The sequence below is a fragment of the Cupressus sempervirens genome, chromosome 3, assembly GCF_028749045.1.
Source record: "Cupressus sempervirens isolate cs-2001-9-10 chromosome 3, ASM2874904v1, whole genome shotgun sequence".
NCBI classification, from domain to species: Eukaryota; Viridiplantae; Streptophyta; class Pinopsida; order Cupressales; family Cupressaceae; genus Cupressus; species Cupressus sempervirens.
The window spans coordinates 620,851,810-621,413,509 of record NC_143120.1 but is presented as its reverse complement, the minus strand read 5'-3'; the positions used below and the strand labels follow the sequence as shown (position 1 = coordinate 621,413,509).

The window sequence follows — 561,700 nt, the reverse complement described above, 5'->3', positions numbered from 1 at the left end:
TGAAGGAGTTATGTTTCCAATGTTACATGTGAAACAGAGTATAGTAATCGAGAGAAGAAATGAGTAATATTAGATAAGAGATTAGTTTAGAGATTGGAAAAAGAAGATTTATAATCATCATTTTAAATGTAAACCAAAGGATTAGGTACCAATACATTCTAGCAAGTGAATCAGGGTAAATATCTTAGCAGAGTGGTCCTAACAAGCCTACTTAGATCTACTAACATAGTGCTTAATTCATTGTAAGTTTTAAATTATATTATCAAGGTAGACCTAATAGTCTTATAAGATCCTGATAGAGTAGACCCCTCATAGGATAGATCATCAGAAGTGATCACATTTGTAGCCCTAATAGGAGAACTTTGTTAGTACAGTAGTGAATATTTGTGGGTTACATCCCCATCCTAGTTTTACCTTCACCTTGGAGGATTTTTGGGTAACCAAATCTTTTGTGTTATGTGTTTACATTTATGCTTATGGATGTGATGAATTTTTAGATTTATTTCAACATTTAAAGCTTAAGGTTATATTGATCATGATCTAGATAAGAGATGGATGAATGGTAAATGCAGTTAGTGTGTTATTTAATTTGAAGGATTAAAATTCTAGCAATCTTGATTCACCCCCCACCCCTCAGTATCACACATTCTTAATAAACTTTGTGTTAGAGTTAAGTTATCTTAGAATAGTTTTAACCACTTGAGAGTTGAGATCATGGAGGTGGAGACTTACAAATTGGGAAAAATAATTGAAAATCAGATGCTTGACATCTAGGTCATATTGCAACAACTTGAAGAAGCAAGAAAGGATTTGAACAAATCCTTAAAGAAAAGGAAAGAGATGGAAATTCAGAAAAATTATACACTTTATCAAGAAGTAGACACTAAAGGAATGATTGACAATGATAATTCTAGTGAAAGTGATGCAGCTATAGTAGATCTATTAGAGAAGAACACCATTTTCAATGAAGATGTCAAAGGACTAAAGAGTGAACATGAAATCCAATCAGTAAGGTTATGTGAAATGACTAAATAGAAAAAGAAAGTTGAAGAAGAAAAAGTAATGGAAAAAAGAAGACAAGAGACTAATGGTTACCAGACTTGATGAAAGAACATCTGATGTGCAAAAACTTACAAATTATCAGCTAGACATAATGAGTTGATTGTTACTTAAAAATTAGGAGATAAGAAAAAAGGGCATAGAGATTGTAAGTTTGAAATCACAAAGCAATCAAATAAGGACTAAGTTAAGATCTAAGAAGGAAATAATAGAGAGGATGAACAAATTTAGTGTTCAGCTATAAGATATTTTGAAGAACTAATGAGATCACCAAGGTCACCTAGTGACACCCCTAGATTAGGACATATTATACACACTTCTCAAGAAAGAGAATCATCTAAGAGTGGAGATAAAATAAATACAAAGATAAGGAACCAACCTACATGCTATCATTGTGGAATACATGTACATACAAAAAACATCTACAGGAGAAAGATTGGCAAGCAAAATCCTAAGCCCAAGTTTACTAGTATCAATTTTAAATACGATAAATAAGGTCATCAAGAACATGAATATAGATAAAAGGCTATAAATACACCAATAGCACCTATATTTGAGGGATATTGATACAACTATTAGAGATATGGATATAGAGCACAAGAATGCAAATCAAAGGCGAATTTTGATTGGACACCCAAAAGGCAATAAAATGCACCAAAGAAAGGTAACTTTTACAATTAAGATTAAAACACATGGTATAATTGTCATTATTATGGATATTATGGCCATATTTTAGAAAATAACATTAGAAAATATTCTAGGGGTGTTGAAGTTGATGAAAGATCAACCCCGCAGCTCCCAAGAATCACCTACATGCAAACACCTATTACAAAAAGAGAGAAGTGAAAGCTATGGAGGTTGGAATTCCTAGATCCATAGATGAAACATTCTTGATGAGAAAAAAGAGAAATTTCTACAATTAAAAGTGAATGAATTATATAAAATTACAAAGAGATATCATCCTTATAAAGCAGATAAAAACCCTAATAGGTAAATAACCTAGGTTGCATGATAATAATTAATAATTATATGCCCAAAGTTTAGCTTTAGTAAACTAGAGATAGTAAGTAACTTTATACTTAAATCAATATGATTTAATTAATAAGAAAATAATTTTTTACTCTAACACCCCCGCTCAAGATAAACTTAGGGAGTAGCTAAAAACCTTGAAAAGAAAATTTGGGTCCTGGCAACAAGGCTTGATGAGGTACCCAAGCATAACCAAATCTCTGAAAAGAGGAGAAATAGAAAAAACCACATGGGAAAAACCCTACTTCAAAAAGAGATGGAAATAATGTTGAAAGAAATAGTGAAGGATTGAAGAAGCCTCCAAACTAGGGAATGTCTTGGAAGATAGGAACAAAAGATGATCATGAAGAACACCACTAAAGCATGTAGAAGCTACAAAGCTCTGTCAAAAAGTTGTTGTTGATCTAAAGAACTTCTACTAAAATAGAACCTGACTAGGTAGAGAAGACTATAAGTTGCATGAGTGCTCTTAGAAGACACTACTCGAATTAGGAGAAAAATAAAGCAAATAACTGAACTCAAAGATATAGATGGTATAAAACACCAAAGCCTGAAGAGATGATCAATCAAACAGGGAAGGTTGCATCCATAGCAGGAACAAAAAGAAGAGTGTTTATATGATAAATGATCCACTTGTACCTAGCCACTACATCTGCCTAGTACATAGGAACAAAAACTGAAAACATAGCTCACTCCATCAAATCAAGGAAGCATGAGAAACAAAAATAGAACCCCCCCTAATGCAAATAAGGTGAGGTGATAGGCAACTAGAAAAGTGGGCTAAAAGAATTGCATCTCAAGGAACTACAATCAAGATTTATAAAAGACTACATATGTGTGTATTGAGGTGATCAATCTTAGACACATCATGTGGCTAATGTCATAAAAGGGAAACTCATTAGACAAAAGAAGATGGCAAACAAAAATAAAATATCAACCCCCCATGGCACTATAATCAAAGTAGTGCATGTATAATAAGGCACAAGATATGGTACAAAAATCTATACAAGTGTCCTCAGATGACAATGCTTGAATCAAAAGGAAAAACAAGGCAAAACAACTGAAATGAAATTACAAATGGAATATGACACTTCATCTCAACGCATTGGCAACAATGCATACAAATTATGTCCAAATATACTAGAAGAGACATAAGGTTGATAAAATAGTTAGTACAACCCATGATGAATCATCTAAAGCAAAAAAATTGATTCACTAACCTAAAATAGCCAAGATATCTACCAAACTAAAATAATGCAAAAAACTAAATAGAAGGTGCTTGGAGAAAAATATGGGAAAACAACCAAAATCACTGGAAAAAGTATCAAAGATCAAATGCTCAAGATGTCTCTATGAGGGCAAAATAGAACTCCTAACTTTGACAGAAAAAATAATAATAATAAATGCATCAAAATTTAAAATCACTTGCACCAATGAAATGGGCTCAGAATTAGCTTTCCATTGATATCTTGTTTGCAAAAAATAGAGTCCAAATGAGCAAGTTACCCCAAAAAACCACAAGTATGTCAAAAAAGAGCTGGAAGGGCAAAATAAAAAAAAATCACTGCCTTGGGATATGTACCAAATGCCACAAGAAGCATGACCACTAGGACCATAAATTACCTTGGGAAGCATGCCAATTTCATACCAAAACTATCTCAGTTATTGTGCCAAACTGTATTGGTTTCCATAGAAAAGTTTCTCAGTTTGCATGTCAAAAATCTTGATTTCTGTGACAAAAAATTTCAATTTCTGTACCAAAATATCTTGACTTCCATGCCAAAAGAAGTCAATTTTCAATCAAAAAATCTTGACATCCATTCCAAAAAATCTTTGTTTTTGAGTAAAAAAATTATTGATTTCTGCACTAAAAAATCTCAACTTCTATGCCAAAAAAACTAGAAAATCATTGCCTCAAAAAAGGTGCCAAATCTAGAAGTAATTTTTCTTTTTGCCTCTAATTCCAACTATGTCCAAATTAGACAAATTTTATATGAAGTAAGGGTTTTTGGGTGCTCTAGGCTCATCAGTGAGATTTGTTTGTGCTCAAAGTGCACTAAAAAATAGTGACCCACCAGATCTAATACAAAAAAGCTTTGAAAAATAAATAGGGACACGAAGATCTAGAGTTCTAATACCATGTTGAAGTTGATGAAAGATCAACTCCACAGCTCCCAAGAATCACCTGCATGAAAACACCTATCACAAAAAAAGAGAAGCAAAAGCTATGGAAGTTGAAATTGTTAGATCCATAGATGAGACATTCTTGATAAGCAAAAAGAGAAATTACTGTAATCAAAAGTGAATGAATGTAAAATTAAAAAGAGAGATCGTACTTATAAAGGAGATTAAAACCCTAATAGGTAACTAACCTAGTTTGCATGATTATAATTACTAGAAGAATTAATTACTATATTCCCAAAGTTTAGCTTAAGTAAACTAGAGACAATAAGTGACTTAGTAATTAAACCAACATGATTTAATTAATAAGAAAATAATTTATTACTCTAACAAGGGGCAACTACGAGAAATGGTTGAATGAAAGATTATTTTATTTTAGTTATCACAAGATTGGACATGTGAGCACGAATTGTAGGACCCAAGCACCAACACCTAGCAATGAATACATCAAAGGAAAGGGAAAAGTTGATGAGATGAATCAAACCTAGAAGAAGAAGATAGAAGCTAGAAGTAGTAGAACAACTGAAGTCAAGATCACTTAATCCAATGGAGAAGATGATCACACTACTTTATACTAATCAAGAAGGTATGTAAGAAATTGTATATATAAAATGTGATATCATACATTAGTTCCTAACGTAAGATGTGCCAAACTTCATATTTGTGTAAGACAAGATAAATTAGGACAAAATTTGTGAAAGAACCAAACAAAGAAGTAAAATTCATTATTTGTGCCAAACATCAGTAATACTATCTCCATTGATCAAGCATTTCATTTTATGGATAAGTACTTACAATGACCAAGCTAATGTGTTGGTTGAGTCAAAGGAAGGTAGTACTCAGCGAGTTGTGTAGTAGAGACTGAGTTAACAAGGGTGAAGTAATGACCAAGTTGATGAGATAACTAAATTTCACCTAATATAGTACACAACATTTATGAGTGCCTTAATTCAAACAAATAAAGGTATATAGTAAAAATTTGAATACATTTCTCATACCTTACACACACACACACACACACACACACACACACACACACACACACACATATATATATTTATATAGAGCTTAAGAGATTTGAGCAATTTGTGAAGTAATTCCAAAGGATATTACAAGAAGATTTGTTGGTAAAGTGTGATCGAGTGTTGATTATCAGTAGTGTTGAGTATACAAAAAGTGAATTTCAAACCCTAAACATAGAAATGACTTTTGGATCAACCTCAACAATGAAGAATCAAGGCAAAGAGGTTAGTAATATTCAATTGGTTAGGAGTGATAATCACCCCCCACCTAAATATCAAGTTGTTCCAAATATTTTTATAAAAGGTGACTCTATGGGTGTGTTATCATTGATACCACCTAGGGTTATAATGATACATATGATGCATAGAGGTCTTAGATGTGAAAAATTAATAAAGTTGGAGATTATGAGTTAAGAATGACACATTAGAAACCATGTTATGGAGTTCTGAAAGATGATTTCAAGATTGTAGAGAGGAAAGGGTAAACACACGTCCTGGATTTTCCTAGAAATTTCAAAATTAAATGGATAAAAGTTGTTTTGAGTTAGATTCATGATATGCAACTATGGCTAGATAATGGGTAAGTAAAAATAACAAAGAGAATTATAAATATAGTTTCAAGGCATCCTACATTCAAGAAGAAAAAGACCATGAGATGCCAAAGCAAAGATGTTATCGAGGCAAACACCAAAGTTGAGTGGAATGGTCACAACATGATAATCTTAACCATCATAGTTCCTTTGATAGATTTTGCAGTTTGTGTTATAGCACACAAATTCTACTAGTCAAGCTAACTAAATAGTGTACCATGTGTGGCTATGGGCCAAGCATGGAAAATTGTAAAAAAATATCATGAGTATGATCTTGTCGAGCTTCTATGACTACAATTGATAGAAAATCTTGTATCAATCAGGAGATCAAAGAATTTAATATGTAAGTTCAGATCCTTAATAATGTGTATATTCTTTTATGCTCAAAATTATTTTCCTAATGTCAAAAATATTTTTTAAGATCAAGGGAAACTTATTACCAAACAAATAATTAAGTATATTAAGAATTTGGGAGACAGTTTTGAAAGTATTTTTGATGGCCACTTTCATGAATTCAAGAAGAAGATGAGGAAAAGGACAAGAATTCCTAAATATTTAGTAGAGAAATATTATAATGATGTGTGTTTCCTAGTAGAAACTGATACTACATAAGTTCAAGCGGTTAAGCTGAGGGTAGCCTAGCTTAGAGCATCTCCTTATGATATTGATATTGATGATGTGAGTGTAGTAATCACTGCATTTCTTTTTGAAGAGTTTGATACAAAGGTTGAACCTTTTTGGAAATATGAAAAAGAAAAAGGTAAGAATAAAAATAGATGTTAAGATTGTCTCATCTAATAGGAAGAGGAAGAAGATGATAAAAGACCTAGAAGAGAATCTAGGCACCAAGCTGAAGGTGAACAACCCTTGATGATTACTCAAGGTCTTTGCAAGGATAGAGAGAGTGATGATGATGTAGGGGAAGAAGAAGAATGTGAAGAGAAGAAGGGTAAATCCCTAGCACTTGTTTCATCATAGTCTAAGAAGGCCAAGAAAGCAACAATTATTGAACCTAAGATGAAGGAAGCTATGAAGAAGGTTATATCTAAACCCCTCTCTCCTCCTACACTAGCCTGATTGAGGACCAAAGTTATTATAGCAGTGAGTGCCAAGCAACATTTGAGAAAAGGATTTTTTAAGATTACAAAACCCAGATCAAGTAGCATAAAGAGAAAATTTTCAGCAACTAAGTGCCAAACTCAACAAAGGAGAAGAAGTCTTACTACCCAAAATGATGATGATGAGGAAGATGTAGAAAAGACATAATCTGATCAAAAAAGTCATGCCCTAAATTTAATAAGGCAAAACACAACCAACAATTGTTTTTTTAAATCAATTATTAATTATTTGTTTCCCCATAACTACTACAATATATTATCATTCATTAACCTTCTATCGTCGACCAACATTAAGATCTAATGACCATACCTATGACCACTAACCCTTATTATTAAGAGATTTCCACTAGCTTCTTTTAACTCGCATTAGATACATTAAATTTTATTAGCTACTTCCTACTTGCTTACTAAATGAGGGGTACCTTGGGCTATATAAAGGGTTATTTAAGTCTATAAATTTAAATATCATCAAAAATATATATTTATTATTATTATTATTGTTAACATTATTTTTATTTTATAATATCCTAAATTCATATTTTTATTGAATATTAACTTGCAACATATACAAAAAAAATCCACATAATGTCTATCCTACATGCACTTTCATTTCTAAATCACTAATATTTATTCTCTAAATAACACAAAGTTTACCCTATACTTTCCTATCAACTATCCTATCTCACTTCCCACTAACTTCCCACAAGAAGGACTCTTATACTTTAATCATGTTCTAATCATTAACTAAACATCTTACTCTTAACTTTATGTGAATACCTTTTCACTTTACTAACATGTCTTTATCTCCTAACTTTCACCCTACTTACTAATCCTAAATCTATACTTACCTACCCTTATTCCCTAGACATTTTGTTTAAAAGAAAACTACCTAATGCCTCCTTCAAGACGTGGTCCCACTCCTTTCCCAGGACTCACGTGACATGGGAGGAGGGGCCCTTGATATCTCTTGCACTTTTTGAGTGCCTTATCCTAGGGGGAGGTTGGGTAAAGTACAAATTTGAATGTAAAAACTTTTTGACTTTAATCCCACCTTACTCCATTCAAAAACTTTCCAAACTATTACCAACATCACATTTTTTACTTGCAAGTTGTGTTCTCCCACGTGTGAGGGGAGGAATGATGTGGGAGATGTCCAAGGTGGTTGGCCTTGGGTAGGCTTCCAAGGATATAGGCATGTCTCTAGGAAAAAGGTTGATGTGAAATGTCCTTATTCTTATCTTATTATAAGGAATATGTTTTGTTTTAAAACTTGGTGGAGTATGATTTTAATCACCCAAGACATCCCTAGGCTAGATGTTAGGTTAGGTTATCCCTTTTTTTAGGTAATTTCATGTATTAAATATTTATACACACACACACATACACACACACACATACACACACACACATACACACACACACACACACACACACACACACATTGTCTTATAGGTTCTATCTATATATGCTTTTTTATGTGGATTGTGACATGTAGTCACATGTCTGATATTGCCATAATATTACTTCATAATCTTATATTCTAAAACTTTATTTGGTGTATCTCCTTCCTTGATAGGACATGGTACTAGGGTTAAGCTTATGATTATTTTATTGGTGCTCTTTAATGAAGATTCTAGGCATATTCCTTCTTAATATTATATTGGCTTGTATTAGGAGAGACTTTAATTTCTTATCCTCATATATTTTCTAGAGAATAAAAGGGAAAGCTACAGGAGGGTTTTCTCTATAAGTTTAATGCTTCTCTCTTCTTTCTCATTTTAGGAGACCATGTTTATGAGTTTCCAATGATCTGATTTGACTTCCTTACTAATCTAAAATTTTCAAGTTTAATACCACTATAGTATCTATCTCATCCAAGGATCTATTAAAACTTGAAACCAAATGAATCAATTTCCATGTACATGCAATGAACTATCAAAATATAAATTTTTTCTTTCCATTGTATCTATGCATGATATATGATTTTACAAATCAATCACCTATGTTTTTGAATTGAACCAACTATATCAATAAATATCTCCCACACAAAAAACTATGAAATATTTCTACCAATGGATCTATAGATCAATATAAGGAGGAGTGTCTCATTTACTTAACTTCTCCATATTACATCAGATCACATAATGTGAAACTTACTAAATCTACCTTGCATAATTGTTACAAGGATTATCCTATATGAAGACCTCATAAGGTTTAGCTTTAAACTAAATGCATAAATCTTCATATATGCAAAAGCCTGAACGTTTAATTTTAAAATTCCTTTCCTCACAATGAATATTTCCTTACAAAGACAACTATATACAATTTTCTCAAACTCCACTTCACACAATTACAACAATTATACAATAAGAAGTAAATCCATGTTTTTGCATTTCAATGAAACAACAAAGGAAACTTATCATCACAACACCTTAGGAGATGACATGGGAAAGATTAGTCTCTCCTCACACTTGACTTTCAACATTTCCAAGAGTGCAACCCTAATATCTTCATAGGAACCATCTTTTCAAAACCTGCAAAACAACACAAAACTTGGAACCATGGAGGATCACCTCCCATCCTAGGCTTCTATGAAGCCACCCACCGAGTAGTGGAAATAAAACCCAAATGGGATACACACATACAAAATTTAATAATGCATGAAAAACATACAACACTACACATAACAATCCCTTCCAAGGTTTGCACATTGATTCACCATTGGAATCATTAACACATTGGGTGAAGGTGGGCTTTTCAAAGAGGAGAATGCCATATCCATAACACAAAATCAAATTGCAATTACATTATTGCCTCTCAAGGCCATCATTAAAATCTCTTCATTCTTACACATACACTTATACCTCCCAAACAACAAAAGGCATATGGCTTCAATGGAGCCCATACTCCATGAAAGAAAGAGCAACTCCTCACCATGAGGTAGATTTTCTCAACTACAATGTTGAGCCCAACTAACCCCTTCACCCAAGGCTTTTCTTCCCTCCAAAGGGTGAGTGAAGCCTTCACACCCATGAACATTTTCAAAATTCAAACAAAACAAGGAAATCAAGGAGAAAGAATCAAGAAAATGCATGAAACACAAAGCACAATCTCAATACAACACAAGGATCACAATACAATACATGATCCATATCAACACTCCATACTTGCAAATTCATTATGCAAAGCTAAAACAAAATGATCATGGTTTGAACACCAACCTCGGTCTAAGCTAATGGAAAGACAGTTGATGAAGAGCTCCCTCAGCCTTCCTCCAAAACCCTAACTGTCTCTAAACTTAGAGAGTGGGTGAACACCCCACTAGTTTACCCAAGACTCTCTAAAAAGGCCTTCCCACTAACTATTTTAGCTAAAACATCAAGCCACTTCCTCTTACAAACTTGTCTCCTCCTAAGTTTGCTATTTTTGACTTAGTGGAAAGATGGGAAAGAGCTCATGTGACAACTCCATTTTCGAATTGATGGAAGAAGGCATTGGTAAAGGGGGGCCCTAAGCTATCTAGTCACTATCATGGTCAAAATTAGGTCCCTAACATGTTATACTATCATATGGGTAGCTCATTTTCACATAAAAGACACTTTGGGACCACCTAATGACCCCTCAAAACCCTAGTCAAGTCTAAATTCGAATTTCCTTTGATTGTGACCCATCCTATCTCTTTGTCAAGTAGGTTTACTTAATTAATAAACAAGTTAATTAGTTTTAGGTTAACATGCTACCATGACCAAACCCTAGATTACATGTCATTAACACACAAAATCCACAAGTGACACATAAGAGCACATTCCACATCATCATAACATGTCCCTAATGCATCTTTGAGATTTAAAAAATTCCACACACAACCAAGCTTATGTTTATGAAAATAAAATACATCACAATGAGGCTTTTGAATCTTCCAAAGATTCGCCTTGGCTAAACTATGTTCACATAAGTTTGGACCTTGTTTCCCACAAAAATTTCCATGGTTCCACTTTCTACACACTAAACCTGAGCATCAATAGTCCAAGGAGATCATATAAAATACATGTCATAAATGCATTAAATTCAAATGTTACCTAATCCATAATAACATAATTCACTTAAATTTTTTTCTTAATCATTTCAAATAAGACATTCAAAACATTAAAATATCAGAATCTACACATCACATTTAATCATAAATCATCATAATCAATTTAACACTTTGCATCACATCATAATCCATTTCCTATCATAATGAAGAAATCTTGAATCTATATTGCTAAATCAGCCAACATGAAAACTAGTTCCAAATTAAAAACACCAAAATGTAATCATCACAACTAGTATATTTGATTCAATTAAATATAGTTTGATTACTAACACTATCTCGTTATCATTATGAGTTAATACATGATAAGGCATATGTCCCCAAAAACACTAATGTCAAGAAATTGAGATGTTTTAATAATCATGTTTGCATAGGTTCAAAATTAATCATTAGGTGAACCCATTATTTCTATTAGTCAATATATTATACTTTCATCTTAATCATCATTCATTGTAGCCTATCCACCTAATACTACTTGTACAAGGATTGACTTATTATGTTCATTGTGTCAAGCTCTACCAAGTAGACCTTTATCTAAATTGATAACAATTTCTATCTATAATTATTATTAGTACTCACAAGGGCAGGTGTTAATTCATCTTTTCACAATGGCCGCCTAAAATAACTATCCTACTATATCATATTATACTATGAACCTATGAACCCATCGGCATAGTCTTCTAAGTTATAACATCTCGAGTCTTTATTCCATAGGGTCTTAGCTTACCAATCTAATAAAATTTTGTGTATGATACTTATGGCAATAATGACTATAATGTATATCAGTCTTAATAAGATCTCAGGTCCAATATTAATAAGAAGGATGCAAATCATGAAATACCTAAGTCCCAGAACCTAGTTATCATAATTCTATCATAAGATGTATGGTAGTAGTCTATAATTCACATATCTTGCATGAGAGACAAAGACATGACATCGCACCTCCTTATGCTTCCTAGTTCTGACCATATTCGTGTTAGTTTATAATATGGTATTGGGGAAGGGGCTTGACATTATTATAGTGATGAGTGCCAAGCAACCTTTGAGAAAAGGATTTTTTAATATTACAAAACCCATATCAAGTATCACAAAGAGAAAAATTTCAGCAACTAAGGGCCAAACTCAACAAAGGAGAAGAAGTCTTATTGCCCAAAAAGATGATGATGAGAAAGATGCAAAAAAGACATAATTTGATAAGAAAACTCACTACCAAGTAGTAGTGCATAAAATGTCTAAAATAATTGATGAGATATGTGACAACATCAGAAGCTTTGTAGGCCTATTTGGTTTTAATTTTATAAAATTTGGTACATTAACTGTAGAAAATAAGACTAAGGTAGAGAAATCCATGTTGGACATTATGGCTAAGTTTAAGACTACACCTATTGAGATAGGTTATACTATTCCTAATTAATTATATAATAGAATTGATGCCAAATGGAAACATACAATAAATACTAGAAGATAGAATAGATAAGGAGCATTAGAAACCAGTATGCCTAAGACTATAAATAAGAGGATTACAAAATTTTGAGAGAAATACATAAATAGATTTGTACCAAAATATAGATAATTTTTGGTACTGCAACATAAGATTGAAAATGTTATAAAATAGAATGAACTAATATGGAAGAGCATTTTTGGTATAATCACTAACAAAGCACCTAACAAGGATGATAAAGGTAATAGTATTTGAGGAGTTGAATTGGATGATGCTTATAATGAACTAGATACACTTGAAGAAGCTATCAGATAGAAGGTTAAGGAGAGTGAGAAAGACAATGTAAGAATTAAAGATGTGCATTCTGATGAACAAGACATAGGTGTGTCAAACTCTCAAGAGAAGGTTAATGTATCCCCTATTCCTTTGACTACACCTAACTCTCTAGTCTTGTAATAAGTAAAGGACTATCCAAAGATAGGTGAGACATCAGTTCAAGTTGTTATTTCAATGCACATATCCAACAAATTCAACAACCTCAAAAACTTGCATAAACCAAAACATTGGTAATAGATGCCGAGGAAACCAAAAAAAGGAAAAGAATCCACTAAGGCATGGGAGGAAGACAAGAAGGAGAAATACTAAGTTAGGGAATCAATGGTAGATCAGTCTACCACAGGTCAACAAGGTTCACTAGTCTCAAGACCTCTATTAGAGGGAAATAAGGAGATTGAGCCTAAAGATAAGGAGAAGGAAGAGAATAAGGTTTATACCTTATAGAAAGTACCGAGTGTGGAAAATCCCACTCAAACCTTTGCATCTACTAAGTTTACATTTGCACAACAAGTGCAAATTTCTCAATCCCATGCCTTGTCAAGTCCCATTATTGTTGCCTTTGACATTGATGCTCAAAATAGACCTGGTGGTGACACTTATTCACACACTCTAGCATTTATTGTGTCAAGCATCAACACACCCAAGAAGAGAAAGGAAAAGAAGAAAATGGTTAGTCCTCTAGGAAACCTATTACATTAGATGAAATTATTATTATACCTGACTGGGATTTCAAGGCACTTTCATTTGAGGAAATTTTCATCTTTCAAGAAATGAAATGCAAGAAGAAATGAGGAGAGAGAAAAAAATAAAAAACAAGTGTTGCACGATATTAAAGACATATTTGTTGATGTGTTTGACATTCATCATATTGATGAAAAAACTACAATAATTTCCCAACTAGTACAAATAGTTGAAAAAGTAATTACAAAAGATATAAAGATCAATAAAATACTAATGGTATGGTCAGAAAATAAGTTTGAGAAGAAGGTATTAGAGAAGGTCTCTACTATAACTACATTTAGAAAAGTTGGACTGTTAGTACTTGTACGAAATCTTGAAGAACTTGTAAAGAAGATCCAAGATCTGTACAATAATCTTTCTAATGTGTCGAGATTCACAAGTGAATTTCAAGCTAATAGTCTGAAGATTGAGGAATATTTTAAATCTTTAAGAAACACCATTTCTCTATTTGTTGGATCAAGTTTAATGCATTACAATCAATTACTAATCACCCAAGGGAGGTTAGTCAAACTACATATGGTAGATAGTATAATGAGGGTTAAACTTGTCTCTATACAGTTAATGTTAATAGCTCATTTGGAGGCAATGCAACAAGCATTTGCTTCAATAGAGGATTTGGTAAAAATATATCATTACTAATAGCCTCATTGACTTAGCTTCCAGAATGGAGATCAAGGTTCAAGTTTTAAAATGAGTTAGAACTACATGGGATCATGCCCTAGCTATTATTATCCAAATTCATAAGCCATTTCTTGACAAATATGGTTGGATTCCATCCTCCCAACCCTAACAATATACATAAGTGTCAAAAAGAAGGGGGAAACAAAAGGATTTGAAAGAAGAATATTTGAATAGACAGATCAAAGATAAATGTATGAAAAGCTACATTAAACAATTTGTGTCATGTAATATGTGTATACTGTACACTTTTTTTTGGTAGGTCTTATATGGACCAAGTCACAGTCATGGGGGGTATATATTTTTTATTGTAATGAAATGATGTAATCATGAAAAAGTATTTTTCTGACTAATGTCAAAGCAGGAGATTTTTTATCTCTTTAGTTTTTTTGTTTATTAGTGTAAAGTAGTTAGTCATATAGAAGGCAGAGTTGGTTAGTCATCACTGAGACCAAGTCACTCTATATAGGCTAAGATATGTATTTGTTCGACTTGTAAATAATCATGTATATGTCAAGCTCTATAGGAGTCAAGAAATTCTATGGCCACTAAGTATCCCTATGGAAGATGACTTATCTAGTCTATAGAGAATATTGAGTAAGACTGAGTGAGTAAGTGTCAAGTCATATAGAAGAAGTTGAACTAGTTGAAGCCGAGTGTCAATAGACATAATAGTTATCACCGAGCATCAAGGACTATATGTGTCGAGTAACATTGTTTGGAAAAAATGTTTGGAATGACACAAAATATGAGGTAAACTATTTTTGGCTGACATAAATACAACATTTAATGATTGTAGAGTTTGTTACATAGTTTGTTAGGCATTTTATCATGGATCACTAATCCCTATGAAGGAAAGTTAGCCAAATAGATTAAGAGAAAAAATAGAGAAGTGTCCATATCATTGATTATGTTCTAGAAGACTCTAGAGATGGCTATTTAAAGGAAGATCCAAACCCTATTTCATATGATGATGCAAAGTGTGGTGGATGTATGTGTAAAGGAGTTGTGTTTTGGATACTGCATGCAAAACAAAGTATAGCGGTCAAGAGAAGAAGTCAATAGCATTAAAAAATTATATCACATATGAGATTAGATAAGAGTTTGGAAAGAGAATATATATAATCAACATTGTAAATGCAAACTGAAGGATCAGGTACTGATACAGTCTAGCAAGTGAAACAAGGTAAATCGCTTAATAGAGTGGTCCTAACAGGCCTAGTTAAATATCTTAACAGAGTGCTTACTTCATTGTAAGTTTTAAATCATTTAATAAAGGTAGATCTAATAGTCTTGTAAGTTTCTAATAGAGAAGACCCCTAATAGGGTAGATCATCAGAAGTGATCACATTTATAGCCCTAAGAGGGAGACTTTGTTACTACAGTAGTAAAAAAATTTGGGTCTCATCCCCACCCTAGTTTTACCTTCACCTTGGAGGGTCTATAGGTAACCAAATATTTTGTGTAATGTGTTTATATTTATTCTTATAGATGTGAAGAATAGTTATATTTATTTCAACATTTAAATCTTAAGGTTACATTGATCATGATCTAGAAATGAGATGGATGAATGGTGAAAGCAGTTAATGTGTTATTTGATTTGAAGGAAAAAAGTTTTAGTGATCCTAATTCACCCACCCCTCCTCTTAGTAGCTCACCTTTCCAATAAATTTCTAACAATAATAGATAGTAAACCAATAGGTGAACCAAGAACTAATCAATAAACAGGAACCAACTGGTGAACATTCAAATGAGTAAAATAACAAATGATCAAGCAATGACCAAAATGAGTTCCAAATGCAACAAAATCATAGTAGTACAATCTCTATAATGTCCTTAACCAAAGTATATGATAGAAACAAAAATCTCATACATGTAAACAAGTGTATCCACAAACTCTCAAATTGGAAAATAAGGACAAAATAAAAAAAGACAATGCAAGATTTTTATGAACCCAAGGTGCTCTTGTGCTAAAAAAAGTTGTAGATAACCCTAGAAGGAGATAAAAAAAATTATAGAGATGAAAATTAACATTGTTGGGTTCAAGGAAATAAAGATTTTATATCTATAGGATCCTCATTTTGGTAAAGCTTGGACAAATTGTACAAAACTTTTTAATCTAGATAGAACTAGATGGTTGTATTTGATCATCTAGGATGTTATGTTATTCAGAGGTGAGTGATAATCTCATCAAGAAGAAGCATAGTGGAAGGATTTATTGGATATTTTGGTCATTTCAAACCTATTTCTCTAGTTAGTGAGAATTATTTTTGGCCACAATTATGACAAAGATGTTAAGAAATTTATATAGCGATGCAAAGTATGTCAGATGGAAAAGGAAGTAAAGGAAAATATAGGGTTATATCAACCATTACCTAAAGTAGAGAAGCCAAGGGAAGATATAAATATGAACTTTCTTCTTGGTTTACCATGGAATCAGTGTGGGCATGATTCAATTTTTGTGGTGGTTTATAAGTTTTCAAAGATTGTACATTTATTTCTTTATAAGAGAACTAGTGATGATGTTCATGTGGCATCATTTTATTTCAAAGAAGTGTTGAGACTACATAGTCTACCAAAGAGTATAGTTTGAGATCAAGACACCAAGTTTGTTGGATACTTTTGGTGAATATTCTAGAAGAAGTTAAAAAATAAATTAAATTCAGCTAACCACATCATTCATATGATGATGGGAAGAAAAAAGTGGTGAATAGGATTTTGGGAAATTTTTTTTTGTGATGCTTGGTTGGAGACAAATCAAAGGGATGATGTTTTATTTTAGCACAAGAAGAATTTAAAAATAATAATTCTATCAATAGGAGCAATACTAAATCACCATTATAAATTTTATAATATATTAGTCCTAGAAATACATCTAATTTAAGTTGGACAAATGGGAGATAAGTAGTGTCAGAGAAAAATAATTTTTATAACACTTGAAGACCATGCATGAGGAGGTGAGGAAGAAAATTACTAAAATGAATTCCTAATTCAAGGATAAGGAAGATAAGGAAGGGGGAATAAGGAATTTTATATTGAAGATGAAGTCATGGTTCATTTGAGAAAGTAGAGATTTCTTGTGGGAACATATATGATAATTTGAAAATGAATAAGTTTGGACCATGCAAGGTAGTAAAGAAACATGAATTAGGGAATACCTATGAAATAGAATTACACAGTGAACTGAATATCATTATTTAATATTTAGATATGATAGAATATACATAGGAGGTGTTAAAGATGAGGTCACTCAAGTACAATGGAGTATTTCAGAAACCAATTCAACTACAAAAGAGATTGAAGATATTTTGGACAGACATCTTGGTAGAAGTACAAGAAATGGAAAATATGAAGAATATTTGTCAAATGAAAAGGATGATTTGTTGATGATTCTATTGGGACTCAAAATTGAAGCACTAATTTTGAGTATCATTCTAAACTTTGAGTCAAATTGAGCCCCTATAAGAGCTTTTCATGCATATGTCCCTAGCTATCACTTGGAGGCCTATGTTGTGTTTTATATTTTTGATACCTTTAATTTATTATATGCATGTGTCCTATGTTGTTAAGTTTTCATTCCAAATAATTCCATGAAGTTTCATCTTGAGCATTTCTCAAACCTACATTTTTGCCTCAGTGTCAAACAACATCAGGAAGCCTAGTTTGCAATTGAATATCTTGCACCTAGTTAAGTTTTATGACTCACTACCTTGGGAATTTTACATATGCATATTAGAGAACCTATGTTTCAGATTTCAAGTCATTTTGATATGTTTTGACTAGGTTCTAAATCCCTCAAAGTTGGTCATTTATTGCTGTAATGTTGATGCATATTGCCCAGAATTCTTGGTAGCCCTCTTTGACTAGTTGTAACTTTGACCTAGTTGACCCTATTGAGAAAATCCTTTTTGCATTACATTCTAGTGGTCAGACACATGCTATGTTACATATTTGAGCCTATGAAAAATCATTTTGACTAGTTTTCAAATGTGATTCCAAATGTAATTTTTGAAGTTTTACTAGTGTCAAAGTACAGATTGATCGATAGCCTCGTTTGGGATGTCATAACTTTAAAACCAAGATTTATTAAGCCAAATGGATTGTACCATTGTGTTATACTCTAAAAATACTTAAAGTCAGCCAATTTTTAGATCTTGACAAATCCGTTTGCACACTTTGCCAGGTCCATTCCATTTGTGAAAAATACTATTCTGCTAGTTTTCCCAATTCTGCAATTCTGAGAACCCATCTTTGAACACCTGCCAAATTTTCCCAATTATTCGTCATGAGCCCAATTCATAGATTTATACTCTTCATGTGAGATTAAACCAATGTTCCAGTTTCAGTGTCCCAAGTGATTAAATGACCTATTTTGAAAGCCAAAACCAAATGCACTTTATTGTTTTCTAACATGTTTGATTGTAGGCAGTTTGAAGAGCACAACTTTGTCAATTGGTAACTTTTTATTGAGCAATCATCATGAAGTGAGATTTTGCATACTGAAAGAGTCCAAAAAGGAGAGCATGTATGTCAAGTTCCAAGGATATGTCAGGTGTTTTGGTTAGTTTTTAAAGCCAATTTTAGAGGCTTCCTGGCAGAAAATCGCAGTTTACAGAAAGGCATAAAATGAGTTTTTTAAATGATGCAAAAGTGATTGAGTTTGAATCTAATCAGTGCTAGGTCATTAATTGATCAGTCTAAAGGATTAGGTGTTGCAGTTTGAATTTTTTTAAAGCCAAACCCACTTTGGGGCCCAAGTGATCTCACCAAGTTTATATGGCATTTAGAAGATCGGGTGTGATTATAGTGATGAAAGTATGATTTAAGACTAACACCATTATAATTCAATAAACTTGTTCAAGGGTCCAATTTAAAAAAATTACTATGGCCCCTCTTTTCAAGGGGTACATATATCATCTGTTTAGGATCAAATGAATGTCTAAGATTTGTTTATAGTAAATAATCATAGTAGAGGGTCATTTATCTCTAGATGGGATATGTGTTACAAATGGAAGTAGGACTTGAAAAATGGACCCCAAGTCTCTAATCTATGAATAAGTGATGATTTTTTTAAAGGCTTACACTTATTGAAGATCCACTTTATGTGTTGGGGAGTGATTAAGATGAAACTGTGGAGAAGTTTTGAAGATGCACATTGGCTAGAAATTACTATAGAGTTTTAAACATAGGTGACGCATGAAGTAAGGATATATTTGCACCCTCATCATCCTTGTATCTCAAAATCAAAGTGGGTAATGCCAAACCTTATTGCTATGCCCATTCCAAAATGAATTCCTTAGCCTCATGTATACTTGTAGCAACAACCATTCTGATTTTGATTATAGGAAGGGATAGAGTAACTCACATATATTGATGTGCAAATGAATGTAGCACTCTTGGTGGATGATATGAGAAATCTATTTCAAAACATTACAAACACTATTTTCATCACCTTAAACAAAGTCTAAAGCTCAATTTTCCTTGGAGGATGGTTATTTCTGTGAGAATTTGAATGGAAATTACCCTATGCTTTCTTGTTTCTTAATGAGGAATGCAAAATATTTGAGATATAAGTCCTTGACCAGCACATTAGGAGTGTGTTGAAGCATTGATCAAGACTCAATAGCCAAATTTTGAAGAGATGTACACTGAAATGTGGAGATGGGACATCGATGTCTGTATTTTTTTTATTTTCCCCATATGAGTTATGCATTGAATATGAAACAAGACCTTGATTGTTTCAAATATTATTGATTTGAATAGTATAGAGGATACTTCCAAAGAATTATTTCCTATTTTAAATGGACCATCAGTGTTGATGCTTCTAGGAGGCATTTATTCTAGAAGCAGTCAAACTATTTTTATTCATTCAAGGGTTGTATTAGATGTTGATTTAACAAATTGACTCCAAATAAGTGATAATGTAGAATTTTGGCTCCGATCAGTCACCATCTAGTTCCTAATCTAGTGGACAGTATCATACTAGATGTGAAGTTTTCAAACAATTTGGAAATGCCCCAAGATGAAATCAATGGTCAATATAGAGGGGATGCATGTGGAAGTAGATTCATGTAGATTAAAAAAATATCACATAGGTTTTGAGTGCAATGTGGTAATCACCCAATCTGTCAGGCGGATGAAAGGTGACCTTGCCAAATTTTGAAGTAAGGAAAGCAATAAGTATGGAGTGCATCAATCATAGCAGGATGTGTTTGACCCCAAGTTGACTCTATCACCCAAGCCTAGTCTCCATTGTCATTGGACTCCCTTCCAACTCTAAAAAATTTGAGGAAGTAAAATGTTAGGGATAATTATGATTTCCTTCCATTGGATGATTAAATTTATTTAGTGCATGTATTTGCTCATTTGGAGAGGGAAACAATCCAAAAACATGGTTGAGGGGAACATATTTTTGCAATAAAGGGTTATCTATTATGGCCAAAAGCACCTATTGGTCAATGGAAATTTTTTAAACGAATTCATAGCCTATGAGTAAGCCATTACAATTTATGATTAAAGCATTTGTGCCACATTCAGTAGGTAGTGAATCCGTTAGCTCCTTTTATATCCAAACACACAATATCAAAATGTGTAAAAGGCATCCACCTTTTGAGACATAAGAATCATGCTTGTGAGCCCAACATTTCCTATGGATAGGGGGAGAATATTGACCAACCAAATGAAGACATGGTGGTGACGTGGCGTACCAATTTGACCAATGCAAGAGTGCCATGAGTTTTGAGGTAGGCTTGTGAATAGGAGCATGATTCATGGCACACATCTTGAGGTGGTCACAATGGTCACGCAGTCAGTGGTCAAGATGGGAATTTTCTATTAGCATTTCTGATTGCATGAAGCAGTTTCAATTGGTAGTTTCGATGGTCGATGGTTAGACTAGCAGTTTTGGACTGGTAGTTTTGACCATGTGATTGGAAGTTAGTAACATGATTAGTAGTTAAAAGCATAATAAAAAACTAGATGCTTCAACATCATGACTAACCACCAGTGGTTAGTTGAGTAGTCGACATGGTTAGGAGGAAGTTAAAGGATAGAGTTGCGAAGGTGCAAAATGGTGACACATGCAACCGAGTCTGCAAGTGGATGAGGTGAAAAATTATGACAAATGAGATGATGACACATGGTGAGAGTGCCAAGAGGATGTTAATGTCATCAATGACTGTGCAAAGCCAACTAATTAGAGAGTGCCACGTGTTAGGTGATTGGTCAACTAGGTATGATCCAAATTGGAAATGGAGAGAAATTTCAAAGTTGCAAAAAATAATTATTTTATTCATTTTTAGAAATGAAAATGCAAAATTTTTTTAAAATAAAGTTTGATTATTTCATATAATTAAGACTTTAGCATAAATTTAAATATTTGTAAGAAATCAAGGTTTGATAACCAATTTGAACCTACAAATTTAAATGACTTCCCTAGGTATTTCTTTGAGGCTAATATAGGCTTATAATATATCATCACAAAGATAGCAATGTCTTCTTTCCAAATATGCCATCAAATTTTTCACAGGTGCTAGTGGGAACCACCTATGATCATTTTTTTTTTTGAGGTGCTCCTTTTCAACTATGCTCTGGTATAGGCAGTTTAGAGTCAGTTTGCGGCTAATCGGTTAGATGGTATGCACTAAACTTGGAGAGATTCATTATAGCAGTATTATTCCACCTCCAAATTAGTTTGGTAGGGGTTTCAAATTTTTTTGTCAACAAATCAAATATTTTATTAGAAAGGAGTTTTTCTTGTCATTCAAAGAGATATTTTCAAAGTTTGTTATTCAAAATGATGGGATTTGATCCAGTTTTCAATTGAAGAGAGAAGAGAGAGGTTTGGCTTCAACAAATGGAATAATTTCAAGTTGACGAATGGCATCATCAGATCATATTCAAGATTTCTTTTCTCTTCTATTTCTTTCTTTCTTCTCTCATTATACAGGGTTGGTTCTAGACTTTTGGACAAGTTTCTAGAGCTGTGATTCCACCATTCTTAGTATTTCTTTATGTATTAATAGAATTGTAGTTTCCTTGATCAAATAGACAATACAATAATCTATTATGTATCATTCAAGGTTATTTCATGCATCTAGTATATTTTGTTTCAAATAAATGAATATAGAAGCAACTTACAGAAATATTTCATTTTAAATTTTGTCTCCTATTTATGAAATTTGTAATTTGTATTGATATATGGACAAAGCTAGTTGCAACTTGATTTGAAGTTGTATGCCATTGTACACTTTGTTGTTGATTCAAATAATCAAGTAAATGCTTAATATTTATTGACAAAATTGCAGGGTTTGTAGGAGGATTTGATAAGTATGAGATGTAATGGATAGATTTGATAAGTATTGATGTAATGGATAGATCATAAGGATATGGGTGTATGTTCTGACTTGTGTGTTTCCCAAAGGATAAGGGACTAATTAGTTAGGAGACTACATATTTCTTGTCATTGCATATGTGGGTAATGTTGATTTCAAATCAATTAATCAATATATTTTCTCTTTCATGTTGTAGAGATGAAAAGGACATTCACACTTAGCTTGTCAATCTAATAGGGTATGTCATTAGTTATTTCATATCTATGTCATTTGCATAAGCAATAGAAGAATTGGGGTTTTAAGCTACTTTATCTAGATTCAAATGTATGTTTTGGCAACTGGTACCATATGAACAAATCTAAGGCCTAACCCCCTAGGTTTTGCAAAACTTGAAATAGAAGAAGGAGTTTAGCCTTATAGTTGGCCCAGGTTCTTCACAAATTGTGTCCACCATAGGAGATAGCTACCTTTAGATGAAATCATGTCTTGACTACTTATTAGTTAAAATCACTATTAAATTAGGAGCCAACAGATTCATCATGGCTATCAAGGGAAAAGGTTAACCATTTTTGTTTTCCTCCTAACACTTGAGATGTGATAGGATCACTTCTAAAATTATACTAGGTGTTAAATGTGAGAGTATTTTAGGTGTAAGGGAAATCTTGCATCACCCAAAATATTTCTATTTTGCCTTTCAATAAAAGGCTATTTTAATGTAGAGTTGTTATTTTAGGAAGCTTAGTATTTTTAGTAAGTTGGTTGTTCAAGCTTAGAAGATTTTGATTTCTTCCTTGGAGGTTCATTATAGATAAATCAATTTTCTAATAAAATTTCACTACAATATCAGGTATATTTGAAAAGTTATTAAAAAAAATTGATATTGGTAGTAGGGTAAAAAGTTTGAGCTAAATTGTACAAAATTTAGAGGCTCTAAAAAGGGGTCAAAGATCAACTAACTAAGCTTCAAAGATGATGGCATTGTAGAGAAGTTCATGGAATTTCTTAAATGAGATCATAATTGTCAATCAAAGAAACTCGGGATGAGTTATGGTCATCCTCAAGGTCTAGGGTTGTCCATGATAGTTTTGGGGAGATATATGGTAGCTCTTGATTATAAAATATTGTAAGGAAAATACACATATGGCTTTGCATGTTATATTTATAAAATTTGTAGTTCCATATATTTAGACATAATAAGAAGCCATTTTAACAAATTCCTATAATTTCTTTATTTTTGTAGTGCATTTTTGTTATTAAGTGGAGTACTCTCCATGGTTATGAACAATTTTATTCAAAAAAAAATTCACTGCATTATTATGATGTGTATGAATTATTTTATGTTTATCAAAATGGTCAAGTAAGTAGCTAATATAATTCATAGGTTCATCAGGTTGATATTAGGATATAAAAAAGAAGTGTGAATTACAATTAAAAAGAGAGAATTCCTTTAGAAATTTCTTTTAGTAGTTGTACAACCCAAAATATCCTTAGAATTGGGTTATGATATTTGGTATTGGACATTCTTGGATAGCTTTTATAATTTCCTCATCTATGCTCACTTATGTTGCATTGATCTTGTGTCCTAAGTAAATAATATCTTCAGGCCTGAACTCACATTTTGAAATCTTAGCATTTAATGACATTGTTTCTAAAATATTTAGAAATTTTTTAATATGTTTCAAATTGTATTTTCATGTCTATGTTAGAAAGTAAACTCGACCAACACAACTGAGCAATGGGAGGAGGGGGAGTGAACAAATTGTGTCCTCAAACAACTAATTTTTTTTAAAACAAAGGTGATAGAGCACTTATATTTAACTATTATATATAACTAGTTTAGGAGGATCCTCAAATAAAGAACTCAAAAGAAAAATTTGATTCATAATCCATGTACAAATTGATAATTCAAAACCAAACTCTAGAAACTTAAACAAAGAAATCCCATATGAATATAGCTAAGGAGATAACCTTGATCAAGATTAATAAATATAAAGTATGACATCACCCATCCTTGCTACAACTATGTGTTTTTTATACATATACGTATGAGTTGGAATTCATAATTTTACTACAAAACTAGGGCCACCATTCTCCATATCACCAAGTTTGAAAAACCATTAAACTTTTCTTGACAAGTCTTGTAAAGTTGTAAATATTTGTACTTCAAAGCCCCACTCAATGTAGGTGGTATATCCAACCATCACATGAGATAACTTGAGTATTACTATTAACATAACCGAATCTTCTTGCAGCTCCAAACCATAGTATTACCATATGCCCTTTCGACAAACCAAAATTGAATGATTAATTAAATGTTCCAACTTCCATGTTGGTGATCATATAAGATTAGAATGTACCTACCCTAGGGAAATTTCCATTCTGATGCTTCCATCACCAAAAGTTATTTTGATGTTATATTACATTTTGGATAAAATTACTAAAGGATACACCAATGTACCCATCAGGTATTAGGAGAGCAAAGAGCCATTCATATCGAATATTTCTAGTGCAACAATAATCTTTATCAACATGATCTATGTTGATGTAGTTTAATTGTATTGATTATGATTCATTAGGTAATTATTTTCTGATGGCATTTTTCTAATGTTTATTTTCAATCCACCAAGGCAAATAAAAAAGGTAGGCCCATGGTGTCCACAAAGAGCCTGACATCTACCAACATTCACTCATAAATTGAAGTTTATAGAACACCTATTCTATTAAATTTGATAGTTCCCTAGCACCTCTTGGTGATTAAAGTAAGACATTCTCTTGAATATGATTCCCCAAGTAAAGAAACTTAACATGCTTATCATAACAACTGCAATTTGCTAAAATAATATGCAACCTTATTGCCTTCTCACAATGCGTGAGAAATGCACAGACATTTTCAAATGAATCTATAAGTTGTCTTACCTAATGTAAGATCTACGATAGTTTCCAATTTATGGATGAGCACTTAATTCATGTATTACCATGGAGTTGCCTTCAATATGAGTTTTTCGAAGATCAATTATTTTTTCTAAAACCAAGTTGTGAAGTAAACATATATGCTTATGCTAAATAATTTATCCTTGAGGGAATGATACATGCTTTAAATACTACAACTAATCCATTGTGATCTCAAAAATATGTACCAATTCCATATTTTCCTAGATCAACCCTAGAACATCCATAAAAAATTAATTTAGCGTAACCATGTTGAGGAGGAGACCACTTGACATTTCTTTTATCCACTTCCTGATCAATAATCCATTTTGAGACATAACCAAATGAGACCTTAATTAATCCTTTCCAATAGTTTGACATTTTTATATCCCATGACCCTTGTTAAATTGGTGTTAACAATCTCAACCACTATTTTCTCAATCCCCTCATGTACTAAAGATAAATGATTAGACTCTTTGAAAATTTTATTTATTTATTTTCTCACTAAATGTCCCAAACCACAATAGTAGGAATAATTTTCCATATACAAATAAAATGCACTAGGAAATAATGTAGGTCAATCTTGGAATAAGTCCCATAACTTCTGAGGTAATGCCATACTAAAAACCAACTTAAATAGTACAAATGATCAACACTCATAGGAGAATGGGCAGTTTAACAATAAATAGTTTGTATTATCCTCCATTGCTTAACATAATACACAATTAAAAGATTGCACTATAGAATGTTTCATTAATATATCTCTTATTAATATTTTATTTTTCAATGTAATCCATACAAAATATCGAACCTTGGGAAGGACATCTTTATTCCATCAAAATGAATAATCTCTATGAATAATTTTTGTATCATCCAAATGCAATAATATTTTACTATCCATCTATAATTTTGTATTTACCATCCTTTAATGGGGCCCAAAAAATGGAGTCCTCCTTTTTAGTGAAGAAAATGTCTTTGTCCATAAGAGTCTTGTGAAATAGATATTTCATCTCGTCTTCAATAGGTAGATTATTAGGATCTCTCCATAAGACATTCCCTAAGTGAATGTCAACAACTGCAACGTAATGTACTAAGTTGTCTCCCCAATACAAATTCACAAAATTTCTAACATCCTCAAGCTAAAATAACATGTTTAAAGGTGGAATCCCATTCCAATTGTCACCCCAAAGGTTAATTCTTTCACCATTATGCACCTACCAAGACATGTATTTTTTGAAAAAAATTCTAGCATTTATTAGGAATTTCCATACAACAAATCCTTGAGGAGGGTCCATAATTGTTAAGACATGTTTCGACTCATTATTATCCAAATAGGTTTATTGCAAGATCCTACACCATTTTTTCTCCAACTTCCTATATATGTGCCAAACTAACTTGTCACTAAATACTTTGTTTCTCAATGCAATATTATGAACACCTACCCCACCAATGGCCTTGGCTTGTGCCAAGTCTTATAATGAAACTAGTATGATCTTTTTCTTTTCTAACAAGTTCCCTTTCCAAAAAAATTATCTAATCATATACTCTATTTGATTGTCAATCAATGGTGGATCCTTAAGGGTAAGTACACCAAGATGGTGTGCAAAAATGTGGACACCGTGAAAAAAAAATTCAAATGTACACATAATGTGATTGCGTTATGTGTACTTTTCATAAAAAATAAAAATGGAGCTTGGCTTACTAATAAGCCAAGAAAATAATATTAAAAAAATCAACTAAACCATAATGCAACCGTATTTTTACTTACTAATAACATGATCACACTTTTACTTACTAATAATGTGATTGCATTTTTATTGGTATAAATAAATTTTGTTTCTCATGATGCAATCACGTTATGAACTAAAACATCGCATGTAGTTCTTATGGGTTTCTTACGATTGAGGGAGGATGAGATGTGATGAGAGAGATTGAGAGAGATATATCTAGAGAGAGGGGGGGGGGGGAAGGATGTGTGTGTGTGTGTGTGAGAGAGAGAGAGAGACAGAGAGAGAGACAGAGAGACAGAGAGAGAGACAGACAGAGAGATGAATGATAGGGGGTAATGAAGGAGAGAGTGAGAATGTAGATAGATGATATAAAAATATTCTTATATGTATAAATCTAGAGATGTTATATGTATAAAGATAAATAAAATATAAATGTGTGTGTGTGTGTGTGTGTGTGTGTGTGTGTGTGTGTGTGTGTGTGTGTGTGTGTGTGTGTGTGTGTGTGTGTGTGTGTGTGTATAATGTTATTGGAAAGTTCTAATTGACTTTACTTTTACATAGATATAACATGATCATGTTATGGCTAGTATATTCTTACTAACCATGACATGATCACATTATGTCTAATATAATTTTACTAAGTAGAATGTGGTCGTGTTATGTCTAGTATATTTTTACTAAGCATAACGTGATCATGTTTTGTCAATAAAAAAGAGGCTTCGTAGTAGGCATGTTAAACTAGCCAAAGGCTTGGGTTGATGTTTTCCCTCCATTTTTTGTGGTTTAGACATTTTTTTATCTTCTAAGATCAATTCTCATCTTTGACTTTGTCAGGTTTGCAAATGGTGAAGTGGGTATCTCTAAAATTACCACCATAATCTCACAAGTTTTCTTACCTTTCTAACCATATAATTTTTTAAATTTTTGGACAAGATTAGCATTGTGAAGTTTATATATATGTGTGTGTGTGTGTGTGTGTGTGTGTGTGTGTGTGTGTGTGTGTGTGTGTGTGTGTGTGTGTGTGTGTGTGTGTGTGTGTGTGTGTGTGTCTTAATGGTCCTCTCATACATCTTCTATTTTTTTAACAACTTTTTATTTGCTAAACTAAATAGAAAATAAATTACATATTATTGTTCTACACTTGATTCTATACACTTTATAAAAAAGAAGTTGATTTTAGATTATTTTGATGTAAGTTATGCCCATCACACAGAATGGGGTCACTTCAAAAAATTATAGAAAAAAAAGTAATCATCAAAAAATTATGAAAAACTACACAACTTCTAGATCTCACTCTTACCTATCATCCTACTAAAAGGGTTTTACAAAATATTAAATATAACTATATGTTTTGTGGAGCAAATGGAAATAACAATGTTATATTTTTTAGTAAAAAATATGAATAATTTTTCGTGCTCATAGGGTTTGACCCTCTTTCTCTTATTCAATTTTTAAAAACTTAGTAGTTTAGAAACTAGATTTAGAGCAATACAAATTTTTTGTCTTACACATTTTCTCATTTTGAGTGCATGACTCTCAAATGGCTCTTGCAAGATCATGTTTACTTGATTACAGAAAAAAGGTGTCACTTATATCCCCTCTTTGCACACCATCTTGGTGCACTTACTCTTAAGTATTGCAATCTAATAGTTTGGGATAGCAAGTGGCACTACTTTTATCAAAATAATCCTACCTAAAAGTGACAATCGTTTAACCTTCCAAGCTAAAATCCTACTTTTTGTCTATTCAATAATAGGTAATTGATAACAATTCTTATTGGCTTCCACAAAGAAAGCAAGGCCCAAATATGTGGATGGTAGTTATTCTACTAGAAATCCTAAGATATTGACAATCCTATTAGCCACTCTTTAAATATATAATTCTTAAATTTTTGTGAATTGATTTTCTAACTTAAACTAGACATCTCTAAATCTAAAGTGTCTTTAATGATATAATAAAAGTGTTAAAATATCATCTTGACAAGTTGAAATTTATTAAATTTCTAAATGTACTAACCTTGAATGACCTTTAGATTCCATAAGACTTCCAATCCCCTAGAAGCACCAATACTCTGACTGTGAAGAGCTTTCAACTATGCTCATTTCCCAATGTCTTTATCAAAAGAGTCTTGTGATAAGTTTGTCTCTTGTAATAACATAATATCACCCTGATAAGAATCAAGAACTTGCTTGATTTTATATCTCTTGTAACATATATTAATCCCTCTGACATTCCATGAAATGATATTCATGGCTAACAAGAAGAATCCTTAGTTCTCCTTATTGATCTTTAAAGTATTGAAAATTTTGCATTGATTATGCTTTGGACTCCTGGTGCCACTTTCTATTTAGGTTTGAGACTTCTAGGTTTCATACCATGAGTCTTAGAATTTTTTTTTGACCAGAACCCTTTTGGAAGGCCAATTTCATAATAGAAAATTTTTGGGAAGGGTCAAACATGAACTTTCCAATTAGGACATCAATTTTGAACATATGATCTATATTAGCTACCTTGTCATCTATAGGCTCTTCCAAATTAAATAAGAAAGGAGCTATATTTTCCTTTTGAAATACACTTGGATATTGTAAAACACTAGGCCTCTTCTCATTAAAATTTATCAAATTACCAACTTTATTTGACATAATTTATTTCCACTATCATATAACACTACTTATGGTCTAAATTACATACCCTAATAGTTTGGATATTTTGAACATCATCTATCAGAGAATCATTATTCACTTCAAAATATGCAAAATCAAACTTACTTTCTATGTGAGGGTCATCCTGATGGTAATCCTAATTCAAATCTTTCTCCTTCAAAGAAAACTCCTAACTAACATGATCCCCATTTAGTTATACAACAAGAATAGTTTGATCCTAGTATACTTATTCATACTATAAAACCTCCACATTCCCCTACAAAGGTGCATACAAATTTTGGTTTTGAGAATGAATTTTGTGGAAACCCACATATTTTTAATTTTATTGTAGATTTACTTCCTTAAAAATCTATTCATCATTACCATACATGTTCTCATGGCTCATTAGTTGGCATTTCTGACATGGGTAATCCTAAGTAGCAATACAAAACCCTTCCTCAATAGCTATCTCTTTAATAATTAAGGAAGCAAAGGAAGCCAAAGTTCCCATATTTTTTTGTTGTTGAAAGGTTTACTAAATTAATTTTGAAACTCCCCAAAGTATCTCCTTTTGAGTGTACAACCATTTCATCCTATATTTGCACATGTTGTTCCCAAACTCCTACCCTAGACTATAACTTGATTTTGTTGAAGATGTCTCAATTTTATTTTGATTGGTTAATCATGAAACATAAGGTCATGATTAACTAAATCAATATGTTTAGGGGAAGGTCTCATTTCCAAATCACCATTCTATCTTTCCATAGCAAAAAAAACTTGTGGATGAAGACAATTGATAACCTCTATAACTGATGTGTGCAAAAAAGAATGAAACCTTCTTAAAAAATTTAATAAATCTAACAAGATCGCTTTTTAAAATATTCATTTGGTTAATTTACCTTATAATGAGAAAAATAACATAAAAATCATGATCCTTTTGTCTAATAACAAGACTAGTCATAGTCAACCCAAAAGATGAATTGCTAATGGAGCATTGTAAGGAGTCTCGCAATTGTCTTAGCAAACTCAAGTCTTTACTTGAGTTAACATCTGATAATGAATGTTGAAAAGACCCAAAGTATCTTCTTTTGAGTGTACAACCATTTCATCCTATATTTTCACATGTTGTTCCCAAACTCCTACCCTAGACTATGATTTGATTTTGTTGTGGATTGTCTCAACTCTTGATACAAGTAAGCATAGCATGATCTCTCTGTCATGCAACTTATATGGAATAAGATCATGCTTAAGAAATATTCCTAGACTATTATAATAATATTTGATAATTGTGGTATCCCTATATTCCAATGGCATACATGGAATAATATCTAGTATGAAAAGTAGGCATAAAAATTTGAATTTGGGTAGAAATTAGGGTCTGAGGGAAAAGTAAAGAGACCCAACCCATTATAGAACTAGCCCTTAAATTTATGAATTTTATCCTTACATTTCTTAGAATCATATTTCTTTAATCACTTTCTAATAGCATTTTCTCATAAGGAAATTCTAGAGATATGTAGAGAAGGATTTGGAAACCTACCAAATAGAGTTATCTGTTGAAAATATTTCAAAGGTGTTGTTGTGATGTGTCCAAAAATAATTATTATGGTAAATAAAGAGTCCATAAAACTCACATGATCCATGTTACTATTTACTCTATTAAATGTATGATCCCTTGAATCCTTTTGATGCTAGACATACTTGATGAAAGTGTTTGATTCTACTATATCCTCTAGTTTATCTCTATTTATCTTAGGAATAGGTAAAATATTATGATTAGATAAAAACCTAGGCATATTAATCTAGACATTATTTGGCAGTGAGACATATGACAGAAGGGAAGCATTCTTTAAGGTTCCAGATTGCACCAATTTCCCCCATACTTATTTGTATTCAATAGCACTAGAGACCTAGGTAGTATCCCATCACAAATGTCAAATATTAGTTGTTTTCATTGCAAAAACTTTCTAGCATTGCTAAAATAAGTAAATATATTATTTTTTATTCCCCTACTAATGCATCTTTTAGTACCCTTCTACTTTGACAAAATATGCACATTGGTTTCATATTCGTTTTCCCACTCAAAAATCCTTTGACTCCTTTATGGAATCCTCCTTGTTGGATTTTCTATAACAATCCCAAACTATTTCACTTTAAGTATTCCCCAATCTCAAAATAAGAAGTACCCAATATTGCTTTATCCAATTTGCACCAGTACATCAATTACAATTCACATATCCACATATGGCAGTTACAATCAAGAAAAACATATTTCCTTTATACGAGTTCCTAACAATCGATTTAGTTAGTCTTGAGGCTTCCCCAATGTACAATGAATAATATAGTACCTCATTAAGACTTTACAAAGCATGCTACAATACATTTACAACTTCTAAGATAATTTCCTATACATAGTCAACCTGACAATGAACCTATGACATGTTATATTTTAGACCATCACAAAATCATCACTAGAATTTTCTACGCCAAACACATCATGAACATGTCTTTAAACATAATCCAAGCCTGATAAAATGGATTTCATCTTGCTTAATAGATACAACTATTTTAACAATAAACTATTTTGGCCTAGATTCTTCTCTTTGACTAGTCTTCACATAATCAACTCTAACTTCTACAATCCTTAAAGTATTTTTCCATTAACATAGATTAGTCATCTAGACATCCACGATCATGAATCAAACCCTGTAGAACTAATTTTTTCAATCCCTATTGTTGTTGATCAAATCTTCCTCTATATCTCTGATTATAATAACCAAAAAGCATATATGTTGACATTGATAAATAATCAAGTCATGAAAGCAATACATAAGCACTCAATCATCTCCCAAGCATGATAAAAAAATCCCCCCATAATAATACCTTCATCATTCACGCGAACAATTTTCCCTTTAGCATTGATGGCTATATAAGATGAAAAATCATAAATGCAAAATATATCAATACCAATTGAAAATATTCTAAAAATTTCTCCCCTATTAATACTAAGCTAATCATATGTTGAATACTCTCCCCATACATATTACTCTCTCATTAATTTTTCTCCCCCATTGACATAAGGTTTTTCATGTACTCCCCCCCCATTGACATCAATGAAAGAGGTTTCATTATGCTAATATTAGAATATTAAGTTCTCTCACTATTTTAATTATCTCTAAAAATATATGAAAAAAATTCCAAGTATCAATAGATAGTTTTATACAAATCTTTACCCAAGAGTTCTCAATATATATTCTCGAAATTGACTTCTCCCCTAAAGGAAGCATCACCAAACATATAGTCTAGGTTGTACAATAAAACTTTGATTATACTAAATTGATATAATCTTTCATCAACTACTCTGAAGAAGGTCGAGGAATAACTCAAGCATTGCCTCTAAGTTACTCAAAAGTATCATTAGACAAAGGTTTAGTAAATATATGTAGTATATGTTTTTTTGTGCTAACATAATCTAATTTGATTTAATTTTATTTCTACTTTCTCTCTCAAAAAGTGATACTCTATATAAATGTGCTTTGTCTTTGAATAGAGTACTAGATTCTTTGACATACTGCATGTGTTCGTGTTATCACAATGTATGATAATAGATTTTACAAATTCAATATCTATATCTTCCAACATTCACCTAATCCAAATATTCTAAGCTATTTCACAATAGGTGTATGCCCAAACCAAAGTTCATAAGGTGTCTTACTAGTGCCTTGTCTAATATACACTCTATTTATGGTGTATACCACAATGTTCATTGCTTCTCTTGAATATATATTTGATACATTTCCTTCAAGCATCATAGCTCTAGCTACTTCACTTACTAATATGTTCCTCCTTTCTACTATCTCATTCTACTTTGGTATCTTAGGGGTTGAAGGTTATCTTTTAATTCTATTATCTTCACAAAAGATATTAAATAGGTTTGATATGAATTATCTTCATCTATTCGATGTTAAATATTTTATCTTCAATCTTGATTCATTCTCTACTCTACTCTATTCTTAAATAACTTGAATTTATCAAAGTCTTCATATTTCTATCTAAAAAATGCTACCCGCATCATCCTTGTAAAATAATCAATTAAAAGAATAAAGAACCTTTCACCATAAAGTTCTCTTATTCTTGTAGGACCACATAAATTAATGTACACAATCTCCCATTTTCTTCATTTAGTGAATATTTTTCTTGGAAAAGAGTTCTTGTTTTGTTTAGCCATCACACATTCCTCACAAACCATTTTAGAGGGTTTCATAATCTTAGGTAGTTCTCTTACTACATTTTTTCTACTCATCTTCACAATGTTATAAAAATTTATATGAAAAAATACCTTATGCCACAACTAATTATCATCTTTTTTAGTGATTGAAAAATTAATATTTGGAGGATTCAATTGAAAAAAATTACCTTGAGTCCTTGTACATACTCTAATCATTTTACAATCCTTGTCTTTGATTATATATGTCTTCTCGATTAATTACAAAAGATATCCCTTATCAGAAAGTTATCCAACATTCAATAAGTTATGTTTCAATCCATCAACAAATTAGACATCTCTAGTGTTCATTTTTTCCTTTAATATAACATGGTGCATCATTTCCAGATCTAACGGTTCTCTTATCATAACTATTAAATTGAAAATAATATCCATATCTCTTATCATATGATGAAAGAATATACTATCTATAATCCAAACTAACTTTTTCTTCTTTACATGTGATACTAATGCTTCTTTTCCCTTTCATGGGACCTTATTCTTTAATAGAAATCAATCCAATTTCACCATCTTCATCATCACTTTCTAATTAATTTACTATCTTGAAATTAAATTTGTCATCCTCATCAACAAAGAGGCAATATTTTGTAATCTTTGACTTGTAGTGCTTCCTAGGTTTTTCCTTCTTTTCTCTCTAAGGACATTTTTAGGAAAAATGACCAAATTCTTCGCAAGTCCATGAAGAATTTTTTTTTAGTATCTCTAGGTTCTCTTTTCATAAGTAATGCAATTCCTTCCTCTATCTTCATATCTTCCTCTTGCTTAGTTTTCCATTCTCTAGCATAGTCTCCACTTGTGCTTACGCTCCTAGTTAGTGTTCTTTTGTCCAACTATGCATTTTTTTTAAAAGCAGTCTTTGTTTAGTCTAATTCTATTTTTCCTTCAATCTCTTCTCAAATGCTTTTAATTTCTCAAATAGTGTTTCTATATTAAAATTAAGTGTGAAAGTAATAATCTCTTCCATAAGTATTACCGTGTTCTTATAAGTAGGTGGCAATTATTTCAAGATCTTCCATACTACCTCATCTTTTGTAGCAATTCCATCACAACTCTTTATTCCTACAACAATCTCTACTATTCTTTGAAAGTATGACCTTATTGATTCATATTACTATTTTTTAGCACTATCTATCATATTGTTCCACTTTTGTAATTTATATTTATTTGGATATTGACCACCTTCAAAAAGAGCTTCTAATCTAACCCAAATATCATGAGCAAAATGTAAGCTGCTTACCTCAACAAATTCTAATTCTGGAAGAGCATTAGTCAATTCTTCCCTTGCATACACGTTAAACATGCATAGTTCCTTCAATTTAGAGCTACATGTTACCATGTCTTCCTCTTCAATTATTGTCTTTTCATCCCTTGAAACTAGCCAATAGTAAATCCCCATAATAGAAAATGCATCTTCATTTTCTCCCTCCAACTCACATAGTTCTCTCTGTCAAATTTTGGACTTTCTTTATTGAGTTCCATAGATCTCCTTAAGCTATTAAACTTTTTGATCAAGAAGCTAATGCTTTGAAACCAATTATTAGAAAGTAAAGTCCACCAAAATAATTGAGGGTGGTGTGGGGATGGGGTGAATCAATTGTGTACTTAAACAACTTAAATTAACTTTATCAAATCCAAAAAATGTATATCCAATACATGTAACAAACAAAAGATAATAAACATGCACAATAACACAAGATTTGTTAACTAGGGAAACCCTTGATCAGAGGAAATACCTCAATGTGAATGATACCCACAAGATGATGTACTAATATAAAAGTTCCTCATGAAAGGGTAAGACTACATTAGGAGGAAATTACATACAATCAGTATATCTAGTCCCTATTAGGGGACTTTTAATCCCTACTAGAAGATTCAAATTCTATTAGGAGCTACTTCAACCATGTTATGAGTTGATGAGAAGTCAATTGAACCCGCTGTCCAAATTGCTTGATAATTATATTCACAAAATAATTCTCTAGTATAACATACCCTGATAGTGAACAGGCCAAACAACAACTTCCTTACCAATATAGTTCTTTGAAGTTCTCAACACATCCTCAACATCATATTTTGCTCCGATCTCATCAAATTTGCATCAATACATCAATTAAAGTTTGCATATCCACATACAACACTTATAACCAAGGAAAATGTATTTCCTTTATACTAAGTCCCAATAATCAATTGTGAAGGATTCCTCAAAGTAAAATGAATAATATTGGACCTCATTAAGACTTTACAATACATGTTACATTACATTTACAACTTCCAAGATAACTTCCAATACACAGTTGGTTGAATAGTGAATATGTAACATGTTACATTTCAAAAACTATCACAAAATAATCACTAGCATCTACTACCTCTAAAATTGGAAGACGAGATACTGTAAATTATTAGACTACTCATGGATGACTTAATATTTGGGGGTTATGATAACTTGAGTATGAATTTTTATGAATAAATGTAGAAATTCCTTGTGATGTCTATTATTGGTAAGATAAAATTCTTTATTAGATACATGTTATGCAAATAGATGATGGAATTTTTATTTGTCAATCAAAATATGTCAAGGAGGCATTGAATACTTTTGGCGTGAAATATTTAAAACCGATAGCTACACCTATGGTTACAGGTTATAAATTGTCAAAAGAAGACACTTCAAATTTAGTTCATGAGACTCTTTATAGATCTATAATTGGAAAGTTGCATTATATTGTTCACAGTAGACTAGATATTTCTCATGCAACAAAAATAGATGAAAGATTTTAGTCCATTCCAAAGGAAGAACTTATGGTAGTAATGAATAAGATATTCATATATCTCATAATGACAATTGGTTATGTTATTCGGTACTTTAACAATGATGATTTTGTATTGAAGTTATTCACTAATGCATATTGGACATGAAATGATGATAACAAGAAGAGAACAAACTAGTGGAGAATTCCTTCTTGGAGGAAGATTAGTTTATTGGATTAGTAAGAGACATAATTGTATATCTCATTCAATAACTAAATCTTAGTATTTTGTTACCTCAAATAATTGTTAGTAAGATATTTGGATCAATAAAGTCTTGAAATGCATAAATGGAAGGTTACTAAACTTGTTACTATCTATTGTGATAACACAAGTGCCATTGATATATATAATAATCTAGTACAAAATCTCAAGAGAAGAATATTGTAATTAAATATTATTTTCTAATGAAAAGGTATTGGAAAAGGAAGTGAGGATGGATTAGTTACAAAAAAAGATCAAGTAGAAGATATCTTAACTAAACCATTACCTAAAAATGATTTTGGGTATATAAGAGGTAGGTTAGGGGTCATTCCAAGTCATAATAAATATCCAATGGAAACATCAATCCATAGGATATAGCGGCATCTTTATATGGATTTATGTAATGAGGGTTGTTTCTCAGGTAAGAATAAGAAATTAATTTATTTGCTAGAAAGGTGTTGAAGATTCAAAGTAGGAAGGTGAACTCATAAGTGATTTAAGCACCATTGATATTTTTTTGAAAGGTGGAGAAGATCATAAGGAACAACAACAAGGATCAAAGGAGAAGATCATGATACAACAATAAGGAACAACAATTTGCGTAACTATAGAAGATCAAAAGAAAAGAACTATTGAAGTATAGCATCACTCAAAGTGATATTGAGTATTTAAATTCATTATTTACATGAACATTGTTTTATGTCTTATATTATTGATAAGAATAATGCGCGCGCGCGCGCGTGTGTGTGTGTGTGTGTGTGTGTGTGTGTGTGTGTGTGTTTGATTATTCATAAATGACTTTACTTATCAAATCAGGCTCTTATCATAAGAAGAGACTATTGTGTATCGGGGCTCTTAAATGTATTTGTTAATGCCACTGATTGATCAAGAAGCAAACTAATTGTGTTTAATTTATTCATTGAATAGTGATTAGTTATGTCCACATAGGGACATGACCCTTTGGCCATGTAGAGTCATGTCTCTAAGGGGACATGAATTTGGTTATATTTACCAATAGAAGTGAGTGGGGAAGACTGATATCAATCACAATGCATATGCAATCCCAATGATCGCTCTCTATCCAGCAAAACAAAGATATTACTCAAGTCAAATTTGTCTATCCTTCGTTACTGTTCAAGTTTGAATATTGTCACAAACATACTGCCACTCAAGTTCGAAGATTTGCACCATTAGAACAGTATAGTCAAACTGTTATATTAGTAAGTAAATATGAATCAGTATAGTCTATAATAATAGTTTGTATCTCTATCAGAGATCCTGCATTTACATGGCATCAAAGCCATCCTATTAGGGAATTTTATTATTCATAATTAAAATTAAAAATCTCAAATTTATCAATATTAGAATTTTATTCTCAAATTCAAAATGCTTAATCATGTAAGGTTAGAGGATAGACTTGAGGAAGCATCAAACTTTTCATCATGGAAATTTGGAGTCATGATAGTACTAAGAGAAATGGAGTCAGAAGAGTACATAGAATCAAGCAAATCTATTCCTAAAAATGATCAAGATAAAATGGCATGGAAAAGACACAAGGCCATGAAAAATATTATAGACTCCATGAAGGATCATATTCTTCCATTAATATCCAGTCTTAAAATTGCATTTGAGATGTTATCTACTATTAAGAACACTTTTGAAATCAATAATACTAGTAGGCTGCTAACTTTAAAGAAAGATCTTCTATACATAAAATTTAATAAAGGGGAGTCAATTATGTCCTATTTTCTAAGAATCTTTGAGTTAAAAGATCAACTTGCAACAATTGGAAGTCAAGTTTGTGACAAAGATCTTAGCATCTTAGCATTAAAATGACTTCCACTATCTTGGAAAACCTTTATTCATGGTCTAAGCTCTCAACCTAATCTTCATAAATTTAAATTGCTAAAAAATAAATGAACTCAAGAAGAATCAAGATTAGTTTCCAGAGGATTAAGCATAAATCAAGAGGGAGACATTCAAGCTCTTCATGCTAATTCAAACAATAAAGAAAAGAAAGGAAAATTCAAACGTAATAGGAAGGAATTCAAAAATATATATAAGAAACAAGATTGGTCAAAAGTAAAATGTTTCAAATGTGACAAAATTTGTCACTCTCACAACTTCTGCCCTAAATGAAAAAGAATTCAAGCAACCCTAGTAGAAATCAAGGAAGACAAAGATGAAAAAGAAGAAAACCTTGTATTTTATCTAGCTCTCTCAAGTGAATTAAACTCAAATAAAAACACTTGGATTATGGATAGTGGAGCATCTCATCATATTATAAGTCTAGAGACAAATTTGAAAGCTTCAAAGGATACTCCTCAGAAGAAGTAACCATTGCAGATAATTCTACTCATCTGGTTAAAGGTATTGGGTCTTGCTCAATTCATCTAAATTTAGGTATCACTCTCCAACTTAAAAAATTTTCATTCGTACCTGGTATAAAAAGAAATTTGGTCTTTATCTCTAGTTTTTTTGATCAAGGATATAGAATCACCTTTCAAGAGGATAGAGCTCTATCTTGGCTAAAGAACTCCAACATCAAAAAAGCTATATATATTAGATTTAGAGATGGAAGTTTATATAAACATTGTAATCAATAAAATTTAGCCCTAAGTCATGAAACATCAAATTCTATCAAAATTTGGCATAAGAAACTAGGTCACCTTCATTTCCATGCATTTTCATCAATAGGAAAAATTGTAAAAGGATTACCTAGTCTCAAATCTAATCACTTAGGTATTTGCAAAGGATGTTCCCTAGGCAAAAACACCAAGTAATTCTTTCCTAAAAGAATTCACAAATCAAAATATGTACTTGAACTTATTCACACTGACCTATGTTGTGCTATGTCTATACCTTCCCTAAATGGGTGTCTCTATTATGTAATTTTTATTGATGACTATTATAAAATAACTTGGATCTACTTTCTCAAACCAAATGAATGAATTAAAGTATTATCAAAATTCAAAGAATTCAAAGCACTAGTTAAAAACCAATCTAGACAGAAAATAAAAACACTAAGATTAGACAATGGAGGTGAATACATCTTTGAAATTTTTTAATATTTTTGTATTACTATTGGGATAAAGAGGGAGTTTTATATACCATATAAGTCTCAACAGAATGGAGTTACAGAACCTAAAAATAGATCAATTATTGAATCAACCAGAGCAATGATGCATGACCAAAATCTTCATACTTCTTTTTGAGCTGAAGCATCTAACACTATAGTTTAAATTCAAAATATATTTCCTCACTCAATATTATAAAACACCACTCCTAAAGAAGTATTTTCAGGTATCAAACTAGATCTAGGTCACTTGAGAATATTTGGGTGTCTTGTTTATATTCATATCCTAAAGAAAAAAGAACAAAACTAGAACCATCTGGAAAGAAAGGGATACTCATTGGATACAATGAAACAACCTAGATCTAAAAAGAAATAGTCATTTATAATAAGTGGCTTTACAAAATCAAGCATAACCTAATGGCAACATTGAAAAATACAAAGCTAGATTTGTAGCACGCAAGTTCTCATAGAAGGAAGGTATCGATTATGAAGAAACTTTTTCTCCATTTGCTAGGTACACATCTATTAGGACTATCTTGGCAATTCTAGCATCCAAAGGATGGAAAGTTCATCAAATGGATATTAAAACAACATTCTTAAATGGTGAAATTGGAGAAGAAGTTTATATTGAGAAAGCAAAAGGCTTCATCACTCATGATAGAAATTCCCATGTATGTAAGTTAACTAAAGAACTATATGGTCTTAAACAGGCTCCCAAGGCATGGTATGAAAGAATAGACAACTATCTAACAAAGTTAGGGTATTCTAAGAATGAAGTTGATCCTAACTTATACTTCAAAATAAATGGTGATGACAAAATTATTCTTGTGTTCTATGTTAATTATTTATTGATAACATGTGAAGAACATCTTATAAACAAGTGCAAACAAGAACTAACATTAAAGTTTGATATGAAATATCTAGGTCTTCTCCACTAGTTCCTAGGACTAGAAGTCTGGCAAGAGGCAAACTACATTTTCCTATATTAGGGAAAATATACTATTGATATTTTGAAAAAATTTGGAATGATAGATTGTAAACTAGTTACTACTCCTATGGAAGTCAACCTACATAAGCTAAAGGATGATCTAGTTGAATCTAAATCTACCGATCCTACTTACTATAGGGAGATCATTGGATCTTTAATGTATTTAGTGAATACTCGTCCTGATATATGTTATGCTACAAATACCTTGAGTCAGTTCATGTGTGCACCAAAGAAGATAAACCTAATGGTAGCCAAATATATCTTAAGATATCTAAGAGGTACAGTTGGTCTGGGACTCAAATATGATCAAGTCAAAATCAATCTTCATGGCTATTCAAATTATAATTGGGCAAGCACCTCTACTAAACGTGAAATTACTACTAGATGTTGCTTTAGTCTTGGATGTGGGATGATTTATTGGTTCAGCAGAAAAAATCCTCAATTGCATTAAGCTCTACTAAAGTAGAATATATAGCCTCCTCCATGGGAGCCAGAGAACTTGTATGGTTATGAAAATTACTAGTTGATTTGTTTAAGAAGCCTCTGAAGCCAACTATCATTCATTGCCATAATTAGAGTTGCATCAAGCTTTCAACTAATCTAGTTTTCCACAATTGATCTAAGAATATTGAAATACCTTATCATTACATTAGAGATATGGTAAATTGAAGTGTTATCAAGCTGGAGTACATAGGTACAAATGAGAAAACAACGAATGTTTTTACTAAGCCTCTTGCCAAAGTGAAATTGGAATACTTTAGAGGAAAACTTGGTATGATTAAATTGCAATGTTGAATATTGAATTTCAATTTTAATTTAAATGTGTTTATTCTTCTATGGTTGTTTAGTTACATCAAATATATAATGAAAGGTGATGATCTTTCATGGACATATATATTTAGAAGGGAATATTTGTAAGGTGATGATCTTGCAAATGATAGGCCAATTATTATGACAGTTTTGTTTCAAATATGCCAAAAGTCATTGATAATGAATGCATTATGATTGCTCTAGATATTTTTTTGGGCAATTAGAGATCATAATATATGTTATGATAGTGTTCATAACATGATGATTGTAATTATTTGACAAGTCTTTATTTTAGAGTGTTAAAGTCAGATAACGTGTTGTGTATAGATATCCTTAATATTGATATCTCATAATAAAAAATGTCACTTCTCCCTTGCTAAGAGGGAGTGTTGAAGTATAGCATCAGTCAAAGTGATATTGAGTATTTGAATTCATGATTTACATGAACAGTATTTTATGTCTTATATTATTTATAAGAATAATGTACATATATACATATATATTTATATGTATGTGTGTGTGTGTGTATATGTTTGTTTGATTACTCATAAATGACTTTACTTATCAAATTGGGCTCTTATCATAAGAAGAGACTATTGTGTATTGGGGCTCTTGACTGCAGTTGTTAATGCCACCAATTGATCAAGAAGAAAACTAATTGTGTTTGTTTATTCACCAAAAAATGATCCATTATGTCCACGTAGGGACATGACCCTATGTGGCCTTTGGTCATGTAGATTCATGTCTCTACGGGGACATGACTTTGGTTATATTCAACATAGAAGTGATTGGGGAAGACTGATATCAATCACAAGGCATATACAGTCCCAGTGATCACTCTCTCTCTAGAAAAACAAAGATATTACTCAAGTCATGTTCGTCTATCCTTTGCTCCTGTTCAAGTTTGAATATTATCACAAATAGACTGCCACTCAAGTTTGAAGATCTACACCATTAGAATAGTATAGTCAAACTATTATATTAGTAAGTAAATATGAATCAGTACAGTTTGTAATAATAGTTTGTATCTCTATCAAAGATCCTATATTTACAAGAACAAGAATCAAAAGAAGAAGAAAAATAATTATAGAGAAAGCAAAAAGGGATAAAATTGATGATTAAGGATTTTTTTTTCCTAAGGGGATGAATATCAAAGACTAACATAAAAAAAATTAGAGAATTTCAAGGAGCCTTCAACCAACATTGTATCAATTATTTTTGTTAGTATTGTTTGGTATTTCCCTCAATGATAGAGGGGGAGATTCTTGGTATAGGTTATGAAAAATTCTTCAAGATTTTTTTAGAACATTGTCTAATATCTTGAAGATTATATTTAATGGTAATAGAATCAATTTTTTTTGTTAGTGATGTCAACCTGATAGTGTATGTTGAACTATTTATTAGGAAAATCTTAACTATTATGCTATCTCCTCCCCTATTGGTCACCAAACCAACCATTTGGCTGAAGACAGTGCAGCCAGACTCACTGTTAAGCTGGCCCTGGACTTAGGGATCGAACAATTGTGGCTTGAAGGTGACTCCTTAAATATAATTAATTGTATTTTAGGAGTAACCAAACCATCATGGACCATTGAAAGCATAATTGAGGACCTAAAAATGGACTTGAGCAAATTTAAAAATTACCACGTCAGCCATGTCTATCGTGAAGCTAACGTGGTTGCTGATTGGTTCGCAAATGCAGCGGTCACATTCAATTTGGTGATGATGTGGGGAAACAATAATCATTTTCTAGTGGTGGCTATTGAGCTCATCCGAAATGAGAAAATTCAAGGTACCAACTCAAAATATTTTTATAATGATGACACATGCTAAATCATGTTTTAAAAAGGGAATCAAAAGGAGTTATGCGAAACCCCCACCGTTTCATAATAACGTGTACAGATTACATGAGCAGAAGAAAGCCAGAGTTAAACCCAAAAACATGCGCATTAAAGCTCTCATCCTTAGCGATTTGTCCATCTTTGAGCTCTGCAATTTTGTTTAGGGTTTAGGGTTAGAGTGGCATAAAATCACAATGGTGGGAGAAAGGATTAGAAGAGAGCCATAGGGAGAAATAGAGAGCTGGAAAGAAAAAGGGAAGGTTTGGAAAAAACTCCAGAAGGGCGGCATAACCAGCTTCATGGAGAGGCTCCATGGTTTCGACGCGGGGGTTACCAAGATAATGGTTGAAACCTGGCACAACAAAAAGGTCATAATTGATGGTGTCTCCCACCAAATCACAGAGGGTCTCATTGCAGAGGTGACAGGCTTCTCCCAAGAAGGCATTAGCTTCTTCAGGGATAAGAAGATGTCCACCAATGCTGTCAATGCTTTCGTCAAGAATGACAAGGAGAAAAGAAAACTGGTAAAGATTGACACCTTCTACGACATAGAGTCCATCAAGAAGTTCTGGGGGCTTGTTCTGAGGATCATCATAGAGTATGTCACTTTGGAGCCCAGGTTTGATAGAGTCAGAACCCATCATTTTGTTTTGCTTAATCATTTTAGACATAAAGTGAAAATCTCCTTTCCTTTCTATATTTTTACTTCTATGACTAAGAATATAGAGAGTTACAAAAAATGTCCTGTCAAGAATCCCGCCCTTCATGAAGGTCTTCTGCTCCTCATTTTTGAGTCTCTGAAAACCCAAACAAGAGTCAAGCCCATTGGGGCTTCGGGTGGCTCCTCGGAGGACACTGCTAGCTCAGAATCAAGGGAAGTGGGCGTTGTGAAATCTGTCAAGTCTGAAACCCCAAAAGCCAAACCCTCTCCCCGCTTCCCTAGCAGGAAGAGCCCCAGGTGCCCTCCCCCTAACCCCCCTACCCCTCATCCTAAGGAGTCTAGTGAGGAGTCAGATACAGAGTCGGAGGAAGCGGATTCGGTGGCAGAGAAGGAAAGTGAGTTGGAAGACGACAAGGAAAAAGATAATGACAAGAAGGAGGTAACCCCCTTGGTAACCCAGGATAACCCCAAGAAAAGAAAATTGGACCAAACCCCAACCCATGATCATCTTAGAGATAATGCTGATTTGCCCCCCAGCCCCACTGCGCCCACCTCCCCCTTGGAGATCCCCATTTCGCCCCCAGAAGAGATGATAGAAATTATGGTTGAAAAGGGAGGGGAGGCCATCAAGAAAAATAAGAGAAGAGCCTGGCAAAATTTCAATATGGATAGTGTTAGTATGGGAATTATTAGAGAACCTGCTAAAATCCAAGTGTTGGGGGATCTCGATAGTAGCACCCACTATGACGAGCTCCTTGACCCGACTCTTTTGGTTCTCTCTGACAATGCCCATGAAATGGGTTTCAACTTCCTCAACAATGCAAAGAACAACTTGATTGACAATTTCTGCTCCATTAAGTGGCTTTTCAGGAAATTGAGACTCTGAAGGACAGGTCCAACCAAACCAACAACTGGGGGGAAGTCAAGGATCATGAGGCCAGAGGTAGTAAAGACCAGGTGGGCAGCCAGGAAAAAGACAAAAGAAAGGACCCCAGTAACAATCAGGAGGACAGAATCACCCAGCTTGAGCAGAAGGTCCAAAGGCTAGATTTTGTCCACTAGGTTGTGACTAAACAGATTGTGGATACCCTCCATACCTTGAACGAAAACATTGTTAATCTGGGGGACTATCTGACCAATGTCGGTCGTGTGGGGAACGTGGAGTAGAGTATAGAGAATGGAACCAGTCGGGAGGATCCTCAGAAAGAGGCTGGAATCCAGGAAAGCCAGGGGGACTAGATGCATTTCCCCCCTGCGACCCAAGAGGAGGAGGCCATCCAGAAGGAAAGCGAAGCTGCAGAAATCCTACAGGCAATGGAGAAGAAGGGACACTAGTCTGCCCGCCAGGCTCTATTCCTGGCCTTTGTTTCCCTGGCTTCGGGCCTTTTTGTTTCTGGCCTTTTGAGGTTGTTGTTGTTTTTTCTGACTTTTATGCTTTAATTTGTTTAATGCTATAAAACTTTGGGTTTCAAGATCCCTGTAAAACCTGATTTCCAAATAAAAAACAAACCAAGTATGTGGTTGATTTGTATAATGAGTTAGTATGTACAATTTGTATGGGAGACTTGGATACATCTCTGATTTTAATGTTTGTAATTTCATGTACTACACATAACAAGTGAGTGATTTATAAATGATTGAAGCCAGATAGTTTTATCAAGTTAGCCAGTTCATAACAATAAGTGAATGATTTGATTGGTTCATCAAATATATGTTATTACAAGTGATAAAACTCAAGGTTTGTGAAGGTTACTACACTTTGGGAACAATGCCATAAATATGGTCGACCTTCTTTACAATAAGTTATATTTGGATTGATTGAACAATGTTCACAAAGAAAATTCAAGATAAAGTTGGTTGTTTAATTTTGGTTGTGAATTGGTAATATGTTGGTCATTTAGATAAATATTTTATGTTGATAGGATTATTTATGGCATAGCAATAATGTGAAAATGAATAAATTTGAATAATTGGTTATACATGGAAATTTGTGATTAAATTTCTTAAAACTATGTTTGTTCATTAGAAATAGTAAAAATTATATGATGTTAGATCCATGTGAAAAGGAAGATGTTGATTGTGAGGTGACAAAAATAATGATGGATTAGGGTTGTGTAATATCTTTTGGTCAAACATTGTTAGAGTTCAATGGGAAGTATGTTTAAGGTTAGGGTTACCTAATGATACAAAGCATATTTATATAGTAGAGAGGTATTTTGTAAGAGTGTGGAAGAGGAGTTATTATTTAAAGAAGAAGTGATCAAAAAGAGGCATGTAATCAAGTTGATAGTTGAATGAATACAAGGAGAAGTGTATGATTAGATAAAAAGGATATGCACAAGAAAATGTGAAGTCATATTCCCATAACATTTCACTTGGTTAAAGTTCATAGGTTCATAAAAGATTTGAAGTTAATTCCTTTAACTAGGTGGCTCATTAATTTGAGTTAAAAATCCTGTAACGTGGTTATTCCTAGTAGGGTAAAGTTCCTTCCTTATAGGGATAGAGACAAATCCCTTATCTATGTGACTCCTAACAAGGTTTGTTCTTAACAAGAAATTGTCATAAGCTCATCACAAGGATAAGATCTAATTCAAACATATTTATTAAGATTTTAGAATACTTGTTGGTATTGATCCATCCCCATGGTTTTTCCTCTGGCCAAGGTTTTACATGATAAATAATCTCTATGTTATTGTGTCACTTGTGTGGATATTTTTGTGTTTATTTATGATTATGTTTTACAAGATAACACACATGGATGGATGGATGAATTGATGACAAGATCAGTTTGGGTTAATAGGTCTTGATAAATGATTATTTAAGTTTAAGTTAGTGAGATTTGGGGAAAATAGATTCACTCCCCCTCCTAGTAATCTAAAACCTTTGATATATTAACACTTTCTTCCACACTGCCATCATATTTCACAACCAAACTATCTATAACTTGTAGGATAGTAAGAGTGACCCTTATGTATGTAAGGTTAACTTGTAACATGATATCCTTAGTCATAACATTTATGCCCTCCCCTAGATCAACTAAAGAATTCCTACTTTTTACTCCGTTTATGACAATATTTACCATTGGGCTACTAGGATTAGCAATATTTAGGGATGACGATTTTTCAAGAATCAAATTGGATAGTTGTTCTAAGATATGGAGAAACATATTTTTCCTTTGGATATTTCTAATGTATGTTTACCTAATTGATTTAGTATAGATGGTTACTTACTTGATATCTTTTTATAGAGGTATTTAGATACATGTATATTTTAGTTGATCAATGGAATCATTAGCAAAATCTTCTTGAGTTTGAAATGTCTCATAAACTAGCCTATGAGGAAATGAGGGAGCCTTAGGTCATTGAATTTTTTCTATTGGACTTGGTTGACCAATTGATTTCTCTTAAGGAGCTTCATAAGGGGAAATTTATGTAATTACACGTACAAATGGTACTTGTAGGGTAGTTCTTGCTCTCAAATGATTGATAGCACAAGAAGACTATTGATTCATGTCTAAGAAATAAGCCTACTATTGTAGAGGCTTATTGTTTAAATCTGGAGTTAGTTGAGATGATAATTGTGTAGGCTTGGCTAAAGGTACAATCTCTACAAGAGGTGAATTAAGTGGCATTAAGGCTAGCTATTGTGTTTGTTGTAGGAAAACATATGATTAGTTTGGATATTGTTGTCCTCCTCTCTAATGAGGTGACATCTTAAAGTTCCCTAGTGTGGTTGCCATTCGTTTGGGTTTTTTCTGCCAATTAGGTTGAGGTTTTTACCAATTAGGTTGAGTTTGCTTCTAGTTAGGTTGAGGTTATTTCCATACAGAGTTTTAGTAACCAAGTTGTTGGGACTAGTAGTTATTCCAAGTATGGTCATGATAGCTACTAGGATTAAAACTATATTGTGGTTGTCATTGGTTGCCAAAATAATCTAGAAATTGACCAAATTAAGTCAAAAAATATTGTGCCATACATTGTCTTTGAGCCCTAGCCTTCTTTGAGCAATATAGTAAATTTGGTCATCATATGCTTAGACTTGATTAAACCTTGTAGGAATGTTGATTCTATTGGTGTTTTTCACTATTAAGAAAAAAAATACTTAATCCCAAGATAAAAAGATCACAACAACCTAAGGATTAGCTAATTCCCATAAACAATTATGTGTGCTTCAGATATGGACCCAACTTCAACAAAATCAAAAAGATTTTCTACTCTTTAGGCTCTGCAAAACCAAGGCAGGTGCACCTAAGGGATGAAATATTCATAACATGATACTACACACATATTTCACTCATTCCATGACATTCTATAACAATACACATACCTTATAGCAGATTGGTCATAATTCTTCTTAGATTTACAAGTAATTTTGGAAAATAGCAGCTAACTAAGACTCAGAGGTTAAGCGTAAACAAGTGCTAACCAACTTTGACACTCATCAAATATTAAAGTAAAATTGATTTGGTTTGATTTTAAGCTTAATGCTTGTTCATGGTTTCTCCATATAGACTAAACTAATAGATTAGTACCTCATCCATTGGGATTCATAGCCTATCCAATTTTCAGACCTGATTGACTACATTACAATCAATATTATCAACAATTCTCAATGAAACTCATTCTTATACACATCCTTTCTACTACCTTAGAAATAATATCAACTTCACTGAAGCATTTACTTAATTCATTTGAACTAAAAGCAATAGTGAAATGACATACAACTTGATTTAATTGCATTCAATTGAACAAAATTTTCTCACACAATTTCAAGATAACTAAGTAATAAAAATGGAGACAAGATTTAGCAAGAAAAGATATGGGGAGAGTTCATGTTTGTATTAATTTCCTTTGAAAATTATATAACAATTGTAATAGAACTAAAAAATGACTCAAGATAAGAGATCAGTGTATTCTTAGATTCTTGCAGAGAGGATACATCATAAAGTTTGCATCAAGAAACTGGACCGAACAATACTTAGAAAAATACTAAAATTGTAAATGACTCGAACCCTTTTCTCTAGCCTTGGGATCTCACTTATCTAGTGTGAGATGCAACAAGCTTCAGCCATAGAGAATTGATAGTTGTGCTTTAGAAAAAAGATATTTAGATTTTTACCGCCATAAAGGACAAAAAATTGTGCAACAAAAAAACTTTATATCATAAACATTCTATTATGGGACCACCTTTCATTACACCTTCAAATGCTATGAATTTCATGATTGCCCTGTTTGTTGTTATGACTCCTTGGAAAATGTAGCCATTATTTTTCTTAGTGATGTGGCTGGCTTTGATTTTTGCATATTTACTTCAACTTAAGGCTCTCCATTTTCATCATCATGTGTTGTTAAAATTGTAAGAATTTGCCTAAGGGAAAAATTCACCCAGGAACTAAGAACTCAAACACAAGCACAACCGTAGACTAAGAGAGAGAGAGAGAGAGAGAATGATTAGAATGATGATATATTCAATATGCGATGCTCAAGTACACTAGGAATGCCTATATATAAAAGCCTCTGAGATACATCTAGAATGCCTCGTAATCAGCTACATGATATGTCACACAACCAGGCATATGTCCACCAGATATGGGTTATCCTCCATTATGCACGGAAGTAAGTGTGATGAGAGGATAAGCCTACAAGGGTGTGACATGCAAAATAGTGTTGTAGACACCATGTGCTAAAATAGAGTTGCATACTCCGATGTTGTCAACATGACAACTCAAAAAGGTGTGCAAACTCCTAAGTGTCTCACAAATAAAAATAATAAAATAATGCATTAACCTAAGTAAACTTAAGTAAGTGTAAATAGTAAGTACATATTTACACCAACACCCCCCTTAAGTACAACTTAGGGGAATGTCCTTATGCTTACAAAAACTAGGATGAAGATGCATAATGGGTCCTAGCTACTAGACCATGTTAGGTACCCATGTACATAATGAAAATGCAATCTCTCGTAAAGCGGAGAAAGAGGGAAAACCTCATGGGAAAAACCCTCCCCCAAAAAGAGAGATGAAAAGGGATGCATGGATGGATGGAGTAATCAAGACCCCCCCATTACGATATGTATCCGGTATATACATAAGAGAATGAGAGAAGGAAGAGAGACAGAATAGGCTCCCCCCCCCCTTCCCCCAAAGAAAAATGTTGACAAGTGAAAGTCACTTCAATGAAGAAGAGGGTCCAAGAATGTAGAATGGTGTTCCTCCCCTTAGGAAGAAGGTGTTCCTCCCCTTAGGAAGAAACAATGCCAAAGTTACAATCTTGAAGTTGTATGGTGGCCCTAAAACCTACTCAAGTATCCTTGTGCTGATGTTGATGCTCGCCCCTTCCAACTGTGCTAAAAAGAACGAATGCAGATCTAGCAAGGATGTTTGTTGAACCTATTCCACTAAACCATTTGTCTCCTCAGCTGAAAAAAAGACCTCCACCAATTGCTATTCATAAGCATCCACAATCATGCCAACCTGTGAAGATTGATCATGTAGAGAATAGACATGAGGGTCAGAGTGAGCCCTCGCAACAACTGTAGAAGGATCACCTTCATCAATGACAAGATGTAAGTCCTCAAGTCTATCTCCCAATTCAACTAAAGTTGGACCTAGAAGAAAAGATGTACCATGTTATGCTGGACCTTTCACTATGGCAATGTAAGCATGTCGACTGAATTGATGTGACCTCTCACTGCAACAGTCGATAGAACCCCATGTGTCTTAATCTGTTGAAGCACTATCAGTGTCCACTGTATATGATGTGTGGAGAGGAGTAGAGGATAAGCTAGGTAAACTTTCCTCAAAATTAACATCCTTCTCCACAAATATCTCATGTGTCTTGGGATCCATCAGTCTATATGCCTTAGCATTGTCTTCATAACTGATGAAGGTACAAGGCCCAGGTGTTGGTGCCTTGCAATTCCTAGAAGATAGGTTTGCCCATGCTGGACAACCAAAGACTCTAAGGTGACTCACAATAGGTTTTCTACCACACCATGCCTCAAAAGGAGTCTTATCGTCTAAGGCATTATGAGGAGACCTATTAAGTATGTAAGTAGCACTGCTAATGGCTTCAACTTCAAGTGTAGGATCGAGAGACTCGACCTTTATCATGCAACTTGCCATGGTTTTGAGAGTCCTAATACTCATAGCTGCAACATCTATCTTATGCAGATTGAATTTTGGTGAGTTCTAAAGATCAAACCCCTCAATTCTGCAAAAGTTCTTAAGTCTTCTGTCTACATATTTATTCTCATTGTCCACCCTTAGTACCTTGATGGCTTTCCTTGACTTGTGTTCAACATGAGTCTTAAAGTCTTGAAGCTTATCAACCACCTCATTCTTATGATGAAGGAAGAAGACCCAAGTGAATTTTGAAAAGTCATCAACAAATGTGAGTATATAGTGGCCTTGGCTAACTGAAGTCACTGCAAAGGGTCCTGCTAAAACCATGTGAACTAGTTGAAGAACAACTAGAGCTTGTGAAGACTTCCCTTTATCATACTTCTCCTTGAGATTCATATCCACTAAACATGATTAACATTCTCCCTTAGAAAATTTGATGTTGGGTAGACCTTTGACCATATGTTTTGAGCAAAGTTGCTAAAGAGAGTGGAAGTCAAGGTGACCAAACTGCTCATGCCATAATGTGAGTTGTGAAGTAGAGTGAGTCAACAAGGCTTGAGAAGGAGACTTAGGCACAAAGTGGGAGAAGGAATAAAGCCTCTTGTCATCATTGACTTTCCCCACTGCAACCAAGGAATCATCTTTGAGACTACGCACCATCATTGAATCTAGAAGGAACTCAACTTTATGACCATCTCCAAGGCGAGTGATTTGGTAAACTAATAGGAGATTGGAGCTAAGGTTTGGAATGTAGAGAACATCCTTGAATTCCCCATTTTCATGTCCTTTCCCTTCAACTTCCATTTTAGTATCATCTCCCATGAAGATGTGTGGTCGTTTAACTACTTTAATGAAGAAAAGTCTTCCTTTGAAGAACCCATATGGTAAGAGGCACCTGAGTCAAGTATCCATTCGAAAGAAGAACTTGTATTTTCCATAAGTGCTTTCCCTTTACCCTTTGAAGAAGTTGGAGTTGAATCCTTGGAAGTACCGGACACTTGAATCTTGTTCTTCCTGATTTTCTAACTCATCGATTCATTTTGTCTTGCAATGATGCTCATTATGATTTGGCTTTTTACAGTTGGCACAAAAGGGTTTGTCCTTCTTTTCATTATTTCCCTTCTTGTTGGAAGAAGAATTGCCTTGTTGTGAGGAGGATTATTGTGTCTCAAATTGTGTTTTTTGCTTCCACTGCTTCTTGTTGTTGTTGCTTTTCCCTCCTTGACTTGATTTGTGCTCATCACTAGCCACCAAGGCTTTGGTCTTTGATGACTTGAGAAGTCCTAAATCCATCAAGTGAGATTGTTCAACAATCAACATTTTTGTGAATGCATCAAATGAAGGCTTCTAGTAAGTATATCCCATGGTCAACCTGTGAGTATTAAAACTTAAAACAAAGGAAGCGTACTCAAAAGGTAGCCTCTTCAGGATGTGATGAATCAACTTGTCATGCTTCATGGGATTTCGACAATCTTTAAGAAGTGCCCTATACTAATTGGATTTGATGATATAATCCTGAATTGTGTCAAAATTCTTCGGATCCAAGAGAAGTAGATCATCCTCAATCTCAAATCCCTTTTCTTCATCCACCTTACCATACAACTATTCAAGTTTGTTTCAAGCTTCTTTAGAGTCTGAATGATTGGTAATGTGAAAGAGAAGATCCCCTTGTACACAACTCCTGATAACTCCTAAAGCCCGTTAGTCTTGAGTTTTCCAATGAATGAGTTCTTTAGCATCAATAAGTTTTGTGATTGTACCATTAACATAAAGACTATATCCTTTTTCCATTAATCTACTCCATGCAATATCTTTCCATGTAGAATAGTTATATGAAGTTAGAGGAGGACATTTAAAAACCATGATGCAAAAATGAAAAGAGCACAAAAGAGAGACACAAAAACACAGTACACACCCCCCCCTTTCACTCAATCAAAAGACCCCCCCCAAAAAAGATACTTTTGGCACTTTATAAGTAGTGCGTGTATAATGGGCCACTTGTCAAAATGTGCAAAGTGGACTTTCTAATTTTTCTTTTACAACTACCTTATGAGGCTTAAATCTGTCACTTAAGCAATGTAGCTTAGATTTACAACAATTCTGAAAAAGAATCAAAGCTTTATAATGTCAAAAAAGTCCTAATTCTGAAAGTGAGAAATTGGTCCACACAACCCTAGAATTTGACTTCAGATCTAGAAAGTAGAGAAAAAAATACACGCTTTAAAAAAAAATGGAACCTAAAAAAGTGATCAGATGTGCCCGTACAAAGCTTTTGAAGTTGCAAAATGCAAAATTATGCAGGTACAATCACCAAAAAATGTAATTTTTGCAAAATCCTTGCACCAAAACTAGAAAAAAACACCACCACTAGAAATTTTAGGAAATTCTACCCAATTTAAAAAAAACACCTGAATCAAAGTCTAGACGTCCAAGTTATGGGCTTGCAAAGTCAAGCTACCAAATTGAAAAGCAATCTGGAGAGGGGTCTGGAGGAAAATTTGTGAGCTTAAATTTGCCAGTAAAATGATCATTGCTACAGTTTTAAAATGGCTAGGTTTGACGGTCAAATGGCCATCAAATTTAACCTAGTGAATGGCTGACGTAAGCAAAAAAAAATAGCCCCCTGCTGACATGTTAGATGATGTGGATGTCCATACTGTATGATATTGTGACGTGGAGGTCGTACAAAATCAACGTGTCATAAAGTACATGTGTCAGAGCATTGTTGGAGCCACGTGTCACCTATGTGGATGGTACACCATATGCTGATGTGAGCAGTCTATGTGTTAGGTGACTGGGTTGTAGCAGTCCACATGGGCTTAAATGTCATATGTCTGATGTGTTACAATATGATTCAAGGGTGGACATGGCACTGGCTAATATAAAAGAGTCGTGTGGCTTTGAGTGGATGTTCCATGTGGCACGAAATGCGTAGGAGCAAGCTGGCCAAAAAAGTAGAGAACGTTGAGATATTTTTCTAGTTGTCGTGAACTGTCTGCAGCTGTTGCTAGATCCTGCTCAAGCCACCAAAGATCTTTGAAAACATGGCAAAAATCGTCCAAATGGGGCCTAAAATATAGTCCATAGAGTTTGAGAATATTCCACGAGGGATTTAGAATTTTGCATGCTATTGGAAAGCCCTTTTTAATAATCCCACATTTGTGGGAAGCATAGTCTTAGTACTTTTTAAAAAGAAAAGCCTGCTCAATGCAAAAAAAATGTGAGTGCCAATGGTATTGTGGAGGCACTGGTTGAGTTGATGGCCGGTCGGGGGCAGCTCAGCAAATTGTGATGAGTATGCTGGGAATATTTGTCGGTGAGTACAAAGGTGCCAATGCGATTTGTGTATGACCACAGATTTAATATTCAATTTCTCCTGTGAACAACTAACAACCAATATACTTTGTGTAGAGCTGGGATCTGACAGCCCAGTTCTGCAAAAAAAAATTCTCCACTGGGTGCCCGAAGGGAAAAAATTTTTTCAAAAATTTGTAGTTGAAAGAGCAGAGAAAAAACAATACAGATCTGCAAATAAATTAATGAGATCTACAAATGACCATACCTATACTACAAATTTGGGCCTCTGAAGTCTGATTTGCAAAAAAAGTTTGCCTCATGGTCGACTTTGGGCCAAGGTAGCCAATTTTATAGTCAATTTTCACCAAATTAGCATTTCAAACGCAATGGCAAGGTCAGATATGGCTCTAAACACTCCCAATTTTTGCAGTACTCTAGATTTGGACTGAGGTGTTGAAGCAACAATGGTCTCAAATGACTATGTGATGAGAAAATCTCCAAGCTTTGATACCATGTAAGAATTTTCTTAAGGGAAAAATTCACCTAGGAACTAAGAACTCAAACACAAGCACAACTATAGACCAAGATAGAGAGAGAGTATGCTTAGAATGACAATATATTCAATGTCATGCTCAAGTACACTAGGAGTGCTTGTATATAAAGGCCTTTGAGATACATCTAGAATGCCTCGTAATCAACTACATGATATGTCACACAACCAGGCACATGTCCACCAGATATGGGTTATCCTCCATTAAGCACAAAAGTAAGTGCGATGATGAGAGGATAAGCCTACAAGGGTGTGACACACAAAACAGTGTTGTAGACACTATGTGCTAAAATAGAGTTGGGTACTCTTGTGTTGTCAACATGACAACTCAAAAAGGTGTGCAAACTCCTAAGTATCTCACAAATAAAAATAATAAAATAATGCATTAACCTAAGTAAACTTAAGTAAGTGTAAATAGTAAGTACGTATTTACACCAACAAAAACAACAGTTATACCTATGTCCTCAGTTGTCTCATCATCAGTTGGGACCAATGCACTTTCCACCGAGGTTGGTTGGTCTTCTTTGTCTTCCTATGCATGCATTAATGTATTCATTGTTTGACTCTCATCCTGATCCATGTCCTCTTCTTCTATCTCCATTTTCTTTGAAAGCACAAAATCATCCATCCATTTGTTGAAAATTGCATCATCAGGCCAATCAAAGCTCAAGATTTCACGCTATTTCTTAACGAAAAAATCCCCTATTTTAATTATTTCAAAAAATTCCTCTTTGATGGAATTATAAAATAGTTGCATTTTAACAAATTCTCCATTTTTCATTGCCCATAATAAATGTCCCCTCTCATTAATGACTTCATTCATTCTTTGGCACAATAAATCATCTGTTTCTTCCCCCCACTCTTCCTTTCATTTTATCTTATCAATCTTTTTGAGTGCTTCAAGAAACAAATCAAAATTTTCACCCAAATACCTAGAAAGGAAAATCATTATTCTTTTCTGAACCACAACTCTCATTTCATCAAACTCAGACAAATTATTAGCTATATCAAAAGTTCTTTCTATCTATTCACAAGATAGAGTAATAATTGAGATATGCAAAAGAGTGACATCTTTATCTCTTCCACTCCATTTTTTCACAATAGGCTTCAAAGTATCTTCATTACTTCTTATTTCATTCCACATATCAAGGATATTCACTAATTGCTCATAAAATGCTACCCAATCAATCTTATATACTAGATATAAGATTATTTTTCTGAGTTTTTCTTCATACCGATTATTCAACTCAACATGCAAGGCCCATAGCTTATTCTTTTCTTCCTCAAACTCCTCAACAATATAGAATTCTGGCCTTTGTGCAGTGTTAGGAAACTCTACAATTGGAGTTGACTTAAATGGCTCAACTGGAGGGTGATGGTAGACAATTCTAGGCCTGCTAGATTCTCCCACTTCCCCCTTTCCTAACTGCTTATCCATTAGAGATACTTGAGTGTCCAGTTGTTTTATCTTGTTTCCTCTTTCCTCATATGCCTTTAGTATTTCTTCAAACTTGGCATTGAGCTCTAGGAATTTACTTTTCTCTTTTCTAGCAACCACCATCCCAAAGTCCACCATTTCTTTAGTCATTTTACTTATCTCCTCACTATCCACTTCATCTGGTCTGTCTACTCTAAGAGTGTCTATATGCTCAGCATTTGAAATTTCTTGTATCATGGTTTTGTCTCTTTTCTAAGTAGACTAAATCACCAATGCTTGGTGATCATTTTTGTACTTTATTCCTCTATTTGCTTGTAGGATTTCCTCCTTAGTTTTATACTGAACATCTTTTTCTTTCCTAACAGAGTCAAAGATCATAGCATTAGCTATGTCCCATTTAGGTAATATTAAAACTCTTAACTCTTTAAATAATTGTCATCCCCCTTCACAGGTCAATTGTGCAAAGTCCTCCATGAAATTGGCCTTAACCTCTTCCTCAATTTTAGAGTCCAACTTACTTGGTTGCTCTACTTTTATTGATTTGCACTTATTTACAAAATTGCCGATGTTTCTTCTCCATAAAAATCGTGCAAAGAATGTAGATTTTACAAAAAAATTATCATCAATGAACTTTTTAGAGGACTGTGCAATTATAGGATCTATCTCCCTACCTCTAAAATATGCAACAGTAAGATCCAAAGATGGCACACAAGGCTCTTCAAGTATTCCTCCTTGAATATCAGCAGTTGTAACAACTATGTCCCCTTCTCCTCCAATTTGCCTCATTTGTTCTCTCAGAGATGCCTCATCATCTATTCTGAGTGGAGTCTAAGATGGTGAGTATTCTCCCACTTGAGAGGATGATCCTGGTTCTAACTTTTGTTTCTTCGGGGCACTTGTGTCAGATGGGCTTTCTGATCTTAGCCTCTTGTAAGGAGGGATATGTTGTACATTTTGAGCCACTATGTAGCCAACTTTTCTTTGCAACATATATTGCCCCGGAGTTACAATCATTCTACTATTTAATCTCCTCTCTACCTTAGCAGCTTTTTTTGGATGTGCCTTTGCCAAAGGATTATATGTGGGCTCAAAAGCATTTATAAAATCAAGGACTTTGCTATAAAATATCCACTTTTCTTTTTTGACTTCCTGTTCTTGCAATGAGAACAAATTTTTGATGACATCATCTAGGAAATACACAAGTTGTTTATGAGCCTTAGCATTACTCCTTTCTCTGAGGAGATCAAAGAATCCTTTTGAATCAATGTAACGAGCATGGGATTGAGCCATTTGATAATTATCTAAAAAATTTCCCAAATTTCTCCATCCCTTCTTAACAAACACAAAATCATGCACAATAGTAACCATTGGGAAGAATGTACCTTTGAATTTTCCTAGTAAATCCCTTTCATCAATTGACCCAATCTGCCACAACAATTCTGCAATTCCTATCTTTAGAGGCACCTGATATGGTAACACATGGGGCTTTCCAAAAAAACCATAAACTCTAAAAATAGTAGAAATAGGATATGGGATGATATCTCCCTAATTATGACTTACCAACAGTCCCTTAGCATGATCCTTAGGTCTTATTAATTCTAATAAGGGTTGTGGTATTCTAGGGCTATCCCCTCTTAAGAACAATCTAAGCCTTGAAGCAAAATATCTATCAAATCTAACAAAACTGGCATCTGTGACCTCCCATGTCATGTCTATAGTCCACAATTAGACTGGGAGTCTTTCTCCATCTCTCTCTAATTCTAATTTCATCTCTTTGGAGAAGAAAGTAACTCCTTTATATAAACATATGTACATTAACATTGCGTACTAGCAAAAGGGCCTATTAACCTTACCTTGTGCTATTCCAATAAATCCAATGTGAATCTCCTCAGCTAAATAGGTAGCAAAATCTAGGATAGAACTCATTCTATACTGCAAAGTTTGAGCTATGATGAGAACAATAGAGCCCTGGATGTGATCTTGTTCATCCATTCTAAACATCTTTCAGAGAGACAAATATAAGGCCTATGCCCTAGGATTAAAATACTTTTTCAGTAAGGGTTCTAGGGTATTCAGTGTGACCAGAGGTAATGAGCCAATTTTAGCAAAATGATGTTGCAATGGTCCTCCCCTTAGGTATACCCTCTCAGCATCATACCTAGCTTGAAAATCTTCCATATCAATTCTCTCATGGACAACATGGTTAGGGTTAATCTTGAACACTTCTCTAATTAATTTGGGCGAAAACCTTACAAGGTTATCCCCTAAATGTTATTTAACAATCCTGGTAATTGGATAATATTTTTTAGCCATATCTGCTAATAAGTCACCATCAAAAAAGACTCTAGAAACAATTAATTTGTCTATATCAAATTCCCAAACATTACCCATTGGAGTTACAAAATTTCATTCTGAAAACCACTTCATAAATAGTTTTAAACCTCCCACAGAGACCTCTGCATCCCTCAAGTAATTAGCCCTATCATAAAAGCCCTCACTGACTAACAACCTAGGGTTTTTAAGGATAAATTCTCTACCCTTTATTAGCTCATTTACTAATGAAGGCATTTGCTCAAGAAAATCATCATGTACTACTCTTTTTAGGTAATCCACCTTGCCAGAAAAATCCTTACGATGAGGCATTTTCTCAACTTACCCTAGCACAATTACATTTTTTCAAATTTTAGAAGTTTCAGACAACTTACCCACCTTTTTCTTGCTGATTTTTCTTAGTGAATTACATTGTAAATCATCGAAACCCCTAAAGAATTTCATGCCCTATCTCTAGAAACACTTGTGCTCTAATAATTTTGCGATTTTGTGCCTCAATAATGGTGAATTTAAAATTATACTATAGCATTAAGGTTCCACGAAGTGGCACTGAAAAACATTAATGTTTCTAACAATTAATTTTCATGTCGCACCTCAAATTTGAATTTCCTCTGTTGATCCTAAAGCATTGGACAACCTATTTTAAAATTAGAAAAACAATGTTAAAACTTTTGAAAACTTTCCATGTGTCACATAGGTGCTTCCCCACTTTGACTAAAGCTCAATCATTTTCATGATGCAGTGAAGCATCAATTGTTGATCTTACAAAGATCGATGATCATGATAGATCAATATAACTTTACAATCAAGGCTTTAAAACTACAGCCCCACCAGTACATTCATCTCCAGCCTGAAAAATACATGTATTGATTTACCAATTGATGTGTTCCATTTCATCACACCTTTCCACCTTGACATGACTCAACAATCTTCTTCATGACAGGTCCCACTTTGCCACATGTCATGTGGGCGCTTCCCCGCTTTGGTGAAAGATCCTCCACTTTCATATTATAGGAATGTGTTGCCTGTTGATCTTTTCAAGATCAACAATATGTGTAAATCATGTTTTCTTGGATCTAGTCAGCGAAACTTGATCAATAAATGCATCCCTTTTCTCCACTATGTTTGATAAATGCCAACTATGCATATTGTAGTGATATCTTTTAAAGACTATGGGTTCATGACATGATCATAGGCTACGTGTCTTGCAGGCACTTGCCCGCATTGCATAAACATTGAGCAAATTCTTATAGTGGGCATGCATCCTCCATTGATCTCTTTGAGATCAATGGTGTACATAATCTATGCTCTTTGAACTGCATGAAGTATTTTTGGTGATGTTATTAGGGACATATGTTGCCATAGTGCTTCCCACTTTGGTTAAAATCTTTGCATCTCCACGAAGTGGCAATATGCCCATTGTTTATCTCTCAAAGATCAACGGCTTAATGATAAGATAGCTAAAGGTAACTCCACTACATGGCTGAATGAATGATATCACTAAAAAATCAAATGTGCACTGACAACTCTACAAAAATTTTGAAAAGTACGGACAAGTTTTGACAAGTCTTTCACTTTGCAGCATATGAAAAGCTAAATGTCACTAAGTGTTATGTGGCACCAAGGCGCTTACCCACTTCATGTAAACTTAGAGTAGATCCATTTTGTAGGCATGCACCCACCATTGATCTTGGAGAGATCAATGGCTAGCCCAAAATAAACCGCCACAGTTAAGCTGGCATGCAAAATGCTTAATAAGATAACCATGGTTAGGGCAAGCTTAAAGTGAAAAAGGTGTATTTCATGAAAAGTAATAAAATAATTATGGGACAAAAGAAAACTTAGGATAAGAGCCTCTAGTGCAATTTCATTTAAAATATTACCTTTTGTTACTTTGAGGGTTAGGGCAAGACAAAACAAGGGCTTATGGATTTAAACAAATTTCTCCCAAGGTTTTAATTAAATTTCAGTAGATTTTAAAATCCTAACCTAAGGTTCTCACTAAAGGGTATAGCAAAACATAAAACGTGAAAAACTAGGTCAATAGATCCCAAATTAACTACTTGCTTGCATATGTAATCCTTCTTCGATTGCCAACAATCACATGATCCTTTTAGCATGGATTCAACTTCCTCATGTTTTTTTTGTCTTTCATGATGTTCAACTATGTTACCATGTTGTTGATGACATTTTTCTTGAAATTTGACATAAGATTGATAATAGTTAACCTTAAATATTAATCCTATTACATTTCCCCATGATAAGTTTGTATCCTCTTCATTTCTTTACAATAACTCCAAAATACTATATATCCTCTTTATGTCATTCAAATTGGACAATGTGATATATCCTCCTACCATAAGGTCTAATGGTTGTAGGTATCATGTATTCACTCCTCAAGGAAACAATTACTTCAATGACACCACATTTGGTGTTGAGTTTCATGCTAGAGACTAAATAGGAACCTTGAAACATAGTCCTACATGCTTTCAGCCTCTTTTTGTACATTATTTTGAAGATATCGTCTCCTCTTAAGTTATTCCCTCCAAAATATTTTTTATAATTGGCCAGAAAGGAAACCTTTGGTTTAGGTAAAAAATGGTGTAAATAAATTTAACAATGTAAACTATATGAGATGAGTTCATTAACTAACCACTTTCGTACTTGTGATATTTCTACTAGGATTCAACAGTGTAATTTTTGAGTCAAAATCATTGACCTATGTTTCATGAGTAGTGGTTCACAAGAACCCATATCTTAGGAGAATGAATGGAACACTTAGAATTCATTTAATCTAGGTGATGCTCATAGAAGTTAAGCATGGGTATTTCCCAAGAGGTCATCCATCCTAGTACTACTCTAGCTTGAGTGCACTTAACCTAAAAGTTTCCTCCATGGTTAAACCTACTCTTCTTGCAACCCTATTTACAAAACCTTTAGTAAGTGTTATGCCTTATGAACTATTCATTATAAATCCTGTTAAGCTTATTAATTGATAAGTATGAGACATTTTACACAAGTCAAATTATGATTTAGTTATTAGGATTCAATTGTGTTTTTTTTGAGAAGTGGTCCACACGAACCCATCCCTACTAAGAATGAAAGGAGAACTTAGCACTCATTAGTTCTAGGTTATTCTCATCGAGGTGAAGCACAAAGACTTCCTTGGAGGTCACCCATCCCAATACCACTTCAGCTAGAGCAAATTTAACTAAGGAGTTTCCTCCATGGTTAAACCCACTTTTTTTGCAACCCATTTGAGAAACCTTCACCAAGTGTTATTCATTATGTACTATTAATTAGAAATCCCCTTAATCTTATCAATTTATAAGTACAAGAAAGAGGATATTTCAAACATAACTCTCAATATAACCCAAGTTATATTAGCAAGACCCAAGTAGGATAAAGGGATGCCAATACTAGACTCAAATTATATCAAGGAAGTATGCAAGAAAGTCATCTTTAATGCAATGTTTATTTATTTTAGACGTGTAATGTAAATGTAAATTGAACCAATTAATTTTAATAATAAGAATTTAATAGACTTAGGCACTAAATGTATGTAATACACCCAATTAATATATGCAAACAAAATTATACTAATATACAAAAGAAAGGATGAAGAAATCACATTTGAATGTGTAATGGAATATACCTTTTTATTTTGAAAGTCATAGTTCTGAAACTAGGACTATAATTTCAATCGTGGATTTGTGATCAAGACAAAATATCTATGGATCCAAATTTTCCCAGTTCTCTAGGAACACATTGACATGAAGGAAAAATGTCTAGATGCTTTACAATATGATGGACATGTTCCTAGGATAATATAGAAAAACTTGACCTAGGTTCTCTAGAAAGATCGTAGTAGACAATTTTTGGATCTATAATCGCAATTTGGATATCCCAATCCCACACACAAGAAATTTGGATTTTTTTTGTTTTGTAAGGGCTTGCCATTATAAAACCCTTGATTAATGAATCAAACGTGAAATTGAGATGTAAAATAATGATAAATGAAATGATAACATGTAGTAGGACTAAATACATCATTGAGAAATATAATTACCTTTATAGATGCAATTGATTTTGATATCGTGTGATCAAGTATGCATGTGTAATATCCTTGACTTAAAGAAACTAAAAAGAAACCATGCAACTCAAAATGACATGAATGGAATTTTTTTGTGATATGCCTTGATAAATAATAGAAGATTTGGAAGATAGATCTCCTCCTTAGAAGCAAAACTCCACCATCACCTCTAAGGAAGAAGCTTGATGAAAGAAGGAAATACATGATCTTGCATGAAGATTATAGCTTGACATCTCAAGTATATATGTATGTTTTCTCTTGATTTATTGTGTGATAGCTTGATGGTTGATAAGTTTCTTTCATGGATTGATTAATAAAAATAAAATTTCCACGCCTCCTCATATACTAGTTTTCAAGAGAACAAATGAAGTAGGATGATCAAGAAACAAAATAATTATTTGAAGGACTTGAGACTCTTCAAGACTCTAGATTCAAATACCTTGGGGAAGAGGTCAACCTTAGTTGACCTATTCAAAAAGAGGACAACCTAGGATGACCTATCCATGAAGAGGTCAACCTAGATCAATTTATTCCATAATAGCTCAACCCAGATTGAATTATTCAAGGATAGATCAACCTAAGTCATCCTATTTGTGAGGGAGTCCTAAAAAAGGGGTCCCCAAGGTCTCAAAGAAGTTGTAGATGGATCTAGGAAATAATGAAACAACTAAAAGATATGACCAAAAAGGTGATAAAATAACACCTAAAGGGCCATACCAAAAAATAAGAGATGGCCTTGATATGTGAGTAATATTTAAGGAAGAGAAAGAGACCAACACTATACTAAGAAGGGATAAAAGGTATCAAATGATGTGCTTCCAATTTAAGATGCCCTTCAAATATGAGCAATATTGAAAGAAGTGAAAGAGACCAAAACAACAATAACAAGGGTGAAAAAGTCTCTAATGAAGTGATTCCATTTTAAGATGGTACATTTAGCCCCAATTTTAGTGCAAGTATGAGATAAGTAATACTCTTGGTAAAGAAAGAAGGAGAAAAAGTAAAGAGATAGTGTTATAATTAGATAGAACATCAGCAAGCTCATGGACATAATCCCCCAAACCTAGGACCCTAACTCCATTCCCATTCATAGGAGCAAAAAAATAAGGCAAAAATAAAAATAAAATAAAAAACAAATCAAAATAAAATTAGAAGACTAAAGAGGTGTTATTACTAAATCCCAAGTCAATTAGAAAAAGATACATTTGCCAAGGAAATGTCTCACCCATCAATGTCATATTTGCAAGGCTATTACAAAGCATTAGATATGATATAGGAAAGGTAAGAGCACTACAAATGATTACATCCCTCATGATTCTATCCTACTAGAATGAAAGTATGAGAAAGAGTTTAAAAGGGTTATGTTCCTAAAAGTAAATCTTGTGTACCTATTTTTGCATGCATATGAATGTATGAATGTACACCCATGTATCAATTCCTTGGTATCACCATAGAGTGTAAATATATCTATGCTCTGATTACATGGACAATATTATAATATCTGCATAGATAAATGTGTGCATATTTATAATTGCATTTCCTTGGGATGGAGAAGTATCACTAATATCCACTAGGGAGTGGCATGTTTTAATCTAAAAAGTGCATAAAAATGTAAAGTACAGTAAAGGAGGGTGTGTATATACCCCCCTCCTTATGATGACTATGTAACTATACACATCATAAGGAAGAGAACCTAGGATAACTACTTCTAACAATAAGGAGGTATTATTTGACAACAATGTATACAACAAACTTAGATACGAACATTGACTATCATAAGCTAATAAAATAGATAATTATGAAATGATATGTCGAATATGAAAAGAGACCCTTGAAAGGATGAGATATTGTTCACAAGACATCTACCTCTAAGAAATATTTTTCAGAAAGGATAACAAATTCAAGACAAAAGAGGGGAAGAATAATAATAATGCACCCATTCCTCTCCATATGTGTAGGAAAAAATAGGGATCCTTGGGTAAAGGATGTAAAAGTGTAAGATGCAAAGTAAAGGAAAATGTTTATAATGAATGTATTTTTTCAAATAAAGAAGAGGCAATGATCAAAGAAATGCATCTCTTCTATACAAGAGAGGGTCATGATCAAGACATAATTCCTTATATGCCAAAAAGAATTCGCAAAAAAAAAAAGTTCTATTGTACTAAGGAAGTCAATCTTTAGAGAAAGAGATAAAAAATGTGCAAACAACCTCCCCCACCCCAAGAAATAAGAAAAGAGAATCCTATGGTAGATTATCAAAAAATATTGTAGGATATAAAGATTAATTGTAAGAAAAGTCCATATCCTATCATTGGATAAAACAACACACCATATAGCAAACAAGATGTAAAATATAATGCAACACCATAGAGAGAAGGATTCATACATAATAGGATAAGAAATTCCAAAAAACATATCCTTTATAAAAGATATCACATATGAAGTAAGTTATATATTCTATAGATGATTATTATAGGATGAAAAATCTAATCAAAAAATCTCGACAGATTTTTTAGGCAATGATAATTACATCCTACATTAAACAAAGCCATACATATCCAAAGAGAGGAATGTATTATAAATAATGAAAATATGTAGGGAAATGAAAGAGAAAAATATATAATGTAATGTCTATTCAGTTGTCACAAGAGGAACAACAAAGAGATAAAAAAATCCTTGATATAAAAATAATATCCAACTTATGCCCTAATGAGCTTGATCATGCCAAAGATGCACTTACAAGAATAAGATTGCACCCTAGATGTTAATCCTTATGTAACACAATGAATTCTTGCAAGAGAGAATATTTTTAAACAATAGAAGGACACATTACATCTCCCTACGTGGTTTCAAAGTATACTAGACATATGATTTCAAGCATACATAAGATTGTACATGAGATGTTATTCCTTATGTTACATTAAATGTATGGAATAAAGGATGTCATCATATAAAAGGAGAAAAAATCAACAAAGGGAGAAAATGGATCCTTCTGTATAGATAAGAAAAATGAAATAGGGTCATTGTCCCCCAAGTAAGGAGACAAGGGAAATGACTATTATGTTTCTCACAAAGTAGGATAATGATCCCATAAAGGGGAGGTCATCAAGGTTACATAGTGAGGAGAAACCTAATAGGGATGTAAATGTATGAATTAGCATGATCATGAAAAATATAACATTCATCATCATAATTCATTGAAAATGTATCATCATCACAATTCATTGAAAATGTATAAAAATAAAGAAATCCTTATATTGAAAATAGAATAATATAAACTTATTATAGAAATGAATTTTATAATACATGCATTTGATGTCTATGCACCCATTAAATAAAGAAGTTGTATTTCAAAATTCAAGGATGTGTGTGTTTTTGGTATAGAATGTTTGTGTGAAATCTAATGTTGTATAACCTTGAAAAATTGATAAGCCACCCATATGATCAATGTGATTAGGATCCCTATGGTATAAAGTTGGATTTTTGAAAATGAGGTCATAATGATCATATTTTTCAACAAGAACAAATCTTACTTGAGACATGTCTTGAAAAGAACAAGAATAAGAATCAAAGATGTGATATACTTCTAAAGTATTCTTAGGAGAAGGAAAAACAAGGCTCATTAATGAATCATATACATAAGGAACATCAATGCAATTCATAGGAAGGAGTTGATCATTAGGACTACTAATAATTCTATCATCCAATTGTTTAAAATTTTCCTCAGAAGAAATGGATTAATCTATCTCTTTTTCCAAGAATTTATCCCAAATAGTCAAATTATCGGAGGATTAAAGAAATCATAGATTAGGGGAGAAATAATCATGAATCAAAGAAGCTTCATGAGGGAGAGAGTAGTCAACATTCCTAACAAAGGGGTCATCCCAAATAGTAGCATTATCACCATTACAAACATCATGACTCACTAGAATTAACATCATCTTTGAAAATATTACTCTTTGGAGAGGAGAATCAATGGAAGGAAGAAGTAAATTCTTATCATATGCATGAAATGGAATATCTCGACGATCATGAAGAAAACTTGAAAATAAATAAAATGACCCCATTGAAATAAAATGCAATGACTATGAAAGAAATATTTATATTGTTTTAAACAAAATGCAATGCAAACTAAGAATGTAAGATGTAAATTATTTTGTATTTTCACAATGCAAATAATATAAATGAAAAAGAAGATATAATGTAGAAAGAAGAAATCTAACTCCGAAAAAATAAGAAAGGGGCATGTGTTGAGATCACAAAAATATTGAAGTGAAAATAGTGTAAATAAATTTATCAATGTAAACTATGTAAGATAAATTCATTAAATACCCACTTTCACACTAAAATTCAAAATACAAGAGAAAGAGGGGCTTCCAAACATAAATATCAATATAACCCAAGTTTGATTTGTGAAATCCAACTAGGATGAAGGTATGCTGATACTAAACCCAAATTATATCAAGAAAGTATACAAGGAATTCATATTTAATATAATATTAATTAATTTTAGATGTGCAATGTGAATGTAAATTGAATCAATTGATTATAATAATGAGAAGATTATAGATCTAGGAACAAAATGCATGCAATCAACCAATTAAGATGTCAAATCCAATCTATGGCAAGAGACAAAAGAAATGATCAAGAAATCACCTAGAAATATACATTTTTACTCCAAAAATCAAAGATCTAAAATTGTGGCTGGAAATCTCACTATGGATCTACTATCAGGACAAAAAAAACCTAGAAAACCATATTTTTCCCAAGATCTGTGTGAACATTTTGAAACAACAAGAAATGTATCTAGATGTTTTACACGATGATGGACATGTTATGAGGAAACTATAGCAAAATCAACCCAAGTTCTTTAGAGATTTTTGGGCATCTAGTTCTTGGATCTGTAATCACAATTCAAATATTCTACTTATACACACAAGAAAAAATATTTGTTTTGTGTTTTTTGGGGGATAAGGGCTTACCTTGGTCAAGTCCTATATTGAGGAATTAACCTTGAAATTGAGATGTGAAATACAGATAAAGGAAATTCTAGCATGTAGTAGGATTGAATATATTGTTGAGATATACAATTACCTTTGTAGATGTAATTGATTTTGACATGTAAACATGCATGCAAGTGTAATAGCCATTACTCAAAGAAACCAAAATAATACCATAGAAGTCAAAACCTCATGAATGAATTTTTTGTGTGGCATGCATTGATAAAGAATGAAAGATTTAGACGATAGACCCCCTCCTTAGAAGCCAACCTCTACTACCACCTTGAATGAAGAAGCTTGACGCAAGAAGCAAATTCTTTATCTTTCTTGATGTCTTAAGTACACATGTATTCTTGCACTTGATTTCTTGTATTATAAATTGATGTTTGATAAATTGCTTGTGTGGATTAATCTATACAAATGTAATGCCTAAGCTTCCTTATATACTAGTTTTGGATTTAAAAAACAAAGAAAATTGACCAAGGAGAAAAATAAAACATTTGAAAGGCTCAAAATACTTTGAGCCCTAGGATTCAAATCCCTTGAGGAAGATGTCATTTTGGGTTAAACTATTCCAAATTGGGTCAACCTAAGTTGGCCAATTCTAAGGGGGTCCATAAAAGGGGTCCCAAAGGTCTTAGAGAAGGTGAAAATCCAAGAAGTAATGAAAATGCCAACATATATGACCAAAAAGTTGATAAAATAGAACTTAAAGGTCCATGCCATAAAATGAGAGAAGATCTAGAAATGTGAGTGAAATTGAAGGAAGAGAAAGAGATCAAAGCTACACTAAGAAGGAATAAAAGGTTTCAAAATAAAATTATTTTATTTTAAGATGGTACACCCTCATCTCATCCCAATTGTGAAAAATATCTCCTCCTAACCCCATGAGCCATCTCAAGGCTTTCTCATTGGGAGTTATAGGAAATAGCTACGAGAGTTAGTGGTATACTCTTAAATACTATAGAAGATGTCAAATAGAAAGATGTAACAATCATTTGTATGTAAGGCTAAAGTTGGAATATTGGATTAAGATTTGTGTTGTCATGTTGGTCAGTAGTTAGAGATGGAAATGCTTTAGGATGAGCTTCCATCCAAGATGGACCTCTTGAGAGACCTCAATAAATAACTAAGGCCTACCTATTATCAAATTGGCCTTGGTAAAGTGGTCACTAAGGATGATTTATATACAAATTAGATAATAGTATTACAAAAGGATTGAGGTCTATAGGCTCTTCAAAAATTTGGAAGCCAAATAGGTTGTCTTTCGAGGATGATGAAATAGTTGGTAAATCTTGTGCAATATTAGAAAATGGGTTCTCTTATTATTATTCTTGGGAGTAAAATATTATCCTAATTGATCATTAGTATTATTAAGAAGATAGCTTCATAAAGAATATCTTGGTCTTCTTCTTCTACTCAAACAATTTTATTGATAAATAACTAGGATTAAAATGAATCAATAAGAATACTAAAAACTAACTCAAGGAAACATAAAGAAAGATATGATCTAAGAACTTGAACTAAAGACTTCATTAGTTTGTTAGTTTGACATCATCCCTAACAACAAATTAAAAAATATTAGCCTCAATAATAAGATTAATAACTAGGAAACATTCCCATAGCTAGGGATTAAATACCCAATAAGAAATTATTTCTCTACAATAAGGTGCATTTGATTGCCAAACCTAGGGACATAGACTTGAAATGGTTCAACATAATATATGCACTAAGTTTCTTTTGGTCCATACATCTAAAACTTGGAAACAACCTTGCAAGTAGGTAATTATTGGAATTGAACCTATTTAACTCCTAATTACCAAAACATAAATAAGCCATAGAAAAATAACAAATCCAAACTTTGAAGAAGGAACTACTCTGCCAGCCTTGGCTGTGGGAACAATAATCAGATCTATTTATATGTGGTTAGAAGAGCATGCAAAAAAATCTAAAAACTAACTATGAAAGTAAAAAAAAATTCTCAAATTCACTCACTAAGTGGGCCTCCTTTTATGAGTGAAAATATATTACTTAACAAGCTATCGAGATGAAAATAATGTTGATTCTTTATTCATGATATTGAAATTTACTACAGGTAAGGATAGAAATCAAATTATATATATGAAACAAGTTATAAAATGTTTTTGTTGTCTTCTTGGATAGCTTTAAATAATTTTCACCAACTTATTTATACCTACAACAATAATAAAGTATCTTAATAATTAGTGACCACTTCTAAAGAATAAATACTAGTAGTTATTTATATTAAATATTTCATTGGAAAACTTCCTCAACAAGAAATAACTAATCTTCTAAACTTAGTTGCAAGAGAAAATATAGGAAGTTTAGTGCATAGATTTACTGACCATAAAGATAAAAGAACTAATTCACCAAAGAAACTAGGAAATTCAACTAAAACATTCATGTGAACTCAACTCCCTCCTTCATGGTAGCTTGACTTAGTCTTGGTGATTGGTAAATCCTTGCTAGAAATATATTAAGTTGCTCCTTATTTCTTGCTATTTTTTCTCTAAAATGTGAGGTTATGAGTACAAGAAATACAACTCATTTATTTTAGATTCATCCATTTATCATATTGGTCATAATTAATTATGCACACATCACATGGCTACAAGATGATAAATCACTTGGGTTAAGGAACTTGTATCACACTTCAAAAATTCACAAGGAATATATAAAGATAATTATAATTCATTAAACTAATCATATTATCAAAACAAGTAAAGTTTAGAACCTTCATACAATATCAACATATTTAAAATATTAGGAATGAAAGCATGAAAAGAGAGTGACTGTGACCAACATAAAATATTAAAATCAATGACAAAGTTTTGAGACATAACCTAAAAACATGTAAAACATGATCCTAGATTTTTCCCATTGCTCTTCATGACCAACCATGCTTAAAGCTTCTTAACATTACCATAAAGAACCAATTGTTTCTTGAACACCCATTTTCATTCTTGATAGTCTTACACGTTTTACAAAAAGGTACCATATCCCAAGTATTCATATTCTCCAAATATGTCACCTCTCTTTCATAAATTCCATCCAAAAATATACATCAGTCGTATCCATAACCTCTTTAACATTATTGAACTCATTAGTATTATCAATCAAAGAAACATTACAACTTGATTCTAATAATGAGTAACCAAAACTACATAATTGCTACTTGAATCTTGCATACCTCAAGGATTAATGTAGAGATACTTTATCTTCTTCTAAATTTCAAAGATACAAGGCTTTCATCATCTTAGGTCCGTTAGAAGCTTACATTTCTTCTTTCTTAGGGGTACATCTCCAAATGACTTCCCATCTAAAACTCCTAAGTTGGGTGCCTAAAATTTATCATCATGAGGCATACAAACTTCACTTGCACATCTCATAGCTATCATAAAAAGTTATTAAGAATATTTCATAACTTACAACACTGACAATTTTATGAGAATGTGTCATAAGTAAACATTAATAACACATTATCTAAAAAAATTCATAACCCATTTTGGATGCCTACCATCTCCATGAAATGATATCTATTATCACTTGTCCATTTTTTCATAGAATTTGTCACAAGTTGTTGTATGCAATTGTGTCATTATAACTACCATATATTCCATCATAAATGTTTCATAACATGACACTTGTCAACTATGTATTCTAAATACAAGATCTTCAAAATGGGACACCTACTTCTTCATGTAAAACATATGCAATACAATCATAACCAAATATGATGTCACCAAATGCTACCTAACCTGTGGGACTTGCTAGATTACTAAACATTGCATGTAACTAATTAGGTAAAATTACAAATAAATAATCAAATGCTACAAAAATAAATGCTAGGATTTGCAAAAGTTTGAATACCTTAATCCTAGCATATATTATTGTAGGTAGTTCTCTTCTTTGAAATTTTCAAATGTATATGGTAGAGTGAAAATAGTGTTTGGATATCTAAAATTGAGGGAAAAAGGGAAATAGGTAGTTAAATTAGTTAGATTTCAAACTAAGGCACTCCATTATTGATTGGTGTATTATCCTTAGATACTTGACTATAAAATATGGGATATGAAAGGAGATGAAGGTTTTGATTACTTTGTTGATATAACAAATCATTTGACGTGATAGTGCAAGATTAAGTCTAGAATGGGATGAACTCATTCAAAATTTTGGATGAGGACTTGACAATAATTCAAAAGATTCATACATAGTTGAGGGACAAAATTAGAACACGCGAAGGAGTGTTTGAATGATTTGGAAGCAACATTAACATCAATTAAGTTATTTCCTATATATGTGTTGTTTGGGTTATACATCGATAAAATAGAAAAGTGGTTAAACATGACTAGGGGGCATTCAACTTATTGAATGTCAGAAAATTATTAAATTATTATATACAAACACATCTCATCCCAACTATAAAATAAAATTATATGAGTAAAAATTATATTCACCATACAATTTAACGAATACACATACCTCAAGATTAATAATCACATCAAGCTCAATTGGGAGACATACATAGAAAAAAATATAGGGATCAGAAGACTTTATATTGACTATATAGAATTGATGTTTGAAAATATGATATTGAGAAAACAACATAAACATTTTTAATTTTCAAGAATCATTTTTTTTTTTTTATGGGTGTGGAATATGGATCAACCATGTCCAATTAAAATGGATGTAGATAATGTTAGGAAAATGGTGTCTTAATCTTGTATTTGCATAAGGTTACTATTTATGATAAGTTTACATTTGAACATGATCTTTTACTTAACTTTCCTAGAGCTTTAGATGGGTTCACTACTATATTTGGGGTCAAATTGTGATAGCAGGACATCACAATTACAATAGCCACCTATCGCCCAAGCGACACATACAAGAATTGGCTCTTGTCAGATAGACGTCAAACTTTTGTCATTGCAAATTGCAATAGATAGGGCTTCCATTGTAATTGCGACACATACACTTGTCATGAATTGAAGCCAGACAGGTTAATACACTATCACAATTTTGATGGCTATACCATGGAGACTCCATCGCACATGTAGCATTTATACGACAACTATGTTGTGGGTCTGATAACTAGTTGTCAAACCTATTTGTCACAATAGAGATGGATTTGTGGCAGCAATTGTAGAATTGATGGCTAGTTGTTGAAAATGTGATGACAATGTAATTAAAAAAATATGGAATGTGTGACATTGAAGAGAGTGCTTTCCTAACAAATCCATTTCTAAAATTCAACTTTGGTTATGAACATTATCAGGAGACTACAACGCTCTTACCCTTATAACTGGTTTTTCTATTATTTTTATCTTTTAGGAGAGACCAAATGATTCTTGTGACTGTCAAACAAGAATCGTCTGGTCTCTCCCAAAAGATTAAAATAACAAGAAAACCAATTATAGGGGTAAGAGCATTGTAGTCTCCTAATAATTTTCATAACCAAAGTTGAATTTTAGAAATAATTTTTTTAGGAAAGCACTCTCTCCAATGTCACACATTCCATATTTTTTTCTATTATGATTACAAAATTTAAAGTTACTAGATTGATCCTATTAGTTGGGAGCATCTGATTGTTCATTTTATCGTACCTAATTTGATGACAGTTCTACAATAATTTGTAATCAACCCATCTAATTAGAAACTAGACAAATGAATCGCAGTGACAAAGGCATAAAATTTGTGACTGAAGTCCCTAAGAAAAAAGTTTCAAAAAATGAACCATTTGAGACGGTATCAGAAAAAAGGGAGAAAAGGAGAAGATATGATCATGAACATGATACTAAAAATAATAACTATGGACTTACTAGAATGAATTTGAAGAAATATAATAGAAATTCTACAAAAGGCTTTGATCAGAGGAATGAGATTTATGGAGGTACCGAACATGATGATATTATATATGATGCAAAGGGAAAATACAAGAACAAAGATATGGAAAATAAATTTTTTGATCGTAGAACTTGTAAGCATCATACATTTGTAAAAAGTCAAGGTGATACAGAGCCTGGAAGGGTTGAGACAATGTGAGAAATAAGTAATTGGGGTAGAGATGCTAAGGGTGATATGTAAAAAGCATGAGGAAGACAGTAATAAATATGATTGTTAAGTCAACAATTATAAAAATATAATAGTTAGAGAATGTTTGCATGAGCCTACAAGCTCCTTGAGATATTATTTTGTACAATTTAGTATGTACGTGGTATGAGATTTATTTTCTCTTTTTGTAGACATGTTACTAAGAAGTAAAAGGTTTTATATTTAGTTTCTCATTGACTCATAATCTGGTATAGTGGGTTATATATTAGAATTTGGTAATTACAAGATTTGTTTTTTGCTATATTTCAAAATAGATTTCTATTTGTAAACTGGCCAAACAATATTTCTAGGCTTACCATTTTGAAAATAATTAGAAGGTTGTTTGATTAATATCAACAATGTACTTCACTTGAAACTTCATTTTTACCTTAAATGCATCATGTAGTGAGAAATTCTATTTGAAAAGTGTATGGGCCACTCGTTTTTTGGTGGTACTATTTCTTAAGTTATTCAAAGTTAACTTCTTATTGGTTCATGGTGGATTAGAATGTATCCAAAAGGAAACATTGAATTTGTCAAGGCTTTGTGTTAAACTACTTGTTACTTATTACATATAATCTCTTAAAATAGTTAAGCATACTAGAGGCATACCCCGCCTACCAGACTACCTACATACTCGTATCCATGGGATCAAGACCCTTGAACTACTCACTCTAATGAATATGTATTTCTGGTTTCTAATTGTTTTGATGTAGTTGTATTCCTATAACCACTGGTGAGCTTTACTCACCTAATACAACTCTTCACCATCGCATACCCACTCGGATGAATTAGGTAGTTTTCTATAATTACAGTACTATAATACCCTGGTGCAACCTTTGTGTTGTAGTTTATAGTTGATTTAAGGTTAACCTATATACGTCCTAACTCACTCCTTATATAGTTAGGTTTAAAAGCTTGTGACAATAAGTAATGTGACAAAAGCTTGTTTAAAAGCACATAGTCCTTTTCTTAAATGTAAGGTTGACTACCTGAACATCCATACATCTATAAGCATGGTAACTTACTTGGAATTTCATGAGATCAATCTTTAAAGTACCTGGAATGTCCTCATCGCCTCTTGCTACTCTCAAGGGAAGTCAATCTTCATTGCTCACAAGCAATTCATCACACAAGTACATCTAGGAATGTCCTCATTACCTCATACATAAAATGAATCCAATATTACAAAATTCCTCCTAAGAAATAATAGTTCAAGTGAAATAAACACATAAAAAATGAGAGAGAAAAAGAGGAATCTACTTACCAATAGGTGTTGTCGTTGCATCAATGGCCATGCTACCTATTGAGTGAGTTTTATTGTTTTTCTGTTGTATCAAGATCTCTCAATTTATATACATACATACATACCAACATGCAAATACATAGATCACAAGGGCATGGCAATGAGATGTAGAGATCACAAGGATATGGCAACAAAATCCTAGATCTCCACTGATCTACACCAATGTTCAGAGCTCTCCACCCTCTTTCGCGTGCAATTCTCCACAATCAATCAAAACAAATGGGGAATGATTAGTGTTGTGTTTTCTTTTATTTTTTGTTTATAATCCATAATCCATAATCTACAAGATCTCTCTGTACACACACACACACACACACACACACACACACACACACACACACATATGTACACACACACACACACACACACACACACACACACACACACACACACACACACACACACACACACACACACACACACATGCACACACACACATATTTATACATACATACATATATACATACATATATGAAAACAAAAATGCACTTTCTAAGAGTTTACAATTGTTCAACAAAATTAATGTTTTACAAGAAAATATTGTTGAAACAATAAAAAAATTGCTTGACATGAGAGGTCCACAAGTGACGGTGTTGACCAATCTTGAAAACTTGAATGTTGAAATTGATTTTGATAAGGATATTATGGGAGCCATTGGATAGAACCTAAGAAAGTTTTGTGGTAGGTACTATGACATTGGAAACACCAGTTAAATTGGTCTAGTTATTGACTAATTGGGTTGATTACTTCATTATTATATGATCCAATGGTAATGTTAGTTATTATTTTGACATACATGAAAATATTATTATTATTCATAATTATATATACATACATACATACATGAAAATAACAATGCACTTTCTAAGAGTTTACAAAATTTCAATAGAATTAATGTTTTACAAGAAAATGCACCTGAAGAACTGTTAGTTTAGAAGCAAGAAAATGTTGTTGAAACAATACAAAAATTTCTTGACATGAGAGGTTTGCAAGTGAGGGTGTTGACCAATCTTGAAAACTTGAATGCTGAAATGAAAGCTATCAATGATCAAACACCTATGCCAGAGTTGCAAAACAATGTGAAGTTGATTTTAGAGAAGGTAGAGGTAGATATTTAGAAGTTTGATAATCAAAATTTAAGGCATGAGAGCGAAGGAGAAGGAGTGGCTTTAGGAAGAAAAGGAGGAGTGACTTTAGAAAGAGACCACATGACAAAAACAACATCTAGACAACATTGAGGATATTATTGGAGCCTCATGATTATGACATTTACATAGAAGAAAAACTTGCTTCTTCAACTCCTTACACTCAACTCTTCACTAAAGTTATTCTTCCAGCACTGAGAACAACTACTACAAATTTGTGGGAGCATTCAAAGATGAACCATCTCAAACCATTTTGACCTTGATTTTGGTGCCCCAACCAACAACATGTACCTCTCAATGATTTGAATTTTCTACATGGTAAGGGATAATGTGCATGGTTCATCTTATTCAGTGATCATACACAAATGAAGTTGAAGCTTATTGTTTGGTGAGTTTGAATTTTTGAGGAATATAAGTGATAATCTAATCAAAGCTTCATTATTTGGCCTATGGTATATCACTTCTAAATGACTCAGAGCCACCACATGGGAAGGCATATGGTGTCTCTCTATTCCATACCTGCACATGTATGACCATTTGGTGTTGGAGATTCACAGCCTTAAGAATTATGCCATGATCTATCCCCCTAACCTTGCTTTGCATGCCTTGTTTTCCATATGAGAGAAACCATAGATATACCAAATGCTTAATAAGTTACAATTCGATAAAGAGGGATGCCAAGTTTTTTTATCAAATGTATTAAGTGGAGATTCATCACAATTTACTTCAAGGCACTCTAAGTTAGAATTGGTTTTAATATGCGCTACTCAATGTCACCTCATTCCATGTTGTTTTGAAGATGACAAGTCTTTGATATCTGTTGTGGTGATGTTGAAGAGAACAAAAAATCATATTCCCAACTTGAGAGGAAACTACATGATTTTTAGAGATTGGTGTTTCATGCTTGCTATAAACTCAGTGTTTCAAATCTGTAAAGGTTTCTCTGAACAAGAATGTAACAAGAATCATAATGCATATGAACCATTTGACAAAATAATTCAATTTCTAGCCCGCAATCAAAGAACATTCCTATACAATTATTGGATAAATTTAAAAACTTTTGTGACTTGTCCTCTTTGATGACAACCCATATAGAATATTGCCAAAATATTTAGCCAAAGAGATTTGGAGTCTCTAAATCACCACCTCACAAATTGGGTTTCTAAACTAAAGGTTTGTGCCAAGCAATGAAATATTGAGCATTAACAAAATACAAATCAACTTCAAATAATCAATATGAAAGGGTGATTGTAGAAACTGGATAAGAAACCAGTATCCACAAAATGATATGTGAGGAACGAAAATAAATGTGAAGCTTCTTATCTAACAACACTTCTTAGTGACAACTCATTAATTAGGCAGTATAAACAAGGCACATGAACTATTTGATAGAATGCTACCATGATATTTGTTAAAAAGATTGTCTAAACTTTCATTCAAAAGTCAAACATTGGCAGGCATCATGTTGGAACTAGAGGACATCATGCTCACGTGGAATGGAGAAAGCTTGTAGAGGCACCATATTGAAGGGAGGCATGAATCATTTGTTGCAATGTATCAATAGAGAGGTCATCCCATGAGATGGATTAAAAGTGGAGTGATAATTACATAGAATACAATGATACAAAATATGCACAATATGGAAGCATAGACAAGCTCATGAACAATTGGGCAAGAGGCCTCAAGAGACTGAAAATTTTGGAACTGGTTGGTTTTATGAGTAATATTCATACAAAATGTGGCTTGTAGAAATACCATACTGTAATGTGGCTTGCAAAAATAACATAGAAAACTATATTTGATCCTACTAGATGGGAACAACTGATTGTTTGTTTTATTGTACCTAATCTAATGATAGTTCTACATGAATTTGTAATCAACCTAGCTAATCAACAACTAGACCCAATTTATTGGGATATGGCTAGTTTCTTTCTAAAAATATCTACTATGATGTGTTTTTGTAAAATTTCTTGCGAACTCTTCCTTTTTTCGTGGTCTGCATTATTTTTGTGGAGGATCTTGAGGTAAGTCACTTAGCACGGGTTGAGTGAGTTTGATTGTTTTATTATTTGGATTATGGAATATGTATGCAAATGGGTCAATTTTTCTATTGTGTTAAGATGTAATAAGCACCTTAAAAAAGTTCTCTAAATATACATGTTTAGAAGGAAATATAAAGAGATACCTATTTAGAAGGAAAATAAACAAAAATTTACATAGCCCTTGAAGAAAATGGCAGAGCTAGGGCATGCCAATCAAATCATAGAGAAAGGGCATGCCACGACAACAAAATCACAAAGCAAGGGCATGAAGATCACAAAGGCATGACATGGCAACAAAATCATAGAGAGAGGGAATGGTAATGAAGTCGTAGAGCAAGGGCACAACAACAAAATGTAGAGATCACAAGGGCACGACAACCAAATCATAGAGCAAGGGCATGACAATGAAATACAAAGATTACAAGGCACAACAACCAAATCACAGAGCAAGGGCACAACAATGAACTACATAGATCGCAACAACCAAATCATAGAGCAAGGGCATGACAATGAAATACAGAGATTACAAGGCACAACAACCAAATCATAGAGCAAGGGCACAACAACGAACTATAGAGATGACAACAACAAAATCACAGACCAAGAGCATGCCAATGAAATGCATAGATCACATCAACAAAATGTAGAGATCACAACAATGAAGGGTAGGACAATGTTCACAATTCTTCACCCTCGTTCGAAGCTCTCAACCCTCTTTTCCGCGTAGCTCTCCATGATCAAAACAAATGGGGAATGATTTATGTCATGTTTTCTTTTTTTAAAATTATTTTTATAGTCATAGGGCGTTGTAATTACGACTCCAACGTCGGTATTGCGACAACATTGGGGACAATTGCAAAAAAAATCATGAAAGTCAACACAAATTACATCACCGTCGCAAATTGGCATCATAATTTGACCCCAAATGTTGTAGTAGTTAGACAAGGACACTAGTAAATTTTTGTTGCAAGAACATGTCTAGAATTGAAGGTAGTATAGTTTTATTTTTCAAGTTGTGGTAAAACAATAATGAAGCCAATTGTAAAGGCCTTGAGGATCCTAAACAATCCTAAATTATTTGCAACTAGCATAGTGTATTATTTATAGCTAGAACATCATGAACATTGTGACACTTCAAATGATTCATTGTTAAAGCACCTTACTAAAAATTTATGGCCTTTCAAAGTTGGGTCTCCTAAAACAAAAAATGTAAAAACTTGTTGAACACTTAAATGAGTTTTAAAAGCGAGTTAATAAATATGTTGATGTGCATTTTGACATATCATAATGTAGCTTTGATTGGAGGTGAGTTTGGCACCAATTTTTAGATGGGTTGTATCCCATGGTTTTTGTAGAGAAGGGAATTCACCACCCTCAACAATTGATGAAATCTTGAGTGAATCCATCCTTGTACCACCTCACCAAACTTGTACTCTAATGTGCTAGGGTGACCATTAATAACCGAGATTAAGATTTTAGTGAACACAATGTAAAGTAAACATATAAATAACTTTACTCTATTAACATTTTTTTATTACTAGAAATAAAAGACTAAGCACTTAAGACCAACATGTGGAATCTACAAGTACATATCTTAGATAATTCAAAACTAGAAAAATGCAAGAATTAAAACCAGACTACCAAGGACTAAAAGTGTAATAAGTGCAATTAATAAAATGTATATAAAAATATAAAATGACTAGTCTAAAGAGAAGGAAGATGAACAAAACCTTGCAAGAGGATGTAGAAGAGTCCCAAGTCCACTACACAAGGTCCTCCATCAAACCTACACATAATATAGAAATAATTTTTTTTGTATTGTTAGATACATATTGAAGTCACACCCATATTTTGCTATTTCTCCATCCAAGGATAGCCAAGATGTGATATATATGATAACGGATAATTAATAAATGATAAAAAAATCATAATAATAACAAAATGACTAAGAACTAAGCTATGCTTATTGAATAAGGAAATGGATAAAGAAACACTCCCTTCTGAAAAAATTAGGAATTGCATGAAGATAAAGCAAACTAATTATAAGAAAACATACTATAGCAAAGAGTTTAACCATAGGAGGGCATCATGTAAACCATATGGTAAAGATGTTATGTGGAAGCCAAAGACATTGATAGCTTGCTAAAAATTGGGTTGCATCATCTTAGATGTGAGACTAATAATGATACAATACCCAAAAAGGAGTAGACAATTATAATATGCCTATTTTGTAACAAGGGGGTTATAACTACATAACAACACTGCATTATAGAGTGCACAAACTAAGGTAATATTTAAATCAAGTATAAAGATAACTTGAGAGTGGAAAACCCAAACACCTTATTTTAAGAGGTGAGGTTAGACAATATTTTTTACGGTAATGATCAATTATAAAATTTCTAACATTTTAGAAGGTTTAAAAACTTCATAAATTGTTTGAACAACCTTTATAATAGGTGGTTATGTTTATTATGTTGCTCTTCCGTAAGATATTATTAAAATTTATAATCAAATAGGTAAGTACTAGGTATTTTCTATAGCAAGTCAAATTGTAATATTACCATCATGATTCAACCCATCTTTTAGGAAAATGAATGGAGCTCTTAACACTCATTGCATCTAAATGATACTCATAGTGGTGAAGCATTGAAACTTCTAAAGATCACCTATCTGAATACTACTCCAATTTAAAAATACTTGTCCTAGAATTTCTTCCCATATATTACTTATCAATTAATAAGTAGCCCTTTTACTTCATCACATAAAAATGAAAAAACAAAACAAAATTAATTTGATGAAATTTGAATTGAAAAATGGCACCATTTTGAACCGCAAAAACGAAAAAGGGAAAACTCGATATGACTGGGAAAAGCTATCACATTCAAAGGATGTAAAAAAGGCTAACATGGACTTTCCTTCAATTGTAATGCAAAGCAATAATTCTAACATTTGGGCTTAAATTTTAATAATAGGACGCCCGAATATAGTTCTAAACTCATCTTCTGCTCACATTCAATGACGGACTACTGAATACTGTCTAAACTCATCTTCTGCACACATACAATGACTGCCACCAATCTTAGGCTTCATTTTCTCTCTCTTTCTACTCAGGTTTCCGACAGCTTGAAAACCAATAAACACTTATTCTTATCCGCCAACTTTGGTTGCAGTTTCCCCAAAATCTATTGCAGCAGAAGAAGAAGTAGCGGCAGGGTAACCAGTTCCCCAGTCGACTTGAATATCGATAAGTTAGAGGCAGATGTCTGCTCAGTTAACTATAAACGATGGAAATCAGTGGCAAAAAGAAAAGTGGCAATGCGTGTTGGCTACGTAGGGACCAATTACAAAGGCAAGTAATTCCTCCTGCGGAGTCTGTCCGCGAGTTAAATTTCTATTAACTCTATTTTCTCACCTTTTCATTTTTTCACCATAAAGCTCCTAGAACAGATACGACAGTTGTATATATGGATTCAAGTACAAATTCGAAATGCACGTAGAGATTTAGGGGTTGCCTAATTACTTTGTTGATTTCAACCTGGATCACTCTATTGTTGATTCGGGGAATTCAGTAGAAACTTTGTGCAATTCTGGCGGAGTTCAACTTGGGCTATTCTCGTATGCATTTTTTTTTTTTGGTGCAACTTCAACTTATTTGAGCCTGGGTCATTATGTTTTGTGATTCCGTTTCATTCTTTTGATTTGAAGAGAATTTGAGCGTGACTCACATTTTTATAGTTTCAAGACTAGGTAGATTAACGTCAGACGGAATTATGAGCTGTGAAAATTCCTATCGCAGTCACTGATTACTAATCTTTTCTTTTAAACGATTATTAAACTCCTGAAAATTAATTCACGGCTAATATCGAAAAATAACACAATTGCAACTTTAATTATAAAAAAACGGAAAGAAATAAGCAACACAATGAACACAATATTTTTGGACAAATTGTGCTTGGAAACCAGTTCTACAGATGAGGAAATATGTTAACTTCAGCAAATCAAGAGATACAAAATTTTTTGCCTCTCACTGACAAAACTCTAGCAACCTCCGAATTTCTCCCGTTGATATTCCTCACTGCAATCTCCAACACTATCATTGTGCCCTTGCTAACACTGCAAGACTATTTGCTAATGCTGTGAATGCTTTTACAATTTGTGTTCTCCAAATGCCCCCCAGACTCCTTTATATACTACTCTTGTTGGAAAACCAACAGCTGAGATTGATTCTCTATTGACGGTTAAGATTAAAAACAACTTAACAACCCTAACCAAATTGGTTTCTAATTGCTTCTAAAAGTGGCCAGTTAATTAACAAATATTTGTCTCAACTCTAATTATCTAGTTAGTAAAACAATCACTTGCTAAATAATAGCATGTGGATGACTAGCTGTCCAAAGCTAACAAACTAACATGAGCCACTTTATCGATGGGGGAATGTGAAGTTGGATCACACCTTTTATCTTTTTAGTACAAATTGTTAACATGTTGATTGGAGTTACAGGCTGCCCTATTACTGTGGATGGTTTGAACCCGGAGATGCTATTATTTGTTCAAAGAAAATCGCGTTATTCATCACATCTGCTAGTTTTATTATTGTGTTGCTGGATTTGGACCTGGATCCTCTTTTTTTGACAAAAAGATTTTGTTATATTTCTGTTGTGTTATAGTTTGCCTTGCTAGTTTTTATATTGCTCAGCCGCTACTCTTTTCCAACTGATGCAGTGACAGTTACTCTTAAAGTTGTGCATAAATATCCAAACTTTAGTGAATTCAGGTGCTATAGATGAGAGCTTTATTTAGTGTTATGATGCAGTGCAAGGTGCAATCCCCAAAGGAGATGTCCTAGCCTCTAATGCATACCACACAGCGGAAGAATAACAATAACACTAAGATTTAGATCAAATAGAACTATAAGATTTACATCCAACATGCTTGGCTCTAAGGCCTTTTGGGTTATGGCCAAATACAAAACAATTACAAAAATAGTTGTGTAAGACCTCGCAAGATCCAAACACTAGCTAGTTCAGACCCACAATTTGGTAGAATCTCAATAAGAATCTAAACTTGTGCTCGCAAGCCACCAAACAACCTTTTTGTTTCCCAAACCCACACTTAGCTACTAGCTGTGCTAAACTTCGCTCTTCTCAGTTACTCCATGCTAAACTGAAACCACTTGATGTCTCATGACAAGAAAAGACCCCCCTACTTATGCTAAACCAAGCCATAGGTCGGCCTAGCAAGTTACAATAAATAAACACTCATTAAATACATCCTCAAGCCACAAGTCGGCTTGACAACAAACATTAAATATATGAAATAACTAAATACTTAGGACAAGCCCCACGTTTACAAAGCATAACTAACTCATATGACAAAATATGAGTACACACTCGTAGGAATAGGTTCACATTCCATCCAACTATCCAAATCCAAGAGTGCATAAGCCAACTCCCTCAAATCGAAGCTCACGAATACAATCTCCAAAGTTTGTCCAGGAAATCAGGAACACGCTACTAGCAGCCACCAAAAAGGGTCTAACTCTAACACGATTACTCCAAACTTTATGCGCACTTAGGACAAGGTTCCCCAATGTGCTTCAAACACATCCCCAACTGCGTAAACCATGAGGTCCACCAAAAGCCAAGCTAGATGCCCCTGCATCATGTTACCATTCCTAAATCAAGGTGCATGTGTCATGTCAACTCTTTATGGGTTAAATTTTTATTTTTCTGTTTTTATATTGAGCACATGAGCTTATTTTTCAATTTTAGTGAGGTTCTCATATGTGCCACAAGGCTCTAGCTTTAAACTACTTAGTTTTGATTTGTGTGCCCAAGTCAGCAGGTGTATTCAGTGATGATAATGGGTGCTCTTTTTTATATTTCAACGAAATTCAGATAAGAATATTCAGACAATATAAGATTATTTTGTATAATTTTGGTTTCATTTTGTTAATTGATTTTGTACTTTTAGCAAATTTGTTTTGCAAGTTAATGAACTTAGAAGACAACAATTTTGATCAATATTTCAATTTGTTGATTTGGTATTTTTGAGTGCAGAATCTGCTTACCATGGTTTGTATTGTTAACATGGAATTAAAGTACAATAATCAAAATCTTCTACTTTACAAATGGAATGTGCTGCTACTTGTTAGAGTGAGTTTTGGAAAACTTTAGCACTCTTATTCTGCTGATTAAAATAACCTGTACCTATGAGAGGTTGATCACTGGCTTTAAGATATAGGATGTTGATCCCACAGGCCTGCAACTGTGTGAATGTTTGTTGGAAGTGCAAAGGGTGCATGCCCAGCCTTGCGAACATGGTGCATTTGTATCAGCAAAGCAAGGCATAGACATGATAGGGTTACTGAATTTTAATACATATTCCACACAAACCCACTAATCGTCATTTAAGATCAATGATGTGACTTTCATTACCCTCTTTGAAATTGACTGCTACCATATACCTCATTGGTTTCTAATAACCATTTGACCTAGAGCCTCTCTCACCTTCACAAGTTGTCTCAGAACAATTAAATGGGATGCAAATTGGGTCTCTACAACCTAAGAACATGTTAATAGTAAGTTAGTAAGACTTTAAAAATATGTAAATAACACAGAAAATATTTTATTAAATTATGTAAACATGACATAAATGAAACTAAATAAATTAAATTTACTTTCAACAATTCCAATCTTGAGAAAGTTTTGGAAATTGTTTGTGACATAAGATGGTTCCTCACAAATATTTGGATCTCCTTGGCTTCTTGGTATATTTCTTTCATCCACTCTATTTGGGTGCCAATTGTTTGCATCTCCATGTTGAGGGAGTGTGCGGTGCATGGTGTGCAAAAATTGTGCTCATTATCTTGCCTCAACCAAAGCACCATTCCATAATGAATGCTTTTACATGGTGATATGCTCATGGTCAAGGTTATGTGTACCTTCAACCTCTTGCAATTAAGATCCTCTCACAAGTAAGGCTTTTTTGTCCACTTTGTTGGGTGGATATTTTGCAACAAATAGTTTTGTGAAAATCTAGTTGCAAAATAGGATGACCAACCATAGTATGTGAGACTGAGTCTCTCCTACCTTAAAGGGAAGGCTCCCTCTTCTCACCGTTCCTTGGATCAACTCAAGGTAAGCAAGAAGTTGGAAAGATTTGAAAGGGTATGACTAATTTTTTTCCTCTTAGCTTTCATGAAAGAATCCACTTACCCGCGAAGCAAGTTGTTAGTACCCAAGGTGGTCATAGTTTTAAAACTTCAAGTGTAGAGTTTGAACCACTTCGAACTGAAGTTTGAAGTAGTTCAAAGTGGTTCAGTGGTACAAATGATCCATTCTACGCAAGAAAAGTTTGGAAATCCAATAGTCCAGAGATCAAAGTTTCAAAATTCAAGTCTTGGGTTACAAATTCAAGGTTCTGTAATTGGGGCAAACTGGCGGCCTTCTCTCCAAATTATCAGGAAAGTTTTAACTGCATATTGCCTGTTTGATAACATCTCTCGTGAACACAATATCAAAATTATATAGATCATAAGGGGGATGATTTTCATAGGGGCTCATCATTCCTCATTACCTTTTCAAGAGGTGGAAGTCATGCATTTGCAAATATTGCTGGAAGAAGCTGCTGTAATTTCTATGACAACAAATTTGCAGGAAGCCAGAATAATAGTCTTAGTGCGGGGGGTATAAATCTCAATCTAGCCGTTGAATCATTCTCATTTTCAGATATGTTTGAAGAAAACTAGTTTTCTAAATCCTATCCAAATAGTTTTGTTAGATTATTTATGGATCAAAATTTACAGGTTTGTGAGTGCGACACTATTGGATCAGCAATGACAGTGACAATATCCAGATCATAGTAAAATAGTCATATTACGGGGGTTGTATCTCACAATCTAACCATTGGATTGATCTAAATATTGGATATGTGTTGTAAATTCTAGTTCTACAAATCGTCTCCAAAGGGTTTGGTAAGATTCATTATGGATCAAAAGTTATGGGTTCCTGTTTGAACCTATATCAGATTAGTAATGACAGTAACAAATACAGATGACAGGAAAATAAGTCTTTTTTCGGGGGCTTTATCTTCTAATCCAACCGTTGGATCAAGGTAAATTTTTGATATGTTTCAAAAATCCTAATCATATAAAATCTCTCCAAGCGGTTTGTTTTTATTATGTATGGATCAAAAGTTACAGGTGTTTTAGTGCACTACTGTCGGATCAGCACTCTGTCACCAGCAAATGCCACTTGTCAACATGCATATATTATAGGGGCCTCATATTATCAAAAAAATATAAGACAATGTTTATAATGATATAAAAACATTGAGAAAGGAGATATTGAAAATATTAAAAGGAAATGGGAAGTCATAAGGTTTTTCAAGATTCAGTTAGGGAAATTGAAGAGTTTTCATGGGAAAATGAGAAGATAATAAATATGCCAATAGCAAAGGTTGAGGGGTTTCCATTCTTCCTGCTTCCGACTATAGACTTTATGCTCTAGAAGGGAAGGAGATTTTGCAAATTATTCCATTTCTTGTGAGAGAGAGAGGGCAGAGCTGATTTCCTAAACTTTGTGTTAGAGATAGGAGATCTTTTGATTTGTTAATGCAATGTTAAAGAAAAGAGTTTCAGCTTTCCTTTAGATAGTGATTTTTTGGATTGTAAATGTGTAAGAAGATCTTTGTGTCTTTTTCATTTAGAGAAGGGAGGTTGGAGGATATTTGTATCAGAATTTTGATTACGATGCATTTTCCTTCCACTGATCACAATCTTTGTGTTGTTTTCAGTTTTCTATGAAATACATCTCATGGTCACTGTTTTTAGATTATGCCATCATTTCAAGATATCTCATAAAGCTCCGATTCCTCATTTTTTCAAAAAGATGGAAAATACTTCTTTGATCTCATTTACTTTGTAATGCAGCATTTGGGCATGTGAACTTTGTGTCATCTAATGTTCTTTGCTGTTATTTCTTTTCAATAATCCTAGTTTTCGCATCTACTTTGTACATACAGGTAGATGTTTGTAATCCTTTTGTGCTTTCAGGTTAAAAGCATCCATATTTTAATTCATTGTAAATCATATACGGGGAGCTGTACCCGATAAAATTCAGAGGAAAGTTATCAATCCAATTATAACTTGTCCAACTGTTAGTGCAGATTAGTCTTCTCATTTGGGCATTCGGGGTTATATTTGTATATATTTTCTTGGAGGACAATTTGTTCACTAACACAAGTAATGGGCAAGAATAAATCTCTAACTACATTTTTATTTGTAGCTGGAAACAATGATATCAATAAACTAACACTAACTCAAAAGCTAGTTGAAAATGTACGGATTTGGCTCTAAGTTTGGTTGTACTCTATTCTATAAGAATAATTTTTACTATTGGGGCACAAAAACTTCCAGAAGTAAAAGATTATAACTATTTTGTGAATCAAGAAAGAGCTATAAGCTATAGTCAAAGCTTTTAGTCTATATATCTCTACAATTGCTCCCAGTCAAAGCTTTGGCTCCGATTGCTTCCTAATTCTTTTATACTCAATTATTAAGAATGCAAAACAACACGTGAATCAAAAATAACAAATGCAAATCACAGTCAAAGGTTCTAACTTGCACAAGTAACAATTTCACTCAATCAAAGTTCAGTCTCAATTGAGTGTTTGTATTCACTTTTTTTTCAAAATGATGCTACACAATCAAAGCATGCTTGCACTATTTCTCCAGAGCTCTCTTGCATATAATTAAAGATAGGTTTTACAATAAGAGAACACTCCTTTATATAGGCAAAGGAGTTGAGAAAAAGATGGAGGAAAAAGTGGGAGCAACTCAACCAACTTTGACTTAGTCTAACTGAAAGAGAAATTATTGGATTACATGTCATTGCACATGCAATTTGTATCGCATGTAATTACCTAATTTCATGCAATACATCTTCTTTGATCTACAAATATAAAAACAAAATAACAATCTTAAAGATTGTTCTTTAGTGCCTTGAATTTGATGATGACATCACGCATTGTAGGAAGATTAGGAATCTCCATTGTCTTTGATAGGACTACTTCTTACTACATCAACATATGCTGATTTCACAATCTTGGAATTTTCCGACATAGAATCTTGTAAGTGCTTTGCTAAAGATTTGTACAAAGCAAACTTGTTGATTGTATGAAAACCAAAATCTTTAGAATCTAGATCAACATTGATCTTGATTGTATATTGTGAAGTTATCCCTTCAGCTGCAACCAAATTAGCATGTTCATCAAGAATTTGACATCCCATTTGTTCTAAGTCACATGTGATCTCAACTATTGTCCGACAATCTTCTAATTTGGCTTGCAACTTTGTTACGAGCTTTCTCAGTGTCTCTTCCTTGTAACCCATGAGTCATTTCACAAGATGGAAGAACGTCACACATGACCATGGCATCTAGGTCAGATTTGACGATCTCATCCCAATCATTTAGAATTTCTTTCAAAGTATTACCCTCCTGAGCCAAAGACACAATCAAATCATGTATCATTTCTTCAACACTTTTGATACATCCAAGGACTTTGGTCGTATCTGTAATGGCTTGTACTCCTTCAGAAATGACCTCCCCCATTGAAGACTTTGCAACTTCTATTATCCTTCTCTCTTTAGGTGTTTGAGATACAACTGCATGTTTCGAGGATTGTTGTCGAATAACCTCATTTAAGCGAGCAACCTCATGCCTAAGCTGGTTTTTCTTTTCCCATAATTCGTGATTGCTCTTTGACACATTGGCAAGTTCTTAAATTCCACTTTAGTGAACTTATAATCAGATTGATTAAGTTCTTCAATTGGCTTGTCTACCAATGGCTCAACAATTTCTACAAGCTTGGTCTTTTTAGAATCAACTAAGATCTTTGAAACAATCTTATTAAGATTTGGACTAAGTTTTCTTAATAGGAAGGTCATCCGGGGGTATGACAACCTTTCTTCTCTTCATTGTAATCTTGCTCAACCATGCAGGCAAACTGAAATTTTCATTTGTGGAAACATGTACAGTGGAGACCATTGGCATTGATCTTGATTGTATCTCTATTGTGAGCGAGCATGATTTAGTTTGTATAGCTGAATTCATAGGTGCATGATAGGAGGCTTCTGTCATGAACAACTCAAAACCCGTTAGAGATGTATGAAGTTGAGAAACTTAACCTTCTGTGAGGGTTGGAAAATCCTTGAACACATTCCCTAAATGTTCACATTGTTTAGCTGTTAAAATGGGAGGAGTTGCTGAAGATATAGGAAGAACCGATGTATTTATTTTTGAGGTCATGATAGGTGTGAAAATAGTGGAAAATGAATCCACATCGTCATCTATCTCACCCAAAAAAGGTGCTTCTTGCATAGATGGTTCTTGAGTTTGTGTAGGCCTTAGAGGAGATATGATCACAACTTCTCCTTCTTCCTCCTCATCTTTTTCATCAAATCCTTCATTTGATTCTCCTTTTGACTCTTGAACTTGTTTAGGTGTCTGAGATGATTTAAATCCCTTTCCACCTTTTAATTTGCATTTGAGGCATTTCTTTATATTAGAGGAAGATGCACCATCTTTACCTGTAATTTCTAAGTGTGACTTCCTTCCAGGTGGACCAAAACTTCCACAATTCAAACCCACCTTTGGATTGACCCTTTTGAATCCTTTGAATTTTAACCACTTGTTGGTGTTTGCCAGAATAGACTGAAATCGATCAAGGATAGAAGTATCTTCCTTTTGTTGCCATTGAATTGGGGAAGGGCATTGTTTTTCAAAACGAACTTGATGATATTTTGGATCAAAAATATTATCATCATCTTCAATTTGGAAATAAGATGGAATCTCGAGCATATTAAGATCAATAATTTGTTGCAAAGTCAATTTGTAGTTGTCCATTTTCATTATATCCAACTCTGTCCACATGTCAATCCAAATATCTTCGATATGATAAACATGAGTAAATGCTCTCTTGATTTTTGAATTCATCTCTCTGTAATCAAAATCATATCTGGCTTTGAACTTCCTCAATTTAATCAACTAAAGTTCCGCTTCCATGGCTTTTGCTTTGTGTATAAAATTGATCATATAATGACTGATCACCAAGGGTTTGGCAGAAGAAATACCAAAATCTGGTCTATGTAGAGTATGTTGATCAGGTTGAATCTCCATGAGCTATCTGGTCAATTCCATTAGAACAATCCTGTTGTAGCATACCTAGGTAAGGTATATGGTTCTCCTTTGAAATACCTAACTCTCAAATAAGTAAAAATTGGAAACTGAATAAAGATGCAACCATATTGATTAACCTTGTCTCAAGCCTCATCAGACACTCTTTTGACAGACAACTTCTTATCAAACAAGCACCGGAAATGTCCAAAGAATGCATCTTGAACTCCAAAGAATGCATCTTGAACTCTCCTATAGTGATACTTACTATTTGTCAAAGTAATATGATCATAATACTCCCAAACTAAAACTAGAAGACGGTCTCCTTTGGTTGAAAGTCCTGAAAAAGATCCCATAGTAGCAGCAATATAGACAAGATAAGAATTCATGTAGAACGTTGCCAATGTTCCTACATTGAGTAGCTGCTTACAAAGTGCAGTGATGATAAGTTCTCCTCAAAAGATATGTTCCTTATTATAAAGGATTTGGAAAATGAACTTATACATCCATGGTTCAAAATCACTGGAATCCTTAAAACCACATATTCTACTGAGAAGGATAATTAGGTTTTTGTATTTTGGCTTAAAACCAGATCTGTGAATGGTTTTAGGCCATCTTGATAAATTATTTGTGTTGGAATCCAACCAATATAGATTAACGTATTTATGATAATTTCCCTTATTTGCATTCCATATCTCCAAAGATGCTTCTTTTGTCAAATCCCCACTCTTCGCACTTTGCGGCACTATGAAAATCTGTTCAATAACCTCAAGGTCAAGGCTAATAATAACATTACCATCGACATCCTTGATCATGTTTGACTTTGGATTAAAAAGATTTGCACATCCTAGAACAAATTCTGGTTCTAGGGCAGCCATATGAAAGGAAGACACCAAATGAATATTGCTCCTTTTGATGTGTTTCATTTCATGGTTAGTAGGAGCTTCTATTCTTCGCAATAAATCAATCACATCCACATGCCCAATCTCTGTATCTGACACACTATCAAGAATAGATGTGACCTGAGGAGTTGCATGAGCCATCTCTTTATGATATTGATACTTCATTTTGCCTTTCAATTTTGTAGATGAGGGCATTCCTTGTGCTTGTGTTGCAGCATGAAAATTCCAAAATGTGAACACATCATCAGAGGATATTGTTTCCATAAAACATTGATTCTTGATCAGCAACAAAGCTTTGAAGTATGGATTGGACACTTAAAAGATCTAGTGTGATGATCTTGAAAAGAGACAACATGCATATGTAAAGGCTAAAATATGATTTGAGAGGATGGAAACATGAGGTGGCAGTGAGCGTTGATGGATATGCTTTAAGACATGAAAGTTGAATGCATGGGAATGCGTGCAAATGATTTTTTTTGACTTCTAAGGAGTGACTTTAAGTCAAAAATGGATTTTCAAGATGTCATTGTAGGAAAAGTGAATTATATGTATATGTGACATGTGATTGGAAACAAAAAGTGAGATTGCATGTAGATGCGGATGGAAGGTGAGTTTACATGTAATTGTATGTAGAGAATGAGATGCAATGTATTATCACATGAAAAGTGGAATTACATGTAATTGCTCGTGAAATGTAATTGCATATGAAAGGAATGGATGCAATGTGTCTTGGCATGTGATGGCGGAAATGGAATGAAAAGACGCACTTGCATGTGATAATGGAAGATGAAATGGAGTGAAACATGCTCAAGCTTTTGGGAAAGAACTTGCAACTTCTTCCAAATGAAGAAAAACGGAAAAACAAGCAAACAAACAACAAAAACAAACACAAAAGAAACACTTACCTTTAGCATTAGACTCAAACATGTCAACAAGCAAGCTACTTCAACATGCAAACTCAAATTTGGAATTTGGGAAAAAACCAAAAAAATGAAAATGAGATTTTTTATCATTTTTAAAGAGAAAATACACTTTTCATGACATCTATATCAACAAGTGTGTAACATCAAACTAAAACATGCATCAAATCAGCAAGAGAAACATGAATCAATTAACAAAATGGAAAATGTCCACTTACTTGAAGATTAATATACCAAGAATGAAGGGAATGAAGTTCCAACTTTGACAAATTCTCAAACAAACTTAGATCTCTTCAACCTTGCAATGACGAATTCGAAAAATCCTTCCAATGAGGCATTTTTGGATAAGAATGCCCAAAACGTGCCCTTAAATCCCTCAAAACTCCAACATTTTAAATTAATGCAAGCTTATAGGACATTTTGGATAAAAAAGTGTTTCAAATCTGCCCCAAATAAATCGTTTTTGGTAAATGAAGGGCAAAAATGTGATCCCAAGAACAATCACATGGATCAAAAAGCCCAATCGACTCCTTCATGGACCAAAACGTGACAACAACACCATGAAATTAGACATTTTTGGTAAAAAACGTGACTTAAAATCACCATAAAATGAGTGACTTTGGCATGAAATCAAATGTCAATGGCATGGAAATGCCAAGAAATGTAAATACACCTCTTTTCTCTTGGGATTTTCAAGTCATACCATGATCATATCTAAGCATTTGAGCGTAAACTGGGTTCTTGGAGGGCGTACGCATGGAGTTTTGCCCCCAGTCTTCAAAAATGGGTTTTTGAAGATAAATGCATGCTCTTGGAGACAAATCACACCTTTTGGGTGCGATTACATGTTTTGAAAAACTCAAAAATGTCTTCCTTATAAAAAAACACACCTTTTGGGTTCAAACGCATGTTTTAAAAACTTCAAAAATGAGTCTAAAGGCAAAAAAAACACCTTTTGGGTGCTATTGCATGTTAGCAATGATAGCCACAAGAAAAAATGCACCTTTTAGGTGCATTGCATGTTTTAAAAACTTCAAAAATAACCTTTAGGCAAAATCGCACCTTTTGGGTGCTATTGCATGTTTTGAAAACACGTGTAATACGCATGACTCACCTTTTGGGATGCATTGCATATTTAAAAACACATGTGATGACATGTTTTATGTGTTTTCAAATGACATCTTCATTCAAAATCCCACCGTTTGGGTGCAATTGCATATTTTTGATGAAAATGTGCTTGTAGACATGTTTGTACAACTTAAGTGATGAATTAAGCACATGCCAATTTAATTTTTGAAAAAATATTACTTAAATGGGTCATAAATAATATTTACACTATATAGTTAGTATATAATATGCAAATATCATTTTAAAAGTAATACTTACCAGGACATTTTGATTTAAAACTCAAAAATTAAATTAAACAATATAGTTAATATAGTCACTTAAGTGAAAAATTAAAAATCAACTCAACTTAAAAAATATAACATAAAGTGCACTATGGTTACTTTAAGTGAAAATTAAAAGGATAAAGTAACTTAAAAACATAACATAAAGTGAATTTATGTTATATTTTTCAAAAAGTGAATGCCAACTTAAAAATATAACATGATATTTTAATTTGTGCAGTTGCACTGAAAATGTCCACTTTTTGGGCATTAAATGGTCATATCTTTTGATTGCCAACTTTGATTAAGCCCTATGATATACCAAATCGAAGGGAAAATCGAAAGTAATAACTTGAGCAAAACCAAATGACCAATAGCCAACAAACACTCAAAAAATATGAAAAAGAACGCTGAAGGCTTCAAAAGTCAAGCATAGGCTTAACAAATTAAAAAACGAAAAAATTGACGAAAGCCTTCAGTAAAAAGATTCATTATATCAATTGGGGTCGATTGGTTGATTGATACTAACCAATTAAATAATGAAAAACTCGGAAAATTGCGAAACTAAGTTGAAAAAGTTTCGTACTGTTACCTGCATTTTGTGTTGACAAAATGCTAGAGAACAAACTTGAATAATACAATTTAACACTTAACATTCTTGAATTTATCTGGTTTTTTATTTTTATTTTGTTAGTTTTCTCTCTAGTTGCAAGTTCTTCAACGAGTGAACATAATTGGAGTTCATAGTCTACTCTTTTATGCACTCAATGAAGCATAACCAGTTGGCTGCAAAAAGAGATGAAGAGTTGGTGTATATTCATTCCAATTTGCATCTTCTGTTACGTAGGGATCCCTAATACAAGTAGGGGGCCGCAAAGCTTTGGTATTGTTGATGTCAGTTTTGTACCACTACATAAAATATAGCGAATGAATACTTGACATGGAATATCAAACACTCAATCCCTCTCCTGAAAAGTAAATACACATGAAGACATGAGGAAAACTCTAATGTTCCTTACACCTGTGGATACTAACTCAATTATATTAATATTATTTGCTGGTTAATCATGTAGGTGGCCTTACATTATTCATTCAAGGATTGTCAGACTCTCGTTGTGATGGTGATGATCTTGGTGGAGTATATGAGCGCTAAATGATGTTGATGGTGATGATGATGGAGGATGTGTGTTCAAATGACTTATGCCTTCCTAACTTTCTTCTTCAAAACTCCAACTAGTAAACTACTTGTTGCTTTACTCCTACTCCTATGAATGGAAAGATTAGCAAATGGACGGGGATCGAATTTGATGAAAGCTTACCAGTGGCTCTACCTCCATAGATGCAATGATTAAAGGAAAAAAGACTAGATTACCACGCAAGGCTTCTTAACCAACCACTAGGATGGTAGTGGTCTAGTTTATAGATCCCTATCAAACATCCACTAATATCACCATGTAACTATCTATCTACTCTTACTCTTAACAACTTTCTTGAAATAAAATCTACTTTAACAACTTCAAAGGAATTTGACTCTAACTATTGGAAGTAGAAACCATGCAATAACACTAAGTGTTCTCAATCACTATGCAAGTCACAACAATGACAAAGAGAGGCAGTTTTGGTATTATCTTAAGCAACAATTTTCTTCAACCCTTTACAAATGAGAGCAAATGGTCTTATATAGGGGCCAAAATTACAACCAACAGTAGAGATTAAGGGCAAAATCAATGATCCATATTAGATCCTAGAAACCCTAATTAGGGCTGCCACCCCATTGGCCAATGGGAAGATGCCACCTCATCAATGGACGAATGAAAAAAAAGGAAAAGTGGCAACCAATGAGAAGACACCAAAATGGTAGCCAATCAGAATCAAACACCTATCCTACCCAAGAAGGAGAAATTTCCACTTGGGCTTACATCAAATGATCTTTTAATATAATTCTACCCTTTTCTTTCATCTTCTTAGCCAAAGTGATGAACTTGGCTAGCCAGTCGTTGACTTCTTTTATAGGAGGGCAAAGTGTGTGCTTCATCTTGAGCTCAGCTGAATTCATCATGTTGCTCACCGCTTGCAATGTCTTCTCATGATCCTTCTCATATTCTATCGCATATCCGTTAAAGGCATTTAGGGAGGCAAGGGTACCCAAATGCTTCTTCTTGATGGCAACCTTCCCCAACTCATCCAATCTTGATCCAAACTCTATCTCATTTATGTTCTCCTTTTTGATTTATTCAAAATCAAGTGCAACCCCAACATTGCTCATTACGGTTGAAATGGAAGTGTCAACACTTGGGTTGTGTTGTGCAATCTTGTTCCGTATCTCTTCAAATGTCCTCAATCTGATGGTCAAGGCAACAAACCAAGACTCCACTGTACTCATTCCTCCTTCATCTACCAACTTGGTTCTCTCCAAATATCTCTCCGGTAGCTCGATAAATGCTTGTAGCTTGGAAATGGCTAAGTCCTTGACTAGAAGCAAATCTTTCCACTCCCCTTCAAATGCTCTAAATTTGTCTCTAATAGCCACCAATGACTTGAATGTCGAGATAAAGGAAGGCAAGAAATTTCACCCATCTTGAATCGTATCATGGATCCAATCCTTGACTTCGTGCAATTGAGCCGATATTTCTTCTATGTTGCTTCCATTGTCTTGCAGAAGGGCTGCCTGATGCAATTGTTGGATAAGCTGGCAATCTCTCCAATAATTGTTTTCAGCCTCCAACTTTACAATCCTCTCGTTTGCCTTCCTCAACCTTTCTCTAAGTGAAACCATGCCTTCCTGGATCTCTTCACATTCCATGTCATCTGTGATTCTTCCCAAGTTATGGTCTACTATCTCATACTCCTGAGCTACAATCTCATCTACTGCCTTGCTAACCTTTGGGATAGCAATCTTAACTTTTTGGTGACCCTCATCGTCGCTCTTGATTACTTTTGCCACCGTTTTTGCAATTTGTTTCTATTTTTTGCTGTCATCCTTTTCCACTAACCCTTGAATATCTGCAGCTGTTCGGACAATCACCCCCTCGCCTCTTGGCATAAGCATTTTCCTTAACCATAGTGGTGTAGTGCATCTCCCCAAATTTGGATTCGGTTCGACCGGCAAAACATCACCAATGGCCTTGGGCGCCTGACTTATTTCCTCAATATCGATTGGCCTATCCTCTTCTTCACTAGTGACTGTCACATCATCTCCATGTTGGTTCTCCGAGAGAGAAGAGTACTCGGTACTGTTACTGTAACCACTTGATTCTGAATCGGAGCTCACCTTTATCACGACCCCTTATCCACTTGTATTATCTTCTTGGCCTCTAGCCTCAATTATGCTCTCCCTTGATGGTGCTGCATTCTGTCTCTTTGCTGGAGGTTCCTGATGTTCCTTACTTTTCTCGACCTCCAAACTTCTCTTCTTGCTCTTAACTACCCTTTGTTGCTGGCTACTGCCTTCACCTTTTTGTCTGACTGACTCCGTTGGACCCTCTTCTTCCGGTTTCATCCTCTGCATCATAATCTTTTCTTAGCACATTTTCATCATCTTCTAGTTGATTGGGAATATCAAGGCCTCTCCGTCTGATTGCCCTCATCATGCCCACTGACAACCTTGAGAAAGCTAGCTTCCTCACATGAAAGTCATCCTATGCATTGGCCCAAAAATCTTCTATAGTAGGAATATGTTTGAACATGTTTTTGCGAGATGCCTTGATAAGACCATTAGGATCGAATCCTTGTCTTGCTTTATACCATCCTAGATGATACCATTCTAATTCTTCCCCTGCAGCTGCAAAGGTGACAGGAATGGGGCAAGTATTATTGCGTATTCCGAATGAGAAGGTAATTCCTATCTCACCTTTGAGTTTCATTATTTTGTCATAATGCTCAAGTTGCCTAGCCAACTCCATCAAAACTATCTTGTCAGGTGGGTACCTTGGAAGTCTCTTGGGACAAATTGTACTTCTTGCCACTCTAATATATGTGAATTGCGGAAATTGGATGAACCAACTCCATACTTCTTAACTTTTGCTTCCACTTCTGTTAAAAGTTTCCTAGCAGGTGTCCCTTATAATATCCTTACCATTTTCATAGCAAAGGCGTCATAAAACATCTTATAATCTTTGGTGCTGTGCAAATGAAGCTGTGAATAGCACTCATGCACCAAACATTGCCCCAACCCATTGCCAATCACTCCTAAGGCCTTAAGTCTAGGATTTTCATATAGTCTCACAATCAGATAAAAAAGATAGGATCCCATCTAGAATTGCTTTTGATTTTGCACTGTCCTAAGTTGCAACTCTAAATTTTCGCTTATAATTCTAGCCCAATCAAATTTTCTCTTTCCATTTTCAATTTCATCAATAAAGTACATCCAGTTCTCGAATTGCATACCTTCAACCATGCTCATGATCCGACTGAGAAGCACAATAAGATTGCCATACTCTAATTTGAAATCTGACTTGGTGACCTTTGATGACCTGGTAAATCCCTTCTTGCCCTTGTATAACCAATTCTACATTAGATGAATGAAGTAAGCCTCCTAATTATCCTGAAATAACTTGGCCGCCTGATCCATCATTACCATTGTCATGCCTTTGTACTGGGGCATATTAAATGCTTCTTCGACCACTTGTTCGTTGATGTTAGCCAACACTCTCTTCCCTTTATCGGAAATGATGAACTTGGTAACAATATCGAACCGGGATGCACACTCCATTACCAATTCTAAACAAGGCAAGGTAGGAGGGAAAGCTGCCGCGTGTACAATTCCTCTGTTATAGATCTTCTTTGCCATGGGGGATTGTCCTTCCTTCAATCTATCCTTCAACTGTACCATGTTCACCGTGCCAATGTTGGTATCACTTATTCGCCTCACTTTCGAGAAGGTGGTCTTAGGCATTATGTCTTCTTTGTCTTTTTTGGTATTTGTTTCCTTTGAGTTCTTGCTTGCACTAACATCTACCATTTTGAACACTTATTTCTGCCCCTTCGTTCTAAATGATATGGACTATACTTATCAATCTCCAACCTTCTTTCTATCGATGGAATCTAACTTATTTCTGCCTCTCGAAGTCCTATCTCTACAATTATCAATCTCCAAATTTCTTTCCTAGGGGTGGGACTACCACTTATTTCTGCCTTTTCATTACCTTAGGATGGACTACACTTATATCTCCCAACTTCAATCCTATGGTGGTCTAGCTTATTTTTGCCTCTCCAAGTGTCCTATCATGAAATCTACACTTATATCTCCCAACTTCAACCTATCAATGGAATGATGAAGTGGTGGATGATAAGTGCAAGAAGAAGATAAGGGAAACAAACCAAGCAAGAACAAGGAATAGAATCCGCCTTTAAAACTAATCTTCATCTCCAAAAATGAATAGAATTTTACCTTAAATCTGCCTTTACCAATAACCGGGTCGTTTTCAAGTTCGGATCAGATCTTAGAAATTCCAATCCTCCTTGCAAATAATGATGCCCTAGCAAAAATCAGAATTTTGACTTCCTTGAAATTGCCCACGCTCGCCAAAAATCAGACCTTAAATCACTCTTCACCAAATAAAATTGCCCAATTCTAGAAGGGGAAATTGCTGCCGAAGATGGAGAAATTAGACTCAACAAAAATCGCCCAAGCTGGAAAAAAAATCAGATCTTCTCCAAAATCGCCTTAGGGTAGAAATTTGCCCAAGCAAGAAGGAGAAAAATGCCACCAATAAAAGGAAAATTCTGCCCCAAAAAATCACCCAAGTTTGAAATTTGCCTCTAGAGGAAAATCACGCATCCAAGGAGGAGGAAAAAGGGATGAGAAAATAAGAAGAGAGGAAACCCCTCTTATACCACATTTTTTGCCTCTCCAAGTGGGCCGACCTGCCTGGAGGGAAAACAAAATTAAATTAGCCCCTTAATTAATGGTCCAAATTTAAATGGAATATTAAAATTATTTAGCCCATAGTGAAATTGGCCCATTTAATTGCTAGTTTTGATCAAAAATTGCAAAATAGAAACAAGTTAAGTCTAGGAGATGTCAAAATTTTCATTTAATAATGTTTTGACAATTAAAATATCATTAAAATCGAATTTAGCAAGCCAAAATCGATTTTTCAATTTCAAATTACCAACTTCCTTTAATATTTCTAAAATCCTCTAGACTAAATTTCAACCAATTTAATGAGATTTTGCAATTTAATTCAATTTCAATTTTGCAATACAATTTTAATTTTAATTTTTTTTAACAAAATAAATCCTTTTCTTAGCAGTGAAAATTCAAACTCCAATTTCAATTTCACTATCAAAATTTTCCTTTTTCACCAAAAAATTCAAGATCTTGCAAAATGACTAAATCTAACAAATTCGTTTTGACAATACTCAAGCTTATACAATTATTTCAAATTTTCAAAAAAATCATCAAAGTCCAAAAATTTGCAATTTTATCCTGCTAAGTATTTGTTTTAACCATCGAAAAATGTTGTTTTGAAACTTGCTTGGCCTAAGGATAAAATTACTAATCTCCTGTAGAATCTACATAGACCAAAGAATCCCTTAAGTTGTGTGAGATGTGTAGGTCATTTAGCAATAGCTTTGATCTTCTTGTGATCAACTTTTACTCCCCCAACATTGATGTTGTGATCAATAAAAAGAAAAATTGTTATCTTGATGTCACAATTCGACCCCTTGTCGGTAAATTCTATATTGTAGCCAATGGGTAGAATTGTATCCGAAAGGGTGCGTAGCGGTTGAGTCACCCCTTCGGGAAAGTATATGTACACCGTTTGGAAGGGACTTTGGAATATCATCATAATCATATTGTAAGCATTGGAGTGCATATTTCGTATCTGAATAAAGTATCCGCTCTGTGTTATATCTTATTGTACTACATGCGATAAGTATCCTTTTACCTTGTACAGTATACATTTGGTGCCGTTGCCAATGGAACTTGGAACAAAGGAAGTGTTATGAGATTAATGCCGAATTTGCTTAATAAAGATAGGAATAAGATAAAATATAAGGATAAAATACACATAGCACATGAAGTTTTAATTTTAGTACAACAGACAGAGCGTAGATAGAAGCTTCAACAACTTACCGACAAACATCGAGGGGGTGAAGGAGCAGAGACGAAAGGAGTGCATTCACCTAGTAGACCGAAAAGTGTCAAGGAATTGCTAGAAGAGACTCGACAACACTTGAATTTAGTGGAAGAGACAAGGGAGGAGTTCCTTAACTTGTATATGCCAAGGGTAGAGAATCCGAATGGAAGGGAAGTAACTTGCACGGCTTGAAGTGCCGAAGGAGCACGAGCGTGGAGTGAACTCTTCATTCTTGATACACTTGACTAATGGATACAGGTAGAGAATCGAATAACTTCGCTTGAAGATCTTTTCTCTCTGGGTAATGCGGTTATCCAAAGTAGGACGGTTGTCCGAAGAAGCGTGGTTGTGCAAAACAATATGGGTGCTTAGAACATCACGGGTGCTTAGAACAATGCAGGTACACAGCAAGTACCATAGAATCAGAAGAAAGTAGCAATGGTAGGACCAAAGGAAAAATTGCCAAAGTTCAACGGTAATGGGACGATAGATGCGATTAGACACTGCAAGACATGCAAAACAATATGGACGGCGAATGGTGTAATGCACTAGGATGACTGGGTTCGATAGTTTCTAGTAACCCTACGGGGTGTAGTGATTGATTGGTTTGTGGATGACGATCCTCAGAAATTAACTACATGGCCGAACGTTAAGAAAGAATATATAGCAGAGTTTCGATTACTAAGGGACGATAATGAAATTGTAGAAGAAATATACAGTATGAAGCAGAGAAAGAATGAAACGATTCGTGTATATGCAAGAAGGCTGAAAGAATTGGTGGGGAAGATGGAGAGCCCACCGACTGACAGATTAAAGAAATGATGGTTTGTTGAAGGGCTACGGCCGGCACTAAAGAAGAAAATGAAGATTGTAGCTCTATCATCGTACATAGATGCGTATAATTAGGCGATGGATCTAGAGAGTGAGCAGAAGATGAGCAAAAAGAAGAATCACAAATCATCGGATTCAGATGATTCATCTTCCAAAAGTAGCAACATCGACGAAGAATCAAGTAAGAAAGTTCGAGCGTTTCACAAAGATATGTTACGGATGATGAAGGAATTTAAAAATCTAAAAAAGAACCCTGATTCGGTGAAAGGAGAATTGTGGTGTATGGACTGTAATGAGGGCCATACAAAGGGCTCCTGCCTGAAAAAATCAATTTTGCGATATCTGCCAGATTGTGGGACATTCCACAAAGGAATGCTTGTTCAATATGAAGACGAAGGGACACTAGCAAGTATTACTGATGCAGGAAGTGTCCATTGCAAGAGCAAGAATGAACACAACTAATGACGCAACCTCAGGAGGTTACCGAAACAATAACCGATGTGGACGAGGTGGTAATAATAATAATAAAAACAATGGAGGCCGAAGTCGGATATAGTACGACTCGAGTGGACGACCGATGATATAGTGCCGTGCGTGCAACCTCTAGGGCACTTCGCCAAAGACTGTATCACAAAGGAAATGCCACAACTGTTATGCAGATGGTGTGGTCTGGGAGATCATGAGGATTCAAAATGCCCAAAGCAAGGGGTGAATCTATTAAGCATCAAAACATGTGATGAGGAGATACTAGCCATCACTCGCGAACAAGCAAAGAAGGCAGTATACCCAGATGCAAAGGAAGAAAAGAAGAGGTTGCAACAAGCACGAACGGAGTTGGAAAAACAAATGGAAATGGAAAAGCTACAAACAAAAGACATAGTCGGCACCTCGAAGAGGAACCTGGTAGAACAAAACATGATAAGGCAGGTAATGCAAATAGAAGTTCTTATAAAATTAAACGACCTTCTTACAATGCCTTAGTTGTGGACAACGATATTGAACATGACACCACTCCTGAAAGCAATAGAAGAGATAGGATAGGATGGTAGTGGAGTGACTGCAACAGGCCCAATGCTATTGGCACTCTCTATGGGGAGACATCCAGCAGTAGTAGAGATGGGTATCCTGGGAACAGTACTCACGGACACGATTGTCTACGGAGGGTCAGGAGTAAACGTATTACCGGACGATATATGGATAAAGTTGGGACAACCTACATTGTGGCCACCTACATTTTAATTAGTCACTACAGAGCAACATGGGATTAAGCCTTTAGGGATCCTGATGGCGTAGCCTATAATCATCAGAACACAACCATTCTTACTAGATTTTGTGGTTATTCCATTAAAAAGAAAAGGGTATGACACCATCCTCAAATGAGGCTAGTTGGTGCAGGCAAAGGTGAAGCATGATTGGAAGCAGAATACCCTGTCCATGGAAGGCGGAGGTCGGAGATTTATAATCGACCTGCCCCCATAAATGGTAGGTGAGGAGGCAGCGTCGTTAGATTTCGAAGGTGAAGACAAAGGTGACGATGAGGGAAAGAAGAGAATGGAACTTGACGCAGGAGTATTAATATTAGGAGGATCGAATGATGACGACTTAGACTCGGTGAACGACTTACTCCATTGGTAGATAGAGGATTACAAGCTCTTTCCGAGCTGTAACATGTTTGGAGTCGAAGAGGGAAAAGAAGGGAACAAGTTTCTGAAGGAGTATAGCAAAGTGAAGGAGGGAGAAGCACATGTAGATGAAACATCGGTGCATACGTTTAGTGATGACAAACCTATGAAGTATGAAGAGCCTACTGTAAAAACAATGAACTTAGGAGATGAAGCCAATCAGAAAAATATCTTTGTGGGAGATGATTGGAATCCAGTCCTGAAGGCAACAATGTTCAAAATATTTATGGAGTATAAGAACGTCTTTGTATGGACGTATAAGGATTTGAAAAGAGTACCACAAGAGTTATGTGTCCACCGGATACCATTGATAGAAGGTGCAGTACCCGTACGAAAGTGGCCGGTACTGGATGAACGAAAATTATGGTGCACGGGTCATTGATGAGATTGATCGGATGCTGGAAGCAGGAATAATTTTTAGGGTGTAGACGAGTGAGTAGGTATCACCGATTGTGATACCTCTGAAAAAGGACACCACACAGATAAGAATATGCGTAGACTTTTGATGCCTAAATGCAGTAATGATTAAAGATCCATTTCCGATAACATTCACCGATAGCATTTTGGAAGAAGTTGCGGGGCATGAAATTTATTCATTCATGGATGGGTTCTCTAGATACAACTAGATATCCATCGCCGAAGAAGATAGGTTGAAAACAACATTCATAGTGGAAGATGGAGTATACGCATATAATAGGATGTCATTTGGACTGTGTAATGCTCTGACAACATTCTAGAGAATTATCCTATACATTTGATAAAATGTTTGTCAAAAACTTTAAGGCATTTCTAGATGATTGGTCAATTTTCAGTGCAGAGGATAAACATATAACAACAGTCGGAGAATGAATGGAGAGATGCAAACAGGCGAGACTGGCACTAAATTTGAAGAAGTACAGGTTCATGGTACCACAGGGGAAGCTATTAGAACACAGTTTGCAAGGTAGGGTTGAAGACGGATCCTAACAAAGTTTGTGTAATTTTGGATATGCCACTGTCGACGGATGTATCAAAAGTAAAATCATTCCTCAGACATATTGGATGCTACCAGAGGTTCATCAAGAACTTTGTGAAAATATCCTACCCGCTAGACAAACTTACCTGCAGGGGCGAACCTTATAATGGGACATGGAGCAGAATGAAGCTTTTGATGGACTGAAAACAAGGTTGGCCACAACACCAATTCTAACCTATCTGAACTGGAATAAGGAGTTTCATGTTCATGTTGATGCATCAAACTATGTGATTGGAGCAACACTGGCACAGACAGGTGATCACAGACTAGATCATCTAGTATACTTGGTGAGTAGATTGTTATCTAAAGCGGAGAAAAATTATTGTACAATAGAATGAGAAGCACTCAGAATGGAGTACGTAGTATAGAAATTCAGGCATTATTTACTGGCGACACCGTTCGTATTTTATGTGGATCATCAAGCATTGTTATACCTTGTGAACAAGCCGATAATCTAGGGAAGGATAAGAAGTTGGTTGTTATTGTTGTAGGAATTTACATTCAAGATTGTTGTGTGGCCAGAAAAGAGTCATGTAAGTGCAGATCACTTGTCGATGATAAAATTAGGAGAGCCACCAGAGGGAGTCAATGATGATTTTTTTGACGGACAACGATTTCACATTGTAGCATTGCCATCTTGGTACACGTGTATCTGAGAGTATCTATCGACGGGACAATTTCCTAGCGAAATGTCGCCGAATGAGAGGAGGAAACAGGTGCTAAGGAGCCGAACATTTCAATTGATCAATGGGTTTCTATATAAAATGGGACTTGACTAGATTTTGCGGCGGTGTGTTCTGGAGGAGGAAATATGGAAGGTGTTGAAGGAAGTGCATGAAGGACCAGTAGGAGGACACATAAGATTGGATACAACTGCATGAAAGATACTTCTGGCAGAGTAATGATGGCCAACCATGCACAACGATGCCAGGGAGTGGGTTGTTGCCTGCAATACATGTCAGAGAGCTGGAAAATCACTGAAGAGAGACTTCATGCCCTTGAACCCTTCACACGCACAGGTGTTGTTCGAAAGATGGGGGTTAGACTTTGTTGGATCCCTCAAGGTAAGTAAAACTAGAAGATGCAGGTACATTGTGGTGGCGACAGAATATCTAACCAAGTGGGTGGAGGCACACACAATACCGAACAACTCTGCAATGAGCACAACTAAATTTATTTATGAGAAAATCATCACAAGATACGGGATTCCACTACAGTTGACAAGCGACCGCGGAGGACACTTTGTTAATCACGTCATCTGACTGCTCACTATTGACTTCAAAATTTACCATTCTTTATCGAGCTCATACTACCGAAGAGCCAACGGTCAAGCAGAAGCTACTAATAAGATCTTAGTCAGAGTAATTTATAAATGCTGTGTAGTTGAGGGGGAAGATTAGGAAGAAAAGTTACCATCAACGTTATGGGCGTACCGTACTTCATACAAGGTAACCATCGAACACACTCCAGGAGGTAGTGGTACCGACAGAGTTCATGATATCGAGTTTAAGGATCGCAATCAAGAACAAACTTGGCAATATGGAAAGCTTGAGGGAGATATTATATAACTTAAATAAACTTGATGAGTGATGATTGCGGGTACAATGGGCCACAAAGGTTACATAGAATAGGCGAAAAGTATGGCATGACAAGCACTTAAAATTGAATAAATTTCAATTGGGGCTGTTAGTTTTAAAGTATAATGGGTGTAACGAGATCAAACTAGGAAAATTTAAAGTTAAATGGGTCAGACCATACAGGATCCGTGAAGTTGGCGATAATGGGGCAATTAGAGTATGGACGCTCAACAGGGAGTAGCTGATGCAGTGAACGGGTTGAAGTTGAAAATCTACCATGAAAGAAATGTGCCTCAGCGGATTTCAGAAAGAGAAGGATAAAAATAATAATAAAGAATGTATATATGTAAGATAGGTAAATGTAAATAATAAAGCATATTTTCTTAATTTTGGCCCAAAATTAAAATAGAACAAAAGTACACGAGCAAAGGCAAAATAATAGTAAACGAAAGCAATAGAAAAATACTATACGGTCTTTTATTAGCATACCACATAAAAAATTGACTCGAGAATAGCACCGTACGACATTTTGGAGCACAGTGAACGATGGGAGAAGACACTGTACGGTGGTGATAAAGTACAATAACAAGAAATGTAAGCACCATATGACATTGACAGGGAAAGGAAAAACATTGCAAAGACACTGTACAACCTTTTGTGCAGTAAGGAGGATAAGTATAGGGCCGTACGAACATAAAAGAGCATTATCTAGGAAGTACAGTACGACTACAAAGGAGCAATTAGAAGAAGAGTCTATAGGAAGGTTTTCTGTACAGTTGTACGACTCAAGGAGCAAACAAATATCCAACATCATCGTACATTGTATGGATAATACACAACTAAAAGAAGCGGATTGACCATTTGGAGTATATCGTACGGTCCGTACGGAAGGCCAACAAGGACAAAAGCCTTGTAGGGACACCGTACGACCATGCTATAAGCATGAAGTATAGGTAGCTATATGATCAATAGGTATATATGCAACCGTATGGTCCATACATTGTAGAGGCATTGTATTGTATAGCCATACACCGTATGGAGCGAGGTTGTAACATAACAAAGGGGACCACCGTAGTCACCGTACATTAATGTAGTCATCGTATAGATGCACTAAAGTGAAGCTAGGTGGAGTATATCAGACAGATTGAAGGAATAACATGGTATGGTAGAGAGACCGTAGTAGAGCATTCAGGGAAGGAGGAAGGAGCCGTACTTTTCAGGAAAGTAGAAGCCGTACAGAGGCCAAAGAGAGGAGAAGAAACTTGGAAATAACGTGGTATAGAGGGGGGTAACTAACCTAGCGAGTTTTTTTTGGTTATTATTCAAGCAAAACAACAAATAGGTGATAGTTATGCATTCATCCAGTAAAAGGGCTTGGAAAATGAAATTGGAAGAAGATTCAACAAAAACTACAGCCATGAATAGGAATGTAAAGACTTTTCCATCCGGAGTTCGTGTAGCAGAAGGAATAAGTACAGGACCAAACAAAAAGAAAGGGAAGCAACTAGCATAGTCGATTGCGACGGATAATCCCACAGTGCAGAATGTTGCATTTGAAGGATTGAATGGAGCAGAATGCTGGAAGTGGTGGCAGGAGACACCTGATAACCATTCAATGAAGGCCAACATTCGGAAGGCACAGGTCAAATGGGTGATACAAATGCCTGTGTTTTGTATTAGAGATTATGAAGGGTTTTTATGCCTCATGATAGAAACATACGATAGGTTCTCTCGCACCAGTACGTTTGCCTACCTTGGTTGCAACTTGGTAATATCATTCAGATCGGTGGACTTCACACAAGTATTCGGGATGCTTGGTCATGCACAAGGGGGAAGGAAAATAGATAGCAAACCAAAAAAGTTGAGTTGGGAGGTAAAGGCATAATTGATACAGCTGGTATGTGGGGATCTAACACAGGCAGAGCGAGAAGCTCTCACGGACTCATCCAGGGGTAGAGGATTGAAGAAATCCAATGTGCAAGAAGGCCATTGGCGTTGTGTTATGGACATAGTAAAAAGCTGTTTGATAGGATCTAGTCGCGCTTTAGACATTTCATTCCCACAAGTGGTGATGATGAACGAGATTATGAATAGAAGAGTGTATGACTGGGCTACATTGTTGGTAGAATGGATGTATGAATTTATGACACTACAACACAAGACGTTTTACATGCCGCACTATGCCATTGGGCTATTCTTGGAGGCAACAACGCGGATGATCCCCAATGATGCATTGGAGGCCAAATTGGGACCACTCGCGCCAGGGGAACCCCCGATCATGCATTGGAGGGATGTCAATACACTTGGTACCAAGACCATGGTCAAACAGAAATGACCGAGTCCAGAGGGCGAAAATATTGATAGTGGTTGTGAGGAGACTTCTTTTGGGGGGAGTGGGATCGACATGTAGGAGGAAGAGGATGGGGAGGTAGAAGTAAGTACAGCTACACTGTTGAGATTCCCACGGCCTACACTCTCACCGACGACACACTTGGTTCCTGTAGGTATACATGGCATTCTGGGGTTTGGTCAGTTCAGGAAGCTAGTGGTGATGACTCCGGCTTCAGTTGCGATTCAGCCTGCTGCGGAGACGCTAGCTATTCCAGAGGCATTAGTAGAGGCACATCCACCACTAATAGAGACAACTATTCCAGAGGTAATGATGGAGCCTGCTCGCGAGGTTTTGCTAGAGGTTGGGGCTAAGGTACTTGTACTTGATGAGGCGATAGGTACTTAAGGAAGGAGTGATGGAGGTAGTGACAGGCGAGGGTTTGAGGATGTCGGGTGTTCATTTAGACATAGTGGGTTCAGATGCAATGGTCAGAGTGGATACAACATTGTTAGCATCACTTGAGGAGCCGGACAGAGAAAACAAAACCCAAAGGTTGAGCACGTACCTAAGTACGAGGTTTCACCGTACCCCAGTGCCTCGAGTGACATAGTTGCACACACCTATGCGAGAAGTAGTTCCAGAGGAAGACCCTCTACAAGCACAGGTGACACAGAATGGACTACCACATAGCGCTGTTGAGCGGATGACAGAAGGAGTAGAGAGGGCTATGGGTGCTCAGCAACAGCCTCCAGTAGCACCAGAAACAGTGATGAGAGAGGCATTCTTCGCTGATATAGAAACTCTAGTGACTCAGGCTCGCCAAGTAGTGGCCTCTACAGAGATACAGGCTTTGGACTCGATAGTAAAGAAGCTGGAGAGAGTGATATCTTTCATGAAATTAGGATACCTGATGAACTTTAAAGTTTGTTTTGAGGAACTGGGATGGCCGAGTGTGGAGACTGCACAGATGTGCTAGGATTGGGCCACTACGAGAGATCCAAGTATGGAGAGCCGAGTAGAGGTTTTGACTTAGGAGATAGTCGAGATACACAGGGATGCATATTACACCCTTCAGAGGAGCCAAACAGATTAGGTAGCATTGGAGAGGGCTCAGGAGGAGTCAGCTACTAGGCTAGCCGCGGAGAGGGCAGCCTGGGAATCCAAGAGGGCAACATTGTTAGATCGACAAAGTCAGCTATAGAAGGTGGTAGCAGAGAAGGAACAGTTAGCAGCAGAGAAGGAGCGGGTGGCAGACGAGAAAGAGAGAGAGCTGGGAGAGATTGCTGGGATGATGCAGTCAGCTTTAGCGCTTCAAATGGAGGCTGAAGCGAAGTATGGAAGGAGCAAGTGTATAAGCTACGAGCAGAGCTGAACGAGCTTAGAGCACGAACGACTACTACACCAGGGACGCATCCCTCTTCTTAGTGCCTAAATATTATGTAATTAATTGTTTTGGTTGTAATTTGAGTTTTGTTGTAAGGGTTGTCTCTATTTTGACGTTCGGAGATGAATTTACTTTTTTGAGGGGGATGATGTTGTCAGTAAATTCTATATTGTAGCCGACGGGTAGAATTGTATTCGAAAGGGTGCATGATGGTTGAGTCACCCCTTCGGGAAAGTATATGTACACTGTCCGGAAGGGACTTTGGAATATCATCATTATCATATTGTGAGCATTGGAGTGCATATTGCATATATGAATGAAGTATTTGCTCTGTGTTATATTTTACTATACTACATGTGATAAGTATCCTTTTACCTTGTATGGTAAACACTCTCTAAGAAGCTCATTACCTCCTCAAGATGTTCCATATGCTCTTCACATGTCCTATTGAAAAGTAAGATGTCATTGAATAATATCAAAATAAATTTCCTCAACTACTTCATGAGAACATGGTACGTACAACTTTGAAAAGTTAGTTGAGCATTCATTGATCCAAAGGGCATACTCAAAAATGCATGCCCAAAAAGGCACCTGAAAGCAGTCTTCTTAATATCTTTTTTCCTCGTTTACATTTTATGGTATTTCAACCTCAAATATATTATAGAAGTATCGTGCCCTATGCAACTCATCAATCAACTCATTTATCCTAGTAATCAGGTACCTATTCTTGATTGTCATTTTGTTCAAGGCCCTGTGATCAATACACATCCACATCATTCCATACTTATTTACCAACACCATGGCATCACTCAACCCTCGATGCCAACTTTTCCTCCAAGGACTGAAACATCGCACAAAGAATGAGAACCTAGCTTTCAAGTAATGCAAGAATAATTACTAGAAGATCGGAAGAGAGCGAATATGGAAGGGTATATTATCTTACAAAGGTTAGGCTGATTTGAGAATGAGGTACTTCGGTGGTGGAAACTTTGGCTACTTTAATGATGACCTAAAGGGGAAGATGATCCATGCGAGTTTTGGCTTTTAGGCATTTCTTGTTGCAATCTAATTAGAGTGTTTTCAATAGGGTTTCTAGATGTTTGCTATTTTAAGTAAGTCAACAAGGTTTAGAATTTTGGCCATTTTAGTATTGGACTTGGAGCGTCTCGTCGAGAGTGTTCCAACACGCTATTACACATGGATTTATGAGTTCGATAGGATGCTTATTTTAATATCAGAAGATTTAATAGTCTATTTAGTATGTCACTTTATTATTAAGGAGGCATTAATTAAAAGTGAAATAAGCCAAAAAAGAAATATGAAGAGTCAAGTAGAGGAAAATGAAGAGACACAAGGATGGTTACAAAAGGACCTTCAAAGGCTCTTTCTTCATGCTTGGATATTGAGATTGATTCCAAATTCCTCTTTGAGAGATGTGGAAACCCTTCAAGCTTCTTGTGTGCATTGGACGCAAACCTGATTCTCTTATGTGGTGAATTCACAACAAAGCTCACATCTGGAGTTACATGATCTGACTGTTGGCACTGTTTTTAAGATTGGATGTTTTTATCATGTTAAGGTATTGCTGAGATTAAAATGGAACACCAATTTTCTGAGCATTTTCTAAGAACATATGCTGGGTTATTTGCTGATTTATTCGCTTGTTAATCTGAAATTTGTTGTTTGAGTTTATTGCTTAAATTTCTGAAAATTATTTCGGGGTTTTGGGAAGAATATCCGGATGGGATATTACATAAAGATATTGCAAAGAATGGATAATGTGATATTTGAGTATCCGAGTTGTTAAGATGTAGAATTGCAGGGAGTAAGAAGACAGTTTACTAGCAAACTCGTGGAGAGGGACAAATTTTTCCACCAAACTCAGACAATATGCTAGGGAAAACTTGAAGCACACCTTAAATTTCTAAAACAATGGCAAGAGCTTAACGACCCAACCTGGATTCAACATGCAGTTGTTCCTTTCTTTCAATGCTTGGATGCCATGATTTTGGTTCTCCAAGCTTCACGTAATAAAGGTCACCTTTAGAAAATACCTCCTTTTAAGTAAAAACACTAAATTTTTGCTCATTTTGGCAGCAATTGTAAATTTCAATTTGTGGCAACTTACTAGGTTTCTTCCATAGCTTAAAGGAACAATTAATACCTTTTGTATGCCAACCTTATGGAAGTACTACTATTTGAATGGCGTGAACCTTTTGAAGTTGAGGAGTTGGCAACTTTTCTGAAATCAATGATCAAAACTTAGGATAAGCCTTAGTTCAGCTCAACACGGCTGGTGAAGTCGGAAACTTTTTGAACTTTCTCTTGAAGCAGTAAGGTATGAAAGTTCAAGAATCACCCCAAAATGCTGACAACAAAGGACTTAGAGAAGGAGAAAACATGACACAAACTTAATGTAGTCAGAGAGGTTGAAAACTTGATGAACTTTTGCAAAGTGGAAAACTTCGCACAAACATTTAGGGAATTGATCGACTATGTACTCGAGGGGCAGGGGGTGCAAATGACCGACTACATAAGTTAAGTCAAACAATAATGATGAAATGGCTTAGATTAGGCATAACTTTGGACCAGTGTTATGCATAAAAGGAATGAGAATTGAGAAGTTGAAAAAATAGGTAACAATAATGAAAATTAATTTGTATTAGCAGCTATCCCACCCATATTGAGGGAGGAGTTATAAATTTGAAATACCTAGAGAAAGCTAACTTATCATGCCAAAAAAACACACCTCTGTGAACTCAATTGTAATCATTGATACATGGTTGCATGAATTAACTATATGGCTTGCTAGGACAATGGTTCACTTTCCAAAACCATGTGCATGATGCACACAATTAGGAGACTCTAAATTTTCCCATTAATTATAGTATTCACCACCTCTCTCTCATGCTTAAGACTCCTTTTACATTACGACCCCTAACTTTTACCTGTACATTGTTGGGAAAAATGCTTAGTTACCGGGTTTGGACCCTGCTGCCCGGATCCGGGTCTGGGTTTGCGCCCAGGTTCGCTGTGGGTCCAGGCAGGGTCCTTCATTTGGACTGTAATGCATATATATATATATATATACTCACGAACCCACCCACGAATGCAAATGGGAAAAAAAAATTTGCCCGAATCCCAAACCCGAATCTGTCCCCGAACCCAAATCGGCAACTTAGAAAAAATGCAATTAAAGAACTCACTATGTTATTTATGAATCAAGAGGGTTTCTTCTTGTGATTATGAGCAGACCTTGCAAGAAGGAATCAATAGAATAAAATGATGTTGAGATGGTGATAGGATTTTTTTTAATGAAAATATACTGGAAATTCTATATCTCTAAAATATCCTTTCTGTGATTAAAGAAGAAAAAATATTTACTTGGAAATTCTTTGCAGTTCCTATCTTTTCTTTGACTGCTTTTTTTTGATAAAGACTATGCTAAACCAATATTCAAAAAATACTGAATATGAATTTTACAGGTCTGAATCTGAAGTAGTGTTATTTCGATCCCCAACAAGAAAGAACATTTATTGATTTCGACGTTCTCTCTTGGTTTGATCAATTTGATATTAATATTCCCTCAAAGAGGCATAATTACAAAAGGCATGTCATGAGTGGACATATCTTATGTCTGCTCATAACATGACTTTATATTTAACAACTTAGTTAATGTAATCAATAGTTTGTTTTGTTAATACATTGCCTAATATAGCTCTAGGCAAGTTGCTGATCTTCTATAGCCTTATAGATTATTTCCTGATCACAAAGAGGTTCATCAATGGCATGATTTGATCTGCTCATACGTCCATGTTTAAGAGAGGATAGATATAGTCAGAATCTGTAAGTGCAGATAGAATTTCAACTCTGCTATTAGGTGAGAAAATTATAGTCATATAATTCATTACCCGAATATCTGACTGAAGCTACAATGTCTTATCTTATTTTTTGATTTTTCATCTTTTTGAGCTTCTTATGATGTTTCTTAGAGGACTTATTGTAAATATTACACTATATGAGGGAAACAGTTGATGGACATGAGATTTGGGAAGTAAATTTTAACCATCAAAAGTCTGTTGAATATGGTGGTGGTCTTGACTCCTGATATGCTGCAAGGTCTCTGCATCTCAAACTTATTGCACGAGCAGGCAAATTGGTTTATAGCATGCATATTCAACACATTCTAATCAAGTAAATTAAAAATATATTACATGTTGGATGTGATGAAATCTCTTTAGTATATGTTGACAATTGTTTTTAATGAATTTGTTTCTGCAGAGCCCACTATTTACTGAATCCTATTTACTCAGAGCAATTATATCTGATCTGTAAATTGCTTTTTAAGAAATGAGACCATGACCAAGTATAATAATTTTGGACTTGTGATGTTTTTATCACAAAAGTAATTCAGAGTAAAACTTGGCATTTGTGTAAGAACTATTTATATCATCTCAGGATGTTATGCTTGTTCTCTGTTCTGCAGTCTGTTTGAAACTTTGATGTCATTATCTCAATCTCTTTAGTAAATGCAAACTGCTGATTTCTTGTAACGCTTGTTATTCATATATGAATGTGTTTGTTTTCTTTGATTTTAGGTTTGCAAATTCAGCGGTATTCTGCAACTACATTCAGTAAGTAGCCCTCTCTAAGAGTTATATTATCGTAAAGCCCAAATTTTATAGGTTTGATGTAACCGTTGTTTTAAGTATCATCTAAATTTAGTATGTTGGTCAATATGCTATGAGTATATATTTGTTGTTTGTGCACTTTTAACTTCTTGTAGTAATATGATATATCTGTTTAAGTCTCTCTATCTTACTTTGTTGTTGATTTCAGATTTGTGATCAGTTGATCAGCACATATTGAATTATAACTTTTTTAGTTTTACCAATCCTTAAGAGTGACAGGATTTTCACGTTCCCTCCTTAAGACACACCTATTCATGAGTTTGCTTTTAGCTCATAGGTCCCTCGTGAGCTAGTAAGCCTTGCAAAGGGGTCGATTTGGGTGGCCCACTTGTGGTGCTAACCTTCCTTGGGAACACCTATTTCAAATTTATCTCTTGTGGCACCATATTGAGCTAGCCAACTAGCTTGTTTAATATACCTTGGACATCATACACATTTCTGCCTTGAGAGAGCAACCTAGTCATGGATCAGCTTCGGAACTCATTTTTCTTTGAAATTCCTTATCAGAAGTCACTGGGAGATTGCAGTCTTTGAGGTGAAATAGACTTCCTATTCTGCTATCAATCCCAATTTGGTGAAGTCTCTTCGAGACCGAAGTGGATCGATAGATGTGCAAACACTTAAAATATTTCATTTTTCACATCTTGCAATCTGTAGTTATCAATTGTTTCAAAGATTCACTTTGCATATCAATATTGCAAGAACAAAAATTATGTTTCATTGGTGATCATAGAAACCTTGGCTTAGGGACAGCAATATCATAGTTTTCTACATTTGAAAAAAATAAGAATTAAGTTCCAAATTTCAAGATTTTAGAAGGGACATTACAGTGGTATTAGAGCATGATCTTGCCATCCTGGAGGGTTAAAATCACTATACAAAATTATCCATGATGCAGAGAAAAAAGAAGATAACTCATACATAAAGTGTTTGAACTTTGCACTTTTACATTCTAAGTACACAAATTGGATTTATATCCATTGTATAATGAGGCTCATATAGTCTTAATACAGATGGGAAGGGGAAATAAAGACAATTAAGAGAATAAAATATATATGAAAACAGAGGTCAGATTTCAGAGAACATAGACTTAAGCCGATAGCAATCAAGTTCTTACAGCAGAAAACAACAACCCGGTAACAATTGGATTGAGAGACAAGTCACCAGTCCAAGTCAGAATAGAAAATATGTACACAGAAAGAAAACTGATGAACTCAACTAAACTTTATCAAGAATTTGTAAACAGATTACTTAAAGGATTGGCATCAAGATATTTTATGCATCAAACTTAGCAGATATGAAATGGTGATATATTACCGCAGTAGACATATAGTGATGACATTTTATTTCAAAACCAGTAAGAGGAACATTATCCGACCCAATAAAGTGACCAAGATATATCATCTATTGTAATAAGAATCCATTGATCAAGCAAGGTATAGGCAATAGCAGATATCAGATCAGATCAGGACTTGGTTATGAGTAACTTAGTAAAGGACTCCTCATTTTCATCAAATTGGAAATAGATATTAAAACAAGGACATTCTAAATTGAAAGTTATAGTATGGAATTAAGGCAGAGAGCTAACCTCTCTAAAGGACTTCGCAAGATATTTTATAATTTAATTTTCTTAAGGAAGTAAGGCAGGGAATTGAGTATTCTCTGAAGGAGCCAGTATATACTATTAAGAAAAAATATATGCATATGCAAGGATGGATACACCCAGAGCGGGTATCCTGTCATGACCCCTATAGGTGCACCCTTGTGAGTATCATATATTAACATATCATTTCACAAGTGCGTAAATGTTGTTTCCTTTTTGTGGTTATATCATATTTTGATTTTGTTTTGTTCTTTAGATGATGTTTAGTGAATCCTTTTGAATTGACTTATTTTGTATTCTATAGCGTTAACTAGATTATCAAATGTTAGTCAATTCCAAATATCTATTGAATAAATGTTAAATATAAAGTTAAACTAGACATTAAATTTTTATTTATTTAATAGTCTAGTCATTAGATTTTTTTTTTGATTGGTAAACGGCCATAGGCCATAATAATATTTATTAAAATTAAATAAACAATTACAATAGCGTTCCTCCGTTCAAACGGGCACTGGTAAGAACGAATGGGGAAAGAAAACCTCTAGTCTAGCTCAGGACCATAGTCCTTTATTATTACAAAATAAAAAGGGCATACCCCAGTTCGAATATCCAGAGTAAAATTACAAACTTAGAAGTTAATGAGCATAATAGAGAAATTACACTCCTTAGCATTCCCTGCCACCTCTGACAAGGTTACAAGTCTTCTCTTACATACAGGAATCCTATTATATTTGTCCTTGTCTGATCACTTCCAAGCAACCGGTTAAAAATCATGATGTAAAGCCAAATCTCTTTATCTCTAATTACAAATAGGGAGAATCCTTTATGAGAAGATGGAGGATCCACAATCAGAGTTATCCTAACTTCCATAAATAATGATAAAATAGGCCTGACCAAATAGGAAAATAAAGCTTTACCCAATTATTCTCATAAGGAAATTAATAACAACGCCAAATATCCTAATTCAAATGATAACTTTATTATCATAGTAGGCCAGCATCATAAAATTTTAAAAGGATAAACCTCCCAAACCGAGGGGGAGGCTAGAAATGATCATAGATGCTCAACCGAACCATTGCAAACTCCAATTACTTACCTAATCGTGGAAAGATGCCCCTATAGACCAGATGCCATATCCAATTAAAATCAAACCCATTAGTGTTAGTGCTTAATGAAAGAATTCAATTATTACTACAAAATCATGTTGCCACATAAAAGCTATCTGAAGATAAACAAGAGTGAGAAAGGCCAGAGCTATCTTAAGTCTCGGCATATATTAAATAGTCATTACTACTCAAAACTCGAATGAGAGAGAAACCACGATGATATAATAGTCAATCTGATCTTGCCACCTACATCTAATAAAACAAAACAGGGTACTTCGCCGAGCCACATTAACGACCTAACTGCAGCCTGCCTCATATTATCAATTTTCATACTAAAAACAGAGCATCATGAAACTAATCAAACACCAATTGTCTGAGTAATTGGGATTGGCAGATTACCAAAATTTTGATCCTTTCACCAGTATTCCAAATGCCGCATCATAAAGGGCAAGACACAAACCGAAAGCTTCAAACAAAATTCAAAAACCATCACCGAAATTTGACAGATGTAAACCATAAAATTGAAGAGGAATCTACATGAAGAAAGTATAATTGATATGTATTCATTATAATTCGCTAGTGCCAGATACATTTGCAGGATTAGCAAAATTCTCCTTATCATTGTTATAAAAGTATTTTATATAACATAGCATGGTTTGTAGCTATACATAACCAGATATACAAATTCAATCAAGAAGACTACAGAAGATATTGTAATTACTAAACCAGAAAGCAGAACTAATACATACAACCTACCCATTCCCGTCCACAAAAAGCTATACGACCTGGGACCCTAATTCCCTTGTTTCCTATAAACCATTATGACCTCAGACACTTCATTGGGGTTTTCCACTTGAAAATTTGGGGGGAATTCGAAATCAAACTTCGCCCTGCTTGTCTTCTCCGTGTTTGGCGTACAAAAATTTAGGGCATCCAAATTCTCAAAGGTAACCCTAGGTTCGATGTAAGCATTGAAGGCATTGAGATAATTTGTTAGCCAAGATTTGTTCTTGTCTTCCACAATGCCCATCCATCCGAGCAAGAAATGGATACTGGCCTCCATCTTAGGCCATTCCCTATAAAATGCATAATTCTCACGGACAATGAGAGAGGGACGTTGAAAAGCGACCTCCAGATCTGGAGATCCTGGTGGAAGCTCCATGTATTTCTCTGGCAACAGGATCCATAGTTTTTTGTCAATGCTTCTAATTGCCTGTTCAAGCCCCTTCCTCCATGTCGGATTGAAGATGCTGCGATAGAGATGGATGATTGCTCCCGGTTCCACCCTCGCTCTTGCCATACATCCAATAAAGGAACAAATTATATCACTATTTTTCCTCGAAGTGTGGCTATAGTCGAAGACACCTTCTCCAATGACTCTGCTCACGACTATCCTGGCCATGTCATCCACAGGGTTCATAATTCTACTCCACCGCTCCGGCTTAACGTTACCACAAAATGCCATGGTGTGGGCCTTCGATGTGTGGAAGACATAAACATTGGAATCCATTTCAAAAGAGGACAAAGATAACCGCGAGTCTTGACAGCGACATGGTAGAATAAAATCCAAAGCCGAAAGATCTAGAAGTCTACTAGCATGACCTCATGCTATGATGATGCCAGTAGGCTGAAGCACGGGCTAAACACATATAGGTGAGCTGTTTAAGCTAGATCCTTAAATGATGGTTAGACTACATAGACATTCGTAGTAAAATGTTCCCACCTTTGACAATGATTTTCTTAGGTGGCGGACCATTAATAATACTATGCGAAGATCTATAGGCACTCCAACATCTTATAACATAATGGTTCTTTCCAGAGAGATATTGATCCATAAAACTATGTCCTAAGCCGAACTGACCAATTAATAGAATAAAGTAACAAATAAGGAGAAGGTTTCTCATAAATCCTAGGGCCATGAAAAACTCGAAAGTATACACTAAGATCCTTTAATAATCTGAAGATTTACACCATCCGCTCCTTTATTTGCTAACATGTTCGCCTTTTGATTTCCTTCTTGGAATAAATGGCATATCTTAGAATCAGCAAGCTGGTTGATAAGAGTAAGAACATCGCTAAGTTTCAAGTTTGGTACCCAATTTGGGGTAGCCCGTTTCCTAATTGCATTGAGGATGATCTAAGAATCACCTTCTATAATGACTTTTGTCAATCCTAACTCGATGCATAGAAGGAGACCTATTTCCAAAGCTTCTAATTCTGCCAAATTGTTAGTTGTAGGCCGGATCGACAAGGCCTTTTTACAATCCAGTTGCTTGAATCATCATTTATGATACAACCGATATCCGTCATTCCTGGATTGCCTCTGGCTGCTCCGTCAAAATTGAGTTTATACTATCCATGTGGGGGAGGGGACCATTTATAGTTGATCCTAACCTTCTTGCTGCTCTTGGTATATACTAGAGGCAGGTTGATTAGATTACTCCAATTTTTCTTCATGAGTCCATCCCAAGAGGAAAAAGAACCTTCCTCTTTCCTAACCTTTCTAAGATGTGAGTTGGTTACTTCTACAATGCTAGCTTCTATTTTTAGTAATAATCCTTCCAATTCCATTTTGATGTCTCGAAAAATGCATCTGTTTCTCTCCTTCTAGATTTCCCAGGATACAATAGCCAGACATATATTCCAAAGCTTCTTGTAGATACCCTTTATCATATTGGTAGGCCAACCTTATAGGAGGTTAGAAAAGGATTTGGGCAGAGAGGAAGACCAACCTAACCTTAATTTAAGCCATTCCAAACAGGATTGGGAAAATGGACATCTATAGAGTAAGTGGTCCACATCCTCGATATTATGTTTACATAAAACACACCTGGAAGGGCCTTGAAAGCCAAATTTGTGCAATCTATCTTCCGTCAAGATTCTATTTTGAGAAGCCAGCCATAGAAAGAAACCTGCCTTAGGCAAACATGCAGCATCCTAGCATAGATTGAGAGGAATTTCTATATGGTCCCATCTTTGCGAATGTATTAGGGTATTGTACCCATTTCTGACACTGTATTTACCATCCTTTGAAGCTGCCCAAATAAGTTCATCTTTTCTCTTAGTTTGCTTAACCCTCTTGTCCATCAAAATCTTTTCATAGGCCTCTCTTACCTTGGAGTCTACCACCACACCCATTTGGCTAATCCTTCCGAGAAGATTTTCATCTTATAGTCTCTTACTTTGTCACCCCAAATAGAAACTAAATTGTTTTTGAGGTCCATAGGAAAGGGTCTAGATACTATTGGGGGGAAACCATCCCAAGAATCCTCCCAAAATAAGGCCTCATCACCCAATCCTACATCCCATGTTAGAAATTTGCTGATAATGTGACGACACTTTGTCATGAAATTCTAGCTTTCAGATCCCCTAGGTAGGTTCCTCATTCTAAAGATTGACAAAGGGTCATCCACATTGAGATATTTATTGTATAATATCTCAGCCCATTTTTGGTCTCTTTCTTTAAACAAACGCCAGATAAGTTTGGCACCTAAGGCTTCATTTTGCCATTGAAGATTCTTAATCCCAAGACCACCTAGCTCCTTGGGTTTGCATATATTATCCCATTTAATAAGAGCTAGTTTTTTATCTTCTTCACAATCCTTCCAAAGGAAATTCCTAAGTTTCGATTCCAATTTGCCCAATGAACTCTTAGAAAGAGGAAGACAGGAGAGCGGAAAAGTAGGAATGGCTGATAAAACGGATTTAATTTTTATTCTTTTTATGGCCTTAGAGAGCCATTTATCTTTCCAACTCCCAATCCTAGCATCAACTTTTTCGATGGTGTTCTACCAGATCTCGCTGGATTTAGAGCCCTTTTCTAGAGCAATGCCCAAATATTTACAGGGAAACTAACCTTTCTTGAAACCCATCTCCTTGTAGATCTGGTCTTCTACTTCTTTATTAGTGTTTAAGAAATATATCTTAGATTTGTCCTCATTTACTTTCTGACTAGATGTTGTCATATAGGCTTTAATAATAGATTTCAAATTCAAGGCTTCTTTGACTGTGCTTTTGCCCGACAGGATAGTATCATCAGTGTATATTTGATGAGTGATATTGGGCAAATTGCTAGCCACTGTAATATCAGTGATTTTCTGATAATTGTAAGCATTTGTCACTGCTCTCCCAAAGGCTTCCGCCATAATGATGAAGAGGGAAGGGGATAGAGGATCACCTTGCTTGATACCCCTAGAATTTTCAAAAAAGCCTTCAGGCGTCCCATTAATTAGGACTGAAATTTTGGGGGTGGAGATAAATTTGAAAATGAGATTTATCCATTGATGCAAGAAACCAAACATTTCCAACACCTTACAGAGGAATCTCCAATCAACCATGTCATAGGCTTTTTGAATATCAAGTTTCATGAACATACTAGGCTCTTTGTGTTTAGAGGCAAAATGAATAGTTTCTTGAATAGTGAGGATGCCATCAAGAATAGATCTGCCTGGAACAAAACCTGTTTGTTCCTTAGAGATAATTTTTCGGGAGCAGCTTCTTGGATCTGTTTGCTAGGATCTTGGAAAAGATCTTATAAATTGTGTTGCAAAGAGCAATAGGTCTATAATCCCCAACGGTTTCTGGATCAGGTTTTTTGGGGATCAAAGTTAGAAAGGAGTAATTAATTTTTGATAACAGAGCTCCGCCATTCCTTGAGGCTTCGATGGCTTTTCATAGGTCTTCTTCGATAATATCCCACCATTTTTGATAGAAGAAAGCCTGAAAACCGTCCAGGCCTAGAGATTTATTGGGGTTCATATTGAAAACCACCTCTCTAACTTCTTCCAAAGTAATGGCTCTATTTAGGAATTTGCTATCCTCAGGAATGACTAATTTTGGAATAACTTTGAGTAAATTAGCTTGCGCCTCCCTGTTAGACCCTTCAAGATTATTTAGAATCCCCTGATAGTGTGTCACAAAGGTGTTTGCTATCTCACTTTGGTTCTCAATGAGGAATCCCATCTGATTTCTAATACTAGTAATTTTATTCTTTGATCTGTTGTATAGGGTGGAATTGTGAAAGAATTTTGTGTTCTGGTCACCTTCATCTAACCAATTCTCCCTGGATTTCTGTCTCCAGAATATTTTCTCATTGGATAATATGTCCTCCTGTTTAGCGAGTAATTCTTTTTCTAACAAATACTGTTCATTATTCATGCCTTTCTTAATTACTTCCAAATTTAAAATCTTTAATTTGTCTTCTATATCTAATTTTTCTTTAAAGATATTATTGAAATGTTCTTTATTCCATTTAAGGATCCGTTCTTTCATCATCTTCATTTTTGAAACGAAAACAAACATCTTGGAACCTTCAAAATTATCTTGATTCCACCATTCTTTTATTTTTTTCATAAAATTAGGATCTAAAAACCACATTTTTTTCACATTTGAATGGGTTTAAGGTTGGTTTTGATGGCTCTGCACATTCTAGTCTAACTGGAAAGTAATCTGACCCAGCAATTGGCAAAATGGTAGAATGAATGTTACAATTATTCCCATCCAAATCTCCTTTAAAGAGAAACCTATTTGATTTTTCTGCTATATATGCAAAATCTTTCCTCCTATTATTCCAAGTGTATACTCCATTATTAATTGGAATATCAATCAAGTTATGTCTATTACACCATTCTTTGAAGTCCAGAGAGGATTGCAAGAGATGGCGAATGCCACCTACTTTTTCAGCTAAATTTAAGACAGTATTAAAATCACCACCTACTAGACAAGGATCATCTTTATGATTATTCATAAAAAAAGTGATTTCATCCCAAACCATTTTCTTTCCTAAATTACTAATTGGTCCATATACATTAATTAATAAGATTTGAAGATTGGATTTCAGACTTTGAACCCTAACGCTGATCCAGTTATTACTACTGTCGAGGAGATCTATAGAATCTTTCCTAGGGTTCCAAATGATACCTAGACTCCCAAACGCACCTATTGATTCTCGAAATGTGGAGCTCCAAAAACCAAGCATCTTTTTTGGGTTCATTTCTTCTGCCTTGCTTAACTTTGTTTCTTGTACTAAAATTATATCTGAATTAAATAGTCTAAGGTTTTGTTTTAGTAACCTTTTTTTGCTAGGAGCATTTAAGCCCCTAGCATTCCAAGTAGTAATCCTTATGGCTCCTTGGGAAGGCTCTTCCCCTTCCCATTATTAAGTAGATGATCTATCTTCTGCTGTTCCCTGCTGAGTCCATCTGCTTCCTTGAGTTCCTTCAAAGACCTTCTACCTATTTTACCTTTTACTCTCCCATATTTGGGTGAGCTTAGTCCTTCTTGATTCATCTGTATCCCTAGATGCTCCATATTATTCTGAGCACTTAAGTTTTTCTCACAGTCCTTTCCTTCTATTTCATCAACTTCAAGTTCTTTAATAATCTGATTTATTATGCCATGCTGATCATTATCTTCTGAATACAAATCTTCTTTGTCAATCTTAGCAATCCCTTTTCCTTCTTGCTCTGCATCCCTTGCATATTCTTTTGACTAAATCTGACCCTGCTTGTTATCCTTTTCTTCAATCTTTTGTAAATCACGCCTTAGGTCATCATATGTGTAAGTGCTACCACCAAGTTTAAGAATTCTCTGCATCAATTCCTCCTTCTTAGCTTCTGTACTAATACCAATGTTCTCAGGACAAAATACTTGAACTAGTTCCTCAGTAAGCTGCTCAAGACACTCATCATCTGATATTTGAAGTGCCACTTCTGGGTCCAAAGCACTATCCTTATTAAGAAAATTTTGGAACTCGTTTGCCAGGTACCTTTCTGCTGTCTTTGTACTTTGGTCTTTGTCATTCTGATGGTCATCTGGAGTAAAAGGTGACCCACCACATTCTGTTGGAGTTTGCCAAAACTTAGATTTATTCCATTCCTTTTTTATTGGAGTTATGTTTCTCTCCTCTATAACATATACTTGATTTTGCTCCCTTTTGAATTCTTCCTCCAGATCTTTATGATTTCCTCCATTACTTGGGTTTAATTCAAATAATAAGGAATTCTCAATATCTTCTATGTTCTTTTGACCAGTTCCTTCTTCCTTGGATTGCTGATTAGATATTTCCTTAGGATCTGGAGCTTCCTTGCCTGTGCCATTTTGGTCATTGTCCATTTGTACCCTGCTAAGTGGAGTCTCTAGATCTTGCTGCATGTATTTAAATAGATTCTCTCCCCTCTCCTTAGATTCAGATTCCTCTTGAGCACTTAGCAATTTTATCTCACAGTCTTCTGCATCTTTATTTTCTTTTGAAATGCTATTCTGCTCTGTATGACTCTTTTTGTCTACTTTCCTTCTCTTCAACCTCTGTTTTGTTTTTGACTTATTCTTTTGAGACGTGTCTGGATTCTTCTCAGATTCCACCACTATGATTGATTTGAGTCTTGTCTTGGCTTCTAGAATAATCTTATTATACTCCATGATATTTCTTTCCTCCTGCAACTCGGGAGGTTTCTCGTCTTCCTGCTTATATTGTGAAAGTGTCTTCTGATCTGCAGAGCTAATCCTCAATTTCTTTTTCTGAATTCTGATCCACGGGAACTTGGTAAGAAAGTTTGTAGTAAGTGGCAATGTTCTGAATCTGATTTTCCTGATCTCATCGAACTTAATGATTTCTGATATTTCCCCTTCATATGTTTCAAGATTAATGTTATAGGATGCTTTGTTGGTTATAATCTTCCTATGTGTTTGAATTGGTTGATTAAGCTTGGTTCTAATGAGCAGTCTCACATTATTACAGTACTGAAATGAGGTTTCAATGCCAATCAGGTCTCCCACTGCTGACCCTATTGACCTAAGGATCTCGATTTGGATCAGCTTTGGTGGTAAAGACTGAATGCTGTACCACCTAGGACACATAATATCTATCCCCTCTAATCTAAAATTTGGACTCCACTCTACAAAATTAACCGCATACCCCTTGAAAAAACATTCAGAAATAGATATAAACTCTTCTATTATGGGTTCATCCAAACATCTCAAATAAAAGATTCTATCCGAAAAGTGAGAGATATTTACCTGTTCTTCGCAGTTATCTTCTAACCAATAAGCAAGGAGAGCGAGATCTTTCTTCGGGCCATTCCATATTGCAAAAACTCCAATTTTTTGACATTCATTCCATAGATCTTCAATATTCGTATTGGAAATGTGGATGGGTTTATTGTTTATCCACAGTTTTGGGGGACTCTTGAGGATCTCGGGCACCACTAGGGTTTTGTGAAATTATAGAGCTCTTGGCCACAGACCTACGGTGGGGGGAAACATATGAGTGCCTATATGTTTTAGTAGGAAATGCATTAGGCTTAACACTAATGGAGGGTTGCGTAGCGGGAGTCACTACCAAATCTGGTCCAACTACAGGTGGAAGGGTTTTGCAATTGAACGGCTGAGCATACTTAGGTTAAAAATCTTGAATTGATTGTCCAACTTCTCGATTGTGAAGAAAGGCTGAGATCGCAGATAACCTAAAGAGCCTGAATTCGTGTGAGAGGAAGCAACTTGAGCAATATTTGAAGATAGTGACCATCTGTTAGATTCTTTAGGGTGAGGGGCAGCTGAATGCCAAATGTGCCGGGTTTGTTCTTCGAGATCCTCTAGCTTTTCCAGAATTGAGAAGTTGTTCTTCGTTTGCACTTTGAAGTCATTATGCCTTCGCTGCTTGTTCGAGGGTCGAGATTTAATGCAATTTTTTGGATTCATCCATGGGTTTCTGCCTCTGCCCTGCCATGGTTTGGGGTTTTGACTTTTTTTCCTCAAATCCTGCTCTACTTTTTTTGCTTGCACACCGCAATTCGCCATTTTTAAGATTTCCTTCTAGTCATTAGATGTTATAAGTAATTAAATAAATATTAAAATAATAGTTAAAAGATAAAAATAAAAATCAATCATTAATAATATAATTAAGACAAATAATGAATATAACTATTAAATAATAAAATAAGTGTTAAAATAATATAAATAGAATAACAAAATAAACTTTAATTATATAATATAAGTAAAACAAAATCAATATTGAGTAGTATAAGTAAAACATAATTACCTCATAATGACGATTAAGATAACTATATTTCATAACTCTTATAAAATAAATAATTATTCAAATAAATATGTTCCTAAATAACTATTATTGACATAAACAAAGAATAGATAAAAGAAACAAATAAAGTATAATTATAACAAGGATGCAAAGCATCTAGTTCCTGCCGATAGAAGAAAATAGTATGAATTTTATGCAATAATAAAATGTATAAAGTCTCGAAAATAATATGTTGCATTTTGTTTATAAATAATTAAAAGCCCAAACAACAAGTCAATTTGTTGTTGTCGGTAGATTTTGCATTCTGTAGCTGACTTGGTTATGCCGTTGGAGATTTTGTATTTTGTAGCCGATGGGTAGATTAGGATTTTTATGTAGCTGACGGACCCCTTCGGGAAGGTTCGGCAAGAAGTATTTATACCCCGTCTAGGATTATTGTAAATCATCTTATCTGATCTTATCTTATGCTCTGTATGTAATCTCTTGGCATATGCGAATTATAAAGGAAGTACTGCTGTTGCTGTTCTTGTTTAGTGTTTGTGTGCATTAATCAATTAATCTATACGGTAAACATTTGGCGCCGTTGCCTAATGGACCTGGAACAAAGGTTGGAATGATGACTAATGCCGAATCAGTTAAACAAAAATAAGTATAAGCTTAAGGACAAAGATGAAATCCGCACAGCTCAAGGAAATTTAATTTTGGCGCAATAGGCCGAACGTAGACGAAGGTTTTAGAAGATTGCCGACGGACACCGAAGTGTTGAGGAATTGTTGGAGGAGACTTGACAGCGGGTGGAATTGGTGGAAGAAACCAGGGAGGAATTTTTGAATCTGTATTCGCCGAGGGAAGAGAATTAACTCGCATGGCTTGGAGTGCCAAGGGAGCACGAGCGTGGAGTGAACTCTTCATCCGTGATACACTTCTGGAATGGGAAGACCCTTCTTCACTAGAGAACACAACTATTGGAGATAAGACAACTTTTGGAGAAAGTGCTGCTAGTGTGGGAGTGCAGATCGCCAGTGTGGGAGTGTAGATCGCCGATGTGGGAGTACAGATTGCCGGTGTGGGAGTGCAAAGCCACGGTTTGGGTGTGAACAATGCCAGTGTTGTAGGACTGAACAACGCTCGTATACAAAATCCAGTAGTAATGGCGGGACCAAAGGAAAAGCTGCCGAAGTTTGATGGCGATGGTATGGCCGATCCAATCCAAGATTGTAAAACATGTGAAACAATTTGGAGGGCAAATGGCGTAATAGATACAAACGAATGGGTTCGACAATTTCCGGCAACCCTAAGGGGGGTAGCAATCAATTGGTATGTCGATACGGATCCGCAAAAATTAACCAATTGGGACGATGTTAAAAAAGAATTTACCACTGAATTTCAATTGCTACGTGATGACAATGAGATCGTAGCCGAAATATACAACACAAAATAGGGGAAGCATGAAACTGTCCGAGTATATGCCAGGAAATTAAAAGACTTGATAAACAAAATGGAGAATAAGCCGGCAGATGGGTTACATAAAAGATGGTTCGTTGAAGGTCTACGCCCCAAGTTGTGAAGAAGATGAAGATTGTGCTGGTGTCATCATACGCTGAAGCATACAATCGAGCAATGAACTTGGAAAGTGAGCAGAAAACAAAAAAGAAAAAGAAGAGTAGTTCATCCGACTCGGATGATGATGCATCCTCAGGAGAAGATAGCAACAATGATGAAAGCAACAACAAGAAGGTCTGAGCCCTCCAAAAGGACATGATTCGTATGATGAAGGAATTTAAGAACATGCAGAAAGAACCGAAGGGAAGCGAGCTCTGGTGCACGGAATGTAAGGCAGCAGGTCACACAAAAGGCTCCTGTCCAAAGAACCAGTTCTGCGACATTTGCCAGACCATGGGACATTCCACAAAGGAATGCCCCTTCAACATGAAAACTAGAGGACCTCAACAAGTCTTCCTCGCACAGGAGGCTTCCACGTCCGGAGGGAACGGCAACACAAGCACGGAGGGTGCCACATCCGGAGGATACAAAAATAATAGACGTGGGCAGAACAACAACAATGCGAACAATAACAATAACAATGGCACCCAGAGTAGAATTCAGTACGATGTGAACGGACGGCTGATCGTTCAATGCCGAGCATGTAATTTGTGGGGCCACTTTGCTCAGGATTGTACAATGCCAAACACACCAAAATTATTATGCAGGTGGTGTGGACCCAGTGATCATGAAGATGCCAAGTGCTCAAAGTCTGGGGTGAATCTGATCACCGTTGGGGTGGACGAAGAGGAGGTGCTGGCAATCATGCGGAAACAAGAAAAACTATACCCCGACCCAGTGAAAGAAAAGAAGAGGCTGGAGGAAGTACGAAAGGAAATTGACAAAGCAACACAGGCGGAGACATCTTAGTTGAAGGACACCATGGGCACCTCACCAAGGACCTGCGTAGAACAGAACATTGCACGGAAGATACTACAAACGGAGGTACCTGTCATAATCAATGTTCTTTTGATCACAATGCTTTAGCTCCGATCAACACTCACAAATATCGTGCCAACTGCTAAGTTACTAGGAGAACCAGGAAGAGGGAAGGAAATTGCCCCTAGTGGAGAAGACCCAATGCTACTAGGACTCACATCCGGACGGCATCCGGCGGTTGTCGAGATGGGGATTCTCAGAAGTGTGCTGACAGACACAATTGTCGACGGAGGATTTAGCGTGAATGTCTTACCTGAGGATACTTGGAAGAGGTTGGGACAGCTGACGTTGTGGCCATCGACATTCCAGTTATTGACAGCGAACCAACACAACATTAAACCTCTCGGCGTCTTAATGGCACAACCTATAACAATTGGCACACAACCGTTCCTGCTTGACTTTGTTGTGATCTTGTTGAAGAGAAAAGGATATGACGCCATTCTGGGCCGTAGATGGCTTATTCAAGCCAGAGTTAAACACGACTGAAAGAAGAACACTTTATCACTGGAAAGCAGAGGGAGGAAATTCGTCATTGATTTGCACACCCAGATGGTGGGAGAAGAAGCTCTGTCATTAGATTCTGAAGAAGAAGATAAAGGAAGACAACACATGGAACTAGATTAGGAGGGTGTCTTGCAACTAGGAGGATCAACAAACGACGATTTGGATTCTGTCAACGGTCTTTACAATTGGCAGATAGAGGACTATGAACTGTTCCAAAGCTGCAATGTATTGACAATAGAGGAAGGCCACAACGGAGATGAGTTTCCAATATAATTCAGATAAATGAAAGAGGGGGATGTGCAGCTGGATGAGACACCCGCCCATGAATTTAGTGAGGGGGAGCCCATCAAATACAATGAAGCCACACTGCAAACTATGAATTTGGGAAACGAAGCCAAACCGAAAAACATATTGGTGGGAGATAACTGGGATCTAGTATTGAAAGCAGTGGCATTCAAGATATTTCTGGAATATAAGGATGTATTCGCATGGACATACAAGGATCTGAAAGGAGTACCTCCGGAGTTGTGTGTGCACCGCATCCCATTGGTCGAAGGAGCAGTACCTATACGGAAGCAACCCTACAGGATGAATAAGAACTATGTGGCACAAGTTATAGAGGAGATCAATCGGATGTTGGAAGCCGGTATCATTTTCAAGGTGTAGACCAGTGAATGGGTATCATCCATAGTAATTTCACTGAAGAAAGACACCAGCCAGATCCGGATATGCGTTGATTTCAGATGCCTGAATGCAGTCACAATCAAGGATCCCTTTCCGATTTCATTTATGGACAGTATATTGGAAGAAGTTGCAGGACATGAAATCTATTCCTTTATGGATGGGTTCTCCAGGTACAATCAGATTTCAATAGCAGAGGACAAACTGAAGACGACATTTGTCGTGGAAGATGGGGTGTACGCATATAATCGGATGCCATTTGGCCTGTGCAATGTGCTTGCTACATTCCAACAGATCATACTGCATATCTTTGACAAAATGTCTGTGGGAAACTTCAAAGCATTCCTCGATGATTGGTCGGTATTCAGCGCTGAGGACAAACAACTGGTAGCACTGGGCGAGTGTATGCAGAGATGTCAACGGGCGCGCCTAGCCTTGAATCCAAAGAAGTGTAGGTTTATGGTTCTGCAGGGAAGGTTGCTCGGACACATAGTCTGTAAAGAGGGATTCAAACAAGGTCAGAGTAATATTGGAAATGTAGCCATCCACCAATGTAACGGAGGTAAAATCTTTCTTGGGACACATAGGTTATTACAGAAGGTTCATTAAATTTTTTGCCAAAGTATCATATCTGCTGGACAAATTAACATGCAAAGGAGAATCATTCAGATGGGAGAAGGAATATGATGAGGCATTTGAAGTGCTAAAGGTACGATTGGCTACGACACCCATCTTGGCATATCTGGATTGGGATAAGGAATTCCATGTTCATGTCGACGCATCCAACTATGCGATCAGAGCAACCTTGGCACAGACTGGAAACCACGGCTTGGATCACCCGATATACTTTGCCAGCCGACTGTTATCAAAAGCAGAATAGAACTACAGCACAATGGAACGGGAAGCATTAGGCATGGTCTATGCGGTACAGAAGTTCTGACATTGTCTACGCGTATAGAAGTTCTGACATTATTTAGTAGCAACACCATTTGTATTCTATGTGGATCATCAAGCTTTATTGTACCTGGTAAATAAACCGGTCATCCAAAGAAGAATCAGTCGTGGCTCCTTCTGCTACAGGAATTCACGTTCAAAATCATTGTACAAGTGGGAAGAAGCATGTCAATGCGGACCATTTGTCGCGGATTAAAACAAGTGAACCAGCAGATGGAGGTGTGAATGATGACTTCCTTGATGCACAACTATTCCAAATTGCAGTACTATTGAAATGGTATCCTAGTATTGGGGAGTACTTGTCCACGGGACAGCCATCGAGGGAGATGCCAGAGAGTGAAAGACGAAAATTGGTATTAAGAAGTCACACATTTCAGTTGATTAATGGACTACTGTACAAAATGGGGCTGGATCACATTCTCAGAGGGTGTGTTGGAGGAGGAAATACCGAAAGTATTGAAGGAAGCACATGAGGGACCAACAGGTGGACATATGGGACTCGACACCATGACGAGGAAGATACTACTGGCAGGATTGTGGTGGCTAATGGTGTACAACGACGCGCAAGAATGGGTTGTCAGTTATGACACTAATGGGCCGGAAAGTCGCTGAAGAGAGACTTTATGCCGCTCCACCCTTCACACGCGTAGGAACTATTCGAACGATGGGCATTGGATTTCATCTAAGCTTTGAAGGTGAGCAAACCTAGGCGGTGCCGATACATTGTTGTTACAACTTGACCAAGTGGGTGGAGGCACGAGCACTACCGGATAACTCAGCCGTCAGCACAACAAGATTTATATATGAGCAGATCATTACCAGGTATGGGATTCCATTACAGTTAACAAGTGATAGGGGTGGACACTTCATTAACCATGTTATGAGACTGCTCACACTGAATTTAAGATTTGTTATTCATTATCGAGTTCGTACTATCCAAGAGCAAACAGATAGGCCGAAGCTACAAACAAGATCCTGGTATCAATTATTTATAAGTCTTGTGCGGTCGAAGGGGAAGATAGGAGGAAAAACTACCTTCTGCTCTATGGGCATATCTCACAACGTTTAAGGTGACAACAAGGCACACAGCTTTCCAATTAATGTTTGGACAGGAGGCAGTGGTACCAGTGGAATTCATGATACCAAGCTTGAGAATAGCATTGCAAAATAAAATAGGTGACATGGAAAGCTTAAGGGAGTAGCTACATAATTTGAACAAGCTCGAGGAGAAGCGATTGTTGGCGTAGTGGGCCACAGAGGTGACACAGAACAGACTTAAGGCATGGCATGATAAGCATCTCAAACTCAACAAGTTTCAGCCGGGGCAGTTGGTACTGAAGTATGACGATCAGAATGAAGTCAAATTAGGAAAGTTTAATGTTAGATGGGTCGGGCCATACCAGATTCAAGAGGTAAGTGACAATGGAGTAGTAAAATTGTGGACCTTGGACGAGCAAGAAGTGCCTCAGGCAGTCAACGAGTCGAAGCTGAAGATGTACCATGCGAGAAAGCCTCCATTGTCGTTGCAGAATGGTCAAGTCCGAATGACCCCCTTATCGTTGCGGAATAGCGAAGTCGGGAGGTAAAATTGAGTTGTATTGTTTTTATTTTAAAAAAAATTAAAAATTAAAATAAATAATAATAATAATTAAAAAAGAAGTGTGTCCGTAGATACACCCTGCGGACTGTTGCTCTGCGGGCAGGTTGTCTTGCGGACACTTGTCCCATGGGCAACACGTGGCTATCTTAACCTCGTGGGCGCTTGAAGTTCCCCGCGGATGTCTATTGCACCCGCGAAAGTTTTTCCACGTCTTTTGCTTTCCCACGTGTGTGCTCGTCTTCTCGTGGAGTTTTTTCACCTCCTGCGGACTATTTTTCCTTTCCGTGGGTGTTTTCTTTCATGCCCACGGTTTGAAGTTCATATCTTCTTATGGGTTCTCCCTTTATCCCCGCGGCTTAGCTTTGATTTTTTTTCCCATGGTCGAAGTGCTTGGCACTTATTTCCTCCCGTAGTTTTGCTTCCGTGGACTTCATCTCACGGCATGTTCATTTGCTTTTCCTCTTCTGCGGAAGGTTCTGTTCGCCGCCGGTTGCAGCATTTTCTTTTCCTTCCGCCATGGTTTCATTCCTTTATCCTGCGACTCCAGTCTGTTCTTCATTTGCTTCTTGGCGGCAGTTTCATAGGCTGAGTTAACAACAAGCCGGGGGTGCAAGCATATAATTTATGGTTATCTTTCTCTTTCGTGGGTGCTATATTGAGCGGGTTGCAGCATTTTCTTCAGGCCTTGCCCTGCTCTCCATTAGCACTCTACTTATTTTCAGCCTCATGTTTGTTGCTTTGATTGTGAGGCGGTCTACTTTCATTCCCTCTTCTGCGAACGTGATTGGGTGGATTTTCTCTGCGCCTTGTCTTTGTTCTCCTACTGCTAGCGGCTTCAGTTGTTGAAGATTTCTCCCGAGGTTATCCGGCATGGAAGGTGTGCTTGTGGCTTGGCAATTGGTTCCCGCCGGTTCATTTATTTTAAAATAACGGAAGGAGCAACCCTATATTATAAAGGCAAGAAAGAAGCCGTTATTATATGGAATCGGCAGGCAAACGGAAGTAGTGGAAGAACTAGCTGAAGACAAGTATGGAGAAGAATGCAAGGGTTTTAGTGTCTGGAATCCAAGTTGCAGGGCCATTCGCTTCCAGTAGTAAGAAATAGAAAGTCAGGGTAGAACTCACTCATCTCACAGTTCAGTTTGAGGGACCCAATGGCAGCAAGTGCCGGAAATGGTGGCAGGAAACTCTGGACGCAGACCTAATTAAGCAGATTTTGATACGGGCATAGGTGCATTGGGCCATCCAACTTCCAGTTTTTTCCATCCAATTATTCGAATTAGTTTTGCGAACCATGATAGAAGCATATAGTCGGTACAGCAGAACCAACACATTTTTGTACAAAAAGCATTGGATGACGGTTTCTTTTAAGCCTAGGGATTTCACTAGGGTTTTTGGCATCCTTGGCCCTGGAGGTAAGAAGGTGGAAATCAAGAATCACAAGCTCTCTCAGGAACGGAAAGAACATTAGATACGACTGGTAGGCCGTGATCTAACACCCGAGGAGATGGAGTCAGTAATAAAGGGGTCTAAATGCAGAGGGCTTCGGTGAGATCTTATTCGGGAAGGCCACTAGAGGTACATTATGGATGTCATCAAGAGCAAGTTGACAGGGGCAACTCGGGCTTCAGATATAGCATTGCCATAGATAATATTCATAAATGGCATTATGAATGACACGGTGTATGATTGGCCTATAGTTCTTGCTGATAGGATGGAGGAGTTCATGACACTCTAGCACCGCACATTCTTTATGCCGCACCATGCAATTGGCTTGTTTATGGAGGCAGCGGTTAATCAGATACCAATGGATGATTTTGAGGCACCACCTCGGAGAAAGTTGGCATAGGGAGAGCCTCCGATATTTTATTGGAGACATTTGGACACAAGTGGGACAAAAACGAGACAGAAGAAGGTATTTTGGGGATTGCAGGCTCACAGGGACACCGACAGCAGACGGGAGGAGACTTCAGAGAGCAGCGAGGCTGAGTATGAGGAAGAGAGTACTTCTGTGGAAGCTGGAGATGAACTAGCAGATAGTGAGCCCACATTTTTCACCCTGCCGCAGTTGTCAACATCGGTGCATTTGTCTACCACCCCTTCACACATTCCCCCATTTGGTCAGCGTCATGCACCGGTTGTTATGACCCCACCCGCAGTAGCAGATGTCCCACGGGCAGTCACTGAGGGTGTCCCCTCGACGACAGTTGTTGCACCAGCGACCACTCCAGATGTTGCCTTCTCCATGGCCGCGGCGGATGTTGTGTCTTCTATAGCTTTGACCAAGGGCGTGCCTTCTCAGGAATGTCCGCCAGACCTTGTTGTACCAGCAGAGCCAGAGTTGATAGAGTTGCCAGCGCTAGAGACTAAACCACAGGTCTGTTTGGATGTGATCAATTGTGATGCAGTGGTAACCATTTTGTCCTCCTTGTTAGTAGACGTTGAGCCAGGACAGTTAGCCCAGCCAGTACAGCAAGATCAGAGCATGGAGCCCACACAGTCAGAGCAGCCGGAGGTGATGGATAGAGCCAGTGCTTTCTTGAGACAACAATTTTGACTCATCCCTGCCGAGGTTAGTCCGTCCATTCAGTCCCCGAGGCATCTAGGGGTATCAGCTACAATAGTAGAGCCTCAGGAGGTGGGAATGCCATAGGTTGAGGATGCACTATGAGCAGAGGAGGCCGTGCCGGATGTGGGCATGGCCACTGCAGACAAGGCAGAAAATAGTGACGAGGAATGGACGATGGAGGGTGTGGTGAAGGAGGATTATGGGTCGGATGAGGACAGGTGTAGGGACTACCTTCGAGCTATGAAGGTTGCACTAAAGAAGGGACACAATGTGGCAATTGAGGCTATGACTCGGTGGCGAAAGTGGCATTTGATCCGGGCGTACATTCGTGGGGATTGCCCTCGGCGATTTCGTTCTTGTTTCGTAGACAAAGGTTGGCCAGCGGTTGAGACACGAGATGTTGGTAGATTGGGCCATCGAGCTAGAGTTGGGGTCGTGCAACACTCCGCTGGAGAAGTTGGTGCACGAGATCGTGGGAATGTATAAGGAGGTTTATTATGCTCATAGGCATGCAAAGGTGGACAGGGCAACGGAAAGGATTGCAGCCGAGAGATCTCTGGTAGTCGAGAGGGAGGCTAGAGAGAAGATAGCCGCCGACTTGGCCAGCCAGCAAGTAGCGTGGGCAGCTGAGTGTGCAGCACTGTTGCGGGATAAGGAAGCGGCCGTGTGAGATTAGGAAGCAGCTAAGCAGGAGTTGCAGTTAGCAAGGACATAGGCTATGGATGTGGTGCTTCTTTTGAAGGAGGCCGTAGAGGTTAATACACGGATTCAGAAGGATTTGCGCATCTAGATAGATTAGGTCTATGAATTGCGTCGGCAGCAACATTCTTCAGGGGCACCACCTTCTCTCTAGTATTTTTTGTTTTGTTGTATGTGGGTTGTCTCCTATTTTGTTACTTGTCAGGAGACGACTTTTCTTTTTAGGGGGGATGATGTCATTGGTAGATTTTGCATTTTGTAGCTGACTTGGTTATGCCGTCGGAGATTTTGTATTTTGTAGCCGATAGGTAGATTAGGATTGTTATGTAGCCGACGGACCCCTTCGGGAAGGTTTGGCGGGAAGTATTTATACCCCGTCTGGGATCATTGTAAATCATCTTATCTGATCTTATCTTATGCTCTGTATGTAATCTCTTGGCATATGTGAATGATAAAGGAAGTACTGCTGTTGCTATTCTTGTTCATTGTCTCTATGCATTAATCTATTTACCCCGTACGGTAAACATTTGTCAATACATATATTTTTTATGAATTATTTCAAATATAATATAGATGAAAACTTTATAATTGCAAAAAATAATTGAATAATAAATTATTTTGATTGGACAAACAAATAAAGGTAAATATATTTTTATGAATTATTAGTTCTTTCAAATATAATATAGATGAAAACTTTATAGTTGCAAAAAGTAATTGAGTAATAAATTGTTTTGATTGGACAAACAAATAAAGGAAAAAGTTGCAGCACAAAACAACCACTCAAATTGTCAATAAATATATTTTGTTGAATTATTTTAAATACAATAATATGAAAACTTTATAGCTCAAAAATTAATTGAATAATAAAGTGTTCTAATTGGACAAACAAATTAAAAAGTAAACGTGCATTGAATGCTATAGTTTCCTGCCTATGGTAGGAACTAATCAATATAAATTAAAATTATGAAACCTCATTTCATGTATGCTTGGGCAACACCATATAATGTGAACAAAAATAAAACTTTATACAAGAAGAAAATAATATTCAGGTGGAAAGAGAGCTGAGCCTCTAAGTGGAGGTTTTTGGAGGAAGAAAATATGCAGAGCTAGAGAGCGTGGCCAGAAATGGAGGGAGGAGAAATGAAGGAGAATCAACGTGGCTGCACAAGGATGTAGAAAAATCAGATTTCAAGGAAAAATTGGGTTGGATACAGCTGGAATTCATTATCAATAACCTAGCTGACTCAAGTGAAGAAGGAAATAAAGAGAGCTCAAAAGGGAGGGAAAATTTCTGGAAGCAGCCACAGATACACAGGCGGTTGGGAAACCAGGCACAACTATGTGGGGTTTGGGGAAATCAGCAAACAGCTTGTTAATTTCATTCTGAAATATAACAGACGTTGAAGTTAGAAGGGTTTATGAACTTGGTTTAGGTGTATATTGCCACTTTCATAGCTGCAAGCGTTCAGAGGTGGGAGAATTCATCTATTCAATCTCTTGCCTAGTGAAATTCTTTAGACAAGAACAATAGTAAGCTACAGGCACTGCTTATTTTTCCTCATCATCTCTTCAAGGACAGGTGCACAATTTCAGAAGCCTCTGGCAGATTTATTTTCATGAATTTTATTTTATCTTATTTTATTTTTGTCTATCTAATCCTTGCTAAGTTTTTCTTCAGAGAAAATTAAGTATTTTCTTTTACTTGCTGAAAAGTTTAGATTTATTTCTTTAAAATAACAATATAGTTTCAGAATTTAACCAATAATTTTGGAAACAACAGTAAAACTTGAAAGCTGTTCTATGCTACAAAATACCTGTTATAATGCTACCTGCAGAAGGAAAAATTAAGCCAGCAGGCTATATAAATTCGAATCTAGACCTTTCTCTTGGTTGGGGCTTACTGTATGCTGCCTCTTTATTGCTCGTACATAGCACAGCTACTCATAGATTTCTTGTTTATTTCTTACTCAAATATTATGACTCTGGGTTTTTGTAATTTGAATTGATTAGATTAGATAATCATTAAATTCTTTATAACTGTGTAATAACATATATGATTCATGGAAAATAGGCAAGAAAATGAGACTTGTTGACAGCTATATGGCCAAGAAAACATTTCTGAGATAGGACCATATGCAAGTGTAAAGGCACATAAATACATATGCAGTTTTCAGGAATACGAAAAGAACAGAAAAAGAAAACAAATTTCTGAAGTACGAATTTTAAATTCAGAATTTCTATTTTAAAAGGTTGAGATTAGTATGGTTGTTTACTTTGTATCTAATACTGTATTCTTTCAACAGTATGAATAAGGAAATGTTTTGAATGTTGTTTATTTGGTTAGGTTGCCACTGAACAAATTTTGAACATAATTTAAATATTACCTCATCATTTCAGTCTGTTGGGCAACTGCAGAACAGAGGACCACTGTGCTAAGTCTGAAAAATTTTGGCAGACCATAGGATAGATTACTTGGAAACATTCCGTAGAGGAAAGCGATCTTACATGGGTGGCCTAATATCTGAAAAGTAGGATAACTAGGGAAATGTATTATGAGGAAGAAACAGGATAGCTGGACCTTTAACAGAAACTGGTGTTTGTAAAGCTTTTATTCATAAGGAAACAAAACAGTATAACTAATTGTAATAGTTTTATCTCATAGTTTTTACAATTGTGAGTAATATTTTGGTGAGGGGAACATGGAGGAGGAGGAAGTGGAGGTTTCTGATATCTCAAGGTTTGGCTGAGGAGGTGGGATTAAAGGGAGGAAAGAGATGATGCATGTTTCGGCCACCATTGGTTTGGGATGTGTGGACTTAACTCGGGGCCAGTTCCCTGAAACTGTGGATAGAGTGCCCTCCCCTATTACGATTTTCTCTCTTGTAAGGGTTTCGTCCAAAGATAATGTTATACCTAACCCCCGATTGTGCAGGATGTCACTAAGGTGCAAGTGGATGGCTACCATTGCGACAAGCAAGAGGTCACCGAGGAGGTCTGGAAGATGGCTGGCAATGAACTATGGGAAAGAATCCATGCTTTGGAGGAAAGAATGCATCTCTTGACCAAATTTACTGTCAAGGTGACGCATGCTGCGCTACCATGCTACATTTGCTAAAAGACCAGGCGGGTGATTTGACTAATGAGGACTCTAGGATGATGTTTGACTTCCTTGCGGAAGATTGGGCTAAAATCCTCCTGGGGAGGAAGGATGCCAAGAAGCCTTAGGGCTCTTTCCTCCCGGTTTTTTATGTTGTTGCTTTGCTGGTTGTTGAACTTTGTTGGGTTTAAGCTGGTAGTGCCTTTATTTTTTTCTTTCTTAGTTTTATAAGTTTTGATACAGGCAGTAGTTGTGTTATGCCTGTTGATAGTCTTTTAGTTGTGTTTCCGAACAATGTTTTTGTGTTAAAATTGTAGGGGGTAATTTTGGTTGTTGGTAATCTCAGTTTGACTATTTAGTGGGCGAGCCGCCTTGTTTTGGCTGCATTTTAATTCAAAAACATTTTAAAGTGGCTTTTATAAAAAGGCAACTGATTAATGTCTTAGATTGAAGTATATTAATAAAAGGGTGGACCTCCCTACTAATGTCATATTCTTCTAATAATCTCTTAACCATTCTAGAATTTAGAAAAATAAAATAAATGAATAATAAATAAATTCGTAGCTATACACTTTTGATTGTCGAATACTGAAATCATGTTGAACTGTTAGAAAAAAATGTACTTAGGAAATGATAACGGAGAGAAGTAAGGCATGTGTACATAGGCAAAACTTTCACATAGCTGAGTTATATTTTCAGAATAAACTTATAAAAAAAGGAAAAAAAAGATCTCTCCACACAGTTTAACCATGTTTTTGGGATAAATTTTAGTTGGGGTTAGATTAGATGGTATGGGTTACCGCCTGATTTGTCCAAGTGAGTGTATGATAGCGAAGAACTGCTTGGAAATGAGTCAAGCCCCAACAAGGTCGTCTCTACAGTAGTTACACCAAACTTAGTACAAATAAAAATACATATCATTAGTGAGTGTGCATTCCATTGGTGTCTTGATCGTGTGGATACGGGTATGTAGGCAGCCTTGAAGGTGAAGGATACCTTGAGAGCACAAATACCTTGGACATAGATTTTGTAGCTACTTTCTTCTTCTTAAGTTATAAATTTCTAAACTAATACAACTTGGAAACAAAATTTAAGATTCTCAAGAGGGTACCTATACTTGGTCGGATGCCTGAAACTTGAGAAGTGGTATAGGACTTAGGGAACCCTCGGTAGTCTTGCACCTGGCTGAGAGCTCAAAATCCAAGGAAGGGTGCAGATCTTTTGGTAATGACAATAAACCTTGCAAAGAACCTTGTCTCAGTCTTGGGCAAACTGTGTAATTTCTTGCGAGCTATCCTGGACCTAAATTGGTCCCAAAGGGTGAAAAACTTTGATTAGAGCACTGTCTATCCCTGCCCCCTATTATAACCCATCAAGGTTGGATGGAGGCATGGAGTCTCAGTCACTTACTTGTTTAGCCTACTGCAAATGGGTAGAGGTATGTCCCAAGAGTACCACTTAAAATAAGTAACTATCCCAACTGGATAGAGGATAGGTCCAATGGATTGACCACTTGGCCTTCGACAAAAGAACCCTGATTGGTTAGTTAATAGTAAGTCCTATGAGGACAACATGAAAGATGGCAATCTCCTGAGCAATTTAAAAGAAAAAGAAAAAGAAAAAGGTTAGTAAGTTGCGCTTATTAATGGGATAACTTTAAAATGACTTGTTATTTTATTTTAAGGATAGGGTGGTCCTTACATATCCATAAGGCATAGGATGAGAAAGAACTCTCTCCTAGGAAGGATGGATACATCAATATTGATTATCCATAAGGTCTCAAAGAGAGAAATATTGTGAGAAGATGGTGGTTAGTGGAGAGTTGAACTATTAATTAGAGCATCAGAAAGCACTTCCCCAAGAGGTAAGCATCCAATCGCAACCTCTCCTTAAGAAAAGGGTTTAAATTGGGAATTAGGATCCTATAATTTAATGACTTACAAGATTGAATACTATTCTTATCATGGTTGGAGTACTAACATATGATATGGGTCTATTTGTCAAGGAGCTAGTCACCAACAACTCCGACAATACAAAATTCGTAATTAGAGGAAGGAATCTACCAAACCTTTTAAAATGTGTATGCTTTGTGTTTGCATCGTGTCTTCATGGATTAATGTGTATACTTCGTGTTTACATCGTGTCTTCATACACTAACGTGTATATATTTTGTACATGCTTTGTGTTTTTATATATCCTAGTCTATATTTTTTAGTGAGTGCCAAGGATTAGGGACATTCTCAATGTGCGTCTAAAGTAAGGACATTCTCAAGGAGTATTGAGCATCATGAACAATCTTAAAAATTGTGAAGATTAATTACATTTTGTCAAGATTGGATCAAGGGCATTCTCAATGAGTGTTAAAGTTAAGAGGACATTCTAATGAATGTTTTACTTCTTAGAAAGGAGTTAAGACAAAGACTCTACATCTTTGAAGGCTTACTTATCCAGAAAGAAAGCAGCACCTAGAAAAAGGAGAATCACAAGTGCTACAACAAATTGAGACAAGTTCCTTCTTTAAAATTTATTCTTAGTAATTTAAATTAAATCTTGTGATCTTCAAATTTATATTTACGATTATCTAATACAATTATAATTATATAATTATAAAAACATTGATAAAATTAAATATAGAGTTATATACAATAATTGACATGTATATCTCAAACTTAAAAAAAATCAAATAATGATTGATAATAATATTAAATCCAATATAAAATAAATAAATAGAATTTATAATTCAAATAGTTGATGATTAATTGAAAATGTACTACTGAAATATAAGCCTCAAAAGAATATATTATTAATAATCATTAGAAGATAAGAATAAACAATATAATTTAAAATTGAAAAGAGTATAACTTTAATAACCAAATGAACAAAATGACGAGGCGACCAAAAGTCGCAACTCAACACACGTGACTATAGTGACCATATATATGGTGGTCGATGACAAAAAAAGGGGGAGGGGAGCAATGGGGGATATGAAGGCCAGTAAGAAGAGAGGTTGTGTAACAACCAGATTATCCGGGTTCTTAATTAACAACTGACATACTCAAAGAATACAATTATTACTTCAATGTCATAGGAAGACAGTTATATCAATCATGTTCATATAAAAGAGATTGACGGTTAAAAATAGTTAAACAAAATTTGTTAACGAAGAACTTAAAACACCATCAATGAATTTACTATAGAAATTAAAATCCACATACCATGAAATTTGAACCAAGAAATCATTGTAGGGATGCTTCTGTAACCACCCAGGTTAGTCCACGAATACCACTATAACAATATCAAATAACAACTACCATCCAATACTTGCTATATCGAAATCAAATGATGATTACCATTAAATACCACTATATAAAATTAGGACATCACATACACTATATTAATTAGGACATCGGGCATCGATTACCATTGGATCATTTAGGGCTTCAGATACCACTGTATCACTCAGGGCTTCAGTTACCACCGGATCATTTAGGGCATCAAATACCACTGTATCAATTCGGGCTTCAGATAGCACTGTATCAATTAGGGTTTTAGGTACCATTGTATCATTTAGGGCTTCAGATACCATTGAATCAAATAGGGCTCCAGATACCGCTGTATCATTCCTTTCCTTTTGATTGCTTAACTATGGCAATAACATAAGATTAGAAGATATGCTCATATTTATTATTCATATAAATGAAAGATTGATATAACAATCCATTAGATAAATCTTTCTCTCGCAAATAAATGTAAAATAACTGTAATGATGATAAAGCTCAATTAATCTTACCTTAGTCTTGCATGTACATCATAAAAGTAAAATACTTATTTCCAGTAACCAATTGAATGTATAGCTTATCTTTGTCTATTGTACATTCGACAATTTGGAGAGAGGTGAAACATTGTTAGAGGCTTAACCACCCAATCTTGCACCATAACTTATCCCTACACAATCTTTAACGAGAAAGACCCTCCCTACCCGGAATAGACAGGGATCATCTTGTCATCCACTGAGCATTCTGGTATCTAACCACACCATTTGACATGACAACAGGAGATTACAATAACAGGATCATGCATGAGCTATTAAATGATATTATTCTAGATTTTAATATATCATATCTGACTTTTATTTTCAAAGTCATTGCAGACTCCATCTCACCTCTTCACCCTTTTCCATGGCTATACAGCCGTTGAATCCTAGGTGCTCGGATCTCAGAGCAATCGGCTCTGTCTGTTGATTCTTAACTAAATTATAAAACATATGTATTTTTCAACTAATCACAATTTGTGATTTGAAAAAGATATTCTTAAAGATTGCATAATTTATTGTTTAATTTTAATCTCCTTTGGCGTAATGATTTATGGATTCATTTTATGGTTACTTAGCTTTCATCTGCCATGAAAAAATCTACTTAAAAGAGAATCAATTCTGTAATATCAAACAAGATATCAACAAGTTATCATCATGATAAATACTGTAGTTTACTGTTATGAAATTCGGTGTTATTGTACCTTTTATTTTAGGTTTATTGCATTGGAAAACTCTCCTATAAAAGATACTATTCGACTGGATGCAATGAAAGATAAAAAGAAAAGCTCATTATAATTCTGAGTACAGTCAACAAATTGTATAATATAATCACAGTCTTAAAGAAGGAGACCTCTAAGCTTAGCCGGCTGCAAGAGAATATGCATTAAAAAATATAGAAGGGAAACTCATGACCTGATATGTATCCTTTGGGGAACTCGCAATCTGATTGGCTACCTCTTGATTTCTTCAGTGCTTGACCTCAGTATCCTAGCCGGAATTACTTGCTCAGCTATGTTGGAATTGCTCAATCTAAACAAGGTTGATAACAATGGTAATTTGCAGAAGACTTAATGGCAGATTGCAGACATTCAAGGCAGATTGCAAAGACATTTTAATGACTGATTGAAAATCGGATCAGGGCAGATTGTAGAAGAGGTTTTAACGGCTGATTGGAAATTGTATCAAGGCAGATTGCAGTTGTAACAGTGCAGGGATGAGTTGGTAAATGAACATGAAAAATCTGGACTGGAACAAGGAAGGAAGAATTTGGGCACCAAGGAGAAAAGGTGATCTTGACTCTCCCTCACGGCTTCCTTAAATGGAGAGCAAACATGACTCCTTGGCTCCCACTGGTTACAATTTTTTTTTTATAATAGATTCAAATTCTCAAGTAATAAATTGATAAAAAACAAAGAAGAGAGAAAAGATTAAAAGGTTGAAAGATAAAGTTGGAAGGATTATAATTCGAATATTATTATAATTTGAATGTTATTATAATATTATATTTTGAATATTATTATAATATTATATTTATATATGTATATGTAAATATTAATGGGGTAACATCACTTTATTAAATTATTACAATATAATGGTGCCATTTCATTTTTATATCTATATGTATGTATATAGATATATCTATTAGAATAATAAGGTGAAAGATCATATTAAATCCGTTGAGGCATGTTTTATATTTTAACCCAATTATTTATGTTTCTCAAATTATTTATTTAAATAGCTCATGCAGGTTCCACGGATGTATCTTGTTTCAAGCCACTAGGTCCTCAACCCATCTGCCCAGTGATGGTGATGCTCCTGTGCCTAATTCTTTTCTGACAATGCTTCCACCCCTTCGACGTGTTTGCTGCAAGGAAACACTTTGTAATTAAATCATATTATCATAACAAGTTATAAATAATCATAATGGCTAGTTGCCTTTTCAATTCCATGAATTCGTGATAAATAATCTACTAGCATTTTATCTTCACATGAAATTATAACGACTAACCATTTTATCATTTCATAGGATTATAAACAATTTAACTGTCAAATGACTTCATGTGAACCTCAACGGCTATATTTTAAATTAGGTAAAAAATTGGGATATAACAGGTTGTGAATTACTACAGTACTGATTATCATTCAACGCAACTGAGGATGTAGAGGACTGGAGGCCACAGAGGTGGATACCCCACGATGAACAGGGTTTTGCGTATATCGAGCAAGGAAAGGAGATGAGGGTCGCTCAGTCTAATCATCAAACTATACAACTTAAGCATCGACTAAGTTTATGGAGGATACAACTAATTGATAGAATGAAGGAGATGTTCTTCTTTTAGATGTTCTTAGGAACAATTGGGTAAAGACAATACATAGGTGCACAACAGTCGAATTGACATCAAAATCACCATATATGAGCAGAGCTATATTTAGTGCAGGTTTCAATCATTTAAAGACCTACAAATTTAGAGTATAATACACACTGACAACCTTCATCCTATACTATCCACGATCGCGTGGGGACCAAAGGATACATGGACCTCGCCAAAGCTCATTTAAGGAAGAGACCTCTATGAAGACTAAATTGATATAAAAGCCTTTGGTATAGGGATTCAACGAAAGGAAAGGTAATTGTGTAAACTTTGACCATTGAACAAGAAGAACACGTAAAGGAAGAAATAATATATATGGAGAGGCATAGGCAGAAGAAGACCGAGTAAGACTCAGTGGTCACCGTAGAACAAGCAATAGACATCTTGCAATGATAAAGCTGGGATATACGATAGTCAATGACGCCCACTAATAGGCGATTATAAACATACAAGGTCCACACAGAATTAGCAATCATTTTCTTAAATCATTCGGAGGGATAGATTCCACATACTGAACCAGTGATTGGAGGAGATCAAAAGAGATACTAAAAAACATCCACATATTCTGATATGACCAGTTTGAAGATAGTGGGTGATAAGAAATTGACATATCGCAATATTGATGCCGTAGAAATATACCTACTTAAGTGTGCATAACTTTGGAGAAAAACAAGCATGTTGTACCCAAAATTAGGATCGCTAAAGTAGGAGCAGTAGTTACACAAGGTTAATACGCAAACAATTAGTGTGGAAGATTAGAGGCAACACTAAGGGAATTGCTTCATTAGACGTATATATCTTACAAGAGATCAAGTAGAAGAAATATAATCTGCACATGTTACAAGGAAGCAAATAGAATCAACTTTATTGGTAGTAACTATTATATGAATTAAGACCAAGTGGAAGTAGACATAATTCTAATATAACTCGAGGGATACCAAACAATAATATAGTGCTACTTTATATAAATCTAGTACCATGGTAAGAACATTAGATGGATCTGTAGAAGATCATCTGTATATCTTTGAGATATTAGACATTACAGAGTTATATTGATGTTGATATAATTGAAAACCCAATACTTTGATCAGTTAACAAATATCAAAGTCATGCAAGTTGACTATAGAAAATCACATTCTTCATACCTATAGTGTTATACAAAGGGAATTGACATTAGAACTGTGAGTGTCACAATTTATTTTGACAAAATGTTTCTTACAAAGAAGATTTCTACATTTGAAAAAAATAAGAATTAAGTTCCAGATTTTAAGATTTTAGAAGGGACATTATAGAAAAGTAACAACACTTCATAGTTATAATCCTTTTGAAAAGTCACAACACTTCATAATTAAAATCTTTTGGAAAATCCCAATACTTCATAATTACAACATTTTTGAAGAGTCACAACTATTCATAATTATCATCTTTTCGAAGGTTCACATCCTTTTATTATCATTGATATCTTTTCAGAAAGTCACTTCTTTATTTTCTTCATATTACTTTCCTCTTCCAGTTTTCTTTTTTGAAATCCTATTTTCTGCTCCCTTTCCCTCTCTTTAAAATAAGCTTTCCTCCCTTTTATATCTTAATTTTAAGGAGTCATGTCTATCTATCAAATATCTCTGGACTTTTTATTAGATTTAGTTACTTTATATTAGTCTATGTTATATTATCTATTTACTTATTTGTGTTTATTATTAAATTCGATTTACAATGTTAACATACTTTCTATAATATTTATTAGAATAATCTTTATGTTTCTTTTAATGCTTACTATTGTATCTCTGTAAATATTAGAATGTTTCTAATATTTAGGTGTAGTCTGGAATAGAATGTTTCTATTCTATCCGACTCTCCTTTTTTGTATATATAGATCATTATGATCTCTGTTTAATTAATTAAGTATTCTGCCATTTTATGTTTGTAACATGGTATCAGAGCTAAGACCCGAATCTGTTTTCGAAATATTTTGCTCATGCCTGTGTCTAGGGTTCTGATCACGATCACGCTTGCGCTTGCGCCTGTTATTATCGTCTTCATTCTTGCCCACACCTGGCATTCTATTCGTGCCGCGCTTGGTCTTCATTTCTGCCCGTGCTTGGTATTCTGCTTGTGACTGTGATTGGTCTTCATTTCACTTTTCTGTTCGCACTTATCCGCAACTTGTAGCCAATGCCCTTTCGCGTCCACGATCTGTGGTTTGCATTTCGACCTACACTTGTTTTGATGTGACCTAGTGTCTTCACACAAGACGATTGAAAGTAGCTCGACCTAAGGTTCTTCATTGAACCTTCGAAATTTATCTGTGTTCTTTCTTGGGATCTTGTTCGTAGTGTTTTCTTCGCCAAAGAGATTTTGGCTTTGAAACCCTAATTTTAGGGGTCGAATTTTTTTTAATTTCATATTTGTGGTAGTTTTTTCGAGATCTCAAATGGGTCTTCATTAGTTTTTTGTGGGTGCCTTGTTTTTCATACCTCGATTTTCGAGCCAGTGGATCCGGATTCTGACAGCATATTAGTTTTGAGTTTTTTGAGCTCTCTTTTGGGTACTCCGATTTTTTTGGGTCTTTCATTTTCTCACCTTGAAGTTTGTGCCATGTGAGATATTCACATATTATGAGCATTAGAAGTTGGACTCAATTAAAAAGCAAGCCGATGCTGCCCAACACTCAGAGCAGAAAGAATCTATCTACCATGCCTTTGTGGCCAGCATACCTATAGATCATGTGAAATCTTCTACCTGGTACATAGATTCTAGTGCCTCCCGACATTTCACTCACAGGCGTGATTGGTTTGTTGAATTTACTCCCTATTCTGACTCAGTAATCTTTGGAGGCGGCAAAGAATACAATATTGTCGGCAAGGGCAATGTTCAAATTTAGTCTGGGGGAAGAAGACTCATGTTCCTGAATGTATGTTATGTTCTTGGCATGAAACATAATCTTCTGTCTGTTAGTTAGATTATGAAGCACTCCCCTCAGTTGGATGTCATTTTCAGTGGAAATAAGTGTTCGATTATTGATCGTGTTTCTCGCACTACACTTGCTGTCAGTCTTGAGGATCATGGTATTTATAGGCTTGTAGATTAAGGCGATTCCCTTGAGCATGCCTTCATCGCAAAATCATCTGCTCTTAGTAGCCTCTAGCATCAGCAATATGGTCACCTGAACATTCAATATCTAGCACAAATTGCTTGGGATAATTTAGTCCATGGCCTACCTGATATCCAAACCTAGAACCATCATGTTTGCGGGGCTTGCCAAGCAGGGAAGCAACATAGGACACCATTTAAGGATGGTGAATCATGGCGGGCATCTAAAGTACTCCAGCTGATACACGATGATGTATGGGGTCCTATGAATACTCCTTTTGTTACTGGGAACAAGTACTTCTTACTCTTTGTGGATGATTTTAGTCGCAAAATGTGGGTATATTTTCTTAAGCAAAAATCAGATGCTTTTCCTGTATTTCAGCAATTTAAAGCCCTAGTAGAAAAAGAGTCTGGTTCCTCCATCCGTACTCTTAGGACCAATAATGTGGGGGAATTCTGTTCTTCTGCTTTCTCTGCCTTTTGTACTACTCATGGCATTAGACGTCAGTTCACCACACTTCACACCCCTCAAGAAAACGGTGTTGTAGAGCGTTGAAATTGTACCATCACAGAAACGGCTAGAGCTATGCTAGAACATAGAAATGTTCCTAGAAAATATTGGGCAGAAGCAGTATCCACAGCTGTCTACCTTCTTAACTGGTCACCCACCCTTGCAGTTAACCATAAGACTCCTGAGGAAGCCTGGTCTGGTCGCAAACCTAGGATCAACCATTTGAAATTTTTTAGCTCTCTAGCATATGTATGGATTCCTGATGCCAAACGCACTAAGTTGGATTCCAAAAGCTAGAAACTTATGTTTACAGGATAGAGTCACACACATAAGGCCTACAGACTGATTGATGTAAACACTGGTCGTTTAATCTTCAGTCGTGATGTTGTGTTTGATGAGGAACTCAGAGCATTTCAGCTCTCTGCCTCCCCATTGCATTCCGAGATTTAGTCTTCAACAATCTTTGACTTGGGTCCTTCTATTTTATATGAGTCATCTGATGCTACTAATACACCACCTCATCCACTTCTAGATAATACAACTCCTGCTCCTGTTCCTCATCCAGCTATTTTGACAAAATCTGATATTGGCTCCTCTACTCTTCGGCCAAAATGGTGGGTTCAAACGATTAGTGATCTTCGTCCTGATAAACTCATTGAGGGTAGAACCTCTAGAAATAAGAGCATTCAGCACAACACAGTTAATGTTGCGCTTATGGCCAACATCCATAGTATACTTGAGCCCCAGACATATGTAGAAGCCAAAGGAATTCCAGAATGGGAATAGGCAATGGATGCTGAGCTTCAGAGTCTTCAAAAGAACCACACCTGGGTTCTTTCAGATCTCCCTCTTGGGAAGAAACCCATTAGCTGTAAATGGGTCTATAAGGTCAAGTACCATGCAGATGGTACCTTGGACAAATACAAAGCCAGACTTATTGCTCGAGGATCCGCCCAACGTGAAGGCATTGACTATGAAGAGAGCTTTGCCTTGACAACCAAGAAGAGCACTATTCACATTCTTCTTGCCATTGCAGCTCAATATGGTTGGAAAGTTCATCAGATGGATGTGAAAAGTGCTTTTCTCAATGGTGAATTATAGGAAGAAGTCTACATGACACAGCCCCCAAGTTTCAAGGTTGCCGGTTCAGAACCAAAAGTATGTAGACTCCAGAAGATCATCTATGGTCTTAAACAGGCCCCTCAGACTTGGTACATAAAGATTGATCAGTACTTGGTTGCTCAGGGATTTCAGCGCAGCTCGTCAGATAGTAATCTATATATTAAACACTCTGGTAATGATATTCTTTTTCTTGTTGTCTATGTGGATGATTTGATCATTACTGAGAGTTTAGAACATTTGATTTCAGCAATCAAACAGGATCTATGCAAAACTTTTGATATGACTGATCTTGGATTGCTTCATTATTGTTTAGGTATTGAGGTTTGGCAGACTGACAACAGTATTCTTTTGTCTCAGTCCAAGTATGCCAGAAATTTGCTTAACAAGTTTCGAATGCAGGATTGCAAACCTACCTCCACTCTTATGGAGACTGGTCCGAAATTGTCTGCACAATCTGATTCTCCTCCTGTAGATGAAACACTCTTCAAGCAGCTAGTAGGTAGTCTCATCTACCTTACTACTACAAGACCTGATCTCAGTTTTGTAGTCAGCTACATCTCACGGTTCATGACGAACCCAAGACTGATCATTGGATTGCAGCGAAACATGTGTTACACTATGTACATGGTACTTCAGATTGTGGTCTTCTTTACACAAGGAGTACTACTCCTCAGCTTAGTGGATTCACCGATTCTGATTGGGTCGGCTCAGTTGATGACAGGAAATCTACTTCTGGCTATGTGTTTAGTATCGGATCTGCAGCAGTTACCTGGACCAGTAAGAAGCAACAGGCACATGCACTCTCCTCTACAGAAGCAGAATATAGAGGAGCTGTCAAGGCAGCTTGTGAAGCAGTTTGGCTCCATCAGATGCTTGCAGATATGCATATTCTTCAGGCAGGTCCAACTTCTTTGTTTTCAAACAATCAGGGAGTACTCAAACTTGCCAAGAACCCAGCGTTTCATGAACGAACCAAGCACATAGAGCTTCATTGCCATTATATCCGACAATTAATAGAAGACAAATCTATTCAGTTACTCTATGTTCCTACCTCAGAGCAACCAACAGATATTTTCACAAAACCCCTTGGTCCTGACAAGTTTGTTAAATTCAGGGGATCTATTGGTGTAGTAAATAGATTGAGCATTAAGGGGGGGTATTAGAATAATTTTTATGTTTCTTTTAATGCTCACTATTGTATCTCTATAAATATTAGAATGTTTCTAATATTTAGGTGTAGTCTAGAATAGAATGTTTCTATTCTATTTGACTCCCCTTTTTTGTATATATAGATCGTTATGATCTCTGTTTAATTAATTAAGTATTCTGCCATTTTACGTTTGTAACAATATTGTCTCTTGCATATAATTTTATTTGTTTATTTATTCATTGTATATTTATTATTTTATAATTATTTAAAATATCAAATATTATTTCTTTGATAATATCAATTAAATAATTTTTATCTCCTATTTTTATATTTTAGTATTAGTTTTAATATAACTTTATTATCATTATTTATTTAATAACATTGCATTATCTAATTATTAGTAAAATTCTACCTTAAAACAGGGATATCCAATATGCCTTTGCAATGTATAAGGGGGTCGGGTTTATTATGGGTGAAAACATTTTTGCATACTAACTTTACTGTCACTAGAATTTAATTAATTGATTATTTATAAATCAATTAATTAATTTTTGATATTAAGTGCAAGTGGTCATTCAAGACTTAAGTCTTAAGTTATGCTTTCAATTGATGAAAGATAAGAGTGCTTTAATGGCTTAATGATTTGTTCTTGGTGTTGGGTGGATATTTTGCAACCGATGGTTTTGGGTAAAATCCAATCGCAAAATAGGTAGACCAGCCACAACGTGTAGGACAGAGTCTGTCCTACCTTAAAGGGAAGGCTCCCCCTTCGCACTGTTCTTTGGATCGACTCGAGGTAAGCAAGAAGTGGAGAGATTTGAAAGGGTATTACCAATATTCTTTCCTCTTAACTTTTAGAAAAGAATACACTTACCCGCGGAGAAAGTAATGGGCAAGATGAAACCTTGAACTAAACTTCTATCTAGAGTTGTAAATTGTGATATCGATAAACTAACACTAACTCAAAGTTCAGCTGAAACTGTACTAGTTTGGCTATAATTAGGTCTTAATCTACGCTATAATTTACTTTTGGGACACAAAGACTTCTATAAGTAAAGAATTCTAACTAAATTGTGAATTAAAAGAGATACAAGGTATAGTCATAGCTCCTAGTCTATATGTCTCCACAACCGCTTCTAGTCAAAGCTTCGGCTTCAGTTGCTTCCTAACTCTTTATACTCAATTATCAAGAACAAAAACACATGAATCAAATACAACAAATGCAAAGCACAGTCAAAGCTTTGAACATGCACAAGTAGAAAATGCACTCAACAAAGTTCAGCTTCAATTGTTTCTATGTATTCACTTTTCTTTCAAAATAACACTATACAATCAAGGTTATGCTTACACAATTTCACCAGAGCTTAGTTAAATACTATAAAGATGCTTTTTACAATGAGAGAGCACTACTTTATATAGGCAAAGGAGTTGAGAAAAATGAGGAAAAAGTGGGAGCAACTCAACCAGCTTTGACCCGGTCTAACTAACAAGACAAATTATTGGATTACATGCCATTACACATGTAAATCATATTACATGTAGTTACACATTTTCATGTAATACATCCTCTTCAATCTACAAACATGAAAAATAAAACAAATAACAATCTTAAAGATTGGTCTTTAGTGCCTTGAATTTGATGATGACATCATGCACTGTAGAAAGATCTAAAATTTTCACTATCTTTGGTATAGCTTCCGTTCTCACTATATCGGCATATGCTGATTTCACAACCTTGGAAATTGCTGCCAGAGAATCCTGTAAGTGCTTTGCTAAGGATTTGTATGAAACAAACTTGTTCATTGTATGAGAACCAAAATCTTCGGAATCTAAATCAGCTTTGACCTTGATTGGATATTTTGAAGTCATTTCTTCAATTGCAACCAAGTTAACATTTTCATCAAGAACTTGACATCCCATTTGTTCCAAGTTGCACATGATTCTAATCTTTATTGCCTGACAATCTTCTGAGATTGCCTGCAACTTTTTTACAAGTTTTCTTAGTGTCTATTCTTTATAACCCACGAGTCTGTGACATTTGTAGAACATTTCACAAGATGGAACAATATCATATGCGACCATGCCATCCAAATCAAATTTCGTGATCTCATCCCAGTCGCTCAGAATTTCTTTCAGAGTGTTAGCTTCCTTATTCGAATATGCTATCAAGTCATGTAGCATTTCTTCCATACCATCTAATATGTCCAAGGACCTTGACCATATCTGCAATGGCCTGTACTCCTTCAGAAACAACTTCCCCAAACCAAGACTTTGTGACCACTACTATCCTCTTTTCTCTAGGCGTTTGGGATGCGACGGTTGCATGTTGTAAGATTTCTCTCAAATGATCTCATTTACACAAGCAACCTCTTGTTTAAGCTGTTTTTTCTTCCATAATTTGTGATTACTCTTTGATACATTGGCAAGTGCATCCTAAGCATCTTGTAAACAACCCAGTCGTGATTGCTTTCCAATTTCAACTTCGATGAACTTGTAATTAGAACGGTTATGTTCTTCAACTGTTTTCTCTACAAATTTCTACAACTTCTACAAACTTAGTCTTTTCAAAATCAACTACGATCTTAGAAACAATCTTATCTTTCAAAGATTTAGTCTTAGTTTTCTTAATAGGAAGGTTATGTGGGGGTACCACAACCTTTCTTCTAGTCATCAAAATCTTGCTCAACCATATAGGCAAACTGAAGCTTTCATCCGTAGAAACATGTGCAGTGGTGACCATAGGGATTGATCCTGATTGTATCTTTGTTGTGACTGAGCATGACTCAGTTTGCACAACTGAGTTCATGGGTGCATGATAGGAAGATTCTATCATAAACAACTCAAAACTAGTCATGAAGTATCAAGTTGGGAAACTTGACCTTCTGCGAGAGTCAAAAAATCCTCAAACACATTCTCCAAATTTTCACATTGCTCAGCTATTAAAATGGGAGGAGCCGCTGATGTAGGAATAGAAGGTGTGAAGATAGTGAAGAATGAATCCACATTATCATCTATTATGCCCAAAAAAGGTGTTCCCTGCATAGATGGTCCCTAAGTATGTGTCGGCCACAGAGGAGATATGATCATGACTTCTCCTTCTTCCTCGTCTTCTTTATCAAGTTCTTCATCAGATTCTCCTTCTGATTCTTGAACTTGTTCAGGTGTCTGAAATTATTTAAATCCTTTTTCCACCTTTCAATTTGAATTTGAGGGATTTCTTTATATCGAAGGAGGATGCATCATCTTTTCCTACAACCTCTAATTGTGACTTCCTTCCAAGCAGACCAAAACTTCCACAATCCACCCCTATCTTGGGATTCACCCTTTTGAGACCTTTGATCTTCAAACATTTATTGGTGTTTGCCAAGATGGATTAAGATCGATTAATGATAGAAGTACCTTCTGTTTGCTGCCATTATATGGGAAAAGGGCATTGTTTATCAAAACTAGCTGGATGATATTCTAGATCAAGAATATTATCATCTTCAATTTGAAGATCAGATGGAATTTCAAGCATATAATCTGCTGCAATGTTAGCCAGCTGTAGTCCATCTTCATAATATCTAGCTTTGCCCGCATATTAATCCAAATGTCTTCAATACGATGAACGTGAGTGAATGCTCTCTTAATTCTTGAATTCATCCCTCAGAAATCAAAATCATATTTGGCTTTGAATGATTTTAATGTAATCAAATAAAATTCTGCTTCCATGGCCTTAGCTTTGTATACTGAACTGATTGCGTAATGACCAATTACTAACAGTTTGGCAGAGGTGATACCAAAACCCTGACCTATGCATAGCATTTTGATGAGACTGTTCCTCAATGAGCTGCTTGGCCAACTCCATTTGAATGATACTGTCGGTTCATACCTAGGTATGGTGTATGGTTCTCCTTTGAAGTACCCAACTCTCAAATAGGTAAAGGTTGGAAACTAAATAAAGATGCAACCACATTGATTAACCTTATCCTAGGCCTCATCAGGCACCCTTTTGTTAGACAACTTTTTAACAAATAAACATTGGAAATATCCAAAAAATTCGTCTTGGACTCTACTATAGTGATATTTATTATTTGTCAAGGTAATTTGATCATAATACTCCTAGACTGGAACTTGAAGCCAATCTCCTTTGGTTGAAAGTTTTGAAAAAACCCCCATAGGAACAACGATGTAAACAAGGTAGGAATTCATGTAGAATGGTGCTGAAGTCCCTACATTGAGTAGCTGCTCACAAAGTGCAGTGTTGATAAGTTCTCCCCAAAAGATATGTTCTCATTTATTAATGATCAAAAAAATGAACTTATATACATCCATGGTTCAAAATCACTAGAATCCTTGAGACCACATATTCTGGTAAGGAGGGTAATCAAGTCTTTATATTTTGGTTTGAAACTGGATCTGCGAATGGTTTTAGACCATCTTGAGAAATTGTTTCTTTTGGAATCCGACCAATATAAATTAACATATTTTTGATAAGTTCCCTTGTTTTCATTCCATATTTCCAAAGATGCTTTCTTTGTCAAATCTACATATTCTGCACTCTGTAGTACTTTGAAAATTTGTTCAATAACCTCAAGGTCTAGGCTAATAAAGACGTTACCATATGTATCCTTGATATTTTTAGTCTTTGGACTAAAATGCTTTGCACATCCTAGATAAAATTCCGGTTCCAGGGCAGCAATAGGGAATGTAGACATCAAATGACTATTACTCATTTTGATATGTTTCATCTCATGATTGGTAGGAGCTTCTATGCTTCGCAAGAAATCTAGCATATGCACATGCCCGATCTCTGTATCGGATACATTATCGAGAACATACATGACTTGTGATGGAGTTTTATGAGTCAACTCTTTGTCATATTGATATTTCATCTTTCCTTTCGACTTTGTGGTTGAGGGCATTTTTCGTGCTTGTGCTGCAACATGAAAATTCCAAAATGTGAACATATCATCAGAGGATATTGCTCCATAAAAAATGTTGATTCTTGATCGGCAACAAAGGTTTGGAGTATGGATTAAATACTTCAGAGATCTGGTGTAATGATCTTGAAAGGAGATAGCATACATATGCAAAGGCTGAAATGCGACTTGAGGTGGAAACATGTGTAAAGGATGAGTTCTTATGTATATGCTTCAAGGGATGAAAGTTGGATGCATGGGAATGTGTGCAAATGAAATTTTTGATCTTTAAAAAGTGACTTTTAGTCAAAAACAGGTTCTCAAGATGCAATTACATGTAATCATGACATGCAATTGGGTTCGAAGGATGAGTTGTGTATGTGGGAATGGAGAATGAGATTACATGCAAGTGCAGATAGAGGGTGATTTTACATGTAATCGCATATGGAAAATGAGATGCAATATGCTATGACATGTAATGATGGAAGTGGAATGAATGACACACTTGCATGAAATTATGGAATGGTGAAATATAATGAAACGTGCTCAAGTTCTTGGGAAAAGTCTTGCAACTTCTTCCAAAAGAAGAAAAAAAAGGAAGGTAGCAAGCAAACAAGGAAAGCAAACACAAACAAACACATACCTTTGGTTTTAAACTCAAACATGTCAAGAGGCAAGCTACTTTAAAGTGCAAATTCGAATTTGGAATTTGGGAAAAATCCAAAAGTATGAAAACGAGAATTTTCATCATATTTAAAGGAATAATGCAATTTTCATGGCATCCCTATCAACAAGTGTGCAACATCAATCTAAAACATGCATGAAAAAAGCAAGATAAGCATGTATTAATGAGCAAGACGGAAAATGTTCACTTATTTGGAGGTTAGTGAGCCAAAAATGTAGGAGAAAGAAGCTCCAACTATGAAAATTTCTCAAAAAAAAATTGACCTCTTCAACCTTGCAATGATGAATTCAAAATGAGCTATGAATAGCCGTTTTTCATGGATATGCCCAAAAACATGGTCTCTAATCACCAATACATGGGTCGTTTTTGACAAAATGCTCAAGGAAAACCCGTTTTTGTAAAAAATGTGGATTTAATCTGCCCTTCCATGCAATGTTTTTTGATTGGATGACAAAAACATGACCTTTAATGATTAGATCATGCACATAAAGGTAAAAACGACCTATGTTTCAGCCACAATGTGATATCCAAGTTCCAAAACAGGACGTTTTTGTGCAAATCGTGGCTTCAAATCTTCATAAAATGCACCATTTTTTTGCAAAGAATCCAACATTTTTGCAAGGAGAATGTATGGAAATGCAAAAATGCCTCTTGACGAAGAGATTTCAAGACATCTCATGGACAAATCTGGACAAAATCACCAAAAACGTGTTCTTGTAGGGCACAAGCATGAAGGTTTCTCTTCAATCTTGAAAATCGGGTTCCATGAAGGCATATGCATGTATTTAAAGGCAAATCACACTCTTTGGAAGAGATTGCATGTTTTAAAAACATGTAATGGAGTCTCTCATGCAAATCACACTCTAGGAGTGCATTTGCATGTTTTTAAAATGTCTTCAAAAATGGTCTCTAGTGTAAAATCGCACTCTCTAGGGGTCGGTGCACATTTTAAAACACTTTGAATATGCAAGTCTCACTCTTAGGGGGTCTTTGCATATTTTAAAACACATGTAATGACATGTTTTATGTGTTTAAGAATGCCTTTTAGCTCAAAATCATGGTCTTTAGAGGCAATTGCACATTTCCATGGAAATGAGTTTAAAGACATGCACAACTTAAGTGATGAATTAAACACATGTTTATTTAATTTTTGAATAAATATCACTTAATTGGGTCATAAATAATATTTACACTTTATATATTAATATTAATGTGCAAATATCATTCAAAAAGTAAATACTTACTAAGATGTTTTACAAAAGTTAAAACACAAAAATTAGATCAAACTATATAGTTAATATAGTCACTTAAGTGAAAAATTAAAAAACAACTCAACTTAAAAATATAAGATAAGTGCTCTATAGTTAGTTTGAGTGAAAAATTGAAATATAACTCAACTTAAAAATATAACATAAAGTTCTATATAGTTGCTTTATGTGACAAAATAAAATGATAAAGTAACTTAAAAACATAGCATAAAGTGAATTTATTTTATATTTTTCAAAAAGTGAATGTCAACTTTAAAATATAACATGATATTTTAAATCGTGAAGTTGCACCTATGGAGTTCACTTTTTGGGCACTAAAATGATGATATTTTTTAATTGCCAACTCCGATGAAGCCCTAAGATAGACTGAATCAGAGGGAAAATTGAAAGCAACGATTTGAGCAAAACTAAAAGACCAAAAGCTAACACACACTCAAAAACATAAAGGACGGTGAAGGCTTCAAATATCAAGTATAGGCTCAACAAAGAAAAAAACTAAAAAGACTTGACGAAACCCTTCAATAAAAGAGTAAATTACACAAATTAGGGTTGATTGGTTGATCAATGTTATCCAATTAGACAATGAACTAAACTCAGAGAAATGCAAAATTAAGTTGAAAAAGTTTCATATTGTTACTTGCATTTTGTGGTGACAAAATGCAAGACAACACTTGTAAGTTGAGTGAGTTGGCAAACCGAAGGAGGGGATCTAGGGGTTCATGGAGCAGATTTAGGGAAAGGTCATTTTTTACTTATTCATGGTAGTTGGAAGGCTTTTATGAACTGGTGGAGTGTTTTGTGGACAGGTTTGATGAGATGTTGAGGTCATCATATGATAAGGTGACTTTTTAAAATGTGATGGCTTCTTCTCATTAAGTTTTGACTCTTGTTTTTCAGCCTTTTGGTTGCATTTGTGCCTAGTTGGTTAGATTGAGTTTGTACTTAATGAGTTTTGAAGCACATTCTTGGGGGTTTTGAGTTATGCAAATTTTTGATCTTAGTGATTTCTTTCTATCTTTTGGGCACTTCTTTGTATTTCTTTTGGAACTCACTCATGATGATATATACAGAGGCCTTCTTGGAGACCATTTTTGGATAAGTGTTATCACCTTCTTGTCATTATAGAGTTGAATGCTAATGTGATTTGATCAGACTGTTAGTGAAATTCTTCTTTTCCTTCAGTTTTGTCTCACTCTTATACCTATTATGTTAGAAGTGTAACATGTAGGTTGTAGGTTATATTGAATGAATGCCATAGGTTCCTTATTGTGAAAAATTTCTTTTCCCTTATTGTGCAAGGAGGCATTTAAACTTTTCTGCAAAATATTGATGTGTATGCATGGTAAAGGCAAGCAGTGTGAACTTAGGATTGAAGTTTTTTATTTCAAGAGTTCAAGCTTCTCTGAATATCATAAATATGAAATTTAGGTGCATCGCCTTAGTTTAACCTTTTCTTTTCTGTCATCCTCCTTTCTCTTTGCCTCAAAAAAGATTGTGAATTTTAGTGAAGCATCTTATAGGAACTGGCCTAGAAATAAAAGCTCTCACTTTAGTATCATGTCCCTTGTTGAAGTGATTCCCATGTTGTTCCAGAATTGCTGAACTCTTTCAGTTCAATTTTGGGTAGAAATTTTGGTAACTAACAAACACCGAACATAGTCGTACCCATTTTTATCATGTTTTAGATGTCCTTTTTTTTTTTCTGATGCTTCTGAATTTGTTTGTTTCAAGCTATGGCCACAAACCTAATCCTCATTGTGACATACTATTTTCACAGCATGTTGTGTAAGCATTGGTTGGAATGGTTGCCTGGAGTGTGTTTTGAGCTTTGTTAACAGTTACACAAAGTTCAACTATTCTGATAACTGTATCAGTGACATTATTAGTCTTTTGTTACACCTGTAATGATAATGCTGAGTTAGATTTCTTTTACGAGGATATGCCTTTCTTATTAATTCAAAATGATATTGTTGACTTTGGCTAATGCACTCCATGACACCATGCAAAGCTTTAATCATTTAGGATTTCTTGTCCTAGATTTGCCTTTAGTTGCATGTGTTTTATCCAGTTGTAATATTGGTGTATTATTTAATTTATTTTAAATAGTTCTCATATAATTTATTTAAAGATGAATTTGAATAGTTTTAATGATAGCTCTGTAAATTTAATATTGTGTAAAGGGGCATGCTGATGGCATGCTGATATTAAATGTGTCAGCAATTGAGCGTGAATTGGAGAGAGCTATTCTTAAGGCAGGAGGAATGCTTGAAAGTAACTACGGAAATCTACAAAAAATAGGATGGAGGAGGAGCAGCCGAACAGACAAGGGGGTGAGTATTTTTAGTTAATAAAGATAAGTTGTTATGATTTCTACAAAATTATGTTTGCATGTGGAAACAATGTTTATCATTATATATGGCAAACAAACAGCTTCCTGCTACAATAATGTTGGTTCAAAATTTTCCGAGAGCAAATATCTAGTGACAGGAGTGTTTTGTTTGCACTTCCTTGATTTGCTTTCATTAGCTATATACATTTTCATGTTTACCATTTCTTGTGAGTTTGTACTGATTTCACCTCTAGTGTAACTGATGGTCATTAAATTGTTTTGGTTCTGATTTTTACTATGTTATAATATTCATGACTACTCTGGTGTCCACAAAACAATTCTTTCTTCAAATGTGAATACCCCCAAGGAATGTTCAATTGCTCATTTGCTATTATGTCTTGGAAAGTTATCTTATATTCAGCCATGCATAAGCACATGCCTTTGAGTTATTGCTAAACATAATCACCATGCCGCTTCCACCTATTGGGCTCCGTGATGCCCATTCCTACTATCCAGTGTTCATTCAGGCATCCCGCTCATCAAATAGAATTTTTGTGCTGAAAGAACAGAACATGGAACTCACCACTCCATAACAAAAAAAATGACTGACTAATTTTTTTGAATAGTTCTGGATTTTCTTGATTTTGTTCCAAATAACCTTTCTCTTCACATTTCTAGTGTGATATTTATTTAATAAATGGCCAGTCTTGTACAAAGCAATTATCAATTTAATACGTCTATAAAGACACAATCACCTTGCTAGAGCAAAAATAATATTTTTATTTTTCTTTACACTAATTGGCCTTTTCTTTTGCATTTTCTTTGATATTATTGTTATGAATGGTTCATATTGTGTAAAAACCACTTATCATTTTAATGATACAAGTCAACTGACTAAGATGAGAATGTTTATTAATTGTGTGTGTTTCTATTCTATTACCATAGTTCTTCATGTTTATAATTTTATTTTTTAGAAGATTTTTCTTTTATGCTTCCAAGAAAAACGTATAGATAGAATCTAGAACAATATTCTTTGCATTGGATATTCCGGATAAAATCAAAAGAAGCAAGCAAGAAATCACAAGCTAGAGGTAGCATGAAGAGGGGATGTATAATATTTGTTTCTTTGACCTGGGTAACCAGAGATTGAATTTTAGCATTCACATGATTTTTGTTTGTTTTAACTGCAGCACTTATAATGTGCATAGCTGTCAGGTACACTCTCTAGCTACTGTGATAACACTAAAAATGGAGGTCCCTGATGGCGCATGGGTAGATGACCCAGATGGTACACAACTTGCAGAGGCAATCAATCATTACTTACCATACGATGTACGGGTTTTCAGCATTTTGCCAATAAACAAGTATGATTACCACCTATCCATTTTGGATCCTGATTAGTAGAGTAGGATATATATAATGAAGAATAACACATTACTTCAATTCCAATATAGGAAAATATGTTTATAGTGTATAAATACATATAACAGTCTGTTAATTAGCAAATTTAAGCATAGTTCCAAGAATCACGGCGATTCATGCGATTCGGCGATTCGATTCAAGCCAAACGATTTTTTGTGAATCGGTGAATCGAATCAGCGATAAAGGGTTTATGAAATAAGTTACTCACTAAATTTCAAGGGGTTTTTTAATTTTCCGATTCATGGCCGATTCGATTCCGATTCATGGCCGATTCACGATTTGATTCGGCCTTGCCGATTTCGATCCGATTCCGATTCTTGTTACTTTGAATTTAAGACCTAGCTCTTCTTATATATGTACTTTTCAATCTATAATAATTGATTAGATGGTAGACAGAAGTAACTTGTTGTAATTATGACATTTTTCAGTTTCTACTAAAAGAATATCATCTTAAAATTAAATAGTGCTATTTATATTAGCCATATAAAGCTAATAAAAATACACTGTATTACAAAAAATGGTGGGTGGAGAAAGTCACACCTAATAGTCTATGCAAGGTGGGGCCTCACACAACCTATTATTTTGAAAATGAGAACTTCACAACATAGTTTTTGCTATCAAATGATTAGAGGTGCTTGTATGCTAATGGGTCCACTTTCCTTGAAACTATTACCAATGTCCATGAAGAAGTAAATGACTACTCATGGAGGTGATTTTGAGATGATATATAAATATAATATATCTGTAAAATCCTACAAACATCAAAATTCTGATTAGAATGCCTTTGATAGCTTTCAATATTTGACACATGTATATATGATTAGGTTGTACTTGGGTTTATTCCATAGTGATTAGAAATGCGAGAGAAGGGTCACTTATAAGGCAGGCATTCGATGGTCCTAAGGTTTTGCCAATGGGGATGGGAGCTAGAGAGTGCAAAGACCATAAGGTCGATTACATTCACCTTTCTCACCTTGTAATGAATACCTATAGGTCTTTGTGAGCTGAGTGGGTCATTTTTCCTTGAAATCATTATTAGCACCCACATGAAGATCTCAAGCTGCAGTAGCTTAAATATTTATTCATGGATGTTATCTAGAGATAATAAAAAAGATACTAATCTTGCAAATTATCAAATTCTATTTGAATTTCTTGAAAAAGCTTTCAATGCTTATTGGGATGTATTTTGGCTAATCCCATATTGTTTAAAATTGCACAATAAAGGTGACTAATAAGGGATTATATGTAATGACCTGCCATGATTTTTTCTTTCTTTGAAATAAATGAAACAAGATATAATTATTGCTGATTGTTAGCTTCAAATTTCATGCATGCAACTTAAATCCACATATACAAATACTCTTAATATAACAAATTGGTTAAGTGGGGGATATCTGCTTCAACTCAATCAGTACGGTAATATGAAGCCCACAAAGCCAATGCTCTTAGTGATAAACAACTTGATGAGTGGGGGCAAACAACTTGAAGAGTGGGAAATGTCCAATTCGATTCATTTAGTTCAATAACATGAAATAGAAAAATAAGCATGCGATTGTCTAATTGAGTGGGGTTTGTGACCATTGTTGCACTGAGGAATGTTTATAATATGCAATGAACTTGGAAGTGCAATTCAAAGATCAAACTTGAGATTGTTGCAGGAAATCAATGTTGCTGTAATAAATAGAGGAGATGAAAGCTCCTTATATAGATTTACAAAGACAATGTCTCTAAAAGAAACAAATGTGAACTAAAGACAAAAATAGAAACTACTTAATAAACTAAAGACTAAGATGACCATTAAAGAAGCATTAAAATATTATAATACCCTCCCTTAATGGTTATCGTCTAACTACACTGCAAAAGACTATACATGTCTTGTGGTCATGAATTCTTCAAAACATTTTGTTGTTGTTGAGACCCTCCTTTTATCTGTAGAATACCAATGACCAAAAATAGCCAAAATCCATCTAGAAAAGAATAGAGAGGAGTTCCCCCTTCTTTAGAATGCTCTACAACAAGAGACGAGTTCACCACCAACTTTTCCATTGATATGAGTTTACCACCAACCCTCCTAGAATTTGGTTTTTTTCTTTGATCAAACATCATCACACAACATTCAACTTGATGCTAGATAACAAAATTGTTTTTCCCTATAGATAGAGACACTCTAAGAACACTTGCCAAGATTTTGAGGAAAAATTCACAAACCCTTCAAATTGTCGCAGATGAGCAGGATGCCCCATATATGTTAGGAATACCAAGGCAACACTCACAACTAAGAAGGAGACGGGGGGGGGGGGGGGGGGTTGCGTGTGTGGAGGTGGCAGTGATGGTGAATTAGTTGTGCAATAAAACTTGATCCATAAAACCATTCGCCACCATAGCATCTAAGATCTAAAATGTACACATTAAAGCAAAGAAACGAACACCACCATATTGTTTTTTAGGTGGAAACCCTTTTAGAGGAAAAACCACATTGGGTTTCAAACCTACTAGATAATGTACTAGCACATAAACATTGTTAAAGCTACAACAGGAATGCACATGCATTTAGGCTGAGTACCTAGAGCTCACTACTCAAATAAACAACAAAGAGAAACCACCTTGAGATCACAAGGTCAACAACCTTGGAGTGGACAACAATCCACTAATTTATGAATTGATTGATAGCATCTCTGATATGCCAATACAACTCCAATGAAGTACATCAACTCCCTGTCTCAACAGATTTCACTCATACCTCTGCTCTCAATCATAGATTTAGTATGCTCAGACACCTTCACATCTCATTGTAATGTCCCTTTCTCAGACATTAGGAAATTCAAAGACATATTCATGTAATATTAAATTTGGCTTATGAGTGTGTAGTGTAGATTTATAAAAAGGTCGAGTTAATATTATAAAGTTGAGAAAAGTGATAGATGAAAAAGACAAAATGACAAGAGAATGAAGTTGAAGGGTCACAACTTTGAGCCATTAGAAAGAGGGAAGACAGTTCATTTTGAGCATGCTTCAATTTTGGAGATTGTTTACAGATTCGTCCTTGAGAACGTGGAAGCTTGGCTTTCAATTTTCAGAAGTTGAGGACGCAAGTTCTTTAGGCTCTTTGGGTGCATTGGACACAGCCCCGTTTCATCAACTATGGAGAATTCACATTACAGGTGTATTTTATAGCTCTTCCAATTTGACTGTTGTTACTGTGTTAAGATTGGATATTTGGTGTTGTTTTTTCTATTGCTGATGTATAATACAAAAATGTATTCTGAAGTATTGATATGAGCTTTCAGCTGGTTATATTGCTGGCTATTTGCATAAGCTATTTGTTGTATTCTGAAGTTTGTTTACGAGAAAAGTTGGGGAAAAATATCCAGTAGGATATCACAATGGTATCAGAGCTAAGGATCCTGCCAGCCTAAGAAAATTTCATGGATGAAAGTTATTTGCAGTCCCGATTTTATTTTTGGAAAAATAGATTTCCTAGAACATTAATCAGATTTCAAGAAAGAAATAATTTATGGCAAAGATGAGTTGTTTCTGAATATATTTGATGAAAATCTTGTTAAGTCTTGGGCATCGGTAAGAGGAATAAGAGTCTGAAGATTTACTTTGTTTTTTTTTTTTCAAACATGAGTCTTGAATATTTCATCGAAGTGTAATGAGCCCTACTGGCTCAGTCCAAAACTATGTTGAAGAATGGCCATTTTTGTGTTTTGAGGTTTTGAAATTAGCAATTCTATTGATTTTGGAGATATGTGCTTTTTGTTTGTTCAGATATATAGAAATGCTCATAAAACTAAACACAATTAAGATTGATATGAAATGCCTGCACATTAATTTCAATTGCATGATCCTAGTTGGAAACTATTACAATGCAAGACACATAAGGAATTCAATTTAATAAAAGGACTTGATTCCAAATGATACATGTTGCAGATTTGGAGATCATAGTTTCTTACACTCCAAACACCAATAGCAGAAGTCTGATCATGGCCCAACGAAGTGGTATACTGCCACTGTTTGATTGAATGCTGCATGTGAAAATCTCAATGCTACCCTAATAAAGGGATTGCAGGTTATGATTCAGATCACAACCAATATTAAACACCACAAAATGGTGTTTGATTGCGAGGATTGTACTGCAGATTCAACGCCACAATAATTAATTTCCCTCTCTTATCAAATCACTGCCAAAAAAATTGATTGAATGGTATCTAACAACACCATTCAATTCCTCAGATAATCTCAAACCAATGCCTAACAGATAGAGCACAATTCACCTTGTGTTTCACAGATTCAAAGTTATCAATGCACAACAAATAACATAAGCAATATAATAATTCAATCTTTGCAAGACATTATATTTATAATATTTCAAGGAAAAGGTTTCTTCTTCACACTCAATACCAATAGTCTTCATGAGCACATATTTCACTTAAATGTCTTTTGATTTATACTTAGGAACATATTTAAATAATATAATTTATCAACTCCCTTTGGCTCCAAAAATGACCTTTTCATCAATATCATCATATTTTGACACACAAGGCCATTGTTTCTTGTGCCCAAAATCTAAAACTTTTCAAACCGGTTCCAATGAGCTATGCACTACAGTGACCCATATACAATACCAACAAAAATAGAAACCTTAGCATATTTTATTAAATAATAACAATAATTAAACCCCTCTTGGGAAAATGACTGTGAAATCATTAGAATCGAAATCTGGTAGCACATGAGTGATAATGATGAAGAAAGATGATGAATGAACTTGATATAGTGACTTACTAAAAATAGCTGGTCTCTCCAAGATTCTTGGAGCCCAAACCAAAAGCCGCAAATAAAAACTGAGAGCATCGCTAAACTCCTCTAACTCATTTAAGCTCATTGAAACTATCTGTTCACTTAATATAAATAATAAATCCCTCAAGATAGAGCCAAAACTCACCATTGGTCACTGGAGAGCCTAATAACTCCACAACAGAGTCCTCTTAAACCCAATATCAACTTTAACGGACTCAATGATAGACTCAATCCTGTAGTGTCCCCTCTTCTTAGGACAATTTTACCTATAGAAATCATTTAGCAACATAGACTATTAAGTCCATTCCTGATGATTGATATCTAGGAATGTTACTATTTCTACACATCTTTGAGGATCCCTTAATTTGGCTTCCTAACCCTCTGGGAGGATCCCCTGTGTTCATGAGGAACGACCTTCAATTATTTGGCCTTCTTCCCTGAAACTACCTTTCAAGTCGGGCTTCATAATCCTTTGGGAAGACCCTCTGGGTTCCTAAGAACAATCCTCGATTAGTTAGCCATCATCCTTCAAAGACCTACGAGACTATCTTAACACGTGTACTGCATTTCTCTGCAATAGATTCATATTACGTAAATGTTATCTACTATATTCGAAAGAGTCTACATTTATTATTATTATATGTATTCAATCTCTTTTATAAATCTTAATTATGATTCTTAAGACTTCTCACATTATTAAACATGTAACTAAATTAATAACAATACCATTACTACATACTAATAATAGTACCATTACCACACACTAAATATAATTAAATATTCTTTATATGCTAATTATAACTAAACAATAATTCACATAACTAACTATTCTTAACACTACTATTACTCCTAACTAAACATATGATATACATACTTACCTCACCCGATAATAATGTTATTGTCTTTTCTGCTTTGTGCATAGTGCTCTCGCTTATGTGGTAGTCACCCCTGTTTATACCTTCCCTATACCTTTGTGGGTTCGTAGAACAGATGTTGTATGATAGCCGTGTGGCTCGGCTCCACGTTGGACAGTCGGGACTGATTTGTTGTGATGCCTGATCAACACATTACCCAATTTCGTGGGTTCACTTATCTCCTTCGATAGTCAGTCTACTTCTTATTTGATGACCCGTCCGTGGTGTATGAAGGCTACTTGTCCACGTGGTCTCTTCATGCTTCCCCCCCATCGATCTTGATGTGTTGTTCATACTTATAGTACGTAGGCCTTTTTAGTCACGTCGTTTAGAAGTTTAGTTATGTATATAGTTTTAGTGTTATTTAGGGAAATTTAGTATATTGTTTAATAGTTTGTATGTATATTGATTGACTATATATTTTAGTGACAAATTAGTCAATGAGAAATTAGTAAGTATTTAGTGTTTGGACATTAATATTAAAATATTAATGTTCAACAATACTAATTCCATATATTTTGTTAGTTATCTGTTTTATTCAACATTTAAAATAGTTTGATATCTTATAATTGATTTATCTAATGTTTTCTTAAAAAAACCATTATATATTTAATTTATATATTCTTTGAATAAATTACAAATACAAATATTAGAGGGTTTATTACAAATCCATCAACTCTGTTGCAAATCAAAATTGGGGACATCACAGTCCGGCCTCCCTAAGATTGCTTGTCCCCAAGCAACCTGGAATAGAAAATATCACAATCCACCCAGATTCAAGGGTAAAACTGTGTAATATCCCTATTGTGCACAACCAACTCCTGTAGCATTAACACCCAAACAACTCACATCAATAACATCATCTGGAAACTAACTGTTACCAAAATTTTCATTGGCTTAATTTGGGTAAAACCAAAATGATTTGAAGAAAAATATATTAGGACACAAAGGTTATTGCAGGAGAAAACAGGATGATATGCTACAGCCTACAGGAGAAACATTATGCTACAGGAAGCTGCATTCAGTGAGAGACAAGTATGTTGCTATAGGAAAACGTGAAAAGACTGGAATTACATGTTGCAGGTAATATGCAACTTCAAAGAGTGAAACATAAGTAATTGTCATTGTCATCAAATTGTATTTCTACAAGAAATCCAAAGTTATATGCTGCTCCAGGAAGTAAATGAAAAATCTGAACTTTTTTAATGCACAATTTTACTATTTTCTAATTTTTGAGTGTTACGACCACTTTGAATGCATGGTACATACCTATATGGATAGATTAATATCGGATACCATACTCAAATGAAATATATCTTAATATACTTTCATTTAAATCTATTTTGAGACATTTTTATGAAGAAATGGAAGTGTTAGGTCTAGACTCTATTTTATTGACAACACCTTGCCCAATTTTGTTTTTCCAGAATTGGCAGTCAAAAGAGAAAAAATTATTACGGCTATATATGGACTCATATGACCCTATAAATTGGTGATGAGTAAGATATTGATGTCATGAACAAACTTTGTTCTTACCAGCAAAATCTATTTTGCTATTTAAGTGGTCCTATAGTTCATTTTCTGGGAAATGTCCCATTAAAATAGGCGCTGAAGCATATATTTGAAATGCTGAATAGATGATTTCTAACATCACCAGATATACAAAATGAAAAAGCATATTGTAATTTAATGATTAAAAATTGATAAATCTTATAAATCAATCAATAATTGTTAAACTCTTTGAAAGGAAACATTAATAATGTTTTCCGAAGCAGATGAGGGCGACTTTATGAGTTCAAAGACTTCTTCTCAAGAGGTTGAGTTAGTTTGCAGAAATAAGGAGAGCATATATGGATGTTGGAGATTATTAGGGTAGAATTTGATTTTCCCCTAAGATTTGGAAGGCATTAATGATCAGTTGGAGCATTATTAGGACCAGGTTTGGTGAGTCATATGATTGTTTATGACTTGGGAAGACTTTTTCATGCATATGACTTCATTCTTAGTGAGCGAAGAGACCTATTTTTGGGGCTATTTTCTTGCATTCGACCCTAGTTGGTTGAAAAACTGTATTTAGTGAGTTTTTCACCCGCTTTGTAACCAGTTCATACTTTTGGCAGAGAAAATACTTAATTTCTTTTTCCAATTCTAGTTCTTCACTATTTTTAGCATTGTATCTCAGTTGTTGCAAATGCAGTTTTATATATTAGAATCCATTATTTTGCATTCAGACCTTCTCATACATTGCAGGGATAGTTTATTTAGTACATGATTGATACAATTTGTTAGTGAAAGACTACTTTTACTTTCATTTCCATCTCATAGAATTACCTTCTCTGTGGTTATTAAGTGTACTCTTGCAGGTTACAGATAGTGTTAGAAGAATTCATCTTAATTTGCTGTAGTGAAGAGTTGATTCCTTCCTCTCTTATTTTATAAATTCTCAGGCATTTTTGTGAAATATTTCTGCATGGACATGAACTTGTGATTAGTGTCATTTCTAAATGCATGTGAGGTTATTCAAATTTCAAGTAATTATTGATTTTTGCAACTTCAACTTTAGTTACATCACCATAGATCTAGATTTATTTTTTGTCATCTTTCTTTCCCTTTCTCTTTGATAGTTTTGTTACATTTAGTGAAACATCTTATAGGAAACGGCCTAGAATTTAGAGGTCTCACTTCAATCCAAGTGTCCCATGTTGAAGTGATTCCATGTTATTCTAGAATTGCTAAACTCTTTCAGCTCAGTGCCAGGCACAAATTTTGGTAGGTAACAGTTTATGCACGTCCGGTGAGACAGAGGTCGGAATATTTGATAATTCTTGCTGTTTTGATATGCTGACAACACATTACTAACCTTTTGAAGGTTATCCTGGAGCAAATATGGTGACTCTAGAGCAAGAATCTAATGGTTTTAAGTGGACAAGTGTGGATTTGTTATGATTCCACCTTGTAAGATAGTTTCAAAATTCCATAATATCATAAGAGCATGTTGTATCACTCTCCATTCCATGAAGGTGGTGTCTACACCCCTTCATGTCAGCATAATAAAGACAATCATGTTGTTATTCCTCAAAACAACAATGTTTCAACAAATTGCTATCATACCCAATAGACCCTGTATGATTACCACCCACCCACACCTGCTAAAACATTCTGGAACCCTGAATATGCATGCTTTTACCCTACAGAGATGGGTTGCATGGAAGAGCAGCAGATATTTGTCATGCAACAAGAAGAGCTTGCATGTCAAGCTAATATTCATGAGGAGGCATTAGTGCATCAAGAGAAACATCACAAGAAGTACTTGGTGGATCAATATGGATGATATGAAACAAGGTTGGCAATAAGCTAGAAGCGCAAAAGCAACATTTTGAAACAATATTATGGATATAAAAGCTGAAATTGGATGATTTTCATAAAGTGTCAACGATGCATGAAGAGTGCGTGATAAATACATACAGGAGCACCAAGAAAACATGGAGCTTCTAATTGCTAAAGTCATGAAATGCAAAGATGTTCACCAAATGCAAATTGAGAAGGCTCTCTAACAAGAGAAAGAAAAAAGCTTTTAGCTCAAAGGTGCAGTAGAGGTATCTTATCAATTTCATGGTTTGAGTAAGCAAGGAAGTGAAATGGAATTGGATTTGTTTGAGGAGCTTCCTTGTTTTGTTGAAGAAGAGAACATACCCAAATTGTAACATACCCAAATTGTCCCTTATCTCAGTTGTTGAATAACAAAATGAAGAATGTATTTATGAAGATAGTCTTGATGTTAAGGATATACCTATAATGCAAAAAAGCGAAGAAGATTTGTTGGAGGATCCAGAAAAGTTCTACTTATAACTTGACATAAGCTCATCATTCACAAGTATCATAAGTGGTGAGAAACCTGAGAAAATGAGAGAGCTACCTGGAATAATTATTTTGGATCAGCCAAAAGATATCATAGCAGCAGACTAACATCCTGAAGCAATCAATCAAAAGACATGAATCAGCAAAAAGAGCTCAAAGTTTGTTCTTTCTAGATGTTTCCCTATCAGGCATTTGTTAAATATGGATGTTACATGAGGAAGAATCAGCTTTGCAAGTACCTAAGGATAACATCTTACCAGATGTTGTAGCTGCAAGAATGTTGCGTCATACTGATCCATCTCAAGTTAATAGTCTTTTTAGTCAGCTTGACCAAGTAAGTGAAGTTTTCATCAATCATGGGTTGTTTTAGCCAATGGTCAAGTGTATTGCATTTTTCCATCTACTTGTGGTTGTCAATAAGCATGTTTTTCATTCTAAGCTAAGAAGAATGGGAAGCTATTTTCCATAGCGTGTTAATAGTTTTGTTTGACCAACTTTTGTGTTGGTTAGAGTAGAGTAGTTTTGGTTTCCCTAAGTGTTTTTCAAACACAATTAGATCATTTTTAGTGTTAGTTTTCTTGTTTATCAATAAGTGTCCAAGAGCTTTTCGAACTTTTTCAAAAGTGAGTTGTAGTCATGTTCCAATCTTCCTTGACTATACCTCCATGTTACTAAGCTGTCTACTTTACCTAACTGTTTGAATATGCATGTATAATTAATGACATTGAAGCTTTATACTTCCATGCCACAAACTAGTCACCCATAATCAATCATCAAGGAAAAGTTGATCAAAAGAGTCAAGCGAGTCTCAAGTTTTAGTCATGTATGCATATCTAACTCCATGCCCAACGGACTGCCTAAGGCTATTTGATTTTCCCTATGTCAAGCAGACAGACATCTAGCAAATATCGCCAAGAAAGTTACCAAACTTTTCACAAGGCTTTTGGGTAGAATCAAATTGATTTCAAGAAAAATAGATTATGACACAGATTATTGTAGGATAAAACTAGATGATTTGATAGAGGAGAAAAATTATGCTATAGGAAGCTGCATTCAATGAGAGATACAAGTATGTTGCTATAGGAAAGCATGAAGAGGCTGGAAATACACTTTGTTAGGAATATGTAACATCAAAGAGTGAAAACATAAGTAATTATCATTATCAAATTGTATTTCGACAAGAAATCCAAAGTTATATGCCGCTACAAATTGTAAATGAAAAATCTGAAATCTATTTTAATGTGCAGTTTTACTAGTTTCTGATTTTTGAGTGTTACAACCACTTTGAATGCATGGTAAGGACCTATATGGATAGATGAATATGGTACATTGTACCCAAATGAAATATATCTGAATATACTTTCATTTAAATCAAGTTTGTGACGTTTTCATGAAGAAATGGAAGAATTATGTCGATTTTAGTGACAACACCTTGCCCAATTTTTTTTCCCAGAATTATCAGTCAAAGGGGAAAATTTCATTAGAGCTACATATGAACTCATATGAGCCTATAAATTGGTCAGGAATAAGATATTGATGTCATGAACAAACTTTGTTCTTAACAGCAAAATTTGTTTTCCCATTTCAGTGGTTGTATAGTTCATTTTCTGGTAATTGTCCCGTGAAAATAGGTGCTGAAGCACATATTGGAATTGCTAAATAGATGATTTCTAACATCACCAGATCTACAAAAAGAAAAAGTACATTTTAATTTAATGATTATTAATTGATAAATCTTATAAATCAATTAATAATTGTTAAAGTCTTTCAAAGGAAACAATTAGTAATGTTTTCCAAAGTGGATGAGGGTGACTTTATGAGTTCAAAAACTTCTCCTCAAGAGGTTGAAGTAGTTTGTAGACATGAGGAGAGCATATAGGGATGTTGGAGATTATTTACGGTCAAATTTGACTTTCCTCAAGATTTGGAAGACATTTATGATCAGTTGGAGCATTCTTAGGGGCAATTTTGGTGAGTCACATGGTTACTTATGACTTGGAAAGACTTCTTCATGCATATGACTTCATTTTTACTGAGCAGAGAGGCCTATTTTTGGGGCTATTTTCTTGCATTCGACCCTACTTGGTTGAAAAGTTGTATTTGGTGAGTTTTTCACTCACATTGTAATCAATTCATGCTTTTGGCAGAGAAAACATTTAGCTTTTTTTTTCCAATCCTAGTTCTACACTATTTTTTAGTATTGTATCTTACTTGTTGCAAATGCAGTTTTATATAGTGGAGTCCATTATTTTGTAATCAAACCTTCTCATACATTGCAAGGATAGTGTATTTAGTCAAAGTAATGAGAATCAAAATCGGATTGAAATCGGCAAGGCCGGATCGAATCGTGAATCGGACATGAATCGGACTCGAAATCGAATCGGCAAATTAAAAAAACCCTTGAAATTTAGTGAGTAACTTATTTTATAAACCCTTTATTGCTGATTCGATTCACCAATTCACAAAAAATCATTTGGCTTGAATTGAATCGCCAAATTGGGTGAATCTCATGAATCACTGCGATTCTCATTACTATCTATTTAGTACATGATTGATAAAAACTATTAGTGAAAGACTACGTTTCCTTTCATTTCTGTCTCAATTAAGTACCTTCTTTGTGGTTATTAAGTGTACTGTTGTAGGTTACAAATAGTGTTAGAAGAATTCATTTTAATTTGTTGTAGTGAAGAGTTGATTGCTTCCTCTCTTATTTTATGAATATTCAAGCCTTTTTGTGAAATATTTATGCACGGACATAAATTTGTGATTAGTATCATTTCTAAATGCAAGGGTTATCCAAGCAATCACTAATTTTTGCAACCTTAATTTAGGTGCATCACCATAGGTTTAGATTTATTTTTCCTCATCTTTCTTTCTATTTCCCTTTGAAAGTTTTCTTACATTTAGTGAAGCATCTTATTGGAACCGGCCTAGAATTTAGAGGTCTCACTTCAGTCCAAGTGTCCCACATTAAAGTGATTCCCATGTTATGTCAGAATTGTTAAACTCTTTCAATTTAGTCTCGTGTGCAAATTTTGGTAGCAAACACTAATTGTAGGCACTTATGGAGTAGACAACTCATTGGAGCTCAACTGTACTGAAGTGACAATTGTATCAATGCTTGAGTCCCAATATAGATGACACTCAAAACCAACTATATTTTAGAGATAGCGACAACCATAGGTGCCTTTAGCACAACCGCCATCTCCATCCTTTGTTGAGCTGTCCTTGATGTGTCGATGCTACATGTGATTTAACTTTGCAACTGCTGTTTACCGTACTCAGTGAAGAAAACAATGCATACAGATAACAGAACAGAATAGCAGAACTCCTTATTATATTCGCATACGCTAAGGTATTACATTATGCTTTTGATGCTCCTCATTACATTGATCCCGAAGGGGGATATAAATACTATCTGAGGAACCTTCTCGAAGGTATCCGTCGGCCACATACAACATGTCGGCTACAATAATAGAACCTTCCAGATACATCCCGATACATGTCGGCTTGACAGCATACATCCCGATACACTGACGGAAACCTCTTGATACCCCATCAGGAACCTCTTGATACACTGTCGAGAACCTCTCGATACCCCGTCGGGAACCTCCTAATACACCGTTGGGAATCTCTTGATACATCATCGGGAACCTCCCGATACCCCGTCGGGAATCTCCTGATACATCGTCGGGAACATCTTGATACACTGTTTCCTGACGACATCATCCCCTCCAAAAAGAAAAGTCGTCTCCCAACAACTAGACAACAAAAAACCCACAACTAACCACATTATTCATAAAACAAAAGAACATGGACTGATACATCATGAGCTCGAAGGTTGAGTCTCCGATTGTGAAGATCGGCTGCGTCGAAGTTGATACACCTGATCTGTCCAGACCTGCAAATCAGCTCTAATATGAGAGTTCTCCTCCACCATTTCCTTCAACATCAACGCAACCTCCTGGCACTCAACTTCCTTTTGATCAGGAGCCTGTTGTTCCAGGTCCATTGGGCAACGGCGCCAAATGTTTACCGTACTTGACGCAATGCAATACCTGATGCAATGCAATACAACCACACAGCGGAAACACAACAACAAGAAGCAACAATGCAAAATCTGATACCAAATCATAATAATATATTCATAAAATATAACTGATTACATGCAATGTGCCGGGCTGTAAGGCCTTCTCGGTTACGGCCAAATACAAAGTAAGTAACAGTTCTGCAAGATCCCTCAAGATCCAATCCAAACCCAAGCTAGTCCATAAAATATAACTGATTACATGCAATGTGTTGGGCTGTAAGGCCTTCCCGGTTACAGCCAAATACAAAGCAAGTAATAGTTCTGCAAGATCCCTCAAGATCCAATCCAAACCCAAGCTAGTCTAGATTACACTCTGGTAGAAACTTCCAAGGAAGATCTAAACTTGTGCTCGCAAGCCCACCAAACAATCTTCTTATTTCCGAAGCCGCAGCTACTAGCCCTTCTCAAAATTCGCTCTTCCAAGCTCCTCTACTTCTCCTTCATGGATCAATAATACCTAAAGACTTCCCCACAACCCCTACTTATACCAATCTAAGCCACAGGTTGGCCCAAAACACAAATTAAATACAAATACATAAATTAAATGCCAAAGTCGGCCTCCTACAACAATTAAATTCCCAAAATCGATGTCTTAGTAAAATTGCAATATCTCCTAGCTCCAGATGAATTAGAACTCGAGCTTCGAACTGTAGGTAGAAATCTAGGCCCTCGTCCATCCTTGAAATTTTCATCCTCTAACTCGTTGTAGACAATTAGATACATGGCCTACAATAGGCACAAAATTCCTAATCAAAGCCAAGCTCCTCCCAGACCATGCCGAGTAACCAAAGACCATGCCGAGTCCCAAGACCATGCTGAGCAACCATAGACCATGCCAAGCAACCAAGGACCTTGCTGAGCTCTCATCCAAGCACCTTTCAAAGCAACTACCAAGCTTCCTCTCATGAACTCCCAAGTAGCCACTGAGAAAACCCAAGATGCTCCTGCATCAGACTCCCCAGGTAAATAGAAAAGTGTGTCCCACACTTTGATGCCCAAAGAAAGAGCAACAACCAACTTGATCTTCACCAAAGGTTTCCATTCCAACAGGGATAAGAAAACCAATCTGCACATCATCCACATCCACATCATTCTATCAAACACTAGAAACTCATCCAACCAATCATCATGCTCACTCCCAGGAACAAACTGAACATAATGCTTAATCAGCAAACCCCCATCCATATCAACAACTAGTGAATCCATACCAGTAGAAACAAACCCTACATCAACAACAACATGAAGATCTCCATCAACACATGCCAAACTCTCAACACTAGCAATCTCATTACTCACAAAAAGATGGTCAACAACATACAACTCATCACCAATAGCAACTAGATCATCCACGACCAAGTGCTCTGCAATTTCCATGTCAGACTCAGCCAACTGATCATGAAAACCAACCTCTATCTCAGCATCAACAAGGTTAGGAATATCTTCAGCAACAACTTCCAGCTGTTTTGCACGTTCTGTATCAGACTCCACAAATTGATCAACAAAACCAAACTCTGCCACCTTAACCTTCTTAGATTGCTCAGCCAATCTAGCATCCAACCGAGAAAACATCTTAGAAAAATTCTTCTCCACTATATCATGGAGTTTTGCAATCATCTTAGGGTCCAATCCTCTCAGAGCCATCTCCCAAGATCTTTGAAAACTCTCTGCAACAAATCCTTCCCACGCTCCTTGTGACAACCTTAAATTGTTTGCAAGTCAGATCGCAACCTGCCACCTTGCACGAACAACCAAGAACCACATCACAAGTCCAGGACCACGGATCTGCAATCCACAACTCTCTACGATCATGCCTCAACAAGATTATTCATCCATCTTTGCATCCATCGACCATCTGTAAGCCCTCTGCAATCGCAAGCCAGAACCACAATCTGCCACCTCACAACCAAGAGATCTAGGACTCCAGAAAGAAAATCCACCACCAAATCAAGATCAACTCAGATCCAACCCATGTCCTGGTGCAAACTGCCTCAACTTCGGCGATCTGTCCACACACTCAGGAACAACCTTCGCTCTGATACCACCTGATGCAGTGCTATCCTTGATGCAATGCAATACAACCACACAGCGGAAACACAAAAACAAGAAGCAACAATGCAAAATCTGATACCAAATCATAATAATATATTCATAAAATATAACTGATTACATGCAATGTGCCGGGCTGTAAGGCCTTCCCGGTTACGGCCGAATACAAAGCAAGTAACAGTTCTGCAAGATCCCTCAAGATCCAATCCAAACCCAAGCTAGTCCATAAAATATAACTGATTACATGCAATGTGTCGGGCTGTAAGGCCTTCTTCGTTACGGCCAAATACAAAGAAAGTAATAGTTCTACAAGATCCCTCAAGATCCAATCCAAACCCAAGCTAGTCTAGATTACACTCTGGTAGAAATCTCCAAGGAAGATCTAAACTTGTGTTCGCAAGCCCACCAAGCAATCTCCTTATTTTCCAAGCTGCAGCTACTAGCCCTTCTCAAAATTCGCTCTTCCAAGCTCCTCTACCTCTCCTTCATGGATCAATAATACCTAAAGACTTCCCTACAACCCCTACTTATACCAATCTAAGCCACAGGTCGGCCCAAAACACAAATTAAATACAAATACATAAATTAAATGCCAAAGTCGGCCTCCTACAACAATTAAATTCCCAAAATCGATGTCTTAGTAAAATTGTAATATCTCCTAGCTCCGGATGAATTAGACCTCGAGCTTTGAACTGTAGGTAGAAATCTAGGCCCTCTTCCATCCTTGAAATTTTCATCCTCTACCTCGTAGAAAATTAGATACATGGCCTACAACAGGCACAAAATTCCTAATCAAAGCCAAGCTCCTCCCAGACTATGCTGAGTAACCAAAGACCATGCCGAGTCCCAAGAACATGCTGAGCAACCATAGACCATGCCAAGCAACCAAGGACCTTGCTGAGCTCTCATCCAAGCACCTTTCAAAGCAACTACTGAGCTTCCTCTCATGAACTCCAAAGTAGCCACTGAGCAAACCCAAGATGCTCCTGCATCAGTACTGGGTGAAGAAAACAATGCATACAAATAACAGAACAGAATAGCAAATAAGAATAGCAGAACTCCTTATTATATTCGCATACGCCAAGGTATTACATTATGCTTTTGATGCTCCTCATTACATTGATCCCGAAGGGGGATATAAATACTATCCGAGGAACCTTCCCGAAGGTATCTGTCGACCACATACAACATGTCGGCTACAATAATAGAACCTTCCGGATACATCCCGATACATGTCGGCCTGACGGCATACATTTCGATACACTGACGGAAACCTTCTGATACATCATCGGGAACCTCTTGATACACCGTCGGGAACCTCCCGATAGCCCTCGGGAATCTCCTGATACACCGTCGGGAACCTCCCGATACCTCATTGGGAATCTCCTAATACACTGTCGGGAACCTCCCGATACCTCGTCGGGAACATCTCGATACACTGTTTCCTGATGACAACTGTTGATCCCATCTGAAGAAGATGGCGCTAACCCATCCCACAATGGATGGTATGATCTTAGAGTCGATCCACACCAATGAATCAACAAGTCCTCCATGTGTGAATCAAAGGAGAAATGATGAGCACTCGTAATGAAAAACTCGAGATAAATGCTGCAATCTCTTTCAATGGCTTCTCACAGACAACTTGAGAATCAGAAGATGGCTCCAATCTTTGACCTTGAATAAATGATCGGGCAAGATTTTGGTTGACTCTCTCAGCCACCCTAACCACAAAATTCTTATGGGGAAGCATTGTAGTGTAATGTTCCCATTATAAAATAAATAATAATTTAATCTTTGTAATGGGCCGATTGATTTATTTTATCACAGACCTATTTTTATTTTTGTTTTCGAAGTTTGTGTTGCCGTCGGCTATCTTTGTACACCCTCGAAAAGGTTTTTTGACGGGTATTTAAGCACGGCTTGTAGGAAGTCTGTAGGTATGCTTTGGATTTTATTTTCTCTGTACTGCAGATTCCTGTTGGAGTTCGGGATTGTTCTCCATTTCGGAAGTGAAAGATCTTCCCTATTTGGCTTGCACGGTTTCGGTGGGATTCAACCCTCACCCTATTCCGTTGGTGTTTGTCTCGGTTTGTATCTGGCAAATTGAGGACTTAATTGCATATCAGTTCCTGTTGGCCAATCTTTGGACTCTGTGTATGTTACTTCTTGCATTTTTAAGTGGTATCAATTGGCTTGTATTGTTGAATCATCTATCTGTGCTATAGGAACATTACTGTTCGACATTGGGCACTATCTCCTTCTATACAGCTCTCTCCATTTGTATGACCTCTAACTCCTTCATACCATTCTCTATCCTCACCGTACAACTAGTTTCTTTGCCCATACGACTTCATTAATCTCTCTGTACTGTTCATGCTCCATACACCGTACGAAATCATAATCATATGCCACCGTACGGCCTTCCTGTTCATCGTACATACATCTATTAGCACTGTACGAACTAGTAGACCCCCACTTGTACGACATCCTGTACACAGTATACGGCCATCCTACCATACGGCTTTCAACTCACTGTACGCCCTCTTGTCATAGTGTACGACCCTCTTGCATCACTCCACCCACTGTACGGACACATTTCAGACCATACAACCTTCTTTTAGCCACTGTACAACACTTTTAGGTTCCAGTTTGAGTCTTGACTTGTGTTTATAGGCCATACGGCCTTAATTCAGGAATTGGTAAATTGATAATCGGGCTCATAGTAGGTACTGCACATTACAGTGGTATTAGAGCTCTTTGATCCTGCTAGCTTGTGGACAGTGAATGAGAGTTTATAGCCGAAAGAGAAGGAAACATTCCATTGATCGAATGGTTGATGAACGGGAATCGATCGGTGCCGAACTTGTGGTACATCTGAGGGAACTTGCTCGGAATTAGGCACAAATCATGGATACGCAGCGACTCATGGAGGAAACCCTCAAGAAGTTGGCGGAGAACAAAATATCTGGAGAACAAAATGGACACAGTGATGACTCAGTATCGGGTAAACCACACCCTCAGCCAGCACGCTCTCGACCTTCCATGCTGACCTTCCCACCCCGACGGAAGCACATCACAGAGAGAGACTACCGACTTTCGAAGAGATAAGAGAGGACTGGAGGAATGCAAATTTTGAAGAGGACATTTCCTACAAAGATTACGCAGATCTGAGGATGAGATACTTGGGAGGCAGAAACAGAGGAGGATACTTTAATGATGATCTTAGGAGAAAATTGAGTAAGGTGAATCTGTCTCCATTTGACAGATCGGGTTCCATTTCAGCAAAAGCATGGGTGATGAAAGCCGATACCTACTTCTAGTTGAATCCTATGCTAGAAGAAGCTATCAAATTTGCCACGTTGCACTTGGAGGGAGTTGCACATGAATGGTGGCAGCACAACACCATCACATCAAGGCATGATCAAATAAAGACCTATGTGAAATTTACAGAGAGATTAATAGAACGATTTGATGGGAAAGACCTTGAGCTCAATTTCAAAAAGCTGGCGCAACTAAGGCAAACTGGATCGGTAGATCAGTTCATTGTAGAATTTCAGAGACTTTCTGTGTTGGTCACGGACATCTCCGAAAGAAGGCGAGTTGTGCTCTTTATGGATAGACTGGCAGAACCACTGAAGGGTTGGGTGAAGGGATTCAATCCGTCTACCCTGTCGGAAGCAATCAGTAAGGCACGAAGTATGGCATCATCATCGGCATCAACCTCATCCTCTCGAAGTCACTCACATCCGAAACCGCCGATGTTTCCGAGGGACAAACCTCTGCCCAAGAAGCCATCATTGGATGAAGCTACTCGACAGGAACTTCGAAGGAAGAAGTTGTGTTTCAACTGCAAGGGCCCTTGGGAGCATGGGCACTGATGCCTCAGGAAGGGAAAGATCCATTACATCGAGGTGGTGTTCGATGATGAGGACGAACCCAAACAAGAAGAAATGCTGGTTGCAGATGACCAACCTAACATTGACACCAACATGGCCAGTTTAAACTGTACGGAAAGGATTGCCACCTTGGTACAGCGTGGAGGATCCATTGGATTGGCTGGCAGTCCGAGGTGCACAATTTCCTGTATGCGAGGTACCCTTCAAGGACAAAGGGTTACAGTGATGTTGGATAATGGAGCTACTTTGAATTTCATAAACTCATCCTTGGTAAAGTGAAGAAGTCTCCCTACGGAAGCACACGCAGGCTTTCAGGTCAAGGTTGTCGGAGGGACTTTCCTGCCCTGTACGTACCTTGTTCCTCAACTGAGCATCACAATGGCGAATCACACGGTGACGAAGGATTTTTTCATAGTGGACCTCACTAACATGGAAGTCATTCTTGGCATACAGTGGATGGAGACCCTTGATGAGTACACTCAGAGTTTCAAACGGATGGACTTCACTTTTAGGATTGACGGAAAGAAGGTTGTCGTCCGAGGGATGGCAAATGAAGGGCCGAAGGAAGTTTCTACGCATCAGATGGAGGCAATCTTATGACATGATGACGTTGCATGGGTTGCGCATTGTTTTATCTCAGCGGAACCTATAAAGGGGCACCGAACACCTCCACAGGATGATGAACTCCAAGATATCTTAAGTAGGCATGAAAAAGTTTTCATGGATATTCCTCCTGGCATACCACCTCACCGGGGGTTTGAATAGACAATCGAGTTGGAATTAAGAGCAAAACTAGTCATAACCACACCGTACTGCCACCCCAAGAAATTCAAGGATGAGATCGAATGGACGATTCAAGAATTGCTTGAGAAAGGATGGATCCGTCCCAGTTTTAGCCTATTTGCATCATCCGTGGTGTTGGTCAAAAAAGACGAAACGATGTGCATGTGTGTGGACTATCACGCGCTAAACAAAAGAACAATAAAGAACAGGTATCCCATCCCACGGATAGAGGAGGTGTTGGATGAACTACATGGCATAGTCTATTTTTCAAAAATAGATCTCCGTTCTGGATACCATTAGATCTGAATGAGGGAAGAAGATGTGGAGAAAACGACTTTCCGCTGCCACTACAGACACTATGAGTTTCTGGTCATGCTGTTCGGATTGACCAATGCACCTATTACATTTCAATCATGCATGAGCCGCATCTTTAGCAAATAGTTGCTTAAGTATCTATTGGTATTCTTTGATGATCTTATTTATAGCAGGACATGGGAGGAGCACCTGAAGCATTTGACCAAAGTTCTTAGTATCATGGAGGAACAATCCCTGTTCGCCAAGCAATCCAAATGTGAGTTTGGTATGACAGAGATATTGTACTTGGGGCATATTGTCAGTAAATACGGGGTTCAAGTGCATTAGGAGAAGATTCAGGCTATCCTTGACTGGCCTCCCCCAAAATCACTCACAGATCTGCGAGGATTCTTTGGATTGTGCAGTTACTATAGGAGATTTGTCAAAGGATTTTCTTGGCTTAGCGCACCTTTAACGGATCTGATGAAGAAGGGGACTTTCCAGTGGAACGAAGAAGCACAACTCACCTTTGATAAGCTAAAAGAGGCCATGAGCACTTGCCCGGTTCTTGCATTGCCTGATTTCATCCGACTGTTCATTTTGGAATGCGACGTGTCCAAGGAGGGCATTGGAGTGGTTCTGATGCAGGATAGACACCCCATCTCCTATGAGAGCAGGAAGCTTACACCAGCAGAACGCCTGTATTCCATTTACGGCAAAGAAATGTTGGCCATCGTACATGCACTAACCAAGTTCCGGCAGTATCTGGTAGGTGCCAAGTTTGTCATCCGTACGGATCACAACAGTTTGAAATATTTCTTGGAGCAGCGGGACTTGAACGAACGACAACAAAAATAGGTAATAAAAGTTCAATCTTTTGATTTTGACATTGAATATGTAAAAGAGAAGAACAATGTTGTTGCAGATGCTTTATCTAGAAAACCCACCATCTGCTCATTAGACTAGATCTCAGCTGACTGGAAGGCACATCTGTGAGTAGAATATTCTAAGAATACATTAGCCTATGAAATAATGGGTGGCCACACCCATGATGATCGGTACAGAGTGGTGGATGATATCATCTACTATAAAGATCGGATATACCTAGTGCCAAAATTCAAACTAAACCAGAAGATTCTGAAGGAAGTACACAACTCACCTTTGGCTGGACACCCCAACTTCCTCAAAACTTACAGAAGCATTCGGGAGAGATTTTCATAGAAGGCACTGAAAGGGGATGTATTAAAACGTGTAAGAGAATGTACGGTTTGCCAACAGAACAAGTCTGAACACACTCTTCCTGCCGGGCTGCTACAACCTTTGCCTATTCCTGAACATAAGTGGGAAAGTATATCCATGGACTTCATAACAGGTCTTTCCAAGGTGAATGGAAAGGACCGCATCTTCGTGGTGGTTGATAGATTGACAGAGTATGCTCACTTCTTCACCATCCCCTTCGACCTTCAGGCTGCACAAGTCGCTGATTTGTTTTTTAGAGAAGTCTTTCGCCTGCACGGGTTAGCCCAAAACATTGTCAGTGATCGGGATGGATGATTCGTTAGTATTTTCTGGATAGAATTGTTTCGGATGGCAGGGACAAAATTATAACCGAGCACAAGTTACCACCCGTAGATAGACGGTCAAACTAAGATTGGGAACAAATGGCTCGAAGGCTACCTTCAGAACTATGTCTTAGCACAACAACGAGCGTGGGTAAAATAGATCCATCTCGGGGAGTATTGCTACAATACCATGTATCACATGTGGGATGGCGCCATTTAAAGCTTTGTACGGGCACAAACCCCTCTCCTTCATTGACACAGTTTTGGGTGATAGTCGCCACCCAAGGGCGAAGGATTGGTTTTAGGAGGGACAGGGCATGCTGAGGAGTTTGAAAGAGAACCTATAGCAGGCACAAAATTGACAGAAGTTGTACACCGACAGATACCGGATAAAGAGGAGTTTTGAAGTGGGGGATCTAGTCTATCTCCGGCTTCAGCCATACCAATAGTCTTCATTAAAGGGAATAGGAAAGGAGAAATTGAAGCCATGCTTTTATGGTCCCTATCGCGTGATTCGTCGCATTGGTGAGGTAGCGTACGAATTGGAACTTCTGTAAGGTAGCCGCATTCACAATGTCTTCCATGTTTCATGTCTGAAGAAGGCTATAGGGCAAAACGTCACATTCACTGTCGACCTTCTGCCACTCAATGAGGAAGGGAAGCTCATTTTGGAACCTGTTGAGATTCTCGAAGTGTGTGAAGAGGCCCTACGGAACCACACTGTGAAGGAATACTTGGTACGCTGGCGACACCTACCGTTGGACGACGCAACGTGGGAAGGCGAGCACATGCTCTAGCATCCAGCATTGCACTTGCTTGAGGACAAGCAAATTTTGGGACGGGAGGACTGTAATGTTCCCGTTAGAAAATAAGTAATAATTTAATCTTTGTAACGGGCCGATTGATTTATTTTATCTCGGACCCATTTTTATTTTTGTTTTCAAAGTTTGTGTCGCTGTCGGCTATCTTTGTACACCCTCGGAAAGGTTTTCCGACGGGTATTTAAGCACGGCTTGTAGGAAGTTTGTAGGTATGTTTTGGATTTTATTTTCTCTGTACTGTGGATTCCTGTTGGAGTTCAGGATTGTTTGCCATTTCGGAAGTGAAAGATTTTCGCTATTTGGCTTGCATGGTTTCGATGGGATTCAACTCTCACCCTATTCAGTTGAGGTTTGTCTCAGTCTATATTTGGCAAATTGAGGACTTAATTGCATATCAGTTCCTGTTGGTGAATCTTTGGACTTTGCGTATGCAAATTGTGTATGTTACTTCCTGCATTTTTAAGTGGTATGAATTGGCTTGTATTGTTGAATCATCTATCTGCGCTACAGGAACATTACTGTTTGGCATTGGGCACTATCTCCTTCCGTACAACTCTCTCCATCCGTATGGCCTCTAACTCCATACCATTCTCTATCCTCACTGTATAGCTAGTTTCTCTGCTCGTACGGCTCCATTAATCTCTTCGTACTGTTCATGCTCCATACACCTTACGACATCATAATCATATGCCATTGTACGGCCTTCTTGTTTATTGTACGGACATCTATTAGCATTGTACGAACTGCCAGACCCTCACTCGTACGACATCCTATACATAGTATACGGCCATCCTACCGTATGACTTTCAGCTCACCGTACGCCATCTTGTCATAGTGTACAACCCTCTTGCATCATTGCATCCACTGTACGGACACACATTTCAGACTGTACGACCTTCTTTTAGCCACCATACAACACTATTAGGTTCCAGTTTGAGTCTTGACTTGCATTTACAGGCCGTACGGCCTCAATTCAGGAATTGGTACATTGATAATCGGGCTCATAGCAGGTACAACACATTACATGTAGCCAAGGTCTTTGTAGTATTTCCCACTAAGCGTTGAATACCGTGAGAACCACAAATGAGAGTAACCATAGAAGATCTGTTTAGTCCCTCCCGCAATTCTGGACTCTCAAGCACATAATCCATAAATGACTATGCAGTAGAAATTATTTGAAGAAGCATCAACTTGCTCCCTTGTAATCCACAACTGATCCCTCTAAAAATGTGGCACTACTAACTGTCTATTGCTATTAGTTGTATGAGATAAAGTAATAGATTTTTGTCTAGCAGAAGGAAATAAATCTGAATGAGAGCTTGTCTCCAAATCAGATGATACCTTGTCTAAGTCTTGTTCTGCATCATGTATTAGTGTGTTGACTCTTGGGGGACTTGATATAACAAGAAGCTCTTTGCAACCCTCCACTCATGCACTCATCTGATCTATAACTACTGTACTCATATCAAGGATGGATATAATTGCATCCTCATCACATCTATTATCCCTATTCGTAAAAGTCAACTCACCACCAACCACCACTATATGTAGCTGAATTGGATGTGTGGTTGATGTAGACTTTACATGCTCCAACTCCATGACCACGTCTCTCAACTGCAATTGGGGCTACCTTAGAGCCAACTGGGCACTCTTCAACACTCTAGAAGTTACTCTAATGTCATGGGTGAGCTCATCCACCTTTGTAACGAAAATGCCCATGTGGCTTTGGTTATTGTATTCCTAAAATCTACAATTCCATACTTTTGGAGATAATAAGAAGCTCATTTTCTGTTGATACAAATTATTGTTGTTTCTATTTCCACTATGTTTATGGTATTAAGTATAGCTCCCTTCTTCAAGTGGTATCAGAGTGGGAGTTATTGAGTGTGTAAATAGATCGCTGATTATGAGGCATTTTACAATAGGACTATGGTTAAGGGTTTTAACGATAAGTGCAAAAAATCCTCCATGAAGGGAATGTAGCAGATTGGTTGGAGTTGTGAGACCTAGGTTTAGAGCCTTCTAGAAACAAGTGCGAGCATTGCAAGAAGAGATTTGTAGAAGGATGAATCTTGTAGTAAGTGATGAAAGTGAGGATGGACTCGAAGAAGGAAATGTTGATTAGGAAAAGGCAAAATTTTGAACCAAGAGGAAAAAAGGCTTTTTAGGGCCATTTCTATGATTGGTAAAAGACCTAAGATTGAGGTCCCCACTTTGTTTAGGAAATCTTAACCCAGAGGAATTGATTGACTGGATCAATGAATTAGAAGAATATTTTGAGTATGAAGATATCGAAGATTCTGATAGGGTCAAGTTTGCGAAGGCCAGACTAAAGAGTCGTGAAGATCTGGTGGTAGGAGATTCAATTGGAGCAAAATAGAAAAGGAAAGGAGACAATCACAAGATGGGATCTGTAATGTTCCCGTCATAAAATAAATAAGTAATCAAACCTTTGTTAATGGGTTGATTGATTTAGTATATTTTGGACCCATTTTTATTTAATTGTTTCCGTAGGTAGGTGTCATCGTTGGCTATCTTTGTATGCTCGGAGAGTTTTCCCTAACAGGTATTTAAGCATGACTAGTAGGTAGTAGTTTTTATGTGATTGGGATTATTTCTTTGTACTATGAATTCCTGTTCGAGTTCTGGATTGTTCGCCATTTCGGAAGTGAAAGATCTTCCCTATTTGGCTCTTGAAGTTTCGGTGGGATTCATCCCTCACCCTATTCTCTCACTGTATTTCTTGGCTCGGATCTGGCAAATCAGAGCATCATTATTATTTGCAAGCTATATAATTTCTGATATATATTATGTGTTCGGCTACTTTAAATTAACATTGTTTGTATTTGGGTAACAATGCATTTGTCTACCTTTGGCTTCAAAACCATCACCGTACACCTTCTCCACAGCTACCGTACGACCTTTTGTACTAATTGTATGACCTCCAAGGGCTATACTGTATGACCTCCCTACTCTCCTTAGACACCGTATGGCTGCCAACCTTCTGTATAGCCCTCCATTGTTACCGTACGAGCCTCTGCACTAACTGTACAACCTCCCAAGGCCATATCATATGACTTTGCATATTCCATACGACCTTCCTGCTAGCACTGTATTGGTGTTCTCCAACCAGTGTACGTCCAACTCTCCACCCCTCGGCTAGTCCATACCTTTCCTTTGCCTATTGTATGAACTATTCCAGCCACCCTTATGGCTACTAGGACCCAGTATATATGCATTATTTTTAAGTTGGTTTCTGGCATTCATCAGACTCCCACACAAGCAACCCAATCCCTGATGGTGGATCGGACTTCGGATCATTACAATGGTATCAAAGCTTAGTTATCTTGCTAGCCTGTGGATAGTGAATGAAAGTTTATAGCTGGAAAAGAGGAAGACCCCATTTGGTTGATAGAATGGTAGAACAAGAACCCATTGCTGTTGAACTCTTGTCGCTACTAAGAGATCTTTCGAGGAATCAACCACAGATCAATGATACTCGATGACTTATGGAAGAAACTCTCAAGAAAATGGTGGATAATAAAATATCTGATGAACAAAATGGTCATAGCGCGAACTCAGTGCCAGGTAAGGCAAACCCTCATTTAGCATGCACTCAACCCTCCATGCCATCTTTTCCTCCATGAACGAAGGTACCACACAGAGGAAAGCAGACACCTTTGAGGAAGTTCAAGAACAATTGAGAGAAGACTGGAAGAATGCAAATTTGGAGGAGAATATATCCTACAAAGATTATGCAGAACTGAGAATGAGATATTCTAGAGGTGGAAACCAAGGATATTTTAACAATGATCTTAGAAGGAAGTTGAGTAAGGTAAATCAGTCACCATTTGATGAATCCGGATCTATATTTGCTCAAGTGTGGGTAATGAAGGCCGATACTTACTTCCAACTTAATCTAATGCCAAAAGAAGCAATCAAATTTGTAGCACTACACTTGGAGGCAGTGGCACATGAATGGTGGTATCATGGCACCATCACATTGGGGCATGACCATATAAATACTTATGTGGAATTCACTGAAGAATTGATAGATCGATTTAATGGTAAAGATCTAGAACTTAATTTCAAAGAATAGGCACAATTGAAGCATACTTGATCGGTCGACCAATACATCACATAATTTCAGAAACTCTCTGTTTTGGTCACGGACATTTTCGAAAGGAGACTGTTAGTACTCTTCATGGACAGACTGATGGAACCACTGAAGGGTTGGGTAAAAGGGTTCAATCCCGCCATGCTTTTGGAGGCTATAAAGAAGGCACGGAGCATGGCATCATTATCGACATCATCCTCTCGAGGTTACATTCCAAACAGTTGGTATTTCCAAAGGACAAAGATAATAAACATCTGCCAAAGAAGCTGTCGTTGGACAAAGCTACCAGATAGGAGCTCCGAAGGAAGAAATTATGTTTCAATTGCAAGGGACCATGGAAACCTGGGCATAGATGCCTTGGTAAAGGAAAAATACAATACATTGAAGTCATAGCCAATGATGAGGACAATCAAGAGGATCTACCTACCGAAGACAACCATCTCCATGAGGACACCAAAATGGTTAGTCTGAACTATAGGGAGAGAATTACAACTTTCGTTGGCACGGAGGAACCATCGCCTTAGTCGGGAGCCTGAGGTGTATGGTGTTTCGTGTACGGGGAACCCTTCAAGGACAAAGGGTCATGGTGATGCTTGATAGCGGAGCCACTCTAAACTTCATAAACTCATCTTTGGTGAGACGAAGAGGTCTACCAACTATTACGCATGTAGTATTCCAGGTCAAGGTTGCCAGAGTGATCCTTCTGCCATGTACACACCTTGTTCCCCAACCAAGTATCACCATGGCTAACCACACTTTGACAGAGGATTTCTTTATAGTGGACCTAGATGATATGGAGGTTATTCTGGGCATACAGTGGATGGAGACACTTGATGAACACACTCAGAGCTTCAAACAGATGGACTTCACCTTTGTTGTCGATGGGAAAAAGGTTGTTCTCTATGGGATGGCCAACGAGGGACCGAAGGAAGTTTCAATATAGTGGATGAAGGCAATCTTTCGGCATGATGACATTGCATGGGCTGCACATTGTTTTGTTTTGGCAGAACCCATAAAAGGACAATGGATACCTCACCAGGATGACGATCTTCAGAATATCTTGAGTGCTCATGATAAAGTTTTTATAGTCATTTCTCCTGGCATACCTCCCTATCGTGGGTTTGAGCATACCATCGAGTTGGAAGCAGGCCCCATACCAGTCATAACCACGCCCTACCGCCATCCCAAGAAATTCAAAGATGAAATCAAGAAGACAATTCAAGAACTGCTTTAGAAAGGATGGATCTGTCCCAATTTTGCATTATCAGTAGTATTGGTTAAAAAGGACAGAACGATGTGCATGTGTGTGGACTACCATGCGTTGAACAAAAAGACAATAAAAAATAGATATCCTATTCCTAGGATCGATGAATTGTTGGATGAATTACATGGTGCAATTTTTTTTTTCAAAAATACATCTCTTTTTCGGATACCATCAAATCTGCATGAGTGGAGAAGATGTAAAGAAGACGGCTTTTCGTTGTTACTACGAGCATTATGAGTTCCAGATCATACCATTCAAATTAATGAATGCACCTGTTACATTCCCGTCATGCATGAATCACATCTTCAACAAACAATTGCCTAAGTACTTACTAGTATTCTTTGATGGTCTCTTTATTTATAGCAAGACATGGGAAGAACACCTGAAGCATCTGGATGAAGTTCTAAGGATCATGAAGGCTCAGTCCTTGTTCGCTAAGCAATCCAAGTGTGAATTCAGAATGACAGAAATATTGTACCTGGAGCACATTGTCAGTAAATATGGAGTACAGGTTCATTAGGAAAAGATTCAGGCTATCCTTGATTGCCCCCCCACCAAATTGCTCTTTGAGTTGTGAGGGTTTTTTTGGACTATGCAGTTATTATCGGAGGTTTGTAAGAGGATTCTCTCAGCCCAGTGCACCATTAATAGATCTGACAAAAAGAGGCTCCTTCCAGTGGAATGAAAAGGCGCAACACACTTTTGATAAGTTGAAAGAAGTAATGAGCACTTGCCTAGTACTTGCCTTACCTGACTTCACTCAACCATTCATTTTGGAGTGTGATGCATCCGAAGAAGGCATTGGTGCGATATTGATGCAAGATAGACACCCCATAGCTTATGAGAGTCAGACGCTTACACAAGCCTAGTGTCTATATTCCATTTCTGACAAAGAAATATTGGCCATTGTACATGCACTGACCAAGTTTTGACAGTATCTGGTGGGTACCAAGTTTGTCATCCATACTTATCATAATAGCTTGAGATATTTTCTGGAGCAACGAGACTTGAATGATAGGCAACAAAAATGGGTAAGCAAGATTCAGGCATTTGATTTCGACAATGTAAAGGGAAAGAATAGTGTGGTTGCAGATGCCTTGTCCAAGAAATCCGCCATCTTCTTATTGACTCAGATTTTAGCTGATGGGAAAGCACATTTATTGGTGGAATATTTCAAAAACACATTTGCATGTGAGCTAATGGATGACAACACTCAGGATAATCGATACAAAGTGGTGGATGACATCATTTACTATAAGAATCAGATATACTTAGTGTCTGAATCCAAATTGAAGCAAAAAATCTTGAAGGAGATACATGCCTCACCCTTGGCTGGACACCCAGGTTTCCTCAAAATTTACAAACAATTTAGGGAAAAGTTTTCATGGAAAGGCCTTAAAGGAGATGTATTGCAGTATGTCAGAGAGTGTGTAGTCTGCTAGCAAAACAAATCTGAACATACTCTACCCGCCAGGTTACTGCAACCTTTGCCTATACCAAAACAGAAGTGGGAAAGTATCTCGATGGAATTCATTACTGGACTTCCCAAGGTGAACGGAAAGAATTGTGTTTTCGTGGTAGTTGACAGACTGACGAAGTATGTATAATTCTTTGCCATGTCTTCTGATTTCCAGGCCGCATAGGTAGCCGAATTATTGTTTAGAGAAGTCTTTCATCTACACGGGTTACCTTGAAACATTGTTAGTGACCGAGATGTTCGATTTATTAGTATTTTCTGGATAAAATTGTTTCGGTTGGCAGAATAGAATTGTCGCCAAGTACTAGCTACCACCCTTAGACAGACGGACAGATGAAGATTGTGAACGAGTGGATGGAAGGCTACATTTGGAACTGCGTTTCGGCACAACAACAGGCATGGGTCAGATGGATGCATCTGGGGAATACTGTTACAACACCACTTACCACATGTTCGTCGGGGTTGTTGTCCTGCATTTGGTGGTGACAAAATGCAGGTAATTGTATGAAACTTTTTCAAACTAGTTTCGCATCTCTCTAAGTTGAATTTGTTATTCAATTGCTTAATGTTGATCGATCAATCATCTCCAATTCATTTATCAAATTCTTTTACTGAAGACTTTCGTCAAGTCTTTTTTGTTTTTTTGCCTGTCATGCCTATGCTTAATTTTTGATGCCTTTATCATCCTTTTCTTTGTTTTTCAATGTGCATTTGTTGGTTTTTAGTGCTTTGGTCTTGCTTAAGTTATGGCTTTTGGTTTACCCTTCGATTTGATCTAACCTAGAGCTTAGTCAGAGTTGTCAGTTAAAAGATATGGCCATTTTAGTGCCCAAAAAGTGGACCTTATTGATGCAACAACATGAATTAAAAATATCATGTTATATTTTTAATTTGATGTTCACTTTTTGAAAAATATAATTTAAATTCACTTTATGTTATGTTTTTAAGTTACTTTATGAATTGAATTTTCACCTAAAGTAACTATAGTGCACTTTATGTTATATTTTTTAGTGGAGTTTACTTTTTGATTTTTCACTTAAGTAGTTATTAACTATATAGTTTCAATTTAAGTTTTAGCATTTAAATCAAATGCTCTAGTAAATATTACTTATTAAATGTTATTTACATGTTATATTGTTAATATGATATGTAAATATAATTTATGTCCCATTTAAGTAACATTATGTTGAAATTAGATTGACATGTGCTAATTAAATAACTTAAAGTCATCAAAGGTGGACTTTTTTCATGTCATTACATGTAAAATCCATCAAAAGTGGACCTTTTTTATGCCATTACATGAAAATTTCAACTTAGAAGTATAAAGTCATCAAAAGTGGACCTTTTTTATGCCATTGCATATAATTTCACTTAAATATGCAATGACATAAAAAAGGTGAGCTTTGCCTTAATATGTATATGCATGTTTTAAAATATACATTCACCTTTAGAAGGTGAGTTTTTTTAAAATATGCATTCACCTTCAAAAGGTGAGTTTTTTAAAAATATGCATTCACCTCCAAAATGTAAGTTTTTAAAACATGCTTTCATCCTCAAAAGGTGGGTTTTGGATCTCGACATGCTTTTAAAATATGTAATGACCATGAAAAGGTGCATTTTGCATAAAATCTCACGTTCTTGCCCTTCCAAAACCCGTTTTGGAGAAAACACATGCAAAGAACTCTTGAGAACTTGTTTTTGAAGATTTTGATTGATTTCCTTCATGGTTTTTCTTGAAATCTTCTCCAATAGCATCGTTTTTGCCAATCCATGGGTTTTCAAACAGCTAATATGGATGTTATTTTTAACTCAATTTAAGGGTACGTTTTCTAGAAAATCATCAAAAATCCATCATTTTGGATCACGTTTTAGCAAGAGGAAAAATGGATTTGGCATTTTTGGTTCTCATTGTATTGTGGCTCACGTTTTGGCTTTGGAAGCCAAAACGATTTTGTTTCATGCCTTGAAGAATCATGCTTTTACAAAAATGTGCCATGTGCATGCCAAAGTCAAAAACATTGGGATTTTGAGCTATTTTAGGGCACTTTTTAGGCATTGGCCATTAAAACTACTTCTTTTGCTGCTTTCTACGGATTCCCTTGGCAAAATTTGAAAAGGTCCAAGTTTTTTGGAGAAATTTTCAATTTTGGAGCTTCTCCCTCCATTTTTGGCACTTAATCACCATGTAAGTGGACATGTTCTTTCTTGTTATTTAATTTGTGCCATCTTGTTGATTTTATGCACATTTTTGCTTGATGATTGCCACTTGTTGAAATTGATGCCATGGAAAGTGTATTTTTCCTTTAAAAATGATGAAATAGTTCATGTTCATGTTTTTGGTTTTTCCTCAAACTCTAAATTCGAAATTGCATATTGAAGTGCTTTGCTTGTTGACATGTTTGAGTCATTTGCCAAAGGTACATTTTTCTTTTGAAGTTTTTGTGTTTTGTGTGCTTGCTTTCCGGTTTTCTCCACTTTGGAGAAGTTACAAGTTCTTTCCCAAGAACTTGTTCATGTTTCATTTCATGTGAAAGTGTCATCACAATCCATTTCCATTTTCCATGGCACAACTTTCTGCATCTCATCCGTCAAATGCGATTACACGTTTTGCATCTCATTCACCATCCGCACATACATGTAATCTCATTTTCCACTTCTATTTTCACTCATCTCACTTTCTATATCCACTCGCACGACACGATTAAATTAAGAACTTTATGTTTAATTGCATCTCCAAAACCTGTTTTTGACTTAAAAGTCACATTTTGGAAAGTCAAAAATATCATATGCATTTTTTCCCATGTACTTTGACTTCACTTTTCCACCAAGATGACTATAAAGTTCATTCACCTCAAGTAGTATTACATTTTCATCTCTCCATATGCACTTGCACCTCCATGAGCAAATACATATTTTTTCAAAATACACGTCTTTCCACATTTCACATCTCATCTGTTATCCATACTTACATGTAAACTCATCCTCCATCCGCATTTGTATCTCATCTCACTTTTCATCCCTTATTGCATGTTGCACTTACATGTAATCCATTGTCCATGTAATGACGTCTTGAAAACTTGTCACCTTTTTTGAAAATCAACAATCTTCATTTGCACACATTCCCATGCTTTTCACCTTCACACATCTATTTCCTTTCATTTCACTCCATCTTCCATTTTCCACCTTCATAATACTTCATTCCACATTTCATTTCCATTCACATTGCATCTCCATTCACTGCGTATGCATATGATTTCTCTTTTGAGATAATTTCATTGGACCTACTAAGTTTCCAATCCGTATTCAAACCTTTGTTGCTGATTGAGAATCAATTTATATGGCAATTTACTTTGATGATGTGTTTGTGTTTTAGGATTTTTGTGTTACAGCACAAGTGCAAGAGATGCCCTCACCATCAAAATCCAAAGGCAAGATCAAATATCAATTTGACAAGGAGTTGGCTCATGCAGCTCCATCATCAATCATATCCATTCTTGACAATGTGTTGGACACAAAAATCAGACACATGGACATGGCTGATTTTTTGCGAAGAGTAGAAAATCCTATTAATCATGAGATGAAGCGCATCAAGAGAAGTCATATTCACTTGGTATCTACATTTTCCATGGCTGCCATGGAACTTGATTTCATTTTTGGATGTGCAAGACGTTTCAGTCCGAAATCGAAGACAATCAAGGATGCTGACAGTAGGGTTATCATATTTCTTGAACTAGAGGTTATTGAACAAATCTTCAAAATGCCACATAATGCAGAATGTGTAGATTTGACCAAAGAATCATCTTTAGAAAGCTGGAATGAGAAGAAAGGAGATTATCAGAAGTACATTAATCAATACTGGTTAGATAATAAAGGAACAACTTCTCAAGATGGCCAAAGACCGTTCATAGGTCTAATTTCAAGGAAGAATAGAAAGACCTCATCATTCTTCTCAGTAGGGTTTGTAGTCTTAAAGATTCCACTGATTTCGAGCCATGGATGTACAAATTCATCTTTCAGATTATGAAAAACAAAGAACACATCTTTCGGGGAGAGTTGATTAGCATTGCACTTTGCCAACAATTGCTCAACGTAGGGACTTCGATGCCTTTTTACATGAACTCCTACCTTGTCTACATTGCTATTGCCATGGGATCTTTCTTTAGTCTCTCAACCAAAGGAGATCGTTTTTAGATTCCAGTTTGGGATTACTATGATCAGAGCACTTTGGCTAATAGTAAATTCTATTAGAGAAGAGTCCAAGATGCTTTGTTTGGGCATGTTCGGTGCTTATTTGATAGACAATTATCCATCAAGAGGGTATCAAATGAAGCTTGGGAAAAGGTAAATCAATATGGTTGTATCTTTATCCAGTTTCCAACTTTTACATACTTGAGAGTTGGATACTTTAAAGGTGAACTGTATACCTTACCTAGGTATGCTATTGATAAAATCATTCTGATGGAGTTAGCGAAACAACTCATGGAAATATAGTCTGATCAGCATACTTTGCATAGGCCTAGTTTCAGTATTTCTTCTGCCAAACCCTTGGTGATTGGTAATTATTCGATCAATTCTTTGCATAAAGCAAAGAATATGAAGCAGAATTGTAGTTAATCACTTTGAAGAAGTTCAAAGCCAGATTTGACTTTGATTATCGATAAATGAATTCTCAAATCAAGAGGACTTTCACGCATGTTCATCGCATTGAAGATATTTGGATTGATATGAGAATAGAGTTGGATATAATGAAGATAGACTGTTGCAAATTAACTTTGCAGTAGATAATTGATCTTGATATGCTTGAGATACCTTAAAATTTCCAAATAGAAGATGATGGCAAATTCAAATTGAAGGGTGGAAAGGGATCTAAATCATTCTAGATTCGTGAACCAGTTTCAGAATCAGATGAAGAAAAGCCAGAGGAATCAGAGGAAGAATTAGAGACGGAATTAGATGAAGAAGATGAGAAGGAAGAAGGGGACATCATAATCGTATCTCCCCCAAGGCCTAAACAAACTCATGCACCATCCATGCATGAAGCACCTTTTTTGGATGAGATAAATGATGATGTGGATTCATTTTCCACTATTTTCACACTTATTCTAGTTTCAGAAGTCAATACATTGGCTTTTCCTATTTCTTCAGCTGCTCCTCTCATTCTGGCGAAGGAACAATATGAACACTTGGGAAATGTGTTTGATGATTTTCCAACTCTTGAAAAGGGTCAGGTTTCTCAACTTGATACATCTTTGACAGTCTTTGAGCTTTTCATGATAGAATGCTCTCATCATGCACCAATGAATTTAGTTGTGCAGGCTAAATCTTGTTCAGTCACGACGGAGATACAATTTGATCAATGCCAATGGTCTTCATTGTACTTGTTTCTATAGACGAAAGTTCTAGCTTGCCTGGATGGTTGAGCAGGATCACAACGAAGAGAAGAAAAGTGGTTTTACCTCCGGATAATATCCCTATAAAGAAAATTAAGTTGAAATCTTTAAAAGATAAGATTGTTTCAAGAATCTTAGATGATTCGGATAAAACCAAGTTTGTAGAAGTGGTTGAGCCACTGGTGGAAAAACTTGCTAAAGAACTTACTTGTTCTAATTACAAGTTCGCTAAGGTTGAAATTGGGAAACAATCATGTTTGATTTGTTTACAAGATGCTTAAGATGCATTAGCTAATGTATCAAAAATAGATCATGAATTATGGGAAAAGAAGAATCAACTCAAATAGGAGGTTTCTCACCTAAATGAAGTCATTTGGCAACAATCTTCTCAAAGTGTTGTTATTATGTCTTAGACATCTAAGGAAAGAAAGTTGATTGAAGCCGCCAAGTATTGAATAGGAGAAATCATCTCTGAAGGAGTTCGAGCCATTACAGAAACATTTGCAGTTCTTAGGCATGTCAAAGAGATGAATGAAATGGAGCAAAACTTGATCTCTTCTTTGACTCGAGAAGCAGATGATTTGAAGGAAATCCTCAATGATTGGGATGAAATTGCAAAATTTGATCTAGATGCCTTGGTCTCATGTGTCATTCTTCCGTCATGTGAAATGTTCCTCAGGTATCAAGGACTTATGGGCTACAAAGAAGAAACATTGAGAATGCTGATTACAAAGTTGCAGGCAGCCTTTGGAGATTGTCAAGCGGTAGATTTCAGGTTCTTGATAAACATGGTAATTTGAGTGTAGTTGAAAGGACAACTTTAGAATATACAATCAAGATCAATGCTGATTTAGATTCTGAAGATTTTTGGTTCCCACACGATGAACAAGTTTGTCTTGTATAAATCTTGAACAAAGCACTTGTTAGATTCTCTGGCGACAAATTCCAAGGTTGTACAATCAGCATATGCAGATGCGATGAGGATAGAGGCCATATCGAAGACAATAGATATTTCTAATCTTCCTACCGTGCGTGATGTCATCATCATGTTCAAGGCACTAAATAACAATCTTTAAGATTGTTATTTTTGTTTGTAGATTTAAGAGGATGCATTGCATGAAAAGATGTAAGTACATGTAATGCGAGTTACATGTGTATGTAAAGATGTAATGCGAGTTGCATGTAAATAAATAATTTCTCTTCTAGTTAGACTAGGTCAAAGTTGGTTGAGTTGCTCCCACTTTTTCCTCCATCTTTTTCTCAACTCCTGTGCCTATATAAAGGAGTGCCCCCCTCATTGTAAAATCATCTTTTATCTTCTATTGTATGCAAGAGAACTTTGGAGAAATTGTGCCAGGAGAACATTGTTTGTGTAGCACTATTTTGATAGAAAAGTGAATACAAAGGAGCAATTTAGACTTAACTTTGATTGAGTGAGATTGTTACTTGTGTGAATTAGAAGCTTTGTCTGTAATTCACATATGTTATTTTTGATTCATGTTATCTTGTGTTCTTGATAATTGACTAGGAGAAAATGTGGAAATATATAGTTAGAAGCTTTGTCTGTAGCTTATATTTCTTTTTTAATTTGCAAAATAATTAAGATATCTTTACTTTTAAAAGTCCTTGTGCCCTATTAGCAAAAATTTTTCCATATAGAATTACGACTGAACATAGAGCCAAACTGGTACACTTTCAGCTAGCCTTTGAGTTAGTGTTGGTTTATTGGTATCACCATTCCCAGCTTTAGGTAAAAGTATAGTTAGAGATTTCACCCTGCCCATTACTTGCTCCACGAGTAAGTGGAGTTTTTCTTGAAAGTTAAGAAGAAAGAATATTGGTAACACCCTTTTTACGAAATCTCTTGACCTCTTGCTTACTTTGAGTTGATCCAAGGAATGGTGAGAAGGGGGAGCCTTCCCTTTAAGGTAGCAGAGACTCTGTGTCACACACTGTGGCTGGTCATCCTATTTTGCGACTGAATTTTTACCCAAAGCTGTTGGTTGCAAAATATCCACCCAATAGGGATGACACCCTTCAAAGAACTATACGGGTATGAACCTCTTTCATTTGTCGACATGGTGTTGGGTGACAGTTGCGCACCAAGGGCCCAAGACTGGCTTCAGGAAGGGCAAGACATCTTGAGATGCTTGAAAGAGAACTTACAAAGGGCGTAGAATCAACAAAAGATGTACGCCGACAGACACTGGATTGAGAGAAGTTTTGAAGTGGGAGACTTGGTCTATCTTAGGCTCCAGCCATACATGCAGTCTTCATTAAAGGCAAAAGGGAAAGAAAAAACGAAATCATGATTTTATGGCCTACTTACGAGTTTTAGTTTATTTTGGCCCTTCACATTTTGCCATAATAAATACCCAACAACAATATGCAGTTATGGAATAACGATCAGCTTGTGATTGATACTATTCTTGCAAATATTATGCCAAGGAATAAGAACCACAAGAATTGAGCAAAAATCAAATTGTAACAATAACAAGTTTCACAAATATCATCACAATATTTACTGCACAATAAGAATTTAATTCAGACTGTGAACTTGATAATGATCTCACGATTGGTGTCCAACTACACCATCAATTGCAACCTCCAAATGATGTTAATCTAGGCAGCCAGGTGCTCAAATAACAGTTGCAAAATGTTGACCAATCACAGGAAATATGAACGCCAACATGGAAGGTAGTTGCCACCTCCAATTGCAATACAAAATTAGGTCCAATAGCAGAGTCACGACGTTGGAATTCTGATTTATAAACACCACAAGATACAGAGACAAGTAACATCTCTAAAGGCTTTCAGCAACTAGTCGTTCAATGCAGATTTAGTATATTGTAAATGCTAGATCAGAATCGTGCCCTGTAGGAGAGCCCCAACTGTCAAGTCCAAGTGTGGCAAAGTCTCATGAAGGCCTCCAGCTATGTTTACCACCCACTAATACCCAAACATTGCTTTCTTAGATGACAAATGACAGCCTCAAATGCCAAACAAGCTCTCAAATAGAAAAACACCAAGTGTTCATAAATGCATGGCACCGCCTGTAGACTCCTCACAATAAATTCAGATCAAACCCTTGCAACTTACGAGCAGTTATGTAATTAAATTTTCCACAATAGATGTCTTCTAGCCACAGGTCATACAGTAAGAAAACTCCAACAATTTCCAGCTTCACAATTTTCAGAATTTAATCCACTACAACTCCCAACATGAAGACTTTTGCCAAAGCAAGATAATCACAGAAATGAAAGATTAATAAATCTCAGAAATCTAATTCAGAATACCTCAGCTGTGAATTGCCAAAACCTCAAATCAAACCCTTATACCTCAGCAAGGGATTTGAAAATCAGAACCTCAGAAAAGCCACAAAGGCAACAAAAACAAATATAATTTCAAGCGTGCTTTTCCCAATAAAATGAGCTCTCATTTATAATCCTTCATTGGCCAAAGTTTTCTAAAAAACTCCACTTCAGAAATTGTGGAAGTTTCCCAGAAGAATTCAGCACTATAAATTTTCCAAAACACTTTTTAGAAATATCACTTAATGTCATTATTATAATAATATAAACATTATTGTAATAATGCAACTTAATAATTAATGAATAAATAAGAGCTCAAGCAATTATTAACTTTATTTGCTACAGGTGACGACCAACTGCCGAAGCCACCCACCGCACAGCCAAAAATAACAACTTCCAAAAATAGGCCTACTAAAAATAGTAAATCTATAGCCAGGACCCCCAAAACATCTTGTCAGCTTATGAGTGTTACTATGATTAGCTAACTTCAACTGCGTCGACTTGCCAAAAATAGGGACATTACAGGAAACACTTGTCATTGAACGATGCGACTTGAGAAGGCGAACACATTTTGTAGCATTCAACATTGCAATTGCTTGAGGACAAGCAAAGTTTGGGATGGGAGGACTGTAATATTCTCGTCATAAAATAAACATTTAATTAAACCTTTGTTATTGGGCAAACTGATTTAGTATATCTCAGACCCATTTTTATTTAACTGTTTCCGTAGGTAGGTGTGGCCGTTGGCTATCTTTGTACACCCACGGAAAGTTTTCTCGGGCAGATATTTAAGCACAACTTGTAGGTAGTAGTTTTTATGCGATTTGGATAATTTTTTTGTACTGTGAATTTCTTTTGGAGTTTTGGATTGTTCGCCATTTTGGAAGTGAAAGGTCTTTCGTATTTGGCTCATGCGGTTTCTGTGGGATTCAATCCTTACCCTATTGTCACTGTATTTCCTAGCTTGGATTTGGCAAATTGGAGCACCATTATTGTTTGCAAGCTATATAATTTTTGTGATATATATTTTGTGGTTGATTACTTTAAACTATCATTATTTGTGTTTGGGTAAGAGTACATTCATGTACCTCTAGCTTCAAAACCATCAACGTACACCCTCTCCTCAGCTACTGTACAACCTTCTGCACTAATCGTATGACCTCTAAAAGCCATATCGTACAACCTCCCTTCTCTCCTTAGCCACCGTACAACTGCCAGCCCTCTGTGTAGCCCCTCCATAGTTACTGTACGACCCTTTGTACTAACCTTATGACCTTATGTACTACCCATACGACCTCCCTGCATATTCCATACGACCTTCCTACGAACACCATACTGTTGTTCTCCAACCACCGTACTTCCAACTCTCCACCCCTAAGCTAGTTCGTACCTTTCTTGTGCGTACTGTATGACCTATTCCAACCACCTGTACGGCTACTGGGACCTAGTATATACATTATTCCCATACGGACAACCCAATCTGTGACGGTGGATTGGACTTTGGATCATTACAGGATCGAATGGTGGACAAATTGAAGCGATAATTCATTCCCATCGTTTATGAGCTTGATTTGCTCAAGAAAATGCAAGGGTTGAAGCAAGTAAGATTTCTTTAGGAGTATACAGTGGGGTTTTACCGAGACCTTATTAAAACAAGCCATGGAAGCTAACAAGGATAAAGTTGCCAGTTACATTAATGGGTTATGGATGAGCATTCAATAGGAGTTGGGTCTATTACAAATGAATAATATTGAAGAGGCATACCAGTTTTCCCTAAGAGTAGAGGAAAAGTTGAACAAGAAGTTTTGAGAGCAATGGAAAGCGGGAGAGGTTGTGGTGGTAGATCCAATGAATGGTCCTATGGAGGCCGAAATGAAGATAAAAACAAGAAGGATGACACCAGTAGAAAACTAGAACCAGAGCACGATCAAAATAATCGAGATCAAAGAGGAAGAGGAAGAGGTCAAGGACCAAGAAGAGGAGGCTTTCATGGAACATGTTTTCATTGTGGAGAAGATCATAGAGCATATGAATGTCCTTAGCTCAGGGAAGGACAAATTAGAGAAATGAAGGCTAGGCTAGAGTTGCACATGTGGATGAAGATGCCAAGATCATGTTCTGAAGATGTTGAAATAGGAGGTCCTAGTTAACAGAGGTGTCCTATTGAGTTGTGAAAATGAACCGGAAAAGAGGAGTTGGATTCATACTAGGTGCAAATGTGAGGATAAGTGTTGTGATGTGATTATTGATGGGAGCACTAACAATTTTGTGTTAGAGGAGATAGTCACAAAATTAAATCTCAAGAGGCAGAAACACCCACGTCCATACTGGATTGCCTTAGTGTAGGATTTCCACAAGGTCATGGTTAGAATAGTGCTCAGTGAAGCTCTAGATTGGGAGCTACCATGATGAGGTACAATGTGACATGATGTCCATGGATGCATGTTATATGTTGTTGGGAAGTTTGTGGCAGTTTGATAGGCGTGTTGTACATGATGGTTGTGCAAATACCTATTCTTTGACAAAGGATGGAGTGGGACATAAGCTAAAACAAGTGAAAGACATATAATAAAAGGTATGTAGTAATTGCAGAATAAGTTTTGTTTATGGAAGAAAGTTCCTGGAGGGTATGAGGCATGAGCATATGTATTTTGGTATAATTCCAAAAGATGGTAAAAATGAAGTAGATGTATCTACAGAAGTTGTAGATATGTTGAACGAGTTTCAAGATATTGTATCTGATAATGTGCTTGGTTAATTACCGTTAGTAAGGAAGATCACTCAATCAAATGGACTTGATTCCAGGAGCCAATTTGCCAAATAAGGTAGCACACATAATGACACCAACATAAAGTGAGTAGTTGAACTGTTAAATACAAGAATTATTCTAGAAGGGGTTGATTCGAGAGAATCAAAGTCCATGTGTTGTACTAGAGAATGGATAATGGAGGATGTGTACAGACTCTAGGGTTGTCAACAAGATCACAATCAAGTATAGGTTTCCATTACGTGGATGAATGGTTTATGGATTGATTGAGTGGAGTAGTGTATTTCACGAAGATAGATTTGAAGAGTGGGTATCACCAATTCACCAGATCAAGATCAGAGAAGGAGATGAATGGAAGACTGCTTCAAGACAAAAGAAAGATGTTATGAGTGGTTAGCCATGCCTTTTGGGCCAACAATGCACTGAGAATTTCATGCGGCTCATGAATGAGGTACTGATAGAATCTCTGGGTTAGCTTGTCATTGTTTACCTAGATGATATTTTGATCTTCAATAAGAAATTGGAGGAGCATAATGTATATTCATAAAGTGTTTGAGAAGTTGAGGGAAGAGAAATTGCTGATTAATTTGTAGAAGTGAATCTTTTAAAGGAGTTAAGTGTATCTAAAATTTGTAGTTTCAAAAGAAGGTCTAGAAATGGATCTAGAGAAAGTGAAGGCTATCCTCGAATGGCCTACTCCAAGGAGTGCTATTAAGGTAAGTGATGGAACTCTAAAATCTTGGCAAAATTCAGTCCCCAAAATTTAGGCAAAGGAAAATCTTGCTTAATATAGAAACAGTGAAACTGAGGTCCTCAACTGAAGCTTAATCAAGTTTGAGATGATTAACAAATACAGTGAGATGCACAAATTTGATTCAATATATTTGACTTTGCCTTTCATTATTTGTTTTACTGCCATTGGTCTTGAAATCTGGAAAATGAGGTACTCAAGCCTGACAATTGCCAAATGGACCATAACCATATGTACTAGCCTTCTTGTTGGCTGTGTGGCGTATATTTTGTACTTCTGTAATCCTAGAGACAGCTGCATGTCTGGTCATACCTCTGCAATAAAAGAGAGTGACTCATATACACAGAGGTAGCATAAGAGGAACTGCTACATTTACATTTGATTGTCTACACCAGGACTGCAACAGTGGTAGATATCAAAATCACAACAGCAGTATATGCATTTTGAGGCATAATACCATCACACATACAATCATTCCAATTCACCGGGATCTCACATTTCTGTGGAGCCATGCAAACATCAGGAAGATGCCTCTGTGAATGATCTTACTATACCATCTTTTCCTATGCAATTGAGACATCGGGAGGAAGTAAAGAGGATTTTAACATAGCAGAGATAACAAACAAAATGATGAATACACCAAATGATCATGTACAGAAAATGCACATAGATATTTGAAGCAGATGCAACAATAAGTAGAAGTAATAATGTCTCTAGCAGACCTGTTCACAACATCACTTTAGAAAAGGCATGACACCTATTTTTCGCCATTTCCAGTCTCTGCTAACAATCTCCTTTTGAATCACAAACAACAAATGGCAGAAAACAGGTAGGAGACGACAGGCATAGAGAATCTGAAGATCAATAGAGGCTTTCCGGAGATGTTGATGGCAATATGTGTCCAATCTGAGAAAACAACGAAAAACATCTATGGAACAAGATCATGGTGTACGATATGGTATTGTGGATTCTTCTTATCGGGATTCTGATTCAGCGTCATTGAAATAGAAGCATTGATCCAATAATCGCAAGCATCGAACATTGCATGGTTGACGTTAATGGTTAGAATGATTCTAACTGTGGAAGGAAATGAATCCCTTGTGATAAAGGAGATCATGGTGGAAATAAACCCAATCACCATCATTATTTGAAAGTATCTACCTGCGGAATAAATAGCGACATAGAATGAAGTTTTCGAACTATGTTATTAATAAACCAAAAAAATAAGGCTAGAGTGATTACAATGTTCACGGGAAGTATTACTAGCAGTGATTTTTACCCAATGATAATGTATATTAACGAAGTTTGATATATTGGAGAGCGATATAATGAGAAAGATTGGGCTATCGAATAGCTGTGTGCAACTGATCTTGGAAAGAAATAAACATTTGAAAATTGCATCGTAGGTTTAATCAACAATATAGAAACAAGAGCTCCGGCAAGTAGGAGTCCCTGCCTTTTGGGTGGGCGGAAAACATTGAGTTTGACAAGAATGAGTAGTTCTGAATCCAGGGATTCTAGTTAAAAAGTTAGTTAAGCATCTCATTTTTGAACATCAAAATGATTTTGACAAAAACTTAAAGAAATTCGATTTTTTTTGACAGAATTTTTTCAAAACCATGAAATCGGGCTGACAAATTGCATTCAAAAATCCTTCTGCACAGGGTGGCTTTTCCTTGCAAACTCTTTAAGGTACTTACAATCGCAGGCTGATTATTCCGTTGCAAACTCTTTGACAATGAAGCTCCAGAATTATGCGACAGCTCAAATCGTTCCTTTTTCCATTTTAGAATTGAGTATAGGGAATTTGTGTCGGTACTCTAATGTGATTCGAGCTTTCTTTTGGGAGATTCGTGTGCAGAGAAAACTTAATTAAAAAATTAGAACTCAACATTAGATTATTAAAAATTAAAAATTAAAAATAAAATATTTGCATCCATAGAGCGAAGGGATGTGGCCGAAAGGGAAATCTGGTTGCATCTCGCAGTGAGGCTGAAAGATCTTTTTATGGCTAATGTATGCAAGACTGCCCAAGTGATCAATTGGGATTGTTTGCTACTAATGAAGAGCGTATCCCAGCAGTGAGAAGATTGCCAAGAGTGATGTAGATACCCCAACGAAATACTACTGCTCTACTGACTCAAAAGGAATAAGCCTCTACAGACAATCAGCATGAACAAGAAACTCTTCTGGTAATGGAATATGAGGGCAGAGCAGATGTATGGAAAATGGCAGATTGGACTCAGAAATATGCAGAAATTAATGATAGGCCTAGTCTATCTTATATAGTTACAAAAAGTAATATATAGTCAGAGAAAATGATACATAGTCTATTTTATATAGTCACAAAAAATGATATGGCCTATCTTGTTTCGGAAAATTTGATTGTATTTGAATCTTCGAGTCATAAAAGATGAAAGACAATCAGATTTTTTGAAGCACTAGACACAAAATATATAAGAAATCATGGACAGGAAAGGTGAAGCATTGTCCTTTTTGGTAGTCTTCAAATTCAGTTTCGAGAATATTCTTTATGTTAGTCATAATGATAATATGCTGTGAATATTTTTACATTGAGATAGCGATGGGCTGCTGGGGTTGGTTCTTCAGTAAGTGTTGCTGTAAACGTGGAGCGTAAAACCAAGAATAGGATATAGTGCACATTGATGTGTATACATGAAGCAAAAAGTTTTCCAGAGCGTAAACAGAAATAAAATTTAACAGTAGTATACTGTGCTGTGGGCAAGGAAGTTTTAAACTGCGTATAAGAATGTATATGTTCAACTATTATTAACTATGTACTGTTTAATACAGCGAATAGCAAATAGTACAAAATTTGTTATAGCAATTTACATAAAGCATGTTGGTGCTGAAGAGACATGCTATTGTATGCTTTGCTGTATATATATGTAAGGAAAATTTTGCAGCGTGACCATTACAAGGTTCGTACATGATAATATGGCATATACGTTATGTTTTGCTGTATAAAGAAGGGTGAGCTATGTACAGGAGATGGTCAATGGCAAAAACTGGTGTTCAAAACTTTGGCCTCCCTTTTGTTCTGATATATATAGTGTACCTGCATCAAAAGATGATTGTTGTTAGAGCTGTGTAATAATTGAATGTGATTTGTGCAATGAATTATTGTGAAGATTTTAAAAGTATGAAGCATATCAGTGATGTACGTGATTGTGGTAGTGTCATAATACATTAATAAAGGAGAATAAACTGGTAAAGATTTTACCTTCTTGTGTCCTGTTGTAGTTTTGCAAGATTATTCTATAGATCATATGTTGGTTATGCAGCCGGCAATTTGTAAATAAGTATGAGTTAATAGATTTTTTTGTATTTGTGCAATTTAAATTTGATTGTGTAATGAGAGTTGTAAGAGAATGTCTAGGAGTGCTTACAGGTGGAGTTTCTTGTGTGATTGATGTGATTGTGTGGTCCATTGCGAGTGTAAAAGTGCCTTCAATCTCGAAGTTCCGCATCATGTAGACTGCTGTAGACATGCTTTCTATGTACTTGTCAAATTCAATCTTTGTTAGTTCTGGAAAGTAGTCTTGCAAAAGCTTGCCATGTAGATTGCACTTGAAGATGTTGTCTTCTGTTTCAATGATACATTGGAGGTAGGGTTGAAACTGAAATGTTGTGTCTGTTCCGCACTTGGTGTAGTGGATGTTTGCTGGATCAGCTGTTGTTGATATAGATACTATTTGTTGGCAGACAATGCATAGTGGCTGGTATGGTGAGCTGAGAACATTTTTTGCTCGTAATATTCCTGTCACCTGAAAGCATGATGGTCAAGGTTAGTTGTAATTGATTGCAGTGTTATTTTTGTTGTTAGATGTTGTATTTTAGGTAGCAGTATTTGTTGACTGACCTGTAAATTGGCATTTGCGAGTTGTAGTGAGTGCATAGTGCAGATGTCATTGAGACGATCTATGTATGTCACTAGGCCTAATCTGATAACTGCTGAACCTCGTGGATTGGTACGGGTGACATTTTTTAGTAGCAGCAACAATGTTGTTGGTGATGTTGTTGATCTGCATATACTTTTTAGGCTTTTGTAGCTGTGGCTATGGGCTTTTGGGACTATGAACTAGTAGAAGGAAAGCAGATATTAGGAATTGAAATATTCAAATTAGATAAAAGTATTCTGATAGAAGTTGATGTGTTATTTGTTACTTACAGTAGCTGTGTCAGACGGCCATTGTCCATCTTTGATTTGTAGCTGAAATTCTATGGGGTTTTGTACATATGAAGTTACAAGAACGCCGAGACTGCCAATTGGATAATTGTTATGTGACTGGATGAGTTGGGAGATTTTGGTGTCAGGTGATAGTTTCTGTTGTTTGCAAACAGGTGGTATTTATTCAACTTCAGTTTCTGACTTGAACTGTATACAGTAATCAGCATCTCCTCTTTCATATTGTGAATTTTTTTTCTTGATTCCAAATTTGTGAATGCGTATGCTTGTTCCAGGAGTCAGCCAGTGCAAGTATTTATCAGTCAAGGTGTTGGTGATGTTTGTTGTTATAGTTAGTAGGCCAGCTTTGTCTATAAGATCTATGTGTGCAATTGATGATCTTTGTTCATTTTGTGTAGGGTTCTTGCAAGCTGGTCCATATGTAGCTAAGATGTCACCTTCAAAGACTGTTGCTGATTGTCTGTTGCAGATGTCAAATATGGTAGTTGGGGAAGTGGCAACGACCTTTTGCCTACAGTTAAAGTAAGTTATTTTGAAATACATTGACCAGGATAATTGTATGTTGAGTAATTGTAGAGAAAGAGTATTAAAGCAGTAAGAGTACTTGCCTCTTGTGTCTATTGTTGTCAGCAGTAGTTGGAGAGCTTCTATTTTGATCTATGTCCATTGTCCTGTGAGGTGGACCTGCAATGAAGATGCATCTAAGATTAGATGATTAACTCTAGCCTACGATATTTTCTTTGTGTTTAATTTGAAAAATAGATTATGGTGTCATTTGGTATAGCATAAATTCGACGGCAACTATAAAGTGATTAGTCCAGTATGTGTCTAGAACAGTGGCTTTTTTTAATTTGATGTCGATGTTATTTATCCAGATGTGGTCAAGGTTGCTTCCTGTTTGTGTTGTTGTGTTTTCTGTTGCAAGTTTTAGACTGTTGTTGCATGATGTCGAAGAGTTGTGATTTTTTTGTTGATGTCTTTAAAATGTCGATGTTGAAGTCTCCTGCAATTAGTAGTCTTGAATGTTTTGGTAAATTGGTGGTGACGGTTTGCATGAAAGTGGAAAGGTCATCATTTTTTGTTGCAGTTGGTGTCATATATATGTTTGCAATGCGCAAGCATGCTTGCATGTGAAAAAGATCAATTATGATTGATTCGAGGTGTCTAGTTGCATATGTTTTGATATTTTGGACTCTGGGAGTTTTGTTGCAACATGTCAGTAGTTCATGAATTGCATGTGATGGATAGAATTCAAATTTTTTGTTCAGTAGTGGCAGTTGGTCAATGTGCTTGGTTCTTGTCTCTTGAAAGCAAAGTACAGTTGCAATATGCAAATCATGGTCATGGTCTATTTCTTTTGCATGTAGTTGTAAGCTACGAGTATTTAAAGTACATATTGTAGTGGTGGTCATTGACGTGGAAGAAAGAGTAATGTAGAGGCCATTGTGAGCATGTTTTTAGGCGTTGCATTTCTACTTTGACTTTTTCAGAAAGTCTGAAATTATTATGGTGCAGTTTGTTCATCAAGTACAATTTTTCTATTTCTTTAACACGTGATAGGGTAGTGTAGGAAAGGCCATGTTGATAGACCTTTGTGGGGTCAAAAGCAATAGTGTCCATTGTCAAGCCCTGTGCTCTGTGAATAGTTCTTGCAGATGCAAGTTGTATAGGGAATTGCGATCGTATGACTATGTTTGTCAATGTTCGCATTCTTCTTGTAACTCGTGTCAGTGGTGTCCATGTGGCAGGTATTGTATCTGTATACATGTGTTGCATTTGTTGTCTTCGTAGTCTTCCAACATTAGGATCATTGAACTTGATCTAGAGGATGTCTTCATTGTTGTTTGTATGTAGTTGGAATGTGCCATCAGCACCATTGACCAAGCCATCTTGTGTGTCAAAGTTGCCTGCTATAAGCTCAACTAGGATCCCTGGTTTGATGAATATAGTGGATGGTAAGCTTGTCCTTTCTACCTGATAAGGGTTTTTTTCTACCATTGTGTCTTTTCGATCAATTGCTTCAAATTTATAAAGTGTTGTTGGTAGTAGGTCTAACATATTTTTGTTGTGCTCATCAACAGCAGAGTTGCGTTGGAACAAATGTGGTAATTTTGGATCTTTAGGTGTAGGTCTGTAGCATGCTCTATTTATGTACGAAATGTCTTCATTTGTTTGTTCAGAGGTCCTCATATGGTTCAAAATGGAGACAAATTGTTCATTTCTTTGTCTAATGACAGTTTTCAAGTTATAATATTTGATATTGTCAGTCCAAAATGCGTATGGAATTTTCTCGCCATTAATTCTTGGTTGCTCAAAAATCCACGCATCACATACTGGTTGTGCTTGGTAAAAGTCACCACAAAATATGATGTCTATGTTTCCAAATGATTGAGTTGGTGTATGTTTTATTTGACGGAGTCTTTTGTCTATATTGTATAGAGTTGTTGATCCTATTAGTGATGTCTCATCGATTAAAAGAACTTGAAGTTGATCCAATCTCTTGCTTAAGTTGTCAAGTGTATCTGAGTCTAGTGGTGTGATGTTTGATGAGCTACACGGTAGATGGAATATCGAATGCGCGGTTACGCCTCCTATATTGTATGTAGCCTTTCCTGTCGATGCTACAATGATGCCTTTTGGTTTTAGTGGATCGCTATGTAATTGTTTATCATAGAGACAGATCAAAGCCTCATAGAGTAGCTTTGCTGTAAAGGTCTTCCCAGTTCCTGCTCCTCCTGTTAGGAATAAGTATAGTGGTTTGTTTGGGAAAAGTCTTTTTGTCATAATTGCATCTTTTAATATTGCTTGTTGCTCTTTATTTAATTTTCTTCGCATTGTGTAGTATTCTTCGGTCTTTTGTAAGAACGGGTGTAGAATTTCTGAAAATAATGGATTATGAGCAATTTGAATAGTTTGGTTTCGCTTGAGTTTTCTGTCGTGCATTAAGTCATTAGCTAAGTCATAGTGTTCTTGTGTTGTTGCTTGATTGTCAGATTGTAAATGGCAATTGAATATCATTGTTGCATTTTCAGTATTCTCTAGTTCCTTTTGTGCATCGTCTATGTTACCCCATGCATAATCAATTTGTGCATTGAACATTCTCTCAATCTTTGCTATTTGTGTCTTTTTAGCATTGAATGCATCGACCCATGTGTTGTGTTCTGATAACAAGGTTTCCTCGTTTACTCGAAAAGGTATGTACAACATTAGTATCTCTCTACAGTAATTCTGATAGTCAATGTGTGGATTGTATTTCACAAAACGTATAATTTGTGCTTTTCGTCTTTTTTGGAAACTAGTTGATTTGTTATAGTAGAGTGCAATGTACTCGGCAAGCGATAAGTTGTCTAATGCCATTGGCCTTGATATGTATTTCTCTATTGCAGAGGCATACATGATGTTTTTAGAGTTGTCATGTTCTTTAGCCAATAGTTTAGGACTTTTGAGCATGACGACTCTGCTCTCAGATGGTGCAGTGTTGATAAATACGGTTTTCCTTGATGCTCTGCGTAATGCCAATGACAATGCAATATGGACGGCTTGCCGGCTAGACATTTGTTGATAGTTTAATAATGCATTTCCAAGTTTGCGTATGAATTCTATTTTATTGTCATAAGTAGTTGTTGTTTGCTTGCGCAATTGTTGGAAGGCTAGTGTCATTGTTGTGTCTTGCTTTGTCATAGAAGAGCAACAGTAAGATGTAGCAGCATATGCATCTAGAATGAATTGTGTATCAGTATTTGCATACCATAATAATGGCACTTGCTTTGCAAATGCATTTGTCTAGGTGTCACTTGGGTCTCTTTTTAGTAACAACGCTCTTCTTCTTAGTCTTGTCTGTAGCATTAAGATGTAATTGTCTTAGGCTGTGTGAAAGTCATCAAGAAATTGGTCAAATGTAACATCTTTTGAGTATTTTTTATGCTCGAGCTGTTTGAAGAGGTCTATTGCTTTTTCTTTGATTCTTGTATTTGCTGTTGATAAAGGCTCTAGAATAGTTGTTTTCCTCATTGGAGGCATAGGGAAATTGAAGCGACAAGTTGATGTCTTGTATTTTTTGCAGCTTCTTGTGTGATGGTGCATTTGAATTTTGACAAGGCTTTCATCTAATAGTGTAGAATTACAAGAGATATATTTGTCAACAAAGTTCTCGATTTTTTGATTTGTAGATTGTCCATATATGGGTGCATTTTTAGTCCAGATCATAAAATGCACATGTTCGTTTCCTCTATTTTGGAATTCGGTGACAAAAAAGTAATCTGACAGTTCGCCAAACAATTCTGTGTTTGTTAACATCATTCTACGAAATGCATTGAGCCGATGATTGAAATATCGAGTGCATAGAACTGGATTTTGTCTTATTTGAAAGTCTAGATTTCTATCTTCTATAGTTTCAGTCTCTTTACAATTATTGCTAGGATTGATATTGTCTAAAGCTTGTACTAGGGGCAGCCACAAGTGTTCAGCACTTGTCAATGTGGCAAAGAATGTTGGCGGTCCTAATTGCCTTATCATTGCAAATATGTTTTTCCGTGTATTGTCCAAGTAGTCAGGTGATGTACGAATACTCTTTAATGATCTAAAACCAATTGGCAATCTTAATATTTGTTCAATATTTGCAGGGGTGCGGACATCTTTTGCCAACAAAATTTTACCTTTGAGCTCAGCTTTTCTTATGCAAACCCATGCAATTGAAGAGATTTGTTGAATAATAAGTTTTATTGCTTTGAAGAAAATGTTTGTAATATGTGTTGCAAAGTCATTATCGAAATGCATGAGCTCCCATTTTACTATTTTTTGGAGCGAGAAATTTGACACAACGTGTTGCGGTCTTGGAAAACCATAGAACAGAGTTGGAAAGTTCATTTCCTCTGAGTTCTGATCTTGAAATATTCCAAGAGGTTTAATTCCTTCAGAAGGCGCAATCTCAATTAGCGTCGTCTCAAGATCTTTGATTGAATGTGTGTCATTGAACCAATGGATAAGTGATTCGGAGATTGGTTCGTTACTTAGTTCATCATTCTCATTTAAGTCTTCTATTTCTGCATTGTCGAGACATGTTTGTTGTTTTTTTTCCCTTAGAATGGTGTCTCAATGCTCATCTATGGTAACGTTCTCTCTAATATACAAGGGTGTAGTTGCTAGAGTTGATAGTGCATTCATTACACACAAGGGTTTGACATTGCCTTGTGCATATGCATTTTCGTATTGTAGTTTTCGCTTCAATCTTATTGCAATTGTTCTACTGTCATCTAATTGTCAAGGCAATACTCGTTGCACTTTATCAATATCTACAAGCACATTGATTATTGTTCCATTTAGCCCGTATTGTGACCTTTTGTATCCTAGTTGTCTTATTTGGACAAATGCAATGCGCAATGACACAAGTCTTTCTTCTAGTGAGGTTAACGTGTGCACTGCGTTGATACATCTATTTCTTTGTATTCTCCAAGGTGCAACAAAAGGAGGAATGTTGCCAGATACAACAACTTTGAAACATTGGGTACATACCAATTTGCCAATTTCAATTTTCTTTTCTTCGTGTGTTATTGGAAGGCAGTTGAAAGCATCAAGAAATGTTTCGTCAATCATTTGCGTGTTTTTTTGGAAATGTAACGTTTCACAAATGCTGCATGGGTTTATGGGTGTGTCATTTATGATACGTTGGTATGCTTTAATTGATTTTGAGATTTGTCTACGCGGTGAGGGTTGTTTAGAGTTCTGTCTGGCAGTTTGATGGAAATGGTGGTGAAGTTTGTTGTTTATTCGGGCATTTCCAAGATTTTGTTGCTTTCTATTTTGTTGAAGAAAACTTATGCTCCTACTCTTTCGTATTATGTTTTTGAGGGAATGCAATGAATGCCTACTTTTGAAATGACCCTGTTGTGTTGTTATGCGTATTGTTGAGAAATTGATAGATTTTGTATTTTGCGTTGTAGGTGGTTGACTTTGTATCATGTAAGATGATAATTCTTGTCTCTGGTTTTCATCGGTTCCTTCTTTGTTTTTGCCACTACGGATTATTTCTTTTAAGGATCATAGTGAATATTGAGTATTCTGATTGGTTGGTGTTGGTGTTTGTAGCTGTGTATGTTGTAAGATATCAAATGATGGTTCAGATAGTGGTCTAGTTGGCCTAGTTTGTAGCTCGTCGGATGCTGATGATGTGAATTTGTCATAACTATTATGGAAATCCATTTCCTAATGGAGTTTTGTGCAAAACAAAAATCAGCGTATTGTTAATTGTTCTATGTTGAACTAATTGGAAAGAAAGGTGAAAGTAGCTACTATGATCATTATTTACAAAAGTTTCAAAATCTCCTAGGAAAAATGAACTAATGCATAGCAAATTCAATTGTTGAGTAGCGAAAACAAAACAATTTTCAAAGAAATTATATACTATACTTATTATTTGTAAGTAGATACTGACATCATTATTTATGAAAGTTTCAAAATTTCCTAGCAAAACTGAACCAACGTATGCAAAATTCAATTGCCTATCACAAGAAACAGAATAATGTCGAAACAAATTTTATATTATTATTAATATTTGAAAGCTTAAAGTGGTTTGTAAAACACTCACTTGATTATTGACTATGTAACTTGTTTTGCATGAAAGAAGATTGTCTTTTATGCTTCTTGTTACTGAAAATCTTCTTGCAGCGAACTTTTTATCTATGACCTGTCTGCATAAAATCATTCTGATCAAAATACTTGAAAATTTATTGGATAGTTCAATCATAGTTAGTAAAAGTATAAAGGATACTAGATGGATAAATCAAATAGAATCAAATTTGCAAGAAATGAACAATATTAAAAAATAAATAGATTGTTGATATTTTTAAAAGGAAATGAACCAGCAAGTTAGAAAGTAAAATAAAAATTAACTTAAAAAGTTATAAAATCTAATTTACATTATTAATTAATACTAGATGGGTGAATCAAATAGAATCAAATTTTAAAGAAATGAACAATGTTAAAAAAAAAAAAATAGGTTATCGATATTTTTAAAAAGAAATGAACCGGCAAGTTAGAAAAGTAAAATAAAAATTACCTTAAAAAGTTATAAAATCTAATTTACATCATTAATTTTATATATTTTTTAATTAATAGTTGGTTGAATGTATTGTTAATTTTTAAACATTTTTTTTTAAAATGTTAAAATATATCATTTGTAAGTTGACAAATTGACTTTTGTAAAGTGAATAAAATAATAGATTAATCAATCTAATATTATGAAAATAATATTTTTTATAATCTAAACTATACTGAAAACTATTAGATAGAATTTTTTTTTAATATAATATAATTATTTACAAATTTAGTTATTAAGTAAAAACTAAGTTAAACTCAATGTATGAATTATTGTAGAATATTAATTAAATTTTAATCAAATTAACTTAAGATAATTATATCTATATTAATTATAACATAATAGAAGTATCATAATTACAAGTAGAATCAACTTTAATGAAACATCCTACTTACAAGTTAAAAGTTTGAGTAGATGTTATTAATATATTTTATTTTAAAATTTGGAATTTTTAATCAATAATGTTTATACGAATAATTTATGACCATTAAATTGAGTTGTAGTTGATTAATTGAAATTATTTATATTGTGTTTTATTATAAATGGTATATTTTTTAATTCTATAATTTGCACATATTATTCTTGTATTTATAATTATGTGAATAAATTGGAGTGTTATATAATACTTTGTCCATTTGTGAAATTCAGAGGACGATTTTTTCCATCAGGCGCGCACTCTATAAAAACATAATTAGCAACCTATACGCGGAAACAACCATCTTGTAATCTCATTTCTTCATAGCGGAATTCCATACTTTGAAACCTACCAAAATTTACGTGCCCAAAGATCAAGATCTCTAATGAATGCCAAAGTAGGCATCCTGTAGCCATAGACTAATACCTTAAAGGCCCACAGGTTTTCTGCAGTATCAAGTGCTGCATAGCTTGTATGCTTCCATGTGGTTAGAGTTCTACATGCAAATTGGCATGTGGAGGATTATAGCAGGCCTGTCATTCCGGCCTATGGTCTACAAAAACAAACAGCTCAGAAGCCCGATTCCATTGCTAAGAAACCGTGCAAACCCTCTTCTCTCCAAATACCGATTCATACCAGCGCATATAAGGATTTTTTCTGGGTGACATGGTCAATGCAACAGCTAATCGATCGGGTTTTTGTTTAATATAGTTTTTCCTAACCATCGGATTGGAATTCAAAGCTTCTAATGAAGAATGTAAAGCTAGGCAATATTGAGAGGAACCCGAAAAAATTTGAGAGTCCCCATACAAATTTTTTGTTTCTTCAGAAAAGTTTGGGCAAGAAAAATCCCAGAAGCCATAACTTTTTACCTAGAGTCACAGATTTCATTGATTACAGCCGGCAGAAAAATCTGATTTTCTTATCAAGAATAAGACTTTCTGAGCATTAAAACAACTGAAAATTTTTAAAAGCTTGATCTACCAAATTATAGAACCTTTGCTGGAACATGTAACGCTATTTAGAAAGTGCGGCAAATAGGTATCAAAGCTGAATATTAGCTGTGGGCTATGGATATAGGGCTGTTTAAGGAAAATATCAAAAACTATAAAGAGGCAAGCGTTTGTGAAATCAGAAATCTTAATACAACGAAACCTGATAACCCAAACAAACAATTTCATGAAATCCAGAGAATTAAGCTCTATAGCAGAATATGGAATGAGGGACTTACAGTCTAGCCAACACGAATGCCAATTGCCTCAAATGCGCTAATATCGACCTCAGCTTTCACATGGAGGAAAACGCTCCTGTCAACATTCACAGCGAAGACCAAAAATCATTTTCAAGCACACCCGCACACAGATAAACCTGTCAACAACAAAACGAAAGAAGCAAAAAATCCTATACAAGTATATAAATTGCAAGACCCCTCGTTCATACCTCTGTTTCTCCAAATTGCGTGGAAACTGCTCCTTTGTACTTTCGAAATTGGCAAACATGTTATGCTCTTTATCCATCTCGACTGTCAGTGGCTCGCTGGCTCCGTGATGTTAGCATAATAAATGCTAACCTATCTCCACTGTCCACTACCCTGCCATCACATTAATGAAAATTAAATTGCCTTTGCAATCGACATTAGTCTCGTTTTTTTTTGTTCAATAATAATTTCCGAAAAAATCCAATAAACCCCAGCAAAATTGCTCTTGGCCAATCATAAATCTGAAATTAGCAACTAATAATTCCATTTTCTTAATACAGCTGCTTAAACCTTATGATATGACACCTGCTGAGTACCAAAAAAGAAATTGGGGGGATGAAAAAAAAACATTAGTTCCCTGCCTTTTAAAAGGCAGGGACTAATAATTATTATTATCGGTTATAAGACTATGTCTATCGATAATTAAGATACCAATCTTCAGTTTTTTGAATAAAAAAGAGACATGACTTTTAATATTGAAAAGTCACGTCCTCAAAACAAATGGGATATAAATATGAAGTATTATATTTAAAGGGACATATTCAAACATCTATATTCTCAATAGAAAGTGTAATATATTTATTTTGTATGGAGGGATAAGGTGCTTTAATATGACTTCGTAAAATAATTTATTTATTATATTTTAATAAATAAATAAGTCTTTTATGTTTTTGGCTTATGTTGGAGGCATGCAAAATTAAACTGCAGTCAATTCGTCCTTTAAATTATTTTTTGAAAATTCTATATACAATTTTAATGTCGGATAACTAGACATTCATTTAGCATTTTAAATTTGATCATCATAGATATAGTGAAATATATAATTGTTTGTATATTTGTGTTTAGTTTTTCTCCATACTAGAGGAGTTAAAATTCAGTTTGGACTAATTTAAGGTTGCATAATATTTGGTGTGTCGCATTTTGATTATTAAATAGTTGACAATTCAAGTGCATAAGAACTTTATAAAGTTGTACGCGAAAATTCATTGAAGTTGACTCTATTGCCCAGATGAGAAGAGACACTGGTCTTTCTATTATTGAAGTTAGAAAATCTATATATTCCTTCATACAAGCATCAAATTCATTATTGACAAACCTAATACAAAACATTCGATTATTTCAAGCATTCAGTTAATCCTATTTTGATCGAGTTCGAGGACTTTGCCAGCCAAAGATCTCTCCAAAGGTTAAGTTTACTTTAGAAAAGCTTTGAACCAAGTGATTAGGTTCAAGGAGAAGGTCTACCCACCTAGGTGTAGCAGAGCCTAAAGCACAGGGGAATCAGGGCGATTCTTGTTCATTGGCCAGAACTGATTGGAAAATCCTATCGGAGAAGTGACAGGCTCTTGGATTTCCAATTTGTGGTTTTGGGAATCAACAGTAAGATCTTTTCATGGAAGCTTTTACATAAAGTTTATGAAGAGTTTTAGGAGTGTTTTTGAACCCTTGACTGAAACAATGAGAGGAGATAAGAAAGAGTTTAAGTGGACTACAAGGGTGGATAAAAGTTTTAATTGTTGAAACAAAAAGTTATAGAACAACCTATTTTAGTACTTATAGATTTTAATAAGGTGTTTCAAGTACATTGTGATGTTATTGATGTTAGTGGTATTGCAATAGGAGTTGTTTTTAGCCAAGAATATAGACCTTTTACTTATTTGAGTGAGATGTTAAATGATGCCAAAAGGAAATATTTTGTTTATGATAAGGGATTTTATGCTATAGTTCAGGCATTGAAGAAGTGGAGACTGTCATGACCCCTCCTAAAGAGAATCCTATAATTATTGGATAAAATATAATAATAATTCATATACTATAATATTGATAAACTATAAATATTTATGATCTATTTATTTTACTTAATTATTTATATCATTTATATGAATATAATGAAATCATTATTCATAATAATAATATCAATATATATAGAGTGAATAAACGTTATAATTACAATGTAAATCAATAAGATGATAATATATCTAACTATTATCTCATTGGATATAAATACTATTAATATCTAAAGGTAATAGATTGATTAATTACTCAATATAATATTATATCTAATATAGTACAATATAAATATACAAATATAAAAGTAAATAGTCTAATATTATGTAATATATCATTAATATGACAATATGACATAGAATTAATAATAAATAAATTGTAAACATTGGAAATATAGTTTATTATATATATATAATAATAATCTATTATAAATATTAAATGATAATCCTTAAGAGGAGTTACTAAAAGATAATAATTATAAGACTATACATAGAACAAACCATTATATAATATTATAATAAATAAATATTGTTAAAAGTATATACTATATATTAACTAAATATAATGTTAACATATGTAAACTAATGTAATGTATATGACCTATGACTCATACTAAGGGTCGCAACCATATAATCTATAAGGGATGGGAGTATAAGATCAACTTAATTTTGGATAAGGAGAAATATCTTCAGTAAGGACAGCATATTGGAGCATGAATAATTATCTTCCTGAGAATTTCATCAGTAGGCATACATCAAGCTGCATACAGTGGAACCTGGTTTATCTGACTCAACAGAGAAAATCTCAAATGAGCTGCATACAGTGGAACCTGGATATAGAGATGGAATCATTGAAGGAAAGAAATAGAGACACAACGAGAGAAGAGATTGAACATTTGGTACAATGAATTACGAGTTAGGATCATATACTATTTACTATTTATTCAGCCAAACAGATTGGCAGCTATCAACGTCAGATATCCAGCAAAGGAAAACTAATTAGATCATTGAAAAAGCAACAATTATTACATCTTTACCTGCTATGCTTATAATCAGATTCACATAGAAACACAACATATCAGAACTTCCAAATCGAGTCTTATCTCGGCAATCAAAAGAATCACCCCCATAATATTATCAATCAGCAAAAATATGGCAAAAGGAATACAAATAAAGAAAAATTTGTAAATAAACAAATGACCCAAAAAGGGTTCATTACAGAGACACTATCTTTATCTTAAGGAGTTTGTGTTTTATATTGATCATGAAGATTTGCAATATTTGAATAGTCAAGGAAAGTTAAATTAGAGGCATTTGAAATGGGTTGTGTTTTTGTAGAGTTACACATTTGTTTTGAAACATAGGATTGGAAAGTCTATCAAGATTGTAGATGTTCTTAGCTCAAGACAAATTTTGCTGATAGAGATGCAAATTGAGGTTGTTGGATTCAAGGAACTCAAGAGTTTGTACCTAGAGGCTCCTACTTTTGGAGAAGTTTGGAAAGCTTGTACAAAACATGTTATACTTGATAGAACAAATTGGTTGGATTTCATCATCCAGGATGGTATGCTATTCAAAGGAAGTTAAATGTGCATTCCAAGGAGTTCTATGAGGGACAATCTCATCAAGGAGAAGCTTAGTGGAGGATTGGCTGGACATTTTGGTTGAGATAAAATCATTGCCCTAGTTAGTGAGAATTATTTTTGGTCACAGTTTAGGCAAGATGTCAAGAAGTTTGTACAAAGTTGCGTAGTTTATCAAATGGTGATATGAGCAAAGGAAAATACAGGGTTGTGTTAGCCATTACCTGTACCAAAGAGGCCACATGGGAGGATATCAACATGGACTTTATTCTTGGTTAACCAAGAACTAATTGAAGGCATGACTTGATTTTTGTGGTGGCTGGCATATTTTTAAAGATGACACATTTCGTTCCCTCCAAGAAAACTAATGATGCATTTCGCATGGCATAATTGTTTTTTGAAGAAATGGTGAGAATGCATGGTCTACCAAAGAGCACATTATGGAAAAAGTTGAAGCTAGATTTGAAGTTCAGCTCATCACATCATCTACAAACTGATGGACAAATAGAGGTGGTAAATAGGAGTTGGGGGAATTTTCCGAGATATTTAATTGGAGATAAAACAACGAGATGGGATTTGATTTTACCACAACCAGAATTTGCATATAATGATTCTGTCAACATGGCCATTGGTAAATCACCATTCCAAATTGTATATGGGAGTAGTCCCAGAAATGCTTCTGTATTGAGGAAGTTGGATAGAGGTGTGATAAGTAGTACTGAAGCTGACTATTTTCTAGAAAATTTGGAGAACATCCATGAGCAAGTGAGGAAGCACAATACAAAGATGAATACACAGTGTAAGGCTAAAGCAAATGAGAAAATGATGCATAAGGAATTTTAGGCTGGGAATGAAGTCATGGTTCATTTTAGGAGGGAGCAATTTCTAGTAGGTACATATAACAAGTGGAAAATGAAGAAGTTTCGACCACGTAGGATATTGAAGAAGCATGATTCATGAAATGCCTATGAAGTAGAGTTGTCCACTGAACTGAATATTTCACCATTTTTTAATATTTTAGATTTGATAGTGTTGAAGACAACGTCACAGAAGTGCAATGGAGTATTTTGGTAACTACTTAAGCTACGAAGGAGAATGGGGATATATTAGATAATTGTGTTCGCAGAAGCATAAGGAATAGGACATACGAAGAATATCTAGTCAAATCGAAAGAATGACTTGTAGAAGATTCATCATAGATGAGAAGGGAGATTGTTAACCATCCTAGTTTTCGTCTATACACCTGAGACGTGACAAGATCACTTCTCAAATTACCCCAGGTGTCTAATGTAGGAGCATCCTAGGTGTAGGGGAAATCTTGTGTCACCCAAAATATTTTTGTTTTGTCTTTTCAGTAAGGTTTGTTTCAATGTAGAGTTACTATTTGTGGAAGCTTACTATTCATAGTAAGTGGGTCATACCAGCTCAGAATGTTTTGATTTCACAGGTTAAGGTTCATCTTAGTCTACCAATTGAGCTTCGTTTCCATACCAACAGTATTCATGAAGTTATTGAGGTTTTTGGGTCTAAAATCTTTGAGCTCAATTTTGAAGGCCTCAGAGGTTCTAGAACAAGGTCGAACCTTGACCCACTTGAGATTGCGTCTATGAGAAATTGTAAATTAGGAGTTCTCGTTTCCAAAATGTGGCTATTATAGCCAATCAGAGCTATTGTTAATAAGTTATGGCTTTCGGAAGTTGGGGTACCTGAAAATATAATTCATAATAGTTTAGAGCTGACCCTAATGTAATAAATATGAAAAAATAAAATAATTCTAGGTTGGTCAGCCTCAAGGGCTAGGGATAAAAGTCTAGAACTTTCCCTAGTGGTGGAAAATTGCTTATATAAGAAAGGGTCGTAGGGTTGTCTAAGATAGTTGTGGGTGGTTGTTCATGGCTCTGTCATACAAAATATTGTAAGGAAAATGCTCGTGTGGCTTTGCATATGATATTTTTGAAATCTGTAATTCCATATTTTTGGAAATAATAAGAAGCTCCTTTTCTGTTCTTGCAAATTGTTTTTGCATCTCTATTTCTATTATGTGTTTGTGGTATTAAGGGGATCTCCCTTCATCATAGACAACTGAAGATGACTCAAGCCTAGTCTCTTAGTTAGGGGCAACGAAAAAGTACACGAGTCTATGAGAGATTTCATGGCCAAATTCAACAAGTTTTGTTAGAAGATAGCTGGAAATATGAGACTCGGAGTAGAGTTGTTAAAAGCCATGTTCATTAATACATTGCATCCAAATGTTGCCTTCACGCACAAGAGGGAAGGGGCTACTACTGTAGTACTTTAGTAGTTGGAAATATGAGATGCGGAGTAGAGTTGTTAAAAGACATGTTCATTAATACATTGCATCTACATGTTGCCTTCACGCACAAGAGGGAAGGGGCTACTACTTTAGTACTGGCTCAAATTGTCACAATATCAATTGGAAGATGATTTAATTTTCGTATTGAAATAGAAAAGAGAACCACAGACTGGTAAAGCCCGACTGTCTCATTCCACAGATCTTATCCTTTAAATTTTAGCCAATGATGTTATTGCATTGAAAAGGAAGATGACCAAGAGTGTCCCTCAAACCTATGCCAACTTGCAAAGGAGAGACTATGGACACCCAGGGCCTGGTAGGAATTCACGCCTTCTACTACTTGCTCAAAAGTTAGCACTAAAAAGGCCATCTTCCTCTTCTCCCACACAAAGAGGGAATTATTGTAATTTTAATGATATCAATGAACATGATGGATCCACTTGTATTGAGATGCTTCGATTTACTTAGATGACTCTACCCAGAGAGGTTCTTGTTGTACCTGTTATAGAAGAACCTGCTCCCTCACAAGATGCCAACATCAACTTTTTTGAATACTTGCCTTATGCTTATTTCTCTGAGGATGTATTAATCTCTCTTGGCAATAAAAATTGCGTAATAGTGACCAAGGAAAAGCATGATAGAGCTGGCACTAGTGGTTCAACTGCAACGCTCAAGTATCTGCTGACTAGAGGGAACAAGGCAGTATCAATGCTTCCCAAGGTGACACAACCATAGGTAATCCACTCTCTTGCTTTTGATGGTAGTTCTTTTTGATATTTTGGATTCCTGCAAAAACATTAAAATACAAATTTCCCAAACCAAATATTTGAAGCTATGTCCTTATGGGCTTGATTGGTTAGTTAGGTTTGTGAAAAGAGAAAATCCTTCTTCACAAAATCATGCTTAGTTCTCACAAGAAAGAAAGCCAAGAGCCATAGGAACTTGTGTCCGTTATGCAGAAGCCTTCCACTTCTGACTCAGATAATCCATTCACTCCACCTAAGTCGTTTTATATCTTCCTCTACATAAATAGTCATAGATTGAGCAATTGTATCATTGATTCAGGAGCTACTGAAAATGTCATACCTATCACTGTTGCAAATGTGTTAGGATTATCTATTACTTCTTTGTCAGAGAAGTTCTTTTCTATGGATGGCTCAGATGTACCTACCATAGGTCAAATGATGCTTAAGTTGCTCTTGCTGCTTTAACTATTCTAGTTGCAGACATCCCTGCCAGCTGTGGAATGTTGCCTAGTAGAAGTTACTGTAAAGATCTGAAGGGAGAAATTCAAATGGGTTAGTCTCATTCATTGATCCTAATAGATGGAAAGCTTGGCCTAGATCTTGAACCTAAAGCCAAACTCTCTATTATTAAATTAGGAGATCATATACCTGATATTTTATTTGTTGACTCAGGTATAGGCACTTATATGTGTTCATTGACACCTATCACAAGTCTGAAAAGGGTGAGCTATGAAGTACCAAATGAGTTATGGACAATGGAATTTGATTGCAGTTGTGCTGATCCAGGATATGGTGTCGGAATAATGTTGATATCTCTTGATAATTTCAAATTACCTTTTGTATATAAGCTGGAATTTTGAACCAATAACAATACTAGAATATTAGGCCTTATTGCTAGGATTGGCATTGGCTAGAGAAAAAGGAATCAGACAGTTGAAAGTGAATGGAGACGCTGACCTCATAATGAAACAATTAAAAAAATGTATTCCGTGAAGAATAACAAACTCAAGCATTATAGGAACAACGTTTGGGACTATATTGAATTGTTTGAATTTTTGCCATTGAATCTATCCCTAGGAGTCAAAATGCAAGTGCTGATTCACTAGTTGTTTTTTCTCGCACACCCTAATTTTGTTGACACAAAAATCCAAGTGGAAGTGGTGTATAGACCATACTAACGAAACTCACCGCGAGTTAGGCAAGTCGTTTGGGTCGACGAGTCGAGTTACCTTGGCTGGGTTAAAATGACCCGTGTCCCTAACTCGGCGGGTCAAGTGGGGTGACTCACCTAACTCACTTGACTCGGATAACTCGGTTGGCTGACTCACCGAGCTGACTCGGCTGACTCATTTGTCTCGTCTAATTTTTAATTTTTGTTTTCAAAATTTTCTTAATACATCTAAAATTTACCTTTTTACTTATGTAATCAATGTATGTGATAAAATTACCTTCTATTTTATGATGTTATTGTGTCTTTAAGCTTTATTCAATAATGGGTGCATGGAATTTCTTTAAATCCTAGAAAATCATTAAATTTCAAGGGTTATGTCACTTTGCTGAGTCATTGTCGAGTCCGAGCTGGGTCCGAGTCTCGTTACTTTGGTATAGACCAAGTGTTCTTGACAATGTAAACTAGTGCAGACTTTCAATTATGATAAGCACATTATCGAGTTTTTTGAAAATTTCTTGTCTTTTGTAAATTTATCTTTTGAGGGAAATGGTATGGATATGGAAGTTTTGAAGATGAAATAGACCCTTTGTCTAAAGGGAAAGAACTTGAAGTGATCTAGTTCAAAGTAAACAAAATACCTAGAGTGTTGGTGTCCCTCGAGAGCCCGTTCAACCGAGAATCCTTTGAGAAAAAAGAATAAAGACCTGAAATTGGATTTGAATATGAGTAAATTATCATAGGAAGTGAAGAGGCACCTAAGATGGTAAAGTTGGGTAGATGTTGCTCACTTGAAGAAAATGCTTGTTTCACACAACTCTTGAGCTCATATCAAGATGTTTTTTCTTGGAGCTATGGACATTTGAAGACGTATAGAGATGACAAGTTTCAACATAAAATCCCCCTAAAACTAGGAATCAACCCACTTAGGTAGAAACAACGTAATTAAAATCCCAAAATTGTAGAGGCTATCTTCAATAAAATTGGTAAGATGAGAAAAGAAAAAGAAAATCTATCCCATCATCATTCACTTGGGTAGCAAATATAATTTTTCTTAGAAAGAAAAATGGAGAAATAATGATTTGTGCAAACTTCAAAAACTTGAGTCAAGCTTCTTTGAAAGACAATCATTGCTTGCCTATCATGGATCACATATTACAAATTGTTGAAGGATCTAAAATGATGTCTATGTTAAACAGATTTTTCAGGACATTATTAGATTGAAGTAGCGCCTACTAATCAACATTAAACAACTTTCATCACCCCATTAGGAGAGTTTACCTACAACAATATGCCTTTCAGTCTTATCAATGCAGGGGCCACCTTTCGGAAGGCTTTAGACTTATCTTTGGGGATCTCAAAGATAAGATCATTGTCATATTCTTGGATGATATGACCCCATTTTCTAAGAAACGATTAGACTTGCAGGATCTTGAGTAAGCTCTAAAGAGGTATAGAGAGGAGAAAATTTATGTAAACCCTTTTTCTTTGTAGTAGTGGAGGGAAAGCTATTGGGTCTCATTGTCTCTCAAGAAGGAATAAAGATTAATCTTGAAAGAGTTAGAGAAATTCAACAATTCAAGCTCCCAGCAAATAAAGATGCATGGTCTCTCTTTGGATAAGTAAATTTCCTTAGGAGGTTTGTCCATGATTTTACCGAATTGACTAGATCTGTTGCTGACATGATGAAAGATAATCCTGTTTTTAAATGGGGTCCCAAGGGTAAAAGGTCCTTTGAAGAAATCAATACTACCATTGCTAATGCTCCTACCTTGATTCATCCAAAATTTTCAAAAAATTTCATTATCTATAGCCATGCCTCAGAGCACACCCTTTTTGCTATTTTGTTACAAAGGGAGGATGATGGAAATGAAGCCCCTATAGCCTTCATGAGTATACCTCTAAAGAAATATGAACTTAAGTATTCTCTCATGGAAAAAAATCATACATGGTAGTTAGAGCTCTGAAGAATTTCAGGTTTTACATCCTGCATTTACTTTCAATAGTGTGTTTTAGATACCAATGTGAAGAATATATTGACCCAATAAGATATTGGATGTAATAATAGAGGCTCTTGGATCGTCAAAGTTCAAGAACATGATATTGAGATAACACCTACCAAGTTGGTAAGAGGAAGGGAACTAGCGAAGGTAATTGCTGAGGATAGGAGTAATGAAGAGGATGTTTGCCGCATAGGTTAATTAAGAATTGCACACAGACAATGAACATGAACACAAACAGCAGAAATCTTATTATTATTCGCATATGCCAAACAATACATTATGCTTCCATGATAAGATGAATACAATGCTTCTCGAAGGGGTTATAAATACTTTCTGAAGAACTTTCCTGAAGGAGTCCGTCGGCCACATACAACATCTCACTACATAACAAAAACCTTTCTGAAGGGACCCGTCGGCTACATAACAAGAACCTTTCCGAAGGGACCCGTCGGCTGATAGACAATTTCCTTTCCGAAGGGACTCGTCGGCTGATACACAATTTCTACCGACGACATCATCCCCCCCAAAAAGAAAAGTCATCTCCTGACGACTATTACAAAATCTCTGAGACAAATCAACAACCAAAATACATTGACTGACTAACTGGTCTTCAACACTGTCACCTTAGCCAATCTGACATCTGACCCTGATAGGCACCTGTGCCGCTTTCTGCATTCCAATTCCGGGTACACTGAACCAAGTGTCGCTGTATTGCCTTCAACTAGATGATCAGCTCCTCCCGAGCTCTCTACGCATCCACCAAGACAGCCTCACGGCCAACACCTACTCGCAGTGCCTCTGGTACACAGACACTCCATGCCTGCAGCAGCTCCAAGTTTTCTCAACTGGTCAGACTCCCACGACTGATATCCGCAACGACTGGGGGTCGGGGTTGAGGGGCAGCGCCCTAGGTGCGCTCCCTGTCGCAGTACAGGGCGGGGTCGAGGGGCAGCGCCCCTCGCCACCAAGACCAAATTAACACTCTGGAACCCACATAAAACTGCACGGAACACACCATTTCTGTTATTTTCTGCCGATTCTACACTCTTTCTGGCAATTGCTGATGCTTCCCCTTCCCTATGGCATCATCTGATACTCATTCTAAGCATTCTTGATTTGTCGACTTTTTTTTTTTTTAAAAGTTTGCTAGCTGCTTTGACTACTTCCTGTAGACTTCATTTGTTCCTTTGTTAGATCAAGTCACTTATTTCTCTATATGAACCAACTATTCTACGAATTTCTCTACTTCCCAGGTGATCGTACTGCCCTCCTCACTGGTCTACACTAACCGTACCACTTGATTTGCCTTACAGGGTGAATGCTACACGCCGTACAGTCTTAGATGATTAGCTATGTGGAGCTGTGCTACCTCGTCCTGCCTTATTGTTTGTACAATTCAGATACCAGACAAGCACTCCGCCCTACCCTTCATACTCTCGCAAGCGCAATGTGATACTTAGCTGTACGGTGCTTGAAAGGAGTCGCACGATGCTTGAATAAGAAAGGCGTATAGTGTACAGATAGTAAAATAAATCATGAAAGACAAGTCCGTACGGTGCCCAAAAAACCTCCAAATGCATACAAAATCCAGACGGCAACAACAGTAAATTTAATCTTCAGATTCGTATGGAATCCGTACACCAGCAACATGAAGGTAATCCTCCAATTGCCGTCTGGTGCCATTAGAGAAGACGGGCTCTAAAAGTTGTACGGCCCCATATAAAGCAACTAATTTCCAAAATCCATACACCACAATGAAAATCCGTACGATGGGAATAGACAACTTCCAAATCCGTACATTGCATTTGCTCTTTTTTTTTGCAAAGTGAAAGTCGCACGAAACCTTGAAAGTCATACGGTGCATGGAGCTTTTAAAAAAAAAAAAAAAAAAAAAAACCGTACAGTGATGCTCTTAAAAATGTTGTATGGTAAAGGAGCTTGAAAACCATACAATGACTTTTCACACTTTTTTTTTTTGAACTATGTACAATATTTACATATATACAACACTTACAGTCTTCTTCTCTCAGTTGTTCGTCCATGGAGGTGCGTTACTTCTTTCATGGTAGACATTCAACTTTGACCTGTTCCCTACATCGAACACTTCCCTTCCGTCTAGCATCCATTGTTTTACTGCTCCGTTAACACCCACTTCCCAAATTTGATATGGTCCGACCCACTTAACTTTGAACTTTCCTAGCGTGATCTCATGCTGGCCATCATACTTTAACACCCATTTCCCCGTCTGAAACTTGTTCCGTTTCAAGTGCTTATCGTGCCATGCTCTACACCTATTCTATGTCACCTCCGTAGCCCACTCCTGCAACTGTTGCTCATCAAGTTTTTTTAAGGTACAGGATCTCTCCATTTGGTTTTCCATATCGCCTGGTTTGTTTCCGAAGCTCGGTACCATGGACTTCGTCAGCTGCCCCTTTTGGCTGTGAATAACATGTCCACTCCGTACTGCTGCAACTTTTATTAAACCCTTCGGCTTTGTTTCCTGTGTGGACCGTATGATGTGTCTTCCTTGCTGCTAGCACCTTTCTACTATATCTGTGGTTCGATGTAATACTTTCTTCTTGCGCGGTCGTACAGTGGAATCTTTCCTCCTTTCGGGTTCATACTGTATGTTCTTTCCTTCAGCTTCAGTCATACCCACGTTTCCTTCTTCGGCTTCTCTGTGTTGCTTCGAACATTCATTTCCTCCTTCGGCTTCTCCATGTTCCTTCGGACATTCATTTCCTTCGTCGGCTTCTCTGTGTTCCTTCGGACATTCATTTCTTTCTTTCTTACCTTCGTCGACTCTTAACATATTACAGCTCGGAAAGAGTTCGTAGTCCTGTATCTGCCAGTGGTAAAGATCGTTCACAGAATCCAGATCGTCATCTGTCGATCCTCCTTCCAACCGCAGGACTCCCTCCTGATTTGGTTCCATACTTTGCCCCTTTTCATCCTCTTCTCCTTCGGAATTTGATGATAGGGCTTCTTCCTCGATCATTTGAGTGTGCAGATCGATGACATACTTCTGGCCTTTGCTTTCGAGTGATAAAGTATTTTTCTTCCAATCGTGCTTTGCCTTGGCTTGTATCAGCCACCCCCGACCCAGAATAGCATCGTACCCTTTCCGCCTTAGAGGAATCACAACGAAGTCCAACAGGAATGGTTGTGTTCCAATTGTCATTGGTTGTGCTATCAGGACTCCCAATGGCTTGATTCCATGTTGATCGGCCTTTAGCAGCTGGAATGTAGGTGGCCATTATGTCGGCTGTCCCAACTTTTTCCAGGTGTCTTCAGGCAACACATTGACACCGGACCCTCCGTCCACAATCGTTTCCATCAATACAGTCCCGAGAATTCCCATTTCGACGACTGCTAGATGGCGTCCGGATGAGAGGGCTAACAGCATTGGATCTTCTACACTTGCGCCACTTTCCTTCCCTTTTTTGACCGCCGTACTTGCTCCACTTTCCTGCTCCCTTCCATGTTCTCCTGGTAGTTTAGCAGCGGGAACGATGTTTGTGAGTGCCGATCGGAGCTGAGGCATAGTGAGCAACAGATCATTTATCCTAACGGGTATCTCAGCTTGCAATATTTGCCGTACAATGTTTTGTTCTGCGCAGTTCCATCCGGAGGTACTCGGGGTGTCCTTCAGGTGTGCCGTTTCTATCTGCGTTGCTTTTTGAATCTCTGCCCGTGCTTCCTCCAGTCTCTTGTTTTCCTCCGTCGGATCAGGGTATAGCTTTGCTTGCTTCCGAGTGATTGCTAGAACTTCTTCCTCGTCCGTCTCGACGGTAATCAAGTTTACTCCGGACTTCGGGCACTTAGCATTGTCATGATCGCCTAGTCCACACCATCGGCATAGCAACTTCGGTGTGTTCGCCGTTGTGCACTCTCGAGCGAAGTGACCCCACAAATTGCATGTGCGGCATTGAACAATTGGCCGACCATTGGCATCATATTGAATTCGACTCCTTCCGCCATTATTGTTGTTGCCGGTATTGTTATTGTTGTTGTTGTTGTTGTGTCGGTTGTTTCTGTATCTGCCCGATGTGGCACCTTCTGTACTGGTGTTCCCGCTCCCTCCTGCCACAGACGCTTCTTGCGTGAGGAACACTTGCTGTGGTGTTCTTGATTTCAGGTTGAAAGGACATTCCTTTACGGAGTGTCCCATGATCTGGCAAATGTCGCAAAACTGGTTTTTTGGATAGGAGCCTTTTGTATGGCCTTCTTTCTTGCACTTCGTGCACCATAGGTCATTGCCCTTAGTCTCCTTGTTCATATTCTTGAACTCCATCATCCGAATCATGTCCTTCTGGAGGGCATGGACCTTCTTGTTGCTTCCCTCGTCATTGCTGCTGTCTTCTCCTGAGGATGCATCGTCATTTGAATCAAACAAGTTGTTGTTGTTGTTCTTCTTCTTTGTCATCTGGTCACTTTCGAGGTTCATTGCCCGATTGTACGCTTCAATGTATGTTGATGGTGGCACGATCTTCATCTTCTTTCGCAGCTTCGGCCGAAGGCTTTCAATGAACCATCTCTTTTGTAGCCCATCAACCGGCTTATTCTCCATTTTATTGATTAGGTCCTTTAACTTCCTAGCGAAGACTCAGACTATTTCATTCTTCCCTTGCTTAGTATTGAATATCTCCGCTACAATCTCATTATCGTCTCGCAATATTTGAAATTCCGCAATAAATTCCTTCTTAATATTATCCCAACTGTTTAACTTCTGCGGATTTGTGTCAGTAAACCAATCAATCGCAACACCCCGTAGGGTAGCGGGAAATTGTCGGATCCATTCATTTGTATCTATTATGCCATTTGCCATCTAGATCGTTTCACATGTTTTACAATGTCGAATGGGATCAGCTGCTTCATCACCATCAAATTTAGGCAACTTTTCTTTTGGACCTGCCATTATCATTGTATGTTGAGAGTTTTGTTGTGTACTTGCACTATTTTGCACTCCCGCGCTGTTTTGAGCACTCGCGCTGTTTTGAGCTCCCGCACTGTTTTGAACACCTACGCTGTTCGACACACCCGCGCTGTTCTGCACACCCGCGCTATTTCCAACACCCGCGTTGTTTTGGACATCGGCGCTGTTCCGCACACCCACGCTGTTTTCTACACTTGCGCTGTTTTCGACTTCCGTGTTGTTTGGTGAAGAAGAGGGTTCGTCAACCGAAGCTGTTCATTCCGAAAGTATATCTCGGATGAAGAGGTCACTCCACGCTCGTGCTCCTTTGGCACTTCGAGCCGTGCGAGTCGATCTCCTTCCGTCAGGATTCTCTTCCTGTGGCGTATGTAGGTTCAGAAATTCCTCCCTTGCTTCTTCCACCAAATCGAGCCGCTGTCAAGTCTCTTCCAACAATTTTTCAGTGCTTTTGTGTCCGTTGGCAACTTGCTGAAATCTTCGTCTGCGTTCAACCTGTTGTGCCAAAATTAAATTTTCCTGTGCTGCGCGTAATTCATCCTTTTCCTTCAATTTATTCTTATTCTTGTTCAACTGATTCGACATTTAATCTTCATTTGCCTTTCACCATACCAGGTCCATCAGGCAACGGCGCCAAATGTTTACCGCATAGGTTAATTAAGAATTGCACTCAGACAATGAACACAAACACGAACAACAGAAATCTTCTTATTATTGTTCGCATATGCCAAACAGTACATTATGCTTCCATGATAAGATGAATACAATGCTTCTCGAAGGGGTTATAAATACTTTCCGAAAAATTTTCCTGAAGGAGTTCGTCGGCCACATACAACATGTCGCTACATAAAAAGAACCTTTCCGAAGGGACCCGTCGGCTACATAACAAGAACCTTTCCGAAGGGACCCGTCAGCTGATACACAATTTCCTTCCCGAAGGGACCCGTTGGCCGATACACAATTTCTACCGACGACAGAGGACCTTTCCTTAGTTTTGCTAACCTACAACACATATGAATGGTTTTCAAATGTTTCTTATTTATTGATTGACGGGAAGCCCCAAACTGTTTTCCCCCCCATAAGAAGTGGAACCTCAAGCTAAAGGCGCATAACTACATCATATGAGAAGGTATTGTTTAAAAAAAGGGGTAGACATTTTCCTCAGATGTATGGAGAGTGCAGAAAAATAAGTTGTTCTCAACCTTTCATAATGAAGCAAGTGGAGGTCATTTCTCAGCCTCTATAACTTCCTTTAAAATCCTCCATTAGAAATTTTATTGACCAGGGACGTTTAAAGATGCTTACGAATGGGTAGCTAAGTGTGAAAAATGCAAACTCTTTACTAGAAGGTCTCAATTTACTGCCTTGCCATTGAGACCTGTTGTTATTGATTAGCCTTTTCAAATATGTGGTTTAGAATTCATTGGCCCTATAAACCCTGCTTCAAGTGCCAAACGTAGCTACATCCTGACTGCTATGAACTATTTCACCAACTGGATGGATTTCACCTCTGCCAAGAAAACTAGTTCTGAATTAGTGCACACATACTTAGAACATCTTGGTGAGATTTGGGGTACTGAAAAAGTAGATCGCCAAAAATGCTAGCTATTTCTCTTTAGAACAGATCATCAGGTTGTGTTTTGAGAATAACATTAGTCTCAACCATTTGTTAGACTATTATCCTCAAGGAAATGGTTAGGCGTAGTCCATCAATAAGAACATGGTGAGAACATTGTGAAGAATTTAGTTGACGAGAACCAGAAAGAGTGGCATAAGAAACTTCATGATGCACTTTGGGCTGAGAGTATCACTTACAAAAGAGCTATTTGCATGTCCCTCTTTCAATTGGTATATGGAATGGATGCAACCATTCTTTTTGCCTTTAGAACTCACTACCTTGAATTATCAAAGATGAATAGTTTCAGTCTGGTATTGAAAAGAGAATCATGCACCTAAATCAGCTGGAAGAACAAAGGGAAAAAGTGGTGGATACAATTGAAAATTATAAAAAAATTGTAAAGAAGATATATGATAAGAGAGCTCGACAAAGAGACTTTTTGATTGGAGATATGGTACTTTTGTGGGATAAAAGAAGAGAACCTAAAGGGTCACATAAAAAGTTTGACTCTTTGTGGAGAGGTCCTTTCAAAATAAAAAAATGTACTCTATAACAACTTCCTTCTTCTAGAATACTTGGATGGTACCCGTCTGCTTCTTGCCTACAATAGGGAAGATTTTAAGGCTACCTGATCAAGTCTCCCTCCTTTCCCTTGTAGATAGTTTCTTGTGTTGTTTTGTTTTGTGTGTCTTTTTGTTTGTGTGTTCTTTTGACCCTGATCACCCAATGAATAAAGTGTCACCATGCAATTCTGAATACTTTGTGTCCTTGTCCTTGCCCCCTTCTAGAGCCAATGTCAATCGCATTCCTTTGTGCTCCCTTTTTAAAGATTCTCCTTTTTTTTAAGAGAAAGTCCAATTGACTTGTCGTGGTCTTGGCCTCCTTTGCTAACTATTGGGCTATCATACCCTTCACAAAGTTGTCATGGAGTTACAATCTTTCTTAAATTCCCTATCCCTCGACAATTTGTGAAGTAATACTGATCACTTGGTTGGAGGTTTTGGGAAGCTTAAAGCCCTAGTTGCTAGTTACAAGTTTAGGATAATAGGTGACTGAGCAACCGGTTGTCGCGGAGTTACAGTGCTTCTTAAATTCCCATTCGCGATACAATATTTGAAGTAATATCGATCACTTGGTCGGTGGTTTTGGCAAGATTAAAAACCTTGATCGCTAGTTGCAAGCATAGTATAATATGTGACCGAGCAACCGGTTTGTCCCAAGGCTTTGTGTAACTCCGCATTATACATCCTTTCTTTTCCACATAAGTCCTCCATTTCTTCGCTTACAACTTGTTACAAGATTTGCATGTTTCCCAAGGAGAATGATGATTTATATAATGCACATATCGTTGAAATAAATATATCACTTGGGTGGCAGATTATTGATTATCGTTTTTTACTATTTCCAACACGCTGCACTGAGGTGGGTGTAGTTGTCGATCAAGCTGAACCTAGTAGAGTCCAAGTTCATTTATGTTTCCTTGCATTCTTAGTTAGAAGTATAAGTACTACTTTAAGTTGAAGCTGAAGTGAAAGTTGGAAAATGAAACTATATTTGCATTCCACACTATAGACCCAAATCGTTAGAAGTGAAATTGTTTAATGAATAGCGTAAGTCCCCTAAGTGATTACCAAAAAATGAAATTATTTTATTGAGTACCCACAACATAAGGAATACTGATGTCATTTCATAACCTCTCTTTGCATGGTTAGCATGAGAGATGACCTTATATCAAGAGAGGATTGAGTAATTTATATTTCTTCTCAAAACATTTGGTAGTTGATTCTGGATGTTGTAGTGGAATGAAACTTACATCAATAAGTATCTATCTAGGAGATTGCACATTAGTATCTGATTTATTTGTCACTGAATTGGGTGTGATGAATACCATCTTGGGCCTATAGTGGCTTCAAACTTCTAGTAGCTACACGATTGATCACAATTTGAAATAGTTTGAGTTTATGAGAGGTGATCAATAGGTTATTCTTAACGCTATAACAGAAGGAAATCCTAGGATTGTTTCGGCTCTTTGGATGGAGGCCATTATGAGACCTAATGATATTGAGAAAATGATAAAGAAGTTACTTGCCATGGGCCACATTAAACTCAACTCTAATCCAATTCATTTTTTAGTGATATTGGTTAAGAAGAAAGATGGAAATTCCATATATGTATTGAGTACAAAGCCTTAAATGAGAGAACCATAAAAAAACAGGTTTCCTATCCCAGATAGTGATGAGTTACTAGATGAGTTGCATGGAGCTTTTTACCTCTCAAAGATTGATCTTCATTAAGGATTACATCAAATTTGGGTTCGTGAGGAGGATGTGAATATGACAATATTCAAATTCCACTATGGTCACTATGAGTTCCCGATGATGCCCTTTATTCTCACTAACACACCTACCATATTTTAGTTATGTATGAACAACAATTTTAATGAGCAGTTGTATAAGTTTGTTTCAGTATTCTTTAGTGATATTTTGATATTTAGTAAAATGTGTTAAGAGCAGTTACAACTTTTGGATTTGGTATTAAGTATCATGCAGGAGCATTCGTTATTTGCTAAAGAATTCAAGTGTGAGTTTGGCTCAATAGAGATCCTATATCTTGGGCATGTGATAGGGGCTAATGGGGTTAAAGTCCATTAGGAGAAAATACAAACAATCTTGGATTGGTCACCACCTAGAAATGTTACAGAATTAATAGGATTCCTTGAGCTTTATTCTTACCATAGTTCCGAGAATCTGCGAGTCAGAGTAGGATTCGCCGAGTTTGAGCTAGAGTCCATCAAAACGAGGCAAATTGCCTCTAGGCTCGGACTCAACAGAGTCTTGGCAGAGTTACCATTGACTTACCAAGTACAAGGACTCTTCTGAGTCATAGAGTCCTAAGCTTTGGATTCTCTCCAGCAACTAGACTCATAAAGTGCAAAAAATAATAAAATAAAAGGGTTAAGTGAATTGTTTGTGCTTTGTATAACATCTATTTTACCTAAAAAGGTAATTCCATCCTTTGCTAATGCTTGTGATAGGGAAAAAAGAATTAGAGAAGGCTATTGGGGTTTTGAGAGAGAAATTAGCAAACCGATTGGCTCTCCCAAATCAATTGCTGATTGTTTGTGCAGCTTTATAGCTTGCACTTAAGTATTGAAAGGAGCTAAAGGAAACATTGGGAGGAGGCTTTTACAAACTTACATTTCCATTGTTTGTGCAAAAATTGAATGATCTTGTCTTTGTTTACTATAACCTTTGCCTTCACTATACATAGATCCAGGGCACTGATATATCACTGATTGTATTAGAGATTGTTGATCCATATGTAGAGTGAAACACAGAGATTGCTGATCTAGTCTTCAATGATGAAGACATGGAGTGGTTTGATTTGGTGGATTGAGAGGCAAAGGCAAATGTGATGGCAATTGAGAAGGCTACAACACAAGGAGACCGAGTACAAGACCTTGAGGCTAGGAGTGATGGATCCGAGTCTAATGATGAAGATTATGTGGGCGTGGATGAGGATGAGGATGCCTTTGAGGTTCAACCTCAAACACAAGGAGTGAGGATGTCTCTAGGCTACTATGAGCCTTAGTCTTCTCCACTCTAGCTATTACTTTGATATATGCTTTGAAATTTTGATTCCATGGATTTCATAATCCATGAATATTGTAGACTTTTGATAGTGAACTATGTTTAACTTTATATTATGTTGTTAAGTTTATTTCCTTTAGAAATTCACTTTTATACTTATGGGATCTATGCAAAATTGTGTATGTGTGTTAAGTAGCTTTTAGTTATCTAAATTATTGTGTATTTGATGTTAATTGATTAAAAGAATCATGAAAAAATCTTTGAATTTCATGGGTTTTTCGATTTTTCTAGTCCTTTTGGAGTCCTGACCGAGTCTTAGTCCGAGCCCAATTTTGACTTTCCAAGTTAGAGGCAAGTCCAAGTCCTCTAACTATGATTCTTATTACAAGAGGTTTGTTAAGGGATTTGCTCAGCTTGCAACTTTACTTAGAGATATTACTTGGAAGGGGCCATTTAGGTGGTCAGCTGATACAAAGGTGATATTTGACAGGCTTAGGGAGTTTATGAGCACTTATTTAGTGTTAGCACTTCTAGATATTTGTTAGCCTTTAGTGTCAGAGGGTGATGCTTCAATAGTGGGTAGTGGTGCAGTGCTTATGCATGAGAAGCACCCTGTTGCATATGAGTGTTGAAAGTTAAGGCAAAATGAGAGATTGTATTGCACCTAAAACAAAGGGGTGTTGGCCATTATGTGTGCATGCGCGATTTAGACAGTACTTGGTAGGTTGGAGGGTTGTGGTGAAGGCAAAACATAATAGCCTGCATTATGTCCTAGAGCATAAGGAGTTGTACGAGACACAACAAAAGTGGGTCAGCTAGGTTCATGCTTCTAATTTGACATCAAGTATGCCATAGGAAAGAAAGTCATTGTAGCTGATGCACTTTTTAGGAGGCCACTTTCTGCTACTTCTTGTGCTATATCCAAGATTTCTGCTGATTGGAAATCTTAGCTTTTAGTTAAGTATTCTAAAAGTACTTTGGCATGTGAACTTATGGATGGGCTAATTCAGGATGACATGTATAGAGTTATTGATCATGTGATCAATTATAAAAGCTATGTAGTACCTAAATCCAAATTTTTAAGGACAAGATTATGCAAGCAGTTCATGATACATGTAGTTGATCATCTATATTATTTTAATACTTACAGGTAGATCAGAGAGAGGTTCTTGGGGAAGGGTCTAGAGGACTATGCCCTTAAACATTTTAGGGAATGCTTGATTTGTCAACAGAACAAGTGTGAGCACATGTTTCTTTCTGATTTGTTACAACAACTACTATTCTTCACTAGAAATGGGTGTTCCCATGAAAGTCAAACATTTTTTAGGATTTAAAGATTTCTTCATGCATCATTTAGCCAATTAACATCAAATACACAATAATTTGGATAAATAGAAGCTACTTAACACTCATACACAATTTTGCATAGATCACATAAATATAAAAGCAAATTTTTGAAGCAAAGAAACTAAATAACATAATATAAAGTTAAACATAAGATAAGTCATGGAAGACTCTAGAGCCAACATCTCTCTTTGTGTTCGAGGATGAACCTTAAGGGCATCCTCATCCTCATCTACACCCACATAATCTTCATCATCAGACTTAGATCCATTACTCCTAGACTTAGCATCCTGCACTCGGTTGTTTACCATATAGGTAAAGAAAATGAACGCATACAGACAATAAACATGAACAACAGAACTTATATTATTATTCGCAATAGTAGATGAATGATGATTTACAATGATCCCAGACGGGATATAAATACTACCGCCGAACCTTCCCAAAGGAGTCCGTCAGCCACAAATATTCTATCCGCTACAAACTATTTACCCGTCGGCTACAAAATACAAAACACCGACGATAGTCAATCCGTCGGCTACAGAAACACCGTCGGACCCATCCAGTCGGCTAACACCATCCCCCCCAAAAAGAAAAGTCGTCTCCTAACGACTAACAAAATATCTAAGATAAATTAACAAACAAAATACATTAACAGAGTGACTACAACAAGAAAGATTTGCTTCTGTCACATCACTTCCACATTCATCCCGTTACAACTGGAGCCTCTGCTAACACAATACTGTCTCCTCAAGCTAACCTTGATAGCCACCTGTGCTGCTTTCTCTGTTTTCAATTCCTCGGTACCCTGAGCCAAGTGTCACTGCACTGCCTCCAACTGGATGATCAGCTCCTCCCGAGCTCTCTACGCATCCACCAAGACAGCCTCACAGCCAACACTTGCTCCCACTGCCTCTGGTACACAGAAAGTCCATGCCTGCAGCAACTTCAACTCTTCTCAACTGGTCAAACTCCCACGACTGATATCCGCAATGACTGGGGGTCCAAGGGGCAACGCCCCCGGCGGGGTTTGCAGTACAGGGCGAGGTCGAGGGGCAGCGCCCCTCGCCGCCAAGACCAAATTAACACTTCGCAACCCACACAAAAATGCACGGAACACACCATTTCTGTCATTATCTGCCGATTCTGCACTCTTTCTGGCAACCACGGATGCGTCCCCTTCCCTTTGGCATCATCTGTCACTCATTCTGAACAACTTGATTTTGTCTTTTTTTTTTTGGTTAGGAATTTCTCCTTCTTGACAAAATTAGTGTGCCTCTCGAAACTCTTGGCGGAAATCCTAATCCTCTGGATGGAAACTGCCGAGCGCACAAATTGAGAACCGCCAATCGGCAAAAGAATGATGGCCAACTGCCCGAGAATAGCCTTCCCCCGTATGCCGACGCCAATTATGTTGTTCAACTGAAGCACAGAGAAAACCCAAGAAAGCGCATCGAAATCTTGTATTCCCGCGGAGAAGTCTGCTGGCCGGAGGAGTTTTGTAAGTTCTATGCCCGCGGTCCTCTTCCTTTTACTGGCGGAGACTTCTGGTGAGATTTTTTTTTTTAAACCCGCGGCCTTCCTATTTACTAGCGAAGACTGCCCACGCGGAGGAGTTGTTTGGAGGTTTCGGAGGAAAAAAACCAAAAAAAAAAAAGTATTTAAGCCCGCGGGGCTTTGCTTGGCAAGGAATGTTTTTTTTTTAATGTTATCCCAGGTATCCAGCTTTTGTGGATCCGTATCCGAAAACCAATCAATCGCGACACCCCGTAGGGTTGCCGGAAATTGCCTGACCCATTCGTCGGCATCTGTGATTCCATTTGCCCGCCAGATCGTCTCACATGTCTTACAATGTCAGATGGGGTCGGCTGTACCATTGCCTTCAAATTTCGGCAGCTTCTCTTTGGGTCCCGCCATCACAACACTGGAGTTTTGCACTGTCACACCGGAGGTCTGCACTCCTACACTGGCAATCGACACTCCCGCACCAACAGTTTGAACTCCCGCACCGATAGTCTGAACTCCCGCACCGGCGGTCTGCACTTCCGCACCGGCGGTCTGCACTTCCGCACCAGCGCTCTGTACTTCCGCACCGGAGGTGTCGACAGCTGCGAACCTTGGTGAAGAAGAAGGATCCTCTGAAATTGTTTCCCGCGGAAGTCTATCCTGGACGAAAAGATCACTCCACGCTCGTGCTCCGTCGGCACTGCAATCCGTGCAAGTTGATGCTCTTCCGTCAGAGTTTTCCTCCCTTGGCAAACACAAGTTCAAGAACTCCTCCCGTGCTTCTTCCACCAATTCCACCTGCTGCCGAGTCTCCTCCAACAATTCTTCCGCGCTCCGGTGTCCGTCGGCAATCTTCTGAAATCTCCGTTAGCATTCGGGTTGCTATGCCAGAATTAAATTCTCTTGCGCAGTACGGATTCCATCTTTTCTCTTTGCCTTATTTCGATCCTTGTTAAGCTGATTTGGCATTAATCTTCATTCCTTCCACCTTCCAGATTCATAAGGCAACGGCGCCAAATGTTTACCGTATAGGTAAAGAAAATGAACGCATACAGACAATAAACATGAACAGCAGAACTTATATTATTATTCGCAATAGTAGATGAATGATGATTTACAATGATCCCAGACGGGATATAAATACTACTGCCGAACCTTCCTGAAGGAGTCCGTCGGCCACAAATATTCTATCCGCTACAAACTATTTACCCGTCGGCTACAAAATACAAAACACCGACGACAGTCAATCCGTCGGCTACAAAAACACCGCTGGACCCATCCAATCGGCTAACTTCGGTCTCCTTGCGTGCCTCCTCGACTACCATCGCTATTGCCTCTGCCTCCCAATCCACCTAATCAACCAACTCCATGTCTTCATCATTGAAGACAGGATCAACAATCTTTGTGTTCCACTATGCATGTGGATCAACAATCTCTAATACAATTGGTGATATATTGGTGTCCTCAATCTGTCTATGGAGAAGGCGAAGGTTGTAGTGAACAAACTACAAAGACAAGATCATTCAATTTTTGCACAAACAATGGAAATGTAAGTAAGTTTGTAGAAGCCTCCTCCAATGCTTCCTTTAGCTCTTTTCAATACTTAAGTGCAAGCTACAAAGTTGCACAAACAATCAACAATCAAAATGGGAGAGCCAATCGATTTGCTAATTTCTCTCTCAAAACCACAATACTCTTCTCTAAATCTTTTCTCTCTATCGCAAGTATTAGCAAAGGATGGAATGACCTTTTTAGGTAAAATAGATGTTATACAAAGCACAAACAATTCACTTAACCCTTTATTTTATTATTTTTTGCACTTTACGAGTCATGCTACCAGAGAGAGTCTAGAGCTCGGTGCTCTGTGAGTCATGAGAGTCCTTGGACTTGACGAGTCCATGTTGACTCTGCCAAGTCCGAGTCCAGAGGCCATTTGCCTCGGAAATGTGGACTCTGGCTCGGACTCGCAGAGTCCTGTAACTATGATTGAGAGTTTAGGGTAAGCATAACATCTTTGTTGTGGTTCACAGGTTAGCTAAATATGCACATTTTAATACTATTACAAGTGACTAAATATTGCATCTATGAGCACATGTTTCTTGCTGGTTTGTTGCAACCACTACTATTCTTGAGCAGAAATGGGAATGTTTCCATGGATTTCATTATCAGTCTATCGAGAGTTTAGGGTAAGCATAACATCTTTGCTGTGGTTGACAGGTTGACTAAATATGCACAATTTTATTCATTACAATTTTCTAAATATTACATCTGTGAGCACATGCTTCTTGCTGGTTTGTTGCAACTACTACTATTTCTGAGCAGAAATGAGAGTGTTTCCATGTATTTCATTACAGGTCTACCAAGAGTTCAGGGTAAGCATAACATCTTTGGTGTGGTTGATAGGTTGACTAAATATGCACATTTTTATGCTATTACAACTGTTTGGACAACCTCTCAAGTAGTGTAACTATTTTTCAAAGAGGTCTTTAAGTTGCTTTGCCTACCTAAGATCATTGTCGGTGATAGAGACAACAAGTTTCTTAGTGTGTTTTGGTAGGAACCACTTAGATTGGCAAGGACAAAGTTGACTCCCATTAATAGCTGCCATCCTCAAATAGATGGATATATGAAGGCTGTGACTAAATGGTTGGAAGGTTATCTTTGTAATTATGTTGCACGGCAACAAAAAGTGTGGGTGAAATGGTTATATTTGGGAGAATTGTAATGCCCCCTATTTTTAGTAGTTGGTATGTAGTCAGTGAGGCCTGTCCATCATTGCAATCCTCGTGGTTTGATAGGATTAGAGAGCCCATGGTGATCTACTTACTATTTTTATAAAGTCAGTGAGGGCAATTTCCAATTCTGGTAGGCACCTAGGTGCTATATTCAGTTGGCGATGATGTTTGTTTACTGGTATATATTAAGTTTTGGATGTCTAGTGGGGGTATTAATCATTAATTCACATGGAATATAATCCTAAGTCTTAAAAGCAATTTTTTAAAGTAAAAGGCATTTGAAGAAGCCTTTTAAGCGAAAAGTGTCTTCATGAAGCTTTTAGCTTGGGATTTGTTTACTATTAATTCAAAGTTATTAAATGAAGGCTTCTAATTGTAAAGTGTATTCATGAAGGCTCTTTAGTGAAAAGTGTGAGAGAGAAGCTACTTGCTTTCGGTGTCTTGAAGAAGATATCTTTAATTATTATAAACTCAATGCTTTGTGAGAAGGCTATTGATTCATGATGCTTATGTTTGATGAAATCGGGTGATGAGGGTTTGAGAATATTTCTATAAGATGAGATATTTTCTCTCTCGAAATGATTGCACTTTGAGCCAATTATTTATATTGGTGAATTGTGTTTTGTTTTCTCTGAGTCAGTAATCTACGAATTGAACCATATCATTGTTGCTTGTTTTTTATTGCATTTGGAAAACTTCAAGGATTTGGCCTGGGCACAGAGGAATTCTGAATTTCCTCTAATCTGATTACGCTTTTGAACTGGGTCAAATTGGTAATGAATGATGCCTTATATGCTGGGAACTATTCTGCTTTTTCTGAGGACTAGTTAGGCATTTTTCTTATAAGCATTTTGGTATAGAATTACCTCTGAGCGTGGATTTTATACAGCCATCAAGGCAGCTTTATATAAGTTGTCTTATACTTCATTTGGAGATGCCATTACATACTGCGCTCAGAATTTATAGAGCTGTGTCTGTATCTAAAGCAGCGTCTCATCTACATACTTGGCAGTGTTTCGTTGTCTTTACTAGCAGCGATTCCATTAGTGGCTGCGATCAGTGTTTTACAAGCTTGGCGTGGGTTTGAATATGTGCTGCAAATTTCTTATTGATCAAATTCCCAATGTGTTTTAACTTTTATCAATATGAGGTTCTCAAATAAATTAATTATATTGCATTTATGTGTGTGCATTTGTGAGTACTTGTAATCTGATCAATGGAAAATAAAGTAGGAGTTTGAATCGTGATCATTTACTTTGCATTTCAAAGGATTTTTATTTATATATTCTGAAAATTGCAAAAATTATATATCTCAAAAGTCAAACAATATAAACTTCAAAACAAATTAGTGACTTCTGCAACAAAGATATGGAGGGAGCCTGTAGGGCTCTTTACAAGAGTATTTCTATAACTTGACATACCATCTGACTATTGACATGTCTCCTTCCAAAGCTCTTTATGACTATAAACCATTATGTTTCTTTGAGTTAGCCTTAGATGAAAGTTGGGCTTCAGAGGCAAAAGATTAGTTATAGATCAACAAGATATTCCCCAAGTCCTTAAAGTTAATATTCAACATCCACAGAATCACCAGAAGATATATGATGGTTGCCATCGAACTGAAAGATCTTTTGAGATTGGGGATATTGTATTTTTTCTCCTCCATCCCTACAGACAATATTTATTGAAGAAGAGTGGTTTGGAAAAGCTTAAGCCTTAGGTTTTATGAACCTTACAAAGTAGTGCAGAGAGTTGGAGAGGTGGCCTATGAACTTGAGTTGCCAGATGGTAGCTAGATACATTATGTCTCATGCATTTCTTGCCTCTAAAAAGGCTATTGGACAGAAAATTGCACCCTCTTTTAGATTGCCTCGTTTGAATGATGAAGGAAAATTGATATTGGTGCTGCCCGAGGTATTGGAGGTAAGAGAGAAGCAATTGAGAAATGGGATTGTCAAGGAATATTTGGTGCGATTGAAAGATTTACGTATTGAGCATGCAACTTGGGAAGGTGAATATATACTATAGCATCCAGCCTTGCGATTCCCTGAGGGTAAGCAATCACAGTGAGGATTGTCGTGTCCTCTTCCTTAGCATAGTCCTTCTGGTGGCACACTCAGCCTATTATACATCCTGATAGGCAAGTGTTTGTTCTAAATTGATGTTGGGTGGTAACATTGTGTGTTTTATTGTTTGGCAATATTATGTTAATTTATTATTGACAAGTTACTTCACTCTTAACGCCAAGTTCCTAATGTTTGTTATACAAGATTCCAGCTTCTATATATAATGAGTCCACTTTATTTCATAATGTTGGGCATCTTGTCCTTGTTGCCACCTGCTAGCACCCATTTGCAATGCACCATACATTCTTGCACGCGTAGTGCTTTTGGAAAGGCATTGCTGCCAAAAGGAGATCATTCTGGAAATGTTTCTCTATGTACACACTCTTGTCACTGTTTCTCTGATTGTAAGTTCCTTGAAGATGCAAACCATCTGGGAAAAGATTGAAGGTAGCCCCAATTTCTTGGTGTGAATCTTCTTTTGGGTTTACCGTTGAGCTCACTAGTTGTTAGGAGAATTTGAGATGAATGAAATGGAATGATTCCAGGTATTCTAATGTGAGTTTGTGTCTACAATCTGGGTGACTATTGTCTTTCAAATGGATGATTGTTAATTTTCCCAAGGAACACTTTTGGGTTGACAGTTTACATAGCCGCTGTGGGCTTATCCATGATTTGTTTTTGGTGAATTTGAGATGCTTTAAATAGTTGCTATCATCAGGTGTCGACTCCTCCACCTTACTGTTGAGTTGGTTCTTAATGCATAGCTGGGCCTGAGTTGAATACATGTACGTGATGCTGAGACCATTACAAAGAATCATTTTTCTGTAGGTTCGAGCATCGTTCTTTTATCACTGATTGCTGGGCGTGTGGAGCTGTGAATTTTGAAGATGTCAGACATCTTTAGTCGGTTCCAACAAATAACAACGGATGAAGTTAGTGTCCAGGTTCAATTAATTTATAGCCTATTCTCTGTTCTGATAATCATGGAATAAACAAAGACTGTGAAGAGTCATTTGGGTAATAAGTATTTAGTTTTGTTGAATGCTTATTGATGCATGTACATGAACGATTGAATATTGATTTAAAAGATTGGGAATTCAGAAATAAACTTGTTTCATAGTTCATGATTCACAGATTGTTGTATTGTTAATGTTTATAAAAACTTGTTAAATCTATGGTGCATGAATCTGTCAGACAACTGTTGTGATCAAATAAAGTGTGCATAAGTAACTTTTAAAATCAACTCAAAATTGTGGGTACTTTTGGCTTTGAAGACTTAAATGAAATTCATTTTCAGCTCTATTTTCTGCAACCAGTCTTTATCGGAGTTAATGTAGGCTTGTAAAAGGATTACAGCCAAACCCCTATTCAGGATATTACAAATCTTTACTTGTCAAAAGAAATTGTACCAACTCCCTTGAAAGAGAGTGGACCATAAAGTGCAGTGACTGATCGCAACCCCATGGAAAGATTGAAGCTGAAAAAGTGATCTATTATCTGCTGAAGAATACTTTGAAGAGTGGCCACAGTATGAATGCTTAGTCTCTACTTCAAATTTCTCTGCAATCCATTTGTAAATGATCAAATAAAATTACAAGCTGGTTGGTAAGGAATAAAACAGCTCCTTCAAATCTGAAGCTTTGATCCTTATTGCTCCGTAGGTCAATCCTATGACTCCCAATGATCTCTTCAATTCTTTTTGAGATTCCCAAGCATGGATGCTTGACCAAGCATAATCTCCTGAATATATAGAAAGGCGCACACAAAGACTCCAAGTACCATCCAAATCAGCATGCACACCATGGAATCTTGTGACTTCTTTGTTAATCGCTTGTCCCCTGTACATGAAAGTGTAAATTATATAGCTTCAGGAGAAGTATTTCTATATATGACTGTCTCGACACACACACACACACACACACACACACATATAATATAAAGTGCAATGTTATATTCGAATGTTGATCGATTTTAAATGATCGATTAAGTATGTTTCAGATTTTCTTAACTACATACCCACATAAGGACATGGCCATTGGCCACGTAGAGTCATGGCCCTATGGGGGCATGTACTCTTTCATTCTCCTACTTAAATCAATTCTGCCGATGGACTGGACATCAATCACAATTGACAATGTTCCAGTCTTCATCGGGAGATCAAATTGTTCCAGTTTAATTACTTCTGATTATTATAACAAGTACATCCTCTCTGTTTGATCATTATATCAGACAGTACTAAATCTTATGCAGTCTGACCTCATCCATTGAATAGTATATCAGACATTCAGTCTGAAATCAATATAATAGACATTCTGATATTATCTATTAGGTAACAATAACAAGAGCAATTGGAATCTCTATCAGAGATCCTTAACATTTATAGAAAGCATCTAAAATTAAAGTGCAAACAGCAATAGTAGTCTTCAGACCCAATCTCAAAGAAAGATTATTATGATATATAACATCACTCAACGCAAAGGATGATTTTTCAAATGTCAATGTTATGTTTATGTCCTTTCCCAAAATGCACATAAGTAGTTGTCGTCGGTAAATATTGTGTAGCTGACAGGTTGATGTCGTCAGTAGAAACTATGTCAACCGTCTTGATTGTCGTCGGTGTTTTTGTATTCTCTAGCCGACGTCGTCGGTAAAGATTTTGTAGCTGACGGGTAAATAGTTTGTAGCAGACATAATGTTTGTGGCCGATGGACTCCTTCCGGAAGGTTCGGCAGATAGTATTTATATCCCGTCTGGGATCATTGTAAATCATCTTATCAAGCATAATGTAATGTTCTGGCATATGCAAATAATCTAAAGAGTTTTGCTGTTCATGTCCATTATTTGTGTGCATTTCTTAATTAACCTATATGGTAAACATTTGGCGCCGTTGCCCTATGAACCTGGAAGGTGGGAGGAATGAAGATTAATGCCAAATCAGCTTAACAAGGATCGAAATAAGGTCAAGGGAAAAGATGGAATCCGTACTGCATAAGAAAATTTAATTCTGGCACAGCAAGCCGAACGCCGAAGGAGATTCCAGAAGATTGCTGATGGAAACCGGAGCACGAAAGACTTGTTGGAGGAAACTTGGCAGCGGGTGGAATTGGTGGAAGAAGCACAGGAGGAGTTTTTGAATTTGTGTTCGCCGAAGGAAGAGAATCTAGACGAAAGAGCATCGACTTGCACGGCTCAGAGTGTCGACGGAGCAAGAGCGTGGAGTGAACTCTTCGTTCAGGAAATATTTCCACAGGGGACAACTTCAGAACACCCTTCTTCACCAAGGCTCGTAGCTGTTGAGTCTGACGGTGTGGGAAAACAGTCCGCCAGTGTGGGAGAACAGTCCGCCGGTGTGGGAGACCAGTCCGCTGGTGTGGGAGTGCAGACTGCCGGTGTGGGAGACCAGTCCGCCGGTGTGGGAGTGCAGTCCGCCGGTGTGGGAGTGAAGAGCGCCAGTGTTGCAGGACTGAGCAACGCCTGTTTACAGAAACCAATCGTGATGGTGGGACCAAAAGAGAAACTGCCGAAGTTCGATGGCGATGGTATGGCCGATCTCATTCGAAATTGCAAAACATGTGAAACAATCTGGAGGGCAAATGGGATAACTGATGAAGACAACTGGATGAGGCAATTTCCGGCAACCTTACGGGGTGTGGCAATTGATTGGTTTACTGATACAGATCCACAAAAGCTAAATAGTTGGGATAACATTAAAAAAGAGTTTCTGGCAGAATTTAAACTGTTGCGGGATGATAATGAAATTGTAGCAGAGATCTTCAATACTAAGCAGGGGAAGAACGAAACCCTCCGCGTTTACGCCAGGAAATTAAAAGATTTGATAAATAAAATGGAAAGTAAGCCAGTAGATGAACTTCAGAAAAGATGGTTCGTGGAAGGCCTACGCTTGAAGTTGCGAAAGAAAATGAAAATTGTGCCGCCGTCGTCATACACGGAAGCTTATAACAGAGCATTGGACCTCGAAAGTGAGCAGAAAACAAAGAAGAAGAACACTAGCTCATCTGATTTTGATGATGACAAGCCTGCTGGAGAAGATAGCAGCGATGATGAAGGTAGTAGCAAGAAGGTCCGTTCCCTTCAGAAGGACATGATCCGCATGATGAAGGAGTTTAAAAATATGCAAAAGGAGACAAAGAGCAGTGAGTTGTGGTGCACAGAGTGTAAAACCAACGGTCATACTAAAGGATCCTGTCCAAACAACCAATTCTACGACATTTGTCAAATCATGGGCCATTCGACAAAGGAATGCCCCTTTAACATGAAAACCAGAGGATCTCCATAGGTGCTTCTTACACAGGCAGCTTCCATGTCAGGAGGGAATGGAAATGCATACATTGATGGTGCCACTCCGAGTGGATACAGGAATAATAGCAGAGGGCAAAATAACAACAACAATGCAAACAATAACAATAATAATGGCAGCCGAAGCCGAATCCAGTATGATGCAAATGGACGGCCGATTGTTCAATGCCGAGCATGTAATTTGTGGGGTCATTTTGCGCAGGACTGTACAACGACGAACACACTAAAATTATTATGCAGATGGTGCGGACTCGGCAACCATGAAGATGCCAAGTACCCAAAGTCTGGAGTAAATTTGATTACTGTTGGCACGAATGAAGAGGAGGTTCTGGCAATTACACGGACGCAAGCGAAGGTGTACCCGGACCCGACGGAAGAAAAGAGAAAATTGGGGAAAGCGCGAGCGAAAATTGAAAAGTCATCATCCGCGGAGACATCTCAGTTGAAAGACATCACCGACACCTTGGCAAGGAACTCCACGGAACAAAACATCGTACGACAGATCTTACAAATGGAGGTGCTGGTCAAGATAAGTGACCTTCTCACAATGACCCAGTTACGGACGACCATTCTGAATCATACACCGTTTTCGAAAGCAACAGAGGACACAAAAATGGACAGTAGTAAAGTGATGGCAATAGACCCAATGCTTCTGGCACTCACAACGGGAAGGCATCCGACGGTTGTCGAGATGGGGATTTTGGGAAATGTTCTGACAGACACAATTGTTGATGGAGGGTCCGATGTGAATGTGTTGCCAGAGGATACTTGGAAGAAGTTGGGAAAACCGACGTTGTGGCCACCTACATTCCAGTTGCTCACGGCAGACTAACACGGGATCAAGCCGTTGGGAACCTTGAGGGCACAACTGGTAACTATTGGAATGCAGCCATTTTTATTGGACTTTGTGGTCATTCCATTGAAAAGAAAAGGATATGATGCTATTCTGGGACGGACTTGGTTAGTGCAAGCAAAAGTAAAACATGATTGGAAACGAAATACCCTATCAATGGAGCGCTGAGGCAAAAGATTCATAATTGACTTGCACACACAAATGGTAGGTGAGGAGGTAGCATCGTCAGATTCAGAAGGTGAAGGTGAAAGTGATGACGAAGGAAAGAGGAGAATGGAACTGGACGAAGGAGTATTGACACTAGAAGGAGGATCGAATGACGATGACCTAGACTCGGTGAATGGCCTTCTCCACTGGCAGATAGAAGATTACGAATTGTTTCCAAGTTGTAATATGTTAAGGGTTGATGAAGGTGAGAAAACAGAGGAAAATAAATGTCTGAAGGAATACAGAGTAGCGGAAGAAGGAAAGGTGGTTACGCCTGAAGTTGAGGGAAGAACATACAGTCCAAACCCAAAAAAAAGGAGGATCCCACCATCCGGTACATAGTGAATAGATCGCATAGAAAGAAAATAATGCATCGCACCATAAAATTGGTTGAAGGGTATCGATAGCAATGAAATAATCTAGATGCGCGACGACCGAAGGGACAGTGGGCGATGAATGTGACACAAAATAGATGTAAGGCGTGGCATGATAAGCATCTCAAACTCAACAGGTTTCAATCGGGGCAGTTGGTACTCAAGTACGACGGTCGGAATGAAATCAAACAGGAAAGGTTTAAGGCAAGTTGGGTTGGACCATATCAGAGCCGGGAGGTCGGCGACAATGGAGTAATAAAGCTGGGGACATTGGACAGGCAAGAGATACCTCACGCAATCAACGGATCCTACCGTTCCAGGAAGATGTCGTCGCCGTCGCCGTCGTAGAATGCTCAAATGATTCCCTCGTCATTGTTGTCATTAGAAGACGACAATGCTTCGATGCCAAACTGAGGCACTGTATATTTGTTCAAAAAATAAATAAATAATATTTATATTTAAAAAAAAAAAAAGAAAAGAAAAATGAAAAATGAAGAAGAAAGTTCCCGCGGACTGTGTCCCACAGGTAGACTATCCCACGGATTGTGTTTCGCGAGCAGACCGTCCCGCGGACACATGTCTTGCAGGTAGACTGTCCACGGGGTATCCTTCTAGCTCTCCGCAGAGTTTTTTCTCCTGCGGGGTATCTTCTAGCTTTCCGTGGAGATTGTTTTTGTTTTTTTTTCTCTTCCGCGTCACTTTTCCATGGGTTTCATCCTCCTTCTGTAGGAAAGCCCTTCTCTTCCGTGGGTGTTTACTCCTTTCCATGGGTGTTTCCTATCCCGTGCACGACTTGGTGTTTTCTTTGCTACGGATTACCATTTCTTCAATCAGTGTTACTGCTTTTCTCTGCGGACAGCGTTGTGGTGAAGTTTCTAGCGGGAAGGCTTATATCTTCCGCGGGTTGGTAACAACTTGAGTTCCACGGTTATTCTTCTCTCCTCATGCGGATGCTTTTGTGCTCTCTGCATGACTTGGTGCTACCTCTCTACCGCGGATTACCAACTCTCTCAAGTAGCATGACTACTTGTTCCTTGCGGGCGCGTTGAGTTTCAACAGCGGCATCTTTTTCCTCCGTGTTGCGTGAAGTGTTAAGGTAGATTTGTCTTCCGCGAATTGCTATGAAGCTTGCACTCCATCCTTGGAGCCGCAACTTCTTGCCAGTTCATCTTCCACGGAGTTGGTCAGTTTGACGGGTTGTGGCGCTAGAAAATGGAAAGCTTATATCACTCCCTTGTGAAATTGCCGGGGAAGGAAGCATAATGTTCTTTTTGCCTTCCCCGCGGCGTGAGATTCTTGTTGTTCTGACATGGTTATATGAAGTGGCGAATGTAGATCAGCGGAAGGAAGCAGTCAGAAGAGGAGCAGAGGAGTAGCTTAAAATAAAAAAAAATAAAAAAAAAACCGACGATAGAGTGAAACAGTTCAAAATGAGTAACGCATGATGCTGAAGGGAAGGGAAGGGAAAACATCAGCGGTTGCTAGAAAGAGTGTGGGATCAGAAGAAATCCCAAAAATAGTGTGTTCCATGCATTTTTGTGTGGGTTTTGGAGTGCTAATGTGGTCTTGGCGGCGCCCGCTGGGGGCGTTGCCCCCTGGACCTCCAATCATTGTAGATATCTGTTGTAGTTGATGAGACTTGGAGCTGCTACAGGCATGGAGTGTCTCTGTACTAGAGGCACTTAGAGTAGGTGTTGGACGTGAGGCTGTCTTGGTGGATGCGTAGAGAGCTTGGGAGGAGCTGATCATCCAGTTGGAAGCAGTATTGTGTTAGCAGAGGCTACAAGCACGAGCCGAAGGTGAAAGTGATGCGTTAGAAGCAGATTTATCTTGTTGTAATCAGTTCGTTTATATATTTTTTCTCAGATATTTTGTAATTGTCGTTCGGAGACGAGTTTGTCTTTTGGGGGGGATGATGTCGTCGGTAAATATTCTGTAGCCGACGGGTTGATGTCGTCGGTAGAAACTGTGTTAGCCGACTTGATTGTTGTCGGTGATTTTGTATTCTCTAGCTGACGTTGTTGGTAAAGATTTTGTAGCCGACGGGTAAATAGTTTGTAGCGGACATAATGTTTGTGGCCGACGGACTCCTTCAGGAAGGTTCGGCAGATAGTATTTATACCCCGTCTGGGATCATTGTAAATCATCTTATCAAGCATAATGTAATGTTCTGGCATATGCGAATAATCTAAAGAGTTCTTCTGTTCATGTCCATTATCTATGTGCATTTCTTAATTAACCTATACAGTAAACAGTAGCAAGCTGGAAAGTACCTCTAAATATTGTTGGTCTGAAATTTTCAGCAAGCTTAAGGACAGGTTTTGGAAACCTTTCAAAATTTGATATGTTGAAGTCTCCAAGAATCAATACATACCATGAATAAATCACATTTCCTAGTGTCATAACACTCCTTGTGCACTCCCCATCTGTCTCCTTGTTTGCATATCTTATGTGCGGTTGCTCCTAAGAAAATAATTAATCATCTCCTAGCAAGCTGGAAACCAAACTCCAGCTCAGATCTTGAATTTTCTCCTGGATCCAATACATTACTATGTTCACCAACTGCAACACTGCAACCAAGAGTTGTTCCCTTGTCCAACTCAAAATGTTGACTGTCATAAGTCTTCTGTACACCATCCCCAAACAATGCGTTATTGTTGAATATCACAAATTGATTCTTCCAATTATATTTAGTCAAGTGAAATGCTTCTATGATGAATATGAAAATCAGAACTGTTATATCTTTCATCAATGACACTAAGGCTGTCCCAATTCTGTTGTGCATCCTGATTATCATTTTCAGCTGTATATTGTGGACCCAAATCATCAAAGTTCCTAAACTTCTGCTCAAAGTCAGCCCCATGAAAAAATATCAGATTCTGTTTCAAGATGTTTATCACAATCATCAATGCTATCCTCCATACTTGCATTAGGATAGAAAAACAGAACATGATTATCAAAATGAAATTCACTGTATGTAGGATCTCCATCATTCTTAGGTGCCAATGTACCAGAATTCATGTGTCAAAATGCTGATAGTTTTGTTTAGAAATAAAGCGTTTTTTGTCCTCATGAGTGGTTATCTCTGTAAGAGAGTCACTCCCAGGCTCACTAGCACTGATGTCTTCTTAAACACTCTTCTTCAAACGTTTTGTGCGGTCATCCAACCTATATCTTTCTGAAGCATTATCATTGGAAATGTCTGAACTCAATTCCAAGGCTGCTGTTTTGTGTTTCCCTTCATGCACAAACTCATCAAGAATAGCAACATGCATGTCCAAAGGGTCTTTTTGAAACTGTCACTTGGTCTTTTATATCAAGTCACTATCTCCAATTAAGTGATCTACTATGAACAATTTTTCATTTGTTTCTTTATCATTGATTCTTATATGAGAATAATTGTTTTTAGATTTCTTCTTAACACTAAATAGAGCTTTACCAATTCAAGATGCTCATGCACGCACTTATGCAATTGTCGTGAAGTCTTACCATATATTTGCTAACTCCCAGTATAGATTGCCTTCTTTTCTTAGATTCTATAAGCCCTTCTAGTAGTTGTTGTTCCATAAAAGTCTTCATCTTTCTAACTGCAAAAAACCCAACACTTACTGCAAACTTTTAGAGTCACTTTTGAAATTTATAGTTCATTAGGTTGACAAGCTGCATAGCTCTGATATCTTCTTTCTCTATCATTGGATCTCATAGGAAACACTCAAGATCGACATGCATCAATGTTAATATCATGTAAGGCTCTAAAATGGCATGCAAACATCTGGATGATCTCAAAATATAGCATGCACTAATAGGAAGCAACATGCAAAGACTATGGGTCACCTCCAAATTGACATGCAAGAGCGGTAACTCACATGTAACTAATAAACCCAACATGCTGGCAAAAAATTAGCTCTGATACTACTATAATGACTATTCATGAGTTTTTGCCTTTTGCATAAATGAAACAAGATATATCTATTTCTGATCATTAGCTTCAAATTACATGCATTCACCCACATATACAAATACTCTTAAGACAATAAACTGGTTGAGGGGTATTTGCTCCGACTTAATCTGTACAGTAATATGAAACCCGCCAATGCAATGCTCCTAAAGATGAACAACTTTATGAGCGAGGGATGTCTGCTCCAGCTCATTTACTACAATAACATGACATAGAAAAGGAGCATGCAACTATCTAATTGAGTGGGAGTTTGTCACTATTGCCATATTGAAGAATGCTTGTAATATGCAATGAACTGGGAAATACATTGCAGAGATCAAACTTCAGATACCCAGATGGTAAAATCTTATTAAAAATATACATCAAACAAACCCAGTTAATTAAAAATGATAAACATGCAACAAAAAATCAATATGAAATATGACTCAAACCCCTAGACATCCAACATAAACTCCTCAAATTGAAATAGTGGCAAGAAATCAGATCTTACTAAACTCAAAGCATCTCTGAGATAGCAGATTTTTTTCATGTAAACATCAAACTGAAGAAGAATGAACAACCCATTCACCCATAAAGCACAACTGCGTTCTCTGTATGAAATCACCAAGTTAATTTCCTAGATTTTCTCTTTCAACAGCGTTAGAAATGATGTCTGCAAGGGATTCCATCCTCACAAACCAAGAAGCAGCTGCAAGTCCTTTAAAAATCAGAAGCATAACAATATCAAATCTCCAACAACCCAAAATGAGAGCCCAGTCCTCTTATAGCCTTCAACTGGTTTTTTGAAAAAAACTCCTTTTTGCTTTTTCCCTATTTTTAGGAATGCTTTTTCTGCTTATTTTTTGCTAATTTTTGGTGAATACATTTTTGCTATTCTTCCGCAAATGCTTTTCTGCTATTTTTCCACGAATGCTTTCATTGGATTTTTCTCCCATGTCACTTAATGACCACTTTGAAATTGTACATTTTATTTCAAATATTTAGCCATTCCATAGTCTCATATTAAATAACAATAAAGTTAACTTTATGGTTCAATAACTTTCCATTATTTAATTTAATAACTACGAACTATATCAAAACCCAAGATAAGCATCGAAGGCAAGTCTTTTGATATTACTAAAACAGCAACTGACTCTGTCGATGTTCATTGATTCAGTAAAGATAGGAAGTATAGGAGCAAGTGCCTGAAAAAGCTCCATAGAAGGGTGTTGTGGTCACTATACCAAATTGAACAAACTGGCAACATTAAAATACCCCTTTGTTCCTCCTGACACCAACCCAAAAAGCCAACACCAGCTGCACTAGAAGCGCACCAATAAATGGGGACATTACATGATATGTTCCAAAAGCTTTTTTAATAGGGAAAGAGGGTTAGAGGGCAAAAAAAATCAAAGCAGTGATCACATTCACCTTTGTTACTCCCAACTAACAAATGGTTAGACATGCTTCTGTGTCATGTGAGTTCTTTTTTGCTTGTAATTATTACCATAAACATGATTGAAAGAGATGTCATTTGCGAGTCTGAGTATACATGGAGGCCATCTTGAGGTGACTGAAAAAAAAACCTGGGACAAATCTGCAAAAGTGAAAGTTCTTGAAAAGAACCAGTCCATTTTAAATTTCAGGACAACTATTATCTTCATAGAATATTGAGACTGTGAACATATAGATTCCAGATCACATGCTAGAGTTAAATAATACATTTTTCTCACAGTTTTTGTGTGATTAATTGATCTATATAGAGCTGGTTGATAATGAAATGCACATTTTTATTGTCTGATTTCAGCTTAGCTTTCTTTCAATTATTAGAAAAATTATTCTGTATAGTACAAGCCTTTTTTGAGGATTTAACTGCTATTTATGATATATCAGTGATACATAAAATATCATATGAATGACCATTGGCTATCTTTGCATAGGTGCCACATAGAGTATGAGGGATTGTAACATGTTGAAATCCAAAAATATATTGTGGCCAATATGTTAAAAAAAAATGTTTTCGGTTTTCTTTTACGTAAATAGTATTTTATTGATCTGATTCTGAAATATATCTATATTGTAGGGGCTTCGATGCAAGAATAGACTGTGCTAGCCGAAAATATACGTACCTTCTTCCAGCTGAAGTTATAGGAATTGAAAATAACTGCAGCCCACAAGAAATAGAACAGAATGTCAGAGAATTCAGAGACATATTGCAGATATTTAAGGTAGTTACATTTTGAGTATACTGAGATGTTCAAGTCATTGATGATTTGGTTTTCTTGTGCCTTTAACTAAATGAATCAACTTTTATTTTTTACAAGCAATCATGTGGAACATTTCTGCATTGACTTATTGCTTCTTAATTTCTATTAGGAAAATTAGGGTTGTAATGTTTTTACATTCAAGAAAATGGATTATCCAGAGTCAAAAAAATTCCAATAGATGACAACTATGAACCAAAACAAAAATCTTGAAATAAGAGGACATCATCAAGAGACAACACATCAAGCAACACATAATGCAACCATTTGAACATGACTTTTATCTCAAGTAATGTCCACGAGCATTCAATATTAATTTGAAAGATAATTAATTTACTTCTAAACTATTAAGAGTTCAGAAGCAACACAGTATACTTTTGTAGATTTTGATGATATTAATATAGAAGTTAGAACCATCACCAACATTGTGTAACCTCCGAGACAAAAGGTTATTTGGCATAAAGTTAAAAGCCATTGTAAAGTCCAAAGTTTAACTATTTACTTTGGAAGATCAATGAAAAGCATTTACATCTAAGTTGCTGATTCAGGTTTGGGGATAAATTAGGGCTCAAATTCAGGTTTGTGGGTTAGGGAAATTTTTTTTTTTTTTTTTCCATTTGGGTTCGTGGATGGGTTTTATGCATGTTTCTCTTATTTTTTTGTATATATAATGCGCATTCATGCACACATGGACATATATGTGCATTATGTATACAAAAAAGAAGAAGAGAGAAACATGCATTATTGCAAAACTAAGTCATTTCATAGTATGAATATATGTTGCTTGATTATTGATCAATGCCATATGTCAAAGATAAACATTAAATCCTCACTCATTAATCTATGCTAATGATTGTAAAGAAAATTGTAAAATGCATTACTAAATTAAATGAAATTTTGAAACAATGACTAGTTCATCAAATAATAAAGTTTGAAACATAATGATAAATGGCAAGTGTTTAATAGTCTATCAATGATCATAGAATCAAATGCCCTTAAAGGATCAAATGGGTCGTCCAAAAATGAGGGATCAATAGCTTCATCTCTGGCTGCAACTATATCTAAATCCTCATCATTGGAACCCAAACCGGTTCCACTAGCCCCATATGCTGTTATATCATCTTCCTCCTCCTCAACACCTAGCACAATAATTCTAGCTAGATCTTGGATGGTAATATCCAAGTCAGCAGACACGTGTAGTACATCTCACAACTTCTTTGCCCCTTTTTGGCATTTTGGATTCTTGCGAGACAGACAACGCCAATTATTGTGAATATGTACCAAGCACTTTGCTTTCTTGGAACCCAACTAGTTACACTTCACTGAGTTGATAAAGCAGTATGTACTCCAATTTTTCTCAGCAATAGAAGAGCTCACAACCTAGAGAGACAACCAACAAAATTTTAAAAAACTAGAAATTGTAATACAATAGAAATTTAAGAGTGCTAATTCTACAAGTTAAGTGGCCATAAAAAAGGGGAAAAAAAACTAAAAAACTAAAGGGAAAAAATTTTAAAAACTATTTGTGATAGAATCTTAATGGCTAGAGGTTGGAGGTACATATAATCTTTCCCATGTAGGTACCACCATCCAATGACATCCATTCTACTTTGGTCATTGATTGCATCAGGGTTTGCATGTTTTCCTAAGACAAACTCTGCAAACTCACTTCTAACATTCGATGCCACCTTAGGATCGCTAAAAAGCCTGCTCAATGCCTTCTTATACCTATTAGCAACCTTAGGATCTCTATCTCGTGGCCTTATACCAAGAACAAGTATCTCACCGTTATAATACATGGGAGAAAGTGCATATGAGAGGAGGTGTAAAGGTGTAGTCATCTTGTTCTAACGATGAAGAACAATTGGCTTCTAATGCAGAGTAGTTAGAGGAAGCACAATGGGTTTAGCCCCAAACACCTTTCATCCCCAAAATGGACCAAATTAGGACCTAGTCTTGTCAAATGCACAACTCTTCCAAAACTTAGAGAGTTTACACATATACTTTCCCACCACACCTTATGGGCATCCTTCTTGAATCCAATCAATTGTTATGGCAAATAGGAAACAAATTCACTGTCACCTTTGACCCTATCTTTACATGTGAAAGAAAATCGCTTCAACACGTTGCCTCTTATACCCAAAACTTGTACACAAACCCCAAACTAACTTCTAGGGAATGGAAAGACTTACTTTCATCTTAGGAAAACACTTCATAACCATTTAATTTGGTTCCAATATGATGTGAAACCTATTCATCAGTGTGCAATAATTAACCATATGGAATGTATGAGTTACATAGAGCTCTGTGTATTTGTAGTTTGACTGCATTAGATTAATACCTTGCAAGATGGGCAAGTCTTGCCATGGAATGGACCATCCTACATGATACAAAGGCAATAGATAAGGCTTGGAGTGGAATGGGCATGGTTTACATCATTCAAAGGCACTGTTTGTGCAAAGGATAGTTGATATGGATGGAAAGTAAGCACTAAGGTGGAATGGTGGCCTCACTAGGTTAACCAATCCCATGAAGAATGGGGCCAAGGGCGACAAAGTTTCTGCCCATGGGTCTAGGGTTGAGTTAATGGCACCCTATACTAAACTTTCCACCAATCCATATGGAAGATTAATTGATAGAATCTATAACCATAAGAGTTGAGCAAGGTAGAGTGATGGAGGGGAGCAATGTAAAAGTTCCACTAGGTACGCCAACCCCATCAAGTATGGGCCCAAGGTGGACAAAGTTTCTGTTCTTGTGCGTAGGGAATTCACAATGAACACAATAGAATTTGCCTTAATTTATACCCTACAAACAAAATCACAATAACTAGGGTTAGAGGGGTGGTCTACCAAGTACGATATTTCATCCTTTGTGCTTAGAATATATGTCTTGCAAACAACAAAATATGGAACAAGTGTGCACATGTGTGTTTGTGGGTGAACTAGTTAAATTGTTAGCAAGATATGTATATGTCTTAAGTTTTATAAATCGAAAAAAAGAGATATAAAATCTAACCTAGACATTTAGGTAACAGTATATAATGCATACGAAAGAAACTCACTTATAGCATTTAACTTCCATGACCATGACTTGGAGTTTGTAGCTTTCCTTCGGTAATATTTTGGGATCAATTGGTGCATCATACTTATTTCAGCTTTGGAACTCAATTAATTTAAGATAATCATATAAAATCAGTCTACTTATAGATGTCAGACTACTGCTGTATCATTTGGCTGAGTTGGAGAGACTGATTTTTTATCACAGCAGTCCATAATCAACTATGGACCAACATACAATTAGTAAGTAGTTTTTCGAGAGACAATCATTAACTTCAATACATTTGATTTTTGGCATAATAGTGTTAGGAATGTATCAGAAGTTTATTTGTGGCATTGTTTAAGCAAAATGAGTCCATTATTACTATATCAAATATATGAAACATTTTCTAAATGTTGGCTAAAGGTTTTGCAAGTCACTATGACCACAACATGCAAAACTATAACTTTAACCATGTTAGGTGAGATTACTCTCTTTTAAGCAATAGAGAAGGCTCTCTTCTTATTGTAGGTGGCTCTGTAATGTTCCCAAGTATGGAAGGGCTGAACGTATAACAAAGATGAACTCAGAAAATCTTGAAGTGCAAATGGAGAGATCTGTACAGTGCCAGGACAATGCACAGGGAGGGCTGTACGGTGTCTCCAGAAAGGCCGTACGGTCAGAATGATTTGTGGCAGTACAGTGACCCTAGCCTCTAGGCCGTACGGTGGCTGCGTGAAAGTACGGAATGTTCGTTGGAGATGTGTCGTACACCAAGGGAGTGAAGGTTGTACGACGTCTTGAAGCTCGTACGGAGGGTAGTATGTACAGTAGGCAGCCTTACGGAAAAGGGGCACAAAGGCCGTATAGAGAAGGGTGGAGGGCCAACAATGGCCGTATGGTGGATGCCAAGCAGGGTCATATGGTGATGCAAAATAGGGCCGTACGGTGATTTCCAAAGGGTTTTGCAGTGTGTGGAGAACCGTATGGTATGGGTGGATGTGTCCAATGCTGAGGTATGGAAGAAATCAAGTGTTGGAAAATGATCGAATCACTTCATACAACCGAGATAAAACCCGAACAAGAAATGGAGAGTGAACACAAATATTCAATTAATATTAGCAATATGATGGTGCTCTGATTTGCCAGATCCGAGCGAAGTATTACATGCAACAACGGAATAGGGTGGGGGCTGAATCCCACCGAAACTGCATGAGCCAACTAGGGTAGATCTTTCACTTCCGAAATGGCGAACAATCCAGAACCCCAACAAGAATTCGCAATACATAGAAAATAATCCAAAAGCATACTATCTACAATCTACATGTCGTGCTTAAATACCCTTCGGATAAACATCCTGAGGGTGTACAAAGATAGCCGATAGTTAACACCTACTGAACAATTAATTAAAAATGGGTCCGAGATATACTAAATCAATCAGAACCCACCAATACAAACATTAATAACTTGGGCCCCAAATTAATTAAAATTGGGAACATTATAAATCCTTGCCGCCCAAAAATTGCTTGTCCTTAAGCAATTCGCAACTCCAGGATCCCAAACCATGCATGGAGGTTGATAGTTGTATCTTATGAAGTCTTCATGTAGCATCATGATCACATACACACACTTAGGAAAGGAGAGTAAATATTCATCAAACTTTCGCTGCGCCACTCTGATATAAACATTGTCGTATCCTGAGTCATCGGGATCCCAAGGATGCCAATCATAACATACATCGATGTCATCATGTTCATCAATCTCTTCGGGTATGGTCATACACGCAGACGTCGATGTTGATACAAACCCAACAATTCTTGTTGTAGATAAAACCTTGGTGGCACACAGAACCCTGATATCGAAACCTCGACGATGGATAGAGCCTTGACAATGAGCAATGTCTCAATGGCTGTAGCTGCACTGGCGGACACACATGATGACACGGATGACCACGACGAGAACGACGGGCACAAGCTCAATGACGGGCACGGATTTGACATCGATAACAGACACGACGACAGTGACTGACACAACGATGGTGACAGATGCAACAACGACGATGAATACAATGACGTCGGTAACGAACACAATGACGGTGACTGACATAGCGATGGTGACTGATGCAACGATGACGAATGCAATGATGGTAATGATGGTGACTGATACAACGACGACGACAGATACAAACTCAACGACGATGACGAACACAATGGAAAAGATAGACATGACAGTGGCAGACATAACAGTGACTGACATAAACTCGACGGTGATGGACACAAAGATGATGACATACATGATGGTGACGGACATGGCGAGGGACTTTGCAACAGGCATGGTGACGATGATAGACATGGTGATGGCCATGGTGATGGTGACGAAAACAAACACAACTATGGTGACGGATACAACCACAGTGACAGACATACAACTTTGGCGACAGACATGACCACGGTGATGGACATAGCTTCGGTGACAGACACAGTCTCAGCGACAACCTTGGTGATGGGCATAACTTGATTTGTACATGTCTTCACAAGATCTATGCAAGTAACCTCTTCATTTTTTGTGTTCTCCCCAGGTTGGTGTAGAAGAAAGATTTAACGATTCCTCTTGGAGCAACCCTGTAATAATGCCTTCCTTCTGGTGTAATGCATTGTCCTTATTACTGCCATCTATTTTCTCCCACTTGTGCAACTGAGATATTAGTTTTTCTTCACAATGCTTGAAAATATGACTGACCAATCTACATGTGGCTGTAGAGGGGACACATTCAAGATTACGAATAGCCCATAACATAGATGTGATGGGTTGGAATATTTCATCCATCTCCTCAATGCACGAAATCATAAGGCTCTCTATAGCAACTAAAACCTTAGTTTCATGATCTTCCTTGATGGTGGCCAAAAAGTGATGAAACATGTCGTTTACCAGATTTTGCAATTCGAGATCTAAGAGGAGGTTACCCATTTTAACATTGGCACAATTCTCCAAGATTGTAGATTTTCTGCAAAAGGGATCAACACTAATGTCATCTAGACTCTGAAAACTATCAACAATCAAATGTAGGATCTCTATCATGGTGTTATCGTCATATGGTGTTCTAGGAGCCGATATTCTCAAGATCTCACTGAGACATGCTGCAACTGCCAACCTTTTTCCCTTGTCATGGTGTCTTTAAAGCCTAGGTTGACTTAAGGCATCTTTAATTGGTGAGAGGATTCTCTGTATAAATCTTGAAGGTAATTGGTTAACCTTACACAAACATACTTCCAACAAATCTAATGGAAGATCAATACCTTCGCTGAGCTTCTTGCCGATCCCATGTAGTGTCTTCAACCACCACTCTCCATCACTGCTTGGCGCCATAACACTATCCTAATCCCAAAATCTCTCAATCATCCCAACAGGCTGGCAAGATCACTAGCTCTGATACCACTGTAATGTTCCCAAGTATGGAAGGGGTAAATGTATAACGAAGATGAACTCAGAAAATCTTGAAGTGCAAATGGAGGGATCTGTACGGTGCTAGGACAATACACAAGAAGGGTTGTATAGTGTCTCCAGAAAGGCCGTACGGTGGGAATGATTTGTGGTAGTACGGTGACCCTAGCCTCTAGGTCGTACGGTGGTTGTGTGAAAGTACAGAATGTTGGTTGGAGATGTGTCGTACACCAAGGGAGTGAAGGTCGTACGGCGTCTTGAAGCTCGTACGAATGGCAGTATGTACGGTAGGCAGCTGTACAGAAAGGGGGCACAAAGGCTGTATGAAGAAGGGTGGAGGGCCAACAATGGCCGTATGGTGGATGCCAAGTAGGGTCGTACATTGATGCAAAACAAGGCCGTACGGTGATTTCCAGAGGGTTTGCAGTGTGTGGAGAGCCGTATGGTATGGGTGGATGTGTCCAATGCTGAGGTATGGAAGAAATCAGGTGTTGGAAAATGATCGAATCACTTAATATAACTGAGATAAAACCCAAACAAGAAATGGAGAGTGAACACAAATATTCAATTAATATTCGCAATATGATGGTGCTCCGATTTGCTAGATCCGAGCAAAGTATTGCATGCAACAACGGAATAGGGTGAGGGCTGAATCCCATCGAAACCCCATGAGCCAACTAGGGAAGATCTTTCACTTCTGAAATGGCAAACAATCTAGAACCCCAACAGGAATTCGCAGTACATAAAAAATAATCCAAAAACATACTAACTACAATCTATATGCTGTGCTTAAATACCCTTCGGATAAACATCCCGAGGGTGTACAAAGATAGCCGACTGTCAACACCTACCAAACAATTAATTAGAAATGGGTCCGAGATATATTAAATCAATCGAAACCCACCAATACAAATATTAATAACTTGGGCCCCAAATTAATTAAAATTGGGAACATTATAGGCTCCAACAAGGACTTAACTAGAAATTAAAATAAGGCGGTTCTCTTAATTTGTTCCTCTTTTTTCAGGACTGATTATACAAACTACTTATGAACAGCACTAAAACTTCAACAAAAAGTGCCTATTGCTACAATAATATCGATGGCTTGTGAGTTGACATAAGACATCTATTTACTTTTATATGGGTGGAATAGTTGTAGAAACCGAAAGTCTTATGCACTTATCATGAATGATGACTTAATAACTTGAAGAAATGGGAAAGCACTAAGTCTCTTACCAAATGTTAGATTCATGGATCTTCTGCAAATGTTTACATTCCTATAGATGATTCTATTTGGGCAGATTGCTAGAAGACCAGACTTATAGATTTCGGTTTGTCTTCTAATTTGCAATCTATCTCTCCCTTATACCTAACTCGAGGGGCATGTACATTGAATGGACATGTCCCTCTCTAGGTTGGCTTATTTAACAACATAATTGTTTCCTCAAGATTGGTGCTCATTCCAAGAGTTACTAATGGTTAGTAACTAACTAACCGCACTAGTAAATAAGAAGGCTTATAAAAGCCACAAGGAAGATGTCGATCTATGTAGAGAGGACAATATGTTTTATTGACCAATACTTTAAGGGAATTCATGCATCCAAATCAGACTGATCTGAAAATCAGAGCACTTGTCTTATCAAAGTTATAAGGAATTAACACTCCCTCTTAACTTGATAAGTAATAGAGACATATCTAGCAACATCAATAGAGATGACTAAGCATAGATATACATTCTAGACCTTTCTGAATTTCAAGCATGATGTATCGTTATACAAATGATACCTAAAAACACATCATATTACAAATCTTATAATATAAGTTATCACTAGAGGTTGTGATCAAATCACTAAGCATCGTTCATAATACAAACTATCAAATCACCTAGGCTTGTAACACAAGGTGTTTGACAAGGCTTGTGATATGAAGTATTACCTAAACTTGTGATGACATTATTGTATAGAATGCAATACTTAGGATTAAGACTAGAGAATAATTAAATTCTCCCTTTACCCAAGTTGTGATGTTTGGAGATTTAGAAATGTCATTGTCACAACATGATCTTGATTTCGTCAAGATCTAGATTCTACCAGCAATCCTTTACTAGAATGCCTTACACAAGAAAAAATCCAGAGAATAATTAAATTCTCCGTATATTCAAGTTGTGACTCAGGCACACAACATGATCCTGAATTAAGATCTGCCAGTATACTGGATAAAATTTGGAGAATAATTAAATTCTTCCTTTATCCAAGTTGTGATTCATAGACATAGAAATGCCTCCATCACAACATGATCTTAAATTCATCCAAATCTGCCAGTAGTTCTCTACTGGTCAGAACATTATCTCAGAGATCGTCATCTCTTATAATGTCTTTATACAAGTGTTCGTTATTTCAGAGATCGTCACGTCTTAAATAACAAACACAAATGGTGAAGCCCCATAACAGTCAATATCCTGACAATAATATAAATTATCATAAGAATACAAAACAATTCAATCATACCTGGATCTTTCCTAAGATGATCACTCTCAGAGAGGTTTGATAAGAATATTTGCTTTCTAATTTCTAGTACTTAAGAATAAAGTCTAGAGAATAATTAAATTCTCTCTTTATCCAAGTTGTGATTCATAGACATCGAAATGTCTCTTTCACAACACAATCTTGAATCTATTCAAGATTTTCCAGTAGTCCTCTACTGATTTAAAACACCATAAGATCATTTGCTATCACAACAAGTTTGTGCTAGAAGATTCTTTTCTATTACTGCAAACTGATGCTGCAAGACTGTTTGCCGAAAAATGCTTCCACACCATGATGTTTATAAAGGTAGGCCCATCAGATGGGTGCTCACTTTAGATTTTCAAGACTCTTACTAGATATCAAATCTTTCGAGCTCCTTATTCAAGGTTGCCTTGATGAGATGTCAGACTCCCCTTGAATCCAAACTTCTTTCCTACAAGAACATTCTTCAGAAAACAAAATCAAGGCATATACTCTTCTTATAAAAAATACAAATGAAAGATATTATAGACATACGGTAAAAGAAGAGCTCAAGTACAATAGATAGGTATCTTTCCATCATAACCTTGATGAAAGCTTTTGTACTTTATGAGTATACACCATCTTGACATGGTACACTCAGTCTGAGTTTGTATAACCTAGATCCTGGGGAGTCAACTTGATCTTTTAGGTACTCTTTTTAACATATAACCTTCTTATAAGATGATACTTATGATTTTCTACTACAAATTCTTTATTACTCAGGAATCAATAAAGCATGGTCTACTCCCTCTAAGTCAAGATCATGATGTCACTTTATTCCCTCGTTTCTAAGAGAATCAATACTAATAATTTGAATAGTCATAAGGTTATACAGAATGCATCTTTTCTAAGTCCACAATCATTAACACTCCCTCTTGGATTTGAGGGAAGATTAGAAATGCCTTGAGTAAAATGTTTATCTTAATAATCTATAGTCTCATGATATAATCTTTATCCATGTGCATCTCATCAAGTTATCTTCAATGATGAACTCCCTCTCAAACAAAATAATCGAGTTTGTCTAAGATGATAGAATCTTATTCCAAGGTTCCCTTTTATAGTGGATCAAACTTATTCTGAACGGGAGTTTCCTTTCAGTAGGGCGGCATTCGGCTTATTTACTGTAAATTCTCCAAATGTCTCCATATCTTATGATTAAAAAAAAACAGACTCTCTCTGATTCTCAGTCTTGACCGATGCCAAGAAAACCTTCTAACTTGATGCCATCTTCCCTTCTGGAAGAACACATAAGCAATTACCAAGAACTGACAAACAATTCCATATACTACTGATCACAGAATGGAATTCATCAATCAACCCGGTACGTCAATTAATCATTTGCATTACCACCTATCTTCAATCATCCTCTTAATCTGGTTGTGTTTTGTTGGTTTTGCTAAGGGTGTTGATTAAATGAGACCATTCCCACAAGTCTCACCATTTCACATATCAAAAGTGGTTCTCCTCTTTGCTAGTTCAATATTTGGACAAACCTGCCTCTTATTTGGTATCCATAGAATGTACCCTTGAACAATTATCTAATGAGATAACCCATCATATTTCATTCATAAGCATTTCTTCTCAATTGAAGGAGCCATCTTAGTTAATGATCATATGATCAAATATGAAGGAATGAACTTTCTATGAATTTATTATTCTCTATGAAATATATTCCTCATGAATATATCCCATATTCCTTAGTCCCATAATATGTATTATATTCGTTGATTCTTATGGTCACTTCTTTTATAATATTCATTATAAAGTTCTCCATATATTAGTTCTCTCCCTAATTCTATTTCATTAGAACTGTTTGTCACCTTTCCCTGTACGAGCCAACTTCTCCATAGTGACACTCAAAGCCCATCCACGTGGCATCAATACACTCAGCATCTAGTTTAGGTCTAGATAGGCTGACCCACACAGTTTTAATTAGACTGTAGAGATCGATGGTGGCCCATTCAATTTGCGGAAGCTCCAAAACCACTGTTGTGGCACATCCTTAGATTTGTTCACACAAAGGTAAATCTTTTCCTTGCAGTGTGAAATAAACATAAGAAAACACATCATAGGCTCAGATTTGGAAAATGTAGAGTCCGAAGGTGAAGGCAGAATTAGACGACTAAGTGGTAATGTTTGAGATAATCATATGAGTGTGCATCCTATCTCTCATTGTCTCCCTCATTGTTTTGCTCGAACTGCTATTTCTTAATGCATTCTTCAATTTGGGGTGCCTGGCCTCAACAAGTGCAACAAGAGGCATATCTCTATTTGTTTTGGTCGTATTCGTTCCTCCAGTGGTAAAGCTTTTCTAGATTGTGGTCTGGTCATCTACAAAAGCGATTGCAAAGATTCTGAGTGTTAATCCTCTTGATTTGTGAACTTTTCGATGTCCTCGTATGCCCACTGTGGTCACTTTCCTTAATGCTCTTAGCTCCACATGTAGTGCCACAAGGATAGTAGTTACCGAAGGAGGAAGTTATAATTTGATTGCATGCTGCCTTATCCTTGTTAACCATTTCATCTTTCATGTCTCCAACTACTAATAATTGTATAAGGGCTGTGTTTGACGTGGATGTCTCTGCCACGTAGTATATTGTTGGCCCATGCATCTGCTTATGGGTTGTGCTTCTCTCTCTCTCTATTTAAAAGAACTCCTCTTCTTGTCAATATTGGAATGCAACAATAATCCTTATGAAGATGGAAATAATGTTAATTCTTTTCATCTACTTTGGCTACTTCCAGAAGATATCAAACATATTCGTCGCACCGATTCATTGGTTTTACTTCGAATAACAACAACACACGTCCTTTTCAAAATTATTGTGACAAATAAATATATAAGTTCCCCTTTTTACTTCACAATTTCAAATAAGGCTCCTAGGCTTCATGCTAATATTGAAACGTCAATATAGATTCCTTCTAATATTATCGGGACTTTTGTGAAGCATACGTTGATTGTATATGAACTGGAACCTCTGACAACATTGGCGAGATGTCTTACTTTATTTTCAAGTGCCACCTAAATTTATAGCCGCATATACTTGAGTGGGAATACACAATGGCTTTAATTGAGATGAGATTGTATTTTTTGCTGCCGTAACTGTGGATTTCCACCCTCGGCTTTCAACATTTGACGGGATCTTGACTTTACCAATGAAAGATGCTATTGCCATTTGGCCATTTACATCATCATGACTTAAGCATAGTGTGTCTTGTATCTTATATATTGTCTTATATTATATAAGAATTTATCATTAAACATCTATGAGGATGTCCTAGAAGACGCTAATTTGTATCATGGTATTCATATATCCTGTCATTGTATTATCTTCCTTATGCACTCATTGACAATCTTCCAATATTTATCCCAATGGCTAGAATATGTATAATCAATTGGAAACAATCGATGTTGAATAACATCATTCCTCATTTGTTTTTAATTACCATTTGTACGCAGCCGGCTCTATAAGAAGGTATCGTAAAAATCCTCATTTGCAGTTTTCAACTAGGCTCTATACCATGTTAGATTCATGGATCTTCTGCAAATGTTTACATTCTTATAGATGATTCTATTTGGACAGATTGCTAGAAGAGAAAAGTTATAGATTTCGGTGTGTCTTCTAATCTGCAATCTATCCCTCCCTTATACCTAACTCAAGGGGCATGTACATTGAATGGACATGTCCCTCTCTAGGTTGGCCTATTTAACAACATAATTGTTTCCTCAAGATTGGTGCTCATTCCAAGAGTTACTAATGGTTAGTAACTAACTAACCACACTAGTAAATAAGAAGGCTTATAAAAGCCACAAGGAAGATGCCGATCTGTCTAGAGAGGACAATATGTTTTATTGACCAATACTTTAAGGGAACTCATGCATCTAGATCAGACTGATCTGAAAATCAGAACACTTGTCTTGTCAAAGTTACAAGGAATTAACACCAAATACTCATGAAATTCTAAGTAATTACTTAACACTTAAGCACAAAGTCTTTCAGTCTTATGTATTTGAAGCCACTATCAACTATATCAATTTTCTCTTATGCAGCACAAAGCCTCCAAAAACTCAAATTGAACTATAACTTTGAATGCAACATTAAGCTCAAAGTCTACAAGATTGAATTCAAATCCCTCTCAAACAAAGCATAAAAATAACAATCAATAGAAAAAAATGTCATCACATAACACCTTGAATCAATACAAAGTTTCATACAAGTTGCCTCTTTTCTTAAAAGCAATCTAATTTACATCCAAGCACAAAGTCTCAAAGTGGGCGTACGAATTGGCAGAATTTTCTTGCATTGCTCAAAAGATGAAAATTAGAAAGAGCACCCTCCTTTATTTATAGGAAGGGGGTTGAGAGAATAAGATGGAAGAAACCCAACAATCTTTGACCTATTCCTTAACTAACTTTGACTTATTCAAATTGCAAGTCCTTATGTACTTGAATTACAATTTTATTACATGCAATGACTCTATAGGTGAAAAAATCACTTGCAATTACAACTTGTTTTCCAATTACAACTAATTTACAAAATGCACAAAGAAAATCAACCGTGTTTGACAAGATACAACTTTCATTGCATCATATGTTGTTATTCTTCATGCTGTTATAGGATGTTCTATGACTAAAGTGCTCAGACTTGGTGGGAGCATCTTGAACGGGAACATGAACCTACATCCTTGATTATTCTGCATCATAATGGTTGTTATTGGGAAAACATCTTTTCATGTTTCATGACCATCTCTATCTTGAAAGCTTTCTATGCCCACGATCATTCCATTACTCATCCCTTTCTCTGTATGACTCCATCATGTTGTCATTCTTGCCTCATCACTAGTCTTGGAATTTGTTTTGCAAAATAGGACCAATGTCATGATCTGTTGATTGGGTAGATCATACAGGCAAACAAGAGAAGCTGCAAATCTTTCTTCCAAACTAGAACTTTGCAAACCTAGAGCTATGCATGTTGGACAATCAAACCTTGAGGGGAAATGAAAGGAATTGACTTTTGAATTGGCGAAAGAGATGACTTGTGGATTTTTTCTTGAGCATTGGAGGTGAATGAAATGCAAGTATTTGGTATGAAAATGAGGTGCAAGTGCATATATACTAGAGGGGGTATCTCCTACTTGAAATTGGGGGTTTTAAATCGAATTACAAGTCATTTTGGGAGGTTTGCTGCCTGCAAATGAGGTTTTCAAGCCCACTTGCAGATTGGGAAAAAGACTTCATTAGCTCTTGAAAGACACTTGCAAGTGGGTTTTAAAGTCCACTTGCAGGTTAGGGGAAAAACTTAGCTCTTTTTAGCAAACTAAACTCACAAATAGGGTTTTTAAATTCCATTTATGAGTGGGGAAAATATAAAGTTATTTCTTTGGGGGAAGATCTTGCATCTGTTCTTCTATCATTTTGGGAAGAATTTGTATGGTTGTGAGAACAATAAACTCAAACTTTTGAAGCCGAAAATCCTCTTTTGAATGACCATGTAGAGGAATTGCTAAGAAATGTGATAGCAAGGCGGCTGAGACAAAAACAACTTGCACAAATTTGCTGTTCCAGAACTAGGAAAAGATCTTCAGAACATGACTATATGGGCAAAAAACGTTTGACTAAATCCTCTATAAAAAAGATTAATGCATTCATTGTAATGCCCCCTCTTTTGGATTAAGAAATGAATGCTGGAACCTGAAACAAATTGTTAGTATAATATAAAAATGTATATTAAATATGTTAGAAATGTTGAACTAATTAAGTATTAATCTACATACTACCCTTCTTAACCCCTCCTAATCCCTTGGAAAAAACTTTTCTCAAATCATGTAACATCCACTAGTGAGAATTACTTCTTGATTATGCAATCATAATCCAAATAGCATCTTCCTAAGGCCTCTTGGGATCTCTGATTATGCACTTTATAACACTGCCTGGTAGAGATCCCACCTCTAACCAAGTCTCTTATCTTTGACATATGCATATGCTTGACCACTACAATATATATTGTCTGTAGAGATTCCAATGAATCTCTTTGTAGATTCCAATGTGGAATCTCGACATTCATATCAAATGCCCCCTTTAGAGAAACTCGACATTCAAAACAAATGTCCTCTAGTCTCCGAGTTCTCATAAGAGAAAATCGACATTCATACGAATGTCCTCAATGAGAACTATGAAGCTGTTATTATAATTTTAATTGTAAAGTCTTCTATATTGATATAAAAACATACCTATGATTCTCTTTGATCTCGTATGGTATAAATCCTCTCAATTATGTATTATTAATTCCCTGCATTACTTTAACTTTTTAAATTCTCTTTTCTATGTAATGTCAGTTCTACGCTTTCACTCACTCTCAGATTTTTATTATTCACAAATTATTAGTCCCAATATATCTGCCATGCGTTCTTTTGTTATTGGTCTTCTGCAATATTTGTAGCCTAATGTGTAATGACCCTAACCGGTTATAACTTAATCAAACATTAATTTCTTTCACAATTCAAAGGTTTGACATTTCGTCAAACACTTGGCAGGCATCTTGTTGGCTTTGATTTTTTGTTTGACAATGATTTCTTATGATGATATTGATGCATATAAAAAGCAAGTTAATATGGAATTCTGAAATGAAAGTATTTCTCTCAACACAAGGATAGATAATTAGCTCAAAAGCAATTATTTCGAAGTTTTATTAAAATCAATAATGGCTGCAATGATGTAAATTGTTAGAAGAAATGAACCTGTCCAATGTATAGTTCGTAGAATGATTGCAACAGACTTCAAATTATGCACTCTCCTTATACCAGCAGACCCAATTTGCAATGTTTGGATGTGTAGATTAAACACCAATAATGAGAGTAGGCCTTGTAAATGTAACTGTGGTTCCTTGGAAATTCCAAATGTAGATCTAAATGTTGAATGCAGACCCTCCGATTGTGAATGTAGACTATAGTAGAACAATCTCAAGTCTCAAACATGTAACCGCAGCCCATAAGCAAGTCAACGTAGGTATAAGAGTTTATGGCAGCAGTCACAAATATCCAAACTGCCCCCATCAGATTTTCTTCAACACTTAATCACTTCTCAAAAACAATTAGCAATAGAAGAGAAGCTAGGGAAAATTACTATACTTACGCAGTCATTTGCAATTCCAATTCCTAGAATAATTTTCAGACTTCACAACTCTTAGCCAAATTCAAGATAATAATAAATAATGACTTCCAGCAGCAGTAAGAATAGTAGGAAGACAAAACAATTCCCAAGATTAATTCACAATACCTCAGCTGTGAATTACCTAGTACTTCTCCAATCTAGACCCTTACACTTCAGCAAGGGCATAAACCACAAACTCAAAATTGTCACAAAAACAACAAAGGCAAATAGATAATCAAATAATCAGATGCTTTTCTCATCAGATGTCCTCATATTTATAATCTACAAATGACACCGGTTTCCCAAAAGAACTCCACTTAAGAAGCTTACTCTACACAACATTAGAATATATTAAAGTGCCATTAATATAATTTACTAATTGCTTTTGGCTCCAGAAAATGACCTTTTCCACCATAACTTAAAATTTTGACACGCAAGGCCACTGTTTCTTGTTCCCACGATTTAAAAATTTTCGTCCTGGTTTCAACAAGTTATGATACTGAGGTGACCAACAAACAACACCAAGAAAAATAGCAACCTCAGTGTATTTAGATGAATAATAATAATAATTCACCCATCTTGCGAAAACAAATGAAAAAGCATTAGATTTGAAATCTGACAACACCAAAGTGATCCTGATGATGAAAAACAATGAATGAACCTGACGGGCTGACTTACTATAAATAGAAGCTCCTTCCAAGATTCTTGGAGCCCAAATCGGAAGCTTGAAATAAAAACTAAGAGCATCACCCAACTCTAACTCAACTGAGCTCATCAAGACGAACAGTTTGACTTGCTATAAATAGGAAGTCTCTCAAATGGAGCCAGAACACACCATAGGCTGTTGGAAAACCCATAACCACATAACTGAGACCCTCAAATCCTATTGTCAGCGCATGAGGGTCGTGATGGTGAACTGACCTAGCCAATTGCAGGAAGCTGCTAGAAAAAGGGGACATTAAATAATGTCCTCTTGTAATTTTAGGAGATCATAGACACATTTCCACTGTTGATGGCAGATTAATATTCTAAGGCATGTCCTTGTGAAGACCCGTAGATTCTATTCTCTTTTCCCTATCCCCCATCTCCTTCAATATATTCAATGATTTATATAAACTCCTCTGTATGAGATGCACCATGATATTCTTCTATTATATATAATAACTTATTTATTTATAGACTGTATGGGTTCTGATCTCCATCCCTATAAGATGCTATATAATCTTTGGTCTCCTTTGTCTACTGCTAATGGTTACATTTCACCATTAGTTCTATAGAATGAGTTCGTATATTGCTATAGTTTGACTCCACTCTCTCTCTCTCCTTCTCATGCCATAATAATATATTTGTTTTTGGCCCCTTTTGGTATACGAACTATCCTCCACCTCCATATTATATCATCTTGGCCCTGACATTCATTAGAGCTTGAAAGTAAGAAGTTACATGTTTTTTCCTTGTCTATTTCTGGTAATCATTGTCATTGTGATCTATAGAAGCCATACTTCACTCTTCCCACATAGGAATAACTTTCCTATCATTTATCTTTCCACTGCTGTAAATCTGATTTGTTGAATGGAGCGTATAATGGTTGGCCTCTTCCTCCGATTGCGGTATAGTGTGAATTGGACTTGTATTTAATAGTGGTTCGATGATTTTATTTTCCTATCTCCACCTACTTTGATGGTAATTTTGTCCTTAGTGTTCACCAAGAAAGATTCTTCGATGTCTTATATATTCCTTAACACTTAGTGTTGTCCTCGTTCGCTGCTTCCATTCGCTCCTGCCATATTAACGTCCATGTATGTCCTCCATGGGACTTGATTGATACTTATATCATTAACGAGCTATAGCAGATCAAACCAACTATGTGGCACTCTTAATTATTTCCGAAGTTCTGTTTTATCCCCTCTGATGCCTTCACTATCCTTGGGTATAAACTGTTATATGTACTCCTAACCAATCAAGGGTCAAGGGTTGCGTTTGTCCTGAGTCATGATTTGTGACGACATGGTGTCTATATTTGATAGTGATTTCAATTTGTTTATCTTAAGGATGAGTATTTAGTTAACTAAGTTTAAATAGTTAATGTATATTATAGTGAATTATTTGGATCTTTATTTAGTATAGATAATCAAAATAATATCTTATTCTTTTGAATATGGATGTCTTCTATTTGTGATTTAATGTTCAATCTCAATATTAGAGGGATATTACATTCATAGTCCATGATAACTCTTTGACAAATAGCCATGATGGAGAACTAAAATGTTTGAGAATAGCATCCTCCAAGATTGATTCAAACACCAAAAATGGGTTTACACATGTTGCATGCTGACTTTAGAGGTCAAAAACGACACCTAAAGAGGAAAACATGGTTTGTGTAAGCAAATACGAGTCTGCATATGCTAATGTTATGCGCTCTTTGATCAGGTTCACCTTTTCTGTTGCAAAATCATCTTGTAATGCTCTAGATAGAGCTTTAGAAACCACATTTCAAGCTGAAAATGCATTACAACTTCCAAAATTATTAACAAATGCCCTAGGCGGGCTTTTGGAATGATGTTACAACTGCTGGAGATGATCTTCGTTTAACAATGCTTCAAACACCCTAGGATAAGCTTTAGAGGAATTGCTGCAACTTGGAATCACTTTCTTTTTGGAAAACAACTTTGCTTCTACCCTAGGATGGGATTTTTCTTTAATGTTGCAAGCTAAAACACTGACTAAAGAAGCAACCGTACGAAAAGTTCGTTTTTATGAAAAATGATAGATTTGGATGAGCTCTTTAACTCCAACGACATATGTAATGTTTAGAAATTGCCTTGATAGCATTGATGACAGGTATTTCCCTTGAGATTGCAAACTAAATACGTTGCATTTCTCATATGATTGGGCTTTTTGTTAAATGTTGCAAGTCGTTTTCAAAGTACCAATGTTATAAGATGAAGAGGAGTCACTTTTTTAAATATACAAGGATTTTGTTAAGTTGTAACCAATATACGTAGTCATGTTTTAAAAGCTCAATTACAGTATTTCAATCATATAAACACTTGCAATGTCTATTAAAAACGTTGTCCAATGAAAGAGTCACACATTTTAAACACTTATACAAGCATTTCTTATGAAGGCAAATGAAAAAATGCTTGGATTTAAATTGAAATAAATAATTTCCCCAAAAAAACAGTAATGTAAATGCAAGGGTAGACTTTTGGTTCCCCGTTACAAGGATAAAGTAAGCTCTGTGCATGTTCCATAGAGATTAAAATCTGATTCCGGTTCATAATCATTTCGTTTCTGAAGTTGATAGCTATAGAGGGCCAATTTGGTTACCTAGGAAAATTTGTTGAGTGTAAGTCAGGTTTATGATCAAGGTCATAGTGTAACATTTCTTCATAAAGTATATGAAATTAGAAAAGATGGAAAGTTGACAGCTGATGCTTGTACAACATTAAACAATTTGTATTTTCTAAAGGAGATTAATCATAGTTCCTAGACTTGGGCTTGACCCAGATTCAACAAAGACTAGGTTTATAGGGAGTTTTCCCTAGGTTGAGTTTTTGGAGAGTTACGTGACATTGGGACTTGGCTAGGGTGGTTCGACTCAGAACTCACCATGGCTTAGAGAGTCTGAAAAAGCTCAAGAACTATGAGATAAATAACGATAGTTGTTATTTAGTGCAAGTTGATGCAAATTGTTTGTGGCATAAGAGATTAGGACATCTGCAGTTTAGTCAAAACTAGTCATATATGAGCTGTCAGAGATATACTGAGGTTATCTAAACCTACAAATATCACTTGCAAACAATGTCAACTAGGGAAGCAAACAAGAAATTTCAAAACAAAGGAAACTTACACATCAAAACCCAATGAACTCATACACTCAAATCTTTGTAGACAAACTAGAACAAAGAGCCCATGGGGAGAAAGATACGTCATGTTGATTGATGACTAGGATGACTTGGGTAGCTTTCTTAGAGTCAAAATCAGAAGCCTTCAACAAGTTGAAAGCTTTCAAGGAGTTAGTTGAAAATGAAGTGGATGCAAAACGAAAATGCCTTAGAAGATACAGATGAGGATAATTTACCTCGCATGATTTTGAAGCATTTTGTGAAAAGGGTGGTATAAAAAGACAATTATCAGCACCAAGAACACCCTAACAAAATGGGTTGTAGAGAGGAAAAATAGAATGGTCCAAGAAATGACAAGGGCTATGCTAAATGAATCAAGATAGCTGAAACTTTTGGAAAGAGGCAATCCACACAATAGTCTACATTTTGAACCGTGCATAAATTAGGATGAATAATCACAAACAACTTATAAGTTACAAAAAGGAAGACCTACAATAGTCAAGCACTTTAAGGTTTTTGGAAGTGAAGAGATGAAGATGACTAGGGAAAGTTTGATGCTAGAGCAGATGAGGCAATTTTGCTGTGGTACTCTGCAATAAGTAAAGCATATAGATGTTACAACAAAAGACTTAATAAAAGTGGTAAGAGTGTAAACATAAGGATTGATAAAGGAAATCAATTTAAAGAGGTTATAGATAAGATATGATTAATCTATTAATGTCCAACAAAAGACCAACAAGCAGGTCCAAGGAGAGAAAATAAAAACAATAGGAACAAGGGAAACACCAACAGGAGCTCAAGCCACAATGGGAACACCAAATAAGTGCTCAAAGAGAGAAAATAAAAGCAATAGGAACAAGGGAAACAACCTACAAAACAACAACTAACTGGTTACCCCTGTCAGCTAAGAAGTCCAAAATGGCAGGATAGGCTCTAGGGCGAGAAGGGGGCTTGAGTTGTCTTTGAAGACCTTTGGAAAAGGAGGTGGAATGATACTGTTGTTGGATGAAAGGTTTGTACAGTCTCACAGACATGGAGAGGCCAGAAAAGGAGTCTAGTTGTCTCTTGGCCCCATGCGCAAGAGAGATGACTGTGTAAGTTCCTGACCTCTATGTGGGTGCGACAAACAAGTATGTGGTTCCTAATTTTTGTTGTGTGTGTAACAATGAAGTAAGGATACACTAGAACTGGGGTTGTACAGTAATGCTGGTTATGGAGGGGAGTACAGACAATGCCAGAGGCCGGATGGTGGCAGATAAAGTGGTCGTACGGTGGACACTTTCAAGCCGTACGGCAGCAATGAGTGGTCGTACGGTGGACTATGTCTGTACGGTAGAACTATGTGTCCGTATGGAAGGGATTATGTAGCCGTACAGTGATGGAGGAGAAACTTGTGCAACAGAGTATGCCGTCATTGATGTATCAATTTGTAATGCTCAGGAGTGTGGAAAGATGAAGAGTTGTGTGAATGGAAGAAAGAAAACTTAGTAATGCAAGCTAACTTTAGAGATCCAAATTCATCAAATAGTGCCAAACAATAATGAATTATAGAACACAAAACCTTCGATGAGATTTGCCACAAGATGGTGCTCTGATTTGCCAAATCTAAGCAAAGTGTTACAGGCGACGGAATAGGGTGAGGGTTGAATCCCATCGAAACTGAGATGACCAAATAGGGAAGATCTTTCACTTCCGAAATGGCGAAAATAGAGAATCCCAACAGGAATTCGTAGTATAGAGAAAATAATTCAAATTGCATACCTAAAGACTACCTATAAGCCATGCTTAAATACCCATCGGGGAAGACTTTCCAAGGGTGTACAAAGATAGCCGACGGCAACACAAACTTCGAAAACAGAATAAAAATGGGTCCGAGATACATTAAATCAATCGGCCCGTTACAATAGTTTTGATAAATGATTTAGTTTATAATGGGAACATTACAATCCTCTTGTTCCAAATTTTGCTTGACCTCAAGAAAATGCAATGCCAGGTGCTAGAGAATGTGATCACCCTCCCACGTCACATCGTCCAATGGCAAGTGTTTCCAATGCACCAGATATTCCTTCACCGTGCGGTTCCGCAGAGTCTTCTCACATACTTCGATGATCTGGTTGGTTCCAATATGAGCTTTCCTTCTTCATTGAGTGGTGCAAGGTCTATGGCTACCGTGACGTTCTGCCCTATAGCCTTCTTTAGGCATGAAACATGGAAGATGTTATGAATACAACTTCCCTCCAGAAGTTCTAGCTCTTACGCGACTTCACCAACACAACGAACTAAATGATAGGGGCCATAAAATCGTAGCTTCAATTTTTCTTTTCCCTTTTCCTTCAATGAGGATTGGCGATATGGCTAGAGCCAAAGATAGACCAAATCGCCTACTTCGAAACTCCTCTCCATTCTGTGTTTGTTTGCGTACATCTTCTGTTGATTGTGTTCGCTGTAGGTTTTCCTTCAAGCATCTCAGTATGTCCTACTCCTCTTGAAGCCAGTCCCTTGCCCTTGGTGCGCGACTGTCACCCAGAACTGTGTCGATGAAGGAAAAGGGTTCATACCTGTACAGAGCTTTGAATGGTGCCATTTCGATGGACATGTGGTACGTGGTATTGTAGCAATATTCACCTAGATGTATCCATTTGACCCACGCCTATTGTTGTGCCAAAATGTAGTTCCTAAGGTAACCTTCGAGCCACTTGTTCACAATCTCTGTTTGTCTGTCTGTCTGTGGGTGGTAACTAGTATTTGGTGACAATTTCATCCCCACCATCCGAAACAATTTTGTCTAGAAGATACTGATGAATCACCCATCCCGATCACTAACAATGTTTCGGGGTAACCCGTGCAGACGAAAGACTTCTCTATAAAATAGATTGGCAACTTGTATGGCTTGAAAATCTGAGGGGATGGCGAAGAAATGTGCATACTTTGTCAATCTATCAACCACCACGAAAATACAATCCTTTCCGTTCACCTTGGGAAGCCCCATTATGAAATCCATTGAGATACTTTCCCACTTATGTGCTGGAATTGGCAGAGGTTGCAGTAACTTGGCAGGTAGAGTATGTTCAGATTTGTTTTGCTGGCAGGCCGCACACTCTCTTACATACTGCAATACGTCCCTTGTAAGTCCTTTCCATGAAAACCTCTCCCGTAGGCTTTTGTAAGTTTTGAGGAAACCTGGGTGTTCTACCAAGGGTGAGTTGTGTACTGCCTTCAAGATTTTCTGCTTCAATTTGGATTCTGGCACCAAAAATATTTGATTTTTATAGTAGATGATATCATCCACCACTTTGTACTGATCATCCTGGGTGTCGCCATTCATTAGCTTACAGGCAAATGTGTTTTTGGAGTATTCTACCAACAGATGTGCCTTCCAGTCAATTGAAATTTGGTTTAGTGAGCAGATGGCGGGTTTCCTGGACAAGGCATTTGCAACCACATTGTTCTTCCCTTTCACATATTCAATGCCAAAATCAAAAGCCTGAACCTTGCTTGCCCATTTTTGTTGCCTCTCATTCAAGTCCCATTGCTCTAGAAAATATCTCAAACTATTGTGATCCATACGGACGACAAACTTGGCACCTACATGATACAGCCGGAACTTGGTTAGCGCATGTGCGATGGCGAACATCTCTTTGTCGTAGATGGAATGTAGGCATTCTGTCTATGTAAGCTTCTAACTCTCATAATCTATGGGGTGTCTATCTTGCATCAGTATCGCACCACTGCCTTCTTCGGACGTGTCAAACTCCAAAATGAATGGTCAAGTGAAATCTAGTAACGCAAGTACAAGAGAAGTACTCATTGCCTCTTTCAGCTTATCAAAAGTGAGTTGTGTCTTTTCATTCCACTGGAAAGACCCCTTCCTCGTCAGATCCGTTAAGGGTGTGCTGAGCTAAGAGAATCCTTTAACGAACCTCCAGTAGTAATTGCACAGTTCGAAAAATCCTCGCAAATCCGTGAGTGATTTTGGGGGAGGCCAATCAAGGATAGCTTGAATCTTCTCCTGATGCACTTAAACTCCATATTTACTAACAACATGCCCTAGGTACAATATTTTTGTCATACTAAATTCACACTTGGATTGCTTGGTGAACAAAGATTGCTCCTCCATGATCTTGAGGACTTCATCCAGATGCTCCTCCCATGTCCTACCATGAATAAGATCATCAAAAAATACCCATAAGTACTTACGCAATTGTTTGTTGAAGATGCGATTCATGCATGATTGGAATGTAGTAGGAGCATTTGTCAATCCTAATGGCATGACCAGAAACTCATAATGCCTATAGTGACAACAAGAGGCCATCTTTTCTACGTCTTCCTCCCTCATGCGGATCTAATGGTATCCAAAACGAAGATCTATTTTTGAAAAACCGATTGCGCCATGCAATTCATCCAACAACTCAGCTATCCCTGGAATGGGATATCTGTTCTTTATTGTTTTTTAGTTCAATGCATGGTAGTCCACACACATGCGCATCGTCTCGTCCTTCTTTTTGACCAATATCACAGGTGATGCGAAAGGGCTAAAATTGGGACGGATCCATCCTTTCTCTAGCCGTTCCTGAATCGTCTTTTCGATCTCATCTTTGAATTTCTTGGGATGGCAGTACAATGTGGTTATGACTAGCTTGGCTCCTGCTTCCTACTCAATAGTATGTTCAAACCCTCGATGAGGTGGTATGCTAGGAGGAATGTCAATGAAAACTTTATCATGTTTACTCAATATATCCTAGAGTTCATCATCCTGTGGAGCTATCCATTGCCCTTTTATAGATTTCGTCGAGATAAAACAATGTGCAGCCTACGCAGTATCATCACGCCGAAAAATTGCCTCCATCCGTTGTGCAGAAACTTCCTTCGGACCCTCATTTGCAATTCCACCAAGAACAACCTTCTTTCCATTGACAACGAAAGTGAAATCCATCCGTTTGAAGTTCTGGGTGTATTCATCCACTATATCCCCAAAATAACCTCCATGTCATCAAGAACCACTATGAAGAAATCCTTAGTCACCGTATGATTTGCCATTGTGATACTTAGTTGAGGAACAAGGTGTGTGCAGGGCAAAAGTGTCCCTCCAGCAACCTTAACCTAGAATCCTGCGTGCGTTTTCATAAGTAGACCTCTTCGCTTTACCAGAGATGAGTTTATGAAGTTTAGAGTAGCTCCACTGTTGAGCATCACTATAACACTTTGTCCTTGAAGGGTTCCCCATACATGAAAAATTGTGCACCTTGGGCTATCGACCAGGGCGATAATCCCTCCACGTCGTAGCAATGTTGCAATCCTTTTCGTATGATTCAGACTAACCATGTTGGTGTCATTGTTATGTTGGTTGTCTTCGGCGAGTGTTTCTTCCTGTTCGTCCTCATCATCGGACATGATCTCAATGTAGTGTATTTTTCCCTTTTCGAGGCATCTATGGCTAGGTTCCCAAGGTCCCTTGTAGTTGAAACATAATTTCTTCCTTCGAAGTTCCTATCTGGTAGCTTCGTCCAATGATGGCTTCCTGGATAGAGGTTTATTATCTTTGTCCCTCGGAAACGCCAACAGTTTGGGGTGCGAGTAACTTCGAGAGGATGATGTCGATGATGATGCCATGCTCCATGCCTTCTTAATAGCCTTCAATAAGGTGGCACAATTGAACCTTTTTACCCAACCTTTCATTGGTTCTGTCAGTCTATCCATGAAGAGCACTATCCGTCTTCTTTCAGAAATGTCTGTGACCAACACAAAAAGTTTTTGAAATTCTGCAATGTACTAGTCGACCGATCCAGTTTGCCTTAGTTGTGTCAAATCTTTGAAATTGAGTTCCAGACCTTTACCATCAAATCGATCTATCAATCTCTCAGTGAATTCTACGTAAGTAGTTATTTGATTATGCCCCAGTGTGATGGTGTTGTGATGCCAACATTCATGCACAACTCCCTCCAAGTGCAACGTCTCAAATTTGATTGCTTCTTTTGGCATAGGATTCAACTAGAAGTAAGTATTGACCTTCATTACCCACACTTGCGCAGATATGGATCCGGATCCGTCAAATGGAGACAGATTTACTTTACTCAACTTTCTTCTGAGATCATCATTAAAATATCCTTGGTTTGTGCCTCCTAAATATCTCATTCTCAGATCCGCGTAATCTTTGTAGGATATATCTTCCTCAAAATTCACATTTTTCCAATCTTACTCTTAGTTGTTCTTACATCTCTTCAAAGGTTGGTTGTTTCGCTCTGTGCGGTGCCTCTTTCTGTGGGGGAAAAGACGGCATGGAAGGTCGAGAGTGTGCTGGATGAGGGTTTGATTTACCCGACACCGAGTTTGCGCTATGCCCATTTTGTTCTCTGGATATTTTATTGTCTACCAACTTCTTGAGAGTCTCTTCCATGAGTCGTTGAGTATCAGTGATCTGTGCCTGATTCCTAGCAAGTTCCCTCAGTAGTGGTACAAGTTCGGCAGCTGTCGGTTTCAGTTTGGCAACCATTTGATCAACGGAATCTGTCCTTCTCTTCTGGCTATAAACTCTCATTCACTGTTCACAGGTTGGCAGGATCAAAACTCTTTGATACCACTGTAATGTTCCTGACCTCTCTGTGGGTGCAACAAACAAGTATATGGTTCTTGATTTCTGTTGTGTATGTAACAACGAAGTATGGATACACTAGAATTGGGACCATATGGTAATGCTGGATATGGAGGGGAGTATGGACGATGCTGGAGGCCGTATGGTGGCAGATAAAATGGTCGTATGGTGGACACTTGCAAGCTATATAGTGGCAACAAGGTGGCCATATAGTGAAAACAAGGTGGTCATACGGTGCAGACAAGATAGCCGTACGATGGACTATGTGTCCGTACGGTAGAACTATGTGTTTGTATGGAAGGGATTATGTGGCCGTACAGTGATGGAGGAGAAACTCATGCAACAAAGTATGTCGTCAGTGATGTATCTATTTGTAATGCGTAGGAGTGCGGAAAGGTGAAGAGGTGTACGAATGGAAGAAAGAAAACTGAGTAACGCAAGCTAACTTTAGAGATCCAAATTCATCAGATAGTACCAAACAATAATGAATTATAGAACACAAAACCTTCAATGAGATTTTCCACAAGATGGTGCTCCGATTTGTCAAATCTGAGCAAAGTGTTACAGGTGACGAAATAAGTTGAGGGTTGAATCCCACCGAAACTGAGATGACCAAATAAGGAAGATCTTTCATTTCCAAAATGGCGAACAATAGAGACTCCCAACAAGAATTCGTAGTACAAAGAAAATAATCCAAATTGCATACTTAAAGACTACCTATAAGACGTGCTTAAATACCCGTTGGGGAAAACTTTCCAAGGGTGTACAAAGATAGCCGACGACGACACAAACTTCGAAAACAAAATGAAAAATGGGTCTAAGACACATTAAATCAATCGGCCCGTTACAATAGTTTTGATAAATGATTTATTTTATAACAGGAACATTACAGACCGTGAAAGAGATGTGATAAGCTTCTTAGAGTGCTCTCTCGTTGGTGATTGTTGTTGAAGCAAGTGGTCTTAAAGTCTCAAAGCCTCTTGAAGGTAAAGTGTGAGGCATCACTGGTTAGTATATTTTAAGAAGGAAGGGAGGGACAAGGTCTCTCTTAACAAACAATAGAATCTTCTTCTGATCTCGTAGTAGATAGTGTAGTGGAAAGTGGAGTTTAACTCCGTCTCAACCACCCCCAAATTGCACAACTAGCAAATCTTGTCCTCCTAGCCAACTTATGGTCGAAGAAAAGTTTGAAATACCAAATATGTGTGAAGAAGATGAAGATCTAAAAGAAGACGAGGATACAAAACTAGAATAAGGAACTTCCAGAACTTCATCAAAAGAAACATCCAAAGCTCGTTCAAACGCACAATCAAAGTCTCCAAAATTTGTCCAAAGAAACCATCCCGAAGACTTTGTCATTGGTGATCTAGATACAATTTAAGCAAGGATAAGACTCGCCAATACTAGAAAGCATGCACTTTTTTCCCTTCTTTTTAAGATAGAACCAAAGAAACTTAATGAAGCAAAGAGAAGACAAGTTTTGGGTAAAAAGAATAGATGGCAGTTAGGACCAAATTGAATAAAATATAATTAAGAAATTGTTGCAATGCCCAATGGTAAGAACGTTATTGGAGCTAGTGTTACAAGACTTGAACTCAACTTAGACTTGGAAAGATGTTTCTTGACTCAGAATCGATGTCTCGATTGGGCAAATTGAAAAACCCAAGAAATTCAAAGATTTTGAAGGATATAAAATCTTTTTAATGCATCATTTAATAAAACTACCTTAAAGACACACTAATTGAGACTAAAAGGAGTTACTTTAAACATATACACAAGTTTACATTGATCACATAAATATAAATGTGAACTCTAATATTTAGCTGAAGGGCATAACTTAAATTAAATAAGACATCAAAAATATAAACAATGTCAAATTTCTACAATATTCATGGAATATGAAATCTTTGAAATCGAAATTTTAAAACAGTATTCAAACTAAAAGCTAGAGCCTAGAAGACTAATGCTCAAAGGAGCATATTTTAGTGACCACTTGACCCCACAACTCTCCTACATGTACGCCTGAGATAAGTCCTAGGTAGTTCTACAACCATGATATTTGCATGTGTCTCAAGCTCAATCTTAGTGACATTCACATCCTCATTTACATCATCCAAGACCATATATATATGCTTGGTTTAGATGCAGATTTTGAGAGATGGCAAGGTACAAAGCAAGGCTTGTTTGCAAGGGCTATGCTCTAGTAGGAATGGATTTTGAGGAGAGTATTGTAGTCAATAGCGATGTTTCTAGAATTTGCAAGTATGAAGAAATTCAAGGTCTACCAAACGGGTGGGAAATTAGGTTTCCTAAATGGAGACTTGGAAGAAGAGGTGTATATTGAACAACCAGAGGGTTTTATTTTATTACAAAAGAAAGACCAAGTGTGCAAAATCAAGAAAGCACTTTATTGGCTAAAACAAGCTCCAAGAGCATGGTACATCAAATTGGAAAAGTATCTTCAAAGTCAAGGCTTCAAAAGAAGAGTGGCAGATAGTAACTTATATTTAAGTTATAAGGTAACATCCTATTAGTTGTGGTAGTATACGTGGATGATATCATTTTTGGCGAATGTATGGAAAAGATGTCTAAAGAATTCCCTTTGAATATGCAACAATAGTTTGAAATGTCCATGCTCAGTGAGTTATTCTTTTTCTTGGATTGTAAATTAAGCAATCAAATGAGGTTATTTTCATATGGCAAACCAGATATATTAGAGAACTATTAAAGAAATTTGGAATGGAAGGTTTTAATCCAGTCAACATTCCTATGGTCACAGGTTGCAAGCTTAGCAAAAAAGATGAATCTTTTATGGTCTATTAAACACAATATAAACCAGGATTGGATGTCTCTTATATGTGACAACCACAGAGCTTGATATTATGCAAGCATAAATGGATTAGTGGTATGATTTCAGGGTACACTAAAAGAAACTCATATTCTAGTAGCCAAGAGAATCTTTAAGTACTTAAAAGGTACTACAGATATTGGATTATGGTATCCAAAAGGAAAATATCTCTTGATATTATGCAACCATAAATGGATTAGTGGTACGATTTCAAGGTACAGCAAAAGAATCTCATGTTCTAGTAGCCAAGAGAATATTTAAGTACCTAAAAGACACTATGGATATTGGATTATGGTATCCAAAAGGAAAATATCTCTCTCATAGCCTACAAAGGTGCAGATTGGGTAGGTAACTTTGATGATAGAAAAAGCATATGCGAGCTTTCTTCCTTAGTAGTAGTCTAGTATCATGGTTGAGTAAGAAACAAGCTTCAGTTTCTCTATCCACTAAAGAGGCTGACTATATTGCAGCAATAGCTTCTTGTACACAAGTGTTATGGATGAAGCGAATCTTAAAGGATATCAAATTTGAGTATGGGCATCCAATCTCCATATTTTGTGATAATACAAGTGTTATCTACATAATGAAGAACCCAGCCATGCTCTCTAGGGAGAAGCATATACCAATCAAATACCACTTCCTAAGAGAATTAGTACTTAAGCAGAAAATAAAATTGAAGTATGTACAACCAAGCATAAAATAACAGATACATTCACAAATCCCTTTCCAAAGGAGACCTTTGAATACCTAACAAAGAAGTTGGGAGTAGTATCACTCTCACCTCTTCACTAAATGCTTCATAAGAAGCATGAGTTCAAGGGGAGCTAATCACTAAGCCCCTAGTTATTCCTTGTCATTGATGTCAAAGTTGGAGAAATTGGAGGTAGAAGGAGCATTGGATTGAGGGAAAGCATTACAAAATCACGATCATGTCATTGAGAGGCTTTGATCAATGACAAAGGGGAAGATTGTTGAGATATTGTCATTAATGTCAAAGTCAAGATGTGTCAGGGAGATGCATATACAAACATCAAATAATACAATATGGAGTAATAGTCTATATATAGTAGATAGTTTTACAAAGCCCTTTCCAAAGGAGACTTTTGAAAAACTAAGAGAGAAGTTGGGAGTTATATCACTCTTATCTCTTCACTAAAGGCTTCACAAGAAGTATGATTTCAAGGGAGCTACTCACCTAGCCCCTAGATAGCCCTTTCCATTGATGTTAGAGGGGGAGAAAATGAAGATATGGAGAGCATTGGACTAAGGGGTAGCATTGCAAAATGAAGACCTCATTGTTGAGATGCTGAATGATGGAGATTGTTGAGATATTGTCATTGATGTCAAATTCAAAGACATGACAAGGGGATATTTATACAAACATCAAATAATATAGTATGGAATAATACTCTCTCTCTCTCTCTCTCTCTCTATATATATATATATATATATATTATGAGAACAATATATACATTTATTAGGATAAGATAAATTTGTTAATGTCCAACAAGAGACCAACAAAGGGTCTAACAAACTGCTTATAGCAAATTTACAACCCAATACAAAGTGGTAGTAGCAAATAGTGTTCGGAAGAAACAACCGAGCAACTAAAAAACCCAAAAGAATGAAGCAACAAACATAGTAACCAAAGCTACTGTTTGGCAGCTCTGCCCACTAGTTGATCTGATCCGCATAAAAGAAGTCAACGATCAAAGAATGGGCTGTAGGGGACGATACCCCAACCCGTCTCTAAGTGTTCCTAATGACTCTAGTAGAGGAAAGTCGTTGCTGGATGAAATATTTGCTCTATCTCACCGCTCTCTGAGTCACAGGCTAGAGGTCCACCTCATGCTTGGTACTAACAATATAATAAGTAATATGTAATAACCCTTTGCCGGCTATAACTTTATAACAATAATTTTTTTTACGGAATTAATAGTTTGGCAATTTGTCAAAAACTTGGCAAACATTACCACTCTATGCCAATTGCCTTTGAGCTAAATTTTTAATGAGACATTCCTTGTTTTGAATTTTTGAATATAAATAATGGTAAAGAAAAGATAATGCTAAATTTTAACAATTCACTAATCAACCAGTTCTGAAATCAAAATGCTATTGCAACGTTATTTATATGAACTCGATCGACATTTAAAATTACATAGTGCGAAACTTGTGATTCCTCCAACATTCTTCAATGCTGATTACAACAGTAAATATGAGCTCCTCACATGAAACACAGTCCCCAAATTGAGTTCGCAGGCAACTAATTAATGATTGTAGGTTTCTAAATGCTGGTTCTGGGCCTGTATTAATGCCTAATGTTGTCTTAGGAAAGGGACGGTAGCCTCCAATGATACCCAACCTCCTCTCAAAACAATCGCGAGTGCTCTAAAACCTGATCTCTGCCCCTCAATAATTGATTGCAGCCTTCCACAAAGTCTAAAATCACTGCCAAATACAGGGACGACAACCATAGTACTTTCCTCTTATAACCATGCCAAACAATAGATAATAATGGCATTCCAAATCACAAATTCTCCAGCCAAAATGAAATTCTCAGGTACAATAATAATAGTCGAGAAATACTATAATTTAATTCAAACAATTCTCAGAACTAATTCACAATACCTCAGTTGTGAATTACGAGGCACTTCTTAATTCCAAACCCTTATACTTGAGCAAGGGCAAATAATCCGCAAACTCATAAACTCTTTGAAATATCCCTAACCAGATATTTACTCAATTTCCTTTTCTCTGAATAGCATTCAAAACATAAAAATGTGAAGTTGCATTATAAAACTAGTGATATAAAACCTAGGAAATATTCCCAGGATATTTACCTAGTTATTTCCTCAAAACTGATATTCAGAACTTAAACCATAGGCATATGTATTACAAACAACAATAGAAACCAGTAGTTTCCCCAATAAATATAAACCCATTCTTTTCAGAATAATATTCAGGATTTCAAGCATATAAAAATGCATTACAGACCCACAATATAAAACCAGAAAACTTTCGTAAAACTCTTTAAGCAACATGTTATTGCATTATACAACAACAATATAATAACCAACATTCAGAATCCAATCCTACAAACAACTTTACAGTCAGATTGGAAAACTAGAATAAAAGAACCTGTAAGCACATGCGAGGCACCGGAGATGACACCTCGAAGGACAATGGGGTTGCATCCACTATCTATCGGCATGAGGGGCTACATCCTCATACTAGCTGAAAGCTGAAGCTTTCCTAATTACTCTCACTAGAGAGAAACTAAAATCTGAATGATAAATCAAGCATGCTTAGGAATGAGCCTTCTTCCCTTTTTAATACACAAACTGAGACTCTTTGACTCCCCTCTGGCTTTCGTCCTATTCCCTTGTGACTCTTCAACTTCCCTTTGGCATTTTGTCTTATTCCTCCTTGACCTTTTGTCCTCTTTATAACATTAAATTGACCTTTTAATAATTTGAGTCTACGCTCTCGTAGTCAATTTTAACATTATATATAATAAGACTTCAATATTTGTAATGTCCCAAAAAGGGGACATTACAAATCTCCCCTCCTTAAAATTGTTTGTCCTCAAGCAATCTGTACCAGGATCCCATACGAGTTTGTAGGTAGCCCTGTAGCCCAAACTGAAAACAAGTCTAGCCATACTGTGAAGCAAGGTGTCTCTTCGCAATCTATCTCTCAACCGGATCCTTGGATCCCATATAACTCTCTGAAACAACTCTGCACCTGTAAACTAAACAATTTTGATTATTCTCGCATCCAATCTCAAACTACGCAGCAATATAACAAAATCCTCAATGAGCCATAGATATACACTGTCAACACCTAGATCCCCAACCCTATTGTCATAACCAGCCTATATGATAAGGTAGAAATGTATCAATAAACTATGCATAACACAATAGATGGTGACAATCCAACCTAAATAGATGACGTAATAAACAAGCCGCTCAAAAATTGAGAATAACACCCTGGGTCCATCAAATACCACGCTATTGTCATCAAACTGGAGAACTTCCGGGTACGTAGGTACTATGAATAAGAATGGAGCTGAAAGAGCATTCCCTATGATCAACACATAACTCTCCTCAATACTACACCAAAAACTATCCAAAGGCTGATGTAAATAATCCAACCAACTCCTATATGGTGTGAAATCAGGAACCCTATGTGGACTGATCCAATGATGCACAACAGTAATCAAATCACCACTCTCATCCTGTGACCAGGTTTCACTATTAAGAACTGTAGCTTGATTTGAATCTCTTAAGTCAAAATCATTCTCTTCTTGGAATCCAAGAGGAACTCTCTCCTCTACCTTAGAAAGTGGGTTATCAAAAATCCAAACAACATCTACTTCAAATAGAAAGTTGTCTATAAGTTGAATGTGTTCTGAAGTTTTGGAACTTGATCGGGCAACTATCCAAAGCATACGTCTGCTGAATGCTATCAAGTTCATTAATTACCTCTAGGAAAAATTTCTGCCTCTCTTTATCCTCCTATTCTTGAAAGTGATTCGTGATCCTAATCTGATTTTCTGCTTCTTGAAGGGAAATCCAAGCATCATTTAATGCCTCCTGGGTTTTCTTAAGCTCTCTATTGAGCTCCTTAATCTCATCCCTTTCTTTATTCAGCTGATCAACATGTGTTTTAGCAACCTTAAGAATGTTATTCCTATCAAAAAGAAAATACAAATATTTTGATTTCATAGTTTCAAAAGCTGTTTTGATCACTTGCAAATAAAAAACAAGTCATTTTTCTTCCACTCCCTTTTGAACCTTCCTGTAGAGATCCTCAACCATCTTGTAAGTGTTGTCATAATGTACCAAAGATGCCACAACCATTTCTTCGTTAAACCTTAGCTGGTTTCTAAATGCATGTGTTTTATTATCATGTTGATACAGCTCAACGTCTTGTAGTGTCATCTTGGATTGTTCCTCTAAATTCCTGTCACAGGCGTAGGAAATATATGGTTCATCACATAAAAATTTCAATCTACTATTTCTTTGTGTGCAACCATCCTCATTAGCCCGTTTGTCAACACTAACCTCCAATTCACCAACATAAACACTTGCACCCTATGTAACATCTTCCACATGGTCGTTGGAGGGCTGTAAAACAATAGTAGTTGACTGCTCTTCTTTTTCAAGAGCCTCTATTTGCTGATCATGATTTTTTGGAAATTCCTTGTACACATTTTTGCCCTTGACCCTTCTAAGAAGATCCTGAACCAATTTTGAATACTTCCTCTTTGCCATCTCAATCTTATTTTTCTGTCTAGATGTAAATCTGTAATAACCCCAACAAGTTATAACTTCTCCAAACACCAAAAATCTTTATACTTCAGTGGTTTGACATTTCGTCAAACACTTTGCAAGCAAGGGTCATCTGACTGCTATAACTTTTCAGATTGCTGCAGTGATTCTTGTTTGGATTTGCCTCAAAGAGAATGCTTACAAAAGACTCCAAATTGTCTAAACAATGACCTAACATAAATATGCAACTAATTTTGGCAATAGTGAATGCATATATGAGTTCTAATCATAAAAATGATCACCTACAGCCAATTGGTATTTTAACAAACAGTTGGTATGCAAGCTAACCGGCTGATAAAAAATGATATATTAATGCTCAAAGACAACTATTAATGACCAGCAATTGTATCTCCTTGATTGAGAATGAGTATCCAATACAACATTCATACTAAGTTAGCCAAGACTCTTGGCATTTACAAAGATATCAAAATATGATGATTGTTGGTAAAGTAATATGCACCTACAGCTGCCAATGAAAACTAATGCAACACTAAATATCTAACTTCAATACTCCCCTACAGCAGTACGCTAATCACATGCATGATTAAATACAACTAAAGCCATGGATTGTTGATACCATTGTGAGGAATGTAAAAATGAATGATGTATCTATTAATGAATGATAGGTTTGATACGAAATGACAATTACAACAACACTCTATAGTGAAAGGCAACTATGAAAATACACATCAGACCTGGCATATGAAGTCACCTTAGAGAATAGATGTATTGCAATACCATTGAACAGAAAATAACCTCCTCAAGTGCCCAAGTCGTGCCTCTCTAGCTGCCGCCCCTGATTGTAGATGGCTGTAATAATTTTCTTTGCTTTTTCGAGTTTGCTTTTTCGGATTGCTTTTTTTTTTTTTGGATTGCTTACCGGACCTACTTTTTCGGCCTGTTTTTTCGGTTCTGCCTTTTCGGCCTGCTTTTTTTGGACTGTTTTTTTCCGAACTGCTTTTTCAGCCTGCTTTTTCGAACTGCTTTTTCGGCCTGTTTTTTCTAATTGCTTTTTCGGCCTGCTTTTTGTACTCAAATATTTTTTCTTAATGTAGCACAAATAGAAGACTGAAGTATCTTCCTCCCAGCTGCAATAATTCAAGTGATATTTCACACCCTCAAAATCTCGTACCAATTGAGAGTTTTCGTTCTCAATGGCCACAAATATTTTTTCTCAATGTAGCACAAATAGAAGACTGAAGTATCTTCCTCCCAGCTGCAATAATTCAAGTGATATTTCACACCCTCAAAATTGCGTACCAATTGAGAGTTTTCGTTCTGAATGGCCAGTTGTGACTATTGCAAAAACCCTAGGCTCCACAATGCACATCAACAAACATCAACATCAACAACAACAAATCTGGATGATTAGAATGAAGCCCCGGGGTGCCTATTTATTCTTTTTTCTCCACTTTCTCCAGAAGCTTCTAGAACATTATTTTATTTTATCTATTAGTGACTTTATAAAATATTTTATAATTCAAGTCACTTTATTAAATTAATTAAATATAAAGTTACCTTTTAATATTTATTTATTTGATAACTTTATAAATAATTAACTTAATACCACTTATTTATTTAATTAAAATAATTAATTAGTCATCCTCATAAAATATTCATTATTTTGGACAACCTAATTAATTTAATTAATTAAATCAAATTGCCTCCAAAATGGGGACATGACAGTCCGCCCTTCCTGAAATTGCTTGTCCCCAAGCAATGGCTGAACAATAAACCAATCAATCCGCTTGGATCCCAAATGTAGTCATGAACTATACTACTGTCAATTAACATAGGCTCCTGCAATATCCTTTGCAATATATCCAAGAGAATCCATAATCAATCTGACAATTACTGTTCAACCAAACTCCAAAATCACATCTACCATAGTCAGAAACCCACGAGACACAATCTCTTAGAACATTAGAGCCCAAGTAAAGAGGACAAATCAAACTGCCAACATAGTAAATACCATCAACGAATCCCACTGGCCTATACGGAATGTACAATCCAACTCTGCAACAATGGTGAACGCTCCCGAATGAAACTGTACCAAGTATGGAGAATCCACACACTGTACAACTCCTGCAGTCAACACAACTCTGCAGATCACCGGCCATTGTCTCATAGCCATAACTCCCATGCACTGCTGATGGTGAAAAGTCATCACAAGATAAACAGCAAGAAATGGAACCCAAACCAAATTTTCCTGCTATCAACTCTTCAGCACAAGGATCAAATGCTAACTGATGTACATACCCTGTAGTATAATGCTGATAAAAAGAACCAACCTCAGTTAACAGCTCACCATGAACAAGTGATACAACCCACTGTGACTGATCACCAACTAAGTCAGGAGATGTCATAGCCAAAGGAGTAGAATCAATAACAACAATTGCTGAAGCATCACTCCCAAACTCCTACTCTAAGTCATGTATTATCAAGCTGTCAACCACAGAACCTATCGCCATGTCATGCCCATCACAACTCTCATCCCGAGGCATCAAACCGTCCCATAACTGATGACAAGCACTAGGAACCAAAGTACATCTCAGTATCATCATCTCATCAACATGGTCATCAAAGGTAAATTGATGAGCATACCTCACAGTGTAATGCCGATAGAATGCGCCAATCTCATTCAGTGGCTCAGACTGCAATCCAGAAGAAACTAACTGCAATCGATCACTAACCAAGTTGGAACTGACTACTACCTCCGAAGACATCGCCAAGGGAGTAGTATTACTAGCAAGAACCATGCCAACTGTCGGCTCACTAACATCACACATGATCTTTGATACAACATCTCTAGTCTCCGTGCCATCAGTAGTAGAGGCCACCACCATGTCAGGCATATCACAACAATCTGCTGCAGCACCCAACTCAACTAAACCTGACTCTAGTGGGAACGAACCCGATATGCCAATGTTAGTATCAAGGATGGATGCATCCCCATCTCCACTGTCTGTGACAATCTCGACCATGGACATCCTCGGATCACCAAACACCACAGCTCGTGACTGTACAGAATCTGGTAAAGACTGCAGTCGCTCTAACTCCATGGTCACCTTAGCCAAATTAAATTGTGACTCCTCGAAAGCCAACTGTGTACTCTCAAGAATCTCAGAAGTCACCTCGAGCTGCTGAGTAAGCTCACTCACCTTATCTTCCTTGGCCAATAATGCATCGTATGTTGTACTCCCCCACTCCATAAGATAATCTCTATTGGCTACCAACTGCATATAATTCTGTTTCAGAATCCGAATAGCCTCCCATAAAGAGTGGATCTCTATCAAGGAAAGATAACTGCCTCCCTGCTCATCACTAGTAGGAGAACCCCATCCATAAACTGCTAACAACTGACGAGCAGCATCGAAATGTTGGCAAGCGATAGCAATGTCTCGCTCACTAACTCTCAACTGACTAGACACATGATGGCACTGGCTAGACTGTCTCCTACCAACCTCCTTTGACGCACTTTCTAAAGGAGTATCCTCAAAGTTACTGGTCTCTAGAGTATTATCATCCATATCCTGCGAATCAACTCCAAAGCTCATATCAACATACGGAGTACCAAAGTCTGTAGCACTGCTGTCCAACTCCTCTGTACCAAAAGAAACTGCCAAGGAATCTAAGTCTTCAAAACTGCCCACTGCATCCTCCTGGATGTCATCAATGCTAATATGATCTTGGGACTCATCTGTACACACTGCCAAATATGAAAGATCATCAACACATTCCAGCAAGAATGGTCGATTGGATATATGAACAAAGCACAACACCGGTGTATAAAAACTAATACCAACATCGGACGAGCTGCTGGCACAAGAAAAGACAACACCGTGTAATCAGCTAATCAAATCCATGATAGCACCCAAACAATCACTGCTACCAAAAAGTGTTAAAGATCTCTAGTCAACTGAATCCCAAATGCCAATATAACAATCTCGAGTCCATATCCGTAAGCTAGAATCAGCTGGTAACTCAAGCAAACTCCTCACCTGAGTAATATGACTAATACCAACTAACTCCACATACCTCTCTGACATTGTCCATGTATCCTGAATGTGAATGCAAGATGAACTTGCAACATTATCAGCGACCACATATAATTTACGTGCCGCAGAAAGCTGATTATCAGGAGTGCAAGATGAAACTAAACTCAACTCCATGCCATGCTTATCCCCATGTCTCTCCCAGTCCTGTAATGCCAATGGAGTATTCTCCAAAGAAGCTCGAGTGTCCTCAAGCTCGCAAGAAAGCCTGTCAACTTCCTCCTCCTTCCTCCTCAAGGCATCTGAATAGTTTCCGACAAGGCTAAGAAGATGGTTACGATCTGATAGAAGATGTAAATAACTCAACTTCATCGTTCCCATTCCTTCCCTACTCACCTGTAAGTCAACACAAGAAGACTTTGCCCGAACTCCCTTGTGTCTATCCTGTAACTAAATCATCCGGATGTGATCCTCTATCATATCCCGCATCCTGTCATGATGAGATAATGAAGTCACAATACTATCTTCGCTCACCTTCAGCTGGCTGGACAAATCATGTGAAGTACTACCAGCCTCAACCTCATGTGACGAAGCATCTATTTGTGCCTGGTACTCTCTCTCTGCAAAGTCATGAATGCTCAATGTCTGCTCATCTCTACCAAGTATCTCACCATCATGCACAACAACATCCTCATAATCATCATCTGAACCCACTATGTTGTAATCACTACCTGTTGGAACTAAACCATCCCGAGTACCTGTGACATCACCCTCTGACGACTTGTATACAATTGTCTCAACTTGAGTATCAAGTTGACCGTTACTATCAATCTGCATAATATCCATTCCCACTACCTTCTGAAGTATTGTGTGCCCAACATCTTCCTCCAAGCTAGTCTGATTTTTGTCCTCCCTAGATTCGGCTATATGTTGGTCACCAACTGCTGCAAACTCCTTGTAGAGGTTTCTAGAGACCTCACTTGTAGAGACCTCTTGTTCCTCTTTGTCTTTGTTCTGTGATGTAGTCCTCTTAAACATGGAAACCATCAATTCATTCATCCTTTTTTGACTTTCATCCAACCTTTTCGAATTTTGTTTAAGCTTCTTCATATCCTTGTCCCACTACTTCTGAGTACTTGAAGTAAACATGATTAACTAACTGATTCAATGTCCAATCTACCCAACAGGATGGCAGGTCAATAGCACTGATACCACTGTAATAACCCCAACAGGTTATAACTTCTCCAAACACCAAAAATCTTTATACTTCAGTGGTTTGACATTTTGTCAAACACTTTGCAAGCAAGGGTCGTCTCACTGATATAACTTTTCAGATTGCTGCAGTGATTCTTGTTTGGATTTGCCTCAAAGAGAATGCTTACAAAAGACTCCAAATTGTCTAAACAATGACCTAACATAAATATGCAACTAATTTTGGCAATAGTGAATGCATATATGAGTTCTAATCATGAAAATGATCACCTACAGCCAACTAGTATTTTAACAAACAGTTGGTATGCAAGCTAACTGGCTGATAAAAAATGATATATTAATGCTCAAAGACAACTATTAATGACCAGCAATTGTATCTCCTTGATTGAGAATGAGTATCCAATACAATATTCATACTAAGTTAGCCAAGACTCTTGGCATTTACAAAGATATCAAAATATGATGATTGCTAGTAAAGTAATATGCACCTATAGCTGCCAATGAAAACTAATGCAATACTAAATATCTAACTTCAATACTCCCCTATAGCAGTACGCTAATCACATGCATGATTAAATACAACTAAAGCCATGGATTGCTGATACCATTGTGAGGAATGTAAAAATGAATGATGTATCTATTAATGAATGATAGGTCTGATACGAAATGACAATTACAACAGCACTCTATAGTGAAAGACAACTATGAAAATACACATCAGACCTGGCATATGAAGTCGCCTTAGAGAATAGATGTATTGCAATACCACTGAACAGAAAATAACCTCCTCAAGTGCCCAAGTCGTGCCTCTCTAGCTGCCGCCCCTGATTGTAGATGACTGTAATAATTTTCTTTGCTTTTTCGAGTTTTCTTTTTCGTATTGCTTTTTTTTTTTTTTTTTTTGGATTGCTTTCCGGACCTGCTTTTTCGGCCTGTTTTACGGTTCTGCCTTTTCGGCCTGCTCTTTTTGGACTGCTTTTTCGGCCTGCTTTTTTCCGAACTGCTTTTTCGGCTTGCTTTTTCGAACTGCTTTTTCGAACTGCTTTTTCGGCCTGCTTTTTGTACTCAAATATTTTTTCTCAATGTAGCACAAATAGAAGACTAAAGTATCTTCCTCTCAGCTGCAATAATTCAAGTGATATTTCACACCCTCAAAATCGCGTACCAATTGAGAGTTTTCGTTCTCAATGGCCACAAATATTTTTCTCAATGTAGCACAAATAGAAGATTGAAGTATCTTCCTCCCAGCTGCAATAATTCAAGTGATTTTTCACACCCTCAAAATTGCGTACCAATTGAGAGTTTTCGTTCTGAATGGCCAGTTGTGACTATTGCAAAAACCCTAGGCTCCACAATGCACATCAACAAACATCAACATCAACAACAACAAATCTGGATGATTAGAATGAAGCCCTGGGGTGCCTATTTATTCTTTTTTCTCCACTTACTCCAGAAGCTTCTAGAACATTATTTTATTTTATCTATTAGTGACTTTATAAAATATTTTATAATTCAAGTCACTTTATTAAATTAATTAAATATAAAGTTACCTTTTAATATTTATTTATTTGATAACTTTATAAATAATTAACTTAATACCACTTATTTATTTAATTAAAATAATTAATTAGTCATCCTCATAAAATATTCATTATTTTGGACAACCTAATTAATTTAATTAATTAAATCAAATTGCCTCCAAAATGGGGACATGACAAAATCCAAGTAATCATTGAATGATAAATCATTCTGAATTCGGGTAAAAAGTTCTTTATACTCTCCATAAATGTCGAGTATCTCTGCTCTTATAATAGATTCTGAATTCTAAGCTAAGTGTTCTTGTAGTTTCATAGTGCCTTTCAAGATTTTGCTTAAATCTCTTCCCATTGTTGAATGTTGTTATCCTGTTACTGTGAGTTCAACAATTAGCTATATTCTATCCCAAAATTGCCTTGATGTTCCTGAACCTCTAAGTTTTGTGGATTGTCATTGGATATTTGTTTTTGCAACAATTTTGAATAATTAGGAACTTGTGAATAAGCAAATGCCAATAGACTCAATTCCACAGTGTAATCTGTTCTATTCTTCGTAATATGAATTCTACAACTTAGACACTTACTGACCACCCAAAATTACTTCATGGGATTTTGCATGCTGGAAGTCTTCAAAAGTTGGGTAAATATAATCGGACTCCAATTATATAGAATAACAATTCTCTCTATGATATCACAGACTTAAGTAAAAACAGACCTGCTAATTTTTGCTAAATGATGTTATTGATGTGATTGCAGGTTGGGAGATATTGGCATCAATCTTCTCAATGTACTCCTAGCGGTGATGATTCCCACGTTCTAAGTTTGAAATAATAAAGTTGATTGAGTGAAATTTCCTGTCATCCCATGTCTCCCATGTTGATTTCCTATTCGACGGCCATATTCCTCTATTAATCTAATATTTGCCGCTATGTTGTATCATGAGGAAAGAACTCGATGTAGCCATTTCTTCTAAAATATGCTACAAAGGGTTGTCGGGTCATTTGCAATGGAATGCTTTGAAGTCATGTTTATTGATATAATCAAACTAATCAATGTCCACAAAGGTGCTCTGACCCGAGCCTGAGCCTATGTATGTAAGCAATTAGTCATGGTGCAAATCACCTTGTCCACTCGGCAACTGTTCTATCATGTTCTGCTCGATCCGTCACATATTGATGAGCAATGCTTGGAAGTAGATATTCATACGGATTGATATCCGTCAACTAGGAACTAATTGAAAGCAACACTTTCCAACAATTTAACTTCTATCGAAAATATTAATTCTGAGGTGCATGGTTACTTTTGATTAAGATGTTACATGCAGATACTTCCTTCTATATCAAGTCATATAATGCTTCACATTGAATATTCCAACATATTTCAATTACATCCACAACTAAAATAGACCATGTCTTAATGCACGAACGACATGTTGCATTACCACTTTAGAGGAACCAACTTAACAGTATCTTCAAAATCTATTGTAAACAGACCAAATGAAGAGTCACCCTTGTGATGGCTCCTTGCACCGACACTTGGCAAAAACAAAAACCAACACCTAAACTTTCTCAAAGTCCATTAGCGACAAAAACCTAATGAAACTATAAATCTAGGTGTAAGCTCATCCTTCTAACAACTTCATGAGCTTTTCATGTGTCGATGTTGGAATAAATACAAATGTTGTGAACTCCACGACCACTGTTTGGGTGAATTCTTCAATCCTCCCATTACAAGCATTGTGTCTTATTTGTCTTTTCCAAAGGCGTTACAGCTCTTGGAGAAGTCCATTACTTAATTTATTGGTGTTTCTTATTCACAACAATCTTCATTCACATGCGGCAACTTGTCACTCGATAAAAGAATATTCGAAAGGTTCTTGTAATGGCTCCACACTGTTGAAGGCTTTCTGTCAAGCACCACCTTCAAACCTCCACCTGGCGTTTAACATACCCAATATGATTAAATCGCATGAGGCATATGATGCCATTAAACTTAGTGGAGATTGTTTTAATGCCATTGATTTTAGCTTTGGTTCGATAACTATTTCTGATGTTAGTGATTCACCTCTCCAAGTTTCACCAACAAGAGGATGCCGATTTGGATGGTTAACTGCGGTTGCCTTAAGAATCGTCAAGTCACTCGTACCTGGTCACGACCTTTTTCCAAACATTGTATTCGTGGAGTCACCCAAGCTGCTATCCGAAGTATCTCTCATGGCCACGGTCTGTTATCAACTTAGTTTCGTGTGCAGACTCCTAAAGGATAGTACTGTAATTCCATGGTCTTGGAACACAAGTCACGGATTACACTCTTCTATCACCACGGAACTGTCTTCCCTCCATGTGCTCAGGCTGCTTCCCACTATGTTACTATGATAACCATCATACGCATTAACTCTATTGTTATAAGGCCACTTGATTACCTCTACTGCAACCAGTCTAACGTGTTTACTGAAGGTTGTTGAATGATGGATTGCAATAGACGTTCTCAAACGCTATTCTCAAACTCCCACAGACCGTTGACTTCTCTAATAATGTGTAGCTACTACAACTACATACAGACCACACCTTTCGCGACTCCTGAATCCTTAGCCACAAAATATTATTTGCCACTATAACAATGGAATCCATACATACCTATCTTATGCATATTGACTTTTCCATTCAACTTACATTTGTTGATACCATCAAATAGTTTGTGTTTCACTTCTTGTCTCTGATACAATCTCCCATGAGGGGCTAGACACATTACTATCAAGACATAAGAACAAGCAAGCTTGGTAGCTATAGGTTTTACCAGTCCTTCTTCTAAGCACAGGTTATCAGCTCTACCTTCTTGTACCCCGATACTAAATTAAAGAACTTTTAATTCTTATCAATATTGTGAATGCAACACATTGATAATTTTGATAATGACTTTATAGATTTGTCTTTGATATCAATCTCACAGGCTGGCAAGAAAACTAGCTCTGATACCACTGAAATATCCCTAACCAAATATTTACTCAATTTCCTTTTCTCTGAATAGCATTTAGAACATAAAAATGTGAAGTTGCATTATAAAACTAGTGATATAAAACCTAGGAAATATTCTCATGAAATTTACCTTGTGATTTACTCAAAACTGATATTCAAAACTTAAACCATAGGCATATGTATTGCGAATAGCAATAGAAACCAATAGTTTCCCCAATAAATATAAACCCATTCTTTTCAGAATAATATTCAGGATTTTAAACATATAAAAATGCATTACAGACCCACAATGTAAAACCAGAAAACTCTCATAAAACTCCTTAAACAACATGTAATTGCATTATACAACAACAATACAACAACCAACATTCAGAATCCAATCCTACAAACAGCTTTACAGTCAGATTGGAAAACTAGAAGAAAAGACCTTGTAAGCACATGTGAAGCCCCTAATGTGAGACCTTCAAGGACAATGGGGTTGCGTCCAATGTCTGCAGGCACGAGGGGCTATGTCCTCATAGTAGCTGAAAGCTGAAACTTTCTTGATTACTCTCACTAGAGAGAAACTAAAATCCGAATGATAAATCAAGCATGCCCAAGAATGAGCCTCTTTCCCTTTTTAATACACAAACTATGATTCTTCAACTCCCCTCTGGCTTTCGTTCTATTCCCTTGTGACTCTTCAACTTCCCTCTAGCATTTCATCTTATTCCTCAACATTTTACCCTCTTTATAACATTAAATTGACCTTTTAATAATTTGAGTCTATGCTCTCATAGTCAATTTTAACATTATATATAATAAGACTTCAATATTTCTAATGTCCCAAAAAGGGTACATTACACTCTTCGCAGGCAACAAGAGGAAATAATCTATGGGATGCTTTACTCGTCAAATTGGCTCATATTTATAATATCCAAATGGAACAAAGTTTTCCAAATGAACTTCACATAAGAAGCTTTCCACACACAATATTAAAACATAATAAAGTGTCATTAAAAACTAATTATTAATTGCTTTTGGCTCCAAAAATGACCTTGTCCACCATAACTTTGAAATTATGACATGTAAGGCCATTGTTTCTTATTCCCATGATTTAAAACTTTTCGTCCCGATTCCAACGAGCTATGATACTAAGGTGACCAACCAACAACACCAACAAAAATAGCAACCTCAGTGTATTTAGATGAATAATAATAACTCACCCGTTTTGCGAAAACAACTAAAGAAGCATAAGAATCGAAATTTGACAACACCAAAGTGATCCTGATGATGAAAGATGATGAATGAACCTGATGGGGTGACTTACTATAAATAGACGCTCCCTCGAAGATTCTTGGAGCCCAAACTAGAAGCCCAAAATAAAAATTGAGAGCATCCTCCAACTTCTCTGACTCAACTGAGCTCATCAGAACCAACAATTGACTTATTATAAACAGTAAGTCTCTCAAATGGAGCCAAAACACATAGGCTGCTGGAAAGCCTATAACCACACAGCTGAGACCCTCGAATCCTACTATCAGCTCATGAGGGTTGCAATGGTGAACTGACCTGGCCAACTGTAGGAACCTACTACAAATGGGGACATTACATAATATCAATTGTTATAGCCACACTTCATGTATAGTTATGTTGTCCTGCATTTTGTCACCACAAAATGTAGGTAACAGTACAAAACTTTTCAACTTAGTTTCCCATTGCTTTGAGTTTAGTTCGTTGTTTATTTGGTTAGTATTGATCAACCAATCAATTCCAATTGATATAATGAATCGTTTTGTTGAAGGCTTTCATCAAGGTTTTTTAATTTTTCTGTTTGTTGAGCCTATGCTTGATTTTTGAAGCCTTCAACATCCTGTTTCTCGTTTATGAGTGTGATTATTAACTTTTGGTCTTGTTCAAGTCATTGCTTTCAGTTTTCCTTCGATTCGATCTATCTTAGGGCTTAATCGGAGTTGGCAATCAAAAGATATGACCATTTTAGTGCTAAAAAAGGACCTTTTAGGTGCAACTGCACGAATTAAAAATATCATGTTATATGAAGTTGACATTCACTTTTGAAAGATATAACATAAATTCACTTTATGTTTTTTTTTAAAGTTACTTTATCCCTTTAATTTTTCACTTAAAATAACTATAGAGCACTTTATATTATATTTTTAAGTTGAGTTGCTTTTTAATTTTTCACTTAAGTAATTATATTAACTATATAGTCTGATTTAATTTTTTAGTTTTACAAAACATCTTAGTAAATATTACTTTTAAAATGATATTTGCACATTATATGTTTATCTATATAATGTAAATATTATTTATGACCTATTTGAGTAATATTTCTTCAAAAATTAAATCGACATGTGCTTAATTCATCACTTAAATTGTGCATAATATGTCTACAAGCACATTTTCATCAAAATATGCAATTGCATCCAAAAGGTCTGATTTGAATGGGGAGACTTTATTACATGTTTTTAAAATATGTAATGCACCCCAAAAGGTGCAATTTGCATTTAATACATGCATTTGCCCTTATAGAACCCGAAATTGAAGATTCAAGGACAAAAAACTTGATGTTTTCCTCCTCAAAGAACACATTTTTCATCAAAAATGCTTAGATCTTCCCATATAATGGTTTGAAATCTATCACAAGAGGGGTGTTTTTGAGTTTTAATGCATATGCATTTGGAGATCATGATTTTTCATATTCAAGGCAAAAATGGCCCAGACTGTTGTATTTTTGAGGCACGTTTTTGCGAAAAACCCCTATATTTGGGGCAGTTTTGATGACTTTTTGGCTTAAATATAAGTCGTTTTGTGGTTTTAATCCATAGATATACTAGTGGAGAACACATTTTTGCCTTTAGATGTCAAAAAAGGTTCATATCATGTCTTTTATGAATCACATTTTTGCTAAAAACACCCAGAAAATTGGGCATTTTATCCACATTTATTCATTTTGAAGTCACATTTTTGCATTTGGTTTCATGTATATGCGTTTGGAGAGAACATTTTTGCATTCCCAAAACAAAAGTGACTCAAATACATGTATTTTTTGGCCACATGTTTGTGAAAAAGATGCATATTTTTGCATGAAAATGACACTGTTAAAAAAACACAAAAAATGGCATTTCCAGCCCATACATTTGGATCAATAAGGGTGGTTCTTTAGTTTTAATGCATGCTATTGCTTTTGGAGACCACGTTTTTGGCATTTTCATGTCAAAATCAACCATTGAATGTCCATTACTTGCAAGTGTAGAGAGAGTCAAAAAGTTGTTTGAAAATCCGGATTTGAGGGAGAATTGGTCTTCAAAATCTATAACTCTTGCTATTTTGGCTCATTAATCTCCAAGTAAGTGGACATTTTCAATCTTGCTCATTAATTCATGCTTATATTGCTATTTCCATGCATGTTTTAGCTTGAAGTTGCACACTTGTCCATATATATGCCATAAAAAGTGCATTTTGTCTTTAAATATGATGAAAATTCTCATTTTTTTACTTTTGTTTTTTCCCAAATTCCAAATTCCAAATTGCACTTGAAAGCAACTTGCTTCTTGACATGTTTGAGTCTAAAACCTAAGGCATATGTTTATTTTGTGGTTGTTTTCGTTGTTTGTTTGCTTGCTTTCTCGTTTTTCTTCTTTTGGAAGAAATTGCAAGTTCTTTCCCAAGAACTTGAGCACGTTTTACTTCACTCCACCTTCCTCCTTTCGTGCTAGTCCATCATTTCATTCCACCTCCATCATTATATGCCATAGCACACTGCATCTCAGTCTCCGCATGCGATTTCATCTAATCTCACCCTCCATCCACAATTACATGTAATCTCATCTTCCATCTACATTTACATGTTATTCCATCCTTCATATGTATTTACATATAAGCCTATTATCCAAACCCACTTACATGAAATCTCATTCTTCGAACCTTGTTGCATGATTACATAAGTCTAGATTACATCTAAATCACTTTAGATGTAATTGCATCTTGAGAACTCGTTTTTGACTAAAGGTCACACCTTAAAAGTCAAAAGTTATCATTTGCACGTATTCATATGCATCCCAACTTGCATTTTTGGCCATAGCCATGAAAGCCCATCATTGCCCACATGTAGTCCATCTTTCCAAGTCCGACTTTGGCCCTTTCCATCCAAATACATATGTTTTCCGGTTCATTTCCTGCCATCATATGTGTTCCGTAAGTGTCAATCCATACTTCGAATACCCACCCCTCATGAATTTGTTATCATAACTCAAATCCCAAAATTCTCAAGGATTTGATCTTATTCGAATATGTTATCATCTTCATGTTGTGGCACACTATTCAAGATATGTCAAAACTTCTTCAAAAAGAAGAGATATCTTGTCAAGAAGGCATGTTTTGATTCTTAAAAAGCAGTAATTCATTTGATCTTCATTTTCCCAATGGTTGTCTGAGAATGTAAGTTCGTACGGGAATGCGCTAAGCACTTTGCATCCACAAAAAAAGAAAAGAAGTTAAAAGTGTTCGTGGAAAGTTGTTCTGAGTTTACATCTGGACATCATTGAGAAGGTTTTCAAAGTGTCAAAAATTCCAGAATGGGCCAATCTACAAAGGAGAATTCACGACAACTTTTGTGAGAAAAGCTTGATCACATCAAGTTTTCAAATGACAACGAACAATTCATCAAAGAGAGTCAAAGGCTATCAAAAGTCACAACACCATGGTTATCAAGGTGAATGCAGTGACAAAATACAGGAACTCCCGATCCTGTGATCATCCAGGATCGCCAAGTACAAGGCCCTTGACAACAATCCCTAGGATTGTTTTATTTCTCTTCCGTCTTTCTTCCTATTATTATTTCATGTTTGTAATTGAAGAGGATGTGTTACATGAAAATGTGTAATTACATGTAATACGATTTACATGTGTAATGACATGTAATCCAACAATTTCTTTTGTTAGTTAGACCAGGTCAAAGTTGGTTGAGTTGCTCCCACTTTTTCCTCCTTTTTCTCAACTCCTTTGCCTATATAAAGGAGTGTTCTCTTATTGTAGATCTATCTTTTGTTGTATGCAAGAAAGCTCTGCCAAGCTTATGCAAGCCTAACTTTGATTGTGTATTACCAATTTGGGGGAAAAATGAATTAAAGAAGCAATTGAATATTAAGCTTTGACTGGAAACAATTGTGATAGAGAAAATTAGAAGCTTTGATTGTAATTTGAGTCTATTGTCTTTGATTCATGTTGTTATTGTGTGTTCAATAATAGAGCATAGTGAGTTAAGAAGCAATTGGAGCTGAAGCTTTGACTGGGAGCGATTGTGGTGGTACATAGACTAGACACTTTCACTATAGCTTGTGTTGCCATCTCAAATTCATGAAAAATAGTTAGAAATCCCTACTTCTTGAAGCCTTTTTACCCCAATGGTAGAGGTTATTCTTATAGAATAAGTTAAAATAGGACTTAGAGCCAAACTATTATGCTTTCAGCTAGACTTTAAGTTAGTGTTGGTTTATCGATATCACTGTTTACAAATTTAAATAGAAATATAGTTTGAGGTTTCATCTTGCCCATTACTTGTGTTGGTTCCCAAAACCATAGATTAGAATCCTATGAGGCTTGCTTGCTCGATGCTAGGATATCTAATCGCTTGTGGTCAACTTGATAGGATCAATCAATTCGATCAAGATCCTCTATGCTATTGGCTCTGCAAAACCAAAGCCTATACAACTGATCCTAAACAACAAACTTGGATCCAAGACGTTTATAGTAGATAGATTCAATGCAAAAACAATTTTCCAATATGGCAAGATTTTAAAGAAATTTCTGGATTGATAATTGTGAGTATTAATCTTTGAAATACAATTACTTTAATGAACTTGAGAATGCTAAAATAAGATTAAAAGTGAATTACTAAAACAAATAGATATCAAACCCTTAAAAGAAAAAGATTTGAATATTGCCAGCATATAGATTGAGAAATACGAGCAAGTTAATGATCAGTGCTGAAATTTAAAAGGGTGATAGAATCAAAACTATATGTTTTCACATACAACTTTATGATATTATGTATATTAAATCTATAAACAATTCAGTTATTAGGATACATCAACTTATTTCATTTTTATGCGTATTTAAACTAGTCTATGATGTTTTAACCTTTAAAGGGACAAAATAGATACAAATAAGGAAACAATTACAATATTCCACAATATTTGTATTTGTTGGGTTTAAATAGCAGTGAACAATTTGATCCACTTATCTTAATAACATATTATAAATAGAAAATAAAAATGATCACAAAGGACGAATTATGTAGTAATTTAACTCTAAAGCAAATAAAATTTTTACTGATTATACTGTGGAGAATTTTGTATTGAAGACACTCAAATGCCAATGCTCCACTCAACACAATTTCATATCACACAATATCGAAATATTTGCCCAATAATTCAATATCCAGCAGCTTAGTTCAACTTCAATCTCTTCAAGGAAGAATTCAAAAATCGTATAAGCTTCATGAATGCAATGAATTTTTGAAAAAAAAATGAACGGTGGCTTTTGTTTGAGTTTCATTACATATTTATAAAGCAATAAGGGGTATCGGTTGTTTTTTCAAACAACACACCTCTCCATAACTCATAACTAACATAGAATAATTTACATAATTTCGCTTCCTGGTCTTCCACGGTGAATAGGATTAACTTTATTTTAAGAATTCACTCCGACACATAAATAGGCCTGAGACTTCCATATTCTAAGTTCACGCAAGCTTCTCTTTTGTTTTTACGAATGCATCGGACATTATTCAAAACATAATCATATAATATTCTCATACCCCAAGACCACATGGAATCCTTCCATCTGTGATTTATAACATAGCGCTCCTCTAAATGGGCAAACCGACCTCTTTGATATTGTTGCAACTCCTTGTTTCCATGTAAGAGTCTCTAACCTTTGTGCGAGCATCCTTTAGACCTGCGGAGGAACACATTATTGTTAGATATGTAATGAATGATAACAACAACACAAATTTCATACTCAGACGGCTCTCAAGGTTTGAAATAACAATAGATTGTCTTTAAATAATCCAGAACTTCCAATTTTGCTTGTAACGCGACACGTGACACTGAGGATCCCGTGTCTGCATCTTCCAATTTTGATTTGTATGTGCTGGAAATTCCTGCGAGGTTTTTATTATGTAGAACTCCTGACTTTAAATCATGGTAGTTATCACTTCCTAGGAAATAACGATGGACTTGATATTCCATTATATGCAACTCCCCGATATTTTTCTAATATGATCATATTTTCACATTACGACTGCAGTATTATCAACTATACATACTCTGAGTTCCTCCGCTTCTGTATATATTAATCTCTTCCTTAGTGGGCCTTTTGAATAATATTTATGCATTACAGATATCGTTTGTTAAATTCGATATCGTTTGTTAAATTCTCATACACTTTTGGATGATATTGCACATGCTACGTGCGCCTGGTGTGACATGGATTCATTGACCGATCTTCAATTCTCCTTCTACGCTATTGTTCATGGCATCTTTTTTCATTGCTTTGTATGAGACAAATTCATAGGTTTTGCTTGTAAACTCTTTATCGCGAGTCACCATTCAATGCGTACATGAATTCTCCACTGCCTTTTTGATAATATAAAGAGAGTTCCTATTAAAAGTGCCATATCTGTCATCGAGTGATGCTGCTATATTGACATGATTATCGCTGTGATTCCATTCGATATGATGCCTGAGTTATTCATTTCAAGTAACAGATGTGATCATGGATACCTGTAATACATCTTTGCCACTATAGTCATGTTTGTGTTGTCATCTTTGTGTGAACGATAGCTTTTGAGTCAACTCCTGATGGCATATAGGCTCTTCATCACTGACTTGGAACTGCACAGGTGACCTCTTAAATATTTTTGTTGCCTCATATGCTAACTCAGGTGCTGATTGTGAACAGATACACAGATGATTCCACCCTGATTTGGATTGAATAAAATGAAGATTGTAAATTGTCCATGGAATGTATTGTTTCATTTATTGTTGAAGTTAACACAAGCATCATGATAGGAAGTCTTATATCATCTTCTAATTAGGAACACCAAGATAGTCACTCTAATTTGCATGGAATGACATGCACACTTGTAATAGTTAGCATTTCATGGCAGACCCTTCAATTTTATCAGAATGTTTTGATTTCTAGTCTATTTCTCTTTGTTCATATATGTCATCACCCATGTGTATGGAATAGAACAGTTATGTTTATCTATATATTCCTTGATCAACCCAGATTAATTACATCTGTGTTAGTTGTGTTGTAATGTTTGTCTTAAATTGAATATGCTGACATTTACTGCCTTTGCTAATTATGTTGTCCTCGTTCAGATTATAGGTATCACTGAATATGATCCAATTCACTCTCTTTGTCTTCAAACTCAACAACAACACCAATATCACAGTCAAGAACCTTCCCAGCAACTGCTGCCACACCTGTCCATGCTTTGTCAGCATCCTAGTAATCAGTAATGAGCTTACTAATAGAAACAGGTTGTGCAACATGCTGAGATGACAAAGAATTGGGAAGTTTCCCAATCTCCTTCTTATCAAGGTTCTTAATCCGGTCATTCTTTAGAACAGCCAACACTTCATTAACAGCACCTCTCAAGAAAGCCTGTGGTTGATCACTAGTCTGCTGTTGTATAGTACTGAGAAGTTCCTCATAAGCACATATAGCCTCCCTAGTCTTAGGCCTATAAATGCCATCATCAGCAATAGACAAAACAATCTCTTCTTGGATTTGCCTGTCGGCTACACTATCAGAATATTTTCTTAACAGTATGATTGTCAGTATACATGATTTGCCCCTGCAGATCTGGGAGTATTCATTCCATCAGCAAACCTTGATTAGTATTGTATAAGATTAAACTGTGATTGGCCTGAAAAGCTATGGAATCTCAGAATTCTCTTTAATAAATATGAGGACAGTTTTGGTGAAATTAATTTCTTATTCTACAATTATTAACTTTGATTCATCCTTCATTCCAGATGGTACTGCTGCAATGTATTTTGATTTCCAACATTTTTGCACAAGTGGATGCCTTGATGTTTTGCAAAATTTTAAGCTCCATCAATTTGGTCCGTGGGTAAGTGGATTCTTTCCTAAAAGCTAAGAGGAAAAAATATTGGTAACACCCTTTGCAAAATCTCTCAACTTCTTTTTTACCTTGAGTTGATCCAAGGAATGGTGAGAAGGGGGACCCTTCCCTTTAATGTAGGAGAGAGTTTGTCTCACTCGTTGTGGCTGGTCTACCTATTTTGTAATTGGATTTTCACAAAACTGTCAGTTGCAAAATATCCACCCAACAAGTTATACAAGATAGGAAGCCGCATCAATTTATATTAGATGAACACATAAATTAATCGACTATCAACGATGGAAGATAACAAGTGGAGCGATGTGTGTAAAAATATATGCGTTAGAAGACAAATCGATTCTCTTTGATTGAATAGTTAAATGCCATGTCAAGGAAAAGAAACAAGTTATGTGAATAATAGCTTACCTGTATCGATTACATTTGAGGACAGCAAAAGCCACTAGAACTACTTTGGTGGATAGAGTTACGTGGCATTTGACTTCTCTAAAATTTGCGTATTAAGGATACAATTTTCTTTTAAGACAAAGAAATTTATAATGTGATTGTAATGATCCACTCACGATGTCACTTCCAAAGAGATAATCTGGTCGTACGGTGTGTTTTGTACCCTATAGGAAGGTCGTACCATGTGGGAGCAGATTAAACACAATAGAACCAAGGTATGCACCAATGCCATACGGTGGTGGAGCAATGTCGTACGATAGTGAAGCAAGGTTGTACGGTAGTGTAGCAAGGCCGTATGGTGTTGGAGGAGGTCATACACTAGTTGTAGAAGGATTCGTATGGTGATTATGGAAGGCTATACGGTAGCAAGAAACAGAGTGGATGATGGAGTGATGTCCATACAGGAGGATGGAAGGGTGTACAGAGTTGAGATATTCGAAGCGTGACAAGTATGGTGGGGAAGAGTGATGAAACAAATATTAATGGAAGTTGAATACGCACTACCTTCACATACGAAATCCCATACAAGCAATTGCACTTCAATGGAGAGTATGGATATTTGCTAATAAGAATATTGATTAAATTTGCCAGACCCTAACCAAGAAATACACAGACGGAATAGGGTGAGAGTTGAATCCCACCGAAACCGGAGAAAACCAAATAGGGAAGATCTTTCACTTTCGAAATGGTGAACAATACTGAACTCTAGCAGGAATTTGCAATACAAAGAAATAATCTAAATCGCATACTTACTACTACCTACATGTCATGCTTAAATACCCTTTGGAGGAACTTCCGGAGGGTTTACAGGTATAGCCGATGGCCAAACTTATGAAAGCAATAAAATAAAAATGGGTCCAAGATATACTAAATCAATCGGCCCATGAACAAAGGTTTGATGAATTAATTATTTTATGATGGGAACATTACAGTCCTTTCGTCCCAAAATTTGCTTGTCCTCAAGAAAATGCAATGTTAGATGTTGTAGAATGTGTTCACCTTCCCAAGTCCGTCGTCCAACGGCAAGGGTTTCCAACGTACCAAGTATTCCCTCAAGTTACGGTTCCACAGAGTCTTCTCACGTACATCAATGATCTCGGTCGGTTCCAATATGAGCTTCCCTTCTTCATTGAGTGCTAGAAGATCTGTAGTTATTGCAATGTCTTGCCCTATGACTTTCTTCTAGTAGGAGACATGGAAGATGTTTTGGATGCTACTACCTTTTGGAAGTTCTAGTTCGTAGTTAGCTTCACCGATGCGACTAGCTACATGATAAGGACCATAAAAATGTGGCTTCAATTTTTCTTTCCCTTTTTCCTTCACTGAGGATTGCCTATACGGCTGGAGTTTGAGATAGACCAAGTCTCCCACTTCAAAACTTCTCTCGATCTGATGTCTGTCAGCGTACATTTTTTGTTGATTTTGTGCCCTTTGTAAGTTCTTGTTCAAGAATCTCGAGATGTCTTGTCCTTCTAGAAGCCAGTCTCTTGCCCTTGGTGCGTAGCTGTCACCCAACACTATGTTGATAAATGAAAAGGGTTCATACTCATATAGTGCTTTGAAGGGTTTCATCCCAATGGACATGTGATAAGTGGTATTGTAACAATATTCCTCCATATGCATCCATTTGACCCATGCATGCCCGTTGTTGTGCTGAAACATAGTTCCAAAAGTAGCCTTCTAGCCATTCGTTCACAATCTTTGTCTGTTCGTCTGTCTGAGCGTGGTAGCTAGTACTTGGCGACAAGTCTGTTCCTACTAACCAAAACAATTCTGTTCAGAAAATATTGATAAACCGACCATGCCTATCACTAACAATGTTTCGAGATAACCTGTGCAAACAAAATACTTCTCTAAAAAATAAGTTTTCTACCTGCGCAGCCTGAACGTCTGAGGGGATGGCGAAGAAGTGTGCATACTTCGTTAGCCTATCCACCACCACAAAGATACAATCCTTCCCATTTACTTTAGGAAGTCCGGTGATGAAATGCATGGAGATGCTTTCCCACTTCTGTTTTGGTATAGGTAAGGGCTGCAGTAACCCAATAGGTAAAGTGTGTTTGGATCTGTTTTGTTGACAGACTGCACATTCCTGTACATACTGCAAAACATATCCTTTAAGTCCCTCTCATAAAAACATCTCCTTGAGCTGTCTATAGGTTTTGAGAAACCCTAGGTGTCAAGCCAAGGGTGAGTCATGTATTTCCTTTAGGATTTTCTGCTTTAGTTTGGATTCAGGCACCAAGTATACCCGATCTTTATAGTAATCATGCTGAGTGTCGTCTTCCATTAGCTGACATGCAAATGTGGTTTTGGAATATTCCACCAATAAGTGTGCTTTCTAGTCACTTGAAATCTGAGATAGTAAAAGGATGCTAGTTTTTCTTGACAAGGCATTTGCAACCACATTGTTCTTCCCCTTCACATATTCAATATTGAAATCAAAAGCCTGAATCTTACCCATTCTTGTTGCTTTTTGTTTAGATCTTGTTGTTCTAGAAAATAATCAAAGTATTATGATCGGTACGAATGACAAACTTGGTGCCTACCAAATACTGTCAGAATTTGGTTAGTGCATGCACGATGGCCAACATCTCTGTCTTAAATGAAATATAGACGCTCTGCTTCTGTAAGCTATCGACTTTCATAAGCTATAGGGTATCTATCTTACATTAATATCGTGCCAATTCCCTCTCTGGATGCATCACACTCTAGAATGAATGGTTGTCTAAAATCGGGCAAGGCAAGAACCAGACAAGTTCTCATTGCTTTTTTTAACTTATCAAAAGTGCGTTGTGCTCTTTCATTCCATTGGAAGGAGCCTTTCTTAGTTAGATTTGTTAATGGTGCGGTGAGTTGAGAGAAACCATTTAGAAACCTCCGGTAGTAACTGCATAGACCTAAGAACCCTCGCAACTCAAAGAGCAATTTCAGTGTGGGCCAATCCAGGATAGCTTGAATCTTCCCTTGGTGGACCCGCACTCCATATTTACTCATAGCATGCCCTAGGTATAATATTTTTGTCATTCTAAATTCACACTTGAATTGCTTGGTGAACAAGGACTGAGTCTTTATGATCCCTAGGACTTCATTTAAGTGTTTCAGGTGCTCTTCCCAAGTTTTGCTATAAATTAGGATATTATCAAAGAATACCACAAGTACTTACACAATTGTTTGTTGAAGATGCAATTCATGCAAAGCTGAAATGTAGCTGGTGCACTCGTTAATCTGAACGATATGACTAGGGACCCATAATGCCCGTAGTGACAACGGAAAGCCGTCTTCTCCACGTCTTCTTGCTGCATGTGGATCTGATGGTATCCGAAATGAAGATCTATTTTAGAAAAATAAAACGCACCATGCAGCTCATCCAACAATTCATCAATCCTAGGAATAGGGCATCTATTTTTCATTCTCTTCTTATTCAGCACACGGTAATCCACACTCATGCACATCATCCCATCCTTCTTTTCTACCAAAACCACTGATGATGCAAAAGCGCTAAAGTTGGATAGGATCCATCCTTTCTTGAGAAGCTCCTGAATCGTCTTCTTGATCTCATCTTTGAATTTCTCGGGATGATGGTATGGCATGGTGATAACTGGTTTGGTGCTAGCTTCCAACTCGATAATATGTTCAAACCCACGATGGGGGGGTTTGCTAGGAGGAATGTCTATAAAAACTTTATCATAGGTACTCAAAATATTTTGAAGATCATTATCTCAGTGGGGGGTTTGTTGTCCTTTTATAGGTTCTCCTGAAACGAAACAATTTGCAGCCCATGCAATGTCATCATGCTGAAAAATTGCCTCTATCCACTGTGTTGAAACTTCCTTTGGTCCCTCATTGGCCATTCCACGGAGAATAACTATTTTTCCATCGACAACAAAAGTTAGGTCTATCTGTTTGAAGCTTTGAGTGTATTCATCAAGTGTCTCCATCCACTTTATGCCCGAAATAACCTCCATATCATCTAGATCCACTATAAATAAATCTTCTGTCACAGTGTGGTTAGCCATGGTGATACTCAGTTGGGGAACAATGTGCATATAAGGAAAAAGTATCCCTCCAGCGACGTTGACCTAAAATGCCGTGTGTGTCACAGTAGGTAGACCTCTTCATTTCACCAAAGATGAGATTATGAAGTTTAGAGTAGCTCCTCTATCAAGCATCACCGTGACCTTTTATTCTTGAAGGGTTACCTGTACACGAAAAACGGTACATCCCAGGCTCCTGGCTAAACCAATGGTTCCTCCACGCCATACCAATGCTGCAATTCTCTCCGTACAGTTCAAATTAACCATTTTGGTGTCCTCATGGGGATGGTCATCTTCTATGGGTAGATCCTCCTAATCATCCTCATCATCGGATACAACTTCAATGTTGTGATGTCCCCTTACTTAAATCTCTAGAAGTTTGAAATTATCTACTATATCTTCAATGGTAAGAGACTTCTTATAATTATAGAAAATATTTGTATCATGCATCCAAGTCTTATTTGTGTGTTTTCTTTAGTTCAAGTGATATGCTGACAATATTACACCTAATGTAGTTTGAATATCTTTAATTAGACCATCACAATTCATATGGCCTTCTACCTTGTGTAATTATTCGCTGAATGTCAAGGATTGGCTTCATCTCTATTGTTACTGACCGTGTAGTCTTTCCCTGTCCTACTCACAAGTTATCACTAATTTGGCAATGGTTAGCTTGAGCGTGTGTCCCGTCTTATTCCAAGGACTTTCTTGCTTTGGCGATACCTCTCCTTATCTATTCATCGGCACTATTTGATGTGTTCAAAATGACTATGTTCCTCTTAGCTATCCAATCTTCATTGTTTCAAGCTCTCATAAGGACGATACTAGCATTTCTTATGATGTTGATTTTTGGAGTTATTTAATGATGACTGGATTCCGCATGTTCGCTACTCTCTCATGCTCACTATTCTCCCAATTTCACTGTATCGGTGACTTCTTATAATCCAAAAATGCTTCTATTTATTTGTGTTCTCTCCCTCCGGCCTATAACCAACTCAATCCAAACTTAATCATATATTTGATTTACAAATCTACGTAGCTGATGTCTAAGTGCAACGTTGAGGATATGTGCCTATACAATTAGTTTATATTTTCTTCTTCATTATATCTGACATATCAATTGCTGACTTAGCAGTATTTGTATTTTCTGTTTCTCAGGTGGATTATTGTTTTACTTTGTAGAGTGCTCGATGTCTGCCTTGTATGTGTTATTCCATTCTGAAATCTCACTGTATCTTATCAGCTGATCCTCTAATTGTTTCGCAGTCCCTATATCCCTCCTTCTCCATCAAGTATCTCCTAATCTTTGCTGTGGATGATATAGGCAGCATCCCTTGTTCTCCTCCCTATCCCTTCCCTAGCATAGCTTCTCACATTATATATTTTAAGGCCAATCAGTAAAGTATTTGTTTAGAAAAGATCTGTCTATCCATAGAACTTGGTTTATTAATTTACCGCCTTAAATCAGTTTCTTCTTCGTTGTTCTTAAGTTATATAATGTGGATGAGTTTATAATATTATTTTCCACTCTTATGTCATGTCCCCAATTTTTGCCCCTCCTTAGTGACAACATTTCTAGCAAGGTTGGTCTATTATCTGGTTCCCATAGGCCAGCAGAGCATAGAGGGAACCAACCCAAGGGCTTTGAGAGTCATGCATGAGATTCCCAAGTACTTTGGAGTAGTAGACAACACTTTCCTACAATTTAGGAGGGATTCCTAATTTGTAGCGATTGACTAGGAGTGGTCTAAGAGGCATTTGGAGACGTCGGCGAACGTTTTGGAGACTTAGAGTGCATCTCCTATTTTTTAGGAGGAACTCCCAGTACAGTGACAGTTCTCTCAGAGGTGCACACAGTAGGGGAGATTCATTGGGACTCAATTTTGGTTGATTGGGGCAATCTCCTACTTTTTAGAAGCATCCCTAGATTTTAGGGATGGACTGCCAGTTGACCCATCTTGTTCGGCATCAGTCACAAATAGGTGACAAGGTCAGATTCATGTTTGATTGGTCATTTTGGGAAATATTTTAATATATTTAAATATTTCCTAAGTTGGTGATTAAATAAATTAAATAAGGTTAAGTTTTAGCCTTTTTGGAGTAATAAGGGGTTTTTTGGCCTCATCTGGATGCGCATCCTATGGTGTGATTGTCAGCCGACTGGATGGTCCCGGCGGTGTTTCTGTAGCTGACGGGGTGATGTCCGGCGGTGTTTTTGTATTCTGTAGCCGACGTCGTCGGCAAATAGTTTGTAACGAATAGAATATTTGTGGCCGACGGACTCCTTCGGGAAGGTTCGGCGGTAGTATTTATATCCCGTCTGGGATCATTGTAATGCATCTTGTGATATGATATGCTCTGTATGTAATGTCTGGCGTATGCAAATAATAATATAAGTTCTGCTGTTCGTGTTCCAATTATCTGTATGCATTAATCTAGTTTACCCGTACGGTAAACATTTGGCGCCATTGCCTTATGAATCTGGAAGGTGGGAGGAATGAAGATTAATGCCAAATCAGCTTAACAAAGATTGAAATAAGGTCAAGGAAAAAAATGGAACCCGTACTGCACAAGAGAATTTAATTCTGGCACAGCAAGCCAAACACCGACGGAGATTAGAAGATTGCCGGCGGAAATCGGAGCGCAGAAGAATTGTTGGAGGAAACTCGGCAGCGGGTGGAATTGGTGGAAGAAGCACGGGATGAGTTCTTGAAATTGTGTTCGCCGAGGGAAGAAAATTCAAACGAAAGAGCATCAACTCGCAAGGCTCACAGTGCCGAGGGAGCACGAGCGTGGAGTGACCTTTTCGTCCGGGATAGACTTCCGCGGGAAACAACTTCAGAAGATCCTTCTTCTTCCCCAAGGTTCGCAGCTGTCGACACCTCCGGTGTGGGAGAGCAATCCGCCGGTGTGGGAGTACAGTCCGTCAGTGTGGGAGAGCAGTCCGCCGGTGTGGGAGTGCAGACTGCCGATGTGAGAGTGCAGACCTCCGGTGTGGGAGTGCAGACCGTCGGTGCGGGAGTGCAAACCGCTGGTGTGGGAGTGCGGACCGTCGGTGCGGGAGTGCAGACCTCCGGTGTGACAGTGCAGACCTCCAGTGTTGTGATGGCAGGACCCAAAGAAAAGCTGTCGAAGTTTGAGGGCGATGGTACAGCCGACCCCATCCGACATTATAAGACATGTGAGACGATCTGGCGGGAAAATGGAATCACAGATGCCAACGAATGTGTCAGGCACTTTCCGGCAACCCTACGGGGTGTGGCAATTGATTGGTTTTTGGATACGGATCCACAAAAGCTGAATACTTGGGATAACATTAAAAAGGAGTTCTTGGCGGAGTTTAAACTCTTGCGGGATGATAATGAAATCGTAGCGGAAATTTTCAATACCAAGCAGGGGAAGCACGAAACTGTCCGCATTTACGCCAGGAGATTAAAAGACTTAATAAACAAAATGGAAAGCAAGCCAGCGGACGGATTGCAGAAAAGATAGTTCGTGGACGGCCTACGATCGAAGTTGCGGAGGAAAATGAAAATTGTGCCACCATCGTCATATGTGGATGCGTATAACAAAGCACTGGATCTTGAAAGTGAACAGAAGACAAAGAAGAAGAAAACTAGCTCCTCTGATTCTGATGACGCCGAGCCTGCCGGAGATGATAGCAGCAATGACGAAGGTAGCAGCAAGAAAGTTCGGGCCCTACAGAAGCATATGGTTCGCATGACGAAGGAGTTTAAAAACATGGCGAAGGAGCCAAAAGGCAGTGAACTGTGGTGCACGGAGTGTAAGACCAACGGTCATACTAAAGGATCATGTCCAAAGAACCAATTTTGTGACATTTGTCAGATCATGGGCCATTCGACAAAGGACTGTCCCTTTAACATGAAGACAAGAGGATCTCCACAGGTGCTTCTTACGCAGCAGGCTTCCCCGTCAGGCAGTAACGGAAATGCAAACATTGATGGTGCCACATCCAGAGGGTACAAGAATAATAGCAGAGGGCAAAATAACAACAATGCAAACAATAACAATAATAATGGGAGCCGAAGTCGAACTCAGTATGATGCAAACGGACGGTCAATCATTCAATGCCGAGTATGTAATTTGTGAGGTCATTTTGCGCGGGATTGTACAGCGGTAAACACACCGAAATTATTATGCAGATGATGCGGACCCAGCGATCACAAAGATTCCAAGTGTCCAAAGTCTGGAGTAAACTTGATCACTGTTGGCACAGATGTAGAGGAGGTTCTGGCAATTACACGGAGGCAAGCGGAGGAAAAAAGAAAATTGGGGGAAATATAGGCGGAAATTGGAAAAGCATCGTCGGCAGGGACATCTCAGCTGAAGGACATCACCGGCACCTTGGCAAAGACCTTCGCAGAACAAAACATTGTACGACAGATCTTACAAACGGAGATACCGGTAAGGATAAGTGACCTCCTTCTCACAATGCCCCAGTTACGGACAGCCATTCTGAATCATACACCGTTTTCGAAAGCAACGGAGGACACAAGAAGGGACAGTAGGGAAGTGATGACAACAGACCCAATGCTGTTGGCACTCACCTCCGGACGGCATCCGGCGGTCGTCGAGATGGGGATTTTGGAAAATCTTTTGACAGAGACAATTGTTGACGGAGGGTCTGGCGTGAATGTCTTACTGGAGGATACCTGGAAGAAGTTGGGGAAGTCGACGCTATGGCCACCTACATTCCAGTTGCTCACGGCGGATCAGCACAGGATCAAACCGTTAGGAACCTTGAGGGCACAACCGATAACCATTGGTACGCAACCATTTTTATTGGATTTCGTAGTCATTCCATTGAAAAGAAAAGGATATGATGCTATTCTGGGACAGGATTGGTTGGTGCAAGCAAAAGTAAAACATGATTGGAAACGAAATACCCTATCAATAGAGCGCAGAGGCAAAAGATTCATAATTGACCTGCACACGCAAATGGTTGGCGAGGAGGCAGCATCGTCAGATTCTGACAGTGAAGGCGAGAGTGATGACGAAGGAAAGAGGAGAATGGTACCGGATGGAGTATTGAGACTTGACGGAGGATTGAATGACGACGACCTGGACTCAGTGAATGGCCTTTACCACTGGCAGATAGAAGACTACGAACTCTTTCCGAGTTGTAATATGCTAAGGGTCGACGAAGGTGAGAAAAAGGAGGAAAACGAATGTCCAAAGGAATGCAGGGAAGCGGAAGAAGGAAAAGCTGCCATGGCTGAAGCTGAGGGGAAGAACATACAGTCTGAACACAGAAAAACGAAAGATCCCACTGTTCGGTACATGGTGAATGGACCGCGCGGAAAGAAAAGGTTACACCGCAGCATAAAATTAGTGGAAGGGCACCGACAACAAGGAAATAATCCAGTTGCACGACGACCGCAGGCACAGTGGGCAATGGAGGTGGCACAGAACAGATGTAAGGCATACGATGGTCGGAATGAAATCAAAGTGGAAAAGTTTAACGCCAGATGGCTTGGACCATATCAGATCCGGGAGGTTGGCGACAATCGAGTGGTAAAGTTGAGAATATTGGACGAGCAAGAGGTACCTCACGCAGTCAACGAATCCTACCATGCCAGTAAGATGTCGTCACCGTCACGGAATGATTAGATGATACCCTTGTCATCGTCGTTGCAGAATGGCGACGCTTGGAGGCAAATTTGAGGTGCTTTGTATATTTTTTGAAAAATAAAAATAAAAATAAATTTGAAAAAAATAAAAAAATTTAAAAAATAAAAAAAATTTTAAAAAATTAAAAAAATTAAAAATTAAAATTTTTTTTGCCGCGGACAGGGTTCTGTGGGTAGTCTGCCTGCGGACAGCTATCCACGAACTAGGTCCCGCGGATAGTTTGCCCGCGGACAAGGTTCTGCGAACTATGTCCCGCAAGCAGCTTGTCCGCGGACTGTGTCCCGCGGGCAGCTGTTCGAACCTCCCGCAGAACCTTTCCGCAGAGCATTCCCGCGGAGTTTTTTTTAATGTTCCTGTGAAAGGCCTTTTTTTTTTGGCTACCAGTGGACTTTTTTATTTTGATTCCCGCGGCCGCACGGCCTTCTCCTCAGATTTCTTCTCGGTGTTTGTTCTTGCAACGGACGCTTGTCTTCTTCGGAGTTTTCTTGTCCTGCAGATGGTTTTATGCGGGTTTTTCTTAATTCTCTCACGAAGGTGGTTGAGTTCAGCTTGAAGGACAAATTCAACTCGGAGGAATTAATATCATTCTGATAGTATTATGTTAGCAGAGGCTACAGGCACGGGATGAATGTGGAAGTGATGGGACAGAAGCAGATTTTTCTTGTTGCAGTTAGTTCGTTAATGTATTTTGTTTGTTAATTTGTCTTAGATATTTTGTTAGTTGTTAGGAGACGACTTTTTTTTTGGGGAGGATGGTGTCAGCCGACTGGATGGTCCCAGCAGTGTTTCTGTAGCCAACGGGTTGATGTCCGGCGGTGTTTCTGTATTCTGTAGCAACGGTGGCAAATGTTTACCATACGGGTAAACTAGATTAATGCATACAGATAACTGGAACACGAACAACAGAACTTATATTATTATTCGCATACGCCAGACATTACATACAGAGCATATCATATCACAAGATGCATTACAATGATCCCAGACGGGATATAAATACTACCGCCGAACCTTCCCGAAGGAGTCCGTCAGCCACAAATATTTTATCCGTTACAAACTATTTACCGACAACGTTGGCTACAGAATGCAGAAACACCGCCGAACATCACCCCGTCAGCTACAGAAACACTGTCGGGACCATCCAATCGGCTGACAGTGATAGCTCGTTGGAAAGGTCTCAAAATTCTCTAAATCTTTCTCTTTGGTCTCAGGGCATTTCAGTGAATGGAATTCTATCTTTGAGGAAAAAGGTCATTTTCTAGTAACATGACCACTTTAAAATAAGAAATTCTACACAATGCCACTTGGAGACACTTAGGGTTCAATTTGCAATTGAGAGGGGTTTATAAGGAGATGGAAGCTTCATTCTAGGATCATCTTTTGCATATTGAAAAACTTGTTTTTGTGAATTGGCTCTGAGAGAGCAATTCTTCATCTGGGACACAAACCCAAGGTTCATGATTGGTTGGGACGTAGCCCTCAGCAGTTATTGGCATTGGATTCTTTAGACAGTGTGCGTTGCTATCAGGGATAGAGTACACCATTCTTTATTGTGGATTCAGGTTGCAGATTTATGGTTTCAGCGTTACAGATTGATTCTTTCAGCTGGGACGTGATTCCTTGCAGTCTTACGGCTACCATTTGCAGCAGTTTGGCATCATTGTTGGATGTAAGCTCCTTGGAACTGCATTGGATTTATTACTTGGCTTTATAAATCAGAAATCTGCCTGGTACAATTTATAGCAATTCTGATTTGGCTCTATGTTCTTATTTATTTTCAGTCTCCTCTCATGTTTATTGTTCATTATTCATTACTATTGTGAAAACTATCAAAAAACACAAAACAAAAACAAAACCTTCTACAACTTCTGTCTATTCTCAAAGACCATCAAAGAAATCACAAGAAAATATAGTTTATTAATTTAAAAACTATAGCTGATCAGCAAGGGCATCTATCAGGGATCTTTCAGTGGTATCAGAGCCTACATCCTGCCAACCTGTAGGGTTTGTGAGAAATTGTCACAACAGATTTTGGCATCTAGGTATTGGATAAAAAGTTTTGATAAGTCATTTCAGCATCTGGGTATTGGCTTAAAAGTTTTGATAATTCATTTTGGCATCTGGGTATTGGATAAAAGGTTTTGATAATTCATTTCAGCATCTGGGTACTGGCTAAAAAATTTTGATAATTCATTTTGGCATTTGGGTACTGGATCAAAAGTTTTGATAATTCATATTAGTAGTACAGGGTCGATTTTTTCTCTAGCATGTTAGTTTCAGTTGGTCAGTGTGATAGTGCATTATGGCAAAATTGTTAAGAGATATAACCCTGTGGAAAGAATGGGAACAGTCACAACAAAAATTCAAGCTTCAATTGCAGCAGTTCAATGATTCTATGTCAAAGAAATTTGGACATGCTAGTGGATCATCATCTTCTTCTAAAAAAGATCCATTGCCACTAGACAAGAAAACGGAAGTAATTAGCATACTTGAGGAGTCTAATACTCTTCCTCAATATGTTAGGGAGAACTTTCATTGCAAAGATTACATTGACATGCATCCAAAAATTTGTCATAAGGTTAAGCTTGCAAAAAAGGAATACCATGCCATAGTTGATGATATGTTTTCATGTGAGAAAGAAGATTTGTGTCAACCTATCCATGTTCATGATAAAAACACCATAATGGATCAGTCACTTGCAGGGTATGCAGAAGAAAGGCATGAAGATGTGTTATCATTTGAGTTGCAGCCTATGAAAAACAAAAATCAGTCATCATGTGGGATTCCTAAAGAAGAAATAACTCTAGATCAGGAGGAGACACATAGCATACCATTCATTCATCAAGTTGATCACAAAATGGAAGAGATTACAATCATGGATCAGTCCGTTAGGGATGCTGAAAGTATGTCTCCAAGGTCTGATACCTATTCTAATTTTTGCAATAGTAGCTCTAGTCATGCGGTATCATCCATTTCACATGAAGGTAATGAGGTTATTGAGTCTTCCTATGATGGTACTCAGGTTAAGTGTGTTGCACATGAGATTTATATTGTGGATTCAAACTACAAAAGTTTTGATTGTGTTTACCCCACCTTGGAAGATGTGAAAAAGGCTCAAGAGACATGCAATGGATGGTCACATAGAGCTAAGAAGGCCAAGATGCTTGCTCCCCAAGCAAGACAACACTTACAAGAGGTCAAGGAAAGATGCAATCAGCTTGATAATGCAAGAAGACAAAGAGAGTCATACATTAGATCCTTATTTCTTCCAAGGGAAGAGAGTGAGAATGTTGAGCATACGAGGGAAGAGCTTCTTGAGGTAAGTCCACAAGAAGAGCATGTTGAGATGTGTGAAGAGGAAAAGAGTTATGATTTAGAAAACTCAGTTTGGTCTAGTTTGCATCATGAAGTTTATGATGTTCCTCTTTTAAAGAGCCCCTTAAAGGCTCCAAACAATGATGATATTAGTTTCACACTTGATGGACTAGCCACAAGTGTTATTTTCATTTGTGTGGAATGGAACATTATTGATTCTGATTTGGTTAGTCATACATCATCTACAATGGAAGGACAATTGTTAAGATCATACGAAGCATCTTGTCTTAAAGAGATGATTAGGGAGACTAAGAGGCTGCTTACTAAGAAGATATTGCATTTTGATAATGTTTGGTTTGTTTGGCATGCTACACCTTGGAGTTTGTTAGTAATGGAAAACATATCAGTTATGGAGATAGAGGTATGGATCAGATTTTGGGCAGCTAAGGCAGTTAATAGGACATGTTATATTCATTTGAACACACCCCACGGACCAGCACCTTTAGAGGAGTCACCTACCTTGGAAGGAGAGGCAAGAGAAGACTGCAAAAACATTGTGGAAAGGTATGAACATACTTCTGATTTTCTGACTTTGAACAGCAATTCTCTTTCATCTCATGAGTAAAACTTTGAACCTTGGGTTGGTTACATTCAAGTTGGGGTGTTCAAGTGTGAAGTTGATCCTTCCCTACCAAGAGATGATGATATATTAAGTTGCATACCTAGTGGACCAGCCACAAAGAGCCTTTCTTTGTTGAGAATTAGAAACATCTCTCATTCATCAATGGGTTTATCACCTCTTCCATATGATAGGGCAGCGATGTACCTTTTGGTTGAAGATTCAGACTTTTTAAATATTACATTGGGCTTTCAAGATCAAAATATAAGGGACTTCGTTGGTTACATGGTTAAACAAAACATTTATTTAACAACCTTTAATGAAGGCACACTAATTTGTGGAAATATAAGTAAAGTTGCAGCAGCTGTTTGGAAGACTTGGAAAAGTATTCAACAAACTTTCCTTGCCGATGATTGGCTTATTTGTGAATTCCTAACAGCATTGGTTGTTGGTAGTAATTGTGGCTTCATTTGGAATGAAATTCTTAGTTGGTTAGATGAGGTACAATTTCACAACAACAACATAATGAGTATCAACATGCTGGAGGGATGTGTCAGTGCAAAGATTTGGGATCTTGGTATCAACATGTGTTGGGCATTTCTTATGTGGATTCATGTTGAGTTGCTTCACTTTTGGTATATAGATGTTTACATCAGAGTAGCACAGTGGTTGAGTGGAGCAATATTTCTCAGATCGATATGGGATTCAGGAATTGATAATCCTACAATGTGGGGTACAAATGACACATGCTTTGATTTTTCTCATGATGGCATACATACTTCATCTTCGAGTTTGTCATCTACATCCATTGATATGACAGTGGTATCCTTGTTGTTTGGTGATTCCATAGTCTTCGATTCCTTATGGACTAGTGGCTGTCCAAGCTGGAATCATTTACTACTTGACTTGGCATTGACCACATCCATGATTCAGTATGAGGGCATTAAGGAGTGTTTCTTTGGGACATTTGTTGTTTGGCATTGGTATGATGACGTCTATGATATCATTCGAGTTGTTGGTCAAAATTATAGCAGCATTGTTAGGTGGTCATGTGGGTTGGAATACTGGTTTATGGGAGTTCACTTTCACACTTTGCTAGTCTGCTTCATTGTATGTATGTTTCATGGAGTGCGGTTGAGATACTTCTTCATCTCATTCAGCACATTTGGTATTTTGGTTTGGGATCCGGACCCTGGTCTCATTGATACATTGGTGCTTCAGGGTCCTAATGAATTGCTTCACAACTTGTGGTTCACTAATATTTATATCAGAGTGACAAAGCATCAGCATGGTGGTTCCCTTTTGAGACGGATTTGGAATCCTGGAATCACTTGGATTTGCAGTTCAATAGTTGAGGATGTGGAAGCCAATGTAGGCTTACTAGAGTTTCCACCTTTAGTGTTCCAGTTTGGTTCTTTCGGAGAGAAATTCATTGAGGAGTTGATAGAGTTGGTACAGTATTTGATTGCTCTTCCTTCAGCAGGTTTTCAAGAGGTTACTTGTTTGGGTGCAGTGCAGGACAGTGTTTCTAGAAGATGGAACTACAAACCTTCCAGGATGGCTTGGGACCCTGGGATCATTTTTGGTTATGGTATGGACTTGCCTAATGTTTGTGGAGCTGGATTGACATTGCTTGACGACAAGCAATCTTTGGGAAGGGAGGACTGTCATGTCCCCAATTTTTGCCCCTCCTTAGTGACAACATTTTTAGCAAGGTTGGTCTATTATCTGGTTCCCATAGGCCAGCAGAGCATAGAGGGAACCAACCCAAGGGCTTTGAGAGTCATGCATCAGATTCCCAAGTACTTTGGAGCAGTAGACAACAGTTTCTTACAATTTAGGAGAGATTCCTAATTTGTAGGGATTGACTAGGAGTGGTCTAAGAGACATTTGGAGACCTCGGCAAATGTTTTGGAGACTTAGAGTGCATCTCCTATTTTTTAGGAGGAACTCCCAATACAGTGACAGTTCTCTCAGAGGTGCACACAGTAGGGGAGATTCATTGGGACTCAATTTTGGTTGATTGGGGCAATCTCCTACTTTTTAGGAGCATCCCTAGATTTTAGGGATGGACTGCTAGTTGACCCATCTTGTTCGGCATCAGTCACAAACAATTGACAAGGTCAGATTCATGTTTGATTGGTCATTTTGGGCCTTTTGGGACCATTTGGGAAATATTTTAATATATTTAAATATTTCCTAAGTTGTTGATTAAATAAATTAAATAAGGTTAAGTTTTAGCCATTTTGGAGTAATAAGGGGTTTTTTGGCCTCATCTGGATGTGCATCCTATGGTGTGATAGCTCGTTGGAAAAGTCTCAAAATTCTCTAAATCTTTCTCTTTGGTCTCAGGGCATTTCAGTGAATGGAATTCTATCTATGAGGAAAAAGGTCATTTTCTAGTAACATGACCACTTTGAAATAAGAAATTATAACATTTTCACTACACAATGCCACTTGGAGACACTTAAGGTTCAATTTGCAATTGAGAGGGGGTTATAAGGAGATGGAAGCTTCATTCTAGGATCATCTTTTGCATATTGAAAAACTTGTTTTTGTGAATTGGCTCTGAGAGAGCAATTCTTCATCTGGGACGCAAACCCCAGGTTCTGGATTGGCTGGGAAGTAGCCCTCAACAATTATTGGCATTGGATTTTTTAGACAGTGTGCGTTGCTATCAGGGATAGAGTACACCATTCTTTATTGTGGATTTAGGTTGCAGATTTATGGTTTCAGCGTTACAGATTGATTGTTTCAGCTGGGATGTGATTCCTTGCAGTCTTACGGCTGCCATTTGCAGCAGTTTGGCATCATTGTTGGATGTAAGCTCCTTGGAACTGCATTGGATTTAGTATTTGGCTTTATAAATCAGAAATCTGCCTGGTACGATTTTTAGCAATTCTGATTTGGCTCTATGTTCTTATTTATTTTCAGTCTCCTCTCATGTTCATTGTTCATTATTCATTACTATTGTGAAAACTATCAAAAAACACAAAACAAAAATAAAACCTTCTGCAACTTCTATCTATTCTCAAAGACCATCAAATAAATCACAGGAAAATATAGTTTATTAATTTAAAAACTATAGCAGATCAGCAAGGGCATCTATCAGGGATCTTTCATCTTAATTGTTAGTATAATTATTGTATATCTCAACTTTCCACATATATGTCTTATGATTAATTATAATATATATATATATATTATATTTCATATAATATATCTAATGATTATGTGTAATAATATATTTGTATTTGATAATAAAATATATACTGATGAAATATATATTAAATATTTTCACTAATAATTATCTATTTGATTATTATTTATTTATAATTATATTTTATTTATTTATTTATTTAATTTGTATTATTAAGATTATTATAATCGATCTTGGAAATGGGGACATTACAAATGTAGTGTATTTTTCTTGCATCGAGGCATCTGTGCCTAGGCTTCCACGGTCCCTCGCAATTGAAGCATAATTTCTTCCTTCTTAGTTGTTGTCTAGTAGCTTCATCCAACGAAGGCTTCTTCGGCAGAGGTTTGTTATCTTTGTCCTTTGGAAATACTGGCGGTTTGGAGTGTGAGTAACCTCGAGAGGATGATGTCAATGATGATGCCATGCTCTGTGCCTTTTTTGCAGCCTCCGAAAGGGTGGTAGGATTGAAAAATTTTAGCCAACCCCTCAATGGTTCCGTCAGTCCGTCCATGAAGAACACTATCCGTCTCCTTACGAAAGTGTCTGTGACCAAAATAGAGAGTTTTTGAAATTCTATGACGTATTGGTGGACAGATCCAGTTAGACTCAATTGTGCCAATTCTTTGAAATTAAGTTCCAGATCTTTACCATCAAATTGATCTATCAATCTTTCAGTGAATTCCGCATAAGTATTTATTTGGTCATGCCCCAGTGTGATGGTGCCATGATGCCACCATTCATGCACTTCTCCCTCCAAGTGTAGTTCTGCAAATTTGATTGCTTTTGTTCTGACATTGGATTAAGTTGGAAGTAGGTATTGACCTTCATTACCCATGCTTGAGAAAATATAGATCCGGATCCGTCAAATGGTGACAGATTTACCTTACTCAACTTTCTTCTAAGATCATCGTTAAAATATCCTCGGTTTTCGCCTCCAGAATATCTCATTCTCAATTTTACGTAATTTTTGTAGGATATATCCTCCAAATTTGCGTTCTTCTAGTCTTCTCTCAACTATTCTTGAACTTCCTCAAAGGTTGCCTGCTTTCCTCTGTCTGGTACCTCCGACCGTGGAGGGAAAGATGGCATGGAAGGTCGAGAGCATGCTGGATGAGGATTTGCCTTACCCGATACCGAGTCCGTGTTGTGACCATTTTGTTCCCCAGATATTCTATTGTCTGCCAATTTCCTACGAATTTCTTCCATAAGTTGTTGAGTATCATTGATCTGGGCCTGATTCCTCGAAAGATCTCTTAGTAGTGCCATGAGTTCGACAGCAGCGGATTCTTGTTCAACCATTCTATCAATTGAATGGGATCTTCTTCTCTTCCCGCTATAAACTCTCATTCACTATCCCAAGGCTAGCAGGATCATTGGTTTCGATACCACTGTAATGATTCCTTCCTGACATCACTTCCAAAGAGATAAGCTAGTCATACGATGTGTTCTATACCCTATAGGAAGGTCGTATTGTAATGTGGGAGCAAATTAAACACAACACAAAAAGGCCGTACAAAAGGTATGGACCAAGGCTGTACGATGGTGGAGCAATGTCGTATGGTAGTGAAGCAGGGCCGTACAATAGTGTAGCAAGGTCGTTTAGTGCTAGAGGAGGAGGCCATACAATGGATACGGAAGGAGTTGTACGGTGACTAAGGAGGGTCGTATGGTAGCAAGACACAGAGTGGATGATGGAGGGAAGTCTGTATAGAAGGATGGAAGGGTGTACGAAGTTGAGATATTCAAAGGGTGACAGGTACAGTGGGGAAGAGTGATGAAACAAATATTAATAGAATTTGAATACACACTACCTTCACAAACGAAATCCCATACAAGCAATTGCACTTCAATGGAGAGTATGAATATTTGCTAATAAGAATATTGATCAAATTTTCCAAATCTGAACCAAGAAATACACAGACGGATTAGGGTGAGGGTTGAATCCCACCGAAACTGGAGAATATGAAATAAGGAAGATCTTTCACTTCCGAAATGGTGAACAACACTGAACTCCAGCAGGAAATCGCAGTACAAAGAAATAATCTAAATCACAGACCAACTACTACCTACATGTCGTGCTTAAGTACCCTTCAGAGGAACTTCTCGAGAGTTTACAAATATAGCCGATAGCCAAACCTACAGTAACAATAAAATAAAAATGGGTGCGAGATATACTAGATCTATCAGCCCATGAACAAAGGTTTGATCAATTAAGTATTTAATGAGGAGAACATTATAGTCACAAAACCAATGTATCAATATATTTGGAGTCGAATTGATATGATGTGCTATTAACTTTCCACAAACCAATGTGATTATCTCTAAAAGCAATTTGTGAACTAACACAAAGAGGTAGTATTCATATATTAATCAAGTAACTTGTAAATAAAGAAGATAGTGAAGAGACATCTTTTTTGGTAAATGTATATATAGAGGTAAAGTTTTGTAATGTCCCTTGGTCAGATGATTATTAAATTACTTTATATTCCTTTTATGATATGTATTCAATGTGACTTCCAAATAGAATTATTAATAATATCTTAAGATTAGTTCAGTCTGGCACTAAATAATGTTTTGGTATATATGTATCTTCTTTGATACCAAAATATTTAATTTGAATATCTTTATAGAAACCTCTAGACAACAATGACCTTGTTTGTGTTTAGAGTGCTACGTTCCAGTAATAACTTTATAGATTTCTCAAACTGGAGTTACCTTTCAAGTCTATGTCATAATTTCTCTTATAGCTCTTTATTTGTTGTCAGCTTGGAATCCTTCCTAATAGAATGCTTCTTCTGTCTGAATGGATATGAGAATTTCTAATGTAGATTCTAACAGAATACCTTGACCAATAAAGTTGTGGCATCCAGCATATTTGTTGTTCCTGATTATTATTTTTATTTGTGCACTGTGTGTTTCTGATATTAAAATATGATCTTGCAACTGGTTTTGTTTGTGGTTGGCAACTTATACTTGCAAACTGTAAATAGCCTATGCGAGTGCTGCTTGATGTGAGCAAACTCAATAAGGGATAAATATCTTTTTATAAATAATAAGAATTCTTACATGATCATACTGTGCTCACTGTTATCTGACTTATGAAACTCTGTGTTGGACGTTGCCAATCTCCAAAATTTTGGGAATTCTATATCATATATTGAGTTTATCACGACAGTGATTATATCTTATCAACATTACAAAAAATGCTAATAATGCAGCAGTACTTACTGACTGGATAATTGTCTAAGCGTATTTGCTGCTACTGATACTGATGATTATAGCAATGGCCTGAGAATTCTCTTGAATGCGTATGCCAGAAAGTTGTAGGGCACCTCCAATCATCTTATTCCCTTATTAGATTTGTGACTTCCTATTTTGAGTGTCATCATGCTGACCTGTAGCTTGAACTACTATTATGATTCATTGGTAACTACGTTTTCCCCTTATTGATCAGATTTAGTTGATATCATAAGTTGACGATTTGGCCTATTATCTTTTCCCTGTAGTTATTGGTAACAATCACGTATATGCATCGAGCCTCGACCTTTTATATTCACAGCTATGACCTATAGTTTGCTTACAGTTACTTTTGTGTTTAGGGCTTTGATATTTTGTTTTCTTCGCCTTTATATCTCCATCTTTCTGAGTCAGATTCTTTTGTGTCTTCTATTATTCTGCTCCAAATGAGAATCCTATATTCCCGTTTCTGTTTACTCCCCTATTATATGCTAATCCTTCCTCCACATATATCATTTTTTTATGAGTTGCAACCCTTCATTTAGTCGTTAATATATTTTGTTTAATAAAAATCTTGAGATTAGTATTATTAAATAAAATATGTAGTACTTATAATTTGTTGAATATTATTTAATATTTATAATGATTATTATGTATTATATATGAATAGTATATATATTTTTATTAATAATATATCTATACTATTAATATATCATATCTTTTCATTTTTATAATATTGGTAATTCGTTCATCAATTTACATATATAATTGATTATTATCAATGCTTACTTTATTATTAATAATATATAACTAATATCTTGTTAAGTTTATTTATTTATTTATATTATGGATATGTCAAATTTGATTTCTAGATAGGAGACATGACAAGTTAGAAGAATATACGCGCAAGAAAAAGGTGAGTGTGCAGTGAGTGAATAGAGAATATATAATCTATTAATCATGTGTGTGTGTGTGTGTATTTCAATATTATAAAAGAAAAGTGTGATCAGATGCATTAATAATGAAAGATAAATAAGTCATATACACCAACAGAAGAAGAGCAATTATTGAAAGATTTGGTTGCAGATTTCTTAACAGGGATTGAGGAGATTATAGTCAGAAATTTAAATCAGATTTGTGCCAGTTATATAGCAGAATTTTATGATTGAGATTGGTGCCTCAGTTTGGGTGAAATAGGTGCTTCATTCTAAGGGAGTTGGTACTTCAGATTTCGTAGGTTGGTGCCTACATTAATAAGTGGTAGCTGGTGCTCAAAAATCTAGTTAGTGGTTGGTGCCTACACAGTTGTAGTAGATGATATTTATATTAAAGCATTTATTGTTGTGGTTTTTCCTAATAGGGTTTCTACACAAAATTTGTCTTATTGGCATTTAAATTATTGATGCTTAAACTATTAAAATTTAAGTGTTAAATTTAAAAGTTCTTCGTTAAATTTCAATGTTGGTGATGGAGCTATTTTCAGGATTCAAGAATTAAACTTTGTGATGAGAAAATTGGATTCATTGTTAGGAGAGAGAGAGAGACCAACACTGAAGGACATAACTATTTTGGCAGGAAATATAGCATAATCGACATCCATGTGACAATATTGATCTGACATTTAGTGATCTGTATGATTAAATATAAATGTTTTTAGGGCTAACAAATTGGGGTACCCACATAGTGTTCACAATCTTAAACTTGTTCATAGCCTTGGGTTATAAGACTACTTTTTGATCTTATAGAGCTTTCCCTACTAATTTTAAAAGAGGATTATGTTCTATGTTGGTTCTTTTTGTGTTGTCTCACAAAGAAACAGATTAAAAAACTACCACATTACCAAGAAGTTGAAATGTTAAAACATGAACCTGAACATGAGTTAAGATGAAAAGAACTATATTTTTATAGCATGTGATTATAGATTTATGCTACGTGTTGGACAAATGCAGTGACAGTTCATGAATTTTTAGTTGAAGGGAAAAACAAATATATTTTTTATGGGATGCAATTCAGAGAGACACGAGGCATATCTATTATGTATTATGAATTCAGTTATGGAACTGGAACCTACTGAATAAAATTGATAAGAACCACATCAACTGGAGTTCATATCTAGATTCAGCTAAAGGGGTAACTTAAAATCAAGGTTGCATGGGTACTCGTACCCACACCCCTGGTACTTGTACCCACGTACCCAAGTACCGGGTACACGTATCCCACGTACTAGGTACTCGGTGGAGAGCATCATAGCTAAGGACCTTGATTAAGATTCTGATTTTTTTTTTTGGTTTTTTATTTTTGTATTAGCTTGTTGTTTATCAAACTTAATTCAATACGAAATCAGTTTGAAACTCTGATACTCATTAACAATAAACTTTATCACCATTCAAGTCATAAGTTTATCATTTGCAATATGTCATTGTCATATGATTTAGGATCTTCTTGTTCATGTTTAAAGTCTGCCTTCTTTGTTATGCATCTAAGCATTTATCATGTATTATTATTTCAAACATATAGCAAATCTGAAACTAAAAACAATACATTACGTTTGCAAACTTTATCACTGTTCTTGTTTTGAAAAACCATTGTCATGACTCATAATTTCAGATTTTTTATAAATATAGAAGTATAATTTTGAAATAAGTTTGACATACCCAAGTACCTCCGTCCCCTATTATGAAAAATACTTCAAACATTCGGCAATAGCATATATATATATATATATATATAATTTGACTTATGGCTCATATTTTCAAATTTCTTGTTTTGAATGCTCAATGTCATGACTCATGACATATATTTTCTATAAAATATTAATTATATAGAAAAAATTAGGCATACACACATACCCCCGTCAACTATTTTGAAAAATATGCGTACCCGTACCCGTTCCCGTACCCACTTACCTGTGCAACCTTGCTTAAAATCCACAGCTTCTTGGTGATTCCAGTTGCAATTATTTTCTTGTTACATTAGTTTTAGTTTTAGCATATCTGAATTAAATATATTATTTGATAGGATCACTCTTTGCTATCATAATGTTTTCCATGACATCTTGGGTATCTAAGCTCTTGTTTGATATTTTAAACTGCATTTAACTAAGAAAGTGTTTAATGATGTCAGGGAAACCATCCTTTCCACAATTATACTATTCGTGCTCAGTACAGAAAACGCTCATCGAAGAAAAATGTTTATGTTTCAAGACAAAATAATTCTGTGAAGGAAGGATCAAGCCAAGAGTCAGATGATTGTAGTAAAAATCACAAAAATTCTACAAACAATGGTAATGATACAGAAAAAGAAATATCAAATCTTTCAGATTCAAGTGATGCTGAAGAGGATCACATGAATTCCATTCAAGACATTGAATGTGAGCCAAATATTGCAAGCACACCAGAAGAATCTAAATTGCCTCATGCAAAATGGTTGCATGAGCGAGATGAAGCTGACTTAATAAGTGCTGCTCATTTCAGAAAAGTCCTCTCTTGTACTTGTGGGGATCTGGAAGCAATTGCAAACACACAGTACATAGAGATCAGTTTTCATGGAGAGTCCTTTGTGTTTCATCAGGTACTTCTATTACACTGTACTATAATGTGTTTGAAATGATTCAAATTGTAAGTGTCTACAATAATGTAAACCTTCAGGCAGAAAGTTCAATCCATTGTGGAATAAAGAGACTGAAACTCTATATGCTCAAATAAATATGGCAGTTCTCGAAAGCTGCCTTGAATCATAAAAATGGCACTAGAAATTGCAGCCTTGGAATCTAATGTTAGAAAATGCTGTTAATTCTGAAGGATGAAAACTTCTATTGAACTGTGAAAAGAGTAAAAGCTGTATCTGCTAGAAGAAAGTTTGATTAGATTATCATTCTAAATCTAAAAAATAAAGATAATCTTCATTGAACTTCCTTTTTTAATTCTGGAATTATGAAAAGTGAACAAAATATGATATTACTGCAAAAGAATATTACTATAACATTTCTGAGAACTTGACTTTTATAATACATAAAATAAGAATGGGATGTATTCAAAGAATTGTCTAGGTTGGTTTTGGTCCCTACATCACTGGAATCTAAGGTCAGCAAAAATACTTTAGAGTCTGATAGATGGAAGCTTCTATGAAACTCTAAAAAGAGTGAAACCTGGATCTGCTGGAAGAAAATTGAAATGCTCCATCATTCTAAAGCTAAAAGAAAATAATCTGCATTCTTCCACTTTAATAAAAAGTGAACAAAATATAGCATGACTCCAAGAAAAGACTACTATAACCTTTCTGGAAATTTGGTTTAAGAGGGAAAAATATCTAAAGCAGTGCTCAGGTTCGTTTTGGCCCAAACATCATTGCAGACTTGGCTCAATTTCCATTAAATTATGATGATTTCTAAGGGCTTTATAATTTATACTTATTTATAACTTCCCCTTATGACTTTTTCACTTCATGCATATGAGAGTACAGCTTTGGCATTTCACTTTACTCCTTTCAATGTGGCACAAGGTAGAAGAGATTTGTGGTAAGAACGCTCTTTGAGTTGAGAATTAAAAAATTAACTTAAAACTAGACACTATCTATTAGTTTACAATTTGTATTGTAGCTTTTGGGTTTGTTCATGTTCATGCTAAATTGAATGTAAATGCATATCCTTTTGGTTTTTCCAAGGGTAAAAGGCTAATGTTTACTCCTGAAAAATTCTTCTTAATCAACAAAGAGTAAACAAAGATACAAAAACAAATCATATAGAACAGATAAATAATCAAGACAATCATATGGCAGAAAGATGTGATCATTTATTACGTAGTGTAATATCGTTTCAAGCAGTAGTATGAACTGGTTCCCGAACCAAACATAAATAGTGCTGAACTGTTGGTTGAAAGCTTAAAACTCCTAACTGTTGGCAATTGACACAATCTCTCGAGAACCACTATTCATTCTGATAAGTAGGAGATATTTTCCACAGTAAGTCAAATTGTGATATTTCTATCAAGATTTTATTGTTTCATTTTCGAGTCAAACTCATTGACCCATGTTTCATGAGTAGTGATTCACACACGAATTCATCTCTCATGAGAATAAATGGAAGACTAGGTGAAGGTTTTGCAATTGGGGTTCCAAGTGGAGTGGGTTTAACCATGGAGGAAACTCCATAGTTAAGTGCGCTCAAGCTGGAGTAGTATTGGGATGGGTGACCTCCTAGGAAGTCCCGGTGCTTCACCTCTGTGAGCATCACCTAGATCCAATGAGTGCTAAGTGTTCCATTTATTCTCATGAGAGATGGATTTGTGTGTGAATCACTACTCATGAAACATGGGTCAATGAGTTTGACTCGAAAACTACACAGTTAAACTAAAAGATTTCTCCCAACTCAACGCATCATCAACAAATTTGACTAAGAAGGGAACATTTAGTGGAATGAAAAGGCATGAGACACTTTTGATAAGTTAAAAGAAGCGATGAGTACTTGTCAGATTCTTGCTTTACCTGACTTCACTTAACCTTTCATTCTAGAGTGTGATACTTTCGGAGAGGGCATTGGCACAATATTGAGGCAGGAAAGGCATTTGATAGTGTATGAGAGTCAAAAACTTACACAGGGTGAACGCTTGTATTCCATCTGTGACAGAGATGTTGGCCATCGTTCATGCCATAACCAAGTTTCGACAATATTGTTAGGTGTTAAGTTTGTCGTCTGTACAAATCATAATAGCTTGAGATATTTTTGAAAGAAAAGGGATTTGAATGAGAGGCAACAAAAATGGATAAGATTGATTCAGGACTTTGATTTTGACATTGAATATGTAAAGGGAAAGAAAAATGTTGTAGCAGATACTTTATCAAGAAAACCCACCATCTGTTCATTATGTTAGATTTTAGTTGATTGGAAAGCATACCTATTGGTGGAGTACTTCAAGAACACTTTTGCATGCAAACTAATGGATGGTAACATTTAGGACGACCGATATAAGTTAGTCGATGACACTATCTACTACATGGACAGGATATATTTGGTTCTGAAATCCACAATGAAGCATATATGTTTGAAGGAAATGCACTCCTCACCCTTAGTTGGATACCTGGGACTCCATAAGACCTATAGACGAATAAGAGTGATTTCATAGAAGGGTCTTAAGACTGATGACGTGCGATACGTACAGGAATCTATGACATGCCAATAAAACAAGTCCAAATATAAATTACCAACAAGCTTGTTACAGCCATTGCCAACCCTTGAACAAAAATGGGATAGCATGTCCATGCACTTCATTACAGAACTTCCAAAGGTAAATGGATGAGGATGCATTTTTGTGGTAGTTGATAGACTAATAAAATATGCACATTTCTTTGTCATCTCCACTAAGTTCCAAGTAGTGCAAATCACCAACCTATTTTTTAGAGAGATTCTCTGCCTACACGGATTATCACTAAACATAGTAAGCAATAGGGACAACAATTTCTTAGCACTTTTTGGACAAAACTATTTCAGCTAGCCAGGATAGAGTTGTCGCCATGTACTACTTATCACCCCAAGACAAATGGACAAACAATAATTGTGAACAAATGGATAGAGGGATATCTCTACAACTATGTTTTAGAACAACAAAAGGCGTAGGTCAAATGGGTACATCTCGGGGAGTACTACAATAATACCACTTACCACATGTCCATCATGATGGTGCCTTTCAAAGCACTTTACAAATATGAACCCCACTCATAAATAGATAGGGTTCTGGGTGACAGTTGCACACTGACGGCAAAGGATTAGTTGCAAGGACAAGACATTTTGAGGGTCTTGAAGGAAAATCTCCAAGAGGTGTAGAATCAACAAAAGATGTATACAGACATACATTGAAGTGAGAGAAGCTTTGAAGTAGGCGATCTTGTATATCCGTCTTCAATCACACAAATAGTCGTCCTTGAGGATAAGTGGCAAAGAAAAGCTAATCCCATGATTTGAAGGTCCGTACTGCATATATTAACACATAGGAGAAATTTCTTATGAGCTTGAGTTTCTTGAAAGAAGTCGGATCCATAATATCTTCCACATATAATACCTGAAGAAGGCTGTGAGGCAGAACATAATTGTGTCCACCGACTTGCCACCTCTGAATGAAGAAGGCAAGTTGATATTGGAACCTGTCTAAATCCTTGACATACAAGAGAAGAAACTACTAAATTGCACCATCAAGGAATACTTGGTATGCTGGAAACAACTGTTGTTGGACAATGCCACTTGGGAAGGAGAACAAGTTCTTCAACGTCCGACATTGCATTTGCTTGAGGAAAGAAAATTTTGGGATGGGAAGATTGTAATGTTCTTGTTATAAAATAAATAATATATATTAAAACTTGTTTATAGGCCAATTGATTTAGCATATCTCAAACCCATTTTAATTTTAATTATTTACTAGGAGTTTGTTGTGTCTTCTATCAGCACATAGTTTCTCTCTCGACGAGGTATATATGGCCATAAGGTTGAATTGTTTTGGTATGCAATTTGGCTTATTTATTGTATTGCAAATTCCTATTGAAGTTTAGTGCAATGACCCTTTCCAATAGGCCACTAAAAAAAAACCCTAAATTTAATACAGTGCTAAAAGTATATTGCTGAATAAAAGAAATAATAGTGCCAATGTATTCATTCAATGAAAAAAAATGTTTTTACAAATGATATGGCAATTTTCAGCACCAAAACATTATGACATGGCATGTTATAGAGAAACCCTAACTAGTTGTATACAATTGAGAACTTGTTACAACTACAGATTGAAATGAAGAACCTGGATTGATCAAATGGTGGAGACTGAATGCTGAAGATGATATGAAAGTGCAACTCCAACTGAAACTCCAAACCAGCAATTGAGCACAAGTGAAAGGACTGAAATATCCTTCCCACTACTGCAATAATTTAGGTGATCTTTCACAGCCTCAAAATTGTGTACCAATTGATAGTCTTCGTTCTCAATGGCCAATTGTGACTACCTGCAGAAACCCTAGGCTCCATAACGCACATCAGCAAATATAATATAAATCTCGATGATAGGCAATGAGCCCTCAATGCCTATTTATTCTTTTTTCCTCGATAGGTCGACCTCCTTTTTAATTTTTTCTCTGCTTTTTCCAACAACCTCTAGAAGATTGTTTTATTTAATGACTTTATAAAATATATCACTTTATTAAGTTAATAATTAACTCCTCCAAAAATACGAACATTACAGGTCCGCCCCTCCTAAAAAGGCCTCAAGCAATCTTAATGCTAAATGCTGCAAAATCACTTCTCCCTCCCAAGTAGCATCTTCAACAGGTAAATCTTTCCACTTAACCAGATACTCTCTGATTACTCTCCTGCGAAGCTGCTTCTCTCTACTATCCAGAATGGATTCTGTTAGCCGACTGGATGGTTCCGGCGGTATCTTGTATTCTGTAGCCGACGGTCCGGCGATGTTTCTGTAGCCAACGGTCCGGCGGTGTTTCTGTAGCCGACGGTCCGGCGGTAAATAGTTTGTAACGGATAAAATAATTGTGGCCGACGGACTCCTTCGGGAAGGTTCGGCAGTAGTATTTATATCCCGTCCGGGATCATCGTAATTCATCATTACTCTACTATTGCGAATATTATGCTACTGTTCTGCTGTTACTTTCTGTGCGCGTTCATTTACTTTACCTGTACGGTAAACATTTGGCGCCGTTGCCTTATGAATCTGGAAGGTGGGAGGAATGAAGATTAATGCCAAATCAGCTTAACAAGGATCGGAATAAGGTGAAGGGAAAAGATGGAATCTGTATTGCGCAAGAGAATTTAATTCTAGCACAGCAAGCCGAATGCCGATGAAGATTTCAAAGGATTACTGACGGAAACCGAAGTGCGGAGGAATTGTTGGAGGAGACTCGGCAGCGGGTGGAATTGGTGGAAGAAGCACGGGAGGAATTCTTGAATTTGTGTTCGCCGAGGGAAGAAAATTCAGACAGAAGAGCATCAACTCGCACGGCTCGCAGTGCCGACGGAGCACAAGCGTGGAGTGACCTCTTCGTCCAGGATAGACTTCCGCGGGAAACAATTTTGGAGGATCCTCCGTCTTCACCAAGGGTTGCAACTGTCGACACCTCCGGTGTGGGAGTGCAGACTGCCGGTGTGGGAATACAGACTGCCGGTGTGGGAGTGCCGACCACTGTAGGAGTACAGACCTCCAGAGTTATGGCGGGACCCAAAGAAAAATTACCGAAATTTGAAGGCGATGGTACTGCCGACCCCCTCCGACATTGTAAGACATGTGAGACGATTTGGCAGGCAAATGGAATCACAGATGCCGATGAATGGGCCAGGCAATTTCCGGCAACCCTACGGGGTGTCGCGATTGATTGGTTTTCGGATATGGATCCGCAGAAGCTGGATACATGGGATAACATTAAAAAGGAGTTTTTGGCGGAATTTAAACTCTTACGGGATGATAATGAAATCGTAGCGGAAATTTTCAATACCAAGCAAGGGAAGCACGAAAGTGTCCGTGTCTACGCCAGGAGATTGAAAGACTTAATAAACAAAATGGAAAGCAAGCCAGCGGATGGGTTGCAGAAAAGTTGGTTTGTGGACGACCTCCGCTCGAAGTTGCGGAGGAAAATGAAAATTGTGCCACCGTCATCATATGTGGACGCGTATAACAGAGCACTGGACCTTGAAAGTGCGCAGAAGACAAAGAAGAAGAAAACCAGCTCCTCTGACTCTGATGATGATGAATTCGCTCAGGATGATAGCAGCGACGACGAAGGTAGTAACAGAAAGGTTCGTGCCTTACAAAAGGATATGGTTCGAATGATGAAGGAGTTTAAAAATATGCAGAAGGAGCCAAAAAGTAGTGAACTGTGGTGCACGGAATGTAAGACCGACGGTCATACTAAGGGATCATGTCCGAAGAACCAATTCTGTGACATCTGTCAGATCATGGGCCATTCGACAAAGGACTGTCCCTTTAACATGAAAACAAGAGGATCTTCACAGGTCTCACACAGGAGGCTTCCCCGTCAGGAGGTAACGGAAACACCAATGCAAGCGCTACATCTGGAGGATACAGAAATAATCGCCGTGGACAGAATAACAACAACAATAACAACACCAATACGAGCAGAAGCCGGATTCAGTATGATGCAAACGGACGACCAATTATTCAGTGCCGAGCATGTAACTTATGGGGGCATTTTGCGCGAGAATGTCCAACAGCAAATACACCTCACCTATTGTGCCGATGGTGCGGACCCGGCGACCACGATGACTCAAAATGCCCAAAATCCGGAGTGAACTTAATCACGGTTGGAACCAATGAAGAAGAAGTTTTGGCCATTACGCGGCAACAAGCAAAAGGATATCCGGACCCCGCCGAAGAAAAAAAGAAGTTTGCGGCAGCACGGGCAGAGGTTGGCAAAGTATCTCAAGCAGTAACACCTCCGACCACTGCTGCCACCTCAGCAAGGAATTCCGCCGAACAAAACATAATATGCCAAATTTTGCAAACAGAGGTGCAAGTAAAGGTAAGTGATTTGCTTCTTACCATGCCCCAACTTCGATCTGCTTTTTCAAATATGACAGGGGAAGCAAGCCTTGAGAAGGAAAAGCCACCAGGAGAACCAAGTCGACGGAAAGAAAAGGAAATTGTTACGGGAGGAGAAGACCAGATGTTGTTGGCACTGACATCAGGACGGCACCCTGCAGTTGTCGAAATGGGGATACTTGGACATGTTCTCACGGACACCATAGTGGACGGAGGGTCCAGCGTGAATGTATTGCCAGAAGAAACTTGGAGGAAACTTGGACAGCCAACATTATGGCTTCCAAGTTTTCAGCTCCTAACCGCTGATCAACATGGTATTAAACCACTGGGTATTCTCATGGCACAGCCGGTAACCATTGGCACCCAGCCGTTTCTAATGGATTTCGTAGTGATTCCATTGAAAAAGAAAGGTTATGACGCCATCCTAGGCCGCGGTTGGCTTATAGAAGCAAGAGCCCGACATGACTGGAAGAAGAACACTATATCCCTTGAAAGTAAAGGCCGTCGATTCGTCATCGATTTGCATACCCAAATGGTAGGGGAAGAGGCCTTGTCATCCGATTCTGAGGGCGAGGAGGACGGAGGGAGACGACGGATGGAACCAGATCAAGAAGGCATTCTCCGATTGGACGGGGGAATAACGGATGACGACTTGGATTCCGTCAACGGTTTATACCACTTGCAACTAGAGGACTATGAGTTATTTTCGAGTTGCAATGTTCTGTCAATTGAGAATGAATATCCGAAGGAGTTTACTGAAGTTAAGGAGGGGGAATCACCATTGCATATTACACCCGCTCGTGCATTCGGTGAAGGAGAGCCGATCAAGTATAATGAAGCTACACTGCAAACGATGAATCTAGGGGATGAGGCAGAACCGAAGAACATCCTAGTGGGAGATAATTCGGATCCAGTACTCAAATCCGCGGCATTTAAGATATTTATGGACTACAAGGATGTGTTTGCATGGACATACAAGGACCTCAAAGGCGTACCGCCGGAATTATGTGTGCACCGCATTCCGCTGATGGATGGAGTTGTCCCTGTACGGAAGCAACCCTACAGGATGAATAAGAACTATGCCGCACGCGTTACGGAGGAAATCAACCGGATGCTGGACGCTGGCATTATCTTCAAAGTACAGACCAGCGAATGGGTGTCACCAATAGTCATTTCCTTAAAGAAGGATACTATTCAGATTCGGATATGCGTTGATTTCAGATGCTTGAATGCAGTAACAATCAAAGATCCTTTTCCAATTCCATTCACAGATAGCATTCTGGAGGAGGTCGCGAGACATGAAATATACTCGTTCATGGACGGGTTTTCCGAATATAATCAGATTTCTATAGCGGAGGAAGATAAGTTGAAGACGACGTTTGTTGTTGAAGATGGAGTCTACGCGTACAATCGGATGCCTTTTGGGTTGTGTAATGCATCGGCCACATTCCAACGGATTGTGCTACATATCTTCGACAAGATGTCTGTGGGAAATTTCAAGGCCTTCTTGGATGATTGGTCAATATTCAGCGCAGAAGACGGACACCTGGCAGCACTTGGTGAATGTATGGAGAGATGTCGCAGAGCCCGGCTAGCATTGAACCCCAAGAAGTGCCGATTCATGGTTCCACATGGCAGACTGCTCAGACACATTGTCTGTAAGGAAGGATTAAAAACGGATCCCGACAAAGTAAGAGTCATTCTAGAAATGCAGCCATCCACTAATGTCACGGAGGTAAAATCTTTTCTCGGCCACATTGGGTATTACCGGAGATTTATTAAAAACTTTGCCAAGGTGTCCCAGCCGTTAGATAAGCTAACATGCAAGAAAGAAGCATTTAGATGGGAGAAAGAGCAGGATGAGGCATTTGAAGGGCTAAAGGTACGACTGGCTACGGCACCCATCCTGGCATATCCGAATTGGAATAAAGAATTTCATGTTCATGTGGATGCCTCTAATTATGCGATCGGCGCAACCCTGGCACAGATTGGTAATCACGGATTGGATCATCCAATATACTTTGCCAGCCGGTTGTTATCAAAGGCTGAGCAAAACTACAGCACGACTGAAAGAGAAGCTTTGGGAATGGTTTATGCCATACAAAAATTCCGCCATTATTTGCTTGCTACACCGTTTGTGTTTTATGTTGATCACCAGGCCCTGTTGTACCTGATTAACAAACCCGTCATCCAAGGGAGGATCAGCCGATGGTTGCTACTGTTGCAAGAATTTACTTTCAAAATCAGTATCCGGCCAGGAAAGAAACGTCAGTGCCGACCACCTATCACGGATCAAAACGGGGGAATCAACGGATGGTGTGAATGACGACTTTCCTGACGCACAGCTGTTTTAGATTGGGATACTGCCGGAATGGTACAAGAGTATTGGTGAATACCTATCAACAGGACAATTTCCCACGGGGATGTCACCAAACGATAGACGCAAATTGATAATCAGGAGTCGTACATTCCAATTAATCAATGGATTGCTCTACAAAATGGGGCCGGATCACATTCTTCGACGATGTGTGCTGGAAGAAGAGATACCGCAGGTGTTAAAAGAAGCCCATGAGGGCCCCGCAGGAGGCCACATGGGGCCTGACACCACTGCACGGAAGATATTGCTTGCAGGACTTTGGTGGCCAATGGTGTACAATGATGCACGGGAATGGGTCGTCGGATGTGACACTTGCCAACGGACTGGGAAACCGCTGAAGAAAGATTTCATGCCACTTCAACCTTCTCATGCGCAGGAACTTTTTGAGCGATGGGGACTAGATTTCGTTGGACCATTGAGGGTGAGCACGACTCGACGGTGTCGCTACATCATTGTTGCAACGGAGTATCTGACCAAGTGGGTGGAGGCCCATGCGTTACCGGATAACTCGGCCGTCAGTACCACGAAGTTTATTTATGAACAAATCATCACAAGGTATGGAATTCCATTACAATTAACAAGTGATAGGGGAGGTCATTTCGTCAATCATGTTATTCGACTGCTCACTACTCAGTTCAAGATTTATCATTCGCTGTCAAGTCCGTACTATCCAAGAGCAAACGGGCAGGCAGAAGCCACCAATAAAATTCTGGTATCCATCATCTACAAATCCTGCGCGGTGGAAGGAGCCGATTGGGAAGAGAACTTACCTGCTGCTCTCTGGGCGTACCGCACGGCATACAAAGTGACAACCGGGTACAAACCATTCCAGTTAATGTTTGGACAAGAAGCAGTGGTCCCCGCAGAATTCATGATTCCAAGTCTTCGAATAGCGTTGGAAAACAAACTGGATGATGACGGAAGTCTACAAGAGCGATTGACTAATTTGAATAAACTGGAGGAGAAACGGTTGTTGGCACAATGGGCAACAGAAGTGGCACAGAATAGACGCAAACTCTGGCATGACAAGCATCTGAGACATAACGGATTCCAAACAGGACAATTAGTACTGAAGTATGATGGCCGTAACGAACTCAAGCCGGGCAAATTCAAAGTGCGATGGATTGGACCATATCAAATCCGAGAAATTGGCGACACGGGGACAATGAAATTAGCAACCTTGGACGGACAAGAGATAACTCAGCCAGTCAACGGATCTAAGTTGAAACCATATCGTGTAAGGAAGTACTCGCCGGTGTTGAATTCTTCCGTGTCGTCAGTACAGCATTCCCTGGCGATGACGTCACTCAGAGGTACTGTTGTTGATTAATGTATCCCATTAAAAAAAAAAAAAAAAAAAAAATTTCCGCGGCCTGACAGTCCCGCGGGCCCCACAGACCCCGCAGACTGAAAGTCCCGCGGGCAACTGCCTGTCCGCGAGCACTTAAAGCCCCGCGGGTCCGCGGACGAAAGACTACGCTTTGCAAGATCTTTTTCATGGTTGGAAAGCAGGCAGCAATACATATGCATTCGTCTTCTTGCATTTACAGTGCTTGTCCAGGCAAGTAATGATGCTACTGACCTGACAGCTTTTTTTTACAAATGAACCTGAGTTTGTAAATGAACTTGTATCTTTGGTACGCTTTGATGATTTAGTACCCGAAGATATTCGTATTTTGGCAATTCTAGCATTGGCTGCTCTTTATTAGGACAGGTCTCGGCAAACAACTATTTTAAGTGTCATCACATCAAGTGGCCATCGTGGCATCTTACCCAGTCTCATGCAGAAGGCAATAAGTTCAATTTCCAGTGGATCAGCTGATTGTTCGATTAATTTCCTAGAAGCACTTCTGTCTCTGGTAACAGTTTTAGTGTCTTCTTCATCAGGCTGCTCTGCTTTGAGGGATGTGGGATTAATGCCAACATTGCTGCCTCTTTTTAAAAAAAATTTACACAGCACATACACTTGGTAACTGCAGCTGTACATGTTCTTGAGGCTTTTATGGATTACAGTAATCCTGCAGCAATTTAATTCAGAGATTTAGGAGGTCTGGATAATACTATTGCAGGAGATCCGGGAAGACGGTGATGGTTGGAGATTTGCAGGAGTTATAGCATTGCCAGTAAGTAATAACTTCAAAGTTTCTGTGACGGATATTGAGGCCTTAGAGGACTGCAGCCGCAGGAAAAACTTCAACACCGCGGATAGACAAGAAGATCGCCATGGGAGAAAACTTCAACCTTCGCCGTCAGTCAGAGTATTTCCGCGGGTAATTTAAGAAGCCGGCAATAGGAAGAATAAATCATTTTTTTGGCATGGAGTCAGCGGGCAAGCGGAAGCCGTGGAAGAGTCAGTTGGCAAATATGGAGAAGACTTCAAGAGTTTTGGCATCGGGAATTCGAGTTGCAGGCCCCTCCGGTTCCAGCAGCAAGAAATAGAAGACCAAGGAAGAACTCACTTACCTCACCATCCAGTTTGAGAGCCTTAGTGGAAGCGAATGCCGAAAGTGGTGGCAGGAGACCCCGGAGGCAGACCAAATTAAACAGATTTTGATGCAGGCACAGGTACATTGGGCTATTCAGCTTCCCATCTTTTCCATTCGGATGTTTGAATCAGTATTGCGCACCATGATAGAAACATACAGTGTCCAGAGCAGAACAAGTACATTCTTGTACAAAAGGCAGCGGATGACGGTGTCCTTTAAACCGAGAGATTTCACCAGGGTCTTCTTCATTCCTGGCCCCGACGGGAAGAAAGTGGAAATAAAGAATCATAAACTGTCACAGGAACGGAAGGAGCATTGGATAGCCCTAGTATCCAGGGACCTTACACCTATGGAGAAGGAGGCAGTAGTTCAGGGGACAAAGTGCAAAGGACTTCGCAGGGACTTTATTCGAGAGGGCCATTGGCGTTGTATCATGGACGTCATCAAGAGCAGGTTGACCGGTGCCACTCGAGCTTCAGATATCGCACTGCCACAGATTGTGTTTATGAATGGTATCATGCAGGGAGTGGTCTATGATTGGGCCTCAGTGCTTGCCGACAGAATGGAAGAATTCATGACGCTTCAGCACCGAACATTTTTTATGCCGCACCATGCCATCGGGTTGTTTTTAGAGGCAGCAGCTAATCAGATCCCTATGGATGGCTTTGAGGCTCCTCCACGGGGCAAGCTGGCAGACGGGGAGCCTCCCATATTCTACTGGCGACACCTGGATACAGGAGGGTCAGCTGTTGGACACAGGAAAGTACTCCGCGAATTAGCCCTTTCCGGAGAAACAGATAGCGGGAGGGAGGGCACTTCAATGAGTGATGGGGCTGAATCTGGGGAAGAAGAGGAGAGCACATCGGCTGAAGTTGACGGAGAGACAGCAGGAGGTGGGCCTACATTCTTTACCCCGCCTTAGCTGTCAACCTCAGCGCACTTGACTACCTCTTCTACGGTCATTCCGGCCTTTGGTTAGCGCCATGCCCCAGTTCTTATGACTCCTCCAGCAGAGGCAGATGTCCCACGGACAGTGGCTGGGGTGGTTCCGCACGCAGTACCGGATACCGTCCCACAGATAGTTGCCGAGCCACTGCCGACGGCTGTAGCAGAAGTGGTTTCAGCTGCACCAACGAATGTCACTGTCGCAGAGCCACCACTACCACAGTCTGAGCCGCAGGTTCGGTTGGAGGTCATTGATTGTGACGCAGTGGTCACCATTTCATCATCTTTTTTAGCAGAGGCCAAGTCAGCCCAGCCAGTACAAAAGATGAATATGGAGCCTGCGCGGGTCAAACAACCGGAGGTGATGGATAGAGCTAGTGAGTTTCTGAGGCAGCAGTTCCGACTCACTCCGGCAAAGCGGGGTCCCTCCATTCAATCTCCTGGGCATTTCAAAACATGGCCGGCGGATCCCAAGCCTCAGCCTCAGGAGGAGGGAATGCCACATGCCGTGGTTGCGCCAACAACACAGACGGCAGCACCGGATGTGGGCATGGCTCCCACTGGCGAGGGGGGACACAGTGATGCTGAATGGTCATTGGAGGCTTTCGCCAAGGAGGACTATGGGTCAGATGAAGACAGGTGTCGGGATTACCTCAGGACTATAAAATCTGCATTAAAGAAGGGCCACGATGTGGCAATTCAGGCCCTGACTCGGCGAAGGGAATGGCACTTGATCAGAGCATATATCCGTGGGATTTGTCCTCGGCGATTCGAGACTTGCTTTATAGATAGGGGCTGGCCGGCAACGGAGACAGAGGAGATGCTGACAGATTGGGCCACGGAGCCGAAATTGGGACCCATTGACACTCCTATGATGAAACTAGCGCATGAGATTGTGGGACTGTACAAAGATGTTTACTACGGTCGTCAGCGTGCGGAGGTGAACAGAGTTGCAGCAGAGCAGTCATTGGCAGCTCAAACTGAGGCTAGACAGAAACTAGCCACCGACTTGACCGCCCAACAGGCAGCATGGGCCACAGAGCGGACAGCACTACTGGCAGATTTGGCAGCCGCGGTACAGGAGAAGGACTTGGCTAAGCAAAGTATGGAGGCAGCGGTTCGAGATAAGGATGCGGCTGAGTATGAGATGCAGTTAGCCAAGACGCAAGCCATGGACGCGGCACTTCTTCTAAAGGAGGCCGTTGAAGTGAACTCTCAGATCCAGACAGATCTCCGTATCAGGACAGAGCAGGTGTATGAGTTACGTCGCCAGCAACACACTTCTGGGACGCCCCCTTCTCTCTAGTTCTTTCTGTAGTATGTAAGTTGTCTCCTAATTTTGTCAGTCGTCAGGAGACGACTTTTCTTTTGGGGGGGATGGAAATGTTTACCGTACAGGTAAAGTAAATGAACGCGCACAGAAAGTAACAGCAGAACAGTAGCATAATATTCGCAATAGTAGAGTAATGATGAATTACAATGATCCCGGACGGGATATAAATACTACTGCCGAACCTTCCCGAAGGAGTCCGTCGGCCACAATTATTTTATCCATTACAAACTATTTACCGCCGGACCGTCGGCTACAGAAACACCGCCGGACCGTCGGCTACAGAAACATCGCCGGACCGTCGGCTACAGAATACAAGATACCGCCGGAACCATCCAGTCGGCTAACAGATTCTGGCACTAAAATCAGTTTCCCCTCATCATCCAAGGGAGTTAATACTGCAAAAGGCATCACATTCTGACCCAATACCTTTTTCAGGCGTGATACATGAAACACATTGTGCACTCTACTATTTGTGGGAAGCTCCAACTCATAAGCCACCTCACTAACTCGTTTGATGATCTAAATGGTCCATAATAGCGTGGCTTGAGTTTGTCTGCACCACTCTTCTTGAGAGTGGACTGCTTATATGGCTGCAACATGAGGTAAACCATATCATTTACCTCAAAACTATGCTCAGTCCTCTTCTTGTTTGCATACTGCTTTTGCTGTTTCTGAGCTCTAGCAATGTTGTCTCTGAGAGTAGCAACTATATCCTTACTTTCTTGTAATAGTTCACTTGCACGGGGTATTCGACTGTCTCCCAACAACAAATCTAAGAAACTAGGTGCCTCATAACCGTAAAGTGCCATGAAGGGTGTCATTTGTATAGTCATATGATATGTAGTATTGTAACAATACTCACAAAGATATATCCATCTGACCCAAGCTCTCTGTTGATCTGCCACATAATTCCTCAAATACCCTTCCACCCATTTGTTTACAATCTCCATTTGACCATCAGTCTATGAGTGATAACTAGTGCTAGGTGTAAGCTTAGTGCCACACAACCGAAATATCTCCTGCCAAAAGTGACTCATGAAGCGGTTGTCCCTGTCACTCACAATGCTCTGAGGCAAACCATGTAATCTAAAAACCTCCCTGAAGAAGACCTCTGCCACCTGAGTTGCTAAGTATGTAGTAGAGATAGGGAAGAAGTGAGCATATTTTGTTAGCCTATCCACCACCACATAGATACAATCGCGCCCCTGGGCCCTCGGCAAGCCCATAATAAAATCCATAGAGATGCACTCCCACTTCCTGTCAGGAATAGGAAGTGGCTGTAGGAGCCCTGTTGGATAAGTGTGCTCTTGTTTGTTCTGCTAGCAAACATGACACTCTCGCACATACTGCAAAACATCAGCCTTAAGTCCCTTCCAAATGAACCGTTCCCGTACTAACCTGTAAGTCTTGAAATACCCAGGATGGCCTGCTGTAGGTGAATTATGGGATGCTCTCAAAATCAACTGCTTCACTTTCAATCGTGGGACTAAGTAAATCCTGTTCTTATAAATGATCAAATCATCTATGAGAGTGTATCTAGTGTCGATTGTTGTTCCCTCCACTATAGCGGAGGCCCACGTGTCTTTGGCATATTCTGCTACAATCAAGTGTCGCCAATCCTCTGATATCTGAATCATAGAAGTGAGGTGTGGCCTACGGGATAAAGCCTCTGCAACAATATTTTGTGTCCCCTTAACATATGTGATATCAAAATCATATGCCTATAACTTACTCACCCACTTTTGCTGACGATCATTCAGGTCCCGCTGTCCCAAAAAGTGCCTCAAACTATTATGATCAGTTTTAATACAAAATTTGCTGCCCACAAGATACTGTCTGAATTTGGCCAACGCATGCATGATGGCCAACATCTCCTTATCATATATACTAAATGATCTCTCAGCCCCTCTGAGTTTCCTACTCTCATAAGCTATAGGATGCTTGTCCTGCATGAGTATAGCACCAACTCCCTCTCCAGAAGCATCAAATTGAAGCTCAAATGGCTTCGTGAAATCAGGCAATGTTAATACTGGCCATGTAGTCATTATTTCCTTGAACCGCATAAAACACTCCTGTGCCTCCCAAGTCCACACAAATGCCCCTTTCTTCAGCAAATCTTTCATGGGCGCTGCATGTCGTGAGTAGCCACTAACAAACCTACGATAGAATCCACATAGACCAAGGAAACCTCTTAACTGTGTAAGGTTCTCTAGTGGTGGCCAATCAACAATAGCACAGATCTTTTCAGGATCCGTTTGCACTCCTTTTGCACTAATGATGTGTCCAAGATACAACAATTCTATCATCCCTTGGCATACAAGGACTCCCTCTGTAAAATGCTCAATACTATCTCCAAGTGCTCTAAATGTTCCTGCCATGTCCTGCTATAGATCAAAATATCATCGAAGAATACCAGCACAAATTTCCTCAACTGATGGTGGAAGACCTTGTTCATAGTGGACTGAAAAGTGGCAAGTGCATTAGTCAAACCAAAAGGCATGACTACAAACTCAAAATGCCCACAATGACATCTAAAAGCAATTTTTTCAATATCCTGCTCTCGAACTCTGATCTGGTGATAGCCTGATCTCAAATCAATTTTTGTGAAATAACAAGCCCCATGCAATTCGTCTATCAGCTCATCGATGCGTGGGATGGGATACTTGTTCTTTATAGTTCTCTTATTCAACACCCTATAATCAATACACATTCGTAGAATTCCATCCTTTTTTTTCTACCAAAACAACAGAAGATGCAAAAGGTGACTTACTTGGTCTGATGTGTCCCATTGCTAGCAACTCCTTGATGGTCCTCTTGATCTCATCTTTGATTCATTTTGGGTGGCGGTATGGTGTGATCATGACAGGCTTAGCACCTTCCTCCAGCTCGATAATGTGCTCTATACCTCTGGCTGGTGGCCTGTCTGGTGGAATCTCACTGAATACCTTCGCATACTTGATTTTGAATTTCTGAATATCTGAATGATATTTAGTCTTATGTTGCTCCTCCTGGGTAGGCATCAAGGCGCATATTGCCACCACTCTATATTATTATGCTTGGCTAATCTCTCCAACCGCCTAAATGAGATAGTCCTGACATCACCATTACGGATAGCCTTCAGCACATGAGTCCTACCATCCACCACGAATCGTATCTCCATATCCTCCAATCTCAAGGTAACCTCCTTCAAAGAATGTAGCCATTGCATCCCAAGTACTATGTCCATGTCACCCATGTTGACCACATGATAGTCTGCCTTAACCTCATAGTTGTTTAGGCGCAAAGGTAAATCTCACACCATCCTATCACAACGAAGAGTATATCCATCGGCTACCTTAACTCTCAATCCCTCGAACTCCTCAGTAATGAGTCCACGCCTCTCCACAAATCGTGCATCAATGAAATTATGCATGGCACCTGTATCCAACAGAGTAATAACCTTCTGTCCTGCCAAGACTCCTCGAAATCTGAAAGATCCCTCTCTTTGAATACTAGACAGACGTGCCTCCTGTAAATGTATCTCTGGAGCCTCTTTTTTCTCAGCACTATCTACCTCTTGTTCACCCTCTGCCTCATCAGGATCCTCATCATGGTGCTCTGAGTTGTCTAAATCTGAACCCTCGTAATAAGCCCACATCGCTCGGTTAGCCTTCCCCTTAGGCCTCATAGGACAACCATGACCAAATTCATAGGGACCTTTGCAAAAGAAGCATAGCTTCTTCTTACGCAAGTCATTAAGTGTTTCCTTATCCCAAGGTGTAGCTAGCTTGCCTTTTGAGTCACTAACCTTCTCTTTACCCTTGCTGAATTCCACTTTGTTATCTCTAAATGATGAAGAACCCTTTGAACTAAGCCGGTTTGCTGGAGCTGCAAGTTCTATACTGCGGGCTTTCTTCATGGCTTCCTGTAATGTAGGAGGATCACAAGCCTTTGCCCACCCCTTGAGTGGTTCAGTTAATCACTCTGTGAATAAAATGACCAACTTCCTTTCTGAAATGTCAAGCACCATCACTGCAAGCTCCTGGAAGTCGTTGATAAATTGTTCTAAGCCTCCTGACTGTCTCAACTGGGCTAACTCCCAGAAATAAACTTCAGGATTTTTTTTATCAAACCTTTCTATCAATCTATCCACAAACTCCTGATAAGTGGTTACCTGATTGTGTTGCAATGTGATCATGCCATGTGTCCACCAATCATGTGCTGCCCCATCTAAGTGTAAAGTGGCATACTTGAGTGCTACAAATTCTGTCATAGTCTTTAGAGATAGGAAAGTATCCACCTTATGAATCCAAGCACGAGCAGTCATTTTTCCACTGCCATCAAATGTGGGTAATACCAACTTGTTGGTGACTTGTTGCAACTCACTATGTTTATCTGCTTGCTTCTGCCTGGCAGCTCTGTAGTTCAAGTACCTGTCAAAAGTCCATCCATCCTGTACATATCCTAGTAATGAATCCCACTCATTCCTCGCTTGTCGGAGTTCATCTACAATATCTGTTACCATAGCATCAGGTGTGCATGCTGGAGTTTCTTCTTTGAATGTAGGACGTGTGGGTCTATCAGCTGTTCCAAACCGTGTCCTATGTTGTGATCCTGCTATGCTCCTGTCATCCTGGTCATTATTATGATTATTTCTCCTATTTTCCCCAATCAAATGTTGCATCATAACCATCATTGCCTGTGTACTTGCCTCTATTGACTGTAGAAACCTCTCCTGTTGCTGTAAAGTCTCATCATCTCGCACACTTCTGGATGGGCTTTGAGAATGTCTCTCAGCCATATTCTCAGTTATGTTGGTTCTTTTGTAAACTAAATTAAATGGTGGCTGGGTAACTCTATCAGGTTGGCAGGAAATCGCTCTGATACCACTGTAATGACCCTTTCCAATAGGCCACTAAAAAAAACCCTAAATTTAATACACTGCTGAAAGTATATTGCTGAATAAAAGAAATAATAGTGCCAATGTATTCATTCAATGAAAACCAAATGTTTTTACAAATGATATGGCAATTTTCAGCACCAAAACATTATGACATGGCACATTACAGAGAATCCCTAACTGGTTGTATACAATTGAGAACTTGTTGCAACTACAGATTGAAATGAAGAACCTGGATTGATCAAATGGTGGAGACTGAATGCTGAAGATGATATGAAAGTGCAACTCCAACTGAAACTCCAAATCAGCAATTGAGCACAAGTGAAAGGACTGAAATATCCTTCCCACCACTACAATAATTCAGGTGATCTTTCACACCCTCAAAATTGCATACCAATTGAGAATCTTCGTTCTCAATGGCCAATTGTGACTACTTGCAGAAACCCTAGGCTCCACAACGCACATCAGCAAATATCAATATAAATCTCGATGATAGGCAATGAGCCCTCAATGCCTATTTATTCTTTTTTCCTCGATAGGTCGGCCTCCTTTTTAATTTTTTCTCCGCTTCTTCCAACAACCTCTAGAAGATTGTTTTATTTAATGACTTTATAAAATATATCACTTTATTAAGTTAATAATTAACTCCTCCAAAAATAGGGACATTACATTGTTCGCCATTTCGGAAGTGCAAGACATTCCCTACTTGGCTATCACGATTTTGGTGGGATTCCCTCACCCAATTCCATTCTCTGTATTTTGACAAATCCGAGTAGCATTATTGTTAGTTCCTGCCATGGCAAGATACTATTGCATCCATTAGATGCCATAGGATGCAATAGTAACTTTTAAATAGCCAATCAGAGTCAAGAATTTTTACAACATATGTCTACAAACTATAATTTTAAATTTTTCATCTATTTAAATTATTTAAATAAAATAATTTATCTCTTCTTTGATTGGCTTAGAGCAATAATAGTAGGGAGTAAAATTAATTTTCTTCATAGAAAATTAGGATATTTTGTACACTCTACTTTTAATACATTAATTATAGCTTATGTCATCTTTATACAAATCTTCTTTTACCATAGAAAATCATTTTTAGAACTATTTTAAACATAAAGATCAAATAGTAATTATATCAATGACATGACATGTTGACTATTTTCTTTATATAAGAAATAAAACTTAAATCTTAATATTTTTCAATATAGTTTTATTTTATTTTTAATATTTTATATTATTATGTTCAATTTTCTATTTTACTTTTTCAATTATTGATTGTGAACTAGAATATTTATATAAATATTTAATCACAATAATTTAATTTAAATATATTAGATTTTATTTTATTCATAATTATTTATTGATTAAAGGTTATTTAAGAACATTATAAAAACTAGGAATTAAGCTTTTACATTCTTAAAAACCAAAGAAATTACGATAAAAATTTAGCAATTTTTTACATTTGAAATTATATTTGTAAATTTTAAACAATATAAAGACCAACAATTCAAATATTTTGTTATGAATATTTTTCTCTATTCTTCCATTATTTTCTTTTAACTTATTTATCTTTTATATTTCTTATATAATAAGGTGAATTTGGTGCTAATATACCAAGGCACCATCTTATCTGAAGCTAGATTTTCTTTCTAATGCAAATAAGCTATTTTTACATTGTTCAAACCATAGCAAGTCACTCACATCAAGATTCAGCATAGACCGTCTCATGTAATTATCAATGTTTGAATGGGAACATTGCTACTTCTATTTTGTTTAAACTAAAAATTCAAATGACAGGAACTATGACACTTGCGTCACTTGTTTTAGTATATTCTCTTCGTGATAAATTGTGACTCGCTCGTGTGTTTTCTATATGTGTACTTCTATGTGCTTGCAATTAGATGTCTTCTCTGATTTGTTAATAAAGGATATTAAAACTCCACATTGATCTACTTCCTATGGTGCAAACATCCCACGCGACCCACCTCCATTCCAATGTACGGTTTTTGAGTACATCCGTATGGAGGTCAATTCATATGCTAGACAACATCTAGTTGGGAACTACTTCCAAATGTATGACAGGTAACTTCCGGTTGGGAACTACTTCTAGAGATATGCTAGGCAACTTCCAGTTGGGAACTAGTTCGAGATGTATGCCAAGCAACTTTGAGTTGGGAACTAGAACGAACTAGAAGATCCCTCTTGAGCTAGTTGTGTCATTTCTTCTTTTTGCTTCTTTTTCAATTCCTTTTTCTCCATTCTTTTACTCTAGAAGATCTTGCATGTCTCGCATAACATCTTGGGGTACTTCTTTTCTTTTTTTAGCATCACGCTAGGTATATGTGCTAGGTGATGCTTCAATCTATTTATGCCTCCCCCGTTATATGTTACGCCACAATGCCAACATGTAACAACTCCCCTTTTGTGGCCCGGGATGGCTTGTTTCCAACCCCTATGCCTTGCTACTGTAACTGGGTCTGCATCAGGGTTACATGCAGCCCTAGTTCCACTTCCACAAGGCTCACCCTGAGGCATGATGTCAATGTGGTTGCTGCTGCAATATGTAAATATTATAAATAGAAAAAAAAATAGCATAAAATCAGATTTTTAAACTTTAGGGCCTTCTTAGTTCTTACTTATCAAGTTTGTCACCAAGATAAATTAGAATAAATCAAAATAGTAGATATTAGAAGTAGAGACTAAAACAAATGTAAACAAAATGGAAAGTAAAACATATGAATGTAAAACAATTTACAAAACAACACAAAGAAATGCAACTTGTTGCATACCTCTTCAAATTTGCACAAACAATGAAAATGCAAGTAAGTTTGTAGAAGCCTCCTCTAAATGTTTCCTTTAGCTCCTCTCAATGCTTAAGTGCAAGCTATAAAGTTGCACAAACCATCATCAATCAATATGGGAGAGCCAACCGATTTGCTAATTTCTCTCTCAAACCCCAATACTTTTTTCTAACTCTTCTCTCTATCACAAGCATTAGCAAAGGGTGGAATGACCTTTTTAGGTCAAATGGATGTTGTACAAAACAAAAACAAATCACTTAACCTTTTATTTTAATTTATTTTTGCTTTTTGTGAGTTCAACCGTCGGCGAGAATCTTGAGCTTAGGACTCGGCGAGTCCACGTGGACTCTGTCAAGACTCTGCCGAGTCTAAGTCCAAAGGCCATTTGCCTCGGAAAAGTGGACCTGGCTTGGACTTATAGAGTCCTGCTCGGACTTGCAGGTTCCCGTAACTATGGGTCCAATTTCTTTTCTCTGTGTATAATGTCTTTTACACTAATAATTTAATGGAGTTTGTTGCTGTCTTATTCATTGTGGAATAATGTTGTGTGCATAGTTGGTGTAGGATTATTTGTGAGACTGTATCTTAGGTGGTTGAAAACTTGCTCACTAGACAAGACCTTTCGAATGCTAGCTGACACTTGGGCTTTGGTTACACACATCCCTCAAGAGTTAAATGATGTTGTTGACTGTTTGGCTAAGTGGGTTTCATAGCACATGCAAGATTGGAGTATTGTTGATAAGAGGCAATTGCCCCATGATTTATCTCATATTTTTGATCAACTTGTTGCTTGTAATAGGGCTCAATAGAACTTTTTGTTAAGCTCTTTTTGTATTATTTCTCTTTCTATTTTAATAAATGTTTACCCCCCATTTAGTTGAACTCGTTGATTTCTGCCAACAACACATATGTGCCATTTCAATTCTTAGCTCTTTCTTAGGAAGAGTGCAAAAATAATTTATATTCTCTTATTCATTTCCTTTAATATATTTATTTATATCCTGTCTTCGGTCTGTCAATTCTCCTTTTCAAATCTGCTACCAATATATGTTTATGTATTCATCTCTCTCCTGTTTGATGCTCCCCCCTCTTCTCTTCAAAAAGTTGCAGGCTTTAAACTTTTGTATTTGTTTACACACTTTTATTTATTTAGTATTAAATTATTAAATACTCCTTTAAATTTCATACTAATTATTATTTGCTTGTTTTACTTATATCAATGATTATTATTCCTAAAACATTGCACCTTTTCAGTTTATTTAATTATTTTTTACAACTTTTAATGATCGCTGCTTTTGCAAATGAGATTGATTTTTTTTCTTAACCGCACCACTTTAATATTTGGTTTATGTGGCAATTCTGACTTGTCCATTTTATGAATTAAATCTTTCCCTTTTTATGTGTTACTGACTGTATTTATGAGTTCTTGTCGTGCAAGAAACTATTGCCTAGGGTTTTGCGTTAACTAGTTATTAGACTCCCATTCTACAACCAATCTCAAAGCCTTTTTGCCCCTATTCTATGTCCATTTTCAATAATTGATTCTTCTAAAATACTGAAGATGATCGAGAGTTACCTGCAGGAGGGTTAGACTACTGCTTTTATAGTTTCCAATGCAAGAGAAGAGGCACGAATTGAGGCACGAGCCTTAGGTTTTGGGTTGTTACAATCTACTTCCATCCACCGAGGTCTTGGGCCGCACATTGCTATGGGATGATCAAAAGCAGGCTCAACAGCAACAGCTGGCGATTGGGGGCTTTTTTGGCTTCATGCACTTATGACGCTTATTTGTCTCTTGCTTGTTGTAGATCATTAAACAATGGTTAGAAAATGAGATCTATTCCCATAGAAACCATTTACAAATACGTTGTTTTGTGAAAAATATGTAGGGTATATGGGTTACAGGTGTGGAGTCATGTGATTTTGGAGGACAGCCAGAGTATGCAAAACCTTCTTTATTGTTCTACTACATCTTAAGCATTTGCAAGCTCTAGTTTTAAATGATTTGCTGATTTTTTTATTTACATTTACCTTCGAGAGCTTTATCTCATGCTTGTTTGTCTTCTCAGTTGATGTCGTTTCCACATTTAGGGTGTTTTCTACCCTGCATACGTAATCTGGATTTTAGAGACATCTCTTCTACAGAAAAGCATTTCATCTACTTTTTTTTTAAAAGATTCCTCATTGATTAGATTCTATCCTCCAGAGCGAAGAATTCCTTCAACTTGACAGCCATCTGCCGATGGACTTATTTAATGTACACTTCTTTTCTCCCTTATTGAAAATCCCTTGAACTTGATTATCCTCTGTTCGTGGATGCTTACTATTCTTTTCTTCATTTCACTTTGGATTGCAATGTAGGTTGTGCTCTAAACCATCTGAATCCAGGATAGTTACTAGAAAGGAGCTCTTGCAGAAGGCATACGATGAATTTAAATGATCCAATATTTCATCATTTCATCAAACACCCCTCACCAAATCAATAAAATGACAGACATAGAAGTCTATGCTCAAAATATGCAATATACAGGTACTCACAAGAGGAATCTAATTTTGTGACACTCACTTTTTACAATTAGAAAATGTTAAACATATTGGAAGAAACAGTCTGGTGCTACTTTTGAAATCTGCATCTTGACTTGTCATTCAATTCCTAAGATATATTTCAGTAATAGAGTCTTCTGTTAATGTTTTTTGTTGTACTTGAGGTTGTCTCAATAGTAACTTATAGGATTGGAGGTCTCACAACTTTAACATCACGTCAATCACAATATTAGCTTACAATCGAGCCAAAATGACTGGGAACTATCATGCACTCTCTACTTCAAAGCTTGCACAACTATTCTTTCAAGTCCTCTCTCTTTTGCGTTACACTCCCAATCCCACTAACAAGTTATATCCACCAACAGTTTCAAGAAGGCTGCATTGATTGTTCAAATTGATCAATGATACATGGCCACATACCAGTGAAAACCCTTAGGCATTACCATGTAATGTTCCCAAAAGTTTCGAAAAATTTCCTAAACGGTTTCGGAGATACTCTCGTGCTATGCAGCCTCAATTGTCCGTGTTTCATGGCTACTGTCCGTGCTACGCGGCCACTTTACCGAACAATTTTGGAGATGCTCTCGTGTTGTGCGACCTTAGCCCGTGTTGTGTGGCGTCGGTTGCCTATGCCTACTGCCCATGTTGCGCGGCCACTTTCCTGAATAGTTTCGGAGATGCTCCTGTGCTGCGCGAGCTCAACCCGCGTTGCGCGGCCTCAGTTGTCCATGCTGCGTGGCCACTTTTCTGAACGGTTTCAAAGATGCTCTCGATGATTTCTGCTCTGATACCACTGAAATGTTCCCATCCTCCTCTGTAATGTTCTTGTACTCCTAATTATCAAACAATGTTAAAAACAATGGTGTGTGTATCTTGCTGAAGAGAATGTATGGATCCGTACGGTCTCAATATCAAGGAATGACGACCCAGGAAGTCCGTATGGGAGGCTTGGTTAGGCCGTACAACTACTACTGAATGTGTTGTACGATGGAAGTGCTGCAGGCTGTACGGTAGAAAGGGAACAGCCGTACGGTAAAAGGGAACACTTGAATTTATAAGCTGTACGGTATGACAGGGATGTCCATTCCGAGGGTGTACAAAGATAGCCGACGACGACACAAACTTCGAACACAAAAATAAAAATAAAAATGGGACCGAGATAAATTAAATCAATCGACTCGTTACAAGGTTTAATTAAATACATTTATTTTATGACGAGAACATTATAGTCCTCTTGTCCCAAAATTTTCTTGTCCTCAAGCAAATGCAAACCCGGTTCTAAACCTTCTGTGATCAACTCTTTCAATTCTGACTTAGGCACTAAGTAGATCTTCCTGTCGAAGTAAATGATGTCATCGATAACCTTGTATCTCTCATCGTGTACATAACCATCCATCAACTCACATGCAAAAGTGTTCTTGGAATACTTGGCCTATAGATGAGCTCGCCAATTATCCAAGGAATGCGGTGATGGGTTGACTATTTTCTTTTTACTTGTAGCGTCTGGGGCCGAATCCTGTTTAAAAATTGCCTCCATCTTCTTGATTGTGACTTCCCTTGATCCTTTATTTGACATACCTCTTAGCAACACCTTATTTTTAGTTCTTCATGTTCTCTTGCACTTGCATCCTGATGATGGATCATGTAGTATGATCCGAAACGTTGATGATAAAAAATTTCACACAATCAAATTCAGAAAATTTTAACTCAAGTCCATCCTTTTGAAACTTTGAGTGTACTAGTCAAGAGTTTCCAACCACTGGATGCCCAAAATGATATCAGTATCAACCAAATCTATGACAGAGAAATCATCTACCAGGGTATAGTTTCCCATGGAAATTTGTAGCCGTGGGATCACATGAATGCAAGGCAACAAGGTTCCTCCTGCGACCTTAACCTCAATTCCTCTGTGCTCAACTGCGTGCAGGCCTTTACTAGTGACCAAAAATGAATTGATGAAATTGAGTGTGGTGCCACTATCAATCATGATTGGGACTCGTTTTCTGTGAAGTGTGCCGCGAACTCTAAAGATACCACCTCCAGCCGATGTAGTGAGGGTAGCAATGGAACCCCCTTTTTGTATCAAGACATTTATTCTCTCCTGTTGGGTAATTTCTTCGTTAGTCGCTTCAGGTATTTTTTCTTCATCGTCATTAGGCATCACCTCAATGTAGTGAATCTTCCCCTTCCTGAAGCAACAATGACCAGGACCCCATGGTTCTTTGCATGTGAAACAGAGCTTTTTCCTCCAGAGTTCTTGCCAAGAGTTTTCATTAAATTGAGGTTTTTTCTGAATTGGCTCCTTGTCTTTGTCTTCTTGTGGGGATGGTGTTGGTGTAACTATGTGAGTTTTGGAGGAAGATGTGGCCATGTCACGCACCTTCTTAATAGCTTCGTTGAGTGTACCCAGGTTGAACCCTTTGATCCAGCCTCTCAAAGGCTCTCTCAGCCCATCCATGAATAGCACAATTTGACATCTTTCAGAGATGTTTGTGACTAACACTGACAGCCTTTGGAACTCAATGACATAGTTGTCTACTGTGTCCGTTTGCTTTAGTTGAGCTAGATCTTTGAAGTTTAGCTCAAGATCCTTCCCATCGAAACGATCAGTGAATCTCTCAATAAACTCAACATAAGAGGTCACTTGCTCGTGATCGAGAGTGACCAGTCCATGATGCCACCACTCATGCGCCACTCCTTCCAGATGAAGTGTTGTGAATCTATTGCTTCCTCTTTGGGCATTGGATTGAGTTGGAAATAGGTATTTGCCTTTAGGACCCACGACTGTGCAGTAATGACTCCAGATCCATCAAATGGCGATAAGTTTACCTTTTCGATCTTTCTCCTGAGATCCTCATTAAAATATCTATGATTTCCTCCGCCAGAAAATCTCATTCTTAGATCAACATAGTCTCTATAAGATATATCACCTTCCATATTTGCGTTCCGCCAATCTTCCTGAAGTTTTTCTTGCATTTCCTCAAAAGTGGGCTCTCTTCCTTTGTGTGGTCCTTCCATCCTTGGAAGGAAGATGGGTATCGAGGGCCAAGAGCGAGAGGGTTGAAAGTTTGTCCTTTCAGAAACAGAATTGTCACTATGCCCATTTTGTTCTCCTGTTGTCTTTCCCACGGTCAATTTTTATAGAGTTTCCTACATAAGCCTTTGGGTTTCGTTGATTTGCATTTGATTTCTGTTCAGCTCTCTTAAAAGATTCATGAGTTCTGTCGTAAGATCCTGATGATCTGCCATTCTATCAATAGGGTTATTTTGTCTTCTCCTCCGAGTATAAACTTGCATTCACTTCCACAGGTAGGCAAGATCAAAAGCTATGATACCACCGTAATGTTCCTAAAAGTTTTGGAAAATTTCCTGAACGGTTTTGGAGATGCTCCCGTGCTACACGGCTACTGTCCATGTTGTGTGGCCACTTTCCTGAACAGTTTCGAAGATGCTCCCGTGCTGCATGACCTCAGCCCGTGCTGGGTGGCCTCAGTTGTCCGTGCTGCGTGGCATCAATTGCCCTTGCCTACTATCCGTGTTGCGCGGCCACTTTCCCGAACAACTTTGTAGATGCTCCTATGCTACGCGACCTCAACCCGTGTTGTGCGGCCTCAATTTTCCATGTTGCGCGGCCACTGCCTGTGCTGTGTGGCTATTGTCCGTACTGCGCGGCCACTTTCCCGAATGGTTTTGGAGATGCTCCCGATGATTTCTGCTCTGATACCACTAAAATGTTCCTGTCCTCCTCTGTAATGTTCTTGTACTCCTAATTATCAAACAATGTTAAAAACAATGGCGTGTGTATCTTGTTGAAGAGAATGTATGGATCCGTACGGTCTCAGTATCAAGGAATGACGACCCAGGAAATCCATACAGGAGGCATGGTTAGGTCGTACAACTGCTACTGAATGTGTCGTACGGTGGAAGTGGTGCAGGCTGTACGGTAGGAAGGGAAAAGCCATACAATGAAAGGGAACACTTGAATTTATAAGTCATACGGTATGTCAAGGATGTCTGTATGGATGCTAGATGAAGTCGTACGGTATGGGAAGATGGTCGTACGGATAGAGAAAGGACAGTACGGTGACAGGGTGAGAATAGTGTACGGAATGTGGAATGAAGGTGAATGTACAGTGATGTTAGGATACCACAAAACACAACAATGAATGATCGTTATTCACAGATGTGGGGAATGAGCAGCACGGAGAACACACTATCAAGGATCTGAGACATAATCTTGTTCATACACAGAGAATGTTGATGAAATCCACACAATAATAGAGACTTGAATACAATTAATTGTAGAAGAGAATGCTCCAATTTGCCAAATCTGAACAAGAATTACATGCAACAACGAAATAGGGTGAGGGTTGAATCCCACTGAGACCGCACCGGCCAAATAGGGAAGATCTTTCAGTTCCAAAATGACGAACACTCCCGAACTCCAATAGGAATTCGTAGTACTGAGAAATATAATCCAAAGCATACCTAAGATTCCTACAAGCCGTGCTTAAATACCCGTCGGGAAACCATTTCGAGGGTGTACAAAGATAGCCAACGGCGACAAACTTCGAAAACAAAAATAAAAATAAAAATGGGACTGAGATAAATTAAATCAATTGGCCCATTACAAGGTTTAATTAAATACATTTATTTTATGACAGGAACATTACATACCATCCATAATTACAATAACTGTGACCACCTGGTTGCATGCTTATTGTGAACTAAAGAGGATTTTCTTTTTACTCAATAATACTTTAGCACCCTATCACATACTTCTTATCATGCAAGAGAAAAATTGTTGGATCTTTAGGACTTTCTAAATATGCTATTCCAGCAGAGGAACCAACTATCACTGGTTTGTTCTGAGTCTGGTATTAGAATGTTGAACTGGTCCACATTATTTGTCTAAATAAATGTCCAAGCCCTCTTACAATAGTGGCCTATTCAGGTTGCCAATTTTATATTAGGGACAGCTAATCTCATACAAGGGTTTTGAGTATTGACTCTTCTTCGGAGTTTCCTCTGTGAATTATTTTTCGAGGTTATCAATCTTTAGGTCAACCTTTAGTACTCTCTTTTCTCTTTTTCATGGGTATTGAATGTCAATAAAGCAAAATGTTGTTAACAATGTGAGTATGAGCTTTCCCCCCTCTGTCTTGGGCAAAAACAGGCTAAATTTTTCCTTAGTATTCCAATGGCAAGGCAGCCACCTTCATGTTACCTGCATTTTTAAGCAGGTTTCTTGATACATTATTTTGTGAAATGGTGGGTTGAAGACATATTTTAGTCAAAGTGAAAACTATGCTGTTTGAGGTGTATGGAATAACCAGATCAAATCATTGAACTTATTCACTTTATAAAAGTAATAAATGGAACATAAACCTTCCTTTTCGTTTTCATTATAGTTTTATATGAGATTTGATGAGAAAAAGTTACATTTATATTAAATAGTTGTTTCAATGCAGACAATGAAAATATAAGTAAATACCAAAGACATATCAAAGTATAATTCTGTATGTTCTTTGAATTTGCTAATTTGCTGTCACATTATCAGGTGTGCAATGCTGTATCAGCAACAACCATTTGATTCGAAACCAAAGCTTTTTGCCATGTAGAAGTATGGTGCTTAAGCATGTAGGATATTTAATGGAAAAGTTTTCTTAGGCTTTTTCACAATCTAAACACGGCAACAAGTGTTGTAGGATCCCTAGATATTGTTATTCCCCTCTTATTTGCACCACTGAACTGGAACTTGGGTAAAAGAAAAGAAAAAACCAGAGCTAATGTATGCAGCATCAATGAGATAATAACAATTAGTATTGAGATTGAATGCAAATATGTTGAAAGGAAAACCCTACTCCTTAAATCTCTAAGTTAATTTCACAAAGCCTGTGACAGAAATTATATGGAATAGTGATTGCAAGCCATTAATGACATAATGCTCTTCATTGAACTTGGGAAAGGTAACATAGTAGACACACATGTATGGCATCATCATTCAAAGCCAACAGAAAACCATGCCAAACTATATCTGAAATTTTCTAGTAGAATGACTCAAACCTGTTTGCATCCAAAATTCAATCGTGCTGCCTTTACAAACATTCTCTATGTTCCCATCTATCAGAAATATTTCAATGTCAAAAATACAAACACTTTTTATCAGTGTTAGTGGGTATAATAGGTGGACGCTGACAGATATTCTAGCATTTCCATTTGATTAAATGTGTGCATTTCTCATCCATTCAACTTGCACAAACAATGTGATCATTTTAGTTCATTATTTGGCTTGGCATCCCTTTGACCACTGTGTTTAATAATCTATCCACACGGTTTATGAGTTGCCATTTTGCATTATAAAATGTACTGTACTGACAGGACATTATATACAAATGTTTCAGCACCTCTATGCTTACACAACTAGACTTCTTGTCTACAAGAGCATTTCAAAGAATAATATCAGGCAAAGACCAACCGATGTATGTATGTACTACTTGTATTCTTTAACTCATCAAAGACCACTAAGAAAAACATTTAATCTTATTCATGATTTGAAACGGATACACTGTTGCTTCTTAGTCTGACCAGCCTCCATACCAATTTCCAAATTACAAACCTTTCCCTCCTGCTATTAAACCTGCCCAATATCTGGCAGGAACTTGGCTGCCCTGCGGCCCTTGTTTTTTAATTGTAATTAAAAATCACCACAAAACGTAACCATTTCCTTATCTTTAATCGCATCACTTCTCATTAATTACTTCATTAAATTAATTGCACCATTTCGTCAAATTACTGCACTTTTTTTCTTTTTTCGGTACCAAAGTCTTTCAGTGGATACTTGGCCAATTTATGGGATATTTTCTTAATAATATGGCTCCTTTTTGCCTAGTAATGATGCTATCAACTACTTTAAAACAAATGGAAAATTTTATTTGAAGAGTAAGGATGAACTATGTTTCCAGAGAACGGAAATTTCTGGTGGTATTGTAAGGGCGTGTAGTCACATTCTGAACGTCTTTATTGAGGAAAATGCTTATGAAGTTGCCGACTGCTGGGCTTCTGGCTTCAGGGAAGGTTTGAGTAAACTACAAACCGTTTTCAAATGATGCAAGATTATAGATGACACTACTGACTGTTTCTTGGCCACTCTATTTTCATAGGTGATTTGCATAACTGAGTTTTTGTGCCCACAAAGACACGTTAAATTTGTTCAAAGTTGTATCGATAGGGATACGAAAATAAATACAGATACGGGAATGGATACTGATACAGTCATTTTTTAAGACTTCTAATATGAATATGGTTGGGTATAACATTAATAACAAAATACATATATATTATTTAAATTATTTTAGTAATTAGAAGAGATTTTCATTATTTCAAAAGCAATATAGACACATAAATGATACATAAATATTTATAAGTTGATTGAACTCTTTACAATATCTAAAAGTAGTAGAAATGTATGAAAAGACAATCCCAAAAAATAGATTTTTAAAATACGAAAACATTTTATTTGTTTTTCTGTACAGGTTTTGGTTTTACCAATATCTTCGAAAAATTGCATTAATGAAGTACTTTTAAATTAAATTTGGAAAGATTTATCTCAATTCTTAAAAAATTCAATTCACATAATACAAGGTTGGAATATCAAGTTTTTTAATCAGACATGGGTGCAATATTCAATGTGTATTGAAATAATATCAGATATGTTTCCAAATTAGACATGAGATATGCTCACTCAAGAAGGAACAGAGGAGTTTCCCGCAACTCTTCTTGTACCTCTTTCTTGCAATTATAGGGCAGTAGCTTACACAGCAATCAAATGATTGACCTTAGGATAAAACATTTTCTAATCCAAATTAGAAGGAAGTTGGAGCCTCCTTGTTAATATATTAGATTATTTTTCAGTTAATTTAGTCTTTTTCTCTCATAATGAAAGTCGTTTTCGAGTACAAGACGATTGTGATAATTGCATGTTGATGGCTTAGCAGTAACTAAAACAGTGAATTTATTTATATATCCATATATGTATCAATTGTGCATGATGCATTTTAAAAATCTAGGTTGAGTGCGGACTGAAATAAATGTAAATCTTATTCCTAGCTGAATGTTCATCTCTGCTTTTGGGGATCTAGGCTTTTGCCAAAGACAACAGTCACGGGTGCGCAAAAATAGAGAACCTACGATACTCTATTACTGCTAATTGATACAGCCTCTTTGTAAATGTATTGTAGAGAGTAGGACTGGTGTCAAGGGTTATTGAAATATTGGAATTCTTCAGACATATTGGGGAGTGGACTTGACAGTGTCCAATGTTATGGCAGCATTTGTTTCCATCCAAAAGACGCCTTCTACCAGGAGGCATTCTCTGAAATGAGTACTTCATGCAAAAACTACGTTACATAGATAGTTTGGAGGAAAATTTGGGGAGGGAAAATAAAATACACATAGGTGGCTTAGGATGTCACCCATTTTGGAGGTGCCTCTCCTATAAGAATGCTTGGTAGGAGAAATCTAACACAAAGAGTTTGGAAATGTCAGAGAACATGTTGAATTGAATGTTGCTTCGATTCTATAATTGTTTTTTTCCTGATTTATTTGTTTAATTGTGGCATGGTATTATTTTGCCCGCCTGATTTTGTGTTGAGTGTTAAAAGATAATTCTCAAGCTTCTATGGTTTATGTTGATTCTATCATCCATTTTGATGGACAATTATTTGTAAAAATGTTTTGCAGAGTCTGTTAAATTCTGCAGTTCTAATGCATAATTGTCATTTGCAGATTAGAAAAATGGTTGGAACAGCCGTTGCAGTTAAGCGTGGCTTGCTACCTCGGGATATCATCGAGATTTCATTGTCACGTCATTCTCGGATTGTCCTACCTCTGGCTCCTTCTGAAGTTCTTGTTTTGAGTGGCAATGAGTTTTATATTCCTGAGAAATTTCGTTTTGGGGGAATACCCTCCAATTCTGTGCCTGTTAGATCTGAGATTTCAAGGTTGACAGGATCTGACAGTATACAAGATCGAGTGGATGATTTCTATTTAACTGTGTTATTGCCAGAACTTGCCAATTATTTGGATCCATTACAACCTCCATGGAAGCGATGGTTGGAAAGACTAGATATGTCTGCTATTCCAAATGAAGAGATGGATGAAGTGAGAAGAGCTTGGATCCAGTGGCAGGAGAGCCATGTTTCTCGAAAGGAGGAAGTAAGCTAAGAATTTTAGTTTTGGTCAGTGTGTTGCGGCCATTTGGGTTCATATCAACCAACCAGATTTTCATAGCGTAATGAATGAGTTGTGACAACATTAGCATTTAGAAGAAAATCCTTTCAAGCAGAGCTTGAGTCTCTATTTTGTGCAAGAATTAGAAAGTAGGTTAGACAAGTGGGTGTTCTCATTTAGTAATAAAAAGTCTATTTTTAATTGTATATCATAATTTTGATATTCTAATTTTATTGTAGAATAATTTAATTCGGTATTTCAATTATTTTATTAGTCCCTGTTTTTAGGTGGAGACTTATGTTTTCAGATCATTTTCTCTAATTTATTCATTTTTGAGACATCATGCAAGAAGCTTTTTTTATAAGTCCATAAAAGTTTTTTTCATTAAAATTACATTTTTATATATTTATTTCTATTTTCTGATTGGCTCTTGTCAAAATTCCCAGTATTTTTTTCTTTTTAATTGTTCAAAAATTAAGCATATTTAATTTTGATATGGTGAATACATTGCTAAAGATAAAGTTATATTAACATCTTTATTATAAAAAAAAAATTGGCCATTTAGTATTTTGGAATTGGTTGTTCCAATTTTGTGGCATATCTAGGATGGTTTCCTGCGTTGTGTTTCAAGATTTCGTGATTTATTTATCAACTCTTTCTTTATCTTTAATATTGTGTAAGGGGTTTGTTCTGGACGAGGGAGCTTCATAGATCTCTATATGGGGTTTTGTGCAGCTCGAAAGCTAGGGGTTGGGATTAAAATTTGGAGGAGCTTTGTTCAAGATAATAGAGAATATTTTAGTGTTGACAAAAATAAAAAAATGTATTAATGCCTGGTGCCATATCTTATTTATAATTTGTTCTTGGTACTATTCTGGCTAACTCAGTATTCATAGACCAAGATTTGCAGAGATTGTTAGGTAAAGAAAGAATGTGGTTCCTTTGTTCCTTGTGATCTAGAAAATGAGACATATTACTTCATTTGTCTTCTAGGATTTCATGGGAATATGTTTGTATGTATCTGGCTTATCAAATTTGTTTCTACTGGATGCGGTTGCATGCTTCTATGATCAACTACAACACGAATTCCCCCTTTTTTAAATTTCAATTTAAGCGCATTGGGTTTTCCTTAAGAGTTGATTAATTCCTTTCTAGTGTCTGCTATATTACCATCTTTCCCATTGTAGCATCTGGTCCTTATTTTCATTCCACCTGTGGGAGTTAAAGCCGACCCTTCTTAGTTATCAAATGCAATTTATTTTAAGTTGAGATTGCTTGATAGCCATGTCCCAACTCTAGCTTTGAATTACAATTTGATTGTAATCCTTGAGTTGTCCTATTAATATCATTATTAATGGGTATATCTCTATTTTAACTCACTGAACCAACCCAACATAGCATAAGTTTTGGTGGAACTTGTTATTAAGTATTATTATTAAATATTAGTAACATAATTTTTTGTATGAACAGATAAAGTATTTTTGGGAATGACTAAAATCTGCAAAACTTTTTCCATGACAAAGTTTTGAGCTATCTATTAACCTTTTGCCTGAATTCAAATGCAAAAACTACCTTACTTTTCCCAACTAGTAATTTAATTGGTGTAAAACCCCATTTACACAAGTTAAATATATATTGTTGAGTTTGGGAAAATGAATAGAATATGAAATATTTTTTGCCTTGCATATTTCTCCAAGACAATAATTGACCCAAACACACATTTGTGTAAGGGAGATTTGGTGCATGTCACCTTAAATCACTTTCTTGACCAAATTGACGATTTTTAAGTTACAATACAGTTATTTCGTTCTTTCAAGAATGACAATTTTATAAGTAAATCAGCATTTCTTATGAAATTGAATTAAAAAGTATTTGAAATTTGGCATATAGAAATGCTCAATGAGCTTTAGTGTTGATTCCCCTATTATCTAAACATATATTTGTCTCTTTTTTCTAATATGCTATAGTTTACAAGAGGCAGGGAGCTGCAACAAAGCAACCCTTGTTAGATTAAGGTAAAAAATATTGATTTTATATGTATGTCATTAAACATAATTGAAAGAAAGAAAATTTTCATTCTAAATGTATTGTACTAATTGATTATTAGGGGGAAAAAAATCAATTTAATTATATTGAAACATATAAATTGAATTAAATTAAATTGAGCGCTTTTGTTTTCAAAATAAGAAATAAATGTAACTAAAAGAAAAAGAAAATAAGTAGTGTTAACTTTAATAATAAATATTTAATTTTGTTTAATTCTAAACTCTTAAAACAAAAGCATGATAAATAAAGAACATTACGAAGCAAATTAATATTTTGAATGTTATTTAAAAAATTATAAATTTACTTCAGAGAAAAATAATTTTAAAATCTATTGTAAATAATGATATTTTAAATTCAAATTCAAAAAATATAGGATTACTTACCCTAACAACATAAGCAAAATTTAAACAAGAAAATCCCAACCAATTGAACAAACAAAAATGTTTTTACATGTATGAATATGCTTTTCATTACGTTATGCTAAAATATTGTTATTCACATTCATTTATTTATTTAAAGAAAATAAATAAGATAGAGATTTAAGAAAGTAAATATAAGATTAGCAAATATAATTTACATTAAATTATATTTAGATATTAAAAATATATTATAAAATATTTTTATAATATAATTTTAAGATGAAATATATTTAAAATTTTATATATATTTAATGTATTGTAGAAAATTATGACACATAATTTCACACTAAAAGCTTTTTATATTAAAATTAATATATAAGTTCACAATAATAATAGTGCCAATAATGTATATATTAAAATATATTGGAAACTTGCAAATATTCATATTAAGAAAAATATTATAGTAAAAATTTAAAATAACTACAACTTTTTAAACATCCACTCCTTTCTTGGAAAATGTCACTTCTCTATCATAATTTAAAACTTTGATAATTATTGAACATTTAATCGAGTTCTTCTCTTTTTACTATCCATTGTTAGATGCATTAAAGACATGCACATCTACAGTTGGTGTTCGATGACAATTTTCTTCATTTTAATTTTATTTATAAATGTCTAAACCCTAGGAAAATTTGCATCCTCCAATCACAAAATCTGAAAATGTGTCAAAAAAATATTCATTAAATAATTACAGGGCAAACTTTAGGATTTGACAATTATTTTGATTCCCAAAATTAGTGGAGATGGGAATTCAAGAACATTAGTTCATTGTCTTATTTAAGGTAGGGATTAAAAAGTTGGTTCATAATATGTATTATGAACATGGAGATACTTTTGGTGCACTTATTTGTATTTTACCAAATTTGTTATTTTTTGTATTCATAGTTACTTTTAATTATAGTACTATTGCTTTTCCAAATGAAAAGGTCAAATTTTGCCAAACTACGGATCTAATGCATTATATAATCATTTGAAAATGATTTAGTCAAGTGGGCTTATTTTTAACTTGTATTATATGTATTTCATTCTTATACATTAATATAAGTTTTAAAGAAAAAGTGAGCTAGTCAATAATATTTTATTAATTGAGCCAATAGGCTCATTACTATGACAATCCGACAGTGTCGAATGCCTGAGAAACAAAAAATCGAGCCGATAAAAGAGACACAAAAGTTTCCTTCTTAGAAGAGTATGTCATTGCCATGTTCTGTCAAACTGGCAAATTGATGACATATGTTATGGTCAGTAATATGTGTGCAAACTTCAGAAATTTCCAAAATTTACAATCAAAAGTTAAAAGCATTCTCGTAATCTATAAGGAACATTTATTTCATTTGAATAGTATTTTGTTTATTCTTAAATTTTTGTTTGATGGTAACTTTTATCACTTTCCTTCATCTTATGCTTCAACTTTAACTAAGATACAGGTCTAGCAAATTGACCAGCCCTATCTCCCATAGGTCTCTCCACACGATTAATTATATCCTCACCACTTGATCTAGCAACCTCAAAGTCTTCAGCAACTTCCTCATAACCATCTTCAGTGTCCACATGTCGAGGTACACCACCTATAGCACTTATGATCTCAACGATCATATCACGCTTCATTAGTGCCATCTTAGATCTGAATTCTTCTCTGAGATCTTTGTTATTTTCTTTACTAACACTTGGTTAAAATAGGAATTCATATAGTTGCATTGATAAATTGCATTCATCATAAAACATAAAATACCAAAATTATATCTCTTTTGTGGTTACTTTTTCAAACAGCAATAGATCAAATAGATTATCCAAAATAGTTCAGAACTAGCAAAGGCCTCCTCATGAACATACACATTTATCTTCAATTGAGCGGATTTCAGTAGGTCACAAGATCTCCCAAAACCTTGGAGTTGATCCTCGATTAGTTTTTCAAGAGAGGAGTTCGAAAGGATTATTGTCATTCAGCATCATGCAAAATGACAACTCAACAATTCCTACTTCCCAAATAAACTAATTAGGGTTCCATACGACTTGTTCATGAATCTTCAATAATTCATTTTGACTTTCCATAATATGTCTAATAGGTTTCTCTATATTTTGATAATGCTCCATTTTCTCTAATAGTGCTTCCTATTATTTTGATAGTTTCTCCTATTTGTCCATACTGCCCCACTAAGTCTTTCTAAGATCCCACAAAATAATACCTTGGAAACTACTCAAAAAATATTATGTGTACATATAAAATAAAACATGACAAAGTTATATTAAATGTTAAAATAGTCTTCACAGCTAAAACATGTCCATAGAGATTTTATTATAGAGAATCTTCGCAAATGTAACTAAGGTTTTATTTTAGATAAAAGTGAAGAGAAGAAATATGAAAATGTGAAAATACCTAATAATTTTTGTAAAATAGTAAGAACTCACAGAGGAAACTTAATATGGTTGATTATACGTGTAAGGAAATTATTGCCTCTCTATAGATGAAATCAATGGTTTGTACTCTATTTAATTATCTCTAGTAGGAGCTAAGAATGATAGTTTCCTTCTTCCAAAACAGTTTTAGATAAACTCAAATCACATTTTCATGGTCTTAGACTCCCCACATGGACTAAACCATAATTGGTTTTCTTTGTCTCTAGCCAAATATTTGTTATAGCATAATAGGCTATGTCATGTGAAATTTGATAATTTGGTAAGTATTAGTAAGACGAAGAAAGCAAGAGGGTTACCAAGATTGAAGAAACATGATAATGTGAATATGTAAACAATGTCAGTTGGGAAAAATGATGAAGTCTAACTTTGAGAGCAAAACCTATACTTCTAATGTCATTTTAGAATTGGTTCATACTAACCTTTGTGGACCTATTAGTGTGCGAAGCTACTATGGTGACAAATATTTTATTCTATTTGTTGATGACTACTCTAGAATGATGATTGTGATGTTTCTTAAAGAAAAATATGATGCATTTCACATGTTTGAGTGGTATTTGGCTAGAGTTGGGAAAGAGACAGGTAAAAGCTTGGAGTGTCTAAGATCTGATAGGGGAGGTCAATTTATGTATGGGGAATTGAACACAAACTGCAATTATATAGAAATTAAAAAATAGATGTTTTCACGTAGGATCCCTCCAAAGAGTGGTATAGTCGAAAGGACAAATAGATCAATCATGAATTGTGCCAGGACCTTGATCATGGAGAAGAATGTTGCACCTAAGTATTGGAGAGATCTATAAGTACAATTTATTATACCTTGAATAGAGTACAAATCAACAAAGGTACAAACCTTACACCTTTTGAGATATGGTATGGACATGCATCTAATGTGAAATATTTCAAATTGGAAGAAAATTTTTTATATTGAAAGATGATAGAAATAGAAAAGTGATGCTAAAAGTGATGAAGGCATATTATTAGGTTATTCCACTAAGAGAAAAGTATATAAATGTTTGAACTCTAATACTAACAAAGTTGTGAAAAGTGAAAATGTAAAAATTGATGAATATGCAAAAAAGAATGAAGTTGAATGTAAAAAGGAACCTAAAGATTATAGAAGCTTTATATACATGGATAAAAGTGAGCCCAACACCTTACCCAAACTTGAGAAGAAATATGTCGAGCAACAGCAGCTAGTACATGTCAAGTTATAGCCACAGTGTGTCAAGCATCAGTAAGAGCATGTCGAGCGTCAAGAAGAACCTGTCGAGAAACAACAAGTGATTGTCGAACAGCCATAAGAGGAAGCATAAACACATGAAATGCTACCTTGAGTCAATCTGCAAGATGAACCTAAAGTGGAAGAAAGAAGAATAGAACCTACATTAGCAAAGTATATAAGAAGATATCATAAACCTGATCAAATCATTGGAGAAAAAGACTCTGGAGTTATGACAAGAAAAAGATTGAGAAGTGACACATGTTTACTAAGTGAATTTGAGCCCAGAGCAGTGAAGGATGCCTTAGATAATGACCACTGGATCCAAGAAATGAATGAAGAGATTGAGTAGCTAGAGAAGAATAAAACTTGGTTACTTGTACCTAAACCAAAAGGCAATAATGTTAATGGAACAAAGTGGGTCTTCAGACACAAGTTGAATGAGAAAGGAGACATAACAAGAAACAAAGAAAGACTAGTCTGTAAGAGATGTGCACAAGTAGAAGGAATTAACTACGAGGAGATATTTGTCCTTGTCGAAAGATTGGAAGGAGTAAGACTACTTCTTGCATATGTTGCTTACAAAGAATTCAAAGTATACCAAATGGATGTCAGATCTACAATTTTGAATGGAATTCTTGAAGAAGAAGCCTACATTGAACAACTTGAAGAATTTGTTGATCCAAATAATATAGATATGGTATGTAAGCTACACAAATATTTTTATGGATTGAAACAAGTCCCTAGAGCATGGTATGAAAGGTTGGATACATATTTGGTGAAGATTCATTTTGCAAGGACAAATGACAATGGAACTATATACTTGAAGACTAAGTCTGATAAAGAGATAATATTAGCTAAGATATTTGTTGATGATATCATATTTGGAGGAAAGGATGCATTGTGTAAGTCATTTGCAGATCAAATGAGACAATATTTTGAGATGTCTATGTTTGAAGAAATCATTTTTTTTGACTTACGAGTGTATCAAATGAAGAAAGGTATCTATATTACTCAATCAAAATATATCAAGGAGATAGTGAAAACCTTTAGAATGGAAGACTCAAGACCGGTTGGAACACCCATGGCTACTAGACATAAACTTTCAAAGAATGATGATTCTACTGATGTGAACCAAACCTTGTCTAGATCAATGATTGGCAAGTTGCAATATGTTGTTCATAAGAGACCAATAACTACACTAGCAATTGGGTTTGTTGCTAGATTTTTTGAAAATACTAAGGAGGATCACATGATGGCAGTGAAAAGAATATTGAGATATCTAAAAAGAAAAGAGGATTATAGATTGTATTACAAGAAGAATAACAAGTTTGAGTTGAAAGTGCATATTGATGTAGATTGGGTTGGTAATGTTGATGACACAAAGAGTACAAGTGGTGGAGCTTTCTTTTGAGAAAAAAAACTAGTTTCATGGACAAGTAAGAAGCAAAACTGCATTTTCCAATCCACTAAAGAAGCTGAATATGTAGTTGCAGTAGGTAATTTAACTAACATAGTGTGGATCAAGCAATTTTTGAAAGGAATGAAGGAAGAGATCACTAAAACTTTTGTTATATTCTTTGATAACACAAGTGTTATAAACATATCTAAAAATCATGGGATGCATACCAAGACCAAGCATATTTCTATCAAATATCATTACTTGAGAGATTTGGTACAAGAAAAAGAAGTAAGATTGGAATATGTGAATACAAAGGAACATATTCTTGATATATTCACAAAAGCTTTACCTAGGGATGCACATGAATTTCTAAGAGCTAAACTAGGGGTGATTCCCCTGATTGGGGCTACTTAAGGTAAGATGGAGCCCTACAACAAAAGTGTTGATCAGAATATCTTACAAGTTGATGTAGAAGGACACATTTTAGGACTTTCCTAAGGATGTGAAAAGAGAAAAGCATAAGATTTTAAATCAGTCATAAGAAAATATGACAAAAGAACCCAGTTCAGAGAACTGAACAAGAGATATCTACATGTTGAAGATGTATGTGACAAAGTTACCTTGTGATGATATTGGAGTGTCTTTGGCATTGTTGTCAAAGAGGATGAAGTTTATGCAATTACCATATGAGGAAGTAAACAAAAAGAGATGTTGCAAAGAGGGAGAGTGCATAAAAAGATAAATTAGTGAAAAGTGTTTTCATCAATCAAGAAACTCAAAAATTTATGAGATGTATATCAAAGAGGAAGCTGATTGATTTCATGTTCTAGCGAGATGATATGATAGAGGGAGTCTATGTGTTGTTATATATCATGATGTGTTTCATATCAGAGCTGTATACATGAGAATTAGAATGGAACTAAAAAGGGATATTATTGGACATTGAGATGAGAATCAGAATGAAACTAAGGATATTAATGAAGATCTGATACTGAACATAGAGGGAGCTTCTTAAAGCAAGTAAATATTTTGGATGGCATGGTATCTAAAGGTGTTTCCATCTGTGCCAAAGAGGGAGATTTTTGGAACTACAATTGGAACAATTATTATATTTTCATTGATGTCAAACCTCATTGGTGGGACAGTTACTACTTGAGTAGAGTGTAATATCAATATGATTGATGAAGATGATTTGAGAAGAAGAGATAACAAGAGAACCTAGTGAAAATTTTGAGTTATGTGCAATTACAATGGGCACTTGATCAATTGGACCTTGGAAAGATAATGTGTTGTTTAATCATAACACTAAGTGGAAAAGATAGTTGTGTTAAAGCCTAGAAGATATGTTCAATAAAGAACAATTACTTAGGCTTAACCATTCTTAACAATAGAAGATTAAGGAACTTATATTTTAAGTCAAGGTATGCTAGTGTCAATAGAGAAAATAGTAGAAGCCAAGAAAATTTAGTGTTGATCAAGCGTTAGTAAAAGATAGAGTAATAGAGAAATTGGACTGAGTGCCAATAAATGAACCAAGAGAAGACACTATAAGCTGAGTAGGTCAGTATAGTGATGACCAAGTTATGTAGTGATTATTGAGGGCGAGGAACATAGTGTTGGCTGAGTGACAATATTTTTACAGTTTATGAAGGAATCTCAATTCCTAGCCAATATAGTTGAATTCTTGGAATATGGAAGGCATGTTGAAGATAAGAATTGGTGAGATGGAACATTTAATACAAGGAAGACCATGTTTAAGAGTTTCTATGCATGGATTCAAATGGAAGTTTGGAGAAGTTTCTAGAAAAGGAAGGAGGAAACAAAAAGATGGAAGGATTCAATAAATATGACCTAACCCTAAGATCAATGACAGTGTTTAAGAAGGAAAAGATTAAGATATATATTTAAGGAGGCATAATGGCTAATATAAAGAGGTTGCAAGAGTTGATGAAGACCTTAACAAGGTTGGAGCAGTTGTTGGTTTTGTTGATTGGTGAATTTGAGCAGAAGGCTGAATAGTTATTAGTTGAGGAGAGGAGTGAATTCTTGAAGGGTATTCAAGTGAATCAGTGGTGGAGATTATAATGAGGGATGGAAAATGAGTCAGCTATTGAATCAAAATTTTTATCTATATTTTTAAAGTTGTATTTATTTAGATCAACCTATAATTACTTTCTAACCATTGTATTAGTCTGAAATCCTTTAATCAAGTTTGACCTAATAATCATTTAAAAATTCTTTAATCAAGGTGGCATTTTAAGGGAATGTTCTTAATTCCTCTAACAAAGACACTCCTAATAGGGTGATTAAATCCTTAAACATGATCACACTTAACAATATGTATTGTAACCTTAAATAGGGTTGACTCCTAACAGAGCTCACTTCAAAAGAGTAAAAATATTGGTGACAAATTGCTAATGATTTTCTCCAAATTGGGGTTCCACATTAAATCCTAGTGTCATACTTCTGTAGATATTATTTGAGATGTTTTACTATTAATGTTTTACATTTTGTAAGTTTTTTCTTATTGGGACACTGGACTGCAAGTTTATGTTACTTATAATTTACTATAGAGACTAAGCTACTTAATTATTAGATCTAAGTTGGTTGAAGTGTCTAAAATTTTAATCATTATAGCTTGACCTAATGACCTAATGATAACGGATTCACCTCACCACCCCCCCCCCCCCCCTCCCATTTATTCTAAATCATTCTATCATGAATCCAGTATCCTCAAGTCCAAATTTACCAATTAAACTTTTCTGCTTTCAAACAACTTAGATCTAATCTTATCCACTCAGTCTCTATAGAAACTTATCAATAACATAAACTTGCAATCCACTATCCCAATAATAACAAACTTGTAAAATGTAAAAAATTAGCAGTAAACATCTCAAATAACATCCACACAAGTAAGACACCAGAATTTAATGTGGAAACCCAATTTGGAAAAAATCACCAATAACATGTCACCAAATTTTTACTCTTTTAAAGTGAGCTTTTTTAGGAGCCAACCATGTTAAAGGTTACAATACACACTGTTAGGTGTGACCTTGTTAAAGTAATTAATCACCCTATTAGGAGAGACCTTGTTAAAGGACTTAAGAACATTCTTTTAGAATGCCACCTTGATAAAGGATTTACAAATGACTATTACATCAACTTTGATTAAAGGATTTTAACTATACAATGGTTAGAAAGTAACAATAGGTTGAAAACAAATCACTTTGCAAATGCAGATCACAATTTGGTTCAACAATTGATTCATTGACTAACCTTCATTATCATTTACATCATTGATTCTGTTGGAAACTCTTCAAACAATCACTCTTCACTATTCAACCTTTTGCTCAAGTTCGCCAATCAACAAAATCAATAATTGTTCCAACCTTTTCAGGTCTCCTCACCTGTCTAGGTTAATCCTTATGCCTCCTTAAATAGGTATCTTTGATCCTTTGCAACATAAACACTACTATTGATCTTAGGTTTAGGTTAGATTCATCGAATCCTTCTATATTTTTGTTTCCTCTTTCTCCTTCTAGAAATTTCTTCCAACTTATCTTTGACTCCATGCTTAGAAATGCTTAAACACGATTTCTCTTGCATTAAATATTCCATCTCATCAATCCTTATCTTCAATGTACTTTGCATATTTCAATAATTCAACTATATCAGCTAGGAACCTTAATTCGTTCACAAACTGTAAAATGTTAACACTCAAAAAAAATTATATTCCTCAGCCTTGGTCATCACTAGATAACTTGGTCATTGCTAACTTTCTTTCTTGTCTTACACTAACTTTTCTCGGTCCTTTTACTGGCACTCGATACAACTCTAATTCAACTATAAGTTCCTTAATCTTCTTTTTTGAAGCTCAGTTAATCCTATGAATTCATTCCTTCATTGATCATCTCTTCTAGACTTTAACTCAACTATCTTCTCTACTTAGTGTTATGATTAAACAACACATTATCTTGCCAAAGCCCAATTGATCAAGTGCCCATTGTAATTCCACATTACTTAGCTTTCCCACCATGTCCTCTTGTTATATCTTCTTCTCAAATTTTCTTAATCAATCATCTTGATATGGAACTCTCTTCAAGTAGCAATTGTCTCACCGATTGGCATCAATGACAAAATAACAATTGTTCCAATTGTAGTCTCCAACAATATCCCTCTTTGGCATTGATGTCAACACCTCTAGTTACCATGCAATCCAAAAATCATTCAAGTATCCACTTGATTTTATTCAACCATCTCCCTTTGCGTTTAGTAACATATCTTCATCAATATCTTAGGTTTCATTCTGAATCTCATTTAGCATCCAATAATCTCTTTGATTCTCATCTTTTAGTTTCATTTAGATTCTCATCTATACAACTTTAATATGAAACACATCTAGTAATCAACTCTAATAGCTCCCTCTATCATATCAGAACATAAGCTCCCTCTTTGATATACATCTCCTGAACTTCTTCACTATCTCTCAATGGCAACACCTATGTACATACTCCTGTCTCTTTTCTTCTTCATATGGTAACTATATAATCTCCCTCTTTTTCACTATTGATGGTAACTATTCTCATATCTCCTTCTTTGAAAACAATGCCAAAGACACTTCCAAAGATACTTCACCATCTTTAGTAAAACTTTGTGTCATACATCTTTCAAATGTAGATATGTCTTGGTGAGTCCTCTGAACTAGGTTTTTTTTGTGTCATCTTTCTTATGACTGATTCAACATCGTGTGCTTCTCTCTTTGTTACTTTAGGAAAGTTCTAAAGTGTGACCTTATGCATCAATTTGTAGGATATTCTAATCAAAACATTTGATACAGAGCTCCATCTTAGCTTAAGTAGCCTTGGTTAGGGGAGTCACCCCCAATTTACCTTTTAAATATTCATGTGCATCCTTAAGTAAAGCTTTTGTGAATATATCAGCTATATGTTGCTTTGTATTCACATACTTCAATCTCACTTATTTGTCTTTTACTAACTCTCTCAAGTAATGATGCTTGATAGCAATATGCTTGGTCTTAGTATGCATCATAGGATTTTTAGATACGTTTATAGAACTTGTGTTATCACAGAATATGACAACTAGTTCAGTGATGACTTCCCTCATTCCTTTCAGTAATTGCTTGATCCACACTATATTAGAACAATTAATTATTGCTGCTACATATTCAGGTTCTATTGTAGATTGGGAGATGCAATTTTGCTTCTTATTTATCCATGAACTAGTCTCTTTCCTAGAAATAAATCTCCACCACATGTACTTTTTCTATCATCAACATTTCCAACCAAATCTCCATTAGTATACACTTTCAATTCAAACTTGTCATTCTTCTTGTATTACAATCCATAATCCTTTGTTCCTTTCAAATATATTAGTATTATTTTCATCGTCATCGTGTGATTCTCCTTAGGATTTGTAGAATATCTTGCAGCAATCCCAACTGTTAATGAAATATTTGTTCTTCTATGAATAACATATTGCAACTTTCCCAACATTAATCTATACAAGGTTTGGTTTACATCAGTAGAATCGTCATTCTTTGAAATTTTATTTCTAGTAGCCATGGGTGTTCCAACTAGTCAAGAGCGTTTCATACACTTGTAAGCCAGCAAAAAATTGATTTCTCCAAACATAGACATCTCAAACTCTTGCCTTATTTTATCTATTAAAGATTTACACAATGCACCCTTTCCTCCAAATATGATATTATCAACAAATATCTTTGCTAATAGTATCCCTTTTTCAGATTCACTCTTCAAGTATAGATTTCCATTATCATTTATCCTTGCAAAACCAATCTTTACCAAATACGTGTGCAACCTTCCATACCATGCTCTAGGGGCTTGTTTCAATCCATGTAGTGCTTTGTGCAACTTACATACTATATCACTTTTGTTTGGGTCAACAAATCCTTCAAGTTTTTTAATGTAGACTTCTTCCGTAATTCCATTCAAAAATGTAGACTTGATGCCCATCTAGTAAACTTTGAATCCTTTGTAAGCAGAATATGCAAATGGGGTTATCACTCCTTTCAATCTTGCAATAGGAAAAAGTGTGTCCGCATAGTCAATACCTTCTTCTTGTGTATATCCCTTACAAACTAGTATTTCTTTATTTCTTATGACTTCACTTTTCTCATTCAGCTTGCTTTTGAATACCCACTTTGTTCCAATAACATTCTTATCTTTTGGTCTAGGTGTCAATGACTAGGATTTTTTCTTCTATATCTACTCAATCTCTTCATTCATTGTGTGGATCTAGTGTTCATTATCCAAAACATATTTTACTGATTTGGGCTCCAATTCACATAGTTGGCATGTATCACTTTTCAATCTTTTCCTTGTCATAACTCCAAAGTCTTTATCTTCAATGATTTGATTAGGTGCATGATGTCTTCTCACATATTTTGCTAATGTAGGCTCTTATCTTCTTCTTCAAGTTCATCTTGTAGATTTTATTTAGGTAGAGCTTCATGTATTTATGTTTTTTATTCTAGTTGTTTGACAAACACTTTTTGTTTCTTAGCATGCTCTACCTGATGTTTGGCATTAATTTCCTAATGCTCAACATATTGTTATTGTTGTAACTCGGCATGCATTTGCTACTACTACCCGACAGATTTCTTCATCAGTTCAAGTAAGGTGTTGGGCTCACTTCATCTATGTATATGAAACTTCTATAATATTCAGGTTCCTTATTACATTTTAACTTCATTATTTTTTGCATATTCATCAACTTTCACATTTGTACTTTCCATAACATTTTTAGTGTTATAGTTAAAATACTTATATGCTTTTGTCTTAGTGGAATAACCTAAGAATATGCCTTCATCATTTTCTACATCAAGTTTTCCATTTCTATTGTCTTTCAATATATAATATTTTCTTCCAGAAAATTTTAAATATTTCACATTAGGTGTGTAACCATACCATAACTCAAAAGGTGTAATACTTGTACCTTTCTTGACTTATACTTTGTTCAATGTATAAATAGTTGTACTTGCACCTTCTCTCCATTACTTAGGTGCAATATTCTTCTCTATCATCAACATTTTTAGCATAGTCCATGGTTGATCTATTCCATCTTTCAGATTATACTATTCTATGGAGGGGTCCTAGGTGCAGACATTTGTCTTTTGATTCCTCTATCATTGTAGAATGTGTTGAATACCTTAGATACAATTTCACCTCCTCTGTTAGATCTTAAACACTTCAAGATTTTAGCTAACTCTTTCTCAACTCTATCCAAATACCACTTAAACATGTGAAAAGCATCAGATTTTTCCTTAAGAAACATCACAATCATCGTTCTAGAGTAGACATCAAAAAATAGAATAAAGTATTTTTCACCATAGTAGATTTGCACACTAATAGGTCCATAAAGGTCGGTATGAACCAATTCTAAAATGACATTAGAATTATAGGTTGTTATCTTGAAACTAGACTTTATCATTTTTTCCCAACTAACATTGTTTACACATCGCATTATCAAGTTTCTTCAATCTTGGTAACCCTCTTACTTTCTTCATCTTACTACTACTTACCAAATTATCAAATTTCACATGGCATAGCCTATTATGCCATAACCATATATCATCACATTGTGCAAATAAACATGTATCATCAGATAGGTCAAGCTAGAACAACTTACCTCTGGTTCAATCTCCACTTCCAATCAATTCAACATAACCAATGTAGATCTTATCATTCTTGTGTTGAAATTTAACTTTTTAGCCTAAATTGTTCAATTGTGAGACACTCAAAAAATTGTAGTTAAGACCTTCAACCTAATAAGGATTATTACATATAATCTTGTCAAACAATTTTATTGATCATTTACCTTTGACAAGACATGGTGCATCATTACCAAACTTAACACTACCTACTTTATAATATTATAGGTTTTGAAACTTACTTTTATCACCAATCATGTTATGTGAGAAACCACTATCATTGATCTATCTATCACCTTTACTCACATATGAAATAAGTGTAGTTTTCTCATCATCTTTCATAGCAACATAAACAACTTCTTCATCATTACTATCACAATCATCATCACTCTCTTCTTCGGCAATGTAACAAGAGTTCTGACCTTTTCCTTTTTTGTATGTGTATCCTTTGTTATATTTTCCATCTCTTATTCCTTTGAACTTGTTGTCTCTCCTCTCATTATTTTCATCCCTTTCAAGTTATCTTGCAGCAATATGACCAACCTTATTGCATGAAAAATAGATTAGAGGGAATTTATCTTCATATTTTATTTTACCTCTTGGTAGTCTCCTAGCTGTTAATGCTTCAAGATCCCCAAGATCATCATCAGAAGATTCACTCTCACTAACTTCATACTTTCTTTTTTTCTTCTTAGACTTATGTAAAACCAATTGTGACTTGAAAGAAGATACAATAGAAGGGGCATTTTAATTATCAAAATTTGACAATTCAAAAGTAGTGAGTCTACCAACCAGACCATCCAAGGTCAAATCATTACCAAGAGTACATATCAGTTATTGTATTGTAGAAACTCTAATAGCATAAATAGGAAGTAAAATTCTCAATAGCTTTTTTATCACAATTTTATCACTAATTTTTCAATCAGCTCCTCCGATAGCATTCACAACTTCTTTCATTCTTCATACATATTGAGCAATGTTCTCACCTTCTACCATACTATTGCCATCAAAATTTCATCTTAAGCTTTATGATTTGACTCTCAGTACATTCTTATCTCCTCCATTGATCTTTGCCAAATTTTCCTATATGTTCTTTGCACTATTTTAGTCCTTTATGTCATCAAACTTTGAATAGCTTACGTCAGATGCAATCTCAAATATTGCATGATTGTGTTCTTGTTTCCCCTTTATCTCTTGGGTTGTCAAAGGTGGAGGTATAGTTACATATTCATTCTCCAAGTTATATCGTTGAATCTCCAGCTTCATCAAACTTTTCTATGTAGGGATGATCTCCTTGTTCAAATAGGGTATATCCTTCTTGTACAGATTGATCTTTAGCTTTAAGTCCCTTCAAAATTTTGTCTACAAGAACCAAATATCTAATAACAAGTTTTAGAATGATTTAGAATAACTAAGAGGGGGGTGAATTGGTTATCCTCAAGTCTAGATGTACCAATTAAAATTTTCTACTCTTCAAACAACTTAGATCTAATCTTTAATCCACTTAGACTATATAGCAACTTATCAGTAACAAAAACTTGTTGAATATAAACTATTAACAATACATCTCAAATAACATCCACACAAGACACCAATATTTAACATGAAAACTCAATTTGGGAAAAAAAAACTAGTAACATATCACTAATTTTTCACTCTTCTGAAGTGAGCCTTGTTAGGAGCCAACCCTATTAAAGGTTACAATACACACTATTAGGTGTGACCCTAATCGCCCTTTTAGGAGTGGCCTTGCTGGAGGATTTAAGAACATTCTATTAGAATGTCACCTTGATTAAAAGATTTACAAATGATAGTTAGGTCAACCTTGATTAAAGGATTTTAACTGATACAATGGTTATAACGTAACATCAGGTTGATCTAATAAATACAACTCACTTTACAAATACCAATCACAATTCAGTTCAACATTTGATTCATTGACTGGCCTCCATTATCATTTCCATCACTTATTCACTTGGAAAGCCTTCAAGAAATCACTCTTCACCTTAACTCTTCATTGTTCATCCTTCTTCTCAAGTTCTTCAATCAATAGATTAAAAAACTTCTTCGACGCTTTTGGATCTGCTCACCTCTCTAGGTTAATCCTTATGCTAGATAACTGAAGAAGAACCTAGTTTGAAGAAGAGATAACAAGATAACCTAGTGGAAAGGTTCACAAACTACTCTATGACACTTGGCTCATAAAAGATCCATTCAACAAGGGTTTGAGCCCTTTTTGGAACCTTTAAAGCCTTAAAAAAGGGGGTCTAAAGTTTCTATACCAAAAAAGTTCAATAACTTCACAAATAGGCTTGATATTGCTATAAAACTTCATGGGAATGCTAATATATCTAAAATAAACCTCCAAAAAAGAATCCAGAACATTTTGAGATCAAACGACCAAAATACTAAAAATATGAAGCTTCTCAAAATAACAACTCTACACTGAGATAGCCCTTATTGAAAGACAAATCAAAAATATTTTTGAGTGATGCAAGATTTCTCTTATACCCAAAAAGTTGTTGCATTAGACACTTGGGGTAGTTTGAGAAGTGACCCTATTACATTTTAGGTGCTCATAGAAAAATCAAGATGATTAACCACCTCCCGTCATATCCATGGCGAATCTTTAAAAAGCCTTCCTTTCTATTTGACCAAATATTCTTCATATTTCATGTTTTTTGTGATTCTACCAAATATGACTATCCAAAATGTCTACAATCTCTTTTTTAGCTAAAGTGGTTATTTGTATATTCCATTATACTTTTGTTACCTCATTTTCAACACCTCCTTCATGATACTCGATTAGATATGAAATGTTAAATACAAGTGAAGTATTTAGTTTACTGGGAAATTATACTTCATAGGCATTCTCTAAATCATGTTTCTTTATTATCCTACATGGTCCAAACTTATTCATCTTCAACTTATTATATGTTCCCATGGGAAATATCTCCTTCCTAAATGAACCATGACTTCATCTCCAATATGGAATTCCTTATACCTTATTTTCTCATCTACCTTAGCCTTGTAATGCATATCCATTTTAGCAATGTTCTTCCTCACTTCCTCATGCAAGTTCTTCAAGTGTTCTATAAAATCTTCAAATTTAGTACTACTCATCTCTCCTTTTTCCAACTTCCTTAGTTCAGATTCATTTCTAGGACTACTCCTATATTATATCTAAAATGGTGATCTACTAAGGCTCCTATTGATATAATTATTGTATGAAAACTCTATCTATAGTAAAATCAAATATCATCCCTTTGATTTATCTCCAACCAAGAATTGTAGCTAATTATGTAAACTCCATGTCTATAAGTATATGGATGATGTGCTAAGATGAATTTCAATTTTTTCTTTAACTTCTTCCACAATGTACACAAAAATTACCCAACAAACTTGGTAATTTTGATTTAAAACTATGCTCTTCAATAGACTATGCAATCTAACTACTTCTTTTAAAAATAATTCTACCACATGAACAACATCATTAGCCTTCTTGTAGGGAACGAAAATTTTCATCGTTGCAAATTTCTCAAATACTACAAAACTTGAATCATGCCCTCTCTAAATACTTGGTAAGCCAAGAACAAAATCCATTCTAATACCCTCCCATGGCTTCTTTGGTATAGGTAATGGCTAGTATAACCCTATATTCTATTTGGCTCCTTTTTTCCAAATGACATGCTCTATAACTTTATACAAAATTTTGGACATGTTTTTATTTGGTTCCAATTATAGTTCTCACTAACCAAAACAATGGTTTTATCTTCACCAAAATATCCAGCCAACCCTCCACTATGCTTCTATTTGATTAGATTCTCCCTCATAAAACTCCCTAGAATACACAATTGACTACCTCTAAATAACATGTCATTTGGGATGATTAAATCTAACCATTTGGTTTTTTATGGAGTGACAAGTTATGTACAATATTTCCAAGCTTTGCCAAAATCAAGATCATATGGATGCAAACTCTTGAGTTCTTTGTGTTGGTTCTCAAATTGTTAGTTGAATTCCTACAAGCCTTGTCTACTTGATGCTAGGAATCTCAACACAATCTTGGCCAAATTTGGAGATTAAAACCTAATAATTCAATATCCACACTTTAGGCTCTATAGACCTAGGTGGGTGTACCTTTATCTCAACCCTTGTAGTGGGGAGAAAATCGTTATTGTAGATTTTAGCAAAGATACTCTTGAGTGGGAAAGTGCATTCTCAAGGAGAAATCTAATATTATAAGGTCAAATTCTTTTAAATGATAATATGGATGAGAATGGATGAGCGATATGCAAATGATTAAGGTAAAGAACCACACTAGCATGCAACTACAAATTTTAATGAATCAATAAAGACTAGTCCCTAAGTCCAATTGAGAAAATGGAGTTAACACTACAAGAACTTATCATCAAACTCTTATGGAGATGTCTAGCCATACCATCAACTACTTGATGGAGAACTTAGTACATGAAACCCTAGTCTAAATTAATTTAACCCCAACTAAAGGAGACCAATTAGATAGATATCATAACGGGATATGAAAATATCTAGTGATCAAGAGTATTCATGAATTTCAACCTATCAAACAATAGTTTTAGATCCAAGAGGACAATATAGTATGCCAGTTTTTGAAAGACTAATTTCCCAATTTTAGATAGGAAACCACATCATTTTATTGATTCATAAAAAGAAGTTCAATTGATTTTTTTTCAAGTTGCATTACCTAGTCATACTACAATAAGCTTCCATCCAATGTCTCATAATTTTTAATATTTATTCGATGTATACCCTTATTAAAAATTATCTTGGTATCCTTTATATGAAACCAAAGGATGTGTACAAGCTTTATATCATCGCATCTATTCCTAACTAATAGCTAAAATGAAACTAACTTATAATTACGATGAAAGTTCAGCATAGAATAATTAATCAAAATGATTGGTTATCATCACCATCTTTATGAAATGTCACATCCTTTAAATAAATCTTTGATAATGCTTCTTTTAATCTCCATTTCTTTTGTTTGGCAAGTTCTTTGTTCCATATTGGCAATCATCTCAGTGTTACTTCTTGCATATAAAAGGACTTAGTAAGACAATTTGAAATTTAATAAATTCAAGCCTTACCTTTTGATTAGGTTTTTTAGGGAAGCCTCAAAGCTTTCTCCTGCACACAAACCTTTGTTAGATGTTCAATCAAGAATTTAAAATATGTAAGATATACCCTAATATTGATATTTGTTATGAATCTAGGGCAAGCATATAACATCTTTCAAATGTGAGAGTTTTATTATCATTTTAAAAGAATAATCCTCATTAGATGCAATAATTAATACTTTACCAAAGGCTACACTAATAATCTTTTTAGAAGTCAAAGTTTTAAGAGAATTTTTTACCCAAAATATAAATATTTTAAATTTAATATGTAAGAGTAAAAAGTATAAAGATTGCACTTATAAAAAATATACAATTAACTTTGTTTCACATTAATGTAAAATATTTCCTTCTAAATCTCTTTGGTAAAATAAACCAAGGGAATTAAAAGACATGAAAAATCTTTTACCTTCCTAATAAGCATTACTTATATTTTGGAATATTATTTAAAGAATTTATTCAAGTGAAAAATAATGATTAAAAGTCAAACACTACTCACCTCACAAAATGGCTATCCAGTAGAGGGGGTTGTTGTATATTGTAATTTATTAATAATTTTAAAATTCTAAAATGGTTGTTTTGTAATTTCACTTTAATATTAAATGATAAATTAATGTCTATTTGGTCGGCTGGGTAGATGTTTCTTATCTCACACCTATCTCATCACCTTTTTAGGGGTCAGAAGAACTTACCTTTGTGAAATGGTGATATTTTGCATCTTTAGCCTACTCATTCAGGCTCCTTGACATAGCAAAATTAGGGTTAGGGTTTGATTAAACATGTTGTCTCAATTTGATATTATTTTTGAATAAATTCAAGGTGGAAATCAAACCAGGAGCAACATCCCATCTACACCTCAACTAATATGGCTTATAATTCATGCTTCTTATCATTGAGGCATAACATTCTTGAGATCTACATTATCATTCTTCCCAAATATTGAAAGTGGTGATCTTTTTTTTATGTGTTCTATATGCCTCCAATCTACATATCTTCTTTATTCAAAATTACTTGATGTTTGGTGATAGCCTATTCAATCTCCTCATCTCTTGCACTATGAAGAATCATTGCTATAATCTCAAAATTTCCAAATCTTATTCAAAAAATGTACATGAGCCTCTATTCCTGCTTGAAGGAGATAAATGACTAAATTCACCATCTCACAACTAAAGGCACTACAAAATAGCGAAGTCAAATTATCATTAAATTATTGATTCAAAGTATTGGTAAATAGATCTTCAATTTATAGATATTATTCATGTATTTTGAAATATAGTGAGAATATATCATTTTTTATTTATTCTATTTGTTTCAATCCTCTATAGCCCATTGAATCATATATTAGAAAGAAATTAAAATGCATTAGTTTAAAAAGTTATTAGTTCAAAATAGATGAATGCACTTTACACCTCTACCAATATTATTGATATATGGGCAAAACAATGAAAACCTTTATAGATCATATTAGATCAATTTGATTCAAACTAAAATATCTGAAAATACTTTTTTGTCATGAGAAAATTTTTGTTTCGTTAATAAAGAGAAAATACTAATGATCATCAATCTATTATGCTATAGAGAAGTGTATGGATTATTTTGAGATAAATGTTAATATTATGATCAAAAGTATATCATGAAAATGCTTAAATGTGGAAAAATTATGAGTTCATGAATGTTCACCTAGAGATAATTAAGTATGAACACATACATACATACCTGACATCAATTATTTGCAAAATGGTCACCAATAGAGAAATCTCCTCATTTGTCATGGATCTAGGACCCTAGTTTTCTGCAAAAATTGATGGTTCTGCCACTTTGGACCCAACAACCTCAATCTGCATCTTTGTTAGAAAAATATGTCTACTACTTAGAGAATCTACATTCCTATTAGACGCCCTATTCCTATGTTTCAAAACAAATGTGTAACTTTGTAAAAACTTGACCCATTTCAAATGCCTTTGGTTCAACTTTCCTTGATTGTTCAAATACTACAAAGCTTGATGGTCAGTATATAAAATGAACTCTTTAGGGAAAAAATAATGTATCCACTTCTTTAATGGATGAACTATAGCATAAAACTCTACATTCTTGGCTCAAAATAAGTCTAGTGGCATTACCACTAGCACCACAGTCTACTTGAAACTCCTTATTAATATCTAGAAGTGCTAAAATATATATTTTTATAAATTTCTATATCAATAATTTAAAACTCTTTTATGCTCTTGCAGTCCACTTAAACTCCTTCATATCTCTCATTGTTTCAATCAAGGGTCCACATGAAGTACTAAAACCATTGATCAACATTTTGTAAAAGTTAGCCAATCCATTAAAATAGCTTAGCTCACTAGCACTCCTTGTAGAAAGCCATTTGAGAATAGTTTTCACCTTTTATGGGTTCATTTTAAGACCTTATATAGAAACTACAAATTTCAAATATGCTAACTCCTCGTTCAAAAAATTGCACTTCTTCATATTAATAATTAATTTCTCTTCTCTGAAACTCTAAAAGATCTTATGAATATGAAATATATGCTCTTTTAATGTCTTACAAAAGATCAAAATATCATCTAAGTAAACAATGACAAACTTACTCGGAAACTCTTTTAGTACCTCATTCATGAGTCAAATGAATGTGCTCAATGCATTGGTTAGCCCAAGGCATGATTTAACCATTCATACAAGTCCTCCTTTGTATTGAAAGTTGTCTTCCATTTGTCTCCTTTAATCTAGATTTGGCTATATCCATTTTTCATATCTATCTTTGTAAAATGAATAGATCTGGACAGAAAATCCACAATATCATTCATCCTTGGCAAGGGAAATCTAAATTTAATAGTAATCTTTTTGATGAGTTGATAATATGTGCACATGATCCTCCACTCTCCATGTTTTGTGTTAATAATTTTGGTATAGTACATGGACTCAAACTCTCATGAATCAACTCCTTTTGCAATAACATCTTATACTTGTCTATATAATTCATCACTTTCTATTGGATTCATTTTGTGAGTTTGCCTATTCAAAAAATATCTCTTGGAATCAATTCTATTAGATGAATGATCTTTCTCATTAGTGTTAATATATCTTGGGAATGTTATTGGATATACTTTATCCTAAAACTCATCCAAAAAATCTACAACTTTTATAGGTGCATCTTCTATGTCCTCTTACTAGTTTTAAGAATTAAAGAAAAACACAAGTGATCATGTCTCATACCTTCTAGGAACTTCCTTCCATCACCTAAATATATTTTAGAATTACTATATTCATTTTATTCTACTTCCTTTAGTGGCTTCAACTTAATTCGCACTCCATCATTTTTCAGAGAGTAGGTATTTGCATAACCATCATGTACTACACAACAATCAAATTGTTAGGGTGTACAAATATCTATAGGCCTAATATCACACAAAACTGTTGGATACAATTGATTAATTGTGTCTTTTCTTTGATGTTAATGTCATAATCATTATCAGTCAGTATATGTTGAGCTCACTCAGGCAGTGAAGATAGTTTTCTGTGTCTACCAAGCACTCTTGTGTTTGCCTAGTTCAGAAGGCAGTGTCTATCGAGTTCACTCAGACATCAAAGGAAATGATGCAGAAAGTGAGTGTTAGCCAAGCTCACTCGGTTAATGAAGGAAAGTTGGATGGAACCAGTGGTAACCGAGCTCACTCGATTGCCAAAGGATTTTTGTGAGTTTATAGTATTAACCAAGCTTCTGTTGGTTAACAAAGGAAATTGTTTCTAAGTTAGTTTCACCAATCTGGGTTGGCTAACAAAGGATTTTCTTATTTTGGCATAATAAGCTTAATTGATTTATCTATTGATTCCAGCTGACTAAGGTGATGAATATTAATTATTATAAGTGGTATTTGAGCCGACTTGACAAAGTGGAAGATATAAGTATAAGGTCAAGTTGTGATTTCAAAATATGTGAGTGCAATACATGAAGATTTTGTTGAAGATTTAATGATGAGAAGAGGAAGTGAATTGGAAGGATAAGCAGAATATCCTTGTGGAGCAGCAAAGCTATATTTGATTAGGAAGGATCAAGTACAAGCTAGAACAAAGATTTGTAATTAGAAAATCAGTTGCATTCAAATTAGATCATCTCATTGTTACTCTCTAACCATTGTAGTAGTGATCTAAATCTCTTAACAGAGTTGGCTTAACAGCTATTTGCAAATTTTCTAACAAGCTGACAGTTCTATTGAATTTTTTAAAGACCTCTAACAAGGCCACTCCTAATAGGGTGATTAAATCCTCTAATAGGGTCACACCTAATAGTGTGTTTTGTAACCTTTAACAGGGTTGGCTCCTAATAGGGCTCACTTCAGAAGAGTGAAAATAATAAGTAGTTGCAATTGGTGGTTTATTCCAAATTGGGCTTCCACATTAAATCTTGGTGTCAAGTGTATACATGCTATTTTATTTTATGTATTTCCAACTAAGTTAAAGTAATGGTAATCACAGATAACATATAAAATTTTATATGTTAAGCATTTTCCATGCTAATTCAGTCTTTACCGAGTTACAACATTTTATGTCTGTTTACCCAACTTCAATAGTATTCAGTTTTCAATTTGCATTTTTGTCTTGACATCTAAGGGCTCTGGGATTTATTTAAGTAGTAACTGATTCACCCCTCCCCTCTTAGTTACTCCTCTTATATTTCCAACAAAAACATCATCATGGTATTTCCCAATCTTGAACTTTACCAGACACTATTCACTAACCAAAGCCTTATGATCCTTCTACATCCCAATAAGGATTTGGGTGTTTCTTTCTTTCTAACTTTGACTTATTAACCATTTTCTCATAATCAAGATTATCTTTTCTATCACCATAAATAATGGAATTGCATACCTTACCATTACATTTGCACTTGGTGCAAAACAAATTATTCTTTTTTTCATGTTCATTCTCATCACTCAACAAGGTTCTTCTTAGAACCAAGAATTCTCATGTTTTAGGATCTTCAAAGTGAAATGATTTGGTATCTTCATCTACATGTGTAACCAGTACATTTCCTTCAAGTATTATGTTGGTTCTCCCTTGATATTGAGGACACTCGTAAACTCTATGTCAATCTTCTCCGCAATGGAAACATGTCGGATGAAAACCTCCTCTTCCTCTCTAATCCATGTTATTTTGATCACAATATTATTTAAAGTAATCTCTAGCATAATTATGATTTCTATTGGCCTCATCACTCTTTTTTTATCTTCATTTCAACCTCCATAATACTATTCATTGGATGTTCATCCACATACTCTTCCACCTTTCTTGCTTTCAAAATTATTGTTCAATTTTTTTTCCACCTTTAAGGAAAATTGATATGCCTTTTCAACTCAGGTCATTCTAACCAGTCTCAACTCCTCTCAAATACTTGACGTTAACCCATTAAGGTAATGTGCAAATTTTCCTTTTGACCTATGCATAACCTTGTCAAATGAGGACTCTGTAGAACTCTTCTATATATTCCTAAATGGGTCGTCCTGCTTGCTTCAAGAATTGCATCTTATTTAGAAAATTAAGCTCATAATCAATAGGAATGATTTTTCTCTTTAATTCTCTACCATATGATCCCATCTTGTGATTTTCTCCTTTCTTCTTTTATTTCTTCTCAACTAACCTCCTACTACCAAATTTTTACATACCCTTTCAATTTTTCCTTTGCAAATTTGACCTTAGGATATTTGATATCTTCATACTCAAAATATTACTCTAATTCATTGATCTAGTCAATTAGTTCCTTTAGGTTAAGATTTATAGAAAGTGTGGGGACTTTCCAATCCTAAAAATGGCCTTATAAATTCTATCTTCCTCAGCATCCCTAGCCTCTTCTACTCCTTCACGTTCATTATGTCCTTCTTTTTTGAATGTATCCTTACTTTCATCTCTCACTGCAATATTAATTCCTCACAAATATCCTCTTATGGTTATTTCACTTGTCTCTAGAGGGATCTAAAACCTTCTATTGTACTTTTGGTTCTTCCACCATAGTTCCTTTGTGTAGGCATTTTTGTGCTTATCAATTAAACCCACAACCATAGTCCTAGTGAAGATTGTCTCATGTTCAATTATATGTCTACATGCTTAAGAACTTCTTCTTTGATACCACTTGATGAGGGTATTCCCCTTAATAATAAAAACACATAAAAGAAATAGATAAATAGCAACAAGTTCCAAGAATAGAAAAACTGGCTTCTAATTATCTCCAAAACTATGAAATTACCAATTCTAGAGAGATAACATGCAAAGCCACATGGCCATTTTCCTTATAATACTATGTAAGCTAGAGCCACCTTAGATCTCCTAGAACTATCTTAGACAACCCTACAAACCTTCATTATATAGGTAGTTCCCATCATCTAAGAAGGTTCTAGAAGTTCTAACCCTAAACCTTGAGGTCAACCAAGCGTAAGATATCAGTATTGATATTTTATTACATTGGGGTAGGCCTCAAAAACTTTTAGAACTCAAAAGAAATTTAGAAAAAAAACATTTTCTTTGATTTTAGGTAACACAACTTCTAAAGCCTATAACTCATTACCAGTTGCTCTAAACCCCATTTCAAAAATTTCATGAACTTCTTAAAATTGCATAATTGTGCAAGCTCTAGTTAGGTGAGGTGTGACTCCTTTTAGTAGACTCTAAAGCCTTCAAAATGTAGTTCAAATTTTTTATAACATGCTATTAACATCGAAGAATTTCAACAACTTCACAAACTGACTTGATATTGCAATGCAAATTTTTAGCTAGACTAGTATATCTAAAATGAACCTACAAGGAAAAAATCATAAAATTTTGAACTCAAATGATCGACTTATGAAAAATAGTAAGCTTCTAGAGTAGAAACTCTACACCGAGATGGCCCTAGTTATTGAAAAGATAAAATAGAAATATTTTTGGGTGATGCAAGATTTCCCTTACACCCAAGATTATCCTTCATCAAGCTTATAATAGGGATAGAGGTTAATTCCTTGATTGGGTGGCACTTAATAGTGTCTTTGTAACTACTAACATAATTAAGCTCCTAAGAGGGAATATTTTGAAATAGTGCACAATTGTGGATACTGATTTCCACCATATTTTTCACCCAAATTGGATTTCCATGAGACCAAAATACCTTTGTCAAGTGTTAAATTATTTTGTTGATGTGATTGTATGTTTGATGATTTTATTTGTTTTTATTAACCTTATACTGTGGTAAGGGTTTGAGTGGTTAAAAATTTGTTTAGTTGGTTGATTATTGATTCCCTCCCCCTTTTAATAATATTATCCCTTAGGACTAACAATTAATATTAGATCCTAGGTTTCTTGAGTTGGTAAAGCTTAATAACTTGAAGCAAAGATCCAAAGATGATGGAAAAGGAAGGTCCTAAGTTCGCAAAGGAGAACTACCGAATATGGTGTGGAAGAATGGATCTCTATCTCAAAGGTATGGGAAAGAGATATTGGGATTATGTTGTTACAATATGTGTTTCCCCTATAGGAACCCTCTATGCAAATCAATTGATGATAGAAAAAGAGCATATTGTTATCATGTAAGCCATTACAAGTAGTCTTTCTAATGCAAAATTCATCAATGTTCAAGATCTACATACTACTCATGAAATGTGAGAGAATTTGAATTCTAACTATGATGGTGATTCACATGTGCAAAAGGCTAAGGTGGATAGTCTAAAAGAAAATTTTGATGATATGAAGATGATGGAAAATGAAAACATAGTGCAATATAGTCAAAGGATCAAAGATATGGTAGCTTCTATCATAGAAGTTAGAGGAACTCTATATGGTAATATTTTAATTGAGAAATTTATTACCTTGGTATGCTATTATAGTTTTATTTATTCAAGAGGTAAGAAATTTAGGAACTAGAGTTGTTAGACTTGATGCTTTGATAGGAAATTTGACAACATTTGAGTTGAGAAATTTTAATAATAGTGTTCCTAAGGTTGAAGCTACATTTAAGTCATCCTTGACTCTTTCTCTATCAAGTAAAGGATAAATGTTAGTTTTTTACTTGAAATATTATCCTAATGACTGTGGATCCATTCTATCTAAAGTGAGGGAACATTTCATAGATGGAAGCATTGCTTTCTAGGAAGTTTCCTAGAGGAAATAGTAATGGTAAAATTTGTTTGAAATTATTTTTGTTTTCATGTATAAAGATTGGTCATATTGCTTCTATATGTTTTGACAACAACGAGAAAGATAATCCAAGGAAATACAAAGAAAATGTCAATAAGGTATTCTATCTAGCTAAAGGTGGGATTGATGGAGATTATAACATGGTAAGAATTAAGATGAGATTATGTTTGTTGCAGTTAAGGAAGATCCCTCTGTAATTGGTGAGAAAGCACTAGTTTCTACCACGAATCATAGTGGATATTGGATAATTGATAGTGGTTTCTCACATCATATGACCAATGATAGAATCAAGTGCATTGAAGTGAATGAATGTGATAGAAGATCGGTACAATTTGGTAATAATACTCCTTGTCTGGTAAAAGTAAAGGTTCCCATGCATTGAATTATTAAAAAAATAGTGATGATGTCTATTGGTTTGAAGGTCTAAAGTAAAAGTTGTTGAATGTTGCACGATTGAATAATAAAGGATATATGTTAGAATTCAACAAAGTTTTGTGCAGGATTCTTGAGAAATTGAGATGTTCGATTGCTACTAATGTATAGTCTAATGGTAACTTTTTCCATATTAACACCGGTATTAGAAGTTGTCCAGCTTCTAAGGTTGAGGATAGTTGGCTATGGCACAAAAGGCTATTTCATGTTAACTTTGATAGATTAAAGTGTGTAAGATGAAATTTGTAATCGAATTTCCTTGCCTAGTCAAGCCAGATAATGTGATATGTAAATATTGTAAGTTAGGAAAGTTTATAACTAATTCTAGTCTGATCATTAAATCACATTTTTTTGAATGTATCTTGGATTTAGTACATACTGATTTGTGTGGTCCTATGAGAACTTAAAGCTATCATGATGATAAGTAATTTATGTTATTTATTGATGACTTTTGTAGAATGATGCGGGTTGTGTTTCTTAACAAATAAGAATCCTTTGATATGTTCAAGATATACAAAGCCAGAGTGGAGGAGGAACCATTGAAAGCCTAAAATTGTTGACATATGCCAAAGGGGGTGATTTTACCTCACATGAGTTCATTGCATATTGTGAAGAGAAAGGTATCGAAAGGAGGATTTTTTCACCTAGGACTCCTGAATATAATGGTATTGTAGAGAGAATGATCAGATAAGTTGTTGAACGCATAAGATCAATAATGATATAGAAAGGTGTGGCTAAAATATTTTGGAGAGAAGGAGTGATCACTTTAGTGCACTTTAGTGTACACACTAAATAAGGTATATATAAATAAAGGTATAAACAATACTCCTTATGAGATGTGGTACACTCATTCACCTAATGTGATTTATTTTTTTTGGAAGTAGATGTTACATCAAGAAAGATGAGAATAAGGGAAAGTTTCATCCTAAGAGAAATGAAGGCATATTATTAGGATATTCTTCAAAGAGAAAAGTCTATAATTGTTTGAACAAGAGAACTGGTGAGATAGTGGAGAGTGCAAGTGTGAGAGATGATGAATTATTTGAGTAGAATAATGAATTTAGCAAGAAGGAACCATAAGATCAATACAAAGGGATTGTATATGTACAACCGATAGAATGATTTATTGAAGATGCAAATAGGAAAGGAAATGAAGATGAACCGGCATAAGAAGGGACTCTTAGAATTGAACATGTGTTTCCAAGGTATGTAAATTTGAATCATTATGTTGATCAAATTAATGCAGATACGAGTGCATGTGTGCTAACTAGAAGAAAGGTAAGAGAGATTTCACATTTTCTTTCTAAATTTTAACCTAAAATAGTAAAAGAAGCATTAATGGATGATGGTTAGGGAAAATCAATGGAAGAACAATTGGAGTAGATTGAGAAGAATAAGACATGGATACTTTATCCTAGATCGTTAGATAGGAATGTGATCGATACCAAATAGGTTTTAAAAAATAAAATGAATGAATCTGGTGAAGTGGTAAGGAATAAGGTCATACACTTTTGTAAAGGTTATGCTCAAGAGGAAGGATTTGACTATGGTGAAATAATTTCACCTATGGCTAGAATTCAAGATGTGATGATTCTACTTGCATATGATGCATATAAGAAGTTAAAGATATACCAAATGGATGTGAGGTCTTCATTTCTCAATGGTGTTCTAAAAGAAGTGTACATTGATAAACCTGAAGGGTTTTCTTCCTTGGATGGAAAGGATATGGTGTGTAAGTTGAAGAAAGATTTGTATGGATTGAAGCAAGTACCAAGGGGATGGTATGGAAGATTGCATTCATATATGATTAAGATATGTTTCATTAGAATATTTGATGATAGTAATATGTACCTAAAGGTAGATATGGAAGATAAGAAACAAATTGCAGGGATCTTTGTGGATAACATCATTTTATAGGAAATGATGAGTTGAACATAGCATTTTCATGTGAGATGAAGATGGAGTTTGAGATGTCAATGGTTGATGTGATCAAGTTCTTCATTGGATTGTAGGTATTACAATTCAAAGATGGAATCTACATCAGCCAATCCAAGTATGTGAGAGAAGTGTTGAAGATATTTGGGTTAGAGGACACAAAACCAATTATAAACCTATGGTGACCAGTTGTAAACTGTCTAAGGAAGATGAGTCCAAAGAAGTGGATGAAACTCTAAATAGGTCCATGTTAGGGAAGTTCCAATATGTTGTACATAGTAGACTAAAAATAGCACAAGTAGTTGGATTATTTTCTAGATTCTTTTCTAGTCCCAAAGAATCTCAGTCAATGGCAGTTATGAGGATATTCAAGTACTTGAAGGGAATAGAAGACTATAGTTTTTGATATTCCCATAAAGGTGATTTATCTTTGGATGTGTTTGCTGATGTGGACTGGGAAAGTATTGTGGATGATAGGAAGAGCACAAGTGATGATGCATTATTTCTTGGTGATAGGCTTGTTTCTTGGACACACAAAAAGAAGAATTGAATATATATATCCATGTCTAAAGATGAATATGTTGTTGTTGTCAATTATACACAAGTGTTGTAGATTAAGTAGATACTTGGAGGGATTCAAGAAAAGGTAACTAAAGTGGTGTTTATCTACTATGATCACATATAATTTATAAACATATCTAAGAACCAAGTGATGCACTCTAAGACCAAACATATTGATATAAAATATCACTTCCTAAGAGAACAGGTGTAGGAAAAAAAGGCGAGAATGGAGAATGTGCCAACCAAAGAGAAAGTAGCTAATATATTAACAAAGTCATTACTTAAGGATACATTTGAGTATCTAAGAGGTAGGTTAGGAGTCATTCCCCTATTTAAGCTAAAATGGAAAAAGATTTTGTGCATTAGTCTATTGTACTCATTGAATTTCTCGTGCATGGATTGATTTTGAGGGACAACTCCTTAGAGGGAGAAATAAATATAGTAAGTAAGTCAGTCAGCTAGTGCAATAAAGCACTACAAGGAAGTGAACTAGTTAGTAGTTTGTAGGTAAATGGCTAATTAGAAATGTTTGGTACCTTTGGCATTGTTGTCAAAGGGGGAAGCAAGAGAAAGAGAGAAAGCAAGGATAGAAAGAGAAAGACAACAAGTGGAAGTAGTGAGAACATGAGCAAGAGAAGAATGGATGATAGGTGGAGAAAATGTGAAAAGAGACTATGAAGTAAAGAAGGCGATAAGAAGATAGAATATTAGTAAAAGGGGGCAATTTCTTATAGATGTCAAAGTACAAGTATTGTACCTATGCATAAGTAATGGACAAGTAGTTTAGAGGTGTTGACATGTTTCCATCAATGCCAAAGGGGAAGAATATTGGCATAATTGATGCAATAATGATAGAATATGTTTGGACCTCTCATAATATAGATTTGGTTGCATAATGGCTAGTTATTTAATTTCCATTGATGTCAAGTATTGACCTAGTGTTCTTGGTAGGTTGAGTACAATTATGATGAATAAGGTGGTGTAGTGAGTGTTAGTGGTCAATATCTTTATCTCTTCTAGTCAAATGTATGACTAATAATCTTGATGTGAAAATCTAAGTAAGTTATGATCAGATGAAGGAGTGACAATACAACTGTTAGAACAGTTAGTGATAGGCAATAGATGATTTGAATTTTTTTTGTCAAATCTATGAAGAATTTAGTAGATTAGTCATTGGAAAAGGTAAAACATGGTTAGTAGATAACTTGGCTATGATTGTGACTCATTTAAATGATTTTTGAGTAGGTATTGTGGAGATGAATGAATTTTATGGATAAGTTGTATGTGTTCTTGAGCTACCAATGAGAGAGTGAGGATCAGTAATTGGTATGGATGAAGTAGTAAATTTGGTTGATCTAGACACAACATGGTGATGTGTCTCAATGATTGTAAGTGATGATTTTAAATTTCAAGGATTAATGCAATTATTTCATGAAAATTCTAGAAGAAGGGTTTGTTTTTTCAAAACATATTTGATTGTTCTTCATGAATTCAAATGTAAAGTTAATTGTACAACAACGTAGTATAGGAAATTTATTCTTTGCATCGAGATGTGTGTTTAGGTGCATGGTATGCAATCAATGAGCTTGAAATTCAAATGTAATATGTTTAGGGAAAGTTTAAGGTGGTGGAATGTCTAGAGTTTTGGAGGAATCATATATTTGATGAAGGTGAAAGAATTGTGTGTTGATTGTGGTGTGGTTGTAAGTATGAAGGTATGCTCAAGCCAAAAGATAGTTGGGAATGAAGCTTTTGTATGATCTAGAGTGGATACATTCAAGCAAAGAAGTTGTTGTTCTAGATATCATTCTACACATTGTTCCCTAATAGTTGTAGTAGTGAAATCCCTTAGTCAGATGAATCTTAATAGATTCTTTTATTGTAAATCCTTTAACAGGGTGACACTTTAATTAGTGTCCTAAGTCCTCTAACAAGGATACTCTTGATAGGGTAAAGCTCCTAATAGGGCTAGATGTAAATCCCTTGGTTGGGTGGCACTTAATAGTTTCTTTGTAACTCGTAACAATGTTAAGCTCCTAATAGGGCATACTTTAGAAGAGTGCACAATTTGTGGGTACTTATTCCCATTGTGGTTTTCACCCAAATTGGATTTTCATGAGTCCAAAATATATGTGTCAAGTGTTGTATTATTTTGTGGATGTACTTATAGGTTTGATATTTTCATATGTTATTATAAAGCTAATATTGTGATAAGGGTTTATGTGGTTAAAATGTTGTTTAATCAAATCATTACTAATTCATCCACCTCTCAATAATCTGATCCCTTAGAACCAATATACTGCAAGCCATGTGGCCATCAAGACCATAGTACCACTAAAAATTAATAAAACCTAGGTCAAACTCAACTAACTTGAAATAGAAAATGTTTGATTGATCTCTTACTCAATGTGACACTCAATTTAGAAAGCAAGAGGTCATGGGTATATTTTTTCTTTCAGCCTACTTCAATTCAATAACATTTGGTTACTAAACCAATTTAAATGGAAGGACCTTTTCTATCAAGGGTTTCAAGAGTCCAAAGGGATTTTCTTTGAAACCATGGACATAAATAATTTTGAAATGGGACTTGATTAGCTAGTCATAGTCTAGTTCTTAGAATTCAGTCTCAACCTCTTTGCCTATCATTTACTCTAAAAGTGATATCCATAGGAAAGAAGTTAATTAAAGCTAGTGCTAATAACTTTTCTATATAAATCATAATTGATGAAGGGTGCTCTCCTTAATACCACAAACAAATAACAAAAATCAAGAAACAACAACAATTGACAAGAACAAAATATGGACTTTCTATTATTGCCACAAATGAGAATTATAGAGTTTTGAGATACAATATGCAAACCCACATGGGAAATTTCTTTACAATATTCTTCAACATAGAGCCACGAATTACCTCCCAAAATTGCATAAACATCACTATGGGCCTTCCTTATATAGGCAATTTTTCACTGCCCAGGAAGGTTTTAGACATTAACCCTAGCCCTTGAGGCCAACAAAAATCCAATTAATATTTATTTTTTAATTCATTCCATAAGGTTGGCCCTAATTATGTTTTTAGGTACCTAAACTTTTGGAGGCCATAAGTTTCAAACCATATGCTTGATTTTCAACTATAAGTACTTTTTGGAATTGTCAACTTTTGAACTACAACAACTGACATGTGAAGTGCGAGTCAACCCAAGCACGATGTCACACCACTTTTTTATGACACTTTTAAGTTCACGTCTTATTTAATGGGTGTCCTAGATAAAATCTAATATTATTTTAATGGTTTGTAATTATACCCTAATGGTTTTGAATATCGTGGTTTTATTGCCCTAAAGTGGTTTTCCTTACGAGGATAGAGAGGTATATATTTTGTGCCCTAGGTGATATATTTTGGCTAACCATGGTTTCTAGATTGTGCCCTAAGTGGATCCTAGTTTTGAGATGTAAGATATTCCTAATCCCAAACTCATGATTTGTTAAGTAACGATAAGTTAAATGTGATCAAAAAGCCTTTTGGTAATCTTGTGGACTAAAATTGGTGATTTCCAATAGGAAAATTCATGAGTTAATAGGGATATTTTGTATATGTTAAGCTCATTTCTTGTATATAACTTTATATCAAAATTTAACCATGACCTAATTAGCTTGGATGTGGGAAGAACATGACACAGACCCTGAGGGGGAGGAGGTATCACCAGGAAAGGGTATGAGGGGTGATCAAGTCCAATCCTAGAAATGGTATGACTTAGAAAATATGCCTAGATGGCCAAGTGATTCAAACTGAGGGGGTTGCCATTCCATTTTCACCCGGATCAATGACTTCTATCAACTCAAACAATTTCACCCAAGTTAGAAGCACTAGAACCAATGTGTTGGCTACCCTACTATTAAATTTATAACGAATCTTCAATCTTGAGAATATGTTTTATTTAACTAATTAATTTTGTAATGGGTAGAGTCCTTGTATAGTGAAAGTTGTAGATGACTACACTTCATACCTTGACCACATTATTTTCATCTAACACGTTCCAACTCTAAGTAGGACTTAAGACTATAGTATTTTACTATGTTTCATTATTCATTATTATGATCTTGGTAATTACTATCAGAACTTGAGCAACCAAGGATGTGAGAAATAATTTAAATCAAAACATTAGAAAACTCACCTGAGCACTGGAGTCAAGGGATAGACTTAGGGCCTATTTGCAATAAAGTAGATCTTGGAAATGTAATTTATTTCACTTTATAGATTATCTAATCTACTTGCATGCATGGAGCATAAAGCAATAAAAGTAACAACACTATAACACTTTGACACAAGAATTGGTAACCTAGAAACTCTCAAAGTAGAAGGTAAAACTAGGGTTGGGATGACACCCACAATGCTTCACTACTGTAGTAATAAAGTTGGTCTGTTAAGGCTTACAATTGATCACTTTTGGTGATCTACTCGGTTAAGAGTAAGAAGGACTATTAGGTCCACCTTGTGAAAAGATTTATACAATACAATAAAGTATGCACTAAGTTAAGAGATTTTGCAAGGACTGTTAGGTCCACCTAGTTAGAGGATTTGACTGATGCGCCTATTAGGATGAATCAATGGATTGATCTTTGTTGTGCAACTTGGTTTGTTGAATAAGATCATTTGATATAATTTGATCACTTGACTGCGATAGATGAGTCTCTCCCTTTCCTGTATACTACTTGTAGCCTTCTAATTACTCTACTCTATCATATTCGCTTCTCTACAATGTTCTTCAAAATAAATATTCCTCTTGATGGTGAAATAAACTAACTTATATTTATACCGATCTAAAATAATTACATTAACAAGTTGGTTACTAAGATGTCATAATAGTTTCAAACAATAATTTACCAAGTCAGCTCAAAGTTGATACTCGAGTCTAATTATCCACTTGGGTGATATGTAGACACTTGGGCAACACAGTGGAACTCGGTAGTTATGGCATTCAGTTAACACTGTGCACTTGGTTCACATTGAACACCAGGCGAGTGAAGATGTCTTAGTCAACACTGGTAGCTCGATAGACATTACTTAAAGCCAAACACTTGGTTGACACTTCTCACTACTAGCTTGGTTAACATTGTTAACTTGGTTTACATGGTTCTTCTTGTGCAGTAACAATATTAACGATACAAAATGACTTAAGTGTTTTAGCACTAATTGACAATATGTCTTGTCATAGGGTCAACAATCTCCCCCTTTGGCATTAGTGATGAAAACACTTGTCATGCTCAAAATCTTCAATCAAAATCTTTTAGCAAAACTTGCCCTATGTATGAGCTATGTTCTATAACTTGGTTTCTAATGAAAACTCTACAACTCAGTTTAAACTGAAAACTCTGTTCTTTATTTTTCAAATTTTGGTTTTGTTCATCTTCTTTTTAGATATTTTTTGTTCAATTCATTTTTTATACATATTTCCTCCATTATACATATCTCCCTCTATATGCATATATACATACTTTCCCCCTAAATGCCAAAATTTACAAGGTTATGCCAAAATGAGAGAGGAAATCATGATGTACCTTCAAAATTACAAACATGGTCTTATCCCAATTATCTTGCAATACCTTTAAGATGTGTATATCAATTTGAATCTTAGCCGATACTTCCATCATATGCTCTACAACAGAAAAATTGTTGTCATGAATCAATGTCTTTGCATGAACAATTTGTTTCTACACTACATCCATGTGTGGAGTGATTAGACTCTGAATTTCAAACAAGGATATCCTTATCCTGGCTTCTTCTCTTAGTAGCTCTTACTGTAAGTCAGTCAAATATCTGATTTCACAAAATGTGTTGATCTTGAACTTGAGTCAAGTGCCAACTGGTTTGCACTTGCCTTCAAATCAATATCAATCTTTGTCAACTTATCCTTAATATCCTTTGTAAATTTGGTAGTGTTACTCAATTTTACAAATAGAGATACAACATTATTTACAACATTTTCTAATGTAACAACAAGAGTTGATAGTTCTACTTGTTAGTGTAAATAATTAATTGTTATTACAATTAACTTAAGTTTTCTTAGGAATATGCATAGACATATGAGTTGTCTTGTTGACAACATAGGAGTTAGCAACTTATTTGAGCACATGTTGTCTACAACATCTCTTTATGAGATACATGTATGTAAATTTATCCTCTCATCATCGCACAAACTCTTGTGCTCAATGGAGGATAATCCACTCTTAGTGGACATCTTCTTAGTTGTGATGTTTATCTCTTTGTTGACTCCTAGTCGTTCTTGTTGCCTTTATATTCAGGCACTTCTATGATGTATTCATCTCATATCCAATTATCTGATTAATCCATTCTCATTTGATCATCATTAGTCTCTCTTGTGCTATCTATTGAGCTTCTTGATCTTGGTATTGAATTATTGCCTTAGGAAAATTCTTACATGGTATCAGAGCGATACCAAATTCTTACATGGTACTAAAGCCATGGGAGCTTCATTGCATAACCATTGGAGAGATTATATTTTGTAGGTCAAGATTGGAGCTTGCTGGTGCAAATCAGATATTGGTATCATATTCAAAAGGTCAAAAAACCCCCAAATCGACTTTTTTTTCATCAAAATCGGACATCTTAGGTGAAATCTAGAGTCAATTGATTTTTGGAGGTGTGACGGCGGCAATTTAGGAAAAATAATTATAGAAGTGATTTTCAAACAACGATATCTCCCTCATACGAACTCCTTTTTTCGATCAATTTTTTTCTTTTGGGGTAGAATTTTATGATCGACACATTGGTGTAGGTTTTTGTGATCTCTGTTCCTAAATTTTTTTTTAAATTGTCATTCTTGATTTTTACAACTTCAGAGGCTTCGTATGGACTCATCTAGACACATATTCAGGTGTTATTTTTTTGAGAGTGCATGATTTTTTGTCTACTTCCTTGATCTGGTATCAGTTTGGAGTAATTTTGGGTAGACATAGTACTTTCAAATTTTGGTCTTATTTTGTCCTATTGCCACTTGTAATTAATTAGATCCTTGAGAGGTCTTGTGTCTTATCTTGTTGAGTCTGATATAGCTTCATATGCTTGTTGTTGTAACCATCAAAATTAGAAGTCCACTTAGGCCCTAAAGTGGCAAGTGGCCATTGTAATTGCACTAAATACAAAGTTTTAAATCATGCATTAAGGGGGGAGGGGGTGTTCTTTGATTATTTTTTGCATTTTGAGGGTGCATGCATTATTTGATCTCATGGAGTCATGTCAAAATTGTCATTTTGGTTTAAGATTCAAATTGACAAAAAGGAACTATCAGAAATTGAGTGCTTTGATGATTGATCATCTAAGAGAACATAAGGAAGTGTTTCCTTGTCTATATTCGAATATATTTCCACCTAATACTAATTCTCTTCTTCTTCGCTTTATGTATAATGGTATAACTAAGGAATCTTTTGCTCCTCTTAGTAAGGAAAGTAGTCCTCGTGACGTTTGGATGTATCTTTGGGAAGCATATGGAGATCCACGAGCCCCTCCATTACCATAGGACATTCTACCTCCAGTTACTCCAGTTGTGGTACCTACAACTCTAGTTGAGATCATACCTCCTATTGCTTCTACTAATCTAGTTCCAGCCACAAATGCTCCTGATTCAGTGCAACAAGAAACACCATGTCTTCCTATTTCAGCTTCATAGGATGACTTCCTTCTAGACATTGCAGTGTTGTTTGTGGAGTCTTACATTGAAGATGTGGAAGACATTATTGATGAAATCCATCTTCTCTTTGTTGAGGAGAATTCTTCTTCACTTGTTGTGAGGGAACACTCTGGCCCTCAACCACTTGATCTTTCTTTTGAGATAGACATGATTGTGGACACTTATTTTCAGCAGTTGGAGAATGACTCTTTTACTTCAAAGGAGACATATCAGTCTTTGGAGATTGTATTCCAGTTTCCTCAAACATCATATCTTTTGAGGATTCTTCCTACTAGTTGGGGAGCATTCTCTACTACACCTATGGCACCACTTCTTCCTACAAGGAGGAACGTCATTCAATTTTCATGGTGCAGCTTCTTTAGTCATCAAGGAGCTTCTTTCATGGGTGTGCATTCATCATTGAGGGGAGGCTACATTGCTTCTCTTATCATATCTTCCTATGAGGATGATTCCTTGTCTTTGGAGTTTGATTTGTTTTCATACATGGACATGTTACCTTGTTTGCCACCTTCTTTTGGGCATCCACCAAATTGGCTTGTGGCATCTACATTCATCAAGGACTTGTCAACATATGACCAAACTTCAGAGGCAGCATCCATAGCATACTACATATGGATTCCTCATCCATCTTCCTATCCACAATGGGAAGTATACTTGCACCTATACTTGGTGTATCTTCTTCCTAAAGGGAGAAATGTCATTTTTAGGCATTGAATACTTTTTTGTCTTCATAACATCCTTGCAGGAGATTATTCAATATGGGGGGATACCATCATGTATTTTTTCTTATGGCGGATATATGCTTGTACATGCATGATGTACGTCATACTAGGGGGGTATTGATTACTCCATCCTTGCATGCATCTTGTATTTCTTCATCTCTTTTTTTGGGGGAGCTTTTTCCCATAAGGTTTTCCCTCTTTCTCCATTTTTAGAGAGATTGCATTGCATAGCATTGTATGTAGAGCATTGCATTTGTACATGGGTACCTAACATGGCCTAGTAGCCGGGACCCACATTGCATCTTGCATTTAGCTTTGTGAGCTTAAGTGCATTCCCCTAAGTTGCACTTAAGGGGTGCTAATATAAATAATTAATTATTATTACACTTTACTTAAGTTTACTTAGGAATATGCATAGACATATGAGTTGTCTTGTTGACAGCACAAGAGTTAGCAACTTATTTGAGCACATGATGTCTACAACATCTCTTTATGAGATACACATATGTAAACTTATCCTCTCATCATCGCACAAACTTCTATGCTCAATGGAGGATAATCCACTATTGGTGGACATCTGCTTAGTTGTGATGTTTATCTCTTTACTGACTCCTAGTCATTCTAGTTGCCTTTATATTCAGGCATTTCTATGATGTATTCATCTCATATCCAATTATCTGATTAATCGATTCTCATTTGATCATCATTAGTCTCTCTTGTGCTATCTATTGAGCTTCTTGATCTTGGTGTTGAATTATTGCCTTAGGAAAATTCTTACATGGTATCAGAGCTATACCAAATTCTTACACTACTCGATCAATAGTTATTTTTTGTGCTACATTTTCTAGTACTTTTCTCTCAAACTTCCTTTCAACCTTTTCTAGAAGTTTTTCCTAACCATTTGGATCATCATTGAACTTATGTACAATTTCAACTAATTGTTCAATGATGGGGACCTTTTCATTTGCCTCTATAAACAATGTATCCAAGAATATGTCTTTGATATCCTCAAGGACTTTTCTTATGTCCCTTTCTACCCTCAACATCTGTTGCTTGGCTCTTTTCTTCCAAAGTTTGCCCAATAGGTCCATTTGCTCAATAGAAATATTAGATTGGTCCCAATTTGGAATCACAATCTCTTCATCTAGGTCAATATTATCAATGACCTTTTCTTTTCCCCTGTCCTTGGTTGTTGGAGAAGGTATGACTTCTTTCTCTTTGCCTCTATCTTCTTTATCAACCAAATCCTTCCTAGGTTGATGCTCGATTATGCCTACCTCGGGAACCTATTGCTTAGTTCCTACTGGAGTGGAAATTAGTGAAAATGCAATATTCTTCACTTCACTGCTGGGTTCAACTTGGTTCAACTCGGTAGGCTGCGGCTTGGGTGTTGGCTTAATTAGTTCAAAGCTTGAAGGAGTGGTAGGGAGAGATGCCATGACCTCTACTAGAATTTTCTCAGGATCAGACTCTTCAATGGTCTGAACCTCTAGTAGATCTCCCTCTTCTTTTATATCGGAAACATTTTTCCACATGTTGGATGTGGACTATGCAACATCCTCAATTTTATTAGACATTGCCTCCTTTGCTTCTCAGACAAATTTTGCATAAGTTTCTTCAGAGTCTATTTTTTGATGTCTTTCTCTATTCTGACTGCATTGGCCCAAGGTGAGAAACGAACTTTAGTAGGGCTTCAAGAGCTTGCCCTTTTAGTTCAATAGGGTCATACTTCCATTTAGCCATTTTCTCTACCAATGCATCTTCAATCTTTTTCTGTTCCTCCTTGCTTTTGGTTTCATATTTGAGGTATCTGAAATTAGCCATGCCACTTCCTTCCCTTACTGATTTCAACCTTTGTTCAAAAGTTGGTGGGGGCTTCTTCAGTGAGATGATTGAAGCGTTATCTTCATCTTCATCATCATCATCATCATCATCATTCATCCTTAATTTCCTTGGTTTCTTGGGCTTGGTAGCAGTAATCACAGGGGTAGAAGACTTTGTTAATTTTCTAGATGGTGCATTTGCCTTTTTCTTAGGAGGTTCCTCCCAAGTAGATCTTCTATAGCCACATCAGCTTCTTTTGACCTTTCTCTGCAAATATCTTCAATTATTTTTGCTGTGTATAGATTTTCATTCATCTGTACTACGAACTCTTTTCTTCTTTTCAGGGAATGAGAGAGTTGATTCTTTAGTTTTTTTATTTGTTTCATGGCTAGGTGTAGATCCAGTTTGTTATTCTCAATGGCTTTCTCTAACTTGTACGCTTCCATTGCTTTTGATCTTTGCTCTCAAGATGTTAAACTTTTGATAAGAGAACCTTGCTCTAATACCAATATTTGGAAATGTAATGATGACTGCGTGACTGGGGGGGTGTGAATCAGGTTCCACTTAAAACTTTTTTATCTTTTATTTCACTTTATAGATTATCTAATCTACTCGCATGCATGAAACATAAAGCAAAAAAAGTAACAACACCATAACACTTGGACACAAGAATTGGTAACCAAGAAACCCTCCAAGTAGAAGGTAAAAATGGGGTGGGAATGACACCCACAATGCTTCACTACTATAGTAATAAAGTTGAACTGTTAAGGCTTACAATTGATCACTTATGGTGATCTACTTGGTTAAGAGTAAGGACTGTTAGGTCCACTTTGTGAAAAGATTTATACAATACAATAAAGTATGTGTTTGGTTAAGAAATTTTGCAAGGACTTCTAGGTCCACCTACTTAGAGGATTTGACTGATGCACTTGTTAGGATGAATCAGTGGATTGATCTTTGTTGTGCAACTCGGTTTGCTAAATTAATTTTTTTTAATGTGATATGATCACTTGATTGTGATAGATGAGTCTCTGCCTATCCTGTATACTGCTTGTAGCCTTCTAATAACCCTGCTCTGTCATATTCGCTTCTCTACAATGTTCTTCAAAATAAATATTCCTCTTGATGGTGAGACAAAATAACTTATATTTATATCCATCCAAAACAATTACATTAACAAATCAGCGATTAAGATATCATAATAGTTTCAAACAACAATTTACCAAGTCGGCTCAATGCTGATACTCGGGTCCAATTATCCACTCGGGTGATATGTTGACACTCGGGCAACACAATGGAACTTGACAGTTGTGGCATTCGGTTAACACTGTGTACTTGTTTCACATTGAGCACCAAGGGAGCGAAGATGACTCAATCAACACTGGTAGCTCGGTAGACACTGCTTGAAGAAAAACATTCGGTTGACACTACAACTCAGTAGACACTGTTAACTTGGTTGACACTGCTCACTGCTAGCTCAGTTAACATTGCTAACATGGTTTACACAGTTATGCTTGATAACAATATTAACCATACAAAATGACTTTAAGTGGTTTGGCACTAATTGACAATATGTCTTGCCATAGGGTCAACAGTAGAGCCAAGGCATAATAATTTTCTATGAGTGTCATTAATAAGTATTCAAGTGTCATTGGGTTTGGTTAGAGAAGTGTTTTATATAGTTGTCTCCCTTTAGAAGATAAATAATATACTTTCCCTCTAAGTTCTCTAGTGGAGATTTTTCTGAAAGAGTTTTTTCAAATAAATTTGGTGTCTTATTTGGTTGTTACATTTTTGCATTTTGTTAAATATTGCAATCATTTTATTCTTTCAAATTTGGTCATCTATTTGCAGATTTATAATCACGTAAAGAAGTTAAAATTGCAAGCTTAATGAATAAATAAAAGTATGAATACTCAATATTCAAAATTTGTACTTGGAGGAGATATATTAATAAAACATTTACTGAGAATAGCATATTCTTCAACTCTCCTTTCTCCAACATATGCTATAAAAAACCCTAGATCTAGCCTCATGATGCTTGAAAGTCCTAATCCAGTTTCCTTGCTGTAATCGCCTAGACTAGACTAACTATTGGTGCATGCTACAAAATAGGATAGAAACTTGCTTGAAATTAAAACTAAAACTACTATGGTGATACACCAAATTAATGTTGTTCTTTGCACAACTTAGAAGTTTCATATACTAACGCATCAATGCTTCATAGGGAGGTTATGATATTTACATATTACAAGGAAATTGTATCATTTCTGCACACCGATGGCTATTAATATCATCCACATAGCCTATGACCTGCACAAAAAATATATTTTCTGGCTAAAGGTGTTGATAGTGAGACATAATTTCAAGGATGTTTATAAAAATCAGAAGAAGATATATCAATCATATGACAAAACATAATATAAAAACTTCTTAGAAGGCAAAGAGCTTATCTTTTATTGATTGAAGTATTTACAATAGCTTGGACAAAAAGGACAATAATATTTTGCTTTCAGATTACAATACTAGCCTAAAACAGCGATAACTAACTCCAAAATGAAGACCAGTGCTTTGCTTTAAAGCTGTGTAACAGCTTGCTACAAGAAAGGGACATGTGCTGAAGAAAGAAAGATAAGTGTTACTTCAGTTTGTTGGATCAAACTCATTTGGTGTCCAGCTCATGTGTTGTTGTTTTTGAGGCCTCAAAGTGCTCTAAAATGGTGGGAAGATGAAGAGAATCCTTCTACCTTGACCCATCCAGTGATGAAGCTCCTCCATCAACTCCTAGTTGCTCTCACCTAGCTATAACTGAGTCAAAACCACCTTAATCCTCTCAACCACTTGGACATGTCGCCAACCTTCCTATATCCTCCATGATGCTTCCAATCTGCTCAACTGCCTCTCCAAGCTAATAGGACATATGTTCCCCATGATTTTGGAGTTGGAAAAGCATTAAGGTCGGATGGGAAAGATATGGATCATTGAAGAACTCTCCAATTATTGCAAACTATGTTATTATGGCATATAAATATCCTTTTCATGCCTTCATACTTCTGAAAAATCTTTCTGTATGTTGAATGCCTCTAATGAGTCACCAACTGGCCTTTTCATGCTTTCCTGAAACACCTGTTGTAGCTCTTTGATCCCATTATCATGGTATCTTTGTGTGGAGGTTTGGACTAGAACCGTCTTCTTTGCTCAATTGTAATTTCCCTAACGAAGATCTACTCTTTGGTGATCACTATTTGGCTCGTGGATATGATAGGGAAGAAAATCCTGCTGGCTGTCCTCCATTTTCCACATGTTTGACCTTTTGTGCCTTTAAAATCCTGAACTTATGACTAATTTGTCTGCTATTCTCAATAGCTTTGAAGCCCTTGATAGTGGATTACTATAACAGTCCAATCATGTATTCTTTGCTCATCTTATGGACTTTAAGGGGGCTTTGAGTGGTAATTGGAATGTCATAGATGAGCACGCTATAACAGTCTAATCTACTGGCATCCTGTATCATAACTTTCATGCTTCAAAACTTTTGATCATGCTTCTTGACATGGCTTGCTACTATACCCTGTTTACTATGATCTCTTCTTTTAATACCCTGCTCAATGTTCAAGCACAATGATATATGAGCATGCACAACAATTTCTAGAAACTGTCCCTGTATTCATTTTTCTTTGGTCTATAATCATACTTGCCCTTACTGCCATGCATTCTTGGATATGATCATCCATAACCAATCTTGTGGGTCTTCTTTTGGTGTCTACCATAATCACTTTTCACTTGATAGTCCTCATATTTTAATTGCATCTAAAACTGTACACCGCTTTTCGTTTCTCGCTGTCTTCACCATACCTAGACCTTGCAAGTTTCTTTTGATCTTGACAACTTTCCTGAGACTATTATATGCCAAAGTAACTGTTATGTGCAAAAATGGCACTCATATCATCAAATGCTATCCTTTGGCTTCGGTACCATACCTTGAGGATTAAAATCATACATTTGATGTTATGTTATGCCCCCTTTTCCATTTGTTCAACTTTCTCGCTATTCCTTCATTCTTGATTGTCTCCACTTGCCTGCATGCTTCCCTTTGTCTTTGTGGATGTCAAAACAAATAAATCAATACTTCTCAATCTGTTGTCTTCCTTGTAATAATGTGGACTGTCATTTTCTTGTTTGTGATTTGTCATAATTTTGTCCTTAAGAACTGCTTCTTTGTCTTTTACTGTACCTTATCATCAAATGCAACTCTGAAATAAATACAAACCTCCATGCTTCATAATCCTTTCTCACTGGGCATGAATTTGCTCTGGATGGCTGTCACAACACTATCATAAACAAACTCCTATTAGACTTCGATCTCTTCAGTTACCCACCTTGTCACTGTCTCTAATATCTGTGGAAGCCCAATACCCTTTTGAGGGCTTTCAGCCCTCAATTTGATACTTAGTGAAGAGTACAGAAGCCTTTTATCATTGCTTGATAGGAATAGGGTATGGCCTTCTCATGATTTTTATACATTGTGATCTTGCGAACACTTGCTCAACTTGGGACTGTCTTTTCCAATGGAACCCTATCTTCTTTCTTTTACTCTCGTAACCTGAGATTGCTTGTGGTTTCTGTCTTCTAATTATCCACTCATCGTCGAACCTGCTATCCTATTGTCCTCAGCTTTCTTGTTATGGTCACATTTTATGAACCCTTGACTGCTGGCAGCCCCTACTTTCTCCCTGCTTTATGTTTAGTGATATTGACTCACATAAATGTATAATAATGACCACTTACCTTTATGGATAATGCTATGAGCTTATTTCATCACTGTCTTCAATGACTGCTATGTGTCTCTTCTTCTTTAATATCAATATTGACTTTAATCCCTACATAGATTATCCTTTCTTACTCCTCATCTTTCACCTTACCTTCAGTTCATGGTATGGTTATAAGGGTTGTTAGAGGGTTTAAGGAAATCCTTCATCCCTTTACTGTTGGTCTAAGACCACTGATTTTTTTTCACTGCATTCTCTAACTTGCCGAGAAACATGTGAATAACTTGATCAATCTCCAAAACTCTTGAAAACTGAAACTTAGAAGGCAATTTTATACTATTCAAAATCCAACCAATTCCCCTTGACCATAAACTAGTGCCTCCACATTTATAAGGTTACATGGAACCTTTGAGAGCATGTTTCATCAAACCAAAGATTCAAGAGCAAAGCATGAAGTTGCCCATTTGATCTGTATTTGGAAAGTCCTCAAGCTTGTTCTCTTTACTAGCTGCTCATTAACTATGCACAACATTCTCTTAATCTTTCAATAGTCTTCACAGCAAATGGGAAAAAAGAAACCAATGCAGAACAGATTATGCTTGTTCTCTTCCTCTTTTTGTTTATGAGGCATTCTTTTTAAATAATGCAAGGCTTCGACAAGTGAAGACAGCAACATACCTCTTTACACATCATGCACCAGAATGAACATGGTATGATGGTCCATAAGGAGTTCTTTAATCACTTCCACACATCGCTACTTGTCATACTGAAGGCACTGGCCATTGAAGATCAAAAACCCTCATTTACCATTCGCGAAATCTTGGTAATATTTTTGGATGCCATTGATTGCTGCAGACTCACTAAAAGAGACCCAACAGCGACAGAAACCCTAGTTTCAGTTTTGAATCAAACTCCTTGCAAAATAATTTCCCTCTTTACATGCAACATGAAGTTGAGACAGTCAAAGTATCTTGAAAGTTAAGTAAGGTTCTCTCATTTCACATGCTTGTGGATTTGGTCAAACAATAAGGCCTTTTAAACAACTTTGATAAAGTTGACGTATTTGGAATCTTAATGGAAGCTCCATGCAAAAGTGAAGCCATAACTTATACCTTGGGTGTGGAGCCAAACAGAACACACACACACAGAACACTTGAGTTCTTACCTCCTCTGCATTTCATGTGTATGCATGTTTTCCAAAATCACTTCAGTGAAACAAAATCCCTGCTATCGAAAAATGAGTTTTCAACAGACACCTTAGTAGAGTTATGCATCTAATTTTACGATTCCAATAACATGGTCTAGATCGCCAAATACTCAAAACCCAAAAAAAAGACTTACTGGGAACTGAAAAATATAGACTTTTCTCAGTACTACAAGAGGTCTGACGCAGTGCACATTGTTATAGTGCAATCTTATTTTTCAGATTGCTTCATTTTTGCATCACCAATAATCTCCACAAGAACATTGTCCCTCTTTAAAATGATGGAATCGGTTTGCATCTCTGACAACAATTTCTCTAGCAACTATCTTGGAGATTAATTTAGTTGCAGTGTGGCAATCGGCACATACTCGAAGGTTCTTAACAACTCTAATAGTTGTCCCAGGAGCTGTGTTCAACAAACCAAATGCGATTGCTAACTTTTCACTATGGTGGCAGAGGAATAATTCTTTTTCCTCCTCTTCCACATCATTAAGTGAATGCTTTGAACCTGGGGAATACCCTATTGCTTTCATTTCCCAAGCCAATTCTTCCAACATTGCATAGATCTCCTCTGTCTGTGGGTGCAATCTGTCTCCTACACAAAAAGCATGTACCATTTTATGGTCTTCAATCCAACTACATCCAGGCATCTTTTTAATTCCTCTATCTTTCATCAATCTCCTTAACACTTGAACCTCAACCCACCTGCCCACTTTTGCATAGATGTTTGATAGCAGAACATAAGTGGCAGCATTTTTAGGATCCAAATCAAAAAGCAGAGTCGCTGTATATACTCCTAAGCCTATGCTTGTATGTGATCTACAGGCAGCAAGAAAACACATCCACACAACCATCACAGGTCTAATTGGCATCTTAATGATAAATTTTAGGGTGTCCTCAAGATAGCCAGCACGGGAAAGAAGGTCAGCCATGCACACATAATGATCAACTGTAGGCACAATGTTATAAAAGTTTCTCATTTGATTGAAATATGTACAGCCTTCTCCCACTAGACCTGCATGGCTGCATGCAAAGAGAACTCGAGAAAAGGTTACAGTTTCAGGATATATTCCAGAGTGCTTCATTGATTCAAATATTTTGAGGGCATCCTTGTAAAATCCATTTTGTGCATATCCTGCAATCATAGCATTCCATGAAACCACATTTCTTTGAGGCATTTTGTCAAACAGTTCTTGTGCCCGGTCTATGCTTCCACACTTTGCGTACATGTCTACAAGGGCATTTGCAACTGTAATATCTGACAGAAATCCCCCTTCTGATATGCTTTGATGGATGTCAATGCCCTGTTTTAATGCTCCCATTTTGGCACAAGCTGGAAGAATGCTGGCAAAAGTCGTGGAATTTGGCTTTACACCTCCCAATTGCATTTGCTTGAATTTTTCTAAAGCCTTCTCAACAAATCCATTTTGTACATATCCTAGAATCATTGCAGTCCATGAGACAACATTTCTTTGAGGCATTTTCTCAAAGATTTCACATGCCCTGTCTATGCTTCCACATTTTGCATACATGTCTACCAAAGCACTTGAAACTACAACATCTGACAAAAAACCCCCTTCTGTTATGCTTCGATGGATGTCAATACCCTGTTCCAAAGTTCCCATTTGGGCACACGCTGGAAGTATGTTGGCTAAGGTTGTGGCATTTGGCATTACACGCGCTGATTGCATTTGCTTGAAAGTTTCTAAAGCCCTTTCAACTAAACCATTTTGAGCATATCCTGCAATCATTGCATTCCATGAAACCACATTTTTTTGAGCCATTTTGTCAAACAGTTCATGGGCTTTGTTTATGCATCCACATTTTGCATACACGTCTACCAATGCAGTTGCAACTACAACATCTGATAAAACTCCACTTTCGACTATAATTTTATGGATCGTTGTAGCCAGTTCCAAAGCTCTAATTTGAGCACAGGCAGGGAGGATGCTGACAAAGGTTGACGAGTCCGGTTTTGCGCCCACCAATTGCATTTGCTTAAAATATTCCAAGGCTTTTTCACCAAACCCATTTTGAACATATCCTGTAATCATGGCAGTCCATGAGATGACATCTCTTTGAGGAATTTTGTCAAACAATTCACGTGCCTTGTATATTCTTCCACATTTTGCGTACATGTCTACCAGGGCACTCGCAACCACAACATCTGACAAAAATCCCCCTTCCGTTATAGTTTGGTGGATGCTCGTACCGTGTTCCAAGGCTCCCATTTTGGCACAGGCTGGAAGTACGCTAGCAAATGTGAAGTTATTAGGTTGAATTCCTGTTCGTTGCATTTGGTGAAACAGCGTGACTGATTCGTGAGGAAATCCATGTCTTCGGTATGCTGCAATAATCGTATTCCATGACGAGACGCTGTCTCGTTCTTTCATGCTGTCAAACACTTTACGAGCATCCAACAAACTTCCGCACTTGACATACATATTAATAAGCTTACTCTGAAAACTTGTCTCTGTAGCAAATGCAAATTGCCTGGGAGCGATGAAAGAGTGGACATTTTCCTTCTGTGAAAACGCCTCCTTGAAACTGCAAATCTGCAATAACTGAAGATATGCATATGAGCTTCCAGCGGGTTTCTGTATAGTAAGCGCAATGCGCGGGACAGCCTTCGGCATTATGCTGTGAGATTAAGATGAATAGGAGATGGCAATGGCATTTTATTACTATAATTAGACTGTGAAAAATGTGCAGCATTTTATGAATTTTAAATCCCCACTGCGGCAAACGGAGAGTAAAAAAAATTTGCAGAGAAAAGATGCACATAATTATAAATTTGGTTGTGAGCAAGAAAGTGATCTCCAGTAAAGAAAATGTCCAGCTACAAACCAAACCTGTAATATATAATATATATCGCGTTCTGGAGTTGGACGATGGGAAGAGCCCATATTACCTGGGTACTGGCTAAATAGCCAACTAGAACCTTAAAAATATAAGGGAGATCTAAAAAATATCAAGTGGTAAGAACTCGATTGGCGATTAGGATTTCCGAGGACCTCGCAAGGTGTACTCGGGTGGAGGAAAAGTAGGGAATGGGAGGTTCCAAGTTTCAGTGGTCTTCACATTTTTTTAGCAACCAAATTTGATGGAGGAGGTCAAGGTGCCACATGGAATCCAACTCGTTCATATGGAAGTATTTTATTTGACATGTTCGGTAGTATTAAAGAAATAAAGAAGTTTGTTAGGGAAAAAATTTCCAATATTTTATGGACAAGGCACATAGGGGGAAAAAATCTTATTACATTAAAGAATTTAGCCTCACTTCTAATCATGATGAAAAGGCCTATATAGGAGCATCTATTAATTGGATAGCAAAAATGTTGATAGCGCAATTCAGAACTAGTTCACACCGGCTGTGATGTGAAACTGGTAGATGGCAAGTTCCAAAGGAAGAGTGGGCAAACAGAACATGTATATTATGTAATATGGGAGTGGTAGAGACAGAGCAACACTTTATCAAAGATTGCCTAGCATACAGTGACATCAGATCTGGTTATACAGAGATATTACAAAACAGGGACTTGAACTACTTATTCTACTTATTCGAAAAAGATCAAGTGAAGAGAACAGCAACTCTGATTATCAAACTTTAGCGAAGGAAAGACAAGTTAACCACAACTCTGCGGCTAGATTAGTTTTGCTCCTACCTTGGGGGGGTGATCGTGTGGGTCCCATAGGCTACTTTAGCCTCATGGACGACATTAAAATCTATCATATCATCTTTTCTTGGGCAATTTTGACAGCCAACTTTCACAAATAGAGTCCATTTTCAAAATAAAATATAATTCCAAAATCAACACAAGTATTACAAGTTGGTGTCAATTTTTGGTATACTGAAGATGCTTTATTTTACCTATTTAACCATACTTTGACTAGTCATAACTTGAGCAAATATATTCACACACTTCAAATCATATTAGAATTATTTTAGTGTGTTACATGCATTGATGTTGGTTCTTAGTAAATTAGGGATTATTGAATTTTTGAGGTCTTTAAGATTAATGGGTCTTTCCTTCCCACTAAGGGACTTTTGGACCTCTAAAAGGGTCTTAATCATGTACTAAGTGAGAGAAAACCACCTTCCCACATGTTCAATATTTATCCACCCTATTTGTGCACCTACTTCAACAAAAAGTTGTACAACAATAATGAAAATGAATATCACATTACAATTCATATGCATTTTATAACATCATCCTCCATTCATTGTCCTAATTACTATCCATGTGCAACACATTAGGAGCATCAATAAATACAATAATGATAATGACAATGAGATAAAAATACTCCTAATCCTCTTTATGTGTTTCTACATAAAACTTTAAGTTATGGTGTTGATGATCCCTGAAACACGTGATAGTTAGACTTGCAAGTAACTACTTCATTTTCATGCTTCAGATCACCTACTTTTTCCACCTTCGCAAACATGAGAAAAGAGGGTTTTCTCACATACACAACCCTCTTCATGTTCCTAGTGTTCACCAATGGAGAATCAACTGCAATCTTATTTTTGTCCTTGTTGGGATGAAGCTCCGGATTAAGCTTCCAACATTTAGCTTCTTGATGTCCACCTTTGCTATAATGAGCACAATACGTTTTCAACATCCAACCCTTCTCCAAACTAGAGATGGGTCTTTATGAAGTGTCCATTTCTTAGTTGGCTTTAGCTTGATATACAAAGCCATTATTTTAACTCTTGGATATACTATGATTATTCAATCAATAAAACATGCACGATTTTCTAGATCATAAACTTTCAATGTTGCCTAACTTCTTGTATTCAAAGAAACATTTGAATAACTAGGCTTGTTATACCTTAGATGGTTATCCTTGGTCCATGCATGCCAAGAAGAATCTTTGTTTTTCCTTCTCTTGGATATCTTGCATGTATCTCCACTGCACGAAGGTAATGTGCTATTCCCTCTCTGGATTATTCTTGAGATGGCTCTTTTAGATAATTATTTGCATCCACTCTCTTGGAGCATTCTTTATCAGCATACCCCAACCTTGCATAGTGCAATCACCCAAAAATGGTCATCTAGACTACAAGCCCCCTTTCTAGCAATTTTGGATAATTTATCCATTCATTAATCTTGATCAAATCTTCAAATTTATATATTCAATTATAACCTATGGTTTGGCCACTTTAACCTAAGTCATTTATTTAACTAAAAGAACTTGCTCCCTTTTAATTAAATAAGATTCTCATTTCTCACTCTATTCCTATGTGCACATGAAAATGCATTTTCTTATTTTAAAAATAAGAGGAAAAGGCATTTTTGTTTACACATGAATGCACAATTTTCTATCTGAGAGGAATCTTTTTTTTTAAAATAAATTTATTTCTCCTCTAAACATTTGTTTCCCTCTCAAAAGTCAATTGTTGATTGTGATTGGTGGAGATACTTGTGCACATGGATCCCTCAAGATGCATTATCCTCCCTTGCTTATGCCTAATTTACCTCTTAATCCCTATCGTCCATTTGTCTTGAAAGGGAGGGATCTCTCCTCATTCTCTCATCTTAAACTCTCATGCTAACTATTGAAAGAATTTATGGGTTTGATTGTGTTTAGATTTTTTCATCAATTTTTTGAATCACACTCTATGATCCATCATTAGGATGGAGCAAGAGAGAGCAAGGAGAAATGGATAAAGTTGGAGACCTTTCATGATTAAATAGGGTGAGAGAGGTGGGAAATTGGAAGAAGGGAAAAAGGGGGTCACTAGTGTGAAAGAAAATAATAAACAAAACATTAATGGGGGGAATACAAAAATATGGATGCAAAAACAATATATAAAAACTCATAGAAGGAAAGGAGAAAACACACCATACTAAAACAACAAAGAAAGAAAACTAAATAGATAAGAAAAAATAGATTATATATATATATATATATATATAGAAACAAAAAGAGGGGGTGGCAGGCAAATACTAAATGCCAATAAATATGAGAGAGATTGAGATTCAAATAAATATAAGAGCTCGGAATAAGATCAATTAAAAACTCAAAATGAGTTGTAACTAAGAGAGAGAAATAAAATACATAAAGTTATTAAACAGTTTTAAAAATAAAAACTAATGTAAATAAATTATATAGGAGAGGAGTAGTACACAATAAACAACTCAAAAAGAATGAAAAGCAACAAATATATATGAATAATATTATAAACTTATATAAAAGTATATATATATATATATAATGTATTAAGCTATATACAATGGAGATTTTCTAACAATATGTTGTAGATTTTCTTGGTGAATTTGGAGCTTTGAAGGGAGCACTCTTGCATTTGCATTTCATATTTTCTTTCTCATTCTTGCATATGGCATTTTAGTTTAGATTTTCTTGTGCTCTAGAATAGTTCACCTAGTCTAAATAGGGGTTTTGTAATCTTTCATACTTGTTAGCTTGCATCTTGTATCTCATTTAGTTTAGTTTTCATCTTGCATTGCATGCCCATTTGAGGATTCTTGGATATTGGCACTCATTGTATCTACTATTTGAATCTCTCATTTTATGATGCACCTTGTTAGGGTTGCATAGCTTTGTATTATTTCAGAGCCACCATTTCACTTCTTGCTCCTTTTCATGTCATAGATAGAGAGCTATACGCCACCTCTTGAGATGCTATCTTTCATGGATATTCTCAAGAATAAGGGTTTATAGAAGTGTGACACATTTTTTATGCCCACTGTGGGGCTTGAACCAAGTTTCTAGCTCCATTTTTCTTGCATTTTTTGAAGTTTAGTAGTTTGATTTGTTTGCATTTTAGTTTCATTTCTCAGTTCTAATTTTTTATAGCCACTTATTGGATCTAATCAAGTGGTTTTGTAGGGTTCTTACTTTGGATTTTAAGGCTAACCCTTGTGCAGATTGATTTGAAGGAAAAAACCCTAGGTTTTGAAATATTTGATCATATCTTTTAAACAAATTAAGCTTCAGATCAATTTTTTTTTTTACAAGTTCGAGATGGATCATAGATGACTCAAAACAAAATTCGGATTTCTTGGAGCTGATTTGTGCAAGTTATAATTTTTTCTTTGTTTTCCATAAAAAAATCATTTTTGGTCTCAAATCAGCAAATTTTTCTGCAAACTTTGTATTTTTGGAAAGGTCTAGAATTCTAAAGGGGGTTTGTTCTTTGGGTTTTGAATTTGGATCTATAAGAATTTGGTATAGCTCTGATACCATGTAAGAATTTTCCTAAGGAAAGAATGAAATGTCAAGATCTAGAAGCTCAAGAGATAGCAAAAGAGAGACAAGATATGATCAAATGAGAATGGATTAATCAGATAATTGGATGAATACATCATAGAAGTGCCTTGTATATAAAGGCAATCAAGATGACTAGGAGTCATGCAAAGAGATAAGCAACAACTAAGCACATGTCCACCAAGAGTGGATTATCCTTCATTGTGCATGAATGTGTGTGCAACAATGAGAGGATAAGAATACAAAGGTTTATCTCATAAAGAGATGTAGTAGACAACATGTGCTTAATTGGAGTACAAACTACTATGTTGTTTATATGACAACTCATATGAATATGAAAACTCCTAAGTGCCTACATGAAAATTAATATGTGTATCACCTAATCTAGTAGTGTAAAATGAATACTAACTATTAAACGAAAGCATGTACAAAACTAAATAGTTAACACTTAAGATAGGACCAAGGTTATCACCACTAAAGGAAGCAAACCAAGAATGGTAGGCTCCTTATGGTACAACCCATGATGAAGTGAATATGTCCTTGATGGGAGGGGATGTATGCTCACATGCTCAAGCTTCCAAAGGATGGGGGTTTTTACCAAGTGTATGTATGGATAAGGGTTTCAACAATGGAGGTATGGAGAGATTTCAGCATTATGATGGTATTTTGGTAGTTTTTAGGCTTTCAAAATAGCATTATAACTTTGCATGAAAGGTGGATTATATTTGTGAAGGGAGAGGGTTTCATTTATAGGCCAAGAGGTAGAAATATGGATGGTCAAGATGCAAGGATGAAAAAATAGTGAGGGAGGGTCAAGATGCACTCAAAGGGGAGCACATGGATTGTGCTTGTTTAGAGCCAATAGGAAAGTGACACTTGCCACAAGGAGGATGAGTTGGAGAGGATAGGATAAGGGTTGGTCCAGGGAGTAATGAGGGAGGTTGAGTATGTAAGAGGGATGTAAGAGTCATAAGGGGGGTTTAAGAGTCATAAAGGCAGATGTAAGAGTCATAAACGTTGACTTTAGCTTGGGTTAGCAAGTCTTAACCCTTGATTAAAGTCGTGCACATGTTTAGGAGAGGGATTAGGATTAGCTTAGAAAGGGGGTTAGGGTTTAAGTGGTTTAGCTTTGATGGGATGGGTGGGTTAGGTGGCTAAGTGAGGTTAGTATGGGTGAATGGGTTCGATTAGGAGTAAAGGTTGGTCTTAGGGATGTTTTAGGAGTTTAGATATTTTATTAAATGATTTATTTAATAAAATGAGGGTATGAAATTAAATTAAATAGATTTGAGAATTTATTTAATTTAATAGAGGAATAGGGTTTTAATTGATAAGTTGATTTTGGGTTATCATTTGATTTTATCAATTGGACTATAGTTAATTAAATAAATAAATTAACTAGGGGATGAAAATTAATTAATTAAATAGTAAATATTTAATCAATAATATCTTAGGAAATGACTAAATATGATTACCTATTTGTGTAATTAGATTTAGGTGTCTACATTTTGCCCCTCTTTGACATAGTGTTGAAACAACACTATTTCAAAGAAGCTCGAATATAAACGATGTGAAGAAGACTACTTAAAGAAAAATGGTTGCCCTAGTTTTGAGTAGAAGAGGAGAGAATGGACTAGGTGATGCCCCCTCAAGAAGGTGGCGGGGAAAGAAAATGAGGCACAATGGCTTCTTGAAAAGTACAAGAATCTAGGGCAAGTGGGAGGACAAAGAGTAGCTAAGAAAGGGGGGGTAAGAAAGCTCATACTTTCATAATGGGAGCATGATAAAAATGAAAACCTTGTGTACAAGGATAAGAGATGGTTAAGAACATGGGTTAAGGGGAAGGGGGCAGGGTGATTGGTTGTTTGAAATTAAGCCCAGGGAAGTGATTTGGAAGATGGTAAGGTTGGGGAGAGTATGATTCTAAGATTATGATTGGGGATGACTAAAATTATGATGGATGTAGGAGCTAGGATTATGATTGATTCAGGAGCTATGATTATGATTAATGTAGGAGCTATGATTATGATTGATGTATGAGCTATGACTGTGATTGATGCATAAGCAATGATTATGATTGATGCAGGATTGGATACGATGGGATTGATAGATTGGCTGGATCATGATGGCAGGATTGATTGGATGGGATGCTTGGATAGGATGGAAGTTTTGAAGGAATCCATTAAAGCTTGAGCATGGGGGTGTTCCAAAGGGGAGCACCACCATATTGTTGAGAATTTATTTTGATATAGGAATATTGGGGATATGCCAAGGTTACTAAGAACATCAAGGCCTTTGTACCAATATTACATGGGACTGATGTGAAAAAAACATGCAAGGATTGCCCCAGCATCACACATGAACCTTGGAAGAATCAGAGTGGAAATGATACTGGGTAACCCACAAGCAAAGGATATTTCCCAAGTGTACCATGTAACCACAAGTGATCACATGTTTGGACTATCCAAGGGTCATATCTGACTGACTCAAAAGAAGAAAAAAGAAGATGAAAGCAAGATCAAAACCTTGCTCGTGAATTGGCCCATTTGCAGCACACCATGATATAAAAGATCATGGTGACTTTAAGGAGGGAACAACCCAAATTGTGTGGAAGAGATGCATGAAGAACCAAACGTGAAATCCTAAAAAGAAAATAAATGGAAAGAAAATGTAAATCCATAAAAAAGTTAACCTTTTGCCAAAGAGATCAGTAGGACTGGATACTGATAGACCAAGATCAGATGAGAAGAAGGAGGCATCCTACAAGGATCTATTAGCAATATGGAGGACAAGGATGAGCTGGCCAATCAGAACTCTTTAGGACAACATTTTGATGACAAGGGATCTCATACAAGGATTCACTAAAGCACCTAACCAAGATAATTGCAATATGCGATCAAGCATGAACTAACACAAAGAGATGAGAGATACATAATGGGACCAAGCTAAGGACTAGCATAGAAGGAATAAACATCTAACAGATTAAAGGATTTACAAGGGATTACCAGACAAAAGCTTAGCATGATAGGATAGCAGCAGGAAAGATAAAGATGAGAAGATAGTAGATTAAAAGATTGGGATGAGGAGATAGAGGGAAAGTGTAGGATGAGAAGATAAAGGGGATAAAAAGCTTGGGATGTGAAGATAGTGGATAAAAAGCTCAAGAGGAGGTGATAGTGGATAAAATCTTAGGATAGGGAGATAGTGGATAAAAAGCATAGGATGAGAGATAGTGGAATGAAAAGCTTAGGATGAGGAGATAGAGGGGATGAAAAGCTCAAGATGAGAAGATAGTGGAAGAAAAGATCAAGATAAGGAGATAAAGGGGATGAAGAGCTGAAGATGAGAAGATAGTTTTTGAAAAGCTTAGGATGGTGGGAGTAAAAAGCTCAGGATGAGGAGATAGCAGAGGTAAAAAGATTAGGATGAGATGGTAGCAGGTGTAAAAAGCTCAGTATGAGGAGATAGCAGGTGTAAAAAGCTCAATATGAGGAGATAGCGGGGAAGAAGCTCAGGAAGAGGAGAGATACCTAAAGATAGGGAGTGGGAAGGATGGATCCCAATGATAATGATTAGGGTGTGACCAAGGCTTGCAACAAGGTTGGGCAGAAGATTAAGACTGTGATTGGATGTACAACAGAATGGTGTAGTTGATGGTACATTTCTAGGAGCATGAAGATATGAATGATTGACATTGGGATATATGGGGATAGCCTAGTGTTAGATAGCAATGACAAGGGATGTACCAAGTGATGGAAATATGGAGAGATGGTGAGGAGTGCAAGGATAGGAGAAAAAGGTATGACTGGTAGAAGGTTGGATAGAGGAATGTCAAAAGATAAGGATTGGGAGATGAATGGTTTTGGGGATGACAAGATGAAAATAGGGCTAGAATGGGGAGATGGAAAGATGGACATGACACGATCTTCGAGGAATAGAGTGCCCCCAGTTATATTTTATTCAAGAAGAGGTTTTATAAGGGGTGGGATAGGATGGAATGTTTGGTGAACAAGAGGATAAGGGATATAGATGGAAGCTAGGAGGATTTGTTTATGAGGAGTGTGATAGGATAGAGGGTTGGAGGATGAGAGGATAATGAGGTAGAGGGAAGCTAGGATAGGAAAGGTGAATGAGCAGGGAAGATAGGGGATGATAATATTTGGCAGATGAGGATGATGGAGGACTTATATGGATGAAAGGGTGGGTGGAGAAAGGATAGGTGGATACAAACTTTGAGGGGAAATGGATGTCAAAATGATGACCAAAAGCATGTATCTGGTGATGGACTTTATTAGGATCAAGATCCGAAGGAAGATGGCATGTGAAATTGATAAGATGCAATGGGTATGGTGGGATGAGATGGGTATGATGGGTGATGGAAATGCCCCCAAGTGTGCAGAGCATTTGGATGGAGGGACTACACATGATGCTTGTTTGCCAAATTTTCATCATGGTATTTATCCATGGCGCTTGAATTTCCAAGTTTTCACCAGTAGATGATTTTTAAATTTTATTTTTGTTATATTTTTTACTTTTTTGATGCATTTTTACTCATAGATGTTGGTAGGATGGGGAGAAAAAGATTGGATTAAAAGGGTGGTATGGTGGGTGGAAGTTGGTAGATAAGGGATGGGAAGACATAAGACTTGTGGGTAAATGGATGAGGAAAAAGGAAAGATCGTCATTGGCACACACCTTGAGAGGTGATGAAGTAGCAGGAAAGATCATGTTGAATGAGGCTAAGGAGAAAATGGAGGAAGAGAAATATAAGGACTAATAGTAAAGTTGGAAGATGGAGGATTGGAAATCTAGGATAAGAAGTATAGGGACTAAGAGTGGGTTGGGGAGATGAAGGATGCATATATGGAGATTTGGATAGAGTATGAATGGATGAGGCATTTTGAGTAGCATGAATAGATGCCAATTGAGATTTTTCTTTGAGATGCATTTCTTTTATGAGCATTCTTTTGGGTATCCACATGATGTTTGATTTTTTCATCTTGGGCCTTTGTGGCCTCTTGACTTTTTCTTTTATTTGGATCAGATGCTTCTCTTCTAGAACATGTATTTTAGAAGGGACATGTAGAAACATGGATTTTTGGATTTATGATTTTTTTATTTTGGCATCCAATATGCTTTTATTAGCCATGGTATGGGAACAAGAGCATGGAGGATATGGAGGGATTATGGATGGAGTGATAGAGGTTGAAGGTTGGAAGGGATTCAAGGATGAGTGCCTCTAATGATCTAGCTAGTGGATTTGAGGGGATGGAATGATGGATTGGAATACAAGATATAGAGGCATATAATTGCCCAAAATGGATGGAGGGAATGAAGGATATAGGCCTAAAATAGAGAGAAATGAGAAAGGAGTAGGTCCCAAGATAGATGGAGGAGATAAAGGATTCAAATGAGGTATATAAGGACCCAAAATGGATGGAAAGGATAGGGGATTTATATAAGGGATATACGGACCCAAAATGGAGGCTTGGAAATAAGTAATAGGATAAGGGCCAAAAATAGATGTAGAACAAGAGGGATGGGAACTTTGGGGTAAAGATGGAAGGACTTGTTACCATGAAGGGGTAGGAGGGATATCAACATCTAGAGATATACTTTTATTTTTTTCCTCAATATGATGTTCATTATTTGGAACACAAGATGTGAGTCCATTACTAGCTGAAGGAGTTGAAGCTTCAGATATGGTAGTTAGATCCTCTTCTATGGATCTATCATCATGGATTATGGGGTATGTATGATCATGAAGCAAAGAATATGGAAGTATAGGATCTTGGTAGGGATGGTTTGATGGAAAGGGATCTTGAGATGGAGTAGGTAAGATGGTAGGATTCAGATATGGAGGGGATGGTAAAAGTGGATCATGTAGGGGAATAAGTGGGATGGTGGGATCATCTTTTATGTCGTGGGATATTTCAACATGCTTTTGGACAAGATCTTGATAGGAATGAATGGGAATGGATGGTATGATAGGAGAAGTATGGATGGTTTCTTTAAGTGAGGTAGATGGATGGGGAGGAGGTTCTACAATAAGGATGGGTTGATGGGGGATGGACTCATGAGGTTTAGTACATGGGATTTGGGTAATTCTAGGAGGACAAGATGTAGATGGGATTTGGAGGGATTTTATGGATAAGAAGTAAGGGACGGAAGGGGTTTGATAAGTGGGGTGGATGAGATAGGGATAATAGCAATAGGACGATGTAAGAGGAGTGATGGGGGTGGGAGATGGATTTTCTTTGGGTTTCCTTGTAGAATTCCTTGGAGACATGTTTGTTGGACTGGAAAGAGTGAGGGGATTAAGGTGATGCATTGTATGACTAGGATTGGTTGGAGGATTTGGCAAGTGGTGTGGAGGATATTGGGATGGTGGATTTGGAGTAGGGATGTAGCTACTAGAATTTTTCTGGAATGGTGGAGACTAAGAAAGGAAGGTGGAGGAAGATGGATATATGACTGATGTATAAGAGGAATATGTGGGCACAATATAGGAAGGAGGTAAGGATGAGGATAATAATGGATTTCCCTTGTCAAAGGCATAGTAAGGAGTGCTAGCGTGTATGCATGGAGGAATGATGGAGTAGTTGGGAGGAATGTTTGGATTTTTGAGGATGTTGGGAGCAATATCTCTAAGTCTTTCAATATACCCATCATAGTCAACTAGATCTTCATCATCAGCGGAATAGGATGGAGTGGGAGAAAAGGTGGGATAACCAAACTCATCGTAGTAGGATTGTGACATCATGTTTTGATGATGAAGGATGAATATGAAAATGTAGATAGGATAAGTAGGGAAGCTTAGATTTGGATTTAGATTAAGCTCATGATAGGAGGAAATTCTAACTCCAAAGAATATGGAAATGGGGTGGGAAATGACTAAGAAGACTTAGTTATCTTACGATAAGGAAGACTTGATAGAAGACTAGAATGACGTAAGAAAGGATGTGATTAGGATGATAATATTTTGGAAGGTTTGGATGAATATTTGATGAGGCAGTGACTATGCTTATTATGTCTTTCATTTGGATTGAATGATTTACCAAGGTATAAAGTGGAACAAACTAGACTTAGGGTTGTTGCGAATGAACTTGCAAACAACTGTTTCAAAGGGTAGACATGTGATCTCTTTAGCAAAAAGATTTGATTTTTTCTGAAATATGGGGGGGGGGGGGGGGGGGGGGTTTAACACTCAAGCATGTCAAACAAACCAATAGTGCTTTAAGATGTTTTATGAATATATAAAAGCTTAGCTAGGGGTGTCCTCGATATACGCAAGGTACGTGAGGCCCAAATCTATAGATGAAAGAAAGCAATGTCACACAGCCGGGAGGAGATGGTAACCCAAATCTCCACCTTCAATTTTGAAAGGTATAAAGTTCTTTGGGGCTTAGCCAAGAGTGACAAGATTATGCTTCCAAGAGAGGTTTATTTCGATTCACCTCTCGATATTTATACTCCATCAGAACACTAGAGTTGAGGTCATCCAAAGAGGTGATGAAATCCCCAAGCAAGCCTCCTAAAAAGTGTAAAAACAAAACCACATAAATGATCTTGGTTTTAAAAAAATGCTCATTCTTTTCCAATTGATGATTTAGATTTTGTAATCTATGATTGAAGAAACTCATGTTTATGACATACAATGTTCTTTCCAACTTTACATCATCGTCAGTATAATGAAAATCAAGAGTTCATCAACATAAAAAATTTGAGTGTCGTTGAAGTGTGTCAAAATCATGCAATGTTCATTGATCTTTTAGGCATTCAAGATTGAGTTAAAGTGTTTTATGCCCAAATTTGAAGTGTGAGGTATAGAAATGATTATTTGATTCTTGGCATTCAAGATTGTATTTGTTGTTTTAAGCATGCATTCCAATGAAAAACTTGAATTTAGTCCATGGCATTCAAAATTGATTTGAGGGACATTCATTCAATGAGAGATATGTTTAAACATGCAAGTTCATTCTAAGAAAAACTTACAAAAAACATGGTTAGGTTTTTAAGATGCTCCAACCTGCAATGCTACAAAAATTCAATTTGATTAGTCACACAAAAATTCCCAAAATCAAAGCTTAACTATGGGGAAAAAAAAAATTAACTTTTCTTGTTTGTTTTTATAGGCATAAAAATGCTTAGAATTACCCCTATCCTACATAACCACCAAAATTCAAAATTTGATTTATACTTTTTTTTTTTGAACAGCGATCTTGCGGGTAGGTGATAGCGATTCTGCAAGTATAGTATAGCAATCCTACAATGCAGGAATACAAGTAAGAGGTAGCGAGATTGTAGTATAGAGAACTGGTGGAAAAGTGCAAAAAAAAGGGTTGTGGGTTAAAAATTTACAAAGCAATCCCACGAAACAATGATCCTTTAGGCTCTTAGGGGAGTGTTCTCGCAGATAGATGGGTTAGTGGGTTTCTTGAGGAAGGAGAAATTGGGGATAAGCAGTTGACTAATCGAGTAATAGTGTTTTCATAGGTTTTTTCAATGATCCTGCTAGTGAAAAATGGCATTTCCATGGGAATACTATTGGCGGGGATGCAGGGGATGTGTGTATGACACGTGGTGATGGTTGCTGGAGATAAACAGTGATCCCACCTTCGTGGGTTGGTGCTCTTGCCAGTTTATGGCTGCAATGTCATGGTTGTGGGATCGTGTTCCTAGGGTGGTAGGATCGCGAACAAAGTGAGTTTTGAAGTGTTCTAAAGAAAAAACTGATTATATGGCTGGGAGCATGATTTCCAATTAGAGACCTTTGTACCTGCAAAAATATTAGCAAACTACCAGCACACACCACAAGCACAAAACGTCATTTTGGTTAGTTTAGCATAAAAAACACAAAAAATATGATTATAGTGACCCAAATGTAGGGTCCCACCAGGTGTGCCAAAATGTATCACCTAATCTAGTAGTGTAAAATGAATACTAACTATTAAACAAAAGCATGTACAAAACTAAATAGTTAACACTTAAGATAGGACCAAAGTTATCACCACTAAAGGAAGCAAACCAAGAATAGTAGGCTCCTTATATAACTCATTATGAAGTAGATGTGTCTCTGATGGATGGAGATGTGTGCTCACAATGTGCTCAAGCTTCAAGTGGATGGGTGGTTATCAAGTGTGTGTATGGGTTAGAATTTCAAACAATGGAGGTATGGAAGGATTTTAGCATTATGATGGTATTTTGGTAGTTTGTAGGCTCTCAAAATAGCATAATAACTTTGCATGAAAAATGGATTATATTTATAAAGGGAGAGGATTTCATTTATAGGCCAAGGGGTAGAAAGATGGATGGTCAAGATGCAAGGATGACAAAATAGTGAGAGAGGGTCAAGATGCACTCAAAGGGGAGCACATGGATCGTGCTTGTTTAGAGCCAATAGGAAAGCGACACTTGTCACAAGGAGGATAAGTGTGAGAGCATAGGATAAGGGTTGGTCAAGGGAGTAATGAGGGAGATTGAGTATGTAAGAGGGATGTAAGAGTCATAAAGGGGGGTGTAAGAGTCATAAAAGGGGATTTAAGAGTCATAAATGTTGGAGGCTAAGGGTGAGGATGAGTTTGTTGACTTTAGCTTGGGTTAGCAAATCTTAACCCTTGATTAAAGTTGTGCACATGTTTAGGAGGGGGATTAGGATTAGCTTAGAAAGGGGGTTAGGGTTTAAGTGGTTTAGCTTTGATGGGATGGGTTAGTTAGGTGGCTAAGCGAGGTTAGTATGGGTGAATGGGTTGGATTAGGAGTAAAGGTTGGTCTTAGGGATGTTTTAGGAGTTTAGATATTTTATTAAATGATTTATTTAATAAAATGAGGGTATGGAATTAAATTAAATAGATTTGAGAATTTATTTAATTTAATAGAGGAATAGGGTTTTAATTGATAAGTTGATTTTGGGTTGTCATTTGATTTTATCAATTGGACTATAGTTAATTAAATTAATTAATTAGCTAGGGGATGACAATTAATTACTTAAATAGTAAATATTTAATCAATAATGTCTTAGGAAATGACTAAATACGATTACCTATTTGTGTAATCAGATTTAGGTGTCTACAATATGAATATGCATTATCCTAAGTAAACTTAAGTAAAGTGTAAATAGTAAATACTTATTTACACCAACACCCTCCCTTAAGTGAAACTTAGGAGAATATACTTAAGCTCACAAAAGCTAGATAATAATGTAAGATGGGTCCCAACTACTAGGCCTTGTTAGGTACCCATGTACAAGATGCAAGTGCAAAAGATAGATGCAATGCAATCTCTCATAAAGTGGAGAAAAAAGGAAAACCACATGGGAAAACACCCCCTCCAATAAGAGAGATAAGTATAGTAAAAGAAAATGAGAGAGAAGAAGACCTCGTGTGAGAAAAATATCCCCCCCATAAGAGAGAAGAAGAGAAAGATAGACCAAGTAACCCCCCCTCAATATAGAATGCACACCTATGGTAGATGCACAAGGTTCAATGTAGAAACTCCTCCATGAGTGTAGAACAAAATTCCTCCCCTTAGGAAGAAACATAACCAAAGGTGTACCAATGAAGCCTCTCCCATCTATAGCAAAAAACCTCAAAATGTATGAAATCTCTAAAACCTACTTAGGTGTCCCCATGTCAATACTGAAAGGTGCCTCCTCCAAATCATGTCTACTATGCCACTCTTCTGAAAAAAGACAAAACAGGCTCAACTGAGGATGAATGTAGAACATGTATCAAAGACTCAAATATCTCCTTTGAAAATAAAGTGACCTCCTCCAACTATTGTATCAAAGGATCTACCATCATGTCAACCTTGAAAGACTGATCAAGTAGAGAATGAAGATGAGGGTCAGTATGCTCCCTCACAATAATTGAATAAGGATCATCTTCACCAAAGAGAAGATGATTGTCATCAATAGTGTCTCCCAAATTTGCAATATAGGACTCCATAAACAAACTGGAAATGCTTGTCAAGTAGTCATCCCATGGAACTGCATCTGGAAGACAATGAATATCTTATTGCATTGAATCACTTGAATCCATGGCTATGTGAATACAACTATCATTAGAATAATAGTAGATGAAATATCAATAGGAGGAGAAGAAATAAATGACTTAAGAACTTGATCACATGTGAGCATACCCAAGTTCAAGTAGCCAAAGTCCTTATTAAAGTTTGAATCAACACTAAAAGTGTGATCAAAATCTACTGAGAAAGCATTGTCATCATCATGAGAAAAATTTGAGAAGTAGTATAACCTAGATGCATGATCAACCACCCTTGCAACAATGATCTCTCTGCTCTCCAAGTCTTTGATAAAAATTGGATCAGGTGTGAATTCCATAGTCCTTCCTCTATCTCCATGAGTGAGCTGATAGATGGAAAGAAGATTATGACTTAGGTGAGGTGCACACAACACATCTTTGAAGTGTCCCTCCCCCTTATCACTAGTTCCTTTCCCAATCATATTCATGTAAGTATGATTGCCCATCAAAATAGGTCGAGTATGACAAGGATCAAATAAGAAACATAGACTATGAACATGCCATATGATAAGAAGCCCCTAAATCTAGAAGCCATCTCCCTGAATCTTCACTTGAAATAGCTACTAAGGCTTGACGTTTGCCCATGGTATCCTTTCCTTTATCAAAATCTGAATGTGAAGAAGAGAATGAATTGGTCATTCTTTATGGTAGACCAATTTGATTCTTTTTAAGAAGATTCTTGAGTTCATCTATCTCCTTCTTATAACAATAATGTTCTTCATGTCCATTCTTCTTGCAATATGCACAAGTAAGAAACTCCTTCTTGGATGATTTTCCCTTTTTATTAGAGTTGTATTATGGTGAGGAGGTTGAGTGTTCTTTCTCTTGTTGTGAATTTTTTTGCCATGATTTCTACTTCTTGTTAGACCCTTTTCCTTGATTCCCTTTACTAGCCACCAATGCTTTGGACTTTGAAGACTTGAGAATCCTCATGCTCATCAAATTTGATTGTTCTACCATCAACATCTCTGTGAAGGAATCAAATGAACGCACGGTGTAGGAAGAGCCTAAGGTCAACTAATGAGTGTTGAAGCTCAAAACAAATGATGCATACTCTAGAGGAAGTTTTCTCATCAAATTATAGATCAATTTTTCATCCTCTATGGTTATTCCACAGTCCTTAACCATTGGCCTTAGCTCATGTGCCTTGGTGATATAGTCTTGAATTGTGTCAAACTCCATTGAATCTAATGACATGATATTTTCATTAAGTTCAAAACCCCTTGCTTTCTCTACTTTTTCATACAAGCTAGCAAACTTATCCCATGCTTACTTTACTATTTTACAATTATCAATATGGAAGATAAAATCTTCATGTACATACTTCCTCAAAGTACCAATAACAACCTTATTTTTATGATTCAATTCATTTAGATTATCAAAATTAGATGGTGCAACCATGGTTCCATCAACATAATTAATTAAACCTTTTTCCATCATTTTACTCTATGCTCTAATTTTCCATGTAGCATAATTATGTGGAGTTAAAAGTGGAAACCTAGGAGAACCCATGACGCAAAATAAAAGAACACAAGAGAAAGAGAAGTGAAAACACTCAAGACACACCCCTAAATCACTTAATCAAAGAACCCCCCCACCCACACCCCCCCCCCCCCCCCCCAAAAAAAAAAAATGGATGATTTTGGCACTTTATACTTAGTGCTTGTACAATTTTCACATGTCAAAATGAACCAAAGTGAACTTCTTATTTTGATGGTTACAACAACAAATATGAATCTATATCAAACTCAACAATATAACACACAATATCTTTAAAGGATCTAATTACAAGTGCCAAAATAGGCCAAAAATGACCAAATGTTGAAAGTATTATGTCTACTCAGAATTACTCCAAACTGATACCGGATCTAGAAAGTAGAAAAAAGATCATGTACTTTCAAAAAAAATAGCATTTGACCATATGTCCATATGAGCCCAAATGAAGCCTTTAAAGTTGCAAAAATTGAGATTTTCAATTCTTAGAAAAAATTAGGAATAGGGATTGAAAACAACCTATAGCAATGTGTAGACCATGAAATTCTACCCCAAAACAAAAAAACAAAAACCAAAAAAATAGCTCAGAAAAAGGACTCCGTATGAGGGAGATATCATTGTTTGAAAATCACGTCTGCAATTATTTTTTTTGAATTTTCGTGGTCGCACCTTCAAAAATCAAATAACTCTAGATTTCACCTAAGATGTCTAATTTTGATGAAACAAAAGTTGATTTAGGGTTTTTTTTGACCTTCTGAATGTGGTGCCAACATCTAATTTGCATTGGCAAGCTCCAATCTTGACTTGCAAAATAAATCTCTCCAATGGCTATGCAATGAAACTCTTGTAGTTCTAATACCATGTAAGAATTTGGTATAGCTCTTATACCATGTAAGAATTTGGCTGAGGCAAGAATGAAATACCAAGATCTAGAAGCTCAAGAGATAGCACAAGAGAGACAAGATATGATCAAATGAGAATGGATTAATTAGATAATTAGATGAATACATCATATAAGTGCCTTGTATATAAAGGCAATCAAGATGACTAGGAGTCATGCAAAGAGATAAGAAACAACTAAGCACATGTCCACCAAGAGTGGATTATCCTCTATTGTGCATGAATGTACGTGCAACAATGAGAGGATAAGAATACAAAGGTTTATCTCATAAAGAGATGTAGTAGACAACATTTGCTCAATTGAAATAAAAACTATTGTGTTGTCTACATGAAAAATCATATAAATATGCAAACTCCTAGGTGTCTACATGAAAACTAATATGAATATGTATTATCCTAAGTAAACTTAAGTAAAGTGTAAATAGTAAATACTTATTTACACCAACAAGATCTCATATTAAGGCTTAAAAACTCTTGAAAAAATTAGTTTGTTTTGGGAAAATGGGTCCCTAAGTCACAAATTAAGAGATATTCCCAGAATTCTTGCATTTATGGAAAGCTCATTGATTTTCACTATAGGTCTCTTCTTTGCATTTTCATTTTTGGGTTTGAAATCATTGCATACAAATCCATTCTTGTTGACTAGGTCAAAAGTAAAAAATAAAAAGGAAAGCATTTGGTGGTTAGCTTGCACTTTATTTGCACATAGTTCAATGCATGAAATCAGTTGTCAGTTTGTATGGAATCAACTAGTGCAATGTATTTTATTTTAATTTTCTTATTTCTTCATGATTACATGCACTTGATTGAAATTTGTGAAGGAAACTTGGAGGTCAAAGGAGTGAAAAATGGAAAAAATCGAAAAGCATGAAATCAAGGTGCATCTATTCCAAACCTTTTTATTTACATTGTAAATATTGATCATTGTCTTATTTTTCAGTGTAAAATAATTTCTTTCTTTTTGTCATCTTGTTTGGTGTGTCTTCCTAACATTGCAAAAAAGGGCTTAAAATCATTCACATTTGGATTTGGGCTTAAAATAAACCCCTTTGTCTTTTAATTCCCAAGGTTTTCTTATTTATTTTGTCTTCTTGCATCCTTGTTTAGGAGTTTGAGGGGGACATATATAAGGGATTTTGCTTTTTACTTTTAGGGGGCATGATTAGAGAAGTGACCATTCTAGGGGATGACCTCAACTCTCATGTTCTGGTGGAGTATAAATAGTGGGGCTTGAATCTAAAGACATCTCTCTTGGAAGTAGAATATTTTCAACCTTTGTAAAGCTCCAAAGAACTTTATACCTTTGGAAAGTAAAGGTGGAGATTGGGCTACCATTTCCTCCTAGTTATTTGGCAGTATTCTCTTTCATCTATGGATTTGGGTCTCACTTACCTTGTGTATATCAAGGGCATCCCCTAGTTGAGCTTGTGTGTCCTTGTAGAAACTTGAATAGGTTGTTGGTGTGTTTGGTGTGCTTGAACATTTAAAACCTTCCCCACTTGGAACAAAAGAGGACACATCCATCAAATTAAGCCTGAGAAATTTTTCCTTTTTGCATGCTTTCATTGTGTGTTTTCATTCAAAAAAAATTCCAAAAAAGTTATAAAACTTCAAAAACCAATAAAATTCCTAAAAATTAAAAAACAAAACAAAACAAAAAAAAAACTTTAAAACTTTAAAAAAAATTCCTCCAAGCCAAAACATCAAGTCTAAACACAATTTCTTGTGTTGCTTTCTTGGGGGTTTCATCATTTGACTTTTCTTTGCTATGTCTCTAGTGCTTGAAATTTCTTAATTGGCTCTTTGGTCTTAGTTCTCTTGATCTTTCTATATTCATGGTCTATGTCAACTTGCTAGGACCTTCTTATTGCTAAAATGGTTACCTTGATCTCTTGAATATACTCTTTGATTGGGAAACTTGTTCACTTTTCATCTTATTGGCTCTATCTACATAGCTATTTGTCTTCTTTCCTAGCTCTCAACTCAAGTCACTGGTGCTAAAAATTGCATAGATACTTTGCTTGATGATTCACTCTTTCATTAATACCTCTTCTTGGCAAGTGAACAATCTACCTATCTAGTTTGGACATCAAGTTATCTTATGTCAGCTTATTAGATTCTTCTAGTTTCTTTCACACTTGAATTTCTATCTACCACTATGAAATGCAAATCTTTTAAGAGAAATTTTGAGAGAACTTTCACTCCTTTGGAAGATTCCTATGACTTCATTTTGAAAACACTAGTTGATAATGAGCTCATCAATTGCCTAAATCTTTCTCATATGCAGTGACATACTTTGAACCCTATTATGCCTACCATTGAAGCAATAACCATGGTACTTCAGATTGCATGGCATTGAAACATAAAATTTAAGATCTTCTTGATGAAAAGGTATTTGATCTTTCAAACTCTATGAACTCAAAGTCAATTCAGACAGTACAACCTAAGTCATAGGAAACAAAACTTGAGTTATAGTCAAATCATCCAGAGGAACCTAAGTCATAGATAGAGGAGCTTGAGAAAAAGGCAGAAGATCACAAGCATGGAGAACCAAGTGAACCTAGTTCAAAAACAAGAAAAAGAGAGCCTGAACTTCCAAAATATGTTAGAAGACATCATGCACCTGAACAAATAATTGGAGGAGAGACAAATGGCATGTTGACAAGGAACAAATTAAAAGGTACATGTTTGTTTAGTGAATTTGAACCTAGATTTATAAAAAATGCTTTAGAAAATGAAGGTTGGGTAGAAGCAATGAATGAAGAAATTGAACAAATAGAAAAGAATAATACCTGGTCTCTTGTACCTAGACCTAAGAATAAGAATGATGATTCAAAGGAGGTAAATCAAACTATCTACAGATCAATGATTGGGAAAATTTAGTATGTGGTACACATTAGACTTGATATTGCATTGGTAGTCAGCATAGTCGCAAGGTTTTCTGCAAATCCTAAAGAAAATCATATGATGGCAGTAAAAAGTATTTTGATCTACCTAAAAGGAATTGAAGAATATGGTCTATAATATAAGAAAGGAGGAAACCTTGAGTTAAGAACTTTTACAGATGCAGATTGGGTAGGAAGCATTAATGATAGAAAAAGTACCAGTGAAGGAGCATTCTTTCTTGGAAAGATATTAGTATCTTGGACAAGTAAGAAATAGAATTGTAGTTTTCAATCACTAATAGAGGTAGAGTATGTTGTTGTAGCAAGTAATTGTTCTAACATGATATGGATCAAGCAATTATTTCCAAGAATGAAGGAGGAAATTAGGGAACCAATAGTTATCTATTGTGATAACACAATTGAAATCAATATATCCAAAAACCATGTGATGCACACAAAGACAAAACACATTGCAATCAAGTATCATCACCTAAGGGAATTGGTTAAAGACAAAGATGTGATATTTGAATATGTGGAAGATAAGAAGCAAAGAATAATTTGATCAAGAAGGATCCAAAGGTCAAATCAATAGTGATAGGAGTAGTCTAGGGTAATGTAGATAGTTTATAAACCTTCCTTAGTATTCGTTGCTTACACAAGTTAACCCTAATCAATTAGATGATAACTTTTCCTTAGACTTACCTAGATATTTAGGCTTGCACACTAGCTTGAAACTTCATTTTAGGCCTCCTTAATTACTTAATCTTACAAAGGTTGGAGGCTCCTCCTAAGGTATCTTAGAATTCTTTCCATCCATCTTTCACAATCCATTCATTAGGTTTCTATACGATCCATTCAAACTCATGAAAAACTCCTATTAGGCCTAGTAGCCCTCAATTAACCCTCCAACTCCTACTCATTGGTAACCACCTTGTGACTTCTAACCACATTTGCAACTTTTGACAAGAAAAATTGCACTTTTTGCAAAATTGACAATTTTTTGCATTTTTGCATCTTAGTCTTGGTAGGACTATACCTTATGACTCCATCCATGGAATGTATTTAGGACATGTTTAGACCATTTCCATTTCTACTTACCTTTCTATTCTTATGTAGCCTTCTAAATCAATTTTTTGTACTTTTTCCCCTAATTGACAATAAATGCAACATTACATCTATTTGCCTATCATGCAATACATTGGTACTTCACATGCATGAATCTTTATTCCTAATAGATCTTATCAAGACTCTTATTTGATTCTTAGTGACCTATCCTAGGTGCTCCTGCACCATACTCCTCCAATAAGCTAAAAAGTCCTTCTAGGACTTTAAGAGGGAATAGGAGAAAGATCAATGCCATGTTTCTTGAAGTCTCCTTCTACAATCCAAGTGGCTTCACTATCTGGTTTCCCATGCCATTTCACAAGATTCTTCATGTATGTCTTGTTCCTAGTCACCTTGTTCACCTTGGAACTCAATATCTTCTCAACTTGCAACTTGCTTGTAGATGGCTTGGATAAGGTAGCTACAATGTCTTGCAGGTTGTTATCCTCTACTAGAATAGAAGATGGAATAGGACCCTTTTAGGATACCAAGTTTGCCACATTGAATGTAGTGGATAAGACCATATCTACTGGTAGATCAACCTAATATGCATTGGCTCCATATGTGGCTAGAATCTTGCATGGGCCCACCTTCCTCATCTGCAACTTATTAGATTCTCCTTTGGACGACCTATGCTTGTTAAGGTGAACCATGACATAGTCCCCAACTGCAAATTGAACATCTCTCTTCCTTTTATCTTCCCATTGCTTCATTTTTTTTTGTATTCTACTCCAAGGTTTGCTTTACCATATCATGAACCTCTTTCATGGAAAGAGAAAAGTCTTCAGCCACTCCACTAACCTCTGCACCTACTTTCATGTCCCTTGGCTCAAGAATGCCTCTAGGATGCACTCCATAGACCACCTCAAAAGGACTCTTTCGAGTAGACCTATTTATGGTGTCATTATAGGCATACTCTGCTTGTGCAATAATGTGGTCCCACCTTTGACCATATTCCTTGGTCAAACATCTTAGGAGGTTCCCCACGCTCCCATTAATTACTTTTGTCTCCTCATCTATTTGAGGATGACAAGCATATCCAAATGAGAGATTTGTCCCCAATTTGTGCCACAAAGTCTTCCAAAAATGACTCATAAACTTAGTGTCCCTATCAGACACAATGCTAAGAGGTAGTCCATGTATCCTTACTACTTCTTGAAAGAACAAATTAGTAACGGCACATGCATCATGAGTGGTTTTGCATAGCATGAAGTGAGATATTTTTCTGAACCTATCCTCAGTGACATAAACATGATCAAAATCCTATTTGGTTCTAGGTAGCCCCACCACAAATTCCATGCGCAAACATTCCCAAGGTCTTCAAGGAATAGGAAATGGTTGGTATAGGCCTGCATTGGTAGAAGCTCCCTTGGGTTTCTAATAAACCATGCAACAGTCAACATATTTCTTCCCATCCCTACTTAAAGTAGGCCAATAGTAGAACATTTGAACCAAATCCATTATTTTATGAACTCCAAAATGCCCACTCAAAGCACCATTATACTTCTCTTGGATAAGGTTTTCTCTAATAGATGCCCTTGGGACACATAGCTGATTGTGTGAGGCCTCGCCCCGACCCATCTTAGCACCGATGATGCATTATTATTTTGATACTCATGACTCGATACGTCATAACATTATTTGATGCACTGAACATTATTATGATATTTATGATGTGTGATGCTTTACTTTTAGATATTTGATTTTGTCATTTAATGCTTTATGAACATGTATGACGATAAAGTAAATGAATGCAAAACTAACACTTTGATTATATAATTCAAATGGTCAAAAATATGAGTAGAATTAGATAAATAATTGATCATTAGAAAAATGGATGTTTTAATTTATATGATTTTTCTGATACATAAATTTCATAATGCATGTGATTTCTTGAACCTACTGATGTGTGCAATGAGTGTGCAGGACATGTAGCCGAGAAACCTAAAGGAAAGACAGAGTCGAACCCCTTGTTTAAATATGCTATCCTTGCATTGTCTATCTTTAAAAGGTTGTTATTTTATTTTATTATTCTCCTAGCTTTTAATATTTCCTATTAAGTCTTTAAAGTTTAAAATCATTAAATTTAAGTGCCCTAGGGGTAAGGGTATGGGTGGGGAGTACTTTCCACCCCCTTAGCCTCTTAGTTTGACTTTTAGGGTCACTCAAAAGCCCTATTTTTGAAGGATTGCGAAAATTGATTGTCATCTACATGAGTTGGTGACTCCAACTCCATCTTGAGTTTTCTTGAAGTCTAGTTGAGTCAAGGGGATGTTACTTAGAGGCATTTTGAAGTAGATTTGGGGTTGTTACCCAAGCTCTAGATTTGGAGAAAGTTGGAAGATTGAAGGGAGAAAAGGAAAATCTCTTCTCAAACCACCATTTTTGCCATAACTCTTTTGGTGAAGGTAGGGATTCTTTACTCCATTGAATTGTTCCTTCATGTTGTTTATGCTTGAATCATGTATAAGTTGTTGTGTTCTTCTTCTTTTTTGCTTGCTTGTGTGTTGGGATGGGTTTGGAGGGATTTTTGTTGTTCTTGATGCATTCTGATGCTTGTCTTGATGTTTTGTGTTTTGATATGATTTCATGGGGATTGTTTTGGCATCACTCACCCTTGGATAGGGAAAAAGTGGCCATGTACGGGGGTAGGGCCTTAGTTGCACCTCAATGGTGTAGAGTCTCCTCTCATGGTGAGAGGAGGGAAAGAGGGTAGGGTGTATGGGCCCCTACTTGTCATCACATGCCTTGTTTGATATTGTGAATTATTGATTATGGAAAGGAATGAAAATCCTTGTGGTATTAGCCTCGAAAGGGCCTTGTAGAAGAATGGAAGTCCTTGAAGTTTTAGCCTTGAAAGGGCTATGATATGGCATAGTGATTAACGTCTCCAATTGAGAAAATCCACCTCCCCCCTAGTCAGGTTCTATGGTTGGACCTATTGTGAATAACCGGGTTGGGGTGTATGCTTGAATTGCTATTGATGTTGTGATGTTTTACCCTGGGTCAGATCTTGTATTCTCCTTATGTTTCCTTGAAGTTTTGAAGGTATTGGAAGAGATTACTTGTGAAGGATTTTGAAGAGATTTCTTTGAATTGTAATATTATGTAAAATGTATTTGAATTTTGATGTATTGGCAAAGACACCAGGTTTTCTTACTGGTTCTTTCCCGATGGAGCCTTGAACCAGGATGAATAATAAAGAAGGAAAAAGATCATGAATACCTCCTTCTATTGCTCTCATGTGATTTAAAATGTGGCATATGTTGTGAGTAAATAGATTGATAGATAATGACATTAAATTATAAATTTCCAAGTTTCCAATTATGTTATTAAAATGCAAATTGATATGTTGAAGTTCCAAATATATGGTTTAAGTATTTGGATGAATTAGAAAACCTACATTGTGATCCATGTTATCCTCTCCTTGTTAAGTTTCGTAATTGTCGAAACTCAATTGGACTAAGAATTATGCAATACCTTGAATTCTAGATAAATGGAACATACACCTTGTTACATGTTGATTTTTGAAACTTGAATTATAAGAGGAAATAATAATTTTATACACATCTTTATAATAGTATGTTTGAATAAGGGGATCAAGGTTTTCAATTGATAGATAACATTCCTAGGATATCACAATAAGAAAATATTTATAGAGCAACACTTAGAAAATGGACTTTCAGAAAAATTTGCATCTCTAGGCTTAAAAGACCCCTCTGGAAAATGTATGGAGCAAAATTTAATCTTTCCCCCCCAAGTTACAGAGAATATTCTCTGATTTATTCTTTTGAATTTCAACAAAAATAAATAAATCATTATTAACCCTTTAAAAAGGAGTATAAATGAAATACATTTACAACTATGACATTTCGATGCATATCTTATTTGACATATTTCATCCAATGTTTGGCAATGAGAAGGGGTGTTGACTTTGTTTTAACCCACGAAATCTCCAATGAAATCTCTACCTCATGTACATGACTTCCCCCCCATGTCATACTTTTGCAGAGTTGGGATTGGAGAAGCATTTAAGTGGAATAAGTTTGCAAGTTGTCAATAGTATCCCACGTAATCCCCAAACTCTGACTTGCTAGTTGGTATCTTATTGAACCAATGGGAGGCAAGCATGTAGTATTTAAGGCAAAGACTTAATAAACTTCCTCTTTCCTTTTTGCAAGTTCTAATTGAGACCCTGTCATGCGCAGCAAGGAGAGGGGGATCGTACTACAGGTCTTGTCAGCGCCCAGAATGTTTGGGGCAGAGCACCATTCCCTTGGTTAGCGCATGGGATCAAGGGTGATGGGATGTGTGGAAGGGGGGGGATTGCCATTTAATATTTCAAACATAAATTCTAACTCCTATACTCCTTCTCCCTAAGCGCTCACCTCATTGCTTGGGATCTCCCTCACGCAAGGCAAGGGACAGTCTGCAATGCGCAAACTTGGTCGTGCACTCCCTTTGGGAGTTGACAAGCCTACGTAGGTATTAGGTTAGTTGGGTTAGGGTAGTTAGTGATGGGGTTAGATTTTAGTTTTATTTTTTGATTGAAGTATTTTTTAATATTAATGTAGTTAATGTTAGTAGTAGTTTGTTAGCTCTTTTCAGGATGTTTTAGTATGTAGTATATAGTTAGTATGTTAGTTTTAGGTAGTTTTGATTTAAGTTAAATGTTAGTACATTTCTAGGTTAGTATGTGTGTTTTTTTTAAAGTTTTTTTTAAGGTTAGTTGCTTATAAGGTTAGTATATTATGTTTAGGTTAGTAAGTTTAGTATTGGGTATAGTTTGTTAGTTAGCTTAGTATCATAGAAATCTTAAAGTTAAGATAGTTTAGTTTTTTTTAATAAAGTTTAGATTTTTATATTTTGAATTAAGGATTACTTTAAAACCTATTTTTAGATTATAGTTGTTAGTTTTAGGAAGTAATGTTATAATCCTTTTAGGTTGGTAATGGTGTTGATAGTAGATAGTGGTTAGATGTTAGAATATTAAATTAGTTTCGTTTAGAAAGTTTTTACGTGAAATTGAATATTGTAATTTAAAACAATTTTAATGTTTCATTAATTAGTTTTATTCTATTATGAGCTTTATAGATTGATTTTAATGTGGACTTAAAGTTACGATTATTCGAATAAAGTTTAGATTAAAGTATAGATTCATTGAATTTGTTATAGTCACCAACTTTAATAATGAACATTAAATTAATTAATTAGATTGTATAAATATGTTGGAGTTAATTGTCAATTAAAATGTTAAGATTGGTAAGTTATGAAAGCTTGTTTTATTTTATTATCTAATCGTAGTTATATTAATTATATTGTATTACCTTTAGAGATGTTTTATTTCTAATAAATTTTAGGTTTAAAATTAAGTGGTTAATAAAGGTTTAATTAGCGTAACTCTAGTGCTCATTGGTAAGGAAAGTTAATGGGTACGTTTTAAATATTAATTGTCATAGTATGTTTTAGTTTAGATTTGATTCATTCAATTTTAGTTATGTAATTAAAGTTATTATTATTCTAGGATAATTCTTAAACTTTATTCAAAAACTTTAGATTAGAATTTGGATTCAAATTTTTAAAACGTAAAGAGAATGAAGTTGAAAGAGGTTAATTAATTGTCATGAAGCCTAAAGTAAATGATTAAAATTGTAATGATGTTCAAGTGATCAAGCTAAAAAAAAGAGGGTCTAGTCAATTTAGATCACCTTTAGGGTTAGTGGTATATTTCTCGTAATTAAATTTTATTATTAAAATAGATGATGGGTTATGACCTTAGTTAATTATATTTTTTTTTAAAGATTGTTGTGTGTGTGTTTTCCCTTTTATTTTGGGCATGACAGATTGCCTTTGAACAAGAGGCCTTCCTGCAAGGTAAAACTAAAATACTTGTGATGAAAATGGTTAGTATAATTAGTACACACCTTAGAGGACTTGGAAAAGTCTGGATCATCAGGATATAATTCCTTAAAGTTTTCAATTCCCACACTCCTAATCTGCACTTCTTGTATAGTAAACAACCTATGACTAAATGCATCTGCAACATTTGTTTGCAATTCCTTTTTATGCTTGATGGTGAAAGTATATTCCTAAATACACTCAACCCACTTCATGTGCTTGTGACTCAACTTATCTTGGGAGCTTAGAAAACTTAAGGCTTGGTTATATGAATCAACAAAAAATGCCTTAGGCAATAGGTAATGCCTCCATTTCCTCAAGGCTTGGACCAAGGCATACATCTCAAGGTCATAGGAAGAATACTTCCTCTTGGCTTCATTCAACTTTTCACTATGAAGTGTAATTGGTTTACCCTCTTGCCTAAGTACTGCTCCAATGGCAAGGTTACTGGCATCACATTCAATAGTGAATAACTTCTCAAAACTAGGTAAAACCAAAATAAGTTGAATGGAAATCTACTATTTTAGCAATTCAAAGTTCCTAGTGGCTTCATCAATCCATTTTAATTTGGCTCTAATCCAACCTTTAATGGTCTCCAACAATGGTGTACAAATATGGCTAAACTGGTTAATGAACTCCCTATATAATTGTGCTAAGTTGTGGAAGCTCCTTACCTCTGATGTAGACTTGGGTGTTGGCCAACTAAGTATAGCCTCCACCTTGCTAGGATCCATCTGGTGCTAACTATGTGAGATAAAAAAAACCCCAAATAGACTAGTTCTTCCTTCAAGAAATCAATTTTTCCAAGTTTATAGTGAGCTTAGAATCAAATAGCCTTTTCAAGACTAGACTTAAATGGCTTAAGTGCTATTCTTTTGTGCTAGTTAAAATGAAGATATCATTAAGATAAATTACAAGAAACTTACCCAAGTAATCAGAAAAAACTTTATTCATGATCCTCATGAATGGAGGAGGCATTCGAAAAACTAAGGGGCATCACTACCCACTCATACAATCTTTTAGTAGTCTTAAAAGTTGTCTTCCACTCATCTCCCTCCTTAATCCCTATTTGATGATATCCACTTTTTTAAGTCAATTTTGGTGAAGTACTTGACATTGCCCAAACAATCAAGTAAATCTTCAATTCTTAGGATTGGGAATCTATAACTAATTATTATCTTATTAATTTCCCTTGAATCTATACTCATCTTCCAAGTACATCCCTTCTTTGGCACCAAAATAATTGGAATTGCACATGTGCTTACACTTTTCCTTATCAATCCATGATCTAACAACTCTTGCACTTGCTTGGCTATCTCCTCATGTTGACTAGGTCTCATCTTATAAGCTACCTTATTAGGAAAAGTTGCTCTATGGATGAATTCTATCTAATGGTTGACAACACTCTTTGGTGGCAAGGTTGGCTTCCCATCACTTACAACGTCTTCAAACCAATCCAACCAGTCCTGCACTTCCCTAGGCAACTATAATCTAATTGTGTTGCTTGTATTCTAAGGTTTGACAATTATGGCATACCCTATGCCTTCTCCTTCCTTCATGATTTTGAGGAACTCTTTCTCACCTACCATTAGTACATTAGGTCCCACAAATTGGTTGCGTTCTCCCTCTAACAAAGACTGAATAGTATAGGATTCTTCTCCTTTCTTGAACTTATACGCATGCTTCCTTCCATCATATTTGGTTTCTCTGTCATATTGCAATGGCCTTTGTAAAAGAGATGGCATGCATCCATTGGAAGTATATCAGAGAGAACTCTATCCTTATACCTACTAATATTGAATTCAACCCATGCTTGTTATTTCACCCCTACATGTCGACCCTTCTTTCACCTCTACATGTGATTCTATAAGGACTATTATGAAGGAATCGTTTAAGTTTTAATTTCACTATTGCTTCTTCTAAAATTATTTTATCAATAGACCCAAAGTCAATGATAAATTTACATACCTTATTCTACATTTTTCATTTTCCCCTAAACAAGGCTCTCCTTTGTCTTGGCTCCTCCTTCATGGGCTCCCTTATGAGTGTTCTTCTAAATCAAGTGGGAGATTAGTTGCCTTCTTGTTACCTCCATCCTCTTTACCATAAGACACCTTTCTTTCCCCTAAGGTAGAAGCCTTTTTTGGACACCTATAAGAAGAAGGATTCCCTAGTTGGTTATAGTTGTAACACTTGATGGTGGCAAAGTAGGAAGATCCTCTGCCTTGACTATTTGTTCTGCCCCTAAAGCTATTAGTATCTTTTCCTTTTTGGTTAAATCCACCTCTTGTACTGCTTGAACCAATTGGTTCACTTGGTTTTCTATCCCCTTGCGGTCTAGTTTCTTGGCCTCTTCCACCACCAAAGTTAGCTCTCTGATTGTTTTTCTCTCTACCTTTACCTTTGCTCTTATTGTTGAAGTCTTGCTTCTTCTTCAACTTCTCCTCTACCTTAAGGGCTAGTTGATAACATTTTTGTACTAGATTAGGACTCCAAAATTGAAGTTCCTCTTGGATGTTCCACCTCAAGCCATTGATATACCTTTCTATCTTAATTCTTTCAGCCTCTTCCACCTTGGATCTTAGGAAAATTTTTTGAAACTCCTCAGTATAACTTGTCACATCATTCTTTCTTTGTTTGAGATTCTGCCTCTTGGTATATAGTTGCACTTCAAAGTCTTCAGGAAGGTAGGTTTGTTGAATTTGGCTTACCATTCTCTTACAAATTGCATAGGTTTTATTTCCCTCTTCACTCTTTCATCTTGAGTGAACTTCCATCATGTGAGAGTTGCTCCTCTAAACCTTTCCTTTGCTACTTTCACATTTTGAGCTTTTGTCACATTCTCACTCTCAAAGTAGTTCTCCATGCCTTCCAAACATTCCAAGACATGGTATGTATCAAAATTTCCACTAAAAAGTGTCACTCCTTCTAAGGCTTTCTGATTCAATGCTTTTATGGTTCTAAGAAATGGTTCTTCTACTATTTTAGGCTTAGGTTTGGGTGCATCATCTTCATCAGACACTTGTTGCTTCTGCTTGCTACATTCCTCCTACTAGTTGACCTTATTGATCACTGCTTCAATTTTGAGAGCTACTCTCTCAAGTATTGTTTCTAAGGCTATGATCTTAGCCTTCAACACTAGGTTTTCCTCATCCTATTCTTGAACCTTCTTACCCAACTTTGCATTTGTCACCATGGTGGATCCTATGGAGGATATCCCCTCACTATTAGACATGCATTGATATTTCCCAAAATTAAACTAGGATCTGATACCAATTTAATAGGAGTAGTCTAGGGTAATGTATATTTTTTAAAAACCTTCCTTCACATCCCCTACTTCTACAGTTTAACCCTAATCAATTAGATGATAATGTTTCCTTAGACTTGCCTACCTATTCAAGCTTGCACAGTAGCTTGAAACTTCATTGTAGGCCTCCTTGATTACTTGATCTTGTAAGGGTTAGAGGTTCCTCCTAGGGTGTCTTATATTTCTTTTCATCCATATTCCACAATCCATTCATTAGTTTTCCATATGATTCCTTCAAACTCATGAAAAACTCATATTAGGCCTAGTCACCCTTAATTAGCCCTCCTAATGGACTAACATTGGATTTGTACAAATATTTCCTCAAAAAGTCTTGAAAAACAACTTCAGATGGTGATACCCTTTTCCATGGCATTCAATAATCTTGAGGTTTCAAGTTCCCAACATCTACCACATGCCCTAACCCAATTTTTGAGGGTTTGTTAAGGTTTATCAACACTTTTAGACCAGTCAACAATAAAAATCCTCTTTCTCCTTCAATAGTAACCTTCAATTCTCCTCCTTTCATCCATAGAGTCTCTAATCAATTCTCTAGCCTTCCATAACACCCTTCTTTAAAATGTTCCACCCTTGCAAGAAAACTAGCTTCCTTGGCTCAATTTCTAGCCAAGTACAATTATGTCTTGCCTAGGGCTTCCAAAGAAATGGTTTGGCCCTTCACTCCTAGATCCATCCTTCCCAATACATAGTGTCTAAAGTTTCTACTATCATTTCTCAAGGTTTCATGGAGTTTCAACCTTGGGGAATGTTGGTAGACACCATTTTTCCAAGTCTACCTAGTACTGGCTAACAAACAGGCAATTTAGTAAAACATTTATTGTGAACACTAATGGATTGATAGGAAGTCCTAACCCAAAACAAGAGTCAAGTATGAAAAATTCATAAACTATATTCCAAATAAAAAACACGAATTCAATGTCATGCCAATTACAAACTCAAACTTTCATTCAAACTATGATGAATTTGCTTGTTTGTTGTATGCATCTGTACAACTCCAAAACTCCCAGCTATACAAAAATGACTTATATGGATTTAAAAACTCATTTCCCAACCAAATGAACCAAATCTTTCTCATTGGTAATCACCTTTTGACTTCTAACCACATTTGCAACTTCTTGACAAGAAAAATTGCACTTTTTACAAAATTGTCAATGTGCAATTTTTGCATTTTTACATCTTAGACTTGGTAGGACTATACCTTATGAATCAAACTAATACATGGAAGTTATTTAGGCCATATTTAGACCACTTCCATATCTACCTACCCTTCTATCCTTATTTAGCCCTCTAAATCAATGTTTTGCACTTTTGCTCCTAATTGACAATAAATGCAACATTACATCTATTTGCCTATCATGCACTACATTGGTCTCATATGCATGACTCTTTGCTCCTACTAGATCTTATCAAGACTCTTATTTTCTTCTTAGTGACCCATCTTAGGTGCTCCTACACCAAATAGAAAGATCTAAATTTGCAAAAGAAGTTTCTTCATAAATCAAGTCAAATTATTGTTACCTTCTAATCATTGTAGCAGTAAAGAAATATCCTAACAGAGTTGACATAACAATTAGATTGAAAATACTTTAACAAGGTGACATTTCAAAATTAAAGTGTTTGAGGACCTCTAACCAGGCCACTCCTAAACGGGTGATCTAAATCATCTAACAAGCTCATACTTAATAGTATGTATTGTAACCTTCAATAGGGTTGGCTCCTAACAGGGCTCACTTCATAAGAGTAAAAATATTGTAACTAGTTGCATGGTGGTTTTCCAAAATTGGGTTTCTATGTTAAATCTTGGTGTCATCTATATTTATGTTATTTTTCTTTATGCTTTATTTTTCTACAACTAAGTCACTAAAGTTTAAAATAGATTAACTATCATTAAGACTTCTTTTCCAACTCAGTTACAACAAGAACTTAGTTTTAATTGAGCTAGATAAAGTATTATATTATTAGTGAAAAGTATTATTTGACATCTAGGGACTAGGAGTTTTTTTTGTTTTTGTAACTTATTCACCCCCCCTTCTTTTAGTTAATCTCTTCATTTCCAACGAAACCTATGTCTAGTATAAGTTTCCTTTATTCCCCCACTTCCTCCAACATTCATGAATCTCCTAAAAATTTAAATTTTTCTAACATGCCTCTATCAAACAAAGAATCTAATTCTTTCCATATTGATTATGTCTATCCTCAAGGGTTACCTATAAAAGAAACTCAAGCTAATCTATATTTGGATGCAAACCTTTTCAATGCTACTAAGGCTAAAGATCATCAACCTCCATGCAATGCTATTCCTAATATGCCTACTTCAACTAGTCCTTCATTATCCCTTCAAGATCCTATCATACAAACCTTACAAGATCCTTTGTCCTTAGAAGTGGCTCCATGTCAAGAGGACTCTCAAAAAGATGAAGCTATAATTAATCTTAAGTAAGATCAAGATAAAACACCCTTTCATCTCCATCAAAATGTTACCTTTCCATATCATATGTCTTACCCACCTCCTAAGTATGATGAAGATACCACTTCCACTACTTCCATTGAGCTTATTGAAGATCAAGAAAAACTCAAAATGCCTATTCTATCCAAATAAACTTGTCAAGATCAAAGTATCCCCTCTTCTTCTACTTCTCCGTGCCCACTCCAAAATTGTGCTCAATCTTCAAATTCTCCTATCAAAGGTATTTCTACTATCAAAGCTACTCATGATTCTATTTATGGTCTTGGTCACATTTATCACTCTAAAGATGTTGATATCCCTAATACTATCCCTTTGCATCTTCCAAATCTATCCTTGGTCCTTATCCATCTAAGCTAAAGTCTTAAAACCTTCCCTCCATATTGGGACCTTATGTTCCTTCATCTCCTATATATTCCACTACTATCTTATCATCCACTTCTCCTATTATACCTCAAGATCATCAAAGATACACATCCTTGAACTCTCCACATCAATCTATGCATCTAAAGCTGCCATATCATCCTTATTCATTTAAAAATCCTATCTTTTGGAAGCAATTCAGATGATCAACTTAAGAAAAAACACAAGAATCCATTTACAAATGAAGATCACTATGTCCTATCTAATCGACATGTGAATGAAAAGAAAGAAGAAATATTTAGGGAACCACAAAGGTTGCAAAATCAAAGAGAAAAATCGAAGAAAATATGGTTTCCTAAATCCATTATTGAAGTAATGCACTCTAAAGCATCCAAACAAAAGCTATATGGATTCTCAAGTCTCTCTTAAAAGACTTGAATCTCAAAAATAAATCAAAGTTGACATTCAAGCTTCCAAAGGCTTCCACTTCATCTTCTTTCAAACATCTTTCTAAAGTGATTCAAAAGCCTCCGACTCCATCTTCTTCTAAAAGTCTCCTACCATATCATACATCTAAACTCCAAGCTATTTCATCCATGATTCCTCTATAATTCCACCCCCCTTCAAGGTGTGTATCCATGTTGATCTTTCCCATTTTTTCTTCTACCCTTACAAAATCCTTTTAATGCCCTATCTACTATCCTTCCACTTACTATCTTCTCGCCTTTTAGCCTTCCATCTCATTTATCTCATCCAAAGCCTAAAACATTGTTTTCCATATACCCTTAATTTTTTCTACCATCTTCCTTCCATCACCTTATCAACATCTTTGAAAATACATTTCTATGGTCTTGGATTATCATGGCTTATCCTTCCAGTAGGAGCACTATCCAAGTTGAAGAAGCTTTAACTCTTTCTAAAAATGAGAAAAAAAAAACAAATTAAAAAAGGAAAAAATGCCTCGGCGAAAACCTATTAAAATCCCCTAGTAGAAACAAATACAAAGAAATAAATCCATACTATGGTGAAAATCGCTTCTTGTGGCACCTTGGATAGGTACCATGATGAAAACATGGTGATCATTTGTCATGCATAATTCTTCTATCTTTACACTTTGGTCTTGACAATTTTGAGCTATGCATGAGCATTGGCTATCTTATTCATCCACTTCCCTATCATAATCTTTCTCATTCATAGCATGCATATATATATATATTCATTCTTATTGCTCTATACTATTGTTATCCTATCCCCTTGACCTCTTGGTCTTGGTCACACAAAGAAAAACTTGGTTCTCTTAGGCCTCTTGACATGGCTACTCTTTTAGACCACACACTTTCTCTCTATCTCACTTATTAGCTTATGCTACTTATCCTATATGTCATCTCACTTATTAGTTTCCATTTCTTATCCTATACGCTTCACTTATTATCTTCTACTTCTTACCTTAAATGTTATCTTTCAATTATTGGCTTCTATTTCTTATCCAAAATATGCTTCATATGGCCATTTTACTCTTTCCCTAGCTTGGGTACTATTGAGGAGCTCATCCTTGAGGATCACTTTCATCTTGCTCCATCCATCCTTTCTTATCCAATTCATCCATCATCTTTCCATTCCATCATAATCTACACCTTGTTTGATACTAGGAAAAAATGACATTATCTTTCTTAAGAGTTAGTTAGTCCTACCAAGTGGTGAAAACATTGAACATGTGCTACTTGAGAACCTTGCACTTAAGTCTATCACTATCTTACTTTACACTCATACACCATGATGGGCCTCCAAAAGGCCATCTTTCTTAGTTCTTTTTATCCTCCTTTCGAATAGTTATTTTTCATGAATTTATAGTTTTCAAGCATATGAACTTATGGTTATATGTGTGTGTGTGTGTGTGCGCGCGCGCGCGCGTGTATATATTCCTAGAGGATTTATTGATGTATAATATTGTTTCTATTTTAAAACTTTATGAATCTATAACTAATCCTCATTTATGGAGTGATCTTAGATTTAGGAGGTAATTGTAAGTTTTCTTTCAAATAAATGATTTTGTAACTTTTTAGAAGTTAAGTAGAAGGAGTTGAATAAGTTGATTTTTCATAACAGAACTATTGTGATATTATTTTTCAATCAAGTGTAATCTTTCTCCATGAATGAATAGAATGCATAGTTCAAGTTTATATCTTTTATCTTGACTTTATTTTTTGTTCACTCATCCAAGGGGGGCCACTTGGTGAGTGAATTTTTCTGTTAGAGTAGAATTCATTTTCTTATTCATTCCTAAGTAAGGTAGAACTATGTTTCTCTTGCAGCCACTAATAATAGAATTGGTAGACTTTTCCTACAACATGGGTGGTTGGATTAACTCCTACCCGTGATACATGCTTCATTAGAGTAAATTCATTTTTTGGTTTTAGCATAGTTTTCCTAAAGCTCAAGAATTTAAATTTTGTATGTTAGTCTTAAGATTGAGAGAAGTTTGAAGCATATACTTTATGAATTTCATTCCATGTTTACATCCCTGGTCGATAATTAAATGCTACTGAATAATTAATATAGAAACCAATTAGGGTCTCCAATCCTGAATAGGTAGTCCATTGTTGTGGATTTCTAATACCAATATTTGGCCAAGAATTTTTTACACCACTACCGAGGATGGTGTTAATTTAAACATATCTTAGTAGTTACATTTTCACTTCTAATAATCTAGAGCTTAGTCTTAAGCAAGCATTTTATGTGTAGAAAGAGAGATCTCCTTGGGAGATTTCTTCCTCGTAATGATCAAGAAGAACCATTAGATATTCTTAATCCTAAGCCTGAAGAAACTCACAATGAGAATGAAGAAGAAACCTTTGAAGATCCATTTGCTGATGCTCAAGAACAAATACCCTCATCCTCTGAAGAATCATTTCATTTGAATCACCTTTTTGTTGAATCAAAATACCAAGACAACCCACTTGCCCTTGTTATCTATCAACCACTACCACTAGGCCCTTCTCCAAGAATGGATCAACCTCAGCCTACATTTCCTTTCCCTATTCTCACTTAGCAAGGTAGCCAAAATTTGAATAATATACCTACCACTATATTAAATAAATTCTATGGCCTCATCATAGAAAACCCTGAGACATTCCTCTTTGAGTTGGACATCCTTTACATGAGTTAAGATTATACAATTGATGCCCACAAGTTGAATTTTTTCCATCCACTCTAAATGAAACTTCTCTGAGATGGTTCATGGGGTTGGGTGTTAACATTGTAGTAGATCACTTGCAATGAGAAATATGTTCCTTTCAAAATATAAAGAGTATTGTAGGGGAAGCTATTTGAAAGGAGACAACATTTTCAAAATGTCCCAAAAGGAAGAAGAAAACTTGGAGGAATATGTCTCAAGTTTCATGTTCAACTTGCAACATAATACACAACACCAGCTAAATGAGGAATCACAAAAGCATCTTTTTATAAAAGGTGTGACTGGTGGAAGTATTGAGGCCCTAGACCTTACGGCAGGAGGAGACATTACTCCGAAGAACTAGGCTAACATAAAGAATATATGTTTGAGTTATTTTGAAGAAAGGTAGGGGACTTAGAGACCTACCACATAAGTCCAATGGTGGTTCAAGAGTATCTAAGATGGAGCTATCCAATCTTCTATCTGATATCAAGCAAGACATCATCAATGATTTTACTACTTAGTTGGATGGTATGCAAGCTAGAAGAGAGAAGGAGGAGGCAGATGCTATATTGGCCAAGTTCTTCTCTCACTATAAAGAAAAGAAGAGAAATCGTAGGTGAAAGAAAGTTATATTTGTGGACACTACTCCAATGCTCAATGAGTTTAAAGCCATAAATTAGAAGAATGGAGAAGTTTTCTATGCTTCTCAAATGCATCCATGGGCACATAGACAAGGTATTCCTCCAAACCCCTTGAATACTTTTGGTTATAATAATAATAGTAGTCAATGGCCAAGCCATAACCCTCACAATTTTTTCCCTCAAGGACAGAATTAGAATTATAACTGGTCTAATCAACAACCACATTATAACCAAGCCTACTAGAAAGAACTACCATTTAACCCATACCAACAATAGTTTAACTCCTATTAGCCACCATAGTAGAACAATCAATGGCAATCACATGGTAACTAGCAACAATAACCTCAGTGGGGACTTAACCAGCCCAGTCAGCAACAAGCTCTCATTTCTCCACCTAAACAACAAGCTCTCATACCTCCACCTCAATGACAAGCTCTTATGCCTCCACCTTGTGTAGCCAATAATAACCCTCAAAAGCCAATACAACTTCTTGTGCAACCAACTCCAAATCCTAATAACAAGTAGCAAGTTTATTCCCTGCAAGTAAATGATATCCATCTCATATCAGGAACTACGTTGCTTGGACCCAAAGAGCCTATACTAATATAAGTCACTGATATTGAGGACATACCTATGAACCAACCTATTATTGTTCCACATATTCCTCAATCTACACCAATATTATTAATCCCCCTTATCCACAAATATTTCCTCAATCAACTCCTCACAAATAAAATCCTAGAGCAATGGATCTAATAGATCAGCTCAAGCAAATGACAGTGCAAATTCCCTTGTTGGATGCCCTTAAAGAAGTCCCAATTTGTAACAAAGCTATAAAAGAAGCCTATATTAAGCAGTTTGGAAGAAAGAAAAAAGACCCTAACATTGTCCATGTTTTGGGATAGTTTTCTGATCTAATGTTAAGAAAAGTCTTAATACCCAAGTACTCTAATCTGGGGAGTCCAATAGTCACTATTCATATTAATGGCATCCAAATACAAAATGTCTTGATTGAACTAGGGGCATCAATCAATGTCATGACTAGGGAATTTTTGTTAAGACTTAGTATTATTTGTGAGATACACCTAGAATACTGCAATTAGTTGATAATTCCACTATTAAGCTAGATGGTATGGTTGAAGATGTAGATTACCCTTCAAATTTCAAAGTCTTGTCACCCAAAGCCACTCTAGGAGGATATCGATTAATCCTAGGATGGCCTTGGTTGGCCATAGTTGATGCTTGCATTGCATATTGCTCAAGAAAAATGACCATATCATATGGGATAAATACCAAGAAGCTAACTCTATATTCTCTAGAAAAACCCCAAGTAGAGCTTGACCAAGTTGTCTGGCTAGATTTAGGTGATGATGCCCTTGAAGAAAACTTAGTGCAACAACTCATGGTCATTGAAAGAAACTTGTTTTTGATGTCACAAGAAGACGATGATATACTAGCAGCAATCCTTGCCAACTAATATGGTTTTGAGGAATCTTCTTATGATGTCCCTAATTATTCCCTCCAAATAATATTTCCCAAGAATACCTCACCTTAGTCTTCTATAGCATTTGATTATATCCACATTATGTTGCCTCGTGAAATAAAGTCACCATCACTTGTAGAAATTTTGATGTTGGATAAGGTCAAATTAGGGAAAGAGTTGAATGTTAATAAGTGTATCATCTTAAAATGGAAACACTTCCATGTTAAGAACATTTAGCCCTCTGATTAAGTGGTTTGGGATCATGTCAAGCACCTTGAATGGGTCTTTGCATGGATCTGGATGTTTTCTCCCTATTATACTTCTTTCTCTCTATTTCCAACCTATTTCTAATAAATTGCTTTGTGAACCTGAGGACTTTAGCCTCTAGGTCAAGGATGACCTTTTGGGTCAAGGTCAACCTCAACCTTGACCTAGGTCAAGGATAACCTCGACCCTGACCTAGGGCAAGGTCAACCTTGTCCCTGACCGCAAGTCTTATTTTCAATTTTTAGGAGTTTCAGGATGTCAGGCTTCAATAAAGTTTCTTTTCCTACTTCTGGTTCAGCTATTTTGGGTTTTGAGATGGTAAACTCTTAAATTACATTTAATCTAGGTCCATTCCTAGGGTTTAAGGTCAAATGGGATTTAATGCTCCTATTTCAACCTTCTCTAGGAGTTTATACCCTAGATCTGTATATAAGGAAACCTTCTTCCCTCATTTTGACATCTACAACCTATGCACTTTCTATGAACTATCTATGGACTATAAGCGAATTTACGAGCAACTGTCTAATTTTCAAGATCAAGCAAGAATTCTATCATTCAAGCTTTCAAGTTCTCCATTGAATATCAAGGATTAAAGAATTCAAGCCTTTGAAGGGATTTGGTTCAAGCATTCAAGATTCATCATTCAAAAACCTAGATCTAGCCATTATGATGTTGTGATCTTCCTTCAAGATCCTTTGTTCGTCTTCAACTTCTATTCATACTTATTTCAAGGTGGATTCTAAGCATACAATCATGGAGGTTTTGATTTACATTTTTTAATGTTATGGTCAAGCTTTCATATCAATATACTTGTTTACATTTCAAATACAATTGCATATCTATTGAGTATCATAGCTTCATTGTTAGATTTACTTCTACTACTTGCTAGCATTCTTTATTTCAATTCCATTATTAATGTTGATTCCAAACTAGGGTTTAACTAAGGAAAACCCCTCATCCAAACAAAAAAACCATTTTTCTTGTAGATACAGGTGTGGAACAGTGATCAGAGACCAGATTTGGATACCCTTTTCATCGAACTAGTGAGATTTGAAAACAAAAATTTTGTCAAAGTAATGCAGGTCAAGGTCAACATTTCAGGGTATAATTGTGCCCCAGGGTAAGATTATGCCCCGCCAACAGGATCAAGGTTGACCTCCCTTCAAAGAGACAAAACATTTCTAAGTTTTCTCCATCTTGACATTTCCAGTCCAAAATGGATAGCAGATTTTTCAAAAACTACATATAGACATCATAAAACAACATTTTCCATATTCAAGGTTAGTATTTGTCTTTTATCTATTTCAGGATTTAAGCACATACTCCCCCATAATAGAAAGATCATATAACCCTCCTTTCTCCCTATTTTCCATCACTTAATCCATTTCTACATTGAACACTCTCTTGTGAATAATCAAGTTGCATCATTCCTTTTGGAAATTAGGGTTAATGTTGAACTTGACATGCTTACCCCCTATCTTTTTGTGGAATTAGATGCCCTATCATGTTTTTTGATGTTATTTTTCATTTTATATTGTTAGATCTTTTCTTGCATTAAGATTAGATTTAGTTTATGCTCTTGCATTTTAAATTCAAAAATACAAAAAAAAATCTATATATTCCATTAAATACAAAAACATTTCTTGCATTTTGGTTACTATGAATATTATGAAGATTCTTTGGTGTGTAGTTATGTTAATGATCATTCATTTTATTCTTGCTTGTGCTTTTGTGAATTTAATTGATACTAGTCTTTCTACATTTAAAACTTTTATTAAAGATTCATGTGGTAGACTTATTATTCTTTTGGATTATGTGAAGAATTTGGTAGATGATACACCATCTCCTAATCTTCCTAATCTAAATACTATTATTCCTTATCTAGTGCCTAATTCTCCATCTCTTGTCCATAGTTCTTCTCATAGTTCTTCTCATATTTTTGAAAAGTTTCAAGCTATAGTTCAGGATATAGATGTGCAAGATTTCTTTGACTTACCTTCTCCTTTGATTCATGATGATATTAAGGGAAAGAGTAAAGAAACTTCTTTAAAACATATTATTCCACCTTAGACAACCTTTACTCATGAACATAATAAGCAATCATATCTTGTATAAGATTTACATGATATGTACACTACAAGATATATGATGATCACTAAACAAGGTTATAAAGGTTTGGGGCTTGGAGTTAATGAGCATGGTATTAAGTATCAATTTCATATACCCTCTAAACTAGATTTTCATGGTGTTGGTTGTTTGAACTCTCAAGTTAAGGAAGGTGATGTTAATCATCGTCCTCCTCTTCATAAAATTCTCCCTACACCTACCTTGGATAACTTTGATATTCATCAAGAGGTGGCTAAACAGGTATATGTTGAATTAATGAATTCCAAAAAAGAAATATTTAAACCTATATCAAAATATTCCTTATACAAGTACAAATGTCCTTTTCATTATCATAATACACACTTACTTATTGATTGTAGACATTTTAAATTATATGTTTGTGAACAAGCTACTTTAGGAATTATATCTCACTTTCATGTAGTTTTACAATTCTTTCATAATTTTGATATAGGGGATTCCCCTATTGATGATATAATATAGATTTCTTCTCCTCTTATCTTTGTACTGGCAGGAAAGAGGTGTATTTTCATCTAGTCTCTTACGATCCATTAGGATTTTAGGATATTTGGTGCCTTGAGCTTAATCAGTATTCTTTCTATCTCTCTATGGTTTTGTATTATGTTTGTAATCATCCATAGAATCTATTTAGGATATCTTTTCTATGACATTGGTTTTGTAAAGGATGTCCCTTGTCTTCCTCCCTAGGGGGCAAGGTTCTCTCTTCTTTATCTCTGACTAGGGAACTATTTTCCTTAGCTTAGTAGCATTTGTTTATATTGTAATATTATTTCTTCATATTGATAGATGTTTTGACTATGGATAATCTTTCTATATGAGATGTTGTTGTCCTAAGTCATCACCTCTTCTCTATGTTTTAAATTATGTTCTTTATAAACTTGTATCCTTGCTTTGGTGTTGGAGTTGTTTTCCTCATTCCAAATATTTCTTTTCCTCTTCTTTATAAGGGGCTTGATGACTGAATCTTTATTCTTATTTGATTTGAAAGCTAATATTTTATCTAAAAGCATTCCTTTACGGTGGGGATCTTATTGATAAGGTAGTTTTCTTTGAGGGTCCTTTTTTTATATGAGACATATCCTTTTCACAATTATCTATGTTCTTTGATGTAGGGTTCAATACCCTTCATTAAGAATCTAGTATACATTGTTGTTAAATAGGATAACTCTTTGCCTTGTGAAGTAGGTATCCTCTTCCTCTTTCTTATCGTGTCCAATAGACAACCACGATAAGGAAAGGGGCATATATAGGGTCTCCCTTCTACTATGGTTTTTATTTTATATGCTAAATCTTGGAAGGTAACACACATAAGTTGCTAAATCCTGAAGAGACATGCATTTTTCTATATGTATGTATGTATGTATGTATGTATGTATGTATGTATGTATGTATGTATGCATGTATATGTATGTATGTATGTATATGTATGTATATATATTTGTATATCTGTATGTATGTATATATATATATATATATATATAGATATATATATATATATATATATATATATGTATGTATGTATGTTAGGATAAACCATGGACAGAAATAAAAACTACATGCAAATATAACCAATAATAGAAAATAATAGAACACACAGAAATGAACACAAGGCACCAAGATTTAACGTGGTTCACCCAATCCCTGGGCTACATCCACCAAACAGCAAGTCCGATCTTATTACAATCCAGTGATTACAACCTGATTACAATCCGTAATCCCTTACAGCTCAATACCGTCGTAAGAACCAATTTCGTATCACAACATTATGAAAAATACCCAACCCTAAGCCCTTTTATACAATTATTAAACTGCTTTAGGGTTATAACATGTCGGCCATATGTCAGCCATAATATGTCGGCTACCATATCGGCTACTGCCCAAAAAAAAATTTTCGGGCCGATGCCCCAAACCCCACTATTTATGAAGTATGTACAGTACTTTCCTTATCAGTCACCAAAATCTAACAATCTCCCACTTGGGGACTGATCAGGCTCCACACTAAACAACAATCTCCCACTTGGAGACTGATCCTGTAGCAATACCACTACCACATGGGGCTCCCACTGGATCAAACAATTATGGACTCTACTGTTCTTTTATTCATGTTCAGTCTAAAAGACCAACCGAAGCTGAAGAGGAGTTCAGCTTCTCCCTTGTTACAACCTTTGTCAACATATCTACTGGATTGTCATTGGTATGTATCTTCTCCAGCTTTAACTGGCCATCCTCCAAAACTTACCGAATAAAATGGTACCGCAACTATATGTGTTTGGTCTTAGAATGCAGAGCTGAATTCTTAGCAAGATGAATGGCACTCTGACTATCTGTGAACAAATAATTATCCTTCTGAGGATGTCCCAATTCTTCCAAGAAGAACTGAAGCCATATCATCTCTTTGGTTGCCTCTGTAGCAGCAACATACTCTACCTCTGTAGTGGAGAGAGCATTAATATTCTCTAACCTAGAAACCCAGCTCACGGCTGCCCCACCAACAGTAAAGACATAACCTATAGTACTCCGCCTGGTATAAATATCCCCAACCAAATCTGAGTCAACAAAGCCCTGTAAATCAGTAGTAGAGCCCCCAAAGTGTAAACACTTATTGGATGTTCCTCTCAAATATCTAAGAATCTACTTGACAGCATTCCAATGCTCAAATCCTGGATGACTCATATACCTGCTAACGACTCCCACTGCATGTGCAATATCTGGCCTAGTGCATACCATATCATACATCAAACTTCCTACAGCTGAAGCATAGGGTACCTTGGACATCTTATCCTCCTCTTCCTGTGTCTTGGGACACATCTCCTTAGTCAATTTCGAATGACCAGGTAAAGGTGTGCTGACAGCTTTAGCATTCTCCATAGAGAAACGTTGCAACACCTTCTCAACATAATCAGCTTGAGATAGCCTCAATGTTTTGTTCTTCCTATCTCTGCAAATCTTCATACCAAGGATTTTTTTTGCTGCCCCCAAATCCTTCATAGCAAATGCATGTGCTAATTGGCATTTTAGGCCCTTAATATGATCCATGTTAGACCCAGTTACAAGTATATCATCAACATATAAACATAAAATAATGTAGCTATCATCATCCAACCTCTTAAAATAAACACAGTAATCTGAATGACACCTATTATATCCATGCTCATGCATAAAACTGTCAAATTTCAGATACCATTGCCGAGGTGCTTGCTTCAAGCCATATAAACTTGGGGGCTTATGTCCTTAGTTAAGTGTCATTTTATCTTGTAATGAATCCACTTGGATCTCTTCTTTCTTCTCTTCCTTTACCAAGAGTTTGCATCGAGTCCATACTCTTGCTAAAGTGGGGGCTTAATATATCATCTTAAAATAAAACTGCCATGTTAAGAGTGTTTATCCCTCTAAGTAAGTGGTTTGGGGCCATGTTAAGTGCCTTAATTGGGTCTTTGATGGATCTAGATGTTTTCCCCCTACTCTTCTTCTTCTTCTTCTCTCTCTCTCTCTCTCTCTCTCTCTCTCTCTCTCTCTCTCTCTCTCTCTCTCTCTCTCTCTCTCTCTCTCTATTTCTAGCCTATTTTTGATAAATTGTCCTATGAAACAGAGGACTTTGGCCTCTAGGTCAAGGTCAACCTCAACCCTGACCTAGGTCATGGTCAACCTCATCCCTAACCCTAGGTCCTATTTTCAATTTCTGGGAGTTTTGGGATCTTGAGCTTCAAAAAGTTTCTTTTCCCACTTCTAAGTTGGTTGTTTTGGCTTTTAAAATGGTAGGCGCTTAAACTACATTTAATCTAGGTCCATTCCTAGGGGTTAAGGTTAAATGGGATTTAATTCTCCTATGTCAGCCCTCTTTATGAGTTTGTGCCCTAGATCTCTATATAAGGATGCCTTCTTCCCTGATTTTGACATCTACAACCTATGCAATTTCTATGAACCATCTACAAACTATGAGAAAATTTATGAGTGACTATCTACTTTTCAAGATCAAGAAAGCATTCTATCATTCAAGCATTCCAGTTCTCCATTGAAGACCAAGGATTGAAGCATTCAAGCCTTTGAAGGGATTTGGTTTGAGCATTCAAGATTCATCATTCAAAACCCTAGATTTAGCCATTATGATGGTGTGATCTTCCTTCAAGATCCTTTGTTAATCTTCAAGATCTATTCATACTTCTTTCAAGGTGGATTCTAAGAATACAATCATGGAGGTTTTTATTTACATTTTTTAATCTTATATTCAAGCTTTTATATCAATATACTTGCTTGCATTTCAAATATAATTGCATATCTATTGAGTATCATAGCTTTATTGTTAGCTTTACTTCTACTACTTGCTAGCATTCTTTATTTCAATTCCATTGTTAAGGTTGATTCCAAACTGAGGTTTGACCAAGGCAAACCCCTCATTTAAATTAAAAAACCATTTTTCTTGCAGATACAGGTGTAGAACAACAAATTGGAGAGAAAATTTAGATACCCTTTTCATTGAACTAGCGAGATTCATGAACAAAAATTTCATTGAAGCAATGCAAGTCAAGGTCAATTTTTTAGGGTACAATTGTGTCATGGGGTAAGATTTTTCCCTGTCAATAGGGTCAAGGTTGACCTCCCTTCAAAAAGATAAAATATTTTTAGATTTTCTCCATCTCAACATTTCCAGTCCAGAATGTAAGATGCAGATTTTCCAGAAACTACATATAGACATCAAAAATAAGCATTTTCTAGATTCAAGGTTAGTATTTGTCTTTTATCTATTGCAAGATTTAAGCACATACTCCCCCATAATAGAAAGATCATATAATCCCCCTTTCTCTCTATTTTCCATCACTTGATCCATTTTTGCATTGAACACTCTCTTGTGATTAATCAATTTGGATCATTCCTTTTGGAAATTAGGGTTAAGAAAGGAAACCTTATTTTCTTACTATTCAATAAGAATCTCACATCTCAGATGTCTAGTCCTCTCAAACTTTTTCAAGAAAGTCAATAAGCCTTTACATGGGACTACATTGATATGAAGGGGTTAGACCCTAAACTTTGCACCCATAGAATCTATATAAGCCCTGAGTGCAAACCAGTAAAACAAGCCCAAAGGATAATTAATCTCACATTAAGAGATATAGTGAAAATAGAGTTGCAAGAGCTCCTTAGTGCAAGTTTCATTTATCCTATTTCTAACAGCAAATGGGTTTCACCTCTAGTAATTGTCCCAAAGAAAGGGAGGAAATGGCGAGTTTGTGTGGACTATAGGGAGCTTAATAAAGCCACTAAAAGGATCACTTTCCACTACCTTTCATTGACCAAGTGCTTAATAATCTTGTCGATAAAAAGTATTTTTCATTCCTAGATGGCTTTAGTGGATATAATGTAATAATCCCAATAGGTTATAACTTCTTCAAACACCAAAAATCTTTATACTTCAGTTTTTTGACATTTCGTCAAACACTTTGCAAGCAAGCTCTGATACCACTGTAATAATCCTACTCAATTCCAACCTTAAAATGCTGATTGAAGGCTTGAAGAATTTTGTCAAACACTTTGCATACAAGGGGTCATATGACTGATATAACTTTTCAGATTGCTACAATGACTCTTGTTTCGATTTGCATCAAAGAGAATGCTTACAATAAGGACTCCAAATTGTCTAAACAATGACCTGACATGAATTTGCAACTAATTTTGACAATATTCAATACAAATATGTGACTTAACTACTTGCAATATGCAACTACAGAAACTAGTAATTATGACAAATACTTTGGATGCAACCTAAGATGGCATTAATACACTTACAACCAAGTGTCATTAATATAAACACTTAGTATGCAAAATTATAACATTATTTATGCCAAAAAGAGAACTTACAGCCAATTGATATTTTGTCAAACAATTGGAATGCAAACTAATAAGCTGATCATGAACTCTAGGTTTGCAATATAGATAGTCTAAAAATTACAACGCTCTTTCAATTGCAAAATCCTAGCCTTCCTTTGATACCAATAATGCCAAATGAGAAGTGAAGAACCTGATTGTAGATGGTTGTAATAATTTTCTTCAATGCTGCCCCTTTTGCTTTGATTTTTTCTAATCTGCTTTTTCCACTTGCTTTTTTTACATTTTCTTTTTTCGGAGCTGCTTTTTTGGCTTGCTTTTTTCGGACTGCTTTAAAATGGCTTCCTATAATTTCAGACCTACTAGAAATGACCTCCAATAATTTCGGCCCTACTAAAAATGCCTCCTAAAATGCTGAAATGCTGAAAATGGCCTTAGGCCCAATGATGCCCTAGCTGAAGTGACTGAAGTATCACCTCCAAACGTGCAACCCTTCAGAAGATATTTCACTTCCTCAGTTATGCAAATCCAAGAGAGTTTTTGTTCCCAAAGATCAACTGACTATCTAAAACCACTTGGCTCCACAATAGACTATGTGACTGAATCACAATTTGATGTCAAGAGAGAAATAAACAACTGGATGATTAGAATGAAGCCCGGGGTGCTTATTTATTCTTTTTTCTCCACTTTCTCTAGAAGCTTCTAGAACATTATTTTATTTTATCTATTAAGTGACTTTATAAAATATTTTATAATTCAAGTCACTTTATTAAATTAATTAAATATAAGGTTACCTTTTAATATTTATTTATTTGATAACTTTATAAATAATTAACTTAATACCACTTATTTATTTAATTAAAATAATTAATTAGTCATCCTCATAAAATATTCATTATTTTAGACAACCTAATTAATTAAATTAATTAAATCAAATTGCCTCCAAAATGGGGACATGATAGTCCGCCCTTCCTGAAATTGCTTGTCCCCAAGCAATGGCTGAACAATAAACCAATCAATCCGCCTGGATCCCAAATGTCATCATGAACTATACTACTGTCAATTAACACAGGCTCCTGTAATATCCTTTGCAATATAACCAAGAGGAATCTATAATCAAACTAACAATTATAGCTCAACCAAACTCCAAAATCACAACTGCCATAGTCAGAAACCCACGAGACACAAACTCTTAGAAAATCAAAACCCAAGTAAAGTGGAAAAATCAAATTGCCAACATAGTAAATACCATCAATGCATCCCACTGGCCTATACGGAATGTAAAATCTAACTCTACAACAACGGTGAACGCTCTTGAATGAAACTGTACCAAGTATGGAGAATCCACACACTGTACAACTCCTGCAGTCAACACAACTCTGCAGATCACCGACCACTGTCTCATAACCATAACTCCCATGCACTGCTGATGGTGAAAAGACATCACAAGATAAATAGAAAGAAATGGAACCCAAACCAAATTTTCCTACCATCAAATCCTCAACACAAGGATCAAATGCTAACTAATGTACATTCCCTACAGTATAATGTTGATAAAAAGAACCAACCTCAATCAACAGCTCACCATGAATAAGTGATACAACCCACTATGACTAATCACTAGCTAAGTTAGGAGATGTCATAACCAAAGGAGTAGAATCAATAACAACAAAAACTGAAGCATCACTCCCAAACTCCTGCTCTAAGTCATGTATTATCAAGCTATCAACCGCAGAACCTATAGCCATGTCATGCCCATCACAACTCTCATCCTGAGATGTCAAACTGTCCCATAATTGATGACAAGCACTAGGAACCAAAGTACATCTCTATAGCATCATCTCATCAATGTGGTCATCAAAGGTAAATTGATGAGCATACCTCATAGTGTAATGTCGATAGAATGCGCCAATCTCAATCAATGGCTCAGACTGCAATCTGGATGAAACTAATTGCAATTGATCATTAACCATGTTGGAACTGACTACCACCTTTGAAGATATCACCAAGGGAGTAATATTACTATCAGGAACCATGCCAACTGCCGGCTCACCAACATCACACATGATCTTTGATACAACATCTCTAGTCTATGTGCCATCAGTACTAGAGGCCACCACCATGTCAGGCATATCACAACAATTTGCTGCAGCACCCAACTCAACTGAACCTAACTCTAGTGGGAATGAACCCGATATGCCAATGTTAGTATCTAGGATGGATGCATCCCCATCTCCACTGTCTTTGAAAATCTTGACCATGGACATCCTCGAATCACCAGACACCATAGCTTGTGACTATACAGAATCTGGTAAAGACTACAGTTGCTCTAACTCCATAGTCACCTTAGCCAAATGAAATTGTGACTCCTTGAAAGCAAACTATGTACTCTCAAGAATCTCAGAAGTCACCTCAAGCTACTGAGTAAGCTCACTCAGCTCATCTTCCTTGGCCAATAATGCATCGTATGTTGTACTCCCCCACTCCATAAGATAATCTCTATCGGCTACCAACTACATATAATTCTGTCTCAAAATCTGGATAGCCTCCCATAAAGAGTGGAACTCTATCAAGGAAAGATAATTTCCTCCTTGCTCATTACTAGTAGGAGAACCCCATCCATAAATTGCTAACACCTGATAAGCAGCATCGAAATACTGGCAAGCTATAGCAATGTCTTGCTCACTAACTCTCAACTGACTAGACACATGATGGCACTGGCTAGACTGTCTCCTACCAACCTCCTCTGACGCACTATCTAAAAGAGTATCCTCAAAGTTACTGGTCTCTAGAGTATTACCATCCATATCTTGCAAATCAACTCCAAAGCTCATATCAACATATGGAGTATCAAAAATTGTAGCACTGCTATCCAACTCCTCTGTACCAAAAGAAATTGCTAAGGAAACTAAGTCTTCAAAATTGCCCACTGCATCCCCTTAGATGTCAGCAATGCCAATATGATCCTAGGACCCATCTGTACACACTACCAAATATGAAAGATCATCAACACATTCCAACAAGAATGGTCAATTGGATATATGAACAAAGCCCAACACCAGTGTATAAAAACTAATACCAACATCAGACAAGTTGATGGCACAAGAAAAGACAACACCGTGCAATCTGCTAATCAAATCCATGATAGCACCCAAACAATTACTGCTACCAAAAAGTGTTAAAGATCTCTAGTCAACTGAATCCCAAATGCCAATATAACAATCTCAAGTCCATATTTGTAAACTAGAATTAATTGGTAACTCAAGAAAACTCCTCACTTGAGTAATATGACCAATACCAACTAACTCCACATACCTTTCTGACATTGTCGCTGTATCCTGGATGTGAATGCAAGATGAACTCACAACATTATCAATGACCATATATGATTTGTGTGCCGCAGAAAGCTGAGTATCAGGAGTGCAAGATGAAACTAAACTCAACTCCATGCCATGCTTATCCCCATGTCTCTCCCAGTCCTATAATGCCAATGGAGTATTCACCGAAGAAGTTTGAGTGTCCTCAAGCTCGCGAGAAAGCCTGTCAACTTCCTCCTCCTTCCTCCTCAAGGCATCTGAATAGTCTCTGACAAGGCTAAGAAGATGGTCATGATCTGATAGAAGATGTAAATAACTCAACTTCATCATTCCCATTCCTTCCCTAATCATCTGTAAGTCAACACAAGAAGAACCTATTGTGACTCCTTTCTATCTCTCCTATAGTTGAATCATCCAAATGTGATTCTCAATCAATCCATGCATCCTATCATGATGAGATAAAGTCATGACAATATCCTTGTTCCTTGTCTCCAACTGGCTTGCCAAACCAAGTGAAGAGCTACTAGCCTCAAACATGACAGTATCCCCAACTGATGTAACTTCATCCAGCCCAATTGTACTGTAATCACTATCTGTGTCACTCACATAATCTGGTGTGCTTGTGATATCACCCTCTAATGCAACTAGCTCAACGTGCACAACATCTGTAACCCCTTCTGCCTGTGAAGATGATGCACATAAACCATTACTTGAAAATATGCTAATGTCTCCCTATATCGAATTCGCATGCCTGTTAAACTCCTCATACAAGTTTCTACTTGTCATAGGGAGGGTACGATCCTTAGGCCTATCAATCATGCTCTTTAACCACATACATGCCATAGGTGAAAAATTCCTCTCTTTTGTCCAAACATACCATAAGTCTTTTGCCAAAAGTTTAGAAATTTCATCCTTCTCCTCAAACAGGATTGTGAACATGATGGAGTGCATTGATGCCAATACCTTGCTAGGATGAAACTCATCCATAATATTCCAAAATGTATTAAACATCCTGTGAATGTCACCAATACAACCTATTGCCAGCATAATATTTTCAAATCTACACCTCGCAAATACTTCAAGTAATCTTGCCCTCTATGTGAAATAAGGGTCCCAGATGTTGTCCAACTTTTCAAAGCTTTTTACCATGGCATGAAGTATCTCTCTCATAATTTGATCGTCATAAGAATCAAGGCTAGCTATTATCCTCATGATTTCACTAATTCAAGAGAGAGCTATAAGTCTTATTACCTCATCATGATGTCTCAATAATCGGGCTTAACCAACGAACCAAATGCTGGAGATAAAGTTGTTTGCATAGCATCAGGTCTTGACTGATCAAACTTGCCTAAATAAGTTTCCAACTCCTCCAAAGTTCTTAGAAGGTCCTCTGTTTCCTAAAATGGACAATCTAATTTCTTCTTTACATTATGCATTCTTTCTTCCAAATCCTTGTCTCCTGTTAAAGCCATACTGATAATTGAATTCAATCTGAAATAACCCAATCAAGCTGGTAGGAAACTACTCTGATACCACTGTAATAATCTCAATAGGTTATAACTTCTTCAAACACCAAAAATCTTTATACTTCATTTGTTTGACATTTCATCAAACACTTTGCAAGCAAGCTCTGATACCATTGTAATAATCCTGCTCAATTCTGACCTTAAAATGCTGATTGAAGGCTCGGAGAATTTTGTCAAAGACTTTGCATACAAGGGGTCATATGACTGATATAACTTTTCAGATTGCTGCAATGACTCTTGTTTTGATTTGCATCAAAGAGAATGCTTACAAAAAGGACTCCAGATTGTCTAAACAATGACCTAACAAGAATGTGCAACTAATTTTGATAATATTCAATACAAATATGTGACTTAACTACTTGCAATATGCAGCTACAACAACTAGTAATTATGACAAATACTTTGGATGTGACCTAAGATGGCATTAATGCACTTACAACCAAGTGTCATTAATATAAACACTTAGTATGCAAAATTATAACATTATTTATGCCAAAAAGAGAACTTACAGCCAATTGATATTTTGTCAAACAATTGGAATGCAAACTAATAAGCTAATCATAAACTCTAGGTTTGCAATATAGATAGTCTAAAAATTACAACGCTCTTTCAATTGCAAAATCCTAGCCTTCCTTTGATACCAATAATGCCAAATGAGAAGTGAAGAACCTGATTGTAGATGGCTGTAATAATTTTCTTCAATGCTGCCCCTTTTGCTTTGCTTTTTTTTGCAAAAAGAGGGGTAAAAATTTATTAAGACAGAAAGGAATATAACAAGGAGAGCTCAACAAGGAGCTCGATCCTGAGCAACAAGGTCATCAAATTATTGCACCATCTCAAAGGACAGTTGCCTCCTATTCCTAATATTCCAACCCAGATCATGACTAGAAGCCCATTTGGCTAAATAATCAGCAGTTCTATTCCATTCACGAGGAATATACGTGAACCTAATGAACTGAAAAGAGGAAGAGAAGAAAAGAATCTGCTTAACAACAGTGGCCAGCTGCCAACTAATATCCTCAAGCTCTTATGAAGAAAGCATGTTCACCACCACCTAGGAATTAGACTCACAAATAATCTTACTCCATCCCCGCAAGCAACACTGTTCCATAGCATATAAAATAGCCTGAGCTTCCATGAGATTGTTAGTATAATTGCCCTTATGAACTGAGAAGAAAAATTTAACATCCCCAGAACTACAATGAGCCACTCCACCAATACCAGCCAGACCAGGATTCCCATGGGAAGAACCATCAGTGTTAATTTTCAAAACTCCACAGGGAGGAGGAGTCCAGTGCCCATCTCGGTTAACCTAACCCTTCCTCTGATGGTGAAGCTGCCTGGACATAGAAGGAAACCTATGAGCTGCAGCCCCATCCTAAAGATGAAAATTGAGGTGATTACAGATAGCAAGATCAACCGGATCCATACCCCCATCAAGCTCACACTTTACAAGAATAGTTTCTTGAAGAGAATGTGATATTTTCCACCAAAGATTCAAAATACCAAGCCGAACATCTTGGAATATGTGACAATTCCTCTCCAACCAGATATGCTAAAGCATGAAAGATGGGCCAGCAATTCAAGTAGCATGGAGAGAAGAAGACTTGGAGGGAGCACTACCCAAGCGAACCCAGAACTCAAGCAAAGAGGAAGCATGCTGACAAGAGCAACCCCAAGCACTCCACCAAAGGTGCCATATCTTAGTAGAATAGGAGCAATGGAAGAACAGATGGGAGACAGACTCCTCTCCATTACCACACAAAACACAATAAGAGGGGCCCTGAAATCCACGTTTACAAAGATTATCCCAGGTAAGACAACGGTTGTGAGCCACTAGCCACATGAAAAAATTGCACTTGGACCAAGAAACTTTATTCCAAACTTGCTTCCACCAAGGGACCTCAGTATCCCCAAATAATTGTCTAGTTATCTCCTGATACCCAGTAGAGACATGATATTTACCAGACAAGGTACCACCCCAAGCCAAAACATCTAGACCAAGCAAAGAAGAACACTCTCTAGAGGCCAAAATTTGAGAAAGCTCCTGACGATCCATGTCTGTACCTCCAGGAGGCCAATCAGAAGAATGCTTCCATCTATAACCAACAACAGGTCCCAATTGATAAGGAGTCTTGTAATGAGCCACTTTATCCCATCCAGTGGCAAGAAAAGAGTCACAAAGAGGCTAAAGATGAGGGTATATGGATAAAATGGAAGGGAATCCATCCCAAGCATCAGACCAAAACAAAGCCTGAGAACCTCCTTTACATATCCAGAACAGACCCCTCTTCACCAACATCGCACCTGTCTTCAAAGTATGCCAAACCATTGAGCCATGACCTTCAAGAGGAAGTGCAGAAACAGAGCAAGGATTAGCACCATGAAAATATTTATGAGTGATAATACGAGCCCAAAGTTGATGTTGTCTAGAGCACCATCACCAATAAAGTTTAGCAGCCAAAGCTTGACTACTCAATAGAGCAGATCGAAGACCAAGACCACCCTCCTTTTTAGACCACCCTCCTTTTTAGGCCTACAAACAGTTGCCCAATTAACCAAACTCCATTTAGTACTATGAAAATTACCACTCCAAAGGAATTGTCAAGAAAGAGCATCAAAATCCTTGAGAAAGTAAATAGGTGTAGCGTGAACCATGCTTCTATAAGTAGGAAGAGCTTGGATAACAGCTTGAAGAAGAGTAACCCGGGCAGCAGTAGAAATCCATCTATGAGTCCAATGATTTACCTTATCCTAAATCTTGGTAATCAAATTTTGCCAAAAGAGATGTGGCTTCCTGGAAACAGCAATAGGAATGCCAAGATAAGTCAAAGGAAGTGATCCTCTCTGAAATCGTAGGATACCAACAATCCTGTGCTGAATAGAATCAGGAGTGTTAAAAAAGTAAATGGAAGATTTGTGCTCATTAACTTTCTGGCTTGAAGCTTCCAAATAAATGTCCAAAGCATGTCAAAAGGCTTCAACTTCCTTGATCCTAGCAAGACCGGCAAGAGCAGAATCATCAAAAAATTGAAGATGGGAAAGAGAAGGTAAGCCATTACCCCACCGCCAGCCTTGAATAGAATTTTGGGACACCTGATGCTTAATGAATCTGCCCAAGCCTTTAGCCATGATGATGAATAGATATGGGGAGAGAGGGTCACCCTGGTGGAGGCCTCTAGAAGAACCAAATAGTTGAGAAGGTTGACCATTAATAAGAACAGAAAAAGAGGCAGAAGTAACACGACTCATAATCCAACTCACCCAGTCAGAGCTAAATCCAAAAGAAAGAAGAATACTCCTTAGGAAGCTCCATTTAACTCTATCATAGGCCTTAGCCATATCCAGCTTAACAAACATGGCTCTCTCCCTTGAAGTAGCCATAGAGTGAATAGCCTCCGTAGCAATAACCACCCCATCCAAAATTTGTCTGCCAGCAACAAAACCACCTTGTTCTTCTGAGATAATAATGGGAAGCCACCTTTTCAGTCTCTCAACAATCAACTTAGTAATAACTTTGTAAACCACATTACATAAGGCAATTGGTCTAAAAAACTCCAATTAATTAGCACCCTCTCTCTTAGGAATAAGAGTCAAGAATGTAGAGTTCAAAGCTCGAAGCATCTGCTTGCTAGCATAGGATTCTTTAAGCACCTCCAAAAAATCATGATTAATGATGTCCCAAAATTCTTGAAAGAATTCAACTAGAAAGCCATCAGGACCAGGAGCCTTCCCCTTAGGCATACCAAAGACCACCTCCTCCAGCTCTTCCAAAGAGATAGGACGCATGAGATAATCATTCATTTCCTGAGTGATAAGGGAAGGAATACAGGACAAAATAATATTTTCTTCATTATCAACAGGAGGAGAGTCCTCAGAGAAGAGGGTAGAGAAGTACTAAATAGCCTCTTGGAACAAAGCTGGCAAGGAATTCAGTTGGATACCTTGAGAATTAACCAAAGAAGAGATAGTGCTCTGATTCTAACGAGATTGCATTGTTTTATGGAAAAAGGCAGTGTTTCAATCACCTTCCTGGAGCCAATCAACTCTAGCCTTTTGCTTCCAAAAAATTTCCTCTCGAAGTTCCCATTCTTCTAGAGCTCTAGAAGCAAGGGATTCAGCCTTGCCAAGATCCTCTGAGAAACCTCGATCTCTAATCTCCCTTGTGATGACATCAAGATCTTCTTGAGAAAGCCTCTTCATAAAGTGAAGGTTCCCAAAGCATTCCCTATTCCATATCTTGAGCTGCCTTTTAACATATTGAAGCCTTTTAGAAAATGAGAACATTGCAGTACCATATGCAGGAGCACCATCTTTCCACCAACAAAAAACAAAATCATGAAGAGAGGAGTCACGAAGCCACATCAACTGGAACTTAAAAGGAGGATGCTTCAGAACATAAGACCCTATAGCAAAAAATTTGATTGGCCAATGATCTGAACCCCTCCAATCAAGGATTTCTGAAGAGATAGTAAGGGTGCCACTAACCCAGAAGCAAGAAACAAGAAATCTATCCAGACGTTCTGAGATAGCAGCAACACCAGTCCTGCGATTATTCCAAGTATAGAGACCATTAGAAGGCTTAACATTAGACAGATGCAAATGTGATATGTGTTGCCAAAGAAGAGTAGAAGAAGGCCCCAATCTAGCCAAACCACCATGCTTCTCCTCTAGACTTAAAACTGAATTGAAGTCCCCTGCTAACACCCAAGGATGATAAGGATGACAATTTCTAACATATTGAATATGTTCCCAAAGTTCCTCCTTTTCCACAAGATCAACAGGTGCATACACATTAGTAACCATGATTACCTCTCCTGAGTCTAGAGCAGAAGCTACCATAGAGAGAGCTAAGCGAGAAGACATCCAGCCAAGAGGAGAAATTTTTTGAGGATCCCAAAATATAGCTAAACCCCCAGCACTACTTGTTGCCCCAACACACTGGCATTGGCCACAAGACCAAATACTAGAGGCATGTTGGACCATAGACTCCACAGAAAGCTTAGTCTCTTGGATACAAAAAACATCAGGACTATGATCAACCACCAAGTTATGAATAGCCTTTTGTCTAGGGATGCTATTCAACCCCCTTACATTCCAAGAGAGAATAATCATCATTGGGTAGAATTGGGAAAATGAGAATCCAAAGGTTTCACTGAACCAAACTCAATCAATATATCTCCTATGAGTTTAATCTTCTCTTGGTCTGTTTTGCGCCCACTCCTTAGAGGGGGAGTAGAAGAAGCTCGCTTAAAGGGTCGAGGCAACAACCCCAAGGGGAGAGGAGATCCCTTGCCCTTACCTAATGGTAGCACATCCTTAACCAAGTCAGCCAAAACAACATCATTATCCTCCAACACTGTAGGAGTCACCAGAGCCTCTGTCACAGGAGCTATAGGGACCTCACAGTTCTGATATACTACAACTTGGGATGCCCCACAAGCATCATTAGGAATAGATCTCTCATATGGGAAAACTGGATCAGAAGAGATAGGAGGAGGAATACCCTCCTCTAAAACCATACTATCTAGCACCTCAAAGCAATTAAAACTTGAATCAGATAATCTTTCTTTCAAAGGCCTCTTTTGACCACGTCCCTTAGCTCGAGGGTGAATAGGGGTAAATCCATCCTTATCTTGCATTTGAGCCTTACCCTTATCTGTAGCATCTTGCAGATTCATCCCCTTGGTAGTATTAGCCATTTGAGATTGTCCTTTCCCTGTAGTATCTGCCAAACCACCAGCATTGCTAGCTGTAGAACCATCCACTCCTTTGAAACTCATGTTACGGGGGCACTGACGCTGTAAATGACCATACTCATGACAAATCTAGCAACGGAAAGGGAGGGATTCATAATCTAACTGCTGCACCCAAGAAGAATCCCCCAGACAAATTTCCAAAGAATCTGGTAACGGGTTATTCAAATTAATTTCAACACAAATTCTAGCATAAGAAATAACCTTTTTATCAAGGGATTGATGTGCAATCGCAGCCGGCTTCCCCAACAAAGCAGCAATTTGTCGAAGGATGTCTTCACGCCAAAATTCCAAGGGAAGATGAGGCAAGCGAACCCAAACTGGCACTGTTGAAGGGAGATCCTCAGCAGAATTAAAACCTGAATGCCAAGGTTTGACAAATAACCCCACATGGTTGTAGAAATAAGGGCCTCCTTCAAAAACACGATCACGATCAGACATGCAAGAGAATACAACAAAAAAATAACTATTCCCTGCCAACATAATCTCCATATCGCCTTCCACCTACCATGAGCGGCGGATCCATGCCTTAAGAGCGGATAGGGAAATTCGGATTCCAAGAAATTTGCATATCAAAGCATGCTTGGTCCAATAATCAATGTCCTCCATTACAGTTGTTGGAGGAATAACCAGAACAGGGCGATCATGGCTATGTAGAAAACAACCATTAACTTTTTTCAGCTTGGAGCTCTCCCTTGAATAAAACAATTCAGATCGCATTGCATGCATAGTTGGAGAAGAACTATCTGTTCTCACCAACGGAGAAGAAATCCCAGGCCCTACCATGCAAACAATAAAACCCCAATCCAAAATTGACTACAGAAGATTTCCAAAAACACCGACGCAAATTATGTCCAATAGCTAGCAATCCAAACAAAACAGAAAAAATAGTAAAGATCAAACACCAAGAACAGGCTAGGGGAAAAACCCTAGCCCAGCCAGCAGCCAATGCTTCTCCACATTCTCCAGTACTTCCTCAGATGATTCTCCTTAAATCGAGGCCACAATCTATAACAATGTTGACAAAGAAGTTCTCTTTCCATCACTATAAACCTTTTCTTTTTTCTTATCTACTTTTTCCACTTGCTTTTTTCTGGATTTTCTTTTTTCGGAGCTACTTTTTTGGACTGCTTTTTCGGCCTGTTTTTTTTTTTTTTTTTTTTTTCTGCTTTTTCGGCCTACTTTTTTTGAACTACTTTAAAATGGCTTCCTATAATTTCAGACCTGCTAGAAATGACCTCCAATAATTTCGGCCCTACTAAAAATGCCTCCTGAAATGCTGAAATGCTGAAAATGGCCTTAGGCCCAATGATGCCCTAGCTGAAGTGACTAAAGTATCACCTCCAAATGTGCAACCCTTCAGAAGATATTTCACTTCCCCAGTTATGCAAATCCAAGGGAGTTTTCATTCCCAAAGATTAACTGACTATCTGAAACCACTTGGCTCCACAATAGACTATGTGACTGAATCACAATTTGATGTCAAGAGAGAAATAAACAACTGGATGATTAGAATGAAGCCCGAGGTGCCTATTTATTCTTTTTTCTCCACTTTCTCCAGAAGCTTCTAGAACATTATTTTATTTTATCTATTAAGTGACTTTATAAAATATTTTATAATTCAAGTCACTTTATTAAATTAATTAAATATAAAGTTACCTTTTAATATTTATTTATTTGATAACTTTATAAATAATTAACTTAATACCACTTATTTATTTAATTAAAATAATTAATTAGTCATCCTCATAAAATATTCATTATTTTGGACAACCTAATTAATTAAATTAATTAAATCAAATTGCCTCCAAAGTGGGGACATGACATATAACCAAATCCAAATGTCACTAGAAGACTAGGATAAGACAACATTCACCTATCCATGGGGAACATTTTCTTACTTAGTCTTACCATTTGGATTGTGCAACACACCTACTACCTTCCAAAGAGCAATTCTTGGTGTTTTCTCTGACATTATTGTTGACTATGTTGAAATATACATGGATGACTTCACTACTCATGGAACCACATTTGAGGAGGCACAAGCTAACTTAGAGAGGGTTCTTAAGAGATGTCAATAATATAACCTCTCCCTTAATAGTGAGAAGTGTTACATGATGATGGAAGAAGGAGTTGTCTTGGGATACTACCTTTCATCTTTTGGAATCTAGGTAGACCCTACAAAAATTGCAATCATCAATACACTCCCCACATCGATCAAGAAGAAAGATGTTAGAAGTTTCCTTGGTCATATTGGTCACTATAAAATATTCATAAAGGATTTCAGCCAACTTTATGCACATTTTAAAACTTACTAAAAAAGGAGGCCAAGTTTGAATGGATAGAAGACTATGAAGCAACATTTCAATAGCTGAAAGATGTTTTGACAAAAACACCTAATCTTAGAGGACCTAATTAGAAGTTGTCATTCCACATGCACACCAATGCATCTAACTATGTCATTAGTGTAGTCCTAGTGGAGAAGGAAGGTATTGTTGAACATGTTATTTACTATATTAGTAAAAACTTGCAAGGTGCTGAGCTAAATTATACCATTACCAAAAAAGAGTTGTTAGCAGTCATCTATGCACTAAACAAATTCAGGCACTACATCACAAGTTATGAATTAGCTATTTACACTAATCATTTTTCCATCAAATACTTAATGAACAAACCTATCATTAGTGGTATATTAACACATTGGTTACTCCTCATGTAGGAATTTGATGTGAAGATAATTGATAAACCAAGAAAAGATAATGTGGTGGTTGATATTTTATCAAGATTGCAAGTGCCAGATGATCTTGTAGTAGTTGATGACAATTTCCTTGATGAGCACCTATTTTCTATTGATTCTTTCAATCCATGGTATGCAGACATAGCCAACTACCTTGCTACAGGAAGAACACCACCTCACTTCTCATCTAAGCAACATCGACTTTTGGTTGAGAATAGATTTAACTTCTCATGGATCTCAAGATTTATGTTCTATATAGGTCTAGATGTGGTCACCCAAAGATGTGTTTGAGAGAACGATACTTATGACATTTTACGGGCATGTCATGATGAGTTGTGTGGAGGCCATTTGTAGTGAAGAGGACAACCTATAAAATTTTGACAATTGGATACTACTCACCTACTTTGCTTAAAAATTCAGCAAAACATTATGAGTATCATGATAGATGTCAGCGCATGGGGTGCCCAACAAAGTCTGATGAAATGTTGTTGCAACCTCAAATAGTGGTTATACCATTTGAAAAGTGGGGTATCAACTTTGTTGGACCCATTGAACCATCTTGACATGGGAAGTCATATATCTTAGTATGTACTAACTATGCCACAAAGTCAATCAAAGCTAAAGTAATAGGGCATGTCAGGGATCATAAAGTTGTTGAATTTGTCTATGAATGTATATTCACCAGATTTGGAGTACCACGGGAGATAGTCACAGATTAAGGAGCACAATTTACCTCAACTCTTACGTTAGAGTTGATGCATGAATACATGGTGTGCCATGGTAAATCTTCACCATGTCACCCTCGGGCCAATGGTTAGGCTGAGATAACCACCCAAGAGATAGAATCCATTTTGACCAAGACAATTGTTGTTCACAAAAAATACTGGGCTACCCATCTTCTTGAAGCCATTTGGGCTTACTTTACAACATGAAAAAACACAACTAGATTTACCCATTTTAAGATGGTGTATGGAAAATTAGTATCCATGCCTATTGAGTTTTAACATAAGACACTCAGAATAGCATGGGACCTATACATTGATCTTACTAGAGCCCAAGAAGATTGGTTATTATAATTGAATGGGTTAGATGAATATAGGAAATCTACACTCCACAATACTAAATTGATTTGACAATAGAGAAAGAAATTGAATGACAAATTCATCTGAGAAAAGAAATTTCTTAGGGAGATTGGGCACTGTTCTATGATTCCTGATACTAGCACACGTTGGACAAATTTCAAACAAGCCCTATGAGATAATTTCAATATTTGATAATGGCCCAGTTTAACTTTCAACCATTGATCCTATATAGTTCAAGCTACTTTTCAATAGGCATAGACTCAAAATCTACAAAAAACTAGTCATTCGTGAGGAGTTCCTATAGCAATTCGAACATAGTGAAGACACATTCTTTCCTACAGTTGAAGTATTTGGGTCTCCTACCCAGACTTCTTCTAATTCTTGATTTCATACAAGATAGCCATAATAGACATTTCACATTTTGTAAAATTATTTCTCCATAATAAACTCCACCTCACCTTCTTTCTCAACCATCTTTCTATACCATCTCATTACTCCATCAATGTAGGTGATATTTTTCAGAGCACTTTTCCTACAACACTCACTAGGTTCCTACCACATACCCTCGAACATATTTTATTTTATTCATCTTTATTAGGAATTCATGTCATTTTAATTTTCTACTCTTGCAGCCCTGGCCTAGTGGGACCCATGCTCTTACTTAGATGGGGTGGGATATTCTGTTGGAAATATTCAAGATATGATAGGTTACTGAGAGGGGAGGGGTGAATCAGTAACTTCAAAACTTTAAACAGTTCAGCACTTTAACTATTCATCATTCATTCATCTAATCTACTACATATATGAGAAATCATACATCCATAACACATGTACACAGTGATTTGGTGACCCAAAAACCTTCCAAATAGAATGTAAAGCTGGGGTGGGGATGATACCCACAAAACTTCATTACTATAGTATGAAGTTGGCCTATTAAGGCTTACATTGACCACTTCTGGTGATCTGCCCTGTTAGGAGCATAAAGAACTACTAGGTCCAGCTTGTTAGAAGATTTACAAACATACACTAAAGTATGCACTCTGTTAGGAGATTTGTACAAAGACTGTTAAGTCTACCCTATTAAAGGATTTACAAAATTGGTTCACCTATTAGGATGAAACAGTGGATCTACTTACAAAATTGATTTTCTGATTAGATCCTTGAAGTATATATCACCTCTTGTGACCGATGAATCATTACTGCTCCTTGTAGACCTTGCTGAATATTTTGCTCTTCTGCTGATTCGCATTTACACTTTTCAAACATTACTATTACATGTTTCTCTTGATACTCTAATAATCATCATATCCTTTTTCTTTTTCTTTTTTTTTGCAAATGATATAATACATTACATATATATATCATTCCAATAATTAAATTTGCAAGGTCTGCTAAAACACAAGTGAACAAAACTATACTGAGTTGGCTCAATAGTAAATAATTCGGGTTCACTAAACTGACTTGGTGACCTTCTGATACTTGGCGTCCACTGCATTACTCAGCATCATCATGCACTAGGTAGAAGTGAAGGCTCGGTCCATACTAATCACTTGACGTAGTTCTAAACTTGGTAACAATTGAAGACTCGGTGGATATAGTATCACTCAGTAAAAATTGAATCCTTCATTTACCTTGCTTTCACTCGGTAAATATTATACTTCCATTACTCGGTAAGCACTACGCTTGCATCACTCAGTAGACACTGTGCTTCCATCACTCGATAGCCACTGTGCTTACATCACTCGATAAGCACTGTTCTTTCATCACTCGATAGGTACTGTTCTTTCATCACTCAGTAGGCACTATGCTTTCATCACTTGGTAGGCACTACTAGATTGCACATTCACTTGGTAGCTATACTTAGCTCAGTTAACACTAGAATGCTCAGTGTAAACTGCGAAGCTTGGTGTAAACTGCTTAAGTGATGAATTTACAAGGTAACCACTAAATGCTCGGTATACATTGTAGACTAAGTGATGAGCTTGGTAGTTATACTGATACAGATAAGTGTTGTCACTAATGGAAATAATAACTTAATGCCAAAAATCTCCCCCTTTGGCATTAGTGACAAAAACAATTATAAGCCAAAACATATGTACACAGCCTGACTGAATGAATTTAGGTTTTTCAAAATTTATCTTTGTAAAACTGTTGCATATAAAAATATAGTTATGTACTCATGAAAACTTTATTGTGTGCTAACTCCCCCCATCACTTATAGTGATACCTCTCCTTATTTAGTATACCAAATTTCTGAATCTCTCCCCCTTTTTGACAATAATGCCAAAGGACTGCATATATACAATTTATATGGTTACACCAAAGTGAGATAGAAATTCTTGATGTACCTCGAGAATGGTTGGAAAAGTACTATCCCAAGACTACTACAAAATTTGACAAGTGGAGAGAGCAATTTGAACTTCTACTGATAATTAGATCAAGTGATCAACCACTAAGAAGTTCTGATCTTGGACCAATGTTTTACAATGTACAAGATGTTTTTGCATTGTGTCCATGATAGGAAGAATCATGTTCTGGATGTCTATGAGTTGTGACCGGATCTTAGCTTCCTCTCTCAATAATTTTGCCTCAACATTTGCCAAATATCTGATCTTGGTGTGATGGGAGTTTGTGGAGGAGGAGTCCACCTTTAGCTTGGAGGCACTTGATTGCATATCAATGCCAATCTTATTTGGCTTATCCTTTATTTCTTTGGTGAAGCCAGAAACATCACACAGTTTAGCAAAAAATGATGCTGCATTATTAAAAGAATTTTCAAAATTTCTCAAAAATGTTGACAATTCAACTTGCTTTATTGCTATCTTTTGAGCAATGTGCTCTAGTACCTTATTATCAAATTTCTTTTCAGCTTTCTCAATAAGTCTTTCTTGTCCAGAAGAATCCTCATTGAATTTTTGTACAACCTCTTCTAACTAGATCAAAATGTGTTGAGTAGAATCTACTTCAACACCTATAGCATCTATAATTATATTCTTGGCATTCTTAATTATTCTATATTCCTTATCCCTTTTAGACCTCAACTACTTCTGCGTAGCTTTCATCTCTGTTAGTTGACTAGCTAACCTCATCTCTTCAATGGTAGCATTTTCATAGTCAATCTTTGGAATTACTATCTTTGTGTCTAAGTCAATATCTTCTACAATTTCCTTTCCAGTGATCAGAAGTCTTAATGGATGCTTTTTTTTGACTTCTGTGATGACTGGTTTGACCTTAGGAATAGACACAATAGTGGAGATGGAAGGGCTAGCAGTAAAAACTAGGATAGGACTTGAGGATTGAATGCCAATAGGAGCATTAACTGAATCAAAAATTGAAACACTTCCCAAGAATAGTATCATACTCGGTAGAGTACCCATAGTAGAACTGATTGGAGTGGAAGTGGATTTAGATGATGCTAATGGAAACAAAACTATATATCTTGCTAGAATTGATGAAGAAAAAATTGTGGAACTTACTAGTACACTTGTTGTTGATGAAGGAGCAGAGGAGGTTTACTCGGTGGCTGAAGAAGTGACAGACAACTCAGTAGATGAAGTGCTTGGCACCTCTATTTTAGACACCTGGAGCTGGGAGGTGGCCGGTGAAGATTAAGCAATTGATGTGGCAATTGTGCTCACAATCTCACTTGAAAAAGCTATCTCCAAAGTGGATGTAACAGTTTTTGATGGAGAATGAGGAAGGGATGTAATCACTTCTGCTGCAATTTTAACTGGATCTTCTTTTTCCTCATGTGCTTCTTCCTCTCTTTTTTCCATAAGTGCATGCAACTCTCCTGGAGTAACTGTGATGGATGGAGTGCTATCAAAATCATCACCGTCACTGCTATCACCATCCTTGATCTCAACTAGATCTTCACTGGGCTTTTGTAGATGATAGATGTTCTTCCACATGTTTGTTGCATCATTTACAACATGCTCAGTGTCTTTAATTAAGATCAAACATTTGTGAAATCTAATCATCATTTTACCTTCATGGTTCTTCATTGCTACCTTTATTTCTACTCCAGTGAGACTTGGTAGAAGATTCTTCAAAGATTGCTCATATATGTATTTAACCGTTTGGGTGGTTGACTCCCATCTCAGTTGCAATCTCTCCAACAGTTCTTTGGAGATTTGAGAGGCAAGCTGGTCTGTGGAGTATTTCCATTTACCCATCTTATTGAGTACCAGTTCCTCAATCTGTATTTTCTCAGCATTAATTCTTGTTTCAAATTTCAATGCCTTGAAATTTGTGATGCCAGCTCCTTCTTCCAATTTTTTAAGCCTTTCCTCGAATGTGGGTGGAGGCTTGACCAATATAGGTTCCTGCTTGCCTTTTTTGGTTCTTCTGGAGAATACTGCAATGGGATTTTTCTTAGGTTTGGTAATAGTTACCTTACCTTTCTTCTTAGGCTATTCCTCCTCAGATTCATGTTCTTCTTTTTCTTCTTCTCCTTCTTCTTCTTTATCATCTTCTTTATCCTCACCTTTTCCCTCAGTAAGCATAAGAGGACCGGTAGCAGTTTTTAATTTTGCTATCTTCCTCTTGCCTTTGCTTATGGCCTAGGGTAGTTGATTTCAAGCTCAATTTTGGCCTTTGCCTCATCATATGTTCCGAAGATTGGTTGCCTTGGGTCTACTAGCTCATTCACCAGTGCTTCAATAATATCCTTGGCCTCATCAATATTTACCTCATAAGGAAGAGGTTTTACCCATGCAGCTCGAGGTTTGACTGCCTGAATGTATACCTTATCATAGTCAACCATAAAGCATACATCATCTTTTTAATCTTCAACCAATTTTGGTGGAATCCGAAACCTGTTATTCATTCTCTCCTTGAAATCTTCAAAATAATTGTCCATGATGCTATCAAAATTTTCACCCATTTCTACTACAAACTCATTAATCTGATAAAGAATGGGAATGTCTTTTCTCCATACAACTATTCCTTTTGATAGAAAGAATTTTTGAACATAGAAAAATAAATAGATCAATAGAGAGTCAAATTTACAAGGATTATTCTTTGAAGTCCTTATACTATCCATATTTTTATTCAATTGTTTCAATAATAATTCTAACAGATCAAATTCAAGGTTCTTCTTTACAATTTTGAAGGCCAAATCCATAGTGTCACAAGGTACATTGTTTAGTCGACTAGAGCTATAGATTTTGTAGGCAATGACATGAATGCCAAATCTTAGTTCGATATCTAATACAGTGTTAACCTTCAAACCTCTACCATCTCACTCGGCTAGGGTTTGCTTCTGTAACTCCTCCCGACCTAGGGTTTTGGTGGTTTTTGCTTTGTTGAGCATAGGGAGACCCATGATTTTATTAATCATCTTCTTTGTAATTAACATTGGCTTCTCTAACCATAGTTTCCCATTGTGCACCCGACCCAAAATATAACTAATCCATTTAGTTTAGAAGCTTCTAGGCATATGTGAGATATGAGTCAAACCTTTGGTTTCAAGATGCTTGTATTCGGGTTTCAGAGAGCCATCTATACTCATTTCTCCTAGGGCATTTTCCATCTCTAGGTTTCCAATTTCTTGAATAGAACATTTGAAATGAGTATGAATATCATTGATAAGAAGCACCTTAGGTGGAATTTGTGATTGAGCTCCATTCGGGTCGAGTGATTCTGCAATGGCTAGAACAATTTTGAAGTTGGGCGCTTTCCATTCTATACCCTTTACCAACATTTCTAAACCTCTTTTTGCCTTGGTGTCGTTGCTAATCCCAGATGCCATTGCTGCTTGATAAGTGTAAGAAAATTTTGAACATTTTTTTTGCTTTAAAATTGCTTGAAATCGCTTGGAGTTGGTTGGAATTTGCTTGAAATTTCTTAGCTTTGAAATTGTAATGAAGAATGACATCAAATTCTACTCTTTTGGAAAAAATTGTGCTATAAATGCTTGGTACGAAGGTAGCTGAGATGACAAAGTGTTTGCTAGGTTGTCATTCATTGCTCGATAGAAGCTTGCAACTCGATGATCGAATAAAAATTTTAGTTATTACCGACCTAGCTCGGTAAGGTCTTCAACCGAATTTCCTCGGTAGATGCAACTCGGCAAAAGATATGCTTTCTTTTGATCTTTATGTATCTGGAATACTGATTTGATCATTTTGCTTTCTTGCATTCGAAACTGCTCTAGATATAGCTTGATGATATAGTTCCAGATCCTTTATGAATCTAATTGGAAATGATGGAGTCACCCACTTCTTGAGTGACATTGCCATCACTTGAACTATTTTTCTCAGTAGATTTTGGAATCCATTATTGCCTCATTTGCTTCCGAATGTTTTTAGCTTTAGCTTTCTTTTCATCTTCAACTCTTCCTATATTCATGCAATTTTTAGCAATATGACTGAGTTCACTGCATGTGTAACATCTTACTGTTGTGTCTCTTTTCCTCAAGTGATGCCTTGAGTAGTCTTTACAAATGTGTCCATATCCTCCACAATAATGACATCTGCACTGGGTATTGTAAGCCCATCCAAAGATTGCTTTAACAAGTTATTCAGCTAGATTGAATGATTTGGATCTACATTGGAATGCCTTGTGACCATGCTTCTTGCACTTGTGACAATTGACTTCAAATTTTGGTTTTTCCTTGCATTCATTAGCTTTATGACCATGCTGACTGCAATTGTAGCATTTACCATTGAATTTACCTTTTCCATTGCTCCAACACTTGTTTGATGTGTGACCTAGCTTGCCACAGTGATTGCAAGTAGATCTTTGATTCCTTTGGGCACCTTGTTTAGGTTTCACCTTCTTCCTTGTAACCAAGTCTAGCTTTGCCTTTTTGTCTATGAAGATTCTGTTGACTTTGCTGATTTAATTGAGTCATGTCTGCTTGAGATTTCATCATTCTCTCATTGATTTTCTTTTCAGTGATTAGGTCATTTTCCAAACTTTCATTGATTTGTTTTTTAGATCTCAAGTCATTTTTTAAGCTTTCATTGATTTGTCTTTCAGTGATCAGATCATTCCTCAGGCTTTCATTTTCAAATCTTAGATTCATAATTTCTTCATTTGCATTAGATAGTTGATTTACAAGATTTTCATGCTGAAGAGATTGATTATTTCTTGCCTGTAAGTCTTCATTTGCCTTGTCTCTCTGTTCCAAGACTTCACATAGCCTGATTGATTGGATTTCTTGTTCTCTTTTAAGCTTTCTTACTTCTTCCTGCAGAGAACCATTCTTTGCTAGGAGTTCCTTAATAGTCTCATTAGCTTCATCTGAACTGCTTGATGGTAAAAGGTCTTCAATCTTTTCTTCAATATATTGATGATCATTCATTTGTCTTGCAAGTTCCTTCCTTCTTTTTAGGGATTGAGAAAGATGCTCCTTAGCTTCTTTGAGTTGAATCATAGCCATTTCTAGATCTAGCTTTTCATTTTCAATAGCTTTGTCAAGTCTGAATATCTCCATTGTCCTTGATCTTTGCTCAAGCTATCAAGCTTTTTCCTGAGAACCAAAATGCTCTGATACCAATTGTTGGAAATATTCAAGATATGATAGGTTACTGAGAGGGGAGGGGTGAATCAGTAACTTCAAAACTTTAAACAATTCAACACTTTAACTATTCATCATTCATTCATCTAATCTATTGCATATATGAGAAATCATACATCCATAACACATGTACACAGTGATTTAGTGACCCAGAAACCTTCCAAATCGAAAGTAAAACTAGGGTGGGGATGATACCCACAAAACTTCGTTACCGCAATATGAAGTTGGCCTATTAAGGCTTACATTGACCACTTCTAGTGATCTACCCTGTTAGGAGCATAAAGGACTACTAGGTCCACCTAGTTAGAGGATTTACAAACATACATTGAAGTATGCACTCTGTTAGGAGATTTGTACAAAGAGTGTTAAGTCTACCCTGTTAAAGGATTTATAAAACTGGTTCACCTATTAGGATGAAACAGTGGATCTACTTACAAACTTGATTTGCTGATTAGAACCTTGAAGTATATATCACCTCCTATGACTAATGAATCATTACTACTCCTTGTAGACCTTGCTGAATATTCTGCTCTTCTACTGATTTTCATTTACACTTTTCAAACATTACTATTACATGTCTCTCTTGATACTCTTATCATAATCATATCCTTTTTCTTTTTTTTTGCAAATGATATAATACATTACATATATATATATATATATATATATATATATATATATATATATATATATATATATATATATATATATATATATATATATATATATATATATATATATATATATATATATCATTCCAATAATTACAATTGCAAAGTCGGCTAAAACACAAGTGAACAAAAGTATACTGAGTTGGCTCAATAGTAAATAACTCAGGCTCACTGAACTGACTCGATGACCTTCTGATACTCGGCATCCACTACATTACTTGACATCATCATGCACTTGGTAGAAGTGAAGGCTCGGTCCATACTAATCACTTGATGTAGTTCTAAACTCAATAACCATTGAAGACTCGGTGGATATAGTATCACTCGGTAAAAATTGAATTCTTCATTTACCTTGCTTTCACTCAGTAAACATTATACTTCCATTACTTGGTAAGCATTGTGTTTGCATCACTCAGTAGACACTGTGCTTCCATCACTCGGTAGGCATTGTGCTTACATCACTTGGTAGCAACTGTGCTTTCATCACTCGGTAGGCATTGTGCTTTCATCACTTGGTAGGCACTGTGCTTTCATCACTAGGTAGGCACTGCTGGATTGCACATTCACTTGGTAGCTGTACTTAGCTCAATTAACACTAGAATGCTCGGTGTAAACTGTGAAGCTCAGTGTAAACTGCTTAAGTGATGAATGTACAAGGTAACCATTGAATGCTCGGTATACATTGTAGACTGGGTGATGAGCTCAGTAGTTATACTAATACAGATAAGTGTTGTCACTAATGAAAATAATAACGTAATGCCAACATATTCTATTTTCAAAAATTTCAAATTCACATGTAAACATTGAGTTTCTTATTTTTATGAGATGATTTTCGTCATGTTCTTGTTGATTTGTCCTTTTGTAATTACATCATAATATCTATAAGGAAATTAAAGATATTAAAATTTGAAGTTTAACTTTTAATGATATGTTAGTGACATGTTAAGGGTGGCAAGCCTTGACACGAAAAAACTATTATGAGATTTGATGCAAGTGAAGATATCATTAGATTTCATGCACTAAACTCTTTTACTTCCATGAAGCAAGTAGCATTTGGTATGCCACATTTTCTGTCTACAACATCCTGTGTCATAACATTGTGAATTATTTTGATTTACCATTGTTGTGCTTTGTCAAAATACCAAGTTTTTGCAAAAATTTAAATTTTATGTTCATAAAAATGGGAGGAGACCTTCGGGGACATGAGTCGGTGGGTCATGGGATTTTTTTGGGCAATGTGTCTAGTTGTAAAATGTTTAGAAGGAAAGGGTGGTTAGAATACTGCTTGAGCCTTAAGGGGTTCAATGAAGAAGTTTCTCTACAATTTCTAAGTACTTTGAAAGATGGAATTGTAGTGGTCAAAGCCTTACAAATTAAATTTATAGGGAATGTCGTGGCTGAAGTAACTAGTTTTTCGTAGGAAGGTGAAACTTGGGAGAAGGATCTTGACTTGCATTTGGCTAGGACTCAGTTCACTTTGCACGATGACCCTCTGTTAGATGTAGATAAGAAGAAAGGAACTTCCAGAGTATCCTTTCCCCTTGGAGTTCATTCAACAAGTTTCATTTATAATCCAATATTTCACTTTTGAAGGGTGCTACAAGTATTTTCATGGCCTACATTTCAAAATTCTAAGTCATCTTTGACACAATAATAGATCGATAAATCTTCCCAATTTCCTATTTAATATTGTGAAAAATCAAGTTTCCTTAGTTCAGTTAGGAAAAGACTAGTCTATTTCACATTAGTGTTTGATAAAGTCAATTATAGAGAGAGAATTAAATAAACAATTGATTGGAACATGGGAAGAATTTCTGAAAATGAATGAGGTAGAACCTAGGATGGTTGGTCCTAGAGGCTAGGGTGTTGGGCATAGAGAATGAACACCCACTAGATTTCATAAAGTCATCCAAAGGATAGAAAATGTTCCTAAATTTTCTCCTTCCAATTCTAGACCATCTAGGAAAATAATTTGTAAAATTGGTGCATCCAATTCTAAACGGAAGAGAAGTAAAAATAAAGAAAATGCTAATGTCCCCAAAAGCCCACTATCTGTAAAGACTAGGTCCACCACTATGGGAGACAAGGGTAAAATTGTGGAATCATAAGAGGGAATATTAGAGCAGAAACTTGGTAGTGATAATGATAATGTTGATAAAACCTTACATTCATATAGGGAAGAAACTTTAGAGAAAACCCCTAGAGCAGCTACAGAGGAAATGACCACTAGCAAGAGGAAATGAAAGAATCCTCCATGCTTATCGACACCCCTTATAAGAAGAAGTGCAAGGCATTATGAAATTAATAGGTATGTTGAGGCTTTTTTCTAATTGTTAATCTAGAATCCTTTGAATTTGTGGAGAGGACCTCTTTGGAGTGAGTGTTTCAACAAAATGTAGCCAGTGACACTGAATTCAACAACCAAAATCCACAAATAGAAGTTAACCCTAGTGTTAACTATATACTTATTTATAGTAATGAGGATTCTAAGGATTCTAAAGGATTTGAAGAAAAAATTTTAATGCAAGACATTTGTAGGGATTTAGAAGACTCTCTTTCTAAAGAATACCCAAATTTTAGAAAATAAATTGTAGAGGAAGTGTTAGAAAAACTTAATTAGGATAGATTAGAGATGTTGGCAAAGGCAATAGCTAAGTCCAGTGAGAAGGGAAATGTAGTGGCAACCCTTGCTCTATGGAAGGGAGAATCCTCCACACCACAAAGCATAGTAGAAACTCCTCACCTAGCACTTGAGTGGGTAGATATTCTCAATCAAGAACCCTTGCCATTGCCTAATTTGTCTACACCCCTGGCTGTAAGGATAAATTTATATCAACAATTGTTGTGGGAATGGCCATAGTGGAAATTAGAAATAAAAACTAAAACATGTCACTAATTAAGCAAGACCATCAACCAAAGCAAAAATAAGACCAAATTGAGGTTTTGAAAAGACAGATTAAACAAATCACAAGGTTGATTCCTGAGCTTATGGCATGCAAACCATCTTCTCTGGTGTATGCATTATTCCTTAAGGAACAACTTGTTAGTGTAGACACCTAAATTTGATTACACTACTTTGGTAATCTAATTTAGCCATCTCTAAAGGCATCATTAATTAAATTCTTATTTAATTAATCCTTTGTCATCCCCTAGTTGATTAATTTAATTAATCATCTATAGTCCTAATTGATAAATCAAATAATCTATTATTTATCAATTAAATCCTTTTCTCCTATCTAATTCCAAAAATCCCCATTTATTAAATAAATCTATTTGATAAATGAAATCCTCAAATTCAAAAAAACCCTAACCTATCTCTAATCCTCCATTTAGCCTAATCCACCCCATCCACCCATACTAACCAAGCTTAGCCACTAACTCACCCACCCTCATTAATGCCATCCACTTGCACATCTCTAACATCCCTAATCTAATCCTAAACCCAAGCCTAATCCACCCCCTAATGTTGTCACATTCCTTAAACAAGTTTAAGACTTTCCTAATCCAAACCAAAGTCTCCCCTCAAAAAAACCCAACCACTAAGTCATGAGTGCTCTTACAAAACATAAAGACTCTTACAAGCCCACTCATGACTCTTACACCCATCTTCCACACTCTTCCCTCTTCCACACTCATTCCTCTTACATCCCTCTTACATACTCAACCCCACTCATCATGACTTTAACCAACCCTTTACCCTACCCTCTCACACTCATCCTCCTTGTGACAAGTGTCACCTTCCCATTGGTGCTAAACAAGCACAATCCATGTGCTCTCCTTTGAGTGCATCCTAGCCCTCCTTAAGCCTTCATCCATCCTTGCATCTAAGCCCTCCATCCCTCTACCCCTTAGCCTATAAATTGAATCCCATCCCAAGCCATTTCATCAACAATCTTTGAGCTAAAGTTACCATGCTATTTTGAGAACCAAAGCCATCAACCATACCCTTATAATGCCAAATTGAGAGCTCACAAAGCTACCAATTTTCCATTACCCATCTCCATTGAAGCAACTTTTGAGCATCTTGAGCATACATCCACAGCAAAAGGACACATCTACAGAATCAAGAAAGCATGGAGTGTTTTTTCTCGTGAGGTTTGCACTTCTTATTTTCTTTCTTAGTCTAAGCATATATGTGAATTTAGTTTTTGGTTTGTGAATGTTTACTTTATTTGTTAATGTTCTTTGCATACTGATTCTGGTTCTACATTTTGGCACGCCCGGTGGGACCCCACTATGGGTCATTTAATCATCTATTTTCATCTATATGTCATTTTTCTAACCATCTAATGTTTGTTGTTGTTTGAGTGTGTTGTGAGGGTGTTTTGCTTGTTTTTGGAGGTTAAAGAACGCACTTAGGAAGAAGAAATACCATCTTTAAAAAAAAAAAAAAAATCGCATTTTTCAGCTTTTTTTTGGCGCGGTTTTGGCATCTGCAACCTGTTCTGTCTGCGAAAATTGACTTCTGCGAAAATCCGCGTCTGCGAAAATTGACATCTGCGAAAATCCGCGTCTGCGAAAATCGACATCTGCGAAAATCGACGTCTGCAAAAATCCGCGTCTGCGAAAATTGACATCTCTGTTTTGTCCTCTTCGTATTTTGGCGCCTCTGTAGTTCAGCGTCTTTGTATTTTGGCAGATTGTGTTCTCTGGTTGCTTATGTTCCATTTCTGCTATATGATTTCTGCACTTTGTAAAAAAAAAAAAAAAAAAAAAAAAAAGAGTATAAATCAAAATTTGACTTTTAGTGGATCCGTAGGATTTAGACCATTTTAAGCATTTTTACGCGTGGAAAAAACAACAAAAAAAGTTAAAAAAAAATTTCCCATAGTTAAGCTCTCATTTTTGAAGATTTTGGCTAACTAACTAAATTGCTTTTTTTTGTCTCATTGCAGGTTGGAGCACATATGGAACCACTAACCATGTTTCTTGCAGGTTTTCATGTTGCTAAAAAATGAACTTGAATGTTTAACCATTTGTCTTTGAATGCATGTTGCTAAAAAAAAAATGAACTTGAATGGTTAAACACATTTTTCATTGAATGAATGTTGCTCAAAAACACACTCTTGAATGTCATGGATTAAAATCAACTTTCTTTGGAATGCATGCTTAAAACAAAAAAATCCAATCTTGAATGCCAAGGATCAATTAACCATTACAAATCTCTTTTTCACATGCAATCTAGGTAAAGTTGGATTTTTGGACATTTAAGGAATTTGTTAAGTTAAAATACAAATTTACAAAAATCAATTTGAGTAGTTCCTTGGACTCACCTCTTTTCTAATCACCCATCAAATATTAACCATTGGTTGCAATCTCAGCGCCATTTATGGGGATGGGTCTACTTGAAAAAGGTGTTAAATGTTCCACAATCTAACTCACTCACTTGGTCTTTGAACGTTTGCTTTAACTTTATCAAAATTCTTAAATGGTCAAAACTCTAGATTAAATCGACCACACTTCAAGTTTGGGCACTAAAATTGAACAAAAACTGACATGGAGAGCCTCCGGGCGCGCGCTTGAAATCGAATCTCACACACTTTTGTTTTGGGCTTAAAACAAACTCACACTCAATCTTGAATGCCTTAAAGAAAATTAATCGATACTTGACGTGGAGGGCCTCCGGGCGCGCGAGTTTGCTTTTGTTGACCCTAACTCTTCTTATTGTGTGCATTCTTCGATCAATTTACTTTTGTTGGCGCTTCAAGTTGGAATTGAACATTGTCTCTTAAACATGAGTGCTTGCAAAGTCTAGATTAGCACACATAAGAGTCAGTTGGTAAAAGAACAAGCGTGTTTTTTAGCCCAAGGTCATCTGAGTCTTCTCTCCCCTTGTCGTCTTTTGAGGCCATCTTGGGTGCATAAGATTAGGATCCAAAACCTTGTTTCTTTTTTTAGGAGGCCTGCTTGGGGATTTCATCACCCCTTGGACGACCTCAACTCCAGCATTTCGGCAGAGTATAAGAATCGGGAGGTGAATCGAAAGACACCTCTCTTGGGATCAAGATTTTGTCATTCGGGCTAAGCCTCAAGGAACTTTATACCCTTGAGAAGTGAAAGAGGAGAAGTGGGTTACCGCTCCTCTCGGTTGTGTGACATCCTTTTGGTCTCATCTATGGATTTGGGCCTCACGTACCTTGCGTATATCGAGGACTCCCTAGCTAAAACCAATTGTCTGCCTTGCAGAAAACCATCTAGGATGTTAATGTGTTTGGAGTGACTGATCGAAACATTTGTAGAACATACACACTCCTTGGCGCAAGTACCACATTCTGAGAACCACAAACTTCTATCTGGGTGTTCCTATCTATTGCTTTTTTTTATTTTACTTGTTGAATGAATGTTTGCCAAACTTGGTCAATCCTAGCTTAGGGCACACTTAGCGTAGTCACTGCCTATTTTGGAAGTTGAACAAGTTGAAGCAAAACAACTGAGATTTTTTCCAAAGCCAAGCAGATTCAGGAATTTATGTCGGAACAACCCAAACCCAAACCCAAACAGAAGTTTCACAAGGTCAAACTCAAGCCATCTCTAGCATACCAAGAACTTTCAGCCAAGAGAAAAGCAATAACACCAAGCCCACAAATTTCCAAACTCCACAAAGCAGAGGACAAAGCTACCGACGAAGCACTTCAAGAGGCCTGGTTAGAGCGCACCATCAAATTTAGCCAACATCCAGGAGTTAATCCTGCTTATGCCTTACCAACTAGGCATGATTTCTATGATTAGACACCCTTGTTTCTCCACATCTTCTTGGATAAGTTTCACTTTAGAGTCATATTTGTAGAAAAGCCAGCCATCTTAGCTTATCCCCTTAAGCATTATTAGCTCATCCATCTCATTTAGAATCATACCATCTAGCTAGTAATCAAAAATCTGCACATCTAAGCTTTCAAAATTGTTGTCACCTTGCTAAAAGTTTGCCATTCCTAAAATCTTCCAAATCCACCAATCTCACCAAGGTTATCCCTTTGACAGAGCTTTGTCTAGGGTAATCTAGCTTTGTCACTTGTTATCCCTCATCACCTTGAGCTAAAGGTTGGGATTTGCAAGTGGTCAATCTCGTGTTCCTCCTAAAGGATCATCAGTCTATCCTTAAGTTGACACAATCACCACCAAGCTTGCACATAGGAAAGCAGACCTTTTTTACTTTGACAACATATCTTTGAAGTTAGAATCCCCAACCCAATCCTCCTTAGGTTTTTTTCATATAGCTTTGCCTCAACCTAGGAAATCATTTGCATAGAAAAGCCTTCCCCCTTTTGCATCCATCAGCATTATTGCATCTCATCCCTAGGAACTTTTTTCATGCCACCCGTCACTCGCTTAGCCAAGAAGAAAGAAACAATGGAGCCCTATCATTTGGATCGAACAGCCTCACCCCCCTTGAGCAATCAGCCATCCTTCAGCCCAAAGCAAGCTATGCCATCACCTACTGACATTGAAGCTTTCATGAACCAACCAGGAAATGCAGTATTGGTAAACGCCATTATAGACAAAAACAAAGAGACAATCATGGCTAATTTTCGAAGGGAAAATGTAGGAACCTTTGACTTTGGAAGACCCCCTCCATTATCAGATCCATCTCACCCATTGTTTGGGCAGCTGCCACCACCCATAGGCTCTTATGATCCAAATTATCCTCAATATATTCCAAAAGAAGAGCCTCCAGCCAATCCATATGACCCAACAGACCCAAACATACCATCATCCACCCAAGTTGAAATCTCCATGCCGCAAGCCAACCCAGCCACCACCACTCCATCCTTGGTTCATACCTCTCCACTCCAAACCCCCTTTACCCAAAACATCTCACCGTTCACCCCCTTCACTATTGCTGCTGCTCCTCAACCTAGCCTTCCCAATCCACCCGTCTCCCAAATCAGTGCTAGCATTTTTGGCCAACCTCAGCAATATACAACAGGGGTGCCACCCATGGGGCCAAGTAATCAACCTTTCATCGCCCCCAGCTTGTTCACCATAGCCCAAAGCACAATCCCATCATTTCCATTAGGTCTTGGGAGCTCAATACCACCAGCCACAAATCCACAAGCTACTACCTTCACTCCACAAAGCTATCAAAACCCACAAGCTACTGCCAATCTTCTACCAAGCTCCCAAGTGACCCTAGCTCCCACCACCACTCTACCAAGCTTCCAAATCCAGCCACAAAGCTATCAAACCCCATCAGTTCCATTCCCAAGCTTTCAATTCCCACCACCTCCACCACCAACTAATCCATTACCTCCAATTACCAACTACTTTTCAATGCCACTTCTAAGAGGTAATCCACCACCCCAGCCAACCACCAATTATTTGTAGATGCCATCCCAAATGGGGGCACAACCCACATATATTGGTCAAACCCCACAAGCCCTCCGATCCTTTCCCCAAGCCTCACAACCACCTTATACCTTACCTCCACAAAGAAATCCATTTATCCCACAGCCAACTTATGTTCCTCAATCCCAACCTCAAATCCCATATCAACAGCAAGCCTCGCAGCACATGCAGCAATATGCGCCACCTCCCCCTCAACAACACGTCATCCACCATGCAGCTGCCCAAACAATGTACAATCCCTATCAGCAAATCCCTCATAGCCATCCATATTCAGTGGCCCCATCCAGCACATACCTACCTCAAGGCACTCCTACATTGGGGGCACCCCAACCATCACCTATCAATTCAGAGTGGGAGCAAATGAAGACAGCTCTGAAAGCCATTCAAGAAGGGAATAATCCAAAGACATTCAAGTTTGAGAATGTGTGTCCCTACCCATTTGACAGAGCCATTACCACGACACCATTTCCCAAACACTTTGAGGTACCTAAATTTGACAAGTTCAGAGGAAAAGGAGACCCTGTCACACATATCAAAGAATTTTACATGCATTGCCAGGACGTGGCATACAATGATGTCTTCCTCTTGCGCCTTTTTCCCAAAAGCTTGGCTGGACCAGCTCTTGAATGGTTTTATAGAATCCCCTATGGCACAATTAAAAACTTTGCTGAATTATCTGAGGCATTTGTAGCCCAATATGCCCATCTTGTTGAAACAGAGCTATCAATAGTTGATCTTGTCCACACCAAGCAAAAAGGTGGAGAAAGCCTTGCCGAATACTTGCAAAGATGGCAAACCCTTACCACCCGCATATCCTGCACCTTGCCAGAACGCCATGTGGTGAAAATGTTTATTGATAATGCACATCCCAGCTTGGCTCACCACATGACCATGAACTGTTTGCAGACCTATAAGGATATCAAAGAGAAAGGAATGATCCTTGAGCAAGGACTCATCAAAGATGGTGTGGTAAAGATTTACAAAGAGGCCAACCAAAATCAATCACATTCCAATGACAAATCTAGGTATTGGAACAAAAACAAGCATGTTGCAACAGATGGGGTTATTGACACCAGACATGTGAATATCATTGGTCCTTCTCGAAACCAGTCTAACCCACCATATCAAACAAACAACCAACAAGCTACCAATTACAAACAACAAAATAACCAAAGCTATCAAAACCACAATACAAGACCCAACTTTCAAGGGTCTAACAATCAAGCTAATGCCATCAATGTAGCTGCAAGGCAAAAGCCCAGATTCCAACCTGCACCTAGAAACTATACACCCCTTGGTGAGCCATTGGATGTTATTTTTGAGAAATTGGCTAAGGAAAACCTTATCAAATTTCCTCCTACCCAGCAAATTGATCCAAGCCAATCCAAAGCTACATGGTACAAGGACAATGAGTATTGCAAGTTCCATAGGGTAAATGGTCACACCACCCTCAGATGCATGAAACTGAAAGACTATGTGCAAGACCTCATTGATCAGAAGGAAATCACTGTTGGTGCCCAAAACTCTCCCAATGCAGGCTTACAAATTTATCAAAATGCTTTTCCTCCACACAACAACCAAAATCTTGGAAAAGCACCTATCCAAAACAACACCAACAACCGCCAGCCAAACCAACAGCATGGGAAGAACAATGACCACACTTCATCCTATATAGACTATGGTAGCCTTATAGGTTGTATATCTGAGAAAGAGCCTTCAGTCAATGTTATCAATATCCGAGGACCAGACAATGAGTGTACGGTCACCACTCGAAGAGCGCGATTTAACATCGCAGGCCCACCAATTTCATCAACACCATCAGCTCCATCAAAAAGCCGGTACAATATCTTGGAACACCTTGGGAACATGCCAGCCCAAATATCCATTTTAGACCTTCTCCGCACTAGTCCTGTGTACAAAGACATCCTTGGCAGTGCTCTCATAGAATCTCGTGTCCCTTCTGATATCAATGCTACTAATTTTCGTAATCTTGTTGGACACCTTTCATCCTCATGTGCCCTATCTTTCAAACCCACCGACATACCCGCGGTTGAGCCAGATCACACCCTTCCACTTCGCATAGCCATCATGGTATCCAATTTTGCCGTGAAAAGAGTAATGATAGATAATGGATCAGCCTTGAACATTTGCACCCTAAAATTCATAAAACAAGCTGGGTATACTGAGGCAGATATGATCAGTGAGGTTATCACCATCAAAGCTTATGACAACTTGGAAAGGACCACAGAAGGGACTATTTTGCTACCAATCAAGGTTGGGCCAGTCATTCAAGAGACAGTTTGCCATGTTGTTGATTTAAACCTACCATTTAACATCCTCCTCGATCGCCCATGTATTCATGCTATGAAGGCCGTTCCATCCACCTACCATCAATGCATCAAATTTCCGCATCAAGGCACTGAGGTAACCATCCGTGCCGATCCAGAACCCTTTGCTTACTGCAATGCAGTTGAAGCTTCATATACAAACCATTGCCCTGGAATAGACATCGGCACAGCCATCGCCAGCTCATCCCACACTTGTAATGACGCAGAAACCATCCTTGACTCTACCCTATCTACTGTAAAGATCAACAACAAAGGATGTGGAGAATATAGTATATCAGATGCATTTGCTGTCGGAGCAATCCCACTTGATCCACATACCCATGGACGGCCAACATATCACAAAGCTAAGGAGATTCCACCTCCTCTATACAAACAATTTGGCCCAACCACCTTTGTGTCCTCAAAAACCCCTCTTCATGAGGAGCTCACTCCAGATATCAACAATTGGCTACATAAGGATGCACCTCCAAGAAATCAAGCACGCCTTGATCACTTCAGCCAAAAGTATCCCCAACAACATAAGCTCGTCACTGAAAAATGGAACTATCAAGGAGGTGGACTAGGACCAGAAGAAAGGGGCATGCAATGTCCCATCGAAGCACATGATTGGGAAATAAAGTCAGGTCTTGGCTTTGGCATACCCACAACTGGGGGCACCAACGAGAATGGTCACGCTTTTTCGAACATCCACCACGACCTTGTTGAAATCGAAGACATTCCTGAGGAAGTTGAAAAGAGAGCCTACGACGATATCCCAGACCAAATCTTCCTAGGAGACTCTGTTCTCCGAGAACTATCCATCCATCTCATTGACCTACCACTTGCTCATCCACAACTCATAGATTGGGACCAACCAAGTGTCATACATATTGATGAGTTCGCATCAGAGGAAGCGCTTCTAAGATTCATGGGAGCTGAAACTCCTCATAAGAAGACAAAGCCAGATTCTGCCTACATCTACAAGCTAGATCCCAAGGGGTATTTTGGAGAAAATCCCCAACCTAGTTTGGATACACCCAAAACTGGAACTAAGGTAAATCTGGGACTAGCTAAGGCAGCGAAGAGAACCCCTCAGCAAGAAAATCCAGAGCCATAAGCAGAACATGAGGATTTAGTATTGCCTCCTCAAGATAATCGACCAGAGGTGTCTTCTATTCTAATAGAGGATACTAGAGAAGTCAACATTGGTTCTTCAGAGATCCCTAGAATTGTTCACATTGCTGCATCCCTATCACAAGACCAAGTTGACCTCCTCTTTGAGGTTTTATGAGAGAACATTGGCCGATTTGCATGGTCATATCAGGACATGCCAGGACTCGATCCAAAGCTTGTAGTTCATCATCTTGCAGTCGATCCAAAGATCAAGCCCGTCAGACAAAAGCTTAGGAAAATGCACCCCAAGGTGGCATTACTAGTCAAAGCTGAACTAGAAAGAATGTTAGCTGCTAAGGTTATCCGACCTATCGACTACTCAGAATGGATCTCCAACATGGTCCCTGTCACTAAGCCTTCCGGTGACATCAGAATCTGTACTGATTTTAGAGATCTTAACAAAGCTTGTCCAAAGGATGATTCTCCCTTGCCCAACATAGATATGATTGTAGATCTTACAGCTGGACATGAAATCCTGTCCCTTATGGATGGATTTTCTGGGTATAATCAGATCAAGATTGTAGAAGAGGACCAGCATAAGACAACATTCACTACCCCTTGGGGAACCTTTTGCTACACCATGATGCCTTTTGGCCTAAAGAATGCTGGGGCTACCTATCAAAGAGCTATGACAGCCATTTTCCATGATCTTATCCATAGCATTTTGGAGGATTATGTGGACGATATCCTAGTCAAATCTCACACCTTCATGGATCATCTTGCTGACCTCGAGAAAGTCTTTGATAGGTTGGCCCAATATCATCTCATGCTAAATCCCAAGAAGTGTGTCTTTGGGGTCACATCTGGCAAGCTTCTAGGCTTCATAGTTTCTAAACGAGGTATAGAGATCGACCCCAAAAAGGTCAAGGCTATCTTAAACATGCCTCCTCCCCAGACACTACGACAGCTTCGCTCTCTTCAGGGAAAACTTCAATCTGTCTGGCGCTTCATCTCCCAACTTGCAGATAAGTGTACACCGTTTTCACACTTGCTAAAGAAGAATGAGAACTTCAAGTGGGATCTTTTATGTCAGCGCAGCTTCGATCAGCTCAAGTAGTATCTCACCAATCCCCCTATCTTGGTTCCACCATTTCTTGGTCGTCCCTTGATCTTGTATATATCAGCAACACCTACTGCTCTAGGGGCACTTCTAGCACAACATGATGATTATAGAAGAGAGAGAGCCATCTACTATATCAGTAGAACCCTAGTTGGTTATGAAATCAATTACACTCCTATGGAAAAAGCTTGTTTGGCAGTTGTTTTCTCAACTCAAAAGCTTCGCCACTACATGCTAAGTCATACCATCCAACTAGTCTCCAAGATTGACCCTCTCAAGTATATGCTCTCCAGAACAGCACTTACAGGCCGTTTGGCCAAATGGGTTATGCTACTAAGTGAGTTTGACATCCAGTATGTGGACAGAAAGGCAATCAAAGGGCAAGCTATAGCAGATCACCTAGCTGATGCACCTCTAGTAGATGCATATCCTTTGCTCACAGAATTTCCAGATGAGCATATTTGCCTAATTGAAGAACAGCCCCCATGGAAGCTTTATTTTGATGGCTCATACACCTCTCATGGATCAGGGGTAGGAATATTATTAGTTACACCTCAAGGAGATTACATTCCAAAAGCCTTCAAGCTACAATTCCCTAGCACCAACAATATAGCAGAATATGAAGCTCTTGTAGCAGGATTAAAGATAGCTGCATAATGGAATATCACCAAGTTACAAGTCTTTGGTGATTCCCAACTCATCATCAAACAAGTTTTAAATGAATATCAAACCAAAGATGAAAAGCTATTACCCTACAAAGAGCTAGTTGATCAGCTGACCCAGCATTTTACAAAGCTTCAGTTTACACAAGTGCCTCGAATGCAGAACAAGGCAGCAGATGCCATGGCCACTATCGGCTCGTTCTTGGAAATTCCCCAAGAAGCTACACAGTATGATTTTTTAGTTGAGCAGCTCCTCACACCTGCCTATGCGAATGAGGATTCAAACCGTGTTTGTATCTTGGTTTGTCCCCAATCCCCTTGGTACCATGAAATTCATGCTTACCTTAACGATGGTATCATATCCCCTCACCTCACACGTACCCAACGCCAGAACCTCATCCGAAAATCATCCCGCTATGTTATCATAGCCAATACCCTATATCGTCGGGGTTATCACGATACTCTCTCTCAATGTTTAGATGAAAATGAGGCCGCGATGGCATTAAAAGAAGTACATTCCAGACTTTGCGGTGCCCACACGAGTGGTATTGTCCTAGCATGAAAAATCCTTAGAGCAGGCTACTATTGGCCTACCATTGAAGAAGACTCTTGTGACTTTGTCAGAAAGTGTCTCCCATGTCAGCAGCATGCAAATCTTGTGCACGCTCTAGCACAGGATCTACAGCCTATTGCACCACCTTGGCCTTTCGCTTATTGGGGCCTTGATCTAGTTGGAACTATCACCCCTCTCTCATCTGATGGACATAAATGGATAATAACAGCTACAGACTATTTCACTAAGTGGGTGGAAGCAGTCCCCCTAGTCTTAGCTACAGGAGTTCAAGTCTCCAAGTTCATCTTGTACCACATTGTTTGCCGCTTCGGCATCCCATCCACCATCTTCACTGACCATGGAGGTAATTTTGAAAATCTCAACATGGAAGAATTATGCACTTCCCTCCGCATCCATCACCGCTTTTCTAGCCCATATTTCCCACAAGGTAATGGCCAGGCAGAGGCAACTAATAAAACCCTCCTCAAAATCCTAAAGAAAGTTGTCAATGATTTCGGCCGTGATTGGCACCTTCAAATAAATCCGGCTCTATGGGCCTATCGAACTTCCTTCCGTACATCCACAGGCACAACTCCATACTCCCTAGTCTATGGTGCCGAAGCGGTATTACCTATAGAATTTGAACTTCCCTCACTACACATATCTTTGCGAGGGAAAATCTCAGATGAAGAATACAGAGTAACTCGACTCACCCAGCTAGATCTCCTAGACGAGAAGAGACAACAAGCCTATGACCATCTCACAGTCTATCAAACTCGTCTCAAAAGGAATTTCAACAAGAAGGTGCTCCCACGACACTTTCAGCCAGGTGACATGGTCCTCAAAGAAAATATGAAAGTCCAAGCAGATCGAGAAAAGAAAGGCAAGTTTGAACCTACATGGCTTGGTCCCTATGTGGTTACCGCCTCCTTTGGCTCCGGAGCCTATCAATTATCTACACCAGAAGGACAACTCTTGAATGATCCCACTAACATCATTCATCTCAAGAAGTTCTATGCTTGAAGATCCTTGATATACCCAGCTTTTGAAAAATACAAGAAAAAAATAGTAAAGAGAAATAAGCGTCCAATGGTGAAAACTTGGCAATTCAAGCGCCTTGGATAGGTACCTTGGTAAAAACCTGGTAATTCAGGCGCCTTGTGTGCTAAAGACTAATCCATTATCTATCACTATCCTATCCCTCATACATCCACCCACCATCCCATAAAACACCTGCTTGTTCCCTTGGTGTTCCAATCAAATATCCAAAATCTGATGGAGCTTGTCAATACCACCTGTACAGCTTGTAAATCTTGTACCAAAGCTTGTATTATACCTTGTAAATCTTGTACCATACCTTGTATATATTTGAATCTTGTCCAAAGCTTGTACCATATTCCATCTTGTAAATGATCTTGTATCCTAGCTTGTATCCTATCACATGCACACACAGAATCCCATTTTCCTTAAACTTTTCACAAACCATCTACCTATCCACCTATCAACTATTATAGACACCCCATCCTTCACAAACATTTCCATCTCACAAAAAACCAAAACATGAACAAACTTGTACATTTGTAACATATCTTGGTCTGTCAGCTTATACATCCTCTTTAGCTTAGTATCATTGTATCTATCCGTCTTTCATGTTAATTCATCCTTGGTCAACATCTTGCACACATCGTACACCTTGGTTAGATATTCCAATGCATCCTTTAGCTAGATCTCCTATCACCAAAGTGTTATCCTTCTTAGTTCAGCTTGTCAGATGCATCACTCATCCAGATCCATCAACTTAGGTGCTCTCTGATAGATTTTTGCAGGATATAGCTTTCCTCATGTCTGATCTTGGTCCGTTAGTACCTCGTCCTACCCATCTCATTGGCAAATAGTTCTCTTTTGGATTTTCACTTTCTTTTGATTTGGGATCTTCCCTTTTGGGTCTTGAAATATCTTTTCCAAGCAATCTCCTTGTTCCCTCCTCAAGGTTGCCATGATCTTCCATATCATGGTATGCTGCGAATGGGGCAATTAGAGCGTAAGGTCTTGATCAGGTCTTTTTCTTGTTTTCTTTTTCTGCTTGTGGGTTACCTAGTGTCATTTCCACGCTGCTTCCTCTGGGATTCATGTGTGATACTGGGGCAATCCTTGTGTGTTTGTTTTGATTCAGTTCGTCAGTCCTCTGGACGGTTGTTGAAAAGGCCTTGATGTTATTGGTAACCTTGGCAATTAACCAACAGTCCTATAGCAAATCTAGTGCTCAACTACATGGTGGTACTTCTCTTTGAAGTATCCCCCCGCTCAAAAAGCTTCAATGGATTCCTTTTATAGCGCTCCGCTCCTCCATCTCCCCCCCCCCAATCCTGGAAAGTCTTAAGCTTGCTTTACTATTGTGCCTCTGATTTCCCTTTATCATTCTCCCGTAGTGAGAGTTTGAGTTAATTCAGCCCCTTCTCTTCGCCAACCTGCGTCTCAGCTCGTCTCAATTTCTTGTACTTTTCAAGAAGTCATCGAGCCTCATTTCTCTCCCCGTCGCCTTCTTGAGGGGGCATCATCTAAGTCTAGTCTCTCCTCTTCTTATCCGAGACTGGGGCAACCTTGTTGCTAAAACATCTTCTTCGTGTTGTCTTCATTCGAACTTCTTTGAAATAGTGTTGTCTCGACACTATGTCAAAGAGGGGCAAAATGTAGACACCTAAATTTGATTACACTACTTTGGTAATCTAATTTAGCCATCTCTAAAGGCATCATTAATTAAATTCTTATTTAATTAATCCTTTGTCATCCCCTAGTTGATTAATTTAATTAATCATCTATAGTCCTAATTGATAAATCAAATAATCTATTATTTATCAATTAAATCCTTTTCTCCTATCTAATTCCAAAAATCCCCATTTATTAAATAAATCTATTTGATAAATGAAATCCTCAAATTCAAAAAAACCCTAACCTATCTCTAATCCTCCATTTAGCCTAATCCACCCCATCCACCCATACTAACCAAGCTTAGCCACTAACTCACCCACCCTCATTAATGCCATCCACTTGCACATCTCTAACATCCCTAATCTAATCCTAAACCCAAGCCTAATCCACCCCCTAATGTTGTCACATTCCTTAAACAAGTTTAAGACTTTCCTAATCCAAACCAAAGTCTCCCCTCAAAAAAACCCAACCACTAAGTCATGAGTGCTCTTACAAAACATAAAGACTCTTACAAGCCCACTCATGACTCTTACACCCATCTTCCACACTCTTCCCTCTTCCACACTCATTCCTCTTACATCCCTCTTACATACTCAACCCCACTCATCATGACTTTAACCAACCCTTTACCCTACCCTCTCACACTCATCCTCCTTGTGACAAGTGTCACCTTCCCATTGGTGCTAAACAAGCACAATCCATGTGCTCTCCTTTGAGTGCATCCTAGCCCTCCTTAAGCCTTCATCCATCCTTGCATCTAAGCCCTCCATCCCTCTACCCCTTAGCCTATAAATTGAATCCCATCCCAAGCCATTTCATCAACAATCTTTGAGCTAAAGTTACCATGCTATTTTGAGAACCAAAGCCATCAACCATACCCTTATAATGCCAAATTGAGAGCTCACAAAGCTACCAATTTTCCATTACCCATCTCCATTGAAGCAACTTTTGAGCATCTTGAGCATACATCCACAGCAAAAGGACACATCTACAGAATCAAGAAAGCATGGAGTGTTTTCTCTCGTGAGGTTTGCACTTCTTATTTTCTTTCTTAGTCTAAGCATATATGTGAATTTAGTTTTTGGTTTGTGAATGTTTACTTTATTTGTTAATGTTCTTTGCATACTGATTCTGGTTCTACAGTTAGTTTTAAATTGACAAGAGTTGTAGAAGGACTTAGTCCCTCTATTTCAACTCCTCATGAATCCTATGATGCATTCTAGTTTGTTTCATGACCCTTTTTTTTTTTGTGAACTATACCTACATAACTTGGTAGTACCAGATGATACAGAAAAGAACTCACTCCTTTATGTACGAGATGTGCAATTAAGGTCAATTATGTCCTGGATGCAAAAAAAAAAAGCAAGGAGCACCAAGTTGCATAATACAAAGATAATGAGATGACAACTCCCTTGCTTATGAGGCCTAAAGTTCAATATTCTAGGAGGATATTTCTAGACTGGCTTTCTATTACAGGAAACCCAGGTGGAGCTAACAAGGTGTACCCATTAAGAGAGAAAGCTTTTACAGATTGGGATCAGCATTCATCACATGATATTGTAGAAAAAATTGGCACCTCAAGACAAAGATGGATACAGATGTCACATGATCTAAAGACAAGGGAACCTCACTCTCTGTAGAATCTAAATGTCACATGATGTAAAGACAAGGGAACCTCACTCTCTGTAGAATCTAACTCTTGCCACTAGAAGAGTCTCATGGTACATCAAGTTGGGAAGGAGTTTGTACAATTATTGGCTTCCATTAAGGTTTTAGCCTCCTATACTCATGCATCTATTGTGAGAAATGAACAACAATGTAGAAGATTATGATATGTCTACAAAATTCTAGCAATGGAAATTGCTCAAGGAAAATCATGGGTATTTTGAATATGTTAAGAATGAGCCTAAAGAAAAGATGACTATTGACTTGAGACTTCGTGCCAAAATCTAGAATTTTGTGGTTGTTGGAGACTAGCAATAGTGCAGTTTGGGGGAATGATGGGCCTCCAAAAGGCCATATTTCTTAGTTCTTTTTATCCTCCTTTCAAATAGTTATTTTTCAAGTAGACATGAATTTATGGTTTTCTTTCAAGCATATGAACTTATGGTTTTTCATGTATATGTTGTGTGTGTGTGTGTGTGAAGACATAAAATAGAAATATGGATAGTTTAAAGACATGATATTTTCTTGAATTCATGAATAGGAATGGTATAATGGAGTAGTTATACATGTTGATAAATTTTTCCCTACCTATGCTATGTTTTGGGTAGTCTTCCTCCTGTAGCCATAGGACTTGCAAGAGTGTTAATTGGAACTTTACACCTTTTTCGTAATATTGATGATAGGAATATATATATATATATATATATATATATATATATATATATATATATGTATGTATGTATGTATGTATGTATGTATGTATGTATGTATGTATGTATGTATGTATGTATGTATGTATGTATGTATGTATGTATATGAAAGGTTGTGTGTGCATTGATTATTTTGCAGATGTTTACTACAGGCATTCAAGGACCAACATTGTGGCGCTGGAATAGTCAAAGCCAACCATGAATTGCAAGACCTTTGCAAGTGGGGAAAATCAATTATTACTTTTTGCTACATGCAACACGTGGATGTAGTTCCCTCAACATGCTATATTCCTAGAGGATTTATTCGTGTTTAATGTTATTTCTATTCTGAAACTTTGTGAATCTGCAACTGATCCTCATTTATGGAGTGATCTTAGATTTAGGAGGTAGTTGTAAGTTTTCCTTCAAATAAATTATTGTTGTAACTTTTTAGAAGTTAAGTCGAAGGAGTCAAATAAGTTGGTTTTTCATAATAGAACTAATTTGATACTATTTTTCAATCAAGTGTAACCATTCTCTATGAATGAATAGAATGCATAGTTCAATTTTATATCTTTTATCTTTATTTTATTTTTTGTTCACTCATCCAAGGGGGGCCACTTGGTGAGTTAATTGTTCTGTTAGGTAGAATCATTTTCTTATTCATTTCTAAGGTAGAACTTTGTTGCTCCTACAACCATTGATAATAGAATTGGTAGATTATTCTTGCAACATAGGTAGTTAGAGTAACTCCTAGCCATGATTACATGCTTTGTTAGAGTAAATTCATTTTTTCCTTTTAGCATTGTTTTCCTAAAGCTCAGGCATTTAAATTATGTAGGTTAGTCTTAAGATTGAGATAAGTTTGAAGCATATACTTTGTGAATGCCATTCCAAGTTTGCCTCCCTAGTCGATAATTAAATGAGACTAAATAATTCATTTAGAAATTGTTGTGGGTTTTTGATACCATTATTTGGCCAAGCATACCATTCATTCCATATTGCTTTTTCCTTGCCTAGCTTGGAATTGAGTCTCATATAGGTCTAGAGGGCACAAATTGCACAACTTATCAAGCTCTCCTTGTTGTATTGGTGTTTCTTTAGTAGCTCGCTAAACAATGTTCTTCAACACTTTCTCTTGACAAAAAGTGTTTTTTTAACACTTATCAGATTTTAGCTATAGTCTAGAATGTTGTGATACTTTTCATTGGAAAAATTGAGTCCTAAGGAGACAATCATGTGACTTCCACACACACACACACTTAATTATTAAAAATTGGCTAAGACTTATTGGCTCAATTGTGTTTGTGTGTTGTCTATGGTATTTTCTTTGCTAAGTGTTCCCTCCCTAATAGTCTCTTGAGGATGTCATGGACTAGAAGATTGGAGGCATGGGGCATGTTTTCTTTTACTTTCTTCTTGCAAGTGTACCTTTTTGATCTTAGGTGTCTTGAGCATTTCTATTGTCCCACTTGACACTTAGGATCTACAAGGCAATTTTCTTAACTATTTTTTTCAAATGCATGCTTATAGTCATCTTGGCATTTTGTGTCTCAATGAGAGCATAATCTTGCTACATCAAACTTAGGGAATCTAACTACACTATTCATCTTGACTTATATGTCTTTGATGCATAGGTTGGATTCCCACATTCTATCCAATATAGATCATATTCATATCCTCATAATTCACACTAGTGATGACTATATGATTGCTTGTTGTCCCCAATAAGGCTAGGTGATAAAAACTATGACCTACTTATATAACCGTTACAATTTCACTTTTGCATGCGAGTTTTTATTTTAGGGTTCATTATAGCTTAGTTTTTCATTTTAGTGTTGAGAGAGTCTTCTTTATCTTTCATGAAAGTGTCAGCTAATTGTGTTCATTCTTCTCTCGCTTCTTCTCGATCATATATTTTTATCTCCTCTTGGATTTTTCTTTCCTCTTTGCTATCCTCACTGGGGCATAATATCATCGTTTGGTGGTCACTGTTTGGTCTTAATCATTCATCTTTCATTATGGACTTTTATTTATCTTGATTTAATATAGATCCAACTCATTTTGGTATCTCCTCAATCTTATTTTAATTTTGATCCCGATGGGGTAGGAATATTCTATCATTGCTGCAAATTCATTTTTCTACTATGGCTATCTATTTTCTCTTGATCTATTTGCTTTCTTGGCTTGACATATTGGTGCTTATCTTGAGTATTGGTATTATATATTTATATTTTTTAGTGCTTAGTTATGTGCTAACTTAATATGCATTTAGGATTTGCTATCTCTTTGTGAGCTTCATTCTTTGGAATCAGATTTTTCTTATTTTTTGCTTACTTGGCTTCTTCACTCTTTGATGTAATGTGCTCTTAGATCAATCACACATTAGTCAAAGAGGGGAAAATTTAATCACCAAATAATGGTTATCTAGACTACGAGCCCCCTTTCTAGCAATTTTGCATAATTTGTCCATTGCTTATTCTTGATCAAATTTTCAAAAATCTATTTATTTGATTATAACCTATGGTTTGATCACTTTATCTTAAGTCATTTATTTAATTGAAATAACTTGCCCCTTTTAATTAAATAGTATCCCCATTTCCCACTTTATTCCTATGTGCGCATGAAAAGGTATCTTCCTATTTTTAAAATAAGAGGAAAAGGCATTTTTTTCTAGAAATGATTGGATAATTTTCTATGTGAGAGGAATCTACTTTTTTTTAAATAATTTTAATTATCCTCCACACATTTCTTTCCATCTCAAAATTTAACCATTGATTGTGATTGGTGAAGATACTTGTGCATATAGATCACTCAATATGAATTCTCCTCCCTTGATTATGCCTATTTGCCTCTTAATCCCTACCATTGATTTATCTTTAAAAGGAGGGCTCTCTCCTCATTCTCGCATCTTAGACTCTTGTGCTAACATTTTGTTTTAGGTTTTCTTGGTGACTTTTGAGCTTTGAAGGACTTGGAGAACTCTTATAGTTGCATTTCATATTTTCTTTCTCATTCTTGCATTATAGCATTTTAGTTTAGATTTTCTTATGTGCTCTAGAATAGCTCACCTAGTCTAAATTGGAGTTTTGAAATCTTTTTCTTGCATCATGCATCTCATTTAGTTTAGTTTTCATCTTTCATTGCACACCCATTTGAGGATTATTGTATATTGGCACTCATTGCCTCTACTCTTTCAATCTATTATTCTACGGTGCACCTTGCAAGTTTGCATAGATTTGGTTTATTTGAGAGCCACAATTTCACTTCTTGCACCTTTGCACATCATAGATAGAGAGCTATAATCTACCTCTTGAGATGCTCTCGTTCATGGGTATTCTCAAGAATAAGGGTTTATAGAAGTGTGACACATTTTTAGCACACACAGTGAGATCTAGCTTCCACCCTCATAGGTTTACTCATACCTTGTCTATGAATTCCAAGGCCCTTTCCTTTGTAAATCATCTTTATTAAAAACCTCAGTCCAACATTTTGAGATTGTTTCTAAGAACTAGCAAGAGAACAAGAAAGAGAATGAGAAGAATAAAGATCTTTCGTCAAATCTACATATTTGGCTTTCTTTGATAGACCTTCCTTTTCAGGCTTCCATTCCTCATACATCTCATCAACCTTGGCTTTCACTATCATAAAGGCCTTACAAAATTATGCATTGAAGATAAAAGGAAACTATGTTTTTGTATGTGAAGACATCTTTCCTCACTTTGCTTGAATTTTTGTAAGTATCTCAGATTCTACAACTTGTCAAACTAGCTCTGATACAAAACTCTATTTTTCACCTCTTTATTATGAATCACTTAAAAATTGTTAGATTAAATAGGATATAGACTTAATTAAGCTAAAACTGGTTTTTCTTGTGACTTGAGAAATTAAATATACAATGCATGGAAGAAATATGCTAAAAAAAACACTAAGAAGAGAGATGAAGATATTTGATAATAGAACTCACCAAATTGTATCTACATCTCAACATCTGCAAACATGTGTGATCAATTCCATTATTATGATGCAACTACTTTTACTCCATGATGTTCTTTCATTGAGTTATAATCTATCTAGAAATATTTCACACCATGCACTCTTCTCGCTTCCACATTATCTTGACACGAACTTACTAGCATCCTTTGTATTTTCCACCTTTACAATGTTAAGAAATGAGACTAAAAGTCTCTTTCTCACAAACACACAATAAGATCATATTGACATCAAGACCTTTCAAGTTACTTATAATTAATACAATATCTATCAAAGGAGTCACTACGTTTTCATCTCTTAATAAGAGGCCACTTAAGTTCTAAGAGAATTAAACTCAAACACTTTCTAATAACTCTTTACTAAAATAATTAAATTATCTCAAAGAGTTTTTGGTCAAATAAAATGAGATTTCTCACTTTCCAAAATTCTCCTCCTTTTATAGATACTATTACCTATTTTTTGGTTGCAACTACATAATCCCCCAAATATCATAAAATAAACTACATAACCAAAGTGTAGTTTGTGATTTGTTTATTTGTTTGGTCTAAACAAGAGACTAATTTGTCATTTGTTTTTCCCATTCGCTATATTGGGGAATCAATCTCCTATCTCCATGGGTCACTTCTACTAATTTTATAAAAATAATCATTCAAACTGTATACCAAATTTTTAGCATGGGTTATTGGTTGCATGTAACTCTTGGAACTTAGAAATCAGGGCTTCAAATCTTGTGAACCACTCTTTTGTCTATTTGTCACCATTAAGCCATAAATAAATAAGAAAAATTGCAATGTATATTCAAAGGCTCTCACATGGTGTAGTGGTGTGAAAGAAAAGTAGGGAATGGGAGGTTCCAAGTTTGAACCTCCTTAACAACATTTTAACAACCAAATCCATATAATGGAGGCCAAGGTACCACATGTAATAACTCAATTTTGGTCTATTAAACTATAAGCCTTTTTTTTTAGTATTTATATGCTAGACCACATTATGCTTCTAATAGATTTTTTATAATTAATCAACCTATAATAATTTTTCAAATCATCACATAATTATTTATTACATTATTACATCTTCCCCTCTTTGAGTTGATGGGTGAGCAGTGCATTGATTCAAAGAATAGTGTAATTCTAAAGCATAGCATGATAACTGAGATTGGTTCTTAGATTGATGATACAAAGACCAATAGATGAGATATAATTGATTCCAAAATTGGTTTCAAAAAAAGTCAATTCTTAGGATTTTAGTTGTCTTGGAGGTTAGAAAACTAAATACCTATCCTTTGAAAATACTTTAGGATTCTCTCTGAATAAAAGCTTAAACCTTTGGAGTCTAGATAGAACACCTAGATACTAGTCCATTGAAAAGATGGCAAGACCTATCATGATTCATATGATCATCCCCAGAACTAGGCTTAACCCTCACAAGTCCAAATAGAACATCTAGATACCCATACATTGAGACATGACATGAACATTGAGAGAGTTTAGGATTATCTCCAAAATGAAGCTTAATCCTTTAGAGTCTAGATAGAACACCAAGATACTATTTCATTAAAAAGATGATGATACTTATCATGAGTCATAGGATCATCCCTAGAATAAGGATTAACCCTCATGAATCTAGGTAGACCACCTATATACCTATTAATTGAGAAATGATGAAGACTATCATGAGTGGATTAAGATAATTGATAGAAAGTTAATCATCTAATTGGTAGATAAGACCATAGTAGATTGATGCAAGATACAAGGAACAAAGATGCCCCTAAAGATTTGATATCATCAAAGATAGTTGGTGGCATACTCAGTTTGAAATGAGTTATGAGAAATGCAATATGCCCTTAGTGATGAGGACTTTGAGTTTTGATTAGATTGATTTGAAGCAAGATTTGATTCATGCAATGATGTAATCATACTACTCCCCTCAAGAGCAAAATCAAATGATGACGCATTAGAATGAGAATGTAGAGTAGTAGATTGAAGTTAAAGATGCGATCGAAGATTTAGAAGAATTTAGAATAGATCAACAAAATTACAAAAGATTTTGAGTCCATTTGGAATGATTTCAAGGTCTATTTGACCAAGTTTGACTAGATTTGAAGTTGGTTGACCAGAGTTGGCTTTTGTTGAAAGGGTTGAACATGTTGATGCAATGAGATTCTGGAGTGAATATAGTGTCAAAATGATGGACTGCACAAATGTTTGATCATGTCAGTCCCAAAAATCTAAAATACATTTTTGAGTTGTTTATGAGTGTTGGATTTTGATTTTGATTCAAAAATGGATCTAATATAGTCAAATTAGCTAGGGGTTAATTTTTACGTCAATCAAAGCACTTTTTAAAATTAGGTCAAAACCTTATATAAGGTCCAAAAAGGTCATTTTAAATCATTTATTCATTTTTCTTCTTGTGATTGGATCTCTAAGTCATCATGGTGGTCCCCATGCATACACATTGATTTGAGTGTTCCTAATGCCATAGCTAACCCACAGACTACCCACCTTTGACAAGTACTCAAAATATGTCCTTGTCAATTCACATTTTATCACATAAGTTCAAATTTTCATTTTTTTTGCATGTTTTAGATTAGAATATACCATTTTCTCACTGAGAAAAGAGTTTACTTGCACGATCCTATGAAGAAACTTGTGTGAGACTTGGCAATAGCACCAAGTCTTACTTAACAATGGGATAAGTCTCACATGGGAGACACCCACCTATCACATAGAAACCCCTAGGTTAGGCTATTGTCTTGCATCACCTATTAAGAAATCTCACACGACCTTCTTTGCTCATGTGGAAACTAGTTAAGTCCTGCAAAAGATAGAATATCAATTTTTAAAATGTTGTTTTCTTGCCTAAAAATAAAGTGTAAAATTTTGGGTTATAGAATCAGATTTCCTGCATATTCATCTTCCATTTATCATTAGAAATGGTTGTAGCATCTTCATAGATGAATGTTGCATTGTTTGTATTGCTTTGGATAGATTTTTGTTGAGCAAGTATTGATGCCTTTCATATTCTTTTGTTTGTGTAGGCTAATTTTCCTGACATTGCCTTATGTTCCACCTATCCAACTATCATGGTCTTGTCAAATAGTTAGATGATGAAAAGTTATCCCACCTTGATACTTTGGGTTTTTTGCTTCTTCGTGATGTCCTCTATAATTAGGTGAATCACGGCCTTCTTATAACACTTGTTGAGCATTCCCATAGTAAAATGAACACTTCCCACCTTCCTCTTGGTAAGATGATAGTGATGCCTAAGGAAATATACCAAATATTGAGGATTCCCTTCTATGGTCCCTGTATTGAGTATGATTCAAAGTTGTGTCCAAAAGTGTTTTCTCTCAGGGGTATATATTTGGGATGATATCATCTTGAACAAAGCCATTCCCTGGGATGAGTTGATTTAGAGGTACATATAGGCTCACTGCTTAGTAGTGGTACTTAAAGCCTTTAATGGTTTCTACTTGATGCTAGACCAAGGACAACATGGTTTGGAGTGTGGATGGAGTAGGATGCTTCAGAGGATGATAGATCATCCATCTTTCTTTGGATGGGTTAGTGTATGCTTGCACATATGTATTATGAGATGCTTCAGATTGTCTATTCTTGTGCAAAGATGATGACAAAAGGGGAATTTGTGTTATAGGTGTGGGCATGGGAGCATCTTCCCATTCAAAGCCCAATATTTGAGGATCGTGAGTAACCTCTTTAGAGTTACATTTGTCATTATAGTGAAGATATGACTCAACCTAGTTTGGGAAGGACATATTATTGGAGGAGATAGTTGGATGACCTTATGTCAGTCACTTGGAGGACATGATTAGACACAAATCCATGAGATGATGCTCATTCTCAATTGGGATATATGTTGTTATCTCAACCATTGATCTACCACTCATCACAATACATCAAGAGATTCCCATTGACTCAGGTGTCAAGGCAATTTGGTCGCCAACAATGATATTTCTCAAGAGTACTTCTCTTAAGCCCACTTCATCAATGAGGTGAAGAAGGGGTGGGATGTGAGGCTGGACCCAAGGATGTGTATGATAGCCACCAATCAGCTTACCATTTCAAGGTGGAGGTGCATGCCAAAGACAACATATGGTAGAGTTACCCCAAAGTATAGAGATTATTTTTAAGAAAATCCATCTCTGTTATTTATAGATCCTATGGCTTGAGCAACATAATCCAATGTGTAGTAGGCACCAACACCACTACAACCATCAAGAGTGATACTATCTATGGTGTCTTATCAAGAAATTAGATTAGATCCTAGGCCCAACAATAGTAGATCAACATAGTAGTAACCTCGAGGAGTGATTGGCACCATAGGTGTAGTTGGAGGGGATGGTCAGATACAATGGGTAGAGGAGCCAACACATCAAGTAGCTCAAGGAGAGGAACGGGAGGAAGGTAGATGAGGAGGTGAGAAGATGCCTAAACAACAACTAATGGGTCTCCCTATAGGGGATATTATGACATAAAAATAGGATGCACTACGACATGCTAGGGAGAGGTCCAAGACTACTCGGAGGCAGATTGGTGAGCTGCAAGTGTGGCTAGCTATGAGAGATGCACAATTAGTAGAGAGAGATTACAAGATCACATATCTCATGGGTTGGGAGATGGAGGAGCTATGAAGTGAGATTGTAGATTTTTGTAGGCTCAAGAGGAGGCCCACCACCATTTAGGGAGGGTGGCCCATTACTCTGGAACATATGCAGTAGAAGTTCCTATAGAGATACATGGTGAGATATTTTGATTATGTCAAAGCATCAAATGGAGACATCCATAGAAAGAAGCACCACCTCCTCCTCCACCTCCAAGAGATGTGGGGAAGGGATGTAGCTAGATTCTTCCTTTTTATTTTATTTTGATGTATATCATGCCATATCTGATGTAGCAACATCATGCTTTGTATAATTTGTAGATTTTAACATTGAGAGTGCTCAAGTAGCATTCAGTTTTGTATCACCCTCATTTTGACATCTAAAACACACACACACACACATATATATGACAACTCATTTTTAAATCCTAATTGCATATTTCATGTTTTTATGTTGTATTACATGAAATGTATCCTAGATTTTAAATATACTTTGATGATACAAATGTTATGGATGTATGGATAGCTAGCTTAGATAACATGAGATGTATATGTATGCAGATGTAGTAGATGTATGATTTCTATTTCTTTCCTATCAGATGGATGTATAATGAGATTTTTTATTTTTATTGTATGCTTGTATATGATGTGAGATGCAAATGTATATGTAAATGTTTCTTTTACACACATGTTTATATGGATGGATGTAGATGCAAAAGGGATGATAATAACATCTCATGCAAATGTTTCTCTCGTTGTTCATGATAGATGTTTAATCAAATTCATGAAGATTAGGTGTGAAATTGAACACTTGTACAATCAAGACAAAAATGTGATGCACATAGGGATTATTCCATCTCTCATCTTATCAGATGCAACTGAATGAGTTCCTAAAACCATGCTAAAGTGCAAGTTTAAATGAGATGCAAACATTAGCTAAATGCAATCCTAGGACTTGGTCACTAAACCATTACGATATAGTTTTCATCACTGAGCATATTTTGTATGGTTGTAGAATGTCATACAATCCTTACTGATATGTGTATCATGAGAATATGAATATGACATTAATCATAGCTTTGTTAAAATTAGATGTAAGCATTAAGGCACAAGAAGCCAGAATGACCAGAATTTTTTTTCCTATTGATTTAGAAATCAAACATAAGCATCAAAGCATAAATTCTAGGATCACCTAAATGTTTCTTAAATACAAGCTTACTAGACACGTGAGATATTCTTCTCATGCTAAGTTAAAAATTAAGTGTTTTGTCCACAATGATCCTTTATCATTCATGACCTAGGACATAATTTTTCTCAATGTACCCATAGTGACCCTTACATTCACTTATCAGGATAGGCATCCATAGTTATAATAGCATAGAAACTTCACTCAAACAAACAAGGAGAAGAACCAACCTCATCAAAGTTTCAATATAAAATGAGTCAAGGCACACCTGGACATCCAAAATGAGATAAAGGCTCTTATAGTGGACACCCCTTTTATCTATATCCCTAAGATCATTAGAACTAAACTAGCAAGCATAATAAATAAAAGATCATGCCCCTAGTCCTTTCTCCTCTAGTTAAGATAGACATCCTAGATTTTCTCAAAGGGGAATGACAAAGAAAGAAAAGAAAATCTCAACATAGCTTCAAACAGTTTTAGTTTTCAGTTTTTGATTTCAATGTTAGTGGATTGATGTCATATGTGATGTTCAAAGTGTTTATGAGAAATCTCCTCATCAATAGGGCAACAGTAGACATAATCAACTTAGGACAGTAAGGGATTGATGCACAAGATATTTTCTAAGAGAATAGGACATTATCCCAAGGACCAAATAGGTTACCCCTAGACTATGACTAGTTTCAATCCATGTAGGTACAAGAAATGTCTCGAAGATTACTAAGAGCTATGCACAAGTGAGAGTAGGAAGCTATGCAAAGAAAAGCACTCAATGTAGGAAAGTGGAAGAAAAGGACAACTATATAGTGTCCAGGAAGTGCACCAATAGATGGAACATTTTGAACAAGAGGCATCTATTTACTAGGTTTTCATCAATGGCAATTTTTCTTCATTTTCAATTTTTTTGTTCTTTCCTCTTTTTGCATTTTTTGCATTTTTTGAAATTTTCAATTTTAATTAGCATTATCAAGATGTCTATTACTAGATTTTCACTAGGATAATAGATTTATTTAGGACTTTTTGCAATTTTTAGTACTTTTTGAAAGATGTGTAGCTATCTACAAAGAGCTTCTAAAAATGCATCAACTGCAGAATCTTTTCAGGTGGAGGATGTTGATCAGATCCTTGACCAATTCTCCTTTATTAGTCGAGACTTAATATGCACCTAATCTAAATACTATGGTGATGATGTATGCACCAAGCTAGTTTAGCTTAAACTTACCCTTCTATAGCCAGTGTTGTTAATTCTATGGGTTCTCTCTTAGGATGAGGTCACCCACTTGGAAGTCTCATGGTTTGAAATTTCTTTTTCTAGCTCTTGGACATCCTCTTTTGGAAAGCTCTTAAATGATCAAACACCACTTGTCATGCTCATCCATTAATTCTAGCTCTTGTACTCTTGATATTTCATAGTCATCATCAGTGATGAGGCCTCTCAGAGAGACTCATAGAGTAAGAATCTCGACCTCAATCAAAACACAACATCTGCTCCATATACCAAAGAAAAAGAGCATTTCCCCAGTAGGTGTTCTAATAATTGTTTGGTAAGACCATAGATTTAGATTAATTAGAAGGTGTCAATCCCTTCCATATTTGTTGATTGTATAGTGTAGGATTTTAAGGATAGCCTTATTGGATTCTTCCTCTTGTCTTTTATCATGGGGGTAGTAGATGAAAGACCATGTTGTGTGATTTTAAACTTGGAACATAGCTCTATGAGATCCCTTTTTTTTGAAATGTCCCTCATTGTCAATGATTATTAAGAAGGGTACCCCATACCTACAGATAATGTAATTTAGAATGATCATAGCTACAACTCTTCTAGTGGCTTTAGTAAGAGGTACTACCTCTACACACTTCATAAAGTAGTCTATAGTGATGATGGTGAACTTGTGTCCATTATAAGAAGGTGGATGAACATTGTGATGAATGGAATGAGCTTCCTAGCTAGAAAGTGGATTTGATTACCTTGAATTCGATACTATTTGCAAGATTTAACATACTAGATAGCTTCTTTCTCCATCTAACCAACTCTGATAAGTTTGTGAGATAATGTTAGTCCATTTGAGTGAGATCCATAAATTCCTCTATGTGCCTTAGCTAATGCATGCTTGGACTCTTCAAATTCTAGACACCTAAGGAGTGTACCATCCATTTCCCTTTCTATACAAGTTGTTAACTATGATGACATGTCGTGAAGCATTTTGAATAAGGTGACATTTTTCATTATGAGTTAGAGTTTCCAGAATAGTATGGTCACAAAGGTAGTAGTAGATGTGGTGGTAGAAAAATGAGCCATGTCCTATGATAGAACAAATCATCTAGGATTCAAGGGAGTTGTAAGTAGGGTAGGGTAATGTTTCCACCAAGAACTCATGTTTGAAGTCTTATTTTAGCACCTAAAGCATGGAAGCCAGAGTAGCCATGATATCAAATGTCTTTTTATCCACTCAAGGAATCTACTAAAAGTGGCATGGGTAAATTAATTTTTCAAGTCATCAACCATTCATTTGTATGACATCAGTTTCTCATCCTTTGTTTGATAGATATTATTGACCTAGTTGATTACCAATTGTAACTCTCTAAAGATATTCAGTTCATCCACCCTCCATTCAATGGTGAATTTAATCCCATTAATTAAGGCTTCATATTTAGCAATTTTATTTGTACAATGGAAAATAGTATTGTACACCTTTGGTAGAGAGTAATTTTGGGGTGTGATGAATAGTATTCCAACACCCAATCCTTGTTGAGTGAATGATCCATCAAAGAACATATATAGTCCATGTTGTGTTAGAAGCAATATGCACTCATTAGGAAACTCAATGCTCATGGGTTGATTATCTTGTAGAGGTGCCTCTACTAGCTAATAAATAATTGATTTCCCTTTGATAGCTTTCCTTTGCACATACTCAACGTTGAACTCACTCACTATCATGACAATTTTGCTAGTCTCCGTATCATATTTTCCTTGCTTAAAAGATTTTTAAATGGATCAATCTTTGTAACTAATCTTGTAGTGTGGGAGAGCATGTAGTGTCTTAGCTTCTAGGAAGCAAAGACTACTTCTAGAAAAACATTCTCAATAACATTGTAGTTCATTTCATAACACAGTAGTGTGTGATGATGTAGTAGATGGCTCTCTCATGTTTTTTTGATCTTCTTGAGCTAGTAGAATGCCCAAGAATGGAGCAGCCATAACATCAAATGTCTTGTTACCCACTCAAGGAATCTAATAAAAGTGGCATGAATAAAGTACTTTTTCAAGTCATCAACTATTTATTTGTACAACATTGGTTTCTCATCCTTTGTTTGATAGATGTTATTGACCTAGTTGATTACCAATAGTAAGTTCCTAAAGATAATCAATTCATCCACCCTCCATTAAATGGTGATTTTGATCCCATTAATTAAGGCTTCATATTTAGAAATGCTATTTGTACAAGGGAAAATAATATTGTACACCTTTGGTAGAGAGTACTCTTGGGGTGTGATGAATAGTATTCCAACATCTGATCCTAGTTGAGTGAATGATCCATCAAAGAACATAGTCCACATTTGTTGTGTCAGAAGAAATATGGACTCATCAGGAAACTCAATGCTCATGGGTTGGTGATCTTGTAGTGGTACCTCTTTCAACTGATGAATAATTGATTTCCCTTTGATAGCTTTCCTTTCCACATACTCAATGTCAAACTCGCTTAGTATCATGACAATTTTGCTAGTCTCCTTATCAAATTGTCCTTGTTTAGAAGATTTTTAAATGGATCAATCTTTACAACTAGTCTTGTAGTGTGGGAGAGCATGTAGTGTCTCAACTTCTAGGAAGCAAAGACAACTTCTAGAAAAACCTTCTCAATAACATTGTAGTTCATTTAATAAGAGACTAGTGTTCAAATGATGTAGTAGATGGCTATCTCTTTGTTGTTTTGATCTTCTTGAGCTAGTAGAATGCTCAAGAATGTATCATTTACAAACATATATAAGATGAGAATTTTCCCATGAGTGAGAGACATTAGTATAGGTAGGTTGGAAAGATTTCTTGGTTTGTGTTAAGATTATGTCACACTCTTCTTTCCATGTATAGGTCACAACCTTAAGAAACATCTTGGTGAATGGTTGTGACTTGTCTGCTAGTTGTGAGATGAACCAGTGAATGTGTTGGAGTCTGCTTCATAGTCCTCTCATCTGACTAATATTGTGAGGTGGAGGTATTTCCATGATATCTTGGAACTTTTTTAGATCCACCTCTATGCCTATTGTAGAAATGATATATTCAAGTAGCTTTCTTGAACTGACTCCAAAAATGCACTTCTTGGGATTCAGTCTCAAACTAAACTTTTTCATGCGGTCCAATATGGGGCCCAAGTCCTTAGGATGAGTTTTTATTTGCACTCTTTTAGCGAGATTATCATTCACATAATCTTCCATAGTTTTTTGCATCATGTCATGGAAGATTTTTGTGACAACTCAATGCTATGTAGCTTCAACATTCTTCAAGCCAAATGGCATCACGTTCTAGCATGATGTCCCCATGCAAGAGTGAAGGATGTATTTTCTTGATCTTCTTGTGTAGTTTTAATCTAGTTGTAGCCAAAGAAACCATCCATCACTGAGTACATCTCATGCCCAACTATCATATCCACTATCATGTTAATGTTAGATAGTGGAAAATCATCCTTCAAGCATGCTTTGCTTAAGTCCCAGAAATCTATATAGACTCTAATGGATTTATCATGTTTAGAGACTGGTACTATGTTAGAGATCCATTTAGCATAGTTGATGATGCAAATAAACCCAACTTTCACTAGTTTCTCTAGTTCAACCTTGACTAAAAGTGTTGCAAGTGGATACATCTTCCAGAGTTTCTTCTTAATAGGTTTTACACCTGGTGCAATGGACAAGTGATACATGGTGAGATCAAGGTCTAGACCCACCATATTAGAGTATGTCCATGCAAATTTGATTTTCTTCTTTTAGAAGGAAATGACCTCTTATTTCTCTTTAGCAAACAGTAATTTTGCAAGATGTATGATGTTTAGATTTTCTTTAGCACCCAAATTTATCAGTTGTTTTGGTTGTTGAGATTATGTGTGTTGCACACATTGCATAATATTGTTTATATTGCATTATTTTATTTTATTATGTAATGTTGCACCTATGAGCACCTAGACGGATGTTTAATATGGAAAGATTCCCATGGGATATACTTGATGAGTTGTATTATAACATTATGATAATATTTGATCTAATTATTTAATATTGAGAAAAATCATATCAAATGTCCAATATTAGATGTGGGGTCAATGGATTATGTAACACATGATTTATGTAATACCACTTGGTGGTTTTGTGGGACTTGCTATTATATAAGAAACCATAAGGGTATTTGTTGTATGAAAAGGGAAAAAGGAAGGAGAGTCAGGCAAGATAAGGCTTGATAGGTTAACAAATTAGGGAGCATTTATGAAGGTTGGAAGCATGACATGGGATGTGTTGATTCATGCTTGTTCACATGCATTGTTTAGTTGTGGTTATGGCTTTGAAGGCTTCCATGGATGTATTGCAATGGTTTTTTTTTTAATAATACATGGTGATAGATGATTTTGGAGGTTGGTTTTTTGTTCCCTCAATGAGGGTTTCCTAGAGTATATCATGTGTCATAATTTTGTGGGTATGTTATCTATTCTCTTGCATGTGGATTTCAATTGCCTATTTATTTAGAATATATTATGGGTTATGTAAAAAAGGTAATATTTTGGTTGCAATTTTCCTTACAAGTGGTATCAAAGCTATGGTTTTGTTAAATTATAATCCTAGATTGAATCCATGGGAATGCATGAAAGGATAAAAGAAAGGGCAAGGTATATGGATTTTGTAGGTTACTTATTAAAGATCTAAGGGTTTTAGATTTATTTTTTTATGATGAGATGTTGGAAGACTTTGGGCATGTGAAATTGTTGGTCAAATGGATTTTTTGGATGTTTCATTTGAGGGTTTTAAGGGGAGCTTGCATAAATGACCTCATAGGCAAAAATTAACCTCAACATTAGATCTGGGTGGGTTTTTCCATAAATTTTGATATATAATATGCCCTAGTTTGGCTATGTTGAGAGAAAATGAAAGATTTTTTTAGTTTCAGCTTGTGACAACCATCAAATTTAATCTTGTCAGAATTTTCTTCACCAAAAAAAAATGCATTGAAAGTGGTAAAATGTTTGTCTTGGTAAAACAACCATAACTTTCACTTAGGATATTAGATTTCAAACTTATTATAGTTGTTTGAAAGCTAATTCAAAGAACTTTGTGATTTTGACATTTTGTTAGGTTTTAAGAGCCCAAAAGTTAGATGTTATTATTTTGAACATGGATTTGAGCATACAGAGTTAGATTTTGGACTTCAAGTAGTCAATGGAAAGCTCTTGCAAAGATCTACACATTGGTTCAAATTTGGTGCAGGTTTGGAATGCTTTGTTTGGTGATATATTGATTTGAATGGTTTATGATATATATTGACTATGGTAACATTGTGAGTTTATGACATTGTATGTTTTGGAGTTTGATGGCATTGTATACTCAAGTTGTATTTAGAATTAGTCTCATGATGATATAGTTATTAGTGTTTGATTTAATATGTATGATGACTTGTTGGGTCTACAATTTGTGTCGTGTTGTAAGTGGTCTATACTTACAAGTTACATTTATGATTTGGATATGAGTTTTTTATTTGAATTGATATTTCATTATTGATACATATTCAGATTGGTAGCTTGGATTTGGGTTGTTTATGCCCTTAGTCACATGATTTTCTTATTTATGTTCATGTAGAAGGGATAATATATTGTTACAAGTTATATTCATGGTGCCATGGATTTTAGCATGATATGATTGGATATATAAAATATTTTTTTCATCATGATGTTATGGATAGATTGAATACATAATATAGTGGGAGGTGATAGTATAGGATTAGTTCTTGGTTAGGTTTGTATCTTCTTGGTTTGGAGATCTTGTTCTCACTCGTTGTTGATACTTTGGTTTTGTATGTAGACCTGGAGGATCTTCATGTAGGAGATGTATTTTATGATGTCATAGGTGACTTGGTACCATGGTTGAGTGAGAGTTTTTTTCATTGATGTATATTTATTGAGTGTTTGTAGATGTTGGAGAATGTCTTACATCTTGTTATTGAAGAAGTTTCTTTGATATTTGTATGGTGTACTTGGTTCTTCATGGTGTGTGGAGATTCTTCTTCATGGTGTATGGACATGGTTCTTCATAGTGTGTGGACATGGTAGCATCTTGAGGACTCATGTGGTTCTTGGTAGAGGTGTAGCTTATGCTTTAATTTGACATGTTATCCTTAGTATTATGATAGTTTTATTATTATGTGATGATATACTCTTGATACAGATTTAGAGTTTTGACATGTTAAGGTATTTTCATATGGAGCATGTTATCTCTTTGGTTGAGATGATTAGATCATGTTGTCATGTTTATGTTCTTAAGGCCATAGTTAGAACTTTGACATTGATCTTGGTTTAGTTTCTTGGTATTGAGCACATCGATCATTTTTTGGATACTTCATGATATTGCTATGTTTCATTTGGATTTTACATGGATTTATTAGTTACATTTTTTCATGTATACCAAGAGAAAGTGGTGATGTTGATTTCTCTTCTGATTAGAGATATATTTTTTGGGAAAATTGATAGTTTAAGTTGGAAGTCTAAGGGGCATTCACCTAATATGGACTTGAGAGGATATTTCTCTTATATGAGTCTTGGTTGGATACTTGGATATCTTGATGAGCATTCTTCATTCCCCACTCTTGGTCTAATAAAAAATTTACTACTTGAGAGGTATAGCCTGTTATTTCTCTCAAGTACATTTTGTTTATGTTTATCTTTCATTGATATGGATCTTAAGCAATGGTACAAGAGTTACTTCTAGAGGGTTCATTTGAGAGATAGTTTTGCATTGGTTATCCCCTTGTTCATATGTTTTTATGTTGGTTGAGTTTGGGAGATGGTTTTATATTGGGCATATTCCTTTGATTAGGAATGGTTATTCCTTGAGTTAGGAATGGTTTATGAGTTTGATCTTCTTATGAGAGGCTTACATCCATGATTAGTTATATGGTATGGTTTCAATGTTGGTGTGTCTTATTGGTTAGGTTTTTATGGAGGAGATCATACTTCACACAATTTAGATCTAAAAGTGTGTGTAGACGGACATGATACATGTTATGATTTGCATAGTTTCTCTTTGGTCTTGGTTATCTTCTTGTATGTTTGGTTCAACTTACAGTGAATTTGAGATTGGTTGGAGATTTTGATCACTAATTTGTGTTCATGTATGTCATGTGAGAGATTACATGGTTATTTCTTTATCTCTTTCTTTTGTTGGTTGTGGAGAACTTGGGAGAGTGTTGGAGACTTGTTATGAGAGTTTTTCTTGTAGATTATCGATTAATGTATTGTGGATGTCCTTGATACTACATGGATTCACTTGTTTGAGATGTTGTGAGTGGATTGGTTATAGATTTCACATTATCTTTTACAATGGGGGATTCTTTGTATACATGTGGCAAGTATTTCTCTCAAGGCTTGTGATTGCAAGTTACATATTGGATATGTTGATGATGCAAGATTCACTTGGTATACCATTTGAGGTATGGATAGTTGGATGGGTTGGCACTTGTTGTGGGTGTTAATTCAGCAATGGAATTTTGATAACTATGGATACATGTGATTACCTTTGGATATGTTGTTTTTGCTTGATATTTTAGTTGGTATAGGATTTTATGATTATTATGTAATAGGTTGGGTAGATTTCTCTTTGGATGGCTTTTATGTATGTCTAGTTGTAGTGGCATAATAGGAGGTGGCATCATTCATGTTCGAGATGTTGGATACTTTGATTTTGTTGTGGGTACTAGGATGGAGCACTTTGTGTACTTTGATCCATGATGGTGGATTTGCTAAGAGGGATTGTTTCCTTATTCATTTATGTGGATATGGATTGACCCTTTGAAATATATACTACAAGTGGGAGGTTTTTGAGATTATGTGTGTTGCACACATTGCATAATATTGTTTATATTGTATTATTTTATTTTATTTATGTAATGTTGCACCTAGGAGAGCCTAGATGGGTGTGCAACATGGAAAGATTCTGATGGGATATACTTGATGAGTTATATTATAACATTGTGACAATATTTGATGAAATTATTTAATATTGGGGAAAATATTATCAAATGTTTGATATTAAATGTGGGATCAATGGGTTAGGTAACACATGGTTTATATAATACCACTTGGTGTTTTGGTGGTACTTACTACTATATAAGCAACAACAAAGGTAGGTGTCATATGAAAAGGGAAAAAAGGAAAAGGGGAGAGTCAAGCAAGGCAAGGCTTGATAGGTTAGCCAAGGGATTATTTGTGAAGGTTGGAATCATGACATGGGATGCATGGATTCATGCGTGTTCACATGCATTGGTCGGTTGTGGTTATGACTTTGAAGGATTCCATGGAAGTATTGCAATGGTTTTTTTTCTAAATAATAGATGGCGATGGATTTTTTTGGAGGGTAGGTTTTTTTCCATCAATGAGGGTTTCCTAGGGTATATATTGTGCAAATTTTTGTGGGTATGTTGTCTATTCTCTTGCATGTGGATTTTATTTTCTCATTGGTTTAGAATCTATTATGGGTTATGTGCAAATAGTAATATTTTTTGTTTCAAGTTTCCTTACATTGGTTCTATTAGCACCAACAACCTTTCCTAGAAGTGACTAAGAAACACATCAAATATCCCATATGTCAGCACCTCATAAAGGTTTTCACCTATAGATACTATTGGACTAATCACCAACATCCCCCTTTGAGATTTGTGATATGGTTTAACCACCTACTATGTTGTATAAGTCTAGTGGTTGTATCAAGCATTAATAGGTCAATATTTTGGTACAATGTCAACCCTAGCTTGTAAAAAGTGGTATCAGAGCTTGGTTATAGGTTTTAATCCCTCAGGTAATGCTGAGGGGTGAATTGTTGGATTAATTGGCAACTTTCTCCTTTGAGATTTGTGACATGGCTTGACCGCCTCTTGTGTTCTATAAGTCTAGTGGTTGTATCGAGCATTAATAGGTTGATCTTTTGGTGTAATGACAACCTTAGCTTGTAGTAAATACATCTTTTATTTTTTCAATTTAGGCTTTCATACTGTCACAACATAGTTTTCATCATTAGAACATGTATTCTTTCTCTTTTTGATTGTATGACTAAGATATTTGGTATCAACTTTAGCCATATTTACATTGTGTTCACTAGTAGAAGACACTACTAGTTTGACAATATTTAAGTAAGAGGTGAGAGTATAACTATTTTGGAACATGGGGACTTCACTAGATATAGAGTTGGAGCTCCAATCTATTAGCTCAAGATATATGAGTGGAAGAGAAGTGAGTGGTTCCAACACATTCATGACATAGTCATCAAAAGCATGTACAAGTCAAGGCCAAGCATGATTTTATCCAGAGGCATCTTTGAATTCCTCAGATTCCTAAAAACATTATAAAAATACAAGTCAACATTAGTAGAGTTAGACTTGTTAGACTAAACCCTAGACCACTAACCCTACTTTGATCTTATTTTCATATGTGTGCATTATGTCTAAATCTTTGCCAAAATTTACATCCAAGAGATAATCAAACTCATATTCGTGAGAATCAATACTACATGGAGGTAGATTGAAGTATTCTCCTACAATCATGGTTACCCACTCTCCACTTTCATAGTCATCTTGGTTCTATTTTACTCTTTTAGAAGTGAGAGTTTGACTAGACTCACCATGTTCTAGTTGTTTTAGGAGAGTATCAAGAGTAGTTTTAGTAGAATCATGGTTAGTTTTAGTAGTACTAATGCATGGCTTAAATTCATTTGGCTCCGTGAACAATGTATAAAGCTCTATCAAAACAAGATATATCCTCATCATCTGAGATTTGTTCCTAATTTTTAGACTCGACCTGATATTTAGGTTTAGGTGGACTGTCAAGCTCTAGCATAAACCTATCTATTCCCAAGTGAAAGGGAACTTTATTAATCTTAGGCCTATTGTATCATGAGGTAATTTGGAGGTAGCCTTTATTGGATCATTCAAATTTTTTTTGTTCTTCCCTAGTGGACCTTTTCCCTTATAGCCAAGTCATTTCATTAGCTTGAGGCCTTGTCCATACTTTTTAGGGGTCATTTCAAAGGTTTGAATTGTGGTATCAATTGTGTCCTCTCCTCTATATATCTAAGTAGAAATGACTCTATTCTCATCCTTATCTCCTAGAGGTATAGTGGCCTATACAAAAGTGTCATCATAGATAGTTTTAGGTTGTAAAGTAGAAAGTTTCCTCTCTTTAAAAGGTCTCACATAGTGGTGGGGAGACTTTGGGAGAGATGTCAAAGACAATATTGGTTCCATTTTGTAATCTCCCATACTAGTATCTTTCAGTTTGACAGTCTTTTCCATGTCCTTCATCTTGTTGACTTGGTGTTTAGGTGACTCTTTATTGGTTGGCACAAGCTATTAGTGTATTTACTAAGGATGTTTCAAGAGTAGCTAACATTGGCAGGTATTGTCACTTCTGCCCCTTGGAATGGGAACTTTATGCTTTGGTGATAAGTGGAAGGAACTTCCTACATCTTATGTATCCAAGGCCTACCTAGTAGTATGTTTTATTCCAAAGGTATGTCAAGGATCTAACATATGACATCTCTATCTATAGTTCCCACTTTGATAGGTAGTACAATAAGACCCTTGGATTTTCTTTCTTCCTTGTTATAAGATTTCATAGTAATTTTCCCATATGGATAAATGGATTCCTCATCATAGCCCAGTTGAGTTAGCAAACTAGCAAAGAATATGTTAAGACCAACAACATTATCTATTAGCACATGATAAACACACTTATGATGGATCATGACCTTGATATGTAGTGGTTGGTTATGAGGATCACTTAGAGAATTATCGTCCTTCTCAAAGAAAGACATGTAATGAGGTAAAGTTAGATGACCCACCATGGATTGAAATCAATCAATATCTAGATCCTTAGGTACAGTAGCCTCAATAAGAGCTTTGTCAAGAATATTCCTATGAGAAAGGGACATATTTAGTAGTTCAAAGATGGTTATCTAAGAATTGGTCCTCTACACCTATTCTAGAATAAGTATTAGAGGATGTCACTACTTTGTGTTCTTGCTAGTTGTACCAGCAACACTGTTGTCTTAAGTTTGTTCTGGCTCGGATGTAGAAGGTGCAGGGCCTTAGCACGAGATCATGTGGCAACATTTTGATAGTCTTGGAATTTTCCTTGATTCGATTTTGGATATTTAGATCCTTTTAGGAAAAATTAAGTCTTAGATTTTGTTGTGTTCTCACTTTTCCCTTTGATTGTAATAACATTTCACTATTCAAATTTCATAGGTTCAACCATATTGATCACATTGTCATCATTGGTATATATATTGTTGACCTTGGTATTATTTTTTGGTTATGATGTTTCTCCATTTTCATACAAAGGGAATGGTTCTTTGAATGCCTTATAATCCTATTTTTTGTTATGTCATCCCACAACCACATTGTCATCAATTTGGTCCTAAATATGATGACTTAGTTGGATATAATTATTTATTTCATGACCTTTATTTTGGTGGTATTCACAATATTCAAATTGATTCCACCATTTAGGTCTTGATTGTGTATAATATGGATGAGAAATGTCTACAGGACTGATTATATAAGTTTGAAGAAGTGTATTGTAGACCACTTGAAGAGATTCACCCAAAGGTGTGTAGTCTCTCTTGGGTCTAGAAGCCCAAGATTTATCTCTAGAGTTATTTCTAGATGGTCTAGTGTCTGCAGTAGCCTTTTCAGAAGATTTGGTTGCTTGTATATTATCTGTAATATTGAAGACAACTTTAGAAGGTTTTGGGGTCACAATGTCCACCACCCTGTCATTGACAATGTTACAGTTCTTGTTTATGTACTTGGGTTTATCTTTTCTCGAGTTAGACCCTTGTTTGTTGTCTTTGTGTAGGGTCAACTCACCTTTATTGACCGTGAATTATTTTGTATAGAAACCCTTTTTTATCATATCATCAAGGGTAGTAAGTCCTTGAAGTTGTAGTTTATACCCAAAATCAGGTAGAAGTTTGTACATGAATATGTCAAGTTTCTTGTTTTCAAGTATCTTACAAGAGTTTTTTGTGTACAATTATCACCATATTTAGACAGGTTTCAAGAATGGCTCTCATATTTGTTGTTTGAGGTTGAAAAGATCTCTTATGTTAACTAGATGTTGGATGTTGTGAGAATAGTATTGGATGAACATGTTTACAATTTAATTGAAGGTTTTGATTCGAGTGGGTAACCTTGAAAACCACTCCATCGCCTATCCACCTAGGCTACGTGGAAAAAGGTGCATGAGGTATGTTTGGTCATGCATGAACTCCATAGATAGGGAGCCAAACTCCCTCAAGTGATCTTGGGGATAAAAAAGTTCCTAATTATTTTTCATATTTAGGGAGTTTGACTCCTTTAGGAAAAGGAGAAATGTAGACATCTTTGTCAAAAGGAAATGGATAAATAGTGTCCAATGTGTATTGTTTGGTAGGCTTTTCCTTGTATTTAATCATTTGGAGTAATTGTTCCTCCGTGGCTTGGAATTTTTTATGAATTTTAGATGTATTGATCTCTTCTTCTTTGATTATAATGGTTTCCACTGCATATTTTGAGGGTATCATGGCTCCTTCTTTAGCTAGTTTAAGGAAGTATTTTTCTTCCTCTTCCTCCATCAAGATTTACATCATTTTACTAAATTTTTTGTCTACTTTACATTATTCTATGTCTTCTGGGTGTATTTCCTCATCATCTTCATATTTAGGAGTGTAGGTGTATTGGTGTTTTTGTTTATCTTTTTTCATGTTTTCATCTCAGTTTTCCCCTCTACTATTTTCTCTTGTTTCTTGGTTTTGGTTAGGCATTGTTTCCTCGTGGGAGTTTAAAGTATGCAAAGGTTTAGTATGCAAAGATGTCACATGCAAACTTTTGTGTCTGAAGTAGAAAATATGGGTGTCCTATTTGTAGTGACAAAATTAGGTTTGGGAGATGAGCCTTTAGAGTTATCTTTGGGATGCTCTTGAAATAATGGGTTCTAAATCTGGTTGTATTTTATGGAAAAGGAGCACTTGATATAAGGTCTAGTAGCAAGTGATAGAGATTGTGATGATCCCTCACTAGGTATGATAAGTGAAGGAGACTTTGAAGATCCCTTAATACACTCATACTATGTGTAGAATTTGGAATGACCTCTACCTCGACTCCTACCTCAAACTCTACCTCTCCTAGCTCTACGCAAAGGAAACACATTTCCACTTCTAGTTGCAACAATCATAGAAAATAATGTGCAATAGGTTTAGATTAGGACCACACTTAAAATTTTTTCCCAAAGTAGGTTCAAGTGATAATAAGGGTGATGTACACCAAGGTACAAATCATCAAAGTAGTGGCTAGAACAACCAAGAGATTGACTATCGTGACAGTGAGGTGTGACAACATAGTAGAACTGGTAGAACAGTGAAGCAAAGATACTACTTTGTATATGGGTCACAAGTTTCAATAAAAAAGGTTCATTTTAGATTTAGACAATTGAAGATAGAGAGGTGTATAGAGGTTCCTCAATAGAGGCTATAATGGGTTGAAGACTTGACAGTTGATAGAAAAAGCTCAAAATTTTGGGAAATTTCTAGACAAGCTTGCACAAGAGATTATTCTCAAGGTGATAGTTTGATAGACCTATGAGTAAATATAAAAAAAAGACATGTAAATACCTTTCCAAGAAAGACTTGGAACCAATTTGATAGTTTGACCAAAATTTTGATAGTAATTGGGCACAAGATTGTGCGAGGAAACTAGTGTTCCAAGGCAAGAGTTTAACAGTTGTTAGATGACTAAAGAAATGCAACCACATTAAGGTCCTAAAACATGTGATATTTCTTAATAGACTAGGAAAGTAACACAAGGAAATTTCTCAATTTTACTAATTTTTAGACATTTTGATAATTTCTCATATTTTGATAGGTTTAGACAAAGTTCTCAATTTTAGACAGATTGGACAATTTCTCAGTTTATGAAAATTCTTAGTTTTTATAGGTTTGTTTTCCAAATTTTTATAAATCATATAGTATGGATGAAATAAATAGTCACAAACAATCCAACCAAGAAGGATGGGGGAGTCTTGACAATATTTGGATAGTTTTGACTCAAAAACATGCTTTATCTTTAGAAAAAGAAATGCTAGAGAATGAAAGAACTTTGTATTACATCTTATGTATATATGTTCATCTCATATAGGTGTCACCCCTAGAGCACACCCATGTTTTTGGTGTTTCCAAGGACTCAATAATATATGTTCAAAGGTTAACCTTGTAGAAGGGACTAGTGTCATGTACCACCTTCAAGCATCCAGGTGTATACTTATGGTGAGGATCTATAGGAGAGAATCTTCCCCCTTCTTGCACAAAAATTATGCCCCCTTTTAGAGGTGAGCTAAGTGAGAAACTAACTAGAAGTTTTTTAATAGGATTTTGTTCACATTAACCCTAGGTGATTTCACAAGCAAGATTTAGGCATAGGGAGTGGTGTCACTTAATACAATAGTTAGGGCATCTCCAAGATATGTAATATCAAGAATAATGAGGAAAGAATTAACACTACTTTGGCTCCTTTCATTCTATAAAGTTTCTTTATATAATGAGTTGGATTTACTGACAAAAGGTGTTTGCTCACTTGTGTCATTCCTAGAGGTTGACTACTCTGGGAGGCCTGCTAAAGGTGACCCATACTTGGTTTAGATTCAAGGATCTAAGTTTTTTATTCTCCCAAATGGGAAAAGAGCATACTTCTCTACCTCTTCACCTTACCCAAACATGCCCAACATGTCCATCACCAAGATAACACATTTCCTAATGAGTCCAAGAGCTCTCGGGTATCTAATTCTCTCAAAGAGAGAACACCATAATCCCTTCACTAATGGACAAGCTAAGTGATTTGTTACCTTTCCTTGCCTTCAAAGGGTACCATCATTCAAAGGGGTCTAGGTTTTCAATTTACTCTTGGGCATCACTTCCAAGTAGTAAAGAGCATAATCCCCTATCCCTTCATCTAGAGCCCTAGACAAGTTCACAATGCTTATTTAAACTATGTTTGAAAAGCATAAAATAAAACACATTGTTTCAAGTGGGTTTTAACTAGTCTTTGACAACAATTATTTGGCATACGTCTTGCAAGAAAATAGTCAACAAGATTGTATATATTTCTAAGGAGTCTTTGATATTCATTATGTAGATAATGTTAAGTTATTTCAAAAAACTAGATAAATCACATAGAAATCTCTGATTAGCATAATCAAAACATGAAAAAACTAGTAAAATTCCAAATGCAAATAAAAAAATCAATGCACTAGTGCCAAATCTCATGTGGAACTTTTCTACTTCAAGGTGAGGAAATGATCTCTTGGGAGAGACATGATTTGATATTGTGCGAGACTATGAAAGTCGTGGGCAAGTTAGCAATCTAATGTGCGAAATTAAACAAACTATCATGTGAGATAACATAAAATTCACACAAGGAAATAACTTCCCAAACACAATTTCAATGTAGTGTACAAAAATTAAAAGAAGAATGATGAAAATTAATAGAAATGAGGCCAGAAACTTGATTTTCCTACCCCCGATTGGCACTAGAAATGTGAGTGCTACATGTAGCCTTAAACCTTAGAAATGCACTTCAACATAGTCCTTTTATAATGGATTAATTTGAGAATAAACATCAGATTTTTCATCTTTAAATAATCAATCATGTTGACATGTTAACTTCTATCTCATTGGAGTTTGAAATTGTGCTCTCAAAATTGAGATTTCAGTGACTAGAGACCAAGTAAGAATAAAGGATTTAAATAGAATGAATGCAAGATTAATCTATATTTTTTTATGGGTTGTCTATGCAAAGAGATGAGTTTAATCTAGATGAACATGCAAGATAATCCAAGAACAAGTAAGCAAAGATTAAGCTAGAATGTATGCATTGCAATCTAGAAATGAGAAAGTAAAACAAGTAAACACTAGCAATAAAATCACTTTGAATGCACTAATAGTGAGTACTTAAACTGATAGAATTTAGTTACTCACAAATTGTATCTACTAAATGAGAGATAGAAGTTTTCAAATTAATAGAAACCTAGAAGTGATCGATGGTGGATATTGAATAAGATGAACGGTTGAGCTTAGATGAGAGTTTAGTTTGAATGGAAAGTTTATAGTCAAGAGAGAAGATTTTGAGAGTTTCTAGGAAATAAGATTCAATTAAGAGTCTGTTGATTGATTTATTTATTTTCTTTTCAAGTTAACTCAAAGTTTCCATTTATGAACTAAAGAGGATATTTGGAGAGAATATTTGAATTATTAATTAAATATAACCTCATATTTGAATATTCAATTAATTGAATAATTAAATTCAATGATTGAAATGAGGGTATTTAATTTAATCAAATACATTTAATTCCTTTTCATGTGTGTTTATCTAAAAGGGGTAATTTAATTTAATTAATTGTACTAGGACCTTTAATTAAATTAATTTGATTAGAAGGATTCAGTAGCCAAATTAAGTCAATATTAAGGAATTAAATAAAGTGTGAGATTATTGCAAATTTATGGTTTCCTAGAATTAATACATAGATCAAGTAGAGTCAATTAGGATTAAAAATGCCTAGTAAATCAGGACTTTGTCAATTGAGAGATTGATGTTTTGAGACCAATACACCAAATTGGTTTAGGATGCCAATTTGGGTTATTACAACAAGCGCCTCCTAAGTCACCTAGATAATTTAGTTCAGTGTTATATATGGATGAGATGATGGGTGCATTTATTATAAGATGATGTGTTTGAAATGTCTTTTTCCTACATGTGGTGGTTTGCAATAGTTGCATAGATGCCTACATCTAGATACTACAAATGAAATTGGTAAGGCACTAGTTTATATTAAAAAATACAAGTCAGTCACATATGGTGTTAATGATGGAAAATAATTAAAGAGGAGTTAGCAAAAAGGGATATATGCAAAGCTGATTTTATGAAAATTTATCAAGAGAAACTAGTTTATGAGTGCATAGGTCACATGCATAGAGCTAGGTAGTTAGATGAGCAATTCAAGTTGTGTAAGGATAGTTTTCCCCTTAGTATCATTGTGTTTGTCACTAATTTTGGTGATAATTATACTCTAAAATCTCATAAGTAGTGCAACCTATGTATTACCACTCTACACAAGTTATAATTTTTGTACACATAGAATATGGGCATGTACATGACAACATAGAGGAGGAAAGAAGGTTATAGGAGAATATCACTTCTATGTCAACAATGATCATGCTCATTCCTTAGAATTTACGCAAGGATTCTTTACAATATTCTATGATAGTTTAAGTTAAAGAGGTATAATATACAACCAACACTTAATATGGTCATACATTGCATTGCATATGACTAAAAGAGGGGTAAAAAATTTATTGAATACCAAAGAGAACAAAACAACATAGAAAACAAAGAGCACTAAAGAGCTTTATCTTGGTCAAAAAGTTGAGCTAGCTTATGAGATAAATCAAGGGGAGGCATCTTATGATCAACCATGTGCCAATCCAATGCATGCTGAGAGGCCCATTTAGCCAAGAAATCAACCACACTATTCCACTCTTGAGGGATATGCATAAAAGACACAGAATCTAGAGAATTACATAATTGAGTGATCTATTAAATAACTAAAGCCAAATGCCAGTCCACATCCACAAGGTTTTGTCTATTCAATAAAATTACAACCACCTACAAGTCATTCTCACATGTAATTCTTCTCTAGCCACATTGACAACACTACTCCACTACAACCAAGATAGCAAGGGCTTCCATGAGGTTATTTGTATGGTAACCTTGTAGATAGAAAATAGAAATTGAACATCACCAAAGCTATCACCCCCAACTCCCCAAATGCTAGTTGGTCCAAGATTTCCTTGAGAAGAACCATCAGTGTTGATTTTAAGAACTCTAGCCTGGGGAGGAGTCCAATGCCCCTTAAGATTAACACATTAAGAGAGTTGCCTAGCTCTATTCCTAGAGCATCTGTGGGGGAGAGAGAGAGTGCCACCTTAAAGAGGAAAGGAGAGGTGTGAGTAAATAATGGCATCTTCAGGGTCCAAACCTCCACCAAAGTCACATTTAGCCAGGAGTTTTTCATGAAGAGAATGAGTAATTTTCCCCCACAGGTGCCTAATCCCCAGTTGCACATCATGAAAGATCCTCTTATTTCTCTCAAGCCAAACATGCCATAAAATAAGGGAAGGGCCAATAGTCCAAGAAACTTGAAGAAAATAGGTCTTGGAAGGGGGATGGTCCGTCCAAACAGTCCTAAAACTCAAAGAAGGAAGAAACATGCTGGCACATGCATCCCCACACACTCCACTAGAAGTGCCAAATCTTCTTGACAAAGCGCCACTGGAAAAAAAGGTGGGAAATAGTCTCTTCACTATTGTGGCATAAGACACAGATGGAGGGCCACTAAAAGTCTCTCTTACAAATATTCTCCCAAGTAAGATAGTGATTATAAACCAAAATCTAGAGGAAAAAGTTACACTTAGGCCAAGAAAAGTTATTCCAAGCTTTCTTCCACCAAGAGACCTCCACCTCACCCAAAAATTGCTTAGTCAGTGCAAGGTACCTTAAAGAAACATAATACTTGCCAAAAGAAGCACCTCCCCAAGCCAAAACATTAGGTTCTTGCAAAGAGTTACACTCCCTAGAAGCCAAGATTTGAGAAAGCTCCAATCGATCCCCTGGAGAGCCACCTAGCAGCCAATTAGAAGAATTCTTCCATTTGTAACCAACAACAAGGCCTAGGTTATGAGCCTCCTTATAATGAGCCACCCTATTCCATCTAGAAAAAAGGAAAAAATCACAAAGAGGTTATACATAGAGATGAGAGGATAAGAGAGAGGATGCCTAATCTAGGAATCACTTCAAAACAAAGCCTCCATGCCTCTATTACATATCCAAAATAGACTTCTCTTCACCAGGTGAGCAACAATCTTGAGGGTATTCCACACCATAGAGCCTCTTCCCTCAAGAGGAAACCTGGAAACATTTGAAGGTTCAATTCCAAGTAAATACTTGTGTGATAGGATACAGACCCAAAGTTGAGACTGAGTAGAACACCAACGCCAATAGAGCTTGGTAGCAAGAGCTTGACTACACAAGATAGCAGAATGAAGGTGAAGGCCTCCTTCCTTTCTTGGCCTGTAGATAGTATCCCAATTGATGAGGCTCCATTTAGTATTTTGGAAATTACTGCTCCAAAGAAATTGGTGAGAAAGAGCATCAAATTCGTTAAGAAAATACACTGGGGAAGCTTGAACCATGCTTCTATATATGGGAAGGGCCTAAATCACAGATTGTAGTAGAATCACCCTGCCAGCAGTAGAGAGCCACCCATGAGTCCAATGATTGACTTTTGTCAAAGCTTGTCAAGCAAGCTCTGCCAAAAGAGCCTAGGTTATCTTACCACAATAGGGACCCCCATGTAAGTCAGAGGGAGAGAATTAATCTGAAATCCCAAGATATTAGCAATCCTCCATTGGATAGGCTGAGTGTTGAACAAAAAAATAGAGGATTTGTGGTCATTGATTTTCTTACCAGAGGTAGCCAAATAATTATCCAAGTTGAGCCAAAAGTTTCAGCTTCCCAAATCCAAGCTCTCTTAGGAAGGGTCATATCATCAAGAAACTAGAGGTGGAAAAGAGTGGGTAGACCATTTCCCCATTGCCAGCCTTGAATCAGATTTTGGGAAACATGAGACTTGATAAGTCTACCAAGTCCCTCAACCATAATGATAAACAAATAAGTAGAAAGGGGATCTCCTTGGCGAAGACCCCTAGAGGCCCCAAAAATCTTTGATAGTTCACCATTAAGAAGGACTGAGAAGGAGGGAGTAGTAACACAACTCAAAACCTAGCTAACCCATTCCTAACTCCAAAAGCTAGAAGAACTTTATGCAAGAAACCCCAATTGACTTTGTCATAAGCCTTAGCCATATCAAGCTTGATGAACATGGCACATTCTCTAGAAGTATACATAGAGTGAATGGCTTTAGAAGCAATAACCACCCATCTAAAATTTGTTTTCCAGCCACAAAACCCCCTTGTTCCTTAGAGATAACCATGGGAAGCCAAACTTTAAGCCTCTCCACTAGGAGCTTAGTAATGATTTTATAGACCACATTACAAAGAGAAATGGGCCCAAAGAAGTCTAACTAATTAGCCTCTTCCTTCTTTGGAATAAGGACTAGGAAAGTAACATTCAAAGCCTAAAGCATATCTTTGTTGGAATAAGACTCCTAAACCATATCCAAAAGGTCATGATTGATAATATCCCAAAATTCCTAGAAGAATTCAATAAGGAAGTCATCAGGCCCTAGAGCTTTGCCCTTACACAAGTTGAAGACCACCTCCTCCAAGTTAAACATACAAATCAGCCACATAAGAGAATCATTCATCTCCTTGGTCATAATAGAGGGAATACAAGACATGATTGTATTCTCCTCAATCTCTATTGGAGGCAAGTCATCTTAAAAGAGAGTAGAGTAAAACTGAATAGCTTCCCTGGACACAGCTTGAGAGGAGGTCAGATGCATCCCATCAGAAGTAAAAGAGAAGAAATGTAACTCTTTTTATGTTGAGATTGCATAGATTTATGAAAAAATGTGGTGTTCTTGTCCCCTTTTTGAAACCAATCAACTCAAACCTTCTATTTCCAATAAATTTCTTCTCTAAGATTTCACTATGCTAAATCACTAGAAGCTTGGGATTCTACTGTGCCAAGAGCTTCAAAAAAACCCAAATCTTTAATCTGCCTAGTAATAACATCAAGATGATCCTGAGCCCTCTTCTTCATAATTTTGAGATTACCAAAAAAATTCATGTTGCAATTCTTCAACTTCCTTTTAACATACTATAATTTTTTAGAGGAGAGCATAGTAGTGTCATAGGCAGGGCCTCCCTGTTGGCACCAGTGAGCCATTAAATCATGGAGATAAGAGTCTTAAAGCCACATCAACTAGAACTTAAAGGGAGGCTTCTTGGGGACATAAACATAACTAGTCATAAGCTTGATAGGCCAGTGGTGAAAGCCTCTCCAATCAAGAATTTTAGAAGAGAGAGAAAGAAAGCCACAATTCCAAAAGCTAGAAACTAGGAACCTGTCTAAGCATTTCGAGATGGCATCATCTCCAACCCTTCTATTGTTCCAAGTAAAGATCCCATTGAGAGGTTTGATATTAGAGAGATGTAAAAGATCTATATTTTACCAAAGAAGCTCAGAAGAAGGACCCAAGCAAGCCAGCCCACCCCGCATCTCCTCCAAATTGATGATAGAGCTGAAATCCCTAGCCACGATCCAAGGCAAGAATGGGCGATAGCTTCTAACATGCCTAATATGTCCCCAAAGCTTAAACTTTCCAGGGAGATCAATAGGGCCATACACATTAGTAACAAGAATCAACTCTCTATTTTCTAGAGAAGAGGCCACCATTCAGAGAGCCAAGTGGCAAGAGATCCAGTAGAGAGGCATTACTTTCCTAGGATCCCAAAAAAATGGCAAGACCACCAGAGCTCCCCAAAGTACCAACACACTGATATTGCCCCAGAAACCAAATTTTAGGAGCACATCCAAATGTGGAATCCACTGAAAGTTTGGTCTTCTAGATACAAAGGATATTTGGAGATTGATCAGCCACTAGCTCATGAATAGCTTTTTATATGGGGATTCTATTCAACCCCCTCACATTCCATAAGAGAATAATCATTGAGTAGAGTGGGGAAAATTTTCATCCATGGTCTTTACGGCACTAGACTCTACTAGTAAATCTCATGTAAGTTTAATTTTTTCATGATCCTACTTTCACCCAACTCTTGAGGGAGTAGCAAAAGAGACTTTCTTAAATAGTCTTTGCATCAGGCCCAAAGCAAGAGAAGATCTCTTTCCTTTACCAGAGGCAAACAAATATCTGACCAAATCTGCCAGAAGAATATTCTTTTCTTGTAGAGTAGGAGAAACCACAAGGGTACTAGACTCAGGGCCAATAGAGGTCTTTGGCTTCTACTGAACTACAACATCCTAGTTTCCACTTAGAATAGAATTCCTCCCCTCTGAGCTAGTAACCCTACACTGAGCCTCTATAGGAATGTCTTCTTCTATGGCCATATTGTCAAGCACCTCAAATCAATTGAACCCTGATTCCATTTTTTGATCTTGATGAGATCACTTCTAACCCCTCCCCGTAGCATGGTTTCAAGCAAGGATAAAACCACCCTTATTAGGACCAATAGTATTGGATGACCCTTGCCTCTGACTTGAAGTGTTCATTTGAGCTTTTCCTTTACCAGTACTATCAATCTGAACTTTCCCTTTTCCAATACTAATAGTTTGACCAATCCCCTTACCATCATTTACTATCCTTGGGCCTGAGAACTTGCCAGGGGTACCATTACCTTTAGAGGCTTGATGGCATTGGCACTGTAAATGACCATACACATAACAAATGTGGCATCAAAAGGGAAGGAATTCATAGTCTAGCTACTAAATCCAAGAAGAAGATCCTAGGAAGATTTACAAAGAATCTAGCAAAGGATTATTTAAATCAATTTCAACACAAATACAGGCATAAGAAATAACCTTTTATCCAATGATTGATGTACAATAACAATCAGCTTCCCAAGAATAGCAACAATTTGTTGAAGGATATCTTCTCACCAAAACTCCAAAGGAAGCCATAGCAAGTGGACCTAAACAAGAACCCTTGAAGGAAGATCCTCAATAGAATTGAACCCTGTATGCGAAGGTTTGACAAAAAGACCCACACAATCATAAAAATATGGACCTCCCTCAAAGATCCAATTTTGATCTAACATGCAAGAGAAAGCCACCAAAAAGTAGCTATTACCAGCCAACATTATATCCATATCACCTTCCACCTACCATAAATGATGAATCCAGGCTTCCAAAGCTAATGGGAAAATTTGGATACTAAGAAACTTGCATATCAATGCATGTGTGGCCAAATATTCCACATCTTCCATTACTGCCTCTAGAGGGATAAGCAACACAGGTTGATCCTAACTATGTAGAAGGCAGCCATTAACTTTATTTAACTTCAAGCACTTGCTAACATAAAATTTCTCCTTCTCATATGAACCCACCCTAGGAGAAGATCCACCACAAGCTAAGGCTCTAGCAAGAATGAGACTCTTGGTACCTCGCCCGCAACCATAAAAGCCCAACAAAAAAAATCATTCACAATTACTCCACACAACACTCAGTCCTCACACACCTCTAAAGAATAGTCCCATGCACACACACAATCACATGAAACAAACAGAGTAGGAAAGATCAGTGCTAGGGCACAAAACCCTAGCCTACACGAAGCTCATAACAGAACACATTTTTTTCAAAACCCGGCTACAGTTACATTTATGCATTGCATATGACTCATGCATATGCTTAACTCATTTTGGGAAATCCCTCTTGGATACAATATCCTTTTTCCCTCACTTTTTCCCTCCCTTCATTAAAATGACTAGATGGGTGCACTATAAGATCATATAATATCTAGTTGTATCTCTCTCACCACCATATGCTCTCATACCCCTCTCACTACTAGAATAACTAACTCTCCCTTATCTTGATCCCTCCCACCTCAATTTCTATATGGGAACTACCAATGCTTTAAACAACCTCACTTTTATTGGCATGGTTCCACTTTATGCTTTTTTTGACACCTATAGCCAAATGGAAACCAACCTATTTGTATGTTTGATCAATCTACTCCAACTAACTATAAATATAGGGGCATAATTTAAGAATGCAAGGATGTTCTATTGGTTGACTAGGAAGCACATGACAAATAGTGTACAAGATTTTGGAATTTCTTTGAGGTATGGCATGGAAATGGAGAGCATGATGGTGTAGAAGCATATGTGAAAAGACTTCTTACCATAAAGGAATTGAAGTATGAATGTGGAGAAATGTTAATAGATGAAAAAATAATTTTACAATGGTTTAACTCTATGAGGGGATCAGGTAATGTAAATAATTCTATAGTTTATAGATATTTTTGGTTGATACGTGAATCTAACATTGAAAACTAGGAAAAAAAAATGTATACTTGTAGGTGTTAGATTGTGGTGACTGATCAGGAAAGTACTGTACATACTTCATAAATAGTGGGGTTCGGGGCATCGCCCCGAAAAAAAAAAATTTTGGAAGTAGCCGACATGGTAGCCGACATATTATGGCCGACATATGGCCGACATGTTATAACCCTAAAGCGGTTTAATACTTGTATAAAAAGGGCTTAGGGTTGGGTATTTTTCATATGTGGTGATACGAAATTGGTTCTTGCGGCGGTATTGAGCTGTAAGGGATTACGGATTGTAATCAGGTTGTAATCACTCGATTGTAATAAGATCGGACTTGCTGTTTGGTGGACGTAGCCCAGGGATTGGGTGAACCACGTTAAATCTTGGTGCCTTGTGTTCATTTTTGTGTGTTTTATTATTATTTTTATAGGTTATATTTGCATGTAGTTTTTATTTCTATCTGTGGTTTATCCTAACAAGTGGTATCAGAGCCTAGTTGTTTTTCAGTTATCCTCTGCAGGAAAGTCTCACGGTTAAGTGGGAGTCTCACGGTTGAGTGGGAGCAATGGCAGATGATGGTAAGCTGAGGGTTGATAGGTTTAATGGGCAGAACTTCCAGTTATGGAAGATGCAAATGGAAGACTATTTATATCAGAAGGATTTATGGAAGCTGTTGGAAGGAAAAGCCAAGAATCAAGGAACTATGTCAGAGGCTGAATGGGATCTTTTGGACAGAAAGGCACTCGGAAGCATTCAGTTATGCTTGGCACCATCGGTGGCATTTAATATTACAAAAGCAAAGACGACAGAAGATTTGATGAAAACCCTAGCGACACTGTATGAAAAGCCCTCTGCTTCAAATAAGGTATTTCTCATGAAGCGTTTATTTAATATGAAAATGGCAGAAGGTGGATCTATTGCAGATCATTTAAATGAGTTTAATACTATTACTAGTCAATTATCTTCTGTGGGTATCAATTTTGATGAAGAAATTAGGGCTCTCTTGATTTTGTGTTCTTTGCCTGAAAGCTAGAATGGCTTGGTAATGGCGGTGAGTAATTTTGTTCCTGGATCAAGTACCCTAAAATATGATGATGTGATCGGTGTTATTTTAAGTGAGGAAACTCGTAGAAAATCCTCAGGTGGATCTACATCAGGAAGTGCTTTAAATGCACAAAGCAGGGGCAGAACGACTGAAAGAGGAAGTAACTCTGGAAATCGTGGGAAATCAAGAGGAAAGTCAAAGGGGAGGAGGTCTCAATTGAGAGGACCAAATGATTGCTGGTACTGTGGGAAACCAGGGCACAAAAAGAAAGATTGCTGGACTCGAAAGAAAAATGAAGGAGATAAATCAGATGGAGACAAAGAGGCAAATGTGGTAAGTAATAAATCCGAAGAGGATGCTTTGCTTCTGTCTTTAGAGAGTGTTGATGATTCATGGGTTTTAGATTTTGGTGCTTCTTTTCATGCTACACCTCACAGAGGTTATTTCATTGATTATGTCCAAGGGGATTTTGGGCTTGTTTATTTGGGGGATAATGAACCCTGTCAGATTGTTGGAAAGGGAAAAATTAAGATTAAGTTGCAGAATGGGAATCATTGGCTACTACATGAGGTAAGACATGTTCCAAAGCTGAGTAGAAATTTAATTTCAGCAGGGCAACTCGGTGATGAGGGTTGTGTAATTACTTTTAATGATAAAAATTGGAAGGTTTCAAAAGGTTCCCCTCTAGTAGCAAAAGGTGTGAAAGTAGGCACCTTATATCTTTGTACAGGTCATATTGTTCCTTCTACTTTGATTGTTTCAGAGAAAAATGAATATTCAGGAACAATTACTGCAGTTGAGCAGGGAGAACAAATAGCTGTTGTAGATTCTGATACAGCGCTGTGGAACAATAGACTTGGGCACATGAGTGAGAAAGGTATGAAAGTACTTCATTCAAAGAAAGTTTTACCAGGTCTAAAATGTGTGAATATGGATTTTTGTGAAAGTTGTGTGTATGAAAAACAAAAGAGAGTGATTTTTGTAAAGACAGGGAAGGAAAACAAAAAGGAGAAATTAGAGCTTGTGCATACAGATGTATGGGGACCGGCTCAAGTATCTTCTCTTGGTGGCTCTCATTATTATGTTACATTTATTGATGACACAACTAGAAAAGTATGGTTTTATTTCCTTAGACAAAAATCTGATGTATTTCAAACTTTTAAGAAATGGAAATGCTTGGTTGAAAATGAGACTGGTAAGAAATTAAAATGTCTCAGATCTGATAATGGTGGTGAGTATTGCAGTCATGAATTTGAAGATTATTGCTCCACTAATGGTATTCGTAGACAAAAAACTATTCCAAGGACTCCACAGGAAAATGGAGTGGCTGAATGCATGAACAAGACTATAATGGAGCGCGCAAGGAGCATGAGGTTGCATGTTGGGTTGCCCTTACACATGTGGGCGGAGGCTGTCAATATTGCAGTATATTTGATTAATAGAGGTCCCTCTACTCCTTTGGGCTGTGGTATTCTAGAGGAAGCATGGACTGGTAAGAAGGTGAGTTATTCTTTTCTCAAGACCTTCGGTTGTGAAGTTTTTGCTCATATAGACTCTGAAAATAGAACCAAGCTAGAAGCTAAATCAAAGAAATGTGTCTTTGTTGGATATGGCATTAATGAATTTGGCTATAGGCTTTGGGATTTTGAAAATCATAAAATTATAAGAAGCCAAGATGTCATATTCAATGAAAAAGTGTTGTACAAAGATCTGTTGCAGCAACATGAGAAGAAAGAAGATGATTACGTAGTGCTGGATGATACTCCAAAAGTTGATGTTCCAGCCATTCCTCATGATGTGCAACAAATGCAACAAAAAATACCACACACACCAGTGAATGTTAGATGATCAACAAGGCCAATTAGACCTCCACAAAGGTTTTCTCCCTCTTTGTATTCTATTTTACTTACTGATGCTGGTGAACCTGAAAGTTATGATGAAGTTGTGCAGGTGGATACTAAGATTCAGTGGGAGTCTGCAATGAAAGATGAAATGGACTCTTTGCTGAAAAATAAGACATGGGATATGTGCAAGTTGCTTGTAGGTAAAAAGGCTTTACAGAATAAATGGGTTTACAGGTTGAAAGAAGAGGAAGGAGGTAAGAAAAGATTTAAGGCCAGGTTAGTTGTAAAAGGATTTGCACAGAAAAAGGGAATTGATTTTGATGAGATATTTTCTCCTGTTGTTAAAATGACTTCTATTCGTACTGTTTTAAGTCTTGTGGCTACTGAAGACTTGCATTTAGAGCAGATGGATGTTAAAATAGCCTTTCTTCATGGTGATTTGGATGAAGAAATATATATGGCTCAGCCACAGGGTTTTGAGGTCAAAGGTAAGGAGAACTTAGTGTGCAAATTGAAGAAAAGTTTATATGGCCTGAAGCAAGCACCTCGGCAATGGTATCTGAAATTTGACAGTTTTATGCATGAGCATGGATATAACAGGTGTCATTCAGATTGCTGTGTTTATTTTAAGAGGTTGGATGATGATAGCTACATTATTTTATGTCTCTATGTTGATGATATGCTTATAGCTGGGTCTAACATGCATCATATTAAGGGGCTAAAATGCCAGTTAGCACATGCATTTGCTATGAAGGATTTGGGGGCAGAAAAACAAATCCTTGGTATGAAGATTTGCAGAGATAGGAAGAACAGAACATTGACGCTATCTCAAGCTAATTATGTTGAGAAGGTGTTGCAACGTTTCTCTATGGAGAATGCTAAAGCTGTCAGCACACCTTTACCTGGTCATTTGAAATTGACTAAGGAGATGTGTCCCAAGACACAGGAAGAGGAGGATAAGATGTCCAAGGTACCCTATGCTTCAGCTGTAGGAAGTTTGATGTATGCTATGGTATGCACTAGGCCAGATATTGCACATGCAGTGGGAGTCGTTAGCAGGTATATGAGTCATCCAGGTTTTGAGCATTGGAATGCTGTCAAGTGGATTCTCAGATATTTGAGAGGAACATCCAATAAGTTTTTACACTTTGGGGGCTCTACTACTGATTTACAGGGCTCTGTTGACTCAGATTTGGCTGGGGATATTGATACCAGGCGGAGTACTACAGGTTATGTCTTTACTGTTGGTGGGGCAGCCGTGAGCTGGGTTTCTAGGCTACAGAAGATTAATGCTCTCTCCACTACAGAGGCAGAGTATGTTGCTGCTATAGAGGCAACCAAAGAGATGATATGGCTTCAGTTCTTCTTGGAAGAATTGGGACATCCTCAGAAGGATAATTATTTGTTCACAGATAGTCAGAGTGCCATTCATCTTGCTAAGAATTCAGCTCTGCATTCTAAGACCAAACACATACAGTTGTGGTACCATTTCATTCGGTCAATTTTGGAGGATGGACAGTTAAAGCTGGAGAAGATACATACCAATGAAAATCCAGCAGATATGTTGACAAAGGTTGTCACAAGGGAGAAGTTGAACTCCTCTTCAGCTTCAGTTGGTCTTTTAGACTAAATGTGAATAAAAGAACAGCAGAGTCCAGGGTGGTTTGATCCAGTGGGAGCCCCATGCGGTAGTTGTATTGCTACAGGATCAGTCTCCAAGTGGGAGATTGTTAGATTGTGGTGACTGATCAGGAAGTAGCTGACATGGTAGCCGACATAGCCGACATGGTAGCCGACATGGTAGTCGACATGGTAGCCGACATATTATGGCTGACATATGGCCGACATGTTATAACCCTAAAGCGGTTTAATACTTGTATAAAAAGGGCTTAGGGTTGGGTATTTTTCATATGTGGTGATACGAAATTGGTTCTTGCGACGGTATTGAGCTGTAAGGGATTACGGATTGTAATCAGGTTGTAATCACTGGATTGTAATAAGATCGGACTTGTTGTTTGGTGGACGTAGCCCAGGGATTGGGTGAACCACGTTAAATCTTGGTGCCTTGTGTTCATTTCTGTGTGTTCTATTATTTTTGTTATTGGTTATATTTGCATGTAGTTTTTATTTCTGTCCGTGGTTTATCCTAACAGTAGGATCAAGATACATACATTCATTTAGAAGTTCAATTGAAACATAATTATCTATTTATACTCACAAGAGTTTTTTTCTCTTTGTGTATGCATTTTGTTGAGATGAATCTAAATGACAAGAGTGGGTTGACCGATGGTCTTATAGGCCTTTGCAAACCCTTGATACATATTAACTTCCTAGAAAACTACAAATAAACCATAGTGAAGCATTGGTAGATTTTTCCAATGTATCAATCAATTTTAAGCTCAATTTATTAGCTGTCAAAATGTTAATTTGGGTATTAACGCATCCTTCTATTAAACATGTAGGTCATGTATATGTAGTAATTGTATATGAGAATAGTGAAGAAGGAACACATTACTTTTTGTTTTTTATTAGATAAATAGGTTTTATAGGTACCCTAAAACCCAAGAGTTAAAACATTAATAAGGCTGAAAATAAGCGTGAAAAGCCCAGCCAAAAGAGTTCAAGTTCAAAGGCTAAAAATAAGCACAAGGCCCAGCCAAAAAATAAAGATCTTAGAAAAGACCAAGAATAGAAACAACATGTACTGACAAAGGCAAAAGCCCTTACAAAAAGCCAAAAAAAGGCACAGACAAAAAAAAAAAGAATAGCCAGTGGATTAGTCCTCGTTCTTTCTCTCCAGCTCTTGCATGACCTGAGTAGCCTCATAGGCCATCTGGTTCTCCTCAGCCTCTTATTGGTGCGCCCTTTGATTCTCCTGGTCCTGACCATCGTTGATGTTGTCCTTTGTAGGGTCGACCTCCAGTCTGGCTTTTTCCCTATCTTTTCCTTCCTCAACTTCCTACACAACTCTGTCTTTGATCCAGCCAATTAAAGATATGATGTTGTTGTTAATGGAGCTTAGCAGTGAAATCATCTGGTTCGAGAGATTGTGGTTGTAGTTCTCAAGGTTGTTAATCCTTCTCTCCACCAGACTGAGCCTCTCACCATGGCCATTTCTATTATCAGAACTTGTTCCATTCTTTTTTTCCTCCATATGACCCACCTGCTCTTTGACCTCCTCCAGCTCATGGAAAAGCCACTTGATTGATTTGTAGTTATCAATCATACTATTGCAGGCATTGTTCAAGAGGTTCATCGTAGTTTCCTTGGCTTTATCTGAAATAGCCACAATCACCAGGTCAATGAGCTCTTCAAGCCGCGACCCTTCTTGGTTTTCCTCAAGGACCTACGGATTCATGTGTGATGTTCCCATTTTGGCAAGTAATTTAAATAATAATAATAATTTTATATCAAGTAATATTAATAAATAATATTAAAATAATAATATTACACTATAAGTAATATTATAATGTATGTTGTATTATAATAGTAATACGAATGAAATAATAAATAATGATAAAGATATGTTTAATATAACAATACTATATTAGTAAAGTATTATAATATGATATAATATATATAGTTATTAAAATAATATATGATATACTTATTAATATAGTTATATTAATTATTCAAAACTTATTAATATAAATATATAATTAATATAATATAACTATATTATTATTGTTAATATAATGAAAGGACATGACTCTTATAATAAAATTTTATATATATATATATATATATATATATATATATATATATATATATATATATATTGAATCAACTATGGAGAAGAAGGATCAGATGGGAAGATTATCAAGTTGTACGGATGAAAATGGGAAAATATATAAATGTCCCAAAAAGGGGACATTACAAGTGGTATCAGAGCATCTTTCTTGCCATCCTGTGGAAAGTATTCAGTGGAAAGTCAAGGAAATAGAGAGGAAGGAAATTATACAGAGTGATCAAGTTGATATGTTTGCAGTCTGAAGGATACAAGAGAGCATTCAAATGAAATAAGGGAGTGGAAATAGAAATAGATAGGAGCTTTATATTCATTTAAATGAAATTTACATGTTATGAAATTGGACAAATGATAGAGTAAATGGCACAATGCAAACTAGATATTATATACAAACCTTAGCCCATTGGGAAGAGAGAGAGTTGAACATAAAATAACATATTTATAGGCTGCCCACACTCGCTATGGAATCAGCGGTGTCAAAATTAACAAGGAAAATATTTGAGCAGTTAATGTGATTTCCATTGGAATCTACAGTGAGATTTGTTTTCAATTCACATCTTTAATGATGTTGATTGAATGTTTCTGGAGAGATTACGCTACCAGAGGAGTTGACAGGTTAAGGAGTAGATATGTTTGCAGTCAGCGAATTAAGAAATAACTTTGACTAATTCTACAAAGCAATAGATGAGTCTTTGGCTTAACCGAAAAAATATTATAGACTGCATAGTAGTCCACAAAAAGAAATCAAACAAGGTAAGTCTCTTTGGAGAGAGGAAGTAAAGAAGCAATTAAATGCAAGGCACAAGACACTAAGGAATTTACATGCTTAGACAACAATAAACAAGCAAGAATTATCTCCAAAAGAGCATGAAAAGAGACATATCAAACTTGGAATCACCCGGGGAGTATATTTGCCTAGAGGAGTATATTTTTGGATGAGTTACAATAAAAGATAAATGAGTTATAACAAAAGAAAACTCATTCCACAAATTTTCAGCCGCAAGATTATCTTCATCTGCCCTGAAAATCGAACATATAAATACATCTACTTTGCACATCAATAAGAACACAAAATAGATTTGAGATATGATAGGTACAAACCAATCCAATATGCATGTTGAAGAGATAATGGAAGATTTATGTGACCTCCCCAAAGTTGAAAATGGAATGGCAATGTAGATGTGTTATAAATGACATAAGGAAGTATGTAGTTCTAGGGTTAAGGTTCCATAGTGGGGAAAATATTGATACCTGGTGATCAAGATTTAAAGAGGGAAAAAGACAACCAATTAATATAAGTACAAGACTAGACACGACAATGAAGAAATCAATGAAGAATTAAATAAATGAACTACTATTCAATTCAAATGTTGGAGGAGATCAAATATTGGAATAAGGAGGACGAGATGATTAAAATACAGGTTAGAATTCCATCTAAAAACCCTCAATAAAGCATAAAGTAATAAAGCCGAAATTATAATGGCTACATCATAAGAGGTACATGGTATTAAGCTAATAAATTTTATTGACTAAGGTAGTTATCCTTATTATTTAAAATAGTTTGTTATATAGTTTTCTCTATATAAATATATGTAAATATATATGTGTGAGAAAATTTAGGGAAGATGTTTTAATATTGGAATATTATTTATTAATTCAAAGAATGCTATTTTAATTCAATAGTGATTTTTTATAATTTTTGCATTATCAAAGAAAAAGGAATATACACTAAGTTTGATAATTGAATTAACATCAACTTCTTCATTGCAAGAATATATAGTAAGGTAGATAATTTGATTAATATTAAATTCTCTGAAAAAGGAATGTATTATGAGGATAATTGAATAGATTAATTTCTCTATCAAAAGAATTATTAGAATAAAATAAATCTTAAACCTAATAAGATCATGATTCTCCAAGTTGAGATAAGGCCTGCGGTGGAATGGGTTGGGTGACATCACTCGAGGTACCGAATAAAGCCTACGGGTATCGGGTAAGGCCTACAGTGGCGAAATATCCCAGGGTACATCATGCAAAGGCACCTTCTTGGGAATAATGATCAGAGAAAGGTAACGATAACAAGGGAGAACGGTGAGGCCCACTGGTTGGGTAACAGGGCACCCTATTATGGTTCCTCCTCCTACATTTTAATAATAAATCAAATTTTTGACACTACAAGAAATATGTCTTTGATTGTAGAATAGTTTTATAAGATTATTTTAAAGTTAAATCTATTGTATTCTCTAAACTAAGAATATAAATACTTTTGTCAGGATTTGTTATAAGAAGTTTCTTAAGAGGAATAACATTACCTCCTAAGTACATCACCTTGATGGATGTCAAAGGCTACCATCAAGGCCAAGAGGGCCAAAGTTCTGCTCTTGGGCTTAGGTAGGAAGAATAATATTACCATCTAATTAGAACACATTGATGGATGTCAATGGCTACCATCAAGGCTAGGAGAGCCAAAGTTCCACTCCTGGGCTTAGATTGATTAAGACTTGACATCATGTCAACTCTATTCAGTTAAGAATTTGCCAAGTAGACCACCTTGATGGATGTCAATGGCTGCCATCAAGGCCAAGAGGGCCAAAGTTCCACTCTTGGGCTTGGTAGGATATTGGTTTAGAACTAATTTATCGTGACTAAACTCTTCTTTGGAGCTATTAGATACATGTACATGCTAATAATTGTTTGTGTTGTAGGATCTATGATCAAAAGATGTACTTGGGAACTATATGTTATAAATAATTCCCTTTACTCTACATCATTGTGTAAAATTATAAAGAATGTATGATGTGTATGCATCGTGTTTGCTTCGTGTCTTCATATGTCTGCATCATGTTTGCTTCATGTCTTCATCTGTCTACACCATGTTTACTTCGTGTTTTCATTCATTAAGATGTATATTTGATAAATCTTTTAGGACTTTGTATGCAAATATGTTTTGTATCTATAAAGTAGTTTAAGTGTGAAAGATTTTGCTTGAGGACAAGCAAATTCAAGAGGGGAGGATTGTGATGTTCCCATTTGGCAAGTAATTTAAATAATAATAAAAACTTTATATAAAGTGATATTAAAATAATAATATTACTCTATAAGTAATATTATATTGTATGTTGTATTATAATAGTAATACGAATGAAATGATAAATAATGATAAAGATATGTTTAATATAACAATATGATATTAGTAAAGTATTATAATATAATATAATATATAGTTATTAAAATAATATATGATATACTTATTGATATAGTTATATTAATTATTCAAAACTTATTAATATAAATATATAATTAATATAATATAACTATATTATTATTGTTAATATAATGAAAGGACATGACTCTTATTATATATATATATATATTGAATCAACTATGGAGAAGAAGGATCAGATAGGAAGATTATCAAGTTGTACAGATGAAAATGGGAAAATATATAAATGTCCCAAAAAGGGGACATTACATCATGGCCTCTCAAAAAATGCCCTTTTTCAAGGTCCTAACATTAAAGTTTTCCCATGCTTTCCTCCTATCTTTGACTTGCACCTCCCCTCCCTCGATCTCAAAATCCTTTTGCTCCTCAGGTTGGGCTTGAAGATGGATAGGAGAAAGAGGCAGCAAAGACATATCTGGTTCTTATTGCATTCTCTCATCCTCCAGACCCTCCCTCTTGCATTTCTTCACTCCCTAGTCTTCCTTATTTTCCTCCTGCATCTCCTTTTCCTCCTCTTCCATCTCCACATCCTCCTCATCATCATTGTCATCCTTTACAGGTTGCTTTTGCCCATGATCCTTAGGGATTTTTCTACTAGGGGTTATGGAAGAAGGAAAATTCTTGACCTGCTAGGTGACTTTTTTACCAACGGATGAAATCCCCCCATCCTTAGAGCTTAAGCTCTGAATATCATCCGAGTCAGAAGAGAAGCTAGAACTTCTAGAGGCCACATTCTCAGCCTGAGGGGGGGCATTTCTTATTGTCTGAGCCTTAAAGTGCTCATAAATAAGTAGCAAGAGCCCCTCATGCAGAGTGGGGTTAATAGTGGGCTTCTTTTTGAAGCTATCCGCCGCCTTGCTCATGGAAGTTAACAAGTAAAAAGGAAAAGACATTTTACAGCTGTGCCAAAAATGATTCAAAAGAAAAAAATGGTGGGTATGAGCCCGATCAAACCTAGGGTCAAGAGTGATGTACTCGATTATAGCTCTCAGAACATACCTCCACAGTTTCTTCATGGTATCAGGAACATAGCACATGTCAATATTCTTCAGGGCTTTCAGTTCCTTTGCATCCTTGAAAAAATCTTGCACAACATTAGCCAAGAGCTTCTTGTCCCTGAAGAACTTAAAACCCTCAATAAAGATTTCAAAAATGGTAGAAATCACCTCCTCAGTAATCTTGAAAGAAACCCCGTTCACTTTTACTCTGCCATCCTTCCATGATCCAACCATATTGTTGGTCACCTCCTAATCAAAGCCATGCAATTTCATAATGTATCTAGTTATCCCGCCCTGATCCAGCTTCTCCCAAACTTTTTCCTTGCTTCTCCATTTCTTTATTTCACCCACCAACTTCTTCCTACACCTTTTGCCTACCATATCTACACTCTGCACACCCTCAATTATCATATGCACCTTGCACTGTAACTAATAGGAACATCTGTGTATGAGTAGAATGCAAAAAGACTTAACCTTTCTGTTGCTCCTATTGCAAATGCAAAAAATGACCCACAAAACGTGTCAAATAGTCTGTAATAAATTATAGCAATTACAATTTCCCATGCTACCTTTTTGGGAAGTACCCTTTCCCCTTAATCCATTCATAATCATAATTACACAATGATCTTCTTCGTACTTCCTTGGATCTTGTCTAGTTCGATCATGCTTTTGACATCTGTCGGAAAACTATTTCTGGGATGCCATGTCATTTTATGGTTTGCGCTGACCCTTATATTAGCAAACCTATCGGCTACTAGGTTAGCTTCCCAGAATATATGAGTGACGTGGACTCTATTAAATTTGGCAAGAGTCTCACGTGTCTCATCAATAAGATTTGCAATCGACCATGATGGCTAAGAGTTTCCTTTAATACATTTTATAATGTTGTTTGAATCCCTTTCAAGCCAAAGGTTAGTAACTCCAATTTCAAAAGCCAGTTTGACAACGTTACATGTAGCATTCATTTTCGCAAAGTGGTTGGTTTGAAATCCCAATGGGAGGGAAAAGGCCGCAATACCATTGCCATTTACATGCCTTATTATGCCTCCACTTCCCGAGGAGCTAGGATTTCCCTTGGAAGCTCTGTTGAAGTTGGCTTTATGCCATCCTTCTGGGGGAGAAGCCATTTGGCTTCCTATCTTTTCATCTTTCTATCTTTTGCCTTCTCCTTTTTTCTGCCACCTAATTCTATATCTCCCCCTTTCCTCACTAAATAGTTTTCCTTAATGTTAACAAATATCTTCTTCCCTATCACTATAGTCAGCTCCTCTTTATCTCTGAAGATTCTATTGTTCCTCTCCTTCCATATGCTCCAACAGAAATGAGGCAGGATCCAGGAACATAATTCCTGACGATTAGACCTATTAAACATGCATTTCCATTGATAGAAGAGATCCAGAAGGTTAAAAGGCACACACCAGCTGAAGCCTAAGTCCTGGGTGAGGAAAATGCAAACCTCCCTAGAGAAGGAGTAATGAATAAACAAATGATTGTTGGTCTCCATCTAATCTTTACTAAAACACATCTGTTGGGCATAATATGACCTCTTTTAATGAGGTTATCCTGGGTGAGGATTTAGTCCTGAAGAGCCAACCAATAAAACATATTAATTTTTGGGATGAGGCTAGGAAGCCAAGCCCTCGACCAAGGAGGAATATCTTTAGGTCTCCAAAGGGCTGAATACCTAGAGGCAATAGTATATAGCCCATTGGCATTATCTCCCCAGACCAATTCATCTATATTGTTATTTAGGGCCATAGAGTTTAGCATTATCATAATGGATTAAGATCTTCTAAGATGGCAGAAAGGTCTATCCATCCCTAGTCATTCCTATAGTTACTAACTTTCTGCCCAAAATGGTTGATGCAATCATTCACCTAGACCTCATAGATGGGGTTGTTCATAAGAGAGCCCTGAATAAGCCAGCTATCAGACCAGAACTGGATATCCTCCCCATTTCCCAATTTCCAAGAGACTCTAGAGTTTGCTAGGTTCCTGGCTTTTAAAAAACCATTCCAAATAGCGGATCCTCTTGGGATATTCTCAATGAAGAGGGTAAATTGTTTAGAGGGCCTCTTTATGTACTTGTTTACCAAAATGTCCCTCCATTCCCCTGTGCTATTGGAGATATGCCATATTTTCTTAGCCAAAAGAGCCTTGTTGAGGTGAGTTACTTTTTTTTGTATTGTATTGAGGCCAAAAATAAATTGACCACTACATTCATTGATGGAGAGTGTACATAGTACTCAATAGGATCTATCATTATCACATGAAAATGGCTTAGAAGGTTGTGTGAAGTTGTATGCATACCTCTTAAACTATTTTTATTAAACTTTGCATTCATTTGGGTATTAATCTCATTTTATTTTTGTATAAAATGCAGGTATCCTACTAAGAATTCTAACACTTGGTTGTTTTAGGGTTTTGAGACACATAGACATATTCTTCACTTCTCTAACCAGTTGATTAATTATCGTGGTAAACCTCTTAGCAAGAATTTGTGGAAATTTTGTAAATCTAACTATGAGGAAATACTTGGCAAAATAAGGGTTAGAGTTGATCCAGAAGGTTCTCTTGATTAATTTTAGAAAATCTAGAAGAATTATTGTACAATTTGGTAGAATGATTTTGACAATTTTGTGTATATCTTGGAGGTTCTCTATTTGAATATTTAGAGGCTAAAACTTGTATATTAAAATGATAATGATATGTAATCTATATATTTAGATGCCAAACTTTAAATATATAAATGGTAATTAGCTACCATGTGCATATTAGATGCCAAATTTTGTATAAAAAAGGACAATGAGTTGTTTTCATGTGTATATTAGATGCCAAGTTTTATGTAGAAAAAGGCAATGAGTTTATATGAAAAATGGGGATTCAAACATCAATGAGGATGTCTTTTATATGGAAAATGGGATTTGGGAAAATCACAAGCAAAATATGATTATGCAAAGTATAATAATAGTTTTGGGAATGTTCTATGATGTTGTAAGGCCATTAATAATTCTCATCAAGTTAAAGGTTTGATCAAGGAAGTGATATTTGTGTTGGTAAGGCTAGGAGCCTACAAATGTATTGTGTTTCCAAGAGGTTATTTGACAATAATTTTGAACAATGAATGTTCAAGGGTGTTATGTTAAGTAAATGGACATGAATTTGAGTGAGCTAGGATCTTGAAAAGGCTTATAAGGTCTTGAAAAAGAAATGTGTTGATGAATTATGACTTATAGCTTAAGTTCATTATGCTTGTAATTTAAATTTTATAGCTTTTGACTTATGATTTTTAAGCCCTTCTTATCAACTCAGAAAAATTTTACATTCCCTTCATTACATCCATGATGACATCAAAAAATCGTATAGCCACCTAGTTCACCCATTTCATGTTTACATCATTTTAACTCAACAAGCAATTTTTGGCAAAATATTGACATCCTTCATACAAAATATGTGTCTACTTTCCTTATTACATCAAATAAACTAGAGAAAACCCTATTAAACTCATTGTGCTTCATTTGTGCCACAATTATATAATAACTAGGTCCAATGACCCTTATGTGGTCCATTAAGACTCATTGTCATCTTATTCATCCTATTACATTTGTAGTTGGCTTTATCATATCAATTTTAGGTCCCTTAGACTCATGTTTCACATTTCATGCCACATTGACTTGTTGTGCTTCTATGATTCATTAGGTGTTCCTGCATCAATATTGTTATGGACTTTTGTGTGTATGTTGAATAGCATAAATAAGGTTCTAAAGTTGATCCAAGAGTGCATTACCATGAAAAATAAAGAAATATGCATGAATATTTGATGTTGGGTATCTCTCAAATCATTCATCATGGGATTGAGTCATGGGCTCCATTACTTCTGGTTAGTTGGGCGAACACTAGTGTCAACCTCATTTATCCCATTGTTTTTTTTTAATGTTTGCAAGCATACTAGAAAAAAGTGTCCCTAAGGGTCACTAAGAAACAATGGAATACAATATTTCTTGGGACATATCTCATAGCTCATGAAAATTATTGATGAATTGTCAAGTTCTACAAGACTGTATCATGGAGGCATACGATAATCTATCTTAATTTAAGGAGATTCCCTTCATTTTTCATCCTTATCACAATTTATATCAAAATTTATCAATTTTGTTAGTTAAGAAAAGAAACATTGGGTATCTTCCAAATTGCTCGTCATGGGATTGAATCATTAACTCCATTAGCTCCAGTTGATTGGGTAAACACTCATGTGAACAATGTTTCACCCAAAGAGTCCCTTGAACATTTATGAGCACACCACACTGAAGTTTCCATAAGGGTCACTAAGAAACATTAGTTGGTGATCCTTCTTGGGATGTTGGTAGGAATTGAGGCTATTTTTGGCACTTGAGAGTGTTTCGAATTGGTTCTATTAGTGAGAAGCTTTATTATTGATGTCAATATATATTCATTTGTTTACAACAAACTTCAATTTTATACAATGTAAGCTACTTAATAGTATAATGCAGAAAATTATTGATATATTTGGGCATGCAAGCTTACATTTGTGTAGAATAATAAGAATAAACATCACATATATGTTTATTTTACTTTATGTGATTTTCTAGATTAGTTATGAATTGTTTTAGAAAGACTAGTAGCAAACTCATGTGCCAAAATATATAATAGAGGCATTTGTAGAGTTTTGTTGTATATTAATGGCAAGAAAGAATCATTGTTGGTGAGCATGGAAGATGATATAATACTTTTTTTTTCATGTATATTTGGATTTGTGAGTCATTTTAATTATTATAGAAAGGTCTCTAGTGTGCAATGTGTGATGCATTTTATTGGTAGTCCATTGTGTTTAGCAAATGTTTTATTCCTATTGTAATGTGTGGGTAACTTAATTTAATGATTGTATAGATTCTTATGAAGGTGTGTATACCTTAGTATGGTCCTATATAATTAATTATAAATTAGGGAATATTTAATAGGTTGAGCCAAAAATTTGATAGGTTTTGAATGGAAAATGGATTTGATAGCATTCAGATCCCTTAAGCATTCATTTTCACTTATGTTAAGTACTAGGAAAGTAATGATGTATGTGAGGGAAATTTTACTATGAAGGTAGGCCATGTGAAAGCTATTTTTCTGGTAGTGTGTAAGACCCATGAAATTAGGTTGTGTCTACAACATTCTTCTACATAAGAATTGGGTTCATGGTCCCTATAAGAGTCATCCTTATTATGAGCTATGATGTTTGTTTCTTTACTTGTGAGATAATAAGATGTTGGGATGTTTGGACAATATTTGGTTTTTACAATGCATATTGTTTTGGATGTGTAGCAATTTTCTATTTAGGTAATGAAATTATTGAGGCTCTTACAATGGTGAAAGATGTGGATTGGGGTCCTTGCTAGGATATTGAAGGCACATAGAGTAGATTACTTAAGAAAGGTTCTTTTGTGTGAGGAGGTGTTTTTTTTGGTATAGCATGGACCAAAGGTTGTATGTTGGGTAGAAGTGTTATTTGGGGGATGGTTGTGATAATTTGGGTGGATCTCATATTGGGGCCCAAAATTTATTGTATAATAAACTAATATATCTCCTTTGGAAATTTAAAAAGGACATGTTAGATTAGTAGGACCAAGAACTCTTCAATGGTAAGTCATCTCTTATGAAACTTAATAATGATTGAGTCATTATTTTGGCCTATGATAGCATTGATCATGTAACTATTTTCCAGGAAGTTCATGAGATATTACTTAGTGGTCACGGTTGGAACTTCATCTTGGTATATCTCTTCATTTTACACTTGGTTTTGAGGGTCAAAGGTGACCATAATATTGTTGGGATCAGATATTGTTCCTAAGGAACTAGTGTTAAGATTAGGGTCCATATCATTTCTTTTGTTAGATTGTGTCATGAGTGGCATGAAATTAAAATTCTAAAAAGTATGAAATATTGGACTTGGATGTGATGAATAAGGCTCGGATGATGATGTATTATTTTCCTAAGCACGATGATGCACAATTTTAGATAAGGATGTTGAGGATGATCAATTTTACGCAAGGATGATGTCTTATCTAAAGACAATGACATTACCTGAGGATGATAACTTTTTTGAACTAATAATGATGATAATGTAATGTTAACCTAAGGATAAAAATTTAAGAGATAAGGATGGTTCTCCTAAGGGTATAAGTGATAGCTTAGTCTCTAATGGAGTAAGTTCCTACCTAGTACATATCCAAATGGATGTGACTGTCAACTTAAGATAGACTAAAAATCTTTAAAACAAGGGATGATCAATGTGAACCCAACCACATTATCAATCATTTTGAAAGAGCATCTAAGGGAGGAATTTCGCTCTGCTAGGGTTTCTTGCTTCATGTGAACTTTCAATTTTCTATGTATGGTTTTTCATCTAAACTTTCTATTTGTAAGCACCACTTGTCACACCATATTTACTATAGGAGGTTTTTAGGCTAGGATATAATGGCTCTGGCCAATGGTGAACCAGTTGTTTTTGGTGTTCACGCTATTTCTTTTGTCTACCATGGCACCACCATAGCACAAACACCTGCACAAGTTTGTCCTGAAGGTTTTTCACGATGTAATCCTGACATTATCCTTCCTTTGCAAGAATTTGATGTTTCATGTTATTGGTTAGAACAACACACCTTGATAGGTTATTTTGTGGGTAGGACTCCTCCTAAAGCTATGCTCTGAGAATGGGTTAACAAGAGCTGGACTCCTCATGGAGTCTACCTTAACGCTACGCAAAACCTCACCAAAGGTTTTTTATTTATTTTGCTTTGCTAACCTGTCACAAGAAGACACGGTCTTTAACAATGAACCTTAGTCTGTGTGTTCTTCTCTGCTTGTTTTTCAAAAGTGGTCATGAGACTTCACAATCTCATATGATAAAAAGCTTAGGGTTTCGGTGTGGGTCCAATTCCCAGGTTTACCCCTACCATGCTGGCCTTTCATTGAGTCCATTGCCAAAGCCCTTGGCAAAGTTGTCACCAAGGAGCCTAAGAAATTTTTTAATGCTCACCCGCAGTGACACATTTGCATCGAGGTGGATCTTTCCAAGGATCTTAAAGATTCCATGGAAATTTAGATTGGGGCTCAAACCTTCTCCCAGAAGATTCTTTACTTGAACCTCCCTAACACCTATTATAGGTGCCAGTCCACGGAACACAAGATCAAGGACTGCCCTTTGGCTACACCTAGGGTCAAGCCCACGCCTAAGGAAGCACCTATCAAATAGGCCATAGGGAAAAAAGAAGAATGGTATATTGTTGGGCATAAGGGCAAGGCTCCCTCAAATCCCTTGTCTGCCAACCAATCCTATGCTATGGTCACCATGGTTCCTCCTATCCCCATGGGAGTGTCAATTCCACCCAGTATAGGGATGCAAGTAGCAGACAAAGGAACTACTCCAGGGGTTTCATAGGTTTCAAACCCTGCTAGCACATGGGTGAACCCACAATAATGGGTTCCACTTTAGTGGGATGAAGAAAAATGAAAAAAATTGCAAAATGAGAAATTAAGTTTACCATATGTTCGTGCAAACATGATTTGCATGTTTGCGTGAACATACATTCACACGAAGATGGTAAACGTGTTTGCACGAATGCCATGTTCGCACGAACATGCAGAATCACAAAAATTTTAACCTTTTTTTCATATATTTTTTTTGCTCTTTTGACTGCCATAATTGCAAGAGAATGATCTCCTACTATTTCCAATGACTATAATTTTATTACATAATTTAATCATTAAGACTTTCAAATATGAGTTTAACTCATTATAGGTTCATTACCGATTGAACATCAACCGACTTTGACACCTTGGGAAAATTAGTAAATTAGGTCAAATTTTTTTTGAAAAATATGGAGGCACTAGCTTATTGAGATACCTTTCTATTCAAAAAATAAAATGGTTTATGATAAATTGACTTCAAATTATCTGTGTCAAACAGAATGTATGTCTGAATTACGGTTCATGTCACTTCAAAACTTTATAAACTATACAATATTCAACCAAAATAAATCAAACCAAA

At 36.4% G+C, this 561,700-nt stretch overlaps 1 protein-coding gene and 1 pseudogene across 5 annotated transcripts; one reads left to right on the top strand and one right to left on the bottom strand.

Annotated features, from left to right (window-relative positions):
- Positions 1-81,948: 81,948 nt before the first annotated feature.
- Positions 81,949-368,340, top strand: LOC149568200 (Pseudouridine synthase family protein). 3 transcript variants are annotated; one of them, XM_089821202.1, is made up of 7 exons: positions 81,949-82,373; positions 114,915-114,950; positions 160,466-160,578; positions 161,793-161,941; positions 256,500-256,644; positions 333,981-334,427; positions 367,557-368,340. In XM_089821202.1, exons 1-7 carry the CDS (start codon positions 82,088-82,090, stop codon positions 367,992-367,994), a joined length of 1,614 nt encoding a protein of 537 aa, XP_089677328.1. In that variant the 5' UTR covers positions 81,949-82,087; the 3' UTR covers positions 367,995-368,340. The 3 variants fall into 3 exon arrangements, with proteins under 3 accessions (XP_089677328.1, XP_089677330.1, XP_089677331.1); XM_089821204.1 differs by having other exon boundaries at positions 82,184-82,373; positions 160,429-160,578; XM_089821205.1 differs by lacking the exons at positions 81,949-82,373; positions 114,915-114,950; positions 160,466-160,578; positions 161,793-161,941 and adding an exon at positions 208,108-208,872.
- A 43,783-nt stretch (positions 368,341-412,123) lies between these two features.
- Positions 412,124-418,800, bottom strand: LOC149568199 (pentatricopeptide repeat-containing protein DOT4, chloroplastic pseudogene; annotated as a pseudogene). Of its 2 annotated transcripts, XR_016362522.1 has the most exons (2): positions 415,141-418,281; positions 412,124-414,981 (listed from the first exon to the last, which is right to left on the bottom strand). The product of XR_016362522.1 is annotated as a pentatricopeptide repeat-containing protein DOT4, chloroplastic pseudogene, transcript variant X1 (transcript). The 2 variants fall into 2 exon arrangements; XR_016362523.1 differs by having other exon boundaries at positions 412,124-418,800.
- Between the last annotated feature and the right edge of the window lie 142,900 nt (positions 418,801-561,700).

What these genes read in the sequence shown, in the direction of transcription:
- LOC149568200 (XM_089821202.1), top strand. Translation starts at nt 82,088, where the DNA reads ATGACTGCCACCAATCTTAGGCTTCATTTTCTCTCTCTTTCTACTCAG. An exon ending in ACATATTGCAGATATTTAAG is followed by an intron (nt 256,645 to 333,980) that starts GTAGTTACATTT and finishes TAATGATGTCAG; the next exon opens with GGAAACCATCCTTTCCACAA. An exon ending in AGTCCTTTGTGTTTCATCAG is followed by an intron (nt 334,428 to 367,556) that starts GTACTTCTATTA and finishes TGTCATTTGCAG; the next exon opens with ATTAGAAAAATGGTTGGAAC.